Source organism: Ambystoma mexicanum, chromosome 7q (assembly GCF_040938575.1).
Source record: "Ambystoma mexicanum isolate Mex_15411 chromosome 7q, UKY_AmexF1_1, whole genome shotgun sequence".
Lineage (NCBI taxonomy): Eukaryota > Metazoa > Chordata > Amphibia > Caudata > Ambystomatidae > Ambystoma > Ambystoma mexicanum.
In genome coordinates, this window is record NC_090941.1 from 124,186,815 (window position 1) to 124,763,530 (window position 576,716).

General features: G+C 44.5%; 1 long non-coding RNA gene across 1 annotated transcript; it reads left to right on the forward strand.

The window, feature by feature from the left end:
* Window positions 1-126,986: 126,986 nt before the first annotated feature.
* On the forward strand, window positions 126,987-404,318 carry LOC138527839 (uncharacterized). The gene is made up of 3 exons (XR_011284061.1): window positions 126,987-127,347; window positions 402,741-402,936; window positions 404,159-404,318. It is a non-coding gene; the product is annotated as an uncharacterized lncRNA (long non-coding RNA).
* Window positions 404,319-576,716: the final 172,398 nt, after the last annotated feature.

The following is a 576,716-nucleotide window of genomic DNA, read 5'->3' on the forward strand; positions in this document are numbered from 1 at the left end:
ATGTCTGCTCCGGGGTATGTCAGCCGGCCACACGCACCCATTCTCAGTGCAGTTTACTTCAGGGTGCAAAGTACATCAAGCGATAAGTGAATCGGAACAGCGACCTACAGGATAAGCATTATCATGTCAGTCTACAGAACCCGTTCAGTGAACGGGTAGTTCAGCTAGTGATTCTGTAAAGGCAAACTAACCTTAGTCTCCCTGAACCATAGAAACATTTCACATTATATACATTTTGCGACAGTTAAAACACTCCCACATATTTTATTACAAATCATCCCCATATATGATTGCTGAAACCTATACAAAAGAAACCCAATCTTGTCTGATTCCCACTTTCTCAGTGGTCTAATTTATCTAACTACTATCTGAAGGCAAGCCCCTAAATGCTCACACCAGAGAGAATACAACCTACTAGGTAAGAAAGGCCCAAGTCAATCTTGTAAGGATAACAAGTTTTTAATCTCACACGGATGAGAGCAACAGCAAAGAACTCTGCGGTTTAAGAACATTCTGTCGAAAGCTAGTAAAAGCAGAATCTTATACAGCAAAACATTGTCATGCATGATGCAATACATAGGGTAAAATCATGCATGGCTGGTTGGTGTGTGCAAATACAGGATCTGCCTGCCCTATAAGGGATCCCAGGCAATTGGTTACAACCCAATCCATCCGTCTTCCATCACATGGGTGCTGCAGTGATCATCTTCTTCTCAAGTCGAAGGTCATAAAACAAATTAATGATACTCCTATGATGTAACTATTTTATCACTCATACTGTGGACTTGGCAGGCCTTAACACGGGAACAAAGGAGTATCTGGGGTGCTCTATCTTTAAACACACATTTAATTGACTCCACTCCGTGCCATCCAGCCCCAAGGTCTCGACCCTCGTTGTTAACTATGATTTATCCCTCCTAGCAGCTCGCAATACAAATCAAACGATTGTTGGTTCAACAATGTGCCCTGTCCGTCCTCTTTGACCATCGCAGGACTTTTTACTTTGGAGTTGGTGGTCAAAGGGCACCTTGTCCCTTGGAAGTCAGAGGTCTTAGTTTTTAGCCAGTTATATGAGCTATAACTCGTGGTCACTTGCGGATGGGCTAGGTCATGCTTTGGCCAGTGTGAGATAACATGCACACCAAGGCCGGTCTTTGCTTGCGGCATTGTAGGGCAAATTCCTCTCAAACATCTTTGCAACACTGTTAGAACAATGAATAGGTGTTGTGGTGGTTGGAGGTGCGGGCTGTCCTCATGGGAGCTCTGACATGATTGGGGATTTCTCTTGTCTCGCGATTTTGGGCCTAGTGCATGCATTTCTGCACTTACCACACAAGCCTTCCCTTCTACCTATGGTTACTAATATCTGCGCAAAATAGCAATGCTGCTCGTGCCAATTATGCTGTACTCTATGGATAGACTATATTTGGTTATATTGGATTAGGGTCCTATTAAACTGGGAGGTGTCCCTCTCACTGTCCACCCTCCCCCCCTGGGACATCATAGTGCTTCAAATGCAACTCGCCTCACTCTAAAACACCTAGGGAGGTAGGGCGGGGCTGCCCCCTTCCCAACACATCAACAACTTGTTCTTGAAGGAGACCTCTTTTGTGGTAGGTCATGACATCATCACATAGTTACACAATCATATACAAACATAATTCATTCGAAGTTCCAGCTGGCCTGAAACCTCCAACCCCAGACGTGATTGCACATGGTTTGCAAGGACAATTATGGGGAGGGGAAGAATAAACAGGTTCCCTTTAAACTGGCGATAACAATCTCACCTACCGTGACTTGCTGGCATCCTTTGAACACTAAAATCTAAGCGACTACCAATTCAACAAGCATGGCCTCCGGACACAATCTGAGAAAATAATAAAAACCCATGAAGTATCGGTCAACTCTGCCCCCAGACGTCACTTCACCCCACGTATATTACTCAGCCATGAACAGGTGGCTGGATTCCCCTGAACAATAAGTAACAAGCTCCCATGCACTTAAAAAATGTCATCTCCTTTACGCAATACTGCCAAGTCATAAAAACCCCAGGCCTGCCAATGCTGATCATCTGATAATGTTGCGGCTACTCATTGCCTTTCCCTCGGCCTCCAAACCCTGCAAACCCAGTTTTTCCAGTCATGCAGAGTTCACCTTGCAAAGCCCTTGCTCCAGGGCCTGGCCAATGTATGAAAAAGCACACAGCATGCAGATTTGTACATTTCTACCCCAAACAAATGTCCCCTGAGACACATGTAAGCATGTTTTAAAACTGTGTCTTTTTCACAATGGTTTCCAACATGCACATTATGAAGCTCCCTGTTGCCCAACTTTTAGATGCTCCGTACCACACCATACCCAGATTGTATTTATATTCCATTGGCGATTTTGATATGTATCTTGCTACGTGTGTGCAAATCCAAATGTATCAACTTAAACACAAAGTAACACTGAAGTATCCCATTCTCATTAACTACTCTATTTACATGTAAAATTGAAACATTGCACCATCTTCAATGCTCCTCCAGTTACCAATTTGGCATGCGCAACGTGAACCCCTCTTTTGTTTGGGACCTTTCCTGATCTCCCCAACATCCACCCCTTTAGTTAATACTTTATCTAATAACCCAAATTCCTGTTCTTTAAAACTATCTCCTCATGGAAAATCTCTACAATCATCTCTCAAATCAGTCTCAATATGGTCATACTCCTCCGCTGAACAAACACAACTGATCCCACACCCTACCCGCTGCTCCACACAATCATCCCGACTTGGTGGAGGACACAAAACATCTTCAGTCTGAGTACCCATGTGATATGAAATGCTAGTGGTTCTAGCTTTGGACAGGGTCACAGTGTCACAGTCATCATGGCAGCTGCTTTTGGTACTTGGGAAGAACAACATCGTATGAGCATTTGGCAAGAGCAAAAGATAACAAGAAAAAATACCAAAAACGGCATCAAAATCTTGACAGCTAAGCTCTTCCAAGATGGCACCCAAGATGGCACCCATGAAAAGATGAGTCAAACTGAAGAGCCAATTGTGATTCCTGCCTTGTTCTCCATGACCACCCTAAGTTTGTGCAAGGCAGCGATAGTCTGAGTCAGAATTCCATTCTCCAAATGACAGACCCCTCCATCCATTGCTGTTAGGAGGTCGAGGATGCACCTATTCTACAAGGCAATGAGCCTCAGAGCCTGCAGTTCTTCCTTGATGGCACTGAAAGCTGATTTGGAGGAATGCACGAATAACAGGTGTTCATACCGGGTCATCTGGAGCCACGATGCGTTCGCAGCAGCTTGGAGACCAGCTGCCAAGAGGTAAGAGAAGAATATCCCCATCCGACTAAACAAACAATATTGCTCAGGAATGTCCATCAGAGCTTTTAAAGATGCTGCCAAGAAGTAGTTCAACTGCTTGGTCCATCGCAATAGTCCCTAATTTTCACGATCAGGCTAAGTCATTGAGGTGTCCATGTATGATGATATAGGGGATGCAAGAGGCACAGAGTACAAAGGGGGCACAGATGTGATTTTGAGCACTTGGCGGGCAGGGATTAAGTGTTCCTCAGGAACAACAAGGACAGGCACATGTAACAAGGTGAAATTGTCAAGACTAGAGGTAATTGTCTGGAGGCATCCTGTCCACAGCTGTACCTCCAGACAAATCAGCAATTGAAGCATGCAGCTGTAGTTCCCATGTGTGCCAACTGGCACTGTGCCATCACCCTTAAAAGATAGAGAAAAATGGGAAAGGGTCTGCATCTTAACATGTTGTTCTGGCTCCTTGAGCCATGTCAGATACTTTAAATATTTCTGCCACATATTTCCACATTCTCAGTGTACACATGCCAGCCCTTCTTCTGAGAATTCCCTCATCCCTCCAGATCTTCAACTCTTAACCCCTTGCTTTTCAACAGTTGTTGAAAATAATGGCCCCTTTTAAACTCAATGGGACTCTTTGTGTACACCGAACATTCTTCTGCTCTTTACGATCTGTAGTTGAACATTCCTCATCAACAGGTAAAATGGATGCTCTGACTGATTGCCCTTGAAACTGCCCTGAGAGCCAAACCTAGGTGCACTAGACACAGTGCCTCTGCTAACTCTACTTCATCCAGGATAAACCCTATGGACACCACAAGCATGGGGGTTGGGAGAGCAGATGTAGCAAAATTCTACAGATCTCTCTCTCCCTACTCTCCTCATATGGCTATACGATACATTATCTGCTGCAAAACCATGTGCATTTACTATCGGTTATAAATGTACATTGTCCTCATTGCCCAGTAAATCAGCGTCAACATTCCTTTGTGACCTCAATAATATGTCATCAAATTGTATAATACTAGAAAATTTTAAACACTTCACATCATTGCTGTTTGCCATCTTTGAACATGATAACAAGAGAAACATAAAAAACATATAAATAATTATTCTAAAATACATTGTAAATACAAGTTTCTTCTTATTCTTGAAAAATAAAACAATTTTGGTTTTCATTCGGTCCCCCATTGTTTACTTTAATGAACTGTGAATCCTTAGGACATACTTAACTTTGAGCCTGCTCCTGTGCTGGTGGAGGGGCACCGGTATCCCTTGTCGCTGAGGTGGTCCCAGATTTTGCTGCCCTAGTGCTTCACAGCAGTGAGAGTTGCAAATAATTAATGTGGTGTGGCCCATGAAACCATCGCTCATTCCAGCAATGCACAAAGGAGTCGATGAAAATCAGGTCCCTGAGGAGTTGTGGTTGCTTGTGCAGATTGTCACATTCTTTGCTGTTTCCTCTTGTAGGCTGTTGGTGAGAAGACACAACCTGTGAAGACATAAATCTGACACATTTGGTTAAGGCCCTAAGGTACTACCTAATCTCCTCACCCAGGACCTCTGCTGACTATTGTGTATCTGATGCTGTGTGCAGGTTGGAGCAGTGTTTGTAATTTACACCCCTCACCAGGGCTAAGGTGGAGCTATTTCCCCCAGATGGAACAAAACCAGTGGCAAACAATGTATTGACTTTTTTCATAAATCACTACTCATTTTGTAAAACCAAACCTTACGGACCCCATTGAGTCGCTCTACGAATCTGTTGGCCTGTGATGGTACACTGAACACGACTCATGCTTGATCCACAAGAGCGAAGGGATTTCTGAGAATAAGGCATTAAAGAAGTGGGTTCTATTGTCAGACTTGAGGACCTTACAAATTCCCTACCGAGGAAATATCCCCTCATCAAAAATGACTAAGCATAATGACTTAGCATCAGGGTATATGCAGGGATCAACCTCAAGCCATCAGTAAAATGGGCAGACAGCAACTATGAGATAACGATAATTGTTATGTTTCACAATCATGGAAACAAAATCAATATGGAGTTTCAAAAATGCCCCAGAGGCCCTTGGCAAAACTCCCGTTACTCACCTCATGGTGTTTCCAGGATTGAATTCCCCCACAAAATATGCAGTTCCCTACAAATGTACTTACCTGTTCCTGGAGGTTTGGTATGAACCATTCCTCTTGGAGCTCTGCTTCAATTTTTCACTGAGAACTGTGCGACTGGTAATGTAGTTGCTCATAAGTCACAAGAAGCAGGTCTACAGACATTACTACCTTCCCTGTACGCTGCTGTCTCCACAGCAAATCAGCGGGTGAGAGGGCACATCCTCTCTTTGCCCATAGCTCCTGTTCCTCTTTAGGTGCTTTTTCCTGCATTTCTCTAATTTGAAGTAAAGGGACTACATTGCACGGAGCAGGCAACTGTACCTGCTGGGACACCGTTTCCATTTCTGGTCATCTAGGAGTGGCACATGTGTGGCTTCTTTTGCTGCCCGGTCTGTGGCATCATTTCCAAGTGCTATTGGATTTGTATGATTAATATGCCCAGTGCATTTAACAACCCCTAGCTCTGTGGCCACTGTTAGTGCTTTGATTAATCTGGGCAGAAGTGCAGCATGCTGGACAGAGGTCCCGTCAGACCTCCAAACCCTCTTCTCTGCCACACCTGAATACACAGTGGAGGTTACATACGCAGATTCAGAATGAATAGTGACTGCCTTCCCCTTACTCATTTCTAGTGCCTCTATGAGTGTCCCTTGTTCCAGTACTTGCGTGGAGTAATGTGAAGGCAACCATTTCTTCAGTCTCACCTGGTATTCTTCAACCACAAGGGTCACAACGGATGCACCTGCGTGCTTCTCACCAGTGTCCTGATTGATTATTGAGGACCCCACAAAAAAAGTACCTCATTTCCCTCCAAGGCATCCTCTGTAACGCTCGTCCTCTCTTCCTCTTCTCCTCATACGTTGCACAATCATGAACAATATCATCAGGTTTCACTGGCTCAGCTACAAATGTCATATGATTTACTTGGTAACACCATACGGGATGTATGGATGCATTCAATAGCTCAATAACTCATACCCTGAGACTCTTTGGGTCATCAAAGTCGACATGGATTTTTCCAAGATTTGCTCACAAGGAAACTATACCTTCATCAGCGGTTCTAGGAGTCTACTGTAGTATGCTAAAGGATTATGGCATAGAAATGTTTGCCGGGCCAGGGCCACTGTAATTACTTGCCTGTTCGAGTGAGAAAAAAGAATAAATGTTTTTTTTAATTCAGGGTCGCCAAGACCGGAGCATTACTGATCGTGGCCGTGAGTTCCTGAAAGCAAATGGGAGTGCTGCAGGTCTTAGTTCACTGTGGAAACGGAACACTTTCATCACCAGCGGCCTCAAATTACTGTGTCACGTGGAACTTTGCCCGATAGACATTGTTATCTTCAAGTGCTCAGGTACATTCAACTTCTGTTAGTGATGATTGGTGTTATTTTTGACCTTCGCTACTGTTTTGTGCCCGCCATAAACGTAATCTGTTCCCTTGAGCGTGTACGAGGATTGTGGCAAGCCCAGTTCTTCTGCGCTTCTGCTGTTTTGAAAAGCGTTCCCTACTTTTTGGAATCTTGCATTTCAGCCAATATGACTCGGAACCCTCATTCTCATGATCTTTTGTGTTAGTTTGATATTTACCCGGATTCTGGATTGTTTTACACCACTGGAGCACTGAAGCAGCTTAATCACCTGACTCTAAATGCTGTGCTTTTGTTTACCTGTGATACCTGTCAGTACATACTACTGTCACCTTCTCTGGAGTGGGATATGGCCTTTAGAGCACAGCTGAATATTCGTGGTCAAAACATTATCTCCTGCTTCCTTGCCAGCGACTGTTGGGGGCTTAGAACTCCATTTAAGCTGTGCATGGCAAACTGACCATTGGCAGTGCCTCTCTTTGTCTTCATTTAAAGTATGCTTGTATAGGTGTTTGTGGGGTCTCTCTCTGCGTGGTACATTGACCCTGAACCTTACAGACCTCACTAACCTATGAAACCAATCTGTTGGTGCAGGATGCATTGAGTTCTTTGACAGCTTGATCTCAAAAGTATTACAACCTTGCTGTGTTATTCCCTTTGAGCTGTGCTTGGTGCGAACATTATTTTTACTGTATTGGTGACTGCAGGGTTTCTTTCTCTTTGGTAACTAGACCCTTTGAATCATACATGTGTCACAGAGCTTGTGAAATGTATTTGCTGGTGTGTGGAGCACTGTGTTTGGTGACAGCTCACTAACCTATGAAACCAATTTGTAGGTGTGGGATGCACTGTGTTCTGTGACTGCTTGTTCTCAACAGTGTCATAACCATGCCAGCGACTGTAGGGAGTTTGGTATTCCCTTTGAGTTTTGCTCAGTGCTAAAATTATTTTTATTGTATAGGTGACTGCATGGTTTCTCTGTGATGGTATCCAGACCCTTTGAAACATACAGATTTGACTGAGCTTGTGAAACTAATTCACTTGGGTGTGGAGCACTGTTTTTGGTTACTGCTCTACTCCAAAAGTGCCATATCCTTGCTGGTGACTCTGTGGGTCTGTTACTCCCTTTGAGCTGAGCTTTGTGCTTTGTGGTGTGCTATAGTGCTTTGCTATATGTATTTCTCTCTTCTTCAGTGTTCCAACATTCTTAATTACTCACTTGATATTCTGTAATTTCAAAGCCCACATTGCAGTTTTCAACAATCATGTCTCTTCCCACGGGGCTATGCAGTCAACCCATAGTGCCTTTAATTTCTGAACCTAAGAGCATCACTGTAGAAATCAGTACATGCAATATTCATACAATTAATGGCTCATTTAGAAGCCATTCTGCGCATGATGCAGTTTTGGTGGCAATAATGAAGCACATTTTGTTGTATAATTGAACCACAATTTAGGGGTATCTGATCCCCTTGTCTCTGTAATTACACCTGTAAAAATCTGCCCTGAAAACCTAAGAAGAATGATTGCAATACGTGCAGCCCAGACTTTCTTCAGCTGGTTGGGCAGCCACTCCTCCTCCTAGGTCCCCAATTGCATGCCAATGTATTCTAGATTACTTCCCAAAATTAACTGGGACTAGCACCGAAATTAAAACTCTAGTACCAATTAGGCAAACTGCAATAATTGATTGAACTCAAATGATTAACTTGAATGTTCTAAGTATCATTGAATATGCAGACTGTATAATTCAGCCGATGGTTTGTGAAACCATGCGAATGTAACCCAGCAAAGTTGTGATGCTTCCCGTATTGGTTCTCTCATAGACTCACTGATTTCATTGCCCAAGAAAAGCATAGAGCTCATTCAATATCTTCTCCTTACTGTTCTACCCAACCCAATGAAGGAGAAATCCACCTTACACTTAGAGAGGCAGATGATTGCATAAAGATGTCTTTGCATGCTCTTTCTGCAATCAACATGGTTCTTAGTTCCTTTGTCAAACTATATGAGAACATGTGGGACTAAGTAAAGGCTCACTCTTCCATGCTTGCATCTATTTATACCAAGGTTGAAGACCTTGAAATATGTGTTGGCCCTTTAGCCTTCCGTAACATCCAGGTTGATAAGCCAGCATACATTGATCCCGAACAAGATCGTATTTTGGTGGATACAATTATTCCAGATACTCCTATTAGAGACATTTAAGCTGCCCCTGATGCTCCAATTGTACCAATGTATGATGTTCCTAAGAATGAACCACCTGTCTTCATAGAAATCTATGACAGTCCACCACCACAACTGGCCATACTCCACACATAACAATGTGCACTTACTGAGTGTCCTCCCGGACGAGGAGGAAAAAAGAAAAAATCTAAGAATCAGAAATTGGTAAAGAGAAGGAATAACTAAAATGGCTACGTAATTTGTCCATACTTCATTCAATGAATGGCCATAAGAATCATTCTGAATAAACAGCTTCTATGTTAACCCGAGTACCTGAAGAATTGATTCTGACACTCAGCCCTGCAGTCTTAACAACATATTTACTTTACAAGGGCCGACTACTATAGTTAATTAAAAATCCACTTCTGAAGTACAAACAAACATGACTTAGACCTATGTGGAGAGAGTCTCTCCCTTAAAGATGCACATTTGAAGGTAATAGTTAGTGATGGTGGACTACTACCCTTTCAACCTTCTATATTCACTTTAACTGATGTGTCTAAAACTCCAGGAACCGATGCATATTTGCAGACTAGGCCTCAAATTGAACGCATTAAGGGATGCCCCGGCTGTTGTTCCTCCCCCATTAAATGGCCAGGTGTCTGAATCTGCTAGGGTGCTTTCTACTTTGCTATTTGCATGCAATCTTACCTTGCATAACTTCTCCCCGGTGAATGTTTGTGTGAGTAACTCTAGATCTGCCACGGCTCCGTCCCTGAGTCTGTTGTCTTTGGCCTCAAATCAGAGTTTGGATGATCAGCATACAAAGGTCATTGCAACAGAACAACTCAGTGTTGGTACTGCCTTGCTAAATTCTGCCCCCACTAGGCCCTTCCTTCAATGCGTGTCTGCCCCTGTCGTCCAGACTAATCAGAATGTAATCTGCTCGAGCAAAAACGTACCTAAACAGCTGACTATAATTCTGAGTTAGGTCCTCGCCCCCTTACTCTCACCCTTACATGTTTGCCCTCTGGAAGCTCGATAAACTCCTCCATAGTTTATGGTAATCACACCAATCTTGATGTTTTCTTTGAAAAACTATACATTCTCTCAGAGAGATATACCATGGCCATCTCTGATGGTGTTAAGTACACAGAGTGAAAAGTATCCTTCTTTCAACCCAATTCCTGTCATAGTGCTGCTCAGAATTCTAACAACAGGATGTCTGGGGAAAGTGAGAGTTCTGCTGTTTCCAATTCAAAGCATCATTGCAGAACGGAGGTGCTTAATCTCGATTCTAACTCTCAAATCTTCAACGATGACGCTCGCAGGGCGCCCACCAATATTAACTGTCATTCTCTGGAGATCAATAATATCATACTAATGTCTAATCTCCTTGGCCCCTCCATTCCTATTTGACTCAATTGTATGCACATCTTACTAATTCTTGCTGAAATAGCCACATTGAATGCCAACCCTTCAGCTGGTATTGAGAGGGTTGTCTTCCCAGACAAAAATGACGTGTCCCGAGCTCACCTTTATCCTTGATCTAGATTGGTGCTCAACCTAGTCCTTGCAGAAAAAGATCTATTGCACAAATTTGGGTTCTAAGTGGCATAGGTGGGACGCAGAAGTCAATGACTCCAACATTTTAACTCTTATAGACAATCCGTTTGTCAATTATCTTAAACGGTGGAAAACCAACAATAATTACCTCAGTTCCTGTGAGGATAGAGCATTTACAGTTCTGGGGCCCCAATAAGCAAAGTCCTGGCGTTACCGATAATGAACATGTTATAGCAAAAAACTGTGTTGCAACTAGAGATTTGAAATTATTATTATGTAATTCCAGGGGGCATAGTCATATATGTACCAATCTTGCTGTCTTAGAGGAATTAAAAAGTGCACATTGTTTAATGATTCAACAGACTTGTCTTACCACTACTACTGCCCTGGATGGATACCATGTTTTCTGCCAGACTGCAAAATGTAGTGGCAAGGGCAGACCATATGGTGGCCTGGCCATTGTTCTAAGATCTGATCTTTTGGTCTTCTCTCATCAAGTTTTCAATCTTCTATACGGCCTCCTTGCGGTAGAGCTTGAATTTCCTTCACAGGCACTTTTCATCGTACTGATCTACATTTATTGGCAGAGAGGTCTTGGTGAGTTGGATGAATTTCTGATGTCTATTGTTAACCTGATTTGTAAGTGGAAGGCAAGACGTGGTACTCGTTGTGTGCTGCTTGCCGGTGGCTTAAATGTCAAATGCTTCACCATTCCAGTTGACACCCTCTTAGTCAATTATAAATCTTCCAACAGTTTTTCTGACCAATTCTCCAAAAACTACCTTGCTTGGAGCTCCACTCTTGCATCTTTAAACCTGCATTCTCTATATGAACATGTTACTAATAGTTGCAATAAGGTTTATAGTTGGTTTTGCGGTCAGAGTCAGACTATGGTTGACTATATCTTTACAGATTCTCACATGCTTGAGCTGTGCTCCGATTTCTCCATTACTCCGACTAGGTGGGGCGGTCACTGCATGTTGAGAGCCGCTCTAAACCTTCCCTTTGCCTTTTTTCACAATGATCCCATGGGACCTTGTGACTTAAGAGTCTGCCCGGGCGGCAATGCAGTACGACAAACCTCCCTGAATGTTGATAGGCTAGTTCATCAGCTCCGTGAAGCAATGGCCTGTTCCACCTTGGTTCCATTAACACTTTAATCTCTGGTGATATGTATTATTTTACCTCTATGCAGAGCCCTATCCGTAAGAATCATCAACATGCCTACAATGAGCAATTGTCTGAGAAGAAAGCTAAGATGAGGTCTGTTCTAAGGTCAGTTAAGTGTCAACCCATTTCTCATGAATTGAAATTAGCCATGTGTAAATCAGTTAAGTCAAAATATAATAGTTATTGTGAACAGCGTGGTGTGTGTTTGCTTCAGCAAGATGCTGAACTGGCCCTACAATCTTTGGTGAGGAAAGATGTTGGCATGTTTTGGTCTCTGATTAATGGTCAAACAGTGTCCCTTTGAACTGCTCAGTTAAACGCTGTTCATGAATCTACATGGGCATCGGTTTTCCTGAATCTCTATGATCTGGGTTCCATAAAATCACCAGATTCTATCATCAATTGCACTAATACATTGGTAATTGAAGCTCCAATCATAATCAGTGTAAATTATGTTTTTGATTTGATTGCTGCCTGTAAATCTTCAAGAGCTGTTGCTCCTAATGGACTGTCCAACATCATTTTAAAAACTGATCCAAGAATCTGGGCCAATGTTCTAACTGTCTTATTTAAAAGCATTCTTTTGTCTAAGATCTTTCCTTCCACATGGCAAAATGCTTTCATAGTCCCCATCTTTAAAAAGGGTCTAAGATCCAACCCCTCGAATTATAGAACAATTTCTCTACTAGACGCTGATAGTAAAATGTTCTCATCTATTTTATTCCAGCATCTCTAGAAATGGGCTGTTGATACATCCAGACTATCAAAATTTCAGACTGGTTTTCGAAAGGCCCATTCAACATCTCTTAATGGCCTTGTCCTCAGGTTCATCCAACATTCCACATGGGCAACACCTGATGCTTGAACCTATATTGCTTCAATTGATCTGTGTTCTGCCTTCGATCGTGTTGGTCATGGCACATCATGGGCCAAGTTAAAAAACTGGGGGATTCCATGCTGCCTAATGGAGCTCATTATAGGCTTTCATGAGAACTCTTCAGTAAAGGTCAGACTGAATAGAGAGAGTGCTATGTGTCAGTGTATTCCAACGCAATCCGGTCTTAGACAGAGTTGTATCCATGCGGCATGTTTATTTAACCTTTATGTTTCCGATGCAAGTGATTTCTTAATACTTGCTGCTCTAATCCCACCTAAAGTAGGTTCCCAGCACAATTCCTGGCTTGCATACGCAGATGATTGTCTTCTCTTTGACAAATCGTGTGTGGGCCTAAAAAGACACATTTGCTGTAGACAATGGCCTAAACATCAATTTTAAGAAAACTAGAATTCTTGCAATCTCTAGAAGCCTGAAAAAGCGCCAACAAATGTGGTTGTGGGAAGACACTGTGATGTCATCGGCTTCCTGCATGATATACTTTGGCTATATGATTTTGGTCCTCTGGGCTTTTCTAATTGTAGGAATGTGTTAAATCATAAGGCAACTATGTTGACATGACAAGACCTGGCGATACATCGAAAATGTTGAACCTTTTCTATTTTGCCAGTTCTGAAATTTTATGTGGGCAAGGTGGTGCCTAAATTAATTTACGGAAAGGAACTGTTTTATGTAGGGGTCCAGACCTGTGTTCCACTCACAGCGATAAGGTATGAACTGGGACTTATTTCTATTCATGCTCGGGTGAAAAGGAATATGTTGTCTCTGTTTAGGGGATTACTTTTGCCCATTTGTGACTCCCTTTACCTGAATCTACAAGAAATCATGAACTTGAATACTGTTGGGAAACACCCAAATTTCGTCACTAAAATTAAAACCAACTGTGAGAGAATCTAACAAAAAATGTATTTGAATATAAACACCCTTATTTCAAATCCACTTAAGGTAAAGAAACAGTTGTATGATTGTGATTGGATCGCAACTCATGAGAAATTAGTGAGTTGTTAATCGATGACCCATCTCTCCCACAAACATAAAAAAAGGGGTGAGATTGCATCATATCTTATCACATTTCCAGATAAACATCATAAGAATTTATGTTTGCCATTATGATTGGAATTTGCTCTAAACTAAAGAAATGCTTTCACAGCAAGGTATGATTTCTGCTGCGGAGCTAGCGTGCTGATTTTGTCATCAGGAAGGTCATACAGAAACGGCAAGACACCTCTTTCATTTTGCAGTGCTCTAATGGATAAAAGGCTGTGCTACCTTGCTAAAATGTTCCCAGTTAACCAGTGGGTTAATAAGATTTTTATTTGGCATTGTTGCATAAGGGTAATAAACACCTCTGAAACCTTGGCTGTCGCTACCTTTTTCAAGTCCATGAACTTGAATGAAAGTATGTTGTCTGTTCCTGTACTATTGGACACGGGCGTCAAGTAGCACGCAATTGACATATGCTTTGTGTGATCCTTCCATAAAGTACAGAATGGAGATCCAAGACATTGGGCCTCATTATGAGGTAGGAGGTAGCCATGGCGCTATTAGCGCCATGGCTACCCCCTTACCGCATTCCGGGTCCGTGTTCCCGGAATAGGGACTTACTGGTCATTCCGACCTTGGAGGACCCGGTAAATCCCCATTCCGGGAACCATTCCCATTCCAACCCCCATAGGGCTCAATGGGAAAGGGGATGGAGCTGATAACGGGCCCGCTACTAGCGGGCCCGTTATTAGCTCTGAAGTCCCTTAACGGGTCCCTTCCATAACGCCTGGCAAAACCAGGCATTGAGGAACGGACCCGCTAAGGGACCTCGGAATAGGGTGGCAAGGGATTACTGGCACCGGTGTCCTTTCATCCTCGGTTTTGTTTTACAGTGATGATTTAAGTGTTATCTTTTACTGTGTTGATATGAATCTTTTTTCTTTTAATCTTGAATTAATTGTGTAAACTCAGAGGTTTTATTTTATTTGCTTTATATGTATTTCCTGGAGTTTATTTTAGGAATGTGTTACAGTTCTTTTTTTGCATTTATGTGAATGACTTTGTAAAGGTTATTTAACCATATAAAAAAAGAAAGCAAATCACCATTTCCTCAGACAATTCTATCAGACCTTTTGCCTTTTGCTCTCCCCTAAACCCCTGCAGTAAGGGCCTTGTGTAACCAGATTAGTCAAAAGTCCATGATCTACAATAGTTATAGAGTCCCAGAAACTGCTGCATTTGTTTCAACCGTGACTGATGGGGTGCATTCTGAAGTGCGGTGGCTCTCTCTGCATTATCTTCCTTCCTGGAGGTGATATCACTTAACCCAAATATACTACCTCTGTCTGACAGTATTGCAATTTTTATTTGTCCACTTTGTACCCATTCTCAGCAAGCAGGGTGAGGAGCATTAATGCATCTCTTCTACACTGCTCCTCTGTAGTGCTACAAACTAGTAAATCGTCCACAGACTGAATTACTATACTGGACACATGAAAATTCCCCAAATCCATTCAAACAACCCTGTTGAAAACACTCAGAGATTAACAGTACCCCTGGGGCTACCTTGTGTGCGCAAGTCTCTGACCAACATACGTAAACGCTGTGAGGTTCTGAGACTCGGGATCTAAGGGGAAAGAGAAACGTGCATTCTGTAAATTAATCACTGTGAAGTGGGTCGACTCAGTAGGGATATTACAGAGAATGGTAGCAGAATTTGGTACCACTGGTAAGTCTGCCACATTAATATTAGTGAGAGGGCGCAAATCGTGGACAATCCTCCAACTGCACCCCTTCACATTCTTCACAGGATCCATGGCTGTGTCACATGGGGACACATAAGGTTGTATTATGCCTTGCCTCAACATTGCCATAATAGTCTCATAAATCCCTTTTTCCACCTCTCTAGACATGGGGTACTGCTTAGCTCATGGTAATATCACAGCAGGTTTCAATTTGACCCACACTGCTCCAAAACTCTTTAACAGTCTCACATAATGAGGATTGCTGGCCCATAAAGGGTCCAGCAATTTCTCCAAATCTTTGTTCCAGTATGGCGATGTGTTTCTAACGATGATCATGGTCTGTGGTACTTCCCTTTTCTCTATCACTATCAGGTAAAGCACCCCAATCCCATGAACCATCTCTCCTGTGTCTTCGGTGCCATCAAACAATTGCTTGCCAGACATGTCCCTCAGTGATAAGGTTTGATCAATCCACAGAACTGTGTGCCACTTTCTGACTTCTTTGTCAGTGCCTGAGAGAACCAACCTCCTCTTCTTGATAACTACTGCTTCTAGGAGATCTCCAACAATGGTTCTTGGTGTTACATCCTGTGGCACAGTATGCTGAAACAAAATTTAAATTGGTACCCGCCTTGTCTGATCTCTGATTCCTGTACCCAACTAAATAAAACCATTACCCCATAAAGAGACAGGGTTGAAATTACAGGTACCCCCTTATTGTTCTGTCACTACAGTATGCATTCAAACGCTCCACTTCTCTTACCGGATACGAACCTGGAGTCAAGCAAACTACCGTCCTCCGTGAAAGCAATCGACATGTGGAGTCGACTGAGGAGATCTCTGCCCAAAATATTTGCCAGGGTATCTGTGCAATACAATAACGGAGTTGATATACTTTGTGTACCTACCTTAATGCATATATCTTCAGTATAAGGAACTAACAGAATCCCTATGTGTCAATTGTTTTGACTGACAAGGGGAACTCACCTTCCCTGATGCAAGATTTTGTCACCCCTGCATTGACCATGAATTAAAATGCTGGGTCACCTACCTGCACACCTATCCGGGGTTCCTCATTCAGTTTGGTGGTACCAGACAACACTTGGTCAAGTGTAATGATTGACCATCCCTTGGGGTAAAGGTTTTTTATCCCATATCTGTACCGGTGCAGGAGCTGGCACGGTTTCTGATATTTTTTAGATATTTGATATTTTATTTATATTGCGCTCATACATAAGTGCTTCAGAGCGTGAAAAATCACATAGGTCTGCGCAGCACCAGTCGCTGAGTTCTCTTCAACCTGTGCCTGCTGCGATTGCATAGAGCCGAGGGCATATTGCATGGTCAAGGATTGTATTTACTGAGCTCCTACAGTAAAATATTGTGGACTGCTCTGGCAATCTCGTGCCATGTGTCCCATCCTTATGCACAACCAACACTGAACCCCATGCAATCCTCCATAGTTTTTTTCCCATCAGCCCCTTAAACTAGGACCTCATTCCTGTGAACCCACCAAATTAACCATTTCCTCATTAAAATCCTCCTCTACCCCTTAGAATCCCTCCCATTTTCCCTGGACCGGGAGCACACCCATCCATGCAACCTTGTGTCTCTGCTATCCCTCTATGTAGTTGATAATCTACTATGATTCCCAACAGGTTTTTGCTAGCTTCTTCTGAACAAGCTTGGCCTATGCCTGTTGTGCCTGATCTGTGCTCTCATTCTCCTTCTCCTGCCTACTTTTTATAAAAATGCACAATATGTGCCTGAATTTCCAGCCAACTCTTGGACTCCAGTCCTACTACTTTGTCTCAATCATGCTGGACTTCCTCAGGCAGTTCCTTTTTTGCATGTGGCAAAAAATCACCACATTTTTATCCCGGGCTTCTCCCATCTCAGCCCTCTGCATCTCTAGAATTAACTGGATGTGTGCAGCAGGGTCATCATCTAACTTCATTGTTTTGGGCAAAAAGAATTTATATAGGGTGCATCGGGATAGATAACCCACAGGGCCACCCATACCAGTGCCCTATAATTATTGAATATTGCTCCATCATGGGTATTTGTATCCAACTGAACTCCTGGATACTGTGCTCATCTCCAATTCTCGTCTGACCTTTCTCCCATTAGAGCCATGAATAAGCTTTTCATGTCTCCTATGACCAACATGGCACAGGCAGTATGCTTCTCTAATGCATAAATCCACTTCTCCTGCCCCTGCAGTGAGCGAAGGAAGCGTCTTCATCAAATGATTCCGGTCCATGTGTGACTCTGGGACATATTATGGCCTTCCCTGACCCTTCTGGATTAATGGAAAATGTGTTACACCTGCTTTTACTGGGGCTTCCCCTAGCTCTCTCCTGCTCCTTACTATGGCCATGTGAGTACCATGGTGCATCCTGAGACCTAATTGATAACTGATTTATCCAACCTAACCTGATCTTGCCCATGCCTCATCTTCCCTTGTTCTGCATTCTTTGCCTGTCTATTCACCTCTCCCCGCTCTTCATTTCTCTGCTGTCATAACAGCAATACCTCTTCTTCCGCTAGCCTCATGGCTTCTCCCACTCTTTTCCACTATGTCTCTACTGCCATTCTCAACCTATCCTCTATCCTAATGGTAGAAGGCACAATCTCCCCTTTTTTAGTCCTTCTCAATCCTTTATCTACTCTTCTGGTTTCCGGTCTCCCTCTCTCTCGCTCCTCCACCCTTGACCTCTCTGCTAGCCTAGCAGTCGGGAAAGTTATTCACCTTCCACTCTCCACTCTTAACCTTTCTGCAGTCCTAACCATTGAAGGAGTTACCCTTCCACTTTTCTCATTATCCCATCTGTTAGGAATAGTAGCTGATGGAGGTGTTACCTGTGTCCATCTCGCAACCACTGGAGTGGCCACGGGAGAAAATGGAGGTTCGAACTCAGGGTCTGTATACCCTTCTGTAGGCGATAAAATACCATATGGGGCCATCGCGGAAGGAATTCCTGCACCCTCCTTTTTTTGGCCCTTCCTCCGAGACTTTAGAATTATGGGCCTTCCTGCCTTTCTCGTACATCCTCCATAGTTCTAAGATGTTTAACGGCTACTCTAACTTTGAAACCTTGTGCCTTGCAACTAAAAAAGTTTGCAGGTTTTCCAATATCCCCTTATCATAAGTCCTCTCAGTAGGCCAAGAATTGAGCATTTTACCCTTAGTTTCCCGCAGCCATTCCTGATGGTCTTTAAAATATTCACCTTATAGCCAGGAAGTACCTGACACAAATGATTCAGTGGAGTTTCCATACTCCAACCCAATCTAACTGAGACAATTTCACAAACAATAACACTGAAGCTGAACCTGTGGTACAAAATTTCCACCCAAGGAACCTGCTTTTTCCCCTTCTCGGTTTCAGAGGTTTCCCACACAATCACTCACCTTGTTTGCTTTCACCACGCTTAGCTATTTCCTTGTTGATTATACTTCTCACTGTTAAAAAAAAAAGACAGTATATTTATCCAAAAACACATGCTAGGCAATATCTCAGAGATATCTCCTTGACTCGAGCATAGGAGCGCAATGTTTTCCACCAGAAGATCGCTGTTCTTGGTCTATTTATTACTAGTACGGTTTTATTGACTACAATACTGTCTTTTCCTGACTACAGGAAGATTTCCTTCACCACATCGACTAACCAAGAAAATCGAAACATAGTCTCTGTCCGCAGTCAATACAAAATAACGAGTGCCATGGGTATACTTCAGAAAGGTATCTATGGGTGCACTTACCATAAGATTCCACCTCACCCCTAGGTGAGGACTCCAGCCAACCATACAAGCAAACTGAAGGATATCAGGACAAACCTCATGCTGGTAGGGATAGCACTTTGCACCTATAAATCAACAAACTATGTAAACATATATACAAAGGACTGTAAGGAACTCATGGTGGCAACAGTAAACACAGAGACAAGTGATCACAGTTCAAGGGTGTTGCTGTAAATGCGGGGGAGGAAAAACCCTAATCTAAACCTATATCTAAGATGAGAGCAAGCTTCGACCATCAATTGAAAAATAAGGCACTCTTTGTGATGTGTCAAAATAAAAAGGCCTATGCTAAAAGAAAAACGATTGCCAATTCCTTCCAACTAATTACAGAAAGAGTGTGGGATAGTGTTTCAATAAAGAAAGAAGTGTTCCAAATAATAAGTCAGGATGTGATTGCAAGGGGTCTCCCTTCCCACCGTTTTCAGCACAGGACAAGGTGGATATCCTGAGTACAGCACACACTGGAGCCTTCCCAGCATGAGTCGACAGTTCCGTATCAGCTATCAGGTTCTTCAATGGCTAAGTCTCTTTTCAATAAAAGTCTCTTGCCTTTGAGGGCCTGATGTAGTCAATAAACAAACACAAAGTTTGGTTCCACTTATACTTTGGGTGACAGCTTCACCCCTGAGTCCCCCTCTTCCGGGTGCATACCCCTCACAAGTCATATTCAACAAATCAATTGAACAGTTCCTTTGTTAATGAACTTTGGGTGATGATTTTCCACCCATGCATATCCTTCTTCTGAGTTTGGACTCCTTTTCAAATGCTAGCCTCCCTCCTTTGGGTTCACAATGGCTTTTCTTGCATTCACAAGTATTTTCAAACAATTCCCTGTGTACATCCCTCAGTCGGGTTCATTCCTGTCAACACACTGCTCGTGTACTAAGTTTCACCATGCTGGATTCATTTCCCTTAGCTTTCACATTCATCTATCGGTCAAAGACTTTTGACAGTACAGAGGATTTTACAAGACCCCTGTATGACCACTTTGACCTCTCTTCGCCCTGTCCCAAGGAGTTCTAGTAGCACCCACGTGATGCCAGACACCTCTGTTGTGGGGTTTCCCCCTCTTTATCAATAGTTCCTTTAAACAAAGTTCAAATTAGTTTCTTGCTATTTTTGGTTCAATACAGCTTGTCTTCTTATCGATTCTCCACTCGACTCACCAGCTGTGATGAACCACTTGACTTTCTTCTTCTTCGTGTCAAGGTTGCTACCATAGAGACCAGTGCCTCTCCCCAGCTTGGTTATCAGCAGAGGAGGGTCCTGTGTACCATTGACATCTGCTGTAACACACGCAGTTCTTTGCTCGCGGTCTTTTGTTTCCATCTGCTGAGGATTCACGGATTTTGATAAGAAAGGCAAGGTCACTTCTCTCATTGTCACCATCTCTGTATTCACCACCTTTTGCCTCCTTTTGAGCTGCTGTGCTGTGCTAGCACTCACGGCATGCGGTCTGCCTTGCTTGTCCTTGTGCTCTCTTGCTACACCTTTTATCCCTGTGGGGAAGGGAAAGGGCTGTAAGTTATGTGTGATTCTGGTCAATTGCCTGAATTTGCCTGACCCTTGTATTGGGACATGTCAGGTAAATGGCTCTGGTGTTAGTCCATTGTCTTTCCAGTTGTGCAAAAGTGTTTGTGTCTGCAAATGGGGGGCAGTGTTTTGGAATATCCTGTGTGGTAGGATGGGGAAAAGGTGTTGAAAGAAGGGGAATACTGCGTCTCACCCGTCGGTGTCCCACTCCACTCCCCAGAGACCCCCCCAATCCAGGTGTTCCTCTGTCACTGGTCCACCCCCAGGAACTGGATCCAATAGCGATGACCATGTCCTGGCCACTTGGATGACAGATCCCCGGGGACTAGTATGGAGACACCTGTGTTTCTCACAGGACTTAGAACAGAAAACAGTTTGCTCACTACTTCAAAACATTCACCCTTTCAATCTCCATAGCCTTGTCTAATCTCCACAAACACATGCCAATTCTACCCTTACCAAACCCCTTAAACCAAAGAAAACCCCTCTTTTACCCTTATTTCCCCCTTGCTTTAACAGCCAAAAGTACACTCACGTGAAAATTAACCTGAAGCACTCTGAAGTGGTGATTTTTCAATTCGCCCTGCACAGCTAGACAACAATACCACACATACAGGTAACAGGCAGGCCAATATGGCGCCTTAGACCTCTCTTTTTTTACCATTACCACATTCTCATTGGTGTCATTTATCTAACCACCCATCGTCAGCACATATTCACAACATGCCCCTTTTCTGGAGTCTTCTATAGTAGGTCATAACATTATCACATAGTTACACATTCATATGCTCACATAATTAATGACACATTCCAACTGGCCAGAACTCTCTAAGCCCAGATGTGATTGCACATGGTTTGCAAGGACACTTCAAACATTATGGGAAGGGGAACAATAAACAGGTTCCCTTTGAAACAGCGATAATTATTTCACACACCCCGACTTGCTGGCTCCCTTGGAACGCTCTAATCTAAATGACTACCAATTCAACATGCACGGCCTCCGGACACAATCTGGAATAATCAAAACCCATGAAGTATTAGTCAACTCTGCCTCCAGGTCTCTCTTGACCCATGGTTATTTAATTTGTATGTATTTATTTATCAGGTATATAACTCAATAATATGAACCTTTTCCCATAATACCATCAATGTTTTCATTCTTAATACATTTATTGAACATTACTAACATTCATACATTCTCAAGTCAATTCACCTTTTACAATATTCAATTTTTTTGTGCTGAAAGAATGAATCAGTTAATCAACTAATAACAATTTCTCACAGTTCTTATAAATTCAAACAAGTTAAATAAGTTACCACTGCTATCGATAGCCGGGTGTAAGATCCACTAAATAAAATGCACCACAATTTCTTTACTGGTAAAATGCTGTACTGGCCTATAAATGTATCCAAATAGGTGGCTCTCAGTTGATCTGTATCTAAGCATTCAGTCAACAAGTGGTGTATAGTTTCATGTGCTGGACTTACAAAATCAACAAGACCAGAAGACTTCTTCCTGGTTCCAACAACATCTCTAGTTGGCAAGAGGTTAAATCACATCCATAGAAATATAGATCTATAAAAAACAATAAAAAAAATCCCCAAATATTTGTGCAGGCTGATATAGGCTTTGATCTACCCTCAAAGTTGTCAAATACCTTGTATTTTGTACACACATTTTGAGTCCTTTGCCAATCACGGTTCCACAATTTCAGTTTAGCTTTCATTGGAGTAGCTAATAACAGATCCAAGCCAATATCTGCGTCTTCTAAGATTGCCATACAATCCAGCCTTCATATTTACAGCATTCGATCTGCGTCGATTTCTAAAAATGTTTCCATCCAGAAAATAGAGATTTGGGAGCTGCTACTAGGATCTTTCTAAATAGTGTCCGTTTTTTCCATTGCACCATACACAATAATGAAAGCAAGCCCAACTTGTTCCAAATGACCGGCATGGGGAAACCTGTTGGGAGAGCCAGCACTTTCTTCCAAAATGACCCCTCTACGTATTGCCAGTCCATTTCCACTTGATAAAATAAAGCATCAGCTCCATAAGTCAAAATTGGAACAGCTTTTTGCTTGTAGTACAATATTGCTGGACATAGTGAGAAGCAACCCCAATTAATTTCAATTGCTGGGCCTTAGGTGGCCAGAGCCTTTGCCTTTGATCAACATTTTAGTATGCTATGCCTTTTCTGCATAAGATTATTGTATGAAAATCCTAAATAGCATTACTCATTCACCAATAGGAGTGGACAATCAGTCAGATGCCAATCAAAGGTAGCTTTTTTCCTCCCTGAATGGGGGAGGATCCTCATCACATTGGATTTAGAGATATTCATTTTTAGTCCATTTTTCCCCAAGTATTACTCTAGGTGAGCAGTTGTCTTTGGAAAACGATCTCAGTTTGGTCTGATAGGACAAGATTGTCTACATAAAGTAGCCTCTGTATAGGATGTATGCCAATTCGTGGAGGAAAAGCACAAGCCTTCTCCGGATGTTTATAGAGATCTGAAATGAATACATTGAAAATCAGGGGGGAAAGTGGACAGCCTTGCTTTAGGCACCGCTGTGAAAAAATACTAGAGGACAATTTACCTTTAATACTCATGCGGCCTCTAATGGACGTCAGGCTTTAAAGTCCTATTAACAGTTCTACCAGATAGGCTGGGCATCCAGATCCAAGTAGCTTTGACCACAGCAATCCCCTGGCAATGCTATCAAAAGTTATTTGAAAGTCTGTAAAAGATATAATGGGGTTTATTAAGGATGGCTCATGCTTTGAAAAAATAAAGAAAAAAACCATTCAACTGGGTCCCAATACCTTTAACAAAACCAGATTGGTTTAAACTGAAATTCCTGCCAACTTAGTCCAATCCATCAACTTGGATGGTAATAGACTTGCACTATTTTACCAGGCGCGTTGAATAATGGAAGTGGGCGGTAATTGCCCGTGGCTGACCAATCTCCTTTCTTGAAGATCAGAATATTTATAGCTGTCTTCCAAGATGAAGGGATTTGCATAGAAGCCAATATTTGTCTAAAAATCAATGTTATAATATCTTCCGACAACTCAGTATGTTCTTTCATCATAGTGCTAGAAACCCCATTTGGGTCTGCGAGCTCTAAAAACACTGTTTTGGGTTATTAAATATAATAAAACCTCTTTGTCAAATGTTAACTACCAATCAGATACTGAAGAGATGTTTTTGCAAAAATCCACATATTTATTGTCTCTGAATATTTGGGAGAAGTACCTCACCCATACATCATTTGGGGCCAGGTTGGACTGAAGGGCCGTCTGCAGAGTATCACATTCCATAATTAACCTCCATATTTCAACATTTTTCTAGTGGACATTGCTGCTAGTAAATTTTCTGCATCTCTGATGCATGTTTGCTCTGTATCCTATCAACCAGTTTTTAAATTCCAGCTTTAGTTTCTGGATTGTTTCAAGATGGGAAAACAATGTTCTTCTCGTGCACCTCTTCATCTTGCACCTGCACCTCAAAACCTGCTTCCTTTCCCTGATCACCTGATCATATACATGTTTATGTTTTAATATAGGTCTAGAGGATGTAGATTGCTGTGTCATAAAGGCCTGCAGGACCTTAGTATAGATTCCCTGGGGCCAATGCACCTCATAACTGCCTATTAAATGCCTCATCTAGAACTACATTGAATTTTTCCAATCAAGACTTATTCCATTTTAAGCGATTTAGGCCCTGGTTGGCTTCCATCATAAAGGGATATTTTGATGGAGCCCGCCTCGTTAAATCCCACTGCCATCTAGTAATACAGCATACTCACCTTAAAGGTCACAAACATAGACTTTAAGAAAGGGATAATGTTTAATGATACAAAAACATAATAATTTATGGTCAACTGAACATTCGTTTTTCAAGTGGCCCAGGCCAGGATATCTCCCTTCACTGCCCAATTCACCATACATAAGTCTGTAGACTCAATTATTGACAGTGGTTGCCGCCCTCTAACTCTCCTTTGCTGTCAAGCTTTAAGTTGAGTCAGTGAAAAAGTATTGTAATCCTGACATACAACATTAAAATGTTCCCCCAAAATAATTGACACAATTTCGTCATTTTGCAGACAAGCATTGGTCAGGGCATTTGAAAAATTGTCTGTGGTGATAGCCGCTTGATTCAAGTATGCATTGATTTGTGCAGAAGTCCCCATGCATATGGAATCATTTATCAGCCATGTTAATTAACACAACTGAAAACATTGGTTAGGATTAAGACATTGCTGTATACTGAACCCACTAGAAATGAGCAGCCCTGAGGATGGACGATCCCTGGAAACTTTATATGCCGGGGAAAGCACAACAGAAAAAACATCTATAATTGGATTTGTTCTTAGCCATGTCTCCTGAAATATCACTACATATGTTACTTTGAGGGCTTTACTTCCCGGCTGAAATATGTGTATACATCCTGTGGTGTTCCATGATTCTTTAACAGCCATTTCTGTTGAAGACGACCTTCATCGTTAGTTTTGGGATTGACTGCTCACGAACAATATGGGGAGCCATGCTAAGTTCATTTGTAACCGTTGTTTCAGTGAGGACTCTGTACGTTCACGACAGTCCGACCTCCAATTGGGTGACAAATCCTCGTAACCTGGAGGGGGAAGTAGGATTCAATGTGTCACGACTTCAGCCTCCAGGCTCAGGATTGGCACGAACCAAGCAACCCCTCCACGGTCTGGGCGCCTGCAAGTTAAAACATGCACAAGCCTCCGAGACCCTGGTGGTGAAAGAGGGTTAGGATCACAATGGTTGGATGGGTTCAGGTAGCAAGGGTAACCGGTGAGAGGATTGGGAGTGGGGAGGTGGGCAGGGAAGGGAACATAGGATAACACAACAAATATACATTAAATCTTAGCATGCACAATTTCCCTCAACACCATACAACAAGGCTTAAAAGCCTCAAAGAGACTTATCTCTGGGGTGAATGCTGGCCTCCTGCCTGCGCACTCTCAGGTCCGGGGTCTGGAGCAGTATTAGTGCTGCAAAGAGAGTAGGAGTTACTACCTGTGTGTTTCCTCACACACACATATGTACAGGTTCATGCAAAATGGTTAGTTACACCCCTTTGAGTGCTCTTATAGGCCCTCCATCTGTCTTAGTGTTAATGCGCATGCAACTGTACTGCGCTGGACCCAACACGTGCGGATCTATGGCCGCACGTGGCTCCACGTATTATTGCTTGCTGGTGGTGGCGGTCGCAGAATATGAGGCCTGGATGTGGCAGTTATGCGTGCTGTCAGTCGCACGTGACGGGTTGCGATTACTCTGGAATCGCATGAAATTAGGTGCAATCCCTTCCTGAATCGTAGCACATGGCTAATTAGTATGTTAAATACATGCACTACTCTTGCGCTGCCGCCCAAATACGTTCTGCGCGTGGTTCAAGAGCTGTCTTCCGATAACACTATGGCGCTATTGCTACGGGCACAATGGACTTATCTTTTCGAGGGCAGGGGGACGTGAAGATTATGGGCTATGCCCCCGTGTATGCCCCTCACTGCGACCGGAGAACTCGTGTGGTTCCTTTCACCACCGTGCAGCTTTGTGCACCTTCCCCTGTGCTGTCTAAGTTCTCAGCAGCGTGCGCTACTTATCTTGAGCAGGTGAGGGGCCTGGATGAAGGATCTCTGGGTCGTAGCCCCTCGTGTGCTTCCCCTTACTCGGAGCTCCGGTGGACACGTCTTCCCTAGTTGAGCACCTGAGCACAAGCCTCGTGCCTTGATTGTTCTTGCGCGCATGCGTGCACGTGCCCCGCCCGACGTGGGCTGGATTAAGTTGTTCTTGCCCCGGGTACACCTGGGAAATGTAGTCTGTAGGCCATTTCTTCTATAGAAAGGTTACAGAAGCCTTTTGTAAGGCAGGATTCTTTTTCTGCCTGCATGTTTCTTTGTTCTACTGGATGTCATTAGTCTATGGCCTCCAAAACACTATGTCCCCAGTCCTGTTCCATGACACAATGCCTATTTTCTCTTTCAGGGTATTTTCCTTTGGTTCCTTCGTCAAAGAGATTAGGAACGCAGATCTAGATACTTCCTTAAAGTCATAGCATATGGCTTGTAGTAAAAACTCTTCTTGTAACAGAAAATTCTTAATCATGACCAAGTTCACGTGCCAAAATATCAAGTCAAGTCGTCCATCTACACAGAACTCCAATTGATCTTTATCACTCGAGCAAATGTTACTTAAAGGTAAAATTCAGCTAAATAATTTCAGAATGTTTGCTCTATTTAGCACAGTCTTCCCCTTCTGAATTGGCAAACTTTCCAATACTAAAATCGTAGTCAGATCCAGCGCAGACTGGGATGCCGCAGTATCTTCCAATTCATGGTTTCTTGTTGGTTAGCTTTGAAATCCCAGCCTTCTTTGCTCAATCATTTGAAATGCCGGTTCTTGGTAATTGTGGTAGTCAGATTCATTCACCAGTTGCATAACTTTCTGCATAGCATTGACATAATTTCTTGCTGGCTTGGGATCCATTGTCAAAAGTGTTTTTTCAGTCGATGGAATATTAATAGGCTCTGGCGTATCAGAGTTTTGACTAAGTTCTAATAATGTCTCTAGGACCTTTTGATCTTTTACATATGAGTTCTCTGTTTGAATTTCACCTGCAGAGGCATTCACAAGTTCAGTAATGTTTTTCTTATTAATTTTAATGTTTTTCATCAGGTTTGAGGTAGTTGGAGTGGTGAGCGCTCTTATAAATGTCCTTGAAACACAATTGTTTTGCTTAGGGAGGGATTCGTGATTTTTAGATTTCTTTGTCTTTTTCCGGCCCCTTAGCCTGGTTCTTTTATGCTGCTTAAAGATTGAGTAATTTTCCTGGAGTTCTTCATCTGTCATTTGTGGGTCAGCTACTCACATATTGTAGTAATCTGGTTTATGTGTTTCCTAGGTGAGGAGAAGTGTAGTAATCTGGCTTACAGAGTAGCTGCCTGTAGCAGTGTATGTGGGGTCATCTGCTAGTGGAATGTTTGGGTGGAAGTGTTCTGGGTGACGGTTGGGCAGAGAGAGAGAAAGCTGTGAGCAGAGAAGATGGGTGTGGGGGTGAGCCCCGTGTTTCCCTTGTCATCTTGTGTCCCCTACCATCCCTGTGTCTTGTGGAGGAGTACAGGACAAGGACAATAAAGACACTGAGAATGTACCTGGAGTACCGGCAGTCACCATTGTTACACTGTCGACGAGGATGGGATGGTAGGTGGACTGCCTGTTCATTGGCACTGCTGGGGGGGTGCAGCACTCCTGGATCACAGCCCCTGTGAGTCCCCCCACACCCAGGCGGGCCTGTACCCAGTTGGCCCTTGGTATTAAGTTGTTGCCCTCCGTGAGGCCTGTGCCAGGAACGCCTCATATTGTTCGAGGGGCAGCCATGGATTTTGTTGTCATTCCGTCTGCAGATGGCTGGGTGTCCTGAAGGTGCGGCGGGCCTGGGAAGTCGATTGATTGCAGGGAGCTGCTTCTGAGCTGCGCCAGGGTGTCAGGCGCTTGAGCTGCGGAGGTGTTTTGGGGCCATTGGTGTTGCTTGGCGTAGTCAGCTATAGTAAAGGCAACTTCTACATGTGCAGCCGTTGTGAGGCACACCTGTGCCCCTGCATTCCCGGCCCTCCCGGAGTGGGGGTATGGAAAAGTGCTCCCTTGACATTTGCGCATGACAAGTTCCCGGTACTCATCCTGACAGAGAACTGACTTTTTTTGCGACGGCGGAAGGAGGAGCGGCAGGAGTTCAATTTCTCCGACCTCCATCACGCGTGAAGTCAGCCGGGTCCTTAGCCGATTACTACAGGCTGGATGGAGGAGGAGCCAGTCCCGGCTCGAGTGGGAGAGAGAAAGCGAGTGCCTGCGCTCCATGTAGCCGCACCTGGTGGGTCGGTGAGACAGCTAGCCCTGCGATGTTGCTGGGTCGCTGCTCCCTGCCGTTGTGTTGACGTCATTGCAGGGGGAGGCGTCCCTGTACGGTCACGTGTTCAACGGACGTTGTTTTCCCTGCGTGGTAAGCCTCCTTGTATCCTGTACGGCACAGGAGTTTTGGGATATGCCGATGTTCAGCGTGACATTGGGACAGTCATGCCAGTAAGTTTCGGAATTAGAGCAACACGTTTGAGGTTAAGAGGCTCGCTGTGAGTTTCCGTTTTTTGTTGCTGTGACGAACAATTCCGTGGCAACCATTGGATCGTTTGGAGTACCTTTCTCATGCCGCCATTCTGTGTTGGCATATGAGGTTGTCGTATGTCTGCGTTAATGGATTTTTGGAACTTACCTGCTGACAGCCTGGCCAGGGCTTTTTCATTTCAGGTCAGTGTTTGGGCCGTATGTGTCGGCACGAGTGAATATATGTTGTGGCCCATGTCAGAGGGATAAGTACATGATGTTCCCTATTTTAAGTCCTGGGGGGAGGAGTTAGGGACATGTTTCTGAAGGCCGTTGTTAGTCCCCTTTGGTGTCCTCTGTTGTGGGCTTTCGTGGGAAATAGAACCTTGTGTACAGGGGTTTAGTGTTTTCCCTTTGCAACTCCCAGGTGTGGGGAGGGGGGCTGCAATGTGATTTATTCTGCGGGGTGTAATGTGATTCATCCTGCAAATGACTAGTGACATTGCTGTGTTCATCTTACGGGTGGAACTTCGTTCCTGGGAAATGTTAACCCCAAGGAGTGTTTCTTGGGGTGTGAACGTACTTACGCAGGAAAATGCATCATTGTGACTTACTTCACCTGAACACTGCCTTCCATGCACTTTTGACATTGTTTGGTCTCCAGGAGTTCAAGCCGGTTGGAAATGTGGGCTGTGCTGGGGGTCATCTTCATCCGATTTATTCACATGTGTAATGCAATGTTTTCACCTTTGAACACGTGTTTTTTTTTCATGATGTCTGCATTCAAATTTCATGCTTGTTTTCCAATGTTATCAGATTGTCATTTTGTGCATGTTTACTTTTGGCAGTGTTTAGGGTGGGAGTGTGTGTAAAGGTGCACGCTTGTGGTTGCTGCACGTGTGGTCACATGTTTTATTACTGCATTTAGTTCTTAGTTACTGGCACTAGGTGTGCTAGGGTAGGTCACTATGTCTGTGTGAGAGAGTGCGTGTTGAGCTAATTGACATTAAGAGTTGTTGTTTTCCATGGTGCACGGTTTTGATACTGGGGTTAGGTCATTGTCGCGTTGTGGTCATGGGTTTGGATTTATCCCCATGTGTTGTGTTAGGGTACTTGGTGTGATGTACTTATTGTATTGTTGTCTATTATGTAGTGCTGGTTCAGGCCAGGGTGAGTCACGGTGTTCCGTGGTGTTTCTCGGGAAATGGATCTGTGGTTTCATAGTGCCTGGTTTGGTCCCAGGGTAGGTCGCTATGTTGTTTTTAGTCCCAGTTGTGCATTATCCTTGAGTGTGTGGTAGGAGTTTATGTAGTGGTTTTGGTGTGGTGTTATGGTCATGAGTGCCTGAGGTGAAATCAGGGTAGGTCACTTTTGGCGTGGGTCGTTCTCAGGGCAGTTGTTTTACTGCAGTGTGTTCATAGCGTTTTATTTAACTTTAGTCTGGTCGCTATCCCTGAGTTGTGTTGAATTATCATGTCATCCGTAGTGCTTGGTCTAAGGGCTGAGGTAGGTCATTATGGGTTGGGGTTTTTAACCTTGCCAGTTACCTCCTGATTCCGAGTTTGGTATATCAGGATATCTCCTGGTGTGTTCAAAAATAGTGTTTTGTAGAAAGAGGAAATGGCTAACGGTTTTGTGGCAGAGGAGCAGTATTGGGTTGTGGTTCTTCCTTATACTGCGGTTAGAGTTGTGCTGCGTGGTCCCTCGGTTGTTGTTGGGCATGTGTTGTTGCTCCCTTTGGGGGCGGGTGGTTTGTGCTCAGAGGGGCAGCTCTGAGACTTCGGGGTGGCAGACCGGAGTGCGAGGTGTTTAGTGCGAAGGAGGGTAAATTGGTTAGGTAGCATTTGTGTTAGAGTTATCTAACAATAGTTGGCTAAGGGTGGCAGCCCTAGGTCCTGAGGGGCAGCTCAGGACAGGCGTAAGTGCTCTATTTATTATTTTGAGGCCTCAAGGTGTTGACCGAGGGATTGGTGAGTTGTGTTTTGCGGTTCCGTGCCGTGGCATTTTCTACTTGGTCCGTGTCTGTCCTGCAAATGGTTTCCTTTTGTGTGGTTCCCATTATTTGAGTTACCAGTGGTTCTGTGCATAGGCGGCCGCTGTGTTGCAGAATTTCTGGTACTGTGTTGTGTTTGGATGTTAAGGTTTCGTGCTGGTCACATTACCTAAATCTTTCTTTGTGTTTTCCTAGGAAGGGAGAGGTGAAGTAATCTGGTTTATGTATTTCCTAGGGGAGGATAAGTGTAGTAATCTGGTTTACAGAGTAGCTGTCTGTAGCAATGTGTGTGAGGTCATCTGCTAGTGGAATGTTTGGGTGGAAGTGTTCTGCTGGGTGACAGGACAAGGGCAATAAAGACACTGAGAACTTACCTGGAGTACCGGCGGTCATCATTGTTACACATATCCTATTGAGCAGTGGGAGATTGAAGATCAATAATTGAGGTCGATATGGCATTTAGTTCCAGTACATGTGTTTCTTCAGACTCATTTATTACAGTCACTTGAGGCACCTTAAGAGTCGCTGGAGGCCAATCTTTACATATATGTTGCCATTCGACTGCCATGATAAAGCTGATTATGAAAGAGAATTTGGAGATCAGATGCAAAGTTAAGGATGCCCGCTCTGGCACCTTTTGTTTAATGGCCTCATATAATTTAACCACTGTAATAAGGACAAAGTTTAGCATGGGAATTGATGTTGATTTTGTAGGCGGATGGACCTGGTCTTTGTGAAATTCGATATGTCTGCCATGATATGGCTGCGATAAGTTGAAAAGGAGCCTTCAGAGTTAGTAGGAGAACTCAGATATAGCTCTGGAGAGCCAGAAAGATAGTCTCTGGTTGTTCATTTATTTCATTGATACTTGTTGAGGCCGGCAAAATGAGATTCATCAGCTGGATAGCACCCTGTGCCTCGCTTGCCACCTCAGAGTTCACTAGGCAATCATTGAAGACTGACTCACCCATTATATAAAATGCTTCATCAAAAGCTTATGAGTTTAGCCTTGATTGAACCAGTTTTGAATTTAATAGAGCTGTTTTTAGATTAATTAATGTTTCTACGGGGCGTCTTAGACCTCCGCTAATCCCCTAACCATGGCTGTGTCCGTCAGCTCGGTTTCTGGGGGTGGGACCAATGTCTTTTCAGGTTCCATTCCTACTGTTTGCTTTTTTTAAAAGCAGTGATTTTTGGAGCAGAGGCTTCCAACATGATGGGTTTCCCCACCAATGAGGCAGTAAAGCAGGATGGCTGGACAGTCTTAGAGGTTTTGCAGCATTGACCTGATTTTTATTTAGCCATAGATGTAGTTCCAACAAACTGGAAGGGGGAGTTTCGGGTGTTCTAGCCCAGATAGGGTATTGTGAATCAGTACCTCCATGGGCGAATCAAATGTTGTTGTAGTGGCTTTAATTGGAGCTTTGCTCCTAAAAGTGTAGGTATACGACATGGGGCAGTGAAGAAGAATAGTTCTTTAAAGAGATTGAGTACCCAGCATAAAGCACTGCAGCTTACCCAGATTCAGCCATAAGACTGCCACAGACTGCCTTCACTTAGCCACCACCTTGCGCCCGCGCTTCGCGCCTAGCCCAGTATTTCAGCAAAAGCACACGTCTTGAGAATTAAAGGTGTATGCACATGCAGGAACACTGGTACCAACAGTCTCTTCCTCAGCAGCTCCTGCCACAGACTGCCTTCACATAGACACCAATTCACACAGGTGCTTCACACACAGCCCTGTATTTCAGCAAAAGCACACCTCTTGAGAATTAAAGGTGTATGCTGTGAGAAACCAGAAAGTGTTTCACCAACTAGTCCCTGGGGATCAGTCATGCAGGTGGCCAGGACATGGCCATCGCTTTGCATCCAGTTTCTGGGGGTGGACCAGTGCGGGAGAATCCCCTGGGTTAGGGGTCTTCGGGGAGTGGGAGCTGGGACAACGGATGGTGAGATGTGGTATACACTTCCCTGTTTTTGATTTTGAATTTTGATTTTGATGAATATTAAGTTGAGAAATGACAGAAGTGAAAGTTAAGAGGTTTTTGAAGAGAACAAAGAATTGGGAATCAAAGTGGTCCTGCGACGGGTGGAGCAAAATCCTCCGCCCAAGTCTTCAATTTTCATAAAGTAAAAAAGTTTGGAAAAGTAGATAAATTTGGTCTGAGCCCATCAGAGGGAGATCATTTGAGGGTGTTATTTTAAAGGGGGTTTCAGCAGGGTGTAGGGGGACCCAGGGTGAACAGTGAATCACCCGAGAAATTGAGTATGTGAACATCTTGAGAACATTATGTCAAAGGGGGTCTGAGCCAGGCAGAGGGGGACCCAAGGTGAGCAGTGAATCACCCGACACATTTTGCATATGTGAATCTTGAGAAGAAAGGAACTTTTAATTTTTGTTTGTCGCATCGGGCCCTCTGAAATAAGATACTTCGAATGGCAAAGAGACTTTGGAACAGAAGACATGGATGCTGAGGTTTTGAATTGCATTCTCGTATTAAAGATGCCAGAGTGTGTGCTATACTCGAGTGTGCCACCTTGTCCCATGCTGAAAACGTGGGGAAGGGGAGCCAGCAGCTCAAATATCCTGACATATTATTTCTTGAACACATTTATTTTGCATAACATTGGGCCTCATTACGAGTAGGGAGGTAGCCATGCTGCTTTTAGCGGGTACCGGGTCCGGGTTTCTTGAATGGGAAAATACTGATCCATTCTGACCTTGGAAGGCCGGGTATTTCCCCATTCAAGGAACCCAGACCCGGTACATCCCCATTCCCATTTAAGCCCCCATAGGGCTCAATGGGAATGGAGAGGATGCTAACAACAGGACAGGTAATGACGGGCCTATTGTTAGCATCCTGGTCTGCTTGCGGGAACCGTGAGCAGACCTCGTAATGAGGCGGTAGGGGGTTAACGGCGCTGGCAGCTCTACCGGCGCTGTTAACCCCCTACAGCCTGGGTCATAAGTAGGCCCATTGTTTCCCACACTATTTGTATTTAGGAGTAAGGATTGGCAATAGGTTTATTAGTATAGGCCCTTTCATTTTAACAAGACACCACTGGGACTGCATTATTATTTTTTGATGGTCACAGCTCACTCCCATCTTTAGATTTAGGATTAGATAGGTGTTTTTCAAGCCCAATTGAAGTTTAATAAACACCCTTGAACACTGATCACTTGTGTCTGTTTTAGTGTTTGATACCATGCCTTCCTTACAATGCGCGCGCAGGAATGCCGGTACCAACAGTCTTTTCTGCAGCAGCTCCTGCCACAGACATCCTTCATATAGTTGCCACTTCACTTTCAGTTTATTACTCAGCCGGAAAGAGATGGCCGGATTCCCCTGAACAATAATCAACAAGCTCCCATGTACTTAAAAAGATTGCTCATCCTTTCCACTAACCTGGCAAGTCATAGAAACCCCATACCTGCCTGTGGCTGACCATCTGATAAAGTCACAGTTGCTCATTGCCTTTTCTACAACCTCCAAATCATGAAAAAAGAGTTTTCCCAGGCACATAGAGTTTATCTTGCAAAGCCCTGACCACAGGACGTTGCCAAACTATGAAAAAGCACACAGCATACAGATGTGTACATTCCCACCATTTACCCCACAGTCCCTGAGACCCATGTATGTATGTTGGTTCATGCATGTTTGAAAGCTACTGCGCCGTCTTCACAGTGGTTTCTTCAAGACAAATCCCCTTTCTCACATGCACATTATGAAGCACCGTGTTGCCCACCTTCTAGGCGCTTCATGGCACTCCATACCCAGATTGTATTTATATTTCATTGGCGATTTTGACATTTAGCTTAGTGAGTGCATGCAAATCTAAATGTATCAACTTAAACACAAAGGGCCTCATTACGACCCTGGCGGTACGGAGTGAACGACGCCGTAAAAGGTGCCGGCGCCGTTCACTTCGTACCGCCGCATTACGAGTTCCCCTCGCGGGACACGTAAGCACGCCTGGGAAAACCAGGCGTGCTTACCGGGTCCTGTGAGGGGAAGAGGGAACAAACAACGGGCCATCTCGTAATGGCCCATTGTTTGCTCCCTCTCCCATTCCCATTCAGCCCTCTGGGGGCTGAAATGGGAATGGGGAAGGACCGTGTTTGGGTCTTTGGAGGGAGGAATTACCGGGCCTTCCGAACTCGGAATGACCCGGTAAGTCCTCATTCCGAGGACCCGGACCCCAACGCGATTTCGGCGGCAGCCATGCCGCCAATAGCGGCATGGTTACCGCCTAACTCGTAATGAGGGCCAAAGTATCCCATTCTCATTAACTACGCTAGATACACGTAAAATTGCAAAATTGCCCCAACTTCGTCGCTCCCCAGTCACCAATATGGTGCGCGCAACATGAAACCCTCTCTCTCATTGGGACCTTTCCTGAGCCACCCATAGAAGTTTTAAAATATTATTGAAAATGAAAATGTTCTTTGATGCCCTTTTTTTGTATAGTTGTGCCTATGGACCAGCCAATGAAACATTGTGCTCTGCCAGGGACTTCTATAGCCGTGGGTATTAGCAAACCAATAGTACATCATCTATATAGGCGGCCCTGTGTAGCCATGGTAATAATTGCCGCTAGAGTCGTGGCTATTGTAATACACATTTCTGTGCAATAATCATATTATTTCATGGATTTTACAGTACACAATTTTACATGACTTTCTGATTCCATATCAACTGTATCTTTTTGTTATTTGAACTTTGAAACCTTGTTAATGTGCCTTTTTGAGTATGTGAAAAATTCTACCTACACCCGCGCCTACAAGTGGCAACAGTACACGCAGCTATCAGCAAGTCAATTAGATGCCGTGCATTTTGGCAGGTTTGTATAGCCATAGTAATAAATGCTCTCTATTAGCCACGGCTAGAAGTGGACATATGTATGTGCAGTAATCATATTACTTTATGGATGTTACACCACACAATTTTACATGTCTTTCTGATTCTATTTCCTCACCTCAGCCCATGTGTAGTTTCACTTTGAAACCATTGCAAACTTTGTTTTTGAATGTATGAAATAAATGTACGCGTGCCATGGCTATAAGGGTCTGTTCATAGCAGGTAGTAGGATGGCTGCGGCTATGAACAAAATGATTTACATTTTTTTAATGTTATTTATATATCTCTTTATATATGCACATGTACCCGCAGCTATAAGGGTCTGTTCATAATAGGGGGTTATAGCCGCGACTATGAAAAATGTTTTTGTTTTTTTAGATGTTATTTCATTATATATCTGTATATATGTGTAGTATATGTTAAAAGGACTGGTTTAGTTTAGTTTAGTTTAATATTTGTAGAGCGCACCAAACCCTTAGGTATCTGGGCACTTGAGCATGGTTAAATGTTACAAGTACATATCCAAAGAGACAGTTAATAAGAGGCTTGTTGACAAGGGTTAGAGACTTGGTCAACGTGCCGACATCAAGAATAAATACAGTAAGGCTACAGCCACTGAGTAGTAATTCATGGTTGCCCTAAAACCCAGGATACAATGGGACAATATGGTTACAAGCTGGATGCCGACCATAGGAAAGGGTGAAACCGTGGTATTGGGAACAGAGCCAGAATTAGGGCCACAACCACTAGCCTGACAAAGGCCAAACAAATAAAAATAAAAAATAGTAGGATCAGCTCTGCCCAAGAAAAGTCAGTGGATATACGTGCTGTATGCGTCAAGAATTAGGATTAATGTTGCTGGGCAAAGAGCCAAGTTTTCACTTTAGATCTAATGGTCCAAAAAGAAGGTTCAGCACTAATGGTTGTAGGGAGGAAGTTCCAGTACTTTGCAGCTAGCACAGGGAAGCTGGAGCCTCGTGTAGGTTTCAATGTAAACTTGGGGATGTTGAGACAGTGTTAGTAAAAGGATCTTGTGGGTCTAGAAGGTTGGTTCCTGGAGAATGTGTCAGCCAGATATTTGGGAGCTCAGTTTGACAGGCATTTGTGTGCAATGACCAGTGTGCACAAAGAGATACGGTCCCACACTGGGAGCCAGTGTGCATCCCGTCTAATTTCAGAGATATGGTTAGAGCGTGGGATATTTAGGGCGGATCTGAGTGCATTGTTCTGAAGAACCTGTAATTTGTTCAGGTTGCGTTCAAAATAGCCAAGGCGTAGGGTATTGCAGTAAACTAACTTCGATAAAATGAATGCCCTGGCGAGCATAAAACAGCTGTTGGTAGATAAGTACGGTTTTCAGGCATTGATCAGTTTATTAGTATAAACTGTAGTTGAGGCTGTAGTGTTGACATGTTTTATAAGTAGACGCCTAAGGTTTTGACCTCCTTGGTGACTTTAATGATGTTTCCATCAATGTTGAATGTCTTGTAGCCTGTATCAAGTTTGTTTAAGCGAATTTGAGATCCAACGATCAGAAGCTCCGTCTTGCTGTCATTAAGAAAAAGGCTGTGGGCGGCCATCCACACCTGGATTTCGAGATAAATTTCATTTAAAAATGTGGAGTCTGTGTCATAGCAACCAGTGAGCGTAATGAGGACTTGGGTGTCATCTGCATAATTCGTGCAGGCGACACCCAAGCTGTCAAGCCGATCAAAGAGGAGCTTAGTAAAAATGTTGTAGAGCATGGGTGAAAAACAAGAGGCCAGTGGGACTCCACAGTAGATAGGTACTGGATCAGCAGAAGCTGTAGGTGCAAAGACTCTTGTAGTTCTGTTGGATAGAAAGGATTTGATCGAGGTAGCAGTGTTCAGAGAGAAGGAAGCAGCTGTGGTCAAGTGTTTGGTAAGGATCTGATGGTCAACAAGATCAAACAATGCTGAGAGGTCCAGCAGTAAGAGGATGGCCAGATTGCCTTTGTCTTTGGCTTCATCCATTTGGGTCTGAAACCGGATTGACTCAGGCCGAGAAGGTTATTGTCCTCTAAATGTTTTTGTATTGGAGATAGGCTGCTCTATCAAGTATTTTTAGAAGGAATAGGACTGTTGTCATCGGTCTGTAATTTGCAGGTATGTTTGGATCTAGATTAGGTTTTTTGATGAGAGGCATAACCCAAGCCTCTTTAAGGTTATTGGGGACAGAGCAGCTTTTGAAAGATGAGTTAATCAGGTCAGTAATTAATGGAGCTAGTTCTTTTGCTCCTTCCTTGATAACTCAGGCTGGGTATCTCCCTGGCATCTTGATGGTTTAGGCCAGAGATGATGTTTCCGACTTCTTTTGTAGTGACTGGGGATAAGTAGAAGGGGGACATGGTGGAGATTGGAGGTCAGGCAACTTGCGTGAGTTGGGGCTTGAAGCAAGGCTGTTTTTTTGTCTCTATTTTAGCTTGTAGTAAGGACATTTTGGATGTTAGCGCACCAGTCCGCATCTTTGATGCAGGCTGCTGTGGGCGGTGCAGGGGACTTCAGTTCTCTTAGTACAATAAAGAGCTCTTTCGAACCAGATTTTGCATTTTGAATTCTGACGTTGTAGTTCTCACTTTTGGTATTGAGAATAGCTGCTTTATTTGTAGAAGCGGCAGTGGTGAATTTTTCTTGTTAGGAGTGAAAGGGGATTTTCTCCAGATGGCTTCGGAGGATCATTTAGTGTTATAAAGAGTTTTCAGGTCAGCCGTAAACCATTTATTTAGGTGGGCTGCGGGTTTAGCCTTTCTTAATTTGAGTGGGGCGATTTTATTTAGGGATTGATCTATGGTATAGTTGTACAGGTCAACCAGGGAGGATGGGTCCTCATCAAAGATTGGTGATGGACTGTTTTAGGGGTAATAAGTTGTCTAATGTTATGTTGCGATTGTGTCTGCACAGGGAGTGTGGGGCGATGGCAGTGCTGGTATTGAGGCAAGCGCTCTGCTGTATAGAAAATGTGATACAATGGTGGTCTGACCAGGCACAGGGTGCATTGTTAAGGATTGTGGTGGTACAATTTAAGTCTGCCAGCCAATCCAGTGTTTGACCCTTGTTGTGAGTAGTTTAATTGATACGGTGTTGGAAGCCAAGTTGTGTGTTATTGTTTTCTATGTTTGTAGCGTTCAGGTAACTTAGGTAATGAAGCCCTAGGTTGAGAACTCCAACTCAGTGTTTTGGGATACACTGAGTGTATTATTTTAGAACATTTGGAGCACTGCTTTGATGCTATCAAGGAACACTGCATTTCCTTCACCAGTTAGGTGTACTCTGTCATGTCTATACAAATGAATCATGTAGAGCGGTATGTTGTTGTTTCATATCCATAATTGTTTTTGGTCTCAGCTGAAAGCTGAAACTACCTTATTATCATTTCTCCATGATTTTTCAATTTTAGTAATAAATCTGGTGGTTCACCTGAATTTTTCTCTCCGAGTCAGATTGGAAAAGATAACGATGGTGTGAGGAAAAAGTTGCATTCATTTTTCAAAGTCCTTTTTTATCCTTAAAGCAAGGGACATATCTTGTACATTACCCAAAGCATTGCCTCCACAGTGCATTAGTATGACGTCTGGCTGCCCCGTACTTCTTAGACTGAACAACTTAGGAACAACTTTGGACAACTGCTTTCCCTGCAATCCAAACCATTTAAATCTGAGATCATTTAAACCCAGGACTATGTTATTCGTTAGTTTTTCACAAAATGTTGCTAACCAAAAGAGCCAACTGTCTCCAATCAGCCTCACAGTTTTACAAAGTGTGTGTTTTGTTGTTTGCAATTGGTTGGTGTTAATTTGCACTGCCAGTCTCCTTCTCCGTCATTCAACCTATGAAGCGTGTGTCAGTTGGTGCATTTGCCTCTCCTTTGATCCGTCCTCCACTTCCTTCATTAGACTCTCCCTCTGAATCTGTTCTTGCTAACCACCATCTCCATATCTCCAAGACACTGGACATCCTTGCCCTTGTCATGAGGATCGTCATGAAGTCTGCCTCCAAATGCAACTCTTGTTACAATTCCGACTTGGTCACTTTGAAATGCAAGTGCAAAGCTGCTGAGCGGCAGTAGCAGGCATCTAGCTCATCCTCTGAAAAACTAGCCTGCTGCCTACTCCAAAGGCAATACCATCTCACCATCTGCTCCAAGCAGAGGGCTCACATCCAAGCCAATATCTCGGGAGCCACCAACAACAAGGCTGAACTCTTTAAAATCTGCAAGGAAGTTGCCGATCCTACCATAGTTTCCTCCTCCCCTCCAAACCCCCAGGCACTCTGCTCTGCTCTGTCTGCCCACTTCTCCTCCAAAACCTCAAACATCCTTTCCTCTCTGTCTTCTGCTCTTCAACCCCACCCCACACCCGTCTCTCATCTCCATCGCCTCCCCTATACTCTCCTCTTTCTCTCCAATTGCATCAGATGAGATCTCCAGAGTCATCCGCTCTATGAAAGTCTCCTATAAACAGGTGTGCCCTTGCTCCTCCAGAACCATCATGGACAACATTGTCTCTCTTGCAACCACTGTTTTGCCTCTGGATCCTTCCCCCAACCCCTCAAGCATTCTCGTGTACACTAACTCCTAAAAAATCCATCTGCCTACCCTTCTTGCCTGGCTAACTATGACCCCATCTTTATACCCCTTTTCTTGCGCAAATATATGGACAAGTCGGTTATCCCCCAACTGACCCTAAACACCAAAATGGCTGGCTGCTTCCATGACCACCAGTCCGGTTTTAGGACTGAGTCATATAAACTGCCCCCCTGACCACCCATGAAGACCTACTCTCAAGCCTGGGCTCCAACTGTCCCTGTGTTCTAATCCTCCTCAATCGCTCTTCTGTCTTTGACACTATCAACCATTCCATCCTCATAAACTGTCTCCATGATACCCTCAGCATCACGGACAGGGCACTGGTATGGATTACCTCCGTCCTTTCTAACAGACTCTCCCAAGTGCAAATGGGTCCTTTTCTCTCCTCCACCACACTCTCTACCTGTGATGTCCCTCAGGGTTCCATCCTATGACCTTGGCTCCTTAAAATCCACCTGGCCCCTCTGTCCTACCTTATCTCCACTTTATCACCTCATTTCCAATGTAATGCGAATGACACACAACTCTTCTTCAAGCTGCCATTCTCTACCTCCTCCTCCTCGTCACTCATTCCTGACTGCTATTCGGGCATGGTGCTCTGCCAATGATCTCTGCCTTAATGCCAATAAGTCAGAGATCCAACTCATTGGGACACCTGCTCCTTGTTTCCCCCATCACTCTGGTCTGACTCCTTGGGTCCTCTCCCGTCAACCACCAGTAAGGCAAAAAACCATGGGATCATCTTTGACTCTTCCCTCTCTTTCTTTTTTGTATCTTTCTATATGTGTTAAAAAATAAAGTGGTACTGTTGTATATCTAAAAAATGTGCGGTTAGAATATTTGGAAGTTGTTCATTAGGAAAGAAAATGTATTATATTTTGAGGTGCATGGTATAGATTCACTTGTACTTGCTCCAGGGAAAATTAAAAATGTTTTACAGACCAGTAGACATGTTTTTTGTCAGAATGGTTTCAAGCTCACCTTTGGTGTTTTTAAAATAGTTTTGTTTGGTAATTTGAAATTGAAAATGTATGTGTTTTGAAAGGAGTCTTTATCCTGCAGTGTATGTTACTGTATGGTTATCTATAAGAAAAAAAATTGATTTATTTGTTCTTTGTTGTTGTTTTCATAAATCCATTGCTTCATTTGTAAAAAAGAAATCTGTGCCGGGGTCAGCATTTTTCTTTCGCAGTGTGCAGTGCAAGCTTTTGTCGTATATAATGCCCTTTAGCAGTGCACACATCCTCACATATAATCTAGATAACGTTGGTCCTAAAACCTGTACTCATAAAGAACATAGGAGGTCTCAGTAGTGCAAGCTCCAATTATGCAAAAGAGACACACATTGGTTTTCCAGGTGGAAATTGTCCCATTAAAAACAGGCACACTCTGGGCCTCGGCAGTGCAATCTCAGCCCACATATGATGGTTGCAATATGAGCTTGGTTGTGTCTACTCTCCTCGTGTAGAATAGAAACAGTGCTTTAAGACATTCCCTCCAATACAAAAGAGGCTTGTGGGGTACACTGCTGTAAGGTAACCTTCCATCAACACGGACTTTGTAAGCACGTGATATTTAAATGCAAACATTCATCATATACAATACATGTGATCCCCAAACTAAGCTTCTGTGAAATAGAATGGTTGCAGCATGGCCTTTAGCAGTGTTAAAAGTGCATGTCCGGTAAGGAGTGAAGAAATGGTTGAATACTTTTTATGTTGGAATCTTGTGAGATTACGGTGGGCTAGCAGAGCAACGTTCTTTATCAAAACCAGAATAGGGACATTGTGACTAGTAGTATTGCAGCTATCTACATTCTTTATACTGTTATTTATTGATTTTCTTTGTATATTCTAAACTTCACAATTATAGCTAAGTGTGATGCGTGGTTAATCGTCTCAATTCTATCAAATTCACCAAGGAATATGACGCCTTTAAAATGAAATTCCTTGACCTTTGTCTGACAACCATGGACAACAAAATCAAATGCACAGTATTCAGAAAACCTACTTCATGCAACACTCTGCTACATTACCAGAGCAGCCACCCTAGAAGTCTCAAGGACAATCTCCCATTTGGGCAGTATCGCAGGCTACACTGCAACTGTACGAACATCCAAGACTTAGAAATACATGCAGGTGAACTGGACTCTAGACTACTGTCCAGAGGATACCCCAGGCATCTAATAAAACATTCTTGTACACGTGCAATATATACCCCATAAGAACAGCTACTATCGGGACCGAATAGAGCTAATAAAGAACCCAGGATACATGCGTCATTATCTTTTTACCTGAAACCTCTCAAGTTAAGAGCATCATCAATAAATATTGGCCAGTTGCAAGACTCACTCTACCTGATAAAGAAAAACCTATGTTTGCCCTTAAACGCTGGACCAATCTCAGAGATAGGCTGATACATTCTAAATTCACAAATGTCATACAGAAGAACGGTTTATGGAATTTACGCATACTTACAGGACACTAGCCATGTGGTACCTGTTCAGCTTGAAAATGTACAGGCCAAACCACTATCTTTAAGATCAGACAAAAAACATGGGAGCTAAGACAACTTACAAACTGTAAGACAAAACAGGTGATTTACTGTATTGAATGCCCATGCCACATTAGATACGTGGGCCAACACAAGAATCTGCGAACACAGATCGCTCATTAGATGCAAGGTTATTACAGCCGCCCTAGTCCAACACTTCCTGATGATTTTAAATGGTGGATATTAGACACTGTGAAGGGCACCAGATATATTGAACAACATCTCTTACAAAAAGAATCCTTGTGGATCCATTGGATGAGAACCCCCATTGAAAGTCTAAATGAGCAGCTTCACCTCTAAACCAGTTAGGGGTACCACCACAGACTGCAGTTCCCTTGTTAGACATATCACACGTTGAAAATCACCCTTGCACTACATACCATGAGCAATGACCAAGGCTAGAACTAAGGAGCCAACAAGTATAGACACCAGAGCCTTTGCCCATTAGACTTGAATAACTCATCGTATGTACCTGTTCCCAGGATAGATACTCCCCCCTCAAAATAAACCACACGTGCCCTGTGTTTACTACCATCCATCACAGAATGGATTACAGAGATACCCCCCCTCCCCGGATTAAACTCCTGCACACATATTTAAATGGCAATGATGCCTTACATGTTCCAAATGCATTTCCATGTAAATTCATTCATATCTATACAAATCTGAACCTGGAATATTGTTGTACATGTTCATACTATGTTTACTCCTGATAAATCATCTGGTGTTCAAGAATGAAAAATGGAACAAACAGAAAAATGGAACAATGAAACGTGTTTTATTTGTGCATAAATTATGAAGCAATCGCACTTCCGTTTAAATAATGGCTGTCGTTGTGCACAATTTTGAAATAATAGGAATGTAAATGCAAACAGGCCATGCCAACATGAACAACACCTCTGTGTCAGCATTTGCTTAATTGAACACACGTTAAATCTTTAATGTTACAGATGCCGACTTTGTTTTGCAAACCTATCACTATTTCAAGGCCAATGGGAAATCGCAGCCAGCAGTTAGGTTCAATTTAAAAGGCTTTGTCATCTGTGCTCAACATCAAAATGCACCGGTCCCTCTCCCCTCTGACGTCAACCCTGTGACCTTTAAATCACTGCCTGGCGTTTGCGCTCAGTCTTGGTCTGCAGCAGCACATCTCACACACGACTAGCTTCTGCTCTTTGAACTTCACTTCTTTCTTGCAGTAAGTGAATGCAGTACCTTTCAAGCAGCTTTTTTCACACCAGGCCCTCTATGACGCATTTGATAAGGCCTTTGGATTTTCCATGTATTTACATTTTTAGATGCAGATGAAACTTGCACTCTGTAACACTCCGTCCAAACCTTGAAATAGCAGCACAGATGATGCAGCAAAGCGTACCTGCAGCATCCCTGACTTCTCTGCATCATGCATTTCCCATACAGGTATGATGTTGCTTTTTCCACTACAGTGACTGTTCCTGCCAAGCAAAACAATATTGATGCACCTTGGTCATAATTTCAGACTGTGGTCCATTCAATCAACTTTACTTTTTGAAAACCTCACTAGAATCCGGATTGAATCCCCGTACTAAGGAATACGAACCACATTTCGGAAACGCGGTCGGGAAAGCTCCCGCCCTTCTGTTGCGCCCCTTGCTGGTGGGTCAGTTGCAGCACCTCGCCTTATTTATGTCTGAACTTGACCTTATTTGATTGGAATTGATTAACCTGGACACCAAATAATTATTTCTGCTAAAAATGTTATGTCTCCACCAGGAACAATTTTATGTTGTATTTAATCTTCTCAATTCTATCTGAATGGGTCGCATGGCTTATCTTCACAATTCTATCTAAGTGTGAGACATGGCTAAACTTCACAATTCTATCTAAGATTGACACATTGCTAAACTTCTTAATTCTCTCTAAGTGAGACGCATGGTTAAACTTCATAATTCACTCTAAGTGTGACACATCGCTAATCTTCACATTTCACTATAAGTGTGAAACATGGCTAATCCTCTCAATTCTATCTGAAGGGGACGCGTAGCTAATCTTCACACTATCTAAGTGTGATGCATGGGTAAACTTCATAATCCTCTCTAAGTGTAACGCATTGTTAAACTTCACAATACTCTTTAAGTGTGACGCATGGCTAATCTTCATATTTGACTCTGAATGTGAATCATGGTTAATATTCAGATTTCACTCTAGCTGTGATGCATGCATAATCTTCACAATTCTCTCTAAGTGTGACACATGGTTGATCTTCACATTTGACTCTAGGTGTGATGCATGGTTAATCTTCTCAATTCTATCTGAATGGGAAGCGTGGCTAATCTTCACGATTTTATCTAAGTGTGAGGCATGGCTAAACTTCACAATTCACTCCAAGTGTTACGCATGGCTAAAGTTCATAATTCTCTCTAAGTTTAACGCATGGTTAATCTTCAGATTTCACTCTAGGGGCCTCATCACAAGTCGGGTGGTATCCCGACTGGGATGCCGCCCAATTTTATTTACATTCGCCAATGGGGAATTCTCAGCGCATTTGCTGTGCGGTAATAATGCTGGTGGTAATTGCGCTGAAAATGGGCATTTGCCAGCATCTTTACTCCCAGCTCTTAGCTGGGGGTAAACACGCCAGTCTTGAGATTGGGCAGAGCAGTAAATGCGGCGGTAACACTGTTACCACTGCATTTAAGGGCTACCACCCAAGTCGTCATGAGACCCTAAATGTGAGACATGGCTAAACTTCACGTCTATCTAAGTGTGACACATGGTTTATCTTTGTGCACCTTCCTGGTACCTTATAACCTGTATCTAGGACTGATGCTGTGATATGTGAACCTTCCTCATTGCTTCTAACTTGCCACCTGTATCCATGCTTGAGCACTTTTTTATTTCTTTGAGTCTGCTACTCTGAGTTCTGTATCTATGCTTGGGTATATGTACATTTTTGATATGTCTACCTATGCATATTACAGGTGGTAAATCTTCATCTTTGCTGTTATTGCCGAAATTTGATACAACTCAACTTCCTGTGAGTTAATAATGGTACCCTTGAAACCGCACGTTTATTCAGATTCTAGCACCAATAAATGGAGTTTGGGGGTTCTAAACTAGATCCCATGCTTATGTTGATGGCTGTTTGTGGAGATGTCAAACTATGGTTGAGGGGGTAGCAAACAGAGATTCCAGGATTCCTTCATTCTTTTTTGGTTTGTGAGCAATCACAAATGTGTTTGTGCATAAAGGATATGTTGTGCATATATACGTTTCTATGTAGGAATTTATTTTTATTTTATTGGATATTTGTAAGACGCCTATACGACAAAGGGTGTTTCAAGGCGCCGCAAGACAAAAAGGCGGGGGGGGATAACAATAATGGTCCTACTAGGCCTTGTGAAATTCATATCATGCAAGTGCAGTGACAAGAAGTGTGAGGAAGAGGGCGGCTGGGAAGCGCCAGTATGCATGAATGCAAAGTGTTACGGTGGGAAGGGAAGTGCAGGGCAAACATTAGGGAGTGAAAGTGAAAGGGGGATTGGAGGAGAGGGCGATAGGGGCTAGGCGAGGCTAAGGAGAGAACCGAAGGGCAAGTGTCAGGGATTGCATGGGGTGCAGGCGATGAGGGTTCATATGCCAATTGCGAGGAACGGGTGGACCTGGTGCCCTGTAGAACTCAGGGAGAACCAGACTGCCAGTCACAAGGCAGACAGGGGTAAAAGCAGGGAAGGGGGGAGAGGGAAGGAAGTAGAGAAAAGGAGGGTCTTGAGGAGCTTCCAGAACTTATGATCCGGCTCAAGCCTTAGAGGGGCAGGAAGACCATTCTAGAGGGAGGCTCCTGCAGAGGAGAGAAATCTACACCCCACTCTGTGTTTAGAGAAGCGTCTAATCTGCAGAGAGTTGGAGCTAGAAGAATGACGGGCTCTAGCAGGGAGGTATTTAGTGAGAGAAAGTTGGATGTAGCGGGCCCAGAAAGCCTTGTGGATGATGAAGAGGGCCTTGAACTTGATCCTAGCAGCTACCGGGAGCCAGTGGAGAGATTTTAGGGTTGGAGAGATGCAGTCCCTGGGCTTGAGGTCTAGGATAAGCCTTACAGTCCTATTCTAGATTAGTTGAAGGGGACAAAGGGAGGATAAAGGAAGATTCAGGAAGAGACAGTTGCAGTGATGCATGCTATGGTGTACCAGAGCTCTTGAGACATTGAGTTTCTGGAGGAAGGTGAGGAAAGGGAGAATGCCTCTGAGGAGGTGCATTTGATAGTGGGCCTTCTTGGCAAGGTCTGCAATGTAGGAGGGAAGGAAAGAGAGGAGTTAAAGATGACTCCATGGTGTTTTTACTCACAATGGGTGAGGGGAGAGTAACCATAAAGGGAGGCCAGTGTAAAGCATAACTTAGTTCTCAGCGGGAGCGTAATGCCTTTTCAGCTGAGGATCTGTTGTCTGGGCACTGATTCGGTGGAAACAACAATTATAACAAAACCACTATTGTAATCCCCATCCACAAACTAAAATTGTGATACAGTGTACCTTGAAATAAGCCACCCTTCACACCTGTGCTTTTGTTTTGTGGAGCTCTACATTGTGTATTCTACAGGGGCGCATTGGGTAGGTGACTTTTGATCTGAGGGGGCTGTGGTGTGGAAAAATTCTTAACTGAACAATGTCCAAAGCTTCTTCTAACGGTATATTGGGCAAGTCTTTTGGTGAAAATAATAATTATATACAGTTCATCAGATACTGAATGGTCCCTACGTTGGAGAGATCTCTCTTGCAAGAATTTCCTTTAGTTTTTGCAGGTTCTTGGTTCCCTAACAAGGGCTGATGCTGTGGTATGGCTGCAGCTATACTCGTTTTGAGAAAACATTAATTTACGTCAGTTTGTCGAAAAAAAAAACAGTAGTAGCTGCCTTCAGAAACAAGTGCGGTAAGAAATAAGCGAAGAAAAGCCTTGCTGAAACTTCAGGTAAGCATATATGTAACTTCTTCTTTCTTTCCTTTTTACAAATGTATTCATTCATTAAATACCTTTTTTTGCAGGTCTTCAGAAAAACAGTTGAAGAAAATACCTTTGGACGATGCAGAGACTGCTGAGGAAAACTTTAGGAAGAATACACTGCGACCGCGGAAGAAAGCTGCTGAGAGAAGAAATGCTGCAGCTGTAATGGAGCTTCTGACAGAAGATGCATGGACTACAAATATAACAGCGGATTGAGGAAAACACTTTAAAAATACTTTGGTTCGGTAAGGCTTTACAATACTACTGCTATTCTGTTGATTCTGCTTTGGAAACTAATATCTTTGACTCTTTTTCTGCTATTGACAGTTTCTGTCAAAGATCCCTGGAAGTGTTACCCGCTTTCAGCGGAGAAGACGTGAAGCAAGAGCTTCGGCAGAGGCAGGGCTTAAGTAGCTCCATCTGCAACAGGTGTAGATGAACTGTGAGTAATCTATGGATTTAGCAGCGGCCATGTTGAGGATAGGGAAGGCAATGTGAGTGTAATGAGCCTATGGGTACAATGCAAGGAGTGAGGTAAATGCCTCTTGCGCCAAGCTTGAAGCCGCTGTTGACCCACTGATGGATGTGTAGTTCCTTGCCTCCCTAGTTTACTGAATGTAATCTGTATTCCTGTGCTGGGATCATGACAGCCAGAGGGTAGGAGGGAAGGAGGGAGTGGGGGTCCCAATGAGAAGGATCAGAAAGAACAAGGTTAACCAGTCAAGTGCCAGGCAAGTGATACTAAGGGTGTCACAAAGCCGTTTTGTCAGGACGGCATGATTGACCATATCGAAGGTAGAGTAAAGATCCAGAAAGATAAGAACGGAAGGAGAGTTGGAATCGAGATTTGAGAGCAAGTCAGCACAGGTATTAAGTTGAGCAGTTTCCGTGACGTGTGGTTCAAGGTCACCAGATCAGAAGAATAATAATGGGAGGGTTAGAGGCACTGCTCAACACCCTCCTCATCACAATAGTTTTTGTTTAGTGGAACTTCAATGAAGTGGTTGAAGAGAGGGAACAACTCTGGAGACACACCACTGCTCAGATGCGCAATCTTTACTTTTATCTTTAACACATTTGTCAACTACATGGAGTTTTAATGTCAAGTTACGTACCTTTTAAAATGTAAAGTGTGTAAATATTACATGGCCTGCGGTAGCGGGCGTATAGTTATGGTTAAGTTGTTCAACTCATAAGAAGAACACTTTTTGGGCTGCTCATAACTCCGCTCCCTCTATTACCAAACTATGCAAAAAGGGTATAGGGCCCACTCTGAATTTGTTTGGTAAGTTTGGTGATACTTTGTCAAGGGGGGCAAAGTTATAGGGGGGTTTCCAAATTCTTTTTTTTCCGTAGACGCAATGGAAAAAAGATTTGCTCATGTCTACAACCCAAACCGCTGGACGGATTTTCAACAAATTTGCGGCAGGAGCGCGGGTTGGTCCCAAAAGCGTGCTTTTGTAAATTTGGTGTAGATCTGCTCAGTAGTTTTTTTAAAAACAGACAAAATGTAGGTGGCAAAATATGTGTAATATCTGGGTATGTTTGCTCATTGAACAGGACCCTGATTCGTTCGGTGGGCCACGTAATGTGTTAAGACATACAACGTGCCCGCTGATTCCCTGGAGGGAAGCGTGATGTGCATCAATTTTTCCAAAATGCCCGCCGTGTTGTTTCTGCTGATATTTGCATATTGCGCGGGGGTGAACCGGGCTGGAAAACATGTTTTGGGGCATTTGGTGTTGGGAAGAGTGGCTGGAAAGGATGGGGGAGTGAAAGATGCCTCATATGATGTATTTCTTTAGGTGGAAGAAGACTTTGTTGTATCCACGGCAGTTCACGGATACCGCAGTAGTTTGTGGGAAGGTCCTCAGGCAAGCACTTTATCTGGTGACTACAGGCAGGCTCCATTAGTTTAGGGGAGTGGAATGTAAAAGATATGAGGATGTTTGTAGAGGCTGTATTATGCTGTGGTGTTTGTGGGCCAGGCACCCAAGAGTCTGCCCACTGGCTGCAAGTACTGAAATAGTATGTGTACAGAAGTGGACAGAGAGTGTGGCAGCTGCCTTATTGGACTTCCCTGAGATTCTTGGGTGTATGAGAGTCTGCGCACTGGTTGCAAGTACTGTAATCATATGTGTACCGAAGTGGACAGGGCCTCACGCAGCTTCCTTATGTGTGTGGGTGTTGGCCACTGAGCAGGTTTTTGGGTGCATGGCTGTATTATGCTGTGGGGGTTGTGGCCAGCCACTAGACTCATGTACCCAAGAGTCTGCCCACTGGCTGTAAGTACTGTAATAGTATGTGTAGACAAGTGCAGAGGGTCTTGGGCGGCTGATTTATGTGTATGGGTTGTGGCCACTGGCCAAAGTCTTGACTGCATAAATGTATTATGCTGTGGTGGTTGTGGCCAGCCACTAGACTCTTGGGTGCATGGCTGGAGGCCATGCACCCAAGAGTCTGCCCACTGGTTGCAAGTACTGCAATAGTATGTTTACAGAAGTGGACAGGGCCCGTGGCATCTGCCTTATTGGACTGCCCCGAGATTCATGGGTGTATGAGAGTGTGCCCACTGGGTGCAAGAATTGTAATAGTATGTGTACAGAAGTGGACAGGCCCTCGGGTGCCTGGATTGTGTGTGTGGGTTGTAGGCACTGGCCAGATTCTTGGGTGTATGGGTGCATTATGCTGCAATGGTTGTGCCCTGTCCCTAGAGTCTTGGGTGCATGGCTGTATTATGCTGTGATGCTTGTGGGCTGCTCCTAGACTTTTCAGTGCATGACAGTCTGCACTTCTAGTTACAAGAAGAGTAATAGTATGTGTACAGAAGTGGATAGGGACTTGGGTGTGTGGATTATCTGTGTGGGTTGTGGCGACTGGCCAGATTCTTGGGTGCATGACCATATTATACTGCAGTGGTTTTGGCCAAACCCTAGACTCTTGGGTGCATGGCCGCATGCACCCAAGAGTCCAGGGGCTGGCCACAAGCACTGCAGCATAATACAGCCATGCACGGAAGAGTGTGCATTCTGGCATAAGCATTGCACAAACATGCATATAGAAATGCAATTTGCCCATTACAAAGAAGCATGACACCAATAAGTGTATACTCACTGTACATATTGTTGAGGCACTGCATACCTTTTTGGAACACAGTGACAGAATACCATTGAAGTGGAAGTTGCACATTTGAATATTGTGGCACTGCAGGCACAACATTTCTTTGTTGCATGTGGAAATGCGAGAGAAATCTTTGTTTCATTGTGTGTGATTAAAAAAAACATACAATGTTAGGGAAGGTACTTAATAAAGTCGTATTGTACACAATTTAAGACATTTTTGCACTTTGTGGTCCCTTACAATTAGTACATTACAAGTACTATGCTTCAAACAAATGTACTGTGCAATGTGCTCAGTTTCTGTGTTTGGTTGCATAATCATTGGATCTGTGGGAAAAACAAAATCTGTGCAGGATAAAAAAAAAATAGTACATGTATTTGATGTTTCGCGGCACACCGTGTTTCATTTAAGTGTGAAGTACTTACTGGAATGTTTAAGGTGCACATCTATGTGGACTTGCTGCTATAAGCATGGTTGCAGTTGGAGGAATTTAAATGGTGTATTTTGCTTTGCGGAAGTGGTGGTGCTATGGTTGCAGTTAGATACCAGTAGGCATATTCTAACTGTTTATCTGTTTCCTCTTTTTAACAATATCCCTTTATGCTGTTTGATTGCTGTTGGTGTTTTCTAAGTACTTGCAGTTAGATACCTGTTGGTCATATTCTAACTGTTGCTAGTTTGACAGTTCTCAAGAGTATGTTTTGTAGCAGTTTGATTGTTGAAGGTTGATTTTAGCAGTTTGACCGCTGGAAGTAATATTGTAGTACTGTTGGTGTATTGCGATACCAGTTGGCGTATTCTGGCTGTTGATACGTAATAAGTCTTGAAGGGCTTCCTCAGAAGAACTTTCATTTTTGCTATTGGATTTTAAATTGTGTAATAATGGGAAGTAATATTGCAGTATTATGGTTGCAGTTAGATACCAGTTAGAATATGCTAACTGGTATCTAATAGTTTAACAGATTTGCACGGTATGTTTTCAAGCACCTTTATTCATGTTGGCGGATTTTCATTGTCCACTATTGCCAAGTGCCATTGCAGTATTATGGGTGCATTTAGATGCAGTTGTGTATTTATTGTAGTGGTATGGGCATAGTTAGACAGCCGTTGGCTTATTCTAACAGTTGGTAGTTTTACAAGTTAGTGAGGACAGTTTGTAGATCCTCATACTCAGTACTTTTCTTTTTAAATACTATGGGTGAAACAATGTTAGTGTCTGTTTTCTACAGTTATTTCTGTGCCTATAATAATTGGGGGGAAAAAAAAGTGTATAGCAGCACAACTGATGTACTCATGGGCCAGTTGGTGTATTTGAAGTAGTTACAGTTTCACAGGGCAGAGGTTCATTTTTCATTTGCATTTACATACTTGTTGGTGGCTATTGGGAGTAGGCTATGCTACTTTTGTAAGTCAGTGAGTACATTTTGGTTTCTGGAATATTAAGTAAGCATTTGCAAGATGTGCTGGTAATCTCTGCTTCAGAGTAATAGTAATAGTAAGCTTGCAGTTGATTTTGGTACCATCTTCTTGTATCATTAAAGATTTTCTATTATGTATTGGTTATGTGAGTTTATCTGTAAGGTGGAACGAATGTCTGAATTGCAAGTCGTACATAATATGCCATGATTTTGCACCAGCTGCTGAAATGGAATGGATTCACAGTTAGGTATAGATACATACACAAACTGCTCATTAGTTACTTCTTCCTGTGCCACATGGCTGCAGATAGTTTATTGTATGTTTCCACATGTTGCTTTCCAGTATTTGCAGTAAGTACATTAGAAATTCTTGTGGATCTTCTTGTGTGTTTATAGTGAATCTCACCATTCCTGCACAGTAGTCCAATGCCTGCCTTATTCCTGAGACACTGTAATTGTTGTCAGGATTGTTTGTTGCATTTCTATGAAGGAGTAGCATTTGCCAACACAACTCGTCTGCGCCGTTCAAGTAAATGTTTTCAACAATTGGTGGCAATTGGATAGAACATTGATTGCTACATTTGCATAGCAATTTACACCAGTTGTGTTGGAAAATGTGAATGGACCAGACAGTTCTGTGTCTGAGCCATTTGATGGAACTCCACTTGCATTTTTTGAAGAGATACTTCTCTTTGTGCAGTTGGATATGCATTTGCTTTTTCACTACATCCTTCAGTGGTTGTGCTAATTGAAAGAGTAGCAGTTGCTTTCAATTTCTTTAGTGGTACTGTTGGGAGATATTGTATAAGTTGTGTTTGCACTGATTTTCTTTTACCAAGTTTTCCTTTTTGAGGAACAGGATACATTTTCAGATGGGGCGTGTAGAGTGCATGTAGTCTGTTGTACTCTACGATTCAAAGAATGTTGGCCTTGATTTTCTTTGTATCAAAAAATAGTCCTTCATGTGTATGCAGGTGTCACAGTGCTATGTAACACATGCCTTCTTTAAAGACTGTACTCCCAATGTCAATCAATGCCTGATCTTGGGTTAGACCTTGCGATTTATGAATAGTGACTTCATATGCAAGAGACAGATAAAACTGTTCTCTGCACACATACATGTCTTTGAAAAGAAGGAATTGGGCTGTTGTGCATCCTATCCTTTTAACTTCTGAAAGTTTGCAAAAGTGGATGTTGACAAATTGAATGTTGTTGTCACGTGGATATGTCTGGAAGCCAACAACTGTACCAAGTGCTCCATTAACTAAACCTTGCTCCACATCAATCTTACACTTTAGCATTACTAGGGCTGGCATTAAGTACATACATTTCACATTTTTCTGTGCTAATTGTTCCATGACATCAGTAGCAGATGTGTTATGCCCGTATGACTCAAGGATGAGTCTACTATTGCAGTCAGCGGACTACGCAGAATGCACAGGGGCCTGAACCATTTCTTTGATACTTCTATTTTTTACACTGTGAAAGGTGGATCTGAAAAGAGCCGTTTTTTTGGTGTGTTTTCTTGTTTTATTTGTTTTTGGTCTTTTTTAACATGACGAACAAGGAAGGGAAGGGAGAGTAGGGAAGGGGCACCAAATACAGAGACGAAGTGGCAGGTGGAGAGAGGAAGATTTTGGGTGGCCTCATGGGGGTAGGGGTACTTTCCTTTATGCTCCTGGACCGTAACCTGGAAAGAACTCCAGAATTGCTCACCCCTGACGAGTAGCACATCGCAGTACATGCACAATACAGTGACCTTTGAAAGGTAAGCATCATCTGTTGTGCATATGGCCTGCGAGTCTGGCTCAGGGATCCGCTGGCCCACAGGAGTGTCCCTTGTGGTGACAGGAGCTGATGCCGAGGATGCTGCAGAGAAACTCAACCTACTACCCTGTTCGAAGGGTGTGACGCTCCGTACTGCAGCCTTGTGGTTCAACCTCACATGTCGTTGCATGGAGGTGGTGCCGTAGCTGTACAGCCCAGGTTTTGGCACTCATTGCAGTGAACCTTGGCCGCACAAGCCTTGGCTACCCCCCAACGGTGTTAAAGTGCTTCCACACCTAAGACTCACATTGGCAGCTGGTAGTGGGGACTTCCACTACCTCATCCTCTTCCTTTTCTTGTTCCCCAACTGCATCACCACACCTGATCCCCTCCCCAGGCCCTCCAGAAGATGGTGGTGGCAGTGGGGGTAATGCCAAGGAGCTAGCAGCAGCACATTGTAGAATACATTTGCTAATCCAGCAAACAGGAAGCAAGGTGCAAGCAGCAATCTGGCACAGTGCTCTGTCCTGGAAATCCAAAAACAGAATGAGGAGTAGCACTGGGGTGTGGTCTTTTACAGGGGTCCTGGGGAGCACTCAGAGAACAGTAGCGCACTCCGCGAACACTTTGAACCTCAAGTTGGGCTTAAAAAGTTGCAAAAAGTATCTAGATCGCCTGGGGCATGGTCTGGGACCTCTGGAAGGTGAAGTTTCACAGTAAAACACCTTGTATTGCTCCAAAACATGTTTGGGGTATCCGGGGGACTGGACAGTGTTTGCGAATAAGCACCGACAGTAAGCATGGGTGTGGTCACATGTTGACAGCTGTCCATAGCACTCCTATTGCATGATATGTGGTGTGCGCATGCGCCTATATGTCTGCAGGACAGGGCCAGGATCCCCGAAATAATTAAAAGTGTGACACATGCTACAGACCTTGCGTACAGGTGTGGTGTTCAAAGGGCACAGTGGACCAAATGCGCAGGCGCCCAGGTGTCTGTAGGACAGAGGCAGGACCCCCAAACTAATTAAAAGTATGTCACAACTTTACAGACCTTGCGGACAGGCGCAGTGTTCAGAGGAGACAGTGGATCGGATGCTCATGCACCCAGGTGTCCGCAGGACAGGAGAGCAACCCCCAAACTAATAAAAATTGCAACACAACTTTACGGACCTTTGCGGACAGGTGAGGTGTTCGGAGGGCACTGGGAATCGGATGCGCATGTGCCCAGGTGTCCGCAGGATAGGGCCTGGACCCCCGAATCATATAAAGGTGTGACATTATTTTATGGACATGTCTGAACAGGTGCGCTCCCCGTATGATACCTCTATTTTGATTGCGAGCAGCCCGACAGGCGAGGTGTCCACAGGAGGTCTCCATTTTGATTAAAGACAGCGCAGACAGTTACACGCTCCACAGACTCCTTACGGGGCATTTAAAAAAGAAACACACACACAGCAAAAGTAAACACATACAATTTATTAAGCCACATTAAAAACATTCCATTAAAAAAAGGAAGGGGTAGCGGAATGACATTTATATTGATATTGATATTTTATTTCTATAGCGCTCGTACACAAGTGTTTCAGAGCGCGAGAAACATACATAGGGGAAGTGGGGTTTCCCACAGGCTGGTTATCAGAGGAGGAAGGGAAGGAGATCTCATCATAGTATCTCTAAGTGCTGGACATTTGTGGGGATGGTTGCCTGGGACAGGGGAAAGGGGTTCAGGTGCAAGTGGGGCAGTGCTACTTTACATTTCCCATTATATGTCTCTCTACAAACACTTTCAAGTCTGCAAAACTGTTGTTTAATTGGTCCATGTTTGCCACCAGACTCACTAGCTCATTTCCCACAGTGGCAGTTTGGGTTTTTACGTGCCCATCCACTTGTGGAGCAGCTAGTGAATCCGGGGCATTCCCTTCATGCGTAGTTTCTACTGTGTAAAAGAAAGAAAATGTTTAAGTTAAATATGAAGCAATGTGCATTAATGTTCCTACTTTTTAAAATGCACACTATACCATTACAGTTACTATCTTCACTCATTTCATCAAGAGTGAAATTCTCCTCAAGCCACTCCAAGGTGCTTGCCATTTCTGTGTAAAAAAAATGCATTTCACTAGCAATGTACACTGAACAAACTGCACAGTTACAGAATGAAATGTAATCTATTTACCACTTTCTAGCATGGTTCTGCTGTTGCTATGTTGAACTTCTCCCGTTGCCAGTTGATTCTCAGTGTATGTGCAAAGCAGCACTGAGGTAATACTGTTGGATGCACAGGTTATGTTCCTGCTTGGTGCATTCCATTATGTTGCACATCCTATGTAATTGCACTTACACTTGCAGTATAGAGTTTGTAGACCTACTTAATTATTCCTTATAATACACTTATGTGTTGCTCTTTACACATGTTCAGTTTCTTTGATGCACACTACAACAATGTAAGACAACCCCTGAGCCTTTGGGCATTGTGGATGCTGCTCGACGTCTGTGAAAAGGACGCACAGTCCATGACTATCATGTTGGGCCAGGAGGGTCAGTATGTTGTATGAATGAAAGAGAAAAGAGGGTCCAATGTAGGAACCCTCCCGTCCCTTGCACACTGTCTATAATCCACCAAAAAGGTGGTAAATAGATATATGATTAAATTAATTAATTGCATGATCTTGCAGAGTTGCATTTCAAACAGTTACTTAGATAAATACTCAATGAATACAGTCTGTATAAACCAAACGAGTATTTTAATCACACGTAGAGTTAATCTAACAATAAGCAAAAACACATTCCTCAAACAGTATGTTGTATGTACATGTATACAAATTAAGGGTATCCTGGTAAAAGCCTGTGAAATTCAGTGAAAAAAACATTGTTAAAGGGACGTTATGGTTAAGTTGCACTAATAAAAACCTATGAAATTCAGTAAACCAGCAACCAAAAAAAAATATACCTTTGGTGACTGAGGTATAGCCTGTGGCCGTGGGCAGTAGCCAGATTGTCTGTGTCATGGCATGAGATCATGATGCGGAATATCTGGCTACTGGACATGACCGCTAGGGACGGAAAATGGTGTTAAAGTGGTTATGTCTACCTGGGACGGCTATGTGGTAAAGATATTCGATAGTTTTGAAAGGGAAGAAAAGTGCTTGTTGTAATATTTTCATAGGGTTTTGCAGGCTGCCATGGCAAGGGAAGGGGGAATGTGTTAGGAGCCCCGCCTTCTCTTTCCTTGTTGGCTGTCTTGGAAAAGGATTTTCCTTCCTACAGCAGGACGCTGCAGGTGTCCCGCTATAGGAAGTAAAATCTCTGTTTTAGAAACCTGGGTTCCCGCTTTGGGAACCAGGGGTGCTAATGGCCTTTATCCCCCATTCCAGGGGCTGCAATGGACGGTAATGGTCCGTAGCCCTCCTTATTTATTTATTCATTTATTTATTTATTTGTTTATAACGCACCAATGCCCGCAGACATCAGGCTGTGTAGTTATAGTATTTGTTGAGGAAGATGAGGTGGGGGAAGACAGCTTACTACTTGCTGAGAAAGGAACAACCTTTCTGAGAGCATTGCGGTCATTGGATTTGGAGTGGCGGCGCATGGAGGTGGTCCCGTAGGAGTACTGTCCAGGTAGTCTGCGACTGAGTGCACTCAGTGCATTTCACTTTGGTAGCTTTAGTCTTTGGTACACTCCCAACAGTAGCAAAGAACTGGCACACCCATGATTCGATCTTGGTGCTAGAAGTAGGCACTTCCTCTACCTCATCTTCTTGGTCCTCTTCATTGTCTTTGAAAGTACTGTGCTTTTTTTGTTGTGAAGGTCCTCCAGCTGGTGGTGGTTGTGGCTCTTGGGGAGGAGGGATGGCAATAACTGATGCCATTTTTAAGATAAATAGCAGTTTTGATAACATTCTTATGTATGTACTGTTTACTAGATTGTTAATGGATAATGAGTATGAACAGGTGTAGGAGGTGTGCAAGGGAAATTTTGCTAGTTGAAAGTTCCTAGATCAGTAGAAAATACATTTCCCAACTGTTCCTTTTCAGGGCTATGCGAAGAGTGAAGACAAGAGGAGAGGCGAGTAGGAACCCCTTTGTTCGAGAGTTATCTGAAGGCTTTTGGAGGTCAATCAATGGGTCTATTGAGGTAGTCAGAGAAACCTTGAGTAAGACGTAGCAGCTCCTCTCTCTCTGAGACCCCAGCCAACCTGCAAGTACCTGGCATAGGTTTCAGAGTTTACACCTGGTGACCCTCACTCCCTTGCAGTGGTCAGCCATATTATAAATTAATTTGTGTGTGACCTTAGGATCAAGAGTTTAAGGAGCCACTGAAGACGCTGTGGATGACAACTACCAGACTTGTGTTCAGTGCATTTGAACATTTCAAACTGTGAATGACTATCATCAGCCATGGACTGTCTGGCCAGGGCAAATACAATTTGAAACTGTTATTCAAGAAACTGACTGTCCAAAAGTGTGTTTCCAACCCAAGGTGATGCCATTCTTTTATGTGGTTGTCAATTACTCGAATTAAAGAAGTTTGAATTGAACATATTTTTCGTTTGATACTTTCGAAATAAAAATTACGTTGTTCCTGGAAAGTGGGTGACTAGAAGAGCTTTTCACACGTGAAGGGACCTAGGAGGACATGCTTGGACTCACGCATGCGCAGATAGGTTTCACTGCACTTGGCAGTTCACCAGTGTGGAGATTAAAGAAAGACACAATCCATGCAGTCTCTTTGTCATTCTTTCTGGCCCCTTTTCCCCTGAAGAATACTGCGCTGTTGCACACTGTGGTGAATGGCCTGACTATTTGGCTATTCAGGATACAATACACTGGCAAAGAATGTGTGATGTTGGCTGCCATAAATCAAAAGGACCAGGTGTTTTACCCACTAGCGCCACCCTTTCAAATAGTAACCTACATGTGAGATGTCTGCAAATGAAACACCAGATGAGGAAAGGGCCAGTGCAGCTGTTTTCTGCTGACCAGCCACCTTCGACATGGGAGATCAGCAGGCTTTGGAACAGCAATGGGAAACAGTGGATTTGCAGGTTCAAGAACTACATGGCATCACACAATGAACGTGCACCAGATATATTTGCCAGAAAGATATTAATACATTTAGTAGGGGTTGAAGTGGAGGACCTCACACCTACCTTCCTGCTGTATGAGGTACAGACGAATTTGGACTCAAGGAAGCACAAAAAAAGTACCTCATTTGAAGCCCTGCATAACATAGACAATGAGAGGCATACCTTAATATGGCATGTCAGATGTCGGGCGAGTCCATGGACACCTTTGCAACTCGATAATGCTAGTGGGTGGCTCGCTGTGGTTTCCACAAATTTACAAACGAGGAGGCCCTTATACTGGGAACCATTGGAGGCTCTTTGTCATCTGCATTCAGGAAGAAATTGCTCTGTGATCCCCTCCTTCTATCTACAGAGGTCAGAAAAGAAGCCAGAGCTGACACGCAATTGTCACAGATTGAAACAAACAAGGGTCTGTGATAGAACAAGTCTATCAAATTACTCAAGATGCAAAAGGCACATACCCAATCAGCAAACCCTCAAGAAAATACGCCTCAATCAGAAGATTTTACAGGTGTGGTTTTCGATTCCCACACGAGGAAGGAGTAAGATGCCCCACATTCAGACACAAATGCACCAACTGTGGGAGAGAGAATTGAATGGCGATAGTATGCAACGCACCACCAAGCTGAACACTTCTCTAGGAAGACCTGGTCACTCTACACATAGATGAGTCCGCAGCACCGGATGCACAGCATCCAGAAAGGATACCCATTCACCTACAACCCAAGATGAAAAAAGAAATTCAGTGTCTGATCAACAAGAACATGATCGACCCAGACTGTGGTCCCACCCCATGTGTCTTGCATGTGGTGGCAGTCTCAACCAAGGATTGTTTGACATGATAGGTCGCAGTGTGGACATTCAACAAGCAAATAAAGAGATTGAATGAGAACAACACCCCGGAATGCACCTGGATGATATGATCAGTTTGTTATTTGGAGCCAAAATATACACCAAGCTTGATCTATAAAAAAGGATACCACCAAATTAAACTAGACAAACAATCGAGATACATAATTACATTTGCCATCAGCCGGGTCCTATTTTGATACAAAAGACTCCATTTTGGCATATCCTCAGCTGCTGAGATCTTTCAGGAGAGTATTCAAAATGCCATCTATCACGTGAAGAACTGTTTCAACTACAGTGACCTAATCCTGGTCTTCTGAGTCAACATTGAACAGCATGATCTAGCACTTCATCAATTATGCACTGCATTAACAGAATCTGGACTAACACTAAACCTCACAAAGTGGACTTTCCACAAGACATCATCTTAAATTCTTTGGGCATATATTCTTGCATAAATGGATACGTCCAGACCAGGAAAGGCAGCTGCCATAAGTGACATCTCCTCCCACAAGATGTGAGTGAAGTGAGGTCCTTCTTGGGAATTGCAGCTGGTATCTGAAGGATTTTGCTACCACCAGTGCTCTGCTTAGGGAGCTAACCAAGAAAGAAAGAGAATTTCAGTGGGATCCCAAATGCAAGGAGACGTTCACATAAATGAAGAGAGATATTGCGTCAGCAGAACATTTGTCCTATTTAAATCCCACCAAATGCACAGAGCCGACAATGGATGCTTGTCTGGTGGGCTTAGGGGTCATTTTAGCTCAACAACGACCAGGGAGAGATACCGCAAGACCAATTGTTGCATATGCCAGAAAGTGCCTGTCAGAGGTAGAAAGAAAGGTATTCTCAGCTGGAAAAGGGAGGTCTGGCTGTAGTATAGACTGCAAGCACTTTCAAATGTTTCTGCTGGGAAAACTGTTTACCATTGTCACAGACCATCTGGCTATAGTCACCATATATGGAAATCCTCAGTGCAAAATCTCACCCAGAATTGAGAGATGGTGGTTGAGGGTGCAAGACTTAAATCTCACAAAAACACATATCCCAGGAAAAGAGTATAACCCAGCAGACTTTGTGTCTCAGCACCTGCTTCCAGATCATTCAGTGCAAGTATCTCTGGCAGAGGGGTACATACACTTTCTCACACAGCAGGGACCCCTGAAGCCACTCACAAAATACATGGTGCGAGAACATAGCCTAAAGGTCAATACACTAAGGAGAGTAAGAGAACTTTTAGCATCCTGATGGTGGAGAGAAGTAGGGTATGACAGGTAAGATAAGTAAGAGTTCAAACAAGAGCTGCAGGTGTTAAAACAGGAAAAGGATGAACGCTCGACAACTGCAGAAGGGCTCATTAAGCGAGGTGGCTCAATCATTATTCACACTCATCTAACACAGCAAGGTATGGATCTGGTGGTTAAAGGTCATCGTGGCATGGTTGCCACTAAGCGGCAAATAAGAGACACCATGTGGTTCCTGGGAAAAGACGCCATGGTTGAAAACACAGTTACAATGTGTCAGTGCATGTCCCAACCAAATAATCCAGAACCACTTAGGTTGTTGGATATCCCAGAAGCACCCTGGTCAGATGTAGCAATGGACTCCTTCAGACCATTTGGGGGTGGAAAATATTGGATGGTTCTAATGGATACATTCTCCCGGTTTGCTCTCACACAGATGTTTTCCTCCATGGCGGCAAGCACTGCCATCCTGGACCTGTTCTAAGCATGGGATATCCCGGAGATGTTAAACTTAGACAATGGGCCACCATTCAGCAGTCTGGAGTTTGCCAGGTTAATGAATCACATAGGCATATTTCACATAAACATCATGCAGTTGTGGCCTCCAGCCATGCAATGGTGGAGAAGTTCATGGGGAGCCTCATGTAAGTACTTCAGCAAAACGAGCTGAGCTCAAAGTCGTTAAATCAAGCAGTATGAAACATGCTCAGGGACTACAGCATCTTGCAGCATGGAACAATCGGGATATGTCCCTCCCAGTTATTTTTCAGAATGAAGGTGAAAACAAGACTTCCCACATGAGGGACTCCCGAGCAAAGGACATCACGGCTCTGAATTCCACAGATGCATTCATTAAACAAGAGATGCAGAAATATGCTGATTCAAGAAGAAATGCAAACCTCTCAACACTGCAAGCAGGAGACAAAGTTCTCATCTGGTGAAGTCAAGAGAAGAAATCGGAATTCAAGTTTGACCACACTCACTTGGTTGTATCTCAGATAAGGGGGTTGATGGTGACAGCCTGTCTCCCAGATGCGTCATCACACGGAATGGCTCTCAATTCAAATGATAATGAGAAGGTGACGAAGGGAGCCAAGAAGAGAATGCAGAGGGGTGCAGTGAGGAAAGGTTAAGGAATAATGACCCTGAACCAGTGGGGCAATTGCCTACAAGACCCAAGCGATGCATCAGGCAGCCAGTAAGATTAATCGAGGACATTTGAGGACAGAACTGTGAGTAATAGACAGTGAACAGGGAAGATGCTGTGTCTTGGATAGGATACAGTTAACAGTGGCTGATAAGAGGCACTCGTCACACGCTAAGGGACCAAACAGGAGGTGCGTGGACTCGCCCATGCACAGATTGGTTTTACCATTTTTGGAAATTCACTGGTGCAGAGATTAAAGAAAAACACAATCCATACTGTAATCATGTCACACTTTCAGGTGCCTTTTCCCCCTGAAGAATACTCTGCTATTACAGTGGCAAATGGCCTGATTCCACTCCTTGCCATCAGGGGGGGCAGTACAGTCGTCATGAATGTGCATAGATAGGTAACCATCATCCACTTCAAGATGTTTTGTTTTAATGGAACTAATGTTGCATCCATGCCTGGATCATACAGACTTTTTCATTGTGATATCAAGTAACAAATAATGTTTAACTTCTGTCCTCTAGCCCACTCACATCACAGAGGTTTTCCCAAGTCCATGGTTGCTCCCAAATAGCGTTTGTTGCAAAACAGACACACATTGTTGTATAGCTACATAATTTGGAACTAAAGGAAATAGCAGAGAACATGAAAGCGTGTGCAGCAAGCCTGCGATATTTCTTTTAATTTCCTTTTCCCATTGCAAAATTATTGGGGAGTTGGCATGCACATTGCAAAGTGGATTTCTCCCTGTTGTTTGCTAATCAGACACGGAATTATGTGATCTTTGTCTTGGTGATACAGAGGATCTGGCACTTTGGTGCTGCTCTCTAAGGCAGTGCAGTTATTGTCAACTCTCTCACCATTAGTTGTGCATTTTTTGATGTGCTGGTGTTGTCATGTGTAGGTTGATAAGCATCAGGGTTAGGAATCCCTCTTTGCAGGGCCTTTATAGTATCCACCAACTACACACACGTATCTCTCTCTATGATCTGCACACACCTTAAAAAGAAAATGTAATTCGAACTTCTAGAGTAAATAAAAAAATATAAGAAGGTTAACTAGCAGATTAAGGTAATTGACACATTTTGGCGTCCTGTGTAGCATTGCCCCAATTCTCTATTTAATACTTAAAGAACCCCTTTTGTTTACAATGTAATACTTTCTTTGGTATGCAATAAAAATGGCTAGTTTTCTATGTGGGGCGTTTAATCGCTTGTTTTTCTCTTTCTATTTCGCCTCGTCTTCAAAATTAAAAGATCCCTTAATTCACTTTACACTATTCTTAGATTGTGAAAACTTTAACTGGTTAACATTCAAGTGGTGCCAAGAAGATCTTGTGTACAGGCATGTTACAAATGCCATATCATATAATAACATGCACAACCATGTTTTCTTCTTCATCACTGTTATGTGCAAAAGGTTAACTTTGATCTAAAATAGGAGAATGGCCTGCCCATTATCTTCCAACTATCTTTTCATTTGCCTTGCTTTTCTGTAAATGGTAACTGGACACTTTTTGTCTCCGGTATGGCAATATTTTTATGTTGATTTGTGGCACTCATGCTTTGAAACTCCCCCTATGTTTTTCAGTGCAAATGCATGTTGCAGATACTGTATGACATTTTTAATGACGTTATGAACGGTGGAGGGTAAGACCATTTTCCTTACAGTCTCAAATTCATTATGTGAGAGATTGGTGACTGATTTTGGACTTACTCATAATTCTATTAGTACAAGTGCGAGATATATGTACCATGTAGATAGTGCTTCTTGTACACATGTCTAGAGTAGATAGTGCTTCTTGTACACATGTCTAGAGTATATTCACAATAACCTGATCATATAATTACACACCACCATTTGAAGCTTAAAAATATGAGATTTGCAACTTTTGTTTTAACCCACAAATCGTCCACATTCTAATTGCGATGTTACTTTTAAATTGGCCTCCACAATGTCTTTCTTTCTATGTGCTGTGGTCTTTTGTACAGATAAGTGGCATACTTGCCATTTTTACTACTCCCATAAAACAGGCAAGTACTCCCAAATAGCCCTCAAGTAAAACATAACAATCCTTGGACAAATAGGATACTTCTCACTGCTTCCTCATACCCAGCTCCAAGAACATGTTCATACAAGTGGTACTCACTCTCCGGATTGAAAAGAAGCTTTAAGGTAAAAACACACATTTTAATTTGCATAATGTACCTGAAAAGAACTGTGGATTACAAAAGAAATAGCTATTATAGAGTCAGAATTATGTATAGTCACTTCAAAAATGCAGTCTTAATGAAAGGAAATTAATTTACTCCGGAGAAATTAGTTTACTCCCAACTGCAAAAAGAAGGGAGGAAACTACACCTCACAATCTTATCTGGTGCCTGGACTGTGGTAAGAGAAGTTAGGGAAATGAATTGTTAATTACAATACTTCAGTTTCAAAACCTCATTTTGGGCTCTAGAGACCTTCTACATATTTTGGCATTAGAACATCAGGCAGTGAGCATATATGTGTTGCCTCTGTATGATTGTTGAACCGGTCATATAAAATCAATGTGAAAGTCTGACCCTGGCAGTGTTAAACCATGTTTTAGCATTAGTGTTCTACGACATGGTAAAATAGGCTAAAATTGTGCTTATTCTGATTATCTAGTACAAAAATGGATCACTAAATACATGTGGGGCCAGTATGCAAACCCGTTAGTATTTCTAATGTTTTCAGTGCACAACATTAAATAGATGTATATTTTCATATTAACCGTGTTCATGATGCATTTTAAGGCTTCTGAATGAAGTAGGTACCTCCCATTGAATATATCAGACTTTAATTTCCTGCTGATCAAGCCATGTAAATCAGAAATTATGTTTTTATTTCTTCCACACTACCCGTAAATCTCTCTTTTCTTCACAATACATTTCTTCAGTTGGATTACCTAGAGGGTCCATGAAATGTTCATAAAGGATCTTCTTTTTGTCCTGCAATCAAATCAGCATCTGGCATTTTCCTGTATCTTTGAGCAATTGAGCTTTCTTTTTCTCTAATCGTCTGCGGTCTGGTGGGAGCTGATACATTCATATCTGCAAAGAGATTAACTACAGCATAAAATGCCCAAATTAGCAGCTCTAATTATGGCAAACTGGTCTGCCTGGCCACTTCCGTCTGTATCACTTTCTTCTATTGCTGGTGTGACTGTTAATAGTTTTCCAATCCAAATTCATTACATTTTCATGAAATATGTTAATCGTAGCATTTATCAAAACACACTCTGATCAATCCGGCCCATCAGTTGCCCAAGAGCTTCCAGCCAAGTATAATATTATTTGCTGCGACCGAGCTGCTTCTCACCCTGGTGGTGGTACTGCATTAATATAAAAATCCTCTTTCATGACTGTTGCCATACCCCTTGATAATAATATTAAAATGGAGGCACTTTTGCGTGGCAATAACTGCTTCTTTAACATACTATGTTCTTATTAATTATCCTTCTCTAGCTTATGATCTGTCTTTCAGCAACCTTTTTGCAGAATTCATAGCTGAATTGCAGCAGAAATATTTCAATCTGATTATTGTAGGGGATTTTAATTTGGCAGTAAATAATGGTAATGACAATCTTGTGTCTTAGTTTATTGCAAATTTGACCGATCTAGATCTGTTTCAACTTGTGGTTGAGCCAACACATCAGTTAGGTAATGCAAGTGACCCGGGTTTTGTTTCTGATTTGCAGACCACAGTTTTCTCTGCGTTACCAGTTACATGGTCAGAACATTCTATTATTTCTTTCTCTATACAGTTGAAGGCCCCACTAGATGTCTGGAAATGGAAATGGCGCTCTGTTTCGATAACTGACACTGCTGCTCAAATCAATCTTTACCGTGAGACTGTGGAAGTCTGCTCCGTGTCTACGTCGGTTACAGCCTTTAGCAGCATGGCTGACCATATGGTGCCATGGAAATTATATAAACAAAAAGGGCACTTTTCTGAGCCCTGGTTTAATGAGGACCTCAATTCCTTTAGACTTAAGTTTCGGCAAGCAGAGCGTAAATGGAGGACTTCTTACTGTCAGCTAAAATGCTACTTCATCGTCAAGTTATTACCATGTACCCTAAGGCAATTGTTTTTATGGCCAAACAAAGATTGTTTACGGATAGGGTGGATCGAGCGATAAACCAGCTAAGGGAATTTATTTGGCGTAGTGCACACTCTGTCAACTCCTTCTACTGGTCCACCAGGGATCAGTCCCTATCAGAGGTTGTGTGTTTCCCTATCTGAGTTTTTTTGTCCAAAAGATTGTGGACATTTGTGACAAATTTGCTTGCTTAAGTCTCAAAACAGGCAGATATGTTTCCACTTTCTCGCCTGATCCTCCAGAGGCATCATGGTAAATGAGTCCTTCTTTTTCTGTTGAAGATACAATGGCTGCCACAAATAAATTTGTGTCAGCACCCCCTTCCGATGCAATTCCCTTGACTCTTCTGAAGGATATGATGCCGACCATAGTCCACTGGGCAGAACAGGCAGTTAACAACTCCTGTTCCACAGGAGTAATTCCTTCTGATTCAAAGCTTGCTCTGGCCATTCCTCTTTTAATAAATCCCTCTCTCGATCCTACTGTCTTATCTAATTTCCTATTTTACTCTTGCCTTTTCCTGTGAAGCTGCTAAAGTCTTTGATCCCTCCTTTACTTAGTTCTTTTCTTGAATCTACACATTTCTTTCACCCATTTCAATCAGGTTTCCACCCTGGCTGAGGCACGGAGTGTGTGCTGGTCCTCTGTGGTTGATGACCTGGCATGTCTAGAGGATCAGGGTGGCATGGGGCACTGATACAGTTAGATCTGTCAGCTGGCCTTGATACAATTCACCACTCCACCCTGCTTGTCCCTATGGCTAGTGCAGGTTTCTCCGTTCAGGTGCTTTTATGGTTTCAATCTTTTCTGTTTGATCATGCTCAATCTCTGTCATTAACCCCTTTTCGCTCCACATTGTCCCTCATTCTTTTTAACGTGTACATTCAGCCTCTTGTTGGGATTATACACTCCCATGGCATCTGTTGCTACTCCTATGAGAATGACACTGACATCATTGACAGGCTGGATTTGGCACAGCCGGATACTGCGTCTCAGCTGCGGGGATGCTTGGAGACTGTGGGATGTTGGATGAGCGACTACTGGGACAAGACAGGGGTACTGGTTGTGGGCCTTTCTTCTTCCTCTTTTTCTTCTGTCTCTGCTTTTTAGACTTTGGATTTCTGGCCAGTAGCTCTTGGCTAGCCCCCTACTCCGGTTGTGGCTGCAAAGGATCTAGATGTTAAACTGCTATCATCTCTTTCAATGAAAGATCAGAGAACTTCTGTATGTCAGAGTGGACATTGTAAACTGACGATGTTTCGCAAGGTATTACCTTTCATTCCCTCTCATTTCCATGTCTCAGTGGTTAACTCTTTAGTAATGAGCAGAGTTGCTTATTACAACACACGTTCCCTTGCTCAGCCAGTCTGTTTGATTCACAGGCTTGAACTTTTGCAGAATACAGCAGCAAGAACTGCAACACATGTCCCGTGGTCTGTGCATATCTCTCCTACTCTGTGCATTCCCCTGGGCTGTACATATCTCTTCTACTCTGTGCATTCCCCTGGGCTGTACATATCTCTTCTGCTCTGCGCCACCTATGCTGACTCTGAGTGGATAAGCATCAGTTCAAGTCTTTGTGGATTGTGCTCCGGGCTTTTTATAAGGCGGGGTCTGAGTATCTATTCTGTAGTACCTTGAAGACCTGTTTTAAGGCATTTTTCTTTGTGAGTGTTTTTACCTCAGGGCCATTGCCAAGATGCTATTTGTTTGGTGAATGTTGCACTTAATCAATTCATTAACATGACTTAACATTAACATCAACTTATATGTTTCAGATTTGTTTTAATTGTGCATTACCTTTCCTGTGATTTCCAACTTGGTCCATACTAAATAAAAACATGTATACCCCAATCAGAGTGAATAACTATGGCTATTTATTTTATATTGGGATTTGCAGTATATTTTGCTGCTTAATGAATTCCCATGAGTCCCACTGTCTAGTTTTCTGGGACTAAGCACATCTCGCATTAATTGAGCTGGATATGTATTAACACATACCGCCTATTTCTGACAAACATACTTTGCATTGGTCTTTGTTTAAATGACAAGCACATACATCTAAATATTCGGTGTGGCCTTTTTTACATTCATTTTCCTTGTGTACTTTGTAGGGTGAATGAAAATAGGCCTCCACAGGTTGTAAATGATGTACACTGTCTGCAACATAATCTCCCTTTCTTCTGTCCTGGAGTTCTGCTAACCTACTTACTTAATGCTGTAACTGTTGCTGGGGATAGTAACAATGAATTTGACCTTGATTGAAAGAAAATGAGTGCAGCTTCACATCCACAAAGGGGGACAATTCCTTTAAAGATTATGAAATATGTGTGCTGTGTCTGTCTGATACAATGCAGCAGTTATCCAGGTCGCTGAGATCATTCATCTAAATAAAACTCACTGCCATTGCTAGGCTGTGCAAACAAGGACTGCCCTAAATTAAACTCTGCTTTCATGTTTCCACTGCTAGACATGGGTGTGGACTGCATTCCCATGTGACAAGTTTCTCCAATATCTATAATAATGACTGTTTTATTTCTGCATACTCCTCAATTAATTTACAGCTGCTTTTTAAACCCATTTCAGAGAAACAAACTATGCTTCCCAGCCAATGAGCCTACCCATAATTTACTGCTCATTGGTTGAGAACTGGGTGTGACCTTTCAGGGACGGGTACTGTGTGGAGCTCTGCCATTTCTGCTTATTAGCTGAAAGGTCCAAGTGTACACATTTCAGGTAGAATAGTTTGTAAAAACAATTTCTAAACACACTGCAACCTTTATGGTGCTTGGTAAACATGACTCAATGATCCAGTTGGGGCGATTTCAGACTACGCCAATGACAGTGCAATTCTTATGTGGATGTCTCCATCTTTGTTAGCTGCCTACCCTGGGTTGAAAACGCTATGTATAAAATAGCACAGCGCAATAAGACCAAGGTGCATTTCTACCAGCTGTAGTTAGTGACGTCTAATAACCACCTGTGCTAACTGATGGTTGATGGATCTCTTCCTTTAAGCAATACAAACATAGTTTCTTCTGGGGAGTAAGTGCATCAGCAGTAACTTAATGACCTAAGAAATTCATTTTCTTTTCTTACCATTCAGCTTCATGTAATGAATGTGTAATTCCTGAATTTCCGTTATGTCAGTACAGGTAGCTAGATGTTCTTTTATTTGTTCACTGTTTCCCTAGACGTCATCCTCATTAGCAAGCCAGTCTTTATTTTTTCCACCAGGAAATGATTTGAGTATGGGTACCCAAAATGCATGTATGTATTCATTAATTCAAATAGTGTGCAACAAAAACAATATTTCTATCAAAACTGAATCAAAGTTTAACGCAAATGCTCTTCTAATACAGGAAATATCCAATAAACGCTTAGTAAAACAAGTGTGATATATATTTTGGAACCTTTCATTTGTTATAGCCCTTGATCAATGTATCAAAAGGGCCATCTTAAATATTAAATATTACCTAAGGCTAGCAGACACTCCTGACTGCATTTTTGGTTTTAAAACATTTGAAATAGGACTATTAAAAGTGTTGTGAACTTAACTAATAATTCCTCTCGATTCAAAGATTGTTATTATCTAAGAATGGCTTTCCAATGAGGCTAGTGGGAGGTGGTAATGATGCACAAACACTTCTGGTACTTTGGGATATAAGAATTTGGTAGTGCTTTGTAAATGCTTTAGGGCACATGTGGATCCACTGGAAAAACCCATAGAATTGTGTAAACGTTTGTCTCAATGCAAGCCTTGCCTCATCTGTTGTACACGTATGTGACATTTTAATTCCTTTTTCAACTATTTAAGAAAAATGAGGGAATGATGCAAGAGGAAAAATGTGTATAGCATCTTGTAACTCAGTATACCAACTTGGCTACAGAGAGCATATCTGCTTGCAACCTTTCACCATTAGTGAGGTATTTCAATGTGACCGGGCGTATTTCTCTTTGTTGGGAAGATGACAGTTTCAATTTGCATCAAACATCTTACTTTATCAGAATTTTATGGCTAAATTATATGTGCCAAATGTACTCCCTCAAGTCTAGTTTAAATGTTTTCAGGGATTTAATCCATATTCTTCAGCAAACCCTGTATGAAAAATTGACAAATACAGTGTTAACTAGCTCAGCAGAAGAGTATTGATTGCTAATCGCCTTTCTAATTTTGATTCATTTGTTAAAATGAAGACTCTGGATCCATTACTATCCATAACCATGCAAAATGTACTAACAAATCTAGAGCCCTACGCGTTTCGGGTATCCCCCTTCATCAGGAGCAGAATTATGTCATAATTCCAATAGATTACACTAATAAATGAATTATTTGAATATATACGTATTACTATGTTTGTCCTTAAACGTTTTTCAATAATCCTGATCTACGTTGTAATGAATCTTGACTCATCACAGTATAGTGGATCTGCAGGGGACACAAGGGTCCTTAGTTGGGACTCTTTTTATCTCTTGTTATTTATGTTCCACCTTGTGCAAGGGTGGTCTTATTCTCCTCTCCACCCCAAGTTTCTCTACTAATTTACTAGATATATACATCATTTAGGTGTGCAATGTCAGTGTTTTTTTACTAACCAATAATGGTCTACACATAAAAGCAAGCACTAAGAACGTTAATAACCAGGGTGAAGTGTATGTGATCAATAATACACAACAGACCTCTTGCAATCAGGTGTTTAGTGGGGGTAAAGCTCCATTAGACAGATTGCAGTTCATTAGACCACATAGATCGAATGTGGGGTTGAATAGGGGGGAGCCTTCGGTCATCATGTATGTTGTACAAAGGTTATTTATTTATTACATTTATATAGCGCACAGGGAGCCCAGGCGCAGGTTAGCCTCTGGTGCCTTCAAGAACCAATAATCCCTGTTAAAGAAAAGCATCCTTTGGATTAGGGTTGTCAAAAAATGTGTCTCAGTTATCAGGGATGATTTTGTTTGATGTGGGCAACAGAGAACACCCCATGCAACAGACAACCCAATACAAGTCTTTCTAGTTAGCAGAGATTTGGTAGAGAGGCCTTTATCCATCGACTATTGGGCATATTCTACACCTGACTCTCGGATAACCTTAAGAGCTTTTCCTACCCCAAATACCAGTGAAGGTGGCCTAAGGATAGGTGGTGAGAGGCAGACATCATCCCTAAGAGTACTGCCCAATTGTGTGTTTACAAACCAGTTGGGAATGAGAGGTGCAACATGCACTCATGCAGTGGAAGGTCTTGAAGGAGCGGGTTGACTAGCACAAAGTACCACGCTCGATTCCTCCATTCTTTTAGCACCACGCATGATGGTTTCCCAGGATATAGCTGGTGTAAGTAAGCATATGGTAGACACTAGCTGGTGTGATTTGATAATGGGCTTTGGATTGATTTGCCTTCAATCTGGGTCCAAGAGAAAGTTGAGATGCAGAGGTGTCAGACTTTTTATTCCAGCCCCGAGAGGCCCCAGGGTAAGACCCAGCAGTAGCTGCTTACATGGGCGGAAGTTACTCTAAATTGGCACACTGAAGTGCATGAAACTGGCTTACTCGATCTCCAACTCCTAGTAGCTTAAACAACCGATAGCCACCACTACATGGCTGTTGAAAAAGAATGGTGTACAGTGGGTGCATGAGGGTAAAGAGGGTGGTGACAGGATGCATGTTTAGCAGAAGAGAAGGTGGGGATATGGTGGGCAAGCTTAGCGAGTGTGAGAGTAAGGTAGTGGAAGTAGGGCAGATGCAGATAGGATGACTGGCTGAAGATAAAAACAGTGGAGGTAGGATGGATGCGTGGGTATATAGAACACTGAAATAGGCTGAATGGATGCAGCTGCATAGTGTGGGGTTAGGGTGGGTGCATAGGGTTACAGAGGCTCTGGGTAGGGTAACTGGGCACAAAAAGAGAAAATACAACTATACAACTAGAAAGGGTATATAGGGGAACAGAGGATTGTGGTAGATTGGATAAGTGGATGGAGGCAAAAACTATGTAGGTATAGTGGATGAAATTATATAAAATAAGAATACAAAAGTTGGATATATGATGAATGAGAATAAAAACGGTGGAGGTAGGGTGGGTGGGTGTACAGAGGGTGGAGGTAGGGTGGGTGCATGGGGGTACAGAGAATGAAAGTAAACTATGTGGGGATACAGAGAGTGCAGGTACCGACAGTGAATGTAAAACAAGTAGATGGCGGAAGAAAGATTGTGTGTAGAATGACTGGATGGCGATAGACAGGGTACAGATAAGTAGGATGGGTGGGGATAGTAAAGGATGGGTTAGGATGGTGAAAGTAGTGCACATGCAGATAGGATGGGTGGGTGGGGGTAAACACAGTAAAGGTAGGCTGGCTGTGGGTAGAACCAATAGAAATAGGGTAAGTGGATAGATTTACACAGTAAAGAAGTAGAGTGAGTGGGTAGGTGTATAGCGGTTGGGGGTAGAATGGCTGGGCAAGAGTAGAGAGAATAGAGATAAAGAGGGTGGAAAGGGCACAGAGGATGGGGGTACAGTGAGTGGGAGTAGAGACAATAGGAATAGAGACAGTAGATGCAGGGTGCATGGGTGGCTGGACCTACAGACAATATGAGTACATTAGGTGGGTAGGGGTACACAATTTAGATTATGGTGTCTGCACATGGGTACAAATAATGCAAATAGAGTGGATGGGTGTGAGTACAGAAGATGGTAGCAGAATGGATTGGTTTAGGTAGAGAGGGTGTGAATTTAGTGAGACTGTATAAACATGGTGGGAGTAGACAGAGTGGAAGAACAATTAGTGTGCACACCGATATTGGACATAAACATAGTACACATAGCACACACATGGGGAGAGGATAGATAGAGGTACTGAGGAAGAAGGTAGGATGGATAGGAGTACAGTGTGTAGGGTTCTGTGGGTACATGTCAGATGGGTGGGTGAAAATAAAGACAGTGGGGGTACAGTGGCTACATGGGAATATAGAGGATGGGGGAACAGTGGATGGGTGACAGAGTGGGATAAAATGGACAAGCGAGGGTAGAAATAGTGATGGTAAGGTAGATGGTAGGAGTCGATACAGTGGGGGTAGGCTGAGTGGGCGTAGACAAGATGGGGAGCGTGATGGAAGAGGTATGGGAACAGGCAGATGGGACCACATAGGATCGGGTAGGTTGGATGGAGAAAACAAGGTTGGGGGTAGGATGGCTGCATGGGAGTACAAAGAATGGAAGATGCATGGGTGCACATATAGAGAATGCAGGTAGAAACAGTGAATGTTAGGTAAATGGATGGAGAGAAGACAACATGGGTGTAGAATGGGTGGGTGGGACTGTAGACAGGGAAAAGGTTGGTTGAGTGGAGATACAAAAGGCAGTGGTAGACTGGTGCAGGTAGGGTGCATGGCAATATGATGGGTGTATGACAGCAAAGGCAATAGGAATAAGTTAAGTGGGTGGGCATAAAGGAAAAAACAAATAGGGTGAGTGGAAGGAGGTAGGCAGGGATAATGTGTATGCATGGGGGGTCCAGAGATTGGAGGAAAGATGCCTGCACACGGATACAAAGAGTTAAACACGTACACATGTAGAAAGGCTAGATTTGTCATGATTCTTTCCACCTCCTACACACATCCAGGTTTTAAAACCCTGCATGTTTTAAACAGCCACGTGTAAAAATGAAGTCACAGTATCAATCCAAAATCATAAACATGTCTAAATGTATAAACATCATTACTAAATGTAGATTGAAGTAAGTGGGAAAAAGAAGTTACCAAAGCCACATTAACAGCATAAAACCAATGAAGTAGTTTAGCCCATGCTTAATTTGTGCCAGTATCCAACCACACCACGTAATGTATAGGCATATGCTTGTTACTGTGAGAAATGTGCATTAATAAAGAAAATCAGAGCTTTCACAGCCACTGCTTGCCTCACTATGTATGTTTTATGTGAATTGAGCATGGACTTAAATGCCCCTGCTATGTCGAAACTATGCAACTAGAACAGGCACTGTCAAGGCCCGAACTGTAAATGTTAGTTGTGGGTTGAAATTGCACTGCTTATGCACATACTGTGGCTATTCTACATCCTACACAAACAACAATCATGTTTCAGGCAAGTCCATAGCACGGAGACAACACTTATCGACCTGCAGACCCATATGTTGATGATGATGGATGAAGGAAAAGCTGATGTACTCATGTTGCTTGACCTGTCTGCTGCTTTTGATTTGCTGGACCATGACATGTTACTGCAAGCTCTCAAACAGAGCCAACCGAATGTCCAAAATTCACTTGGGGGATGCTTTCTCGCCTTTAGCTTGCATTCGTTGTGGAGTACCACTGGGTGCCAGTCTGTCACCTGTGCTCTTTAATCTATACCACAGACCTCGCTGCAGCCCTGTTGGAGGGCACCGGCATGGTCTTTACTAACTATGCTGATGACACTCAGCTGGTCCTAGAGCTGAGTGGCAACTACTCTCAGGATTCTAGTAAAATCAAGCATTTACAACATCATTGAGGCATGGATGACCATGAATTGGATGTGCTTAAACGACAGTAAAACCAAACTCCTTATTTTCGGCTAATGGCAAGCTCGGGCTAAGCTGAGCACAGATTCCACTACCTTTGATATTAAGAATAATGCTATCCCAGTCCTAGGCAAAGTTAAAACTTTAGGCATCCCAATGGAATCCTCAATGAGAGCTGAAGCCCATGTCAATCAAATAAACAAAAATTGTCAATATCATCTATGCCTGCTTAGACACATCAGGCCGCTGATCAGCGAAGAGAACTGCGCCACAGTTGCCTGAGCTACTATACTGTCAACGCTGGACTACGGCAACGCGCTCCTAATAGGGGCAAATTCTGCTTGTCTGACTAATTGTCAGACAATCCAGAACAGTGTTGTGCATATCATTAAAAGCATATTGAGAGGAAAACACATCCAGGCCATTAGAAGGGACCTACACTGGTTTAAAGTAGAAGACCGGATTTCTTTCAAATCTAGCACACTGGTACACTGTTGTCTCTTTGGCACAGCTCCCCTCTATCTGAAAACACTAATCTGTCCATACATCCCTAGCAGAGTCCTGCGTTCAGGAAGCCAGGACCAGACCAATAGAATTACCCACAAATGGTCCAATCGTCTGGGGAGATCCTTCCCTGTTAGGTTGCCTAAAATCTGGAACAAACTCCAAACTGCTCTAAGACTCAAACAAAATAACCTGAAGTTCAGCCATGCTTTAAAGACTGCCCTTTTTAAGTAATCACTAGGATATACTGTTTTGGCCCCTCCTCTTTTCTATGTGTCTCTTGTCACATTTGTTTGTCTCCTGTCTCCACGTTGGCCCCCTGATGCCTTTGGGCTTTGGCGCCTTATACATCTAGAAATAAACAAACAAGGGGAGCAGGCACAACCATACCCACACTGCAACTGTTACATGTCAACTGAGATTGCACTGATGAGGCCCATGCTGTGCCTGTTTTCCTTGGGGCAAATTTGCAATTGGGAAAACATTCTGTGTCTCTTTTACATAAGGGGACCTTGCACTACTAAGGCTATTCCTATGTTCCTTATGAGTGGAAGTTTAACTGCTAGGGCCAATGGTATATACATTGTATGTAAGTGGAGTGTACAGTGCACAGGCCCATGCTGCAACCATTCTATTTGATGGAAGCTTACACTGCTGATACAATCTTTTCTGCATGGTGATTCTTGCACTTCCATGGATCATGCTTACAGAGTCTGTGTTGAGGGAGGGTCACATTACACCACTGCAGGCCACAGGACCCTTTCCCACTTGAGGGAATGTTTTAATGGCAAGGCCAACAGTGACTTGTTCTGTGTGAGGGAACCTTACAATAGTGCAGTCTATAGTGACATATAGTGACATTTTTGTGAGGGAAAACCATGTTGATGTGCACTATTTGTACCAATGTACACTACTGTGTTGAATTCTGTACATGATCTGTTTGGGAAAATATTGTTCTACTGAGGCCTACTGTAACCTATGCTATTACGAAAGCTCATGTTGAACTGTGACATGTTTGCGTGTGTAAAAAACTGAAAAGCGTAGTTGTTCTGCATATAAAAAGCTTATTTGCTGTGGTACATGCTTTGTCTGGTTGTTGTGTGAATTAAAGTTGTACTACTGCTGCCTACAATGTCCCTGTTCTGTGTGTGATAAAGAATCTTGCTCTGCTGCCCCACCAAACTCACAAGATTCTACCCCTTCTTCACCTCTTGCTGGTAGGGCAATGTTAACACTGCATAGGCCCATGCTGCAACAATTCTGTTTGATGGAAGTTTACACTGCTGATTCAATCTATTATATTTGATTAATGCTTGCATTTCCACGGCTCATGCTTACACAGTCTGTGTTCAGGAAGGTTTCTTACACCAGTGCGGCCCACTTGAGGGAATGCCTTAAAGCATTACTTGCTGCCAATGAAAAATGTTGAGCCCTGGTACATATTCGTTTTACAAATTAAGCACTGGCTTTAACAAAACCACAACATAGAACAAAATAATGCAATCTATGTTCTCTCATGGATAACCATACAATAACATACACTGCAGCATAAAAGCTCTTTTTAAAACACACACATTTTCAGATTACCATACACAACTCTTTTAAAACACTTAACTTAAAGTGTTTATAAGACCATTGTAAAAAAAAAAACATATTCCTACTTCTCTGCGAGCATTTATTTATTTTCACTGGAGTGAGTATATGTTTAGATACCATGCACCTCAATGTACAGCCTAGTTCTTCAAACTGAAATCTGTTTTCTTTCCTAATCAACAACTTCTAGCAGTTTCTGCCACATATGTTTATAGATATGTAGCAGTACCAGTGTATGTTTAACCAGTACTGTAAGATAGAAAAAAACTCCCCAAAACCCCATTACCAGCATATTATCAAACAAACCCTTCAGCAAAAAAGTGAGAAACAACGTGTGAATGCAAAATATTTTCTGTCTCAGATAACCAGAGCTTGACATGGACTGCTGCTTTATCACTCACCTTAAAACACACAAGTAGAACAGAAAACACTGCATTTAAGTTATAACCTTTACTAACTCAAAAACATAAATATATGTAATACACCTTATATAAACCAGTGCAAATAAATCATCGCATATACAAAAATGTACTATCACTCACCTTCTGCAAATACAAAAGATGCACAGATCTTCACATCAGCCCCAGACTCAGCATCTACACAGTGTTTGTCCTGCAATCAGAGAGGCAACGGTCTACGAAATGGTGGCTATGGTACTTTTCAAAATTCAGTGGCACAAAACAGGACTGCAGAAAGCAAACTATGAAAATGGCTGACACATTTTGACTGCAACCTATTACAGGCAAGTACACAATTCCAACAGTAACACCAACCAATTACAAAGACCAAAACACATACATCATGCATGCCCCACTCCGACTATTAGTCAAATTTCAAACTAAGAATAATTTTCATAGAAACTAAGAAGGACAGCACATATCATGGTTGGTTGTAACGCTGTGTGGGTGAATGGAGATAGTTGGCCCTTTTGTTTACTGACCTTTTGTAAGAAATGAAATATTAGCATGGAACTGGGTATGACTGGTTTTAGAATTAAATGTCTTGGATTGCATGGAAGTTGGTTGTCCCACATTTTCCTAGGATGTTTAGTCTGAGAAGTGCAGGCCGCCAGATGCCATACTGATTCATTGGGGAGGCAATGATTTGGGTAATGTATGGGGTATGTTCCTTGCTTTCATGATGAAACAGAATCTGCAAAATCGACTGGAACTTTCTCCTCATATCACCATTATCGTTTCCATTCTGACTCAGAAGCAAACTTGGAAGTGGACCACTAGATTTAATTTGAAAATTAAAACACCATGGAGAAATGTTAATAAGATAGTTTCAGCTTTCATCAGAGACCAAAACAATTATGGATATCAAACAACAACATCCAGTTCTACATGTCTAATCTGTATAGAGATGGAGTACACCTAACTGATAAAAGAAATCTGGTTTTTCTTAATAAATCAAAGCAGTACTTCAAATGTGCTAAATTACTACACTAATGTCCCCCAAAAAAGTATTTCAGGGACTACTTATTAAATACAGACATACAATAACATAACAAACATGTTTTTTTAAATCTTTTTTTATAGTCACAGCTATGCAACACCCGGCTAGGAACAAGCCCCTATATCCATGCGTGCACGTACATTTTTCATAAACTCAGAAACACATATTGCAATGGTTGAAATGACACAAGGATAGAGGTGAGGACATGGAATCAGAAAGACAAGTAAAACTGTGCAGTGTACAATTCGAAAAAATAACATGATTACTGCACATAAATGTATGTACTAAAAGCCATGGCAACAAGCAGGTATTTCATACCTTTGGCTACACAAGCCCCCTAAAATACACAATGTCCCATTAGCTTGCTGATAGCCGCGGGTACACATACATTTTCTATACACTTAAAAACACATATTGCAAAGGTTTCAAGGTTAAAATGACAAAAGGGTACCGTTGAGGGCAACAAATAAGAAAGTCATTTGAAATTGTGCACTTTAACATCAATGAAACAATATGATTACGGCACAGACATTTGCATTACGATAGACGCAGCTCTGATGACAGTTACACCCACAGCAAAACAGGCCTGCCAAAATATGCAATATCTCATTGGTTTGCTGATACCCGTGCCTATAGAAGTCCCTGAGAGGGCACAATCTTTCATTGGCTGGTCTTTAGCCACAGCTAGAGAAGAAATAGGTAAAAGAGAACATTTTAATTTCAATAATATTTCATAACTTCTATTGGTGGCTCTTAAAAGAGCATTTTCTGTTGTTATGGCAATATATAACCAAAAAATATTCTTTGCATCAGACAAATACTCTTCTCCTTTATTGCAATTCAAAATGTCTTGCACCATTTCGCTATGTTCTTTCCTTAGATGACTAATTCATTATCTTTTCCCAAAGAGAACAACTCCTGTGCTCCCAGTCAAAAATAGTTCTCCATACTTAGCACACAAACCTCTCATTTCAAATAATCCACCTAAAGTAATATTAAAGAACCAGCCAATGCTTTTGATACACATCACCTATGTCCGCAACATCACTATTAGTCCCGTTCTCCAAATTCCCTATTCCTCCAAAATCTTCTGAACAATTAGATTCATCATCCAACACTCCACATAATGTATTGACACAATTTCCTTCTGAAATTGCCTAAAATTCTCAAATATCCAGCAAAAACAATATCTACAGCCTCTTTAACTCTGCAATCTCCTAAAACACACCTCACTCTCTGGAAACACCACCTTACTATATAGAAAATCACATATGGTTATGAGGCAATAGAACCTCCAGTTTAATTGGTACATATAAGTATCAATCAAAAAATAGCATTGTCTTATAGGTTGAACAGCCAAACAGCAGCTAAGGTGCTTGCCGTCCTATTGGTAACTGCACTGTTTAGAAACAATGAAGACCCAAACATGCAGAGAATTCCACCCTCTTTAATCAAGTAATCTTTTCCCATTGTTCAATCTAATAAGTGTGGTGATAGACACTGTGTTTTCTTTTTGCACCCTACAATTGACAACTACAAGGAGTAGCTAGAAGAAAAGTATCCCACAAAGGAGGAAATACTGAAGGAAGATGTTGAAGAGAAGCAGCCAACTGTAAGTGCAGGATACTCTGACATTTGTGGGTTTATTCTTTATGTTCATATACAATGTAAGAAACAATAATATTTGTTAATAAAAAATATCATTCAGCATATAGGTATACCTTAGCATTGTAAACAGAAATAATATTCAAAGTAAAACCTATCACTGAAATATTTAGGAGACATATTGTTTAGCAAAGTGAATAATAAAGAGCATTGTGCTACTTACAATGTAATTCTGTTTTAAAATAAACAATAACTGAAACTGAAATATGTCCCTGAAGTTATTAGAAGTAATTATGTACTTTACTGTAGCTTTGGTTAAATTCACATGCATGTGTTAATATGTGTTCCATGGAAAAGAAGAACAAAGTCACCACAATTATATGAATGAAAGCACACACACACACTGTTTTTAAATGTATGTGCTACTAGCAAACGTACTTTAAAATCAATAATGTCTTCAATTGTTTACAAATATTTTACATATTTTCAAACAGATGAAGAAGTGATTTAAGTTACTACAAGGATTAACCAACAGCCACCTGAGGAATTCCCTACAAATACAATCATGTTTACTTTGAAAGAAATGAAAGACATTTTAATGAATCTTCAAAATGATATGGAATTAACGAACAAGGACATAAAACACATGAAAGAAAAAATATATAGTAAAAATTAAGACACTAAGGGGTGGTTTAAGATCTATCATGTGTAAATGCAAAAAGAAAAAGAAATCCCACAACCACTTTCCCCCAAATAAATATTCTTACAAAAAACCTGCATACTTTTTTACCATTTAAAATGGTTTACAGATATATTTATTGTTGATGAACAGAAAATCATTAAAGTGTTACAGGAACTTTGCAAAAATATTACAATCAATATATCTCAAAATAGGACTTTTCAGGACTTCCTACCACTAAAATATGTTTTTAACTAGTTTTATTTATTCGATGCAGGAGCATAACAAGTTTACAACAGTCACATTATCTTATAACAACACACATTTTTACATATGGAAATATATATATCTTTTGTTAAACAATGTTTTCATAGCCGCGGCTATGAGACTTAAAATGATATAACATGACATAATATTTCAGTAGCCGTGGCTACTGTCATTACTGTTATTGTACATGTGGCTACCATGAAAGGATAGCCATGCCTAAAATACAAACATAAACAAATGTGCTTTATTTAACACACACTGTATTAAAAGTACAAATTAAGCATTATTGGTCCATTAATACAGTCTTTTTATTTGTCCACTTTTAAATCTGAAACATGGCCCTGAAAAGGGATGTTTTGGGGGAGAGGGAAGTAGAGGGTTGGATCTGTGAAAGGAAGAATATTAGGGTTTGACACATATAACAATGGGTAAAAAAGAGTGCATATTTAGGGGGTATTTTCCATGTTTTTGTATTTTTTTGCATTCATTTTCTCACAAAAAGGGGGAGAAAAAATTATCATTTAAAAAAAGATGCCTACTTGTGCCAGTGACCCTGGTGTTTAGAAAGTATTCTTACCCATCCAGGTAGGGTGGCATCTCCCGCAACAACTCATTTCTGACAAATGCAGCACATAACTTTGTCAATCAATAAGTCAAATACTTTTATTTGGTATTCACCTTAAAGTAAATACAAATTACACTAGTATATAATCAACAATTAAGCAATCTAGCAATGTTGTTTTATAAATTACCTTGAGTTATGAATTAAAAGAACATTAAAAAAACGAATTCAATCAGACTTATCATAAAGAGGGGAAATCACCAACAATCATGTGTAAATATATTTACAAACTCACTAAGAGCATAAATGCAATAACTTTGAAGAAGTAGGAGTGGCTCACAAAGTGTTCAACACGATTTTAACTACTGTTTACTTGTTTCAATGACTTTATTCTGCACAGCCATGCCGTTTGGATAAAGCAAGCTGATGCATAACCACATGGAACTTTTCAGTGCTTTTACAGAGGTCCATAGCCAATATGATGGTGAAGACCTTGGTGGCCCTTAATATTCATCATAAGTAAACACATCTTAAGTGGTGCAGCTTCTCACATATTAACAAATCATGAGGTACATCCTCATTAGTAGAGCCACACAGGGGACACACTTCTGTACCTTCCAGACTCCATGATTTCATAAAGGCAGCCAATGGTAAGGTCCCCAACCTAAAATGTACATATAAAGGCTGTTAGAAGGGTGGGATAATTACATCAAGAAACTTCTCAAAACTTTGGAAATTCTTAAATGATAAATATGTTGGGCCTAACGTTATGCCGATTGCTTTGTCTATCATCGGTCTTGTGAATCTATTGCATACCAATTTCTTGAGCCTACAGAGATCAGACTTCACATTGGTGTTAGATATTCCCAAACTCTAGATTCATTAATTTTAAACAGCAATGCCTTTACATGTCTGGCCCATGGTAGACTTTTCCTGCCTTCAAGGGACAGTAAGTGTTTCAGAGCTTCTTCATATTTTCCAAGTCCCTTGCTGGGCCAAAATCTTAACCAGTTAAAAACAGGTTTGAAAGGGCAAGCCAGTCTTTGCCAGCTACATAAGGTCTGTGTTCCTTCTCGCCTCATTGATTGTTTTATTTTCATTGGTGCAAACTTTTTAGTCCCGTATTATTGCTTTTTGATTTTTACATTTTACTGTACTTCGTAATTTTACTTGTTCCTGGATTAATATTTGGGATTATTACATTTTCATTGTTACCTTATCTTTGCTCCTTCCGTGTTTATAACATTCTGAATTGTCCGCCACCAGTGCTATTTGAATCAGTTACATTCTTGTACCTGCACTCACTTTGGTAAGCAAAAACTTCAATTCCCAGAAGGATTGTAGTTTTGTGCCTCCATTTCCCTAGAAACCCGGTGCAAAAGCATCGGTGCAAAGGGGCAAGCCGGTCTGTGCCGGTCCATGCAGGACCATAAGGACATTGGCCTGCCTCCTTGTCCGTTCCGCAGCTCGTTCGCTTCAGCACAGTAGCCACCATGAGACTGATTAAAGTGCTAGCTGCAATTGAAGCCACAAGAAACCTGTTCACTGCCCGGGATTTCCCCACAACCAGACGGGTGCAGGTGAGTCCTAGCATACACTCTCTGGCTCCCCACAATGCCCCCTTTGGATCCTCCTGAACCCAACCCCGTCCACAGCAAAAATGGCTCTAACTGTAGCGAGTGCACTGCTTCGGACCACGCCTCTTCTTTGTGCATGAAGCAAATTTCCTCTCCGACTCCTATCTCTCAGGGTAGCATGCTATCCCGGGTCACCAGCATTACAAGAGTTGGGGCTACTACACTCAACATCGATGCTCATGGCAATGCACCTTCCCAGGAGGAGCCTAGCATTTGCCCAGTAGCAACTCAAGGTTGTGGATCCTGACATCTTGAAAGCATGTCGCACGGTATTGCCAATCCACAAGCTATCTTGTCTGCTACTGAATACCAGCTCTATGGTGAAGAATGCTGCTGAGATAGCAGCATATATTGAACATATGGACACCAACATTTGCACTTTTTTGTGGAAGCATGGGCACATGGCGCTGCGCGCCCCACCCACAACTTTGCTATTCCTGAGGGATATACCATGCTGAGGTCTGCCTGCCAGAGGGCAGAGGTGGGGGAGTGGCCCTGATTTTTAAATCATCCCTCACAGTTTGGGAAAAAGCAGGGAGCATCATGAATGGCGTTGAATCCCTCCAGGTAAAAATTGGGCTCAACACTGAGTCCACTCTTAACCTTCTGGTGATTTATAGGCCCCCTTAGCTCACAGATGATTTTACCACTGCACTATCTAATCATCTTGTAGCTTGCCTCAAACTTCACTCTAGCTTTATTGTTATGGGCGATTTCAACATTTGGTTAGGCTGGACTGGGTTTCGGCCACCAATGTGATAACCAAAGACCTCTCAGTCTCGCTCTGTCCATGGTCCGACCATGCTTTCATTAACTTCAGACAACTTTTCCCGTCAAAAACAGAAGCCAAGATCTGCCTGTTTTTAAGAGCAGAAAACCCAGGCTTCTCACATTGGCCAGAAGTAGCCCATTGCTGAGCAAGGACATCCATTTTTCGCCATCCTGCTCAATGGTGAATATGTCAAAAACCCTTACTGCGAATCTCAAAGATATTACTAACTCACTGGCTCCTGAGAAAATCAGAAAATCTAAATCGGTGCGAAGAAAAAAACCCTGGTTTTCTCCATCCCTCAAAAGGCTTAAATCCTTTATGCTCAAGCACTACTTAAATGGAAAGAAAATTCCTCCCCTTAGCCTCCTCTTAGCTTATAAAGTTGTAGTTAGAGCATATAAATCCGCCATAGTGGATGCCAAGAAAAATTGGTTCAATGGCATGATTGTCAATGCCAAATCTGAGACCAAGGATCTTTTTAAAATCCTAAAAGAGCAAGAGACCACATCAGCCCTGGAGGATGGTCTAGTAATGAAAGACGCGGCATGGTGTCAGAGCATCAAGATGCTATGGCGAAAAAGCTTCAGGGCATTAAAACCAACATATCTAGCAAGAAAGCTGTCGCTTTAGCTGAGGCCAGAAAGATGGATACTGAGGGCTTCAAATGATGTCCCACTGTTCCTGTATTTAATATTTCTTCCGAAGTGCTCCGGAAGTGTGGCTGTTGGGCTGGGTGGACTGTGTCTTCTGCTCCTGCTTTGTGTGGAATTCGTGTGCCTTTTGCTTTTGGATACAGCGTCGCAAGGTGAAACCGCCACTGCCGTTCATCTGCGCGTAACGCGCTGTCTACGGACCCTGGACTACTTCTAAATCATCTTTGTCACTCACTTCAGCCCCGCCCTCTCTGTTCCGCCTCCCGCCTGCGCCCCACCCACAGCCTCTTCCATTTTAGCACTGGTGCACGTGCATCTCGCGCGCGCATCCGAAGTGCTCCGGAAGTGTGGCTGTTGGGCTGGGTGGACTGTGTCTTCTGCTCCTGCTTCGTGTGGAATTCGTGTGCCTTTTGCTTTTGGATACAGCGTCAGCAAGGTGAAGCCGCCACTGCCGTTCATCTGCGCGTAACGCGCTCTCTACGGACCCTGGACTACTTCTAAATCATCTTTGTCACTCACTTCAGGTGAACTCTTGACTCTTGACTCCTGTGGCTCTTGCTGCATATTCAGTTTCCTTGCTGGGCGGAGAGCTCAACTCACTCTGATTCTTTCTTTTGAGCCCCGCCCTCTCTGTTCCGCCTCCCGCCTGCGCCCCACCCACAGCCTCTTCCATTTTAGCACTGGTGCACGCGCATCTCGCGCGCGCATCCGAAGTGCTCCGGAAGTGTGGCTGTTGGGCTGGGTAGACTGTGTCTTCTGCTCCTGCTTCGTGTGGAATTCGTGTGCCTTTTGCTTTTGGATACAGCGTCGGCAAGGTGAAGCCGCCACTGCCGTTCATCTGCGCGTAACGCGCTGTCTACGGACCCTGGACTACTTCTAAATCATCTTTGTCACTCACTTCAGGTGAACTCTTGACTCTTGACTCCTGCGGCTCTTGCCGCATATTCAGTTTCCTTGCTGGGCGGAGAGCTCAACTCACTCTCTGATTCTTTCTTTTGAGCCCTGCCCTCTCTGTTCCGCCTCCCGCCTGCGCCCCACCCACAGCCTCTTCCATTTAGCACTGGTGCACGCGCATCTCGCGCGCGCATCCGAAGTGCTCCGGAAGTGTGGCTGTTGGGCTGTTCGGCTGGCGGCGGTCGGGGGTTGGCTTACCAAATATTATGTTGTATTGACATTGTTATTGCTTTTGTACCCTTTGAATCCAAATATACTTTTACCTTTACTTTCTTTTTAAGCTGATTATTTCCTTTTTCACATCTACAAGATGAGGAAAAACAAAATGTTGGCCATGAAAAATGATGTTAGAGCTGATTTTTTTGCTGCTGTCAGCACTAGACGGGCGAGCTTAGCCAGAGCTGCTGCCCTCCCTCTACCTGATATCAACGATGATGAGGAAGCACTGTTGCAATGTGCACAAGATTGCTCCATTGTAGGTAAAACTATTGAGGATCCAATAGATTCATCCCAACCTCTCTTTTTGGAACCCGACTCTCCCGATGATACCCTAATTACAAAGAAATAGCCCTGCACAAAGATAAGGTTACTAATGTACAGGACCCATGCATAGCTAGCGATTTTGATTATGATAACTTCAATGAATCCCCATCCTCCTTACTCTTAGGATCTGAGAATTTTGTTGCCTCGGGTACGGGGAATTTTGCTACTGTTGGTATGGGGGAGCTGGTCCAACCTAGTCACTCTGCCAATACGGATTTTATAGCAATGATGGGGATTTTTAATCGCCTGATTCTGTCTGAACTGAGAAAACAAACGGCTACTATAGCCAATTTGGCATCTGAAATAGATAACCTACCCAAGAATCTGGAGGATTCCCTTACTACGGTACTTCCGCCTATTTTTGGGAAGGAGTTGAGGGAGTTTTTTGGTGCCACAATTCCGAATGTTAAGACCATTCCTTTACCTGCAGATTAATTCATTATATTACCTCCCACTCAGGAAGAAGGTAGTGTCGACCTTCCCCTGGGTGAAGGGACCACAGGTAACAAGTCTTCAACTGAAAAAGAATTACCTGACACATTTGAGGATTTTGAAGTAAAAATATCTAAACGGCAGGGGAAAAAACTGGCTAAAATCAAGAAAAAAAACTGCAACGAAGCCCTCAAAAAATCTTCTCGCAAATTTATGAGGGCATCTGAACTCAAACATGCCCTGCTTGAGGATGTGGATGCAATCTCTGTTCCCGAGAAAAAATGTGAAAATTAAAACAAAAACTTAAACACACAACACAATCACGATGTCATACTAGTAGAGAATGCCCATGACTCTCAAGGCTTTTTTCTGAGGGGGATTTGGCTTTGTGTGATGTTTTAAAAAAGAAAAGGGAAGCCATGTATGAGATCTTTAAAACGATTCCTTCTCTTGATAATCTTATTGAGCTTTCGAACCATAATCTGGCCTGGGGTCGGAATGCTCAAGCTGATCCGATTGATAACAATGTTACGCTAGACTTGAAACATGATGATTATGTTCCCAATCCTGGTTTGATGACAAAACCAGGAAAAAAGTGTGTTGCCACTGAAAACACCGGTACGACCACCACTGGTTCCACTGTATCTACAGTTCCTATTCTACCTATTTTGTCTAGTGAACATAATCCTGCCAATACTGTGGGAATTACCCAGAAGCCAACAATGACTCCCAATGCTGTGGGGAAAGGGCCGGTGGGGCCCACCTACAACAAAAAGGAGGATGAAATTCAACATATTATTTTGAAGATACTTAGAGACAATATGTTACTCCAACCAGAGTCTAAACTGCCCGTTTCTATTGCTCCAATCAAGACCATAGAATCTTCATATGTTAGCAATATAGGGAGTGATCCTGGTAGGACTAGGGGCCTTGAAGAGCAATGGTATTCGAACGAACCCTTTGAAGAATATGAACACACTCTATCTTCTGCTGTGCTACCTGACCCTGACTTAAGACAACCAGCCAGGCCTGAACTCCCTGGCTTAATCCTTAAAACGCTTTTTAAGGACAATGGTAATGCCCCATTAAATAGATCTTATATTCTATCCTTGTTTGCCGCCATACCTGAACTCAATCTCATATCATCTGCGGATATCTATTTGGTTGATTTCATACACAAACACAGGTATGATTATGTTCTTTTGACCATCCCCTCACCTTTGGTGAGATTGTTACTCTTGAAGGAGGCTGAACAACTGCAATCTAGAGGTTTTGATATATATGAACATAAGGCCACCTCACCTAAGGACCCTAATTTTCTACCTAGGCAGGTGAAACATGAAACTGACCATTCACGGCCAAATCCTGATAGGGTGATTTCTAAACCCAATTCGGATTTGGACAAGCAAGAATGGAGGTGGTTAGCCCTGTCTCTGCGCGAGTCGATTGACTCGCTTAAGCGCCTGGGTAAACCACTCTAGCGCTGAATGTGTTCTAAACTTTGTGAGTTGGAATACGAGAGGTAGTTTTAACCTCTTGCAGAATGAGGACCTTATGTGTTTCCTTGCTAAGTTTGACTTTATCCTACTTCAAGAAAACTGGTGTAGAACTGAATTATGCTGGGATGGTTTTATGGTGACCGCTAACTGTGCTCATGGTGGGAATAAGGGCCGTCCCAAAGGGGGACTCATTATAGCAGCCAAGATAACTACAGACTTAGTAAAAACTGGTGAATGGCGTTGTTCGCATCACTTTCTCATTGTCTCCTTTTTGTTGGGGGCAACCCATGACTGTTTAGCCATTCTTATGGTTAATGTGTACTGGAACCCAAACAAATTATCTGATCTGCAACTTGTCAATGAACTTACCAAGTTGGGATCCATCATTGAACAGTGGTTGGTTAATAATAAAGGGTGTCAACTGGTTATTGCTGGTGATCTTAATGCGGACTGTTATAGTGAATGCATGTCTGGTGATATCTTTTTAGCCAACACTTGTGATTCAGTCAGAATTGGTGATAATATCAAGCTGAGGGGTAGGATGTGGTCTCACTTTGTGGAATTGTGGGCTGTGGATTTACTGTACAATGACCACTTTACATGGAAAGCTTGGGGTCTCACCTCTATTATTGACTATGGGCCTCATTAGGACCCTGGCGGAGAGGGTTTTACGCCAGCGTAGTGCATGGCGTACCTCTCCGCCATACTACGAGTTCCCGTAGCGCCATGGCGGCCTTTTCCGGCTGGTTTTACCAGGCGGAGAAAACCATGGCGCTACGGGACCTCGTTGTTAATTACGCCACCGTATTTTACGGTGGCGTAATTAACTCCTTCCCCACTCCCATTATACCCTATGGGGCAAAAATGGGAATGGGGAAGGGCAGAATGGGGATTGGGGATTTACCGCCCCGCCAAGGTCGGAATGGGGCGGAAAATCTGCCAACCCCCATGGCGCTATCGGCGGCTTTCCGCCATGCTTCGCGGTGCATTTAGCACCGCGAAGTCCGCCTGGGTCGTAATGAGGCCCTATGTCTTTCTTTCCAGCTACTTGTCAACTGCTATGAGTAAATTCATGGTCAGGGAAACCAGTTGTAGGGACCATTGTTTCTTGATATTTGAAATTACTGTAATTGTCCAAAGTACGAGTGTACTTGAGTACAAACATGAGTTAACTTCCAGTCCGAAAGGCAATAGAATTAAGTGGACCTTTAGGAAAAATGCAAAATTTAGCTTGACTATGGTGACCGATTTTGAGGGCATGACTCTGCACCAACGCGTGGATTGCTATTCTGCAGTTAATTTCAGTGCATACATTCACTACACGATCAATAGCTTAGAGAAACAATCTTTGAAATATCCTAAAGTAAATAACCAACATAAGCATTGCACTGATAGCAAAATTTACGAACGTAGAATTATCTATAGGAAACAATTAAGAAGTCTACGTAAATCCGATCTTACTCTACCTGATGTTGTACATAAGATAAAATCAATCAAACAAAGCTACAAAAATTGGTTGATCCATCATAAAGGCCAACTTTTGCAACAGGATGGTGAGCCATGCTACGAGCACTAAGAGGGACCAATTGTTCCAACTTTTGGTCTCTAATTAATGAATCTGAAAGACCCCAAAAGCTAGCTAACTTGCATTCTATTAGCGAAGACTGTTGGTTGGGTCATTTTGCAAATTTGTACCCTCCGGCCAACTGCGCTGAATCGATAGAGCCAATTCAGAGTCCGAGTTGGACCCTTGAATTTACTATAGAAGACATCGTTAATCTTATAGTTAAATCTAAGAATTCGGCTGCTCCTGGTCCTAATAATCTTACTAACAAATTGCTTAAAGTTGATCCTGATCATTGGGCCCTCATTTTGCATTTGCTGTTTGTAAATGTTCTAAGAAGCAAACACATTCCTGTATCTTGGAGGGTTTCTATTGTAATTCCGGTATTTAAAAAGGGCTCTAGGAAGGATCCGGCTAGTTGCAGACCAATAGCAATAGCTGATCCGGAATCCAAGCTTTTTGCCTCGCTGGTCCTACGGGATCTGGAAAAATGGATCAAAGATAACCATATTCTTGACCCCAAACAGATTGGCTTAAAAAAAAAATTGGTACCGACTGTGGAGGCCTAATACTCAAATCCCTCACGTCTAGATCCATTAAGGCTGTCAAACCATCTATCTTTGTGGCATCCATGGATCTAAGCTCGGCTTTCGATCTTGTAGATAGGTCAATGCTAAGGCTAATACTAAAAGATCTTGATATTCCTAGCAACCTGCTCGCAATTATTATGGCTGTCTATTCTGACACTAGGATCAGAGTAAGATTTAATTCGGATGGTCTACTTTCTAAGGAATTGATTATCCCAAACGGCCTTCGACAAGTCTGTATGTTAGCCCCCACTATTTTTAATCTTTATGTTAGTGGTGCCAATAAAGCATTGGATAACAAGGGTTTGGTCTGTCCCAAATTGAATAATATTTCCCTGGCATGGATAGCATACGCTGATGACTTTCTTCTTATTGACTCTACAAAGATTGGCATATAGCGACTGCTTATGGCCTTTGAGAGGTTCATTTTGGACCTACGGCTCAAGATCAATCCTTCTAAGACCGTTATTGTGCGCTTTGGCAGATCCAATAAAAAGGAAAACGCTTTCATCTGGCTTTGTGGTAATAAAATCATCAAGGCCCAACCGGCCTTTAAATATTTGGGCTTTTATTTCTCCGGAACAGGAACGACTAATCTAATTAAAAGCCAGTTGAAACTAAAAGCTGACATTGCAATTAGGCAACTACGGGCCATTGAATCAAAATTTGGGAAGTTTTCGGCGACCCCGCTTAGAGAGTTCTACATTAAAAAAGTCACACCTCGTCTCACGTACGGCCTGGACCTGTTTTCAGACGACTTACATGCATATTTGACATACATTGAAGGCTACATTTGGAGGTCTGTTCTTTTCTTTCTACCCAAATGTCTGCCACTGGCATTGATCAAATATGAATTTGGTTTAACATCTCTAGCCACTATTGTTACTTGGAAACGTATGCATCTGTGGCATAAATGCGACAGATCAGGGGAGGATACACTATATGCTTGTGCTGCAAGGGATCCTGCAAATCCTTTTTCCAATATATTGCATAATGAGACGATGCAATGTCTAGCCAGAATTGGTATGTCCACAGTCTCACTTTGTAACAAACCCAAGAAAGTTAAAATGAGTCTCGAGAGTTTTGACTGGCAAACAACCAAAAGCAAAATTACTGAAACTAAATTGTATAAACATGCATGTTCCATCTGGAAATGGGTCCCGGCTATGGAATGTTATCTTAAGAAATATCCAAGTAAACAAACACGGAATGACTTTATGCGCTTCAGATTCAATGCCATTCAAACTAACCAAATTAACTGTATTAGAAACTGTATATTGGGGGACTGGAAATGGTGTCGTTTCTGTAACAAGGAAGGAGTGGTTGAAACACTACAACATATTCTGCTGGTGTGTCCTGGACTTTTATCTTATAGGATACTTTATTTCGCACAATTTGTATACTCGACCCACGAGGTAAATAGGGAATTTATATGGCACAGAATGCTACATCAGAATTCACCAGCTCTGATCATTCGGATCACTTCCTTTCTAAGAAATGTATGTGAACTTTGCTAGCCTGGTGCTAAATTCGCTGTCTTTCCTTATTTTCTGACAGAAAGCACTTTGACGTTAGGGAATAATTTCCTCTTGCAACTTCTAACCAATATTGTGGTGTTTCGTTTTTTCTTCCGTGCTGACTTGATTCATAATGAATTCTCTTTTGTTTTTAGGTAAACAAACTATTGTTTTATGTATTTAATGTATTGTTTTGGATTCTCTTAGTTTTTATATTTTGTAAAATGTTGTAATCAACCAATACTGTAATTCGTTAATCTGGTGATTCTGTTCATTTTCCTTTGCTTTTCTCTTAAATTTTGTAAAGGTTTATTATAAACCAAAACAAATAAATAAAAAAAAAAAAAAAATATATATATATATATATATACATATATATATATATATATATATCTTCTATTTCATTGGGGGAACTAGCAGAGGTAGTGGCCCATCTTAAAACCTCCAGCTGCAAGGGAGACCCATACTCAGCTGTCATCATTAAAACATGTCCCCCTACGTTGCTCGCAGTAATCCACACATTTGTGAATACTTCGCTCATGGAAGGTTTGGTGCCCAACGATCTGAAACAATCTTGGGTGACGCCACTATTGAAAAAACCCGGTCTCCCCAAGTGAGATCCCCTAAATTATAGACCCATTACCAACAAAACCTTCCTGTCGAAGATTCTGGACCGGGTTGCATACAAGCAAGTGGTCCTCCATCTTAATAATTACCCATTCTAAATTGCTGACAATCGTGATTCAGAATGGGTCACAGCACCGAAACAGCATTGCTAGAATTAAAATCTAGGCTCCTAGCGCATACTGATAAAAGCCTCTCTTCCATGCTTATGCTTCTTGATCTCTCCGCCGTTTTCGACCTGGTAGACCATCTGTTGATTGTCTCCAGGCTTGAAGAAGTGGCTAATTTCTCCGCAGCAGCATCTCACTGGGTTGCATCATTCCTTAACAATAGGGTCAGCAGAGTCTGCTCTGAGACAGCATAGGCGGTCCCTATTCTCATTGAATTTGGTGCCCCAAAGGGGGCCAGTCTATCCCCGTCTCTATACAACATCTTCATGACCCCCTTCTTTGCAATACTGGAGCAGGAAGGGATATGGTTCACAAATTTCGCTGGCGATACTCTGTATCATTCTGCTGTCAGGCTCTGATGACCAAGACAAAGCCAACCTGAACACAGCCTGTGCAAGTACAGAACACTGGATGGTGTTGAATGGCTTGGCACTTCATAGGTCCAAGACTGAGTTCTTGATTATGGGTTCACCGTGCACCTTATACAAGCTGGGACCGGCCTATGAGAGCTTTAAATTGAGTGATCTGAAAATCTCCACACTCAAGAAAGTTAAATCCCTTGGTGTCACTTTCGATCAGTCCCTCGCCATAAGGGCCCACGTGGGGGGGTCTGGCCTCAGCAGCATCATACTAACTGAAGCTCTTTGCTCACTAGCATCCCTTCATCACGCAGGCCAACGCTGAAATCTTTGGCAGAGCAATTGTAGGTGCAAAACTGGATTATTGCTGCAGTTTCCTGACAGGTATCAGAAAAGCTGAAATTAGCCGACTCCAACTGATACAGAACAGGCAGTGAGAGAGGTAATGGGCCGCTCAAGACATGATCATGTCTCATAAACCAGAAGAGCTCTACACTGGCTGCCTGTGGAGGCGTAAATTTGTTTCCGCCTCCTACTGATCACCTTTAAATGCACACAGGGTATTATGCCATGTTATCTGAGTGATTTGATTACAAACAAGACCGCCAGCAGAGCCCTCAGATCAAATAACCTCAAACTACTAGCTATCCCTAGATGTAGATCTAAGAAGTCCAAGAGGTGGCATTCTCAGTGGCAGCACCATCGGCCTGGAATGGCCTTCCACTTCATCTTAGACTTGAGTCCAATCTTGAGCCATTAAAAAAAAGCTGAAAACATGACTGTTCGTATAACCTTCTTAGGTGCTTAGATCTCACCCTGGGCATCCAGGCACTTGACGCTGCTTGTCTGTTAATTTTTGTTGTGTTTGTTGAGCACCTTCATGCCTCAGGGTCCATTGCTGCGCTATACAAATGTATTAAAGTAAAGAAGGCAAGCAGATCTCCCAGCTCTTCGGCACCCAGTTCTATATGTACTAAAGACGATGGTGCACTCAGGATAAATAGTAGCAGTTGCGTAAGAAATGTATTTTCTACACTTAGTTGTCATTTGACCTTGTCATCACCCCAGATTTCAGCTCCATATGTAGATTCTGGGATAGACTGCCTGTTCTATAACACCAATACGGGGCTCAAGGACCCACGACCGCGCCTTACAAAAATGATTTTGCTGCACCACAGGTTTTTTTCCAAACTGATTTTAGATGTATCTATCTGGACTGACCATCCACCATATACATGGAACCGAGTTCCCAAGTAATCAAAAATGTGTTCTAATTACACCCTGTCAACATCTATAGGCAATACGTTTCTTAAACTGAGGGTTAAAAACCATTACCTTTGTCTTGCCAATATTTAAGTGTAGCTCCAGCTCCTTGAATTTGTCTAAAAAAACATTTAATGAAACCTTCAGACCCTGTGGGGTGGTGGCCAGTATCACAGCATCATCCGCATAACACAGAGCCGGGTTTTTATCCAATCCCATCTTGGGCCAATCCTGACATTTTAACAATAGGCCATCGATAACCTCCTGGATATACACATTAAAAACGAGGGGAGCATGTGTGCCCCCTGCCTGACCCCTATGTCTACCTTAAATGACTCTGTTCCCTCGCCCCCTAAGCTATAGCGTACCACGGCAGTGTTCCCAATATAGAGGGATCAAATTATGTTCAATAGACATGATGAGATATTTCTCCTCATCATGGTCTTCCACCAAATATCCATTGAGGTACCATCAAAAGCCATCCTAAGATCCAGACAAAAGCGTACAATAAATATTTAATTATTACGGTGTGCTTCTGGATCAAAAGGAACAATCTAAAGCTTTGATCGATGGTACTCCCTTTATGGCGGAAACCCGGCCTGCACATCGCTAATGCCACTGCGATTGCTGGTCCACTCTTGGAGGTGGCAGAGAATTCCCTTGCCAAAGACCTTCATTGCACTGTCCGGGACTATAACGACATACATAACTTTGCATTGCATCAGATTGCGGCTTGGCAGAAGTGGAGATGGTTTAGTAGTAGTTTTCGATGATGGGGTAACAGCTGAGTATACACTTTGTGGTGGTGATGTAGCCGGAAAAACATGTTGTAGGGACAGAGGTGGAGATGCTTCTAAGATACCGCTGTAGACTTGAGTCCATGGACCTTTAGTTTATGTTTAAAATGAGCTAGAGGGTATGGCTCATCAATGTTATTCCAGTGAACTCTCAGTAGGTGGGGAATTAGCGGCCAATTCACCAGACATTGAGACTGTGCCGACACTGGACCCTGCTGCACTGGTTTTTGGCACAAAGTGGTGCACACAACGTCCTCTACCTCCTTCCAGCTATGGTGGTGTTGCACCATGAAATATATCCAGCTGTTTGTGTTGTCTTCATTCTGCACTGCTTTTTGCGGGGAGATAAAGCAGTAGACATCCAAACCGCCTCTTTGTCAATCCGATGTCCGGACGACATGTTGAACACAGTGCAAAGTGAAATTATTCAAAAAAAGAAACCACAAAAAAAGACTGATACTTAAAATGAAAAAACTTAAAAAAAAAGAAAATAATAAGTTACAATAATGACTGTAGACAAACCACAAAACAAAAGACAAAGGAAAGTGGTTTAGGGATAAGTGAGGCAAAAATGGATTGGAGGAACAAAGTTTGCAAGTTTGGAATGTTCTTGGAGGATTACACAGATGTGTCAGGAACCAATATCCAAAAAGCAATGAGGAAAAGTAAAGGGGCTTCCTGAAAAATAGAGGGTATCCACAGCTATACCCACAAACCAATCACATGCGCTAATAGTAGCCAACGTTAAGACAAAATTGGTGCTCATGGCATTAACCAATCAGAACGCACGCTGAGTATGCAGGGGTAGACATAACATATATCTGCATCAACATCCTCAACCATGACAGGGTGAGCTGCATAGATGTGGCTACTCTCACAGCATATGATGAAATCTGCACGTGCAGCATTGACAAATCAGAACACGTGCTACGGTGGCATGGGTACACATGACATATATCCGCATCAACATCCTCAACCAATGACAGTGCAAGATGCGTAGATGCAGCTATGCTCACGCTGTATGACGAAATCTGTGTCTGTTCCATTGACCAATCGGAATGCGCTCAGGCTGCGCGGGTTGACATGACATATATCTGCATCAACCTCCTCAACATCTGACAGTGCTACCTGTGTAGAGGTGACTACACTTCAACCAAGGACAGCGCAAGCGGCATAGACATGGCTACGCTCACGCTGTATGACAAAATCTGCATGTGTGGCATTGACCAATCAGAGCATGCACTATGGCTGCGCGGGTGCACAAGACATTTATCTGCGTCAACATCCTCCGCCAATGAGAGCTTGACCTGATTAGCCCCAGATATTAACCAAACCATTAGCACATCATTTAATATTTATCATTGCTTTCAGTCCTTGCTGGTGAACAGGTGTTCTGGGTTAGTGCAAGAACTTTTGGCTACTTATACCTTATTTTTAAATGCTTTTTACTGACTTCCTACCTAATCCTCTTTTCCCTTGTCTTGTTATTTATTCGGTTTGACTATTCTTTCTTTTCGTTTTTTTTAAACATTTAACATTTTTGGTGGAATTGTCCTTGTTGTGTTTTAATTTTTGTTATTTTGTATTTTCCTCTCCTGTCAGTCTTTTAACAGCATGTCTGACAGAAGTGGCAGCAGTGATGATGATGTTGTTTGGGTTTTGAATCCATCCCCTCCACGGAAGAGGCCTTCCGAATGAAGACTTGTTCATACAGTTGGAGATACTTCCATGTCAAGCAACACTGTTCCATAAAGGAGGCTGAAGAAGTGCGATGCACCGCGTGCCAGAAGCTGCTATGACGTGGCCCTTCAGATGTTCCATCGCAGAGCAATGGCACTCTGTGCTTATGAATAATCTAGTATGTGTCCACTGGAATGATGATGATGCATACAGCAAGGCCAATGAACTCCACAAGGTCAAGATGCATGGGCCTTGTTCATTATGTCGATGAGCATCTGCATCTTCTCCATCAGCACCTCCATCTATAATCGCACCACCTCCAACCAACATCGAAGCCACAATTTCTATTAGTGCTACCTCAAATCCACCTTCTGCCATTCTACCGGCACCCAATTTTTCAGTGATAATAATCCTATGCACTATATACCAAGATTGGGTTGCTTGAGAAGTTCTACGCTAGAGGATTGGCAAAAGACTGTCTCTGATCATCTGATTAATTGCTAGCCCTGTTTTTATTTTTAAGTGCCAATTTTTTCCCCTTTTCTTTAGAAAAAACAAAATAAGAAAAAATATGCATGTCCCATTTTTTAATCTCTTTGTTACAGGTTTGATCCAAATGTGTTTTCCTTCCATGTTCCAGCCACCCCTTTCAGTCCCCCAAAACGGCCCTTTTAAGGGCCACCCAAAAAGTCATGAAAATAGATTAAATGAAAACACAGACTTCAAAAATAGATCACAATGTCTTATGTAATATATTTTATGCAGTTTTAGTCACTGACATGTATTTTTCAAAATGATTCTTTATATCTGCGGGTATGGATTATAGCCACAGCTAAAATACACATTATCCCACTGGTCTGATGATAGCCGTGACTAGAAGAGCGCTGCGAAGATAGCTGCTACAGGGTATTTAGCTCTGTGATTGGAGCTTTCGTAGCTGCAGATACGCTATCCAGTCATTGCTGCGATTAACCGTGCCTCCAAAGCTTGTCATCTTGTTGGCTGCTGCGGTAGCCGTGGTTATGAATTTATGTTTAAAATAAATTATTTACATATGCATGTATATGTATGTATTCTGTAGTCCTTGTAAGTTGTATTATTGAAATAAATACATTGTGGGAGAAGATGGGACTAGGATACAGAAGTATGAATAGATTCTGCGTGGGTGGGTAGGGGGGCCAGAGGGTGGGGATAGGCTTGGTAGCGGTATAGAGGGTGTGCATACAGTATATTGATAAGGGAAGAGACGATAGGGGTGCTGTGAGGGTAGAAAATATGTCAGTATGAGGAGTGGGTGGGGGTAGTCAGGATTAGATACGCTGTGTGAGGATAAACAGGGGAGTGTGGTGGGTGGTTGGAGTAGAGAGGGTGGGGTAGACTGAGTGAATGTAGAGATGGTGGGATATAATACGTGAGCAGAGGTAGAGGGACTAGCCATAGCCATATTAATATGTGCACATTGATTATGTCACAATTTGAGCTTTTCTGTCTGTCAAGAAAATATAATTAGTTAGACTCTTTTGCATACAAAGGTGAACCACCCCAGTGGAGAAACAACACAAACCAAAAAAAAGCTCACTCAAAAACCCACTTGTAGTGGATTGTCATCATTAACAGAACATCAACATATCACTATGAAAAGACATTACTTTATTAAATATTATAAACTTGTACACACATATTATGCACTTAACTTATCTATAACATCAAACAATGATTCATCTCATATATATATATATATATATATATATATATATATATATATATATATATATATTGATCAAACGTGATTGACCCGAGAACACAAAATATTTAGATAACCATAAATGCTGCTAAGTACAATATATATGGAATGCACCACTTTCCTATTGTGTATTGCTATTTATTCAAGTATTCAAAAAGTTACAAGAGGCTATCCAAATACTTTGCCTCAATGACCCCTGAATCGTATTGCATTTAGCCAGTGCCACCATCCACGAATACCCTGATAACAGAATTGCACTTTGCCCAAGGATACTATCTAAATACTATGCCTCGAAGATCTATGAACCTTATTGCACTTTACCCTTTAGACAATGTCACTGTCCATTAATAACCTGATCAAAGACTTGCACTTGTATTTATGATGTGATTCATAAATACTTTATAACAAGACAGTCCATGGACCTGCCGACAGTTTGGTGTTGGCTCACAATCCCAATACGATCAAACAATATTAAGGGAACTAGTAACTCATGGAAAGAGTGAGTGGAAGTGGCAGGTGAAAGAGATAATGAGAGAGGAGCGTGATTGGAGGTGGTGGGAGCATACCTGGGAGTACAATTTAGAAGAGGTAACAAATATCAATAAAGAGAAAAGTATCTCAATCCAGTGTCAACTCATCAAATATTTGGCAGTGAGGTGGTAAACTTCAGGACCCCCAGGCAACGTGAAACTTTTGTTGTACTTGACAGCTGTCCTGGACTGGTGACCATCGAATGCTCGGAACAAGTACCCAGTACAGATTGGCCCGTGGGTGACACTGAGGTGTGTAGCTGGTGACTGGTGGTTAGTTGGGATCTGCCCTTGCAGCACAACTGACTGGATCGTGTTCAAACCAATGACAGCAGACTGAGTCACAGCCCTGTGAAAGAGCTGCTGCTGGAGCACAGAGAGCAGCAGATGTACCAAACTTTCCCACATGGTCGCAGCAATTAGTGGTGAGTGTGGATGCCACAGGGAATTGAGTACTTCCCCCTGATGTGATACAAAGGAGAGATTGGGGAACGAAAGCCGCAGGGAACAGACTGTAATTGGAGTCGTAGCTTTGGAGTGGAAGGGTGGGTAAATGACCCTCCCCCTTAAATAAAAATACTGGAAGGAGTGCCCATAAAAGAAACCTATGTTGGATCATGTTCTCTTTTATGGAAGTAAATTAAGGTAAACATCTTATAGTGTGTCCAGCCCTAAAACTGTAAATGAGTAGACTACCCACCTAATTACTTTTACCTCTGTGAGACACAACCTCTTTAGGGAAATCAACCCTGGTAAAGCATGCCAAGCAATGATCTTTCAACTGACTTGGCAGTCACAGTCTTTAGTGGGATGGCTTCAGGATATATTGTGGCATGATCAAAGACCACAAGGGTAAACCTACTGCTAGAGGATGCAGGAGGGTTCATGTTTATGTTTACATGCATCACGATATTATAATCTTCAGAATAATCAGGTTTATCCTAAGCCCAGGATGGTAGACAAAGTAAACAAATTAGCCCTGCCAAATATTCTTGTACCTATATACACACTAGAAATCAATAGCCTCCAAGAGTTTAATATTGAATGCATCCATGTGAACCCAATGTTTTTCTGAGATGCCAACACTGGTTGATGATGTCAGATAAAATTATGTAAATTGTGTCATTGAAAAGTCGATTCTAAAAATGTTCTCGCTTTTCTGGCTAAGCCGCCCACCGATGATAATTTGAATATTTATGTTGGAGACCGTATAAACTAGGAAAGGGAATCAGCACGTCATGTTAGTTGGCATTTGAAGACCACTTAATGCAGATTCCTTCAATAAAGGCACAATATTATTCGCATTAATTCAGCTGATCATTTAAATGTACCTTGTTGTAGAAGGAATAAAGGGACTTATCTATCCTTCCTCCGATTACACCTTAAAGGGTAGACAACTCTGTTCAGGATGGTTATGTTCATGTAAACTATGGTTGACAAAGGTCAAGAAGTTTATCAATCACTGAAAATCTGGGAGCCATGTTGTACACCATACTCACAACGCCAGATATAAATTGCCCTTGGGAAACTCATCAAATAAAAAGATGCTTAGCTTCTGAGAATGTTATTCCCCGCACTACTGTAGATTCAAGGGCTTTCTATTTTAAATGCAGTTACCAAAAGGTTTCCCTTACAGGCCTTGACCCCAATCTAGTTACATAACTTCTAAATAGGGTTCCACGAAATACGTTCAATGCTAAGTGGGGTTAAACTAATTATTGAGGCATATATCTAAATGCACCAGGTTTATCATACTCACTTTTGGTTTGTCTTCTTAAATGTCCATGACGGGTAGGGATGTGAACAGCTCCAAACAACTTCACCAGGCTAGCTCTTCCTATCAGTCTGTCCCTTACTCGCAAATTCCAAATCTATATAATCTATACATTCTACATCTATTTAAAACACTCTGTAAACTCTTCCATCTTCTTGCAGAAAAATAAAATATATTTTATATTAATTTTATAGAAATCTACATGTCAAGTCTACAGGTTGTGCAAACAGAGCACTTGGTTGCATTAGGCATTTTGCCGGGAGAAGAAATGCTCCTTTCTATTATATCCCCGTTAAGTTGCATCATTGAAAGTGTGCCTTGTTCATCGCAATGCATTACCTATTTTTAATTGAACATGTAGTCTGCGGGTGGCGAGCATATTGGTGAGTGTCCCCTTGGCCTATGTCACTTTCATAATTATGTTTTATGATTTGATGTTTATTTATGTATTCATTGTAATTTAGAACTCACCCCATTCACGTTGCACAAAGGTTACTGCTGGAAATGCAGTAGGCTGGCCTCAACCCGCAGGGTTTGTTTACACTGAGTGCTGCCAATACTCTGAGGCACACGTGCATGTGGATATGGAATAAGAAATATACAAGTTGGTTAGTAGGCAGTTTGCTTTATATTATTTTTCATCGAGTTACCTATTAATGACTTCAATGTTTTTGTTATATCCAGTTGATACGTTTTTTTACTAACACACTGTCCTACTAAGGAAAGTACGTTTTTCTACATACACTTAAGCAGTGCATAGTTTACATTTGCATTTTGTGCCTTTTCTGTGTCTTCTGTTGGTATGATATTTGCAAATGTATGCATTATGTTTCACAAAACAAAAGCCATATAAGCAGTAAGAATGCCGGTAAGGAGTGGAATAAAACAGCAGAAGTGCTACAATCACTGTTGTGGAACTTGCTGCACTTAATATTTACTCACCTCCTTAGTACAGGTATGTGAATCAATCATGAAGGAGTGTGTTAAGCATTCTGCTTACCTTGGAGAAATTATACAATTACTTGCAAAGATAAACATTCTACTCTTAATCAGCTCTGTACTAAATCTGAAGCTGTTCTAACACTGAGTGCTGTTGATGTCATCACCATCATCTCTTTTGAACATGTTCCTGTTGTTTCCCGCTCTCCCCGCAGACACAGTCACTTTCCACATCATTTACAGACCACCCAATCCCAACACCTCCTTCATCGGAGACTTCACAGGCTTGGTCACCATCATGTCTCTATGCACACCAATAACACCTTCCTCTGTGACTTCTAATTCACTGGCAAACCAGTAACCAAGTCAATGATGGAAGATATCCACTGCCTACTCAACACACTGAACCTCACACAGAACACGAAAGAGGCAACTAACAGGAAAGGTTATATCCTCAACCTCATTATCAATGTCCACCTTCTGTCACAGCTCTCCAATCCTGCTTGAATGCTGGAACTATCTGGAAATCCCCTATGACATTAATCACAAAACCTCAGTCACCCAAAGTAAACACAGCCAACAAGACTTCAGATCATTCAAGAACTTCCCTGGGGAGGCTTTCATAGAAGACCTTGCCAACTACCACCTCACTTGATCTGATCTTCCTCAGATGAACCATGACCTTGACTCACTTAATCAAGAACTGAACACCACCCTCACAACCCACATCAACCACCATGCCTTAGTGAAACAATGCACTCTCACGCCTAAACCTTCTGCACCCTGGTAGCCCCAAGAACTCTAATTAAACAAAAGAACCATCAGCAAACAGGTAAATATCCGGTAGCACATCCAACCTCACCTTGATCAAGGAGCTCTGTGCTACACTCATACAAGTTATCATGATTGCCTAGGCCAACTACTACCAAAGCACCATAGCCAAGGACAACAACGAAATCAGATGCCTCTTGAAAGCCCTCAAGCATTGCACCAACCGTCTGCTTGACCCACCCGTACCACACTCCATTGAAATATCCACTGCCATCAACTCTTTCTGAAGTTTCTTTTCTGGGATGAAGGGCTTGATTTTCCACAGCAGAGAACATTGATACCAAGCTGTTTCTGTATTCCTTGCTATGTGCTTTTTGAAGCAAAGGTGTCTGTCAATGTCAAACCGAAGGGACTTGGCACAGGTGATTAGATGGGGTGTGAAGCCCTTGCATTTCATGGCAGAGAGCCATCACTGGATATCAGGGTATTCAGTGTTGTTGGTCAGCAGTAGGAATTATTTCTTGTAGGGGTTGGGCTTCAGGTAAGTACATGACATCCAGGTCTGAATGATTGTAAGATGGGCCTTAAGCCTGTGTATGTGATTTATGAAATCATGAGGTGTGTCATCTGCCCATTAATGGATGTGCATGCTGTGTGGGTACAGGAATGTTCTGTGTAGTTCCATTCAAAGTTGTGTATCACAGAACACAGGATTGATCCTTGAGGGATTCCACAGGTGATGGGTGGAGTTGGTGATCTATTTGGACAAATTGGTGTTATTTGGCAAGGTACGATTTGAGTTGTAGACCAATAGTGGGGCATCCTGAAACTGTATTACCACCCTGAAGATATAATTTAATGGGTCATTATTGGATTACTTGTTTAGGAGTGAAGGGGTTGTGAATGCTGAATACCTAGACTCCCATTAACTATCCTGGACAGTTCAATGCTCAGATTCTTTGAATGATTATGCATTTTGTCATTATTGCCCATTATATTACAATTATTTATTTTGAGGTGGTGTATAGATACAGGAGTGATACTTTTCCTTTTAATCTTAGCTGTGCACTTGATTCTTCTAACTATGTTGAGGAGGAAACGAGTGGCAACATGCTCATTTACTCTGATGGTAACCAAATGAAATGGACTGCAGGACACATCTCACATATTTTATCTGTATGGAAGATGCTAGAGGGGTTCCACTGTTGGCAAAACAAAATGGTATTACCAACTATAATATGACTGCATATTACTATGAGGTATTTGTATATGTTGCTAGGTGGCACCCATCAATGAGCAAAATAGATTGATCGCCACAGATCTGGTAAATGCTGAAAGCACAGACTCCTTCGGTATAACTATTGCTCTAAAAACATTCTGGTATGCTATTCGACGTATTGCAAGATGCATGGAAATGAAGGTCACACAGTTCTGACTTCTACAGACAGATTGTAAGCACTAGATTAAAAAACGGGATAGAGATAGAAAATGAACATTGGAGTCACATGTTGGACATTATAAAGCTGATCGATGAATGCAAATTCTAGCACTGTGTTTTAAAAGCACAATATTTTCCAAGGAAGGGAATCTTGGGAGAAATACAAGGAATTGATGACACAATTGTACACATAAGATTCAGGTACTGTTATCTAGGGACTGTTAGGTCTATTGTTGAGGTAATAAGAACATTGAAGAACTCAAGTGTCCCCAGCCTAGACAGCCTTTGTAACACAGTTCTTAAGAAGTGGCCAGAGCTATGGGGCATAATATTTTATAATGTGTTTATATCACTTAACAGCACTAAAGTGAGGACAAACAATATGATCATTCCCTTAAATAAATAATGGCCACACTTTGCCCCAAAATGTTTTAAGCTGCTCTTTATGCTTGATATACCTGCCAAAACATTGGAATATGTGATAGTAATGGAACTTAATCAATGGGCTGAGGATCAATTGGTGCTACCCAGTTGTGGTTTACCTATGGCCACTTCCTCCCATGGCATGGCACTTTCATAAATTTTACATAAGGGGAGACACTAATACAGTAAGTCAGTCTGTACTTCATCCATTGATTACAATCAGCTTTTGATCATGCTATTCAAGCTATGTTATGGGATAAATTATACAGATGGAGTAGTGCCCCAGCATTATTATAAATGATCATGGTGTTGTTTAAGGATACAACTGTTTGAGTGTGAAACAAAACAAGTGCTCTTAGTAACTATATCCCAATGTGTAGTAGCATGACACATAATTGTGCAATAGCTCGTACCCTCTTTAATCTATATGCACAATATGACTACAATATTCGTGGGGATTAATTGCGTCTCACCTAAAATGAGTAATGTACAGATTGTGTGGCTTGGTTATGCTGATGCCATTATATGAATTGATTATACTCCTATTGATTTACAATGAAAGCTGGATAGCATTTTTAAATATGTTGAGGAACATAGCAGAAGAATTAACATTAATTTTCAACGAAGGTGACATTTGTATACACTGTAAATGTAAACGAATTGCCAACAGCATTGAAACAAACGGTTGAGAGCATCATGTATTTGCACACAGTGTTAGATACCACCTTAAATTGGAAGAACCACTTAGAATCAGCTTCCATCAAGGCTATCCTGTTGTTGAAAACATTGATGCACTTTCACAAAGCAGAGAGTAGACATCAACCTGTGCTAAGTATTGAGACAACACGAATACAATTGTTCTGACTACATTACGTCAGATCAAGGGGTTTTCATGGGAATCATGGTTTAACAGAATAGAATGCAAATGTTGGAAGCTGGCATTAGGTTTACCACAGAGCAGTCTATGGGGTAAATCTGACTTGATTACCTTAGCCAAGAAACACGCCCTGACATATTATATAAAAATGATGAGCACCACTAAACCCTCTTAACTTATACATCAACGAAGAGTTCACATCTTCTTAATCTAAGCATTTAAACGTTTGTCCATACCAATTTGCTAAGGACTGTGATGCATTATTGAAGACACTTTATATTCAGATTACGAAGATTGTGGCTGTAGGCTTTATTAAAAAAAACATATTGCATATAAAAACAGTTTAGAGGATTATTGGACACATTTTACCAACCTGATCTAAATTATAAACAACATTTGGAATCACAGGAGCTTGGTGAGGTATCCCTAGGTCCAATACAACTTAATACAGCTGTAAAACTGCAAAGCTGATTTATTGCCCTGCTTTCAATAATGTGCACAGGAAGTGTTTTTGGATGAGCTGCAATATTATTGAATTTGAGAATAAATGGAGGAAAATCATGTGTTGCTGTGATTTAAAAGTGACCTTAATTTGTATGAAATTATGGGAATATAGTGAATAAAATCAATGAAAATGTTGGATTATGAATTACAGTGAATGTGTACAGTGTGTCAGTAGCAGACATGATGTTAACCTTGAAATCATGACACTATATTAGAGGTGTACAGAATATACAGTGGAAAAATACTGATGATGAATTGCATTTAATACGTACCGTATGTTAGCAGTAGAAATTATGCTAAATGGTGTAAATATGCATACATATTTTAAATAAAATGTTTGCATTTGACAGCATAAAGATTTAGGGCCCGATTCATGGAATTAATTATGCAGAAAATAAGGTACTAACGTCTCGCCCGGGAAATGGCCATGCAAGTTCTTCATATGATCCGCCACCCGAAGGCAGGCATGAGTACACTTACGCGTAGGATTGGCAGCATGGAGGTGGGGTTGCATGTAACATTTAGGGGTGCATGTATGCAAATGGGGTTCCGAAATTACTTAGGGGTGTGCGTAAGCAGTGTAGAGGGTTGCAAGAACGGTTTAGAGGGGTTTGTACTCTGATTTTACATGTCACTGTTTTTCATACGCAGGTTGTGGGTTGACGGGAAAAGTTACACGGGACCCTGCGCAGGGTCCCTGAGATGCAGGCCTGCTTGCAGGGGACCCCACAAACAGTTTGAAGGATCCGTTTGTTGTTGCCTGTGGGAGCTTGCAAAGGTGGCTGATATGGCTGTCTATGCTTTGCATGTGGGCGTGTTGTGGGTGTTCCGGCCACAATTTGCAAATACGGTTACTTTGCGCAAACAATTCCATGAATATGCAGGGACGCACATTATTTTATCTGCATGCAAGCTTGCGCAGTGTCCTTCTCGACACATGCCACTTGCAGGATTTCTGCGCACGTTTCCATGAATCGGACCCTTAAGTGGTACATGAAACATTTTTTATTTATAATATTTTACTGCATAAAAGATGTCTTGAAACAATATTATGCCATAATTTTAAAAGAAAATGCAAAACAGACAGCTCATGGCTTGTCAAGAGTTCTGAAAGTTCGCAAACGGTGGTTTCTGTAAAGACATGCATTTAATAAATACATATATTGTTACTATCTTTTCTTGCTGTTTGATTTATGGCGTGCATGATGCCTGCAGAAGTTCATGAACCTGTATTAGTAATGTTTGTGGATGAAATATTGCAGTTTTTGAGTCTATTGTGGGGTGTTATGTATTAATTGTTCAAGCGTTCTTATAATTTCTCGGTCTGTTATCAACCCATGACATATATGTAGTTGTGTTTATCTTGAAATATATTTGGCAGCATTTTATAGAAGAATGCAAGTATCAAACCAAATTATTATATGGTGTTATGTTTTGGTGAAGTCTGTATATGTTCTGAGGCCTGGATGTGAGGATTCCCTAGTCTTTGATAACATATCTGGGTCTTCCAGTGTGTTTTCTTGCTTGATACTGGCTATTGAATCCTGCAGTGTATTGATTGGTCAATGTGACGTGTTAGGGATCAGTGATGAACGGACCACATATGTTTTATTCTATTTCATTGTTTGTAATGCAAACCTAGCTCAAGAGCAGCAGACTGCTTTACAGCAGGAGGGTGCCAGAATTGGGCTTAGCATTATATACAGTAGCACAGTACGGTTGAGAGGGATTTGTATTTATCCAGCAGGTATTGTTGAAAGAGCCACGCTTTAGTGTTCTGCAGAACTGGAGGATGGTGGGAGTATTTTGATCCTCTACCGCGATTCAGTTCCAGATGGAGGGGCATGGCGGGAGAAGGACTGCTTGTGAGGTTTCTCTTTGCAGGCTAGTTCTGACTCCAACCTTTTGATGGTTTTTTCTATGTGAGGTTGAAGAACCTCCGGAGGTGTGACGTTTAGTCGCCAAGTATGTTGGTATTCCATTTGAGACTGCTTGATTGGTGATACATGCAGTTTTAATAGGATCCAGGCTGGCAGGGGGAGCCAGTGAAGCATGTGCAGTGTTGGAGAGATATGGTTGAATATGAATATACAGGCACTTGTAATTCTGTATCAAATTAAATGTTATTAAGCAATGCTGTAGTACAGTGTAATGTGAGTGAATGCTGGGTATGGCAAAGTGTTTTAATTTTGTTATTGGTTTAGCTTTAAGTTTATTTGTATAGTGTAGCTTAAAACCTTCAGATGGGCACACAGGTGCTTGATGTGATTCAAACAGGCCAAACCTCTATTCCAGTGAGAGTGAAAATGAAAAAATGAGACTAACAGAATCCAATATAGAAATATAGAAATGCTATTTATTTAGGAGTAAGAAAGGTTTTATTCTGGATGCTAAGAGATAAGGAATTATCTTCCTTTAGAACATTTTCTGGTGGTGAATTCCAGAGGAGGACTAGTTGAATTGAGCAAGAATAGATTTCCCATTTAGTTGTGCGTGCGCATTTCAGTCACTGTGTATGCATTCTTAGTCGCTGTTGGGATTGTCATATTTAGGCGCACCCTGCTGTGCGCATTTCAGTCACTGTGTATGCATTCTTAGTCGCTGTTGTGATTGTCAAATTTAGGTGTTCCCTGCTATATGCATTTTAGTCACTGTGTATGCATCTTTAGTCGCTATTGGGATTGTCATATTTAGGTGCACCCTGCTGTGTGCATTTTAGTCACTGTTTATGCATCTTTAGTCGCTGTTGGGATTGTCATATTTAGGTGCACCCTGCTGTGTACATTTCAGTCACTGTGTATGCATCTCTTAGTCGCTGTTGGGATTGCCATATTTAGGTGCACCCTGCTGTGCGCATTTCAGTCACTGTGCATGCATTTTTAGTCGCTGTTGGGATTGTCATATTTAGGTGCACCCTGCTGTGTGAATTTCAGTCACTGTGTATGCATTTTTTGTCGCTGTTGGGTTTGTCAAACTTAGGTGCTCCCTGCTATATGCATTTTAGTCACTGTGTATGCATCTTTAGTCGCTATTGGGATTGTCAAATTTAGGTGCACCCTGCTGTGTGCATTTTAGTCACTGTGTATGCATCTTTAGTCGCTGTTGGGATTGTCATATTTAGGTGCACCCTGCTGTGTACATTTCAGTCACTGTGTATGCATCTCTTAGTCGCTGTTGGGATTGCCATATTTAGGTGCACCCTGCTGTGCGCATTTCAGTCACTGTGTATGCATTTTTAGTCGCTGTTGGGATTGTCATATTTAGGTGCACCCTGCTGTGTGCATTTTAGTCACTGTCTATGCATCTCTTAGTCGCTGTTGGGATTGTCATATTTAGGTGCACTCTGCTGTGTGCATTTCAGTCACTGTTTATGCTTTTTTAGTTGCTGTTGGGATTGTCAAATTTAGGTGCTCCCTGCTATATGCATTTCATCACTGTGTATGCATTTTTAGTCACTGTTGGTATTGTCATATTTAGGTGCACCCTGCTGTGCGCTTTACAGTCACTGTGTATGCATTTTTAGTCGCTGTTGGGATTGTCAAATTTAGGTGCTCCCTGCTATATGCATTTTAGTCACTGTGTATGCATCTTTAGTCGCTGTTGGGATTGTCATATTTAGGTGCACCCTGCTGTGTGCATTTTAGTCACTGTGTATGCATCTTTAGTCACTGTTGGGATTGTCATATTTAGGTGTACCCTGCTGTGTACATTTCAGTCACTGTGTATGCATCTCTTAGTCGCTGTTGGGATTGTCATATTTAGGTGCACCCTGATGTGCGCATTTCATTCACTGTGTATGCATTTTTAGTCGCTGTTGGGATTGTCAAATTTAGGTGCTCCCTGCTATATGCATTTTAGTCACTGTGTATGCATTTTTAGTCGCTGTTGGGATTGTCATATTTAGGTGCACCCTGCTGTGTACATTTCAGTCACTGTGTATGCATTCTTAGTCGCTGTTGGGATTGTCATATTTAGGCGCACCCTGCTATGCGCATTTCAGTCACTGTGTATGCATTTTTAGTCGCTGTTGGGATTGTCATATTTAGGTCCACCCTGCTGTGTGCATTTTAGTCACTGTGTATGCATCTCTTAGTCGCTGTTGGGATTGTCATATTTAGGTGCACCCTGCTGTGTGCATTTCAGTCACTGTTTATGCTTTTTTAGTCGCTGTTGGGATTGTCAAATTTAGGTGCTCCCTGCTATATGCATTTCATCACTGTGTATCCATTTTTAGTCACTGTTGGTATTGTCATATTTAGGTGCACCCTGCTGTGCGCTTTACAGTCACTGTGTATGCATTTTTAGTCGCTGTTGGGATTGTCAAATTTAGGTGCTCCCTGCTATATGCATTTTAGTCACTGTGTATGCATCTTTAGTCGCTGTTGGGATTGTCATATTTAGGTGCACCCTGCTGTGTGCATTTTAGTCACTGTGTATGCATCTTTAGTCACTGTTGGGATTGTCATATTTAGGTGTACCCTGCTGTGTACATTTCAGTCACTGTGTATGCATCTTTTAGTCGCTGTTGGGATTGTCATATTTAGGTGCACCCTGATGTGCGCATTTCATTCACTGTGTATGCATTTTTAGTCGCTGTTGGGATTGTCAAATTTAGGTGCTCCCTGCTATATGCATTTTAGTCACTGTGTATGCATTTTTAGTCGCTGTTGGGATTGTCATATTTAGTTGCACCCTGCTGTGTACATTTCTGTCACTGTGTATGCATCTTAGTCGCTGCTGGGACTGTCAAATTTAGCTGCCCTCTGCTACACTGCTCCCAATATGTGCACTACCAAGACCTGTCAGATATACACTCTCTGTGCCTTACTCTGGACTATTCTAAATATCACCACAGCAATGGCCTACTCTGATTCCACTCCCTGTAACCTGCTAGAGAGAAACTCGCGACTTAGAGCGAGGCTGCCTCGTCTCTATGACCTCAAAAACAAAAGAACCAGACCATCAGGTTCTTTATCAACCAAAATTGCTTCCCACCCTAACCCTTTTGCCCTAGTTGCGGAAAAGTGCACTAAAATACAAACTGACCCTCTCCACACCCAGAAGAAACCCAACCTTCCCAATCCTAGACCCACCCAAGATAAAATCATAACCTCCACCTTATCAGGAGCCCTTATCAATGCAAGGTCCCTCATAGCACACAATACGGAAATTGCCGATATACTTGCCATGGACAACTTAGATCTACTCGCGATCACTGAAACCTGCCTCCACGATGCCGCACGTCCCGCTCTCATGATAGCCATACCAGGCAACTATAACATACTAAGAGTTGATCGCCCCAACTCCAGGGGAGGTGGATTGGCCCTCATTACCATAACTCAGTTAGCCGTAAGACTCATCCGACTCCCAGTAATTACATCCTGCGAACTTCTTTCTGCTAAAATACCCATCTCTAACAACAGTACACTAACTGTCCTCCTGGTGTACAGACCACCAGGCCCACTAGGTAACTTTGAGGATGACCTATCCAGCGTCCTCACTAACAACATCAAAGACTCCATCCAGCTCCTACTACTAGGTGACTTTAACCTGGGATTCAATGATGATGAGGACAAACAGGCCCATTCCATCCAATCAATCTTAATCGATCATGGCCTTACCCAAAAAGTTTTAGCCCCTACACACCGTAAAGGACGCACACTAGATTGGATAGCCAACCGCAACTGTACTACCACCATCTCTAATATTTTACCACAAACCTGGACCGACCACCACCTTATCTGCTTCTCATCCACCATAGAGCCTCCTAAATTAGATAACCCGCAAATAGCACCACCTATGCCAACTAGAAGTAAAAAAGAAATTACGGCTGAAAAACTTTTCCCACTCCTACTACCAGCTCTCACTGTCAGCGATATTAACTCTGACCCTAATACGCTAGTCAAGTCATTCAATAATACTATGACCAAAGCCTTGGACATAATTGCCCCCATCAAATTATGTAAAAGTAAACGAGAATCTCATCTCCACTCATGGTTCACTCCTCATCTCAAAGAACTGCGAATCCAAAAACGCAAACTCCAAGCTATCTGGAGGCATACACCCTCAGATGAGAATAAAACTCTACTTGACAACCTTGCTAAAAAAATAAGAAGGAAATAATCTAAACTAAAAAAGAAAAATTCAATGAGAGAATTAGTAAAGCTAACTCTAACTCCAAAGAACTCTTTTCCATCCTTCGTGAAATGGAAAACCCGATTGTTCCCACAGATAATATCCCCAAGGACAAACAATGGTGTACTAGTATCCAGAACGCCTTAGCTAATAAAATCACAACCCTACAATCCAAAATTGCTAAGAAGAAAGTGTCTTTGAGTTCCACTGGAACCCATACTACCCATCAGTTAGATTCACCTACAACAGTTACACAGAATAATTGTGAACCATTCAGATTTACCAACATTTCCATTCTGGAAACTGAAAAGGTGATATCATCCCTGAAACCATCTAACTGCCAAGGCGACAGCTGCCCAGCACAAGTTATTAAGGATGCAGCTAGAGATTTAGCACCCTTCATCCCTAAACTAATCAATGCCTCCTTTAGATCCACCACTGTACCCACCAACCTCAAAAAATCCTGGGTATTGCCTCTCCTTAAAAAACAGACTCTCGACCCTGCCATCCCCACTAATTATAGGCCTATCACCACGGTCCCATTTCTCCTTAAAATCATTGACAGAGTAGCATACCTCCAGATCCAAAACTATCTGGAAAAGAACCAAGTTCTAGGATCACGCCAATCTGGATTCAGACCACTACATGGTACTGAAACAGCCTTAATTGACCTTAAGACACAAATCGACGAGTTGAAGGTCAAAGGTAAAACAGCTATGCTCCTCCTCCTTGACCTATCGGCGGCCTTTGACCTGGTGGACCATGCAGTGTTATGCAACCACCTAGCGTCTGCCGCCCACTTCTCAAGTGAAGCTATAGCCTGGGTACAATCCTTTCTAGCCAACCGTACGATGAGAGTGTTCTCCCCCCTAGCCTCAGCAGACCCAATACAAATCACCTGTGGCATCCCCCAAGGTTCATGTGTCTCTCCCACAATGTACAACATCTTCACTATGCCACTCTTCGACAAAACTTGACAGATTAGGGGTAACTTATACTAATTATGCGGACGATACGCAGATCCTCATACCACTGTATGGCAACTTTGTCGAAGACACAGCTCTAGTAAATAAGATTTACCTCCTCATTCAGGCATGGATGGCATCTCACGGCCTCTGCCTGAATGACGACAAAACTGAGATACTGATCCTGGGTTCCGACTCTAACCTAAAAAAACTCAGCCCTAACTACCTCGCCTTCAACATAGATGGCAATATAATCAAAGTGGAAACTGAGGTAAAAACACTAGGTTTCTACCTCGGCTCCACATTATCTCTCAAAAAACAAGTCAACTCCTTGGCTTCCTCCACAGCCTACACATGCAAATTAATCAGGACCTGCAGACCCTACCTCTCCAAAATCAATTTCATCACATTAGCCAATGCCCTAGTAATGTCCAAATTGGACTACTGTAACGCTCTATATGCGGGTGCCAGTAAAACTGTCATAAACAAAATGCAAATACTGCAGAACAACGCTCTTAGAGCAGCCTTGGACATACCACGCAGAGCACACATATCCACAATCAGGAAAGATCATCATTGGCTAAAAATCAGTGACAGAGTCCTCCTCAAGACGCTATCTCTCACCCATAAAGGACTGAACAACACTGCACCTCCTTACATCTCGGCTAGACTTACCAGAAAATCCTCTAGTCACCACACCAGAGCCTCTAACCACTTCCTACTTCAAATTCCAAGATTCAGACTAACTAAAGCAGGCGGAGCAAGCTTCCCTGTTACAGCTGCCCGTGCCTGGAATGCACTCCCTACTGCACTAAGAGCTAATCTACCCTATTCTAGATTCAGATGCAATGTGAAAAGCTGGCTCCGGACCAATGACAACTAGCAACCTGATCATCAGCTCTAGGCCAGGTTCCCTGTATATATTTACCTGTTACGACCGAATTTGGACTATGGACTCTCACATTGCCCCCTGTGATGTGAGGTTTTCCCAGTTTTTGTACCTCTTGCAGTCATGTATTGTAAATTTGTTAATAACTCATGGAATGTATCTTCTGTATGTAACCTAAGCTTAAGTAATCTTGTTACTGCTGCGCCCGGCTACTCCTGGGTTTGGAGCACATTATCAAATAAAAAACTAAACTAAACTAAACTAAACTCAGTCCATATGTATATGAGAATGTTGGATTTGCATTTGAAGAACAAAAAGGGTGGTGAGAGACATATGTTGTACTTTTTTTTAGGTAAGCAATAAGGACCTTTTAGATGGAGTTTATTATTTACTAAGCAGACAGATTTTAAATGTATTGTGTCAGCAACTAAAAGCCCCTACACTAATAGTAATGTGCTCTATGTATGTACCTTACTAGTAAATTTGGGTGCAATTCTAGCTAACATAATTAGCATTCTTTGTAGACTTAATCATACAGGTTTGAGAACCCAGTTAAGTGAGTTACCATGAAAAAGTTGAGAAGTAACAAATGCATTGGATTTGATGACTGAATTAAAGCAGGTGGAGGAATTTCTTTAGTTGGCATATTTGGCTAAAACATACGCAACCCAAGTTGTTAATTTGGAGACAAGTGAAACTTGGCTTTCAATTGTGATGCCTATTTTTCAGACTCAATTTACCAGACCTGATTGTGCATTAAGTTGGGTTTTATTTGACAGAGTTTGAACTAAAACAAATAATTTGGTTTTCCTTGCTTGAAATGTAAATAGTTTTGTTCCATCCAGCAAATTAAATTAGATGATGACCACACCCCAGTTAGAACCAATACAATTCTGGTGCTTCTGCATATGTGTAAAATTGCATAACGTAGTTGTGAAGCCGCTTTGTGAGAGTTTGACAGTAGCATAATTAAAAGGAGTGGGGTAAGGTTGGCTTCTGCCGGGACACCACACACAATTTCTGAAGAAGATGTTTGTATTTGTATGTATTAATGGAATCAAATCAAGGGAAGCAACTGCTACTGATTGAGATCTATTTTGTCGAAGGATTGTTAGTCATGAAAGGACAAAGCCTGTTGCCAAAGCAGTGAAGTCTGCCAGGTGGATGATGTAGTCGAAGTGTCACAAGCAGCAAAGAAATCTAACAACACTAAAATATGTACATCAACACCGTCTACCACCCTTATATGTCATCAACCCTGGAGGTCACCGCAACTTCTGTGATACAACCAGTACTATCTTTTCTATGAACCATAATTAGTTCTGATTCTGCATGCTTGATTAGTTGTACAGTCAAAGCTGTGTCAATGTTCTTGCCTATTAACTGAATTCTTTAGATGAAACCATCACTGGTGGGATTTTGTGGGTCAGTAGCTTTCTTTTTTAGAAGATGTTGCACTGAGGTATGTTTGAAGACATCAGGAAAGTGAACACATACAAATGTAGTGGAATGGACTAGCCCTGAATTACATACATGCCCTGATACTAACATCGCTTTATTACAAATAGCTGTTGCAAAAGAAGTACAATGTGTACATCATTTAAAATCATTAATCCGGGCCTATGGATTCCAAGTCTTTATGCTCTCATTATGAGCCCAAAGTTAGAAACATCATTTTTTCTAACTATCGAAATACAACTATATCTTCAATGCTTTGGAACGTATATAATGCAAAAAAAATCCAACTTTGCTTCTGGCCGCTGGCCTAAATGTGTTTCACACTGAAGTGCTTCATTAGGGCCTGTAATATATAAGGGATATGAAACGATAACTCAAAATTATATAGTTATATGGGATATTAGAACAACCTAGCGAGTGTTCTGTGGTGGGGATTGGTCAATCTGTGGGCTATACGCACTGGTATAGCCCGCAGATTGATTGCAGCCCATCGTTCGGTCTGCATGTGTATTACGGAACGGAATGTTTCCGTTCCAAAATTCAGGTAACAAGAAACAAAGGAAAGCAAAAGAAACGCTTTCCCAGAGTGAGGCGCAAATACGTGAAATGTTAAAAGCAAAGGAAATCCTTTCCCAGCATTTCCCAGTGTTTCAAATTGGAAAGGGGCTGACATGAGCTGCACTGCAGCGTAATGGGGAACGTAGGCAGAAGTTTATATTTACCAAGGAAATGAAAGGGAATGATGCAGGCAGTGCTGAAGGTTCAGTGTAGCATCAAAATGGCAATGGAGGGAAAGGGCACAGAAAGGTAAGTAAATGAATTGGCTGTTAATTGTATGTACATGTGGCATTTGCACACGTTTGTTTACTTACATATTTGTGTGTAGTAGCTGGTGGCTAACAATTGTGTAGTGGGGGCTGGGGGTGAGCACACCTGCAGTAAACGTAATTAAACAGGAGGCAGGCATACCCACACCTGATTCCACTTTAGTTCCACACTCCTCCCACCCTAGCACCTTCCACCACCCTATAAAAAATGAAACATGTTTCTGCAACATTTATTTACCATTTTGCAATGTTTTGTACTTCAATTAAACATGTCTCATGTATTCACCTTTAATTAAACAGTGAGGGTGTTGTAATAGCTTTATAGACCTGCAGCTCGGGCCGTACTGGGCGTTATGGTCCCTCATTCTCGGTGTTCAGGGCCCATAATGCCCGGTACAGCCCTCGATGCAGGTCTATAAAGCTATATTAATATACTCAAAATTGATACTGAAATATGAAATCCTGAAAATGTTAGTCCCTTGGTTAATAGTCTGAAACTATGGACTGTAGTAAAATGTTACCTTAACGGGTTTATTGGTGAAATTCTCTTTGGGTCAGGTAAGTTCAGATTGTTACAGGTTACATGTTACATGTTTTCTGGAAGACAACACATGTACATTGTTTACTATTGAGCAAATGTATTAATGCTTTTTAGCCATATATAATAATGTAATAATTAAATGCACTGTTTTTTCATTTGTAAGGAAACATTCAGACTAAAGTTTCTTTTAACTTTTTTTGGTTGGAGCTGTGATTGATTTGCTCTTGTTGAAAGGGAAAAGGGCTACTCTGTATATTACTTTCTGCTCCTTTGTTTGAGAATAGCATGCACAATTTGTTAATCCTTTGATGACAGCATTAAGCCTAAAATGGAGCAAAAAATGAAGCTTTACCCTCTTTATTATTTGTCTGCTGTTTTTTTTTAAATAAAGCAAAGTAGGCCTACCTAAAAAGTTTGTAAAGTAGTGCAGTACGTTTGCAGCATGTTTGTGGCTTCCATGATAAAACGTGGTGCCATTTTACCGAAATCGTGAAACACGACTTACCATTGTTATTTTGTATTAAAAGGAAAAATTACTAGTCAGTTACTATTTCGGTTCTCTATGAGTAGCTGGCCTTTTTAATCAAAATTATCAAAAAACGGTATCTGGTTTGGAATTGACAAGAATGCCATTATGACGGAGGTCAACAATTTGTATGAAGGGGAGGGCAGAAAGAAGGTGAGCTTTTAATTGAGAACAGAAAATGTGGAGATGAAAGGAGAGAATGTCTTGTGGAAGAGAATTCCAAAGTTTGGGAATAAGTAGAGGAAATGAACAGAAACTGCAAAGAGTATACTGGAATTCAGAGGTTGATCGAAGATGGAGATATTATGAATGGAGAGGTTGAGAAGGAAAATATGGTGAGACCATAGCAAAGATGTAATGTAGGGCAAGGCTTTGATAACCTTTAAATATGATACAAACAAAGTGAAATAAGGGGTGAGATTCAGAGGGGAGGAAAGAGATGGATAAAGTGATGGCAGATAGAGGACCGAATGGGTAGGCAGAAAAGATGAATATCAGATATAAAAATGAGCTAGGAGGAGTGAGATGGGAGGGGTAGACCAACTAGGAGGGCAGAGCAACAGTCAAGTTGAGAAAAGATTGAAGTAGTGATGAGAGGTTTGGTAGCAAGAAAAGATAGAAAGGGTCTTATATGGTGACTATTGTAAAGGTGAAGGATGACAGATACAAGTGGTATTTGAGATAGGAAGAGAAAAAGATTATACAGTTTCAAACATGACCCTAATATTACACACAGAAGGAGGGGAAGTAAGAGAAGATAGGGGGAAAGAGAGTTCAAGGGGAGGGGGGAAGTTAAGGGTGGTGGAACAACATAATTTCTGTTTTTGAGGAATTAAGATGCAAGAAATGAGAAGCCATCCACGAATGAAGGGCATAAAGACATGCTGAGACAGTGTAGTGATGAGAGTCAGAGAAAGAAGAAAAAGAAATCAAATCTAGGTGACAGCATAAAAGTGTCAGTAGAGATTAAAATATTTGATGAGGCAAGGTAGGTGAATAGTATAGAGGGATAAAAGTAAAGGATCAAGAACTGAGCCTTGAGAAATACCATAAAGGAGAGAATGAGGAAAAGAAATGTGACCGGCCCAAGGAACCAAGTAGGTGCAATGGGAGAGTTAATACTGAAACCATCAAGACACAGAGACAAAAAATCTGAGAGAGGTGAGAGCAGATGCTACAGTAGGGAGATCAACAGTATCAAATGCAGTGGGAAGATCCAAGAGAATTAGATGCAAAAACATTTGTTGTGTCTGGCAGAGGGAAGTGAATTAGAGACATGAAGGAGAGTGATTTGCGTGGAGTGTTCTGGACTGAATGCAGATTGAATCAGAGGGAATAGAGAGTGAATGTTACATAAAGGCGAAACTTGGCCGTGGAAATCTCTTTTCAGGAGTTTAGAAAAATGGGAAGAAGAGAAATTCTTTAAACTGTGAATTATAATTGCATTTTTGAAAAAGGTAGGGAAAGACGAATTAGAGAAGTAACAGTAGAAAAGTGAAGTAAAATAAGGAATTATAGAGGGATTGATCAGAGGGATAAGGGGTGATCTGATAGGGTCAATGTGGCAGGCAGAGGGGTGGGTGTGAGAGAGAACATGGGCAGTATCAGAATCAGTAAGAGTAGAGAAGTTAGAAGATGTTGGGGAAGTGAAAGCCTAGGGGGTTTAGCAGAGGGTAAGATTCGTGAAGAAGTAGGGTGGAGAAAAGAAGAATATAGGGAAGAACCTTTGGATTAGAGAGCAGGTGAGACTCCAAGTCTACAAATGAGGCATTCAAAAGAGGAGTAGGATTCAGTAGGTATGATGGAAGAAGGGACCCACTCAGGGAAAATCAGGACAACTCCACTTCCGGGCTTGTTGGGTCTGGGTTTGGCGAGGATTTTGAATCCCTCAGGAAGGAGCGTCAAGAGCAGTGACTGAGCTGGCATTTAACCATGTCTCGGTAAGAGGTAGGATGTCTAGGTCAAAGTCTTCGAGAAGGAGACAGATGTCAGAGGAATGTTTGACAGCAGAGTGTCATGCACAAACTAATGTGTCTTTATACTTTACACAAAATAGATCACAAATAAGCAGTCAATTATCTGTCCTTATTCAGACAAATAGCTGTCACTCTAAAGTAAAACATTGCATTAGCCTCTTTCTCAAGCATTACAAACATTCTGTTGCCTATGCGATTTTATTTGTACAACCTCGCTTCTACCCTCAGATTCTTATTCCAGATAAACTTTCACTATGCTGTTCTTTCTTCAAATTTGAACCTAAAGGGTATCTTTCATCTTAAATCCTTATTACTCCCACATGCACATGTATCCTTTCCTTCAGCTTTCTTTTCGTGCTTTGTATATAGATTTGTTATAGATGCAAGCTACTACCTAAATGTCATAGCTACTGTAACAATTCTTGAATTTCCTGCACGTGAGTGTGTTGCCTCACACACCTGAAAATACCATTAAATTATTCAATTCAAATGTACAATTGCTATAAATTCTCCAATTTATTATAAGCTCATCTTTCTTGGTCAAAAACAAACCAAAAGACCTGTTGGGCCAAAACGTATTTGCTCTCTAGCACCAAAAGGTTTAACATAAAAACACCATAAAGAGAGGAACCTTCCGACAATGTTTAAACCAGTGAACCTAGGTACATGTCCCTGTGCAGATCCTAAGTATCCCTTTTGTGCAAGTGTGCTACCCCTAGCAAGCAATGATGGGCTGCACGTCAAGGTCAAAGATAGAGAGAGGACTGTCCCTAGCTGCACTCCCTGGTTAGTTTCTTGGTCAAGCCACATTCAATGTGCACAGTTTCTGCTTAGCAGGAAACTGTGTGAAACTTTTCCCTTAGCATTAGTCTTTCTTAAACACAATCAATGGAGTGTTAACCAACATCCTGATCGCTAAACGTGCCAGTGTGTCTTCAACCACTTGTATGTGAATCTACTGTGCACGATATACCAACTTATCAACATCTCTCTATTTGTATTTACATTCTTATTTTTTGTTTCAGGTTTCAAAAACTCACCTCTTTCTCATTTCTTTACTTGTGCCACTTTTTTAAAGAGTTATCACAAATTCAATGCCATCCAAAACATTCCTGTAGTGGAATAGATTAGGGCAAAATGAAATGTTAGCCTGGATTAAGACTATAGAAAGGATTCAAAGTTATTGACAAAAGACTTTTGGAGAGAGGATATGGTAGGAGTCTTGTTAAATAAGTGGCGCAGCATGAAAAGAAAAGAGGAAGAGATACGATATTGAAACCTAGGGAAAAAAACAAGGATGCAAATATTTATAGAGTTTTATAGTATGCCGATGGTTCAAACTCCTAGCTCCTTTTCTCACACTACTCCTTAGTGTTGACTGCTATGTGGCACTTTTTTGCTATACAAACGTGCAGTCCTTTGTTTGCATTTTGTTTTAAATGTAATGTTTTTCTTGTGAGAATCAGAAACCTTACAATGGCCCTCATTAGGACCCTTACCGCCAATTCCGAGTTCCCAGAGCGCCATGGTCATTTTTCCGCCCGCTTTTTGCGGGCGTAAAAATCCATGGCGCTATGGGACCTCGGTGTTAATTACGCCACCGTAGTGTACGGTGGCGTAATTAACACCTTCCCCACTCCCATTGAGCCCTATGGGGCAGAAATGGGAATGGGGAAGGGTAAATGGGTCAATGGGGACTTACCGCCCCGCCGACCTCGGAATGGGGCGGTAAGTCCGCCATCCGCCATGGCGTAAAGGGACTTTGCGCCATGGCGGAAAAGTCCGCCGATGGCGGAATAAATCCGCCAGGGTCGTAATGAGGGCCAATGTAATAATGAACATTTCATACATGATACAAAAAAGGTAGCAGGTGCCCCTCTATAAAAAGAACATGTTATGAACACCTGTTCTGTGGTTTTTCCCCAGACGTGGACCCATTGCTCACTGTGCTCAGAGAGGCACAGTCCCACTTCACTGGTGAGGCCCAAAAAGGCTGAAACACGTGTCTAGGGTTTCTGTTGGTAATCTTGTTCAAAGGTGGTTTGCCTGGCATTTCAGTTTTGGACTGCCCTTGTGGGCTGGAAAAAGACTGAAATGCAAATGGATATTCCTCATTTGTGAAAACTACAGTGAGCAAAAAGCGATGGCTGCGGACTCTCAAGTTGGAAAATACCACAGAACAGGTTGTCATGCCATATTCTTTCTAGAGAGGGGAGCCTAAAACCATTTTGGATTTTTGCAAAGAACTTGGGGGTTGGTCACCCTAAGTTACCTGGGGGAACCCAGATGTGGACCCCCTGCTCACTGTGCTCAGAGAGGCACAGCTCCACCTCACTGATGAGGCCCAACAGGCTGAAATATGTGCCTGGGGTTCCTATTGGTACTATTGTTCATAGGAGGTTTGTCTGGCATGTCGGTTCTGGACTTCCCTTGTGGGTGGGACAAAGACTGATATGCAAAAGGATATTCCTCCTTTGTGAAAAGTAGAGTGAGCAAAAAGCGATGGTTGCGCACTCTCAAAGTGGGAAAAAAATCACAGAAGAGGTTATCATTCCATGTTCTTTCTAGAGAGGAGCACCTGATACCTTTTTGCACCTTTTTTGTATGATACAGAAAATACTTTAGTAAAATTGCCCATAACTGCTGACATATGTCATAATGGATGATAATTCCTTACATTCAAGTGGAATACATGTACATTGATTAAGAATGTAGAAAGACATTTAATTCTATGTAATGACTAATCGAAACACGAGTCCACAGGAAGTCAAGTCACAAGTTCCATTAAAAATACAATAAAGATAGGACATAATCTAATAGTGTGACATTGGAAACTAATGAGAAGGCCCAACGTCAAAGACTGGATTGAGGAAATGTCGGATCAGGCAACTCTTTAAAGAGTGACCATGTGCACAAGGATCAGGAGATATCTTTTGAAATCTGGAGGATCTTCTTAAAGTTGTATCAGTAATGGGGATTACCTGAATATAAGTAGACAATGGTGTATAGATTATTCCTGACTGCATTGTGTCTTGACTCAAGAAACTCCATTGGGAGATGAGAAACAGGAAACACATACATTGCAAATCCTTAAGGTAAGGTAATGATTTAATACATTGTGCCTTGCTGCTACTTGTGTTATACATTTTAGAATCGTTTTTAGATTGTATTAATTATTATTCAGACTGCGTTCTAAATACTATATTTAGGTGCCTCCTGTCTTATATGCTTGTGCGACAGTGTGTGGTCCATGTAAACTTTAGGAAACTGCTTAACTTCCTGTATTGTCCGCATTCAGGCTATGTTACCCTGCATTCCATCCAACGCTACTTCATTCTATTAGCAGGCGCCTTAGCGCCTGTCATGTGCGTCCGGTCTGCACTGGTATGCATTTGGATCATGCCGGAACATGTGGGAGTGTTTTGCTTGCACTGACTAGTGTATATCTTTTGTAGGGAAGGTGAGTGGACTTTCTTTTCATTATGGCTCCATCCTGAACACGCATTTCCCTAGATCATGCCTTTGACATGTCTCAATGGGATGAAATAACAGCTGAAAGAAACAGTTGTAAATGGGTGTAATTAGTGGCACGTTACCTATCTATGGACTTCAAGGTAAATTATTACTCGTATTAAAATTGAACAACAGCTTAATAACACTAGCTATGCCATACAAAATATGTTCTCCTCTTCTCTGGCACCTCTTCCTCTATTCTCTCCAGCTAAGGTTCTTCCTCAAATCATTGTAAAACATCTACAGATCTATCACCCATTCCATGTGATGCCCAGTGTGCAGGAGGAAAGTCATTTATTAGACTGTTTATCACAGACTTTGGAAGCCCCTAAGGTAGTATTCTACCTTCGGAGCAATCTTAGTTCTGTGTTGGCCACATCTGCACCCCTGAGAGTCACACTATTAAAGATGAGATCACTAGTTTGCTACGCAGCAGAACTTGCCGACTACATAATGGACTTGCAGATTGTCTTATTTGCTATTACAGAGACCTAGATGGTTACAATGATTATTGATGCAATGTCTTCACTGAGCATCCTTCCGCTCCATAAGCCACGTAAGAAAACCCCAGAATTCGAGGAACAATTGCTTTCCATCTTAGGTGCCACATGGAAATCTTCCACTCATGTTATTTTACTAGTGGATTTTAACCCTTCGGCAGACAATATCTCAGATTTTAATAGTTTGTTCCTTCTGAATCTTCTGGGGGCCTCTGGCTTTAAACAACATGCAAAGACCGCTACTCATATTGGGGTCAGCATTTTTGGATAATGACCAGGAATATTAACATTTCACCTGTTAATGTAGTTGCTTGTCCATGGTCAAGTCATTCTTGCATCACATCATCTTTTCCTGCCATGCCCCTTGTCTTGAGGCAAAGAAACATTGAATGGTTAGGATTGTTTGGAAAGTTACCTCTGAGGCCTTTGGCTCTGTGGTGCTTCCTCAGCTGACTAACCTATCTCATGATGTGTCATTGTTTTTTAGATCTACTACTAATAGTGCATTTGATACGTGTGCACCTTTATGCTCTATCTCACTAAGAATCCTTCTAAGCAAAACCATCGGTTTACTCCCCAAGTAATCTCATTTAGGAAAAACAAGCGTGCAACTGAATGAAATAAGAGGAAGTATTCTTGTGACTCCATAATGGCAGTCTATTAGTTGGTCATAAAACGATATAAAAATGCTATTTTTAAGGCTAAGCAAGCAAACCTTAATGATAGCCTTTTTACAGGTAAATCCAACTCACTTGACATTTTTTTTTCTTTTCTTTTTTTCATGAACTGGGAGGAAAATCAGGTAAACCCAGCTTTGAAGTTAATGATAGCTGGGTCAGACTATACAGGACGAGTATCAAGAAGCCATTGCCAAATGTGCCATGTGGCCTGAGAAACTGTTCATGCCTTTCATGTGTTTCCACATGTATTTACATCTCAGAAAGCAGTGGAGGTGCTGGTCAAGGGACTAGGCCCTGCCACTCAGTTGCAGCACCCACCACCAATTGTCATGTGTTCCAGGCAGCTACTTAATGACACCAGGACAGCTCCTGGCATACTGCACAGAGAAAGCTGGCTGGCATGTAACCAGTATTCGTAAGGGAACCGGGTTACTGCCATGCTCTGCCCAGGTCGGTACAATAATATCAACAAACGAATGAGCAAGGTCAGGTCGATCTCTGCTGAAGAGTAAACACTGCCGAACCCTGAGTGGGTAACCCCTTGTGTGGTTGGTCACAGAATTCTCATGAAACTGTTCTGCTGCACAAAAGGGTTTTATTTTGAAGTGCAGTGGTGTAGTAATACACTGGTATTTTTCAAAAACATAGGACATTCACATTTGAGGACATACAAAGTGTAGTACCTAATTACTAATGATCAAGTAGTCAATATTTGAGACATCTACTTGTACAGTTTGTTCATTCTCTATAGGTTCCTTGGGAAGAATGCTTAGAGAATTCAGTGGAATCATAGACAGGTAGAGGGCCCATAGAGTGTGGGCACAATCAAGAGTTGAACAACAACATATAATACATGTCAACACAACAGTGTTTCGGTCATTTTGCGTGGAGCTGGGTGAGCCCTAAGGGTGTAGGCCTTCATCAGGACAGGAGTGTCTTTACGAGCGGAGGGTCCTATGTGGTCTGTAGGAGTGAAACAGACAAAATGGCTAACACCACGACAGAGATTGCCAACCTTGTACAACAACCTTGATGCCCGCTTCATCACTGAAATATTGATTACCCCATCCTTTCCCAGCATTTTCGATACCCTTCTGCCTCCAGGCTACTGCATGCAACATGCTGACTGACCAGGAAGGGCAGGAGGTGGATTGTAAATAATCAGCAGGAGCGATTGGCCATGCTCCATCAGCCCCCCTTCTTGAACAAAATTGTTTCAAATCACTTGCCTGCTGGTTATCTTTACCTCACAAGGAAGCCATCACCATCCTGCTCTACTGACTACCTTAAAGGAGTGAATATTTCTTTGCTAAAATCTCCAACTTACAGACCTTGGCCAAATTACTAAACACTTATAATATTTTTTCTCAGGGATTTTAATATCCTCAAGTCTCATGCTGGCAACTACACTTGAAGCACTCATTTTGCACTGACCGGACCCATGGATCTTAATTAAATTCTGCTCTCCCCCTTCCACAATAAAGGCAATGCCCTAGACTTCGTTTTTACATCATTCCCTCTCATCAGCTGGTCAGACCCTATCCACTCGACTAGTGTGACCACTCTGCAATCTTACTCACTATCACCCACTCATTTATGCCCTACAAAAGTCAGAAAAAATGCCCCCTCATTAAGCGCTGCACATTCAAAGCCTCCCCAGTCAATGAACTAGAAGCAAACTTTGTAGACATCCCCACCACAGGGGATACCTCGATCCCCTAGCATTATTCCACTATACATTGGTGGACCCCCTAAAAACCACCAGTACTAATCCAAATAATCTGCCCCATGATATGTCCCCGAGCTAGCTTCCAACAAATTCGCATTTAGAGCCCTAGAGAAATGGTGGGGCTAAAAACATAATCATGGAGGTATCTGTAAGGGGGAATGTTTAGTTTATATGCTAATTCTTCTCAATGTGAGAAATCCCCAATCCTTTTTGCTGGACTCTGGGATTTTTTCATTTATTCTCCTGAATGAGTGGAACTTTTTACCACTCACTCATTCTTTTGCTCTGATTGGGGAGCTCATTTACTGCTTGTGTGTTCTCTTTTTACTTTAATGGAGTTATGCTTTGCTCCATGTATTTCAATACAGGCATCTGTTATTGACTTTTGTGACACACCCTATGTGCAGTGTTACTGAGGAGTCCCTTGGACGTCCCCTTTTATTTTATTTGATTCTCTCATGTGAACTAATGTTCTCAAGAGTGGTGCGGTAAATTTTATTTTACCTACCTTTTCATTTGTGGGACCAGTACACCACCTTATGCAGGGTTCTGGGGGTTACATTGTAACTCCTTTATTTTATGTATCTATTGAACATTTGTACGGTGCCTGTAGACAAGTATTTCCAGCTGCCACAAGACTAAAAAAGGGGTGGTGGGCATAGGGAAAAAAAACAGTAACGGTCGTACTAGGCCTTGTGACATTCTTACCGTGCAAGTGCAGAGACAAAAAGTGCAAGGGAGTGTGGAGGAGGGGGTCAGGGATGGGGAAGGGACAGGGGATGAAGTGCAGGAGTGGGGGCCCAGCGGGCTCAGCAAGTGCTGAGGGGGGCCAACGGTCAAGTGCAGGGAAAGTGCAGGGGAAGTGGGAGAGGGAAAAGTGTGATGGATGGGGTGGACCAATCAGGCTAGTCCCAGAAGGGTGCCCAAAGGCAAGTGATGGTAGTGGTGCTGAGCGGGACTGGTCAAGGAGGGCCTAGCACCTGTGAGACTCATGAGGGACTAGGCACCAGTCGCAGCTGCAGATGGACAGTAGCATTGGAGGAGCGGAAGGAAGGAAGGAAGGAAGGAAGGAAGGAAGGAAGGAAGGAAGGAAGGAAGGAAGGAAGGAAGGAAGGAAGGAAGGAAGGAAGGAAGGAAGGAAGGAAGGAAGGAAGGAAGGAAGGAAGGAAGGAAGGAAGGAAGGAAGGAAGGAAGGAAGGAAGGAAGGAAGGAAGGAAGGAAGGAAGGAAGGAAGGAAGGAAGGAAGGAAGGAAGGAAGGATTTTCTAATTTTGTAATTCATGCAATTTCGACTCGCATGAAAGCCCTGCATTGCAAACCGCCGTGATATGAGCCTGTGAGGCTTCCAGGCAAATAGAGACAATTTCAAGCAACTAACAGGAACGAACATGCCAGGTCATTTATCATATTGAGGGGGTTGTATGCAGATCTTGCATAACGATCTCAATTGCATAATGAAGAGGCAGAAAGGGAACAACTGCTCTCATTAGCCTCTCTTCTGTCTTGTCAACTCTCGTGCCAGGGAAATTCAGCGCAGCCCACCTGCTCGCCGCCACTCTGGCCGCCAGGCTCTGCCCATCCCTCGGAGTCACGGTCCGGCCTTAGCAGAGGAAAGCATGGCGGATGCATTCCAATCTAATTATCGACATTCTGCCGTTCGCCGGAGTGACATTCTTCAGAGGCAATTCTGCAGAGACGCAGTGAACTTGATTACACCCAGATTGTCATCCGACTCGCTTAGACTTCGGGCGGCTGCGACTCCGACCGATGCCTCTCGGGGAAAGCGCTAGACACATACAATTCCCATCCGCGAATGAACAGTAAGTGCCCAGTTCCACTAACAGTATGTTTCGCTGCAGCTCGCGAACTCAACTCGGATGTATTCTTTAATATCTCAATCCATTCGGTTTATTTTCATTTTAAAGTTAAAGCTGTTGCCACTGCGATGGTGTATACGCTTTTTCGAGCCTTGTCTTTATTTTTGGCGGGGGCTGAGTCGTTGAAGGGATTCGTGATTGATTTGATATGATATGGCATTTATGACGCGCCTGTGCACAAGTGTTTCTAAGCGCGTTTCTTTTGGTTGTCGCGATACACTCAACAGGACGCATTATACAAGAAATGAGTGAATGTCATTTGCGAACCACGAACATTATTTTTGAGTAAAGAAACTACAGCGTTCAGAAAAGAAAAAGAAAACAACGACTTACACGTGAACTGACAAGTGACATTATCAGAACAGGCAGCATCACGAATAAAACCACTACTAAACACGACATATTAACAACGTAATGCTGTTCAAACGATGCCACAAACTAGTAATTGTGTACAAGATGCTCTCCCCCACTGTTATCAAGTAATTATTATATTTGGAATCTCATTGAGTTATTCAATAAAGGTGCGTTTTTCCCTGGTTCATCTCGCAGAAATAAATACCTTTTAAAAAATAATAAATAAATAAAAGAAGATGAGTTAGTTAATGAAATTCAATACAATTGATGTTTCTGCACCAAAATGAGAAGATTCCTCCATACGCTCTTAATTTTCAAATTGAGACGTATGGACTTTATTTTTGAAGTTCCACTGGGTTTAGTTTTCACGCAGGAAGTAGTTCTTCGCTTGGGCCATTAACTCGGTCTTCAGGGCCCATAACGCCCGGTACGGCCCTCGCTGCAGGTCTATAAAGCTATAATATGGATTGAACATTGCTGATCACGTGTGCAATCCAAAGAGCTTCAGCGAGGTAATATCATTTCTCATCTAATCAGCCTCATATTTAAGATGTTTGCTCTATGACCCAGGAGATATTGTTGAAAAGAAGTGGAGGACTATAATAGAAACAAAGCAGCATTGTCAAGGGCGCCTTCCCTCTAGTTAATGAAACATGTAGTAACTGGCCTTTGTGTTTCTTAGGGGAGGAGAAGTGTAGTAATCTGGTTTTCAGATTAGCATGTGAGTGTGAGGTCATCTGCAGTGGAATGTTTGTGTGGAATGTTTTGTGTGAAGGGCTTCTGCTGGTGACGGTTGGAGAGGAGAGTGAAGCTGTGAGCTAAGAGTATGGGTGTGGGGGTGAGCCCGGTGTTTCCCGTGTCATCTTGTGTCCCCTACCATCGCTGTGTCTTGTGGAGGAGTTCAGGACATGGACAATAAAGAACCTGAGAACTTACCTGAAGTACTGGCGGTCCATCATTGTTACAAAACACAGAGTAAACTCACAGTGCCATTTTGGCATAGACGGAAACAAGTACTAGCAAAGCCAATACGTTCCACGTTTGCAGCAATTTCTTAACAGATATACAATCTATAGTGAGTGAAAATACTTCAGTTAGGATACAGTTAAGGTGACCGGTTCAGTATAACAAACCCATTGGAATTTAGCGAACACATATTTGTTGATCTGACGTTGAGCTGCCATTTTAATGAAACAAAATCCCTGCATTTCAGCAAGTATTGAAAGCCGTGCCACCTTAACTCTGAGCTGCCCTTCTACAGCACATGAACACACTGATGACATGCATGATAACATCATGAATGACATGACTTATGACGTCACGTGTGTCATCAGCGATGCCATCACTGGAAAAAAGAGCACATTGATATCACTGGAAAGTAAATGTCAGTACTGAAAACTCCTGACCCTTATTAAGTCATTGGAGAAACATTATAAAGTTAGACATTTGGGCCCTGATTTACCCATCACATTTTAACATGACGAAAGTCCCATTAAAGACATGTTTGTAAATGAGGCCCTTAATGTATTCTCGCAAAAGAGTATTATCCTCTTTCAGTATCTCAAGTCTTTCAAAATGCACCTCTAGGGCCTGGAAATAGGAATGGACTGCCTGTAGCAAACTGGAGATTTCCCAGTAGGCCTCTGCACCCTCTTGGCCTCTTTTGTGTTTTATTTCCAAATTGGCTCATCGGGAAAGGGTTGGACTTGCTGAAAATGTGTGATATGGGGGCACTTTGAAAATTATTTCCAGGGACTCTTTTGGTTCCCACTCTGCCACTGCCAGGAAACTATGTTTTCCTATTCATATAGAAATATGACAGGTTTTAGTACACAGCTGCATCACGTTCCTCTGTCCTGAGAACTTATTGAACCCCCAAACATATAAGTATAATCTAAAGATTGACCATAACAAGTTTTCTTGCCGAAGCATGTATCACTTTTCATCACAAGAGCCTCTCTTCCCCTTGAAGGAACAGTTCCTGAGAAACAAAAACATCTAAATTTAGCGAACAACACTTCTCTTTTTTGTCACAGTCCCTTTCCTGACTGCTGAAAAGTCAAACCTACCTTTTGCACATCTTTTATTTCAGCATCATGCTGTGAACACGTATGGTGTGGGCTTTTAAACATGTACCTGTTTCCATGCAGACCAGCATTTGACATATTCTGAAGACAAAAAAGGCTTCTGTTCAAATAGTTTGTGTTCACAACACAGTAGAAATGGTGTTCATGCTAAATGTCCCAATTTAACGACAGTGATTCAAATCGAATATCTGCACTGGAATGTCTTTGATTAGGATATACTCAACTATTACTGTCTAACTCAGGACCGTTAGAATCGGATGAAAAGTTGCCTTAATGTGTAAAATTAAGACAAATAGAGCACGCCAACCCCTTCTTCTTAAGTGTTTTAAAAACGCATTACTAAATTGCATTTAAACATTTTTTTACAGGGAGATTTCAAATATTAGCCTGATTGCAAATAGACAAGTGCAACATTTCTATGGTCAAATTCCCGATTCCCAGTCCTAATACAAAACAATAACCTCATTGTTTACATAGAATTGTGACATAATGGGGCCGATTCATGGAACAATTGTGCGCCGAATTAGGTGGCGCAAGCGTGAAAAATCCAGCGCACGCATGAGAATCCCACGCAAGCGATTCATGGAAGCCTGTACGCGTGTTTTTCCTGGGAGCTGCACCAAATCCGCGCCTATTTTACACGTCACTGCGACATCCCACACGCTGTGCGCGATGCGCACAACAAATGCGCACAACATGTAGCGCACACAACAAAAAGGGGGCGGAACATGCGGAATGGGGAACAACGCGTGAAAACGAGGGTGTAACTGGGGAAGAACTGCTGGGAAATACAAGGAACGCCCACACGCTCGCGAGCAACACATTTTCATGGAATGAAATAGGGGAAACCCGCGCACAGACACGCATGGGCATCAACACGTCCGCCACACAAAGGCAGGCAGAAACGTCCCCGCGCAGTATAAAAGTGAGGCAAACAACAACCATTTATATACAGCTACGATGAATGTCCCAGTGATTGTGATGCCTGATGACGAGGTCTATGGCAGGTATAGGTTTCCACCTGATATCATCCTAGAGCTGGTCAGGGAGTGGGAGGATGAACTCACATCACCCACCCTGTGCTCCCAAGCATTGAGCCCCTTGGAGAAGGTGCTCAATGTACTGCATTTTTTGGCCACTGGGTCATTTCAGCAGACAACTGCCATAGTGGGGGGTGTCTCACAGCCCACGCAGTCACTCTGCCTACACCACGTGTTGGCAATCATCACTGCGCGCCCCTCAGTCCGCATGCACATATGCATGCCCAGAACACCTGCAGAAAGGGAGGCTGTGGTCCTGGACCTCTACAGGGTGGCACAATTCCCCAAAGTGCTCAGTGCCATAGATTACACCCATGTGGCCCTACGTCCACCTAGGGCCACTGAAGACATCTATTGCAATCGCAAGCACTGGCATTCCATCAACGTACAGGTTGTATGTGATGCCCATGGAATGATCACCTCTGTCTATGCAAACTATCCTGGGTCTACCCATGACCGTTTCATATGCAAAATGTCTGCCCTGAGCCGGGACGTGGAAGCTGGGAAGCATGGCGACACATGGCTCATTGGTGAGCACAAATGTCTGGGCACACCCATGCATGTCACACACAGACAAATACACAAATCTAACTAATGACAACCATCATCACCTCCCAAGGGGGCAGGGCCTACCCTCTGAGCACCCACATGATGATGCCAATACGGAAACCCACCACACCACCCCAGGTAAGATACAATGCAGCCCATATTGCAACCAGGGGCATAGTAGAGCACACATTCAGAGTGCTCAAGTCACGTTTCTGCTCCCTTGACCGCTGTGGTGGGCAGCTACTATATGCACCCCCAGTAGTGTGCAGGATCATTGTGGCAGCATGTGTGCTGCACAATATTGGAACACGGTGGTGTGTACCGGTGGACATGGTGGTGCCCCCACATCCCTTCCACAGGCACAGGCGCTGCTCATGGGAGGGGAAAGGGCACGTGGCGAGGCAACCCGGACCTAGCTTGGGGCCACATTTTTCACTGAAACTCCCACCCCTGCGGAGTGCACACAGGCCTGACACATACGAGGTGACAATCGATAATGGCAAAGAGAGAGTCAACTGTCACAACTGTACCACCCTGAAAATCTATCCACGGAAGTGCTACATTGAGTGCATCCCTAGCAACTTAAACATAACCAATCCGGTGTGACCAAAAGGAACACATGCACGGTGCATATCACATCACCCCACTGTAAAACAGGCCATGAAAATCACTAGTATGTCACCCAAACCCTCCCAACCCCCATCACCCTTGTCGGCCACACCATGACATGGCATGCAATAGCAAAAGATCAAACCAAAAGCACAACACGTGACAAATTAGATACAAAGTGCCATGTGATAAATAGAAAGAGGCCTGAGACAATCCCACCTGACATGGAATCAGATGAAATGACTGACCAACAACCTCCCACACATACAAAGTCATACGCAAATGCATGCCACCAGCGGTACCATCAACAAAAGACAGAATGTCTGTTGGCATGCACATTGGCCAATGTAAATCCACAAATCCCAAAACCGTGTGCTGCGTGTATCCCCTGCAAAACACTGCTCAACACACAGCACAGTGAGCAGCCATTGTGTTGGGAATACACCTTGAGCATCATATAAAAAAAGATAAGCAACAAAAATTACCCAGTGATGCATGTACACGATCCCAGAATGGTAAGTGATCATGCACTGCAGGGACACAGCATGGCAGAGAAGGCAATCTGTGTGCACGTGTGGGCATGGATGGGTGGTTGCATGTGTGGTGGTGCATTGTGTAAGTGTCTGTGTCAGTAGGGACATGCACTCAATACATGCATGTGAAATGAAGTGACCTTCAGTGTCATGTTTACATCACATGTGAACATTGCCCATGTGGACACCCCAAGTGTGTCAGACCACGCCAATCGCCTGACACCTGAAAAGTAAACCCAAACCAGGAACAGCCATTGACCAGCAGAACACATCATGTACATAGTACCCCACATTGACAATATCAGAGAGTGCCCAATCACTGTAGCCCAAGCGTACTGTCCAACAACAAAAGCCCCTCCCTCATTTCCTCATCACCTTGACCTTCAGAAGAACTGTCTCTGGGGTCCGTTGGCTTCTTCCTTCTAGTCTACCTGGCTTCAGGATCCCCCTTCCCCTTGGTTTCCTTGTTCTTCATTTCGTGTAAATAGGGTCTAGCCCCCTCAGAGGCCACCTTGACCGGTAAAAATACCAAATCGCAGAGAACTACAAGGAGCCAAACCCCCAAACCAGGGAAAAAGCCTCTAGGCACCAAAAAACCCTGGAAGAGTCTCCAGTAGATGACTTGAAGTTGTAGAATATGGCCAAGTATTGTATTGTATTGTATTGTTTATTTATAGTGCGCACCTAACCCAAAGGGTAGCAAGGCGCAAAAGTAGCAAGAGGATTGTGAAACTTAGTTACATATCAGCAAAAGGTGGGTTCAGCACTGGAGGCACCTGGACATTAACGGACAATCAATCGAGTAGCACACAGGATGTACAGTATTTACAAGTAATCTAGCATGTATCCTCTAATAGGCAAGAAATAGACATTGGTATACACAATTTACAATAGTTATGGTAAAGCACAACCTAGAAAGATATTAAATATCATGTTCCTTAAGCCAGTGTATAGTCTTAGATCTAAATTGTAGGTACGGCAGGTCCTCCCTAAGTGGTGGAGGTAGTGAATTCCAACATTGAGATGCTTTGACGGGGAAGCTATTCCCCCCAGACATCGTGCGTTTGAATCTGGGCACAAGGAGGAGATTAGTGTTGGCCTTTCTAGATGGGCGGGAGGAGATGGGTCTGGTAAATCTGGTTATTAAATATTGAGGATCTGCCTGGTGGAGGCACTTATGCGTCAGGGAGACAGATTTGAGGAAGATTTTGTCTTTGGTTGATAGCCAGTTGACAGATCTTCTAGTATCCGAGATATGTGCTTTTTTCGGGTTGCACAAGGCAGCTCTTAGAGCGTTGTTTTGAAGGATTTGGATTTTATTGGTGATATATTTATTGCAACCTGCATATAAGACATTACAATAATCCAACTTGGATAGTATTAAAGCTCTGGCTAGTGTGATACAATTGGACGATGAGAGGAAGGGTTTAGCTGCTCTAATAAGTTTGCAGGTGTATGATGTGGCAGATGCCATAGCATTAACTTGTTTTGAGAAAGTGAGTGTAGAATCTAGATAGAAGCCAAGGGTTTTGACCTCTTTGGCTACTGTAATCTTGTTGTTATCGATTACAAAGGAGGAGTAATTTGGGCCTAATTTGGTAAGGTTAGAAGAAGTGCCAAGAATGAGAAGTTCTGTTTTGTCATCATTCAGGCATAGACCGTGTGATGCCATGCATGCCTGAATGATGAGGTACACTTTATTTACAAAGGCCAAATCCTTATTGTAGTCCCCCGTCAGCGGGATGTGGATCTGGGTATCATCAGCGTAATTAGTGTAGGTGATACCCAGACCATCTAGATAATCGAAAAGGGGCTTTGTAAAGATGTTGTACAAGGTGGGAGAGACACAAGAGCCTTGGGGTACGCCACAGGTAATAGGTGTGGGGTCAGCGGCTGCTAAAGGGGAGAAGACTCTCATAGTGCGGTTGTTAAGAAAGGATTGGATCCAGTTAGTTGCCTCTTGAGAGAAGTGGGCTGCTGATTGAAGATGATTACAGAGTATCTCATGGTGAACCAAGTCGAAGGCGGCTGAGAGATCAAGGAGTAACAATAATGCAGTCTTTCCCTTGTCTCTCAGCTCGTCTATCTGTGTCTTGAGATCCAGGAGAGCAGTTTCGGTGCCGTGCAGTGGCCTGAAGCCAGACTGTCGAACTCCTAGGAGGTGAAAGTGTTCAAGGTAATATTGAATTTGTTGGTATGCTATTTTGTCAAGGATTTTAAGTAAGAATGGTACTGTAGTAATAGGCCGGTAGTTCGTAGGAGTCGAGGGATCTAGGCTAGGTTTTTTAAGGAGAGGGAGGACCCATGCTTGTTTCAGGTTATTAGGTATAGTGTTTGTGGTGAAGGAGGCATTTATTAATTTAGTAATGAATGGAGCAAGTTCACGCGCCGCATCCTTTATCAATTGTGCGGGACAGAGGTCCCCATGGCAGTTTGAGGGTTTGTGTGAGGATAACCTTTTCAACTTCTTTGGTAGTGACTTTATGGAAGTTGAACTGGGGAATGGGAGTAATGGGGGGTGGCTGAATAGGTAGTCCCGTTGTAGGGCTGGTGATACTCATTTTGATGGTAGGGAGAAGTGAGTCTTTTTTATTGTTTATCTTAGTTTGCAAGGAGGTGATTTTATTAGCTAGGACATTTTGTATGCTTGTGCACCAATTTTTATCCTTAAGGCAAGAGTCAGGCATTTGTACATGAGATTCTACCTCTATCAGAATAGTAAAGAGCTCCTGGTGTTAGATTTGGCAAGCGAGATTCGGGAATTATAGGAAGTTTGTTTGGCCAGGATAATTTCTTTTTTATCCTCGGTGGCTAGTATGCTCAAATTGTTCTTATTGATTTCTGTGGGGTGTGATCTCCAAACTTTTTCGCAGTGTCGTTTCTCCTGTCTGAGGACTTTGAGATGGGGGAGAACCAGGTGTTGATATGTTTGAGGGGTTTTCTCTTTCTTAGCTTTAAGGGTGCAATGTTATCAAGGGAGGAGAGCATAAATTTGTTATACAGATCTACCATGATGGAAGGGTCTGTGTGGTCCGGAATAGCGTTCAAGGTCGGCAGGATCAAGGGGATGAGATTTTCAGAAGTAATATTTCTTTTATTTCTAGTCTGGGCAGCTGGGGCTATGCTAATAGCTTGTGCTGGTAGTGCCTCTAGTGAGAACATAATCAAGTGGTGGTCAGTCCAAGGCTGTGGCAGTATAGATGAGACCAGGATAGGGCAGTTATGCACAGCTAGCCAATCAAGAGTTCTACCTTTGATATGGGTAGGCTCTGTGATCTTCTGGATAAAGCCTAATTCCTCTAGGGTGTTGTTAATTAATGTGGCGTTGACATCTGTAGAATCGTAAAGTCCAAGGTTGAAGTCACCTAGTTAGATGCTTTGGGATGAGTTATTGAGATTATTCGAGATGATGTTAGTGAGGTCTTCCTCAAAGGATCCTAGGGGGCTTGGAGGTCAGTAAATGAGGTGGATAGATATAGATTGTGTGTTGGATAACGTTAATTTGGCGGTTAAGGATTCACAGGATCCTAAGTTGAGGGATGGAGAGCACAAGTAGTACAGCAGCAGACTGGCCACAGATATGACGAAAGTCCAATGCCCTTGTGTAAATTGCTGTCACACAGAACCATCCTTGCAAGCCCATGGAAAGGGGAAGCAGGAGTGGCATATGTGTCTGGACCCAAGCCACAAACACATACACGAGACAAGCTTTAATGGGCCCAGTTGGAATAGACAGTGGATGCTTTCAAAAGCCATAAAGCACCACACCGTCACATGAACGCACAATAGACAAACAATATTATTTAAAAAAAATCAAAATGGCAACATACGACCTGTGGGGGGGCACCCAGGAGAGGGGAGGTACAGGGTGCACCTTAACACCCACTTGCGATGATATTAAGATGAAAAATCTCCATGGGCTCAACGCCTGCACGGCCCTACCTGTGTGGGAGATAAGTCGTGATCCTGGTCACCCTCTGGATGGAAATCAGAAGGTGGACGTGGTACAGTTCCCTGACCACGCCTATGCGCAGGTTGCCCCTCGATGGCAGCAAGCCTGTGGGTCTGGTAAGGCCGGTCCTTTGTGGCAATGGCACGTAGGTCAGCATGCAGCACCTCACGTGATACACATGCTTCCTCTTGCAAGGTACCACGTGTAGCACAGAGTTCTGCCTGCATGGCCTCGCATGACATCTGGAGCACCTCCTGGCATGCACGTAGCTCAGCCGAGATGGTATTCTCAAGCTGCTCCAACCTCTCCTCTGACTGCTGCCTCTGGGACATGTTGAGCACACCCAGAGTAGATCTGAGGGATTAATTGTCCTCCCTCAGGGCCTCCATGTGTGCCTCTGCGTGAGCAGCAACTGCTTGATGCAGAGACACCATTTCAGCCTGGCGTTCCATGTCTGAGGCTACCATGCCCAGCCTGAGTGAGCGGGACATGGACTGCGTTGCCTGCTGCTGGAGCCCCACCTGCCTAGCAGGGGGGAGCACGGATTGGGCTAAACATTCCATGCTCTGATCGATCTTATCAATAACTGCCCCTGTTGTTTTGAATTGACATACATGGATATAACCACTCAGTATGCCCCAATGACGCACGGCCACCGCATTGCCGGAAATTACACCTGCAGGGCCCAAGGAGCCGTGGTCCTCGCTGGAATGGCACCGCCCATCGCTGCAGGACTACATCCCTCCATTGACATGATGCCCCAGGCACATCAGCAACTGGTGTGGAGTGTGACCATGCATCCTGATCCACAACAGGCAGAGGTTCCAACACTGTCTGGCCCCTCAGTGCAGGTGTCGCGGACAGAAGATCGTCCACATCAGGATCACTCACCATTGAAGAATGGACGTGACGCGCATCCACTCAACATTATGCTCAGAGTGATCATCAGAGCTAGACTGATTGCCAGCCCGGGACACGATGGTCTGGAGCACAAGTGGGTTCTTGTGGTCTACTACCCCACAACCCCCACTTGTGCCGGGTTGCTGATGTAATAGCAACCCTGTGTCTGGAATAACATCACCATCCTCTGGATCCATTGCGTCATCATCTGTAATGTGAAAAAAACAAACATGAGTACACATGTCAGAGGCAAATATCCCCCACACACATAAACATCACATTGACAGCCAACACATGAAGCAGACATGTCCACACAACTGAAATTCTGGCATGCATTCAGTGGCATTGATATGCAAACGCACCCCAAAAGCAGAACTGGATGTGTGTAAATAGCGAAGCCAACACATGTACTGAATGTAGTATATCACCTCCATCACACACCAACTCTGGCAGGCACATGTCACAGGCAGAAATGACAGATGGCAACAATGAGATGGCACATACCATAAGCATGCCTGAACAGCCAAATGGCCACAGCTGGCAGTGAATCCAAACACACCATGACACACGTAATATGCATGTACACATGCATCACTAAATCATCATCACCAATATAGCTTCATCCATCTGCAGCTTGCCCCGTACCGGGCATCATGTGCCATGTAGACATAGTGAATGTCCTAAGCAAAGGGACGGCTTGCAACCATGCAAGAGGGACCATAACACCCAGTACAGTCTGAGCTGCCGGTCCATGAAGCCTCCAGAACACACCTCAGGCCCTGATTCAGCACATTGTGCATTGATTGTGCCCAAAAACATTATTGAGAGTGTCAAATCATCATGGCCAGGCCCCCCCTGATTAACTAAGTGGGCCTGGGCATACATGTACTGCACGACAGTGCACCTTCAGGATTGTGCCCGTTGAATATAACGGGAGCAATGCTGAAATCTCAGCAGCATTTACGTTAATTAACAACATATTAGTCATTCCACAAAAAGGCTGCAGAGAACACATGTGTAAATAAACACTTTCACACACACATAAGTGAGTAGCTGCAATGTTGCAAAACACAGCATTGAAGCTGCTTGTGAAAGTGTTCAAATACACCCGTGATCATATACACTTGTATGGTGAATATGAACAGCATCCTATACAGCAAAGCAAGCAGCTACAACACTGCTTGCTTTGATGTATGTGAAAGTGTACACATACACACGTGCAGGCAGCTCCACAGTCATTAGAACCTGATTGGCAAGCTATAATCAATCTGCGGCCTATACCAGTTAGTATAGGCCGCAGGTTGACCAATCAATTTTGCTAAACACCCGCTAGGGTGTTCCAATACTGAGTACATGTGTCACAGGACGCACCTGTGCCTGTGCCTTTCATGACAGTGAAGGGATGACAATCTGAACATACATGCCAGGTCACTTTGACATTGCAGCAGTGAGTAGGCATGTAGAACGCTGTAACATGACTCAGAAGTGGGTGGGTGCAGTGCAGAACATGTGTACATTGCCGACTATCTACATCAACAAGTACATTATGATGTCAATCAATATACATGAAGGCAGTGTAAGGGCAAGTTCAGCCATCATGTGCTATGTGCATGCAATGGGTTGCATGGCTACAGGCAACCCCCTCCCCCTTAGTGAAAATGCAGGGAGGCATTGCATGGCAATGAAAGGTTGACTGGAGAACTGTGTATTGGCAGACAGTGTTGAGTAGTGTCAATTGCATCATCTTAGTCAACTGACACCACAGCAGATGAGAATGGGACAGTAAGCAGGACACATGATGAACCCTCAGTTGTACACCCATTTCTGCAGAAGGCACTACACCAGTTGAACAGAGTCAGGGGGCTTGCAACAGGGGGAAACCTGTGTCCCACACAGACTGTGACACCCTAAACATGTGTGTGATGCAGGACTGAGCCAGTGAGCATGGAATGGATGAGCAAATGCCATGATATGTATGTCATCCTGGGCACGTACTACAATGATCATCCTGCCAAGGACACATAGGGGCATGCATGGAATGCACATGGAGCATGAATAGGCACTCATATCCCTGGGGAGCATCTGACATCTGCACAGTCCGAGTGAGACACCCTGCATCAAGGACAAAGGATGTACCCCACAGTATGTGTCTGGCAGGTTAGCAGGGCGAAGTGTGCATGTACACAGGAGCGTGGAACAGGCCATTGCAGCAGTCCAACATGTTACCCACCAGTGCCATGGTGAAATTGAGGTGCAGGGGGGTGGAGGGGCAAGGAAGCATGCCCATGTGGAGTACCCGCATGCAGGCTGAACACACATGCACATCAGTCATGCAATGACATAGTCAGAGTGCTGAGTGGAAAGACACCCCAGGCTGCATGCAGAAGTGTCAGTGAGCAGGAACATGGACCGGAGGGGCAGCCGGGTGACTAGCATGTGAGTAGGGTGCATGTGTGGTGATGAGGACAGTCCCTGTCTGCTCTACATGTCCAGTATGCACCACAGCAGGCACGCATTAGTGAAGCATTGCATGACTCGCACATGAGAACCATGTGCACATAGCATGTAGTGGCAGTCAAGCACAAAATATCACATAAGCAAACCACACATGGGCTGGACAAACACGCAAAAACACTCACCGGACGGGCCATCAAAATCCACCATCTCTCCAACTCCTACGACCAATTGTGCTGGGATGAACTCCGCAGCAGTCACCCGAGTCATGGCATAATTGGAGGCACGCTTTAGCTTAGCACAGTGTCAGAGGTCATCCCAATGCTTATTACACTCCTGATCTGTGCGCACCTCATGTCTGAATGCACTAACACCCTTGTGCAGGAGAAGCCTTTCTCCTCTTGGGCAGTGGTCCGGACCCTGACTGGCAAATGCTGCTCTGATCAGTAGGGGCAGTGGTGCTGGTAGACTGAACCAAGGAAGTGGCAGGTGGAACTAGGACGGAAGCCCTGACTTGCGTCAGTGGCTGCTGGGTGCTCTTGACTGGACTCAGCACAGCAACAGCCGCTGTGCAAAGGTCTTTGACCGAGACTGTCCTGGCTGGCAGACTCACAGCCGAGGTTGTGTTCGCTTCACCTGCCCATGCAGTTGCCAACACCCAGCTGCTCAGGGCACTAGATGACAACACTGCCCCACGGACATTGCCTCGGTCAGGGCAGCCCTGCTTGCACTTTGCTTGTGCCTCCTGACCACCTGGAAATGTGCCTGGGAATCCCCAGGTGCCAACGCATCATGCGCTGGCCGACCCTGAGCCCGGGTGGTGGTCGCCACAGCTGCACCTGCATCTACCACTACCGTTGGGCCTTTGGCAGTAGATGAAACTGACTGCCGCGTCACATGGGTGCCAGTGTAACATGCAAGAGCTGCATCTCTCGGAGCCGCAGGTGGTGGTGGCATGACTGCACCAACACGTGGCAGAACATCCTGCTGAAGTGGCGCACCCCTGCCTCTTCCCCCTCTGCAGCCACCCTGGGCACCCTGGACTCTACCTACTCCCTGGTCACCCCGGCCACGTCCCTGACCACGCCCACCACATGGAGGACGCCCAACTGAGGCGCCCCTCACCTTACGTGGCGTCCCAAATATGGCACAGATGTAATAGTACTGGTACAGATGTAGTAGTAGTGCCAATGGAAGGTGTACACAGCAATTGTCCTGGGCAATTGGGGTGAAGGGGGTGGGGTACTAGATGTAAACAGCACCCCTGTGCACCTGCAAGGCTGTATGTGACGCCGGTGAGAAAATGATGTGTCATGCAACACTCAGGCACCCCAAAACTGCAGTAGAACTGTGCAGGCAACCCCTGTAACGCATGTGTGTGGAATTAACCTCCTGCAGTACATGGTGGCACCCAGTGACACAAAAAATGCATACGTGTGGGACACACAGGCTACTATAACCTTGAAAATGGGTAAGCGAAACACAGGGGGACCCACAGTGGGAAAAATAACGTGCACAACTCACCGTCTGTCTAGCGTGGGAAAGAAAAACATGTGTAGGCAAGACCCCCTCCAAAAGAAGAGGTACGTCCTCGATCCGCTGTGAAGTGATGGCGCGTGAAATAACAAGAATTAGCAACACACGCGTCGGTCTCCACTAAAACCATGTGCAGAGAACTGCTGGGCAATGCTCACCTATAACCTATGCCGAGGGAAATGCCCATGCGTGCCATCTCACTTACGCGCTTAGGCCCTTTCCTCAAATTACATGCATTCACACGTGGACATGCTGTTTTTGCACGTTCAGATTCACTATGCAACCATACCAAGGGAAACGCCTGCACGCCTCACGTCTCTTATGCGCTTACACACTAAGGCCCTTTCCTCAAATTCCACGCTGGTGTGCGGTTTTTTCATGTGCCAAATCATTCTGCATCAAGCTGGCCACGCGACAACACACGGAAGACCACGCTCCTGCCCAGAAGGCCATTTTTCTGCTCCCCAGAGCCCCGACCCGCCTCCCACAAGCCATCTGCTGCTGCCTGCCTGTCTGCTGGCCACGTGCCCTGCTATTTGGTGCCTGCACATCAGCCATCTGCAGGGGTCCAGTTGCTGCGACCACCCCTACTGGAACAGAAGACTCCCGACTGCAGTTCCATCGCTCCACAGCCCAGCACCAGGACCCAGTTGCCCACCCACACCTGCCTCAGGGGTTCCCATTTCGGGCCAAACTCCATCTGGGACCAGCACAACCGCCCACAGACAGGCAGAGGGCTGCCAGCTTCACTGCAGAAGAAGTTGGCATCCTGGTGGAGCAAGTCCTGGTGCATTATGATGCCTGCTTTGGAAGACCATGCGCCGACAAGGATGGACGGAAGAGGATCTGGATGGACATTGTGGGTGCTATCAACGCGGTGGGGGTGGCAACCCATGACTTGCAACATGTCCATAAGTGCTTGGAGGACTTCAGGTCCAGGACCCTCAGGAAGGCTCTGCACCTCTTGAATGCAGCGGATGCAGCCGGGTCTGCCTTACCATCGTAGCTCAAACCCATACCAAGATAACATTCTGTGTTGGTTAAGATACATAGACGACATTTTCATCATTTGGAAAGGCAGTAAGGATGCAGCCAATCAATTTCTTATCTGGTTGAATGAACAAAATAGATATCTTAAATTCACTATGAATATGAGTAATACTCTAGTTAATTTTTTAGATATATCTATATATCATCATCAAGGCTTTCTGCTTATCAAACCCTACACCAAAGACACAGACAAAAATGCTCTCCTCCATTTCAACAGTCACCATGCCCAACACGTCAAGGCTAACTTACCGTTTGGGCAATTTTTGCGTATTATAAAAAAAACAGCAGTACCAATGAATCCTATGAAGACGGGGCTAACAAATTAATTGAGAAATTAACCAAACGTGGTTATCCCAAACGTCTAGTAAAGGATGCTGCTAAAAGGGCATTTAATAACAACAGAGAGGCCCTTTTAGATCAACAACTTCACAAAAATCGAGACAACAAGGAAACTCCACTAGTATTCGTAAATACCTTCAGTAACTTATCATACAAGATCAAGGGCATTATTAATAAGAACTGGAAGAAAGTGATGCCTAAAGAAAGTGTAAAACCCCTCATAGCGTTCAAAAAAAGCACTACAATACACAACCTAGTGATGAGAAATGATATAGGCAGCACTAAAGCAAGGGAATCCCAACAAACAAGATTGTGGGATCTACCGCCAGTAACAGGACACCATCCGTGTGGTAATTGTACTATGTGTGCACAGACCAGAAAAACAACAACAGTAGATTTAGAAAGGGAATGGAAGATTACTGAACATACCAATTGTAATACAGAAAATGTGATATATGTTATCAGATGCCCATGTCGATTGATCTACATTGGTCAAACAATGAGAAAATGTAAAACGAGAATGATCGAGCAAAAAAGCTGCATCAAAAACAAGGTGGACCAAGCTCCATTAGTTAAACATTTTGTGGAAAATAACCACAAACATAGTGATTTCAATTGGACCATCTTAAAGCATATAAGAGGCAAAACACAAGAAAAAGTAAACAAAAAATTGCTAAGCCTTGAACAGAAACTTATTTTTTTGACCCAGAGCCATATCCGTGGACTTAACGAAAATATTGAATGGCACAATGCCTAGATGAGATGCAGTCTTTGTGATGCTCAATCTACCCGTTACTGACACCGCATACAATAAGTAAGAGAAATAAATTTGTTTATGACAATATAGACAATACAAGAGAAAAGGATGACATTAGCTGTGAGTAATACTTGTGCGTCCATTGGGGATAAATAAGGCATCCTTATTGTTACATGACAAAGCGGCTTCCCTAATAGGGAGACATGTGGTACCTATGTACCTGTAGTTGTCCACCAAATAGAAACATAGTGGCAATGGTGGTTAATGACATCTTTCAAGATACCACATTACTTTAGTTCTGTATTTGTCCACCAAATAGGAATATAGTGACAATGGTGATTGGTTACATCCACATTATTTTAATCATACTTGCCATCTATGACCCGTATTTGATAGAACACCTTACGGGTTCGTCTTATTTACATGGCCTTTTGTGGCTACGGTTTTCCTTACGGCTCCTACGCGAGCGGTAAGGCCATGACGGCACGCGTCGCGACGTGATGACGTCGTCGCGCCTACAACGCGATGACATCATCGCGTACGCTCATATAGCCATATATAAAAGAGAGTGGTCTCCCCACAGTCGCTGTTGGCGAGCAAGGAATCTATGATTCGTAGAGGTGGCCTAACTTAAGGTAAGCTACAGAAATAAGACTCTGTGCCTGAGTGAGACTAGTGAGCGATATAGCCCCAATATTAAAATGGAATACATTTTTTTGTTTTTAGATCCACTCCGGGACAGAATTGTGCTTTGTCAATAAAAGCTCTACAAAAATCGTAGAAGATCAGCTACAGAATACACACTAAATAAACAGCCTAACAGTAAGTGGAGGAATTTCTAGTACGCTTGACAACATCTTTCATGAGCAGAATTTGTGATATAGAGGGGTCTTTTGAACTACACACTTATCGTAGTTTTTTTGGTTTTTCTTGTCTCCCTCTTCCAGCTACCTTCTGGTCTATTCCTGAACCAATTCTTTTCCCGCCTTTAAGGCACAGTGGGAACATTGAAGGAAAATTAATTTTTTACCTCTTTCCAACGCAGGTAAGAAGACCGTTTTGGGGGTGATAAAAGAATTACCTAGATCCAATATATAGTCTCACATTCTAAAACAGTATCCTTTACATCTACCCAATTTTTACAGAATAGAAGACATTGGGAGCGATATTCCCAAACAAAAGGGAAATCTTGTCCTCCTTCAATTACCATTTAGTGGTAATCCTGCCGCCTGTGGAACTTTGTCACCACAGTTTTGGAAGGTATGTAAAAAATAAGCATACTTATCCCCCTAGGTGGATCGGGGGTGCCAATATCTGAGTCTATTTATATGACTTGAATGATAGTAAATACGTGCTAATGAATACAAAGAAAACCCTAATAGGTTGTCTTTAACCCACAGGGTCCGCAAATCATCGAACATACCTGGCAAAGAAAAAAGTGATAGGAAAATAGAATCTATCACCAGCATAGAACACAAGCAACAAACACCCCTGATGAATGTCCTACATCTATATGTGTGTTTAGGGACAGAAACTTGTGCAAGTTGGGTCTAGGCAATAATCATATTATCAAGGTGATAGAAAATAATCACAACTCCAATGTGTAGGTTCACATGGGGGTGATCAAGTACTCAAAAGACTTAACCCACAGCGTGTGTATATTCTTGTGTCTTGTTTTTGTATAAAATCTGTTTTTATATGTTTTTTTCAAGGAGTTGTATGTAATGTGATCATTTTATGAGTATCAGTATCTATGTGTTTAATAAAAAGAGGTTTTAAGGTTTATAAGAGAATTTTGAGATAATTGACATATCCTTTGCCATAGGAACCCGTAGGGTCTTAGACACATTTCAGTATACCTTCTTTTGTGATGTAAATATGGCTGCCAGCTTCACTGCAGAAGAAGTTGGCATCCTGGTGGAGCAAGTCCTGGTGCATTATGATGCCTGCTTTGGAAGACCATGCGCCGACAAGGATGGACGGAAGAGGATCTGGATGGACATCGTGGGTGCTATCAACGCGGTGGGGGTGGCAACCCATGACTTGCAACATGTCCATAAGTGCTTGGAGGACTTCAGGTCCAGGACCCTCAGGAAGGCTCTGCACCTCTTGAATGCAGCGGATGCAGCCGGGTCTGCCTTACCACCCACCAGATGAGGGTTTTGGAATGCATTCGCCCAGCGCCTCACCTCCAGGTCCTCAAGAGGCAGACCCGTCTGGAGTTGAGCGCAAGTGTCCATACGTACTCATTGGACGCAGTGTATGTTGAGGTGTGCCAGGAGTGTGCAACTTTGACATATGTCTGTAATGGCCCATGTATGGATGTGTATGTGCAGGTACATGACCGTGATGCATGTGAGTCCAGTCATGTATGATGCACATCATTGGTGTATGTGTTCCAAAGCATGACACACAACTGCATGTGGAGATGCACACATGTTAGCATTTCTGTGTATGTACTATACAACTGCATGTGGAGATGCACACATGTTAGCATTTCTGTGTATTTACTGTGCCATGGTTGGGGTGTGACACATGGATGCTGGTTCCACCTTCATGTATGTGCACGGCGTACATGTGCGTTTGTGTGTTTGACATGTGTGCGACTGTGATACGCTGTGGATGCATGTGACCCGGACATGTGGGTACCTGATGGGCAGATGTGACTTAGTTGCTGATGATTGCACTGTGACAGGTGTTGGAGATGTACAGATGGATGTCTGTCTAGTGGTGTGTGTTCATGTGATCGGCACTCCCCATGTTGCTTGTGACATAATGCCAACCTTTGGTTGTTCATGCAGTTACGTGTGTATGGATGTTGATGCCTGTTGCACAATACCAGTTTATTTGTGCATGTGTGTGGGTTCAAATGATAGGAGTGTTGGGGAGTTTGATGACATCTGTGAAGTTTGACACTGCCACTCATGTGCAACTGTCATGTGTGTATCAGACCATTGTACAGTGCCCTGAGGCCTCTGTTCTATCTCTGCCTGTCTGCAGCGTCGACTGATGAAGAGGGCAGAGACAGTGCTGTGTAGCACAGCGGCAGGGATCCCGCCAGCCGGAGCACAAGGCCCACCCCTTCTCCCAAGTACTGATATCTTCTGGAAGTGAGGAGTCTGGTGCTGTGTCCATGGCTGCAGCTGCTGAGGGAAGATCCAAGAAGCGGAGGTTGGAGGTGGACTCCTCGGCAGCAGAAGGGGCAGCTGAGCCCCCACAGAGGCCTACGGAGAAAGATAGCACAGAGTCATCAAGGTGTGTAGGGGTTTTGGTTGAGAAGGAGGCCATGGAAGCCCCACGCACGGGGCCTGGAAGGGGGGATTCCACTGGTGCTAGTGGCACAGTCCAGGGGCAGGGACAGGAGGCAGCACAGGCCGCTGCGCAGGTACCTGTGTGTAATCCAGTCCCCGATCCTGTGTCTGCATCATCCGGCACCAGCAGGGACGCCTCCGTCCAGACCGTTTTCAGTGAGGGGATGCGCATACACCAACTGGCCTTCCTCTCCCTGAGCCTGTCCTAGCTGGTGTGGCGTTGCAACAACATGGTATTCGGGATGACATGCAGGGTTCTCGTGAGGACAATGCACGTCATTTTGAATACCTGTTTGGCCGCGTTGCACTTCTAGGACAGGTCGTCGGCACTGGGTTCCTCTGTGTGCTGGATCTTCTTGCACCCCCCTCATCAACTGAACCCCCTATGCGCCAGTTGTCTTCTGTGCCATCTTCATGCCCAAGTGTCACCTTGGCCCCCTGTGGAGCTGCCCCTGAGCCAGCGGCCAGGCTGGTGGAGGACGCATTCCTGCCACAGTCGGGAGTCGGAGGTCCAGCAGGGGTGGCCACCCACCAACTGGACCCCAGCAGATGGAGGACGTGCAGGCATCATCAAGAAAGGCACGTGCACAGCGGCACCAGAGGATTCCATCAGCCTGGAGGTCATCGTGGTGCCAGAGGTAGTGGCATTAGAGGCAGCAGCAGGCTGAGTGTCGGAGTGATCATGGCTCGGGGCCATCAACATCCCGGGGGCAGGCATCGACCGGCGGGCAGGAGGACCCAGGATTGGGAGTGTCTTCCGTGTCGCAGCGGTTGGGCCAGCAAATAGATCTAGAGCGGCGGTGGGCGGAGAGGGCACGGCTCACAATGGTCAGGGCGGAGAACTCCATGCACCGGGCTTTGATGGGTGCTGAGTGCCTCGAGGCAACTCAGAGGGAGTTGGAGGAGGCTATGGCTGCATCCCTGCGAGACCTTGAGGCCAGGGAACAGGCCCGCCTCCGGAACATCGACATGGAGTTCAATGATGCCCTGGCCCGGGACATCAATAAGTGAGCCACCGGACAAGCCCGTCGCCATTGTATATAGTTATTTAGGTTTAGGTTTCATTAGGTTTTTATTATGATTTGGAGTCCACTTTTGTATATAGTTGTATTTTGGATAGGGTTTTTGGTAGGTTTCATTTTGTTTTGGGATAATGGACCCTTCAGACTTTCATTTTCAATATTTCCATACATGTACATACTTTCTTTTTTTGATGTTCACATGGAGTAATGTTTTTTTATGCTTTTCAATTTAGAACTTCTTTCTATGGACTTTGGGGATGGACCACTTTTATTTTTTCATGTTTTGGATTTTTATTTTTCCTTGGATTTCACTTTCTTTTTCATATTGCAATCATTATTTCTTCATTTGCATGTGTGGTTTTCATTTTGTCATTTGGTTTTCTTTTTAATACATTTCATTATTATTCATTATTGGTGTGGTCTACTATGATTTATTTTCTGCATGTGTCCATGAGCATTGGCTAAGTCATGTGTTGCCACTGTGTGGCTCTGTAGGACATTTGTTGATGGGCATGCTGTTTTTTTTCAGACTCTCATGGCATGTGTAATTTACTAGAGAGTGGGTGCAGTGGACCGTTGGGTGTTTGTACTGGGGGTGAAGGGGGGTGGGATTTGGATTGGCATTAGGGCCATGAGTTTGTATAGTTATGACATGGTGTTTGGGGGGACATGTGTCGGGGCCTGCTGGCAGGTTGCCGTCAATGGGGGTGGGGTGGCGGGACATGTATCGGGGCCTGCTGGTAGGTTGGCGTCAATCGGGGTGGGGTGGAGGGACATTTGTCGGGGCCTGCTGGCAGGTTGCCATCAATGGGGGTGGGGTGGAGGGACATGTTTCGGGGCCTGTTGGCAAGTGCCCATCACTGGTGGTGGGACATGAGTCTGGGCCTGCTGCAGGTTGCCGTCAATGGGGGTGGGGTGGAGGGACATGTGTCGGGGCCTGCTGGTAGGTTGGCGTCAATCGGGGTGGGGTGGAGGGACATTTGTCGGGGCCTGCTGGCAGGTGCCCATCACTGGTGGGGGGGACATGAGTTGGGGCCTGCTGGCAGGTTGCCGTCAATGGCGGTGGGTTGGAGGGGCATGTGTCGGGGCCTGCTGGCAGGTTGCCGTCAATGAGTGTGGGGTGGGGGGACATGTGTTGGGGCCTGCTGGCAGGTTGCATTCAATAGATGTGGAGTGGAGGGACATGTGTCGGGGCCTGCTGGCAGGTGCCCATCACTGGTGGGGGGGACATGAGTCGGGCCTGCTGGTACGTGCCCGTCACTGGTGGGGGGGACATGAGTCAGGGCTTGCTGGCAGGTTGCCGTCAATGGGCGTGGTGTGGAGGGACATGTGTCAGGGCCTGCTGGCAGGTTGCCATCAATGGGGGTGGGGTGGAGGGACATGTGTCGGGGCCTTCTGGCAGGTTGCCGTTCATGGGGGAGGGATGGAGGGACATGTGTCGGGCCTGCTGGCAGGTGGCCATCACTGGTGGGGGGACATGAGTAGGGGCCTGCTGGCAGGTGCCCATCACTAGTGGGTGGACTTGTGTTGGGGCTCACAAGTGCATGGTGCCATGTGGGCTGCCTGTGGGGCATGGGGAGGGGTGATGGGCTGGTTGCAGGGCATGGGAGGGGGAGGGCACACCCGGGAGGGCACACACTGCCAAATTACGTGTTGTTCTCACTCACGTACCCCAGAATGCACGTACCCTGCACCCGCCAGTAAAATCGCGTGTTATTTTCACTTGCGTAGCCAGCAATACACGTACCCTGTTCGCGCCAGCGAAATCGCGTGTTATTCTCTCTCGCGTACCCCGGAATATACGTACCCCACTCGCGCCAGCAAAATCACGTGTTATTCTCACTTGCGTACCCCAGAATACATGTATCCCACTCACACCAGCGGAATCGTGTGTAATTCTCACTTGCGTATCTCCAGATTCACGCAGCAGTGTGATGAGAAGCCACATGCACACCCTGCAGCCAGACCACACCAAAGGGGTCCACCCTACACCCCTCCCCATGCCCCGCAGGCAGCCCATCACCCCTGGACATGCCCCGCAGGCAGCCCATGACCCCTGTGCATGCCCTGCATGCAGCCCATCCACCCTCCCCATGCCCCGCAGGCAGCCCATCACCCCTGGACATGCCCCATAGGCAGCCCACACCACAGGGGACACCCCTACAACCCCTGGCCATGCCCCGCAGCCAGCACACACCACAGGGGGGACTTCTCCCACGCTATTTGCCTGGCGTGAGCGGGGTACACATATTCCGAGGGGTGCGTGGGGAGTTTTACACACTATTTGCCTGGCGCGAGCGGGGTACGCATAATCTGAGGGGTGCGTGGGGAGTTTTACATGTGATTGGCCGTGTACGAGCAGGGTACGTGTATTCCGAGGGGTGTGCGGGGAGTTTTCCACGCGATTGGGTTGTCGCGTGAGGGCTGAGTGGCGTTTTTAGCGTGATTTCATTGTGGGGGCTGTATGCTGGTCCACTGGCCTTTGCGCCATTTGGGGATTTGTGCGGATGTTTTTGGTGCACGGGGCGGGGTTGGGGCCGTAACTGGCACTGCTGCAGGGTCACTGCGCTACGCTGTGCTACAGCTGGTCAGGGATGTTTGAATCCATGAATACGCAGTGCATCATAATGGGTTTTGGCGCACGCTCCCTCTGTGCATCAGCTGCATGCGCCACTTCTGAGCTTGAATCCATGAATTACCCCTATGTGTCTTATGTGGTATGAAGGTGTGTGAACCCCTTTCCCCAGGAAACAAACAATCTGACCAATCCTATTGTCACTTAAGTTTCTCTGAAATGTGGGTGCTTGTTACGCTCACCTGGTTCCCACAGGGGTGTCGAGCGGAACTGGACAGCCACATTTTCCACCAACGTGATGCGTAGTGCAGAGATGACTGATTGGACTGGCCCATCTAGCTTCATCTGCTTGACCCGTAGAAGTAGTCTCCTAAAGGCGGAGAAAGGGAATTAGCCTCCCGTGGATTTGAGTAATAGCCCCTCACTGCGTCCCCATTAATCACCTCTGATATTCCCGTTCACAAAGCTCACCTTATAGTTTTGAATGATGAGCTCTCCATCCTGCGAGTAATGCAGGGGCGCGTTGATGGCAAGTTACTTCACTGGCTTGAGGATATTGGAAGAGTTCTAGACAAATCTTGGCTCCAAACCTCGTGGCGAAGGACCGTAAGTATATAGTTCTTAAGAGTTCAAAAATGTCTGAATAATCACTCTTGTCCAATTCCTTTGTTTATCTTGCATCTTAGACCCAAAAGAATATCGTCTTGTGGCAGCTGAAAGCGTTCAGGGAAGAGTCTGTGTTATCCCACACTGTCCGTAAAATGATGCCAAGGTTTAACTCGCTGCTTTCTCTTTTCTTACAGGTGCGCCGTAAGAAGATTTGGCGTGCTGGTGAATAATACCTCCGGAGGGAAAATCAGGGAAGTATATGGTGGCAAGAGATTGTCCTTGTTTGTTCCCTCGGCTCACCTTGTTGTTTTCTTGTCCCCCTTAGGTGCTGGAATGCAGCAACTTAATGATAGAGACTGCGCCGGATCGTAGAGATGCTGCGAGGAACGGTGAGTATTGCACGGCGCTGCTGCTGGCAATGCAACGTGTTTAAAATAAAGTCTGTTTCTGGTTCAAAGGTGCGATGAATCCGGAATCAGGTAAGATACCCAATAATGTTCTTGTTCTAACCTTTCTTCTTCTTTCCCTTCTTTCTAGGCGCTCTGGTCTTGAGGCGGGCATGGCAAGAGGCTGGATGCTGACTGCAGGCACGGTGAGCGTTATGCTGCAGGATGCAGAATAACGCAAAGCGTGTGCTGCTCTTCGGGCGTGGTTTAAATAGCCTCCAAAGTAGTCCCAGGTAAGTATTCCTCCACAACCACACCCGAGTAACAAAATAGTCCCTCTGTAAAGTAGTCCCTTCCAATCCTCACATGGGCTTGGATCTCTTGCAGCATGGTCTGCATCAGGTACGTTTTAACATATGAGCCTGGCGCCTATGGCACCAGGACTGATGCCCAATATGAGCCTGGAGCCATAGACGCCAGGACTGTACCCATATAGCCCCTAACAGGGGTTGCTGGGCTTTCTCTGGGTAACATGATGCCTGCTTCCGGGGTTGATGGACTTGGTCTGGATGTCCGGGGGGTAGGCATCATGACAGTGTCTTGTTTTAATGGTGCAGATCTCCCAACCTTTGGAGAGGAGAAGGACCCCCTGGACTAATACCCATGATCTAGCATTAAAAAGCAGTAGAAAAAACTGCAAGTGATATTCAGGGCCAAAGAAGATTACAGATAGGTTAGCTAACCAGATTCAGGGGAGAAGCTGATTTTGAATATTTACAACAGAAAACAGAGGGATCGAGTGAAAAGCCAGAATTAAATATCAGCTCATCTATATTGAATAGGCTGTAATTCCCCTTGAAGGAATAGGTTGTGACGTTTGGTGCTCGAACATGCCCCCTATCTACATTGACTGAATGTAAACTTTGTAACGTTTACATTTGGGAGGATAGCTCAGGGGCAACACAGGTTTGAACCCCCGTCCGCGCTTAGAAACCTCTGGGTATTAAGCATGTTACAAATAACCAATTACAATTACACTAAAAGTGCAGCTGAGGAAAAATAAGTCAAATTAAACAGTTAATATGCACACATATGCTAAAACTTGCAGCACATGAATAATACATGAAACAATTACTCATCCAGGAAAAGCAGGCACAAGGGCACAACGTCCTACACACTTTCTGAGGAGGGGACTTATTCCTTATGTTGCACAAGACCCAAACAGTGCATAGGAGTCAAACCATAATGTCATAGAAGCACATTAATTAACTATATCTCTTAATATATAGTCAATGTGTGGTTTATGCCAATACGTTAATAGTTATCCGTATCCATATTGATATATCAGGTGAAACAGTCCCACAAATAAATAACAATGGAAACATAAGCAAGACTTTTGTTTCTCAAGTGTATCACATAAAACCGTGTACCAAAACGATGACATTTCTCCTGTACGTCGTAGCGGGCATAGCAAATAGAGTTAAGCAATTGAATAACATAGTATAAAGACATTTTCAATAAGGTTGAATGTAATTGCCCCCATGTGCGGACAGACAGTACCAGCTATTAGGAAGATGTACATATCTGAGCTACATTCTTTTGTTTAGCATGACCTGAATTATGAAGAGAAATTAATTAATAGTAAGGAGTGTGTTCAGATCCTCAATTAATTAGTTTAACAAATAGTGTGACACATTATTGCATAGTTTGAAGCCCATACCGGTGGCTTTACATTCAAGAGCAACAGCCTCTCCACCCAAACCCACATATAAAACCGTAGACATCAGAAAACCCTCAACTGGTTCTGTTATGTTTCACCAACCATAATGCTCCGCTCCCCAGTGGGGGCAAGCAGGAACACATGATGCCTCTCTCAGACTCAGCACAGGTACAACAGGCTGACCTGCTTAATGCTGTTGCAATTACTGCTGCAATCCCTGCAATCACTGCCACGACAGCAAGTATGGGACATCTCTAGACAAGCATAGACGCAGTCGCAAAATGGCTGCCGCTAACGCCGTCAGATCTGCACAACACTTCAAACAAATGAAAATCTCTATTTTAGTAAGCCGGAAAAGCAACAGAAAGACTGCTGTACATGTAGGGATCAGGATCTACTGCATGTTGACGGTGGATTATACCAATGTTCGGACAATGGATGCAAATAGGCAGGTTAGTACCAGAGTTTCCATGAGAAATGCCCATCTTGGCTAGGCCTGAGAGTGGCTTTTTTTCAAACCTGACACTTATCATGACTTTAGAAAAACCATGCATAACACAAATAGCCATAACATTTACACAGTCCACAATCTATGGCTTGTCATGTGTGTATTATATGATTTTACTGCCTCAAAGCTCATATATGAATGTTTAATATGACACCGTTCACGTTTGGTCATGTCATAGGCCCTCATTACGACCCTGGCGGAGTGGGTTTACGCCAGCGGTATTCGCGGCGGACCCGTCCGCCCTACTACGAGTTCCCGTAGCGCCATGGAGCAGTTTCCGCCTGGTTTTTCCGGGCGGAGAAATCCATGGCGCTACGGGACCTTGTTGTTAATTACGCCACCGTATTTTAAGGTGGCGTAATTAACGCCTTCCCCACTCCCATTATACCCTATGGGGCAAAAATGGGAATGGGGAAGGGTAAAATGGGGAATGGGGATTTACCGCCCCGCCAAGGTCGGAATGGGGCGGTAAATCCGCCAACCCCCATGGCGGTATCGGCAGCTTTCCGCCGTGCTCCATGGTGCATATTGCACCACGATTTCCGCCAGGGTCGTAATGAGGGCCATAGTTTCTGTGTGCACATATATCCACCGCTGTGCCTCTATATGAAACACTGTATGCACTCTTGCTCTACCCCAAGGTTCTGCAATCACTGAAATATACACAATGAAAAGTGTAAACATAAACGTAAGGGCACATATTGGAATGCATGTTTAACTCTCTGGGGGTAATTAAAACAAATGTTGGATGGTTGTATAATATTTGCAGAACTACATGTTGTCTTGAACTGCACATTACGGAGGCCTAACGTTTATTTCTTAATGTGTTCACTAAAGACACAGAGGGTTGCTTCATCTCTGAATTGCAAACAACACTCATTTACTAACCAATTCCCATAACATCTGAGCATCAATACTATCTCCACGTAAGTATTATGTTTAATTAGGGACGGGTGAGCCTTAAAGTGCTTGGCTTGAATCACGTGCCTGTCTGGATAACCAAAGAAGTGTGTAAAATTCGACTCAAGCCATTCCAGCATCAATAGAAATGGCTCGTGAGTGGAATTGAGCAAAGCATCTAAATGCATGATTCGACTCGTACACGGCTTGGATCAGCGGGACCCAGTTCAAATCAATGGACCCCCTTTGGTTCGCATTGGATGAAATATTTTATTAACAGCACGCATAGATTGATTTGCACCAGCAAAGTCTTTTTGAACCAAAGGAAACTATTGATGCAACTCTGTCACGTTGGCTCAACCTGGTAAAAAAAACTGAAACCGGAAAAAATGCCTATTATGAACAATGTTCTTAAATTAAGTTTGATATGACAGAAAAAAGCTGACTGAACACTGTCTCTTTCAGATTATTTGTCAGTTTGGTGGTGTGGTACAAAATGGGAGTAATTCCATTACCCTAAACCCTTTGACAGCCATGGAGGACAGCTCTTTTTTCAGCACCAATGAATTCTAACTTTGTTGTTAAAAAAAGAGGAGATACCTGGGATTAAGTGCTGGACGTATATCCTCCCGTTTAAACCAAAAAAAAGAACTCGAAGTACTTTGAAAATGAGAAATCGTTTGTTCGTCCATTCGTTCGGTCAGCTTTATTTCGATATATAATCATATCATCAAAGCAGCAATCAGCATTATAAAAGCAGCACATAATAAACAAATATAAGATTCCATAAATTCATAAAAATAACAGCAATATCATATCCAAAGGACAAAGGAATCACAGCATAAAAATACCAGTTCATACTACGGTAGTTAAAGTGCAGATGATAATATGAAAATATATATTTTTTAAAGTGCAGACATTAACAATTCATACAACAGCAGCATAAACATGGGAAAACATCAAACAATTGATGCGCAAGGGTACATAACCATGTAATTGGCCCTCAGTATGAGGTTGCTGGTAGGCCTGGCAAACTCGGCTTAAAGTTTCTGCCACCCGATAGCCCAGCAATACCGGAATACAGGACTCCACAGGAATGTGATTTATCTGCCAGTAGCCTGAACAACCGGCAGGTCAGGCCTGCCGGTAGTTCACAGTCCCTACCGGCAGACACAGAATGAGATTGAGCTGGTCATAAAAAGGTGCCAGTAACAAAGTTACCAGCACTTTTTTCCAGACCGGCTCACTCCTAATGAGGGCCATTGTCTTAAGCGTACTAAGAAGTGGGACATCACAGTAAAACAAAAGTGATAAATAACACGGCCACTACCACACTCAAAATCTGACAGTAATTCCACCAGACCAAGAGGCTGTAACAATAAACATGTTGGCAGTAATTACCACCAGAAATAACACCGAATTCATAATGAGTCCCAATGAACCAGGCACTGATTTCTGTTTTCTCTCCAATAAAGTAAACTGAAAGTAAACCAGAATGATCAGTTTTTCTTCAAACAAAAGGATTTAACTAAAACTATAAAGTGCAGTTTTTAAATAGATGGAGATTTTGAGAAAGGATAACTTTAGATGAAGACTACAATGCCTAGAGCTTTGTCTATCGGCTTCCTCTGCAACACAATGGTGCCACCCAGGAAATAATGTCTCAATTGAATCATTTCCTTAGACACCAGTATCCCAGAATTAAGGATTGCCTCAGAGTTTTATTCAAGCGCGAGCCAAACCATCAAATACACATTTATGCAAGAAGCTCAAATTCCATTTTGAAAGGGTCAAACCATTTTGTCCTTCAGTTTAAAATGGTTTCAATCATTCAAGAATATTTAAACACCCATTTTCTAAGAAGGCACATATGTGGGTTGAGCCTGTTGACCTGTAATGCGATAAAATGTGCATAACCAGCTATAAAATGGGTGCATTGCCCATGAGCTATCCTCCCTACCCAAGTAGAGACAACATATTCCTTATATGTCATAGTACCTGTTCCTTGCGTATGCTTACAAAATTTCAGTCGACAGGTGTTCATGGAGGTACGATGGGTGTGCTTTGTGATGAAGGACCCTAGTACACAGAGTTCAAAATCATATCATGCATAAGTGTCCTTTGTGCACACTAAGGATGACCATTTAATAGCTAAGCACTTTAAATTCCAAGCATGTGTGAGTTGATCATCATAGTTCACCACACAAACTCATGTTCAGGGTCGCAATGTAACAATGTCAAGGTGCACGTCACAAGAGTATTCAGGCTTATCTTAGGAAGACTTTACAAAGCTTCATTGGGTCCACCAGTGTCCCGTCCAAGGACCGAGCCATGCCGCGACCACAGTCATAAAGTGAGCAGTTGCATAACACATTGATATTGGCTCGTCCCTTACCCAAAAGCTTGGCTAGTCCCACATACATCTTAAAAGGTGCTAGAGGAACACAGCAATCTTGCCCATGGTGCAGAGAATTTAAATAGGTAGAAACATAGTTTTAAAGGTCTCACTTAGCTGCAGCATAGGACACAGTGCCACAGGTTAGATTGCAATAAAAATGATACCTTAAAGGATTGTGTGTGAAGAGCGAATCCACCCAACACTCATTCACTGAATGTAGACCATAGATAATTTTGTATTTATTTGTAGAACACGGATGTCTATTTTTGACCAGACATGACTTACAATAACACGCTTACAGACGGCAGAAGCAATCTCATTAAAGGTGCCTGTACAATAGCATAAAGATGTGAACACATAGTGAGCCACTTTATGAGGGTGTACACAATTAGGACATATAGCAGGTACAAAATAAATCAAACAGAAATAAAATGTATATAGGAATATAGGTAGCATTAACCTAATGGGGCACGTGTATCAAATTAAAGAGGCGTACTAATTAAATATACAAAATTACATTATTAATCGTCACCGGATTCAGTGGTGGGGTCAAGTAGGGAGGATGGGGGAGTGCAGGGGGAGCACCCTCATTAGCAGGCAAGTGACGTTTAAGGTGAGCTTTGAAGAGGTGCACAGTTGAGCTGGCTTTGATTGTGTTTTATTTGGGCAACATCAAGATCAGGGGAATTTCCCTCCCACCCCAAATCAATTTTCATGTATTTTATAACGTTATTTCTATGAACCTGGGACCCCCAATTTAATAATATTGATTCCCAAAAGCCTCCCACCCCTTCTGGGACAAAAAACATGAAGGGTTGCACAGAATGAAATAGAAATCAGTTAATCAACTTAAATATAGACAACTTATGCACATATGAAATTCCAATAACAATGATGACTTCAATGAAGAATGATCTATGCAATGGTCACATTACTTTTCTATGCTGTCTTAACATTAATGTGGACTTTTGTAACACACACACATCAGCACGTATACATTTTATTTACCCTGAGTGCACATGACCCATGGATAAAAAAATGCCTGACGGTCAAGGATAAGGCTTTTCTTTAAAAAAACAAAAAAAATTAAACCACAACACCCCTGCCTTTCTAAATCTCTCTACATCCCCTTTATTGAAAATAGATGCCTCCCCCCTTTACTCAATGGCCATATCAGAATTTGAAACATTATTCTGGAAAGCTCAAATAAAACAAAGTAATTAATATTCCTGCATTTGAATTTCCTACAAAAGGAAAGTGTATGTTTGCTAATCTCCCATCAGTGGTGTTTCTATTGCATTAATGTATAAAAGGGTACATTTCTGATTTTCAGTGGACAGATCAATGGTGAGAAAATGGAAAGACAGAAATGTCAAATTCTAAATGACTTTTTTAGAACCCGCTCCCATCACCCCCTTACTTACCTTTTGGCAGCACTCTCACTTTTCTTTGTTTTGTGTGAACAAGATGTTGTTTTGGATGTGGAGGACACCCACGCCACCCCAGATTCCATTATAGTGAACAAAGGTGTGGGGGACACCCCTGCTTTCTTCTTTGCTATAATGAAAACCGAATGGTTGAAATGTTCAGCATTTTCGGCTGTTCGTAATTTTGGTAGAGCCATAATCCGATAATTTCAACCATTTGTTTCTTTCAACAATATTTTTGGGTAATCCCGTGAAAATGGGACCATTTCCCCTTATTCTTGATTCAATCAGCAACAGAAATCAACTTGGTAATGTGACTTCAATTACATTAGCCTTCTAGGTATGCAAACAGTGAGATATCTTTTTGGCTCCTAAAATACTTCTTCTGTATGAACGCAACTGGGATATCCCAGTATAAATGACATAGGACTTCATCTATCAAATATATAAATCCAGAAGCACAGACACTTATGAACTATTCCCTACTTCTGACAAAGGATGTACAGTTAATTTTTATATCCTCACCCCTCAGTACTTACAAATGACAGTGGCCGGGGTTTATTATATTCCCCTTTTCCTGTATATCTTCACTCCGAATTATATTTCCCCTTGAATTATACTTACATAGGAATCCTTTTTGGCCTTCTCGCAGACAAGTGAGCACACGCTCAAGTACTGGTTCAATTCTCCCCTTCTAGGAACAGGTGGGCATCAAGATGGGGTCAGCAAGATGGGGTATGATTCCCTCCACAGCTTGGCCTCACTCTTTCTGTTTTGGGGCCTGGCTGCTGTCTTTTCCATTGAAGAAGGTCTGGAACTCTAAATCCAGGTAGGTCTCTCTTGCAGTGCTCTGCTTGTAATCCAAAAATGAATCCAATGGAAATCAATCTATTCCATCCTCCTTTCTGTTGTGATCAACTCTACTTTACCTCCTTCTTCCCAACCTTCACCCAGTCAGTGAGTTTACAATACTATGACTGATCCTGGATACATTTGTTTAGGATATAGTACATCATTATATTTGAGTCTTATGGACCTTAGCTCAGCATTTGATATTGTCAACCCGGGGAAGCTTTGGGAAGTCTTGCAGAGTATAGGCCTTCCGAATCCCTTACTTGCAATTTGGGTGTCGCTACATGAAAACTTGACTACAAAGGTGCACATATCTCAAACTGGTGAGTTGTCTCCAGCCTTCCAACGAACACTGGTGTTAGACAGGGTTGCATCTTGTCACCCAGTTGTTAAATCTCTATAGTAATGTTCTATTCAGGGAGGTACATGCCATAACCCCGGATACCCCAAGGTGTGCTGGCAGACATATTTTTGCTTTGGGATATGCAGACGATATTCCACTGCTTGACTGCACACCTAAAGCATTGCATATACTGCTAAATCAAAGGTGATGGGTGTGGGTTGCCACAGGGGTAAACTACCAATAATTTTGGTAGCTGCTAGGAGTCTAGAATGGATGAGAGAATTCTCTTATTTGGGGATTATTATTAATAATAATTTAGACTGTGGCCCTCCCATGTCTAGTTGTGCATGAAATGTGCACAAGTGAATGGTGTGGTGTTGCGAGTCAGTAAACATCTGGGTGGTTGATCCTTTGAGCCCATTCACCCCATGTATAATGCTAAAGCCATGCCAACTACTAGATACAGGGCTGAAGTTTGGGGCTACTCTTCTGTTGCCCCAATCCAATTAAATGAGAATCACTTCCTGCGCTGCTTGTTAGGAGTGTTGGGCGTTGCCCCTCCATGCTTGTTGTACTTGGAAGCAAACTGCGGCTACATCTCAGATACTTCAAACTTTAAACCATTGACCTTATGTTTGAGACTGTGGTGTAGTAGGGAATGTGACCATCATCTTGCACATTGGTTTATTAAGTGCTTGATTAACTCAGAGGTAAGCAGTAACAGTCTCTGGCTGGAATTTATAAAGCAGGCCTTGTTTTCAATGGGACTTTGTAACTCACTCATTATGCCCTTTTTGGAAAGGGCAGTTCTTATGCCCAAACTTAATGTTGAATTTTTGCAGGGCAAAGATCTGTCCACAATCGAGTCTGGATAACCACAAACTGGTTATCTAACCCACATAAGTGGGGCATCTTATTCAGTCTCAGAGATAAACATTTACCAGTAGCCTCTCTAGTGGCTAGTTGGCCTCCTAGTAAGATGCAGACATAGACCCTTTGTGCTGCTGTGACGGTACTAAAGTAGAAGATTTAACCCATTTTTTTATTTTTTGTCCCATTTTGAATACACTTAGAAGGAAGTTCCTTCTCTCTACATTTAGGTTACATAACATTAGAACATTAATCAAGGCCACAAATTTGGTATTTTCCCTCCCTCATAAGAATGTGGCTCATTCTATTTATGGTTTTATTGAAAATTCTTTACTTTTCAGAAAATCCAATGCTTTTAATGTTTTATTTTAGTAGATGTTCAGTATTTTGTGTCTACCTATGTTAAATGAGTACTTTTTACTTTTGTGAAACGATATTCTTGAAACAATGTTTTTTGGTGATGATGAGGAGTATGTGAGTGTCCAAAATCTATGAGTTTAAACTTTTATAGAGCATAAACCAATCGCCTTAAATGTGTGTATGATTTCTATAATCTAATTGGTCCAATTATGTTATTGGGCAGGGATCTGTCCATAATCGAGTCTGGATAACCACAAACTGGTTATCTAACCCACATAAGTGGGGCATCTTATTCAGTCTCAGAGATAAACATTTACCAGTAGCCTCTCTAGTGGCTAGTTGGTCTCCTAGTAAGATGCAGACCATAGACCCTTTGTGCTGCTGTGACAGTACTAAAGTAGAAGATTTAACCCATTTTTTATTGTTTGTCCTATTTTGAATAAACTTAGAAGGAAGTTCCTTCTCTCTACATTTAGGTTACATAACATTAGAACATTAATCAAGGCCAAGAATTTGGTATTTTCCCTCCCTCATAAGAATGTGGCTCATTCTATTTATGGTTTTATTGAAAATTCTTTACTTTTCAGAAAATCCAATGCTTTTAATGTTTTATTTTAGTAGATGTTCAGTATTTTGCGTCTACCTATGTTAAATGAGTACTTTTTACTTTTGTGAAACGATATTCTTGAAACAATGTGTTTTGGTGATGATGATGAGTATGTGAGTGTCCAAATCTATGAGTTTAAACTTTTATAGAGCATAAACCAATCGCCTTAAATGTGTGTATGATTTCTATAATCTAATTGGTCCAATTATGTTATTGGGCAGGGTTCCAAAAGTGACATCACACTAAACAAATGTGTACTAAGTGGGTATATTATTGAGGAGGGCAGCCTGATGGGAGAAACTTTCAAACCCAATTTCCCTCCCATTTGATGTGATGTCGTCTTAGAGATGTTTAATTAAACAATTGTAATTTTCTAAAACAGCACATTCCACACATGTGATCATGTTACCAACCAATTCACCATATTACTATCACTCAGACAAATCAAATGGTGCTATTCTCATCTAGACATGACATGTGGAGGGTGTGTTATAGATTATTGTCTTTTTCTAACTAATACTTTTACTTGATAATTCCATTTCCAACTCAGAATAATGGCTTGCCCGGGAAGGATGCTAGGATATATGAATCACTGGAGTGTGCAATATTTTCATGAATATATCCATATTCACCTAATTTACATAATGACATAATTACATTTGTTATAAAATAAGTCTCTACAACTTTTCATTCCAATGGTATAAGGAATAGTGATTCCCAATGGAAAATTCAAATGGCATTATTTTCTTATTTTCAAATGATTATATGGCACTCCATCTTTCTCTGCCTGGTAACATAACATCGACAGGCCGATTCATGGAATAATTAGCGCGGCGCAAGTGGCCAAAAATGTGCGATTCGCAGTGGAATAGCGAAAATCGCAGTGGAATAGCGAAAATCGCACGAAAAGCAGCGCACATCGATTCATGGAAGGCCGTGCGCGAGAAAACCATCGGACGTGCGATAAGAAAGTGCGCGGCGCACGTTGGCGCACAGGCCATCTAACGGCATGCGCCAGGTCACAGCGAAAATCGCACAGTCCACAGCGAAAATCGCACATAGCGCGGCGCACGCAACAAAAGTAGGCGGAACACGGGGCGTAACACTCGGAATGGGGAACAACTTGCCAAAATGTGGGCGTCACGGGGGAAGCACAGGGTAAAAGTGCGCAGAACGCCCACACGCTCGCCTACAACACGTATTCATGGAATAGAATAGGTCAAAAAAGCGCACGCTCAAACCAGCGCACAGGCACAAACACGACCGCCACAAGAAAGCAGGCGGTAGCGTCTCAGCGGCTGTAAGAAATGTGCGCCAAAAGGTGCGCCAACAAATAGCACCCATATACTGCCATGATGAATGTCCTATACTGTGGCCCTCCAGGACAAATGACGTGCAAAGGGGTACCCACAAACACGGACACGCTGAAAAAAAATACGTGTGCGCGGGAAGTCTCACACGCGATTTGGCCGTGTACGTGGATTTCAGGGGTGCGCGGGAAGGTCCACACGCGATTACAGCAGGGTACGTGCATTTCAGGGGTGCGCGGGAATTTCCACACGCGAATAGCCTGGCCGCGTGTATTTCAGGGGTGCGCGGGAAGTCCCACACGCGATTACAGCAGGGTACAAGTATTTCAGGGGTGCGCGGAAAGTTCCACACGCGAATAGCCTGGCCGCGTGTATTTCAGGGGTGCGCGGGAAGTCCCACACGCGATTACAGCAGGGTACGTGTATTTCAGGGGTGCGCGGGAAGTTCCACACACGAATAGCCTGGCCGCGTGTATTTCAGGGGTGCGCGGGAAGTTCCACACGCTAATAGCCTGGACGCGTGTATTTCAGGGGTGCGCGGGAATTTCCACACGCGAATAGGCTGGGCGCGTGTATTACAGGGGTGCGCGGGAAGTCCCACAAGCGATTACAGCAGGGTACGTGTATTTCAGGGGTGCGCGGGAATTTCCACACGCGAATAGCCTGGGCGCGTGTATTTCAGGGGTGCGCGGGAATTATCACACGCGATTTGGCTTGGTACGTGTATTTCAGGGGTGCGCGGGAATTTCCACACGCGAATAGGCTGGGCGCGTGTATTACAGGGGTGCGCGGGAAGTCCCACACGCGATTACAGCAGAGTACGTGTATTTCAGGGGTGCGCGGGAATTTCCACACACGAATAGGCTGGGCGCGTGTATTTCAGGGGTGCGCGGGAAGTCCCACACGCGATTACAGCAGGGTACGTGTATTTCAGGGGTGCGCGGGAAGTTCCACACGCGAATAGCCTGGCCGCGTGTATTTCAGGGGTGCGCGGGAAGTTCCACACGCGAATAGCCTGGGCGCGTGTATTTCAGGGGTGCGCAGGAATTTCCACACGCGAATAGGCTGGGCGCGTGTATTACAGGGGTGCGCGGGAAGTCCCACACGCGATTACAGCAGGGTACGTGTATTTCAGGAGTGCGCGGGAATTTCCACACGCGAATAGCCTGTGCGCGTGTATTTCAGGGGTGCGCGGGAATTATCACACGCGATTTGGCTTGGTACGTGTATTACAGGGGTGCGTGCGAAGTTACACACGCGATTAGGCTGGTTGGGTCCTGTCACCCTCGACGGCCCCTGCAGGCAGCCCACAAAACAGGGGACTACCCTGCACACCTGCTCATGTCTCCCACCACCCCCACCCCCCCAGTCACCAGGGGTACCCTCCACCAGGCCCCCACTCATGTCTCCCACCACCCCCACCCCCCCAGTCACCAGGGGCACCCTCCACCAGGCCCCCAACCATGTCTCCCACCACCCCCACCCCCCACCATCCAGGGGCACCCTCCACCAGGCCCCCAACCATGTCTCCCACCACCCCCACCCCCCACCATGCAGGGGCGCCCTCCACCAGGCCCCCACTCATGTCTCCCACCACCCCCACCCCCCACCATCCAGGGGCACCCTCCACCAGGCCCCCACTCATGTCACCCACCACCCCCACCCCCCGCCATCAGGGGCACCCTCCACCAGGCCCCCACTCATGTCACCCACCACCCCCACCCCCCCAGTCACCAGGGGCACCCTCCACCAGGCCCCCACTCATGTCACCCACCACCCCCACCCCCCCAGTCACCAGGGGCAGCCTCAACCAGGCCCCCACTCATGTCACCCACCACCCCCACCCCCCCAGTCACCAGGGGCACCCTCCACCAGGCCCCCACTCATGTCTCCCACCACCCCCACCCCCCAGCAGTGCAGGGGCAGCCTCCACCAGGCCCCCACCCATGCCTCCCACCACCCCCACCCCCCCGCCACCAGGGGCACCCTCCACCAGGCCCCCACTCATGTCACCCACCACCCCCACCCCCCCACCACCAGGGGCACCCTCCACCAGGCCCCCACTCATGTCACCCACCACCCCCACCCCCCCAGTCACCAGGGGCAGCCTCCACCAGGCCCCCACTCATGTCCCCTATCACCCCCACCCCCCCGCCACCAGGGGCACCCTCCACCAGGCCCCCACTCATGTCACCCACCACCCCCACCCCCCCAGTCACCAGGGGCACCCTCCACCAGGCCCCCAACCATGTCTCCCACCACCCCCACCCCCCACCATCCAGGGGCACCCTCCACCAGGCCCCCAACCATGTCTCCCACCACCCCCACCCCCCACCATCCAGGGGCACCCTCCACCAGGCCTCCACTCATGTCTCCCACCACCCCCACCCCCCACCATCCAGGGGCACCCTCCACCAGGCCCCCACTCATGTCACCCACCACCCCCCCCCGCCATCAGGGGCACCCTCCACCAGGCCCCCACTCATGTCACCCACCACCCCCACCCCCCTGCAGTGCAGGGGCAGCCTCCACCAGGCCCCCACCCATGCCTCCCACCACCCCCACCCCCCCGCCACCAGGGGCACCCTCCACGAGGCCCCCACTCATGTCACCCACCTCCCCCACCCCCCCAGTCACCAGGGGCAGCCTCCACCAGGCCCCCACTCATGTCACCCACCACCCCACCCCCCAGCAGTGCAGGGGCAGCCTCCACCAGGCCCCCACTCATGTCTCCCACCACCCCCACCCCCCAGCACTGTGGTGAACCTGCCAGCAGGCCCCCACACATGTCCCCCTGGCCCCAGGTCCTGACGATACACAATCATGGCAGTAATGGCCAGCATACCCAGCACAAACACCCAGGCAAGGATTGCATCCACCCACATAGTGAATGCAATCACATGACACAACCCCAATGCCAAGTATGCAAAAGAACACATGTCCGTCACACACACATACACAATGGGTGCAAGTGAATGTCAAAACCCATATCATGACATGTAACAAACCAATGAGAAAATAACACAAGTGTAAGAAAATATAAAAAATGTATTAAATACCAAAAATAAGTGAACTTTTCAAACATACAACGATGTGGCTAAGTAAATAAATGGTCCATGTCCGAGAACAAAAGTGATAAACAAAAAAACAAAGGAATAAAAAATTAAAAAGAATTTGTCCAAAGCAATATCATGTCATAGGAAATTAATGAAAAACCATTACGTCATGGTGAAAACAATAAGAAATTAAAAAAATGTATCTCCCAAAAAAACAAACTATATACAGGAATGTTCCAGGGTCCATGAGCCCAACACCAAAAATGAAACCTACCACTAACTAATGAAAAATATATGTACAAAAAAGTGGCCATTGTCCGAGCGGTCCAAAATAATAAAAATAAATAAAGGAAACCTAGCACTAACTAACTAAATAACTATATACAAAGGCAGCGGGCAAGTCCTGCGGCTCACTTGGTGATGTTGCTGGCCAGGGCATCATCGAACACCATGTCGATGTCCTGGAGGCGGGACTCTGTCCTGGCCCCGAGGTCTCGCAGGGACAACCCCATGTCCACCTCAAACTCCCTGCGAGCTTCCTCGAGGCACTCAGCCCGCCTCAATGCCCGACGCATGGAGAACTCCGCCCTGACCATGGCGAGCCGCTCCTCTTCCGCCCGCTGCCGCTCCGCACCTATCCGCTGGCCAAACTCCTCCCACACGGAACACACCACCATCCCAGGGTTGCACTGCCCTCCGGCCGATGCCTGCCCCTCTGATCTTGATGGCCCCGAGCCATGATGCCTCCCACGTCGAGCCCGCTGCTGCCTCCGATGCCACTGCCTCTGCCAGCACGACGGCATCCAGGCTGATGGAAACCACCGACGCCGTCGTGCACGTGCCCTGCCTGATGATGCCGTCACATCTTCCATCTGCTGGGGTCCACTTGCTGTGTTGTCCACCCCTGCTGGACCTCCGACTCCCAACTGTGGCAGGGATGGGATCCCCACCGAGCTGGCTGCATTGGTCGGGGCAGGTCCACAGGGGGCCCTGGTGGCATCTGGGCCGGAAGACGGCAAGGAGAACGACCGGTGGATAGCCTGCACAGAGGAGGAGAGGGCCGTCAGATTGGCCAACACATGCAGGAAACCCCCAAACATGGCCGATCCCAATTGGGCCACGTCGGCACGGTGCACTTCGTGATGACGTGCGTGCTCCTCCCGGGAAGCACGCACGTCATCACGAATCACAGCCGTGCGCATCGCGACCCCAATCAGGACCTTCTCCACGCGGCCAGGGGTTACCACGTCCGCAGGTGGAGGGGAGTCAGGTGACATGGACAACCCCTCTACCTGCGGACGGGCCTGGGACGGGGCATCCCTGCTGGTGCATGGTGGTGCACTCACAGGGTCAGGGACAGTGACATGCACAGGCCCCTCCACGGTGACCTGTGCTGCCTCCTGCCCCTGGCCCTGGACTGCACCACTTGCACCAGCAGGGATGCTCCCACCAGGCCCCATGTGTGCACCAGTGTCGGCCTCCTCCTCCTCTGTGCAAACCACCAACCTGGATGGCTCCTCACCGTCTCCCGCCGTAGCAGGCCCCTGTGGGGGCTCACCCACCCCTTCCGCTGCAGCCGTGGGGGCATCCCCGCCGCCTTGCTCCACAGCGCCGTCTCCGCCCTCTTCTTCACTAGCCGCTGCGTAGAGGGAGACAAAGGACACAAGCATCAGGCTACTGTACAATGGTCCCCTAGACAGGAAGCAATAGCAGATGAGCACCACTGTCAAAGTACACTTCCATCATGTCCCTCCACAACACATGGGTCAGTCCAGGCAAAACACACACAGTAACAGGCACGGTGCATGCCATGGACATTTCCATGCATGTCCAATGGACTCTAGAAACATTCAATGATATGTAACTCACATGCATCATGGCTCATGCATATCACATGCACACACTTCACCTCAGTCACATCCATCTGGCCCCAAACACACCGAACACAGGCGAAACAAGGGTAAGTTGGGTGCGTCACTGAATCTGTGCATTGTCACACACATGTGTCATGCATCCATGGCATGCACAAGTCACAGACACGCAGGTCAGGCACACAGACATGGCTACCATATATGTACCTGGCATCAGCACCCATCCTTCACCCCCATCCATGTCCAGGTACAGAGACTGGCATGCTCTCATGTCCAAAATCTGCATAGGGCTCCCCATGCCGCATTTCAACACATGCAACAACCATGTGGGTCACACATCACTGGTCACACATGCATTACCATGATGTCCCTGCACACATACAGGCATACATGGCCCATGGCACACATACAGGCAAGTATCATAGAACCAGCACACCGCAACATGCCCTGTCTCACACAGTAATGCTTGGACACATACCGCTCAACTCCAGACGGGCCTCCCTCTCAAGGACCTGGGCGTGGAGCGCTGGGCGTACGCGTTCCAGGACCCTCTTCTGGATGGAACTCATGCGGCCCCGGCCCCCCTCCACGAGGCGCCGGGCCTTCACAAGGGTCCTGGACCTCAAGTCCTCCCAGCGCTTCTTGATCTTCTGGACGTTGCGGGTTGCCACCCCCTCCGCGTTGATGGCAACCACACAGTCGGCCCAGATCCTCTCCCGTCCTTCCTTGCTGGCGCGGGACGATCCAAAGAGGGCATCATACTGCCCCAGGACATGCTCCACCAGGACACCAACTTCGGTGGCAGTGAAGCTGGTGCCCCTCTGCCCCTCTGGCCTGGGGTTGCCACTGGTGCCAGATGTGGAAGTGCCCGACATGGCAACCCCAGAGGCAGGTGTGGGTGGGCAACTGGGTCCTGGGGCTGGGCTGTGGAGCGATGTAATCCCAGTTGGGAGTCTTCAGTTCCAGCAGGGGTGGACACAGCAACTGGACCCCTGCAGATGGCTGATGTGCAGGCACCAAATGGCAGGGCACGTTGGCAGCAGGCAGGCAGGCAGGCAGGCAGCAGCAGATAGCACGTGGGAGGCTGCTCGGGGAACTGGGGGGCAGTAACTCGGCCTTCTGGGCAGGAGCGTGGTGTTCCGTGTGTTTTCGGGTGGCCAGCTTGATACGGAGTGATTTGGCACGTGAAAATCCTGCACGTCAGCGTGAAATCCGAGGAAAGGCCCTTAGCGCGTAAGCGCGTCAGCACGCATACGCGATTCTATTGGACCAGAGTCCCTCAGCGCGTAAGCGCGTCTGACGTGACCCGCACGGGCGTTCCCCACTCAGCACGTGATGACGGAACACACGTGGAAATACTGCACGTCAGAGTGTCATCGCGCGATTGGCCTATGTACGTGTATTTAATGGGTGCGCGGCCACTTACACACGCAAGTACGTCAGCGAACCTGTATCCCGTGGTGCGTGTGAATTTCCACACGCTATTGGACTGGGAACTGGATTCCAGGGGTGCGCGGGTCACACGCTGTATCCCGTGGTGCGTGTGAATTTCCACACGCTATTGGACTGGGAACTGGATTCCAGGGGTGCGCGGGTCACACGCTCGCCTAGAACACGCGCAAAGCATAAAATTGCGGACTTTAACAATAACAAGCTCAGACGCCAGGATGAACATACCGTTCCTAGCAGCAGTGGCAGTGGGCTACCAAAGGAGGAGGAGGAGGATAGTCAGGGCCAGAATATTCACACCCAGAACCAGCCTTTTCGGGATGCCTGATGACCAGGTGTATGGGAGGTACAGGTTTCCACCACACATCATACTGGACCTGGTGAGTGAGTGGGAGGATGACCTCACATCACCCACCCTGTGCTCCCAAGCACTCAGCCCCCTGGAGAAGGTCCTCAATGTACTGCACTTCTTAGCCACTGGATCATTTCAGCGGACAAGTGCCATAGTGGGTGGGGTGTCACAGGCCACCCAGTCACGCTGCCTACACCAGGTCTTGAACATCATGACTGCACGCCCATCAGTCCGCAGGCACATATACCTGCCCAGAACACCTGCAGAAAGGCATGCTGCCACCCTGGATTTTTACGGAGTGGCACGATTCCCCAAAGTGCTAGGTGCCATCGACTGCACCCATGTGGCTCTACGTCCCCCCAGGGCATCAGAGCACATCTATAGGAACCGCAAGCACTGGCATTCCATCAACGTGCAGGTAGTATGTAATGCCAAGGGAATCATCACCTCAGTATATGCCAACTATCCCGGGTCCACCCACGACAGCTTCATTTACCGAATGTCCACCCTATGCCGGGACATAGATGCTGGGCGGCATGGCGATACATGGCTGCTTGGTGAGTATGTATGCCACTGCACATGCATGCATGTTGGATACTGAGCAAGGTCACAACCCCACCAATGATACCAATCACCACCTCCACAGGGGACAGTGCCTACCCTCTCAGCCCCCACATGATGACGCCAATTCGGAACCCCACCACGCCACCCCAGGTAAGACATAACACAGCCCACATTACAACCAGGGGCATAGTGGAGCGCACATTCGGAGTGCTAAAGTCACGCTTTCGCTCCCTTGACCGTTCTGGCGGGCAGCTGTTATACGCTCCCCCAGTAGTGTGCAGGATCATAGTGGCAGCATGTGTCCTGCACAACATTGCAACACGCCGGGGCCTGGCCGTGGACATGGTGGTGGCCCCACATCCCCAACCACATGCACAGCCGCTGCGCATGGGAGGGGAAAGGGCACGGGGGGAGGCAGCCCGTACACAGCTAGTGGCTAATTACTTCACATAGAAATCACACCCCTGTGGAGTGCACACTGCCCTGGCACATTCCATCTGACAATCAATGATGACTCAACCTGACACTGATCCTGAATGTCTGGAGAATGAACCGGGAATACCATGTCAGCCTGAGATTGTTCACCTGGAAGTGTCACAATGTGTGCATCCCTACCCACACAGACACCACCAATGCAGTTTTGTGAAGTTACACATTGAAGCAGCTAAAATGAATACCCACTTGCAAAATGCAACAAGAGGACAGTGCCATGTCAGCCAACCCAACCCCAGCACCGCCACACGACACACCGTGCCATGTCATGCTAATTGCAGGTAAACAAAGTAATCCCCACAACATGACATCAGTCTCACTATGTACAGTGGCACTATTAGAAACCTGCAACACCTGAAATGCTCACAGCAATGCCGGACCAACAACATACTTGAGCACGTAGTACCATTACATTACATCACAAATGTTACATATTAGTAGTCTCACCACCTGGAAATGCCTGCACTCCCACCGCTACCAACTGTGCAGTGTTGTCGCCATGTAGAGTTGTAGGTGCACTGCTGCCAACATGGTCCCCATCTCCAGACTAGAGGTCCTTGTGTGGACATGAGGAAGGGACCTGCAAATTGGGAGGTAGACACAGAAGAAGAGTTACACATCAATGCAACATGCAGTGTACAACACAACAGCAATATGCACTATGAATGTATACACAGTATTGACTACAGACTGGCCACACAGCTCATGGGAGTCCAACGTCACTGTGTAATTCACTGTCACTTGGGCACACCCTTTGCAAGCCCATGGAAACGGGAAGCAGGAGGGGTGTGTGTGACTCAAACCCAAGCATCTGAACCAAATACATTACAAGCCTGCATGTGCCCAGCCACAATGCAGCGTATGCCCACAGGAACCACGGAAGCCAACAGATCGAAGCCAACAGATCGAAGCCAACAGATCGTCCCAAAAAAATTGGGAATAAAAGAAATCAAAATAAAAATAAAAATAAGAAACAATCAAAAATGGCCATTGATGGGCCCGGGGGGGTTGGGGAGGCCACCCAGGAGGTCCGAGGACAGGATGCACACCAGAACCCACCTGCGTGGATCCTGGGAAGATAAAACACCTCCATGGGCTCATGGCCCACACGGCTACCCTATTGTGGGAGTATCACTGCTGTCGCTATTATCACCCTGTGCAGCTGCATCCGGAGGTGGTTGCACTATGGGAGGCAGCCCACGCAAGGCCCTAGTCTGCTCCTCCATGGCTGCAAGCATGCGGGTGTGGTAGGTCTGGTTCTGGAGGATGAGTGTGCGGAGGTCCCCATGCAACAACTCACGGGATGCCCGGACCTCCGCCCTCGTTGCCTGCATCTCAGCTGAGAGCGTACGGGTGAGACGCTCCAGCTGCTGTTCTGTCCTTTGGTGTGTTGAAGCCTCAAGCTCAACAAGAGTCATCCTGAGGTGTAGGAGCTCCTGCCTCAGGGCTTCCCTGTGGCCCTGGGACTCAATGGAGATGGCCTCCTGCAGAGTCGCCAGTGCCGCCCGCCTGTCCCTGTTGGACCCCAACATGTCCTCACTGTGTGACTGGCAGATGGAGTCGGTTGCCTGCTCTAGTCGCTCCATCAGCCTTTCTGGGGGGACAATGGAAGTGGCCACCCTATCCATGGCCTGAGCCATCATCTCGGATGATGCAGCCTGTTGGGTAGCCATACCGTAAATGGATTGCTCCCATGCGGTATTGCCGGGTGGCGTACGGCCACCACGTCGGCGGGCACCACACCTGTCTGGGGCAAGGCGAACTGCGCCTTGCTGTGCCGGCACTGCCTGAGGCTGCAGGACTGCATTCCCCCTCTGATCTGCTGGCCCAGGAACAGGATCAGATGTCGCGGAGTGTGACCCTGCATCCGTAACCACCGAAGGCGTAGCTGCCAACACTGACATCCCCATGGAGGGTACTGACCCTGGTGCAGGTGGGTGAGACAGAACAGAATCCCTCCCTGGACCACTCACCTGCGACGGCACGTAGGTCTCATCCGAATCAACACCTGAGTACAGCTCGGGGGAGGTGCAGCCAGAGACACCCCTTGAGAGCACCACCACACCACGTCCCTCACTGGTGGTTGGTCGGCCCTGGGACACCTCCTGGGTCTGCACCATCTCCACAACCCCAGCAGTATCAGGTGCGTCTTCCCCTGCAAAGACATGTAAACAAAGAAATGGAAACAGGCATTAGCACCATGGCACACATTGAGGGCTGAGAAGCAAGAGAACCAGTACTTGATTGACACATGTCCCACATGACTAAAACCCTCCCATGCATGCACCCTCACTGAGTATGAAGTGCAGGCAAATGGCACACACTGATGACACCAAGATGGAAGATGAACACATTTTCTGCATGCTGCCTGGCAGTGGCATCACACATTGGCCTGTGATTGGCAGGTGAAACACACATGCCATCACACAGATGGCATGTACCATTGCTATTGAGTGAAGATGGAGAGGAGGGCAGCACCTATTCATTCAGTCCAGTTCCCGCATGTAATAGCTTTTCTAATTCTAACAGGTCAGATTTTTCACCTGGAGCTGCCAGTCTGAAATGGTCAAATTGCACAGGGACATGTGTGTACAAATGATATCCAGGTAACAAAGTCACTCCACTTTACCATACCCATGTCAGACATGTGACTAGTGGACAGCGACATGCCTAGTGAAAGTGGTGGAATGCAAACAAACTGACTGAATGAACAGTGAAAAAGAAGCAAATATGTTGTGTCAAGGTGACACTTCAAGGGCAACTGGCGTGCAGTTGTGCTAGATGTCTACTGTTGGCAGAAGGGATACTGCTATGGCCAAATGCAGCTGCGCAGGAAGGATTGCATGAAGCACATGGCTGACCCATACGACTCAGGCGCACACACTCTCACCTGGCACCCGAACAGAAGCCCTCACACACACACCATGCACATGGATGACACACACATGCATGTGCACTCACCGGACAATGCCTCGTAATCAGCCAGATCTCCCACGCCTTGGATCTGTTCCTCCGTGACGTAGGTCCCAGCGACTGACTCATGTGGAGTGAGTTCCATGTCTACTACTGGAGACCCACCTCCAGTCACTAGAGTTGCGGCATGACTTGAGGCCAGCTTACTCTTTGCCCTGCGCTTTAGGTCATTCCAGCGCTTATAGCAATCATTGGCTGTGCGCCTCACGATTCCAAGGGCACTTACGATGTCCGCAACGGTCTGCCAGTGTGCCTGGCGTTGTGCAGGTGTGGTCTTGGATCCTGCAACAATGACCATCTCGTTGTCATGTCCGGACACATACTCGACAAGTGCATTCAGTTCGTCATCCGTGAAGCTGGGCTTCCTGGACGGGCCGGACTGTGTAGCCGTGTCTGGGGCATCAGCCTGTGCCGGACGAGCACTCTTCCTCTTCCGCTTGGAAGGTGGTGGTGATCCTGAGTGTCCTGCGCCGCTCTGGACACTAGGGGCAGGAGCCCTGGTGGACTCTGTATCAGGAGTGTGGGATTGCACACTCAGCATGAGAGTTGGTGCAGGCATTGGCTCTAGTGTGATGGTGTCAGGGGGAATGTCAGCAGCATGGACTAGGACCGACATTGTCCTGGCTGGGTGTGTGAGGGCTGGGGTGGATGGAGCCGCAGCTGCCCCTGCAGCCTCTCCGCCCTGCCTCCTTGGTGCAGCAGATGACCTTGCTGCCCCAGATCCACGTGGCATGATGGCATCAACGTGCACCAGCGCACGTGTCGTAGCCCTGCTGACCTGGAAGTCAGCCATGGAGTCAGCCAGGTCTGGTGCCACAATGGGCTGGTCCAACAAGGGCTGAGCATGGATGGTGTCAGCCACTTCAGCCTCAATGGGAGGGGGGGAGGGGGGGGAGGGGGGGGGTTGATGGGTGCCCTTGACTGGTCCTCCACACATGGGGGGACAGGCTCACCCTGCAAGTTACGACCACGTCCCCTACCGGATCCACCACGGCCACCACTTGTGGCTCTTCCACCTTTGCCACCCTTACGGAATCCTCGCCTCCCAGCCATGGCACTGATATTAATGTGCGTATGGGAGTGGCTGTAGACAATTGTCCTGGGCAATTGGGGGTCAAAGGGGTTGGGTACCAGATGGTAATTGTACCCTAGTGCTCTAGCACGGCTGATTGTAACCCCTGGGGAAAGATGACGGGTCACGCAATGCACAGGAGGCCCAAAAAAGGGAGATGACGTGCACGCAACCCCACCTAGACCACGTGTGCAGAAAGAAAAACCTGCACTACGCTGTGGCACCCAGTAACACAAGAATGAACGTATGCGTGTCACACGCAGCCTAGAATGACCTCTGAAGGGGTAGGCTACACACGGGGCAAGCACAGAAGTTGGATACGTGCGTGACTCACCGTCTGCCAGGTAAAAGAGCGTGAAAAATGAGCGCGTTTGGCTGGCTAAACCCCCGCCAAAAGAAGATGTGTACGCTGTCTGAGAAGACAGGACAACAGTAGAAGGGGACACTGTTTGAGGGAACAGGCCCAGGTAAACCAGTAAAAGAGAAAAAAGAGAAAAAGCTGTCAGAGGTAACAGGGAATACGAACTGGAAACGCCGTGAAGTAAATTGCGTGTGAAACGACAAGAAGTACAGAATTCACCCACTCGCTCTCCACGAAAAGCACGTACAAGGAAATGGTGTTCTACATGTACCTTATATACTGGCCCACACGTACAGCGTCACTTACGCGGCGTGTACGTTCACCAATCACACGCTTTGTCACTCCTGCGTGTAGATCCATTTTCACCAATCACATGCTTTGTCACTTCTGCGTGTAGATCCATTTTCACCAATCACACGCTTTGTCACTTCTGCATGTAGATCCATTTTCACCAATCACACGCTTTGTCACTTCTGCGTGTAGATCCATTTTCACCAATCACACGCTTTGACACTGGGACGTGTCACGCAACAATTTCCTGCACGTGCAGGTGACTATAGGCGCGCATATGCTGTTGACGGGTTTACGCGCTAAGGGCCTTTGCTGACGTGTGGGATTTCACTCCCTATCAGGCTGTCCACGCATTCACACACGAGAGACCACGCTCCTGGCCAGGAGGCCAAATTACTGCCCCCCAGAGCACGCTCCCACCTGCTGCTGCCTGACTGCCTGCTGGCCACGTGCCCCACAGTGCTGGTGGGTGGGGGTGTTGGGAGACATGGGTGGGGGCCTGGTGGAGGGTGCCCCTGCACTGGTGGGGGTGGTGGGAGACATGGGTGGGGGCCTGGTGGAGGCTGCCCTTGGTGGCGGGGGGGGGGTGGGGGTGATGGGAGACATGGGTGGGGGCCTGGTGGAGGCTGCCCCTGCACTGCTGGGGTTTGGGGGTGGTGGGAGGCATGGGTGGGGGCCTGGTGGAGGCTGCCCCTGGTGGCGGGAGGGTGGGGGTGGTGGGAGACATGGGTGGGGGCCTGGTGGAGGCTGCCCCTGCACTGCTGGGGGTTGGGGGTGGTGGGAGGCATGGGTGGGGGCCTGGTGGAGGCTGCCCCTGGTGGCGGGAGGGTGGGGGTGGTGGGAGACATGGGTGGGGGCCTGGTGGAGGCTGCCCCTGCACTGCTGGGGGTTGGGGGTGGTGGGAGGCATGGGTGGGGGCCTGGTGGAGGCTGCCCCTGGTGGCGGGGGGGGTGGGGGTGGTGGGAGACATGGGTGGGGGCCTGGTGGAGGCTGCCCCTGGTGGCGGGAGGGTGGGGGTGGTGGGAGACATGGGTGGGGGCCTGGTGGAGGCTGCCCCTGCACTGCTGGGGGGTGGGGGTGGTGGGAGGCATGGGTGGGGGCCTGGTGGAGGCTGCCCCTGCACTGCTGGGGGTTGGGGGTGGTGGGAGGCATGGTTGGGGGCCTGGTGGAGGCTGCCCCTGGTGGCGGGGGGTGGGGGTGGTGGGAGACATGGGTGGGGGCCTGGTGGAGGCTGCCCCTGGTGGCGGGAGGGTGGGGGTGGTGGGAGACATGAGTGGGGGCCTGGTGGAGGCTGCCCCTGGTGGCGGGGGGGTGGGGGTGGTGGGAGGCATGGGTGGGGGCCTGGTGGAGGCTGCCCCTGGTGGCCGGAGGGTGGGGGTGGTGGGAGACATGAGTGGGGGCCTGGTGGAGGCTGCCCCTGGTGGCGGGGGGGTGGGGGTGGTGGGAGGCATGGGTGGGGGCCTGGTGGAGGCTGCCCCTGGTGGCGGGAGGGTGGGGGTGGTGGGAGACATGAGTGGGGGCCTGGTGGAGGGTGCCCCTGGATGGTGGGGGCTGGGGGTGGTGGGAGACATGAGTGGGGGCCTGGTGGAGGCTGCCCCTGGTGGCGGGGGGGGTGGGGGTGGTGGGAGACATGGGTGGGGGCCTGGTGGAGGGTGCCCCTGGTGGCGGGGGGTGGGGGTGGTGGGAGACATGGGTGGGGGCCTGGTGGAGGCTGCCCCTGCACTGCTGGGGGTTGGGGGTGGTGGGAGGCATGGGTGGGGGCCTGGTGGAGGCTGCCCCTGCACTGCTGGGGGGTGGGGGTGCAGGGGGACATGAGCAGGTGTGCAGGGTAGTCCCCTGTTTTGTAGGCTGCCTGCAGGGGCCGTGGAGGGTGTACAGGGAACACCTGTGAGGACCCACCCAGCCTAATCGCGTGTGACTTCCCACGCACCCCTGTAATACACGTACCCAGCCAAATCGCGTGCGATGATTCCCACGCACCCCTGTAATACACGTACCCAGCCAAATCGCGTGTGATAATTCCTGCGCACCCCTGTAATACACGTACCTGGCCAAATCGCATCCCTGTAATACACGTACCCAGCCGAATCGCGTGTAAAACTTCCCGTGTACCCCTGTAATACACGTACACAGCCAAATCGCATGTGATAATTCCCGCGTACCCCTGTGATACACGTGCCCTGGCTAATCGCGTGTGAAACTTCCCGCCTACCCCTGTAATACACGTACCCTGGGCAATCTCGTGTTCAACTTCCCGCGTACCCCTGTAATACACGTACCCTGGCTAATCGCATGTAAAACTTCCCGCATACCCCTGTAATACACGTACCCTGGCCAATCGCGTGTTAAACTTCCCGCGTACCCCTGTAATACACGTACCCTGGCTAATCGCGTGTTAAACTTCCCGCGTACCCCTGTAATACACGTACCCTGGCTAATCGCATGTTAAACTTCCCGCATACCCCTGTAATACACGTACCCTGGCCAATCGCGTGTTAAACTTCCCGCGTACCCCTGTAATACACGTACCCTGGCTAATCGCGTGTATAACTTCACGCGTACCCCTGATATGCACGTTACCCGCTTTGCGTTCCTTGTTTGGCAGCCCTGTAAACTGGTCCAGGGTTAGCGCAGCCCTTTGCGATGATTTAGCGATTTTGATGGCTTTTCCTTGCGCGAGGGCGTTCTTGGGGGCGTTACTGGCGCTGCTGCAGGGTCGCTGCGATACTCTGCGCCACGGCTGGTTTGGGAGCCTAAAATCCATGAATACGCTGTGCGCGGAAATCGGTTTTAGCGCACGTGCCTGGCGCAGTCAATCGCACGCGGACACTCTGCGCCAGCCGCTTGCGACACTTTTCTGCGAAATTCTATGAATTACCCTGCTAGTGTCCTATACTGATTTTTCAGAGCTGAGGCATTTATGACTCCTGTGAATGCTGTGGTCATGATGAAAGTTCTTTGAAGTTAGGCAACTGGGTCAATTCCGACTTCAGTCCCGGCTTCTTTTGAATGATCCCAGAATCTGGATGCCCCTTTTGTGAGACATCCAGTCTCAAAAGGTGTGAAGTTGCATCTTCAGATGAAGACCTGACTGATTGAAAGATCACACTATTTGAAAGGGGATTGCTACTCACTACTTCCCAGAGCCAATACATTTTATTTTAAGGGGGTTTAACCTAAGCTCAAAGACAGATGGAAGTTGGAAATTGGTACCATTTGTGTTGATCTGCAGGGCCCGGCTCCCTGAGAATTAACTCCAGACAGTCATCAGGTTTTATGTTCGGCTTCAGAGCCAATATTCACACTCTTCTCCTGGGAAGGCAAGGCATCCCCCTTAAAGGTGCTTGTTCTGGGCATTGAATGCCATTTGGCAGTTCAGGCTTAGCTTGGCCGTGTAGAATTGTTTAGCGTGTTTTGGGAGCACAGAGTACAGCACCACTGCACAGGATCAATGTGTAGCATGTTCTTTTTGAAGTGCAGCACCACTGCATGGGTTTGGTGCATTGCTATGATGAAATTGTTTCAAGCTATGTGTTGCCAGTGTAACATGGACATATAAGTGAGGGCAGGTTATTCAGTCAAAAACGATTTTTACATATAAAATGCAAATCATTTTTTTTTCACAGTTAAAAGCACACATGTGTACATTCAAAATGCACACTATTTTTCACCTGAAATGCCTATGTTGCAAGAGACACATTTGAAAATATAATAAACTAGCATCATTAACAACTAACCTGATCATAACCCACTAATAATAATGTGTTCTTCAGTGCAACATGGATGGAAAATGACAGGCTCTGAAAGTCATTATTTAAATGCACATTCAGTCTTTTTTTTCCTTTTGCTCTGCCTTTCTGTCCACAGTAACTGCAGGAAGCAAATACCTCAAATACGCAGGAAATCAGTTTGGTTACAGTTGCAACTGTATAAAACAAGCCATTGTGTGCAGAGGGTGGTTAGGGCATGATAGAATTTTATTGGTTAGGATCCTTTGGTAGGAGGTAACCAGAGTTTTTTTGTTTAATCTCGAGGAAGGAGCTAGGGAGAGACATCTTGACACAGCTCGAGGAAGGACTGGGTTGATAGATGGGGATGCCTGATTCCTAAAGCAGATTCAACTTGGTTGCAGAGACTGGGATTTCCAGTGAACAAGTCCCAGTTTGAGTGACAGCAGATGCTTGTCCTTGCTGGGTGAACCCCTCCAGAAGGCGACCAGCCAAAGAAGTTACATACTGAATAAGCCTGGTAATTATCTCGCTGAGTTGTGGGGGCTGAGTGTGTACGAAAATATTCAGTCAGTGTAGGAAAGGAGATTCCTGTGCTTTACCCACGTGTTTAATGTTGCAAATTGAATTCCTGTCTCCGTCACTCTCTTTTCAGTGTATCACAAATAATGCTGTTACTGTGCTATTTCATTTATTTCTGTAAAGAGTGAGATCGTGTTTAAATGCAACTTTTATAATACACAAAAATATCTGAAAGCAGACGGGTGGTGTGTTTTATATTTACCAATACAGTGCTGATGATGTGGGGAGATGTTTAGACAGTGCAATTGTCATTTTCAAGGTAGCTAAAAGTAAGATTTGGCTGCAGCTGTGTGCATGTCATTCAGTATGAGCAATTATAAATAACTGTGTGTGTTATAGCCTTTTTGCAGAAGGTACATGAGTCAGCAAAAATAGAGACCCGGGACATAGTTCACTACCGTATATAAGTTAGTGAAAAATACCACATGATAGCTCGCTGCCGTAGATAAGACAGCGAGAAATTGCCCATGGTGGCACACTAAAAGTGAAAATGTGGTGTTCAAGAAATGCAAGCCTGAGGTCTCTATAGTGATTACACGAAAAATCTAAACAAAAATAAGGGGTTCTGGATATTGGGGCCACAAATAAAACAAAGGAATTATGCTCACCAAAATACCACCAACCACGCATACCAACCACACATACCAACCACGCATGTCTGTGTACTGAAATAATGCATATCCACTGTATTATTATTATACATAACCCAATCTGAATATAAGGAGTGATTGTTGCTAAATTATTTTTGGCGGTAAGAAAATACCACTAGGCCCCAAATCTACACAAAATACCCAACATATTTATGGTGCGTTGCAGGCCGGGAAAGTGATCACAGAGCACCTACTGGGCGTGGCAAGTGTGTCTCACACTGCCATCTGTACATTAAAGGGAACCCATTTCATAATAGCAGTGTGTTACTAAAAACGAATTTCAGAATGTCAAAAAGGGAAACCACATTCTCAGACCTAGTGCAATATTTAGAGGCAAAGTTGTTTGCACATGGGACGTGGTCGTCGAACAGTACCTTAGAATGGCATGACCGCATTTAGGGTGAGGTGCAGAAAGAAAAACTAGACAATATTTTTGCAGAAGGCAGCATAATTCAGGTCTGCCTTACAAGATTATTGAATGCAGCCGATAAAAGTGCAGAGAAAGACTGTTTAATACGGCTGTGCGGCAAAATATGGTTCATTTTGAATAGGTCCCTGCGAATGCAGGAAAATGATACCCAGCTAATTAACAGGTTAAAGACTGAATATGATGGGGCAAGTAAAAATCAGGAAATGTTAAGAGCAGAATTGGATGTATGCCAAAAAGACATGCAATTAAAATGCAGAGACGTTGATGCTCAGTTATCCAAAAGCAAGAAACAATTTGAGGATAGTGAGCAAGAATTGGTACACTTAAAAGCCTTAGTGAACAGCAGAATATGACATGGGTGGAGTTTGAAAAAGACATTAGGCGTCATTTTTCTCCTTTTCAGTCATTGCAGGAGGCAAAGGAAGTCGCATACACAATCACTGCTGGGCCTAATACATCCCCTCGCCAATTTTTACAAGACTTAAAAAGAGCATTTTCTCGCTTTGATGTATCTTTTGACCCAAATTCCAATGAGTTTAAAACTGCATACTTCTATGGGCTACAGAAAGCCATCATATCCCAATTGGTCCGTGAATTTGACTGTGACAAGTCCCTTGAATAGATTGTACATCAAAGCACAAAACTATATGAGGTACTCTATTGTCAGGGTAGAGAAAGTGATAAAATGAAAGATACTAGACCTAAATCTAAAGAACCCTCAGCCACAGTAATGGAAATCAGGTCAGCCAAAATGTCCCTTGAGTCTGCTCAAAGCCAATGTAAAAATAATGTGACACCTGAACAAAGGGGTAATCAACAAAGATCGCCCTTTCCTGTACCAATGTTCCAATCACATGATCCTAGTAATAGGGAGAGCTACATCAGCCCTAGGTATTTAGTGGACAGACCCCGGGTAGGATATCGGCCTTATATGTCAGGTATGAACAATAACCAGAGACAAAATCAAGATCAAAGAAATGATGGTCCCTACCAGACATTGGGGACACAGAGCAGATTTGATCCCAACACCATGATATATGGTAATCAGGATAGACCCCGATATGTGGATCGATTTACTGATAATGGAAATCAACATAGGGGCCAGTACCCACAATCTGAGAGACAGGACATGAGGCAAAACATGAACTGCAATCCACGTCAGTACAATGATTCCCCACCAGGGGACTATAATCAAAGGATGGGTGCACCCCGCTCCCCTCCACAAATTAATCAAGAGTTCAGAAACCATCCCAACAGACATCAATCACCTGAGAGTTATCAGAATAGATCCAATCAGGGGGAAAACAACCAATATCGACCTGGGCCACAGAAAAAGGATTCTAGAGAGATGGAAAGGTTCCAGTGCCTTGAGGCCCAAGTGAAAATGTTATCTGAGCAAATAGGAAAGCTCTATACAGCACAAAAACAACCATCCAAAGAGGGGGCTGATGGCCCTAGCAATGACCGGGGGGCTTCTGAGAAGTGACTAAGTACTTATGACACCTGCAGTGCCAAAAAGACAGATTGCCCTGATGTAATTTTGCCTAATGACTCTGAGATGCCTAATGATTTAAAAGTGAAAGCACCAATAAATGAACATGTAACAGAAAATGCAAATACTTCTAAAAAAGAGGTACGGTTTAACCTAGAACTAAATCAAACATTGAAGATTTGTGCAAATAAAAAAGAAACACCGGAAATTCCAAAAGAACAAAGAGACAGATTTAAGAAAAATGACTCATGCATGGGGAATACCAGTGAACAGGGAGTAAGTGGGGATGCTATAGCTCCTTCCCTGGGCAAGCAAAACAATGACCAAACACAGACAGAAAAAGGAAATACTCAAAAGGAGGGTACAGGTCAATCACCTGAAGAATTCTTTGAGCCACATATTTTTGAAGAGGCTGAAAGGGCTGGTATCACACTAAATGATCACAAATGGACAGAATTAAACAATGACAAATTGCTGAATGATGTTGTTACACATGTTCAGTTGGAAGGTTGTAATGTGGTCTCTGATGTTACCAAGATGGATGGGCGAACAGTGGCCACACTCCAAAAAACCTCTGATCATGGAGAAATGAATAAAGTCTCTCGCGCAGAAATGGGTAAAAAGGAGGGAAAAATGTCTTTAGATTTACCAATGTGCTTAGCCAAAAGTGAAAAAGGCCTGAGAAAGGTGAGCCCTGAAATCAGTAAGAATTCACACTTCTTATGTGTATTAGAGGAAGTTGAGGACAGATATTATGCACCCATCACTGTAGAAGAAAAATGCCACACATTTGCTATGATTGACACTGGCGCACAGGCCACAATTATGTCCAAGGAGCTGGTAAAGAGTATCAATGAAGGGAGACCCCCACAGAGTCAGATCACAGTGAAGGAAAATCAAGGTCCAGTGCATAACTTTAATGGGGAGGAGGTGCCCATCATAGGTGTAACTGAGGTTGACATAAAAATAGGAAAGCACAGAATGAAACAAGAGGTATTGATCACATCTATTTGTGAAATTCCATTTCTGATGGGGACAGATTGCCTGCAAAGATTGTCTCCTCTCATAGATGGGGTGAATGGAGTGCTGTGGTCCTTAACCAAGAAACCATTGAGACCTAAGAAACTAGAAACACAAAACAGCAACATAAATGAATGTCACACCGTTGCCAAAACAAATGATGCTGTGGAGGTATATCTCCAGAATAGTTGCATACCTAGTGTCACTGTTATATTAATGTGTCAAGACAAAATGCAGAGCGACAATGAAGGACTACCTGTACCAATATACTTGGACCCAAGGAAAAATTGGCAGACTGCCATAGATGAGCACACATTACATTTTTATTTAAAAGAGAAAACAATCAAACAGAATATTGCTCCTAAAACAGATTCAGAAAAACACATTACCACTCTTGCTGAAATACACATGGAAGATGAGCAACCATGGGTTTATGTTGGTATAAATGACTGTTTTAAAACAATAAAAGCCACTTTAGCGCTTGAACAGGAAAGGAGCTTCATTAATGAGAAATTGTTGCAAAAAATAATGGAGAGGGAGGAAATCCCGAAATTTAGGATTAAAAACCAATACGTTTCTGGGTTGGACAGTCCAGACTTTGAAAACCGAATTGCAGGCAGATGCATGCTTAAACTTAGCATTGGGCAGAAAACAATTTACCATAATGTATGGATAGTGAGTGGACCACAAAATGACTTTTACATGGGCAATGACATCATGCACAGAATGTGTATGGTGTTAGATTTCCTTAATCAAAAAATATGGTCACGCCTAGGTGGCCCGGCACCTGAATTTGAAGACAAAAGAAGGGCTTATCATTGTGCACAACTGGTTCCCCTTGCAATCGAATTACAAATGAGGAAAGATTCTATTATTCCTGCATTTACAAAACAGTTTGCAATAACACTGAAATGCAAAAATGGACAGCAGATGAAAGACTCTGATGCATTTGTATGCCTGAATGAATCCATAAAACAGCAAGGCCTGGATTATGAATACATTCCATTGGTAGATATTGGTGAAGGATCTGTAAACATTATGGTAAATAATAAAGGTTGTCAGGATATTCATTTAGAGGAAAACTCCCCATTAGGAATGGCCATACAAAAATCACATTATACGGCAGATTTAAATAACATGGTGATTGGAAATATCCCTGAAAAGTATGTAGTTGCCAAGGGTGAGTTGCCAGAACACCTGGACTCTCAGCCCAAAGGAATATTTAAAATTCATTCTGTGTATCCTTATGATTCAAATGAGACAGTGTGCTGCCATCAAGAGGATTGCATAATATTTAATTTAAATGAAAATGAAACAGAAAATCAGCCCATTGAAGTGGAAGCTGATATGCCAAAATATTTAAAAGTGGCAGCTTTACAAAAAGACACAGCCACACAGTTAGAGGAAAGCGCCGAGATTCCCTTACCAGAAGATTTTCCAGAATTTTCCAAAATGGTTGAAGAGCAGATCTCCTTAGCAGATGCGTGTGACAGCGATGAGGATAGAAACAATCTGAGGGAGATATTTATGGAGTTTAAGGATGTATTTGCAAAAGATGCTTATGATTGTGGTTTAACTGATTTACATGTGGCCACACTACCAGAAGGGGGTAGCAGAAGTCCAGTATTTGTACGCCAGTATAGACTACCGCTGGCATGTTTAGAATCATTAGCATAGATTATAAAGAATTTGGAAGCTAGGGGAATCATCAGGCCCATTCATAGCACATCCAATACACCTATTTTAGGTGTGTTAAAGCCAAATGGTCAATGGCGGCTATGTGCAGACTTGAGGGAGTTGATGATCAGGGCTTAGCTCAGATACATGGTTCAAAAGTGTTTACCACATTAGATCTCACCTCTGGATATTGGTGCTTGCCATTGGCTGAGAGATATAGAACTTATTTTCCTTTACATTTGACAGGACTCAATACGCCTGGCTTAGAGCTCCGTTCGGGTACATCAATAGTGGAAGTGAATTTGGCATATTTTTGAGAAAGGCCATGCCAGATGCAGCGGAAAGAGGAACCATAGTTTATGTGGAATGAATGAATAAGACATGTGCTTGGCCAATTGCAGAAAGCAGGCGCCAAAGTGTCTTTACAAAAGTGTCTTTACAAAAAGCACAATGGTGCAAGAAAAAAATGAACTTTCTAGGCCATGAAGTGACTGAACATGGGCTAAATCCACAAAAGAAAAAAATAGAGGCCATACAAAAACTAAAGGACCCTAAAAATGTGAAAGAGGTAAAAAGTTTATTAGGGATGACAGGCTATAACAGAAAGTTCATTGAAGATTATGCTGAAATTACTCAACCATTCAATAAACTGCTTAAACTGAATACACCCTGGATATGGGAAAAAGAGCAATCTGAGGCAGTAGCTAAATTGAAGGAATGTCTTGTAAAGGCACCATGTTTAGCATATCCCATAAAGGGTAGGGATTTCTTTGTAGAAATAGGGTTCTCTGAACATTGTATGTCAGCAGTGTTATCACAAAAACATGATGTGAATCACAAACTTATTGCATATGCAAGTAAAGCATTTTCCCAAGTTGAAATGAAATTCAATGAATGTGAAAAGGCCCTATTAACCACTGTGTGGGCGCTACAACATTTCCGCTCCATTGTTCAGGGAGAAAAGGTGATTATTGAAACAGATCATCAACCTTTGCAGTTTTTAGAGAGTAAAAGAATTAGGTCAGGTAATCTAGCGCAGTCCAGAATCACTTCATGGACGCTGGCATTACAAGGTTTTCCTGTAGAAGTGAGATATGGACAAAATAAAAAGAGCCCAATTGCTCAAGGGTTAGCTGACTTACATGACTGTGCAGCTGAACAAGTATCAAACGAAATGGAAGTGGAACCTAGTTTTCAGGAATTTTAACAATCACCACACAAAGCTTTTGATGAAAAAAACATGCAAGGATCTGCCAACTGTATATGTGGATGGTTGTGCTTTTCACATTGAAAATGACAGTAATAAACAATTAGTGTCAGGTATAGGGAATGTCTGGTTGAAATGTGAAGGCGTCCCCAGTGTAGGGATGAGGATTGGAGCTAGAAGCAGTCAAGTGGCGGAATTGGCGGCCATTTTTAAAGCAATTGCTACTGCAGTTGATAATAAATTCAGTGAAATTGTCCTGGTGACTGATTCTGACTATGCACGAAATAGCTTTGTGGAGTATTTACCTGGCTGGAAAGCGAGAGGCATGGTTACATACAACAAAAAGCCACTTAAACATGGAAAAATGATACAAGCCATAGACAAATTGGTGTCAGAAAATGATTTGACAATATACTGGAGAAAAATTTGTGGACATTTAAAAACACCAGGAGAGGATAAGGAGGGAAATGATAAGGCAGACCACCTGGCTAAAATTGGGGCTGTGATGGGAGAATTGCTACCTATTGATGATTTACTGGGTGAAATACAAATTGATGCAGTAACACGTTCTAAAGCACCAAAGGAGGTAGATCAACCAGTGGTGCAATGGGGCCATGACACGCCAGACCAAGATTTGATTGAGGCACAAAAGAATGATCGAATTTTGGGAATCTATTATAATCATTTGATAGATCCTGAACAAAACCCTTTAACAGAAAATGATTGTATGGGAAAAGAAGAGTTGAGGGTACTATTAAAGAATAAAAAACAAATTAGATTACAAGATGGAGTCATGATTAGAGAGTCCATAACAGGACAGATACAGTGGGTGGTACCTCTTTCATTCAGAGGGCTAATGCTACAACATGCACATGATGCAATAACTGCAGGCCACAGCGGTTCACAAAAACATTGGAAATACTAAAAGATTATGCTTACTGGCCACATATGTCCCAAGATGGGGACTTATATACTAGAGGGTGTCTAGTATGCGCCCAATTTAAACCTACTTCACCAATGCATAGAGCCCCATTGATGAAAAGAGGCCTGAATCTCCCATGGTCAGATTTGCAAATAGACTATGTAGGCCCTTTAAAAAGGTCGAGCAGAGGACACTGTTACATTTTAAGTGTGATATGTTTGATGTCGAAGTGGATTGAATGTATTCCTGCACCAGATTGTAGTGCGCAAACAGCAGCCACATTGCTGGTGAACCATGTGTTCTCAAGGTTTGGGTTGCCACAAAGAATTGAGTCAGACAGAGGAAGTCATTTCACAAGTACTCTAATGAGTAAGGTATGGCAAATACTGGGTGTGAAAAGGAAACTACATCTCGCATATCGGGCAGCCTCTTCAGGTGGAGTTGAAAGGAGCAATAGGTCTGTTGTGGATATTTTAAAAAAATTCGTGGCAGAAGCAGGTTCCAGCTGGGATTTACGTTTGGTAGGAGGTAACCAGAGTTTTTTTGTTTAATCTCGAGGAAGGAGCTAGGTAGAGACATCTTGACACAGCTCGAGGAAGGACTGGGTTGATAGCTGGGGATGCCTGATTCCTAAAGCAGATTCAACTTGGTTGCAGAGACTGGGATTTCCAGTCAACAAGTCCCAGTTTGAGTGACAGCAGATGCTTGTCCTTGCTGGGTGAACCCCTCCAGAAGGCGACCAGCCAAAGAAGTTACATACTGAATAAGCCTGGTAATTATCTCGCTGAGGTGTGGGGGCTGAGTGTGTACGAAAATATTCAGTCAGTGTAGGAAAGGAGATTCCTGTGCTTTACCCACGTGTTTAATGTTGCAAATTGAATTCTTGTCTCCACCACTCTCTTTTCAGTGTATCACAAATAATGCTGTTACTGTGCTATTTCATTTATTTCTGTAAAGAGTGAGATTGTGTTTAAATGCAACTTTTATAATACACAAAAATATCTGAAAGCAGACGGGTGGTGTGTTTTATATTTACTAATACAGTGCTAATGATGTGGGGAGATGTTTAGACAATGCAATTGTCATTTTCAAGGTAGCTAAAAATATGATTTGGCTGCAGCTGTGTGCATGTCATTCAGTATGAGCAATTATAAATAACTGTGTGTGTTATGGCCTTTTTGGTGAAGATACATGAGTCAGCAAAAATTGAGACCCAGGACATAGTTCACTACCGTATATAAGTTAGTGAAAAATACCACATGATAGCTCGCTGCCGTAGATAAGACAGTGAGAAATTGCCCATGGTGGCACACTAAAAGTGAAAATGTGGTGGTCCTGAAATGCAAGCCTGAGGTCTCTATAGTGATTACACGAAAGATCTGAACCAAAATAAGGGGTTCTGGATATTGGGGCCACAAATAAAACAAAGGAATTATGCTCACCAAAATACCACCAACCACGCATACCAACCACGCATACCAACCACGCATACCAACCACGCATGTCTGTGTACTGAAATAATGCATATCCACTGTATTATTATTATACATAACCCAATATGAATACAAGGAGTGATTGTTGCTAAATTATTTTTGGCGGTAAGAAAATACCGCCAGGCCCCAAATCTACACAAAATACCCAACAGCCCCATTCACAAAATGCAGATTTTAAAGGTGCCTTTTTTCCATGTTACAATTTTCACCTAAAACAGAACAACATTATAATTTTTTTGATGTTATCAAAGTCCTGTCAACACTTTTACATTATTTAATAACTGTAGGCTTCATTATACAAAGCTGGTTCCCATTCAAGTTAAAGAAAAATATACACAATGGGAGGTCCAATTCATTTTTTCATTTTCCTTTTGTGCTTTTCATTAAAGCTTGGACTGTTTTTCCATTTAACAAAAGATTGCTGGATACTTTTTTGTAACTTGAAGGATGTTTTTAGTGGCTTTATCAGTTACATTGGAGATCTACACATATTATAGATGGGCTACACACATTGCACATTCTCTTGCACGTGTCAGTTTTCCGATGGTGTGTATTGGCTGCAACTCACATGTTTGTTTTTAAACTGGCCCTTTTCTTTCTTTGCATATTTTTCATGGGTATAGATTTCCTGCAGGGGAGGGAGAGAGAGTGGAAATTAAGCACAGCAAGGGTATGCAACAGTGAGGTTGAGTGCAGAGGAGGATCAGAGGGAACAAGATGGTAAGTAAACTGAGATACAATCAGACATGTACTGAGGAGCAAGACCCTTGATAGGTTGTAGACTAGGAGAAGTAACTTGAAAAGTGAGCGGTTGTGCATGGAAGAAAACCACCATGTTATCTATTTTTTTTTGTATTGTTTAAAGCACCGACTTAGATCGAGAGCAGCGGTGTACTGTACAGCATGTTGGTAGCCAGCATTTGGAATTAGTCATTGGTCAGGTGTTCTTGAAAAAAACATGTTTTGAAAGATTTTCAAAATTGTAGAATTTTAGGAGAGTTCTGAGCCGACATCGGGATGTAGTTCCAGCAGGTGGGTGCATGACAAGAGAAGTATTGTTTGTGGGTTCTATCTTTGCGGATGAGTTGTGATTCAAGCCAGTTGGTCAATTTACTGCAGAGGAGTGTGTGCCACCAGATATGTAGAGTGTAGCCACCAGGTACACAGGTGCGCTACTCATGATTGCTTTTGTAAATTATTCAGGCAGCCTTGAACAGTATCCTGGTTTGGAGTGGAAGTCAATGTAGTTCGCGTAGGATAGGGGTAAGTTGCTAAAACTTACATTCTCCTGTAATAAGGCATGCTGCAAAATGGTTGACTGCTTTTACGGGAGCCCTGTCAGCTGGGAGTTCTGGCAGGAGAGCATTTCCACATCGATGTGTGAGACCATTCGGGCCTGTACTACAGTCTGGAAGTCCTGCGGTGGGATGAAGGTTTTTTTTTTCGAAGGGTAGACATTCTGAGCCAGGCTATTTGAGCCTGCTTGGCTATGCGCTTCTGGATGGAGAGGCTGCTTTTAATGGTGAAGCCTAAGGATTCTGTTCAGTCTGAGAGTTGTGGATCAAATCCTTCTATGCGCACATCATTGAGCCATTGTTAGACAAGTTGTTTTTTAGCGGTTGGACCCATGAAGATAAAGTCAGACTTGGATGAATTTACTCTCATGTACAACTGAGTATCATCCGCATATTGGTTGATGGCTATATTGGGATCTTTGAGGAGAGTACCCATAGGCTCCATGTAAAGGTTAAAAAGGATGGAGCCTTGGGGTACTCCGCAGGAGACCTGGAGTCGGTTATAACGCAACAAGTTCATTTCAACAGCCTGGTGTCTGCCTGATGTCCAGTGGGGTTTTTACTCTCATGTAAAACAAAGTTTCTTATGCCTACTAGTGGACAACAATGTTTAGACATTTGGGGATTTTCCAAAGGTTCTATTAAAACCTTAAAAAAGAGTTTGCAACTTTGCAGAACTCCACAGGACCCTATCCTGTCAGTATGGAGGGAGGGAAGGATGTACTGGTCAATGGTGCCGAATGCAGCAGAGAGGTCAAGCAGGACAAGGAGTCATGAGTCACCCCTTAACTATGATTTGAAGGGCATCGTCCACCACCTGGATGGTTGCTGTTCTCGATGCTACACTTGAGGTGGAACCCTGAATGATAGTTATTTAGGAGATGGAGTTGTTCGATTCTGGTGAGTAGTTGTGTAGCAACTACTTTATCCAAGATTTTGGCAATAAATGGGAGGTCAGTAATGGGCTGGTAGTTGGCTAGGTCATCTGGATCTAGGGTTGGCTTTTTTCAAAAGAGGTCATATTAGACCAGTTTTGAGGGTCTTTGTGAATTATCCTTCTATGACGGAGGCATTGAGGATGCTGAGGAGCACATTGAGCACTGGGCCAATCAATTGTTATGCTTTTAGGGAGACAATCATTTTTAGGAGATCCAGGGGAAAGAGAAGAGAGAATTCAGTCCAGAGGAGCAGTCTGCATGCCTGGGGCGCAGGGATTGTTAATGCTGTGAGAGGTTAATTCAATGGTCTCTTGGATTATGTCTATTTTTTCAACAACAAACATTGTTGATTCCATTGCATTTTTTCTGAGTTGCTGGTACCTTGGGCTCGGGTTCGGGTTTGGTACAATACTTTATTACAGGGGGGCTCAGCTGGATTTTAGTGGGGGCATGAGTGTGCACCTGTTTCATAGCAGAGTTGTTTAATAATTCCAGGAGGCATGAGGCATTCCCTGTGGTGGGGAAGTCTCCAAAGTTTGCTTCCAGTTAATTGACCGGGATGTTTTTGAATAAGCGGCATTGAGTGAGGGGGTCTTTAGCCTGACCTCTGTGAGCCATAGTCGAGTGGATGACTGGTAATGAGATGGCGGCATGGTCAGACCAGTCAAGTGGGATAGGGTGTGCACAGGGGATGCAGGGGGAAGTCCAACTCTTGGTATGACTCTGATCTGGCTGCCCTTAAACACAAGTATAGGGCACGTTAGCGGAAATGGAAATCGTCGGCGTACTCTCTGACAAACCGGCCTACCGCCTCCTTCAAAGGAAATATGGACTTTGCATCCACTCCAAGAAAAGGGTCTTTATTCAAGCCTGCATCTCCGTGGCATCAAACAACACAGCCAAACTTTTCAAAGTCTGCAAAGAACTGGACAATCCTTCTGCAGCCTCCTCTTCTTTCAGACCCCACCCAGGACCTTTGCTCGGTCCTGGCTGCACACTACACTGCAAAAACCCAACATCCTTTCCTCTCTCTTCCACACCATATCATACACCAACACCTCTGGAGTCTCCCTCAGCCCCTCCCCCACTTCTCATCTCTTCTCTCACACCCATCACACCTGATAAGGTCGCCAGACAAGTCTGGTCTAATAAGGCTTCATCCAAACAGGTGGACCCCTGCCCCTCCACAACCATTAAGGACAACATTAACTCTCCCACACCAGCCTTGGCTGCTCTTGGCAATCTTTCTTTTGCCACTTGAGTTTTCCCAACTTCTCTTAAGCACTCTCTTGTGCACTCCATGCTCAAGAAACCCTCTGCCGATCCCTCCATACCGGCAAACTACCACCCTATATCACTCCCATCCTGACCAAACTGCTGGAGAAGTTGGCTATCTCTCAGCTTGCTTTCCTCACTGAATCTGCTGGTTGCTTCCACAACCATCAGTCTGGCTTTTGAGCATCCAGAGGCACAGAAACTTCTCTTCTGAACACCTGTGAAGACCTGCTCTCAAATCATAATACTCCCCTGTCCTCATTCTTCTCGACTCTCCTCTGCCTTTGACACGGTAAACCATAACATCCTGGTCACACGTCTCCATGACACCCTGGGAATTAGAGGTTAGGCTCTGGCATGGTTAACCTCCTTCCTTTCTGACTGACCATCCCAGGTAGAACTGGGGTACTTTCTCTGTACTATCACTCTTTCAACCTGAGGCATCCCCCAGGGCTCCAACTTATCCCCCTGGTTCTTAAACGTCTACGTGGCTGCCCTGGCACGTGTGATAGCCACTTTCACCTCTAACTTACAGTGTTAGATGGATGACACACAACTCTCTTTCAGGCTACCCTCAGCCGCCTCCTCTTCCTCGCAAATATCTGACTGTCCACAATTCAGTCATGATGTGCTACAAAGGACCTCTGCCTCAATGCCAGTAAAACCAAGACCATTCACATTGGGACTCCTGCTCCCACATTCACTCACACACTCTGGCCGGCCTCCCCTGGCCCTGCACCCACATCCTCCTGCGAAGTAAAAAAACATCTCTCCTTCTGCTCTCACATCTCGGACATCTCTAAAAAATCCAACTACCAGCTGCACCTCCTCAGAGGTACTCTTTCATTTCTCACCTTCTCCCAGTGGCTCACTGTCTCCAGAGCCCTGGTTCTCTCAAGGCTGGACTACTGCAACAGCCTCTTTCTCAACCTCTCTGCTTCTGCTATGTGCCCTCTGCAGCTCATCCAGAGCAGAACCGCAAGACTTATCTGTGGCCTCAAGCCCAGGACCACATCTCTCGGCATTGAAATCGTGCCACTGACTCCCCGTGATTGCAAGGATCAAGTTCAAGACCCTCTTTATTGTCCACAAGGCTTTCTGGGGCTGGGGGCCTACCTACCTGCAACGATGCCTACCTAAATACTGTCCTTCCCGAGCCCTCCGCTCATCTACCTCCAACCTTCTGCGAGTGAGCTGGTTCTCCAAGCAGAGTTTTGGAGGGAGATCCTTATCATCAGCAGGGGCCTCCCTCTGGAACAGCTTCCCTGCCGCTCCCCGCCTTGAGCCAGATCTCCTTAAGTTAACTCCTTAAGACACTCCTCATCCTTCTCTCTCCCTCTACCCTTCTAAACTCCCTCTCCGCCCTATCCATCTCTCCCTCTGTTCATCACAGACTGTTGACCAGCCATCTGTTGTACCTCAGAGTCTCACCGGTCGCAGGCACCCTCTCCAGTCCTCTCGCACTTGCCTCCAGGCCTTCCACTTGCCTCAGCCTTACTGTTACTGTACTTGGTCAATGACCCAAAAGAGTGGCATCTCTCTGCACTTATCCCCAGCTTCTTACTGACTGGGCGCACATGGTCCCCCCACCACTCCTCCTGCACTTCTCCGCCCAACTTCCCCTCTCCTGCACTTGTCGGCGCACTTGCACAATCTGAATGTATCATGCCTTGACAATTGTATGTCTGTTTCCCTTGTCTCCCCCACCCCTGTATAGCTGTGCCTTGAAACACATGTGTATAGGAACATTATAAATGTACAATACATAAATAAATTAATAAATACATTCATGATGTGAAGACTAGGATGTTGCCATTGTTGCATGTGGGGCGAGCACAATTTGCACAAGGTCCATAGAAGCAGCCAGTGCGAAAAGCTTGATTCGAGTGTGATTGTCAACCTGTGACTTGGGATGTTAAAATCACCAAGAAAGACATTATTAGAATGTGCTATGGCAGAGGAGAGTTGGAGAGGTCTGCAATGAAAGAGTCGCTCCTGGGAGGTGGTCTGTAGATGAGTTGGATAATGATGGATTACTGTATGATAGAAGGAACTGGCAGTCAAGTGATTCAAATAAGCTTGTTCTGGGAGAGGGGATGATGGAGCATGGCCAATCGCTCATGTGGATGATTCCCACTCTGCCTCCTGCATTTCCTGGCTGTCGGCCTGTTGGATGCATTAGCCTTGGGGTAGAAGGATGTCAAACACATGTGGGGACAATGGGGTTAACCATATTTCTGCTGAGTGAGCATTGAACAACATAAGAGGGCGTGTGCATGTGGATCCTTCGTGTTGGATGGGGCCAAGGGCAATCCGTAGGTAGAAATGAGTGAGGATCTTGGTACATTGAAGAGAGTGGGGGTATACAAAGTTAAGGACTTTGTATAGATGGAGAAAGGAGCAGAGAGGAAGGGCAGGAGTATGCTTGAGCAGTAGTCCAGTTTGCAGAGCACAAGAGTGGAGATTATAATTTGTGTAGCATGGCTAGTAATAAAAAGATACTTTTTCCAAATGTTGAGGAGGTTACTACGAACAGCAAAGGCAGTGGTAGTGATGAATTGTTGCAGTCGTAGGATGCTATCAAAGAGAACCCCACAATTTTGAGCCTTGGGTAATGGAGCAAGAAGTTCAGGCAGGAAGGGGAAAGGAGAGGGGAGGGAAGGGATGGCATTGGAAATTGGGAGAAAGATGACTTCAATTTTAGAAGAGTTTGGCTTGAGGAAACGGAGCCCTATTCTGTGACAAATTGCAGTTGGAAAGTTTGCAATCTCTTCAGAGATGACTGGCTTGAAGGAGGGAAAGGAGAAACATATTTGAGTGTTGTGAGCAAACAAGTGATAGTGAATAGTGAACGCCAAATGATAAGATACGCCTAGGGCTGAGTTATAGAGGATGTATCGTTGGGTGATGCAGACAGGGAAGGGGTAGGGTTAGAGGTTTGTGAGTTCCAAGAGATTTTAAAGGATCAACCTTCCAGGCAAGAGGTGATCCAGGTAAGAGCAGATTTGGGAAACCCAAGGTTCTTGAAAGTAAGGAAGAAAGAGGAAAAATCAATTGTACCAAAAGCGGCAGAATGGTCCTATAGAAGAGAGGTTGGTTTGGTGAGCATTAGAGAAAAAGTTGGAGACATGCATGAGTGCAGTCTTGGTGAAGGGCTTTGTACATAAGCCAGATCAAAGTGCATCTACAAGGCCATTAATCTTAAGGTACTTAGTGATCTGGTTGATGACCACCCGCTCAAGGACTTTTTGGAGAGAAAATTGACCATAGTTTTCTGGAATGCTTAGGTCATCAGAGGGTTTCTTCAAAAAGATAATATATTGCAGATTTGAGTGAGGCAGGGAAGATACCAAACAAGATAGAGGGAGAGGTTAAAGAGCTCAAAGACATAAGGGACAGTGATTGAGACTTTGGTCCTCATTACCAGTACAGTGGTGTGGTAAGAAATGGTGGTAGCACACCCATATTTAAAGTTCAGCACCAAAATAGAGGATTTACCTCCAGCAGAAAGATGGAGGATAAGCTTCCACTTTACCAGCAAAAAAACACCAAAATCAACTAAATTACCACCAGTGGTGAATCTGCCTATGGACTCTAATAAATGGGGACTAACACTGCCTACCACCACTTTGTGGGATATTTTGACCAACTCAGCTGTGCTATGCTACATCACTCTACTGCATTGGTGCAAGAAAGAGCACAAAATGGCCATGCTGGCTCCTGTGCGTGTCGAGATCTTTAAACTGCGTTTTATAACAACTTGAAAATGGCTGCACCCCCTGCCACACACATTTCAGGTGGGGTGGAACAGAGCACCCACTGCAGGAATGTGTGTCATGCTCAATCCGTCATGATCCCGCCCACTCCTACCTTGCGGCGGCAATGTTGGCAGGAGTGACACCCGCCTTCAGGGGTTACCACGCCGGGCCGCGGGCCGCTGTTGCCTTCAACGGCTCGGCACCATGCGGCGGCTCCAGCGGCTCCAGCATCACGGTGCCCGTGGCGCGGACACAGATGGGGGCAACCATGGGGCTTGTGGTCCCGGTGGACCTTCTGGCATCCCGGCCAATCACGTGACCACATGTGTAGTATTTACGACTACGCTTACGCGCGAGTCACATGATGCGAGCCAGAGCCAGTCAGGGCCAAATCACATGACCAGGAAGTACACCATAAAAGCAACGCCCACGCTTAGTCAAACGCTTCTCAGTTGTTTTCACGGCGCATTGCCAGTTACTGCTCCTGACCTGCTTCCTTGCTTATTTGAACTTTGGATTCTGTTTTTGGACTTTGGACTGCTTTGGATTATACTGTTTGGATTTGGAAAACTTGGCTTGTTTTTCTTCACGGCTTTGAACTATGGACTTGGTATTTTTGACTGCTTTGTTTACCCCTTGGATTTGGCGAACTAGGAACCTTTTTCGGGACTTTATGAACTACAGGATCACTTCTATTACCTGTTCTGAGTCTCCATCGTACTCAAATCTTGCAAACCAAGAAAATAACCCACAGGTGGGCTCTGGTAGAGTTATTCCACCTCTTCCATTCACAGGGAGGGACATCTAGGTGTAAAGCTAATATCGGTCTTCCCATGGGTAGGTGTCCTTAGCCTTTCTAGTGCTACAGCATCTGTACTTGTTGCATTGTCAAGCCTAACGCTATCCTTCTCTTGCAGCCACATAGGATCCGGTGTTCCTGTCCCCACCACCTGTGGTCTCAATAATCGGTCAGCGAGTTATTCTTATCTCTCTGACTGGTGCTTGGGAACGGAGGTATACCTAACTTCGTGGAGCTCAGATCTTGACAATGTGCTCTGCAACATTTAACATGGAGTAAAGTGAAAGAGGCAACATCAGTTTGCTGAAAACCCAAAAATGGCTCTGTAAAATGACACTTCCTAAACCTTAAAAGTGCTGCTTGGTGCTAATTTCATCAATTTCTCATGAACCACTGTGATTAAAAAGGCCCTGCAATGCCCAGGATCATTCAATGGGTCTCAGAGGAACCGGGCCTCATTTGAATGACAGCTCCGGTCCAATGTATCTTTGAAAAATCAACAAAAGACTCACAACAGATGCCTGTTAACTGTATCCATGCTGCAAAACAATTCCAGCAATCAAGACAGGAACTATGGCTGCACAAAGTGTATATTTGCTGAAGATGAAAACCAAATTTAAAGAAATAGTAAAATGTGCTTTTTCCTGACTGAGGGGGGAAAATCGCCTATTTAAACGTACATTGTTGTGTAAAGGCTTGATTACTTAGAAATGTAAAAGGATTTGTTAATGTTCAAAAATACACTTATAAACTGTTTTAATTCTATAGGTTTACAGTTAAGATTTAAAAGGAGAAAATCAAAGCTAAAACCCAGGCTGAGTTGGCAAACTATACAAAATAAAAAACTTGCTATGCCAGTTGCTAGCCCTGAGAAAGGGTAACGCCTCACAAACTGCTGGCACAGGAAAGGCTAATTGCTAGCTTGGAGGCTTTGAATACGCAGGACAATGAGACTTCCCAAGTCGCATCAGACATTAATCTTTGCTCCAGGCTGAGACAACAGCAGGCTAAGATTCTCACCTGTCAAGTGTGAGGGGCAGGAAACTTCAATCAAAAGAGAGGCCCCTCATCCTGCTTCAAAGGAATTGACATTTGCTTGCAGTTGGGGAAAAGAAAAAATAAACTGATAAGTGACAATAGACTTCCTTTTGGTTTTAAAAAGCCTATTTGTAACTGAATTTTAAAGACATTTAAATTTGCAGCAGGAATGAGGAAACAAATGAAAAGTTTGTAGTTTTAAATCTATTTTGAAGCTTTTTCTTTGAAGACGTGGTAGAACTCATTACTGCATAAGGAACCGAAGTTTTAAAGAATAATAGATTGTGGGGAAAGTATTGATATTGCGCACATAACATTTTGTACATACATCCCAGGGGTAAATGCACATCTGTGTACAAAATTGGGAAATTTGAGGCCAAATCTTTCATGGTTAAAATTGCGAATATGTAGCAGAAAGGCAAAACCAGGTCCCTCAGACTTGGGGTTTGGATTGAAGTATGACCCACAATATATGTAATCTGTGTATCTGATTTTCTCAGAGGTCATAACTGTATAACTATGTCTTTGTGGTAAAATTAGATTTTGGTTCCAGTAGCTAGGGGAGGTTTCTAGTCATTGTAAAAAGCCTCCCATAAACATAACATCCTTTTCTGTGATCCAATCAGCAAAGAGCAAGGTGGAAACTATGCTCTTGCCCAATCCTAGCATTATGGGTGTGGGTAGTAAGCCTGCCCCTGCCATATACTTTAGTGATGTCATTTGGCATGATAAATAAAGGAACCTGACAGAACACACACACACACACACACACACACTGATTGCTGACTTTCTTCGTGATTTTGTGCGTGGCGTCCTGTTCCTGATTTCTTCATCCTACTTGATCCTGATTCCAGATTTCATTGCTAAGCCAAGGCCTATGCATTGCTGAACCCCTTTTCAGCTAGGCATCAAATTCTAAAAAAAAAAAAAACGAGGGAAGCATCCTGATCCAGCCTGGCTTGGGCTTGCTACTACTAGATGCATGCCTGCAAACTCACAATCCCACTGATTTCCAGTCTCCATTAACCAGAAATGCGAGTCCAGTGCAGTCCGGTGACCAGAACAGCCTAGATGATCCTATTCCACCAGATTTGCCCAGCTGTCCTTGGTTAGACCCAATCCGTGTGATGACCAGATCCCTTGACGGTCCAAAATCCTAAATTAAAGTGGACTGTAAGTATTAATAGGAATCATAGAAAACCATAGCATACCTTGCCTTGCCTTGTCTCATCCCAATCTCCAAACCATCCTATCCTGACCTTAAGAACTTGTAACATTTCAAAATCTTTATTGCAATCCTGTTCTTGATTTATCTTGCTAAGCGTCATTTCTTGAGTAATTTTTATCTTGTGTAAATCTTAAACTATCCATCCTACTTCGAGTGATCCGACTGGTTCCGCCAGAGAGGACACTGGGGATCTGGTGTTGAAGTCATGAATCAACTCTAGAGCTTACTGTGTCCCTCCTTGGTATTCTGGCCGGAATGCTCTAGCATAGAGTAAATCTATAGTAAATATTTTCTTGTCCAAACTGAGTTTCTTTTCTGTTTTCACTACCCGATTTTTCTAAAAACGCCTCTCATTCAATCTTGCATATCTCCATCAGTTTTATAGCTAGACATTCATTTCAACTCTGGATTATACCTAGGACCTATAGCTACATCCCAACCCAACACAAGAACCACACTCAAAATCAGTGTATAGTTTTACATGTGTGATTTTCATTCTAAATGATATTCAAACTTCCATTCAGATTCAAAATGTTTATTTTTGCTCAAACTATAGTTCATGATTGTTCGTATTTTTCCAATGTTGCTCCCATAGAGATGTGTACTGATTTAAGGATTTTTGCACACATTGATTGTTTCACGCAGCCATTTCCGAATGTCATTTTAAAGTGTAAGATTTTAAATCCGTTTTTCTCTCTTTGTTTGGGGAGGGAAGGTTGAATTCAAATTCTGTTTTCCATTCCTTATTCCTGATCACCTGCTGCTTCCTTATATCGATTTAGAATTGTTTATTTGTGGGTAGAGAAATATTGCAGGGGGAATTCCTAGCTTAAGTGCTATCTTTCCAAACAAGACAAACGTGTTATTTTCTCTGGTGTTTTATATTTTGTGTTGCTAAAGAGTGAATTTAAGTTTATTACATAGCTTCCTATTTGTTATTGTCACCACATTGGTGATTGCTGCTATCTATTAAAAGTATAGGTTTGATATGAATTTTAAATCAATAAATAAATAAATATTACCTTTACCAACCAGCCTGATTCCTGGTCCATCGTGACCTGGGGTATTTGAGAAGGGGTGTGATATGAGTGGTATATCACTCAGAATATTAAACCTGCTTATAAAAACTGCTTAAAACCTGGCTATTTAACCAATAGGAATGAAACTGTCTTGAGAGTCTGTAAATATGCTATAGCCAACTTTGTACTGTTTATCCTTTTGCAATAGATTGTAATTATGCTTTTTGATTGTCTGTCTGTAACCATTCCGTAAGTTGCCACTGCCCAATATTTAAACAAGCTGTCTGTAACCTCACCTTGATGCCTAAGGGTCTGGGCGTGTAACAAATGTAATCAATAAATAAATAAATAAACCTATAGATATAATAAGATAAGCATTTCAGCTGTGTGCTGCATACTAGGCTGAGACCAGGGTGTATCGCCTGATTGAAATACTTAACAACTTGTAATCCGGGTGTAAATCCGCCAGACCACGTGGCCATAATGGTCATTCTGTTTGGGTGTATTCCAGTTCATTTACCACTGGAATACTGCAAAACTTGTAATGTACCCTATGTATTTAACTATTGGGCTCTATAGCAGTGCAGGATGGGCTGGAACTGTGAAGGACGGGTGCTAATTCAATAGTGGAGGTAGGGGAGAAGTAGTCCATTGTATAACAGGTAGGGGAAGAGTTTTTGAAAAGAAGGAAAGTTGGGAAGGAAACGAGAAGAGGGCTGTGAGAGAGTCACAAACTTTAGAGATTTGAGAGAAAAGGTAGTAAGCAAAGTCATTAGCAGAAACGGAGGAGGCGATGGATGTTGGCTTGGGAGAAGTGAGCAAATATTGGGGGGTTAAGTAAAGTTTTCAAGGGGGATTGGAATGTGGGAGATTAGGTTTGTGAAGTAGGAGGGTTTGGCAGAGTCCAGTGCTGAGGCTGGGGATTGCTTGTAGGCTAGGAGTAGGGAAGGGATCTGTAGCTTCCACCAGTGCCGTCTGCCACAGTGCATGTTTGTTTTGAGAGTCTGTATCTGAGAGATGATCCAAGGCTGAGGACAGGGATGACAAGGTGTGAATGTGCAAGCAGGATAGTGTTGGTCAAGTGGACTCAGAAGTACATAGTGAAAGTCAATGGGAGAGGCATGAAGAGGGAAAAGAGACAGGAGAAAGGTCCTCATATCATCAAGGTAAGGGATAAGAAAGTCCTGCCTGAATTTACTCTTAGTCATTGAATAGGGTAGATGAGGAGTAGAATGTGGAGGGACCGAGATTCGGAGGAGGGAGAAAGTCAATGGAGAAGTTAGAGGAGGAGAGTGATTTAGAGAGAAAGAAAAGGTCAATAGAGTTTCCACCAGAGTGGGTTCCCTGTTTGTTGAAAGAGTATGGGGGGTGGTCAGGTAAGAGGGATTTAAGTTCAAGGCAGGTGGCTGTATACGGTGCATGAAGGTTAAAGTCCCTCAGCATGACAATGTTGATGTCGGTAGGAAGGGACTCAAGTGACTCAAGGAGAGGTTTCAGATCAGGAAAGAGTTAAGAGGGCCAGGGCATAAAAAGAGAGCCAGAACAGTGAAAGGAGTAGGAGCGAGCAGTTAAGCAGTGGCTTATTTCAAAGAGGAAGAGTTGATGTTAGAAGGGTCGTGGGGGCAATGTTGAGGGGCACATTGATCAGGATCCACACAATGCTGCCCTTCACAGCTGTTCTGGGGGAGGGGAGAAGGTAGCAAAGTCAGTGTGGAGAGCAGCTAGTGTAGCAGAGTCTAGAGGGGAGATCTAAGTTTCTGTGATAGCAAGTAGTTAAAGTTCAGGGTAGAAAATCAAAGTGGTCAGTGATGTAAGAGCACTTGTTGCAGAGGATTTGTGCATTCCACAGGCCATGCGAAAGAGTGATAGAAGTTAGATGAGAGGAGTAGGTATTGTGAATAGGCAAAAAGGATATATGATGTTGGGAAATTCTGGGAGCACATTTAAGTGGTGTGGTTGCAGGAGGGAAAGAGGAAGATGTGGAGGCCACAGACTGATGCACACATGGTGCAACATTAAAATGCATTCTGGAGGGTAGATGAAATAGGCAAGTGGAGGTAATGAAGAAAGTGTGTAGCCCAAGAGAGTGGGGGGGTACGTGGGTGAGCGGAAAAGGATGGGATGGATGGCTAGCTTAGAAGGAGCAAGTGTAAGTTCTGAATTGGGCTAGAATGGGCCATAAGTAACCAAATGACAGTTTACAGACCCTCAACAGCAATGATCGCTGTTCCTGTGAGGTAACAAAAGCTCTTCAGTGAATTGAGAGTCAATGGGTAGAAGGACCCCTATGTGTAGAAGAAGAAGTCAGATAAAAGGTTAGCTTTGTTAAGTACTGACTTGAGAAGGGGTGCAGCCCTACGCCCTTTCTGGGCCAAACAGGCCCAAACAGGGAGCGGCCCCTTTTCCACTTTTGGCCCTTAGCTGTAGACGCCTGGGCTGGACTGCAAGGGGAGACTGAATAAGCAGTGTGTCACATGCCTCTCTGAGAGTCCATCACCGTGGTCCACAGGGCTTCCATACTTGAATGCAGAGTCCTGGGTGCTGTAGGCCCGGGGAGCTTCATTTTGTAGACAGGACCCTCAGATGGTGCACACGCACCTCTGGTAAAGCAGGATGTGGCCAAAACTATTACACAATGGCACATATGTATTAATAGGGGCAATGTAATATTTTTGTACTCAAAAACACAACAACACAATACAGTAACATGCAAAAAGCCCAGGACTTTGTATATGAAAACACACATTCATGACTGTACCTTTGTGAATTATTTTTTATTTACTACATTATTTTTATTGATGTCCCCTCATCGACATCCTCTTGTGTAATTGTTTTTACTGAGGATGGATAAAATCCACACTGACCTCCTTTGATTTTTATTTTGTAAGCTTGATTCAATAGTAGTTGGTATGCAGCATCCTATTTTATTTAATTTTTCGACTATTACGAGCGATTATTTCCTCCATTTCTCTTAATTCTAATTGATTTAACAAGTTGGGGATTTTTTCTTTTCCTTGGGCAAGGATTTACTCAAGTCTGAGAGTCACTGGCAGTATTGCACATTTTCCAAAAATGTAATATACTAAAGTATGCTACGATTTCTTGAAAACTAACTTTCTCAAAATATCTGTTCGTCACATTTATTTTGCCTGATATTGTTGATCTTATCTGCCTTGCTTGTGTATACTGTTTGCAGATCCAAACAATACATGGGGGTTTTAGGAGTTTGCTAGCATTCTGGTGGTAAATCTGCCAGAACACCAACAAATGGACTTCCCCATACTGCCACTCGGTCCAGTGGTATTTCCACCGGATTACGAGTGGTGGTAGACGGCGTAAATCCCCATTTCAAGGGCCCTCATTACGAGGTTGCTGGTAGGATGCTGGTAGTACCAGCAACATTGGCTTACCATTTCTGCCACCCGATATCCCGTTAATACTAGGATATTATGGGTAGTGGTGGAATGATAAGTTCCCATTCCCATTGAGTCCACATGGGAATGGGAACACTGAAGCACCGGCACAGCTATTAACGGTGCCAGTGCTTCAGTGAGTTTTCTGCAGGTCAGTACTGCCGGTTGTTCACAGCCCCTATCAGCTGACTCAGACTGAGCCGGTCCGGAAAAGGTGCCTGTAACGTTGCTATTTCCGGATGAGCTTGCTCACTCGTAATGAGGCTCATGTAAGGATTTTGCCTGTATTAGGCGCTGGTGTTAGTACCAGAGTCTGTAATACCAGAGATTATTGCCGGTAAGGTGGTAGATGACTGCCCGCTCTTACTTGGAGGTCGATCTGCCACCTTACCGGCAAGCCCGTAGTTGGCCAGTGCAGTAATGTGCCGATATACGTTAATACCGGCATGTTATTACCCGCACGGGCCAACTTGCGATGACCCCCACCGACAGCTAAACCAGTTGCCTCCTTTTAACAATGCTGTGGAACTTCACAGTCAATTGAATAACGTTTAGCATGTGTTTATTAAATTATTGTTCATTCTATAGGCAATCCCCATAAATGTACAAGCTTCTTTCCATTATTATTTATTTTTTTAAAGTACATTTATTTGGACGTACAATTTCTAAAATCAAAGGACAGCAATCAACTAGCTTCCACTCCAGATGGTTCTCTGTGAAAATTCCTGCAATTGAATACCACTGGTAAAAACACTTGCGTCAGCATTACACCTTCTTTTTTACATGGTGATATCCCCTCTATCATCCCTTTCCTTCTCTTCCCCCCCAACATCTACACCGTTACCCATCAAGCCCCTTCAGAGAAAGACTATCGTGTCTGTCATTTTGGTCTCAGCATTCGAACTCCAGCATTTTGACCCAGAACACTCCATATTCAGATTTTTACTATTTGGTTAAAACAATGAGGTGATTGTCACTTCCTCTGAATGTTTGTACTCCAACATTTTATCACATCTTTCTGCTTACCAATGAAAATTCTATGGACAGTTTTCTTCTTCAGTTTAACAGCCACAAACAAACGCATGTCTGGCTAATAATCTTCCTTTATGTATATATTGTTATATGATGGTTCTGTCACACATAAATAATATTCCATTTCTGTTGTTCCTGACTCTAATTTGACAGAAATCAGCATCTGGAAAACATTTCAAATTAGCAAGAATTTTAGGAATGTACATTTCTCTCTTTTTTGCAGCGTCTTGAAGTGTTTCATATTCCTTTTAATCTGTTTTTTTTCTTCATGGTTCTTCAATTAATTATTTTACATTCAAAAGAACTATCATGCTTATTGGGATGACGTGATTCTTCTTGGTGTGCCAAATCTGAATTTTACTGTTGTTTTTTTAGTTGCATTTATTTGCCGAATGGTTTTCTTTTGTAAGAGAAGGTATAGTCAAAGAGAATGGTATTGAAAACACACTTAATACCATAAAGAAATGGCCTCTCGCCACTTACATTGCACAGTAGGAAACCATGCCCAGAGGACAATTGTTTAAGCTACGCATCAGTTGATCTTCTGTACTTATGAGACACAGTGCCCTAATCAATTCCTGTTATGTTCTGTCCAGATCACTTTCAGATATCTACAGCCAGGCTAACTTCTGACAGTTCCATTTCCAGCCACCCCCGATATTGTACCTCTCTAGTCACATTTTGGGTGGCTGGGGTTACCTCACCAAATGTCCCCTGGAAGCCAATCCCCTCACCATCTCCTGCCCTGGTGAGTCTTTCCATTATATCTGGGGTTTCTTCACCTGAACCCTTCTTTTGCTCCCCCTTGTGTGGCGAGGGGCATGGCTGGGCGGGCAGTCTTGCAGGCAGTGTTTCTTAAGATCAATATACAAAGATGGATTTGGTCTGTCAAAATTAAACTTAAATAAAGTAATTATCTTAAACCGTTCCATTGGGCCTTGCACTTTACTCATGTCTCTCAGTCTGCTAGGCTCTCAAAGTCGGTAAGGTGTCCTGCATGAGATGAGAAGGAAGAGTTTTCTTTTCTATGACTTCTCTCCAGAACATACTAGGATTTTAGTTATTTCTTGATTGCTGGTAATGTTGCTTTCATCACTGTGCCCAACTTATGTGCTGGTCTGATGACATCCCCTGTTATGTGGAACCTGAAATATTTTACCAATGTTTGGGAAACCGTGTTTAACAATATTCTCACAGGCTGACAGATTAGAAATAACTGAACTAAATGTTCCTCTCTAGTGGTACAATAGATAACTATGTAATCTAAATTTGCAAACGACATGACAATGTGTTTTCAAGATGAGAGCTCTCAATATTCTATCTAGTTCCCAAACTAGTCAATTTGCACTTCTGTGAAATTCTTCTTGAAACATCTTAAAGCCTCATGCTCTCAGCAGTAAAGTAGTTGCTACTTATATGGTATGTTGGCCTGAACATGAGTCCCTCTACCAACTCCAAAGCACACACCACATGGTTGATTCATCAAGGATGAACACCAGACAAACGTTTGGAAACATTTGTCTGAGGTTTGTCATCTTGGCTTTAGGGGGAAAGTATGGCTGTAGCTCTCATTCAGTCTCAGTCAACTTTCAGAGAGATAGGAGGTCACTTCTAGAGGCACGTTTAGCATATTTATGGATGGTCTCATGAATTGGACTGCATTTAGAGTAGTTGTGAAAAGATGGGTAGTGAAAAGTAATGAGTGACGAATCAGGTCAGAGAGTGAGATTAAGAGTTGGTTTTGCTCAGGGGAGTTGCTAGGTCTTGGAAAGACCCGGGGCTAAGCTGATGTTGGTACTGTTGGGACTGGGGGCTAGCTAGTCTTTTGGCTGTAGCTCCTGAGATTCTATCCGGGGCTACAGTCAAAAGATCAGGGGCTATAGCCCCCTTACCCCCCCCCAGCAACGCCCCTGGTTTTGCTTATGCAGCAATGTGTGACACCTTCAGTGATTTGTATTGGGTGAACAACACTTGTGCTATCAGCACAGATTCTGGGATGCAGGCGCCAGACCAGTCAGATTCCATCCCTTGAAGTGAGTGAACATCTGGAAGGGAGAGTAGCTGGGGATCTGAGTGGGAGCAGGAGATATTTAGGGAGGAGGCAGGTGCCTGCAAAAGGCAGACATTTACACTAGTAAATGTCCACCTTTTGAAGTGAGTGGACGAGATACGTGGCATAAGATGGCATTGAGGAGGTAGGAGCTCGGAATCGCTGAAGGCAGCTTGTCAGAGAGACATGCATATATGTTTTTCTTCCGGGAGGGAGAAGCAGAGATTCAGGGTGGCCGTTTACACACCAATGAGTAGCCTTGGCTTGAGGTGAGGTGATGAGACATGTGCCGCCGGTTGACACCTAGAAGCATCAGCATAAAATGGGAATTGGAGGGCAGCTTGTGGGAGAAGCATGCCAATCTGAGTTTGCTAGGAACGTTCATCAGAGATTCAGGGTGTTGGGTAAAACATCACTCATAGTCTGTCTCTTGAAAGGCTTGTATGAGACATATGCTATCAGGTGAAAACTGGATGGAGGAGCGCAATGACCAGAGCATTCCCGGATTAAGCTTGTGGGAGAGGCATGCTTAACTTTTTCTGGGAGGAAGGCACAGATATTCAAGATTGCATGTGATACACCAGTCATCAATCATTGTTCATCTCTTGAAGCATGTGGATGAGACACATGAAAGCAGTTTATTTCTAGGAGGAGAAATGGGAGGAGGTTGGATTCCCTGCAGTCAGCTTGTGAGAGATGCATTCACACATGATTTTGCTGGGAGGGACAGACACATGCCATTGGTGATAATGTGGAGGAGTGAAGGCAGCTGGAAATCTCTGAGGGCAGATTGTTGGAGAATCTGCTGAGGGAGTGCAGCAGATATTCAGGGTGGCAGGTGTCACACCAGTCAGTGGGCCTCATTACATTGTGCATGGTGGTGTGGGAAAACAGTGGTAGCATGGTTTTAGTTCTATTACCACCACATTACCATCGCATTAACTCACCATTGTACTGTGAGTTTGAGGGTATGGTAGAGGATTTACCTCCAGCAAAAAGCGCAAGGTAAATCCTCCACCTTATCACCCATAATTGGCAGAATTATTGGCAGTGCAGGTGGTAATTCTGATGAAATCACCATGGAGTCCTCTGGACTCAATAAATTGTGACTTACATCACCCTTCAACCAATTACAATCCCACTGTAAATCTGTAAATCTGCGGGAGCATGTGCCAGTAACGTTAATTTAGTTTGGCAGTATTTCAGTGAATTTACTGCCAAAATGCCACCAAACTCGTAATGATGGCAAGTGTCTGGCTCAGTGACACCTAGTAGGAGGCAGAGTGGCAACTCACCTGCTCTTAATAGGAGAGGACGGCAGAGATTTGGGACAGAGTAGCTCTGCTCTGCTTTCCTCCTCCATCTCAGAAGAGTGCTTAGTTATACACCTGCATTCGATTTTTATGCAGGTATAAAATGAACAGATTCCAACTGAATAACCCTCACTTTAGCACCTGCTAATGAGCAGGCAGAATTAATTGGAATGTATTATAAAACACTGGGCCTCACTACGAGTTTGTAGGTAGCCATGGTGCTATTAGCGACATGGCTGCCTCCAAAATCGTGTCCGGGTTCCTTGAATGAGGAATTACCGGGTCATTCCAACCTTGGAGGACCCGGTAATTCCTCATTCAAAAAACCAATCCCCATTACCATTTGAGCCCCTATAGGGCTCAATGGGAATGGGGATGAAGCTAATAACGAGCCCGTTAATAACGGGCCCGTTATCAGCTCCCTGGTCCTCTTGGAGGACCCGCAAAGGACGTCTGGTCTGACCAGGCATTCTGAGCCGGTCCTACAAGGCAACCTCATAATAGGGCGGAATGGGTTTACCGGCACCAGCACCATTACCGGTGCCGGTAAACCAATTCCGCCAACCTCGTAATGAGGCCCACTGTCTGCAAAGCATATTTGCATGATGCATTTTATTTATCTGAAAGTGGAGAGTAAATGTAAATGGTAAACGTGATTTCACCTTGCTTTGCACTTTACTTTCACACTCCTCTTTGATAGAGTTGAACATTTCGTGCAGGGCACATAATACATGTCAGTGCAAGTGCAATTGTTGTTGGTCCCCTGCATGGAATTACGATTTAATATATGATGACCGTGAAAGAGTCGCAAACACCGTCTAATTCTTCCCTACTGGGGCCAGTTGTACCAAATACTATTGCTCTTTTAAATACGAGGGTAATGATGATAGTTGAGCTCCCCATTTTATTTTTATATAATAATTTATCAGAGGAAAAGGGTATGCATTGGATTCCCGAAATTGATGCAAACTTGTCATGGCTGTTCTGGTTCAGGTACAAAGACAGTTGGGGCTGCCCTCTCACTATATGACTTCTCACTTAATCCATGTGTAAGTATTTTGCTGATCTCTATTTTGGTTATATCTTTCCTTTCCTGAGGGAGTATGTAAGGTCTCAGACGAACCAACTTTTAAAGAGTGATTCAGATATGATGGGAAACCCTTGTCACCCTACACAATAGGCTGGGAAAAGAAAATCACTGAAATGAGGAATACATTCTTTCAGCTCCTCTTTGGCCAGTTTGGTAATGTAGAGTAATCTCCAGTACTTGTTCCTTGTTAGATGTGTGTGACATATTGTTGTAAGGTTGAACATGTGCCATTAGAGTTATATTTTTCTATGAGTTTTTATCAATTTGCATGGTAGACATTCTCTTTTTTAATCTGTCAGGCTGTTGCATTCAATTGTTCAGGGTTGAAAACACCTCAATCACAATATAGGGTTCAAGAAAAAGGGCCAAGTGTGTATTTGTGCTGGTGGGAAGGTGCACCATGACCTGATTTAGGCGTTTAGTTTTACATGTGCATGTGTTTCTCCTGCCCATCAAATAGAGGGCTTTGACTAACCGCCTATTGTCATTCTTTTCTTGATTTTCTGGACAACTCAATGGTGATAAATGCATTGCCTCTTGTTCTCCATTTTTTTCTCGGGGCTATTGAGGATATCTCATGTGGATCAAGCTCAGAGTGTGCACACAAACATCTAGGGATCGTTTCCTATGCCATCCTACCATCGGAATGCATGCCTTTGCCTGAGATGTTTCGGTGTAAGGTAATGATTACTCTGGAGATTTTTTCAGAGAACCTTCAAGAGTTGAAGAAGGTTATGAATTGATTAATTGATTTTATAATTCTTATCAGAGACCTACACCTAGTTATTTAGTGTGTAATAAGGTATGGTTATAAGAATGGTTTTGGCCTTTTAGCATTTTACCGTGTCTTTTGTTCACCCCTCTTATGGTCCATTTTTGGAGCAACAGATTTTGTTTATTCTGTTGCTTAGATTGGTGTTTTCCTAGATTGTGAAAGCCTCCAGCACATTTTCAAGATCCTTTTTTTTTTTTTACCATTCTCTTAGGTATCTTGCTCTGGTATTAATTGAGTTTTTTTAGACTTAAGATGTTCAGATATCTCGAGGGAAGTTGCAGTTTTTGGTTCATTGGAATTTGTATTTGTTTATTGATAAGTCGTGGGAATTAGTATCCTTTGTTCGTACCCCCTTTTCTGTCAAACCTGTTCTATAGAGGAGGAGAAGGATGCATTGATTCACATTGCTTGAGAAGTAGCTTGGTGTCATTTAGTGCAAAGCCCATAGTTCCAGTTTTGGGTGTTGGGTTTGGTATTGCACCTGGGGCATTAGAAGTTTCTTCAAAGTGAGACATTTGTTTTATGGTTGTTTTTTTTGTTTTTTTTGGTGCTTGCCACTTTCTGTGGGGTTGAAACATTGTGAACACTAATAACAACCCACTCTAAGATCACAGCCCTATTCTAATCACTTTATTTTATTGTACAATTTCTCTAGTAAAGATCTCTGATTCAAGAAGACCAGATAAGAACAAAAATAGCGTGATAACTGGTTGAGTGCGAAGGATCAAAAAGAGTTTATGCAGGAAAAACAGCAAAGGAGAGGACCAGTTTCATCCCAACAATATACATGGATTATTCTTCCTAAGCCAGTTTTAAAAGGATGTTGGATAATTTGGGAATACCACAGTCAAAAAAAAAAATGATGTGTAGTCCAGTAGCAGTCGCTGTACCCCATATTTCTGATTCAGTGGGAGCACATGCTTCTATTGTAGAACCTTCAACCTTTGTATTAAATTCACGTCAAAGCTTTATGAGCCATGATGATGCGGCCATTCACCTTACTTGTATACATGGTAGTTTATTCTTTGTATTGTTGGTGATATGATATGATAGGTTATTTATAATGCGCTTAATACCCAGAGGCTTCTCAGTGCGGACCTGGGGATCGAACCTGTCTTGCTCCGTGTCGTCTTGCTTCCAAGGAGAGCACGTTTTCCCTGAGCTATCCTCCGGAGATGCTATAAAAAGATTATTCAGTTGTCACTCTTTCTTTCTGCTAATGGAGAGAAGGGACACCAAGTTACTTCTTATTTTCAAAAGTGTATTTAGGTATTTGATGTATAGTTAATTTGAGCAATCATGAATTGAAACAATGAGTAGCCTCTTATCATTGTGTTGTAAACTCATTTTTTGGGTCATTTCTTCCCTAAGATTATTTTTTCTGTTTGTGTGAGATTTATAGCATTGCCCTATTTTTGTTGTTTATATGAGATAGTGCAATCATATATTGTCATATCAAACACTTTCTGTGTATTGATTGTATGAATTGTGGAATCTACAGTATTATGTGTCCCTGTTTGTTAACGATTAACATAAGCTGCTTAGAGGATGAATTTGCCTTATTAGACAATGTTTCGAAACATGAACAGAAGTAAAGTTATTTGGCATGGTTTGCATACATTAAAAACTCACTGCCCAAAACCAATTCAGTAAGATAATTGAAAACTGGAAGTTCGCAGCTCCTTAAGGTGTTCACTAAAGCATGTTTTAATGGATTCAGCATCGAAAATTGGAAAACGGCCACCACCCAAATTCCACAAGGCTATATTTCACGTGCCTCGTATTCCCCATCAGAGAAATTTTAGCTATGAATGGTTGTCCACGGACGTCATTTGGGAGTCACCAGGGGTCACAGTTCTGACCCCCAGTCACTCCCCTGCAACCTCTGCCACTGTCTCTGTGACCCCTGATGAAGGAGTGACGAGGCAGGTTTCCTGTGTGCAAGTGCAGAAACCAGGAAGCACTCTGTGCTTCTGTTTCCTGGTTTCTGTTCTTATGTGTGGGAGACAAGAGGAGATCTAAATCAGGATCCGGGCTATGACTAATAGGTAAGTGGAAGGAAATGTAATTGTATGCGGGTATGTGGTATGTATGTTTGTATGCATGTGTGAATGAGCGAGTATTTGATGTATGGGTGGTTTGGTGCATGGGAATGAGCAAGTGAATGTTTCTGTATGAATGCTGTATGAACGCATACATATGTGTTTGAATGTACGAGTGAATGCTGTGTAAATACTATGTAAATGATGTTTCAATGCATGAATATGTGTTTGAATTAGTGAGTAAATGATGTGCGAATGTTTTTTTTTAATGTGTAAATGTGTGTTTGAATGAGCAAATAAATGCTATGTAAATGTTATTTGAATACATGCATTTGTATTTGATTGAGCAAGCCAATGCTATGTGAATCCTTTTTGAGGTGAAGTCTATGTTAATGCTGCGTGAATGTGTGTTTAAATGAGTGAATACATTTGGTGACCTTCTGTTGGATTTGTGCCAGCCTGGGAGTTTGATTTGGGTGGGGTGGGTGGTGTTTGGAGGAGGGGAGAGGAGGAGGAGAGATTTATATCACAGATGGCCAGTAAAAAATGTCACGCCACAGTAAGAAATGCCTAGACCGATTGCACATATATGCATTCTAGCCTCGTAATGACACTTATCATGCTTGCTTTAAAAGCATGATAAAGCAAGAATGATGAGCGTTATTACATGGCAAGACTGGTAGAGTATCATAGATGAGCAGTAAAAAGCATCATGACTCAAGACGACATTGATAGACTTACTAGACAAAAATGACACTCTAGGCATGTAATAACACTTGTCATGCTTGCTTTAAAAGAATGATGAAACAAGCATGATAAGTGGTATTGCATGGCTAGTATGCGTTTTGATGCACACTGTGTAACCATTTGTTACTGTTGGATGGCATTTTTTACTGGGTGTATATGTGTAGTAAAAAATGCCATGCCACCGTAATAAATGGCTAGACTGATTGCGTGAAACTGCATTTGAGCCACGTAATAACACGTATCATGCTATTTTAAAAAGCATGATAAAGAAAGCATGATGAGTTTTATTATGTAGCAAGGCTGGCATGATATTCTTTACTGGCCATCTATCATAGATGCCCAATAAAAATGCCCAGTAAAAATGTCATGCCACAGTAAGAAATGGCTAGAGTTGGTGCACCAAAGGGAAGTATAGCCAGGTAATAACACTTATTATGCTTGCTTTAAAAGCATGAAACAGCAAGCATGAAAAGTGTTATTGTGTTGCTACACTGGCATTTTGATGCAATCAGTCTTACCATTTCTTATTGTGGCATGACATTTTTTACCGGGCACCTATGATAAAGCAGGAATCATAAGCATTATTAAATGACTAGGCTGGAATTTGGTGCAACTTCACTGCATTTAGTAGGTGGAAGGGAAGGGCAAAGCACTGAGTGACCCATGAACATGTAGTATGCAGAGGACGTCAAAACACAGAGAACCTTGTGTGGATTTACTAGGTGGTGGAGAAGGCTAATGTACTGAGAACCCCACAATTGGCCATGTAGAACTGTACGTTGTTCACATCCATAATTAGTTGTGGTCTGTCATGAATATTTATCAACATTTCTCTGGGACTTCTCAATTTTACCATTAAATCTGGTGGCCCTTCTCCATTTTGCGTCTGAGCGAGATTGGAAAAGATAAAGATGGTGTGGAAAATAGCTCCATTCTTTTTCCAATGTCTTGTTTCATCATTAAAGTAAGGGACACCCCTCGTAAATTCCCCAAATCATTGCCCCAGCAATGAATTAGTGTGACATCTGGGTGCCCTCTACTTCTCAGACTTAACAATTTTGGAAAGACTTGAAATCAACACCTTATCCTCACTGTAAATCATTTAATTGTAAAATCTCTCAAACATAGGTCCATGTTAATATTTAATTTCTCTTAAAAGCCAGCAACCAAAATAGCCAACTGTCTCCAATCAGCCACAACGTTTTCAAACTAGCCATGATATTTACATTATTTCTCTGTTTCCTGGAAAATTATGCCTAGTTTGAATTTCTAGTAGTATGCATGAGCAAGGTATGTATGATGTGTGTGTGTGTTGTAGTTTGAAATTGGTTGATGGTGCTGTTCATATTATTTGTAGCTATATAGCAGCCACTCAGAACACAGCATTGCTATTCGTGGGTAGATACTGTCCCCATTTACAGATGAGGTGCTCCTATTTCCAGTACTAGCACTTGAATGAGCGAGAGACCTTCTCAGGATCTTTTATTTATGATGCAATGCATCTGCCGGAAGTCTTCATCCACTTAATTCTGTTGTACCTATAGTGTCTTTATTCAGTTGAAGACACTCTTGCAGTTTGGAATTGAAAAAAGAAAAAGAAAGATGTGTGGTATGAAGCTATGGAATATAAATCATTTTGTGCAAGTCTCTGGGGATGATGGAGATGATGTGATTTGGAAATTGTATGAGATGGTTTGCACCATACTGGGCTGCAGTCTATTTTGGCTTATATGTGGTCTTATATCTTCATTGTAGTTATGATTGTTGGTTGTGCAGAATCAACGTCCACCCAATAAAGATGCTGCTGTCTACTTTATCCTGGGGCACTAATAGTGTCTTTATTCGATTGAAGACACTCCCGCATTTTGCAACTGAAAAAACAAAAAAAAAACATGTTCGCCATGGAATGGGATATGAAGCTTCTGAACATCAATTTTGATAAATCATTTGGTGTGAGTTTACTCTGATGATGTGGATGATGCATATTGGAAATTGCATGAGATGGTCTGGACCATACTGGGCTGCAGTCTTTTTTGGCTTATATGTGGTCTTATATCTTTATTGTAGCTGTGAGCAGTGGCTGTGCAGAATCGACCTCCACCTATTAAAGGTGCAGTTAGCAACAGGAGAGTATTCAAACACATGTAGCAATGGTGCACTTTATTTGAAGAGCTATTAGAAATGGAAGAGACGTTTAGAAAGAGGCTTTTCATGAAGTGACTACAGATGTGTTGCTCTATGTCCATCAGTACCACTTAGATAAGCGAGAGGCCTTTACCAGATTTTTTCTTTCTTATGCAATGTATCTGCCGGAAGTCTTCATCCACTTCATCCCGGGGTACTAATAATGTCTTTATTTGGTTGAACACTCTGCAGCATTTTGCAACTGAAAAAAGAAAAAAAACAATGTGGGATATGAAGCTTGGGAACATAAACTATGATACATCATTTGGTTTGAATCTTCTGGAATGACTGGATGATGTCTATTGGAAATTGCATAGGATGGTCTGGGCCATACTGGGCTGCAGTCTTTTTTTTGGGCTTATATGTGGTCTTATATCTTTACTGTAGCTATGAGCAGTGGTTGTGCATAATCAACACTCCACTAATTAAATGTGCTGCTAGCAACAGCCATAGTTTTCAAAGTCTTCAAACACTGGATCACTCTATTTGAAGACTTCTTAGAAATGGTAGTGAGTTTCAGAGAGGCGACTTCATTTTCTGTGGCCTTGTCTAGCAGTGTCTATGTACAGTGCAATTGCATGTTCAGATCTATTGACACAGCCGTATCATAACACCTGTGCACACAACACCATCCAATCAGCAGTCGCTGAAGTCTGTAGGTGTGAAGAATCACCTCACCCACAAAAAAATCATTGCTTTCTGTACTTGCTAATGAAAGGGTTTTCCCAGCAACTGCAAACACCTTTGGCACTATACCCCTTTAAATCTTTATTCTTTTTACCCACTTTTCCCCACTTTTAAAAAAAGTTTAAAAAAATAAAGGCAGTTCTGAATCAACCAATACATGAAGTGTTTGGGCAGATCCTTCCTCGGCCTCTCCATGCATTTAGAGGAAAATATTCCTTCCCAGAAGGACATTCCAACATGTCGTCCACGAGAGTACCAGCTGTGATGATGTTATCATTTGGGTTCCGAATCCATCGCCACCAAGGAAGAAGGCAACTGGGATGAAAACCACTGCTGACCGTTGTTGCTTCTTTAAAGTTAAAGATCAATACTTTGAACATTCTACAACAAAACTGTACGCTTTGGGCCTTCCAATGGTCCATCTCAAAGCCTAGGAAAATCTATTATGATTAACCATGTAGTGTGAGTCCAATGGGATAACACTGATAATGACTATCGGAAAGTGCACAAACATTATAATAGAAAAATGCATGGGTTCAATTCCATGCATACACCGACATCAGCAGCACTTGCAGCACTTCCATTCACCAGTGCAAGAATATTACAAACTGCAAATGAAGCCACAACTTCAGCAGTGGTGTCAACTGCACAGACTCATGTTTTACTGATTTTTCCATGATGCAAGTCACCTGCAGATCATGTCTTCAATTGGTAGACAAGGGAGGTGCTACATTGGAGGAATGACAGAAGTTAATTGCTGAATACCTGATTACCTGTCATTCTTATTTTTTGTTTTATGTGGCAGTTTTCCCTGCTTTTCTCTAAAAAAATAAATGAAAAAATATATATTTTGCTTTTTATTTTAATTCCCTTTGATTCATCCTTTTGTGTTTTTCTCCCCTATTCAATCGGCCTCTTTCCGTCCCCCGAACTGGCCCTTTTAAGTGTCACATATTAAGTTACAAAAATAGATAAAATTGAACACAGACTGCAAAAATATATTACAATATCTATTGGAATTTATTTTATGCAATTTTAGTAATTAAAATCTCCCAATTGTTTGTTTGTTTCCCTGGTTACACTGTTAACAGGGGCAGTAGTTTAGCTGTGAATAAAAGCACTCCAGTCGTTTCTCGTGTGAGCTACGTATGTCAAATCCTGCAATTCATTGGCTGATGCTGTAGCTGCAGCTACAAATAATAACATTAAAAAATATGCAACTTTTTGTATGGAATAACATAACCCTTGAAATTCAAGGAAAGAACTTTAGTTGCAGGGACGTTATGGTGAGAACCTAATGCAACAAAACCCTGGAAATTCAGCTAACGCCAACTTAACTTCACACCCCCTGTTGCGCAGACTATGACCACAATGATGACATCACAGATCACATCAGTGATGACATCACTAATTACATGTTGTATGAGAAAAATGATCACATTACAAATCACATCACTGGTGACAACAGTGAGCTGTTCGTAAGCAACCATAACTCGAGCCACCACCGTGCACTACTAAGACTAACAAACAGAACATCAAAGATGACATCACAAATGGGCTTTATTTGCATTTACATTTTTACTTTTTTGTTCGTTCTTTGTTATCCATCTAGGAATGTGTACCATTCTTTGTCATTATTATGGCTATTTGGTTCTTTGGTATTTAAGTCCACAATGAATCGGGCGTCTACTTGATGTAGATTTTTCTCTTTGTCTCCACCTCATGGGTGATCTAGGATGTTGTCCATCATAAAATATCTGAATATGGTCAGATTACCCTCATGTTCATCGTGAAAATGTTTAGCCAGGGGGTAACTTGGATACTTATTTTTTATTGCCCGAATATGTTGTGGTATTTGTAGTCTGGCCATTAATTTTGTGAAGCCAATATGCCATTTATTGCATCCACATTGAATCACATAAATGGTGAAAGTGCTCTCATGTGTTAGATGTTTATTGAGTGGGATTGTTTCCTTTGTTCTTGGCTGTAGGTATTGTTTCATGTTGATACTATAATGGCACAATTTGCATTTTGTGCATTTGAAGAAGCTTTTAATGGGTCCCAGCATCCACTTTTGTGCAGGTTTGTCAGATTTACTTTGAAAGAATGATGATACCACCTATGACTTGATTGATGGAGTTTTTCAGAAGGTTATTTAGACTTTATTACCCACAAGTGATCCTATATCTTGATCCTCATTTTTATTCCTTCTGATTGTGTGTTGTACATGATAATGCATCTTAAATGACTCTGTTCCTCTTTTGTGATCTCTTTGTTCCTGAGAAGATTCTCCCTTGTTTTTGTTTGGGCCTAATCATAGGTCTTTTACAGACTTTCTCTCGAATATCCTCATTCTTAGAATCTGTTTGCTGTTATCTTTGCGCGTTTCATAAATTCTACATCTGTCCAGCCATTTCTATGATTCTAATAATTTCATCATATGGGATGCTCCAGATCTAAGTTTTTGAATGGCAGCTTTCAGCATGAAATAGCAAATTTGTACTAGCTGATTTTTTATGTATTGAGCTTCGGAGCTGGTTATCTTCTACATATACCTTGACATCCAGATATACAATTTTGTGTTTGTCATGGCGCTTTGTGAGCTCTGCGAACTGTAAATCATATTGATTTTGGTTGAACTTATGTACAAAGTCTAATCATTCACCCATAGTTCCATTCCACAAAATAGATTTTATATAAAGTGAATCGATAGGATTATCTTCGGTGTGTGTTCTTCAAAGGCTTCCTCATGTAGCATCTCTGTCTCCCACATTCCCATCATTAAATTTACATTTGTGGGAAAAAGTGGTGCCCATCACTGTCCCACACCTCTGAATATAGAAAAATGTTGTCAAAATTAATGCATTATGTTCCAGGAAGTCAATTAACATCTTAATGAGGATGATGGACTGTTCCCTATAGCTGGATGATTGTATGCTGAGGAAATATTTGACAGTTTGTATTCCAAAGGTGTGTTCTATACCCATATTTAGTTGATATCACATCCAGGGTGGTTAGTGGATATGAATCCCCTCCCAAGGAATGTTTGCAATTTTCCATAGGAATTCAGTTGTGTCCATGTTATAGAATGGGAGTGTTTCCACAAAGGGGAAGAGGTAGTGATCAAGGAAAATTGATGTTTTCTCCATAAAGGATCCTATGGATGCCACAATTGGCCTACATGGTGGTTTGTGTAATCTCTTATGAACTTGTGGGACAAAATAAATTGTTGGCATAATGGGGTGTTTGACTTTTAGATATTCTTTCTCTTCCCATTCAAGGAGACCCTTCTCATGAAAATTCCTCCAGTTTTAAATCATACATTAATTTTTATTGCCCAATTGAGTTTCCTGCCATTGTGTATTGTGAGCTGTTGCTCAATTGTCACCCTGTTTGCTTGATATAATGCTCTTGATTCATAATGACTATGTTACCCCCTTGTCTGAAGTTTTGGTCACTATTTCATATCATTTTCAAATCCAAGAGAGTGTGCTGTTCCCATTGTTCCTTCTTTTGTTTACATGTCTTTTCCTTCAATTCACTTTTTGTCAGTTTCTTTAGATCATCTGTAACCAGATCCTTGAAGATATCTAGATGAGCACTGTTTGTTATCATTGGGTTAAAGTGAGATTGTGGTTTAATGCCACTGTTTCTGGATAAACCTCTATTTATCCCATAGGGGCTCAGGTCCGAGCCATCCCACATATCTTCTATAATTATAATTGGTTATTTATAACCATTATAGACTGTGCTCCCTCTTCATTTTCCATTAATTCTAGAGCTTGTAGATCTTTCAGTGCTGGTATGTCCTGAATTGATAGAGGCATAGGTTTTTCAGTTGTTCCTCACATCTTCTTGCCTTGATTGCTAGTGGCAAAATGCTTCATTAATCTTCATTTTCATCGGAATGTATACAGGTCTATTCGGATTTGGGCATAATCCATGCTTGCCTTGGGACATACGTTTAAACCCTTTCATAACAATTGTGCCCACTCTTTAGTTAGGGGCCTCTTTGATAGGTTAATATTTGCATTGTACTGCTCATTAACTCCTCTCGTTCCTCTTTTGTCCAAAGCGAGTTTGGCTACCCTGAGGTGTTTGCTCCCTTGCCTGCTTTGGTCTGTCTTTTTCCTTGTCTTGTCTTCCTTGTTGCCTGTCTCTTTTGTTCATTGACATAATTGGGTATCTGCCACGCAGTGTTGGTTTCCTTCCTTCCAGATGTATCAGTTCATTTCTTCTAAAAATTGTAGATAGACTGGTGTTTGTGCTTCGTTGTTCTCTGGAGTTTCAGTTGATGAAATGGATGCCTCTTCTAGATTTGTTTATAAGTGTATTCCCAGAGTATGATTTTTAATCCCACTGGCCTTTCAGGCCTTCTCATATTTTCTGGCAAATGTGTGGACCCTGCCCAGCTCGTAGTCTTCTTATATATACAAACAAGTCAATGTTATCTTCTAGTACTGTTCAAATGAATCAAATGCATCTCGAAGTAAACAAAGAAAAAATAGACATCCACGCCACTCAATTTATAATGTGCAAATAAAGCTATTTAGTCAATTATTCAGAGGCATTATAAGTCTCACATTTTGAACATTGATATAGCATACAATAATCATCTAGTGAGATGTATCACCACTTTTAGCACGCAAGCTCAATAAACCCTGGCACATCTTTAAAGAAGGGCTTTAAAACAAGGAACATATATGTACTAAAATATACTTCCTTACATGGGTATTGTAAAAAAAAAAGATAATTACTCCAATTTTATATATGTATAGAAAAGAAAATACGTTTTTTTTTATTCAACATGTGTTTGAAAGCATGCATATAGAAGTATATCACTTTCTGTACAGGTATTGTGAGTGATTAACATGTTAGCATCCAGCTGAGTGCACCAGTCGAGTGCTGCTAGCTTTCCCGTATTTCTTGCCGGATTTCTACGCGCTGAAAATAAAAGTATGCATTTAACCTGTGCCCTGCCACTTCAAAAGCTTGATAAAAGCCATGCCCTCTACCCAGAATTCCTTATAAAAACAATGAGCATGCGCATCGGCACGCATGCATCCAGCTGAGTGCACCAGTTGAGTGATGTTAGCTGTCTCGCTGTTCTTGCCGGATTTCTATGTGCTGAAAATAAACGTACAGTGTTTAACCTGTGGACTGACACTTCTAATGGTATATATACTGTGGAGGTGGAAAGGAACTAAGAAAGACAAAGAGCAAACTTTTACATAAACTAATTTTACCTATTTTCTATCCTTTTCATAGCTTGATAGAAGCCACTCCCCATACCTGGAATTCCTTATAAAAACAGCAGGCAGTTGAGTGCACCAGTCGAGTGCTGTTAGCTGTTTGCTGGGAGTGGGAGCAGGCAGTGTGCAGTATAAGGTACTAAAGGGTTATTTTCTACTTTAACCAATATTCAACATAGCCTGGTATCTGCCCCCTGCCCTCCTATACCCCCCTGCTACTGCTGTGCTGGGCACGCAGGTGTTTATTATATTAGCAACAGTTTGGCGGAGCGTTTAACTAAATCACCAATTATGGGTCCATAACTGGGCTCACAAAACCTAAAAAGAAAGAAACAGGCACCTACATAGCTCTCCTACATCCCTGAATAATGGTGATAGGGAAAAGAGAGGAATTGGGCGAGAGGGGGGACTGCAATTTTTAAAAAAGCAACAATGGACCAACCAAAAATGTCCAGCTTCTTGACAATGCCCCAAAAGAGAGACGTGGTTATAGCAGCAGTAACTGAGGAAAGTCTCATTATACTTAACAACAGATCTATGCTGGACAACTATTCCCGTTTGAATCTATGCCATGATTTTAGGAGACAGTCAATGGGTATTACAGTCGCACCAGGGTCAACCCTAATAGAAAAAAGCAATGAGCTTTGGAGAAGCTATCCTCAGGTAGACTTCACCGTTGAGGATGAGAACTGTGCATGGGATGATCTAAAGGGCCCAAACGACAAATGGCTGAATGGAAGGGAGGTAGTTAAAGAAAGAAATACATTGGACTTAGCTCAGTCACCTGTGAAAAGTTCAGGAAAGGAGGGTCTTATTCGAAGAAATGTGAGGTTTTTGAATGTACCCATAAATAAGATGGTAGGATCACTTTCCAGTAGGGAAAACAATATATACATGGGTGAAATGGAGAGATTGGCCATGTGTAATACCAACAAGGAGTACCTTGAGCAGGGTCCTGGTGAATTATTGGTATGGTCCCAAATGCGGCTAAGTATATTAAGATCATAGAGGTGAATACTTCAGAGGATAGTCCTTATTTAAACCAAACTTGGATTTTGGAATGCCTACATATGGTTCCATAATTACACCACATGACAACAGCAGACATTGAAATGGTGACGTTACCAGAATATGGCAGCTGGGATAACTGGGCTATAGTTAAATGTGTAACGCCGGTTATAGTAGAACTGATCGGCAAGCATCCAAAGATGTTATGGGAAAATGGCTTTAAAATCGTAATTAGCAATAACATTGTGAGTCACTGAGCCATCAATGAAAAGGTAAATAAATTCATCCCAGCAGCTGATAAAGTTGACCAGGTAAAAGAGAAGAGGGATATTTGAAAATTGAAAAACAGAGGCCACCCATGAGCCGGTAATTATAGTTTGGAATACCATGGGGTTCCGGTCCTTTTTGCATAAAGATGGGAAGAGCTTTATAGAACATTTGATATATTTGCCTTCCAGGAGGCATGGGTAAAAGGAACTATTCTGATCCATGGATTTAATATCCTGGTAAAACCTGCATTTGGTAATGGAGTGGGACGCCTGGTGGGGGGACTTTGTATAGGTGCCAAACATCCCGTAACAATCAAAGAGTATGACAAATTTGGCTGCTCACCCTTTGTTCTATGTGTGATCATAAGAAACCTGGGGATTGGTAGGGATCTGCTATTCACACCCAGGGTATGTGACCAAAGTGATAGGAGAGAGAATTGAAGGTTGGATGTTTGAATCCCCGAAGTTGGAAGTCATGGTGGTAGGTGATTTTAATGCCTATTGCGATTAAGCCACTCATGTTATGGAGGAATGGCATGAACTATGTGGGGTTTTTGAAGTTACACCCCTGTGAAATTGGGGAGAAATGGAAATGAGCACAAAAGCCATTTACAAATAATCAATGGTATGACATGTGTTAAAATGCTCTAGAATTGGGGCCTACCCTATTTAAATCCAAATGGCACAGGGGATGGTTATATAACATGGACAAATGGAAAGGTTGGCTATCAAATTGACTATCTGTTTGCTAGCCATGGTGTCCGAGATCAGGTGGATCAATTCACACATATCCCTACCCCCTTAAGCAACCATAAAGTGCTTAAATGCACACTGAAAAATACACATAAAATAATGCCCCACCTATTAGGGGGAAGAATGAATATCCAGAGTTGAGCTGGTGGCAGTAGAATATTATGGACTGGATAAAATTGGGAGAAATTTGACCATATGTTTAATCAACTCTCCACAGATGGGGAGTAAATCGCCTCTTCGGAGTTAGGGGTGGTGAGCAATATCCTTGGAATGGCCCAAATGACTAAAAGTAGAGTGAGTATTACCCAATATTCTGGGATGAAACATGCAAATAAATATGATGACATGATACAAAAGGGAAAGAAAACAGTAAATTAGGAAATAAGTAAAGTAAAGCAGGAGGTGGGAATTGACCCATAAACAAAAATGAAAAAAGTTGCCACAATACGCATGAAATTTAAGAATTGGCTTACTGCCCATAAACATGATATTAAAAATGCAAATTGGAAGAACATTTTTGCATTATGTAAAATGAATGAAACATTCTGGTATCTCTATAGACTATATCTTATAGAGGGTGAAAATAAAGATGTAAATGTGGTACCTGTGGAGGAATGGATAGAATACATGGGCCAGGTATTCTATGGGGAGCATAGGGAAGGCGGGAGAAACATAAAACTATGGGAGTATAATAAAGTAGCATTCCCCTTTTGCTTTACTGATGTCCTGAAAATAATTAAAACAATGAATACGCCAAGAGCCCCGGGGCCTGACGGGTTGGCCAATGCTGTTATCAAATTAAATCTGATAAAATGGACCACCTTACTATAAAATGTGTATTGCTCCATTTGGCACAGTGGGGAAAGTTGGCGTAAAGCAATTTTAGTGGGGGGGGGTAACAAGAGGGACAGCCCTATTTGTGAGCTCAATGTAATGCCCTATTTATGGGCTCAATATAATTGAAACAAGGGGTGTGCCCTGCCACATAATTGCTCAACATTCACATTTCCAACATTCAACATTTTTGCAAATATTTTTACTTTATCATTTTTGTCTTGACCTGGGTATCTCTATGTCTACTGCAACTAACATGTAGTTAGAAGAACACTATATTTGAATGGGTTCACATAGCGTTTATTATTTGGCTTGTGAATCTATTGTTATTTTCGTTTTTCTTTTTTCAACAAGTACTTTTTTAAAGAAATAGTTTTTTATTTTTTATTTGACTTTTTTTCCTTTTGTCATAGTTGCTTAACTATATAATAAACAGTGCATAAGACAGTGCTTCAACATATATATATATATATACAAAAAACAGGTTACCATACATGTTATAAATTCACATATCTAGGTACCGTAATAGTGCAATGCAAATTATTACATACAGAACAGTACAATTAAAGCTCCGTTTGTTCTGGAGAGTGCTCAATGGCAAGCTCCTTTCTCTAGACCTCATCAGAGGTCAAAAAAGAATGTTCTTAATGTGACTACTATAACACTCAAGGGGTAGTGTCCAGTAACGTTTCAGCTGTTGAGTGAATAAGACTTCTTCTGGGCCATAGACAAGGTCTCCCTATAGGAGGAACATATAAATAAATTCAATTAGTGATAGACTCCTCGTAACTACGTAGATGTACACAAGTTTTTTAAAATAGAAAGTATGTGGAAGTTAAAATATTAAATTTTAAACCGTATTAAATTTAAAACCATATCATGAGAGAATGGTTTTCATTCGCACACCAGTGGTTCACTGACCTTAACTGTAATTCTCTGGAGTGTTCCCTGTAGTGAAGGTAGCCGTAGGCTCCTGTAGGTCCTTCAATGGGGCTTTTTAACAAACAGCACTTATAATAATACCAGCATGGTTCTGTGAGGGGGAAAAGAAGAGAGGAACAAATGGGAACTTTATTGAATTTCTCTTTCTATTTGCTCACAGAGTTTACTGCTCTGAAATCCGTAGTGGATGCCTTCAACTGCATTAATAACTGTTTGGTTTGGGGGATATGTCATTACCTGCTCATTGCTTGTACACAGATAGCTTTCAGGCCGTGGAACTGGTATCTGTTTGTTGTGCAGCATCCGGTCCTTTAACTCCATAGAGGATGTAAGGCAGCTGTATTAGAATGTGCTGTACCTCTAGTTGGGTACATGTTGTCAAGCATGATGCCCAGCATACTGGACATTGTGGTCCTGGGGATCCATATTCCGCCTACCTGACATGGCATAGGGGGTGGACGGCGGGTAATTCCATGTACAGCGCCTTGCTGTGTCGCCGGCGTCTGTAATGTCCGTAAACTCCCGGCATGTTGGAAAGTGAATCTTTCCCGAGCTGTTGATTATGTATGAAGCGTATGTGCTGGAGACTTGTGTCTCCAGGGTGTGCGCATGCACATGAAAACCACTCTCTCATGATACGGTTTTAAATTTTATATTTTAACTTCCACTTACTTTCTATGTTAATACACTTGTGTACATGTATGTAGTTAAGCGGAGTCCATCATTAATTGAGTTTATTTATATGTTTCTCCTATGGCCCAGAAGAAGGTTTATCCACTCAGCAGTCTAAACGTCACTGGACACTACACCTTGAGTGTTATAGTAGACCGTATTAAGAACATTCTTTTTTTGATTCATCTCTTGGCATAGACCTATGGTTAGGTCACCCTTCTGCCTTGCGATTTTTTTTTTTTTTACCTCAGATGAGGTCTAGAGAAAGGAGCTTGCCTTTGAGCACTCTCTAGAACAAGCAGAACTTTAATTGCACTGTTCTGTATGTAATTAATTTTAATAATATTGCTGTACCTAGATATGTGAATTCATAACATGTATGGTAACCTGTTTTTTGTGTATATATGTTGATGCACTGTCTTAACCAACAATGACAAAAGGAAAAACAGTCAAATAGAAGATAGAAAAAGATTTCTTTACAAATATACTTGTTGAAAAAAGAAAAAAAGAAAATAACAATAAATTCACTAGCCAAATAATAGACACTATGTGAACCCAATCAAGCAGAGTGTTCTTCTAACTACATGTTAGTTACAATAGACATAGAAATACCCACACAAAAATGATAAATAAAACATATTTGCATGAATTAATGTGAATGTTTAAAAATTATGTGGCAGGACGCACCTCTTGTTTCAATTATAAAGCAATTTTAGTGCCAATATTTAAATAAGCATTAAGAACTAGAGCTAGTAGTTACCAACTACTTGCTATGGCTGCTACAAGTTGTACAATCTTTGTACCCTACTGTTAGAAATTATAAATGGATGGATCAATTAAAAAGGTCTACTGTCTCCACAACACACTGGCTTTAGACAAGGCCATAGTACACTAGATAACATGCTTGCCCTTAAGCACATCATTACTGATGTGGTTAGTAAGAAAGGCATACATTTATATGTATGTTTTATTGAGTATTCCAGAGCATTCAATTGTGTAGACAGAGATAGGTTCTGGGTGAAAATGTCAAAGTGGGGAGTCTGCCCCATAGTTTTACACTTTCTCAGGGCCATGTACTACGGTTATCATCTGACTGGATAAGGGGGAGGTCACTACCCCCCGTTTAAGACTAACATGGGACTGAAACAAGGCTTTGTTAAATGCCCAGTATTGTACAAATCAAACGTGGAGGATATGGGAGAAGGACTGAAAATAGTGAAAAATCATCCTCCGAAGGTTGGGGACTCTATCATTAGTTGGCTAACATAAGCAGATGAAACAGTCCTCTTAGACAAAACACCAATAGGACTACAGAGAAGGATCCATGCCTTGTACACTTGTGCTAAAGATAATAATCTGTGCATAAATGCAAATAAGATAAAGGTCATGGTGTTTGAAGGTCGAGGATCCAAGAGTAAATGGCACAACTTTAAGGGTAAGATTCACACAGTCACACTAGAGGTGGTTGATTGTTATCCATACTTAGGTATACCTATTATGAACCCCCCAGCCCCCCAAAACCTTTTACACCAACACAATTGAGGGAAAACTGATAAAAAGATGGAATGTGGTTAGGAGTTATATGGGTAAAAAAGGCCGCTACTCAGTGGAAGGCTTCCTCGAAATGTATAAGAGCAGTATTGTACCTGTGGCACTATATGCATTAGAACCCCTGGAGATATACACCCTCTAGAAACATTGGAGAAATATATAACCCGCCTTGACAAATTGGAGGGTAAACTTTGGAGATCTGTGCTTAGATTGCCAAGTGTGGTACCTAGTGAAGCCCTACTATGTGAACTAGGACTCACTTCGCTAACGACACTGTGGAAGATACAATGCATTAAACTATATATTAAGATTATTCTATGTGAAAGAAATCAGAATAGCCTGTTGAGCATGATTGCCATGAATGTGTATAGGTGGAACAAACAGAATTGCCTAATGGGAAACCTACAGGAAACTGTCACCCCTTTCCTGTATGATATTGGGTTATACATGCTAAGAGACAACTCTGAAGCTAATCTTGTTTATAAGCGATTAAAAATCAAGGCTGCAGAATGGGCCGTTGCTATGAATTTGGCAATCCTGAGCAAAAAGGAATGCTATACACATTACATTATGCAGGGACTATAAATATCTAAATCTCAAAACTACCTCTTGAAATGTAATATTCAGGACTTTTTCATATCCATAATTTTCCTCTGCTTTAATATTCTTCCGTGCTATGAATATGTGGGGGCCTTGACCTCAGTCCCTTATGAGGAAAGAGTGTGTTGCTTATGCAAACAAAATTTGGAACCAATAAAACACCTCTTAACAGAGTGTAACTCTCTGCAAGAATGTTATTATAAGGGATATATGTCATGATGCCTACCCCCGGGGACCCAGACCAAGTCCAGCAACCCCGGAAGCAGGCATCAAGTTATCCCAAGCAAGCCCAACAACCCCTGCTAGGGGCTATTTGGGTGCAGTCTTGGCACCTATGGCTCATATGGCTCATATGGAGAGTCAGTCCTGGTGCCATAGGCGCCAGGCTCATAGATTAAAACTTACCTGATGCAGACCATGCTGCAAGAGCTCCAAGCCAAAAGAGGCTTGGAAGGGACTACTTTACCTAGGGACTATTTTTTACTAGGGTGGGGCTGGGGAGGAATACTTACCTGGGACTACTTTGGGGGCCATTTAAACCACGCCCGAAGAGCAGCACATGCTTCGCATTATTCTGCATCCAGCAGCGTAATGCTCACCGTGCCTTCAAGTCTGCATCCAGCCTTCTGACACGCCCGCCTCGAGTTTGGAGCTCCTAGAAAAAGGGAGAAAGAAGGAGAAAAGGTTAGAACAAGAGCAATACCTTTGATCCTTACCTGAATTCCCGATCCATCGTGCCTTCGAGCTGGAAGAAAGAAGTTATTTTATGTGCGTCGCCTCGCCTGCTGCAGCGCCGCGCTGAACTCACCGCCCTTCGCAGCATCTTCACATTCCACCGCATCCACCTGCATGTTCCCTCCGCACTCCGGCACCTAAGGAGAAGACAAGAACAGCAAGGTGAGCCAAGGGAATACACAGAGGAATATTAGTTACCCCCCATAGACTTACCTGATTTTACCACTGGGGGTACTATTCCTCTTCACGGGTCGGCGCAGCTTCCACTGCATCTTCGCCGAACCCCAGCCCCAAAGGGGAAACAAAAGGACAGCAAGGTGAAACAAATGGACTAACAAGGGGAACCCTCCTCACAATAGACTTACCTGATTTTACCGCCGGAGGTATTATTCCCTGAGACTTCATACTTTCTTCATACTTTCAGCGCCTGAATAAGGGAGAAAGCAACAGGTTACATATTGACATTATTTTAACTGTTGGATAATACAAATCCTTATCAGAATATTACCGGTTGCCACGAGGAACTCTTCACTAGGGTCAAGCTGCAACCTGCAAGGAATCGGACAAGAGTGCAAGTCAGGCATTTGAACTCTTACAAACTACATACTTACGGTGTCTTGCCGGGAATCTCTGAGTCAATATTGTTCTGGAACTAACCAATTCCTTCGAGCCAGTGAAGCAACTGGTTATCTACGCGCCCCTGCGCTCAATGCAGGATGGAGAGCTCATCTTTTCAAACCATCAGGTGAGACTATAAGAGGGGACATCAAAGGTGATCAGTGGGGAGAACAGCGGGGGTGGGGGGATTTACAACTCGACGGGTGGTTAATTCCCTTTCTCCATTTGCAGAAGAATATTCCTACGGGCCAAGCAAACGTAGTTAGGTGGGCCAGTCCAGTCTGTCATCTCGGCCCTACGTGTCACATTGGCGGAGACCGCAGCTGACCAGTTCAGATCGACGCCGCGGTGGGAGCCGGGTGAGCGTAACAATATAAGGAACTAGTATGTGACCTTAGAATGACCAAACAGACCAATTTTGATCAGCCATATATATGGAAGAAACCTTGATATTTGTGGGAGCTGCTTATTATATAGGTAGAACATCATCCCCCATTTAAGAGAATTTAGCTACAAAGATCACTCCTCCCCCTTGGTCAACTTTTCCTTCGGCTCTTTCAATCATTGCGTTTTCCAAATTACTGTAATTATTATAATTATTATTATTATATGATTGTTATGATTGTAATGCTTTTTAGAAATCCCCTTCCTGGATCATACTCACTTGCCCCCCTGCTCCTCCTCCTCGGATTCCCCCTCTTCTTGCTTTACCCCATCTCTACTTTGGAAATGATAATCCTAACTAAATATTGTATATATATATATATATATATTATTTTAACTAAGTTTAATGGATTGTTGAATGAAATAACAAATGGATGGTTGGTGTGGTTAATGATGCATCATATGGATGAAATGATTAAGGTTGTAATGTAATGATATGTAATGGAATGCTATGTATTTTTGTCTTCTTTTAAAATTAACTAATTTGATACAACGTGTTTAGGGTTTTAACTAACCAATTGCATTATAAACTAAATTAAAAATTAACATGTTTAAATTAAAATAAAACTCATACTGTACAAAGTAAAATGAAACTTGAAATAGTATCCCATTATTTAATACATTGACTTTTGTCTGCACTTCCAACTGTAGATCATACAATACATTTAAACAAAGTGAATATTAGTGTACTATACGTTATATTTTCTGATAAATACAATGTAACTACATATACTGTATATCTTCATTTTTAAACAACAAAACAGTAGTATAATTTGAAATTGTTATTTCTATTCTCAAAAAATGTATAAGCTAACCCATAAATTAGGTTATTTCTGATGTAATCAGTAGCCTCATATTCAATGACATAGTGATGTCATCAGTAATGTAATCAGTGATTCCACCAGTGAAGTCATAGATGATTCATCAGTGATGTCACCCGTGATGTCATCATTGTGGTCATAGGCTGCACAACACAGGTTGTGAAGTTAAAGTGGTTTGAGTGGAATTTCAGGGGTTTTGTTGCATTAAATTTTCACCTTAACGTTCCTGCAACTAAACTTGTTTTCCTGACTACCAAAGGTTATGTTACTAGGGCTTGCTTACCTTAAAGTCCCTTAAACTAAAGTTAATGTCAAGGGTTTTGTTCTGCCATAGTGAATACATTTTCTTTGTTATATAAAACAATTCACAAGCCAAACTATGTTTCTTATCTAACTTCATAATTTTTTTCTCCATTTTGTCAGTTTACTAACCAAATCTGTCAAAGAAAATGGAATATGTGTCATAATGGACATATGAAAACAGTACTAAAATGTATTTTCTTCATAGTAGTACCATATGAATACTGAATGTATTCTTAGAACTAAAGCAATTAAGGTTGTGACTTTTAATCATGTAACCATAGAGGAAAAAATGTCTCATGTGAGAGAGAAAAATCCTCTACTCATTCAATTAAAATCTGTGGTTAATTCAAACTTTACCATTTAAACTGTTTTCTATTTTTACCATACTAATAATCTAAAATAATATTATGAATACTCATGGGTTCATTGTTCAGTTTCTGAAACACATCACTGCTGTATATAGAAATTACTGCTAAAAAAACAATTTCTTATGATTTTCCTCGCTAAAACAATTGTTTACACCCAAATTAGATTCTGTCTGAGGATGAGGGAAATTCACTGGACCCCACACTGTCTGAGGATGGTAATTTTGCAGTTAAACCACACTATATGGCTACATCGGTCATTAACAACTTGGGTACCAAATTACAGGCCCCTAACTACAGTTCCTGTTGCTGTTTCTCTATCAGTGTAGTCCACAGAATGTGCATTTATTGGTATTAGCACCGTAAGGCAAACTCTGAAAATGCTAATACCTCTCTCGAACGCTGCTATAGCTGCGACTGGAGAGAGTCAGGGTTGCCATAGGAATGGAAGCCAGACATGTGATAATAGCTTCACTTCCATTTTTATATCAATGATCAAGGAAACTATGCACCCTAGATTTACCTATACTTAAGGTAAGGAGTGTTAGATTACGATTGGGGAGTGGTGTGGAGGGGCTGCTTTAGGGACTAGAGTCAGTAAGGGAAAGAAAACAACATTGCAGGATAGGGTGGTTGCACTAAGCACTCATCTTACTGTGAAACTGGTCTTGCATCAGCAAATTCTGAATGGCCTTCCAGCAATTTCATTGATTTGTGTACTTACAAAGTTAGTATTGTAAAGTACCTCAGGAACTCCACCGACTGGAGGTTAAACCACACAGTGTTCCTCAAACTGTTGAAGATCAAGGGGCCCTGTAAAAAAAGACATCTTTGTGTCCAGTATGAACTACCAGTTAGATTGGTTGTTCAGCTGGAAAGAAGAACTGGAAACGAAGAATGTAGTTACACGCATACTGATTAGCTCTAAATTGTCATTAAAATACTTGTTTTTAAATCTGTGTGTGTCCTTATTTTGGCCACCTACACACATACAATGTTATTGACAATGTTCTATAATGTATACTATAAAGTTTAACTTTTATATTTTAAAAAATATCTTCTTTTTTAATACTTTATTTTGCAGAAAGTGCTGACTGTGACCACCGTATACATTTATGGACTTTTCTAGAAAGTAGCACACTTGAATTTGAGGCACTTCAGAGAATCCACCAAATGGTGGTAAAGTACACAGATTTGCTGACACAGCTGCACCTCCAGGGACTGTGCGATACTATGATTTTTGTGTATACCCCAACAGGCTATTTGCATGTAGTCTTTACATGGAAGGAAACCCGAAATCAAGAGGCACACACATTTTTATTAAATGTAGAGGTGTTTATATGGGCTGTATGACAAATCTTTAAAATGCACAAATATTTAATAAAAACTATACCCATTGCCTCTTAATTATCATTAGAATACTCCTTGTAAATTCTGTGTACGTCCTTATTTTGGCCACCTACACACATAAGAAGGTAATTGACAATATACTGCAATATCCATAAATTTCATTTCTTTTGGACCCTCATTTCTTTTTCAATACTTTACTTTTATTTTCTTGTTTGCCACTGCTACTTGTTTCATATGTAAATGGTTGTCTGGAACTACACTCCCTTGCACTCAAAATAATGTACATGGAACCACTTATATAACCCAGTACTTAGAGGGAACCATTTTACATGTTAAAATATACATGGGGCCTCATTACACGGATGGCGCTAAGGGATTACCGTCACCGGTAAGGGCACCGGTGCCAGTAATCCCTTAGCGCCATACTACGAGGTCCCTCAGCGGGTCCCGTCCTTAACGTGTGGCCAGACAACACGTTAAGGAAGGGACCCGCTGAGGGACTTCAGGGCAAATAACGGTACCGCCAATAGCGGTACCGTTATTTGCTCCTTCCCCATTCCCGTTGAGCCCTATGGGGGCTCAAATGGGAATGGGGAATGACCTTGGTGAATGGGGAATTACTGCCCCTCAGCCCTTGGAATGGGGCGGTGATTCCCCCATTCACCAAGGCGGACTCGGTAAAATACCGGCGCCAACCATGGCGCTAATAGCGCCATGGTTACCGCTGTCCGTGTAATGAGGCCCATAGTGTTTTACATAATAAAACAGACGTAGAGGATTCCAGAATCCTAAATTTCTGTTATTTATAGAATGTTGACTGTCTACTATAAACATTTGTTTTGCATTGATTTTATGTTGCAATTAGTTTGTAGATTTGAGTTATTACCTACTTGAACTTTTTAAATGTCCATATTGTATGTTTATATTCACAATGATATATACAACATACTCTAAAACATAGTTTTTAGCAACATTAAGTAAGCATCCTTTAAACCCTTTGGCAATCTAGCCTGGTGTGCTAATATAGAATCATTGCCCACAATCCAATCTACTTCGGTACGCACCTATGTTGTGAAATGTCCACAGTGAATAGATGCTCCCTTATGAAAAATTATTGCACATGTTTTAAAGATCTTCTTACAAATGGAAAACTGACTATTTAGAAAGTTTAAAACTGGAGTGTTAATTGACCTACCATCCATACTATATATTTGAAACATTATTAAAAGGTACTTATTATAAACTAGATTTTGCAGTTTTGATTGTAAATTACAATCACATTCACTGCATCTCAAATAATGGTATGCTTTTGTTACTAGATCAGAACAATGCACACTTTTCTGATCTGGAACAGGAAGATAAAAAAAATCTTTCCTTAAATCTCGAGTAATTTGCAGTTTGTGAAATTGTGGACACTCATGGTTCCACTCATAAGACATTCCTACATATTTATCTGCACTAACTGTTTCCTGCACTAACACCTCAAAAATGGTAATTGAACATTCTTGACTATCTGTAGTATTTTCAGAAAAATGGTCTCTTCCACTCTACAGGGACAGCATTTCAGATTAACATTACTGAATGTATTTTGTGTGATCTTTCATCTTCTCATACTTTAAGAATGGAAAGTTCCACACATAGCTTTTTGTCTACTGTTGAAGCTATTTCTTGCATCAGTGGTGTCTATTGAAACAACATGCGTAAAGCTGCATTTGAAAAGAATTCAACTCCTGTTTCATTACTAAATCTACAATGGGAGTATATCATATCTGTTTGACTTTCCAACACTGATAGACTGTCTTCTTTTGCAGACTTAAAGGAATATGTTTGTTTGAATGCACCTTCACGTGTTGCTTATTTTGTCTTGTTATAAGCTTAGCAGGAATAGGTAGAAGATCATGGCAAGGAGCATACAGTTAACAAAATCTGTTATATTCTTCAATACATAAAATGTCAGTTGTCTATTTTGATTTGTTAAAGTTTATTAAAAACAAACCTTCAATATGTTTTAGATGTGATAGTGCCACACATTACAATTCTTCTTTAACGCTGTGTGACCAATGAAAATTAGTGCTGCTTCTTAAGTCAATCCTTGTGATTTATGCACAGTAATTGCATATGCAGAGCACAATGGAAACTATGCTCTTTTTACGAAGGTATCCTTAAAAATCATGAAGCGTACAGAGGTACGAGAAATCAAATGAGGTTCCTGTACACAATCAAATTTTGCCAGAATATGCTCAATGTTTGTACTGTGAGGCAAAGTGTGAAATGCAATCACACTTCCCAATGCTCCATTCACTAGACCCATATCGTCATTCAAGTTCCGCTTTAAAATCACTCATGCATTGATGCACAGTTTTAAAACTGACTCTAGACCTGCTGTTTTTTAAATGCATTTATCTAATTCAATTAATCATGCTTTTGGTCTTTTATTTAATTCGAGAAGCATATGCTGACCATCTGAAACATTGCATGATTTTATCTCTGTAATGTCTTGTTCTCAGAGAGCAGAATCATAGAGTTGAAGTGTTCACACTGTCTGACTGTACACATCAAACAACAAAAGAAATGTTCTTTTCTTGAAGAGTCAACTTGACAGCAGGGCCAGTGCAACCCGTATGAAACATGTTAAAAATCAGTCTCGCTTTTAAGACTCTTTTCATATTCTCCTCAAGGATACCTATGCAGATCTTAGTTTTCATGTCTTCATACTATAGATCTGGAGACTGCCTAATATTAATGGGAAGTTCATTGAATTACAAATAATTACAAAGGTTGACGTTACCAATGCTACCTATATTTTTTTTACACTTCTTAGATTGCAGCACCTTGAAGACTGGTTTACCTTTCACAGTAATAAACTAACACATCTCCAAAACAAGGACATCATTACTTTCAAACAAAACCTCATAGTCAGTCCTCAACACATCTTGCATTTGCAAGTAAATGAAAGTTATAATCACGCTGGACACCATGCTCACGTCATCTACAATCAAGGCATTTCATGTTCTTATGCTCCATTTGCTGCAAGGTTCCAATATTCAACTTAATTATCATGTTCCACTGGTAGCATCAAAAATCAATGTAAAGTTAGACCACCTATGTTGAATGCTGCTAGGCCTGTAGGAGCAGCTTGCCCACTGACATACATCAATAGACGTCTGTACTGGACACAAAAATATTCATGCTTGTCATGTTTTAAGCCGTGTAAAAACCTTTCTTTGATTTTACTATAAACTTCCTTCTGCTCTTCATTTAGTGTACTTACTAATGAACGTGTCATAATGTTGATGTCCAACTTCACTTTGTTTTATTACTCTCACCACTTCTTTCATGGCAAGCTCAAAATTAGTTTAAATAATAGGCTCTCCAAACACATTTTGGTTTCCTTCTGGAGAACCTTGACGGCCCTTAGGAGTCTCTTTTGCCAATCCAGCTGCCAAAAGTTCTTCTTAGCGTAGTTTCTTTTCCAGTAGCTGTAAGTACTGTTCAAACTTTGAATATATAATACTTTCTTTTTTTGAAAAATGATTGTTCAAACGTTTCAAAGTTTCCAAGCAAATGACTCTCTGCACACCATGGGAACAACAAATGCAAACACCAAAATTAAAGGAATTCCCTTTTCTCTGCAGTTTGGCAATAGAATTTCATGTGGTCCATGAGCCTTGGCTTTTCACATCTCACTACACAACCAGTGCATCCATTTAATTTAAACCGTCTTCTGTCATTGTTTGCTTCAATATTTTTATATGAGTTCTTCATACAGACACAGATATTCTAACTGTGCAGACCTATTTGGATAACAGGTATCAATCATTTTCAAAATCTCTGTACTATAATATACTTTTCAGTATAACTGAATAGTTGTTGAATTTTTCTGTTGAATTTCACTCAAAGGCTTCAGTACCCGATTTCTTGTAGTAGCTGGGCCAAGACTTAACCAATCTACATTGATGCTATGTCCATACAGAGGCAATCTAGTTAGCCGATCTACTGCTTTGTAGCTTCCAAACTATCTGCGAGAGAGCATCTTCACACCACAGATTAAAGGTTTCTGACTATGACATTTGTCAGCTGATAGGTCTGCCCACACTTCAGCTGCACACCTCTCTGCTGCAAACGTTTTAAGGAACAGAGGGCAGCCCCATGTCTCTGTCCAATATTTTAAAAACTACTGGATGGATTTACCCCAAACCAGTCAAGGAAATGAAACCAATGGGTCTCATTACAAGGTGGGAGTTAAGTAACTGTCCTTAGCGGCATGGAGCAAATACTGTGTCTGTGTAGTAAATAGCCCGCTAATAGCAGGCCATTACGAGTTCGTGGGCACGAGCTTTGCGCCATGCCGGTAAGGACATTACCGGTATGCCGCTAAATTCCAAAAAATGGCCCTTAGTGGCATCAAGGAATGCACTGACAGCACTACCGCCATCAATGGATCCGGCATTAGCGGTCACCGCTAATAGCGGAGACCGTAAATAAGCAGAACCGGAAGTAGAGTCATTGCACAGGAATGGGAAAGAGCATGGCGGCCATCTTTAAAAACACAATCCTTTGACATCCTCAGCTCCCAGGACCTGCATCAGCACAACAGCAGCCCCACCTTCACCTACCACTCCATCAGAATGCCCAAGGCCCTGAAGAAAATTGCTGAGTGCCAGCGCAAGGTCCGTTTCTCTGTGCAGGAGCTAAATATGCTTGCCGACACACTTGCCGAAAATGCAGAGGTTGTGTTTGTGCAAGATATACAGCGTGCTGCCCAGATGACAAAGAAGGAGATCTGTGAGGAGGTGACACGCAAAGTCAGTGCGGTCGGTACCACCCCTTACACTGTAAAGGACATGCGCAAGTGCTGGGATGACCTGCGCCTACGTGTCAGAAGCATTCTTGCAGCCAATCAGAGCCAGGACATGGGAACAGGTGGCAGAGAAGGCTCACTGATCAAGATGACACATTGGGAGGAGACATTTGCCAGCACAATTGGCATAGACACAATTGCGGGAGTGGGGGAAATGGAGCATGGAGCACTGTCATCGGCTGATGGAGGTGAGTGTCCACACAAACCACTGTAATGCAAAGCATGATGATGTCCCCCAAATGCATCAGTGAAATGAGCCAATGCATGGGGCATCACACACACATGTACACAGCCCTGCCTGTAGGCTGTCTACAGCACCATCACATCCCCATGCATGCAGCACCTCATACATGTGTCACCCAGACGTATGCCTGCATGACCCACCCATATGGCAAGCAACCTGTATGTCACAACGCAAAGTACAAATAGCCTCAAATGTTGAGAACTGCAACAATACCAATATATGCATGATGCATGTAGAACCATCACCGATGCTGTCCCTCTCCTGGTCCCCCACAGGCTCACAATCTGACAGTGAGGACCAGGACTCCGCGGCGCAGGCCACAACACCCATGAAGAAGGCCAGGGGCATGGAAGGAGGTAACAGGCCTACCACATCAAGGAGCTCTGGCAAACCAGGACTGCCACAGAAGCCCAAAGCTGCTCAGGATGCAACATCACCAATGCGTGAAAGGGGCAGTGACACCACGATAGCACCCACACCAGCCGCTACCACCACACAAGAGCCAGTGGCAGAAGGCTCACTGTCTGCTGCAAACAGTTTGGTTGGAGAAGCAGCTGCCACGGCACCCCTGTCGGATGAAGAGGGACACTGCCAAACACCTGTAAAACATGGTACACCCAGCCCGCAGCTGTCACCCCACCTCACCCCACACCCCACATCCAATGCCAGCAGCCATGAGCTGTCTGGTGGTGAGTCATTGCCAGGGAGATGGAGCCCCAGGGAGAGCTCACCTGATGGGGGACCTATGCCACACACTGCGTCAACATCCACCGGTGTCAGGGACAGAGACCAGGGAATCAGCCTCATCTAGCAGCGCCAGGAGGAGCTCACTTTCCTGGTTGGCCAGCACGTGAGCAAAGGTGCCCTGGTGAGGGAGGAGTGCCATGAATACGCTACAGCCATTAAACTCACAATAGAAGCGAGTACCACACGCATCTGTGATGAGTTTGCAGCTGTGAGGCAGGTCCTCAGCCGCATCGCGGATGCCATGGAGAGCCAGCGTCCTGCAGCAGGAGGTACCAGGAGCAACCAGGTACCTCTTCCTCTGCCAGCTCCAGCCAGACCAGCCCCCTGCACAGTTCCTCGTGGACCTTGCAGCGGCCAGACATACAGCCACTCGTTACTGGTAGAGGACATGGGAAGTAGGAGCAGCCTGTTATTGGTAACTCTTGCAGACTATTGCAGAACTGAAGTGCACACCATGGGTGGGGGAGTTGTGGGGGGAGCGAGAGGGGGGAGGGTGTTTGGGGGAGTTGTGAGGGGAGGGGGAGGGAGGAGGGTGTTTGGGGGAGTTGTGGGAGAGGGGGAGGAGGGAGCGGGTGTTTGGGTTCGAGGGTGTATACACTTTCTATACACTTTATGGTTAATACACCCGTTGTGTCAAGAATAATCATATGATTGGACATTGGTTATTGTGTATGTGTGCTTCATTGGTGAACAGTGCACAGTGTCCATGTCCCCCCCACACCCAGTGCCCTGAGTCCCACCTCCATGGCACCCTCCGCATCCATGTGTATTAGAAATATTGGTCTATCAGATTCTGGCGCACAGCACGCCCCTCCTGTGCATCGCCACCTGCCTGATGTGCAAGCCCATCTTCTTCCTCCTCCTCAGCCTCACCAGGTAGTTGCAGTTCAATGTCAGGGGGCAGAGGCACGTTCCGTCTGATGCACATGTTGTGCAGCATGACACATGCCATGATGATCTTGGCCACCTTCTCATGCCCGTACAGGAGTGCCCCATCCGACCTGCTGAGGCAGCGAAACCGTGCCTTCAACAGGCCAAAGATCTGCTCGATCACCACATGGGTACGGGTATGTGCACGATTGTAGTCCACTTCGTGCCTGTTCTGCGGGTTCCGGACAGGGGCAAGGAGCCACCTCTTCAAGGGATAGCCAGCATCACCTGCATGGGTGCAACATTGGTTATGTGTAAGTGATTTCATCAAATGGAACCTATACCTATCACTCACAAGCCTGCAGATATGTGTTGCTCACATCCACATATCCCTGCATGAATGGAGATGTTCAAAGTAACCCCAATGTGTGAAGTCACATGGTCCACAGGTGTGGGTAGCATCGTCTAGTTGATGCAGGGTGTCCTATTCCTTGCTAGTGTTCATGTACTGCGGTTGCCTACGGCAGTTGTTGCCATGATCTATGTGATGTGTAGTTAATCATATGTATTGATCCTGTCACCGTTGGCACCAGACTCTTAATGATCTGCCATTCCATGCTTGATGTCCTCATGCTGGCATGCTGCACTTCTGTGGTGGTGTGCCAATGACATTCTGTATATTGGCTTTGTGTGATTCCTTTGTGCTCACTCATGGACACATGTCCGGTGTGATGCTGTTCAGCGGTCATTTGCATTGGGCATACTGACAGCATGTTGCTGCATTGTGTTTCAGAGGGTACGGTCTGATGATGTGCAGTGTACGTGTTGATGGATATCGTATGTTTGCAGTACTGGCATGTTGTCATTGTTGTGCAGCTTACGTCTTGCATATTGGTTCAGGTGTCAGGTTCAGACTGGGATGCTTTCAGGCACAGTTTATTTCAGTATGGGCATTGTCCAGTCTCTCAACTAATACTACCCAGGTGAAGTATGCATCTCTCCCCCTTTCTCACCCAGGTGAAGTATGCATCCCCCCCTTCTCACCCAGGTGAAGTATGCATCTCTCCCCCCTTCTCACCCAGGTGAAGTATGCATCTCTCCCCCCTTCTCACCCAGGTGAAGTTTGCATCTCTCCCTCCCCTTCTCACCTAGGTGAAGTATGCATCTTTACCCCCCTTCTCACCCAGGTGAAGTATGCATCTCTCCCCCACTTCTCACCCAGGTGAAGTATGCATCTCTCCCCCCACCTTCTCACCCAAGTGAAGTATGCATCTCCCCCCCTTCTCACCCAGGCGAAGTATGCATCTCCCCCCCTTCTCACCCAGGTAAAGTATGCTTCTCCCCCCCTTCTCACTCAGGTGAAGTATGCATCTCTCCCCTATCACACTGCCATGTGCTTGCCATGCAAATCACCAAGTAGCCAGGCACGTTGTCCGGCATGTCGCTTCATGTAGCATGGTATCGTGGAGTTCTGCAGGACCATTGAATCATGGGTTGATCCGGGAAATTGGGCACAACAATGTGTGATGATCTTGGTTGAGTCACATACCATTTGCACGTTGATGGAGTGGTATAGCTTACGGTTGCGGTACACTACCTCCATGGCATGTGGGACCACCAATTGCACATGGGTGCAGTCGAGGGCACTGATGCAATTTGGCATGCCTGCAGTGCATGGAAGCCAATTTTGGTGTTGGAGATCTCCTGGGCAGTCCGTGGTAGGGATATGTGGTGGTAGGGATATGTGGTCGCTTGTGTGCTTTAGGAGGGTATCGAGCACTTGGTTCAGCATGCATGAAAATAATGGTTGTGATATGTTTTGCATCTGCCCCACCGTGTGCTAGTAGGTGCCTGTGGCCAGGAAGTGGAGCACAGACACCACCTTCTGTAGAGGGGGGATGGCGGTACGGATGTCAATGAGGCTGGCGATGTCGATGTGTGTCATGTCCACAATTGTAGTGATGGTGTCCCGGTCCAGACGGTACAGGGTGTGGATCTACTCAGGGGTTAGGTTGAATGGACTGGCTCTGATGCGAGGGTTTGGGGGCTGCCTGCATGGTATGACTGCCTGCACTGGTGGGGCATGCTGGGCCTGTCTCACCCTCCTTCTCCTCCTGCGTCTCCTCTGGGCTGCCTGTAGTTGTTGTTGCTTGTGTAGCAATGCAAGCATGTTATCCAGCCCCAGTATTGCTACTAGTATTGGAATCATTTTGGTGTGGGAAGGGGTGTGGTGTGCTCCTTATGTGCTGGCCCAGACTACATTGCCTCCACCTGTGCTGATTGTGTGCACCTGTGGCAGTTGAGAACACTGCACATGGCAGTTTATGGGTGGTTCACAATGCCGGTATTGCTGGCATGCCGGTATTCACTTTTTGCACCTTCTTGATCCCGGTATTTGCATGTCTGCCTGACTTGTGATGTCCTCCTGTTTACGGCATGCCGGTATTGCCGGCATGAAGGGCCAAGTGCCCGCGCCCATGCCACTATTAGAGGCACCGCTATTACCGGTGCCTCTAATACCGGGTTCTCAGGTCGGAATAGCCCGGAGCGGTATGCGATGCCGGTAATCCTTTACCGGCATCGTTTTTCCCTTACTGCCAACCTCAGAATGACCCCCAATGTTTTTAACCCAAATTGTTTCTTATTTAGTACAAATCCATTCAGTAATTTTCACGCTATGGATGTTCAAAAGCTGCGCTTTTTCTCTATTGCAAAATGTATGGGCATAGGCTAAAAACAGACTTTTTTGTTTTCTTGATAACATTTTCATTATTTAACCAATTGTTCCCAAAATGTTCCTGTTTTGTGGGTAGGGACTTGCCAACCTTATTGTTTGTTAAATGTATCTAAATCCTTTCAGCAAGTCAATAGTTATTAGCCTTGTTCATCCTCTCTGCTGCAAAGCACCAAGGCCGATATAAAGGTTTGAAGGAGCATGGGCACTCTCTTCTCTGTCAAATATAATTTAAAAAACTCCTGGATGGTTTTACTGTAATACAGTCATGGAAATTTAGTCAACTCTTTGTGCCCAACTTGTTTCTTATTACGGCCAAATCTGCCCAGCAGTTTTCTCGCTATGGCTGTTTACAAATTGCACCTTTTGTCTGTGGGAAAATGAATGAGCTGCCACTATGCTGTTTTGTTTTCTTAATAACTTTTTTTTAATTTTACAATGTACTGTTTCCATCATTTGCAGCTCGGGAAGGAGAGGGCCCATAGCAAACGTTGAGTTTGGGAAAATATCCAAATTCATCTAGCAAGTCAAAAGTCATCAGTAATAGAATTTTGCAGAACAATTGCTGCCTTTTCATTTCTGAAAATCCACTAAGACTCTCTGATGCATTGTGAGGCAAGCTATAGTTTTGGGAGAAGGAAACACCCCCTTAGCAACCAAGTATTGTTTTTAAACTACTGGACCGAAAAAACATCAGTTCCCTGCCATAAATCTAGTCAGCTCTGAATACCCAAGTTGTTTCTTATTTGTTAAAATTCCGTCCAGCGGTTTTTGCCCTGCTCTGCGCTGACATGTTGACATTTTCTCCAATGGAAAATTAATAAGTGTAGGCTGAAAACAGTGTTTTTTTGCTTTCTTAATAACTTTTTCATTTTTTAACAAATCCTTCCCAAAATGTACAATCTGGGGGAGTGGGGAGACGGGGGGGTAGCTTGACAAACTATTTATCAAAATACAGCCAAATCTGTCATGCACGTCATAAATTATTAACAATTTAAATTTTTGGAATTCTGGTGTAAATTGATATTCACCTTAACTGTAGCGTTGCGACCACCACACTATTACAGGGTCTTCGGTAGTGGCCCTGTAGTTATGGTTAAGTTCCTCAACTCATAGAAAGAGCCCTTTTAGGTAGCTTATAACTTTGCTCCCCAATGGACGAATCATCACCAATCTTTGCAAATAAAGCATATTCCCCTTCAGAAGGATTTTGCAAAGTTTGATGTGATTTTGTGCAAGGGGCAAAGTGTTAGGGGTCCCAAAATGTGTGGAAATCCTTATTGACGCAATGGAAACACAATTGTGCTTGCGCCTACAGCCCAAACCGCTGGACGAATGTTTACCAAATTTGCACTAGAGGCGGCAGCTTGGTCCCAAAGCATGCTTTTGTAAATTTGGTGCAAATCTGTCCAGTAGTTTTCTTAAAAATTGCCAAAAAAGTAGGTTTAAAAAAATTAGGGATATCTGGTTCGGTCTGCAGAATCATTTTCTGATTTGGAGTCTGCATATGCCTTTGGACCAATCAGCCGGTACTAAACTACACATACCCTCAGCTATCAACCTTGAATATAGCCTCTAATATCTACAAAACTGCTTGAAAACATTTTTCCTGCCCCCCAGGCCCTCAGCAATTGCCCCTCTCATCGGTTCCAGCTCCCCCAGTCCCCTAATGTCCTCCTCACCTCCCCTTCTCTCTCCCATTTCCTCCACAACACACACAGTTTTGTGGCACGGTTTGCTTTGAAATTTTGGCTATTTGAGGCTATAGCCGAGGCTACAGAAAGCTTTATGTTGCAAACTCAGTCCCTAGACTCTCCCCAACTGCCAAATGTCACTTGGTGCCCTCTGGCCACCTATAGCCTGATGGCATTTACATATTTTTTGACCTGCAAATAGATGTTTTCCTGCATTTCATTTTCCCATATCCTCGACTATAGTCGCAAATATCTCTCGCATCAAGAGAAAAACAATATGGCGGTCATTTAATTTCTAAAACCCCCCGGTTTCGGGTAAATCCTCAAGATAGAGCTATCTCTTTTTGAGAAGGGGAACCTCCTTCTCTGTCAAATATTTAAATAACTACTGCACGGAATAACCCCAAACGATGCATGGATCGCAAATCAATGCTTCTTGCCCAAGTTGTCTTGGTCCTGGTCCAACTCCGTCCAGCGGTTTGTGCTGTGTGCTTTGCCAAAAAATGACCTTCGTTGTCTATGGGAATATAAATGGGAAGTAGGCAGCACTTTTGGATAGAGAAAATGCTTTACACTTGATAACTTTTTAAATTTGTAACAAATCTTTACAAAACCTTGCAGTCTGCGGGTGGGGGGTTGGGCGCAAGTTCTTAATCACTTTTGAAATTTCCGCCAAAACCTTTACTCAAATTAAAAATTATTAATGATTGAATTTTGAGTGGTTCCTATGGGAGTCCGATTGCCCTTGAATATAGAGCGGCTATCACCACGCTATAGAAGATATATATTATGAAACCTTGATTGGACATTCCTTTTCATTTTGGACTGTTTTTACTTTCCTGTGGGGTTGCTATTGGATCACCTTCATACCACTTCTGGGAACGTAGCCTTCCCATGGCCCATGTTACCACAAAAAGTCAAGGAGGTCTATCTCTTGGCTGTGCCTGTTTTACCTTTATGACTCAGATCTTATACTCCTGCAGAGGAGAAGTCATTTGGTGGCAGGTCCCGACTCATATTTTATTTCATATAAACAACCAATGCCTGTTTAAAAGAAATGGCTGTTTAGAAAATTGTATGACAATCCCTTGCTTCTCCATACTTATCACGCCCCACACAACCCCTTCCTTGTTTGCAAAAGCTGCAGAAGGGTTCCCTTCAAACAGCAAACATGTCATATACATTTTCAACAGCTGTATATTTTCTGTTGGTCTAACACATGTTATCATCCCCCAACAGTGCAAAGAGATGGGTTTCATTAAATAATTCACACCTTATGAAGAGTGTGGTTATCTGTTGGTGCAATGGTATGCAGAGTGTCTGAATATTTGCTTTTCTGATGGCAATGGGAACAAGTGTGTAAATCTACTTGTGCGATATTGCACTGACCAGAGTAGCATGACACTCGATCCATTTAACCACTGACTTTTTCCCAGAGCGTATGTGAGTTAGTAATTGGCTCTTTGAGATGTGAATTCACATAACCTGCACTACTGCTTTAAAAAAAACAAAAACAAAAAAAACACACACAACGCAGGTAACCAGATCAAATATTCAACATTGCCTTCACTTGACTGAATTTAAATGCTGGTCTTCTTTTTAATTAGCTGTGCTTTCACGTACCAAAATGGACTAATCAGTCAACAAACGACTTCCCAATTTTTGCTAGAAGGATATTGCTGAGAAACATGTTTGTATTGTTAGCGTTTTTAGACTGCTTTTGCTAAGGAGTTGTTTCAGTTTTAAAGTGCCAGCATACACACACAAAGAAAATCACTCAAGCTGTAACTGAAGCAGGTAAGTCGAGGAAAGAAACGCCATGCAGACACACATGTCCCGTGCACACCAGCTGCAAGAATATTCTAGAATGCAGAACTGTGCACAGGGAATATTCACGTTAGCTGCAGTATGCTGAAAACAGTGCTGCGTTTCCCCTTGCTTGCAGTAACGCTGATGCTGCAGGCTCATTTATCATGGGGCATAGAGATTGTATTTTCCTGACTAGAGCGCTCTGGCAGGCAATCCAGTTCACAGTCTATTGGCAGCACCACCCAGGCACTTCTTGCCAAGTGATGCTTCACTAACGGCAATGATCAATATGTCTGGCAGCTCATCTCAGGAGCCAAGAAAAGTGAGAAAATTGCTAATTGGTGATACGGTTTGGAAGACCTCATAAAGTATCTGTTTCTGTGGGGAAATTAGCACGTTGCATGTGATTAATGGTACTGCAAGTTGAAGCCCTTCCGTCTTAAATTCGGTTCCTCGCGGTATTATTCCAATGTGTGGGAGACGCGTCGGGTTTACAATATTTGCTCATGTCATATGGCTTGAGATGCTGGTGCAGTTTTAGGAATTCACAGCTTCGCTGCTGTGTGAAGAGCTGCTGCACATGTGATAGCATTTTATTGTGAACATGTATAACTTATAAAAGTTACCGTGTTTACAGCCAATCCCGTTGAAGAGAACTTTGAGAGCCTTATCTTTTACAGCCGGCCGAACACACGATATTACTGTGCACTAAGGCACAAGTCCTCCTCCACAGATTTTAGCGGTTCTTTAAAAAAGTGTTTTAATTGGCATACAAATTAGGACAATGCTTTTTTATTTATTTATTGAATATATATATATATATATATATATATATATATTGAAAACCCTGCACCAAGGTCCAGGAAAGGTGGAAGAAGGCACTCCAGGAAACAGTCTTGCTTGCAATAGTCACAGCAAAACACTGAGGCAGGAAACCAGGTAATGTCAGCCAAAAATCAATACTTTAATTCATAAAATGTCCAGGACGGGAAAAACAAACACGAATAACGACGCGTTTCGCGGTAACAGACCGCTTGTTCACGTTTAAGGCAACAAACACAATGGAAGGACTATTTATCCAGTCATCAACTCTATGACTTCTGTGTAGAGAGTCGTGCACACTTTCTTTTCTTGTCTCTTGAAGAAGTACGCCATCTTGGAATGGGTTAAAGCGTGTTGTAACTAATAAAGCTCAGTAGCAAAGAGAAACAGAACATGCTTATATGGACATGCTCAGCTAACCCAGGGCAAATGGTTATTGTTGAAAAAAAAGCCTGCTTTATGTAAGGTAAGTTCTGGTAAAAATGAATGAATGAATAATTACATGCAATATCTAAAATACAGTGCGTAGTGAACTAATTCTTTCAAATTTGTTCGATTCAAGTGTACTTAATTTAACCCGTACAAACACCTGAACCGGTATTCACGAGCTATGCAAAATTTTCAAAGTACAACAAATGTTGTTAAAGTGCTATGTGCATTTGATAACCTAAAAAATAATTTTGCAGTTTATAAAGTGCCTAGTGCCTTTAGCAGCACGACAAGATCCTATGTCGAAACGTGATAAAGTGCTTAGTGCATTCTTAAAAACAGATGTATTTTACACTTGAATCATTTGTAAAAGGCATGAGTTAAGAACAGTTTTACCAGATTATTTGGGCAATTGCCTATACTTAATAAAACCTCACTTTCAAAACAGCCCCATTTATGATAATCTGAACATTAATTTTACAGTTTATAAAGTGCCTAGTACATTTAGCAGCGCGACAGAATCCTATGTCCGAATATGGTAAAGTGCTTAGTGCATCCTTAAAAACAGATGTATTTTACACTTGAATCATTTATAAATAGCATGAATTAAGAACAGTTTTACCAGATCATTATTTGGGAAATTGCCTCCACATAATAAAACCTCACTTTCAAAACAGCAACATACGATATAAATGACCCTAAGATCAATAATAAACCAATGGGAATAAGAGATAGATTGAAATTAAAGAAATTAAAAAAATGTGCATATCGCTGTTGTTCCATTGTGTTACATTGATACTTCAACAAAGAATATCCGTTGGTTGCCCTTACAAGAAAAATAAGTGAAAAAATAAAAGCTAAAAGACAAGAGAGGTCTAGAGTTCTAGTGAATCTCGAAATGGCAGAAAAAAAAATAATAAATAGACCCTCAAATCATTACAATTGTGAGAAAACATAACACCCATTTTTCAAACAGACCAAAAGCCAAAAACAATCAAATACATTTACAATGTTGGTTGACGCAATCCTATAAATACAATATATTATAAACAAAGAGGAAGGTCTTAAGTGCAAATAATGTTAGAGGTAACTGGAACCCAACTCAACATGCCACGGTCTGGGATCGTCTTTGGCAGATCAATGTTTTACTTTCATTGCTTTTTAGACCTATTAAGTTCCTAGGAATGTGTATAATTCTTCATCTAGGTTGTGGCCTTGGGGTTTCTTTGTCTCATAGGGCCTCATTACGACCCAGGCGGTAAGTTACCGCCTGGGCCGTGACTTTACCACCATGGTGTAAACTACGTTTACACCATGGTGGTTGGCGGACTTACCGCCCCATTCCGACCTTGGCGGGGCGGTAAGTCCCCAATCCCCATTTACCCTTCCCCATTCCCATTTTTGCCCCATAGGGCATAATGGGAGTGGGGAAGGCGTTAATTACGCCACCGTAAATTACGGTGGCGTAATTAACTCCATGGTCCCTTAGCGCCATGGATTTTAACACCCGCTAAAATCGGGTGTTAAAACCTCCATGGCGCTAGGGGAACTCGGAATTGGCGGTAAGGGGTCGGCGCAGCTAACGCTGGCGTTAACCCCTTACCGCCAGGGTCGTAATGAGGCCCATAGTCCAAGATATATCTGGTTTCCATTTGTCGCAAGAGGAGTTCTCGGTTTCCCCCCCTTGCTGTTTTTTGGATAGCATATATTCCAAAGTATCCAAAACCGTCGAGTTTTCCTCCGTGCTTTTCTTGGAAATGTAGGGCCATTGGGTATGTTGGATCGACATTTTTAATTGCTCTAATGTGTTGCAAAATTCTTAGTTTTAACTTGCCGATCGTACTCCCTACATACCACTTATCGCACGGGCAGGTAAGGACATACACAACGTACTCTGTTTCGCAAGTGATTCTAGATTTTATGATCACATTATTGTTCGGAACAGGATGTTGATATTGTTTGATGTTTTTAGCAAATTTACAAGCCTTACATTTGGTACATCTTTGGAAACCCTCTGGGGCAGTACTTAACCAGCTTAAAGTCACAGGTACTGTTCTAGGGCTCATATAGCTTGATACCAGATTATCTTTCAAAGAGGCTGAGCGCCTATAAGTAATGTTGATGTTAGGCCCTAAGGTACGTCCCACGTGCTCGTCCTGCCTAAGTATATGCCAATGTTTGTGTATTATTTGGCGAATGTTCTTAGAGGCTTTGCTGTATGTCAAAATGAGACGTGTCTTTTGTTCTTCTGTTTCATTTGCAATATGAGCCTTGGGCATTAGCAAAGTCTTGCGATCCATTTGCCGTACTTTATGAAAGGCTCTCTCCAACACTTTTTTTGGGTAACCTCTTTGTTGGAATCTTTGTGCCATGAGTCTACACTCCCTGTCATAAGTTTCCAATTGCGAGCAATTCCGTCTGATGCGGATAAATTCACCATAGGAAATGCTCCATTTTAATGAGGTGGGGTGGTTGCTCTTAGCATGCAATGGTGTGTTGGAGCTAGCTGGTTTTCTATACAATTCAGTCACCAAACTGTCATTGACCACATTGACAAGTATGTCCAAATAGACAACGGTGGTCTTACTGTGGCTCTCGGTGAACTTAAGATTGTATTCATTTATATTAAGTAACTTCACAAACTCCAACCATTCGTTTGCGGGTCCGTCCCATATTACAAATAAATCATCTATGTAACGCAGCCACATGACCACCTTATCTGTTAAGTGACTGTTGGAGGGAACCCACACTACAGATTCTTCCCACCGTCCCATCATTAGATTTGCATATGAGGGAGCAAACGTAGTCCCCATGGCTGTACCTTGCAATTGGGTGTAAAACTTGTTGTCAAATAAAAAGCTGTTATTTGTTAAGCAGAGATTGATCATTTCTAAAATCATCTTACCATGTTCAAGATAATTCAATGATCTGGTGTTTAGGAAATGCTCACAGGACTTTAATCCATCTGTTTGTCTGATCGAAGTGTACAGGGAGACAACATCTAATGTGGCTAGTAGATATGTCCTTTCCCAAGGTATGCCGTCAATTTTATTTAGGAAATCCTTTGTGTCTTGTAAATATGACGGCAAGCTTGTGACAAATTTTATCAATGTCTCATCTACTAGTTTAGACACATTTTCGAGTAGTGCCCCACATAAAGTCACTATGGGTCTCCCCGGAGGTTTGGTTTTGCTTTTGTGGACTTTTGGCAAGAAGTAAATTGTGGGCATCATTGGAAATCTGGGATGCAAATATTTACACATGTCTTCCTCCAAAAGACCTTTTTCCTTCCATTTCATCAGCAACTCAAAAAGTTGATTATTCATTTCTAATGTTGGATCCTTGTCAAGCAATTTATAGCATTTCTGATCCCTCAGTTGTCTATTGGCCTCAGTGATGTAATCAGACCTATTCATAATCACAATGTCGGTACCTTTGTCAGAGGGTTTGATGATGTAATCATCCAATTTTTTTATGCTGGAAAGGATCTCTAGTTCTTGTCGATTAAAATTATTTTTGGAAATGTTGGTTTTAGTTTTCCTTATCTTTTTGAGGTCAGTTATCACCAGATCTTGAAAAGCCTCTATGTTGCCACCAGGATTGAACATGGGATTGAAACGTGATTTAAGTCTCAAGTTGCTCTTACTAGGTCAGTCAGTGCTAATGTTCATAAGTTCCCACTGAGGGTCGCTTATGTCTTCATCATCTTGCCACTCGGTTTCTAGATGAACGAGATCTCGTAAAGCATTCATGTCTTCAATTATCAGGGGAGTGTATCCCGATCGGGGCTCCTCATCTTTAGTTTTGGGTGGGTTGACAGCAAAGATTTTTTTGAGGCGGATCTTACGCATATATTTGTCAAAATCTATTCTTGTTTCAGCGTAGTTATATGACGTTGAAGGGCAAAAGTTTAATCCAAGTCTAAGCACCTGTTGTTCTTCTGACGAGAAAGTATGTGATGTTAAGTTTACAATTGACATATCTGTTGATGTATTTTGTGTCATCATCAATTCTTTGTCCCAGAGCGTGTCTGTCTGTCTGTTTTGTCCACTGCTCCGGTATCTGAAGCGATTGCTCCTCCTCGTTTTCTTGTGCCTCGCGACTTTGTTGACTTTCCCCAACCTTGTCCTCTTGTCTTTTTGTTGGTTCCGCCCCTGCCATCCATCCCTAAGAGTCTCATTTCTTCTAAAAAATTAAATTTTCTTTGGGGCTGTTCATTTTCACTTTCCGTGAAATCTACCTCTGAGGAAGATGGTATGCTTGATGCTGCTTTTTCAGCCTGAGATGTTGTTGTTGGAAAAGTTCTCTGTAAAGTATCAAATCTTTTAGCAAATGTGAGGACTTGGCCCTTTTCATAGTCCTCTTTATCACGGAGAAATTTACGTTGTTTTCGCTGTTTGATCTCTTCCTCAAATATTTTCAGTCCCTTTTCTATATTTACTCAAATGGTTTTGCGTTCTTCACTTGAATTGGACTTATTGAGTTGTTCTTCAATCTCATTTATTTTAGTCAGTGCTTTTAGTCGATCAATCTTTGCATATTTGATCAAAATGTTGAGAAATGTGACAGAACATCTGTTACTTGATTCACCCCATTCCACCAGCATGGCCGGATCCTGCTCCTCAGAAGTTGGTGTTGTGAGTATTCTTAAGCCTCTTGGAATGCGTCCCACATCAATATAATTTTGTAAAGAATATTCTTCCCACCACTTGCTGATCTCCTTTTTCTGGAGTTTTTCCAGCTCCCTGAGAAGCCTCACTTCTTCATTACACTGGATGTCTGGCGGTTTATTGTTCGGCTTGCCTGCAGCAGCACAGGCTTGTGTCTCACAAAATAAAAACACTGCTTGCTCTTTTTGTGCGTTCTCCCTGTCCTTCTGTGTAGACATGCAGTGTTATATGATGGCTGACTTTGGCTTGCTGTCTCACCAGAGAAAAGATTCTCACTTCCTTTGCAAAAATGTTCAGCTAGCCTAAATGCTATGAGAACAATCCTTCAGACGGTAGCCCAATTATTGTGAAGCTTATTTCAATTAAAAACACAGGTAACCAAAAGTAACAGTGTTGGACCTACCACTGTGGTCGATTGCGCCTCCACCCTCCGATGGTAGGATGCCTCCGGCCAACAGATGTGGCAAGTCCGTCACTGCACGCTGGAACTAGTGCTTCACAATGCTTGCTTAAGTCTTGGGCAAACCAAAAATCTGCAGCTCCTTTGTAGGAAAAAAAGCGAATGCTGTGTTTTGCTGCTGGTAAGTGGAGCGGGTGCCTTTTCCAACGCCGTTTTTCCCTCGGCACATTAAAATGTTGAAAACCCTGCACCAAGGTCCAGGAAAGGTGGAAGGTACTCCAGGAAACAGTCTTGCTTGCAATAGTCACAGCAAAACACTGAGGCAGGAAACCAGGTAATGTCAGCCAAAAATCAATACTTTAATTCATAAAATGTCCAGGACGGGAAAAACAAACACGAATAACGATGCGTTTCGCGGTAACAGACCGCTTGTTCACGTTTAAGGCAACAAACACAATGGAAGGACTATTTATACAGTCATCAACTCTATGACTTCTGTGTAGAGAGTCGTGCACACTTTCTTTTCTTGTTTCTTGAAGAAGTACGCCATCTTGGAATGGGTTAAAGCGTGTTGTAACTAATAAAGCTCAGTAGCAAAGAGAAACAGAACATGCTTATATGAACATGCTTAGCTAACCCAGCGCAAATGGTTATTGTTGAAAAAAAGCCTGCTTTATGTAAGGTAAGTTCTGGTAAAAATGAATGAATGAATAATTACATGCAATATCTAAAATACAGTGCGTAGTGCACTCATTGTTTCAAATGTGTTCGATTCAAGTGTACTTAATTTAACCCGTACAAACACCTGAACCGGTATTCACGAGCTATGCAAAAATTTTCAAAGTACAACAAATGTTGTTAAAGTGCTATGTGCATTTGATAACCTAAAAATTAATTTTGCAGTTTATAAAGTGTCTAGTGCATTTAGCAGCACGACAAGATCCTATGTCGAAACGTGATAAAGTGCTTAGTGCATTCTTAAAAACAGATGTATTTTACACTTGAATCATTTATAAATAGCATGAATTAAGAACAGTTTTACCAGATCATTATTTGGGAAATTGCCTCCACATAATAAAACCTCACTTATATATATATATGTGTATTGATGGAACTAGTACTAGTGAACTGTTCACGTGCACATTGGCTAGATGAGCGTGTTAGTTCCACAACCTAGATGCCCTTAAAATGCCAAGCGTGTCATTTAATGCAGTAAGCGGCCACTGGCAGTCTTCTACAGCCTCGGGGTGCTTTTTCTCAGTCTGGGTTCTGTACTAACAGGAGCTTCTTACAGAAGCGAGCACAGGTCATGGTCACTTGGGGTTGGGCATGAAAGCTGCCGCAGGCTGACGGCACCCCTATCAGACACGCAGTTTATTACCCAAGTTTTAAAAATGTGCTGTTAGTCAGGTTTTATTCCGACCAGACAGACTGCAGATAACACTCTCAGGGTATGCCACCTCATAGAAAAAGTAGGATTCACCCAAAACCCCGCCATTTTGGTGTTTTTAGATGCTGAGAAAACATTTAACCGTGTGGAGTGGTCACAGCTGTTCCACACCCTGGAGGGAATGGGACTCGGCCCCAATTCATAGAAATGCTCAGAGCAAATAACAGATCCCGATCACTTCGAGTATCAATTAACAACACCGTTTAAAGGCCGATTCCCTTAACCAGGGGCACGAAACAGAGCTGCCCATTATCGCCCTTACTATGTGCATTCCTGATCATACTCAGGGGGGCAAACCACGTAAAAGATATAACGATGGCCAGGGTGGAGCATGAGACCATGTCCTTCGCAGACGACATGCTAATTTCACTAACAGCCCCGGACACCTCCCTTCCAGCGCTCCTCCAAGAACTAACCCAATTCGGCGCAGTCTCTGGCCTCAAGGTTAACAAGCAAAAGTCAGAAATACTGAACCTAACGGCGGACCCCCAAGTAGTGGACACCCTAGTGATATAGACGCAACTCCACAAAGTCTTGGATTAACTACCATACTTAGGTGTTAAATTAACACCTACAGTGGGTCAGATCTACCGGGCTAATTACCCGAACATACTAGCGAAAGTGAAAAAGGACCTTGAGAAGTGGAACCCCCTGAATATCTCCTGGTGAGGCAGTTTGACGGCAGTAAAAATGTCGATCCTGCCGAAGATCCTGTACTATTTCCAGACGCTGCCGGTGGCGATCCCGAGAAACATTTTCAGGCCCCTTCATATGGAAAAACTCAAACCACTCACGCTCGCAAAGTCTGCCCTAACGGCACGAAGAGACCGGGGGGGGCTGTCAGTACCCCATTTCCGGAAATACTATGAAGCGGCACAACTGAGGATCATCAAGGAATGGGTGGCACAGTCTCCCACCCAAATATGGTCGCTGCAGGATCAGGCGGTAGTGGGGGCCCCCTTATCTAACCTACTATGGGTACCGAAGCAACATAGACACCCAAATGTTAAGGTGAGTAAAGTGCTGGGGGCAGGGTTTCGTGCGTGGGATTCAGCACTAAAAAAAGGCACACTAACAACACTCCCGTCCCCACTCACCACGCTATTTGGCAAACCGGACTTCCAGCCAGGTCTGAACCGGAGTTCGTATCGAAGCTGGACACAGGTGGGTTGTACAAAGCTGAGGGACATGTACACAGAACAAGAACCCATGACATTCCAGGAATGCAAAAGACACGCCGGGATAAAAGACACAGAGGAATATAAGCACATGCAGCTGATGCACTGGGTGTCCTCTCACACCAATAAGGAAGCGGCTACAAGGCAACTAACCCAATTCGAGTCTTACATAACAACAGACTTGGGCTCCAAGAAATTGCTCTCGAATATCTACAAACATTTAAATGACCAGGGGGAAGCATTCAGTGGGCAAACATGAAGAGATGGGAGAAGAAGCTGGGTGAACTGAGAGCAAGACAACAATGGGCCTTGACATGGAACAGAATCCCGAAACTGACCCGCTCCATCCAAATCAGAGAGATGTGGCTTAAAGTGCTAATACAGTGTCACTTTACACCAAAAAGACTTCAGGCAATGTTCCCAACCACGAGTAACAAATGCTGGAGAAGGTGCCGGGACAAAGGGGACTGGAGACACATTTGGTGGAGCTGCCCATACCTTCAGCCATTTTGGCAAGATGTCAAAGAACAAACAAAAAAGATGCTTCACGGGCCGGGAACAATACCGGAATCCGGCTCCGGGTCAGAAGGACTACTCTAAGGTGCAACAGAGGGGGGCAGTGACCCTGATCATAGCAGCCTGACTGACAATAGCCCAGCACTGGAAGCAGAAGTATCCACCCTCACAGACAGACTGGCCTCACAAGATATGGACATTTGTCGCATTGGAATGGATGATGTATAAACTGCAGGTAAGGCGTGAAGCATTCTACAAAGTATAGGGTACCATTTTAGCCTACTTACAAAGTGACTTCATGACCCAATTGTGTCCCCACAAGATACGAATCCTAGACATTTTGTGAAGGATATGGTGTTGGGGCGAAGCAGAACTCAGACTATCACCAGAGGGTGGAGGTGGGGGGGTACAATCATATGTCTATGTTATTGTTGTTTAAGAAAATGCCAATAAAAACAAGTTAAAAAAAAAGGGCTTTTAAGCAAACTCTAAACAGGTTTTTGTCACGACCGGGACCTTGCTCCTGCAAACGCCTGGATTGCTGAGAGCTGCCGTTTAAGATGTACAGTTATATACTCCCCAAAATCTGAGAATATATGTCCCAAACCTCAAGGTTCGGTGGCTAAACCGTCAGGACCAAGTTGGGCCAGAGGGAGGGGGCGGGTGCCTAGAGCAAATAAACCCGACCATTAATGACTCTTAGGACTGAGGGAGGCCTGCCCTCAATCGTACTCAGATGCAGCCTTAAGCAAGTAAACACTCTGACTGGCCTAGATGGCGGACCTTACACATTAGAGCTGGTCCTTGTCAGGAGAGCGAGGCCTGGAGAGTTCCCAATGAGCATGTGTCCGCCTCTGGAAGGATGGGATGGGAGGGCTGAGGAGGGGTCAGTCACAACCTCCATGGGCAGTGGGGGAAGAGTCAGCCGCATGCCAGGCTTGCCTGGGAGAGAGTCAGGCTCTAAAGGTGGGTAGGTTTTACCTGAACCCTACTCCAACAGCACTCCAGACAATGAGGGCTCAACGAAGCAAGAAAGAACATCTGCTGCGTTGGCCGAAAACAACAGAAAGACTGCCGCCAGAGCCCAGCATTCACAAGACAGAACGAGCCACAGTCCAGATAGCGTCCCCTGCTGCGTTTACCGTAAACTCGTAAACATTTTAAGAGTTACCTGATTCTAGAAACCAGAATTACACTTCACTTTAAGTCAATCACTTACCTTAGGTACATAGATAGACATAGCAGCTGAGGAGGTCGACTCGAGTCACCGTCAGAGTCTCACTCTGTCTCTCTCCCTCGATCATCACAAGCACGCGTTGCTGCTTGGCTTCTCCTTTTTTCTAGAAAGACAAAGGCTGCGGCTCAGACTGAGCAGCAGTGTACTGCACAGGGGCACGTGCAGTTTGTTCCCCGTCATGGGCACGTTCCAAATGCGCAGGCGTGGGGTGTGCATGATTGAGCAGCAGAAGTACTTAGTTATAACTTGTACTTTTGCTGTTTTGCATGCACGCTGACAGCTGCAGCCTGCAGACAGTGCTTCACATCCCCACATGACCTCTGTTACAACCGCTACATTGCAGCGTTACTCCTTCTGGCCTTGCAACATACAGTGCAGAGGTTGATTACAGGGTGGACCACCCCCAAGGGGCCGCTCATCATGAGTTTTACCTGCTGTAACCCAATACGGAAAAGGCAGAGCAACAGCCTGTCCGCAAGCCGCTGCGTACTGCATAGCTTTTGGTCAATGAGTAAAAGCTGAATCTACCTCAAACCAGCCACGTGCCACAGTGACAAGCTCACGTTTCATGGACCTGCAGCAACGCTGCATCGTGAAGCACGGGAATGTTTACATCAAGTTACCATGAGTTAGAATGTGAAAAAAAACTTCAAATCGCAAAGCATTATAGTGACATTTAGCGGATTCGAGCCGTGAAGTAGTGATATTTCTGAAAAGTTCCTCCCTGTTGACTATAATATGGAGAGCACCATGAATACCAACTTACCCAAAAATCCCAATCATGTTTGAAATTGTACAGGTATACCTCATATTTATAATTTTTCTTTAAATGCATCTTTTTTTTGAGTTTGCAACAGAAATAAACAGTGACTTTAACATAAAAATCCCCTATAATGTTTGTATTTCGGGATTGATCACAGATTTAGATCTGGTTGACAAATTCTAAAATGTGAAAATATTTCAACACATGTAACAAGTTATCTTTATTCAGAACTTAGACTATAGTGCAGATGCGTGAGCAGACAGTAATGGAGCTGCTAGTGGACATACGCAAGTGGTAAAAACTGGAGCTTCTCCAATGCAAATGTGAAATGGTATGTGAGTCACATTTTGGAAAATGCTAGTGGTTATGCAGAAAACGACGATTTGGCCTCTGTGGCAACACAAAAAAGGTGTTGGCTTGACGGTTTAGAATTTATCTCAACCTCTGGGCTTGCTCTGGGCAACATTCTAGGCCACCATTCTTCACCTGCCAAGCCATTACAACAAGGAAAAACACCATATGCAAATCAGGCTTGTTCCCACCCCAAAAGGCGCTGTCCAGCCCAAACATCTTGGTCACATCCCTTCTGCACGAGACCACACGCAACTCCAGACATGTATCGGCTTCATTGGGCATCACCAGTGAGATCTAGCATGAGTCCCTAGGTCCAGCAGGTACAGGACCCACGTCTGGGCATATCTGTCCCACTCGGGGTGACTAGTATCGTGGGGTTAAGGAAGGAGTTATAAATGAGTCCATGAGGGGTGGAATGGAGTAGCATGAGTGGTGGAATAATACTGCTGATTTTGCTGATTGTTTGGCAGAACGTGGAGGATTTACCTCCAGCAGGATGCTGGAAGCAAATCACCGGCTTCAAGGCCAAACTCGTAGCATGACAAAGTGAGAACAGTGGCAGTAATTCCTTTAGCAACACTTTTTTCCTGCACCTCCATACTCGTAATGAGCCCTGGATTGCATGTTTCCCCAGGCCGCATAACTCAGTTCCATAAATCAGGACACTGCAACATTTTGCTCTATTAGTGTCAGAAACTATCTTTCTGCTCAGAAAGCTGCCACTGATTTAATTTCTAAAATACAATTGCCAGCAAGCACAGGGAATCGGAAGTTTCACACAGCATCACAACAGTATCACGTGATACCCGGCGGTCCGTGCTATGGAAGTAAATGCCAACTTGCACAGAATTCAGTGCTTCTCAGTCAACATATTAGAGAGTTTGTCCATTGCTAGTTTGTTTCTTAGTATTTTTGCCATGGCCTCCAAGTGTGAGCTGTTTTTGGACGGTCCCTTTTCTAGTTGCGTGGCCTTCCCGACTTGGCTTCTACTTCTGGATTGTTTTCACTAGTTGTTTATGCACTCTTCTCTGTTGCCATTTGGTTTCCTTTCAGGACTGATATCTTGGCTTCTGGACCAATGTCCAAACCTTTAGATTGGCCTGGGCATTCCTTCCCTAAATAGTTACTTTTACTTTGCATCATCTTCTTACTGTGCCATCGGCGAGCCACAAGAGGTATATTTTCCTTTTCCACTTTGCCTCCCATTGATTCTGGATTCTCCTTCTGGCCTGTGGGACATTTCTTGGCTCATCATCCATAACATCTAACATCGGTAATGAAGGAGTATGAGGGATAAGGGGCATTTGAGGAAGTCCTGCCTATTACCATTTGCAGCCTTGGAAAAGTGTCTGATACCATTACTCCCCATTATGTCAAGTTACTGTTTGCCTCCCTCCCCGAGGTGTCTACTTCCCTTGAGATTGCCCTGACTGAGATATTGTTGCATTTGTGTAAATTTAAATACTTCCTCAACCTCTACTCTTAGTTCTGAAGGTTGTCCCTCACTTGGGGGCAGAGTCTGCCTCCATTTATTTGAACAAATGTATTAATTCTGTTTGCGACCCCTTCCATTTTTGCAGACACCTTTTCTTCATTCAAACCCCAACCTAATACCTCAAGGCTATGAAAAGGTAGATTTGCTACTGTAACCTGTTTACGATTATGTGCCTTTATAGACTGCTGAATATCATTGTACATTAACTTGAATTTTAATAGTTTTTCTTTCATTTGTTTTTAAGAATCTTGCAGAGTATTGTGTGTTTGTGCCACAATAAATGCTTTGTAGATGTAAAGGAGCATTAGAGTTTCCATATTCTAGAGAGTGTCCTTTTCAATGAGGCAGCCCTGCTTGAGTGATTTTGATGTCATTCAATTTTGACCTAATTACTGGTCCATGTCATACTAACTTGTGTTGTAGTTGTGAAATTAGAGGTTTTCTGTGGTGTTGGGAAAGGCCTGGTCCTTGTTTATGTGTTTTAATTTGTTGCAATGCTAATCAGCTATTGGTATTTTTTCAGGTTTAGAGTAATTAATGAGGGGAAGATTATTAAAACTGGACTTGTTACGAGGGAAAGTGCAAGTGCCCTTTAAGAGGGACCCTGACAGAGGAGGAAGAGGAAGAGCCTTGGGGGAGGAAGAGGCAATTGTACAAATGAAGAAATGGAGAGCAACACATGTCCCATCCCCGCCTCATCATTGGGCCCATTGGCCTAAAGTAACAACTGGCAATGAGTAATAAAAAAGAAAAATACCCACTCGTTCTCACCGTCTGAGGTGCCTGGCAGGCTACAGTGTCCTGTGTTGCTGAGGGCCGTCCACCCGCTCCTTGATCTGGCGTGCCTGCCCCGGCAGCCATCCTTCATCACCACCAGCAGTGTTGATGATCCTTTGAGCTAGGAAGCCTCTCTCCATCCTCCTTGACCGCTAGGAGTGGCGGTGCTACTAGGAGGACGGGAAGCCACTATGCTGCATCAAGGGAAGTGCCCTACCACAGCCGTGAGTAAGCTGTGTCTTGGGGTGCTAGACACACCCATCATCTCCACCGCTTGCAGGGCCAAGGCAAAGCAGCACGTTCCAAGTGGTGTGGCCGCTGCGCAAAGCAGGTTAAAAAAAACAAAGAGAAGATAAGTTAAATTAAAGGGGAACTCTGTGAAGAGGATCACAGCCCCAGTCTTCCTGGCATGGACTGTGGCAAGACCACCACCGTAAGGCTGCATGGAACACGGGGAACTTCCCCCACACACTGGGAACTGAAGCTGTGCAAGGGACCTGAATGGTTGACACACAAAAAAAAGAATACCATAAGCGAATCAAGAAGAGCAGGCTAACACACACAGCCATATGCAATGTGAACAGTGGGCAGCACCACAACACCAACGCTGCTGATGCCCAACCCCTGAAAGAGACACACAGTAGTGTCACAGTCTCTAACTGTGTGGGGGATAAGAAAGCCAGGACCATCCCCCTCACTGCACTTCTGAATAAATCCAAGAGAGCTTCTCTCTCCGCACTTATCCCAGCCTCGAACGAATGGGTGCACTTGGACACGGCCCCGTGACCGTCTTGCACTTGCACGTTTTGAATGCATCTCTGCCTGAAGATCATCTGTCTGTTCTCCCCTGTCTTCTCCCCTTAAAGTGCACTTGATAAAACCACAGCATCACCATCAGGCCTATTTGCTGTATCTCAACTGTTAAATGTATCTTTTTCACTTACTCGTACCGGTATCGTCTCAGAAATTCAAGGGATCTGAGCGACTGTTATTTTATCCCTGCGTTCCCACCCTCCTTGAGCGCTTTGAAACACTTCCTGTGTATATGCGCTTTATAATAAAACAACCCTGCCACCAGCATGTGTTACTTGTGACAATTATAGTTTTGTTACAGGGGTCATATTTTAAATGCCCCCTTGGCACTGCAGACATTTGACTGTTGCTGCAGCGTTGATTGGTCATCTTGTGACCTTTGAGTTAGCTCTATTTCACGAGAAGAGCATGTGCTGTGGATCTGGCTATTCATGCAGCAGGGCGCAAATACACTAAGAGTTTGGCATGGTGCATGTATTAATACAAATTAAAAATGGCACGGCTGTTCACTCTTGCCAGATGGCAATTCCTCAATGGAATGTCTTTCACTTACCTTCTCTGAGCAGTTGCTGGATGACTTGCATGCTATGATACGTGGAGACCACTATTTCTTTCAAAGATATGTTATGTTATGTTATGTTATTTTGCACTTATATAGCGCCTTATATACCATTGGTATGGTCTGAAGGCGCTGGTAGGTTGAACGCCCTTGGGAACCGAAGTTCTGGTCAGTAGAGGGAGTAGAGAGAGTCCAAAGGTGAGTTTGCACATTCGGTATGTGTGCAGCTGGTGCGGAATTCCTGTGGTAGCTGCTTCCTAGCGGTAAGTGTGGTGGCTGAGAGGTCAGGAGTATGTGTTTGATCTGGCCGGAATTATCCAGACCGAGAGTGGCAGCGTTAGGCCTGGCTGGGGGTGCGAGACCAGCAATGATTACTTAGAGTGATGGGGAGTGAGCGGCAGATGTTGATATGAGAACAGTTATAACGAATGGTGTCATAGTATCTCTGTGTTCTAGTTGAGTGGTGGTGTAAGGAGAGAGTAAGTGTGGGGTGTGATATGAGGTATGCTCTTTCAAAGGATCCATGCATTCCAAGGCATAATACGGATGTCATGCAATTCTGCAATTCGACCACTCTCCACACTCGTTCGCTCTCCACACTCATCCGCTCTCCACACTCATCCGCTCTCCACACTCCTTCACTCTCCACACTCCTCCGATCTTCACACTCATCCGGTCTTCACACTCATCTGCTCTTCGCACTCATCCGCACTTCGCACTCGTCCGCTCTCCATACACATTCACTCTCTATACTCATCCGTTCTCCACACTCATCAGCCCTCCACATTCATCGGCCCTCTACACTCATTGGTCCTAAACACTCATCCGCCAACCGCAATAATCCTCTACACTCGTCCACACTTGTCCGCTCTACACACTCATCCGCTATACACACTCATTCGCTATACAGACTCATCCGCTCTACACACTCATCCGTTATATACATTTATCCGCTCTATACACTCATCCAATTTCCAGACTCATCGGCTCTTCGTACTCATCCGCTCTCCACACTCATTCGCTCTCCATACTCATCAGCCCTCCACATTCATGGGCCCTTCACACTCAGCTGCCAACCGCGTTAGTGCTCTACACTCGTCCACGCTCGTCCGCTCTCCACACTCAGCCGCACTCCACGCTCAGCCGCACTCTAAGCTCAGCCGTACTCTACGCTCAGCCGCACTCCATGCTCAGCCGCACTGCACGTTCCTCCACTCTGCACTCTCCTCTGCTCTGTAGGCTCCTCCGTTCTCCACTCTCTTCCGTTCTCCCACGCCCCTCTGCTCTCCATACTCAACCGCTCTCCGCATTTAACCGCTCTCTATACTCATCCGCCCTCCCCACACATCCGCTCTTCGTACTCATCTGCTCTCCACACTCATTCGCTCTCCATACTCATCCGCCCTCCACACTCATCCACTTTCCATACTCATCGGCCCTCCACACTCATCGGTCCTCCACACTCATCGGTCCTCCACACTCATCCGCCAACCGCATTAATCCTCTACATTTGTCCCCACTCATCCGCTCTACACACTCATCCGCTCTACACACTCATCCGCCCTCTACACTCATCGGCCATCCACACTCATCGGCCATCCACACTCATGGGCCCTCAACACTCATCCGTCAACCGCATTAATCCTCTACGCACTTCACACTCATCCCCACTTCACATCCATCCCTTCTTCACACTCATCCCCACTTCACGCTCATCCCCTCTTCACGCTCATCCCCTCTTCACGCTCATCCCCTCTGCACACTCATCCCCTCTTCACACTCATCCGCTCTCCACACTCATCCGCTCTCCACACTCGTTCGCTCTCCACACTCATCCGCTCTCCACACTCATCCGCTCTCCACGCTCATCCGCTCTCCACACTCATTCGCTCTCCACACTCATCCGCTCTCCACACTCATCCGCTCATTGCACTCATCCGCTTTCCAGATTCATCCGTTCTCCGCACTCATCCGCCCTCCGCACTCATTTGCCCTCCACACTCATCTGCACTCCACACTCAACGGCCAACCGCATTAATCCTCTACACTCATCCACATTCATCCACTCTACACACTCTTCCGCTCTATACACACATCTGCTCCATACAGTCATCCATTTTCCAGACTCATCTGCTCTTCATACTCATCTGCTCTCCACACTCATTCGTTTTCTATACTCACCCGCCCTCCACACTCATCCGCCCTCCACACTCATCCGCCCTCCACACTCATCCGCTTTCCACACTCATCGGCCCTCCACACTCATCCGCCAACCGCAGTAATCCTCTACGTTCGTCCCCACTCATCCACTCTCCACACTCATCCGCTCTCCACACTCATCCGCTCTACACACTCATCCGCTCTACACACTCATCCGCTCTACACACTCATCCGTTTTCCAAACACACCTGCTCTTCACAGTCATCCGCTCTCAGCGCTCATCCGCTCTCCGCGCTCATCCGCTCTCATCCGCTCTCCGCGCTCATCCGCGCTCATCCGCGCTCATCCGCTCTCCGCGCTCATTATTACATTGCTCATTTAGTACTGTTTGTCTTTATAGTTTACATTCGAGTTTATTTAGCTGTACATTTCTTGCTTCAGGTCGATTGCTGGGTGGGAGTTATTGTGCAGAAGTTAGTTTGGGACTGATTAGTCTTAGGGGAAGAGCCAGGTTTTCAGTAGTTTGCGGAAGGCCGTTAGGTCTTCAGTTAGGCGGATGTGGGATGGGAGCGAGTTCCATAGGGTTGGGGCCAGGGCTGAGAATGATGATCCGCCTAACCTGACTGAGTTTGTCTTAGGAATTACAAGGAGGCCGGCTGAGCTTGATCTTAGGGTGCGAGTGGGGTGGTAAGGTATTAGCTTGTCTTGAAGATATTGGGGTCCAGTTTTATGTAGTGCACGATGGGAGAGGCATAATGTTTTGAAAGCCACCCTATGGGCTACTGGAAGCCAGTGCAGTGTCTTAAGGGCAGGGGATACATGGTCTCTTGGACCAAGCGCAAGTAGCATTTTGGCTGCCGCGTTTTGTGCTCTTTGGAGTTTATTTAGTTGGTAGGCATGAATTCCGAGGTATAGGGGGTTTTTGCCCATTTGCCCATGGCGGGTGGCAAGGGTAGTGGGTGCGGAAGAAGGTCGGAGTTGCCGCAGACCATGATTTCTGTTTTGGAGGGGTTTAAAAGGAGGTGGCTTTGGGTCATCCAGAGTTCTATGTTAAGGAGGCTGGATGCCAGGTCAGGTCGGGAGTTGGGTTTCGAGTTCAGGAGTTTTAGAATTAGTTGAGTGTCGTCGGCGTAGTTGTAACATAGGATATTGTGTGAACGAATTATTGGTGGGACGGTGATCAGGTAGAGGTTGAACAGGAGGGCGGATAGACATGCTCCTTGGGGGACTCCTGTGTTGACTGGTCGGGCTTGTGAGGTAAAGCTGGAGAGTGTCGTTATTTGGTGCCTGTCTTTGAGGAATGAAGCTATCCATTTAAGGGCGGTCCGCGAATTCCTAGGGAGTGGAGGCGGACTAGGAGGATTGAGTGATTGATCGTGTCAAAGGCGGCCGATAGGTCGAGGAGGATTAGTGCGGCGCATCCCGCGGAGTCTGCTGTCATTTTAAGGTCATCCCAGATCGAGGTTAGGTGGTTTCATTTCCGTGACGTGATCTGAAACCTGATTGGGCGGGGTCTAGAAGGTTGTTGGTTTCAACAAAGGCATTTAGTTGAGAGTAGGCGGTTCGGTCAATGAGTTTGGCAAGGAACCTTGTGTTTGAGATTGGGCGGTAGTTTTTGGGCTCGAGCGGGTCAAGCGAAGGTTTTTTTATTAGAGGTTTGACGTGCACTATTTTGAATGCGTCGGGGAGGATACCGGAGGAGAGGGAGGAATTTATGATAGATCTTGCGTGTTCGCCTGCGCAGGTGGAAGCAAACATTTCTTTAAGGGTTGTGGCTGGGCAAGGGTCTAGTGGTGATCCAGAGGGTTTGCGAGCAGATAGAAGTTTGAGAAATTGTTCTGGTGATATTGGATTAAAGGATTCAAACGTTAGTTGCGTAGAGGTCGCGACTGAAGGGCTGGCCGGTATGGGCAGAGGGTTGCCCGGAGGCTGTAGTAGAGCCAGTTTGGTTTTTAGAGTTTTTGTTCTTTCGATAGCCGTGTTGTAAAAGTGGAGGGAGAGTGAGTCGCAGAGTGATTGTGAGGGGGTCGGGACGGTTGTATTACAAGCCGGATTGGTGAATTCTGAGATGATTTTGCGTAGTTCTTTGCTTGGGTTTTTGCAGTTTAGGATTCGGGAGTTGTAGTGGGCTTTTTTTGTTTTCCCAATTTCGGCTTTGTATTGATATAGGTGTCGGGCCAAGGTGGTCCTGCTCTCGTGGGTTTTCTCTTTCTGCCATTTGCGTTCTAGGTATTTGTAAATTCGTTTAGTGGTCTTCAGCTCAGGGGTGAACCATCTGGGGAAAGGGCCACGGCGGGTTGATGGTTTACACAGGGTGGGTGAGTCGCAGGAGAGATGCGTTGAGCCATGAGTGAAAGGCCTCAGGGGTTAGTTGGTTATTGGGACCGCAGGTGGGTGGTGGAGAATGGAGGAGTGCCTCGGCTAGGTCCGGGGTGATCATTAGTTTTTTCCAGCAGTTGCGTAAATTCGGAGGTTCGGATGCGAGTATGGGAAGGGGGTCGGGTGAGTGGATGGTGAACGAGAGCATGAAGTGATCGGACCAGATGATTGGGGTGGGGGGCTTTAAATGAATCAGGGTGTTGGAGCTAAAGATGACATCTAGAGTGTGTCCTTTGTAGTGGGTCGGGCCATTTATGTGGGGTTGGAGATTAATTGCATCTAAACCGTCAACCGGGGAGTGTGTCATAGGGTTGGTGGGGTTGTCGAGCCATATGTTGAAGTCACCAAGGAGGGTGAGGTTGGGATGGTTTAGTTGGAGGGTGGCGATGGAATCGCAAAGGTTGTTTGCGAATTGTCTATCATAGCCAGGGGGCCTGTAGATTATTAGGAAGCTGTGTGAGAGCGATGGGAGAGGGAAAGTTTAACGAGGAGAGATTTGCAGGATGGGATGGAGGGTTGGTTGTCTATGATTGAGGAGCGGAAGAGAGATTTGAATACGAATGCTACTCCACCTCCTCTGGACGAACGGTTCAGTGGGATGAGGGAGTAGTCAGGGGGAAAGGCTTCACTAGCGATTGGGCCAAAGTGATCGGAGAGCCAGGTTTCAGTGATGAACACTAGGTCAGGTTTGAGAGAGGCCAGGAGGTCCTAGATGCAATGTCTGTTTTTTTGCTACGGAACGGGCGTTAAATAGGATACAGTTCACATCGGCAGGTAAGGTAGGTTTCGGTGCTGGAGCGGGATGGGGCGGTGGTGGAGAGATGGAAGCGCGGGGGTAAGGTGGGTGATGCTAGAAGGGAATAGTGGGCGGGCCGTAAAATTGGCAGGTTTCGTGTGGGGCTGGGTGGTTGGGTGTGATAGGATGACCGGGTTTGGGTTGGGGGATTTGAGGGAGAGGTTTGGGCGGTTGGGACTTTCAGTTGCAGTTGGTGAGAAATCGAGGGAGAGGGGTTTCAGGAAGGGGGAGGCCATGGGGGAAGGCGGAGATTGCGGGAGAGAGGTGGTGGGTCGAGACAGGGGAGGCGAGGAGTGCTGAGAGATTGAGGGGGACCAGGAGCATTTCCTCTTTAGTTTCTTTGCTGCGACTGGTGTGTGTGAGCGGGTAGGAGGGTCAGAGGGGGAGAGGGAAGCGGCTTCGGTTCATGCTAGGGCTAGGCGTGCAGTTTTTAGGGAGGGGAAGGAGTGCAGTCGGCGGGGGAAGGTGGTGGGGGTATGAGGGCAAGGCTGTTGGTGGGTGATTTCGGGGTGGGGTGTGCCAGGTCTGATAGTGAAGGGGAGGAGGTATGGGCAATGCTGGCAGGGTAGTGGTGGGTTCAGGGGATGAGTGGTCTTAGGGTGAGTGGCTCGCCATTGTGCTCCTCTGGCTTGGTGTTTGGAGAGGGGAGTGGAAGCGAGTGTGGACGAGGGTGGGGTGATTTGGGACCGAGTGGGCGGGAGTGAAGGCAGGTCGGAGAGTGGGGGTGGTCCACGGGGCTCGTTTCTGAGAGACTCTGGTGGGGTGGGTGCACTCAAGATTGGTGCGAACTTTTAAGGTTGATTTAGGAGGGTTTCCTGATTGTAGTTCTAGGATCGGGGGTGTCACGCCTCTAGGCACACTTCTAGGTTCAACAGGTCAGAGACTGCAACGATATTAGACTATTTGATCCTCTCTAGATGCAATTTGCCGGTAGAGATGATATTAGTTTAATAGGTATATTTCCGAGTTCACCTGTATACCGAGAAGATATTCGGTCAGTTTCTAGATTCAATTTACTTTGAGAGGGCACTTCTAAAATCAACTTTTCTCAGGGAGGCTATTGGTCAGAACTTCTAAATGTAATTGGTCACAGCTTCTAAATGCAATTGGGTACACTTCTAAATTCAGCTTTTCTCAGAGAGGCTATTGGGCGCAATTTCTAGAATGCAATTGGGTACGGCTCTTAATGCAATTGGATACACTTCTAAGTCCAACTTTCTCAGAGAGGCTATTGGTTACAGCTTCTAAGTGCAATTGGGAACACTTCTAATTCAATTTTCAGAGAGGCTATTGAGCGCAACTTCTAAATGCAATTGGGAACACTTCTAGATTCAACTTTTCTCATGGCTATTGGGGGCAACTTCTAGAATGCAATTGGGTACACTTCTAAATTCAACTTTCTCAGACTGGCTATTGGTCACAACTTCTATAATGCAATTGGGTACACTTCTAAATTCAACTTTCTCAGACTGGCTATTGGTCACAACTTCTAGAATGTAATTGGGTACACTTCTAAATTCAACTTTCTCAGAGAGGCTGTTGATCACAAGTTCTAAGTGCAATTGGGTACACTTCTAGATGCAATTGGGAACATTTCTAATTCAACTTTCAGAGAGGCTATTGGGCGCAACCTCTGAATGCAATTGGGCACTCTTCTAGATTCAATTTTATTCAGTGAGGCTGTTGGGCGCTACTTCTAAAGCAATTGGGTACACTTCTAAATGCAAATGGTCACAGCTTCTAAGTGCAATTGGGTTCACTTCTAAATTCAACTTTCTCAGAGTGGCTATTGGTCACAACTTCTAGAATGCAATTGGGTACACTTCTAAATTCAACTTTCTCAGAGAGACTGTTGGTCACAACTTCTAAGTGCAATTGGGTACCCTTCTAGATTTTTGTATGTGGGTCTGCGTTATCTTGAAGACATATCCTTCCGCCTCTCCTTCCAGTGCTTCAGCTTTCATACTTCCTCTATGCAGGTGTGTCGATAGTTAGTCGGTTGTATTGTAGGCCCTATCACAATCTTAGAGCAGCAACAATCACCTATCAAGTTAGAGGGTGGTCTTAGTGTGGAACCTTGCATTTCTTTTATTTATTTGCTTTTTGTTGATAAAGCGTGGTCCTAGCCCAAGAGCAGCAGAGCGCTGTGCAGAGTGTGGGTAGCTAACATTTGCGCTGGCATATTTTTGAAAGTATTGCAGTACTGTGAGTTGAAGTCTGTGGATCGGTATGTGCAGCCATTTGCAAAATTGGAGAATTGTGGCGGTATTCTGAGCCAACATCAGAATCGAGTTTCAGACGGTGGGTAAGTGACTAGAGAAGGCTTGTTTGAACATCTATTTGCAGACGAGTTGTGATTCAATGCAGTTGGTTGACGTGCATGATTGGTAGGAGCGGTTTGTGATCCGTGATCGCTGTTACAGGATGCCCAAATATATACAAGGGAAGTTCTTGCATTCACAAAGCAGAGCTTATTCTTCTCTTTCTATTTGTGCATAGCAATATTGGTGGTAATGTTATGGACCTTGACAAAAGCAACAGGCCACCTTGCAGCATCTTGGTCAACTTGACGTATGGCTGCCCACAACCCTACTGTACTGGCATTCATTACAAACTGTGAATGCCTAATCGTGTTGGATAACACCATGGCTTTATCTTTTATGAGGCGTTTTTTGTACTTTCAAATGTTGAGTGTTCAGATTCCCCCCATGCACAGTTTTTCCTAGTGAGGGCATGCAACAGTTATGTGAGGGTGGTGAGAGTCGGAAGGAATAGCGGTAGTGGGCTTGTATTGTTACCTAGGTCTCATGTTGGCTAGCAATGGAAAATGCACAACTCATTAAAAACACCACAGAGAAAGCTACAATTCAGATGGGAGGTTTAATTAGATGGATTTATACATTTGGTGCTCGTATTTTAAAGAAAAGTTTAGAAGTATGTAGGGCCAAGATTGGTGTGATACTATTACATGGCAGTGAGATTTGGGGTCACGCAAACTGTACACAACTTGTGGTGTTACAGAACAAAACTTTGAAAAAACGAACCCGACACACTACAAAGTGCAATTCGATTGCTTTTGGAGTTTCCCAATATAGCCACGCTGGCACCTTTGAAGTTGATGCTTTCCTTCTGAAGACTCATGCAGTTGATTTGAATTAATTCCTTAGATTTATTTTGGTAATAAATACCATACAATCAAATGCCAATATACATACAACATAAAACATAATACAATGGGCCTCATTACGAGGTGGGCGGTAAGGGATTACTGGCACCGGTAAGGGCACCGGTGCTGGAAATTCCTTACCGCCCTACTACGAGTTCCCTTTGTGGGTCCTTCCTTAACACCTGGTTTTTGCAGGCGTTAAGGACGGGCCCCGCAAAGGGACACCGGGGTCAATAACGGTACCGATATTTGCGGTACCGTTATTGCCGCCTTCCCCCTTCCCATTGAGCCCTATGGGGGCTCAAATAGGAATGGGGAATGGCCCTGGTGAATGGGGAATTACCGGTCCCTCCAACCTCGGAATGGACCGGTAATTGCTCCATTCACCAGGCCAGAGTTGCAACGAGTTTGGAGGCAGCCATGCCACAAATAGCGGCATGGCTACCTCCAACCTCGTAATGAGGCCCAATATCTTAAAATAGATAAGCACAACAGTTAATTCCTTACAAATTTCGAGGATGGACAATATAGCAAGTTAATTACAATGCACCATTATTTCATAAAATTAGATTTTAATGTAACACATTTTTCTAATGGCAACACGCAGTTCTCAAAAAAGTGAGTAATCTCCAAGAGATCAGGGCAGTGTCAGCGAACAAGATAAAATGCATTGCAGGAATGCATTGCATTGCGTAATTGGGGAATTAAAGTGCATTTGCGAACATGATCATATTTTGGACAAAGAAAGAGCACATGTAACACATCTTCTGGACCATTATTACACAGATCACAAATGACATTGGGCCTCATTCCGAGTACGGCGCTAACCAATGGCGCTATTAACGCCTTGGTTGACGCCGTACCCGGACCGGCAGCGCCTTGGTGGATGGCGGAATTACCGCCCCATTCCAAGGTTGGCGGGGCGGTAATTCCCCATTCACCAAGGCTCTTCCCCATTTCCAAATGAGCCCCCATAGGGCTCAATGGGAATGGGGAAGATGCAAATAACGGTGACCGTTCATTACAGTCACCGTTATTGGCTTGGAGGCCCCTTTGCGCCCTCGACTTTAACACCTGCTCAAAGCAGGCGTTAAGGGCGAGGGCGCAAAGGGAACTCGGAGTATGGCGGTAAGGGATTACCGCCACCGGTCTCATTACCGGTGGCCGCTATCCCTTACCGCCATACTCGGAATGAGGCCCATTATCTTGGTGGCATGAAGCCCATTTGGCAATTACATTCTTCAAAGGAAGTCAATTTAAGTGGGGTCCAGTAATCAGATAGCATTCATTTAAGAAATGTTAACAAACCAAATACTTTTGGAGGGAATTCAAATTCAATAAAATATGCTCTTGATTCGCACGTTTCGTAATTTCAACATGTTTCCTATGTACAATCATAGTCTTGTGGAGACTGTTATTATATATTTGTATCAACCCCTCATTGATGGAAACATGATAAGTAAACAACAGGTCACAATTTAGTACATCTTCTAAAATGTGTGACCATAGAGAAAATGTTTTGGATGTAAATTCATCTTCCAGAAAAGTGAGGCCTAGCTCCTGATGGACTGAAAAGTTTGTAGAAGATGATGGTAGACCCGACAACGGTTTCAAAAACGTATTTTCGTGCATCTGTAGTTCAAATGTCCATACCCCAAAGTATCATACTTTATTTAGCAGTGGCAGTAACGTTTGTGATGAACGTCAATACGTTTTTACACAGCAAAAATCACCACTGATTGCTGAGGTCATACTATTCGCTCATTTTGTACAGTGGTCAGTACCTGAAGCAGGTAAAAGTACTTCCAAGATAATCAAATAAGCCAACTAGATTTAATTTGGGGGCAGAAACAAAAAAGGAAGGAGAGGATTTAGCTCACCTATGTGGAAGATTTGTCTGGCAAATCATAGCCAATTTACTAATAATAATTTTGAGCCCCAGACTGTTCATAACCCCCATGTACACATCTATGAGCTCTTGTGCTCTTTTATAGCCAGGACGAGGCGTCCTGGCTATAAAAACAGTATCATCGGCGCAGGCCAGGATAGGAATTGATCAATTGCGATAATGTGGTATAACAGCGTTACGAGCATCAAGCTTTGGTATGAGCCTTTTAACATAAAAATAGAACAGGATCAACCCATGGCACAGCCCTGATGGATGAATGAGAATCAGTGTTTGAGCAAGGTCATCGGAAAATTATAATCCCTCTGCCATAACAAGTCCCTATTGACCCTACTGAAAAACTCAAATATATATAATACCATGGAAGAAATAGCAAACTCTAAGGCCAAAAAGATGTACAAATGGTACAATGAAGGCCAACTTCTAACAGAGTGGGATCTTCATCTTTGAAGGAATTAATTGCAGCCCTTTCAGCGAGCATAGCAACAAGGGATAGAGGCTCCTGATCCCTGGCACCCAAACATGCCAGCCACCATTGTGTATGTCTAGTAACATTATTACATATGTGTAAGCCAGTGGCACAGGCAGCCTTTGGTGCTGGAGGTTGGTGGATCCTGAGGGGCACTGGCACTGTAAATGATTCAACGTCACTAGCGGGAGGCGACTATCTTTTAGTAGAGGGAAATTAACATCTCCCACAATTTATCGTGAGTGACTGATCATTGCAAGATAGCCTTACATAACTTAGGGTGCTTTAGCTGGGTTACCCCCCGCCCCCGGCAACATTTTCCAAATAATATGTTGAAAGGGTGCATTTTACTACATTATCTTTGAGAAAATGTGGTTAAAAAGCCATACACACATGCTAATTGGTTCTCTACGGTAAACCAGGAAGCAATCCAGTAAATGTAACATTGAAGGGGATATTAGCAAAGGGGGTGGCAAAAGAGTCCTGGATGCTGCTAAGGGGAGGGGCACTGCATGCCCAAACAATAAATCATGATACCCTGCAAACGTGTATTTTGTAGTCACGCAGCATGATCTCTGGTGGTCTTTTTGGCATCCAGTAAGCATATTGTAAATAGATCTCTCCAGCTGGGTTTGAAAACAACTGTATTTATTTAAAATATACTCTCACTCAGTATATAAACAATGTAATCAGATATTCAAAATGGTAATTGCATGCATGGTACAAACATCATTAGCACTTACATGCTGGTGGGTCACTGGTACACCATTTTCCACTTTTACTCTTTCATTTTACGTTCCATTTTGTAAAAAATGTAAAAGCTTCAGGCAAGAACAAGATTTACAATGGATTCAACTTTAATCCGTCTGTTCTTAGCACATGCTAAATGTCGCTAGATTCCGGCATGAATCCATTTGTTTACGCCTGCCTGATAATCACATGCAGGCGTAAAACCAGGTGGTTTTGCAAGCATAGCAGGAATGAGGTGAAAGGAATGTATTTCCTCTCGTGGCCCCCATTCCATTTGCAAAACAATGTTAAAATGTCCTGGAGCAGTAATACAAGTGTAAAACGTGTGTAAGTATTTTACATTTTGGCTTTATAGTTATTTTACTGAAAATACGGTTTTAAAATGAGTTCCAGTGAGTAAGTTGCCCACATTCCGTAATTAAATATTCAATTCAAAAGGAGGGATAACCTAAATCATCTGTCTGTTTTGCATAAATCAAAGAGCACTTTTGAATGACAACATGTTTTATAGTTGACAAACATGTCTGTGATAGTGATTTAAGACAAACTTTTCTGAGCTTGGTGCTCATTGGAGAATTGATGGCAGTGAATATTACAGTGCTTAAAGCTATGGAGAAACGGCTGGCAAAAGTAATGGTCTTTGTGGCCTCGCTGGGTGCATTACAAGCTATAAAGGAATGGAACTGTGATAGAAAAGAGTTAGTGTCGTGTATTAGACAGTAGCTGGAGAAATACACAGTGGGGGGGATGGGGATTGAGTTGGCAATAATCCCCGGTCATTGTGGTATATTGCGAAACTGGTTGGTGGACAGGGCTGTGTATGAGGCTACACCCAGGGAGGTAGTGGATATAGTGAGTGTCTGAGGTTCAGGTGGCTGTGAAAGGCAGAGTTAAGGGAAAATGGCAGAGCAGATGGGATAGGAGCAGGAAAGCGAGGCACTTTTACACGGTACAAAGGAAGGTTCAGTGTAAGAAATGTGGGTGTAATGCAGAGTTGGCACGCAGGGAGGAAACTATCTTGAATCGCCATGCAGGTTTGAAAGGAGGGAAGTTAGAGATAGATAGAGTCACTTCTGAGAAATGTGCGGTGTGCGGAAGCCCAGAAATGGTAAATAACTATATGATTATATGATATGGCATTTATAACGTGCCTGTACACAAGCGTTTCTAGGTGCGACAAGACAAGGAGGGGGAAACAAAGGGAGGACAAAACAACAATCTTACTGGGCCTTGTGACATTTAGATCACGCAAGTGCAGGGAAGGGGAGAAGTGCAGGTAAATTAATAAGTGCAGTCAGCGGGTGGCTCAAAGTGCAGAGAGAGGGGACTGCATGGTTTCAGGAACAGACCCTTAAGTGATGGGGGAGCCCGGAGGCAGTGCAAGGGCAACTGAGCATGCAGGAACCTGGGCCCGAGTTCAGAGGGTATCCAGGTGACCAGTGCGCGGAGCAGTCAGGCATGTCAGCAGGGGAGAGGAAGAGAGAAAGCGGAAGCGAAAAGGAAGGTCTTGAGTTGTTTCTGGAACGGGAGGTGTTTCTGCTCAAGTTTGAGAGAAGCAGGGAGGCTGGTCCAGAGGGAGGCCAGAGCCGAGGAGAGATATCTGTCCCTAACTCTCTGCTTGGAAAAGCACCTGCCCCTCTGAGAGTTGGAGGTGGATCAGCGGAGATCTCAAGAAGGAAGATGTTTTGAAAGAGAAAGTTGGAGGTAGAGTGGTTCCAGGTGCCAGAAAGCCTTGTGGATGATGCAGAGGGTCTTGAACTTGATCCTTGCAGCCACGGGGAGCCAGTGAAGAGATTTCAGTGCTGGAGAGAAACAATCCCTGGGCTTGAGGCCAAGGACAAGTCTTGCAGTTATTTTCTGGATAAGTTGTACTGGAAAATAATGAATGGGCTAACAAGATTCTCCTCTGGAAATTGAAGTGGGAGAATGGAAGACCAGGCTCCCGTCCTTCACCTCTCGCGCTTGACCTAGAGGGTCACGGCCCAGACACCCGCCGCGGGAAGAGTTTGTCCATTTACCAGACGACCAGGTACCCTGGTACAGGAACATACGGATGTGTCCACCTGCCTGCCCAACAGCCCGCACTGGCCATGCCGACCCCTGCGGCTCGGATCAGCTAGACTAAAAACCACACGTCGTTAGAGATGCCATGACGACCTAGACAACGGGAAGCACATCTGTATAAGTATACACACTTAACATTTCCACACCAATCTACACGAAGAACATACTCAGTGCTCTGACGTAGGCGACAGGCATATTCACGGACGTGCATCTTTATTATTTTTACATAGGCTTTCAGAATGCAGAAACGCAAGATGCATCATGAACTCATCTATAACGCTTGCTCACGCTTCCCTTGAAACCCGTTACCACCATGAGAGGTATAATGGAAACACGATACTGGTCATGGAAATGTATGCTACTATAATCTAAAGCACCTACGCACCAAACAGACTACTTAAGCACCAGGCCCGAGTAGGCCTCAAACAAGAGCTCCCGTGGACATTAACAAAGCAAGAGTCAGGTTGCTGATCCTGCAGAAAGAACCCGATGGAGCAACCAGCCAAGGTCGCAATGTTGCAAGCCCACATCCAAGAACAAATCATCAAAGGCACGATGTTGCAACCTCGTACTCCGCGTACCAACGTTAAAGTCATATCTACAAATTAAACCAGACACACAGTGGAAAAGCAATATTAATTGTGCAGAATTCTGCCTCAAACACGGTCCCGCCTCACGTGACCAAGCCGAATCTGACGAGATGCCAAAACCCAGGAGAGAAAAGGCGTCTGGGTCCCTCACTACGAGACACAGGCCGAGACACTTGAAAGGCTCAATGGACACCTGCTACAGTGGGAGCGGTCAGCGGGAGCGGTCAGCCTTCCACCTATGAATAAATCCTCACATTGTCTGAACGTACCCATATTGAAACATTGTTGCAAACACAGGTACACCGAGAGCTGGGAACAACGGTGGTCCCAGGCTGGGGAGCTCACGGATGCACCAATCAGAACATGGGGCTCTTATCTCAGACGTCAGTAACATTAGCCAATCCTCAGGAGCCTTCATGTAACAATTCTTATGTATCCAATTATAGGGACAACCCAGATATACCACCTGACCACACCTTGTCCACTAATATCATTCTCTATATGTGTACTATACTAACCCTACCACTCGAGCAACCAATTAAGAGTGGCGATAGGTTTTTTTGTTAACTTTCTGAAGTGACGCAAGTAGCGCGTCATAATGCAGTAAAAAGGGCCTGCGAGCCCCACGATTATGTGTGTGTCAGGACGGACGCGTACGCTCCTTGACCCATCCCTGCCGTTTTGTATAAATAAACAGCAGAGTCGCCTTGCTCCTTGTGTGCGTCTCATACTCTATCTCATCTGGGATATACGGGAGGAGTTGGGGCCTCCCTGCCCGGAGGTCTGCGGACGGCCCGGCCGACCCCGGCAGAATTTCCCCCCGACAAGTTGGAGGCACTGCTGAGATCTGTTTAAGATCAACTTTTATTTTTAGTTTTTCCAGGCACTCCCGTTGCGAGGAGGCCCGGCGGCGCGGCCCCCTCTGCCGTTGCCCCCTTCTGAGGACTACAGGACCATCGCGGAGCCGCGAGAAGACCGGACAGCGCAATCCGGATATTGGCCCTCGGGAGCCGGTTGAGAAGTATCCCGCCCGCGGTCGGCGAGTGTCCAGACGTGGTCCAGACGAGGGGAGGTGGCGAGCCGCTTGGAGGGTGCACGCAGTCGAGCGGCCCTGCATCGAGAGAACTTGGTGAGCATGACACGCACAACAAGCAATGCGAAATTGTGAGGGAGGGGGAGGAAGTAAATAAGGGAGGGGGGAGGTATTGTAGAGGTGTGCGGCGAAGGTTTAACTGAGTGTTGCTAATGGAATGAATGATAGGAAAACGAGTGCGAGAACAGTCGGCTAACGTTACGCGAAAGAGGGGGGCGGGGCACGAAAACATCACGTGCAGCCGCTCGTAACAGTCAGCTAACGTTACGCGAAAGAGGGGGGCGGGGCACGAAAACATCACGTGCAGCCGCTCGTAAGACCCTGATGGTCTAAATTGCGACTAAGTGTGAGGGTGGGTGTGTGTGGTTTCCTACGACTTGACATTTATTGATCAATGAGTAGATGAGGTTCCCTATTGTTCGAGCAAGAAACTCGATAGGTAGATGACGTTTCCCTGTGGGCGGTAGCTAGTTACATAGTTGCCCAAAACGGAAGATAATTGGCTGGTTAAGCCCTCCTGTTAAGGGGCGTATCACACGCGAGGCGACGCAGCGTGCGCAGTCCGGTTATATTATTGATGAGATTACCTTGTTCCAGGAGAGACAGGAAGACAGCTGTAGGGTTAGCGGGGTAGATTGCAAGTGTATTTTGAACTTAAAAAACATAACAAGAATATACCAGTAGCTCGAAGAAATCGGTGACGTCACCAGTAGGGATTTAATAGGATATCGCGAGCACAAGGAATTTTGGGTTTGAGAGTGGTGGGGAAGAGAAGCATGATAAAGGAGCTGGTATGGAGATAAACTATAAACCAGTGGATCGAAAACAAGGGGAAAGGGGCGTGGCTGCGCACGGAGAACGCCGGCCACGGCAAGTGTAAACGGGGGAGGAGAACGGAGAAATAGGACGACTGTATAAGATCATCGTAAGGGGTACGCAGCCGCAGGGGGCTGCGTGCGCTTCGGCCGCAGGGGGCCGTAGGGGAAGGAATATAATATAACATCATATTTATTATTATTGCATAATTTGTCAAAAGGATTGTCGAAAGTCCCCACATTTGCGGGGCGAGGTAAGCAATACAAGGTTGTATATCGTAAACTGCTAGTAAGGGGAAGGGTAACAAGGGGAGTGAATTTATGTCATACGGGAGAGGGTCGGGAGGGTGGGGGAACACCCTCACTACCCCACTACAGCACATATGCACCACACTGCCACCACATAGGGAGAAGTTAATTAAGTACAGCATAGAGTGGACCCAGGGGACAGATAACAAAATGTTAACACCATGGCCGCCTAATGGTAGTTTCGATCCATATGCCCAACATTCACTACTGAACCATCTGCACAATACATACAAGGGGAAGAAGTTGGCAAACCATGTGGAGGTGTTTAACTTATGGAGGATGTTCCAGGGGTCTCGACCAGGACCAAATGGAATGTTCACTATGGGGGAAACACCGGAAGAAAAGGAGATTAAGAAAGAAGGAACGGGTGGGGAAAAGGAGTGCGAAAGCACAAAGAATACGGGGAACGAAAGACAGGGAGGAGAAAAGATTGATAAATCAGACGACATAAAAAAGGAACCGAGCAATGGGATACCCATAACACCGGGAGTGAAAACAGAGGGAGGAGGGTTGTACCCTTTAAGAGAATTAGGAGAAATAGCAGGACAGTTAAGGGCGGCTGAAGGATACTCAAACCCGGCATACAGCCCTCCACCATATGTGGCTCATGGGAAGATACCAATGGGGGACAGGAGGATTAGAGAAGAGCAGACTGTAGAGATAGGAAACGATGAGTGGATAGCTGCACAGATATTGTTGAAATTACGAGGCTCACTAACTGGAGAAGAAAGGGAGGCGGTAAGGAGAACAAACGAGGATAGTGCCAGTGAGAGTGAAATGAGGGGAGAGGAGCTACTACGGCAGAAGGAAGAGATTTTGGAGGAAAGATTAGCAGAACTAAGGGATGAGCAGAATGAACTGATCAAACAACTTGAGCGGGAGGAAAGAGAGAGAGTGAGGAAAAGGAAAGAAGGTAAGGACGAATTGGAAAAATTAAGGGAACGAAGTGAGGAACAAAAGAGAGAAGCTGAAAGGGTAAAAGGAGCAGCAGATAGGGTATCAAGAGTAGTGCTGAGAGAGAAGAAGAAGGAAGAAGAAGAAAAGGAAAAAGAAATGGAAATATGGAGGAGGAGGATAATATCAGAGGCAACTAAGAAATATGAAGAGGGGAAGGTAATAGAGAGTATAGTAGAAAGAGAAAGGGTGAAATGGGAAAGGAAGAAAGAGGATGAAAGGATATTGGAACAGATGAGCAACGAAGTAATGGAGGAGTTGAAAAGGAAAAGGGAGGAAAATAGTAGGGAAATGGAGGAGAGGAGTGAAGGAGGAAGAGAAGAGAGGGGTTGGGAGAGTGAAAGATGGGGAGATGTATATAAAAGTAGAGAGGTAGCAACAACATCAGCACAAAGGGGAACAGTTGGTAACAACGGAAAGGGAGAAAGAGACCTAATAGACTTAAAAACAGTAACAATAAAAGGAAAAAAGGCAGAGTGGGGGGTGCCATTTATGAATGATTTTTGCAGTGAGGAGGAAGGAGGAGTGGAGAAGGATGGAAGGAAGAGTGAAAGGGAAAGCTTAGATAAACTATACCTTACTAGAACAAACATAGATTCGCCCTGGATGAGTAGAAGATGGGAGGAGCTGGAGAGAAGTAAGGAGGAAGTGAAAAGAATAGGGGAAACACAAACCAATGAAACCACGCCACCCACATCACCATCGCACCCTCCCACGTCACGCCCTACATGTTCAACTACCGCGCGCTCTCTGCACAGAATAAAGCTCGCGCCCTTCATGAATGAACTTACACCTTATGCATGTCGGCTTAGGGACCTCCCTAGTCGCAGGCAAGACAGACAAATAAACATACCCATATTGAACACAGGAAATGATGAAAAAAGGGGAAAGGAAGAAGAGGGAGGTAGGAGCAGAGGTAGTAAGGAAGAATTTGGAGTAGTAAAAGAAATGGGGGAAGAGGAGGGGTGTGAAGACTCAACATTATGGAGCGTAAAGGGTGACACAAGACAGAATTTAATGCCACTGCTGGAGAGAGGAGGGGTTAGACCACAGTATGTACCTTGGAAACATACGGATAAGGAAAATATAAAATGTAGGCTCCCATCACTAAGTGGAGGTGCGGGTAAGTGGATATATGAAATGGAAAAACACACCGCAGGACAGAAACTAGCAGTAGGAGATGTGAAGGGCCTGTTAATATCAATATTAGGGGATAGAGCGGATGACATTTGGAAAAGAGCGGGATTCCATGGGGTAACAATAACGAACACATCGCATGATGGGGCACCATTTGCAAACTGCAGACATGCGCTATGGCAGGCACTGAGAGTGCAGTACCCAGACACATCAGACATAGGAGCCATTACTTCCCGTAAGATGGGTGAAAATGAGGATCCTGTTGATTATATCCAGGATGTTCAAGAGAAGTGGCGCATGGAAACTAGAGAACAATGGGACAAAACACCAGCCATATTTTATCATATACTAGTACAAGGGCTCCCAGAAGGAGTTCAAAAACAACTAAAGAAAGTAGTGGGGATGGAAGCAAAACCATGGCCAGAAATACAACTGACTATAGTACATCACTGCAGAACATGGCAAGGAAAAATGAAACAAAAGGAAGAGGATAGGAAAACAGAAGAGGCCAAATTAGTACAGAAAAAACTTACTAAATACACAATGGAAGGGGCACTAATAACTACGCCCACACCAATGGCCCAAAGCCCAACGCAAGTAGTGGCTGCACAAGATCCCGCACAAATAACGCCTCCACAAGGTGTAATACAGCAAGTGCCGCCTCTGCAATTACACGCACCAAACATGGGAGGAGGGTACCCAATGCAAGGAACTGGGTATTATAGTTATAACCGAGGGAGAGGAGGGTTTATGAGGGGGAGAGGATATGGATATAATACCCAACAACAGGCTGGGGGACTAAGAAATAACTACCCCACAGGGCAACCCGTATACCAGGACAACACAGGGAGCTTCCCATGGCAAAACAGGGAACCACCCGTGTGTTGGAGCTGCGGACTATTAGGACACATGTCACGTACATGTAGGGTCAGGCCAGGAACACCAGCATGGAATGAACAAGCACAACCTAGGACATTACAAGAACAGCAGGGCATACAACAACAGCAGACGTCACAAAAAGGGAGTGACCCACAACAACAAACAACACAACAGCCACAAACCTATTCACTGCCACAACAACAAATAACACAATACCTGCCACCGCCACAACAACAAGTAGCGTTAATACAACCACCACCCCAAAATGAACGAACACAATTGGGTGGGGTGACGGTGTTGGGACACAACCCTTACACAGGGAATGGCCAATCATTGTACCCCCAATAGGCCAGCCCACAGACGGCCTTGGTGTGTCCCATCCTGTCAGTAACACCTAATAGTGCGGAGGAACCACGCATAGAGGTAACGATAGGTGACAAAAAATTATCATTTCTTGTTGACACCGGGGCAACCCGGTCTTGCATAAGGGAAGGTAAATTTAAGATGTCAGGCGAAGCCATGAACACCCAAGGATTTTCTGGGGCTAAAGGGTTGGTTCCATTTACTGATAATGTTCCCTTATCTATTGGAGATTATGATCTGTCAGTTCCACTCTTGTATTATAGTGCCTCACCAGTAAATATACTGGGGAGGGACATAATGAATAGGTTGAACATGACGATCTCCTTTACAGAGGATGGCATAATTTGCTCTACTCCAGGGATTAACATGCTCGCAGCACGACAGATTTTGCAAGCATACTGTGGACAGACAGCGATTAGGGTGGAGCCAGTAGATGGCGAGATATTCCAATATGGCACTGACATGGCATTTGCATGGATGGCAGGGATAGAAGGGAAAATATGGAGGAGACCAGCAGCCTATCTATTCCGACCAGAAACACCAGGTAATGAACTAGAAGGGAATGTGTTTGTAGTGGACATTGAGAGCATTATTGCAACAGCTGATTATGTTGCTGTGCACGCCCAAGATAAAGAAGGGAGAGCATGGAGGGCGGTGATAGCACTAGCAGAAGGATGTAGGCTGACCCAGGTGTCAGATGAAGAGCTGTTCTCAGAAGAAAAGGAAGAAAATGAAATGGTGTTCATGATGAGTGTAGAAATATGGCTAAGAGTGGCTCACAAACAAGTAGCACAGAAAATTGCAATGGCACTTGAGGCACCCGCAGGCACCCCAGTCCCATTTTTTAAGGAGGATATGTCAAAGGTGCCCAAATCATTATGGACTATTAGCCCTTATGACGTGGGATGCATAAAAAGCATAGGGGGTGTAAGGATAAAATTGAAAAAAGGTGCGATACTACCAAGAGTTAAACAGTACCCATTGTCAAAAGAGGCAGATGAGGGCATATTTGAAACCATAACGGCCCTTATAAACAATGGCATATTGGTCCCCTCAGAATCACCATGTAACACAGCTGTGTACCCGGTGCGCAAGGCTAAAGGGGGGTCTTGGCGCTTCATACAGGACCTCAGACCCTTGAACAACATAGTAGAAGCAGAGTATCCAATAACAGCAAACCCGGCCACAATATTGTGTGGCATTCCAGCAGAAGCATCACGATTTACAGTGATTGACCTTAAAAATGCTTTCTTCTCAATACCATTACACCCAGCTTCACTTACCGAAATACAAAGTGGAAACATACCAGATTACCACAGGGGTATTGTGAATCACCCTCAATTTTCAATAGAGTAATACAGATGGATTTGGGTAACGTTGAGGTGGAAAGCACAGTGTTACAGTATGTGGATGACATAATAATTTGCAGTACAAACGAAAGTAAATGTAGAGAGGACTCTTTAAAAATGTTGACGATACTGGCAGAAAAGGGGTACAAGGTAGACATGGAAAAGATACAATACTGTCAGGAACAGGTACTTTACATTGGTCAACTGATATCCCAACATGGAAGAAGGATTGCACCACAAAGAGCACAGGCCATCTCAAGCACTCCCGTGCCACAGACTGTGAGAGAACTGCAGCAATTTCTGGGGCTGTGCAACTACTGTAGAGCATGGGTATTTGATTACAGCTCATACATAGGACCCCTGCTTGAGGGTTTGAAGGAAGCAAATAAAGGGGAGAAAAAGTTGGGATGGACTATGGAAATGAGGGAGGCATTTGACGAATTAAAAGACGCGATATCAACTGCTCCAGTACTTGCATCCCCAGACTATGAGCGGCGCTTCTTTATATTTTCACATTGCGACTCAGCAGTGATGAAAGCAGTATTGGCCCAAAAAACTAGCATGGGCTATAAACCAGTAGCATTTTACAGCGGTCACTTAGACCCTATAATGTTAGGCCACTTCTCTTGTGAACAAGGTCTTGCTGCAGCTGCTTTTGCAGTAGAAAAAGCATCAGCAATAACTATGGGGTGTCCAACTATACTATTTGTGGAACATGCACTATTTGCGATATTGAATAAACCTAAGTCCACGTTAACGACACAGAGGGCATCAGGTTATGAGATTATTTTGTCTAAAGCTGAACTGGCAATTGTTAGATGTAGCACGGTTAACCCTGCAAGGTTCCTAGCAGAAGTAATTGAAGAGGGAGATTACGCCCACGACTGCACCCAAGTAACTGAAATATACTCATGTACTAGGAAAGTTGAAGAAAACGCACTAGAGGGAGGTGAGCTTTTGTTTATTGATGGGTCATCAACTATTGATCAAGGAGATGGGATACGAAGGACTGGGGCAGCAGTAGTAAAAATGATGGAGGCGCCGGTGTGTGTGGCTATGAAGTGTGTACAATTACCACAGCACTACTCTGCTCAAGCGGCGGAACTCGTTGCACTAATATTGGCATTAAAGGAAAGTTTTAATAAAAGAGTAACTATATATTCCGACAGTGCATATGTTACATCCACTGTCCACTCAGGGCTATCAAAATGGAGAAGGAGAGGGTTTAGGAGAGCTGATGGCACTCCAGTACAACATGCCCTCTTGTTGGCTGAACTAATTGAAGTAATAAACGACCCCCAAGAACTAGCCCTAGTAAAATGCACCGCACACACCAATGGAGAAGACTACGTTTCAAAAGGAAATGCAGCAGCAGACGCACATGCGAAATATGCTGCATATTTTGGTGAGATATGGAACCCCATAGACTCACAGAGAGGGAGAGGGAGGGGAATAGCGAGGGAGATGTTAATAAGAGAAGGGTACACCCATCTCCCAGCAACACAGATTATGGAGCTACAAGCGGCTGCACCAATGGCCGAAAAAGAAGTATGGGTGAAAAGAGGATGCACAATGTCACCAACCGACGCACTATGGCGCCAGGGTGGCACTGGGAAAGTTGTAATACCGTTGGCACTGTTAAATACCGCCTTGAGCCAATTACATCACCCTGCCCATACAGGCAAGGAAATAATTGCAGCACGAATTAGGGAAGATTGGTTTTGTCCCGAGCTAACCTCCCATGTGTCAAATTTTATCAGCAATTGCCTCACATGTCAACAGTTTACGGCCGGTCATACTCTAAAAGTGATAAGAGGTACAATACCCCGGCCAGAAGGACCTTTTCGGCACCTTCACATTGACTATGTTGATATGATCAACATCTGTCAAGGCAATAGGTATATGATTGTAGTAGTATGTCCATTTTCTAGGTGGATTGAAGCAGGGCCCTGTTCACACCCTGATGCGTTTAGAGCAGCCAAATTCATAGTAAGGGAGGTCTTCCCCAGGTGGGGAGTGTGCGAGGTGTTAAGATCAGACAACGGCCCCCATTTCGCAAATGAAATGTTCCAGCATATTACATCCCTGCTGAACATTAAACACAAATTTGCGTGTGCATACCACCCACAGGCTAATGGTGTATGTGAACGCCTGAATGGCCTATTGAAGGAGGCAATTGCTAAAATACAACAAACAACAAAGAAAAGTTGGTTGTATTGCCTTCCGTTAGCATTGTTTGAACTTAGAAACAGGCCAGGGTCCGACCACCACCTCACCCCTCACGAAGTGGTTACTGGACGTCAAATGCGCCTTCCCCTAACACCAACGTCAAGGGCATTCACCGATAACGAAAGCTCAGCGAATGTGTTAGGAGATGAAATGTATCAATATGTGTCTTCTTTGATTACTAGTGTCGTGTTTGTGTCTCAACAGCTCGAGCGCACACGGGGCGGGTCTACCAGCAATCAAGAAAAAGACGAAAGTACGGAATTGGGAAAGGAGAACTTGTGCAAACTTGCCAAAGGTGACCACGTACTACTTCGCAATTTCAATAGAAGGTGGCACGAGAAGAGGTTCACTGGCCCCCATCTGGTAGAGGACGTATCAACAAGAGCAGTAAAACTAAAGGATAAGCGTGCCTGGAACCACCTACATGACGTAAAGATCTACAAACTGCAGACCCGCCCCAGCGCCAACGACAGGTCCGTTGGAAGAACAGCAACAACATCGCCGACAGCGGAAGAAAGTTCCACCACAGACAACGACCCAATTGTTCCCTCGGAGACGATAACTGACGAAGAAAGGGGTGATCCCCATACTGCCCACCCCATGGTCACGCGCTCAAAGAGTAAAAATACTTCCGCCATCTGAGCGCAAACCCCCCCCCATTGACTCCTAAGTACAGTTGTAACTAAAACTAAAGGACATTGCTTGCACCAATACACATGTAAACACGTGAATGTTCTCTTTTTTCTCTCGCACATACAGGAACTGCGTAATATTGTATTGTTAAGAAAAGCTAATTAACAAGTTCAGTGTACAGGCGTAGATGGTGCTGCCAGACGATAACTACCCAGAAGAATTGTCACACCAATTTGTATACGAAATAAAGAGGCCAACATACCTAAAAAGGAGAAGGGTACGTGTCTACTACACAGCCTTCCTCCTGGCCATAGAATATTACATGCCCCACCTCCGCCCATACTTGCCGGTCCTAAGAGACCCATCACTTAGAGTAGCGTGGGAGCAGCTCTTCGCCTGGGCACTGAATGACCACTTGATAGGGAGAGCTTAAAGGAAACAAAACTAACATTTAATAACGAGCACTTTTGAGAATTTTTAGGCGGGCAACTGTAACGTCGCAAGAATAAGCTGCCAGGACCGCAGCAAGGTAAGAGCAAAATGCCGGTGAAATTAGCATATGTAATAAAAATAATAGGGATTTTTATGATCACCGGATTCTTGGCTGCCTCTGTCTGGCAGTACAGCTATGCTATTGATTTTATTGCTGCACCCAAACTTAATATACCCCCGTCCCCTGCTGCAACAGGTGTTACGTCAGGTGGTAATCGTAATTTTGCACCCAAGCAAAATAGAGTTAAACGCAGCACGTACTCAGACAATAAAGGTATTGATAATTATGTACAAGATTCAGCACACGTCACAAACAACATATGGTACCAACACATGACCCGCATTGGTAAGCAGACAACCGAGGATAGCTGTTACGTTTGCTCATTAATACCATACGCCATGAGCGCTTCACGAACATTTGTTGCCACAGAAATAGATGAAAAAACAGCACAGTGCATAATATATTTGGCCCTGTTCCAAACGAAAGGAAGATTTCAAGGAACAGTAGTGCACATGACATGGAAAACACGAGACTCATACCCATATGAAAACAACTTCCTCAAGACCTATCTGAGTTATCACAAGACCAGTTTACATGCTGAAGCATTCAGGTACATAACAAGTGGCCCTGCAAAAGGAGAAACAAAGAAGGTAACACTGCAGTATCTACCATGTGATTGGTACGCAACTGAAGTTCCGGGTAAACAAGGATGCTGGGAGAGGCCGCTACTGACGATAACAGGAAAGGTGTTCCTGGGCAACAGCTGGGAGATAGGAGTGATTGGCAGCAACATGGTAACAAAAGAAACTATCTCAACTATCGAGACACACAATCATCGATGTTGGACGACGTGGATCAAGTATGTACCAATGCTCACGTGGGTAGAAGAAGATGAAGACCCGATAACTATACTACCATTGACTGCGCCTAAAGTATGCTACCAGCATAAAGGAGAGGTGGACGTAGGATATAACACCAATTGTGCAAGCGTGATGGAGTTGCCTGAGGGGGGAGCGGGAACAGCAGTAATAATGGACCATTATTGGGCCTGTGGAGAAAAGGCATATCATACACTGCCACCCCTGTGGAATGGTGTGTGCACAATGGTACACGTCAATGTACCATCACTAGTGGTACCTAAGAAGCATGTCGATGTGGCGAAATTTCCTAAAATGGATGAAGGGGATAAGAGAAGAAAGAGATCTGCACCACTTCAGAAGGAGCAAGGAAACAGGACCAACAGCAATGATACTGTCCTAAACAGGAGAAAAAGACAAGGAGAGCCATTGACAGGAAATTACCTGTGGGGAAGGTCGGAAACGGAACTAACATCGATACCGCCAGAACACAGACTATTCAGCAGAGCAGCAATGTTCTTCTCCTCAATAATACATCCGGGACTGCAGGCATACGCAAACGCAAAATGGCTCCAAATAACACGGTGGGAACTAATGATGACCATCAATTCAACAGTAAATGGGTTCAACGCAATTAAAGAGGAGCTGCGAGCTGTAAGGATGGTAGCACTCCAGAACAGATATGTATTGGACCTTCTCACAGCAATGGAAGGAGGAGTTTGTGCAAAAATAGGACAATCTTGCTGCACGTTCATACCTGCCAACGATGCTGACAATGGTACACTGACAGAAGCAGTTTCACAATTGGCCCAGATGCACTCCAAAATGATGGACGAAAGTAACGGTGTAAACAAGGATAACAGCTGGTTTTCACTATTATGGTCATGGATGCCATCTTGGCTGTCAGATGGACTGAAAATAATAGTGGGATGTGCTATTTTGGCTGGAGCTACCCTGATCATAATTAGATTTTGGAAGGCCCGGAAAGCACGCACGACTGACGAGTTGCTGGAAATGGTGGGAATGCACCCCTTAATGCCAGCAGATGACGGCCAGCATACAGGTGTGATAATACAAGAAAGGGAGAAGTTGCGCACCCAAATCATCACCAATCATCTAGACCCACCATCAGTGAAGATTGAGAATCCAAGGAACCCCAGGAGCTACATAGGAAGATGGGTATACTGTACTCCTGGAGGAACATGTGAATACATGTATTGGTCATTTGAAGATCATGTAAACCATTATGGACATCTCGGAGGGATAACTAAGATATGGAGGGTAAGAGGAGATAACGAGAAGGATATGTTTGTGGTCGACAAGTCGACCAGAGGGGGGACTGAAGTGGGAGAATGGAAGACCAGGCTCCCGTCCTTCACCTCTCGCGCTTGGCCTAGAGGGTCACGGCCCAGACACCCGCCGCGGGAAGAGTTTGTCCATTTACCAGACGACCAGGTACCCTGGTACAGGAACATACGGATGTGTCCACCTGCCTGCCCAACAGCCCGCACTGGCCATGCCGACCCCTGCGGCTCGGATCAGCTAGACTAAAAACCACACGTCGTTAGAGATGCCATGACGACCTAGACAACGGGAAGCACATCTGTATAAGTATACACACTTAACATTTCCACACCAATCTACACGAAGAACATACTCAGTGCTCTGACGTAGGCGACAGGCATATTCACGGACGTGCATCTTTATTATTTTTACATAGGCTTTCAGAATGCAGAAACGCAAGATGCATCATGAACTCATCTATAACGCTTGCTCACGCTTCCCTTGAAACCCGTTACCACCATGAGAGGTATAATGGAAACACGATACTGGTCATGGAAATGTATGCTACTATAATCTAAAGCACCTATGCACCAAACAGACTACTTAAGCACCAGGCCCGAGTAGGCCTCAAACAAGAGCTCCCGTGGACATTAACAAAGCAAGAGTCAGGTTGCTGATCCTGCAGAAAGAACCCGATGGAGCAACCAGCCAAGGTCGCAATGTTGCAAGCCCACATCCAAGAACAAATCATCAAAGGCACGATGTTGCAACCTCGTACTCCGCGTACCAACGTTAAAGTCATATCTACAAATTAAACCAGACACACAGTGGAAAAGCAATATTAATTGTGCAGAATTCTGCCTCAAACACGGTCCCGCCTCACGTGACCAAGCCGAATCTGACGAGATGCCAAAACCCAGGAGAGAAAAGGCGTCTGGGTCCCTCACTACGAGACACAGGCCGAGACACTTGAAAGGCTCAATGGACACCTGCTACAGTGGGAGCGGTCAGCGGGAGCGGTTAGCCTTCCACCTATGAATAAATCCTCACATTGTCTGAACGTACCCATATTGAAACATTGTTGCAAACACAGGTACACCGAGAGCTGGGAACAACGGTGGTCCCAGGCTGGGGAGCTCACGGATGCACCAATCAGAACATGGGGCTCTTATCTCAGACGTCAGTAACATTAGCCAATCCTCAGGAGCCTTCATGTAACAATTCTTATGTATCCAATTATAGGGACAACCCAGATATACCACCTGACCACACCTTGTCCACTAATATCATTCTCTATATGTGTACTATACTAACCCTACCACTCGAGCAACCAATTAAGAGTGGCGATAGGTTTTTTTGTTAACTTTCTGAAGTGACGCAAGTAGCGCGTCATAATGCAGTAAAAAGGGCCTGCGAGCCCCACGATTATGTGTGTGTCAGGACGGACGCGTACGCTCCTTGACCCATCCCTGCCGTTTTGTATAAATAAACAGCAGAGTCGCCTTGCTCCTTGTGTGCGTCTCATACTCTATCTCATCTGGGATATACGGGAGGAGTTGGGGCCTCCCTGCCCGGAGGTCTGCGGACGGCCCGGCCGACCCCGGCAGAATTTCCCCCCGACAAAATGATTAATTGATGCCATTTTTGGTATTTGGAGTGGAACTCGTCAATAATGGATGTCATTTTTTTAATACCTTAATCGGGTCCATGGCAGGATTAAGTTCACCATAGAGATTGGAAAACCATCTCTACATTTTCTTGATGTAAATTTGTAACTTAGGGATAACAGCATTAGCATGTCAGTGTTCCATAAGCCTACAGATGTGAACAGTCTACTACCTTTTTCAAGCTTCCATCCTAAAGCTATGGCTCAGAGTGTACCATATAGTCAGATATACCGTGCTAAGAGAATTACCTCCGACCAACAAACATTTGAGGTTGAATGTGAACATATTGTACACAAATGTAAAATTGTGGATACCCGGAGGAGGTACTTTGGTGGGGGCAAAAGATAGAGTGGACACAGTACCTAAATTAACATTGCTAGGCCTGTCACAGCGGAAACATGCGATCCCTCTCTTATTTGTGACCAAATTCTGGAGACAGAATCATCAAATAAGTAAAATTATCCGGAACAATTGGGAAATGCTACAACATGATCCTACAATCCATGAACTTTTTCCTAAACCGCCAATGATGGCATTTAAGAGGGGCCAACACTTTAGAGATAAGCTAGTACATGCTGAGAGAGCAGGCAAGCATAGACAATTACTCTTGAGCACCCAGAAGAAGGGTACTTTCCCCTGACTTGGGTGCAACAACTACAATTATGTCATTAAGGGGAGGTCGATTTCACACCCCCACACTGGCCAAAAGATCAATTTAAAAGATTTTGCAACTTGTCTCTCAGCAGGTGTCATCTATGTGATTAAATGCCCCTCTGGTTTGCTATATGTGGGTCAGACATCTAGACCAGTTAAAAACCGCTGGAATGAACATAAATCTAACATAGGATGTAAACAACAGAAGTCACTGGTGGCTAGGCACTTTGAGCAGTACAATCATACATTAGCTCAGATCAAATGTATTGTGTTGGAGATAGTGCAGCGCCCAGCGAGGGGAGGATATTACAACTCTATACTATTACAGAGGGCGATGTATTGGCTCCATCAATTGGACACAATTCAAGCTCAAGGTCTCAATGAAGAGTTTTGTCTCAATTGCTTTATCTAAGAACAGTTAGTCACCTCTGTGTAACATGGCTTTCTATGTTCAGGAGGGTTTTGACCACCTTTGGATCCGGTTGATAGGATATGACTGAGGTGTGCATAATTTTTAGGATACAGTGGTATTGCTGTGCATAATTTATATGTCATGGTGAACACTAGAGCAGCGTGAGACTCCTTAGTACTCAACTGGAAAGACCGGGAATTTAGTATCTTCTACTGCATCTGCATAATGTTTAGGTGAAATGTTGCATAGGTACATTTTTGTATATAACATATAGGTTAAATGCATATGTAGTTGTGTTTAAGCTGTGCGCCGTGAGGCCTGCAGGCGATTTGGTGCGTTATCAAGAATTAAAATAAATAAAATTAATAAATAATCCTATGTTTACCCATCGGAATCTGGTGAGTTGAAACATCATTTGGGATGAGTTGTACTTGAATACTTGATATGTATTTGAATTCTGAAAGTGAATTTGTAACCTTTTTTGCTATATTTTTGAATCTGGTTTGATGAAACAATATATGGGGGTGATGCACGTAAACATGTCCGATTTCAAACCTGAGCTTTATATCTATTTTCACTGTTTCTATGACTGATTTGTGCCATGCAACTTCCAGGTCTATTGGGATTATGTATCTCTGAACAATTTACTGTGTGTCATGGTGAAATAATCTCCAGGGCTGGGGGCAGCCCCCAGCAAATTGTCTTTGGGGTTTTTTAGTCGGTAAACCCACTACCTGCAGAACACTTTTTTCCTTTAGTAACCCTTTTCAGGCAACATTCAACACAGGTATATACGGTAATTGACCTTCTCTTCTGGTAACACACATCAGCATTTGAGGAAATACACGATTCTGTCACGTGAGTCCTTCATCACGTTACTTCAGCCCTTAGAAATTATGTGGACACGTGGCGAATTCATGATGGCGGCTCTCTGTGAAGATGCACGTGTACAGTCACCAAAGTGCCCTTGTGGACACTTTGAGAGAAAGTTATGGTGTTATCGCATATTTTGAATAGAGCATTTTGGCAGGAGTTACAGTCGACGTGAATGTTTTGGCGAATGTGTCATTATGCATTTTATCGGCAGCTCAAATGATCAAGTGGGCTACCCACTAGGATTGTTGGGTTGGCACACGTTGATCAACGTGACACACAACGGAGTGAGAGAGCGCCGGAGTAAACGGATTGGGCACATTTGGGCACATCCTTCCTCATGATCAGAGGGTGAGCTCATTTTTGTTATTTATGTCTTCTTTTAATATGGAGTCCCTCGAGGAACCTTAATGGCACTTGTTCATGTTAATTCTTTTTCAGAAGCATTTGTTTTTGCATTTTGTATTTATGAAGGCCAGGTTGGCTTCACTTTGGACATTTGGTTGTTCCTCCACGTGGGTGTTGTGTGTGACACCCCCTGGGGTTTCAGCCCCCTCACGTGTATGGTCTCCACGCACGCTATTGATTATTATTATTATTTTTTTTTAAATAGCACTGGTGGTTGTTTCACAATAATGCAATAAGTGGGAGAAATGTTAAGAAAAATGTATTTGAACACACTTTCTTTGTAGTAGCATGCAAATAATATGCATGTGAGGGGTAATTAATGTGCTTCTATAACATAGTTTCTTTGACTTCAATCCACAGTATATATGGCTCTTGAAGAAGGTGGAGTCTCCGAAACGCGTCCAGCCAAACTGGAGTGGTCTATGGCCTCTACAAGAAATCGCTCATTGTAACATGTTTGGAAATCATTGTTTGATTAAATAGTTTTTTTCGAACAATGCATATTATTTCTTGTTGAATATTTGCCATATTTACAAAGTTAGGCTGTGGTTCATCTTAAAAGTGTACAGGGAACTTCAAAATGTGAACTTTCTTTAACTGTTGTTTGTTTTTTGACCTCGTGTCAGGGTCATTTTTCCTCCCCTGCACCTGAATCTATTGTACGTTTATGTATCTTTAAATAAAATATTGAGGTGTGTACCAACAGGTTAATTCATAATTAAGTTTTAAACCCTTCTATTTTTGATGTTTTAAAAATGTATTAGCAGGGATACTTATGAATTTTTAAATACATGAACTGAACAAGGGTATATATGGCCCCAAGCGCACAAGTCTTAACAATTTTTAATTAATTGTGAGAGTTTTTATCAACTTTGTATTGGTTTTAATCTCTTAGATTGTTATGTATTTATGAAGTACCTGTTTTAACTTGTCAAATTTCTGCTTATAAGATTTATCAATAGTGTAATTTCTTGTAATCATGGGACCTTGTTGAATGTTGCATGTGTAAAGGTTGTATTAGCACAAATACAAAATAAATAATAAAAATAGTCTGCAGTACTCTTTTCTCCACTAGTGTGAGCTTGCACTTTATTTCCAAACCCCACCCCAATAAATTGTCTTAATTCCTGTGTAAACCAGGAGGGTTAAGCGTGTCTAGACCCAACAGAGAAACCTTTGGTTCCCTCACAAATGACCTGTGGTAAATCTGCCGAAATGCTGCCAAACGAAATTACTGTTACTGCCACTTGGTCCCAGCGGATTTACCTCAGGATTACAAGTGGTGGTATGCGTGTAAGGCCCTATTTCCTGGAGTTCATGGGACTCCACTGGGATTTCGGCAGAATTACTGCCAGCGGTAGTTCCACTGATTTTGCTGTTTTTTGGCAGTGAGGTAGAGGATTTACCTCCAGTATTTTGATGGAGGAAATCCTCCACATTACCAGCAAAGTTGTAGTACGGCATTGCAATAATGTGATGATAATGCAGTGGTAAATATTATCACTGCATTACCAACGTTATTAACCACACCCCTGTATTTGTAATGAGGCCCAAATTAGACTCCAATTGTTTTACAGTGCCAATGCCTCCCCAGGGGCCACCCACCCAGTGCCCCAGAAACAAAAGCTGCTCCTTCCACTGGGATGTGCTTAATAATGTTATTAAACATGCACAAGGTGGCTCGTATGTTTGAGCGCATGGGGCAGGGAGCCACGCCTTTTGTTTCTAGGCTTGGTGAAAGATGAAATGCGTGATTCAAAACCTTACATCTTTCACCAAATACAGCACGCCCTGGGAAGCATGATCATCATGTGCTGTGGTCAACGCATGAGAGGCACCTGGGAGTCTGTGAAGCAGCATGTACTTCTTTGAGGACTTGGGGTGGCCCTCTAAGCAATGCCCGCAGCTCACCCTCATTTTGTGTTATACAAATAACATATAGAATTTAATCTTAATTGGAGTCTTTTGATGTCCGGGTAATAAGACGGTTGTGATGATGAGATCTGCTTATCTTGCTTTTAATATGCTGCTGCCAATATTTGACTTATGAATGACCTTTTTATTTCTTGGGCGTCGACTGCCGCAGCTGACTTTTACTTTACAAAGTCAATATGCAGCATGCTGCACAAGGGACTGCCATGGCACCAACAAGGTATGGTGGGCATGCTCATGCAGCACTGTCTGCTGTTGCACTGGTGCATGCTGCTTCCATATGCTCTAAGTGTTCCCTCCACCACTGTGGTAGGCCTCTAAGCCAAAGAAAGAGGATCAGTGCCAGATATTAGATTGAGGCAGAAGAGAGATGCGCCATTCGTGGCTTCAGCCCATCTAACATCAACTCAATCTCGAGTTTAAAGAAATGCATCCTAAAGCACTGGCTGAGCCGGTGTCGAACCCACTCTGTAAGTATCAGGGATGGGATGGGGCAAACAAAAATGCTTTGGGGTTCTTCATGAGACAATGTTCTCATCTGCAATGCAATTTGTTTTGTTTTCACTATACATCTTTCTTCCAGGGTCTCCCTACCCCCATAGCTCGTAAATTTCACCTAACAACAGTGAGAGATGATCTCAAAAATCAAGTTTAGGAAATAATATGCAGCAGTTATTAGACCCTAACTGCTCAGCTAGATTGGACAAGTGAAGTGCATGAAGAGAGATGCTGATTCACTATGGAAATGGGTCATGGGAGCGGGTAGGTTGAGAGCTAAGCAAATGTCAGAGAGGACAATATGGGTGGCGGGTGGTGTTCAGTTGATGCGGTGTGGGTTGATACAAGGGGATATAGGCAGAACTAGAATGTGTACCTCATCTTTGGATGAGATTTCTCCAGAGAATAGACAAGGATGGAATGGACAAGAATACAGAAAATGTCAACTCTAAAGGAGCGTATGGATGGTAGGCAAGGTAGTAGCACCCAAATAATTACTCGTATATGTCACAACTTTAGATAGAGGGCAAAAAATGGATAATCAGTTAAATTCGGCAACCTCAATGCAAGGCCTCCAGAAAAAAGCCAAGACGCCCAACGCTATCTTGAACCTATTAATGATGGGTAGTTGGCTTAGGGATCCCTCTGTAATTCACATACATAAATTCAGTTTATGATGGAGTTTATATGGATCTCGATCCCTCTGCCAATTTCCTAAACCTCAAGTTCCTGGGAACAGCTCTGAATCCATCAAATCTCAAAGATAGGGAGTTTTTATTTCTTTGTTAAATCATTTGTTCCTTTCCAGTCGTATTGTATCAATCCAAATCCACTTTTTGAGGTGAATGACATTGTATACCTTCTCTGATCCAATTAGTTCATCCTGCACTGGCTAACCACTTCAGCCCATCCTGCATCCAAGGGAGAAACTTTGTATCACCTTGACAGTGCAATGAACCATCTAGCCTGAGAGATTGCAGGTGCTGTACTTGTTTGCTAATTCCAGAGGTCATACTATTTGATTCTCTTCAACTAGCATAAACATAATGTGTTCATGTCACGCTTCCTGCTTGTTTCCTCCTGACTCCAAGTCCTATATAAAATATTATTAATGGGGTTGAATTGACCTTGCAGGGCTTTGAACATGTGTCTTCTATGCTAAATCCGAATGTCTTTCTGAAGAAGGCAGATTCCACATTGGTTAGGTGGGAATTATGGAGTATAATGATTTGCTTTCGTTTTTAACACCCCTATTGTCTTTTTTGCATTTCTTTTTTTCTGCATTCTTTCATGATCCCTTCAGGCATGTACACAGAGCTATCACACCTCCCAGAGTGCTTTCATTTCCAACTCCTAGGGCTGTGATAATTCTATAGGTTGAGGTTTACACCATCTAATTTTTGACATACAGGTACACTTTTCAACCTTTAGAGTCACACGTCTTTCAACATTCCTTATAGAGAATACAACGCACTGTCACATATCCAGTGTGTAACTGATCAATAGGTATTGTCTGCCTAATTCCCAGCATAAAAATAAACTTTGAGATTTGTTTCATCAAACTCCCAAAAATGTTTTTTGTTCCATCAACCACATACATATTTCTATTACCGTGCAGGATGCACTCGCTGGATCAAATAACCTGAATGTTCACACTTCAGAATGTTAGTTTTGGTGTGCTGATCTATGCATCTAGTACATGCCAGGCATTTCTGTATTGTTCTTGGACTGCCCCCAGCTGTAATATGGTGTTGTCAGTTTCAATATTTCTGCAAGGAAGTACGACTTCTCCTTATGCAGTTCAAAGGAATCAGCTGAAGTGTCTCTCTCAATTGCTGTCCTCAACTGTTTTCCTTTTTCAAAGTCTTTGGAGATGAGAGCTTGTACGTATCTCCAAGGATGCAGGCCCGCTATTGGCTTCTTAAGGATTGTCGCTTCCATGTCTAGACACAGGGTAAGGCGTCTCAAATGTAGGACCCTTCTCTCAACAGAAAATCATTCTCTTTTGGTCCCATACTGAAGTTCTATTTCTGTTTTTCTAAATCGAATCCAATCCACCACTATTCTCCATGCAAAGTTCATATTAGACTCATTTTCTATTTTTTCCATACAATGTTCTTCTTCCATACTGCTACCTTTTACATCATCTATCTATATGTCTCTTTGTTTTCTAACACAATTACTCTTGGTTTAATTAAAATATATGTATCCAACTGTCGTTCTACTTCCCTTACACTTCAAATAGCCTTGTTTTATTCATTGACTCCTTGTAACTATACTTGTTCGGCTGAAAACATGTTGCAGATCCGACTTAGTTCAGCACAGAGAAATTCTTCTGTTCTACAGCACTTGCTTTATGAAATCTCATTTGCTTCGCTGCACGTTTGTAAAATGTATTTCTTATGTGCTTACAATGTAACTTTTCTCATGGCTAACATTTTCTCTATGTGCTGGGTTTTAGTATTATGGCACACCGCTTTCTGCTTTATTTATGAAAATGCATCTTTTGAAGCAATAAATTACCCCAGCATAGTTAGCTATTTACGTGTTACTATCAAACTGGGTTAGTAGCAAAGATATATTTCTTATTATCTTTTTGTATTTAAAATAGAAAGCATTCCTGTTACTAAAAACCTTACATTTGACACTTTATCTTGCCAGTTATATCATTGGATGTGTTAATCCGAGAACCCACCTTGGTTTCCTACAGGTGTCAGAATGTAATCCCTGTTTCAGTTTCATTAATCCATTCTTGCGCTGTATTTGTTTAAATGTCTTAATTGCATTGTAACTGTGGGTCATTAATCACCCCACCATATCTGACATAGATCAATCTTTAAATTGTCCTATGTTACCCATGTGTAAGCTAAGGGTTCTTTGCAGAGGATGGGCAAAAAGACGGTTGAGAACGCTTAACTTGAGTCATTAAGCTTGCGACCACTCGATTAGTTTGTTCTTCACATGTTCTTGAAAGCTGTCTAAATGACCAGAAGCCATCCTTCCTTCAGGAGATCAAGTACTAAGTCTCTGGTGAATCCCCAAAACTCATTTCTTCAGCAAGTAACTAGTCAATTACCCTGGGGCCACACTCCAGAAACTTTCCTTTCTATGGGGAACTGGATTGCCACCACTTTGCTAATCATCAAATCGGATTCTTCCAACATAACAGTAACTTGTGTTTGTATAGAGATTACTGTCCCATTTACACATTTAAAGACAGGCTCTCTGTCATTGTGCTGATCTCCAGAGGCCATTCCTTCTACGGATAACAGGTATTTTATTTGGCAAATCCCCCAAACAAATCCTTCTTACAGTTGAAAGTCTCTTTGACAGTGGGCAAATCCGCACAACGCATACTTCCTACAGAGGAAAGGTTGGTTTTGTCATTGAACACATTCCCAGAATCCACCATTCCGAAGGGTTACAGATTCTTCATACTTTTGAATTGGAGGATCCCTCCAACCTTCTGATTATATGTGATGCCTTTTTCCTGGTGCCTGGCAAATCCCTGGATACCATTCATTCATCAGGCAAAGGTATCTATCCTTCCTAATAGTGAGACAGTGCTCAGAATCTGATAGGTGAAATGCAGTCTTTTGTCCCCAAAACAATGGGCAGAATGTATATTTTCCGAGCTGAGATGTGATATTTTGTGCCATTGACGATGCCAAGAATATATCGACGTCTACAGGTGAACGGTAGTTTGTCCATGAGCAAATCTCCAGACCAAGTTGCCTATAAGTGATAAGTCCCCATTAATTGGCAAAATGTGAGAGATCATACATTATTTGGGTGATGGTCAATGATGCTTGGTAAATCTTCCTAGTTCATGCTTTCCGCAGGTAAAAGCTTATGTAAAAAACTCATACTATGCAAGCCAAAGGCAGCTCTCAATGAATCCTTCTTCTCTAGACGTGACAGTTCCTTTGTTCTTTCATGCAGGCTTCAACCATGTTGTCACTGTAGTATACAGTAAATTTGATTTGCATCTGTGACTTCACCATAACTTTGCAAAGTATGTCTGATAAACTACTCAAGTGCTACAAACATACATGTGGCAACATTGGGCCCCTCCAAAATTTCAATTGTGGTTGTTTCCCTAATTGGGCCTTCACATTTGCCATTGAACTCTTTTTCATCTCCTTTATGGGGTTGAGCCAACGTGCTTCATGGACTGCTGTGGCTAGCAGCATCCATACTTGTCCAGAAATCTCTGTGACATCATCTTAGCCAATAGGGTTACACCCTGAAAGCTAAAATGCAGTCCGTTTCATGCCATTAAAGTACTCATCAGGAGGTTTGTGGTATAATCATGATGTCCAAATATCACCTCTTTTTAGCCATCTATCCGATTACATGTATATATTGCATGCAATATTTAATGCATGGGGTATTGATGAAATGCCAGTATTTCAGAGCACTGCATTCAGTAAGTACTAGGAAGGTATACATTGGAATACGCTGGAATACTGGAATGGGAATTGCAGTACACATTCCCAGAATGTATCTGCTCAAAAAAGACTGCAGTAATGACTGCATGTTAATGTCCATGCAGACACGTGTATAGCATAATATTAAAAGACAATACAATGTAGAGGAATATCAGAAATCCAGATTCTGGTCATCGAAGCTGCAAACCGGCATATGGATATAGCTCAGAACCAGAGAACCGGCTCAGGGGGTTTGATCAAGAGTGTGGATGCACATAAATATGCAGATACTCACCCCATATCAGTTACACAGGCACACAACTATCTCCATCCCTGAGAGCATAGATTTTTAGATTGGGAGCAGCATTAACATCCACACTCCCAAACGCGTTCTTGACGTTGGTGGCTCTCCATTATTTTTTGGGCGCTGCAACTTCCAATACATGGTGATAAAGTCACAGGTCATCTTTCAGCCCACATTCTCAGTCTTCCTGGGCCAGGTTTTGAATGCCCAATTGTCTGACACACATAAGCATCACTCCCTCCTCATTAACAAGACTAATATCAGTGCTGACAAAGCCAGCTTTGATACAACAGTGTGCCATCCCACTCATGTACTGACATTCCTAGGTCCACGCAGGAGGAACGGCACTCGCCCGCAGACTTTGACGTGAGCATCGGCACCGTTATTAACAGTGCCGGTGCTTCCCTCCTCCCCATTCCCATTAAGTCCTCTGGGACTCAAATGGGAATGGGGAGTTACATTTGGCAGTGCCTGGCTTCAGGGACCACCAGGGCTGTAATGCCCCAGTGATTCCCTAAAGCCAGGCGCCGGAAAAAATACATGACTCCAGCGGCAGCTTGCGTTTTTTCCAGCATGGCTACCGCCGGAGTCGTACTGAGGCCCAATGTATGTTAAAAGATTGATTCATAGAATAGTGCACAGAGATCCTGCAAAGCCTGTGTGCCGGGAGCGACTTTGCACGAGCCTCCATGCAGAGGTATTTCTGCATGCTCTGCGTATTCATGGAATTGTTTGTGCAAAGAAATGCCCCCGACACACCCCCATGTAAATCAAAAACAGCCAGAAAAAGCTACCTTTGTGTGATCCCCCTGGCGTGAATGCATGCACCCTTTAAACAGGGAATGGGGTTCCCCGCAAACAGGCCTGCATCTCTGGGACCCTTTGGGGGGTCCCCCGTAACTGTTACCGGCACCCCCACTACATGTGTATGAGTTATCATAATTTGGGTAAAACTCAGAAAATCTGTGTGCGAACCCCCATAAACTGTTCCTTCACCCGGCTACACTGTGTACGCACACCTCTAAGTTAGATGGGAACCCTGACTGTGTACATGCACCCCTTAATCTGACTCTTACTTCTGCACAGTTAATACTATGCACAAGTGTCTCTACGCCGGCCATCGGGTCGCAGATAGTATGAAGGCTTTGTGTGGCCATTTCCACGCAGAGAGGTTGCGCGGTCAGATCCATGAATACGTATAATTAGGCACAATAGTGGGCGTGCGATGGTCTGCCTGCAGGCCATCCCTCGTAACGGCCACATTTTCCCTTTTTCTTCCTAATTTTCAGAGTTTCACCCCCTTCCCTGCTTTCTGCACAATTCACGCCCACGCTCTGCATGGTGTCTCATGCAAGGACCTTGTCGCTCGCAGAGACGTGCCGAGCATGCGCAAAGTCCCTCCAAAGTATGAAATAGTGCCACCCAGTTGATTCCATGAATCGACAAATGGGATTTTGCACGCAGTTTGGCACGCAAAGTCCCTATTTACCACGCAAACAATTCCATGAATCAGGCCCTAAATCTGGCCATGTTGGTGCAGCGATTGCTCATTGCCAATGTTTCTCTGATCCAAAGAATCTGTTAATTTTGTTTCAATTTAGAAACTACACTGTAGTTAAACAACAGAATATATTTTAAATAAACTCATGATATATGATAGTACCAGCAAAATAGTTTCACATTGGTAATGTAAACTTTAAAAAAAAAATCTATTATATATATCCACATTAGGAAATGAAGGCTTTTTGCAATTTCTATTGCACATAATGGTAGAAAACACATTTTAGAATACAATGCAGCGGGGATATATTCCCATCTGCAAACCAGTCGAAACATGTTTTCCACCAAGTCTCTTCCTCACCATTTCAGCATTTAAAACAACACTTTAAATCTATCGAAATTTGACAAGAAACTCATCTAGTTTCCCATAAGTAATCCATGGGGCGGTGATCATAAACTGTTTAATATGCGCAACCTTTACAAGAAAGTTGTATTGCAATTATACATCAAATTTAGAACTGTGCTCCTCTATTACGAACTGTCTTCCTACCATATGGTCTAATGTTTTGAAAGATGAGAATCTGGTTGCAATCCATCACCCACAATTACATTATTATAACCTTTTATGGGAAGGTCTTTGCTGATATCTTTGTTTTTCTTGTGGTCTGCAGTACCCTGTAACCTGCTCTTTAATATTTGTTTTTGATGCTTTTGACCTTGTCAAAACCAACATCTTTAAGCTGTCCATTAAGGCAACGACAGTCAGGAGTAATTTGGTTCTTTGTAATTGTTTTGTTGGCATTTCAGCACATAGGAACACTTCACTAATTAATTATCATCATTTTCCAGCAGCAAACTGAACTGCTAACATAAAGATGCTAAATATACAGATTAAACACGAAATGACCCCAGTAAACTTTGAAAGAAACGGTGATTACTCAATTTGTAATCTAATCACCTGCACTTGGAAGAGACGTTTTTATCTCTGCCACGTTTTAACAAAAAGGTACGTTACAATAATTAACATGCGTCTTTATATGCAACTCTACAGAACATATGGTTCTGCATCATTTAAATGCAGGTCTTCAAAACACATGTAGTTCTAAATGCAGACTCATTTGCCAGGGATGGCGTCAGAGCCTTTCAACTTTTTCATGTGAAATGGGCCCCGAGCTTCAGGGGTCCCCATGTAGCATCCCGAGTATTGGCAGTTTAAATGTACACACAGCTCATTTATATCAGTGTACTAAATGTGTGCTTTGGAGTGCATATTACATACTGCCCTTACCGGCTCCTTCAGGCTGCCACAATCTTCTGCCTCTCTCATTGTACAGCCAGTAACGTATCACCTAGTTGCCTTTGTTCTCCCGTTCCATCTGCATAATCATTCTTTGTCATAAAGGTGCTAAATGGCTTTTCAGTGCACTTTTAGTGTTTCAGCTATATCACTCGCCTGTCCCATCATAATATGTTGCTGTTAACGCCCTGCCGCTTTCTTCTGTTTCCATTATGATGTAATCACCCCACAACACCCAGGGCCTCATTACGAGTTTGGAGGTAGCCATGGTGCTATAAGCGCTATAGGGCTCAATGGGAATGGGGATTGAGCTAATAATGGGCCCATTAGTAACGGGCCCGTTATTAGCTCCCTGGTCCCCTTGCGGGACCCGCAAAGGACGTCTAGTCTGACCAGACGTTCTGAGCGGGTCCCGCAAGGGAACCTCATAATAGGGCGGAATGGGTTTACCGGCACCATAACCGGTGACGGTAAACCCATTCTGCCAACCTCGTAATGAGGCCCCCAGCCTATTTTTCCGAGCTGCAGGCATTGGGCTCCCAAAAATCATGTTGAAGTAGGCCTCCATTAGCCCTGGCACACCTGCAGCTGCCCCTTCCATTTGCTGCACTACGGTGATCATCCTTCAAACACAAACTGCAGCCTTTCTTCATCCATTTTATTTAGTATTCCCTCTCCTCCCAAGCTTGTTATGTTCTAGGTTTCTTCACTTAGCCTTGAGAAAGCAAGGGATATCTGCTCTCATAACAGACCAAACCTCTTGCAGTTTCACATATTCATATAACTTTGTCGTTAGAGGGCCAGCTTTCCATTACTAAATCATGAAGAACTTTACTGTAGACGTGTGCAAGGATGGTTTGCTTCAGCGCTGCAACATCATTTGGATGAAGAACATACGTAGCAGGAATAACATCAGCAAGTCTACATTTTGCAAACCACAGATGGGAATATCAAGCTCAAGATTGACATCATAAATGGACAGCACATTACTGAAAACCTCTGAGAGTATTTTGAGCAGCTTCAGTGCAGCATACAAGGAGGAGGTGCTGTTGTACACCCTGCTCATTGGCTCATACATCTTGAATACAGATGGGTCATCAACAAAAGAAGGTCTGGGGGGATACCTCAGGGGCCACATGTTTGTCTTTGAAACAAAACAACGCATAGCAACACAGGTTCAAAACCTGATCCCACACTTAGAGACTAGTTATCAATATTAAGTGTGTTATAATTAAGCGGAGGATAGGCTGCAAACATGCGTTGTGCACATCTACTGGATACTGCACATTGAAAATGAATGTTCATCTAGTAGAGAATGGGTACAGCAGACAGCATTTCTGGCCAGCAGCACCTTTATTAATTATGTGCACTGTCTACAAGTGCTGTTAGTGCAGTAAGGGCCTAATTGTGTCCAGTCATAGAAAAAGATGTGCAGTGCTGCATGCTGAACAATGAACATTTATGAACATGTAAAGTCACTTCATTGCAGAAGACTAACCTTTTCCCAGAAGCAGCCCACCAGCTGGAGTGATGATAACTTGTCACTAGAGAAACTGACATTTGAGTGGGGTTGTTTTGTGGTGCATCTGGTTGGTAAACAGATGGGTGTAGCAATGACTGAGATGCCCTGATCAGTTGCTAACTTGCACATGCCATTGCCCTTTGTGCCCGTACTGTTTTTGAGCCCTACAAATATCCTGATCCCAAGCACCAATAGTCAAAATCTCCAGTGCTCTCTCGCATAGTGATGCTGTCTATTAAGGTTTGCATGCTTTCACAAAGAGGATTGCCATCCTTTAAAGTTCACCATCTCCCCCACAGAGTGCAACCACACCTTAAGGTTTGTGTTGTGTTATGTCTTGGTGGAAATATTTGCAAGAAGTCTTAGAACCGATTCCCAAGCTGTTCAGAGTTAAATTAGTAGCAGGTCAGGTATGATGAATAAGTAGCTGCATGATCAGTCCCAGTAAATCAGGATCCCCTTCATCTCCCTGGTTGGTTCTGGGTGATCATTCCCCCTTTTAATTTCCTGATGTTGATGGTATATGCGCGTGTGCGCGCACACACACACACACACACACACACACACACACACACACACACACACACACTCACACACACACACACACACCCCACACCCGCCCCCAACTCACCCATAATTGGCTTAGGCTACTGTTGCTCTATATACAAAGAATTAAACTAGTCAATATTGAATTCACTTACAGTTGTATGAAAAGGTTGCATGTGTTTAGAAAAAAAAAATAGCCAACACATATTTTGCTCTTGTGAAAGCAAAAAGAGAATATCGAGGCTGAGTACCCCAAAAGGAAATACACCAAACGCGGGTTCAAAAGGTACACAGATCTTTATTCTACAACTGAACAGTTTTCAAAGAACAAAGCAACAGATAGCTATCACGCCCTCAGTACAACACAGTGAATACCAGCCCTGTTCGGTGTGTGCAGTGAGTGGGACTGTACATCAGAATATTCGCTCTTTTTATACAGTTTTGTAACATGATGTTCAGCCCCTCTGTATGTTAATAATTCCCAATCTAGGGTTCGTGCCGAGTTCACCTCTGACTCGCCCAACTATATGCATATGGATCACCTTCAGTTTACATGTTCAACAAGTCACAATAGCAACAGTATATTCTTGGATCTAACATAAGCCTTAGTAAATATTTTAATACAATGCAGTCCAACAAGGGTTCACGTTTAGTATTTACACAACATTGTACTTAATATATGTTCACGGATTAGTATTGTTGGTACAGGTAATCCTCTATCCACAGGTCAACGAAGGACAAGGGAGGTCATTACAACCCCGGCGTTAAGGGTTAACGACGGCGTTAACCCTTAACGCCGGATTCCCACTTTAACGCCTGCTTTTGGCAGGCGTTAAAGTCCATGGCGCTAACCCGCCATGGTGCTAATTACGCCGCCGTAATTTACGGCGGCGTAATTAGCGCCTTCCTCACTCCCATTATGCCCTATGGGGCAAAAATGGGAATGGGGAAGGGAAAATGGGAAATGGGGATTTACCGCCCCACTCACCTTGGAATGGGGCGGTAAATCCGCCATCCACCATGGTGTAAACATAGTTTACACCATTGTGGTAAAGTTGGTGCACTTAGCACCAAGGTTGTAATGACCTCCAAGGTCTCATTACATGACCCTAACATTTGGCCCGCGGGCAGTTAAGCATTTAACATGCATCACCATCTTAGAACACAGGGTGACTTTGGAGCGAGAATCAAAATGGCGGATGAACCTAAAATGGCGGCAAAGACTGATCTAAGGTCAAGACCTTGCAACGCGGATTTCCTCGGAGAGCAACTTGGCCCAGGCCAATATATATACAATCAAGAGGATATAATATGATTTCCCGTTCGGCACTCTGAACACACTTTCTCAAAGCTTTGGAGGTTTCATGAAGTAACAGGATTCGTGATATGGTGGCCATATGGTCCTGGTGTAACTTGAATTTACTAATTGAAAGAAATTTGGTATTATGTGAATGAGTACGTTCAGGGGTGGACTGCCTATATGGAACACCGGCGATTTCCCGGTAGGCCTCTGCACCCTGGGCCTCTTTTGTGTGGTATTTTCAGATTTTACCATAGGAAAGGGTTGGGCCCGCTCAAAATGTGTAATATGGGGCAACTTTGAAAATTATTTCCAGGACCTCTTTTGGCTCCCACTCCACCCTTGAGTACATTTGGAATTTCGGGAGTTGCACCAAGACCTTTTGAAAAGGGATAATGTTCCAACATGCTAGTCAGAATGCCGCCACTACACTATCGTTCTAATCTTCATAATATATAAAGTACCATCTCATTTTCACCCATGAACCAATCGTAACACCTTATCAGAGCTAAATTGCGAGTGTCTCCCTGGTGGCATACTTGAAGACTTGGCAATTAAGACATGCTGGTATTGTAAGGTTGCATCGTGAACTCAGCGGCATAATGCCTTTGAGAAAGGACAGTAGCTCATCCAATGGTGAGATGCAGTGTTACTCCTTTACCCAATAGCTCAATAGACTGAGGAGGAGGAACCAATCAGTGCTGCTTTTTCTCTAGCATCGATCAGCCCCACTTGCAAGCCATTCTGCTTTACTGAGAAGGACTAGTCACTAATTGATTGACTGATTGGTTAAGGCAATGGCCCTCATTACGACCCTGGCGGAGTGGGTTTACGCCAGCGGTATTCGTGGCGGACCCGTCCGCCCTACTACGAGTTCCCGTAGCGCCATGGAGCCTTTCTCCGCCTGGTTTTACCGGGCGGAGAAATCCATGGCGCTAAGGGACCTCGTTGTTAATTACGCCACCGTACTTTACGGTGGCGTAATTAACGCCTTCCCCACTCCCATTATACCCTATGGGGCAAGAATGGGAATGGGGAAGGGTAAAATGGGGATTGGGGATTTACCGCTCCGCCAAGGTCGGCATGGGGCGGAAAATCCGCCAACCCCCATGGCGCTATCGGCAGCTTTCCGCCGTGCTCCGAGGTGCATTTAGCACCGCGATTTTCGCCAGGGTCGTAATGAGGGCCAATGTCTTGTTGGCAACGTAACTTGGTGTCAGATTATGCTCACATTTATACACAAGAAAAGGGCTCTTGAAATGTATTCTCTGCCTCACAGTAAGCAAAAGGAAGGATGAATTGGCGTAAGACACTGAACTAAAATGTGGCAGAGTACTTATAGAATCCCCAGTGGAATGAATTAAGGCCCCAGTGTCAATAGCCAGGTTTGGTTGAGCGAAGTAACCAAAGTTGTCAGAGTTGTGCAAACTATAATAAAACACATTTTAGACCTCAGAGATTTATTAAAACTTAAATTGGCCATCCCAAAAAAAGTTACATTTTTCATAGATTTAGCAAACACTATCCAAACTCCAGATGACAGGAAGGAGGGAGTCGTTTTTGTGCAGACTGGTAAGAAGGGGTTTGAGTACAAGAAGGATGCATTCATATTTTGAAAGATTTCAATGAAAGTGATAGTTCAGCATTGATCCTTGGATCGTTAAGAGGCCGTTTATGATAGTGGTAAGTTCATGCGAGGAAGGAGGAATTCTTACATATGTTTGGGTGCAATCCACATAGGAATGGTACTGAAGTCATTTAGCAAGTGTCACTTAGAGCAATGCAATTTTGGACATAGTAGTTCCTTCAATAGAAACTATTATGTCCTGTCACATTACTCAAAATGTAACCATCCTTATAGTTGAAAACAGTGACAGTCAACATTACTCAGTGGCCTGCCTCATGGTCATAAGGCATTAGTGTTAGGCAGAAACCTGTGCAGTTCCCTCTGGGACCACTGCAAAAGATTTAAGACTACAGGTGTTTGGCAGTAAACCCACTTGGTAGCAGTCTGTACCACACATATTGACTTGGTAGCTGTGGCTGAGCAGTCAGACTTCCCTCAAGAAAAGTTAGGCCGTATTTGGAGTATACAAGATAGGGCAATTTACACAGTAGAACAAGCAGACACGGAACAGAGCTTGGGTGTAAAGATATATAATTATTTATTTAAAAACACATTTATGGAAAACACACTGGCACTAATATGGCAAACAACTTCAATCACAATTACTATAAGCATATATCAATCCCATAACAATATTTCGACAAGTCTAGGTTCAACGGCACCACTTATTTGCAGACAGAGGCTTTAACCTAGATGGCACTCTAGTGTTCGTTAGAGGGGGAGAGAAAAAGGCAGGGTATGAAACCAACTCAGTACCAACACTTTTACGAAACAAATGCAAGGCGAGGAAGGCAGGGTCGACTGTAAATCACAAAGTTCAGAGGCCAGGCCCACTCGGATAGAGGCAAGGCTGCATGTCCCAAAAGTATCACAGTGGAAATGCACTTCAAGTCTTTGTAGCAAAATGTCACAGAGAGGTTGGACCAGTTTAGAACAAAAAGTTAAGAAGGTCTGGAGGCGACCCAATGGAAAGGTAATGATTTAAGACACCTCATGCTAACCGTCACAAGGGAAGCCAGGTGGACACAGTACCTTGAGAGTGAAGAGACAGCTCAGCGGGGGCAGTTGTTCCTGGTGGTGGATGCAAGTCGGGGCTTTGCCAGAAGATGAGATGATCTCGTCGAGGAAAGTTGAAGATCGTTGCACCACCAGGGAAGAGACCAGCCGCGGAGGGCTCAATCACAAGGCACCACCTTTTGGTCGCGGTAGAGTGGCTATCCGGTTGCCGGGGTGCTCAGCACGGGCAATTCGACCACTGGACGTCCTGGAAGCGAAGAAAAAGCAAGGGACTGGTTGTTCCCACCAGTCAGGGGAAGAAGACTCTCCAGTGGGGAGATCTCCTCTGTCGTTGGGAAGTGGTGAGTCGGTTCAGCAGGGCTCTACCGGAGGTGTCGTCATTGCAGGTCGGCTCAGCTTTACCCTCGTCGGATTCTTAGGTCCTGTGGCGACTTCTGAAGTTCCAGTCCCAAAAGCCCTGCTTTTATGCAGAAAACCCCCATTCATTCAGCCTAGCTGTCAATCAAACATGCTAAGTGGTGAGCGGGGCGGCTCACCACTCGGGCCAATCACACAAGAGTGCGACTTGAGTTGGCAAGGCAACTCAGTCCAGGGTGCCTAAACCCCCTCCCACACCCCCTGTGGTACCCAGACAGAATGGCACCACTCTGGACGGCTTCTGTGCAGAAGCCTGCCAAAAGTGGAACAAAGGGCTCAACCTTTGGTTTCGGAGTTACAGAGGCGAACACATACGCCATTTTAAAAACTGAGTTCTGGCAGAAAATGCCAACCGCTGGATTTATTTAAGATAAATAAACCAGCGGTATGTTAGAGACTAATGTGAAAAAGTATTAGCCTCCAACAATGGGAAGAATCCCATAGGAATATATCCGCGGTCGAATATAAAAAGTAGTATCCACTGCCACCAGCCAAAACTCGACGAGGGGGACGGGACAGTGCCCCCTCGAACAACAGACCCAGGGGTAATCAAATTACCCCTACCAGTACATCCACAATAGGATGGTTTGTACTAGTTCTGTTAGTAAATTTAGGTCTAGCAAAGCCATTGGTGACTTTACATGCCCGGGGAGACAGTAGTCAGTCCCAGGGTATGGAGTCTATGGCCGGGATCCTCTAGGACACCCCAGTGTTACGGCACGGAGGGTGCGGTGTAACACACATAGCAAAACACATGAGGCCCTATGGAGTAAAAGACCCCATAGCCCATAGAACACATTGACATTCAAAGAAATCAACCACATTCATGTTCAAGAGTGGGAGGAAAAAGAGTCTCACTCTTGGCAGGATGAAAAAATCAAACTCCAGAAATCCATCAAAGCTGCTGGGGGACTCACTAAGTTAGGAAATTCAGCCTAAATAGAGAATTCTCGCTAACAATTAGTCCATTCACATTTTTGGAATATTAAAAATCACTTACATTACATTCCACTTAAATGGTGAAAACAAAGTGAAATGACTGCTCAACTCTCTTTAACTCAAACTGCTTTAGGAAATCTTCTACCAGGTAAAGATCTCCAGCTGTCTATCAACTTTGCCTGCTCCACCAATGCTGCTTTGCTCACTGCAATGCGACTACGCCCTCGCAGTACATACTTAAAAATCCCTGACCGTACCTAAGCTGGCTTCCATGTAACATTGATTGGCTCCAAAACCCTAAATCTTATGTGCGTTACTGGAATGTGAATCATTGCCAAACACATCCTTTTGTTCTCAAATCTACCCACAAAAGACCCAAGCACCCAACAATCAACTGTAGTAATACTCTAGTCATGTTGTTTCCATTGCAAAAGATTTTATATTTTTTATCAGAAATAATCTAGTTATCTTTGCACATCGGACCGGTCTTCTTATTAACAATCTCGGTTTAAGAATGCCTACTGTACATTTGAATACCTCTGCCTACATTGGCGTCACATAGAAAACCAATCAGCAATATCCTATTGGTCTACTACTATTCCAAACAAAATGCAGCTTTGACTAATAGCCTGGCCAATCTTTCTTCACAACTTGACCTTATCCCAACCACAGTTATATTAGTTTTGTCTTAATGTGTATGGCGGGAACACCACAAAAATGACTTTCCCTAGAATAATATCAAAATGTACCATCTAGACCTATTTTAACTTCTAGTTTCCCGTTCACAGTATCTTAATCATACTCTTATTCTGAACTGCAAGTATGATGGAAAGGCCTCTGTTAACAAACCTATTTCTGTCGAACTGCATCAACCACAGGTTCTTCATCGACTGTGACCTTGTCCCCTTTTCACTACTAAGCAATATTACCAGCTCCTTTTTTCAACTGAAGCTACCTCACTGTATATTTTCCTCTTTGCCTCCTTCCCTGATAGGTTCATGGTCATGAACATGTTTGGTATTGCAATAGCCGCTATGTCAGTTTTCAATCTGGCAAATCACAACAAATACAAACTGCAAAAAACACAATGGAAAGACTTGTCTTATATCTCAACCAAAACAAACACATGTGCCACCTTTTTCTGCCCTTTATTTGTTGCAGAGCAGTAAATCAATTTGGGTTTAGGCTGCCAGCATGATACACAAAGCAATTTGGGGGATAGGCTCCCTTTTCATTATTGTTAACTAGCGTAAAAACCCATGTACACAAGCTAAATTGTGTACAGAAAGACCTTTTCACAGTGTTACTATATCAAGTGGCATATCTTAATTCATTTATGTTAATAGAGATATATATTTGTTTTTTCTCAAAACAAATACTTAAAAATATATACAGTAAGATAGACATGAGATCTTAATATAAAGTAAATTCAAGTAAAATAAAGATAAAAACGTACATGAAAAAAATGCTGATATAACTATGCATTCCAAAAAATATTACAATGAATAATTACATAATGCATTAGAACATTGTAACTAATTTAACTGACAAAACATACATTTATTTAAAGTATATTTCTGTGAAAACAATGTTTTTTTGTAAAAATGTTACCACTGCTAGGTAATATCTTTCCTTGCTTGGAACCTTGAAGTATTTTAATTTTGACATCAGATGAGATTCGAACTAGAGACATTGCAACATAATGTTGTATGGGTTCCATGTAATAATGTCCCCACAAAAATATCGCCATGCAAATATATTGCCGAAAAATGGCCGTTTTTTGTGGGGACATTATTGCAAGGAACATGCGGGGGACACCCCCGCAACCCCTAAACCCTTTTTTTTTTTTTTTGCTGCCCCTATCCCCATATATATGGTCACCCATATAATATCGCCACAACCTTTTCCCGGTGATATTATGTACGGCGACCATATATATGGGGATTATACTGCCTGATACCGTTGTATGTGACTGAAAACAGCCTCAGGAATGAATATAAAAACAAAATAGGGCAGAGACCCTCTTTTTTTGTTGACGGGGGGCCTGAGTCTAGAGGGAAAATATATATTGAACAAAGGGATGAGAGTACAGGCTACCGCACCCTTAAACGCACAGGTGGTGCTAAGAAAAATCCTACAGTAAGCTAGTAACTATTTGGACTAGCCATAGATGATCACACTGGTAACATAGAAACATACAGATAAAACAAAGTTTAATTGAAAAATAAACAACATGGTAAAAACACAAAAGGGCAAAGGTACACGTTTGTTTTACAATATCAAATTGCATAGTAAGTACCAAATACAGTGTTAATGAATGTACTGTAACAAATCTGCAGCAGATTTCCACTATCGACACAATGGTGCTTCTCGTTCGGATACTAATTTTGCAACCAATAAAGTCTCTGAGTGACAACGATTTTGTGGTGCTCCGAACTTTCCTCAGGACAACAAGGGATTGTTATGATCAAAAGGTGTGTAGAAATGGTCTAAAACATGAAGAAATAAAAACAATTAAAAGTGTGATCGTAACCCTACTAAAAAGGGGGAAAGCAAAAAAGTAGGTTGTCACCTTACCTAATGACAATTCATGGCATCTTGGGAAGGAATGACTTAGTGTCAGCTGTCGCAAGTACAGTTGGATATCTGGGTAACTACAGGGAGTAGTTACTACTGCGCATGACTGAATCGGAGAAAGATACATCTGGCCTTTTATTATCTTGTATGATTGCTCTCATAGAACCTCTCCAGAAACCTGTATTTTGCCAGTGTCAGGCTCTTCTTCGTGGCAAAGACTGGGAAGAAGGCTCATAGGGGAAGGTTTCTTATCTTTTTTCCAAGCTACAGAATTGTCTTCTGGACTCACAATATCATGGACCCTACCACCTTCATCGAGTAAGGGACTGAAGGTCTGGCTATGTGTGCTCTGAGGCCTTTTGTAACATGTATTATAATAAAAGTACGTACAAAAATAATTACATGATGAATGCAGGGAATAGTGGCTGGTGAATGGCTGGTGAATTTTTGAACTGAAGGGGAGTATATGTATGTGTCTAAAATGCAAGATCTACCAAGAGCAGCGAGGGAGCCCAAAGTGAACAATCAGGGTTTAGGGGGCTTCTACCCAAGACAATTTTAAAATAATGGGATAAATGGTGGATTTTACAGTGCCTTCTTTGAAAAATTGTGTAAAAACCACACAGTTTGCAACCAATGTTGTATGGAATCACTTGAAAAAATCCAATAGATGCAAGTCACCAACAAGATTCAGGAACATGTCCTGCATTTCCATTATGTCTTTGCCTACAACATATGCCAGTATATGAACCATGTTAATGCAGGCTCTGCGTGTTAATGCCCATTCATGCTGCACCAATATATGCCAGTATTACCATATAAGGACTCCCAGCCGGTATAAAATGCCATGCTACAGAAATGAAGTATATCCAGAATGGCTATATCAAGATAGGCCACTCTATGAAGTAATCACACTTCTGTTTGATTTTCACCTTAAAGCAAAATAAAAATAAAATCCCTTAAAACACAATCTATAGCTCGACTGGAACCAAAAATCCAAGCCTTTCTAGCCACATAATAAACTCATCATGTTTGCTTTATCCTCTATATCAAGTAAATATCAACACATGCCATACCACAGTAAGAAAGCAAATGCACACTGACACCATAGGCCAAGTCAGCCACATAATAATATGTATCATGTTTGATTTACACTTGAGGCCAAGTAAAACATGTAATGGAATATAAGAAAGTAAATGCAGAATGACATTATACATGTAGGTCAGTCTAGGTACATAATAACACTTATGTTTGCTTTCCCTTGATGCAAAGAAACAACTCCCTTGTGCAAATTTTCAAAGACAAAGTAATATCAAAGGTTAAATAAATTAATTAAAGCACCAGGTAGCATTGACAAACCAAAGCACTAAAGTGGACACAACAAAATGCATTTCAAACAACATGTGATAATGTTTCACGAAAATAAAGATAAAGGAACAACCTTCCACCAGAAGAACCAAACCACAGAAAGAGGATACATCAAGAAAAATATCACAAGTTCCCACCTCCAGAGAATGTGATGAGGGCTGATTCAATGGGAAAATCACATGGTTTAAAATACAGTTATGTGGTAGAGGATGTCAATTGATTCCTGTTCAAATTTAACTATATGTAAAAAACAGTATGAATGAGACACATTTGCAGAAACTGTGTTCACTTAAGAGCACTTAGGTTTTGGCTGCAGAGTCAAATGTTAAAGTCTAGCCCTTTTCAGGATTCCAGGGTTAATGTATACACCTCCAATGTCAAACGAATAATTTAGTGCCTGTCAATTGAAAAAGACACAACAATGTTCATGTAAAGAAGGCTATCAATAACACACTTAATTAAAACATCCATTTAAAAAAAGCGAGCTAGATTCTCACTTCTGCTACAAAAGGATGTACATATGTCGCATTACAATACAATGTAGAATCAAGGATCTTAATTCTTGTTTATCTGGAAGAAATACATTCTATTTTTTGGTGGAAATGAGGACTGACTCCTATGACCAGTGGAGCATGCTGAAAAGGTCTAAATATTCTTTCCATACACGTGAAGTTGCACACGAGTATGTGGGTAGCCAGGTAAAATAGGATAATGTGACTGCGTACTGTCAAAACCTAGAAAGTGTACACAGGCGGATTCGAGATAGAGCCTCATTACAACTCAGGCGGTAAGGGGTTTACGGCGCCGTAAACAGCGCCGACCCTTACCGCCTGAGTACGAGGTCCCTTAGCGCCATGGCGGACTTAACACCTGCTTTTAGCAGGTGTTAAAATCCATGGCGCTAAGGGACCATGGAGTTAATTACGCCACCGTAATTTACGGTGGCGTAATTAACGCCTTCCCCACTCCCATTATGCCCTATGGGGCAAAAATGGGAATGGGGAAGGGTAAATGGGGATTGGGGACTTACCGCCCCGCCAAGGTCGGAATGGGGCGGTAAGTCCGCCAACCACCATGGCGTAAACGTAGTTTACGCCATGGTGGTAAAGTCACGGCCCAGGCGGTAACTTACCGCCTGGGTCGTAATGAGGCCCATTTCTTATATGGAAAAAACAAAGCCAAACTGACCGAGGCCCCTGAATTCGGTGTACTCATTGGCTGCATGTTGACTGTTGATCCTATTGTATATTAATACGGGCTCTGTAAAGAAGACCCACTTTGCAAGCCACCATAATCATGCACATGTAAAGCGGCACTGGGAGCCTTACATAGTGTTCTATGCACAGCTGTATAAAAGTAGCAAAATTGTCCCACTTAAAGAAACGCAGTTACTATAAATGTGTGAAACAACCACAGAAACGTCTAACGCTAAGCTTTGTGTACTCTGCTTTGTAGGAGTGACGTGAATTTGCAGTAGAAGCTGCAGTGCGAGCATAACCACCAGTGCAACACTAGTAAAAGGTGGAAACCCACTTGAGCTGGTTTCCGGATTGATCTGACATACAGCAATAAAGTGCAATTATGTCTGAATAATAAACAATACACCTTTCTTTTAGAGGGTTTTAGGACAGAATATACCATACGATCTGGTTGTTGATTCCATTCTCATTTGTCCTCAGTTTATGGACCCAATGTATTTCAAGTGTAAGTAGTGAATTGTTAGTTGAACAGTATAGTGGTCTGGCTTCACCTTATCAATGATGTGTGGCCATGTGTCAAAAAGTGTTACGTTAGCAATACAGATTTTGGAGTGAAGTTCCACAATGCTGGCAGCAGATGTCCTCGTGTTCATACCAATGTACCATCATTTACATGGGTTGCAGATGATATACATTATGTTTTTAGATTGACATGCGGAGACTTGTTTGAAATGTCACTTAAAATCATGCAAGGTTAGAATAGTAGTCTTAGTATGGGATGAAACACAGAGCAATGTCTATACGGATGGTGAACTATGGTAAATTGTGCTGAGAAGCACTCTTGAATTTGTGCTGCTACTAGTGCCAGTCTGCATATACTTTCTTAATGTGGCATGGCATTTTTTACTTGGTATCAATGGTAAAGCAAGCATGGTAATTGTTATTACATGGCTAGACAGACCTACATTCAGTATAGGCCTGTGCAGCGAGGTAACAGCACTTGTTGGCATTACACTTGATGGCAAGTAAACAAGTCCATGCCACGATAAGGAAGTATATGCAGACTGGCACCACTAATTTAGGGCAATCTAGCCACGTAATAAGGATCACTGTGTTTGCTTCACCCTTCATGCATAGAAAATGTGCAACCAGGGTTAAGAAAACACAAGTGATTACCTTGCTGGACTGGCATACATTCATTGTAGGATAATGAAGCCAGGTAATACTGATGATCATGGCGGCTTTACCCTTTTGCACCAAGGGTAAGACCAACATGATACGTGGTATTACACCACTAGACTGGTCTACATTGAAGGTAGAAATCTGACAACATTTGGCATGTTTGCTTTACCTTTGATGCACAGCTACTATGATGGAGTCGACATTTTCCAACAGTGAATTTTGGGGATTACACTTTTTCAGTTTCGTCTGTTTGTTGGATGGGTGTGAATTCAAAAAGGTATACCAATTTTTAACTGGGTGCAACGTATTCCTGAATCACCAATAGTCCAAAGGGAGTTTCACTCGTGTGACCCTTTGAAAACCATTCTACCCTACCTTTTGAATTCACATGTTAGGCACTGCGCATATTACACAGATGATTACTTGCACTTTTGTGACTACTTTTGCAATCTATATGGTGTTCACACATTTAACAGAACATGATCACGTCCATATCCAAAATTCTTGCTGGACTTTGTTTTTTGCTGTTCTATAGATCAGCCAAATTGCACCTCTGCTGTATGAACATTTTTCTCCAGAAGCAGTCGCATCATAAACTGTTTGTAATCCCTATAAATTGGTGCCTGCACATGGCATTCTGGCCTAACTATGGCACTCACTACCAGGTGCTCTACACTAAATGGCTACTCCAATCTCCCCTTATTGTAAATTCAAAGGAGCAATACCCAATAAATAAATCGGGGGAGTACAGCAGTGGACACTCCTGCTACCCAATTAACACACATAGTGAATCAGGCTGAAACGCACTGATGGTGTCCAATGATCCACAAACATGTATGGGTTTCTTGTGGTCTTGCAGAAATCATGTTGCAGAGCAGTTTAGGAAGGTCTTCACCACTTGTGATTGGAGCAAGCCTGATTTCCATATGAAAAAGTGGTATGGGTGCCCCTCTGCGACAACGAACACAGCTTAAGGAGCTGTTCTATGGGAAGGTTCCCACTTGAGAGTCTGCAGCCACATTTGAGCTCACTGTACCTTTCACATAGGTTCCTAAAAATGCAAAAAAAGGTCTGAGAGCCCCTCTACTGAGAGCAAACACTGCCAAAATAACCTGTTCTATGGGAAGGTGCCGACTGTGGGGTGGTCTAGAATCACTTTTTGTTCATGTACTTTTCACAGAAGAGAAATATCCATTAGCATATCAGTCTTTGTCCCACCCACAAGGGCAGTCCAGCACCAAAATGCTAGGCATTCCTCCTTTGATTAAGAGTATCAACAGCAACACCATACAAGTATTTCGGCCTAGTTGGGCTTCTTCATCAATGAGGTGGAGATGTGGCCAATCCAGGCGTGGACCTCTTGCTCACTGTGCTTAGAGAGGCAAGGCTTCACCTCCTTGTCTGGGTTGCTGCTGGTACTCTTGTACAGAGGAGAACTGCCTAGCATTTCGGTGCTAGACTGCCGTTGTGGGTGGGGCAAAGACTGATATGCTAATGGATATTTCTCTTCTGTGAAAAGTACAGTGAGCTAAAATGTTGTTCTAGACCCTCCTGAGTGAGCACCATCCCATAGAACAGGTCATTTGGCTGTGTTTGTTCTTGGTAGAGGGGCTCCCAGACATATTTGTGTTAATTTCCAAATGGTCTTTTCTCTCCTGTATTGGTGCCCTCATTACAAGTCAGGCATTAAGGGTTTAACAGCGCCGTCGGCGCCGTTAACCCTTAACGCCTGATTCACACTTTAACGCCTGCTTTTTGCAGGCGTTAAAGTCCAAGGCGCTAAGCGACCTTGGTGCTAATTACGGCACCGTAATTTACGGTGCCGTAATTAGCGCCTTCCCCATCCCCATTATGCCCTATGGGGCAAAAATGGGAATGGGGAAGGGCAGATGGTGAATGGGGAATTACCGCCCCACTCACCTTGGAATGGGGCGGTAATTCCGCCATCCACCATGGCGGAATCCGGCATGGACCATGGTGCTAATAGCACCATGGTCCACCGCCTGACTTGTAATGAGGGCCATGGCTCATAGAGTTGTCCATAGCAGTGCCAGACGTTATGGTTTATGAAAAACCTTCCATTGTTCACTTTTGCAACAGTCATCCTAAATTGGACATGATGACAGTGGTGCCAAAACCTGCCAGTGTTTTAATGTGGTTTTCTCCTGAAAGGATAACGCAACCATTTGGATTGGACTGCTTCCTATTGGTTATTTGCATGTTCCCTTTCCACATGTGAAACGATGAAGCAAGATGAGAAACACATTGTTTTAAAGGTTGCCAAGAGCTATATCAAGGATTTTGATATAATGGCCCTCATTACGACCCTGGCGGAGTGGGTTTACGCCAGCGGAAATCATGGCGGACCCTTCCGCCCTACTACGAGTTCCCGTAGCGCCATGGAGCCTTTTTCCGCCTGCTTTTTCCGGGCGGAGAAATCCATGGCGCTACGGGACCTTGTCGTTAATTACGCCACCGTAATTTACGATGGCGTAATTAACGCCTTCCCCACTCCCATTATACCCTATGGGGCAAGAATGGGAATGGGGAAGGGTAAAATGGGGATTGGGGATTTACCGCCCCGCCAAGGTCGGAATGGGGCGGTAAATCTGCCAACCCCCATGGCGGTGTTGGCAGCTTTGCGCCATGGTCCATGGTGCAAATTGCACCATGGATCTCCGCCAGGGTCGTAATGAGGGCCAATGTAATGTAATTGTCATTTGTATAGCACCTTTTCTCATTGGTATGGCCTCAAAGCGCTCTAGGTAAACACCCTTCTGGGGGCCGCCAAAGTAAAAGGTATGGGAAATTCATCAGCAGAGTTAAGAATGTGTGTGTGCATTTCAGCCAATAAAAAGGTAGGTAGGGGTGGCCAAGTCCCTGAAAGCTATCCATGTCAAACTTGCATGTGCAAGGGTGCTGTGAGGTAGTCTGGAGAGTATGTAGTACAGGAGACTCATTATGTGCCCAGCTAGACCGGATATTTGTCTTAGGAGATAGCTGCATTGCTTATGGCAGACGGGTTCTACGATGTGTCGTAAAGTAGTGTATAATTTATCAGTGGCTATACGCAAATGCAACTAGATATAGCACAGTGGCAATACTCATGAATGCAGCTGAATTTAAAACAGGGCTATAATCACAAAGCAGCCAGATTTAGAAGGGGGCAAGTTCACAGACTGGCTCAGTTCTATACAGTGGCCGTAATCAAAATGCAGCTAAATTCAACACAGAGCTATACCCAGAAAGTGGTTAGATTTAAATGGGGGAATTTTAAGTCAGACTAAATTCTACACAGAGGCTATACTCAAAACACAGATAAATATAAGACATTGGCTGTGCTAAAAAATGCAGCTAAATATGGGATATTGGTTATACTCAAAAGGCAGCTAAATGTAACACATGGCTATTTTAAGGGTGCAGATGTACAAGTCTGACACAATGGTGGCATTATGATTGGCATTTGGCAAATACATTTATTCAGTCAAAAATAAAGAGGGGTTTCCCTGCCTCTAATACATAACTGAGGAGTCAGTCAGAACGTACAAGTAAAAAAAAAAAAAGACTCCTCCTCATGTCAAAATATCTACTTCTATACCTCACATGTATAACTAATATGAAAAGGACAATGGGTTTTCTACGTCCAGAAAAATGATTCCTTTCTTCTGGACAATGAGCCACAGTTCCAATTATAAGGGTGATTTTACCTGTGAGAATAACTCCCTTCTCCACATCTCAGTTCCATTCTGAAGAAACCAACAAAGTTCCATCTTAAAGTATCTTAAGGGTTCAGTTCCAATGTAAAAGAAAAAGTTCCAACCTAAACATTATTCTTTCTTGAACACTGTTGTACTTCACTATTGGGTTCCTGGAGCATGCCTCCCTTCTCCAGGCATATGGATCTCAATATCCTCACAGAGCTTGGGCAATGACACCCTTCTCAAGGCTTTCTTTTGACTTTTTGGGAAGACACCAGGACGTATTGTCTCCTTCTCCTGAAGTAATCTTACTTTCCAATTCACAAGGGCTGGGTGGAGTGACTCCCTTCCCCCAAGCCCTTCTCAGACTTTCACAATTCACAGTTCATACATGTTCTTCTTGGAGGAATACGCCCCTTCCCCTGGCTTGCTTTACACTTCCAAAAGTCTTACGTAACCTGATTTCCCAATCTCATGGATGCAGGTCCCAGCCATATGTGTTACTCCTGAATGGGTGCGGTAGTCCCGCTTCACTATCCTGCCAGGTACTGTTACTATGAAAATGACTGGGGTTGATCTTCATACGAGGATGCAGGTCCTAGACCTGTTTGATTCTTTCCATCTGGTGCTGCAGACCTGGTTCACTATCCTGCTCGTACTGCGAATATGAAGATGACTTAGGCCACTTTTCATAGAAGGATGCTGGTCCCAGACCCTTGGGATTTTCTCCCCTTAGGGTTGTCGTTCCTTTTTGCAAGGTGTCTTAGCTTGTACCCTAGGGGCTTCCCTTAGGCCCCAGTCTCATGGCTTCAGTGTCTGCCAGTACCTTCTTCCAACCAAACCACTAGCCCTTGTATGTTTAGGGTCTCTACTGTGTCGGCCCGATCGATCATGGGGTTCGCCGCCCTCTGCTTCAGGCTTCTCTAGGCTTCTCCGCTCACCTGGCATGCTGTGGCATCTCCGACGACACTCGCAGATTCTCACGTGATCCTTCTGCTTGTCTGGCCAGGACATCCACTGGTCTGCTTCTGCGGATGGACGGGCCATGTCAGACCAGTTAAAAGGCTCTCTGCCTAGCCGATAAGCTCTCTTGCAACTGCTTGGGTGCTTTGCTGAGCTGAGTGTTCCCCATGTTCGCAGTTCCTACATGTTCCTGGTTTCCCACTTTAGCTTTGAATGGGCCTTGCCCAATTATCATTCGGGAGCAACTATGCTTCTTCCTTCCAGTACAGATAGTTAGGTCTTCCAGTGAGTCAATGCGTCTCTCCCTCATCTTAGTACTTAAGGGATACATGCTCATTGCAGAGTCCACACTCTTCCTCGTACCAGTGCTTCCTATAATGGTGGCATGACAAAAACATATAGGAATACTAGAAAAAAAAGGGTTGGTGGAGGGGGGTAGGAAGGTGTGTTAGGGGTAGGTGTGCTATGGGGCTACCATGTTCTCCCCAGGTCATCACTTATCCCAAAAGGGGGCTTCCCTTCCCATGAGATCAACCCGCTGAGTGCTACCCCCAAGGGCACTATCAGGTAGTGACATCACCTCCCTGGCCTCATGGAAAGGTTCTCCTGCTAGGATAGAAGTGTCGACATTAAGGGATTCGTCAAACTTTACTAAAAATGCGGTTCAATTCATCACAGCGGCAATACTCAAATGACAGTTAGATTTAAATGGGAGCGAGCTCCAACCGAGGCTAAATTCTACACAGAGGCTAAACTCAAAAAGCAGCCAAAATATAACACATTGGCTATACTCAGAATACATCTAAATTCAGCACAGTGGATATATTCAAAAGGAAGTTATATTTTAAATGGGGCAGGTTCTAAGCAGGACAAATTTCTATGCAGAGAATATTCAAAACATTCTACCCATTACTGTACAGTTTTACATTAGTCACCCAAAGTGGAACTGGTATGTCCAGATGTGGGTCCTGAAATTGATTTACATAGAAGCACAAAATACTCCTCACTGATGATGTCGAATGAGGTGAAATCATTAATTGTCCATAGGAATCCTGCTTGGAGTGCCATATGTTATATGTGAATGAACATCAGTGCAATCCACAGATGTACACCTTCTGAAATGGGGATTTTGACAACACCTTTAGTTATGCTCTCTCCCTCTTATCATTTTATGTTATGGTTATACAACCCATAGTGAGACACATAGGGAGCACCCTCTAGGATTCTGTGTAAATGCTAAACAAACCAGTTCACACCAACCGCAAACGTTGCACAATTATTCCAACAGCAAGACAATCTCTGAAGTTTTATTTTGTGATATTCAACAGATTGCTTTTCCCATCCCAGTCAAGAATACCTCTTCTTCCACAAATGCCTGATCATCTTGGACAGTTAAGACTCAGTTTAATAAGCATGATCCCACTCAGTCCTGTTATAATAGACTTCTGGTGAGGAATTCTCCAGAAAATGAAACAAACCAGCTTATGTCTAGGAACAAACACCTGATGACATGGAACACCTTGATTAATTTTAAAACATCCACAGATTTCATGAAAGAAAGATTGAGACCAAGTTTCATTCTTATTAGTAAACTTCATTGCATTGAAAAATAACTGTACCTTGCTTTTTGTAGACAACAAGTTTTCATAAAGAATTATCATATTGAGCATCCAACCCATGAATCAAGTTAGCCCAGAAGTGTCCTTATTCATTCCTTAAAGTGCTTTCAATCATCGTCTCTGATAGGGGTGATCGAACAGTTAGTCCAAAACATGAACATTTTGAATTTTGAAATGTGTGAGCCGAATAAACCTTTAGAACATCCCCAGAGGTTCATCTGGGTCAGTGCAAGTACACAGAGGTGTAAGAAATTAGGACCCCAACGAGAAGGGCGTGCTACTGCCATGCCCACAAGCCTTCCGGCACCCTGAAACTGGAAAAAGAAAAAAGCCGTTGACTTTTCATGTGGGGGTGGAGGCTGATGAGGATTGCAAGAGGTGGTGGATAAAGGCCATGAATGGCAGTGTAGGTATGTGTGTGTGCATGCGCGTGCATCTGGTTCGTGCTTCCAAAAGGGACTATTGGAGAAACCTGCCAAATTATGCTGCCCACTTTTTGGCCAGTTCACCAACTCTACTCTTTTCAAGGACTAAAACCAATCCCTCCCTAAATCAAACACATTTCATAAACTCTGAGAGCCCTCATAGAAACATGTGAACTTGAAGACAAACAAACATTGACGGCATCTATGTATGTGCAATTTTCTATAGTGTGGATCAAGCTGTGAAGCAAAAGTGTGTTGTTCAACACGGACACAAAGTAATATGGTAAATGAACTGGATAAAAGTAGAAGGCTAGACATTCTCCAATAGAGACTTTTTGAAGTTCAAAATGCCCTACCTTTGTTGAGCAGCCTGGACTTATTCTGAAACTAAAATCTGATATAAGCTCCTATGATATGACAGAACTACTGTACAGCCCTACTGATGAAGAGGACGGCCTACCGTTAGAATGAAGAGGCAGTTTACTACACTCCCTTACTTGTCACAGTAAACTAATGCTACCCAGAGTAGAAGTAGAATAGCACAGATTATAAAGCTATCGAGGCACACTTTTCTAGTGGTAATGCCCTGTAGACAAATGTAAAGGTCCAAGCAAATCAAGAGCCTTTTACAAGGTCCCAGAAGCCGTTATCATCAGAATAGCCTTCCTCCAAATGCAGTGTAGCTATTAACATCCTAACATATTTCCTGGGGTGCTAATAGGTCTGTATTGTTTTGTTAAAAGATGGCCTGCATGGACTGCACTGCCCATTTGTCAATTAGCACTTTGGGTGGGCACAAAACAAATTAGACTGGCCAAAATGTGGTATGAATCTCAAGATGCAAGCCCATGCTGTCAGCTAGCACTGCTCTGCTCACACCTGACTGCCATATGTTCTTGCTATTCTCTCTATTCTCCCCAAATGATCTCCCCTTCCATCACACACCATAAAATCAAATCCCCTCAATTCCTTTTTAGTCTGGTCCCTGTCTTCCCTCTAGCTGTCACTTCACCTTTACTCCATCATTCAGAACTAACCACCAGTGAAATGGAAAAAGGAGTGTATTGGATTGCCATCTGGTGAATCTATAGAGGGCCTGACTTTTTCTGATTTGTATTAAATGATACAAGTAAACAGGTAATCCGTCTCAAAAAGAGTGATCTGCTATTCAGACACCACTTTCATAAAGCTCAATGCCAAAAACATAGGACACACAGATGACCTGCTGCACCAGTCTCTTGATCTGCTGCATCTGCATTTCTATGGCATAGTCAGGGTCAGAGGTCACATGTGCCCAATTAGACAGATACACGGTCAGTGCTGACAGAGGTTGAATTTAACGCCTACACCGCTCATCCAAAAACATGATCATTGTGGGTCTATCCCTCTGGTGGCAGGGTTATATCGAAGAATAAGCCATATCTGGTTGGTATTGTGATTGATAATGCATACAATTATTTAAGCCAGATCAAACTGATACCTTACTCATGTCAACCCTGTGAGCTGAGCCTAGCTAGGAAGGGCATAGTTGATTATGGCCAGACTGCCTGTTTTGGCTTCAGCAAGCAAGACAACAGGCAGGAAAGTTGATTCTTTTGGTCCTTTGGGAGGATGAGTTACACCTCTAGCCATCTCACGAAACTCTCAGCATAAGAGCTGAAGGGAAACAAGCTACAATGAGTCAAAGTCATTAAAAAGGCCAGCCTCACTCCAGTTTACTGCATACCAGAGTGCCTTTGAAGATTCAGGATGCTGAAGGGGGCAGGCTAAGAGTAACCAGAAAGAGCAGACAGATTTAAGGGCGGGTTTTACCATTTTGCCTTTATGTTTGGTTCGCTCAACTTCCTGTACCATCTATTTCCTGCAGGAAAAAGATCTGGATCTGATGCAAAAAGGCAGGGGTTATCTGTCACATTGACAGGGATTGGAAACTTTACAGCAGCCATTCTTTGGACCAATGCCCTGTGGCATTTTACCTCAAAAGGGAAGAGGTCTCCCACTCTGCCCTTGATTCATTTTGAACTTCTAGAAAATAAGACTTCTTTGGACCTCTATTGTCAGTGAAGCCCATTCAAAGGTCTTCCAGTAGAGAGGTGAAGATAGAGTTCCATGTCAGAGGTGAGCTCTGTTGCTATCCCTCCCCAGGGAAGATTGGGGCTGACTGATGTTGCTCCAAGGCCTGCACTCTGCCAGCTCAACCAGTACTAAAACTCTGCACTGGAGGAGAGCAATCCTACAGATTCCAGTTATCACCCTTGACTGGAAGAGAAGTGTAAACAGACTCACTTTGTCCAGTAGCCCTTGTTTTGAACTTCAAGCACCAGAGAAGTCAAAGCAACTAGATTCCAGTGTTCTGCCATTTTGAAAACAGTCCTCGAGCATGATTCAACAGCGTTTGAATCCTTCAGACCATTCAGGTCCTGCAGTGCTTCTTTTGGCACTCCCTCTGAACCATTGAACGGCTGTTTGCTTCATATAACCAGTTTGTCACTGCATCATTCCAGCAGAGTTCATCACTTAATCGGCTCATACTATAAGCTAACCACTGCAGATGTCTTTGAACTGCTGTGTCTTTGAACAGCACTGCAAACCGTCAGGATCTTTATGTCAAATCGATCCGGACCTCGACTCGAACCACTGCCAGCATTGTCTCACCAGTTGACTCGACTCAGTGGTACCCATCATCTGAAACTGGCTCAACCTTACCTGGTGCACTCTTGTAATTGCAAAATTCTGATGCCACATCAAACAGTATGGAGATTCACATAAAAAATGACTCAACACTCAGCACCTGGATAAACACATCTCACTGCCTCTGTACCTGATTCGACCTACAAGCACAGTGCTGAGAATCCCAGTTTGATGCTGTCATCAACCAAGAAGAGTCTAAGATGCTCTTGTGAGGCCCAAACACCCTGGTCCACTTTTGGGAAGATGTGATTGAAACGCGACCCTATTTGCACTTTTCTCTCCCAAATATTTACTTTACAAGTGACGTGGTTGCAATGTACTGCTCTTGAATCTGTCTACAGTACCATATTCATGTTCTGCATTTTGTGAGTACTTTCCACAGGAGTGGGTTTTTGCTGGTATTTTCTATACCCAGTTGTTTATACTGGTGTACATAATGTAAATGTATGTATTTTTATAGAACCTTGATTGGACTTTTGTTTATTTGGGAGTTTTGGACTTTTGCTGTTGGGGTTACTACTGTCATTGTATTCAGACACCTCTTAAGAGTATAACATACCTTTGGACCACATTACCGTCAAGGCCAAAGAGGTTAATCTCTTGCTTGGTCTTGTTTCACCTTTTAGTTTGGGATCACTGTTGGTTTGCAGTTGTGTGAGGGATGAGCAGGTGGTTTAGACTTGACTCATCCTTGTACTCCTGCAGAGCAATAGCTATTTTGTTTCTTCACAATTGACTTCTCCTTTATTCCCAGGGGCCATCTTCTTTTTTAGTTAATTTTCCAAAGTTGTGGATTGGCCAGCGTGGTATTTCACAACTTAAAAATAAGTAGTTAACGTGGCGTGGTTTGGTCCTGTGGTGCTTACAGAAATAATACCTGGTTTCAAGGGCTGCACCTGTTGGTACCAGCTCAGAGAACCTTGATAAAGTTCTGAACAGTGCTCAGGCCTAGTGACCCAGGCCCTGGGAAGTACCCATTCAGTAAAGCCCTTGAACTTGGTATTATTACTTCAAGAAAAAAGGACAAAAATACAACGAAAAATGTAAGTCATAGAAATTGAACTACTTTTAGTTCCTTCGCCATTGGCAAACTTTACCAGTGTGGTAACGTTCCCAGTGAAAAGATCTTTTTATAAAGATCTTTTCACTGGAAGGTCGATTTAGAAAGACCACTCCATGACTTCTAGAGTCCTTCGACTCCATTGTGCACTATCTGCTGACTCGCAGCGTGCCGGGACTACAACTCCCATCAGACTTGTAGTTCTTCGCCGTTCATTTAGACATGTCAGGCGTGTCAGCGCCGGCGCGTCTGGGACGGTTTGTGGCGGTTCGTGGCTGTGAGTACCTGTACCTGCCACTATCCCTGCTTCCACTTGTATTTATTAGATCCAATTTTCTAGTCAAATTATGACTTCCCGGTTTGACCTTGTAGCATCCATCTCTCGGAACAGGAGAACGAGGCTGCACCCGGTAGCACTCGACAATGCAACTATGACACCCCTAATAATACCCAAAATTGCGCCTCCCACTCCTCGAAACTCTATTCCAATTTTAACTAAGCAGGGCTCTTCAATGGGCTCTACCTTACATGCTGTCTCTACTACCTCAACTAAAATAACACCTAAGGTTAAAATAGTAAAGTACTTGCTACTAAACACACGTTCATTGGTAAAGCACTGCCATGAGGTGGCTGATCTCATAGTACAAACCCAAGTGGACATCTGTGCTTTAACAGAAACCTGGGTACATGCAGCAGCTATCCATTCCCTTCAAATGGCTACTCCACCTGGTTATCTGTTCTTCTACTCTAATAGACAGGATAAACGGGTGGAGGAGTGGCACTTATATGCAGATCTACTCTCAAATTGCATGAATCAAGCAAACCCGCACTGGACCAGTGCGAGGGGTTATTTCTTAAACTTGGTCTCGAACCAACATTCTCTTTTAATATTTTACTTCTTTATAGACCTCCCATTAATACACCTCTTTTTGAAGAACAAATATTGGCCTTTATCGGTAACGCATGTAAACCACATTCTCCTATTATTATTATAGGAGACCTTAATTTATGGGCAAATGACTCATCGATGGACCGTCCATCTCCTTTGCTGAGTCCTTATCATCTCTTCACTTTGTTCAGCATATTAAGATCCCCACTCACATTGGTGATAATACACTAGATTGGGTTTTATCTAAGAACGCACCCATTACTAATATTGTAGTGGATAAGTGTATCTGGTCAGATCATCACTCAATACGCTTTGAGATAGATCATCACAATCCCGTTAGTATGGATAAACAATCACATACACCTATTATGACCAGGAATATTCTCAAAATCACGGAAGATGCTTTCCGTGATGCAGTCCTTCCGCTGTTGCCATCACTTGAAGAACCGATGTCGCTCGAAGACTTTGTATCTAACATTAGATCTGCAGTTGATACAGCATTTGATGTTCTTGCTCCTCTCAAACCCTCTGTAAAGAAGGGAAATAATTCTTCATATGTCCCATTCTCAGCTGAGATAACTGAAGCCCGTGCGAAAAAACATCAGCTAGAACGATTATGGCGAAAGCACCCGACTGAGACCAATCTTACCTTATACAGACTTTCCATCAGACATTATAAAGCTCTTATTCTTCTTACTAAAGAATCACATCTGAATTCTCGGATTTTCAAAGCTAAGTCAAGCTCAAAGGAGCTTTTTTCCATCCTTCAGGAATTGAAGGGCGGTTCTACGACTACTGTCCCTCATGCTGATAGTCTCTGGTGTCAAGATATTCATAACAGCTTTACCAACAAAACCCTTACTCATCAAAATTTTATCAATGCCCAAGTCTAACTTATTTTTAAGCACACAACTCTGTTGTCAGATATCACAGAACCTCTTAAGGATCACCCTCTCTTTTCCTTTAGCTCAGTCTCGGTAGAAACTGTTACTGAGACAGTCTCTCGGCTCAAACCTACCTCATGTAAAGGAGATGTATTTCCTGCTACACTGTTTAAAGAATACATCTCTACTCTCGCCCCTTGGGTGACTATCTTTATCAACCGGTCTTTTCATGAGTCATTCGTACCTGAAAATATAAAGGAAGCATGGGTTACACCCCTACTTAAAAAGGAAAATTTAGATCCAGCAGAGGCTGGTAATTATCGGCCGATTACAAATGTTCCCTTTATCCTGAAGATTCTGGATAAAATTTCTTATAATCAATATCAGATGTTTGCTGAAGAACATGACATTCTAGCAACACAACAGTCTGGATTCCGGCCCAATCATGGGACCGAGACGGCACTGCGCGATTTAAAATCCCATATTGCTGCTATTGTTGATGAGGGCAATACAGCCTTACTGCTGCTTCTGGACCTGTCCGCCGCATTTGATCTTGTTCTTGGAGGACAGGTTAATATCAGTTGGCAAATGCACCAAAGAAGCAACAACTTGGTTCAAATCTTTCCTAGGCCCACGTAATATGAGAGTAACCAAAGACAATGCCTTCTCCATTGCCTCCATCCTTCTATTTGGTGTCCCACAGGGGTCATGCTTATCACCCCTTCTCTTTAACATATACTCACGTCTTCTCTGTGTTCTTCTGTCGGCCATGGGCATATATTTTGCCAATTATGCCGACGACACACAGATAGTCATCAAACTTACAAGCGAATATCAAAAAGATCTTGAGTGTATTAATCTCATCTTTAGGGAAATTCAGAACTGGATGGCCCTGAATTCTCTGGCCCTCAATAACGCTAAAACTGAGTTGCTCATTGTGGGCACTCAGCAGCGGCTAAAGTAACTGGATGTGAAATACGAGAACTTTTTGATTGGTCATCACGTTATTCACGTATCAAAAAATGTAAAAACTCTTCGGGTATACTTTCACCCTCAGCTGTCTTTTACTCGGCAGACCAATTTCCTCAAGTCTTCTTGCCACTTTTAGATCCAACTACTATGGCAGATCTGTCCTTATCTGTTCAGAGAAAATCTTGCATTGATAGCGGCTGCAATTGTGAACTGCAAGCTGGACTACTGTAACAGTCTTTTGATTGGTACATCTCAGATAAATATTAGAACATTGCAGGTGATTCAGAACAGCGCAGTGCGAGCTGTGCTTGGACTTGGGCGCAATATGCATGTTTCTGAAGCAAGACGCAGCCTGCATTGGCTGCCCGTTCAACAACGACTGCACCACAAGGGGCTGTCAATCGTGTACAAATGCTTGCATGGCAAGGCCCCATCATACCTCAAGACCAGGTTAACAAAGAAACCCGATGGTCGTTTATTACGATCCAGCAGCAACATTTCATTGTTCCAACATATGTTTATGCTGAAGAGGTTTGGAGGAGCCAGTTTCAATTCCTGGGCACCCACCCTGTGGAACTCCATGCCAAAACATCTGGCCAATATCCGTTCAGTAATTGTCTTCAAGAAACAACTGAAAACCTTGACCTCCTTATGCTTTTGCAATTGACACTACTCTTATCGTGTCTGCTCCTGATTTTGGTAGAGTCCGTCTTGTTCCTACCATCCTTGTTGTCCTTTGTTATACTCTATGTTCTTCGTTGTCTGTTTCTTTCTCTCCTGTGTGCACCCTTAGGGTTAGTGGCGCAATACAAGAGCACAGATAGATAGATAGATGACCGCACAGAACAGTCTTTCTAAATCGAACTGTCACGGCCCTGCCGCACATGAGTGAGCACAGGGGCTAACAGGCTGTGGTGGACCAGGTGTGTGTCTGTGTTGTATGTATGTGTTTTGGATTAAATGGTGGGGGAAAGTGGCTGGGGCTGAAATCTCACGGGAGAGGGGGTTGTTGGAGGTAGAGGCTTGCAGGGGTTGGAGGAACAATTTGCGTTCGGGGGTGAAACCTCCTGCCATTTTTTTCACAAAAAAGCATGTTAAAGGTCTCAAAAGAAAAATACCTTTACAATGCAGATTTTACAATCAAAATTAAATCGGCATTGAAAATCGGTCTTTTTTCTCTTGAGACCTTTAGAATGAGATCTTTTCACATACCATGTGTTATGTGGTGGGTGGTTGGAGTGGAAAGAGTTATACAAGTAAGGTGCATTAGGGGGCGGTGGGAGGCGGAGAGGGGAAGGATGACATGGTCAATCAGGGAATTGGCTCATTTTATAGGTTCATACCAGGAATCAAAACCCTCATTCGGAGCCCTCAGTTTGCCTATGAGTACCCCGACCCAACGAATGAAATTCCAGCATACATCTCATTCAACAAAGTAATAGTTCTCATATGTTCCCACCTTCTTAACAATGCCCTATAATGCATCGGTATGCGTCACTGGTCCCCTTGAATATATTATATAAAACCTAAGATAAAATAAGTCATTATTTTCAATGTCTCTCCTCATGCCCAGCACGGGTTTTACAACAAAAGACTTTGCTTCAGAACTTCCACAATATAAGCACTGGGCATGCATTCAGAGGTGTTTGTACAAGACATGGTCACCTAAGTGGAAAACTGATTTTTATTTATACTCTGTTGTGTATTCAACTGGTCACGTTAGTTTGATGTATGGAGAATGCTACAGACCCCTAATTACCCAGCCAGCTTCCCATCCTCAGGGAAAACTGCCTAACACACTCAAGGTCACTTCTACTCCATCATGTAAGGTAGGCCATCATTACTGCTGTCTGATTTGATACTTATTGTGTTATGTTGTGTTAAACACATTTATTAAAGCATGACATAGACCCAATGGTATCTTGGTTCTATTGGTCCACTATCCACCATTAGGCCCACACAAGTAGGAGGCGACAAAGACACTCTCACTGAATATTAAAAAAAACGTATTGAGTTCATTCGCAAAGGCCCCATAGCTAAATACAATATATGATTCCTACCATTAATATAATTCTGCCTCTTCTGCACCCTATTCCATCCAACTGATCAAGTGGTATACAATATGATACCGATGTACTGACTGCTCTATGATGATTTGCTGGATCATGATATTATCACAGATGGTTGACAAGAGGACTTTATTGCGAAGAAAAATACTCAATGTGCTCCGACGTTGATAACTGCTGCGTGTATTCATAAAGCACCTTAAGCAAATTGAATTGCAATAACATATGTACTTATTTAAAAAAATCGTACTTGTACATAATACTTTTACTGCCTGAGTTATTTGACCTAAAGGTATTGTGCGATAACGGTTGGGTGACAATACAAGATTAACTAATTACAGTTTTAGTTCAGGTGAAAGTTGGCAGAATAATGTGTTTGCTTTGCTTGGTGTCACAATGAATGTAATCTAATTCAATAGCTAATTGGAACCCAAAAGAAATTTGCATTCCAACACACATCATGTATCACTAATTTGCTTCTCTGGGATCATGGAATGCTTCCAGGGTTAGAAAGATGTCCACACTGCAGTAAATAAAACAACACGGCATTATTATGATACTGTTCCAGTCATGAGGGCTGGTAGAATAATAATATTCGAATTATGTTTCTGCTGCAGGTATTTCAGAATATAATTGTTTTTTACGGTTTGTTTGAGCCTGCAGATATTTACTTTCTGTATTAAGTGTGTCCAAACTGTCTACTTCATTTGGATGTATTGTGAAATACTATTAAGTAAACCAGCCAAAGAAAGGTTTGTGTAATGGCGTGCTTGTAATTTGCAAATAGAAACTCTATGCAATAAGTATGAATTACATGAATTCTCCCTTCATATAATGTGATATTTCTAGGGAAAGAATGACAAAACAGTGTTTACATTTCAGTGAGGCCTCTAACATGGTCGAAGTGTGCCGTACCATACCACTTTGCACATCAATACATTACATATAGACCCTATAAACATGTGGCTAAATGGCTTGTTATTCATATTCATTGTTAGCTTTTTATCAACTAGAGTCATAAAAGCAACAAACAAATAAACGGATAAAAGTTAATTCATGGCATACAATCATAAAACACAGAAACAGCAGACAAATCCTTGGAGATGCAGGATGCATACGAAGTTCATGATAAAACAATCATACAACTATTTATAATTTGAGTATAAACACTTAAAACACCATTACAACTGGTCTAAACCGTATAAGCACTGATACAACATTAATTCATGGTACACAGAGATAAAACTAGAATTTGTTGCAAACATTTAAAGGATCTCATTTACTGGTGCATAACGTCTATTGGATAGTCAACGGTAGCAGTCCTCTCTCCTATAATCTTTGTCATAATAATTAGAAACATCTGTGTCAAACTAGAAGGATTCAGACAAGTTATTGACACGTTCAGTGAGTTTTATTTAAATTAAAAGAAAAACGTCTAACTAACCCTATCACTCTAAGGGAAGTTCCGTACCTATCACAACAAAAACGAAGGGTGCACCTCAAGTCCAAACTAAACATCTTCTGTCCAAATCCTAACCACTGACTGGCCTTACCACTTTTAAAAACACCTATGTAAAGGAAAAAGGGAGGCTAGCACAGCAGTCTTGGTGTGGGCTTCTACAAGGCCTAACTTGTAGTAGACTTGTTCACAGTCTCAACGTTCTTTAGTGTTTAGGCATAGTGTTCACAATCTTCACACAGTCTCTTGGTAGGAATTATAATTGTTTTCTGTAATGGGTTTCACTCTCCCCCTTGATAAAACTGCTTCCTCAGATACTTTTCTCAGGTTGAATTTTAAATGTCCAAATTCGTTTAAGGATTACTTGCCAAGACAACTCAGTCTCTCACCTTTGGGTATTGGGATTCCCCCAAAGTCCTGTGGTTCTCTTATGGGTGTCTTTATTCCATAACTGCAATATTAACTAGCCTGATCGGCTCTGCATACAATGTTCAATCTCTTTCACTCTATTTTTTGTGGTGCTGTGTGGCCATTAGCTTCTCTTTCATTCTTCCACTTTTGGCAATTATTCCAACCATGGCATGCATTGTTTGTAACCTTTTCCCTCTATTTTCTGTACCTTCATCCATTTCTGCACTCTGTGAAATCTACTGTTCCAGGACTTTTTGTGTTTTTAAATCAACAGTGACTGTGTTCTGAACAGTCCTGCTTCCAGTGGTGCAGGCGCTTGTTGGGTGGAGCTCAGCAATCCTGGCTCCTCTCCAGTTTCTGGTCTCTGTGTCTGTTGCAGGTCCCTAGGCCCAACACGGTTTGTCAGTGGTTGTGCCACTAGAGAAGACAGCTCTAATTCTATCAAGTCTCTCTTCCCTGACTGGAGCCTCTTGCTCGGTCAAGGCAACTATCATCCATCCTCCAGCTAATGGTTCTCTTTGCACTCATGCCACCGTGGGCTCTTCAGCTTGATATGGGTCTGCCCCTTGAGGACAGCGTTGCTACAGAGGCTCGCCTGTGCATAGAGGTAGTTCTCCTCCCTCTGTGGAAGTCTCTCCTCCATTCACAGTTCACACTTTCTTCATGCACGTCATTGTAACAACACCATTTGTGTATGTCTTCCTTGACCATGGAATTCAGCTGATGTTCAGTATTACCTGAAGCCAATGGAGAAAAAGAGGGATCTTTGTTGAATATAGTCTTTACAGGAGATGCCAAAGTCTCTCCAACATCCATATTAGCAGATAAGTTTGTTTGAACTGGGAGTTGCATCATAGAATGGGAGTCCCTGTCCCCAAGAGGGAAGTCAATCCAGTGGGCCTAGTGAGGTCCACTTTTCCAGACCCACAGGGAGGGTCTTGCTTAGTGGGCTCACCTCCATAACATCAATGGGGTGATTCCCATCTGGGGAAATTGGATGAATTCTCCAGATTAGTCACACAGCATGAATTCTTCTGCCACAATCAAATATTGAATGCCTCTGTTTACTAAACCAGTTTTTACATTTCTGCATTTGATATCAAAATATTGTGGACATGGAAAAAGGAAATGCTGCACGGACTGTATCTACATTGTTATTATTCCATTGTGTCTTGACCGTAGCTATCGGCAAAATATCTAATTGAAAGAGTCTCTGAAACTGACTTTCGATAAGAGGTAAATAGTCTTCCAAAAGGTGACTTTGTTTGACCAAGTAATTATAAGCAACGTATAGGTAAAGGCACTTTGATACATATTAACCCATCAAAAGGTCTGAGAAGGCGTTAATCACTTTTTGTCTACTACTGCCATTGGTGACCTCTTATTTACTCCACAGATCTTCTAAATTATTAAGAACAGACATGTTTTGATGTGCCTAAACCATTTAAAAGAGATTAAATTCGGTTAGGATAAGATCTCTTTTGGGGCTGTCCTGTATTTTGCAAGAGTCACACGACCAGACACGCACCCAAAATATTACAGGTTTTAGTGATAACGATCACTAATACATCTAATACCATGTTCCATGTGTAATGGAATATTGGTGGTGTTTTGGGACCCACAGTGGTCTTTTCAAAATTATGTTCTGTCACACATGGATATGGCACCTTGGTGTAGCCCCATATTTCTGCTCCATAAAGGGCAGCCTTCATTGCCTGTGCTCTGTATATTTCGAGTGCTGGGGTTAACACATTTTTACTAAAAGATTAAAATACATTCTGTATGCCCTTTACACTATCTCCCTAGCAACATGTTTGCCTTAGTAATATGTTCACACCTTTTCCCATCCTGGGAAATCCTATCTCCCAGATAGTGAAAATGGGGGAATTCTTCTATTCTCACACCATTCATGACATCAATTTGTGAACGAGGCCAATATGGTCTACCACATCGCATCACTGTTTTTATATTTGTATTGACTTCGAGACCTTGCTTCTAATCAACATTTGACAAAGTGATCTCGGTTTTAAAAGGCCCGATGGGGTTCAAGACATGATTACACCCTCACTGGCAAAAAACAGAATATCAATCTTATCACCACCAAGACCGGAAGCATCCGATGTTTGTGGGTAATTCAATCAAAATCCTGTCAAAGAACACATAGAAAAGAAGGGGGGCCGAAATACAGACCTGCTTTGCACCTTGTTGACAGGGAAGGTTTAGGTACTTTATCCACCTAATCCCCACCTCACTCTTGCTACTCTCTTTATTCAGGCCCATAATTGCTATTGTAAGGGGACTATTTTTATTGAAGAGGGCACACCATAGTTCAGGTCTTGGTATACTATGAAGGGCAGTCTTTAAGTCTATAAAAAGTAGTTGTATGTTGCCATCTGTGATAGTGACATATTTATTCAAAATCAAAGTGAGTTTGAATGCCTAATTTGTGGTGCTCACCTCTTTTGTGAAAATGGCTTGCAAATGCTTTAGGGCAACGGTTTCAATTATCCCCTTTTCCAAGTTGGTTTGAAGTATTTTGCAAAATATTTGGCTACATCCTATCCGCAACCTGTGAAGGCAGCATTTCACAATCCATGATTAACCATTCTCTTACTTTTGGCATCTTTTCTGAGGCTTTCAAAACCTCTTGTATTAAGCCCTTTCTTAAAAAGCCCACCCTGGACACCCTCCTTTCTTCCAAACACATGCATTATTGCCAAACTCCTAAACCACACAGCATACATGCCTCTACACAGAATCCAACAATTGCTCGACCTGATTCATGAATTCAGACCCTGCTGAGGAACAGAATACTCCCTCATCTCCAATTGGGAGGAATTGAAAAGAACAGCACACTCGCAAGAATGTGCTGCACTTATTCTCCTGGATCTCTCTGCTGCCTTTGATACTATCGACCACGCCATCCTCACGGATCGACTCCACTCTCTAGGCATCAGGGATTCCACTGTAAGATGGATCTCCTCATTCCTCTCAACCACTCTTAAATCATGCTCCTCCCTCCCTTCTCCTGCCCCATGCACAGTCCCAAAAGTTGTCCCAGAGAGAGCCTCTCTGCCTCACCTCCTCTTCAATCTCTACCTTTGCCCCTTCCCTGCACTCATCCACTCTCATAACCTAACCTGCTACAACTACGCAGATTACACTCAGATCTTTTCAAGATTCCCAAGTCGCCGGCCTCCCACCCTCCGTACCTTGCCTCAGGCCTCTGGTCAATCGACCACTGGATGACGGCTAACTACCTCCTCCTCAACCATCGTAAAACTGAAATCCTAATCTGCAGTAAAACATCTCTCTTTCCCCAACCCACCCCCTGGCCACCCTCCTCTGTAATGAACCTGGGATGCACCTCAAACTCAGGCCTATCACTCTGTCATCACATCAACACCTTGTCCAGAAATTGTCATTTCCACCTACGCATCCTCAGGCAAATCTTCTCTTATCTCTCCTACCCTTACGGAGTCTCAGCAATCCTCACTATCATCTTCTCCCTCTCAGACTACGCCAACTCTCTCTATATGGGTGCTCCTGCCTATCAGCTCCGGAAAAACTCCAGTCCAAAAACTCTCCAGCTAGACTCTTACTTTCCCTCTCACACAGATAATACATTGCCAATGCCCTTAGAGTACTACACTAGTTTCCTAGCAGCTGACTGGTAACTTTTAAAGCTATGTGCATCAAACACCACACCCTCCACAACACTGGCCCAGAATTCCTCTAAGACAAGCTTAGACACTACCAACCCATCAGAAACCTTAGAGCTGGCTCTGCACTCTTCCTTGTGATCCCCCTTTCAACCAGTGGTCGAAGTTGGGGGGAGCAGTTGGGAGCGGTGCACCTCTACTTTTTTAAATAAAGTGTTACTGTTCCTATACTTTTATTTTAAAAAGAAACCATTCCAGAATGGTTTCATTTTAAAATAAAAGTGTAGGAAAAAGTTGTAACTTGCACTTTCAGTGCACGGCACTGAACGTTCCCTTAAACAGCAGGTTCAAGTGGTTGGGGGTTTGTATTGTGTGGCGATGGGGTTTGTGGGGAGCGGGGGCAGGCCAATAGGGAACATGGTTCCACTACTTCTTTTTGTACACTTAGACCGCTGCTTTCAACTACACCAGAATTAGAGGATCCTCCTTCTCTGTCCAAACTCCTTCCATCTGGAACTCCCTTCCACTGAACATCCACTGCAATGATGGATACATCTCCTTCATAAAGGCCCTCCAAACATGGTTATTCCCTCCAGAAACCTTCCCTTTCTCACACTTACCTCATGCCACCGGGCCTTGGCACAGTCTGTGCCCCTACAGTACATTCTACAGAGCAAGGTAAAGTACAATTCATGGAGCAGACTGGACAACTCAGATTACTCAGCAACACCAAAGGCAAATGTCCTACTGGGCCTGAAGGCATGTAGTCAAGCAACACTTTGGTGGACGCCTGCCGTAGGCACAGCGTCCCACTGGCACGCATTCACCTCCATAAACCAGACTAATACATGAATCACACTATCTCTGCTATCAGAATGCAGCTATGACCTATGACAAAAGTTCAGTCTAGGTGGGCACATAACAAGGCTCTTGCACACAAACTCTCGTGACCAGCTGCCAGCAGCCATCCACATGCCTGACCATCATGGCTAGCTTACTGGGGCACGGCCAGCCCATCAACTCCCTATAACTGCCTATTGTATTCTTTCTGACAATTTCCCTATTGGACTCCAGTCCCCTGAGGGCGTTCGCCCCCACAACTTTGTTGAGCCCATACTAATGGGATAATGGCACTATATAATTGTCAAACTACTACTACTACAATATAGAATAAAAACATCATGAATAATCAATAAAATATCATACAATATATCGTGAGGTTAACACCATAGTAATAGATAAAAAATTGTACATATAATAAATACAGTAATTTGTGACAGTAACTGAAGCCAAATACAAATATATAATTATGCAATGGTGACGTTAATCAATGTTCCTCTATGTATCCAAGTTCTATAAAGAAATGTAGCCATGGCTAGAAAGATTATTTAATCTGCTGATGATTTGCATAACTCAAGAGCTTCTCTGACACCCCTAATGCCATGGGTTTGCAATAGCAGTTTCAAATATGCAGCTCTCAGATCAATATACAAGGGGCAAAAATAGAAAATGATAAAGTGAATCAATATCACCAATGGAATACAAGCAATAGTTGTTAGCTGTCACACCCTTGCTTAGTACATCCTAAGGGTAGGATACCAGCCTGACTCATGTGTATAATGACCTCTCATAATGCAGGTATATAATGCCTAGGTAGGGTTCATAACCAAACATGTTTTTACTGACCAATAGGCACATAGCTGTAGCAATCTCAGATAGGTATGTTCATTGGACATCTCTCTGTGTGGCGTTTTAATCACATGTTTTGACTTTTCATTAATGGTAGAAGGTGTAATCCAAAAGCCTATTGGGTCACATTTTGTAAGAAGTGACTAGATATGCATACACCAGGACAATGTAGGCCACCCCTCTTGATGCTATACATACAGATGACCTTCCTGGTGTTTAATTAGAATTGTGGATGACCAGATTTTAGTTCAGTAAAGTAGTGGCATGCAATGCCATGCCAGTCCAGCTCTAAAACTGATAGAGTATTTATTTTGCTGTAACCCCGCATTTCAGCACCAAAGAGTGTAGCCTATCTCACCTTGGCAAGACAAACCTGGATAGATGGGCATATAGCAACATTCCCATTACTGCTGGCAAAGTTTATGATGATGTTACTAGCTCTTTCCAGGGTGGATCCTTCTTTTACAATTTGGCTTGCCCAGAGCTCTTGCTTGAGAATCTAACACTGAGAAAATCATAGTCACTTCAGCATGTCTTGTCATTTATAACATTCCTAATAACCAGAAAATATATGTTCTCAAATGATGAGACAGACAATCACAAACACACAGGATAGACATATAAGGGATAGAAACAATGTGCAGTTTACATGAGGACCAATTTTATGCAGTAAAACTAACCATTGAAACATGCCATTAAAGACTTACAATCAAATCCATTCTGCAAAATGTTGCAGACAGTTCATTATAAGCTCACCCGACATTCTTGTATTAATCAATGTTCAAAATACGTTTACACATTGCACTCTTATATTTAGAAAGAACACTCATGACATACGCCAATCCTCTTGATGGGCTTCCTTCTGGTTTCCCACAGCTAGGGGATCACTTTTTTGGATAAGACTAAAGCTCAAAATAGCTATGATGTTGTTTACAAAAAGTAGGCCTGAAGTTGCAGGGGCTATACACAAAACAAGTATTGTTGCACACTTGAAAACAGTATTGCCCAGCACTAGTTCAATATTTTCCCACTCCACTAGACCATATTTTCCCACTCATTCCACAAATAATCTTTCAGTCTAGTACGAATCCATAACATATGTCCTTAAGTACCAACACTTGTCCCATGCATCAAACATATTTCAGAAAATGATAGCCTGAACCAGTACTTTTTGAAGGTGACCAATATAACACAAATAAATCAGTATGGAATATCTCAATGTTAAATCTACTGCTAAAAGTTATGTTGCATGGCTTTCCCTATTGTGTACTATCGATATTACATCCCAAGTTATTATATCATTCAATTTTATTTTCTAAGTCAGGTTATTGTCACATGGGGAGGGACACCCTGGCCCAAATAATCTTAAATGCAGGTCATGATATTTCCTATGGACAGCTCATACATGATTTAAATCATCCTACAAATGTAATAGACAATCTTAATGTAAATGTTATATCCCACTTAAGGTGGCAAACGCTTGTTGGATGACCTGATCCTTTGGATCTTCAGTCTTATCCCTGACTGAATCTTCCACTAATTAAAAAGGCACGTCACTATACCTGCTAAATGTGATATTATCCTGAATGAAATTGGAATAGCTAGATGGGTAGAATGGATGGGTCTTTTTTAGTAAAAGCAGAGGGCTCCTTGATTGTTTCAACCTTTCAGAATACATTTTTGGAGTCCTGACTTTTGATTGCCACCACCAATAAAGAAGTAATTGTAAGATGAGGAATTCATTCATTAAAAAACCGATGACAGCCAGGAAAGCAATGGAATGGTCAACAACCGAGACACCAAGAAAGGCAGAAAACAAAACTCCAACTCTATTCCAGGCACTTGGTGCAACTCATAACTTGACCAATACATTAGACGTTTCAGACATAGAGTGACCTCAGCCACACTGCACAAACTAATTAAAAACTCCTACAGAAAGGAGGGCTATACAACCTGTGAACTGCAAACAGAGATTGCAATCAAGTCAGCAGACAAAGGAGGCACAGTTGTTATAGTGAACACCACTGACTATGTGCCAGAGGCATACCGCCACCTTTCTGTCACAAGATACTACAAAAAGCTTCAGGACGACCCAAAAAAAGCCAATGTTAAAGGGACATGACCAAGATCGGGAAGACATGATCCAATGGCATCAAGGGACACATTCAGACACTGCTACCAGATAAAACAATACAGGGTTCTTTTTGCATGCTCCCCAAGATACACAAAGAACACCACCATGGATCAGGCATGCTGACTGAGAACGTTCCTGGCTGGGTTGAGAACATCTTAAAGCCACTTGTAAGAGAGATACCCAGCAATATCCAGGACACCACTGAACTTCTCAACACACTGGAAGATATAGGATACCTCCCAAGGGGCAAATTACTAGGAAACATTAATGTGGAGTTACTCTACACAAACATTCCCCACATCAATGCCACTAAGGCATGTAAGAATGCTCTGGGTTATCACAACGCGTTTGCTGACAATATAGCCAAGTACATATACTTCACATTTATTCTATACGTTTGCTACTATTATTTGTCTCCAATGATGGGGAGCCTCTTCATCACTTGTATGGTTCCTCTGTATTTAAATGTATTCATGGCACAATTAGAGGCTGATTTCCTTGCCACAGGTGACTGCAGACCTTTGACACATATATGCTACACCAATGATATCCTCCTGCTTTGGACTGCTGAGGAACAGGACCTGATAAGCTTCCACATTGGAGGAAGTAAATTCCACACAAGCATCAACCCCAAACTCTCTTACTCTCCTGCAAAAATAAATTCCATTGACAGTGATTTCATTTCCCATTCTTCTTTCAACCCTTATATAAGTAGCTGGTCTACATAAGAGAGTTCACAGTGGGCATTCTACCTGTTCCTATTGCTCCTAACATTACTGTCAAGCGTGCATAAATAGATGAATTGTATTAATCTGCAGTAATAATTATTTGGGCATATATTGATGCATGATCATGCTCATCAAATGTGTGCTCTTGTGTCTTATTCTGTGCATCCCCTGCTGCATGTTCCATAGGTTCTATGCTATATTATCCCTGGAATAGTATCCTGGACTGAAAATGAAGGAGGGCAAGTGGAGAGTTAAAAAAGTGTTTTACTTTAAAAGTAATTTAATAAGAAAGAATACAGATATTTCAAAAGGAGAAAGTACAAATTACAAACTATATTGTTATATTTGTTTGTTTAAAATCACATTATATGCAAATGTATGCATTATTTTAAAAATATGCTTTTGATTCCTTACCAATGGAATCCTGTATATCTCTCCAAGCTAAACCCATCCCCCATTTATTTCCACTTGCTTGTTTCCACTGTGAAAGTCTACTTTACAAAGGTGTGACTGCCCCCAAGCAAGATTTCAACACGTTGCCCTCGCAATCTTCTCTGAAATTCAAATGGATTCCAGCCAGGAATCCTCTTTGTTTTGTTGTGTTATGTTATGTTAAAGGTTCTTATAACGCATACTGTTGCCAACTGCGTGGTCTCTTGGCGCTCTGGCGGATCTGTAATGCAATGAAGGGCTTGGGGGTGGATTAGTTGGATGGAGTGAGAAAAGAGCAAGAAAGCTGTTATGTGCTGTTGACAGCATCATTTCAGTTACACCGTTCAGTGAGCCTAGGTGTGGTTTTCGGTTGGTGGCCGCCTTGTGGTGTTGGGCGAGTTTATGTGTGATTTGTTTCATTGTTGTGAAGTACGTGCAGTTTGTGGTGGCCCTTATCAGGATGGGTACAATTCAGGTCTCAAACTACCCTTCCCTTTCAGAAGCCTCTCTTCTCTTCTGCCCTGCACTCCGGTCCGGCATTCTCCTAACTCCTTTTCAGTTGTGTGATCATTTCATGTTCCGTTGATATTGTTCAGTCGTTTGCATCCCGTTCAGGGCTGAAGAGCCATGTTTATATAGGTTTTCTGTATTTTAGATGGTCCTTTGTAGTTTTTGTATTTCTCTGGGGAGAGAGTTACAAAGTTCTACGGCTAGCAAGAGAAAGATGATCTACCCATTTTTTTCCTTGTGTATGGTTTAGTTTCTAAGAGGGTGCCGTCACTCCATCTAAGTGCTCTAGTTGGCTGGTAGATGGTGATTTTCCTTTGTACGAATTCCGCTCCTTGTCTGTGAATTGCTCTTTGTGGTATGCACATTGTTTCGAAGATGATTCTTTTTTTGATTTTGAACCAATGAACCAATGTAGCATCCTTAGCACTTGTGTAATGTGGTCCCTTCGTGAGAGTTTGAGGAGAAGTTTGGCAGCTGCGTTCTGTATTCATTGCATTTTCCTCAGTAAGTGTATAGGCTGTTGGTGTAGTCTATCCTGGACATGATGAGGGAGATGAGGAACCGTGTTGAGTGTGGGAAGGAGAGGAATGGTATAATCGTTTTGATCATGTGTAGAAGGTAGAAGCATCTCTTAACTATCACTTGTACTTGTGGTTCTTCGAATAAGCTGTTGTCCATTAGGATTCCAAGGTTTTTGACAATTATGGATGGTGTGGGTAGTGTCCCAGTTCTGTGGACTTTGGGATATACTGGTTGTTTCCTTGGTTGTTTGATGTAATCATGATTTCCATCTTGTCCCGGTTGATTTTTGAGCTATATAATTAAATATTGAAGTACTGTTTTACTTTGTTAATTTTTACTTTAATTACTTTCAGTAAAAGTCATCTTTAACTCTTCATTTCAGTATTCTGAATTTTAACAGGGTTATCTTTACAGTGTAGTGTTTCATATGTGCTCAGGTATATTTGGATATGTTTGTTTCTGGTACCAGCAACATTTTGTTTATGATTTTGAAAAAAGCTCTGTTGACTTCATTATGATGTTGTTAATTGTCAGATATTCATCGAGAGGCCCTGTGTCAAATGCTTCTACGGCCATTCATTTTAAGTCTTTATGTCATTGGCATCTTATTGGGAATACTGGATATTAAAACTTGTTGAGGCGCCTCTGTTTTAAACCGGGCCTTCAGTGAACATATTTGAGTCTACAGGTATTTTTGTTTATCTCCTGAATACATCTTTCATCTGATAAATTGAGTGGAAATATGCCTCTGAATAATATTCCCCAAAATTAAACTGAAACCTGCATGCTGCTTCAGAATAGAGCAAGAGTGGCACTGGTCAAAAGAGTTTGTTTTTCCTAATATCCACCTCTTACTCGCTGCCATGATATAAAGAGTGCACCTGCAAGATACTTAATCATCACATACGCACCCAAGAGACACTTTCAACAATGTAAAAGAGAATTCCACAAACTGTACCCATTTCTAAGACTCTTTAAATACATAAGTACAGAGAATGGGTTATAAAATGGCATGCACAGAACTTCCCCGGTTAAACAGAATGTTGACACATGTAAATGTCCAAACAATTGGCGTGTGATTACTAGCAAAGCAACTTAGCCTGAGTCCCAAAACACTATTTTTCACAGCTCTGAAGCTTTAAAAATCTTGATTTCTCAGAAGGTTGCTATATTTCAGATGGCATGCATAGAGAAAATACATCTGTAATTTTAAAATGTGTTTCTTTCTTTCCAATGGTAAAGTGTAGAGATAAAATATATGTTATTTTAAACTAAAATTATAAGTGGACTGCATTCTGCAATGTATTGCCTATGGTTTATTTGAGATTTATTTCTTGTCCTTATTTTCATTGGGTATCACTACACTGGAAATTATTTGGCAACATCCTGTCCATATAATCAGGTGTATCCTATTTGAAGCAATTATGTTTTTCTCAACCATCTTTATCAGTTTGGTAGTAACTTAATTTTCTTAAATAGAATTGGGGTGAGCTGGAGGAATTGCTACTGTTTTACAGGGTCCTGATGTTCTTATGTGATATAAGGAGAAAGCACGTCTTCCTTTCGAAAAATAAAGTAATTAAACTGAAGTGTTTGTTTGTTTCACTAATGACATAACATAACCAGCAAAAGTAGCTCACCACCTCATAGAATTCTATGGTGTACATTTGTATTTGCAATGTCATTTTTATGAAACATTCAAACAAGAAGCTGACACTTGCTTTGCTCCATTATTAGTGCTTTCTCATGGCTCTTTGACAATAATATTGCATTTTATTCTAATTTATAGTATGATAACTGGGGTTCATTACTTCATCATTCATCCTGCCTGCATGTTGTCTGTCATATTTGCATTTGCAGGTATGGCTACAATGTTGCACCATATAGCTAAATTTCATGGACACAAATTGTGTGATTGTGTTGAGTCATGACTGACAGAAAGAAGTAGCTCCATGTTCACATTTGTGGACTAGCCTCTCCAAACAGGAAATTCTTTTTTAAGAGTGTGATAGTCTGTGAATGTGTGTAACTAGGAGAAGTACCCGTTCTCCAAACGGGTTCTCTAGACAGACATGATAACCCTGATCCTGTAGGTAACACTGATCCTGTAGGTTTGCTGCTCTGATTCGTTTGTCGCTTGATGTGCTGTGCACCCTGAAGTAAACTGCACTGAAAATGGGAGTGTGGCTAGCTGACATACCCCGGAGCAGACGTTGGGGGGATATGATATGATATTTTATTTATATCGCGCTCATACACAGGTGTTTCAGAGAGCTGAGTTGGTGGCGAGAGTTGGCGTGCTGCTGTATACGGAGACCTTCTGTGCTCTCTCCCCATCTGTCACCTCACCCTGGCGTGGTGCAGTTCCTTGTGTTGAATTGTGGTGCAAATATCTTGGAAACCATGCATCTTAGGGCATCGACCTCGAGTTTTGTTCCTCGTGTCAGGACCGCTCCTTCAACAACCACATTGGTTTTTCGCTGATTTTAGGATGCCACCGTCTCATGTGTGAAGTTGCTGAAATTTGGAGAAAGGGGTGGGGGGGTCCAAATGTCATGTAACCAGTGATGTCCTGAGTGTCCTAACAGGCAAATATGCAACATGTGGTGAAGATTGGTGAAACAGTGTGGAATTGTTTAAGGAAAAACCCTTTGCCAAACCACAAACCCACAAACAAATTTTGACTTGTGCTGAAATCCAGGGAACGGGGTGGGATGTCCAAATGGCATGCAGCCAGTGATGTCCAGAGGGCCCTATCAGGTAACTATGCAAAATGTGGTGCAGATTGGTCAAACAGTGTGGAATTGTATAAGGAACAACTAATCGCCAAGCCACATACCCAGAAACCCACACAATTATTTTGACTTTTGCTGAAATCGGGGAAAGGGGTGGGTTGTCCAAATATCATGTAGCCAGTAATGTATGGAGGGTCCTAACTGGCAACTATGCAAAATATGGTGCAGATTGTTGAAACAGTGTGGAATTGGATGAGGAACAACGCTTCGCCACAAATCTCACCACAAACAAACAAACAAACACATTTTGACTTATATATATATATATATATATATATATATATATATATATATATATATATATATATATATATATATATATATAGATATGGAACCTCCAAAATCTGCTGCTATAGGCCACAAGAGTAATTATTATTATAGCAATAAAACCTGATCTGACAAGCCAGATCAGGTGGTCACTGCCGGGTCCCAGGCTGTAGGCCCTATTGCAGCGAGGGCCTTAACGATGGTGCCATTACCACCCAATCCAGAAGGCCAGATCAAGGTTTTTTTTATTTTATTTTTTATTGTTGCAGTTGAAGATCAACCTTTCAATAAATACGATTTCTAATTCATGTAATTACATTGCTTCAGTCAAAATGATAAAATATACTTGACATTCAGTTAATTAGGCAAAAGGGAAAGGTATTAATGCATAACATAATCCAAATGATATAACACCATTCTCTAATTCACATAAATGTTTAGAACAAAGAAATAAAAAGTAGGATACAATCATTTCAAGAGTATAAATTGTTTAATTTCCCCAATTTGCGGATGGTTCCAGAATTCCCACTAATAGATCTTACTTTTCAAGGTCAAGATAGATTATGAAATTTGCTATTGCCACTTGTACCATCGGCAGGTTAGCATGAAAGAGTTTCTTTCAAAGTTTTTGCGCAGTTAGTGATCTGTAATGTTTGAAATGGTTTATAGTGACATTTTCGAACAGCATATTTTCAAAATGGCATTTTGTCGACACAAAATTGCCGAACTTTTTTTTTAATGTTTTTATTTTATTTTTCAAATGGGGGGGTTCCCCCAGCCCCATGTTTTTTTTATTGACCCTTTTTTTAACTAACAAAACAAAAATAAAACATAAAATATTTTAAAAAAACATTCAGAAAAAAAAATTCACCATTTCTTTTGGACTAAATGGCATTTCGAAGATATGTTTTCGAAAATTTTACTTGATACCGTTTGAAATAGGGCTTGAAGAATAGAGCTTGTCTAATTGGCAAGCCTGTAGACTCGGTTAACAGATGCTGTAGGATCTCTTTGTGATCTTGGATGCAGCAAAAACAACAGTAGGTCTCACATTCTGTTATTTGCTTATGCCGAGCTTGGATTTGCTTAGTCTGATAAATTCAAACAATATCGTAGAATAGTGTGTCTAAGTCTCGGATTCAGAAATTTAAGTAAGTTTAGTTCGGCATTGCAGAATTTCTTCTCAATAAATGAGTTATCTTTGAAGACACAATAGGTCTTGTACTGATCTATTGTGTTTATCCAAACTGATCTCCAAAGCTTATATTTAGCTTTGGTCAGATTTGAGATTAGGAGAACAGAATCAACAGAATGCAAAGCTTTCTGTGTACATTTAAGGTTTTCCAAGAGTACATTGCAAATAGAGATGTTAGACCCAACTCGAACCTTAGTGCACACATAGGTTGACTATTTGGAAGGCCTAAAACGCTTTTCCAATACTGACCTTCGATCATTGTCCAGAATTTGTTTGGTTCTGGAAGGTTTAGTTTCAGCCCCATATAAAACAATTGCTGTGGTTTTTTGTAAGTAGAAGGTAATAATAGTGGAACAGGAAAACTTCCCAAATTTCCCTTGTATTATTGGAGCCTGTGATATGGTCATCCGAATTTTAGCTTGCAGATCATTTAAGTACGGTTGATCTTAAGCATTGCTGTTATTGTTAATCCCTAGATATTTGTATTGATCTATTACTTCGAGGCCACTTCCATCCAACCACCATTTATAATTGCGAGCCTTTCTCAACTTTTTCGAGTGACAGTTGTCTTTTCAACATTAATTTCAAGCACATTTGAGGCAGCAGATCTCTCAAGTGCAGTCAATAGTTTTTGGAGACCTATAGGTGTCTTTGATATGAGAACCAGGGCATCTACATACAGAAGCCAGGCAATTCGTAAATCACCAAGTCGGGGAGGATCAGATGGAATTGTCGCAAAAATATTCCACATATCAGTTATGAAAAAGTTGAATATGGTAGAGGCCAAAACGCATCCCTGTTTTAATCCGCGGAAGGTGACTATTGGAATTGAAAGTTTTCCTTCCGTTGTTATTCTGACACAAATGGAAGTGTCTGTTTGCAATTCAGTGATTAGAGTTAACAAAGTCGGCGGACAAGTAGCACAAGATAGTTTGAGGAACATTAAGGCTCTACTTACAGAATCAATTGCCGATTTAAAATCTACATATGCCATGCAGATAGGTTGATGATAAATCGGAATTTGCTGCTGTATTGCTGTTATGGTCAATACATTAGTAGACGTTCCAATCCCAGGGATGAAGCCTGTTTTATGTGGATCGAATAACTTGTTATGGTTAATCCACTGAATAAGATCTCTCAGGATTAATCTTAAAAAGAGTTTACCAGGTCTGTAGCTGGTGGGAAGCTGTTGATTTCCTTTTTTGAAAATGGGCACTATTACTGACTTACGCCAAGAAGCAAATTGTTGAGAGTTTATCACTTCTTGAAAGATTAGAAGTAAGATGTTGGCCTATTTCTCAGGATTGGCCTTAAGAACTTGATTTATAAGGCCATCAGTGTCCAGGGCTCTTGAGAGACTCAGTTTGGACTTGTAATATATTGTATAGTCTAAGTCAAAGTTCATGGAAAATTTGGGTTGTAAAGTGTCACTAGTTTTAGCTACATCCTGATCTTTGTTAGAGTAAAGTTGAGTGAAATGGGGTATCCAGGTCTGCTCAGTATTTCCACTGACTGTTGGGAAGTCAATGAGACCCTATTGAGCAAGTGTCATATTGCTCCTGAATCTTTTGAGGCAAGTGCTTGCAGTATAGCTTCTCCTTCATGTTGGTATATATACGATTTCCTGGATCTTATCCAATTTTAATATTTTAACTTAAACTTTTTAACTTGTGTTTGATGTTCCAATGGCTTTGATATTCTGATATGCCTTATCGCTCTGCGAAGAAGAGATTTTTTCAGTTTGAGTTCATGATCAAATTGATGTTTATGTTTGAACATGAGTTTATAAGATGTTGTTTTTGCCTCTGGGAAATGTTGTAGAGCTGATACTTAAAGTCCATCTGATGGAATTTCCATGGTTTTATTCTCAGTACTAGATCTTATGCAATGATAAAGATCAAGAAGATGGTCCAGAGTCCATTGTAATCGATTACGACCACTGGTTACAGTTAATCAATTACCTGCATGTGTGTCATGCTTCCCGATTTTAGGTACAGTCCACTTCCATGACAGTGTAAGCTGGGTGCTATGCAAGCCATTTTTTATAAACATAGAAATATGTAACATATGTTTATGTTTATCAAAGATCGCTTGAAAAGTACACAAACCATAGTAAGGTACGCACATAAATATATACATGCTTATATTTATATATTAATTTCCATGTCTTACTATGGTTTGTGTACTTCAAGAAGGCTTGAAAAGTACACAAACAGTAAGGTACGCACACACATATATAACAATGATATATTTGTGTGCATACCTTATGGTTTGTGTATGTTTCAACTCCGCCGTCAAAGCTTTATAAAAGATTACTTGAATTGTGTACTTTTCAATCCATCTTTTATAAATACAGAAACATGGCACTGAGTCCCTAGGTTCACAGAGGGTCAAAGACTCCTCAGTGACCTGGGGAGGGGAAACAAAAAGGACAGCATTTCCTATGTTGACCTCTCGCATGTGAGGTCACAAGAGGAAGTTACAGTGACTGACAGAAGTGCCAGCCATCCACAGCTGTGGCTGGCTGGCACTTCTGTCAGCTTGCCTGACTTAATGGTGGCACATCTCCCGATGCGGCTGCAGCAACGGCGGGATAATGTGTCCTGCCAATGTTGAGGTGGTACCGGGGGGCCCCGGCAGGGCCCCTGCTCAGGCCAACTTTTTGGAAACTGCGGGGGCCTGGCCCCAGTTGGCCCCGGTCCACTTAAAGCACTGTGTATAATAAAGACCTTTGCATTGGACAGGTAAAGGAAAATGACAATTTTTGATGAAAAATGTAGAGGTCATCCAAGGGCTACACCTGGAGCAGTGCAAGAGAACAGTATACTGATGATTTGAGTATGAATTAGCATTAGTGAATCTTCCAGAAGACAGTGGGCCCCATCACAAGTTAGCCGGTCTGGATTTAACGGTACTTGTAAAACCGTACCAGCACTGGTTTCCGGACCGGCTAACTATGAGTTCTGTGGCCGTGTGGCGCCCCACTCGCCAGGTCTGAACTGGCAGGCGTAATGCCACCGGCCACAGACGGACGTGGAAACAACAGCACTAATACTGCATGGTGCCGGTTTAACTGCGGTCCCCATTTCCATGGATTCCTCTGTGACTCCACGGGAATGGGGAGTAACAAAATGCTGGCACCGGAATTGTCGGACCACCGGGGCTGCAATGCCCCGGTAATTCCGACAAGTCTGGTGCCGGTAAATCCCCACGAGACCCACGGCAGCCTGCCGGTTTTACTTTTAAAATGGCCAGTATCTTGGTAACGGTCCTTCAGCACATAATCAAATTGGGTGAAATTAAGAATAACATAATTAGGAGAAGCAATCACTACTTCCCATCAAAAATACAGTTAACAACAGAAAAATTGATGCTAACATACAACCTATTTAGTGCTACAGCAATTCTCTCAGAAATTATGGATGCTTTGTATATATGCCATAAAACAAGATGTAGTACACATCACTGGCCAGTAACGCCATGGAGGACAAGTTACAGGCCTAGGAGTACAATAAGAGCCTTAATACAACCTCCCACACCAATTCACTGGCTGTGAAACTCTTCACTGAGGTTCTTATGGCTATAGATATCCCGGGTCTATGCCCAAAGCACTGAAAGTCATCAACATTTAATTTTAAATGAATCTAATTGAGTATATGGCTCATTTGAAATACCACCGCCATGAAATAAGAGCCCCTCTTATTTCCACGGTACTGAATCTGGTGCAGGCTAGATGCAGAAATAGGCTGTGTGGACACCTGACCACCTGGAGCCAATGAGGGACAAGCAACTCAGCTGCGGGGGAAAGAGGAGGAGAGCTTTCCATTCACGGATGTAGGTAAGGAGCTCTGTGGGGTGGAAGATGGGATCAGAGAGAGAAAAAAGTGTCAGGGGGTAGAAGATATTCAGAAAGAGGTGAGGGTGGGTTTGAGCAGCAATCTTATTGCTCATAATGTGGGCTCAGATCAGTGGTTTCAAAACCCATTCTGAATGACCTGAATGGATACCAATCCCACCTAGTATGCTTATTAATGATTTTGCAAAGGATGTGGACCATCACATCCTTGGAAATCCTCTGAGACAGATAAGGATGTGGATATTACATCCTTAGCAATAGTGTTGCTATAATGCTGGATATATCTTACATCTGCACATTTCTGTGGAGGATTTGACTCATTAAATGGATCATTATAATAATGAAAATAATAGAGAATTGATTTGCTGCTGCATTAATAATGGTAGAAAAACAGAAGTTGCGACATTGGCACCAGTGACAGTCAGATAGATTGAACTGCATCCAATAAAGGCTGTCACCTCATTTGCAACCAGGATAAATCTCATACCTTCATTATATTCTATTGAAATTATACAAATCATATTTCAAATTTCAGAATGTTCCTCTTTTTTATAGTTCCTTTATGAAAAATCAGTCTGAGTCCACCAGGAACCCATTTATAACAGCGTGGAGCTGCACACTATGTCCAGTTTTGTTATGTGGGGTGAAAAGACAGCCCCAGAGTGACAGAAATGGAGAGGTCATGCAAGGCCCCTATTGTGAGAGTGAAGCTGGCTGATGTTGAGACCGATTGAAAAATTCAGGCCAGTTCAAAACATTGTTTTCCGATATAAGGCCTAGTGAATGAACAAAAATGGGCTTCTTTCAACTTTAGTAAAATACAAAGACACAGAGTTGAAAGGGAGTGAGCCTTAGAACTGCAATATTGCTAACTGTGTCCAATGGAGTCAAACAAAAAGAAACAGGTGGTGGTGCAGATTTGGATAAATCGTTAAAAGGCACCTTTGACAGATTTAAAACTGCAGCACTGCATGTGGAAAGAAAAGATACATTTGCAATACGGCGCATTTGGAAGATCAAAAGGAGGAATGATGCCTGACATTTAAGAAATAAAGTCATGTGACAGATTGCGTTAACAGGAATAAAGAGACTTAATGTTCTTCCTAAAATCACAGCATGTAAAGAGAAAGGCCTATTTCGTTTTTGTAAAAGTGAACATTGGTTTCCTATGTTAACTGTGGCCTATCTATGTGCATAATATTAATAATGAGTCTACCTCTGTTCAAATATAATGCAAAAGAAAGATGGTATTTATGAACAGCAGGCCTAGGTGTAATCCAAAATGTTAAAGGTTACATTGACTCATAGGGCCTCATTACGAGTTTCGCGGTAAGTATCGGTCATTACCGGCATGGAGCAACTACCGTGTCCGTGCTGGCAATAACTGCTAAAAGCGGCCTATTACGAGTTCGCGGGCACGAGCTTTGCGCCATGCCGGTAATGAACCCACGCCATGCTGTAAAAGGGCGAACAATCTCCCTTTCCGGCATAGCACGAAGAGCAAATAGCTCCACTGGCATCCAAGCCATCGGCATTAGCGGTGACCGTTAATAGCGTACACCGCTAATTGAGGTGACTGCTATTAGCGGTCACCGCTAATAAGCGGAACCGGAAGTAGCGTCATCGCACAGGAACGGGAAAGAGCACGGCGGCCATCTTTAAAAACACAATCCATTGCCATCCACCACAACCAGGAGCCATCTGACCCCCATAACTCTAACACACCTCCACCACTACCTGTTGCATTTTACCATACCGAAAGCTGTGAAAAAAACGGGAGATCACCTGCGCAAGGAGCGCTTCTCCAGAGAGGAGTTGACCATGCTAGCGGAGACACTGCAGGAACATGTAGATGTGGTCTTTTCAAGTGACATGTCCCGACCAGCACTGCAGCGCAAGAAGTAGATTTGGGCAGAGCTTGCGCAAAAAGTAAGTGCTGTTGGCACCACACCCCCCACCCCTAAAGATGTCCGTAAACGCTGGGACGATCTGCGTTTATGCGTGCGGAGCATCCTCTCTGCCAACCGCAACCTGGAGATGGCGACAGGCGGAGGTGCAGACTCCCCCATCAAGTTGCAGCCATGGGAGGAGATATGCGCCAGCACCATAGGGACGGAGGCAATAGAGGGAGTGGGGATCATGGAGCGAGGAGCGACGTCATCAACCGATGCAGGTAGGTGTCCCAAATGAAACAATGCTAATACCAACACGATTATGTCCACCTGACAGGCAGTGCACAGCATCATCTTGTCCACATGCATAATGTACCCCATATGTGTTTCAACCCAGACGCTTCCTTGCATCACCCACCCAAAAGCCAAGCAATCCGTATGACAGTCCCTCAATGTCAATCAACTGCCATCCAATATGAATGCTGCCACACCAATGCATGCCTGATGCCTGTAGACACATCACTAACCCTCTCCTTCTATTGGTCCCCCACAGGCACGCATTCAGACAGTGGTGACGAGGACACTAGGGAGGATGATGGCACACCACAAAAGAAGGCCAGGGGCAAGGAGGGAGAACACTGCCCCTCGACTTCAAGGGGTAGAGCCCAACCTGCACTGCTGCGGAAGGGCAAGAAAACACCAGAGGCCACAGTACCAAGGTGCACTACGGCCCCCACAACAGCACCCACACCAGCCACCAGCACCCATGAGCCAGTGGCAGAAGGCACTGCATCGGCAGCCAGCAGCACAGTGGGGGAGACAGCTGCCACAGCAGCAATGTCAGACGATGAGGCAGATGTTCAGCCGCATGCCGCAACTAGTGCCACAGGCCCCCTGCATTTTCCACAAGCCTCCCCATGCAGCATGCACAGGCTGTCTCCTGGTGATTCATGGCCCAGCAGTTTCAGCCCCACGCCACCTGAGCATGAGGAACTAACCCAGTTTGAAACCCCTCACACATCCACCACTGTTCCAACCATCCAAGAGGGGATCAGGGATATACAGAAGTGCCAGGAGGAGCTGACAGGGCTGTTGACACAGCATGTCATGGAATGTGCCCGGGCAAAGGATGACATTAGGGAATGTGCAGCAATCCTGAAAACAGCAATGGAGAACACCTCGAAGGACATGTGCGCCGAATTGGCAGCAGTGCGGCAGGTCCTCTAAGAAATGGTGGCAGAAATGCAGGCCATGCATCCACCACAGTTGCCAGAACAACCGTGGACATCTTCAAACACAAGCTCAACTAGGACCAGCCCCATGCGTAGGTCTGGCAGGAACCTGCGCAGATCGGACAGGGGTGCACCTGGTGCAGGAAGAAGGGGAGGGCTGTAGGTACAGCCAGGCATACTGGTCCCATGTGGTCTAATGGTGCATGCAAGTGAACACCATGTGTGGGGAAGTCAAGGGGGGAGGGCGTGTGGGAGAGTTGAGGGTGGAGATGGCATGTGGGGGAGATGAGGAGGGAGGGAGGAGAGGGCGTGTGGGGGAGTTGAGGGGGGAAGGGGGAGCGGGCGTGTGCGGGAGTTGAGGGGTGGAGGGAGAGGGCGTGTGGGGGCGTTGAGGGGGGAGGGGGTAGAGGGTGTGTGGGGTGGAGGGCTTGTGCACTTTGTTATATTTCTTTAATACACTTGTTGGGAAATCAAAATTCACATGTGTGGACATTGCTTATTGTGTACGTGTGCTTTATTGGTGAACAGTCTACAGTGTCCATGTCCCTGACACAACCAGTGCCCTGAGTGCCACCTCCATGTCACACTCCCCGTCCATGTGTGCTAGAAACATTGGTTGATCAGAGTCTGACGCATGTCACGTCCCTCCAGTGCATTGCTGCCTCCCTGAACTGCAGCCCCATCTCCACCCTCCTCATCGCAGGTGGTTGCAGTTCAGCGTCAGGGGGCAGAGGCACATTCCGTCTGATGCACATATTGTGTAGCATGACACATGCCATAATGATCTTGGACACCTTCTCATGGCTGTACAGGAGTGCCCCACCAGACCTGCTGAGGCAGCGAAACCGTGCGTTCAAGAGGCCAAATGTCTGCTCAATCACCACACGGGTACGTGTATGCGCACGATTGTCGTGCCTGTTCTGTGGGTTCCGGACTGGGGTAAGGAGCCACCTCTTCAAGGGATAGCCTGCATCCCCTCCATGTAGGCAACAATGTATATGTGTAAGTCATCACATCATATGGAATCTGTTTCAATGACACCATAGCATGCATGTATTTCCTGATTGCAACCACATATCCATGCATGAATGGAGACACATGATGTGACTGCCATGTGTGTATTCCTCTTATGGACAGTTGTGCGTGCCATTGTCTAGTGGGCGCAGGGGGGTCCTATTCCTTGTGAGTGCTCATGCACTGTGTTAGTCCACGCTGGTTGTTCCCATGATCTGGCTGATGTGCAGTCATTTGTATGCTTTCATCCTGTCACCGTTGATGGCAGCCTCGTGATGATCTCACTATGCACAACAAATGCTGACATGCATTTTTGTTTGACCTCTGTGTCAGTGTAGTGGTGTATTAATGTATTTGGCCCTCAGGTGTCTCCTTTGTATGCAGTAATGAGGACTGTCCTTTCTGTTGATGGTATTTGGTGCTGTGTATTGGCCATACTAATTGGTTGTAGCTGCATTGTGTTGCGGGGGATACAGTCTGCTTGAGTACAGTGCACATGTTAATGACTATGGAATGGTTGTAACACTGCATCATTTACATGGTAGGGCAGTTTCCATCTTGCATTATGTGGTCAGGTGTCAGGTCCGGTCTGGTCTGCTTTGGGGTATGAGCATGGTCCATTCTCTCAGGGACTCGCAGCCAGGTGAAGTATGCATCTCCCCGCCATCTCAGCCAGGTGAAGTATGCATATCTCTCCCCCCATCTCAGCCAAGTGAAGAATGCATCTCTCCCCACATCTCAGCCAGGTGAAGTATGCATCTCTCCCCCCATCTCAGCCAGGTGAAGTATGCATCTCTCCCCCCATCTCAGCCAGGTGAAGTATTCCTCTCCCCCCATCTCAGCCAGGTGAAGTATGCACCTCTCCCCCCATCTCAGCCAGGTGAAGTATGCATCTCCCCCCATCTCAGCCAGGTGAAGTATGCATCTCCCCCCCCCATCTCAGCCAGGTGAAGTATGCATCTCTCCCCCCATCTCAGCCAGGTGAAGTATGCATATCTCTCCCCCCATCTCAGCCAGGTGAAGTATGCATCTCCCCCCCCATCTCTGCCAGGTGAAGTATGCCTCTCGCCACCCCATCTCAGCCAGGTGAAGTATGCATCTCTCCCCCATCTCAGCCAGGTGAAGTATGCTCTCTCCCCCCATCTCAGCCAGGTGAAGTATGCACCTCTCCCCCCATCTCAACCAGGTGAAGTATGCATCTCTCCCCCCCATCTCAGCCAGGTAAGTATGCATCTCCCCCCATCTCAGCCAGGTGAAGTATGCATCACTCCCCCCATCTCAGCCAGGTGAAGTATGCATCTCTCCCCCATCTCAGCCAGGTGAAGTATGCATCTCTCCCCCCCAACTCAGCCAGGTGAAGTATGCATTTCTCCCCCCATCTCAGCCAGGTGAAGTATGCATCTCTCCCCCCCATCTCAGCCAGGTGAAGTATGCACCTCTCCCCCCCATCTCAGCCAGGTGAAGTATACATCCCCCCACATCTCATTCAGGTGAAGTATACATCTCTCCTCCATCTCAGCCAGGTGAAGTATGCATCTCTCCCCCATCTCAGCCAGGTGAAGTATGCATCTCCCCCCCCCCCATCTCAGCCAGGTGAGTATGCATCTCTCCCCCCCATCTGAGCCAGGTGAAGTATGCATATCTCTCCCCCATCTCAGCCAGGTGAAGTATGCATCTCCCCCCATCTCAGCCAGGTGAAGAATGCATCTCTCCCCCATCTCAGCCAGGTGAAGTATGCATCTCTCCCCCCATCTCAGCCAGGTGAAGTATGCATCTCTCCCCCATCTCAGCCAGGTGAATTATGCATCTATCCCCCCATCTCAGCCAGGTGAAGTATGCATCTCTCCCCCCAACTCAGCCAGGTGAAGTATGCATTTCTCCCCCATCTCAGCCAGGTGAAGTATGCATCTCTCTCACCCCATCTCAGCCAGGTGAAGTATGCACCTCTCCCCCCCATCTCAGCCAGGTGAAGTATACACCCCCCCATCTCATCCAGGTGAAGTATGCATCTCCACCCCATCTCAGACAGGTGAAGTATGCATCTCTCCCCCATCTCAGCCAGGTGAAGTATGCATCTCTCCGCCCATCTCAGCCAGGTGAGTATGCATCTCTCCCCCCATCTCAGCCAGGTGAAGTATGCATATCTCTCCCCCATCTCAGCCAGGTGAAGTATGCATCTCCCCCCATCTCAGCCAGGTGAAGTATGCTCTCTCCAACCATCTCAGCCAGGTGAGGTATGCACCTCTCCCCCCATCTCAGCCAGGTGAAGTATGCATCTCTCCCCCCATCTCAGCCAGGTGAAGTATGCATCTCCCCCCCATCTCAGCCAGGTGAAGTATGCATCTCTCCCCCCCATCTCAGCCAGGTGAAGTATGCATCTCTCCCCCCCATCTCAGCCAGGTGAATTATGCATCTCTCCCCCCATCTCAGCCAGGTGAAGTATGCACCCCTCCCCCCATGTAAGCCCGGTGAAGTATGCATCTCTCTCCCCCCATCTCAGCCAGGTGAAGTATGCATCTCCCCCCCCCATCTCAGCCAGGTGAACTATGCATCTCTCCCCCCCATCTCAGCCAGGCGAAGTATGCATCTCTCCCCCAATCACCTACCCAAATCGCAATTCCATGAGGCTAACATGCAACTCACTGAGAAGCCAGGATCTCTGCCCTGCATGTCGCTCCATGTAGTGTGGTATTGTGGAGTTGCGCATGACCATTGAATCATGGGTATTGGGCACAACAATGTGTGATGATATTGTTTGAGTCACATACCATTTGCACGTTGATGGAGTGGTATAACTTGCGGTTGCGGTACCCTACCTCCATGGCATGTGGGACCACCAATTCCACATGGGTGCAGTCGATCGATGGCGCCAATGCAACCAGGGATGCCGGCTAGTGAACGAAAACCAACTTTGGTGTTTGCGATCTCCTGGGTTGTCTGTGGTAAGAAGATGTGGTCGCCTGTGTGCTTCAGGAGGGCATCCAGCACTTGGTTCGGCGTACGTGAGAATAATGGTTATGATATGCAATGCATGTGCCCCACTGTGTGCTGGTAGGTGCCTGTGGCCAGGAAGTGGAGCACAGACACTACCTTCAGTAGGGGTGGGATGGTGGTGTGTATTTCAATCAGGCTGACAATGTCGTCATGTATCATGTCCACAATGGTGTTGATGGTGTCCCGGCCCAGACGGTACAGGTGTGGATCTGCTCAGGGGTTAGGTTGTATGGACTGGCTCTGATGCAAGGGATTGGGGATTGCCTGCATGGTACCACTGGCTGCACTGGCGGGGCATGCTGGGCCTGCCTAACCCTCATTCTCCTCCTGTGTCTCCTCTGTGCTGCCTGTTGTTGTTGTTGTTCTTGTTGTTGTTGTAGCAGGAGTTGCACTGCAATCATGTCCTCTAGCCCCAGCATTGCTAGTAGTATGGGAATCATTTTGGTGTGTGACTGGGTGTGGGAAGGGGTGGGGTGTGCTCCTTTTGTGCTGGCCCAGTTTTTATTTACTCCACCTGTTCTGATTGTGTGCACCTGTGGCAGTTGGGAACACTGCACATGGCCGTTTACGTGTGGTCCGCGATGCCAGTATTTGCTCCATGGCGGTAAGGTACTTTTCGGCTTCAGTAGGCCATTATTTGCATGGCCGCCTGACTTGTGATGTCCTCCTGTTTACGCCATGCCGGTATTGCCGACATGAGGGGTCGCGTTCCAGCGCCCATGCCGCTATTAGAGTCATCATTAATTACGGTGCCGCTAATAGCGGAATGATGGGTCATGATCGCACAGAGCGGTAAGCGATGCCGGTAATCCTTTACCGGCATCGTTATTCACTTACCGCCCGGGTCGTAATGAGGCCCATAATGTCAAAGTAAAATGCTATTCTTTCAGAATTATTTATTTAGCTTGTTTTCCTCCATTGAACTTGAAGTTGTGGGCCTCTGAAACCCTGGAAACCTTGACCTCAAGACCTGGCTGAGGATCTTAAGGAGAAGAGCTGGTTTTCAGTTTAAATGCTAAAAAATACAGAGAATTAGATCAAAATGGTGGGAGTTACAGATAACACAGCCAGCAGAAACTTCCAATTAACTGTGCGTTATTGGCCAAAAGAAAAGACCTTTTATGGTTAACTCAACCTCAAGAACAGGCTTCAGAGCCACTAATGGATGCTCAAACATTGTGCATGAAACAGCAGGATGTTTGGGTCAGTTGATGATGGAGAAATGCAATAGGTGGAATAGGAATAGGTGGGGGCTATGTGAAACTGAGGGACCCACGTGATGCCTTTTAATGAAAAGAAAATCGTATGGCCCAGCAAGCCCATCCCAGACTCATATTAAAGTGGATAAAACGTCCCTCGGTACCATGTAAATATGAATCATGTGTGATTTTCACAATTTAAGTTATGAAGACAATAATGATTCTGGCCTTCCGTTAATTCTGAGGGAAAAGAAAGTTGGTGTGATGGTAGGTTATGGAAGTAAGGTTTGAATCAGGAAGGGGCAGATTTGTGACTATTTCAGCTCAGGAGTAAATTGATAAAAATGGTAGTTCCTCCCTGGAAGGGTGTGCTAAGATATGATTAGTATTTTCTGACTCACCATAACATATAGAACTCAAAAATATATATGTGCCTGTAGTTATTCGAAAGATTAAGGTAGTTGCCACGTTGGCAGATTTTAAGAACCCAACAGTGTAAAACTACGTGTCATTTTGAAATTATGTATTTTTCCTCCTCCCTCAGCTTCCATAACCCATACCTCCCAATTTCTGGTCCTATCAGCATCCAGTGGGCATCTTGGTGGGCGGTGAAGAGAGATGGCTATCCAATCCGTGTCATGGTGTCATCAGCCCTATATTTTGGCAATTTCCAATCTAAGAAGGGACTTACTTACTGATCTTTCTTTGACTTTTCGACTCTTTGGACCTTTCTGTGGACTTTTGATTGTTCCCTTGATTCTCCCAATCTATTGCTGGACGTAGTCTGCTTCTGGATGCTTGCAAAGAGCTAGCAGAGAGACAGAGAGATCTACCAAGGCCATAAACATTGCAGGGTAGACCGAGACTGGGAAATCTAGAAGCTAGCTGGGCCTGCCATTCGAGGAGCCAGGGGAAGTCTGGGTGCTGAGGACTATCCTTGAACTAAGTCTTTGACCATATCTGTGCTGTCCCAGAGGAGCCCTGCTGTTTCCCTGGATGCCCCATAACCAAGGCCTTGCATGTAAGTAGATTAATCCAAATGGCAACACAAGTGTGGGGGGAATCTGCCAGCCTTATTCTCCATTTCGCATAGTGGGTAGGTGGGCCGGTACTGGGGAGACCCTTGGGACATTTTATTAAATCCAATCTAAATGAATTCCACTATAGAAAATCACCCTATACATTTAAATTGAATTGTGTTGGGACTTGCCTGCCTTAATCCTCTCCATTAACTTGTGGGGAGGGGGAAACTGTGTAGATCCTTAGCGGATTATATTGAAGTTAAATCAATTTATTCCCATATAGAAAATCACGAGATGAGTGTTGTTAAACTAACAACGTTCATGTCAGTGTGTTAGAGCCAGTACAGACAATAAAGTACTTGGGTGACTCCACCTTTCTGAAACCCTGTACCGAAGGCGGGTGTCCATAATACCAAAATAAGTAACCAAAAAATGCTGCCATTCAATTGAATGTAAAGTGTGCAAAACACATTTTCTAATTTATTTACTTGCAACCCAAAATGATTTTCCCAAGGCGCTGCATTTCATGCAAATAAAAAGGCCAACACGATTTTCCCATTGAGTTCCTTTCCTGACTTTGTTTTTCAACTAAAAAAACAATCCACAACAATTTGTTTCCTTTGTGTCTACTTGTCAAACCCTGTCTTTGAATAAAAAGCCAACATGATTTTGCTACTGTATTCCCACTCCCTATATCTTGCCTTCAAATTAAGGGGTCATATATAACTGATGCCTGAGGGTGCGGGTTGCTGGAAGAGAAGAGCATTGTGATAATCCAAGCAATCACTGAGGGTGGTTACAATTTCATTATTGTTAATGTGCAAGAAATGATCTGTGTGTGTTTGATGTAAAGTCTCTAAATTGTACCTGTGTGTTGTAGTATCTATAAATTCATTAGAAATACAAGTCATTCAATTGGTGCTAGTAATTTGAAATTGTGACAATGTTTAGTGCCACAGTGTTGGTGGCTGATGTTTTGGTTGCTATTCTTCGTTGTCAAATCTTAAATAAATATATATTCTTACTATACACCGTCCTGGTTCTGAGCTCATTGGTGGTACAGAGGGAGCTTGTTGGCGTGGTGCGAGACAGGTTGGAGGCCTCACTAAAGTTTAATCTGTATAAACACTTTGGGTGCATGCCACCTTGCTTGGGGTTGAATGAACCCCCTGAGTTAAGAGTGAGACAATTAAGTTGTGACAATTAATGCCTTACATGTTCCAACCACAGTAGTAGCTCTTTAATTGAGCACATTCTGAGACTCACAAAAGGACGTGTCACTCGTGGCTTTATTTTCTTTCAGCAATCACCCATTCAATTATTTGGCTAATTGGTATGCACTGCCCGATAGTAGGGTTCAAGCGATGCTCATTTTGAACAATTGTTTGCTGTCCATGTCCACACAGAAGAGCATTCTTTCTGTAGTAACCATTCAATGTGTTCCATCAATGCAAGACAATGTTCTATCAGACCTACAAAGTAGAGAGAGAATTGTCAGAGAAAGGTTGTTTGTGTTATGGCTATATATTTGGTTGTGCACAGAGGCAGACATTTAACCCAAGCACACGGGTGGCTCACTGAGCTAATTGGTAATGAGCAGTCATTTGTATTATTATGTATAACTTCTAGGAGTTTCCACTGGCCAGCATGTTATAGAATTTTCCAGAATTCTCTATCCCCATGGCACACACCCACAATGCGGCACTTCACAAAGAGCAGGTTCTTTGTCATGCGATTTTGAATCAACCTATTAGGTCCTGCTACAGAGGGCTTTATCTTTCTGCCAAGGCTTTTGAAAATATGTATTAAAGGGACTCTGATAACACTCAGCTGTACCGTGTTACAGAACAAGTGCACCATGTTAAAAGCTTTGCTAAAGTGGCAGTTATTTGCAGAAGCAAGTCGTACTGTTTAAATGATGAGAGAATTGTCACATTTAGGCCAGCATTTCACTAGGCCAGCAATATTCCACCTACATGTGTGACAGATTATGGCCTTCATTACAAGTCAGTCGTTAAGGGGTTAACGTCGGCGCCGTTAACCCTTAACCCCTGATTCACACTTTAACGCCTGCTTTTTGCAGGCGTTAAAGTCCAAGGCGCTAAGCGACCTTGGTGCTAATTACGGCACCGTAATTTACTGTGCCGTAATTAGCGCCTTCCCCATCCCCATTATGCCCTATGGGGCAAAAATGGGGAAGGGCAAATGGTGAATGGGGAATTACCACCCCACTCACCTTGGAATGGGGCGGTAATTCCGCCATCCACCATGGCGGAATCCAGCATGGACCATGGTGCTAATAGCACCATGGTCCACCGCCTGACTTGTAATAAGGGCCTATGTCTTCGTTAGTCCATTTTTTCTGTATGTTCCTCATTCGACGGATGTAATTACAAAAGAAAGAGTACCTGTTGATGAATACTTCTATGCGAATTCCAGTTACAAAGACAGAACTGCTCATTCGACACGACCCTTGCACAACACGCTTCAACGCTCAGGTGATGTGCTCCCACCCTGATATCAAGTGGATATATTATCACACTTTACAATCTGTGCTCAAAAACCTTTTCATAATTTGTGTAGTTCTGTACCTCTAGTCCCTTACACAGGCCTTGGAAAGTTTACTCTTCTGAACCCTGAAATAACTTTTGTTTCGTGTAACATTTGTTTCATTTAAAGCTTCACTTTATAACAGGAACTAATTCTCCATCACAGACAATTACATTTTTCTGAATCCATCAGCAGAGTTCGAAATTCAATTCGTAGATAAACCACTTGACTTAATTAGGACATCAATCAAATTCAACACAATCTATTAAAAAAACTGTACACCTATTTTCTTAAGAGTAGGGGCCTCATTACACGGATGGCGGTAAGGATTTACCGGTACCGGTAAAATACCGGTACCGGTAAATCCTTACCGCCTTACTACGAGGTCCCTTTGCGGGTTGGGGGATTTAACGCCTGCTTTTTGCAGGCGTTAAAAACCAACCCGCAAAGGGACCCAGGGAGCTAATTACAGTACCGCAATTTGCGGCACCTTAATTAGCGCCTTCCCCATTCCCATTATGCCCTATGGGGCAAAAATGGGAATGGGGAAGGGCAATGGTGGAAGGGGGAATTACCGCCCCGCCAACCTTGGAATGGGGCGGTAATTCCCCTTTCCGCCATGGCGGTGCCGGTATTTTACCGGCATGAATCATGGCACTAATAGCGCCATGGTTCTCCGCCATCCGTGTAATGAGGCCCTAAGACTCCCTACATTTATAACGAATGTTCTATTAATGCTCAGAATTAATGCAGTGTCATTTTAATTCAACTGTGCAGCACCATCCATGTGCACTAATGTTCTTAGATTACAGGGGCCACTAAATCACTCACCAAGACCCAATTGGACCTAAATATTTCTGCATTAGGTATTTGGCTTACACAGGCAGCCTTTTCAAGAAATACACGCTCACCAATCTTAAGCAGTCCAGTGCATTAAATTATTTTGATAGTTTGCATTTAGTATCTGCTAATAGTGTGCCTTTCTAGGACTGAACCAATCCTGTGACTTGTTACTTTGAAAATTCAATTCTATGTTTTGAACAGCAAAATGAATTGCAATAACTGGTTCTGTTTTTACTATTTCTTTGCTCTTCCTCATTCCTTGTCTTTACTTTCCTTCCATATTTTAATATATATATATTTAAAAAAAAACGCATACATGCTAATATATATGCAGAGAAAGACCTGCACCAGCATAAAATAAATAGTTCTATGCATCTGGGGTGTACTTATTTGGGTTGTCTGTCACAAAATCGTGCATGGTAAATGTATTTTTATTCTCTCTGCGCCCCACAATGAAAAAAATAAAATGAACATCTAGCATGTGCAACAACCATTTCTCGTACACATGAATACCCAAGCTGAAGTTGGCCACTGTGGGACTAACCATAGGTAGCATGCTCTAAGGTTTGGCTGGGACCTGCAAAAACATGTTTTATGAAATGGTGCAAATGGTAGGCGAACCTGGTGGGCTAAAGGCACCCGCGAGCACAACTTGTAGTTTGCCAGTCCGAGAACTAAGCTACCTGCAAGCTTACCGGTACCGTAGTTCCCGAACCGGCAAGCTTATAATGTGGCCCACTGTTTTTACCTGTTATTAGAGCCTCACATTCCCCTGTAGACGACCACATGCCAAAATAAATCCAACATATTCCATGGACATTCCCGATTCGCAAAACTACACCCATCATATGCTAGGTACGACTTATGGGCCCAGACGTTGCTAATGTACACCAAGTGTAACCTGACATGCCTAGTTACTGTTATGATGTACCGATCCACAACCATCAATCGATCTAGCTAGAGCCTCATATGCCCATCATTCATATCGAAGATGAAGCCAACCAACATCCACAAAGTCACACATATCATGATACACACATCCTATACTGGGTTAGACTAACATGCCCAGCTTTATGGGAAATGTAATGTCATATCACTAGGGCAACTTGATGCCTTTACAGCCTGCATTATTGACCTTCATGATGGTGGCTTTGCCCCTTCTTCATAGAAAAGTACAACCTGTCTAGGATAGAAGATGATTTGCATCTCACATCAACCCACCCCCATCTTCTTTATCTCTGCTGTGAATTGTAATGTATTTGATCGTATACAACACTGTACAATGCCTTGATAAACCATGGGAATTAAGTTGAAACGTAAACAGTGATAGTTATAAGTAAACATGCCACGAGGATCTAAATGGCTCTGGGTTGCTCTGCTAGAATGGGACTCTTTTTCTTTGCACAAGCCTGATAAGATGTAATGATACTTCCTGGTGGTCTTGGGATACTTGAATACTGCTAACTATATCTGAAATTGTTCACATAGATCAGTACTTTAAATGGACATATGTATCTTATCTGTGTCTGATATATGCCACTGGAGACCTAAGTGACAATATTTCTTTGCAAAAAGCAGCAACAATGTAAATCCGAAAGGCTTTGGAAATGAAATAGAAAGATCATATTTGTGCAGATGAGTGCTTTGTAATCAAGCAAAATGTTTTGCTAAAGGTTGGCCAACTTAAAGTCAACCACCAGCAAAGCCAATAGGTTTGGCGTTTGCAGCTGTTCATTGCATTTTACATTTATATATGAATTTGTGTCAGCCTAGCTCAAAGAACACTAAGTAGAAGAGCCAGTCTTTACACGTCGTATTATTAAATGATCTGTTAGACTGTGCTATTTTATTAATTTCTTCTAGAATTTCACATTGACAGCTGGTGCAAAAAGCATGTAGAATACATAGGCTGCTATGCAGGACCATTAGATGTTTTTTTAATCTGTAGAGTGCATCGTTACTTTCATGGCACAATTACCCAGTACCATAAATGATATCCAACATAATGGTGTAAAAGAGAACAAAAATGTAGACCGTAACACTGCAAAACCTAAATGATATGAGACTATTTTCAGATCTCAATGTACTTTTTGATAACTATACTTTTCAGCAAGATGGTAGTATTTTGCTGAACCAAGTCCCAGCACTCCTTTACCAGTAATGCACACCAAAAGAAGACATCACCATTCATCTAAACATGCTTGGATGAGGGAGTAGGGTGAGGAACTAAGACTAGAATGAGCGCCTGGATCAAGGGGCTAGGGTGAAGCACAAGGATGAGGGATTAGGACTAATAAAAGGGACCCAAGAGAAAGGCAATGACTAGCATGAGGGACTAGATCAAAAGACTAGGATAAGAGACTATGACAAGAGGCTAGAACTAAGAATAGGATAAAATAACAGGACTGGGAATTGGAAGAGGAGAGGATAGATTGAGAGACTATTAGGAGGGACTAGGAAAAAAGACCAGGATAAGAGACAAGCCTGAGGAATTAGAAAGAGAAATTAGGTCAAGGATTAGAGTTAAGTACGAGAGTGAGCAACTTGGGCTACGAATAATATGATAGACTAGGGCTTTGATGAGAGACCAGGACTAGGATATTAGACTATGGGTAAAATAAGAGACTTTGATGAGAGACTAGGATGAGGGGGTAGAAGAAGGAAGTAGGGGGAGAATTAGGACAAGTATGAGGGACAAGGGATGTGAGACAAGGGATTTAGGAGGTGAGCAACTGGTAAGAGAATGAAGGGCTATGATTAGGCGCTAGGGTTGAGGGAGATTATGACAAGGGTGAGCGACTAGGAAGAAGGACTAGGATGAGGGACTGAAATGAGAGATAGGATAAGAAACTAGGATTAAGATGAGAGACTAGGACTAGAATGGGAGACTAGCTTCAGGGTCTAGGTTGGGTGACTAATACAAATGACTAGGATTAGGAAAATGGTCTAGGATGAGAGGCTTGGACAAGTATGATACACTGTGAGCAAACATGGTTACTAGGATGTGAGACTAGGAGTGCAAAACTAGGAAGAGGGATTAGAACAAGGGACTATGACAGGTTTGAGGGCAATGGATTAAGACAAGGCACTATGGGCCTGATCACGAGTTGGGCGATAGCCCATAAATGTGGCAGTAACGGTGTTACCGCTGTATTTAAGGGTCTGCCCAATCTCGAGTATGGGGTGTTTACCCCCAACTCAGAGCGGGGGATAAACATGCCAGGAAAATGGCAATTTTTTGTGCAATTACTGCCAGAGACTAACAGTTAATGCCCAACCCGTGATCCAGTGGTAATACCGCTGGACGGGTGGGTGCTAACTCTAATAAAGTTGGGGGGTATCCCTTCTGGGATACCACCTAACTCTACATGAGGCCCTATGACTGTACCGGTGAATAAAACGATGACAAGGGCAATAATGAGAGACTATGGCTTTGTCAATTTACTAGAATAAGTGACTTGGAAGAGGGGTTACAACTAGAATGAAGCCCTATAATGAGGGACAAAGGAATAGTATGAAGGAAGCATTACTGGCAGTTGGATCAGAGAGTAGAATGAGAGACTATGGCTAGACACCAGGGAGAGGAACAATGATAAAAGAATACAAATAGGATGTGAAACTGTACCATGGACAAGGAAAAGGGGTCTATGAAAGGGGTCTTCAACCTGCATTTATCCAGATTTTTTGGACTATGGCTCCCATGATCCTCACCATTGAGTATGACAGATCTGAATAATGGGATTTGTAGTCCAAACATCAGGAAATTCAAAGGTTATTGACTCCTGGACCGGTGAATAGAACGATGACAAGGGGAAATAATGAGAGACTATGGCTTTGCCAATTTACTAGAATAAGTGACTTGGAAGAGGGGGTACAACTAGAATGAAGCCCTATAATGAGGGACAAAGGAATAGTATGAAGGAAGCATTACTGGCAGTTGGATCAGAGAGTAGAATGAGAGACTATGGCTAGACACCAGGGAGAGGAACAATGATAAAAGAATACAAATAGGATGTGAAACTATACCATGGACAAGGAAAAGGGGTCTATGAAAGGGGTCTGCAACCTGCATTTATCCAGATTTTTTGGACTATGGCTCCCATGATCCCTCACCATTGAGTATGACAGATATGAATAATGGGATTTGTAGTCCAAACATCAGGAGATTCAAAGGTTATTGACTCCTGGAATAGGATAATAAACTAGGACGATGGACTAGGACAAGAAACTAGGACTAGGATAGGAGGCTTTGACTGGCTCAGAGATGAGAGACTATGATGATGGGATAGGCATGGATGATTTTCTAATACAATTGACATGGAATAGGAATAGGGTTAGAGGTGATAGGAAGGATTGAAAGACTAGGGTCTAATACTTAAGCAATAAGCCCTGAGCCTGGAGGGCATTACTGTATCAGGTAATGCCCAGGGGCCTACAGTTGCAGGTCAGAGCAAAAAGAGGGCCTTAATGAAGGTCCCTGGGCATTACCTGACACAATAGTGCCACCCGGTGAGTGTTTAATTGCTATTAGTACCCCAGCCCGGTGTCTAGTCAAATGGTCGACAGACAAATGGTCGACAGACAAATGGTCGACACAATTTGGTCGACAGGGCAAATGATCAATTTTTTTTTTACTTATATATATTTTTTTAGGTTTTCGTTTAGGTACAAAGGTTTTTTTTAGCTAAAAAAAAGGGGTTGGGGGGGAACCCCCCCCAAAAAAGAAAAGAAAATGTGAAAAAAAAGAAAATTCAACCATTTGACCTGTCGACATTTTGGTGTCGACCATTTGTCCTGTCGACCATTTAGATTCGACCAGTTGACCTACAACCCCCTAGCCCATTAGAGCAGGTACTAATAGTATGTTTTTTCACTTGCGAGATGCTCTGGCGTTTCAAAATTGAAAAATAAATATGAAAAAAATGGCTTCCATGGATCAGGAAACAAAGTCCATTCTCCCTTTCTTTGACAGAAAAGGAGACAGGACTACACATAGTACCTTCTCACTTTCCAACGGCAGCCATTCAAATTATTGAAGAAAAGTAAACAAAAATATGGGCTGTCATTGAATGGGAGAAGGGGGTGCAGGCAATCCCTTCTTCCTTTCCATGGTGACGTGTCTACACAATGCCATGATATGGTGATGACCCTGCTTAACTAAGAGGGTAACAATAAAAAACTCAAAAAAGATCCCACAACAGAGTTAAAAAACAAAATCCAAGAAGCCACCAGATACGCTCCAGAACAGGATTGGATCACTGATAAAGAGAAGGCATTTTTGAACTCTTCAGAAGGAAGGACACCTGCTCTCTACGCACTCCCTAAAATACACAAGAACAGTACTGTGCCCCCAGGGAGGCCCATAGTCTCAGGCTGTGGCTCTATTCTGGAACCCATTGGGAAATGTATAGATCATTTCCTCAAACCAATGAGCCAACCGACACCCACCTACCTCAGAGATACTATGGACACGATTTCCAAATTTGAAAACCAGCCATTCAATCAATCAGATGATCTTTTGGTCTCACTCAACATCAAGAGTTTATATCCAGTGTCCCTCAACAGAGTGCAGTGGAATGCATAAGAAGCCACCTCGCCCGGCATATGACACAAAGAAGGGTTCTGTAATGCTCACCTGGTATCCACGGGGACTCCACTCAGCCTGTCTGGACCTCCCACGATCTCAAACCCTTCCCTGGAATCTGTTTGGCTAGAGACTGGGCCTGAAACACAGGATTTCCGGATTTAAACTCTGTTGTCTCTGGGTGCTTAACCCCTTCTTCCCTTGGGGACCAAACCTTCCCCTATGTCCTCTCCTCACCTTGTTTTCTGGTGTTGTGTGCTCTCCGTCCTGATCCTTCGGTGCAGGGGTGCGTCGGTCGATGTGGGCACTATGCAACCTAGTTGCTTCACTTGTGCGGCCCAATTGGGTCGGACAAGGTAGGTTTGATGATTCATATTGAATTGTCCTCTTCTTGTCTCTTGCCCCCTTTATAACTTTTCCTTTCTCCTTAGGTGTTGGCGAAGTCGAAGATGTTGTTGAGCGGCTTAAGGGAGCCAACCACTAAGCGGTGAGTGAAAGGCGATGAGCTGCGCTGTTCACTTTTTTTTGTGCTGATCAATGTCTCTCTCTGTCCCTCAGGTGCTGCAATGTCCCAGCGAGGCTGCAGACTGAGAGAAAAGGTGCGTTGAGTAAGCGCGATATGCGGCACCTTCTTGTCCTTAATGTGCTAACCTGTCTTGTCTTTTCCCTTTGCAGGTCGATGGCATGCTCCGGAACTGAAGTTACCCTGAGCAGCTCAAGTCCAGGTAAGAGTTTGACTCGCTGTTTTTTGGGTGAGCGGGATACGCGTATGCGTATTAATGTCTTTTCCTTTTGTTCGCTTCTTCTAGGATGCGGCGTGCCGAGATGGAGATGACACCACCGTAAATGCTGCCCACAGGACTGGAGGAGCAATGGATGGAAGCAGGATACTCCCCAAGGTAAGTATACTATTAACGCTGTTCTTGTTCTTGCAGGTGCGCAGACGCAGAGCAAAAGGCAAAGGCCTTAAGGAGTCCGAATCGAACATGGTGAGTGTCACGCTGCAGGTGCTGAGTAACACAAAGCGTGTTCCTCTGCCTGGGCGTGGTTTAAATAACCTCCAGTTATCCCTGGGTTGACCCACACCAAAAAAGCTAGACCGCATAGCTCAGTTCGTAGAACTGAGTTATGTGGGGGCATCCATGTTGCACACAGTACATTGCAGAGTCCAATGCCAAGTTGTCCTCAGAGTTATGAATGAGCCTGGTGCCACAGGTGGCAGGTCTGACTCCAAGTGGGTCTCAGATAAGACAGAGAGGTCTTCAAGGTCCATGTGGGTGATCGAGGCCTGGCTCCAGTATGTTGTCTCAGGGGGTTGGGGGCAGGGATCATGACAGGTTCCCATCAACTTCATAGTTGAGTTGCTTGAACTAGCACTTACTAATAACTTCTTTGTATTCAATGACAGCTTCTACTTGCAAACATGTGGCACAGCCATGGGGGCTGTGTTCGCACCTGGTATGGCCATCATTTTCATGGCCGAGTACGAACTGGCACATGTACTCAACACTTCTAATCCATTCCTGGACTCCATTACATCATGTTTCAGATACATTGACAACATTATTTTCATTTGGAAAGGAGACAACAGCACCCTTGACCAGTTCTTTGAATGGCTCTATACATGCACACAGGAAATCCAATTCACGATTAGCAAAAGCAATCTGAAAATCAATTTCCTGGACCTTACCATTTCACCCAAGGACAATAAACTGGAATGTTCCATTTTCAGAAAAAAATAATACAGACAGGAATACGGTGCTACACTACAACAGTCACCATCTGAAAAGCCTACGGGACAACCTCTCCTATGGACAGTTTCTCAGAAGACACCATAACTGTTCTCAGCTTGAAGAATTCCGGAAACAATCAAGTGCCTTGCAGCTCAAACTAACATCCAGGGGGTACCCTAAAAAACTCATTAGAAATACCCATAGAAGAGCCTGGTTCACACCCAAGGAAACACTCTTGGCACCCAAACAACATGCTGACATGGCTGGTAACATCATGGCCTGCATTGCCACATTTGGCCCAACCACTTCCAAACTGAAGGCACTCATCAGGAAGTTTTGGCCATTAGTCCAACTGAGTCTGCCTGCTGAACCCAGACCTAGGATGGCACTTAAAATTCTTAAAGATTTCTTGACCAACACTAAAATCAGCATAAACACCACACACTCCACTCTCTGGAATATGAGGGAGATTCATGGTCATTTTCCATGCGGTTCATCCACTGCCTGCAGGAAGACTCGTACAATCAACTAATTTTCCATTGATGGCAAAGATTGGCAACTGAGGCATTTCTCCAATTGCATATCAGCCAATGTAATTTACGTGATTCAATGTCCCTGTTGCCTACGGTATGTAGGCCAAACCTCAAGACCTATTCATAAATACATAGAAGAACACAGATACAGAATACGATGTAAAAACCATACTGCTCCCATGGTTAACCATTTTCTTGAGTTCCAACATGGCCCCGACTCCTTCTCCTGGTGGGTTGTTGACAAAGTGCAAGATAAGCTTAACACTGCCAATGCATTTAATTTCAAAGAAGCAGGGTGGATGTTCAAGCTCAAATCTACCACTAAAGGCCTCAACGAAGCACAACCAGGTCACTTCACTACATAATGGCCCCTGGTGGCTCCAGGGATCCCATTCCATGCAGCTTTCCACTCAACCAGACAGGGCTTCCGCTCAGCACCAGCACGCACCGAGGGCCAGCCGCCGTTTCCCCTGGCCACACTCCTTATGGTCAACATATGCAACTAGGCTTTCTGAGCTCAGCGCTACCCTTACGCCCATTGATAAGTGCCCACAAGACCATACTGTTTATCTGGTCCCACTTAGTACCACCTCTCACCTGAGAGGGGCTTGCATATAGGTATGAGATGCGCAAGCACTAAGGATCACTGCCCCCCGCACTCACCTATTTGTCCACACTGTTTTCATCCACATGACCCAGTCATTAGTGTGTTATAGATCCACACCTACCTTCCACCATGTACGAGTCGGTTGTCATACTTCACTATGACTGTGCTTTCATGTATGTGTCCGTTCAGAGAAAGTTTGACTACTGCGTTAGTTCGATGTAGGACTCATGTGCAGTTGTGTACCAGTTGTGCCTCTTGCTAGTGATCTTCACCAATGTCAATGATCTGGCTGCCATGATTTACTCTTACTGTTACTGTCCTTCCATATATATGTCTGGTTTGAGACAGATTTGGGTTTTGACTACTGTTTCAGTTCGATGTTGCACTCACGTTTAATTGTGTGCCAATCGTGCTTCCTGCTAGTGATCCTCACCCATGTTGATGTACTTATCTAGGATCCGTATCTTAGACGCATGCCCCCGCTTCCTGCAGGCGTCAATACAACATGCAATATTACGATCGCTTCGCAACGTTCTGTGAAGACACACATGCTGATCCACTATAATGTGCCAATCACACAAGCTGGACGGCCTTCACTTCGGCCTCCCTCTCAATGACAACACGTCTTGGCTTTCACTAAGGCACCCTCCTTACAAGGAATTTCCACTGGCCTGACCCAGCTCAAGTGCGCATGCGAGGGCCTTAGCTACACCACTCCTGGACACATACGCATGCCCTTTATTTAAACTGCTCATTTTCAGCCTCTAGGCAGAGCCAGCACAGGGTTCCATGTAGGACGCCAGCCTCTGCACACTGCGCCCTGAATCGGAAGGTAACACACAGGCCCCTCCTGCAGCCTGTTATATTCTCCACAATATTGCTGGTGCCCTAGATTCTAATCTGCCCCGTTATTGGCCCTCAGGACGCGCACCACTCCACTCCAGCAACAGGACCATCGCATTTCCTAACCCAACGGGCACCTCAAGGTACACTATTTATTGGGGTTTCCCTCGCCATTGAATCCCATTCAATACCCATATCCCCCGTTCCCTACCTGGGACTTAGCATTTATTGCTTTACATATTCCCCACAGGTTGCCTTATTCTGACATCATGGTTGTTCCACCTTCATTGAGACCATCTCCAAGACATCTGCCCCCCCCAGGCCTCCTCCTTACACCAGGAGGCTACCTTACCTCAGCCTGAAGTCCACCCCCGGACTACAACTGCACCACCCGCTGTGCTGCATCCGTTGGTTTCACCAGCAATGGATTGCCCAGCTAGGTGAGTCCCTTTTGATTTCTGGAACGTTATAGGGATTGTTGTTCAGTATTTTTACTTCTCTTCAACCCTTTTTATCATCACCGCACCTTTTTAATACACATTCATTCTCTTTTGACTGTCCCTCACACGGAGAGTCCTGACTTTTATGGCCCCAGAAGAAGGTTCCCACCACCTTGGAGCCGAAACATCCGCAGCACCTGCACCCACTTCTTTGGGTCTCGACCAAGTCTGCACCCACACCGCTAACACAAGACCTAGATATAGACCTATTACAAGGTCATTTTTATGGGAACCTCAACCGAGGTCTCCTCATCAGAGAATTGACTCAGACCATTGCTTCAATCCATTTGGTCCACTTACTACTTGTCACTCAACTTATGTGAACCTATTGATAAGTTGTGTTTTCCATTTGTATGTTCATTTTTCCATGCTCAAAAACTGTTTGTTTCTTCATCACACCATGGGCACAATTGTTTATATGATATGTTGCCTTAAATAAGCCAAACAACAGCTACATAATAAAAGCTGTGTGAATACAACAGAATGTTCTAGTGTATTTCCAGGTTGACTCCCAATGGGACAAATGGTCCATTGCCCATTGATGCGGTTGTTCATACGGGTTTAAATATACCTGCATTTAATGACTGCTGTGATTTGAATTGTAGAGGGTAGGACAACCCCCCTGTTTCAGTGTCGCAGATTGGGAGCAGACACAACAGGGACAGAATTGCACCGGGTGCATCAGTTTCCGATCGGGACCAGAAGGAAGAAGGTAAGTGGATAGGAGGGGGAGGGAGATACTTCTAAGACAAAGTAAGTGGGTGGAGGGAGAAGGAGGACTTACCGTGTTCCCCGGCAGGGGAGGCAGATGCCTCTAGCCCTGATGAGGCTCAGAGCGGTGGATTTACTGCATAGTAATACCCTTGTTGCAAGCCTCCCCATTGGGTGGGAGGATAAAGCGATGACCTGCCGGCTACCAATACAGATTAAATAACAATAGCCTAGGACTAGGATGCAACACTATGATGCATAAACTGGAATGAACAACTAAGATTTACGACTAGGATGAGGGACAAAGACAAGGGACTACGGCAAGAACAATTATGAGAATGAGGGGCTAGGAAGAAATGACAGATAAGGAAAAGGGACTAGGATGTTGAAAGGGGATACAATGAGGGACTAGGACTGTGGTACAATACTAGGATGAGGGATGAAGGACTGGGTTGAAGTGTTAGATGGGGGAACAACTAGAATGCGAGACAAGGTTCTCGCAAGTGTATGAGCAAGTAGGATGAAAGACTGGGTCTATGGCTAGAGACTAGGGCAAGGCACCAGGATGAAAGATTAGGATTAGGGTGGAAAACTAGAATGAAATACTACGACAAGGGACACGGTTAAGTGACAAGGACTTGAATGAGGATCTAGAACAAGGGACTAGGAAAAGAAACTAGGACTAGAACAATCTTCTAGGACTAGGATACGTGACTAGGATGAGAGATAAGGTCTAGGGCATAGATTAGGTTAATGGACCAGGTTTAAGATAAAGGACTGTGTATTAGAATTCAAAATTACAGGGCTCAGCATTTATCTTTTGCTTACTCGTGTCTGCATTACATGTTAGCAGAAGAAAACATAATGAATATCAGCACAGTATATAGTAATTTTATATATTGTGTTGATGAATTTGTATTCAAATGAATACTATATACATTTATATATAGTGGGGAAAAAATTACAGATACCATGGAAACTGAACTAAGCAGTTTGATAAAGTAATTTAAGTGGAAGAAAAATAGTGAAGCCTTGAACATGAATTTAAATTGAAGGAAAAGAAAAAGATAAATAAAGCGCAGGAAGGAGGGTGGGAGAGGAAGTGTGTGTGTCGGTGGGGGCAAGGGGGTAAAGTTAAAAAAACCTAAACTCACAGATTTTTTCAGACATATTAAATGAATCAGACACAGACAGTGAGATGGATCCAACAGCCAAAATTCCTAGTTAAGGCTATATTTCAATAAAATGTGACTAACTCTGACTCGTTGGCATCTTTATCACCTGGTAAAATTGGGTCAGGGCCCTTTGTTAGTTTAACAGTGGGCTTCAGGTTAGCAAGTTGTTTTGCTATTGCAACAGCCACCTAGCTGTAGATAAGATATATGTGAAAGCATTAGCAATCATCAGGTCCATTAGCCGACCACCAGACTTCACAAAACCAGAAGCATATAGAATACAGAAAATAACACGAGCCAGTAGAGTCTCTACATGGTCGCCTTATTGAAATGGTTAAATCAATTGGAGATGGTCACACAAATCGTTTATTTCATTTTCTGAATGAAGTGTAAAGAAGAGTGTACATGATGAATTATACCTACAGCAAATTTCTTTTGGATTGCGCGGGATTATACATTTAATGGCTTCAGAATTAGGAAGGCAAATTGTAAACTTTGCTTAACATCCTTATAACGTTTGATTATTATATTTAAAATTGGAAATTTAAATAAGCTGGTAAAGCAAATGTTCGGGGTACATTGCCTGATGTTCTTCTCATCATCTTGTGAGTGGGATGTGCAGTATAACATTCTTTAATTGCTGAAGGAGGCAGCAAATGGAATAAAGCAGATCAAAGAGGAAGGAAAAAGAGGGGTTTCAGGAGATTCCATTTTAAATATGCACAGAGGAACTCCTTAATGCGTACATAATAATCGGTTTATAATCATAACTTCATTGTGAGTTTCTTTTTTTAATAAGATGTACTGTTTTTGTACAGCATCCTATAGATGGTCAGTAAATACAGTATGCTAAGAGGCCTCGTTTCAACATGTATCTGCTACCGTTGTCTGAACTAGTCACTGCCAGGTTTTAAGCAACGTTTCCGTAAACAGAATATTGCCCAATACTCAAACCTGGGTCTGCACTAACCTACCAAATATCACCTGCTTCTGAGGAATGTGAGAGGGAAAAGTGTGTCCAAGTGTGAGGTGAGTTGAAGGTTTTGAAACAGTGCTTCTGCTGGGATCTGTGGTGTTTATTGTGAGCCACAGTGAATGTCGTGGGGGCAGTGTCAGGGCTAGGGTGCAGTGCTAGAGCAGTGAGCTGTGCTATGAGTGATGGCGCATGCAGTGTACGTAGTGTGGTGTGCAGGGTTAATGGTGTGTCACACCCTGTGCGTGCCTTCTGAGTGTGGTGAGAGTGAAGAAGGAGCACATGATAAGTGCAATGGGAGGAAGTGGATGGCAAGTGTGATTTATATACTGTGCTCAATGACTGCAGTCTGGTGCAGTACGATATGAGGTACGTGTAGGTGGAATGATAATATTAGGGAACTGTGTGTGGGAAGATTACTTTTTCAAAAACATAATAATGTTGCTGGCGTTCCCTTCAAGGTTCTGTGAGATCTGCAAGTGCGATGGTAGACTCTATTAGGCCTTAGACAATCACAGCACCCACGAAATAAACACAATTTGGGAATAATGTCCATACCCATGCTAGCAATCACACGTGTAAGGTGTTTTAGAGTTTGGCACTTAGACTGAAAGGTGATAGCTAGTCACCTTGGATTTAATAACATCATTCTGAATTTAAATGTGGGTGGGTGTTCATTTTAATTCTAAAAAGGACAACATGCCAACTGGTATAGCATTAGCATAACCTTTAGCTCAAATGAAGTCTATAAAGTATACAATCGTTTCACAAAGTTAATTTTGCATTAGGTACAATGAGTCCACATTATTCAAACAATAGCTTCCATTTGAACATGGAGCCCATAGGAGAAAAGATGACCTGCCATATTAAAGCATTGAGAGGAGACGGGAGCTTAGGGGTAGCTGTTTCGTGGGCAGGCTCTGCTTGGCTCGGTGCCATATGGTTTCAATTTTGCAGAGGATCACCACAGTCTCTTAATATATTTTTGTGGCTTCAACATCACTTTTCCTTTTCTCCAACACCTCTCTGCCTTGTGTCTCTTCCATCTACCTGTTGCACATTCATGGTTCTTCTCCCTTAAACCTCATGCAAATCTTCCCACCATGCTTTTTGAGTTGGGGAACGTGTGAGTTAAAGCCATTTGAATCCCTTCTGCAGAGAGCAAGGGTGGCTGAACTGCCCCACAAGTGACATGGGGAATTTCACACCTCATTTTGGGGTTTGAAAACCAGCTCTCCACATGCCTAAACTGACCACAAGCTCTCCCTTTCCAAACCACCCACCAAAAAAGAATAACACTTTTTTCTTATTTCCAAAAGGTAGAATGTGCCAATTCCATGCTGTGGCATTCCTTTATGTCAGTGCTTCATGCCGTAGGGCCCTGTGGGTGAAGGTAGTGGCCTGCCTTCCCTCTCTGGGAAATACATTCCTTCCTCTGGTGATCTTGAACTCCACTTGATAACCAGTAGGGAAACTTCCAAAAAGGTCAGGTTCTCGAATCTTCTGAAGCTATGGCCTTTCACGTTTTGCACAATCTGTTCCACGCACCCTTAATACTAATCCTGTTTCACCGCCTTCCTGTTTTTCTCACTATCCAAATCGATCATTTGTTTTCACAAAGGTGAAGTTGTAACAGCAAAGGGATGCAGTAAAAACAGAATTTCACAAGGGGTACTGATCCTTGTCCCTTATCCTGCACATGAACTATTTGAATCCTCTTAGGAACTGCCTTCATGCTTGTGCTTTGCAAAATGAAAGAAAACATGAGAAAAAACATGTTTCTGCCCAATACTGATGAATGTTCACACCAGCAATCAGATATGATTTGTATGGAAAGGTTAAGTATAGTGAGGGAAAAACAGAGCAAAAATAGAAACGTGGGCTTTGAATCAATATCAGCATACATTTGAAGTGTTTGAAATCTCCTCGAGCATTTGCACTACACTGTAGTTAGTGCACATAGTGCACATTGAATGCCCATAGTTTGAAAACATCTCAAATCGCCCTATCCAGTCAGTATACTTGCACTGTTATGTATACTTTTAAGCACTATTGAAAGAATAAGAAAAAGTCAACTTTCAATTTTCTGAGACCAGAAAATATAGCAAACAACTTATTCCATACAACGGATGACTCTTAATGTTTAAAGGAGCAGCTTTCGTACATGAGATGATATGATATGATATGGTATGTGTAACGTGCCTATACACAAGTGTTACAAGGTGCAACAAGGCCAGGGAGGGGAATTTAGGAAAGGCAGAGACAATGATCTTACTTGGGCAGCTGACATTGAGATTGTGCAAGTGCAGGGGAGGAGGGAAGAGGAAACGTGCGAGTGGGAAGGGGGAGGGGAAGTGCAGTACATAGGATAAACAGTCAATACATGAAGCAATAAATAAGAACAATAAATAAGAAGTGCACCCAGCTGGTGGTAGGTGCAAGTGTAAGTGCCGACACCAGATGTAAAGTGCTGTTAGGGGGCTGTAGAGATACAGATACAGCCCCAGCGTATATGGGTTTCCAGAGGGGCAGTGCAGGTGTGCAACTGGCGTGGAGGGGACCTGTGCACGAGAACAGAGGGTAGCGAGGTGAAAAGTGCAGTTTCAGTTTCAGCCAGGAGTACAGCAGTGGAGAGGAGGAGAGAAAGCAGAAGCAAAGAGGAAGGTCTTGAGGTGTTTCCGGAACCGGAGATGGTTCTCAACAATTTTCAGAGAGGCACGGAGGCTGTTCCAGAGGGAGGCCCCAGCCGAAGAAAGAGATCTACCACCAACTTGTTGCTTGGAGATGCAACTGACCCTGAGGGAGTTGAAGGCGGATGAGCAAAGAGCTCGAGATGGAAGATATTTTGCAAGAGAGAGTTGAAGGTATTGCGACCCCAGGCCCCAGAAGGCCTTGTGAACAATGCAGAGGGTTTTGAACTTAATCCTCACAGCCATTGGGAGCCAGTGCAGAGATTTCAGTTCTGGAGAGATACGATCTCTGGGCATGAGGTCAAGGACAAGTATGGCAGTCCTGTTGTGGATGAGTTGCAGAGGGCGGAGAGTGGAGGCAGGCAGATTTAGAAAGAGGCTGTTGCAGTAGTCCAGCCTAGAGAGAACAAGAGATCTGGAGACATTGAGCCTCTGGGGAAGGAGAGGAAGGGAAGAATATCTCTGAGGAGGTCCAGCTGGTAGTATGATTTCTTAGAGACGTCAGAGATGTAAGGAGAGAAGGTGAGTGTGGAGTCGAAGATGACCCTGAGGATTTTAGCCTCACGGGTGGGAGCAGGAAGAGGGCCAAGAGAGGCCAGCCAGAGAGTGACAAGAAAGGAGGGTGTGGGTGTGCCAATGAGGAGAATCTCAGTCTTACTGGAATTAAGGCAGAGATCATTGGTGGCACGCCACTCCTGGATCGCAGACAGACAGTCAGAAATGAGAGAAGGAGAAGAGGTGGCTGAAGGAAGCCTGAAGCTAAAGGGAACCTGAAGGGAGTTGAATTTCATCTGCTTCGCAATGACCCATAATTCTTAAAGGAGATAAGATGCTCAGGAAGGAAATGGAAAGAAAGGGGGAGGAGTTATGTGTACAATTGGACCAAATGCATTGTGGGACTCAGCTGTATTTTATGGGCTGCAGCACTGAATGGAGAGATAGCTGGAGACACTGGCGTAACGGGGGCCCGCCATGACATGTCCTGGAAGGGGGCCCCACTTGGAGTAAAAAAATGCAAAAACCAAATGTTTTTTTTTTTAAATTACATTTTGTTTTCTTTTTGAATTCACTCTGTATTCATAAAGAAATAATTTGTGTAACAAAGAATTTCTTTGTGAAGGCAGAGTAACTACAAAAAGAAGCTTTCTTTTTGAAGTCTGAATGATCCTCTGACCCCATGACATGGAAGACCCTGGCCTGCAAGCTTCCATGTCATGTGGTGTAACGCTCACCTGATATCCACGGGGACAGCACTCAGCCTAACTGGACCACTTGCGATCTCCAACCCCTCCCTTGGACTCTGTTCGGCCGAGGATCGGGCCTGAAATACAGGAATTCCGGGTTTAATTTTACTGTCTCTTGTTGCTTGGATCCTACCTCCCTTGTGGACCCAACTTTCCCCTTAGTTCTCTCCTCACCTTGCTTTCTTGTATGATGCGCTCTCCGTCCTGGGTGCGTTGTTGATGTGGGCACTCCGCAACCTAGTTGCTTCACTGTTGCAGGTCCTAAGAGTCCAGACCTGCTGCGACTGCAGTCTGTCAAGGTAGGTTTGCTGGTTTTTAGATTATGTCCTTTTCTTTCCAATTGCCCCTGTTAATGTCTCTCTTTCTTCCTCTCGTGCAGGAAGAGCTCATTAGTGATGTCGTCGGGCTTGGGGCTAAGCACGAGATGGTAAGTGAATGCGCAATACGCGGCGCTATCTCCCTTTTCATGTGCTGACCTATCATTCTCTTTTTCTTGCAGGCCGCTGCAATGTACCAGAATGGATGCTATCTGAGAGAGTAGTAAGCATTGAGCAATCTGTTGCATGCAGCGCCTTCTTGTCTTTTTGTGTGCTAATCTGTGTTTTTTTCTCTTTTGCAAGTCGTTGCTATGGCCCAGAATGGGTGTAGGCCAAGAGCGACTCGAACCCAGGTAAGCGTGCAATTGTTTTAGCTATTTTCGGAATTGGAATATAAACGCTTACTAATGCTGTTTCATTCTCTTCTTCTCTGGTTGCAGCATTTTCGAAGATCGAGGGGACGTCGCCGAGCTGCGGTGTTCTCTGGACCAAAGGAACGATGGATGGCGAGCAGGATTCACTCACAGGTAAGTGTTATTCTGATGGTGTTCTTGTTCTTTCAGGTACGCGGCTCCGGGAAGGCAGGCAAAGATCCGAGCAGAACGTGGTGAGCGTCATGCTGCAGAGCGCAGAGTAATGCGAAGCGTGTTTCTCTGCCTGGGCGTGTTTTATATAGCCCCCAGGTATCCCAGGTATCCCTAGCCCTGACCACACCTAGAACACTAGACCACATAGCACGGTTCATTGAACTGAGCTATGCGCGGGCATCCATATTGTACAAAAGTTCATTATCAAGTCCAGTTCTCAAGCCTACCTTACTTTATATTTGAACCTGGCGCCAAAGACGCCAGGACTGACTCCAGCAGAGTCTTGGATAAGATGACAAGGCCTTTAAGGCCATGATGGAGGGTCGTGGTCTAGCCCCATTGCCTTGCCCATTAGGGACAGGGGTAGGGGTCATGACACCATTCCACCCCAAGGCCCCCCTCAGGGGAGTTCTTCTGTCTGGTCCTGGCTTGGTGGGATGATTTTGATGGAACCGCCTTATCAAACATGGTACATGGACATAATTGCAAGGTTCCCATGTTCTGTCCTCGGGCCATACCCTTTCCAGACTACCAGATAATATAGTTTAGATCTGACATACTTTGAGTCCAGATTGTCCTTAACCTCAAATTCCGGTTCTCCATTGATCATTACTGGCTTGGGTGGTGTTGTAACATGAGTTCCAGGTTGGACTCGTTTCAGAAGAGATACTTGGAACACAGGGTGGATTTGCATGTTGGATGGTAAGGCCAGTTTAACAACTACTGGATTTATCAAAGATTCGATGGTAAAAGGACCTAAATATTGTGGCTGAAACGTCTGGGTTCCTATTATGGGCACATGTTTCGATGCCAACCAGACTTCGTCTCCAACCTGGCAATTGGGAGCCTTTCCATGACGCTGGTCAGCGTATTTCGTTTGACGGTCCTTAGCTTGTGTAAATGTTCAACTGCCTTTTTGAAGGTCTGAGAGATAATCATGTGTAAGGTTTTAATTGCTGGCATTGCCAGGGTAATAGGAACATCTAGTTCGGAAGTGTGTGGATGTCTGCCGTATATTGTATAAAAAAGGAGTCTGCCCCGTACTGGTGTGTTAATAATGATTATAGGCATATTCAGCTATCCACAGCAGTCTTTCCAACTTTCTTCCACTTGATGTAGCATACAGCGTAGGTACTGCTCGAGTGTTTGGTTCATTCTTTCTGTTTGGCCATCCGTTTGGGGATGGTGGCTAGTGGATAGTCGGATATCGATTTGGGCCATAGAACAGCATTTCCTCCAGAAGTTGGACACAAATTGGGTACCTCGGTCTGAGATCAGTACCAAAGGAAATCCATGGAGCCGTACGATATGTTCAAGAAATACCTTTGCCAGGCTAGATGCATTTGGGAGACCTTTAAACGGAAGGAAGTGTGCCATTTTTTAAAATAAGTCTACGACCACTAGAATGGTATTGAATCGTTGACTGGGTGGTAAATCGGTGATGAAGTCGAGAGATAATGTAAGCCACGGTATCGGTGGAATTTCCAATGGTCTAAGGAGTTCAGCTGGTTTTTGCTTTGATGATTAATTTTGAGCACACACGCTGCAGGATAAGATGAATTGAATAACGTCCTCATGCCACGTGGGCCACCAGTAGCTTTGTTTTACCTTGGCTAGAGTCTTAGCAATTCCAGGGTGACCCTCAATTAAAGTGTTGTGATACCCAGAGATGACCTGTTCCTGTAGTTATTTATTTGGCAAAAATAAACAGTTCCTCAAATATGGTAGTTGGTCCCTAATTGTATAGTGTTCTCCTTGTGTATTCCATTCTTGTAACAGCTCAGGACTCATCAAGCGTTGGATCTCTTCTTGTAGTTCACTCTGAGTCATTGTTGTCGTAATTCCCAGGAGCTTGTCACTAGGGATGATGGCCAATGGATCGGGGTTCATGTATACCTGCTCATCAATACCCATACGGGAAAGGGCATCAGCCTTTCCGTTTTTGACCCCTGGTCAAAACGTGATCACGTAATCATACTCCGCAAAAGAAAAGGGTCCAGCGTAGTTGTCGTGAAGATTGAGCCTTCCCTGTTTTTAGGTATTGTAGATTTCGATGGTCAGTTATTATGGTGATTGTATGCCTGGCACCTAGGAGATAAGGTCGCCAGGCCTTGATGGCTGACTTGATGGCTAGAAGCTCTTTATCCATGATAGCATAATTGAGTTCAGGTGATGAGAATTTACGTGACCAGAAGGCTACAGGGTGCAATTGACCGGTTTTTGGGTCCCTTTGCGAGAGAACAGCTCCCATTCCCATGCTTGAGGCGTCCGTTTCTACCACATAAGGAAGATCTGGGCGAGGATGTCATAGGATCGGGGTGGAAGTGAACCTCACCTGAAGTTCTTGGAAGGCCTTTTCTGCTTCTTCTGTCCATTGAAATTTCTTATTGCTTTTTCTTAATAGTGATGTGATCGGGTGCACTATTTGAGAAAACCCTGGGATTAATCGGCGGTAGAAGTTTGCAAAATCCAATATGCTCTGGATTCCTTTGAACAAACTTGATGATGGCCAGTTTAGAATGGCATCAACCTTGTGCACGTCCATTCGGATTCCTTTTGGGGTGAGGACGAAACCGAGGAACTCCACTTCGGTGACATGAAATGAGCATTTCTCGAGTTTGGCATTGAGTTGATGTTGGCAGAGTTTTGCAAGAATGGAGCAGACATGCTTGACGTGGTCCTGTTTTGAAGCTGAATATACCAGGATATCGTCAATATAGACTAGGGCACAGACGTCGATTAGTTCTCGCAAGACATTGTTCATGAAGTATTAAAATGCAATGGGAGCGTTGCAAGGCCCAAAGGGCATTACCTGGTATTCGTATAGGCCATATTTGGTACGAAAGGTGGTCTTCCATTCATCACCCTTTTTCACTTGGACGAGATGGTACGCTCCTCTAAGGTCCAATTTAGTGTAGATTTGGGCATCTTTGACTTGATCTAACAGTTCCGGAATAAGCGTTAGGGGGGTAGCGATTCTTTATGGTGATTTGGTTTAATGCACGGTAGTCGATGCAAGTCCTCAAATCTCCTTCCTTCTTCGGCACGAAAAATAGAGGAGATGCTGCTGGTGACTTCGAAGGGCGGAAGAAACCATTTGCCAGGTATTGATCTAAATGGGCCTTCAAATGTTGGTTTTCCGGTTCTGTGAGTGCATAGATTCAACCACAAGTGATTTGTGCACTGGGTACCAGGTCGATCTGGCGATCGTATGGCCTGGGCGACGGTAAAGTATTAGCTTGTTCTTTCTGAAATACATCTTGAAAGTCCTGGTATTCACTTGGTAGTGTACCGGTTACATTCAGAATTACTGTCGCTGTTCCATGAGCAGATGTACTTGTATCTGTTGGCTCTTTTTCTTTGTGGTAACAAGTGCGAGTACAACTTTCAGAAGAGGTCAACTCCTTTGTATGCCGATCTATTTGAGGATTGTGATCTACCAACCACGGCATCCCTAAGATCAACCTAAACTCGGCACCTTGATGAGGTCGAAAGTAATAGATTCCTCGGTGTCCATCCTGGCACAGAAGGGTTAAGACTGCTGTGCATTGGGATACTGGACCGGAAGCTATTTCCGTACCATCAACGGTGGTGACTGTTTCAGTGGTCGACTTAGGGCATAGAGGAAGCCCCATCTTTGCTGCGAGATCCTGGTCCATATAGTTCCCCACTGCTCCACTGTCTATGTATGCTTCTACGGTATGCATCAGAGACGGTTGCTGGTGGTTGTTCAAGATCACTGGCAATGCAAAATGGGAGGTCTGTAGTTCACCTTCTTCGCTCGACAAATGGACACCTACACTTGCCGGGCTTGGTAGTTTTCCGACTCCTCGTTCATGTCTTCTTTGTCAGTGGCTCCTACGGTTCTCCCCGGTGGCCTCACTGGACACCCTTTAAGGAAATGGCCTGATTTTCCGCAGAATAAACATAACTGCTGCTGTCTTCTCTTGTCTCTTTCAGCCTTGATTAGAGGGGCCCTTACCCCTCCTATCTGTATTGGTTCCACCAAACTTTCTGTTGCTCGTGGGGCATTGTCCTTTGATCGTATGTACTTAGGTCGGGTGTCCAGTCTACTCCGATCTGCTCTTCGGTCTTGTAACCTATGACCTAGCTGAACAACAAGATTAATGAAGTCTCCACAGTCTTTTGGTGGGTCGACCACTTGGGCAAGAACCTCTTTTAGTTCCCCCCGTAGACCCCTATGGAATAACGTAGTTCTCTTCTCCTCAGGCCACTCTGCTTCAACCACAAGCCTGTTGAAGGTTGCTATATATATATTAATAAGTCTTGGTTTCCTTGATGAAGGGACACAAGTTTGTTGTCTAGTGCCTGTCCATGGGTACGACGAGCAAAGAGCTTTTCCATCTCCTGCTGAAAGGCCCTGAAGTCATGTAGCAGAGGATCATCCTGACTAACAACGGATACAGACCAGTCCGCAGCACTGCCACTCAAATAAGTTAGCAGGAAAGTAACCCGTGACTGGTCGTTAGGGAAGGCCCCAGGCCTACAAAGGAAATGGAGGCGACATTGGTTCCTAAAAGTTGCATACTTCTTGGGGTCTCCCGTGAATCGTTCAGGTGGGGCCAAAGGAACTGCTCCTGGAAGGGTTATCTGTACCGGATTGGCTGATGGCGTTGGCACTGATGAGACGTTCCAGGCAATGGAGCCTGTCCCGCCTGTGACTGGAGAAGTTGCCTACTCAGGTAGTCAGTGTGTTCCTTAGCAACTATCAATTCCCTCTGCAGGGCGTTGGTCTCTTGCCTGACTGAATGTACCTCAGCACGTAACTGCCCCAGCAGTTGATCTAACTGGTTGGGTTTCTGACGTTTCCATGACACCCAGGTGGATTATGGTATTAAAAGCTTCACGTTCTGTAACGCTCACCTGATATCCATGGGGATGCCACTCAGCCTGACTGGACCACTTGCGATCTCCAACCCCTCTCTTGGACTCTTTTCGGCTGAGGATCAGGCCTGAAATACAGGAATTTTGGGTTTAATTTTACTGTCTCTTGTTGCTTGGATCCTACCTCCCTTGTGGACCCAACTTTCCCCTTAGTTCTCTCCTCACCTTGCTGTCTTGTATGATGCGCCCTCCGTCCTGCCTCTCAGTGCAGGGGTGTGTTGTTGATTTCGGAGCACTGCAACCTAGTAGCTTCACTGGTGTGTACCCTAAGAGTTCAGACCTGCTGCGACTCCAGTCCGTCAAGGTAGGTTTGCTGGTTTTTACAGTTTGTCCTTTTCTTTCCAATTGCCCCTGTTAATGTCTCTCTTTCTTCCTCTAGGTGCAGGAAGAGCTCATTAGTGATGTTGTGCGGCTTGGGGCTAAGTACGAGATGGTAAGTGAAAGCGCGATGCGTGGCGCAATTTCCCTTTTCTTGTGCTGACCTGTCTTTCTATTTTTCTTGAAGGCCGCTGCAATGTCCCAGAATTGATGATTGCTGAGAGAGTAGTAAGCGGTGAGTAATGCGTAGCACGCAGCGCCTACTTCACTTTTCGTGTGCTAATCTGTGTTTCCTCTCTTTTGCAGGTCAGTGCTATGGCCCGGAATGGATGTTGGCCAAGAGGGACTCGAACCCAGGTAAGCGTGCAATTGTTTTATCTATTTTCGGAATTGGAATATAAACGCTTACTGGTGCTGTTTCATTCTCTTCTTCTCAGGTTGCGGCGTTTTCGATGATCGAGGGGATGTCGCCGAGATGCGGTATTCTCTGGACCAAAGGAACGATGGATGGCGAGCAGGATTCACTCGCAGGTAAGTGTTATTCTGATGGTGTTCTTGTTCTTTCAGGTACGTGGCTCCGGAAAGGCAGGCGAAGATCCGGCAGAACGTGGTGAGCATCACGCTGCAGAGCACAGAGTAACGCAAAGCGTGTTTCTCTGCCCGGGTGTGGTTTATATAGCCCCCAGGTATCCCAGGTATCCCTAGCCCTGACCACACCTAAAACACTAGACCGCATAGCACGGTTCATTGAACTGAGCTATGCGGGGCCATGCATATTGTACAAAAGTTCATTATCAAGTCCAGTTCTCAAGCCTTCCTTACTTTATATATGAGCCTGGCACCAAAGGCGCCCGGACTGACTCCAGGAGAGTCTTGGATGAGATGACAAGGCATTTAAGGCCACAAGTTCAGCCAGGGCAGCTCGGCTCTGGGTAGTGCAAGGAGAACAAGGGACTGTATGGTTACAGTTACAGCCCGGAGGCAGTGCAAGGGTGACTGATCAAGAAAGACCCTCGACTCAGTGACACTCTGAGGGTAGCCACGCAACCACTTTGTACAGCAGACTGGTAGGTCAGCAGGGGAGGGAGAGAGAGAAATCAGAGGAGATGAGGAAAGATTTGAGCTGCTTCCAGGATGTCAGGTGGTCTGGCTCAAGTTTAAGAGGAGCAGGGCGGCCATTTCAGAGGGATGCATCTGCTGCTGAGAGGGATCTACCCCCACTCTCTGTCTGGAGAAGTGTTTCAGAGATAGCTGGGCAAAGGGCTCAAGAGGGAATGTATTTTGGAAGACAGCTTTGGATGTAGTGTTGGCCCCAACACCAAAAAGCCTTGTGGACAATGCAAAGGGTCTTGAACTTGACTCTTGCCGGCACCGGGAGCCAGTGGAGAGATTTCAGGGCTGGAGAGATATGGTCCTTTGGCTTGAGGCCAAGGATAAGTCTTGCAGTCCTGTTTTGTATTAGTTGCAGAGGGCAGAGAGTAGGGGAACTCTGATTGAGAAAGAGGCTGTTGCAGTAGTCCAGCTTAGAGGGAACCATGGCTCTGGAGACAGTGAGCTTCTGCGGGAAAGTGAGAAAGGGAAGAGTCCCTTTGAGGAGGTGAAGCTGGTAGTGGTACTTCTTGGTGATGTCTGAGATGTGAGGAGAGAAAGAGAGAGTGGAGTCGAAGATGACAAGGTTTTTTGCCTTAAAGGAAGAAGGCCGAAGGAAGCGCCAGTTGAGAGAGGGCAAGCAGCGGCAGCGGTACCAAGGAGAAGGATCTCCGTCTTACTGGCATTAAAGTAGAGATCGTTCGAGGTGCACCAATCCTGAATCACGGATAGACAGTCAGCAATGAGTGAGAGAGGAGAGGACTCTGAGGGGAGCCTGAAGGAAGGCTGAATGTCATCCGCATCACACTGAAAGTTAGAGAAAATGGTAGAGATCAGGTGGGCCAAAAGGGCCTAGTAGAGGTTGAAAAGCCAGGGTGAGCGGATAGAGCCCTGGGGAATGCCACAGGTAGAAAGAAAGGTGTCAGAGAGAAAGGGACAAAGTTGGACTGGGAGGGGTGGACAAAGAAAAAGGCAGTCAGCAACTCCAGTTCCTGATCCGTGATGTCCAGATTCAAACAGAGTCGATTGATTAGGATGGTGTGGTTGACCATGTCAAAAGCAGAGGAAAGATCAAGGAGGATGAGGACAGAAGGAATGAGGTTAGAGAGCAAATCTTCACCGGTGTTCAGGAAAGCAGTTTCTGTGCCTCTGGCAGATCTGCAGCCATGCTGATGGTCATGGAGACAACCAATAGATTCAGTGTGGAGAGTAAACTGGGAGATGGGCAACTTTTCCAAGAGTTTGCCCAGGAAAGGGGTGATGGAGATTGGGCGATAGTTTGCCGGGCAGGTAGGGTCGGCAGATGGCTTCTTGAGGATTGGGTGCACAAGGGAGTGCTTAAGGTGAGAGGGGAAAGTTCCAGTGGTGAAAGAATGATTACAGAAATTGCCCAAGGCTGGAGCGAGGGTGGCCATATGGTCCTTGATGGTTCTGGAGGAGCAGGGGAGCACCTGTTTGGATGACACTTTGATAGATCAGACTTGTCTATAACCCTTGTCAGTTGTTGTCGGAGAGAAAGAGGAGAAAGGAGGAGGAGAGGGAGAGATGGCCAAAGGGTGGTCGTGAGAGTAAGAGGGAGAGCAAGAGGAGATAGAGGACAGAATGTCCTGAGTTTTAGCAGAGAATTGAGAGACCAGAGCTGTACAGAGGGCCTGGGAGGGAACAGAAGAGGTAGAGACCGCAACAGGATTGGCCAGTTCCTTGCAGATTTTACAGAGTTTAGCCGTGTTCTTGGAGGCCGCAGAGACTCAGGCTTGATTGTGTGCTCTCTTCTTGATGAGTGTTATTGCTTCGACTGGCATTTTGGTGCAACCAGTATAGCTATTCAGTGGGGTCCTGACATTTTGTGTTACGCAACTGGCTGGAGAAAAGGGTTTGCTGTGCCAGGGGGTATGTCTGGAATGTACTCATCTCATGGTGAGCCAAGGCATTTTGAAGCCTCTCCCAAGAAGACACAGATACTCTTTCCCTAGGCCCCAACAAGCATTTGGAAGAGGTTGCATGTCAGAATTCTGAATTTGCCAATCTTGAAAAAAGCTCCCTAAAAACAAGCAAAAACAACCTTGTTTTTTTCTTTTTTTGGGCTTCCTGTTTATGTATTTCTCAAAAGCATTTATTTGACGACAAACTTACGATTGTGCTTCTGTGCAAAGTTCTTAAGGACACAAAGGGCCCGATTAATAGAATGTGGTGCAGAAAAGGCGCAAGCGCCACATGCCGAGAAGGAGCGTGCACCAGCCGTGGTGCAGAGAAATGATTGCGCGGCACGCATATTCATGGATTTCCTGAGGAATCAGTAGCTGTGGCCCAAGGAACAGCAATCTGCACCAGTAACGCCCCCAACACAGCCCCACATGCAGTAAAAAGCAAGTGAAATGCCCAACAAGGCGCAAGGCTACGCACCATCCCAGGGCCAAAATACAGCACTCTAGCGAAATTCCATGAAAACTCTGCGCGATCCCCAGCCACACCCCAGCCAAATCGCGTGAAAACTTTGAGTGATCCCCTTCCGCACCCCAGCGTAATCACACAAAACAAACCTTGCAATCCGCAGCCACACGCCAGCCAAATCACGTGAAAACTGTGGGCGATCCCCAACCGCACCCCAGCGTAATCGCATGGATAAACCTCTCAATCCCCAGCCGCACCCTAGCCAAATCGCGTGAAAACCCTGCACAATCCCCGTCCGCACCCCAGCAAAATCATGTGTACACCCTGCGTGATCCCTGTCCATACCCCAGCCAAATTGCATGAAAACCCTGCGTGACCCCCCGGCTGCACCCCAGCCAGTTCACGTGAAACCCCTGTGGCATCCCCAGCCACACTGCAGACAAATTGCGTCAAACCTTCACATGATCCCCTGCCACACCCCAGCCAAATAATTTGAAAATTCTGTGCGATCCCCGGCTACACCCCGGGCCAAATCGTGTGAAAACTCTGCGTGATCCCCAGCCGCACCACAGCCAGATAGTGTGTCTGCACATCACAATCCCCGGGAGGCAGACCCCTCCTGACTGGACACTCCCAACCCAGGCTATCACCCGTGACCCCAACCTGCAGGCAGTCCCCTCCACATTGGACACCCCAGCACCCTTCACCCATGACCCCACACTGCAGGCAGCCCCCTCCACTTGGAACACCCCAGCCCATCCCCCATCACTGCACCCTGCAGGCAGCCCCCTCCACGTGGAATACCCCCACGCTAGCCCCCATCACCCCACCCTGCAGGCAGCCTCCTCCACATAGGACACCCCAGCTCACATCACCTGTCACCCCACCCTGCAAGCAGCCCCCTCCACATGGGACACCCCAGCCCCCATCACCCCACCCTGGAGGCAGCCTGTTAAGATGGATTTCTGAAGTCTGACCTGGAGGGGCAGAGGATCAGAAGTCCAACCTAGTTTCTTGGAACAGGGTTACATCTGAACAAGCCAGACCAATCAGGGTAGCTATGGCAGGCGGTCAAGCCTAAGTCTCAGGAGGGGTCAGGGTGACTGAAGGACCTCAATGAGCACACAAAGCAAGGACACTTACAAATTACTCCATACAAAATACAGACACATTTATTACAAAGCTGTTGTAACATTGACCATAGCAAAAGAATCATAGTAACACTAAGTAAACTAACACATCTCTATCAATACAATGTATATACAAGACCAATGAGGTACAAAGGGTTAAATGCATGAAATATGTCGACAACCTAGAGGGGAAGGAAATAGGCAGTGCAGATATTCTTTAGGCCCAGTTCGACATCAACAATACACCTAACTAAGAGGCAGTCCAAGCCCTAAGAAGAGAGGAGCCTTGTGCTCAATAGTAAATGCAATGCAAACGCAAGCGGTTGTTCCAATGGGCAGAACAGGGTCTCTTCAGGGGTCTCTAGCAGCTCGGGAAGGTGGAAGAGGCGATGCAGAACAAGTTCCCACTATTCAAGAATGACCTCCACTTGAAGGCAGAGGCAGTTCGAGAGTGTGGGATGGAGTCACTATTTTGCAATAGCAGTGGAAAGGAGAGGGGCCCTCAGGGGCCACTTGTGCATAGAAATGGGCCCTTGCGCTGGGGGCCACCAGTTGGGGTATGGAGTACTCACCGGTCCCAGATGCAAGCGGACCCAAACTTCGCCAGTCAAGTCCACTTCGCTTGCAGGTTCGAAAGCGGCAAAAAGGACGTCTCGGCACCTTTCAGTTCCTGAGATACAGCGATGATTGCCAAACGGGACAGTGGCGATTTCTTCACTCCGGGGGGATGAATCGACCCAGTTTCACTGCAGCAGGCCTCAGGGGCAAGAGGGTCACAAATGCAGCTGACTTGCAAAGGACGTTGCAGCAGCAGGGCAACACGGTAACCGTGTTCACTCCGGTCCTGGCGCACTTGTCCCAATTCATACCTGGGAACGCCAAGTGTACGAAATTTGGTGTGAGGGTGCCGGAGACAGAGAGCTGGCAGTATACCAAGTTTTGAGGGGCTCCTCAAAAAGGCAGTGGTGAAAGAGCAAAGCAACTGGGTAAACTGGTCAGTCCACTGGTTGGTCCAGGGACACTTCTGAGAAACTTTACTTACAGGGTTTTATGAACGTGCCGAGAGTATTTGGTCTCATTATTCCAATGGGTTGAAGCGTCTTCGCAGACCTTCTAGGATGACCAGATGCAGAGGGGTCTCACCGGACGATAGCGGGCTCAGGGTGCCAAACCTTCCAGTGGGTCACCAGTGGTTCCTTGACTCAGCTTCATGTTGCAGGATACTTGAATCCTATCCTTTGTTCAGTGAGAACTCAGGAGGTCGACATGCTAGTGGTGTTTTCAGCCTCCTCTTATCCAAAGTTCCCTTTGCGCCAAAACAGAGAGGACCCAATGGGAGATCTGCTCACAAACACACTCCATACGTGGACCAATCATTGAAGCACACTGGTCCCAGGCATTCATGGCACTCCAGACTCTCTGGCACCCAGGATGTGTATTGGAACCAGACGTTCCAGGCCACATCCCGGAGGCGCACACACAAGGCATGCAGAAGCCCGCAAAAGCATTGGGATTCACAGGAAAGTGCATGACCAAATAAGGACTGACCCAGGTCGACTCGACCTGGGGAAGGTGAAGCGGCAAAATCGCCAAAGGACAGGACAAAGAACCTTGTGGGATGGCCATTTTGGAGCCAGGCTACCTATTTGTGCCAAACGCGGTTAACATGGTTAACATGGCAGGAAAGGGTTAAAAATAATGTAAAACGATACCAGTCCTGTCCATGACACATCTGCACAGTTCATAAAAAGTCCAGCGAAAGTATCTAGAGCCTTTGGAAATGACTATAAACCAAAGTGTGCTGTATGGTAAGATATATTGCACACTTGTTACATGTTGCACAAAAGTTGCAACACGAGGAAAGGACTAAGGGAAACAAAGTCCTCCAGTACTGACTGTCTTAAGGGCATGTCAGTTTCCCATAAAAAGTGAACGAAAGCCCAGAGGTGTGCTGCTGAAGGCTGTGCTTCTCTGGCACAGTCAGTCAATGGTGTCTAAACAGCAGCAAAAAGTTTGGGGGTTGACACATGGAGGGAAAATTACATACAATTAGGAAATCTTTCCTAACACAGCCCCTCCACATGGGACACCACAGCCCCCATCGCCCCACCCTGCAGTTAACCCCCTTCAGACCGGACATCACCTGACTGCTAGACGATGACACAGTGCACATCATCACTCCATTGATGGTGTGTTGTGCACCTTGACTGCTGCATTATGCCACCAACCTGAATATCCACTGCAAAATGTATCCTGCAAACACAAATAAATGCATACACCTGGCCCACATCCTTGAGTGTGGCAGCTGCTCAAACACAATTGCTGTCCGCAACCATTTCCCAACATACACATGTAACAAGTTAATGGTAAATTGAGGCCCTGCTGGCCATGTGACAATGTCATGTCACAAATCTCCATGGAGAAATAGCCAGACAATGACATTATAAAAAGCAGCCTCAATATGTGCCACATGAACAGACACTGCCCAGGCGTGTCACGGCCTGACTCTCAATGAGCTGATATTACCAGAACAGATTTCCCAATAAACACATCACTGTACCTTCTATGTGTGAAGGATATGATATGAAATCAAATACAATGATATGGCATTCATAATGAGCCCATACACAAGTGTTTGAATGCACAATGAGTCAGGGGAGGGGGAACAGAGTGAAGACAGAAACAACGATCTTGCTAGGCCAGGTGACATTGAGATGGGACAAGTGCAAGGGAGTGGGGAAGGTGAGAATTGTGGGGGGAAGGTGAATGGAGCCGTGCAGTAAATAGGAAGGACATCATAAGAAATACAATAACAATGAAAAACATCTAAGTGCATCTAAGTGCAGGCAGCTGGTGGCAAGTGCAAGGCTAAGTGCAGACATCAGGTGTCAAGTGCAGGTAGGGGGCTGTAGGAAATCTGAAAAACAATCCAAATGCGGGGGATGGCAGGGAGGTAGTGCGGGTGTGCAAGTGGCAGGCGAGGGAACCAGGTGATTCAGACAGGAGTTCAGCAGGGTAGAGGAGTGCAGAAAGCACAAGCAAAGAGGAATGACTTGAGTCCGGATTGAGTACATGGCAATCAGACAGTGTGCCACGCACCAAGACTGCTGCATTGGTCTGTCAATGTGTAAATCCATAGTAATGCCAATATTGCATGGCAGTGCAGGAGGCAGACCAAAACCAGAGACAATGATAACTGCACAAACGCATGCTGGTGTAGGGGAAAGCATGACATGTGTGTTACACAGCATCAAGCAAATCATGTGCCAATATCCTGAACATCTAACACTCCCACAGTCAGCCCACCCACATTCCTCACAAACACAGTGAGGGCCAATACACAGTGATGCTGCACATGTGAAAGCAAATGGCATTGTATGGTGTACACCAAAACTCACCCTTCACACTCTTCCACCAGTCAGCCACATGTGTATATTCACCACGCAAATGGATAGCAAACATGACACATGCATGTAAGTAACCACACACATGAACAACGATGGTCCAGGGACACCAAACGGGCTAACAAACTGGCGCACAGCAGAAAATACTGTGAGAAACAATGACTGTGAGTTTAGAAAATTATTAAAGTTAAAAATCTGTACATGAAAAAAGTAAAGAATGCAAAAATGTCCATGTCCATGAAAAATATAGACAATGCCATCAAAAATAAAACAGAAACCACTACTGCATGGTGAAAATCAAAAAGAAAAACGATTTAAAACTATTTACACAATTAACATGGAGTAATGTCCACAGTCCACTCCAAATCATATAATATAAAAAGTAAAACCACACATGAAGAACTATGTACAAAAAACAGAGTAATGTCCCAAAGCTCCAAATAGAAGAACGAAATCAACTTAAATGTAAAAAACTATTAACAAAGACAGTGGGCTAGTCCTTCTCACCATTCTCATTCAATGTGTCGGCCAGGGCATCATCGTACACTGCATCCAATTCCCCTAGGTGGGCCTCCGCCCTTATCTCGAGGTCTTGCAGGGACTCCAGCATGGTCCTCTCCTTCCCTTCCCACTCTCTGCAAGTATGTTCGAGGACCTGAGCCCACCTCTCTGCCCGATGCAGTGCTATCTCCGCACTGGCTTTGGTGAGTCTCACCTCCCGAGCCTGCTGCCTCTCTGCCCTGACTTGCTGCCCGTACCGCACAAACACAGGAGACATCTTTGTGTGAAGGTCCACATTTGCTTCCTGCCTGATGCTGGATACCTGCCCCCTGTCAATGGTATGCCCTGAGTCCCGAAGCCTCCTACTCAGAGCCTGCTGCTGCCTTTTTGCCCAGTGCCTGTTTTGCTTGGCCAGCCTCCAGGCTGATGAAATTACCCGTGGGTGTCTGGCACATGCCCTGATCCTGGGTGCCTGCTCTCCCTCCATTGCCACAGCTCCTGTCATAGCCTGGATTGGCATGGTGACCACCTCAGCTGATCCAACGTTGACTCCCAACTCAGGCAGGGTTGTGATCTCCACCAGACGGGCTGAAGTGGTTGGGACAGGTACACTGGGGGCCCTGGTGATATCTGGCCAGGAAGGTGCCAGGGAGGATGACTGGTGCACAGAGGAGGAAGATGAGGAGGGGGTCACATAAGTTGCCAGCCCATGCACCCAATTTGAGACTAGGAATGTAGCTAGCCAGTTCAGGAGATGTCAGACCTCATTGTGATGATGTGCAAGCCCATGATTGTAAGCCTGCACATCATCCCGAATGATGCCTGTACGCCTCACGATACCAGCTAGCACGGGTTCCACTCTGTCTCGAATGGCCACATCCGCAGGCATTGGGGTGTCAGTTTACATGGAAACATCTGACACCTGTGGATGGGTCTGGCCTGGGGCATGCTGGCAGGTGCCTACTGGTGCAGGCTTTGGCCCAGGGGCAGGATTTGGCACAGACACCTCCACAGCAACCTGCACTGCCTCCTGACCCTGAGTCTGGACTGCACCAGTCACACCCACCTCATCACCCCATCAGGCCCCACGGACTGGGCCGATATGGCCTCCTCCACCTCCCCCGCCAACCTGGATGCCTCCCCATGTCTTCCGCAGTGGATTGCCCCTGTGTAAGCTCACCTGTCCCCCTCACTGCCAAGGAGTACATGTACACCTTCGGCCTCTTGGACCTCGCTCCCCGATGATGAAATGACCAGGGGGCGTGGCTCGGCCTTGCATCTCTGCCCAGTGGAGGCATCCCTGCTGCCTTGCTCCACAGCACCATCTCCGTCCTCTTCTCCCAATGCCGCTGTGGATAAGGAGACAAAGTACACAAACATCAGGCTACTGTACCTATGTGTGTTTGCCACAAAACATATGCACTTGAAGTATACTGCCAAAGGTCACAACCATCATCACCCTCCACAACACAAAGGTACATGCAATGTACGTACATGCAAATACGTGTCTGTCCTTCACAACAGAGAATCACATCCTTGGACATGGCACTCTCACCACCTACAAATTGTGCATGCTACACACACATGCATGATGGGACATACACATGTCATGCAACCACATCACCTGACAGTCCTGAAGCAGTGCACTGAGCTATCATATCAGAGTACCCTCAATGTCAATCAGGCAAGAGGGGTGGTACACCACTTGAAATGTACCAGTTACATTCAACCAGGAGTGATGGCCAGTCACATCTCAGTCACATACACATGTACACCATGGCTGTTCATGATGTTGACGACACCTATGTGTCACACCTCTCACACGGGCACGTCTCAGACACATGTAAGAAACCATGTGCATGTCGTAATATGCTGCAGTACAACACACATAGCAAAAGTAACACTGTTGGAATCACGCATGCTTTATTGAACACATGTGCAGCACTGTCTGGGACATGCACAGAGACATCCGTTCAAGAGGCATACTTGCAGTAAGGCAAAGGTGCATACTCCCACCATACATCAACATACACATACACAGAGGAGGACAGCAACACATGCACACTCTCCTGACGACTACAGATGGTGCTGCAAATCACTGACCTGGGTGTGCAGCGCCAGGTAAAATCTCTCCAGGACCCGCATGTCGGTGGTGCTCAACCGGCCCCGGGGCCCCCCTTGGTTCTCACCAGCCTGGAGGAAGTGCCGGGCCATGTTTTGGGTCCTGGACCTCAGGTCCTCACAGTGCTTGCACACATGCTGGTAGTCACGGGGTGCCACCCCCTTTGCGTTGACAGCACCCACGATCTGGTCCCATATCAGCTTCCATCCTTCCTTGCCGTTTTGCGTTGCAAGGTTGAAGAGGGCCTCATAATGCCCCAGGACATACTCCACCAGGATGTCAACTTCCCTTGCTGTGAAGTTGACAGCCCTCCGCCTCGCTGCCATGGGGTTGCCACTTGTCTCTGCAGATGTTTGCTCAGACATGGCAACCCCCGAGGCATTTGCGGGTGGGCAAGGTGGTCCTGGGGCTGGGCTGTGGAGTGGTGGTGATGGTCTGGCAGATTGGGAGTCTTCTGAATCAGCTGAGGTGGTCACAGGGCTGATGACAGGAGAACTGGCAAGGGCTTGACAGCAGGCACTCAAATTGCAGGGCAGGTGGGCAGAAGGTACATGCAGTGGGCAGGCAGCAGCAGATGGCTCATAGGATGCAACTCAGGGCAGTACGACGCAGGTAAAATGGCTCATAGGCAGCAACACGTGGGTCTTCCGTGTAACTTGCATGGGCAGCCAGAAACAGAGTGACGGTTACTTCACGCATGCAAAATTAGTGCGTACACGTGTAATCAGAGGAAAGGGCCTAATCGCGTAAGATACGTGACAAGTGCTGGCCATTGGGCATTGGCGATCAGATTCGGGATAAATGAGTGCATAGGGGAGCATCACACGGCTTGTGCGAGTTGAAGCGGACGGATGTGTGGACTTCGGAGATTTTTGGGGTGGCACACATTTTGTTCACTACTGTGACAGTGCAAACTGCTTATTTTGGTGGGCGATTTGACTTCACGCACACACGTGTGTATTTTTCATTTTTTGCGGCTAAACGCGAGTTGTGTACGCATTATTCATACTCTGGCTGCCCCTGTGTATCGTGTACCCCTATTGTTAACATCACAGTGGTTTTCGTGGGCTTACCATGCACATTTTTTCTGGTGCTGGGTGCCACAGCGTATCACGTAATACTTTTGTCTTTTCACGTGAGCTACCGAGGGGTCGTGTACACATTTTTCTGATAGTTGGGGTGCTGGTGCATTACGCGTCCAATTTATTTTTTTACCAGGGGTAATATTGTGCGTTGCTGGACCTTACTAGTATGTTTTACATCACATACCCTGCCCCTCTCTGAAATTGCCTAGGACAATCGCTTGTTGTGCCTCCCATTGTACTAATCCTTCTGTACCATGGTTGGGAAGGCCCCAAGAGGTAAATGGGGCAGAGGTGGCCGAGGTGGCCAGGGTCGGGGAGGTGCAGGGAGAGCTGTGCACCACCCCCAGCAGGGTCAGGGAGCTGCAGGTGATGCTGCTGTCCCCACCACCCAGGGTCAGGGAGCTGCAGGGTCATCTGCTCTCCCCTGCTCCCAGGTTGAGGCACCTGCATGGGCAGCTCCTGTCCCCAACAACCAGGGTCAGGGAGCAACTGAAGTATCTGTTGTCCCCCCCCCCAGGGACACAGGCACGCAGGGGCAGCTGATGCCCATGTGTCCAAGGGGAAGGGACAGCAACGCAAAGCACCTGGACCCAGCTTCCAGGTTGAGGCACCTGCAGGGTCATCTGCTCTCCCCTGCTCCCAGGTTGAGGCACCTGCAGGGGCAGATCCTGTACCCAACAACAACCAGGGTCAGGGAGCAAGTGCAGTATCTGTTGTCTCCCCCCCCAGGTACATAGACACGCAGGGGAAGCTGATGCCCCTGTGTCCAAGGTGAAGGGACGGCAATGCAAAGCACCTGGACCCAGCTCCCAGATCCTGTCCCCAACAACCAGGATCAGGGAGCAACTGCAGTATCTGTTGTCTTCCACCCCAGGGCACGGACACACAGGGGCAGCTGATGCCCATGTGTCCAAGGGGAAGGTACGGCAACACAAAAAACCTGACCTCAGCACCCTCAATGACCCAACATCAATGGGTGATGCCATGGCCCAGGCCACTAGTGGTTCAGTCCCTAATGCCCTGAGTGGTCTCAGCCACACAGGGTCTGCACCAACTTCCAAGAGGCAGAATCATGCAGAACAGGGAAAGGCTCAATCCCAAAGCACAACAAAGGAGACCGTCATGGCGAGGAAGCGGAGCTTCAATGATTATGAACTCAAGATCTTCGTGGACTACGTGCGCGACCACCACCATGACATGTGAACGGGGCTCGGGAGCACCCATTCGCCGGCTCAGCATATGGTCCAATGGCTGCTGTTAGGGAGCATTCTCCAAATGAGATAATTTCACTTACCCTTTGAGACTCCCAGCAGCTGGAGTTCTAGGATTTAATGTTTTACCTGGAAAGAGTGTGAGCCTTTTTTCCCACTCTTCCATGTATTTTGTGTGTGTTTTACTTTTGTGTTCTTTGGTTATGGAGTTTTAAAACAACTCCAGTGGCATCATCTTTTACTGCGTGTCACACAGCACCTTCAGGGTAGTGGCAGAGGGGTGTCTTTTCAGACTCCCCAAAGGTTTAACTACCTTCCCTGAGAATGACTGCTGTCTCTCAGGATAAGTAAAGTTAAATTGACTTTACTAGTCTCTTTAAATTTACTGACCCAGTACACCCTATTTTACTATATAGTGCCGGAGGGGTTGCTTAGCTTCGCCTGAGTCAAAACACTCATGTAACAGTAAAATGTTACCTTTTCCTATTTTAAATGGCTGGTGGCAGTGGTTCAGATTAACTACCATGATTTATCGTGACCGCTAACAACGGTAGCTCAAAATCAGGGGTAGCCATGTTTTTCAATATGGCGCCCCAGACCTATCTGTAAAAACATACTCCGGTCATCTTTTTTCGCCATTTCTTTTAGTAAAAGTCCTTCTTGTGTTTGTATCTGCGCTCCAAACCAGGTTTGGTCACTTTGTTCGTGCCCTTTGGCGGGCTTCTGTGCTGAAGCCCTCCTCTGGTGCCAGAGTGTCTGGGGTGGACAGGATGTGAGGGAGGTGGCTGAAACTCCATGTGCTTAATCTCCTAGGAGACCTGAATACACTCTGGTGTGATTGGCCGGCTGACTGTCCGGCAAGGAAAGCCACCCTGATGTGTGAGTGACAGCCAGGCTGAATGAATGGGGGTAAAACTGTTTAAAAGCAGGTCTGTGGGACTAGGAAAGCAGAGTCGACTAATGGAACTAAAGAACCAAGGAGGAGAGGAAGGAAGGGGACTGCTGCAACTCCTGGACGACCAGTGAAGCACTGCTGCAGGTCCGAATTGCCTGAAACTCCGACAGAGGAGCCCTTCAAGGTAAACTTCTTCCCTTGAGTTTGGTGGGAACAACCAACTCACAAGCTACCTGGACACCATCCTATTCTGGTCGAATTTTCTTCAGAGTGCTGTTGAAAACCGGATAGCCAGAGGGAAGGAAACCAGGGGGACTTTAAGCCACTCATACCTTAAACCGACGTCTTGCTACAGCTTTTGGCCTCTTCCCTGGGCAGCGCAGGAACCTCCCGACATCCTCCTTCTTGGCCCCAATGCTGAAGCTCAGGAACAGCCCATCAGGAACAGCGAGATCTGCTCGAACTGCCAGAACAACTGCCTCAGCTACAGCTTTCTTCATTTAAAAAGTACTGTGCAAACGCGGTCCGGAAATCTTTTCGGCCTTCAAGAAGTGTGTGAAACTTTCCTCAACTACGAAGGCTTGTCCTTCCCCAAACATTCATCAAACTTTTTGCGTAGCCAAATCCTTTAAAAATCTGTGGCAAAGACTTAACCGTTACATACCAGAACTGTGCTATACTATACAAAATACTCTGAACCATTGACTTTGGCACAGGCCTATTGAGAAGAATTGCTGGTTGTATTTAACTTGAACCATTTGCCCTGCCTCTGATTGTATGTGGGCTGTCTATTCTTATAACCTTGTCTTTTCCCTCCCTTTCTAAGTATCTAAAGTGCCATTTTGCTCACACTTCATTTTTTAGCTAAACTTGTTTAGGTACTTACTAGTTGTATTTTTGTGGTGTATTAGTGTGTGATATTGAGCTGCTTGTGCTAGTGTAATGATTTATAAAAGATTGAGTAAATAAATGTATATTCTTTTAGAAACCTTAAGTAAGTGTTTACTTGAATCACTGTATTGGTTGGTCCTTTGTGTAACTTGTTCTACTGCTCACATAAACTCTTCAGATAAGTCTGGCTGCTCAGACATCGCTACCACTTTACTGTGTAGTACAGGCTTGTACCAAAGGTGAAATTGTGCTTACACTTGTAGTCCTAATTACCTGTAGTGTTCCCAAAGGGTACTGCAGGTGATTCTGCCTAACAGCTGTGAGTCACGGATCACAACAACTCCTTGGGGAATGAGAGGCACACTCCTCATGAGTTCATGAAGAAATGGAATGACCTCAGCTGGCAAACCAAAGGGAAGCTGTGGGCCAACCTTGCCTCTGCTATGGTGACTGGAGGTGGGTCACCGGAGGAGGAGCTCACTCCACATGAAGAGGCCATGAGCGAGTTGATTCATGTGTATCAGATCGAAGGCGTGGGCGAAATGCCAATAATACGAGGAAACGTCCAGTGAGTGAAGAAGCGTGTTCATCCAGAATATGTGTATGTAGATTGAATTAATTGGTATGATTGTGTGGCACTTCTGAAAGAGAAAGGACCTAAGCTTATTAGCCTTCGGTCTGGGCAGCACACCTAAATTCCCCCAATAGGGTTAGAACATTTGTTTTTAGAATATAAATGACAGTAAAGCCATCTTTGATAAAGTTGCTTCAAAGTGCTTTTATTCTGCAAATTGCAATTCAATTCGATTTCTCATTTAGTTAACGAATGGTTAAACTTCACCAATTCGTTTTGTGCTGATACAATGGCAAAGAAAAATAACCTAGGGATAATGCATTTCGGAATGGTAACATTCCTTCCTCAGAGCCAGGTTAAATGTACACGAGCATACAAAAAAATCTTTCTGTTAGAATATTTTGAAAAACATCAAATATATATGCATTCAGGAGAACAGGGTACCCACAATTGACAAACACGTACATGTAGACAGAGAGAAGAGAGAAGAGAAGAGAACATTGTCAGTGATTTGTAAACATTACATTGCATTAATGCGTTCTTTAAAAGACTATTATCATCCGACATTCAAATTTCACTTCCGTCAAGGTTTACATTAGATCTATTACTAAGTGTCTTCTGGTCAAGTATTCTGGGGGATAAGGCAGGACATTTTCATGTTATCACTGACCTGAAACGGGTGGCTTCAGTACATGCCGTTCAAACGTTCCTTCTCAGAACGCTGCAAAATGAAATAGTATGCTGCATTTAGTCACGATCACTCGTGGTTGCTTCTAATACGTGCCTGTCTGTGTGAAAGCAGAGCGCTTACCTTGTGAGTGTGTAGCTCGCTCGAGCGAAGTAACCTCCGACTGCGGGTAGCAAGAAGGCTCTGCTTGCGTCTGCGTGTATATGTGTAATGTTGTCATGGTGATGTAAATCTCAAAATGGCGGATGGCGGGTGCATGAAGTAGCCATACTAGAGTGGGCAATTAAAAGCAGTGTTAATGCTGGTGTATGGTAACTCGATTGCATAAACACGCTGGATTGCACAAATGATCCTAATAGAACCGCGATGCCCTCTGTTCTGATTGGTGAAGTAAATAAAATATAGTGTTGTGCGTTACATGATGTAGTCAGGGGTCAAATTATGTTTTTGTGTGTGGTTTATAATAATGGGTGGATACTGTGTTCCCAGGTGTTTACATTCTCAAGAGTGACATGTCTAAAACACAGGTAAGTTCAATGTGTTGTAAAAACAGATACAATTATAGAAAACAGTTAAGATCGAACTCATCGTTCATTCCTCGAAGTGACAATGATTCCAGTCTATCAATCCAAAAGGATTCTCTTTGTTGTCTCTTCTTCTTAGTGTCCGTGCCGGTATTTACAATGACTTCTAATACCTGAAATTTGATCTGGGAGATATTGTGCTTCTTTTCATTGAAGTGTTTAGCTACTGCTGAGTTGATGTTCTTATTGCGAATACATGACTTGTGTTCATTCAGGAGGATGCGTACTTTTCGTCCTGTTTCTCCTACATAGTACTGTCCACAGGGACAACGTATGCAGTATATACAGTTCTCCGTGTTACATGTGGCGTGGCATTTTATTGCAATTTTTTCCCCTGTGTGCGGATGCAACACTAAAGCTCCTTTTATGATATTGTTGCAATTACTGCAATTCAGGCATGGGTACGTGCCGAATCTTTTGGTTGGACTTCTTCTTGGTTTATCGTTGCGTGTGTTGACGAATAGGTCCCTTAGATTATTGGATCTTTGATAAGCAAATGTAGGTGGATCGGCGAACAATTCTTTGGTTCTTTCATCTTTAGTCTGTGTGGCACTTCTGCCCTGCAATTGTATGACTGCCATGGGTGAACCATGTCATGGTCTACTCACTCGAGCTTAGTGTACTGCAGAGTGCATACAACAAATGTGCTGCACATCAGTTGAACATGGCTTTGTGACAGTAGTCATCCACAACCGTCAGATACTAATACACATTTACAGCATGCCAACACAATGTGGCATCTGGCTATGTACATCAGTGATATTAGTGACTCAGCTATGCCAGTCAAGTTCTTGTGTCTGAAGCACATGATATTCATCATGCACTGCATGCAGTAGTGGCTCCATCCACACATGTCCATAGGTGACTTCATGCTACATGTAACTTCCATGCACACTGTCAGCGTGCGGGACATTGTGCCATGGGTGTCCAAGCATTTTTCTACACCGTGCAAATCCCTTCCTCAGAAATGGCACTGAGCCCCTTGTAAGAAATCAGTCTGGAGTCATCCATGTTGACCTGCCACACTGGACCCCCTCCTCCCCCATGTGTGCATGGCCCTGCCCCTCTTGTGTGTCACTGTCCCCTCTTCCTATCTCCAAGCATATGTCCCCACTCTCGCCATATCACACACCTGGGACACCACACATGTCTGTTGGGAATGTCTGCAGTGCTTACATGGTCAGGGACATGGGATGTGGTGGCAAGTGTGCAGACGCAAATTATTTCAGGGATTTCTGTACATAGTGTATGAATGCAAATGATGGCATGATTACATGCCATGTAAATGTGTTGCAGGACAGCATAGTGATGACAATGCATGTAGTAGAAGCAATTAACATGATTATTCATGTCTTTATGTGTCCATGTGCAGGTGATGAGCCACCAGATTCAGGGGAGGAGGGAGAGGAGAACCAGGTGGTTGAGCCCCAACAGTGCACCATTGGAGGACATATTGTGGCAGCCCATTAGAATCCTCTGGTACTACAGTCCATCTGGGGCACAACTCAGTATGAGTCCACCTCCAATGATCCAGTGAGCCGGGCGTCCATTCCCCTATGCTGTCAGAGGTGAGTGCTTCAAGTGATGGTGCTGATGTAGCCCGTAACGTCCCATCACAGGGCCAGTCAGTGTTGCCACATCCATCTGTGGTGGTTACGGCTGCAAGGCCAAGCTCCAATGTATTGGCTTCCGGTCCTGGGATAGATGACCATGGGAGGGATGCAGTCCTGCAGCCAAAGATAGCGGCTTCAAATCAAGGGCCACACTCCCTTGGGTCCAGCAGCCGTAGGGCGCGTACACGTGGCGGACGTGTGGTGGCTGGTGTGGTGGCTGGGAATTATGTGTGGGAGCAGTCAATGTTGCATGTTGCACAGCAATAGGCCACTTCCTATGAGGTGTTGGCTCAGGGGATGGATAGGGTGGCCAATTCCATGTTTTCACAAGAAACACAGGAAGCATGCATTGCGGTCCACATGCCGCTCACACAGGCTGCACATAGTGGCCAGCAACAGGGGCTGACGGGCCGACCTGAGGTCACTGCAGGCATCCCTGGTTGCAGAGGGTCTGAACCACAGGGCAGCCATGAGGCAAGAGTTACCGGCCCTCAGAACTTCAATGGAAGTGCGAGAGGCAGCCCGCAGTACACAGTGCCAACAGCAGATGGAACTATTGACTCATACCTTCTCGCAGGAACTCTGTGCATTCCGTGAGGTATTGCATGCGGACCTCTGAGGCTTCATGTTCCAGATACATTCATCTGGGTCCCGCCTGGCTGCTGACATGGAGGACCAGGCCACAGCCTTATGTGTTCAACCTCCCTTACAACCACCACCTTCTCATTCTACACAGGAAGGTGGCGACAGCAGCGACAGCAGCGACAGCAGCGACAGCCCTTCCAATCCATGATAGCCATGTGGTCCAAGTACCCATGGAGGGAAATATTTTTCAACTTCCACACATGTGGGTGTTGACGTGCACCCTGCCCCTCCCCCATCCTGGTTGAACCCCTCCCTGACCACATGTTGCCATGTCATATTTTGTTTTGCCTGGTTGTGGGTTTTGTTATTTTTTGCATTCATTGCACTTGAGGTGTGCCATTAACTCCTCAGGGACTATACATGTGCAGTGGTGTACGTGCAGACATGTCTGGTGAACTAATCTAGCATGTTTGCATGGGGGTGCACAGGGTGGCATGTGCAGGTAATCATAGCTTTGTTTTTCCATGGCACATGTGTGCTGTGTTCATTATACTGCACAATTGTGTTGATATGTTCGCCCATGTTGTTCCAGTAATCCATGATGTGGCGGTGACTGCTAACCCGGGTGAGAAATCCTGCACCATTCAAAGTCCACACTCCTCATGCCCTCCAGAAAATGTTGTTCCTTTATCAAATTAAGAAACACACTTACTGGTGAAGGTCATGTGGGATTTACAGCATTCAGACACCCTTATTTGGTGAGCATTTGCAATGTCTTGCATGTTGTGCATGCTTCATTGTTGGTCATCTTTGATGCATATGTCAGTTCTCTTATTTGTTTCTGCATGCTCACATGGGGTTGTGGTAATTTCATTGGAGCTCATGTCACTGTGTTACCTACCTATGTGGAAACCTGAATGGACACACCAACTGTGCTGTGCAGCATGTTATTGTACATTGGTGAACCGGGCCATGGACTCCTTGATCTATCATTTCCTTGTTATTCATTCTCTGTGCCACTCTCTCTCTCTCCCTCCCCCTTTCTCTCTCTGGTGTGGTACTGTCAGGAGCAGGGTTGGCCTAAGGCCAGGTACTATTGGAGTTGTGGGGCCAGGGACCTTGAAGAAGCCCATTTCTAGAAGGGTACTGTACTTTAAAGGGCTGCTATGCCCTTTCTGCAGACAAAATGCGGCTGCAAACTACAAATCCCAGCGTTTGACTCGCCAGGACTACAATCCCCAGCATGCTTCGCGGGTCCGGGAGCCAATGGGAAGCCGCGCTGGGTGTGGCTCGCGAATGCCCATGCGCAAGCCCCGAGGCACGGGGCTTGTGCTCGAGACGCCGAGGAGAGAGGACGTAAGCCCAGCAGCTCCCCGGAATCTATATGCGAGGGGCCTAGAGCCACAGGAACAACGATCCGGCCCCTCGCTGACACAAGATAAGTGCCGCTCAGCCCAGGCAGAGTCTGGGATCCTTGGGGAAGCGCAGGGGGCATAGCCCGACCCCTCCCAGTGCCCCTGCGCATCACGTAAAAGCTAAGTGGGCGGATTCACGGGAAAGTCATATTTGCTAAAGTGAAGGAAGGAAGTGTGCATGGTTTCACGTGCTTTCGTCTCATGGGAAAACGCCGGAAGGGCGCGAGAGATGAAGGAGCACTAGCTTGGGGAACCCGGTCTGAGGAAAGGCCGCGTTTTGACACCCGGTCTGAGGGAAGACCGTGTTTTGGGGCAAATTGTAAACTTGGGGCTTGATAAGCCACGTGCGGCAGCGCACCCTAAGATTCGTGGAATATTTATATTAAAACGCTGAATGCGTGTTGAGAGAGTTTGTGAGAGAGTGTGAGACCAGCAGAACGTAAGACATACGCTAATGCTTGTCCTTTGTTTTCTTTTAGTTTGAACCTGATTCGAACCTGAATTTCGGACTGCAAGGACGTGGCACAGGACTTGACAGCCTTTGCGGGATAGGACTTCAAAGACTAAAGCAAAAAGCTAAGTGTGCTAGTGCATGTGACTGTGTTCATGAAAATGTAAATGGGCTAATGTCAACAATTGTTTGTTGCTAAATCCAGGTATGCAGCTGTAGTGCTCAAGGAGCACCTTCATGTTTGTTCTAAGGGTAAGGTGACAACACCTTTACATGTAAAGGTGTTACGGCAGTTCCATCAGCCAGTTAGAGGAAAGTGTGCAGACATCGTTTACCCTAAAATCCCCAGTCACATCCATAACCTCTTCCCAACCCTCAATCCGGCTATCCTAAAATCCCTCTACCTATCCACTCATCGAGAGCCCAACCCTCCTTCCCCTCTCTGGTTAAAGAGGTCTGTGTAAGCTTTGTCTTGCAGGCACTGAAACCATTGAGGGGGTGGTTGGTACTGCGTCGCTCCTGCGCCTAGGACCTGAGCATCTCTGACAGAAGCACAAGCCCACGTAATATTCAGGTGCCTGAGTGGTGTAGCCAACCCCCATCACCATTATGGAAGAGATCGCCAAGGTCTTGCAGGACCTACAAAGCGAACTAGCGGCGTCCAGACAGGACTATGCCACGCTGTCAGCGCAGGTACGTAGTTTTGCCGCGCAAACAGCACCTTTGCCGGGTCACGCACCAGTACAGGTGCAAGTCACCCCAGAGCCCATGATTCCTCTGGCTCCACCTGTGCGGTATGCAGGAGACCCGCAGAAATTCTCTACCTTTATCACGCAATGCCGCCTCCATTTCCTTACGAAACCGGCAGCATTCCGGTCCAATCAGTCTAGGACTGCATTCGTCATCTCCTATCTCACAGGAGACGCTGCAGCATGGGCAAACCCCCTAGTCCAAAAGGACAATACTATCCTATATGATTGGGACGAGTTTCTCATTGAATTTGAGAAAATATTCAATCTTAGGGCTGCCACCTTGTGTAAGGATCGGGAATTGCTGACATTGAGGCAGGGAAATAAGGAACTAGTGACGTATGTCACTCAGTTCAACCGATTGGTAGCCGAAGCCGAATGGCCACGCGACAAATGCATGTCCCTATTTTATCAGGGATTGAGGGATGATTTGAAAGATCTTATTGCCCAAGTTGACCCCCAACCCCAAGAATGCTCTGATATGATTGATCTGGCGATGCGGTTGGATCATCGTCAGGCGGAGCGACGGGGGGATAGGAAGAAAGGGGAGTCACATCCAGCGGCAAGGTTTGACCAATTTAAAGGGACACGAGGGTCAATGGACAAGTCCGAAGGAGACGAGCCAATGCAAATTGGATCGGTTCGAGGTCCCCTATCAAAGGAAGAAAAAGAACGAAGGAGAAAAGATGGTGTATGCATGTACTGTGGGAAGTCCGGACACTTTGTTCGTGAATGCCCCACAAAGCCCAAGACTCAGGGAAACCCCTCGGCTCGTCGGTAGTGGGGGTCACCCGGTCGAGCCTAACTGATTGTAGGGCCCCAATAGAAGGTTGTCCCAATTTTGCCCCACACATTTCGGTAAGGGGGTGTCTTGGTTTTCAGGGTATATCGAAAGAGGTCACCATGTTGATTGACTCGGGGGCAACGGGTAACTTTATAGATATCCAGTTTGCGGCCAGGTTGGGTATCCCTATCCAGCAAAAGGCAAAACCTAAGCCCGTACGCGCGGTTGATGGTACACCTCTATGCTCGGGACCCATTACACATAACACTCCTTTAGTGACCCTGAGTTGTGGTATTGGGCATTGGGAATACATTGCCTTTGACTTAATTGCTGCCCCGCAGTTCGGCCTTATCTTAGGGTTACCTTGGTTGAGAAAACATGATCCTCAGGTTTGTTGGACCTCCGGCTTGGTAAAATTTAGCTCTCCTTATTGTCGGGAACATTGTGAACAGCCGGTGGCCGCGGCCTTTCAAGTCGCAGGCATTACCGGTGTTCAACCCGAAGCGCGCTTAGAAGAACTACCCACAGAGTACTCAGACTTTGTAGACGTCTTCAATAAGAAAGCCGCTGAAACTCTGCCCCCCCATCGGCCATTCGATTGCCGGATCGATCTTGAGCCAGGGGCAACGTTACCATGCAGCTGTATATACGCCTTGACCGAGGCTGAAAACAAACACCTTCGGGAGTATATAACAGCCAACTTACAAAATGGCTTTATTAGACACTCTGATTCGCCGGTATCTTCTCCCTTGTTCTTCGTACCGAAGAAGTCCGGGGAACTCAGGACTTGCATAGATTACCGCGGGGTGAATCGGATAACCATCAAAAACCGTTACCCACTTCCACTCATTCCCGTCCTTCTAGATCAGGTTAGGGACGCGGTCGTCTATACTAAGCTGGATCTTCGTGGGGCTTACCATCTTGTGCGGGTGCGCGAAGGTGACAAGTGGAAAACCGCCTTCCGAACAAAATTCGGAATGTATGAATATCAGGTTATGCCATTTGGTCTCTGTAACGCACCTGCTGCCTTCCAGCATTTCTTAGATGAGATTCTTCGGGAATATTTGGACGTATGTGCCGTTGTATACATCGATGACATCCTCATTTATTCCCATAGCCTAGAAGATCACGTCCAGCATGTACGCGCTGTCTTACAAAAGTTAAGAGAGTACCATCTATATGCCAAACTAGAGAAATGTGAATTCCACCGTACTACCGTGGAACTCTTGGGGTACTACCTTACTCCGACAGGCGTGCAAATGGATACAAAAAAGGTGAGGGCCATTCTTGATTGGCCTCCGCCAGCCAATGTCAAAGACGTACAATCCTTTCTGGGATTTGCAAATTTCTACAGACGATTTGTCAAGAATTTCTCTGAGCTGGTAACTCCGATCACGAGACTTCTGCGCAAAGGCTGCCCGTTTATTTGGGACGCCTTGGCTGAGCAGGGATTTCAACGGCTCAAGAAGGCCTTTACCGATGCACCGGTATTGAAACACCCGGACTTGTCCCAACCATTTGTGGTGGAAACTGACGCTTCCAGCTATGCGCTGGGAGCCGTTCTGTCCCAACGCGATCCTCAGACGGGCCTCTTACACCCAGTAGCCTACTATTCGAGGAAACTGCTTCCAGCAGAAGTGAATTACATCATAGCAGATAGGGAACTATTGGCCATAAAGGCAGCCTTTGGCGAATGGCGGCACTACTTGATGGGGGCACGTCACACAGTGACGGTTATTACCGACCATCGCAACCTTCAGTTTATTAGGACTGCCAAGACCTTGAGTCCGCGTCAACTGCGTTGGGCCCAATATTTCGCAGAGTTTGATTTTATTATCACATACAGACCTGGAACGAACAATCGGAAAGCTGACATTTTGTCCCGCTATCCAGACAAGGTCTCTGAGGAAATAGAAACTGTACCTCGGCCAATAGTCTCTCCAGCACAAATAGTGGGTTTAACCGCCGACATTTTTGAGAGCATCCAAAAGGAGCTTTCCATTCATGACCTTCATCAATGGTGTAAACTGGATCCCAAGCACACCATTAAGGATGGGCTCCCGTATCATAGGCATTCTTTGTATTTGCCTACTATACCTCTACGGGAAAAAGCGATGTCGTGGTGCCATGATTCCTCCCTACCGGGTCATCCCGGTAGGGCAAAGACTTTAGAATTGGTAGCAAGACATTTTTGGTGGCCAAGGTGGCGGCTTGATGTTCAGCAATATGTGCAACGGTGTGCAATTTGGGCCCGGAATAAAGCCGACCATCAGAAACCAGCGGGCCTTTTACGTCCCCTGCCAACACCTACTACACCATGGCATACTGTCACTATGGACCTCATAGTTGAGCTCCCACAAGTGCAAGGCTACACCTCCATACTGGTGGTGGTAGACGCCTTTTCGAAAATGGCTCATTTCATCCCCTGTAAAGGGGATCCAACAGCAATGGAAATTGCAGATTTATTCTTGCAAAATGTGGTTCGCCTTCATGGCCTTCCATGCCGTATAATCACAGACAGGGGTCCGCAGTTCACTTCCAGGTTCTGGCGTGAGTTTTGCAATATCATTGGAATGGAAGTTCGATTATCCTCGGGTTATCACCCTGAGACGGACGGCCAAACCGAACGTGTGAACCAAGGACTAGAACAGTTCCTGCGTTGCTTGGCCGCGGGACGAGAGACGACCTGGGTTCAACACACTTGGCTAGCAGAATTGGCATACAACAATGCTGTTCACTCTTCCACGAAACGATCCCCGTTCTTCTGCTTGTATGGAAGACATCCACGGATTTTACCTTTATCCGTCGCAGCAGAAACAGAATTGCCTACATTGGCAGGACAACGGATCGGAATAGAGCAGGTTTGGAAGGAGGTGCAGGATAAACTTGTAAAAGCCCAAAATACTTACAAAAAGTATGCCGATAAACACCGACGTGCCAGCCCAGTGTATCATAAAAACGATCTGGTATGGTTGTCCACCCGAAACTTACGGTTAGAAGGGCCCAGAAAATTATAACCTCGCTATCTAGGCCCATTCAGTATAGAAAAAGTGATCAATCCAGTGGCGGTTTGGCTAGCCCTGCCACCCCAGATGAAAATTCACCCTACATTCCACACGTCACTGTTGAAACCAGCCCCGCCTGGCGTGAGCATCCAAAAAACACCCCCAGTACTCATACAAGGGGAACCCGAGTATGAAGTTCAAGCTATTCTGAATTCAAAAAAATTAAGGGATGGCCAAGTCTATTATTTAATTGACTGGGTGGGGTACGGGCCCGAAGACCGCTCCTGGGAACCCTCACGCCATGTGCATGCCCCACGGTTGCTGCGCACTTTCCACAAAAACCACCCAGATAAACCAGGAGGACCTGCCTTCTGTGGGAGGGGGAGTGCTGTCAGGAGCAGGGTTGGCATAAGGCCAGGTACTATTGGAGTTGTGGGGCCAGGGACCCTGAAGAAGCCCATTTCTAGAAGGGTACTGTACTTTAAAGGGCTGCTATGCCCTTTCTGCAGACAAAATGCGGCTGCAAACTACAAATCCCAGCGTTTGACTCGACAGGACTACAATCCCCAGCATGCTTCGCGGGTCCGGGAGCCAATGGGAAGCCGCGCTGGGTGTGGCTCGCGAATGCCCATGCGCAAGCCCCGAGGCACGGGGCTTGTGCTCGAGACGCCGAGGAGAGAGGACGTAAGCCCAGCAGCTCCCCGGAATCTATACGTGAGGGGCCTAGAGCCACAGGAACAACGATCCGGCCCCTCGCTGATAAAAGATAAGTGCCGCTCAGCCCAGGCAGAGTCTGGGATCCTTGGGGAAGCGCAGGGGGCATAGCCCGACCCCTCCCAGTGCCCCTGCGCATCACGTAAAAGCTAAGTGGGCGGATTCACGGGAAAGTCATATTTGCTAAAGTGAAGGAAGGAAGTGTGCATGGTTTCACGTGCTTTCGTCTCATGGGAAAACGCCGGAAGGGCGCGAGAGATGAAGGAGCACTAGCTTGGGGAACCTGGTCTGAGGAAAGGCCGCGTTTTGACACCCGGTCTGAGGGAAGACCGTGTTTTGGGGCAAATTGTAAACTTGGGGCTTGATAAGCCACGTGCGGCAGCGCACCCTAAGATTCGTGGAATATTTATATTAAAACGCTGAATGCGTGTTGAGAGAGTTTGTGAGAGAGTGTGAGACCAGCAGAACGTAAGACATACGCTAATGCTTGTCCTTTGTTTTCTTTTAGTTTGAACCTGATTCGAACCTGAATTTCGGACTGCAAGGACGTGGCACAGGACTTGACAGCCTTTGCGGGATAGGACTTCAAAGACTAAAGCAAAAAGCTAAGTGTGCTAGTGCATGTGACTGTGTTCATGAAAATGTAAATAGGCTAATGTCAACAATTGTTTGTTGCTAAATCCAGGTATGCAGCTGTAGTGCTCAAGGAGCACCTTCATGTTTGTTCTAAGGGTAAGGTGACAACACCTTTACATGTAAAGGTGTTACGGCAGTTCCATCAGCCAGTTAGAGGAAAGTGTGCAGACATTGTTTACCCTAAAATCCCCAGTCCCATCCATAACCTCTTCCCAACCCTCAATCCGGTTATCCTAAAATCCCTCTACCTATCCACTCATCGAGATCCTAACCCTCCTTCCCCGCTCTGGTTAAAGAGGTCTGTGTAAGCTTTGTCTTGCAGGCACTGAAACCATTGAGGGGGTGGTTGGTACTGCGTCGCTCCTGCGCCTAGGACCTGAGCATCTCTGACAGGTACACTGTACTCCTGTACATATCAATGGACATTCACCTGTATTGCTCCTGCACTATGTTTCATATGCATATTTTCTTTCTGGTGTCAACTGTGATAATGTATGCACATTTATTTTGTGCTGATACTCTGCATTTCGTTCCATGTAGGTGGAGTGTCTCATGATGGTGTGCATTGTATGCAAGGCAGGTGAGTTCCATGGACAGGTCAGTGCATGGCATTTGCTGACACTTTGGTGGTGTTTACTTTGGAACGGGGCACTGTGTGTGTGCCCCCCGAAGCCCCCTGGTTGCCTGTGATGTTGTGTATGCCCCCCTATGGTCACCTGTGAGGTTGTGTATGCCTCCCCCAATCCCTCATGGTCACTTGTGATGTTGTGTATGCCCCCCACCCCCATTGTTGCCTGTGATGTTGTGCATGCCCCCCACCCCCACCTCTGGTCACCTGTGATGTTGTGTATGCCCCCCACACCTGGTTGCCTGTGATGTTGTGTATGCCCCCCCTCTTGTTGTCCTCCCCCTCCCTTCTTCCCTCTCCTCGTAGCAAAGGCCACCTAAATTGACTTACTGCATTTGTATGATGGTGCCACCCTGAAACATGGGGCTAGGCAACATGTATGTTTTGACAAGCACTTATGTAACTGAGTAAGCCTTCTGTGACAGTGCTGCAATGGCCAAGGCCTGTTGTGCGCTTTATATATGCAAATGATATTGATAACATATATGGGATGGTTTATGTGACACACAGGCCATTGGATGTCTAGTTTGGCATGGTGGTAGTGGCATAGTCCCTCATCTCTGTGTTTCTTTTGGAAAGCCAAAAAAATATTAGTTTGTGTTCTAAGGGACGCACGCAATGTAGCACTTCCAATGAAACATTCTCAGGGTGGTTTGGTGGACATAGATGATTGGCCCTTTGTCATCATTGAATGGCACCTGGAATGTGCCAGGCCTGTGTGCACTCCACAGGGGTTGGATTTTAGGGGGAAAAATTGTGCCACAAGCTGGGTACGTGCAGCCACACCACGTGCCCTTTGCCCTACCATGCGCAAGCGATGTGCATGTGGTTGGGGATGAGGGGTCACCACCATGTTCACAGGTACGCCACGCTGTGTTGCAACATTTTGCAGGAAACATGCTGCCACAGTGATTCTGCACACTAGTGGTAGTAAATATATCAACTCACCACCAGAGTGGTCAAGGGAGCGGAAACGTGACTTGAGTACTCCGAATGTGTGTTCTACTATGCCTGAGTTGCAATATGGGCTGTGCTGTATCTTACCTGGGGTGGTGTGGCAGGGTTCCGTATTGGCATCATCATGTAGGTGCTCAGAGGGTAGGCACTGTCCCCTGTAGAGGTTAACATGTTTGTCATTGGTGTGTATTTGTGTGTGTGTGAAATGCATGCATGTGCATGGGCATTAATACTCACCAATGAGCCATGTGTTGCCATGCCTCCCAGCTTTCAGGGCCCGGTGTAGGGGGGAACATTCTGAATATGAAGCTATCATGGGTGGACCCTGGATATTTTGCATATACAGAAGTAATGAGACCCTTGGCATCACATACAACCTGTATGTTGATGGAATGCCAGTGCTTGTGATTGCGTTATATGTGTTCTAGGTAGTCGTAGAGCCACATGGGCGCAATCAATCGCACCAAGCACTTTAGGGAAGTGACTGTGTGGGCTGTGAAATGCCCCCAACTATGGCAGTTGTCTGCTAAAAAGACCCAGTGGCCAAAAAATGCAAAACAATAAGCACCTTTTCCAAGGGGCTCAATGCTTGGGAGCACGGGTTGGGTGATGTAAGGTCATCCTCCCACTCTGCGACCAGGTCTAATATGATATGGGGTGGAAACCTATACCTGCCATATACCTGGTCATCAGGCATCCCAAAAAGGCTGGTCCTAGGTAGAGAAATCCATGCCCTGGCCATCCTCCTCCTCCTGAGTTGTCTCACGATCACTGCCGTGACAAATGGTGCATTCATCATAGCTGTATACGCGTGTTTGTTGTTCGGGCAAGTGCAGATTGGGAGGAGGGGTTCAGAGGAGACCAAGTGCAGGGGTATGCTGGTTGGGGCGGGCATGGTGCCCTGTGAGAATCTTCAGGAACCAGGTAGCCAGTTAAGAGGCAGAGGGGAGGGAGATTAGCAGGGGTGGAGGAGGGGGAAGGAGGAAGAGAAAAGGAAGGTCTTGCGAAGCTTCTGAATTTAAGGAGATCCAGTTCAACTCTGAGAGGGGCAGGGAGGCCATTCCAGTAGGAGGCACCTGCGGAGAAGAAAGATATACCACCACTTTCTGCTTTGACAAGCGTCTGATCTGCAGACAGTTGGAGCCAGAAGACAGAAGGGCTCTCGCAGGGAGGTATTTAGGGAGAGAGAGTTGGAGTCCCAGGCCCCAGAATGTCTTGTGGATGTTGCAGAGGGTTTTGGACTTTATCCTTGTAGCAACTGGGAGTCAGTGGAGATATCTTATTCCTGGATAGATGCAGTCCCTGGGCTTGAGACCAAGGATAAGTCTTGCAGTCCTATTCTGGATTCGTTTAAGAGGGTGAAGGGACAAGTAAGATGGGTTGAGGAAGAGGCTGTTACACTAATCTAGCCTGCAGGGCCAGAGATCTGGAGACATTGAGTTTCTTGGGGAAGGTGAGGAAAGGAAGAATGCCTCTGGGAAGATGAAGCTGCAGGTAAGCCTTCTTGGCAAGGTGTGTGATGTGAAGAGAGAAGGAGAGATAGAAGTCGAAGATGACACCTGGGTTTTTGCCTTGTAGGAGCGTAAGGGAGGGGGCCCATGGAGGATGGCCAGAGTTTAGGGGGAAAGGAGGGAACATTTAGGGGGAAAGGAGGGAACAGGAGTCCCAATAAGAAGGAGCTCAGTCTTACTGGCATTATGGCAGTGATCATTAGCAGTGCACCATGCCTGAACAGCAGATAGACAGTCAGGTATGAGAGAGGAAGAGGAGGAAGCAGAGGAGGGAAGCTTGAAGAAGAGTTGCGTGCCGTCCACATGACACTGGAAGTTAGGAGAGAAGGTAAAGAGATCAGATGTGCTACAGGGCAAAGTAGATGTTGAAAAGTCAAGGTTAGAGAATAGAGCCCTGGGGGACACCACAGGTGGTGAGTGAAATGTAGGAAAGAAAAGTGCCCAGTTGAACCTGGGAAGGTCGGTCAGAGAGGAAGAAGGTCAGGCAGTCCAGAGCCAGGTCAGTGATGTAAAGGGTATCACAGAGCCAAATTATAAGGATGGCATTAATGATCATATCAAAGGCATAGGAGAAGTCAAGAAGGATGAGAATGGAAGGAGAATTGGAGTCGAGATTAGAGAGCAAGTGTTAACCAGTGTTCCGGATTGCAGTTTCCGTGCCTCTGGCAGCTCTGAAGCCAGACTGGTGTTCGTGGAGACAACCAACATATTCAGTGTGGTGTATGAGCTGGGAGATGGCCAGCTTCTCCAAGAGTTTGCCCAGGAAGAGGGTAAAGGATATAGGGTGTTACTTAGCCGGACTGGAAGGGTCGGCAGAAGGCTTTTTGAGGATAGTGTGCACAATGGTGTGCTTGAGGACTGACAGGAAAAATCCAGTAAAAACAAAGAGGTGATGGCTGGAAGGTTTAGACTGAATCTTAACCACTGGCATTGCTCGGGGCAACCCTCCAGACCATCGTTCTTCGCCTGCCAAGCCATTACAGAAGGGGAAAGACCATATGCAAATCAGGCTTGGCCCCACCCCAAAAGGGGAAGTCCAGCCCGAACTGCTAGGTCACATCCCTTCTGCACGAGACCACAAGCATCCCCAAACATGTTTCACCCTTGTTGGGGCTCATCAGTGAGGAGTAGCTTGGGTCTCTAGGCCCAGCAGGCACGGGACCCACGTCTGGGCATACCCGTCCCACTCGGGGTGACAAAGCAAAAACAAAGAGGTGATGGCTGGAAGGTTTAGACTGAATCTTAACCACTGGCATTGCTCGGGGCAACCCTCCAGACCATCGTTCTTCGCCTGCCAAGCCATTACAGAAGGGGAAAGACCATATGCAAATCAGGCTTGGCCCCACCCCAAAAGGGGAAGTCCAGCCCGAACTGCTAGGTCACATCCCTTCTGCACGAGACCACAAGCATCCCCAAACATGTTTCACCCTTGTTGGGGCTCATCAGTGAGGAGTAGCTTGGGTCTCTAGGCCCAGCAGGCACGGGACCCACGTCTGGGCATACCCGTCCCACTCGGGGTGACAAAGCAAAAACAAAGAGGTGATGGCTGGAAGGTTTAGACTGAATCTTAACCACTGGCATTGCTCGGGGCAACCCTCCAGAAATCCAGTGGCAAAGGAGTGATTGCAGAAATCAACCAAGGCTGGAGCAAGGGAGACAATGTTGCCCTTTATAGTTATTGAGGAGCAAGGGGCACTGGTTTGGCTAAGACTTCCATAGAGCGGATTTGTCTAGAAACCTCATCAAGTGACATGGGCAATAAAGAGGAGAGTAGGCTGGAGGGGGGGGCAAGGGAGGCCTGAGAGAGGGTGAGGAAGATGGGTGGGGTATAGAGGAGAGAGAGGACACAATATTCTGAGTGTTAGTAATGAAGTGAGAGGCCAGCAAAGTGAAGAGGGCCAGGGAAGGCAGAGGAGAAATGGAGCCTGTAGTAGGATTGCTGAGTTCCTTGCAGATTTTGAAAAGTTCAGCCTTGTTGTTAGAGGCCCCAGAGATGCGGGGCTTGGATATAGTCTGTCTTCTTTGAGCAGATGCAAAGTCTGTATTGCCTTTGGTACAAGTGGTAGGCTGTTTTTTCAGAGGATGTGCTTGAAACCCGCCACTTCCGCTCAGCTGTTCTGCACTTGCGTTTCAGAGAGTCCAGGTCAGAGTCATACTAGGAGTTGCACTCGGAGGCAGGTTTCATGTGGTTCCTTATGACAAGGGCAAGGATGTCCAGAGTATTGGAGATGGAAAGTCAAAGGTTAGTAAGGGATGTGTCAGTTTGAGAGTCAATGGCAAAAGTAAGAGGGGGAATGAAGGTGGTGGCAAAAGCAGCATCTGACACTCTCTTCATCGCTTCATCGGTCGTTAGACAATGACAATGACAGAGAACGAGTCTGTCAGTGAAGGCAGAGGCTTAGCTGGGGGACCCAGGAGATCTGTGCGGGAGGAAAGTAGAGAATGATCAGACCAGGAGAGAGGAGTAATCAGAGCGTTGGAGCTGGTGATATCTGCAAAGAGGGAAGAATGGAGGGGGAAAGAGTCACAGAGGTTGCGGAAAAGTCTAGATCATCAGGGAAGTTGAGGTGAATATTGGAGCCTTTGAGGAGGAGAAGCTTGGGGTAGAGGCCAGGAAAGAAGAAGTGAGGTTAGCCCATTCAGAGAGGAAGAAGGAGACCTGGCCTGTAGATGGTGGCCAGAGTCAGATAGAGGACAAGAGAGACACCCAGCCTGCAGAAGAGGCATTTGAAAAAGGAGTAGTCTGGAGTGGGTATGATAGTAGCAGGGACACACTATGGGAAGATCAGGGCCACTCCGCTCATGGACTGGTTATGTCTGGACTTAGAGAGGATCTTGTAGCCCTCAGGGAGGAGAGTGTCAACACTTGTGACAGAGCTGGCAGTGAACCACAACTCAGCGAGAACGAGGATGTCAAGGTCTTCAATGAGGTGGCAGATGTCAGAGGAGTGTCTGACGTCAGAGCGAGAGTTGAGGGTAGCTAACTCTAGCAGGTTGCCACTTTTGAAGGTCTTCCGAGTAGGGGTACTGGAGTGTGGTACACCCGTTGGAGGTGGCAGAGTGGCTGGGAGTCACAGTGGGAGGAGTGGCAGGAGAGGGGAGGACGTTTATGAGAGACAGAAGACACCTATCAAGAATGAGGAGATTTAGCTGAGAGCCCTGGACCATGACAATGCCATTAAGGTAGACATTAATGAAGGCCCTAGAGGACAGGGAGGATGCCAAGAGTACTTCTCAGTGGGTTCCACCAGTAATGTGAGAGGAGGAATAGGGGGAGAGCAGTCTAACCATATGGGGAATCCAAAGGTCAGGAGAGGGGACGACAAAGTGTTTGTCAGTGAAAGTCTGCCATGGAAGAAGCATTGACATAGGTGTCAGTGATGGGCAGACTTGGATTGGACACCAGGAGATCTTTCTTGAACCTTTTCCTTCCAAACGTCAAGAGAGATATTGGTTAGGTGATATAATAGCAGTTAGAGAATATAGGGGAGATAGAGAGCACCATTGAGGGGGGAGAGCACACAGAGAAGGATGGGGGTGGGGGTAACAGGGATAAACCGCAGTGCACCCCCGAACAAAGCAACAGTCAAGAAACAAGTGTCAGTGAAAGGGAAACAAAAAGGCCTAGGTTACAACAGACAGCAGGGAGCAAAACAACTAGCAGGGACTTATCAGGATAGAAGGAAATCCTAGATAGAGGGAGGTAGGGAGGGAAATAGCTACTGTTTAAACACAACAGCACTTTAAAAACACACAGATTCGACTTTCCTAGAAATAGGGGGAAAGCTTAGTTTGTAAACACAGCAGCATTGTAAAAACTAATGCTTCACACACCATTAGAGCCATTCCCATAAAGAGCTTATCAGGACTCAGGAAGCTCGAGGAAGGCCGCACTGGGATGTTTGCTCCCAGGGAAGCTGTGGTTGAAATCCCACCGTCAGGTAAACATGCCCATAGTTGGTTTAAGCTTTCCCATAAATACAACTTGGCCATTTGTGGCTGTTCATAGAGTAAGTAGAAGGTCTTTGTACACTGTGTTTTTGGGCATGGTTTCTACGTGTCTTGGATCACCATGATAATATGGAAGGCAGACCACTGCAGAGCAATAGACATGGGCCTCATTACAACCCAGGCGGAAAACCATGGTGCTAATAGCACCATGGTCCATGCCGGTAACTTACCGACTCCGCCATAGAGAAAGGGGGAATTACCACCCCATTACAAGGTTGGCGGGACGGTAATTCCCCCTTCCTCCATGGCCCTTCCCCATTCCCATTTTTGCCCCATAGGCCTTAATGGGAATGGGGAAAGCTCTAAGTACGGTACCGCAAGTTGCGGTACCGTACTTAGCACCAAGGTCCCTTTGCCGGTCGCTACTTTAACAGCTGGTGTACACCAGCCGTTAAGGTCGGGTCCCGCAAAGGGATCTCGTAATCAGGCGCTAATGGGTTAACGGCGCAGCAGCCTTTTACGGCGCCGTTAACCCATTAGCACCAGGGTCGTAATGAGGCCCATGGTGTCCTTGGGCATCCTGCACAGGAACTCAAGACTAGGGTTTTAGGAAAGAAAGTCCTTTTGGTAATCATGACCTAACTGGAAAGCCCCAACTTCAGGGTTGTTTTTGCTTGCTTTACAGGCAGCGTATTTCAAACTTGATATATTTGGGTTTCAGGCATTCATCCTCTCCCATTTGTTTGTTGGGGTCCTAAGGAAGGAAGTTAGTAGAAGGGGCTTGTCGTCCGTGTCTTCATGGGCGCTGCCTCAATGTCGTTGGACCACCATGACACTATGGAAGGCTCAAAGTCTGACAACGGCAGAGCAATAGAGATGCTTTGGCCCTAATTCATGGAATGATTTGAGGGGAAAATAGGGGGCATGCATGAGAAATCGCACGCAAGTGTCAGTTTGTGTATTCATGGAACACAATGCGCAGGGCTTACCAGGGACTTTCAAGGAATCCGTGCCGGTCCATCATGTCACTGCAACACCACAAACACCTTGCGTGAACTCACAGCGAAAGGGCATTGGGTTCTGCGCAGTCACCTAATAGGGGGACAGAACACATGAAATGGGGAACAACAAGCTAAAATATGGGCGTAACGAGAGATGTACCAAAGTAAAATACTTGCAACCGCCATACGTGCGCTAAAAACTCGTATTCATGGAATTGATCAGGGCTCCCCATCGCGTGGAAAAAGACATGCAAATCCGCAAAAACGTACGCCATGCGAAAGCTGCCGTAAGTGTCAACCTGCACCAAAACAAATGCATAAAAAGTGCGCACGAACAATAAAGGCGCGTTAACAGCTACGATGAATGTGCCATTTGTCACAGCAGTGATCGTGGGACAACTCAGGAGGAGGAGGATGGCCAGGGCACAGATCTTTCTACCTAGGACCAGCCTTTTTGGGATGCCTGATGACCAGGTCTATGGCAGGTATAGGTTTCCACCTCATATCATATTAGACCTGGTCGCGGAGTGGGAGGATGACCTTTCATCACCCACCCTGTGCTCCCAAGCATTGAGCCCCTTGGAAAAGGTGCATAATGCTTTGCATTTTTTGGCCATGGGTCATTTCAGCAGACAACTGCCACAGTTGGGGGTATTTCACAGCCCACGCAGTCACACTGCCTACACCAGGTGTTGGCAATCATGACTGCATGCCCCTCAGTCTGCAGGCACATCTTCATGCCCAGAACACCTGCAGAAAGGCAGGCTGTGGCCCAGGATTTTTATGGGGTGGCACACTTCCCTAAAGTGCTTGGTACGATTGATTGCACCCATGTGGCTCTACGTCTACCTAGAGCATATCTATTGCAATCGCAAGCACTGGAATTCCATCAACATACAGGTTGTATGTGATGCCAAGGGTCTCATTACTTCTGTATATGCAAACTATCCAGGGTCCACCCATGATAACTTCATGTCCAGAATGTCCCCCCTACACTGGGCCCTGGAAGCTGGGAGGCATGGCAACACATGGCTCATTGGTGAGTATAAATGCCCATGCACATGCATGCATTTCACCCACACGCAAATACACACCAATGACAAACATGTTAACCTCTACAGGGGACAGTGCCTACCCTCTGAGCACCTACATGATGACGCCAATACGGAACCCTGCCACACCACCCCAGGTAAGATACAACACAGCCCATATTGCAACTCAGGGCATAGTAGAGCACACATTCAGAGTACTCAAGTCATGTTTCCGCTCCCTTGACCACTCTAGTGGTGAGTTGATATATGCACTACCACTAGTGTGCAGAATCATTGTGGCAGCATATGTCCTGTACAATGTTGCAACACAGCGCGGTGTATCGGTGGATATGGTGGTGCTCCCACATCCCCAACCACATGCACGTCACTTGCGCATGGTAGGGCAAAGGGCACATGGCGAGGCTGCACTTACCCAGCTTGTGGAACAATTATTCACCTAAAATCCAATCGCTGTGGAGTGCACACAGGCCTGGCACATTCCAGGTGCCATTCAATGATGACAAAGGGCCAATCATCTATGTCCACCAAGCTACCCTGATAATGTTTTGTTGGAGGTGCTACATTGTGTGCATCCCTTATCACTCAAACTAATATTTTTTGGGCTTTCCAAAATAAACACATAGATTAGGGACTATGCCACTACCACCATGCCAAACTAGACATCCAATGTCATGTGTGTCACATAAACCATCCCATAGGACTCAGTTGGGGATTTTATGCCACTTTTCTTCCCACATGGCCATACTTGTAATGAGGCACTATAGTGTGAAAGCACACATTTCTACCACTTTTTTGTAATTTGAAAATGATTAGGAACACACTTCTTTTTCCCAGAGTCAACACACCAGTTTGGATGGTGGCAAGGATGTGTTACCTGGTACTTATCAGACACATAAATGATTAGTGGTTTTTTCATGGTGCATGTCATTTGGAACTGAATATCTGGAGTGGTGACTGTGAGTAAGAGGCCCTCATAAGTTGCTTTCTCACTCACACCATTGACTATAGTGCAAGATTTGCATTTGAATCATGGCCACGTCACTTGCCAAAGGTTCTCAAGTGTTTTCATGGGGTAAGCCACCCAAAAGGTTCACTTGCTTTTTCATAGGGAACAGCCACCACCATGTGTCTCAGGCTATTTCACATGGTACAACCATCACCTAAGGTTCTCAGGCTCTTTCTCAAGGACCAGACATCCTCAAGTTTCCTCTGGCTCTTTCACAGGACACAAACATTGGCTAAGTCTCCCAGACTCTTTCAGAAAGCACTGCCACCCACTAAGGTTCCCTTGTTCTTTCACAGGGCGCAGTAGCCATGTAGGTGCTCTGGCTCTTTCACAGTTCAAAGCCACCTACTAATGTTTTTTAGCTCTTTTACAGCAAGCAGATACTCACTAAGTTTATTGGGTTCTTTCACAGAGCACAGCCACCAACTAAGGTTCTAAGACTTGTTCACAGGGTGCATTTGCCTAATGATGTTCCTACAGAGCATTTCCTAAATTTTTCCAGAACTTCCTCAGATTGCTGACACTATAGTGGGAGCAGAGTATTTCTGTCAAGCGGCTCCCATAATTTTAACCACCTCATCCTTTCCCCAATAAAACATTCTACAGGAGTAAAGGATGGTGGAGCTCCATTTGGCTGTTTTGGTTGCACACCACCCCGATATGATCCAGTCCCCCGCAGATAATGTTGTGCCCACAATAAAGACAGTGGCCCTCATTATAACCCTTGCGCTCCCGTAATGAAGGGGGCCGGTACGGGACCGGCCCCCTTCATTACGGGAGCACTGATTACAAGGTTCCCTTTGCAGGAAACGTCTTTCCCAGTCCTGTGAGGGGAAGAGGGAGGTAATAACTTAACTGTTATTCCTACGCGGATGATACTCAAATCCTGATCCGTTTGGATCAGGATCATATCAAGGTCTCAGCTTCTCTTCATGACTGTTTGACATCAGTTGGTGTCTGGATGGACCAAAACTGGCTCAAGCTTAATGGCGATAAAACTGAGGTGATGTTGGTGGGTTGTCCTCCCTGCCCATCACTATGGACCCCTGCTTTTTGGCCTACTTCACTGGGCCCTCTGCCTTGTCCAGTGGGCAAAGTAAAGAATTTAGGAGTCATTCTTTCTACCTCCCTGTCCATGACTAATCAGGTCTCTACGGTCTGTCAATCCGCCCATCACCAGATTAGGGTACTTAAGAAGGTCCTCCCTATGATCCCAGAGGCTATGCGTCCTCCTGTGGTAGCTGCATTAGTCCTCTCACGGTTGGACTATTGCAATTCCTTATACCTCGCTCAGCCGACGGGCCTTCTCCAACGCCTCCAACGTATACAGAACCTGGCAGCTAGACTGGCCACAGGTTCCCCCTATGGAGCTCATATCTCGCCAGTGCTTCGCCAACTCCACTGGCTCCCAGTGGCCCAGCGTGTTAAATTCAAGTCACTGTGTATTGTCCATCGAGCTATCCAGGGCCTAGGTGCTGAGTTTCTCCAAACCAAATTTGTTCGGTATATCCCAGAACGCAACCTTCGTTCCCTGAACACCAATCTTTTGGTGGTTCCTAAGTATAACCGGGAAAGACTCGGTGGCAGAGCCTTTTCCATTGCTGCGGCAAGGCTGTGGAACACCCTCCCACTGCCACTCAAGTCTATCTCCAACCATTTGGCTTTCAGGAAAGCCCTCAAAACTACTCTATTCTAACTCTCTGACTATTACTGTTCCTCTTGTTTGATAGCTTCCTCACCAGCGCCATGATGCCCCCGGGCGACCGTGCGCTCTACAAGTTCAGGTAATAATAATAATAATAATAATAACAGGCCACTTGTAATATGCCCATTATTACCTCCATCCCCATTCCTATTGAGCCCTATGGGGCTCAATGGGAATGGGGAATGATTCCTATGTCGGAATGACCCTGTAAGTCCCCATTGCAGGAACCCGGTAATCAAGCCTGATTTGGAGGTAGCCATGGTGCTAATAGCACCATGGCTAACTCCAAACCCTTAATGAGGCCCAGTATGTTTCTTCATGCCTCATTATGTAGACCTGAATCCCTTGCCCCATGATGGGCACTGCCGGTTCTGCAATACTGCCAAATGCTTGTTGGGCCAGTGCCAGGAAAAGGAGCATGCAACTAACTGGTCACAGTTGCTGTGTCACTGACAATGACTGGGTAAGCAGGACAGGTACAGGGTTTGGGTACAGAGTGCTAGATGTTACTGCAATGCTTAAACCTGACCTTGGGATATGTGAGGACCCTATACCTCCTCCTCACGATTGCTGGAGAGAATTGTTGTGGCTCCATGATCACTAACAGCCTGAGTGGAGACAGCATCTCATGCACCTTGTACACCATCCTATGCCAATGATGCACATGATACCTCATGTCTGACATTAGTAGGGTGAGGCCCTTGCCACTTGCTGTCAATGTCCAGCGGACCCTCTTCCCACATACCTCCACTTTGCAAAATAAGCCCAGAATCCTCCCTTTTGTGATCTTCTCTGTTTACACTGTAAAGTATACACACATTTAAGAACCTGTCCACTATGCATAGCAAGAGCAGAAAGAGACTCCTTCTCTGCGACCTCCGATTGTACCTGCTCCACTTCCTCCCGGGGAAGGTCCTCTAACTGCTATGATACATCTGCAGGCTTATCCTCCAAGAGAACCTCCTCCTGATGGACCGGCCAATCATCATGAGGAGCAGCATTGCTTTGCTATGTGGAGACAACTTCTTACTCTATGCTCCCAACCCAAACAAGAACCATCCCTATGGCTGCTTCTATTACAAAATCAATAGTTATGTTATGTTAAAGGTTCTTATACCATGCACTGATGTCTCCTGTGTGGTCTTTTGGTCCTCTTGTTGATCTGTAATGCAAGGAGGGACGGGGTGGTTAGTAGGATTGAGCGGGAGAAAGAGCAAGAGGGCTGTGAGTGCTGTTGGCAGCTTCGGTTTGGATACACTGTTTACTGTACATAGGTATGTTTCTTGGGTGGGAGCCGCCATGTGGTTTTGCGTGATATTATGTGTGTTTTGTTTCATTGTTGACGTGTTTTGAATTATGTGTGGTTTGTGATGCTGTAGATTTATGGTTTTGTTTAGTTCAGAGTTTGAGAGGTCTATGCAGAAGAGTGAGTTTTTTAGTATGGTTTGTTAGTCCAAGAGCATTTCCTACCCCTGCTGTTCTCATTAAATGCGATTCATAGCCCTTCCCCTGTCAAGTAGCAATTACCGTCCCTACAAGTTCCTCCAGGGGTTAGTGTGTTCCCTGTGCCATGTGGTCAATCCAATGGCTGCTTGGGTTCTACATATAGCCCTATTCCTTTATGTGTGAGGTGTTCCACACCCTCTCTGCTACAATTAAGTGGGACACCTCTCCCTCCCCTGTTTCCACCTTTGACCCTCTATCAGGATGGGTACCCAACCATCCTTCCCATTTAGATGCCTCTCTTCTCCTCTGCCTTCCGCTCCTGTCCGGGCTACTCCCCACTATTTTTCAGTTGTGTATTTGTTTCATGGTGCTGCGTGTTGTTCATTCATTTTCATCCCATTTGGAGCTGAAGAGGCAGGCTTTTAGAAGTTTCCTGAATGTTAGATGGGCCTTCATATAGCTCTGGGGAGAGAGTTCCATGGTTATACGTCTAAGCAAGAGAATGTTGATACACCACGTTTTTTCCTTGTGTATGGTTTAGGTTCTAGCCAGATGTCTTTGTTGGATCTGAGTGCTCTAGTTGGCTTATAGATGGTGATTTTCCTTTGTGAGAAATCTGCTCCTTGGCCGTGGATTGCTCTCTGTGTTATGCACATTGTTTTGAAGGTGATTCATTTTTTGACTGGGAGCCAATCTGGTATCCTTAGCACTCATGTAATGTGGTCCCTTGGTGAAAGTTTGAGATGTCTGGCAGCTGTATTCTCTATTTATTTGCAGTTTCCTCAGTTAGTAGTCCAGCATTCCGAGCTATATGTTGTTGGCGTAGTCTATCCTCGACATGATGAGGAAGATGATTGCCATGTTTTGCGCGTGAGGGAGAGGGATTGTAGAACCTATTTGATCGTGTGGAGATGAAAGAAGCACTTCTTAATTACTGCATTTGCTTGTGGTTCCAGAGATAACTTGTTATAAAGTTGAAATAGAAATACTTTGAGTAGTAGTGCAGGCTGAAGGTAGGCTATATCCACAGGAGGGGTGTGAGGTGAAAATTGTAGCAATCTAAACATCAGTAGTACAAAGAATCAAAAATATAATAATGGCCAATCTAGGTTCTATAAAGATATATACTTCAATTAAACAGTAAAAATTAAACCAACTAACCAAAAACACTAACAAAAAACCCATCCCTGTGCAACTCCTGTAACCTGCTTCATAGGAAACGTTTATTGGTAGAGTGACAGACAATGATCTCCATGGCAACGTTTTTATGTGTTTTGGGGGATTTTGCTCCCTATCCTAATGTGATTTTCGCATATGAAGTTATTTTACAGTAGTGGTTGGGCGGAAGAGGGACTCATTTGAGTGTTTTAGGGGGGGTGGTGGGCTGTTGAGGGGGTTAGTTGTTTCAACATGTTCTATTGTTTCTATTATTGTGCTGTTTATTCTGGTTACATTTCTTCTGGTTTGTTTGTCGAATAAACAGATTTAAATCCCTCCCAAAAACAAAACAAAAAAACATCAACAAACAGAGCACAGACCAGGCATACTGGTGTAGTATGGCACTCTGGGTAAATGAGCAGAGTTGTCCAGGCAATAAATCACAAACATGTTAACTATTCAGGAAATATGTTTCATAAAGAACAAGGTGGAAAAGGGCACTTACATTTCACTAGGGTCCCAGAAGGCTCAAGAGGACTAACTGAACCTTCTTCCTGTCTTACGGACATTAACAGCATCGAGCTGGGCTTCTTGTCACTTCAGCTGCCATCCAGAGTTGTATTGATGGTTCAAGTTAAAGCGAACCCACTTGCAGTTGGCATCAAGTCACTTTGCTGGTGCAGGCTCCCAAAGGATGCAGTTGGTGTTTGAGCTGGTGAGGTGATGTCTTCCGCTGGTTCCAGCAGCGGTCGATTCGGCAGTGAGATGATGCCTTCTGCTGGGTCGAGCGAGCATCAACGATTGTGCAGGCAGTGGTTTTCATCCGGTCAAATCAGTGCTCCAATAATTTTTTCTCTCGAAGGTCGAGGCTGTGGTTGGGTTGCTTGCCACGGTCTGCAGCAATTGGTGGAGTTGAAGCCTGGATGTGTTGAAATACAGCAAGCTTTTCAAAGTTTGCTAGAAGTGCCATCAGCTGCACAGTGGGTCTTGTGTTGGCTCAAAGGGCATTGCACATGGTCAAAGCAGTTGAAGGATGGTTTGAAGCAGTGAAACAGGATTCTAGCTGCCATTTGGACTTCTGGTTTGCTGGACGCCCCACTCTAAGGTTTCAAGAATAAGATGAGCATTCCTTGCTGTGCACTCCCAGTAAAGGGAGTCTGGCACCTACAGGGATCACTTCACCTCTAGTGAGATGCCTAATTCCAGTGCAGCTGGCAGAGCGGCAGTTCTTGGTGCACAGATGTACATCCCCGCTATTACCTGCGAATGGCTAGGGAGCAGAGCTTTCCTCTGGCCTGTATGCTTTCTGTCTTCACCTAATAGCAGAGTACTTTAGAATGTACTGCACTCCCAACAAAGGCCCAAAGGTATATTCTGCTTCATCTTAGTGTCCAAAGATTAATCAAACGGGAATAGAATAGAACAAGCCTGCTGTAAGAAATCCAATCTCTGATACTGTAATACTGGCATTTGCCTTCTTACACCAATACAAGAGTATTTTCCCAGCAGGAAAGGGAGGAGATAGGAAGACAATCCTGATGGGAAACCATGATGGTGCGACCCCTCTTCAGGCCCACCTTTCCTCTCTGGATTCTCTAACCCCTGATACCCCCTTTCACATGTCCGCTGACTATATACGTAAATCAGGTGTGGTGCCCCTAGTGTGAGTCTGGCTCTGTTATGTCAGTATTTCCTTTGACACACCATTCCTAGGCGACCAAATGGGGAATGTTTCTGTGCTCTGGGGGAAGGTATGCCCTTCCCGCTGGATACATTAAAAGAGTAGGATCCTGACTATTGTCTCAATTAGCTACAGTGTAAAAAACCAGAATAGCCAAAAATACACACTGCCATGACATAGCATGGTCAGGGCTCACAGATCTGAAATTTGCATGATATCAATTGCTCGTGGCTTTCATAATCATAAGCTCTTATCAGTCACCATGCGACATTCATTCATGGCTTATAATTAGAAATAGGTGTTAAAATGATGTTTTTGCCTGCATTTACTTTGGGTCATAGCAGCTGTCAGTGATGCACAGGTGACTTATGAACTTGCTGTATGCCCCAGCAGAGTTGGTGCTGTCATGTCAGCACACTGCTTACAGCAAACCACCTGTGTTTACTATAATTTTCGGATGGGACATTTTGAAAGGGGGGTCTGATAGACAGACCTCCCTTTCGGAAAAAAGTGAATTACCTGCATCAATATATGTATTAATACAAATAAAACAGCTAGAGTTTGCACACCAACTCAGATGACAATCTATTGTAGTCCTCTCCTATTGTTCCCTAAAATGTTATTTCCAGCAATAAAGGACTTGATGTTCTGCCAAAGAAAGAGTTTCTACCACGCTGTTGTGGGTTTCTTTGCTTTTTGTGTTTTGGAGGAGTAATGGTTGTCACTATGGAATCCCAGGTACATGGAACATTGGTATCAGTAGCAGTGTTACTTCGTCTACGTTCATGGAGAACAGTCATGTGTTGTTGGGAGTGTGTTCTGTGATATTGCAGATGAGGAGGAATGAGGTTTTAGTTGGGTTGAATTTGAGGTATACACTAGACAATCAGGTTTGTATTACGATGAGACAGGCTGGCGGATTTCATCAACGGAGAAGACGTTGAGCTAGAATTGTGTATCATCGGCATATTGTTGGAGGTGGGTGACAAGACGTAATCCCAAGGGTGCCATGTAGAGTTTGAATATCAAGGGTGATAGGATGGGTCCTTGAGGGATTTCACAATTGACAGGTGGGGGTGATCTGGTGCTATTCATCTGGATTTACCAATGGCTGTCTTCTAGTTATGAGGTAAACCACTGTAAGACAGTCTGATTGATTCCCATGTAGTTGAATAATATGTCAATGAGGGCTTGATTAATCATTGTTTCAAAGGGGATGGAAACATTGAGCAGTTCAAGGTGGTAGTGTGGCCATCCTCGAGGAAGCAGAGACCATGACTTTACACTTGCATGGATCCGTTCCTTTTCTGCAAGTGAATCTGAGGCTAGATTAGAAGGTCTTAGGAAGTTGTTGGTGTCAATGTCTGGTTGAATCTGAGTGGTTAGCGCTCTTTTGAAGATCTTGCCAAGAATGGGAAGTTTTTTTTTTTGTTTGTTTTTATTTATTTCATTTAGTTTATACAAAACTTTTTGAAAAGAGATATCCCATGCCCCTCCCACAGTGTGTCGGAGAAGTGCCATGAGGGTCCCAAGCCGCGAAGAGGAGCTAGTCTGTGGAGCTACTAGAAACCAGCTAGCAGCCACTTCTAGACTCTCAATTCTCGTTCATGCGGCAGTGTCTCAGTGTGCTGCTGTTTTATTTTCCCCTGTTTCGCTTTGCAGCTACTCCGACACACCATCATGGGCCTCACTAGTTTACATCTTTCGTATCCAACTTCAGTAGTGTTTCTAGATTTTGTAAAAAATTTGATAACCCAAAGATTTCTTTTTCCCTGGGGTTGTGGAGTTTGCGCCACAGGTCCTCTCCACTTAAAGTGTCATACTGTAGTACCAGGCGGCCTAAATGGACAGATCTAAGATCTTTCAGGCTTTCACAGTACAATGTAAGATGTTTGAGAGTCTCATTTTGTTTCTCGCAAAAGCGGCATTTGAGCATAGCTGTTACTTTTCGTGCTCTTGTCGCTTGGCTTACTCTTGTATTGAATAGGTTTAAGCGAAATTTCATATAGATCATTCTATGTCGAGCATTAGATGTCTTTATCAGGTATTGCAACATCTGGTTGCGGTCTTTAGCTTCAATGAGTGCGTCGTCAAAGAGCTTGTGGCGATTTCGAGCATCCACTGTTTGACACCAGTCTTGTTCCCATAGTTTTTTCTTTACGAGTGTTGGATTATTTTGCAGTGTAAGTTGGTCCGTGCCGAGTTGCTTTAGCTGATTATTGCAACCAGTTGCCCATCTACACAGCACGGTTTCAGGGTTGCCTTTAAGTGCTTCCTGTAAGATCTTAAACTGGGGAGTACAGTCTTCTGTGATTATTTTCCGGTAGATGGATAGCATGTTCCATAGCACTCGTGCCTGCAAGGAGATGAGATTTAGTTCATATCTGACGCACGCACTCGAGATTCCTTTCTGTATGTGCAGAACTCGTCTCCAGTATTGGTTTTCCAACTGTGGCCACAAGGTGGCAGAGGCGCCTAGGGCGCTTTCCGCGCCGTATATGAGCGTGGGAGTGACTTTTTGGTTGTAATGAGCTAGCACTGGTAGCAAGCAGAATTTTCCGAATTTTATATTTATGATGACCCCTTGGCATGCTAGTTGTCTGCATTTTTGTATGATGTTCTCCGTCCAGGGGGCATCATTTATGTTGCTGTTGAACCAGACTCCTAGATACTTGGCCTTTTTCACACATCTCAGGTTGTCATTACACAGCCTCCAATTCGGAGCACTTTTTAAGTTCCGTTTTTTGTTTCTTGTGAGGTCTTGGAGGATGATTATTTCTGACTTTGCAGAGTTGATTTTCAATTTGATTTCTTTTACGTAGCCCTCAAGTGCAACGAGCTTTCTGGATAGGCCAATTGGGGTTTGATCCAATATTACAATGTCGTCTGCGTATAACATCCAGTTTACAGTCATCCCATTGATTTTTGGGGGGAATGATGTGACAGCTTCAAGGTATTCTCCAATATCGGACAGAAATAGTCCGAATAATGTGGCTGCCAACGGGCAGCCTTGTTTCACACCTTGATTTGTTTTTATAGGTTTACTCAGTGTTCCACCAGAGTCCAACCTTACTTTGAGTTCTGTGTTAGAATGCAGATCTTTTATGGGTTGGAGCAGTTTCTCCGGGCAGTGCCATTTTTTCATCTTAGTCCATAGCAGCTCTCGATCGATGGTGTCGAAGGCGCTGGACAGATCAATAAATGCAACGTAGATCTTCCGGTTTTGACAAATGGCTTCCATCTTCAGGAAGTTTAAGATAGTCAGGTTCAGCCCGCAGCCGACTCCTTTTACAAATCCTGTTTGGCGGGGATCGTATCTTTTAGAGTCGTTAATCCATTTGAGTAGTTGGATTTGAAGTTGCGCCGCAAAGATTTTCCCAATTACGTCGAGCAGGGCTATCGGCCTGTAGTTCTTGGGGTCTGTTCGATCACCCTTTTTAAAGATCGGTACCACAATGGCACTCCTCTAGGACGAGGGAATCATTCGCGACTGTATTATTGATCTGAATAAGGAGTAACAAAATTCTGCCCATAAATCAGGGAATTGTTTCAAATGTTGGTTTGTTAGGCCATCTGGGCCTGGTGCTCCTGAGGTGCTCAATCGGGCGATATTCTTGTGTATATCTTCTTTCTTTATTACAATTGACCATTCTTGCTCTTGACGTGCGGCTGTTATGGTCTTTGTTGAATTGTTGTTAAAGGCCTCTGCATAGTGGCTTACCCATATGTCTTCTGGGATCATGGATTTTATGATGGCACCCTGAGGGGTTGAGATGTTATTCAGGTAGCTCCAGAAGTCGCTGGTGTTCCTATTTGCAAGTGCTTTCATCATGTGTTCGGCGTCTCTTTGCACCATTATATGTTTGTGACCGATAAGCCAGTTCTTGTAAGTCTGTTTCAACTGTTTAGCCTTATAGTGATTACTGGGGACTCCATTGTTTTTTAGCAGTCTTAAGGATTTTTGCAGGTTTTTTTTCTTTAGGTTCAGCTCTGCGTCCCAAACATGTGCCTGTTTGAAATTTGCTTTTGCCTTACCAGATCTTTTTTCTCTATAGGTCTCCAATAGAGTTGTGTATTCAGTTTGTTCTTTCACTGGTTTTTCTCCCAGTGCTTTGCACAATGAGCTCACATTGTTCGCATTGAGTCTCAGCCGATTACGACCTGGTCCAATTTCGAGAGGAAGTTTTGGCAAGACGTTTTCACGGCCACGGTTATGTGGCTTCAGATATAGTTTTAGAATACAATGGTCGCTGGACTCCATTTCGATGATGGTTAGGTGAGATATTTCACACCTCAACAAATCATCGGCAAACATATAGTCGATTGTCGATCTTGAGTGGTTTCTTCGCCAAGTGGGTTGAGCGGGCATATCTCCTGTTGTTTGCCCGTTCAGCATGTGGAGATTCCACGCCTTCATTTCCGACAGCCAGCGCTTGGCGGCTAGTAGGGCATTTGTTTCATTCTTGTCGTGGGCAATGTGATTTTTGTTAATCATACAGTTTATGTTAAGATCTCCACATATAATAATATGTGTTTCTTTGTCGTTTCTTTTGCTGTTACAGATGAGTTCTGAGATGGTTTCCAGGAATCGGTCAAGATCTATGGCTAGGTGTTGCCAATATATATTTATCAACATGAGTGAGTTTACTTTCTTCATTGGGCTCGCAGGCAGTTGAATTTTGCATACCTGTATGTACGCGGACACGTTGGTTGCAGATAGTATGCGAACTTTGCTTTCAATTTTTGCAAAGATTGCCATTCCGGACATGGGGCGTCCTTTGATTCCTTTTATCGCTGGGTTGAAGGCGATCTCAAAACCATCTGCGATCGGAGGTTGCATTAGCCATGTCTCCTGAAGACACAGTAGATCTATGTCTTTCAGGTCGTTTGGAAGTTCTTCAAACACGTGCGTATGCCCGCGTGTATTCCATGACGCTATGCATAGATTGCCATTCGCATTTAACTTTTGGCGTTAGCTGTTTTTTGATTTGTTTATGGTTTTGGCAACCCAGGACCAGTCGAGATCTTCATATCGTGAATTGGGGTTCCTCCCGCTTATAGAGTTCCGGTGCTTCATCATTGTTATGAATGGTTCATCCAGTGTCTTTGAGGTGGCATCGTCAGGTAGTTTCCTTAAGGTGACAGATTTACTCTCAGTACTACGTTCTTCCGCTCGTGGAGCGGGATTACTGCTTGATGTAGTTTTACCTGCTAATAGCAGTTGTGTGTCCGGCAGAGGTTCCAGCTCCTTGGGGGTCCGAATCTCGTTTATGTCGTTTATGTCGAACCCCATTGAATTCATTATGGCACCGGTGTTCAGAAGTAAGTCCCGAATAATTTTGGATGCTATGTGTAGAATCACACAGTCGTTGGTTTTTTCGTCTGCAAATTCCACAATTTGAATATCGTCAGAGGTAACAGTACGCAATTGCGGGATGTGATGTAATAGTCTCATCACGTTTTTCCTGTTCAACAGGAGACCGTCTTGTTCTCTCTCTATTCTTTCCAGTCGCAGCATGTGTCTTCCCATTTTCTTTTTGCTTTGCAGTTGGTTACCATGAGCTTTCCCACCAGCATCGTTGAATCTTTCAGTGAATCGAGTGTCTACAGTCACAGATAAACCCATGTCGTCAACGCTCTTTTTTTGTGGAGATCGATCTTTCCACAATCGTTGGATAGGGAGATTGTTATTTTTCTGGGTTTCGGTTCCGGATTTACTCCTACTTAGTAGACAGAATTTAGATATGTCGGCATCTATTGAGGCCAGTTTGGCCTCCAAAGCTGTAAGGTTTTGCTCATATTTTAGGAAGTCCATGTTATGAGAGGTGCTGAGCGTGAAAAGCGGTTCACATTTCTTTAGCGCTATAGTTGAGGCTCTTCTTGCTTCTAGCGTGATGCACTCTAAGTCTCTGTTTTCTGGGCGAGTTGTGTTAGTTCCGTCATGATTCAGCGTATCCATCATGACGCTTCTGGGTTGGTTTATTGATTTCTTCACGGCTATACAGCAGGATTTTAAAGCTGATTTGCTTGTGAGGTAATGGGGCAGGTGGTGATTTGTGGCTGACAATGCCTCTTTACTCGGTATTGTGCTGAGGTCGATGTTTATGGCCACACCTGATGGTGCAAAGTCTTTGTTCCGTTCCGCCTCTGGCGCAACGTTTACATCAGCTGGGTCATCCTCGCAGTCCTCGTAAGTTGAGAGGTCAAGGAGATCCTCTGAGAGGCTCTGTGTTTCAGTGGGTGGGGATCCAATTAGGTCCTTTGTGGTTCCCAAGCCTTCAGTTTGTTGGAATTTGGTTACTTTCTGGCTGTTCAGTTTATCCGGTATAGAGGGGGTCTTCATGTTGCCAGCAATGGACTTTGCCGGAGCGTCCACTTTTGGCTTGGCAGATGTTGCTGTGCAGAAGCCTTTTATGTTCCTTAGAAAGGAGCGCGCACCTGATCTTGTGTGGGTTTTTCTTATCTTCATATTTTTCTGTTTTTTGCCCGTTGATTGCTCCCTCACTTTGGTAGTTACGCTGGAGTCTAGTGATTTGGAGAAGATGGAAAACGTTTCTTTTGGGATGGCAGCCGCGTTGTTCGTTGGATCACTTCTGGAGCCGCTCTCGTCTTTCTCTTTTGATGGATTCACTGAATTTTGATTTGTACTGGGAGCCTCTTGAGAGGCAGGTGTAACAGAACTAGCACCAGAACATGTAGAGAGCTCAGGTGTCGGGCGGTTAGCAGGCCCGTGATGCTCGTCATGCAGTTGAGATGTGTTCGTTTCCAGGTCACCTTCTGGATTTCGGGAAGCATAGTCTGAGGGGACAAACCTCTCGTTCAGCTGCGCTTCGTCACTTGTACTTTTCGCTTTATCTTTCAGAGAGATAACGACGTTTAGTCGTTTTAGTTTTTGTTTGCACTTCATGGGAAGTTGTGTAATAGGATATTAGTCATTGAGGCTATGGGGCTCCATTGTTGTTTTATTCAGTGGGGGAAGTGGGGATATGTGTTCATTGTTGTAGGCTGTGGGAATTGTTCCTTGAATGAGGGATGCATTGCCCATTGCCAGGAATGGATTGTGGAGTGTTATGTAGGCAGTGTCTTGAAGAAGGAGGCTGGAAGAAAGCCATCAGATTAGAAGATATCATAGAGGGCTGCTGGGTGTTAGTCAGGTCATCATTGAATTAGGTTTTGAGCATTGGCCTTGTTGTGGATTTGTAGGGGGGATGAGTGGGGCAGCATGTGTAAAATGTGTGGTATGGATGGTTTATCAGATCTGGTTTATCTTGTCATTGAAAACATTGTTAGTGGCTATGGATTTCTAGAGGGAATGAAAGGCTGGAGTGCTAGGGAAAGGGTTTATGCACTTCTGACTACCTTGAAGAGAACTTTGCTTTCATTGTTGACTTCAGCTATGTACTTGTGGTAGGTTTTCTCCTGGCAGTCCAGAATTCCTTAACTCAGGTTAGATCAGATATGGTTTTGGAGTTGTGCCACATGTTTTGTTGTTTTGAGATGATTCTTTTTCTGATATTAAGTTCCTGTGTGTACCATGAATCTAATGGTTTGTGTCTTTTTGTTGTTCTTCCTGGATGAAATGTTGATGTTGGTCTTCAGGGTATTGTTTAGAGCTTCTAGAATGCCATTGTAGTCCATATGCGGATGTAGAGGAGTTCAGGTTTGTGGCTTCATCAATGAGTGATTTTATAGGGAAGATTTGAAGAAGAGCAATGTCTGCTTGATAGGTTTAGGTTATGTTTGGTTGGGGCAAAGCGGTCGATGTTGATGGGAGTGGCAAAGTGATCATAACAGTCAATGGATAGGAATGTGTTGAGATTAAAGGGTGAGAATGGCAGTGATGATGAGGTCTGGGATGCTGCCTTTGTTGTGGCTTTGATCAGTTTTGTGGTGGGTGTGGTTCAGTGTGCATACTTGGCCAGGTATTGCTTCCATCATAGTCTTGTTGTCAATGATATATTAATACAATACTGCCGCAATATAAGGGGCACAAACAAAGGCAGAAGGGGAAAATTAATTGATATCTGTTTTCTTTCTTTATAAGGGGAAACAGACACAACACACTAGCAGACACTGAACAAACACTTATACAATAAGGCATTGCAAATGTATACAAAATACACAGTAAACCGCAAGAAAATGCACAAAAGACCAATTCCAAAAAAGAAGAAACGTATCTCAATTTTCCAGTATCCCTCCAAACATCCTCCAAGTGTGAGCTTGACCTGTACAACACCTTCCCTCAGAGCCTACCAAATTCACAAAGGAGCAAAATGTAAGTTGGGCCTTATACCGAGGGACCCACCTCTTTAGGAGAGTTGTGGGCTGTGATTGGCTGAACAAACTAAAACAAAACTTGACAAATAAACCTGTGAGGTCTCTGATTGGCCGACAAATGCAACAAATAAACCTGTGAAACTACATGATATATGTTGCTCCTGATTGGTCAACAAACCATTTCTGGAGACTTGGAAGCTTGCAGTAAGTTTGTTTGGGATATCTTTTCACTCAATTTCACTTTACAGATGGATCTTCGATAAAAGATTAGTCCATTAATGCAGGTATGCAGGATAACTCCTTATCCCTCTGAACCAATAACTAGAAAAAGGGTCCACAGTCTCTTTATGTTTAGAATCATTTATTAAAGTCAGAACCAGCAAGGCTGAAGCTGGCCACTTCCTGCTAGGAGCCACTCCCCCTGGCTCTTCAGTGACTACATGTAGTAATTGTCCTTCCTCCCAGAAACCTTCCTCCTGCTGTGCTACTGCTGTGCAGATGATATACAAGTCTTGATATGATTGGGAATCGATAAAAAAACTTCAACAAAATCATGGCCTGCATCACAAAAATCAAGGAATGTATGGTGCCGAGCATATTCTGTCTTAATGGAAATAAAACAGAGATTATATTACTCAGTTACCTTCCCCTTTATATGGCCTTCCTCACTGGGCACCAAACCTTGCCCAACAAAACAGGCCAGAAATCAATCTTAGTTTATTTTCCATTCAAGCCCATTGACTTTTATACTCAACCTCATGAGCAATATACTGGGCCTCATTACACGGTAGGCGGTAAACCATGGTGCTATTAGCGCCATGGTTCATGCCGGTAATTTACCGGTACCGCCTTGGTGGAAAGGGGAATTACCGCCCTATTCCAAGGTTGGCGGGGTGGTAATTCCCCCTTCCACCATTGCCCTTCCCCATTCCCATTTTTGCCCCATAGGGCTCTATGGGAATGGGGAAGGCGCTAATTACGGTACCGCAAATTGCGGTACCGTTATTAGCTCCACTGGTCCCTTTGCGGGTTGGTTTTTAACGCCTGCAAAAAGCAGGCATTAAATTCCCCAACCCGCAAAGGGACCTCGTAGTAAGGCGGTAAGGGTTTACCGGTACCGGTAAAATACCGGTACCGGTAAACCCTTACCGCCTACCGTGTAATGAGGCCCACTGTCTTTCCCGGAGTACCCCGAACAGTGTACCTAACTAGATCACCAAACCCCCCCACCCCCCATCTCAACCAGTGGAACAACATGCTCACTGGATGTCCTAGATAATGGACCAATCAACTGCAGCTCAACTAGGACTTTTCAACCAGAATAATTGTGGGCATCAAAAATAAGAAAATAGACATCATGAATTGAAATTCTTGAATTGGCAATCAATAGAGTACAAACATCCCGTCGAAGGAATTTTGAATCATCCCCTGAGCAATTTGGACCATTGGATATAAATATCTATCTAACTTAATCAATTGATACAACCCTTCAATGAAACTGAGATCTGAAAACAAACAACAGATCGGCAATAGTTAATTTTGGAGGCTTGTATTGGCAGAACCAGACTAGCCAACAAAAGTCAGAAATTATGCAACGACCTCCCGTATGGCATGAGAACACTGAAAGGCGACTTGAAGTTGAGGATATAGTTGATGCCTGTACTCTTTACCCTATCCTTTCAGAAAACGCATTGACTTGTCCTAGTACTCAATTCAGACAGAGGCCACTTGTCCTGTGCTGTACACTCAAACTCAGTCACCACGCTTAGCAGGATTACATAACTTTGACTTTGATCCACCATTCCAAATCATTCTTTATGATACTATGGGCTTGAGGCATAACATGTTTTTCAATAAGATTTTCCCACTGAAAAATACTAAATCAGGCTTATTGGTTTTTGTGTTGTTAGTTGCAAATGATATGCTTTGCATTTCCATATATTCCCTGGTATGCTTTAAAATGACTCTAGGATTATGTCTGACAGTACCTTCACTTTTCCTCCTTCACTCCCCCACACCTAATTTCCTGAAGGTGTGAAGTGCACCCTCCCATTGTAGCATGATACAAAAGATCAATGGTATCTGGTGAGCATTTTAATTTGAGAAGCATAAATATATGCACCTAACATGCCAAACATGTATGAGTGACTGATTGGAGCAACAGATCCATACCATCTAAGAAAGGTTTGGGTGGTTCTCCACCCAAGACATATTTTTAAATGATGGGTTACAATTGTGCATTTTACAGCGTACAATTGGGTAGAAAACCACATATTGTACAAAGATTTAAGGTAGCACATGAAAATCTCCAATAGATGCAAGTCACCAACAGTGCATAGGACCATTTTCCAACACATTTTTATGATGCCTTTGCCCACAAAATTTACAAATATATAAAACATGTTAATTCTAGCTCTGCCCATTCATGTCCACGCAGGCTGCACAAATATTTGCCAGTATTACCATATAAGGGCTCCCAGTCAGTAAAAAATGCCATTCTACAGAAGGAAAGTACTAGGGTGGCTATACCAACATGAGCCAGTGTGCCACATAATCACAAATGTTTGCTTTTAACCTTGACGCAATGTACAAAATTCCATGAGATGCAAAGAATATATGGCCAGACTGGAGCCACCAATTGAATACAGTATAGCCACATACAACTCTCAGCATGTTTGCTTTAATGCCAAATAAAAAGTAACAAATGCCATGCCACAGTAAGAAAGTAAATGTACACTGACACTAGAAATGTGGCCCAGGCTAGCCAAACTATAACAATACGTTTCATGTTTGTTTACCCGTTATGCCAAGTACAAAAAGCCATGCACCAGTAAGAAAGTATATGGAGACTGGCATCACTAGTGTAGGTTAGTTTAGCCACACAATAACAGGTATCAGATTTGCATTACCCTTGATGCCAAGTAAAAAAATTCCATGCCGCAGTATGAACATGTATTGAAAATGGAACCACTAATGTAGGCCAGTCTAGCCATGTAATAACACTTATTATGTTTTCGTTACCCTTGATGCCAAGTAATAAATGCCATCCCACAGAAATAAATGATATGGAGACCGGCACTTCTAATATAGGCCAGTATAGTCACATAATAGCACTGATCAATTTGGATGTGGGGATTGGCACACAGCCATTCACATAAAACATTTTCACCAACACATTCACACAACATTAAAAAAAAAACTCCTTGCATGCACACATGCATTAAAATAAAACACACCAACAGGCTCAAATATGCACATGCATACATACAAAAGCACATTACATAAACAATTCTTACCAAACCTTCTTTCAGCCTCCATCTCTGCCCGTGCGGCCACAGAGGGTTGGATGGCCCCAACCCTCCTCTTCGCAACATACACTTGATGACCAACAGGAGAGGTCTCCTCTCCTGCCAGTCAGCATGTCTATGCTGTTAGCCTCCTCTTCGCAACATACACTTGATGACCAACAGGAGAGGTCTCCTCCCCTGCCAGTCAGCATGTCTATGCTGTTAGCCTCCTCTTCGCAACATACACTTGATGACCAACAGGAGAGGTCTCCTCTCCTGCCAGTCAGCATGTCTATGCTGTTAGCGTAATAACGAAAGGCAGCTGTGCAAGTCTTCCACTACCTGCCGCCTTTCATTACTACAAGCTATATGTGTTGCGGAGATGAAAGGGCTCCACAAAGACAACTACAAATAAAATGCATAGCAGGGATATGCCCCTGGTCAAGGGCAGGCAGCAAAGTCCCCCATGCAAATAAAGTACACAGGTGTACTCTACTGCCTGCCACTCAGGCGAGGGGCTGGCGAACCCCACCAATAGTGGTAGAACATCACTGCGAACTATGAATATTAAAATTAAGATAACATAAATATAAACCTTATTGTATTTTAAGTAATAGTGTGTTTGTGTGCCTTTTGCTGATAATACACATTTAACACATGTAACATCATTGTCTGGTCTTGTACATAAAATAATGTAATAAAACAAAACCACAGGCTGAAGGTTGCTATAGACCAGTTTCCCATGTATTTTCACTAACATCTGTTTTGCTCACTTCATTAAGATTTTAAGGAAACTAATTCCATAGTAAGAAATATAAAGTTTTAACATTTCATTGGTCTAGTCATATGAAAATGTTCTAAAACATATTTTTCCATTAATTCTGCATTGGGAACATGCAGTACTGTGGCACGGTTGATAAATGGCACTCATACAATCGACACTAAATTGAATAACCATGTGGACGTAATTCATTTTTGATAAAATATACTTCATTTGCACAGTTTAATGCAGTAATTATGCATAATGTCAAATGATAGCTGGAGAATTAATGGGCACAGTTATTTTTGCAGCATTTAACAACTTTATTTTTTTATTTGATGAAATCATAAACAGAGTTTAAAATGTGCAAATGAAATGATGCTTTCATTTTAGTTTCCAGGACGAAAAAAGATACACACACACTTACTGCGTCCTGCCCTCTCCAGTGCATATTTAAAAAAAAATAATATACCGGGATCGCATATAGATAGACAAAATAGATTTATGAAGAGGTTAGGAAGATCCACATAACATTTTATTAAAACTTGAAAACCCTTAGTGTTCTGCAGAGGGGTGTTGTAGTCATGTTTAAAAAGGTTTTATGGACCTGCGGGAGCCCTATTAAAAAATGGTATGTAAATTATCAGTCATAGAAATAGTAGAGATTCTAGGCACATCTTTAAAATATTAAGAATAAATGGCAACACACCTCACCACCTGCTATATAATGTGTGGCCACCAGGAGCAGCATGGGGGGGATTCCCTGGACCCTGGGAAGTCAACAGTCGCTACTTTTTGATAAAAACATTTGACAGGAAAACTCTTTTTTAAAACCTGCTTGGATATGAACAAAGATGGTGGTTAGGGGGAATTGTTGTGTCCCTCGCATTCATGTAATGACATTATGAAAGATGTTTTATGTGTTTGAGAGTTTAAGAGTTATTTGTGTCAATTTTGAAAATGAATTTATCAATATGTTTTTGTCCTTGTTGTGTCACAATAATTTCATAAAGTTGGGCAGAGATGTCAAAATGCGGCAGTGACATTATAACTGCTCCGCACATTCCTGAGTTTGGGCGGAAAGTTGGGAGTTCACCTCCAGCTTTTTGCTGGAGGTTTATCTGCAATCTTTCCGCCAATTTTCAGTGCATTTACCTCGGCACAATTTGCATCCCGGTAAATTCACCGAAAATGCCCCATAGAGTCCTATGACTCTGAGTAAAATGGGCATTAACAGCATTGCCGCAATTCGGGATTCACCACAAATAGCACCGGATCAGTTGCAGTAACGCTATTTGCATTGGGCAGAATCTGGGCGGATTTAGCGCTGGGATACCGCCTGTCTTGTGATGGTGATGACCCCCAAAGGAATTAATTTTAAAATACAAAATAAATACGTTTTTAATATATCACTTTTTATATTGCCCACCTGATAGTACAGCCGGGCTGGAAAGGCAGTCTACATGATGTTTATACTTTCCTGGTTAGCACATATAGGTACACATTGCAACAACATATCCTCTGATTCTCAAAGCATGTAAATATACTGTGTACATCTTGCAAAGTACATTTCTACATTCACATTATTGTGTATTATTCACTGATATTTCACAATGTACACCCACTTACTATGACTAAAAAATGGTGTATCAGAATGATGTCGTGTTACAAAGGGCTTGGGGATTTCATGAGACATCTTAGAACAACCCACAGTGTTCAGTGTATGAATCTGCAACACACAGTTCTGCAATTGTGGGGTCTCTGTGCTACTCAATACTTTTGAACCATCGTAAACGTTCCCAATTACTTCCAAGGAATGCAGGAATCTGGGTTGTGTGATTTGAACACATATACTCATTCCAGACATCTATCAACTCCTATTGTATATGGCATTAGTATAAGAAGTATGGCTACTCAAACTTCCCAGAATGTGCCCTGTGGGAAGGTCAAGCAGTTGTAATCAAATTCTCACATTCTATGGTTTGTCCATGGAATTTCCTACGCCTCAAGGTTGAACTAAAATATGGATGTGGGGTTTGTAGCCTCTGGTCCAATTGGGTCATGTTCAACCAGCTAATGAGATGGCTGGGAAAAATGCTTTCAGTGCCTATAATAACTCTTGCTCATCTGATTACTTTGTGGGTTTGTGTTTACAGGGCAGACAGACAATTTGATAGGTGTTGGAGGAGTTTGGGTGAGTTTAGAAGGGGTTTGTTTGTAATTTGTGTTTTTTTGTTCTTAATTGATCCCTAGTTTCTCCTTTATCTGTTTGTGTGTCTTTGTTAGGATCCCGGTCATAACTTCCCTTTTTTACCCTTACTCCCCATAAAAAAATAAAACGCACGCAGAAAATCTTTGTTGTGGCTTTCCCAGCTGTATTGTTCCCTTTCTGTCACTCCAGAAATTTACAAAAACACAAATGTTACTAACAGCCTTCTTTTCCTGTGTTTGTTTGTGTGTGCCCAATACATCTTCCTATGCTACTCCATCTTCCATTTCCTTACAGTTTGTGTTCAGCAACAACCATTCCCCTTTGTGTGAATCTTGTGTGAATCCACTTGTTTGCCTTTGTTATATGTGTGCATTACATAATAAAACCATCGGTGACACACACCATCACGTTGTTCTTCGCTGAAGGAATGCAAGGACTGGACTAAACCAATGGGCCAGAGGAAGTTGCCATTAACAATCAGGAGGTGGGGATGGAGCATGAGAAAAGGGAGGTAGCAGCTGAAGAGGCAGTGGCTGGGGTGGGGTGACAGTGGCTCAGGTGTAGGGTACCAGAAATCAGAGGAGTATTGTATTAGCTGCAGAGTCACTGGATGAGCTTAAAGAGCATGCATTTAGATCTTACCATTGGAAAGAAGGTGGTGGTATCTCAGCAGCAGAAGGGAGTAGAAGCCACACCGTCTCAGGTGGGGATTAGGGCGAAGGAAAGCAGGATGATGTAGTTCTGCTGAAGTGGACTGAAGAGCACCAGGGGGAGTTGCAAGAGATAGTTTCTTAGCACGTGGCTCAAAAGGAGGAGACAGAAGCCAGGAAGTGGACAGTGAGGCCACTGGGCCCTTTGCTGCCCATTGCGAGGGGACCATGCAGGATTGGTTAACCCTTAAGTCAGCGAGGGTGGGGAACTATCCCCACCCATGGCATCCCCACCATTCTGGTCATCAGTGTGGTAGTACTTCAGCTTGCCAGAGACTGAAACTGTCTTGGGCGAGGTGGGCACTGTAATCTGCATCCTCAGCAATGGACCGTGCATCGGGTTGATGCAAGGGAGAGTGCCTTTTGTACTGCTCAATGAGCAATAACTGAGCTCCATGGAATAAGGATGTGTACAAGAAGTACATATTATGTGCCACAGACATTCCCCCCTGGATCCTAATTAATATCCAATGGTTAGAATAAATTAATGTTGAATCAAAATTACCTTTTGCCACCAACTCGTCAGAATCCACCAAGAATAGATAATATGTCCTCCACAAAGAGGCTCATTAAACAGTATGCACTGCTTGTGGAAACTGCACGTGGCGGCGTTTGCACTACAGGGGCGCACATTGGCAATAGTGACATGGCTGCAATGCCACTTCTCTTGCAGTGAGTTTGTACAAGCTAATGTTGGGCCGTGTATTCAACAGTTGGAGTTTACTAATTGGCATTGTGCAATGGTGGGAATCTCAATAGCCCATGAACGTTACTACAGCATCATCATTGAGCAGTGATGGCAATGACACATGAGTGTCAAATGAAACTGAAACCCCTTCCCAGCCACACAAGAAGTGACACTGATGCACCTCTGGCTGTCAGCCAGCAAAAATGCCTTCCTCAACCCAAGTGTCTGGCCCAGCACAGCCTGTCCCCGAAGACCATGAATAAGCAGGGAAGCAGCTTTACCATCACTAGCAGTGTGGTCATCTCTTGGTGTAGATTTGGTTGTGGTGCTACTCTGGCTGCGGGTGATAGATGGCATGATAAGGCGGAACATCTGTAAAAACAGGCATTGCTCTGCTAGTAGGTAAAGCCAAATAATCTAAGGCAGACCCATCAGTTTGAGTACAATGTCACTTCTAACCATGCTGAATAAGGAAGACCCCAAAAAGTGACTACTACTGCTAGGTAGCGATAAATAGATTAAGGTGTAGCAAACAAGAATGTAGAATCGTTGAGTTTTGGGTTGGATTTGACCATGGAAGTGGTCTCCTCATAAATAGAAGCATGTGACTAAGAATGATTTGGCATGATCTCCTACCACTACAAAGCAATGTAAACCTAAGAATGCTTTTGCATGCTCTCTCATTTTACTAGAACATGTAAGTGTAAATGTTTTGGCATGCTGTCTTCCAATCTGCAAAAATTACATGCTCTCTTTACACCTACATAAGTAACAATGCCTAGGAAAGTTGTGGCCTGCTGTCTCCTCCACATATAAACTGAATGTGGTACTAACAATGATATGATATGAAACGGCATTTATAACGCACCTATACACAAGTGTTTGAAGGCGTGAAGAGGCAAGAGAAGGGGGAACAGAGGGAAGACAGAGACAATGGTCTTACTAGGCCAGGTGACATTGAGATCACTCAAGTGCAGGGGAGGGGGCAATGTAGTATATAGGATAACAGAAAAATAAAAAAGCCAATAAATACAAGTGTGGCCAGCTGGTGGCAAGTGCAAGGATAGGTGCAGACATCAGGTGTCAAGAGCTGGTAGAGGGGCTGTAGGGATACAGAAACAGTTCCCGAGTGCAACGGTTCCCAGGGGGGCAGAGCAGGTGCACAACTGGCAGGGAGGGGACCTGGGCCCGAGATCAGAGGGTAGACAGATAACCAGTGCAGTTTCAGTTTCAGCCAGGAGACCAGCAGGGGAGAGGAGGAGAGAAAGCAGAAGCAAAGAGGAAGGTCTTGAGGTGCTTCCGGAAACTGAGATGGTTCTCCTCAAGTTTCAGAGAGGCAGGGAGGCTGTTCCAGAGGGAGGCCCCAGCCGAAGAAAGAGATCTACCACCAACTTGTTGCTTGGAGAAGCGAGTGACCCTGAGGGAGTTGGAGGCGGATGAGCGAAGAGCTCGTAAAGGAATATATTTAGGAAGAGAGAGTTGCAGGTATTGAGGCCCCAGGCCTCAGAAGGCCTTGTGGACAATGAAGAGGGGTTTGACCTTAATCCTTGCCACCACTGGGAGCCAGTGCAGAGATTTTAGTCCTGGAGAGATACGATCCCTGGACTTGAGGCCAAGCACAAGTCTTTCAGTCCTTTTTTGGATGATTTGCAGATGGCGGAGAGTAGAGGCAGGCCGATTTAGAAAGAGGCTGTTGCAGTAGTCCAGCCTAGAGAGAATCAGATCTCTGGAGACAGTGAGCTTCTGGGGGAAGGAGAGGAAAGGAAGAATACCTCTGATGAGGTGCAGCTGGTAGTGTGACTTTTAGAGACGTCAGAGATGTGAGGAGAGAAGGAAAGCGTGGAGGCGAAGATGACCCTGAGGTTTTTAGCCTCACAAGTGGTAGCAAGAGGGCCAAGAGAGGCCGGATAGAGAGTGAACGGAAAAGGAGGGAGCAGGTGTGCCGATGAGGAGAATCTCAGTCTTACTGGCATTAAGGCAGAGATCATTGGTGGCACGCCACTCCTGGATAGAAGAAAGGCAGTCATAGATGAGAGAAGGAGAAGAGGTGTTGGAAGGGAGCCTGAAAATGAGTTGAGTGTTATCCGCATTCCACTGAAAGTTGGGGCAGAGAGCGCCAATGCAGTGGGCAAGAAGTGCAAGGTCTGAGTTGAACATCCAGGGAGAGAGGTTGGACCCCCGGGGAACACCACCGGTAGAGATAGAGATAGAGGAGAGGAAAGGACCCAAGTTGGACCTGGGAGGGTCAATCGGAGAGGAAAAATGTCACCCAAGCCAGGGCCTGATCAGTGATACCCAGGTTATCACGGATATGGTTGAACAGGATGGCATGGTTGACCATGTCAAAGGCAGACGAGAGATCAAGTAAGATGAGGACAGAGGGGGGGTTTTGGAATCAAGGTTGGAGAGCAGGTCTTCATGGATGTTCACAAGTGCAGTTTCCGTGCTTCTGGCAGCTCTGAAGCCAGACTGATGGTCATGGAGACAGCCAACAGATTCAGTGTGAAGATTAAGCTGGGAGAGGGCCAGCTTTTCCAGGAGTTTGCCCAGGAAAGGAGTTTTGGAGATTGGGTGATAGTTAACCCAGCCAGAAGGGTCGGCAGATGGTTTCTTTAGTAGAGGGTGCACATGGGAGTGGTTCAGGGGGGAAGGGATGTCTCCAGCGGCGAAGGAGTGGTTGCAGAAGTCAACCAGAGCAGGAGCCAGGGAGTCAATGTGGTCCTTGATGGTTTTGTAGGAACAGGGGTAAACCTGTTCCGATGAGACTATCATAGATCAGACTTGTCTAGAGACCTCACCTGGGGAGAAAAGGGGAAAGGCAGAGAAGGAGGGAGTAAAGGTGGCCGAAGAAGGGCCAGGGGAAGAGAAGGGAGTAGAGGGAGGAGGGCTAGAAGAGAGAGAGGACAGGATGTCCTGAGTTTTAGAGATGAAATGAGATGCCAGCGCCATGCAGAGGGGCTCGGAGGGCACAGGAGATGTAGAGACTGCAGCAGGTTTGGTCATCTCCTTGCAGATTTTAAAGAATTCAACCAAGTTGTTAGATACCGCAGAGATGCAGGCTTGGATGTGGGCTCTCTTCTTGGTGCAGACCGAGACCCGGTATTGCCTTTTGTGCAGGGGCCAGGCCAGTTTGTCAGAGGATGTACCAGAAGCATGCCATTTCCTCTAAGCCACCCCGCCCTTGCGTTTAAGGGTGACGAGGTCTGAGTCATACCAAGAGTTGCACTTGGATTTGGGTTTCAAACCGATCCTCATGACAGGGGCAAGACCATCGAGAGTATCAGATATAGCAGAGTGGAGGATAGAAAGGACTGTGTCAGGGTGTGAGTTAGGTGGGGGGTTGGGGGGTGAGAAAGTGGCGGCAAAAGACTCAACTGACACATGGTTCATGGGTTGGACAACCGAGAAGGCAGGTGGCAGTGCTGGAGTTGGCTTAGCGTAAGGGGTGGAGAGGGTGAGCTGGGAGGAAAGGAGGAAGTGATCACTCAGTGGTGAAAGGGATGGAAAGAAGAAGGTCTGTAGAGATCAGAACATCCAGGGTGTGCCCTGAAGAGTTAGTTGGGCAGAGGGGAGACTAGAGAATGAGAGAGTTGCAGAGGTTGCGAAAGAATCCAGAGGAAGGACCATAAGCATCCAGGTGGATGTTGAAATCTCCAAGAAGGAGGAGTTGAGTGGTGAAGGCCAGGAGGGAAGAGGAGAGTTCCACCCACTCACAGAGGAAGGTGGAGATCTGGCCAGGTGGCCGATAGATGGTAGCCACAGTAAGGGAATTTCCAGGAGAGAGAGAGAGCCTGCAGATGAGGCATTAAACAGATGAGTAGGCCTCTGTAGGAATGACACAGGCAGGAATCTATTCAGGGAAGATCAGGGCTACACCCCTTCTGGAACGGTTGGATCTGGGCACATAGAGGATCTTGTAGCCATCAGGGAGGAGAGTGTCAAAGCTTGTGACAGAGCTGGCCATGAACCATGTCGCGGTGAGATCGAGGACATCGAGGTCAAGTTCCTCCAGGAGGCGGCAGATGTCAGAGGAGTGTTTGACAGCTGAGCGAGAGTGGCAATATGGAGAAGGTTGCTGTCCTTGAAAGACTTCCGGGGAGGGGCACAATCAGAGCTAAACCCTGCGGAGGTGTAGTAGAAGCCCGAGCCGGGGCAGAAGAGGAAGGAGGAGAGGGAAAGGTAGCCAAGGAGGGGACAGTAGGGGGAGGTGAGGAAGCTGTGGAGGGCAGAGAGGAGCAGGATAAGAAAGGACATTGATGAGGTGCAGAAAGCGTCTATCAAAGAGGAGAAGGTTGGCTTGAGGGCCTTGGACCAAGACAGTATCATTCAAATAAACATTAGTGATGACCTTAGAGGAGTGGAACCATTAAAGGCAGAAGAAGAAAAAGGAGAGAGCACAGAGACCATATGTAGAGTCCATAGGTCTGACGAGGGAAATGACAAAGAGGATGACAGTGAGGGTTTGCCTGGAGTAGGCACTGGTATAGGTATGAACAACAGGAGGGCAAAGAGGAGACAGCAGGATAAGAAAGGAAATTGATGAGGTGCAGAAAGCGTCTATCAAAGAGGAGAAGGTTGGCTTGAGGGCCTTGGACCAAGACGGTATGATTCAAGTAAACATTAATGATGACCTTAGAAGAGTGGAACCATTAATGGCAGAAGAAGAAAAAGGAGAGAGCACAGAGACCATATGTAGAGTCCATAGGTCTGACGAGGGAAACGACAAAGAGGATGACGGTGAGGGTTTGCCTGGAGTAGGCACTGGTATAGGTATGAGCGACAGGGAGGCCTGAGTTGGGGACCAGGATGTCCTTTTTAAACCTCTTCCTACCAGATTTAGTGAGGAGAGCAGGATTGTCGATAGAGAAGAAGTTAGAAAAGATAGGGGAGACATAGAGCACCATAGAGTTGATAGGGAGAGGAGAGAAGAGGAAGGGAGTGGGAAGGTGGTAAGGGAGGGGGCGGGGAGAACATCAGGGAAGGACACAGCGAGGAGAGACAAGACAAGAGGACAATTGGACAAGAAGACAGGAGCTTAGATAATGGTAGAAAGTTTTGCTAGATGATTGCCTTACTAGGAGGCAGAACCACAGGATGGCACTACTATCGCAATGCAATGTATATACCAGGCAAAACACACCTAAGTCTCAGAGTCCTGTAGTGGGGAAAAAGGCCTAGGTTTCACAATGCAATTTTAAATACTTTCACAATGCAATGTAGTATATTATTTAATGTGTTTTAGTTTGCAAGTAAACTTTTCACATTCAATAAGTGCAAATAACTCAATTCATACATTCATACATTTTGACAAAACCAATAGGATCATAAGTATGCAATGTACATATACAATGTAAATATAGATATAACAAATGCATCTAATCAATATAAAATATCATTTTAAAATAGAAAAACTTAAATTTACAATATTTAAACAGTTCTCCAATTGACCAGCTTAAAACTCCGATATTACATCTACGTAATAGCGTATCATGATCTTTGTACAGTATGTATATATGGAAAGTAGATATAACAGTCAAATACTATATAGTTATTTCCAGGAGTTTTTCTACCTTTTTCCAGACATTATACATTGAGATATAGACCTTCATGTTCCTTGTATTAATGCACTGAGCCCAGAAAGCCATATTTTTTATCGTTTCAAAGTTATAAACATATTTGCCATACAATCTAATGTATATCTCAGTTAAATTGGGGCTATCTGACAATAGATGTTTGGCAGTTTCGGTGACATCCTTGTTCTTACATATCCTACACCATCGATCCACCCATGGTATGTTAGCAATTGACCCAGTTGGACGGTGAAAGGCTCAAGTACTGCTGTGGTATCTTAAACCTATATAACAAGTGGGACCCCGACTGGTACTTTTTAGATTATTCAGGTGGGCGTAGTTTTCCAGCCAGTTCCACAATTCTATACGTCTAATAAGAGTATGTTTCATTTTAACAATATCATTCCCCTTCCTTTGTATCCAGCATATCTCATCCAAAAACACTTCCATGTTTTTTTTTAATTGACACATCGTTGACTCCTTAAGTGTTTCTTGATACAAGGCCATTAGCAGTCTGTTGGTAGGATGATTACTCATTGTGATATACATATCTGCCCATTTTTTCAACACAATGGATTTGAATGACATGAGGCTTAACTCCAACCTAATTATTGCCATTGGGATGCAATCTGGAAGACCCAATATTTTCCTCCAGTATTTGCCCTGTATGGTCTGGAGCCACCTTAGATCTATTGAGAGTAGTGATTCCAGTTCATAAACTATCATTGGGGTCAATACCTGGGTATAAACTGGTGTGCTGCCCAAACAGTGTATCCCCCATATTTAAGGGTAAAACAATACACCATGGCTGTAATCTGTGCAGCTCTGATGATACATGCTTGTTTACATGAGGAATAGCTTCCTTTATCATTGTTCAATTCCCAGGTATTTTTACAATGGTGTTCATGGGATCTATTTCTTTTATCATCAACTTAGGCTGGGCAGTATTCCTGTTGGTATAGACCATCAGCTGTGTTTTATCACGATTGATAATTAGGCCATTAATGTCGGCGAATGACCAAAGGGGTTTCGTAGATCTGCGAAGGCCACTAAATGTATGATCAAGGATCACTAAATCATCTGCATAGGCCGGTCTTGGTATAAAATCGAACGCTGCTTTGAAATCCACAAAGAGAATGTATAGTGGTGGATTGCCTTTGGATCTGGCTCTAGTGCGTAGTATGTCCATGACGAACAAATTATGCGCAGTAGAGTACCTGCACCTAAAGCCTGATTGAAAGTGGCAGAGAAGGCCCGACTTATCCACCCATGCCTGAAGCTCATCAAGCAATATTGATGCAAACAGCTTACCAATGCAGTCAAGCATGGACAGCAGTCTGTAGTTACTAGGGTCTATTTTATCGCCTTTCTTGAAGATTGGTATTAAGAAGGCGATCTTCCATGATGGTGTTACGAAGCTTTCAGCTAGGTCCTTATCAAAGTGTATTTTTAGTAGTCCTGCCCAGAATTCCGGTTGGCTATTGAGCGTTACATTTGCCAATCCGTTAGGACTGGGCACCCTGGAGGATTTAAGTCTCTGGATCTTAGCTAATAGTGTATCTGAGGTCACTCTGAATGGAGGTTTAGATGGTATCATAAGTGTTTCCACACGAGTATCTTTATTACCTGGGTAATTACGATTTTCTAAGAAATGTTCCCAGTGTTGTGCTCCTATGGGATTGATCATATTGGTTTTAGCCTTACTCCTTGCCTCCCCCAGAAGGGCCCAGATGTTTCTAGTGTTTTTAGTGCACAGTATCTGGACTGTTTTTTGCCAGCTGCTGATCTCATCTAAGTATCTTTTCCCTTTAATTTGGGATCTATATTTATTTTTAATTACTTGGCAGGTAATGTAGAGATCCTTTAAAGTAAGGCATGATTTCATTGCCATTCGAATTTCGGATCTCTGCTCTCTCTAGGCATCTGTGATGTACCGGTCATAGGGTTTGGCATTGCAGTGATCATTACCTATCATCCTCGCTGCTACGGTAGCATGTGTGCTCGTGAATTGCAAGATCGAGTACTTGATGTCTGCAACCAACATAGTTCTAAATACATCATAATTAGGGATGTTCTCCAGTGACACTGCAGTTGCTGACTTAACTATGTTAGCTTCTGATCATCGTGCATGGGATGCAGCATAATTTAATATAATATCCCCCATTGGTTTGGGGTCAGTGGCAATCTCATCGGCTTCAATTGTAAGGGTCAAGGAACTGTGATCACTCCACAGATTCCATTTGATCTTCATATCCTTAACGCGGGAGGCAACAGCAGAACTTATAATAACATAGTCCAGGGTACTCTGAGAGTAATGCCCTGGATAATCACTTGTGGTCCTCCCGTTGACTCTGTTAACCATTTCAGGACATTCTGTGTGTCTGTCATCTAAATCTCTTTTCCCTGTACAGCTGTGGAATGGACGGCACCTATTTACTTTCAGTGCCCTCACTCTTGGGGCAACTTGGATCGCCTTTCTCAGGATCTCCATCCAACTCAATGTCTACTACCATCAAAATCCATCTTTAACTATGTAACAGCTGTGCAGTCACCAAAAATTTAAAATGGATAGCAGAGACATTAGAGTTAGGGCATTTCAAAGGTTCCACATACTCAAAATCGTCCGATTTAAGTACCCTAAGTTGCGGCACCAAGTGCAGCCTTGTGAGCAATGTATTTCTTGTTAACTATCTGGGTACCTTTTCTTTGTATAAGTTTTTGATTATACAAATGGGATTTCCTGATTTATCAGCTGGATTTGTTTTCTTTTACAGTGTCAGGGAGTCTAAGTTGCTCTCCAATACAAGCACTTCGGTGTCCTTATTAGATGTAGGCACACTTATGCCCGGAACATCTCCCGCATGGGACAATGCGGTCAAAACACTTTCTTCTCCTAATGGTACATCTTTGCCCGTAATAAGCCAGCTCGTGAGACAACCCTCACCCTTGGCTGTGCTTTTCCTTGCTCTTGCTGCTTTTTTCTTTGCTTTTTTACTCCTTTTGGCTCCATTAGCTTTATCAGGGAGTGGGGAGGCCACGGCACATGGGTGCTTATTCATTGCCTCCTTCCTTGCCAAACTATGTTGCTTCCTTGAATAAAACACAGAAGAATCGTCCCCAGCATTCAGATCATTCTCTGCACTTGCTGCAGGTTCTTCTAGTAGACGGATTGCGGTTGATAAGTCACCCTCTGACTTTTCTTTGGTGCACTTCTTGCCCTCGCCTGCTGTAGTTGTATTTCTTGTATTATCCAACATCTGGCCACACATCTTAAGTAGGATCTTCATTGCAAATTGCATTGCGGCCATTGTTGATTGCAATTCTATTAGTCCCGTGTTACATGGATTTACATCTTCGCTACTCACAGTTGTGTTTGTTGTAACCGCTCCAGTCATACTAATGGCTAAGTTGGGTGATGCCGAAAGTCGAGCTGTCTGCACGGACATGAGGGTATGTATTTCTGCATTAATTTCTTGAATATCCTGTATAGGTTCTGTCACTTTTAAGGGGGCAGGCATCATTGCATTTTGCATTTTTTGGCAAAGATCTATCAGAGAATTATTGTCTATGTCCCCAAACGCTGTTTCTTCATATGGATTTGTGACATTTTGTCCTGGCAGCTCGTTTTCCTCTGTTTTCTCTGTTTCCTCCAACACTGTAGAGTTAGTAGTAGGCTAAGCATTAGTTGGAAAAAAGGAGGTTATTGCTCCTTTTTGTGTTTGCTCTTTAGTTTTAGTTTTTTGTTTCCGTAGATTATATTTACACTGGGTATTCTTTTTGCTTGTCAGCATCTTGAAGCGTGAGGATACCACAACTAGTGGAAAGCAACCGGGATCAAAGGTTAATGCCGCAGTCTCCTGGCCGCAGTTTAAAGTGTCAGATTCAATTCTGCTCTATTCTGACACACTTGAATGCCACTAGTTGAATCACAGGTGGAAAGAACCCTCTACGGCAAGTACAGCCGGTGTCAGGGGATTTCCTTGCAGCTACCTGGTCACAAATACAGTCTAGAATGGCGTTTCACAGGATGCCATTACAAAACTGTTTAGGCGTTTACGCCGCTAATAGAAAGACTGGTAAAAGGGTGACAACAGGCTTTATCTTGCTGTATAATTGAGTCACAGGTAAAAGCTGCAATCGCACGACAACACAGCAATTACTGTTGAATTGTTATTGAATATAGACCGCACACAATATTTCCCTCACCGTCACCCTCAGGCCAAGGGAACACTGCATCGGGCCCCCTCTACATACTGAACTTCGATGAGTTTTGGTGAGCTCAGAATACTACAAGCTCCCTGCTCACCGCAACGATGTTCGCATCACTGCATATCTCGGGGCATTCACGGGGTATCAGAGTAGACAATATTCGAAAACCAGCTCCCGGCGCTCAGCGCCCGGCACCCTGCACCTTTCACAGCTCACTCGCTCGCAGTAGCAACAGGTCCAGACGTTCGGGTCCTCATTCAAATTAGAGGAAAGAACCTAGACAAATCAGCGAGTCAAGCCACACTGCAGAGTGTCTCAGAGTCACGAGAACACGCAGCCGCTTCTGACAAGGACAATGGTTGACAATGCAATGTAAATACCAGGGAAAAAACATCTAAGTCTGAGAGTCCTCTATAGTAGGGAAAAAGGCCTAGGTTTCACAATACTATTTTTAATAATTTCGCAATGCAATGTAAATACCATAGAAAACACACCTAAGTCTGAGAGTCCTGTATAGTGGGGAAAAGGCCTAGATTTCACAATTCAATTTTAAATACTTTCACAATGCAATGTAGATACCAGGGAAATAACACCTAAGTCTGGGAGTTCTGCATAGTAGGGAAAACAACCTATGTTTCACAATGCATGTTTAAATACTTTCACAATGCAATGTAAATACCAGAGAAAACACACCTAAGTCTGAGAGTCTTGTATAGTGGGGAAAAAGGCCTAAGTTTCAAAATGCAATTTTAAATACTTTCACAATGCAATTTTAAACACTTTCACTATGCAATGTAAATACCAGTGAAAAACACACCTAAGTCTGAGAATCTGCTATGTGGCCAGGTTATTAGGGTAGAGTGAAGGCTCTTTTCCTAACCCTGGCCACTCCTACCTTTCTTAGATGCTGCTGGTTGACAGCTGGCAACTGGCTTCCCCTGCTGACACCTACAGACACAACCTGGAGCTGCCTCTGTAAGAGCCACCCTTTGCCAAGGGGCCTTTAGCCACAGGGGCTGCACAGGCAGAGGGTTGCCCTGGGAAGGTCAGTTAAGACCAATAACTATCCACCAATCTGGGGTGGGGGTGGGCTGGGAGGCGGGAGGAGGTGGGGAACAATCACGGAAGGGACAGGGGGGAACGAGAGGGCAATCAATGGGCGGGGACGCAAGATACTTTAATATGCAATCTGCAGGTGGAGCGGAGCGTGGAAATCAAGGGCACAATGCACCTACCTCACACAGCAGCGCAGATAGAATGACGGCAGCTGTGGGGACACGGGCACTAGGCCCAGTAACTATCAACCAATCAGGGGCAGGGGCGGGCTGGGAGGCACGAGGAGGTGGGGAACAAACAAGGAAGGGACAGGGGGGACTGTGTTCTCTGTTCACCTCTACAAAAAGGACATTCACCTAAGAGTGCATTGGCATGCTCTCTCCTACACCTATAAACTGAACAGTGACTAAAATACATTGACATGCTCTCTTCCCACCTACAATCTATAGCGCCGGCGTTACTGCCCAACTCGTGATGAGGCCCATAATGTATGGCAAACCCGTATATAATCATCACCAAGATTCACAATTGTACCCCCAAAGGAAATATTGAATCTCGAGTGTGGTGCAATCAAAATACACCTCTCAACAATCCTGTAATTGCCCGACATGTACATGTTTCTGTCCACAAGGCATCTCTCTGCCAGACATTCCTCACAGGCCACAATTCTCTATGGATGTCTAGTAAATTCATATACCATTAAAAACTTCACCATGTGTCCAGGAAGAATACTTTTCCAAGATTCGGCAGGGAACTACCTTTGCGGATAGAGAAACATTCTTAATCTAAAAAAAACCTATTCAATGATCATCACCCCCCTGCCATTTAATAAAATAAATGGACTCAATGTACCTGGAAAGATTGCCCATGAACACCAACAACCATGGGTGTTGAATTCCAACCATTACTGGTCTGTGTGGTACTATTTGATTGATCACCAAAAGGCTACGCTGTAGAAAAGTGTTGGTAGGAGAGCCCCTAACAACCTTTATTAGGTTGTGATGTTATACTCCACTCGTAATAAATATAAGTTTATACCAAATCACACAGGTGTTTACCTATAGTTATATGCATCAAGAACACTGCCATATACATCGATGACAAAAATGTTTCAAACTGGCATTCACCCAGTCTTCTACCCTCCTGTTGTTTTAATCACCTACAGATGGCTACATAAAGGGGTACCCCATAAAATATGTATTCAAGCGCACTGGGACTCCAATAATAGATGATAGTGAGGTGACATGTCCCTAATGTCCCTAATATCTCTGACCTGTTTCACCTGCATCACATAGTGTCAATTCTCCTTATGCTTTGTCATACTCTCTCCTGCACCTACAAAATGAATGTGTGACTAAGAATGCTTTGGTATGCTCTCTTTCCAAATACTAACATGATGTGTACTTAAGAATGTGTTTGCCGTGCCATCTACTCTTACCACCCAATTTTTCACAGAGGATTTATTTACCCCCAATTTTACTGTATTTCTTCAGAAAAATGTATGGTGGCACCCTCGACAGTACCCTATTAACCTCCAACCCACCATTTTCCTCTTTTAAACCAATATGCCCTTACTCAAACCAACACTCTGTCTTTTTTAATATTCAGTGTTTTGTACTTCTGAATATTCTGAACTGAAAAATATCAGCAGTAAATATGCTGCTAAACAATCACTGCATACAATTTGATTGTGCTCTCCTCCACCTATAAAAATAAAAGAGTGGCTAAGAATGCTTTGGTATGCCCTCATCCCAACTACAAAAATACAGGTTGCCTCCGAATGCTTTGGCATGCTCTTTTCCCCACCGACAAAATGAACGTGCCTAACAATATTTTGGTGGTATGCTCCCCCCTTCACCGACAAAAAAGTGCTCCAAATCCCCAAACCTCTGAATCCACAATCCTACCCTAATTCCTTACTTTAGCCCCATTATTGATTTCAAACTACTGTAACCTGGCTTATATAACCTTCATGCAATACACTGTAACTAGACAAACGCCCTTCCTTAGCTAGAACTTCATGGATTTGTACCTGCCTCTTCAAACACCATCTGCTGACTGTCCCGGGTTCTACACATGCTTCTTTACTTCATGCAGCTACGAGGGGATGCGGCAGGTCTAGCTGCCTAGCAAATAAACTAAAGAAAATCCTGAACATTCTACTCTCTAGCACTCGCTCCAACTCGAGGGGTTCAATTGTATTCTCAAATGCTAAATAAGAGCTGCCCAATGTGCACATTGTTGAGGATGTTTTGAGTTGTAGGATCAAGTTATGGTGTAAATGTGGTCTCTTGTCGCATCATGTAATTTTGTGGAAAATTAAATGATTATCATGTGAGAGCCTCCCAGCCAGTGAGGAGGCTTGGGACGTTGAGATTGCAGGCAGTAATCCTGCTGCACTGAGCTTGCTCAGGGCTGGAGGCCGCCTACTTCCCCCGCTGGGCAAAGAGGTAAGTGCTCTGCTCCCTCAACCCAGCAACCACCCTCTAATATTCCCCCTCCCCCACCACACTTACCTGCTTTTCAGAAGCAGATGCACTGGGAATACTTCTGCTCCCACAGCGTCCGCTCCCGATCTGCGACACGCTGCAATGGAAGAAGAGACTACGTGCAGTCCCTTCTCTCCTTTCCATGGCAGCCATTTGTGTCACTTTTTTCATATTTTTTTAATGGCTGCCATGGAAGGATAGAAGGGACTATGTGTAGTCCCTTCTCCCGTTGCCATGGTGGACATTTTGTTTGTTTACTTTTTTATGATTTACAATGGCCACCATGGAACTTTTTTTTCAGTTGCGAAATATCAAAGAGTTTTGCAACTGAAAATAAAATGCTTTTAGTACCCTGGCCAAGCTACTAATAGCGATGAGCCCGGAGCAGGGTGGGGGGTCGCATTTCATGAAGCGGCACTGCCTTCCCTGCTTGGGGCTTATTGTTTAAGAGCAGGTCTGTTTACATTTTGGGTAGTTATTTGTGAGTAGTTGCATTTCCTGAAATAGATCTTCATGATTAAAATACTGGTTGCAGGTCTTTACTTAATACAATTGTGTTTTGATGGGCAAATCACATCATACACATGTAGCACAAGATGTAACTATATGTATTGTAAATATTTCCAAACATAATGATACAGCAAGGAATTGAGAGGTTTCACACATACATGTTCGCTTTCCACCACATCACTTCTTGGTTTGGCAATCCCTGATCAACAAGATACCACACATAACATTGTTCTGTGAACGCCATGACAGTTTCAAGATGCTTCATCTAAACTAAAATGTTCTCTACAGTATCATGTGCAAAAGTCACAATTTTTAGCACTGCAGGCAAGACGAAATGTAGGATGTAGAATGTACCCCCTACATCCACCTACATCATGCAGGTGTGTGTGTGTGTGTGTGTGATTGTATTGTTGCAGGATGTTCCCCATGCATACATCTGCATAAAATGTAAACTGTTTATAGTGTATTTGCCTGCTTCACATTGTTCCACTTAAGTGTAAGGACCTATACATAGTTTCATGAAGGGCAGCTGTGGATCTCAACAGCGACAAACAAATAGCATTCAATCCTCAAACGTTGCAACTACTTTTATTCAGAACGATGACGGTCACTCGATTCCTTTGGGAGCGAGCAAGCCCCTACGTCGTCTCATAAAGAAGCATCAAATCAGAAAAAATGCCCTGAGTTCTATGTGAGTACAAAAAATGAGGCATGCAACATTGGCGGGGTTGGAGTTGTGTCTGTTGGAAGACCCATTTCTGGATCTCTTCCCTGAGCACTCGTACATTACATAGATTACAAGTAATATCACTTAGGTCGGACACAGAACTGTTATTACACACATTAACACTTAAATGTCAACTGAGTGTTACTGCAAACGAATCGTTGCGATGCTAAGCAGTGCTTTCGTCCCAGGAACCAAAGTGGGGAAGATGTCTCAAAGACACTTTGAAATGTAATATTACCTTGATTTTAAAGGGGAGGGGCGGGAACAGTAAAGGTATGTATAGGAAAGCATGCATTACTTCCTAATTCTCAGATGACTCTCTATGTGAGGGGCAGTCCTAATATACAGGTTTATTGGGGAATTGTTCCTTTGTGTTGCTCCAGAATGTCAGTCTTTTCTACTCCCTGAACACTTTAATGTTGATGTCCATGTTTCTATTTTGGAGATAAACGTTTGCTTCGTAATTAAAGAAAGTTAAAAAGGTAATTTTGGGCATAAACATGTTCCTAACTAGCATTTTTTATTTAGTGCCCAATTCCTGCTGTATTGAAATCCTATAGTAACAGGTGTAGCAAGTACCCCATTTAAAATGTTGCCTACTATATAATCTACTTGGGGGGTTGGAGGGGGGGACGTTTAAATTGGTCCTAAAGGAGTTTAACCCGTGATCATCAGGGTACATGTATATACCACAGACAAACACATTACCCTCTAAGTTTTTTTTACTGGGATTTGAATACATTTGATACAGGCTACACATGGATCGCTGCAGCAGACAAATGAACCCCTTATGCAATCATATTTCGTAGCGCTTTAAATAACACGTATGGTACTTCATGTGTCGCCCTCAGAAGGATGAAAGGCTGAGTCAGCCCTACCATCTTATTTGAACCTGCTTGTGCCCATTGGCATCATATCGGAGGCCACTACTTTATTCAGTGAGCTAACCGCCTGGGCATTGCACACACACCTTTGTGCAGTCGGTATAGAACGTATGACCTACTGGCTGCACACATCTCTGCTATAGGTATGTTCACCTGCTAAGGTATTTTAACGCCCATTTCATGCAGCAAACATATCCCTGTGTTATGTATGAACACTTGGATATTAAGACTAATTAGCTACAATGCTCATAGTGCCTTAAAACGAATTCCCTTGGGACAAGTAATAGTAGGAGTTATTATGCATGCCGCACACATCCAGAATTTTGCACTGCATGCAACCCTCACTACATGTACAAACCCTTTGTTACATAAACCCTGTACATCCAAATGGTCTCTGCTGCAAAATTGGTTAGATAGGTGCTGTTGGTGGTCTCTACTTCCTATTCTCGCACTTCCGCTCAGCCCTGGCACTTATTTCTGAGGTCCGGCACTTATTGTCTCAGACACAGTTTGATTATGATGTGGTGTTTTGGCAACTGTATTATTTTAACTACCAGTCACATAATAAACACCTATAGAAACACAGAAAAATGTAAATGATTAATGTGTTTAAAGACACAATTAAACATGTCTCGTGTCAAGAAACAACGAGCAACTTATTGTATGTGTATGTTGATTAGCATTTGTGATTCACACTTCTGCCATAGTGAGTTCATCCGTCGACCACAATAATCCGGTGGGAGTAGCAGCTTTAACCCCATATATGTTGACATCATGGGAAGCAGCTGTGGGTGGTAGCAAGAGTGGGTGGGTAGCTGCCCATCCTGACATGTCATGTGCGTGTTAGAAAATAGTTGAGCCCCAGAACTTATTTCTTTACAAATTACACACTGCGCAGAAATTAAAGGTGGAACAAATCAAGCTGAGATTCAGAAAAACCTCATTCATGAAGGTCCTCTATGGTGTTTTTCTGGGCCCTTTTTTTTAGATTGTTTTGGTTCAACATCTACATGTAAATAATCAATAATGAACAGCTGAGATTTCATTTGCATGTGTTTTTATGTGGATGAAATGGAAATCCATCTTCATCTAGACAAATAGTGGGAAAGTGGAACAACATAACAAGATTGCTGATTCATATATGCCACTGCATGAGGTAGAGTTTCCCCAGGCCCACTGCCTCCAAGCAGAGGTTATCTTAGTTGACACTAAAATCAATAACACAATCTCTTGAGAGATGCACACGGCATTGGGCAATTTAATTTCACATGCTCAGATGACAAAACACCTTGGAGATATTTTTAATGGAGATCTGTATGTCCCCATTCCCCGACATTGGCACAGTGGTGTGGAGAATCAACTTTTTGATGCTGTGTAATGGTCTGACTCTCCCACCAACAAATCCCTGTATGGAATTGACTAAATCCATAATGATTGCAACACTGAACTATTGCAAAGTGGTGTATTCTTGCCTCCATAAAATCTGATATACATAATCAAGAGAGCTTCATCCGGAGAAAAAAAAGATCACATAAGACCAGCATTGAATCCTTTGCACTAACTCCTGGTTGCTTCAAATAGAGTGTTTTATATTTATTATACCGTGGACAAGGTGTTTTGAAAAAAGTCCCACAATATTTGAAGAACATGTCCCCCATCGGCTTTCAAGCAGAAATCTCTGTTCTGCCAAATCTCTGACACTGTGCCAACAAAAATGAATAAGGCTCAGGCATGTCAAACAAGCTTGAGTCAAGGGCCCACAATTATGGAGCACTTTAAATCTGGCTTTGTTAGATCAACTGAAATATCTTCAGAACAATGCTGAAGTTCAAATATGTGAAAGGAAAATTGGTCCAATCAGTTACTTAATAATGTATTGAATGAGTATATATACTCACCCATTTTAGTCTACTCACCCTTTGACCCACCATATTGTGAACTCCTAATTCCTTAGTAGCTGTTTCAGCCAATCACCCCCCTATCCAGACCAAACCGTTTTTCCCTTAACCTATAGCACTACCATTATTACTCTGTTGTTATTTCTTTTTCCTTAATGCCATTATCTCACATCATTCATTTTGATTTTACATGTTTTGTAATTAAGTACCCACCAATATAGGCCCAGGTTGACAATTGAAATCGAAAATGGCTTACATTGATAAATAATATTTCCTGGTTGGTTTTCTGTGACATCTGAACCTTCCCACTGTAAAGAGTGTCCTCTTCAACTAACAGTTTGTTGAATCTTTTCTGCCCATTGTCTTCCTGGAGCCAACCAAACCATTGTTCCAGTGCTAGAATACCAATATTCTGAAATGAAGCTAGGAATATTGCTCTACACTTTTATGTCTTTTGTAGAGACAATAATGACTGACAATCCAGGACCAGGCCTACGTACTGACTGATCTCATCTTGCCTACGACAACCTTCTTGATTCTGTGACATTGTGAACTTTTTCTGGAGAGCAATATTTGTCTCCTGACACTTCCCCATTGAAGTGCTGTCCATTTGACCTCTCTCTTCAGGATTGATGTGCCCATCACGTATTCTCTGTCAGAGGCATACCCTGCCGAGAAACATACTTACCTATTGTTTGTGATAATGGTAGCTCTTTGCAATGCCTGAGAGCATTTTATCTCGCCCTGTCTGCTGCCCAAATCACAATCGATCAACATTTTTTGTTTACTGTCTTGTATCAAAAGATCTTGTGGTGCATTGCAATTAGAAGCCACATTTAGATATCACATATCTTCTGTGACTGAGTGCCTGCACCACATGCCATTTGTATTTAGAACTGTTTGTGTCATAAGGAGACCCTTACAACCTTGTGAATGGCCTATGTGCTGTATCTGTAATGGTGAACAATGCTTTGGAGTATCAAGAGAGGTGTTGCAAAATCATCTTTCAGTCCAATAAAAGCCCTGAGAACGTGCAAGTGAACATCGGGATTCCCCACTGATTAAATTGATTTGAAGCCCTTAAACTTGGAACTATGAGCACTGCCTCTTGGTGGTAGACCTATCCCAGTTACTGTGGAAATATCCACAACTGCGCCTGGACTGCAGTAATGCACAGCTTTACCTGAGACATATTCGAGACTTGTACCTGCCTAGTGTACCCAGGAGAAACTACTCACAGCCACTATTTGTTTTCTCAGATTCCAAGAGTAAGGTACTTTTCTGTTTGTATTTCATCCCAGGTTTTGCTAATATTTCAAGGCTAAGATTTACACATGTGTTAATTTTGTTTATCCATGCTTTCTTGAAAGTACATTGTCTGATTTTCTTCTCTGAATATATGCACATATATGTTAATAGCAACTGCTAAGACCCTATACGTTTATTATAAATGCATTTACTCTATGTTCAGAGCTGTAATCTAAGAGAGATCAAAACTGCTACCAAATTGTGAACTGGGTGCTCATGTAAAAATCTGGTTTGGCATTAGATTTGGAGTTGTTTAGCCTGGACCTAGGGGAATTCAAGGGGACCACCTTTGAATGACACACAGAACAACTCAAGGTCTCACAGTGAATAGGTTAGAACAAAAAAAGCTGTGGCACAATATATATTGCTGGCAACAACTGCATTAATAAAAAAAACACAGTTATGTACCCAAGAGATACAGCATTGTGGATGCATGATTGTTAGGGAGATTTATCATGTTTATGCTTCATCCCCTCTCCTAGTTAGACCACCAGGACTTTTTGCTGCACCTATGGATATGTTTCTTTCCATTCTGAATGAGTGGAACATTTTCCGACCCATACATTCATATGTGCTCTGTCTTTTGGAGATCTATTCGGTGTATTCTACCCATACTATGGAGCCTGTCTGCTCCAAAGGTCTTAAAGACATCTGTGGTTTTGCTACTGCAGCACACAGCTCCTTATGGGCAGTGTTGCTGGGTACTCTTAGGGTCCTCCTTTAAGACTCCTTTTTTCTATATCCTCAAGTAACTACTGTTCTTAAGGATAGAGAGATACTTAGTATCTCTCCAAAAACTCTATAGTCTGAGAGTTTGGCAGACACCGAGTGCCAAAGGGATACCTTGTATCCCCCTTCTCTCTACTCCTGTGACTTTTTAGTCACATAGACAATCTCCTAGTTATGACTGGTGGAAGTGGATTTGTTCTACCAACTATTGTGTGGTTTTTACACTGCAGGCTATGACCATAGCCTCAGTAGTGCACAATAGGGGCACCCAAGTACCAACTTGGGGCCTCCCTTCTTTGTTTGCCTTACTAGCATGGTTTTTCTTCGTTTGCCCTTCTTCTACCATTCTCAGAGGGGGAGATCAATCTTTATGTGTGTTTTACCTGTGTTTGGAACCCTTAGGTATCCCTGCCTAGGCTCCAGAGTGTCTGGGCAGGCAGGAAGTGTGGGAGGAGTGTTCTGCCCCCCTCTCCTTTGTCTGCAAGAGTGCCTGTAAAGGATCACCTCACACTGGGGATCTGGCTGTCAAACACGCCTTTCTGTATATTGCTGAGAGTGATTGCACAGGAGCGTGAGCTGAAACTGTATAAAGGTGAGGCTTTTTGACTGAAAAGCAAGTTGACCACTGAAAGCTGAAGTAACCAAAGAAGAAGACAACCAAAGATGTATGCAGAGCATTTGCAACACCGTAAAGCGACAACTGCTGTCCTGACACCGTTTTCTGTGCAACAAAGGAGCTCTGAAGAAGTTAACTCCTTCCCTTTGGCAGGTGGGAACAACCAGTCTCAAGACAAACTTTTAATTGAGCCATCTCCAGCGGTCCTAGTAGTTTCCAGAGCTGTGGAATCCTAATACCAGGAGCCCTGCTGCCCATTTCGGGTGTATCGTCGTGGAAAGGCCAAATCCATCCAAATCATTCCTGAACCTGTAAAGACAATCCAGATATTTGAGTAAACTTGCCCAGATCCCCTGACCAGAGTGTGGAACTGCAGGAAGTGAGGAAGATTGACCGGGTGATCCATGCCCTTTGTTGGTGCTGCAGAAAATGTGCCAAAACTGCAGAGTGAACCAGGAAGTTGTTGAAAGTCGTGCACAGGTCCTCCCTCAAGGCTGCTGCTGAGAGATCCTGTCCATTGTCCTGCCTTCAGTCATCAGACCAAAGAATCCAGAAGTCAGGTCCAGAGCTGCAACATCGCGGAACATCCAACATGAACATTCTCTTCTAACCTAAGGTACCTTGGGGAAAAAGGTATTGTTTACCTGATTCCAAGAAGTCACTCCACAGCATTGGAATGCACCTATAGGTGTCCAGGGTCACCCCCTCTTACCTCTGACTCAAGCCGTTGCTTGTGTCCTTTCATCAAGTCCTTAACAGGTCTCCCTTGTTAGTTCTTAACTTGCTGCTTCTATAACACAAGAGACTGGAAGAAATCTACAAGAAACTCTTTGTATTCTGTCGTTTGCCAATAATTTGGGCCCTTTCTGAACTGTCTTTAGCTAAGGTTGTGTTTTTGGACTAAAAAGACTTGCTGTGTGAAGAAGCCTTCTCTAGAACCTCGAACCAGGCTAATGTTACACTAAATAACCATTTTCTTCCCTTTAAGGGACTTTAGCGAGTACATTTATTACCATATGAACTGTTAAAAACCGCAGGTGCGCTTAAAACCGATAATAGGATAGCATGTCTTTTCGCTTTCTAACGTTGCTACAAATGTAACCACAAACAAACACAAAAGTAAAAATGCCTTTGAACTGTATTCTCAATTATTCCAAAGTGTTCCATTGTAAACGTCAAAAGTATTTAAAGTGATTCTGGTGTATACGTAATAAATATATAATTTTATATAAATAATAAGTGTAAGAGTTTGTTTGATGTGCATGTCTAGGTAAAGTTCAGTGCACTTACCTACAGCTCACATCTTCCTCTTAAGATAAGCCTGACTGCTCTGCCACTCTACCAAGTCCTGAGTGAGTACAGACTTATACTAAGAATTGGTGATCTACAAACCTCTGGCATAACTTTAGTCTTAATACCAGTAGGACTTTAGGAAAAAACCCCTAACAATGATTGTGCAAGAAAGTAATGAAACATGGCCAAACATCCAACTCTCTTCACCAACAATCCACCAAACATATTAATATAGTCACACCCATTCAGATGTTAATTCAAGTCATTAAATATAATGAAGGTAGTACCTCAAATATGGCCTATTCTGCAAGTAGCCTCCATCACACTCTAGTAGCCACAGCTGTTTAAAAATAAAAACATCTTATTTATAAAGGCCATACAGTTAAACCAATATAACTGTCAACGTTGATATGTGGAGAAACACATTGATTGAAGATACTATTCCGAATTACCTAGCTGCACCTGGCTTATCCACCAGCATTAGCAAGGCCAGTGACACCAGAAATGTGAAACACCACATGTGGGTTCTAAATGATAGTTACTCAATTGGCTCTAAAACCCCAATTATCTGAGTCCATTTACATCATTTTTCACCAGATTTGGTGAGCTAATGTTTTGCTGGAAGAAACAGAGGGATAAACGTTCAAAGTGCAACATCTCATACATGTAAACCTAGTGCTTCATGTGGTCTTTGCACTACCAACAGCTGTAGCAAGTATGGGTGCCAACCTCAATAGGGAGAGCATTTGCAATTGCATAACCGTGGACTTGCGGAACGTGGCTAGTATGGAATATTCAAATCCTACAGGAACAACCAGCTGGTAAGACTGTCTCTGGTATATTTTACAACAGCACACAACAAGCCCATGAAGAAAATGGATGTTGGAAAGTAATAAACCCCACCCAGCAACACTACTGTAAAACTATTGACATCAACCACTACTGGAATTCAGTGACAATTCAGCTGGCCAAGTTCAGCCTCCAGTCCATGTCATGTGGTTGCAACAATCCAAGGGAGTCGAGAGACAGCGCGTAGACCAACTTATAGCCTTGAAATGCCCTTCCCCTCATGTCAATCGACTGAATGCACTAGATGTACTGGACATATGTTGAAAGGGATTTCTACAGTCAGTGATGGCTATGTGCTGAGCTATGGGTTCTGGCTGTATACAACCAGAACCCACAGCAACCTCTGGGTAGTGCCACTTCAATCACATGACTATAAACCATCCTTTATTTGTTCCACTCCTTCACCCTATTTAAATCATAAATACCTCTCATAAACCAAAATCCCTTTTTTTTTTAGAAAAGTGTCCTGTCATCCAGACAGGGACAACAGGGTTTCAGGCAAGAGTCACCTGGTCAACCCCTTAAAGCGGTGCTCAAAGAGAATCATAGTTAAATTGATAAACGTGAATTTCTGGAGTTTGTTCAGTATCGCACCAAAGGTTCCAGAATTCATTGGGGGTCATTCCGAGTAGGGAGGTAAGGGTTAACGGTCACCGGTAACGAGACCGGTGCCGTTAAACCCTTACCGCCCTATTCCGAGTTCCCTTTGCGGGTTGGTACTTAACGCCTGCTTTTTGCAGGCGTTAAAAAACCAACCCGCAAAGGGACCTAGGAGCTAATTACGGCACCGTAATTTACGGTGCTGTAATTAGTGCCTTCCCCATTCCCATTGAGACCTATGGGGCAAAAATGGGAATGGGGAAGGGCCCATGGTGAATGGGGAATTACCGCCCCCGCCAACCTTGGAATGGGGCGGCAATTCCGCCATTCACCATGGCGGAGTCGGAAAAATAACGGCGTCAACCAAGGCGCTGCTAGCGCCTTGGTTAACGCCAGGGTCGGAATGAGGCCCATTGATTGCACGAGTAATATGAAGGATGTTAGCTCTTCTTTTGATACTGATTCCTTCTCTCTTCTCCAAAACTGAACAAAAGCCAGGTTGGTGGCTTAGCTGGGTCAGACATTCACTTCAGGATTCTGTGTTCCACCTTGTGGCTTCGGGTACAAATGCAATTGGGTCCACTTGGCCATTTATCCTTCAGAGTTTGAGGGGACGTAAAAGAGTTCAGTGGAAAAAATCTGTTATTTGCGTCAAGACACCTCTGGGTGGACGCATGCTTCAGGTACCTAAGAAATGAAAAAAAAAGATAAATTAATCTTCCAGTGGTAGGACATTGTAATAGAATCCATCATCCTATTTATTCCTTTATTCAACAGCATATGTTTCCATTTCCTCCAGTGAGACAAAGTCTTCTCTAAGGGTGGGCAGAAGGGAAGGAGTTGACATTTGAGAAGGGGCAAAAAACAAGGATATGAGGCCTCAGACTACCTAGGACCTGACAGAGCATTTTCAATAGAACAAGGAGATCAGAGAATGTCTGCATTCCCCAATTCGTGTTAAACTGTATCCCCTCAGGGGAAAAATGGAACAGTAATTCCAGGGGACTTACAGATAGAGGGCATACTACCTGGTCTGACAACAGATACTTAATGGTGGATGTAGTGCTAATAGAAGTATATCTCCTATTTCCCAGGAGATGCTGAATGGCTTTCAGAACCTTTGTAATCATATTTCTGATAGGTAAGATTGTGCGCCCTACCAGTGATCCACACAAAGCCCAGTGGAGAATCTTTCCTCCCATGACGTCGACAAGTTTCAGGCATCAGATGTTTTAGCGGTTACAGCAGGTTTTGGTGAATGCCGCATTAACATTCCCACAGGCTTGAAGTGGACTCTTTGAAGTTGTCTGCCTTGAAGATGCCATTGGACAGGACTCTGGGCCTCATTACATGTTTGGTTGTATTTCAGTGGTAAATCTGCCAAAATATCACCTAACTGATTTACCATTACCACCACTTGGTCTGGCAGAATTACCGCTGGATTACAAGTGGTGGTAGGTGGTGATAGTCCCCAAGTATTGGAGTACTTATGACTCCATAGGGATTTCAGTGGATTTTCTGCCGGCGGTAATTTTGCTGATTTGGCTGGATTTTAGCAGTAAGGTGGAGGAATTACCTTCAGCATTTGCTGCCCCTTCTTTACCAGAAGCCGAGTCTAGCAGGAAAAAGAGTGGTGAGTGTATGCCCTTAGCAGGTAGTGTGTCATGTAATGGCTGGGATGTAGAGTAATTCTTTACACCAAATAATCAATCCAACTCAGGAAGATGGCAGTTTGTTTACTGTTTTATTATCAATTGTCAAAAACAGGGAGTTACAACGGACGTCAATGGACGTTATCTCTCTCGAAGCATTTTGTAAAAAATTACACTTTTTTAGCAAACAAGTGTCCTAAGTGACATCATACTACATGGCAAATAAGTGGAAACCTACGGGGATTATGGTTGGCTCAATGGGAACATCTAAGTATACTTTCTATAAGGGAATGGGTTGGGATTGGATCTCTACTGTCAGGGGGACAACTCATGCCCATCCCTAGTGCAAGTCATCTTCATCCATTATTAGATACACAGTACACCATTGGCTATCAAACTATAAGACCCTTGATTACATGGCCCTCTACAATTGGTTGGCAGCACGTAAGCTCATTCCCCAGGTGTCAGGAGGTGGACTGGACCGTACCTCCCCATCCATTTAGCCCAACATCTCTCATCACTCATGCCTTCTGCCATGAAGATTGTCTTTGAACTTGGCCTTGCAATGTATTCTCGTCTCTGGGAATATAGGGAGTGTGGGCACACTCTTATGTCATAGTTCTGAAATGCATGCCCAACTTTTATTTCCATCCTTGTCTCAGGTGACAGGAGACCACAATTCGGCCCTTTGTGCAGCATTAAATGATCTTGAATTAATAAACTTTGCACTCATGGTGTTCTTTCTTAGTACCTTAAGGATATATAACAAGTTTGTGGCTGCTCCAGCCTTGACACCAGGCCAGGCAGCTCTTCCAGGCCTCTCCACGATCCCAGCTCATTTTCTGCTGCGACACAGCCTTCAGGCCTTCTCTCCATGGGTTTGAACTTTACTAAAATTTTGACAATGATGTCCAGCTTCTATATTATGGCGGCTCTGCCTGTAAACTATTCACTAAGTATAGCCAGCTTCTAAGACCAATGAGCCTACTTGTGTTGCTGCATCTGTACAGTTATCGAACAATTTGCATTGTCTGCACTGCTCTTCACATGTGCAATCTTCTTTTTGCATATGAACGTTTACTGGATTATTTTCTTCATCATCAGTTTCTATAAGGCCCATACATTCTCTTCTTCAGCCAGTCTTCGCAGCATGTCACTCTCATTTCTTGTGACGTCACCAACTTCTCTTTCCCTCATTTTCATATTCCCCCTGGGATATCCTCCAAGAGATTGTCATCTCTTCGGGGATACATTTGATAGGGTTTTCCTAATGGATTCCTTTTCTCAAAAATTCCAAGTGGAATAGTCACAACTGCTAGTGTCAAACATGGCATGATTTCTGGCTTCCTACGTACAGGTAGTAGGGGGTGGGACTTCCTGTAGAGGCATTCAGCTGTTCCTCTACAGTGACTTCACTTGAATGCAAGATATATGGTATTGACTTGTGTGGATAACTAATTCTTTCTGGGGATAATGTACAGTCCATTTGTGGCTTTCAGATGCTTGTCAACTTCATGGATGGTCACTGAGTGAGTTCAATTATGTAAAACTAGTGTGAACGCCTTTGTACACATGCCAAAGTGAATGTTTTTATTAACACAGTAGGACCACTGTTTATCTGAAGGCAATAGCTCCCTCTAGCCGTGACAACAGGTGATGACTGCATCAGACAAACGTACAGGCCAAACATGATTCTGGCCTTTTTTTTATATTGTTATATTTGCAAGGCAAATACTTAAAGAGGTGGGAACTCTATGTTCAGAAACTGATAATGATTGATGGGTAATGCAGCTTATTACCTTAATGTCTTCGAAAATAATTCATAGACCCCTTCAATCTCCAAGGTTTGGTATGGCCCAAAAGTAAGTACTAGAATGAGGAAGAGAGACATGCAAGTAATGACATTATTACTTACTAATAATCTCTCTTATTCATTGTTCTACTTCTTCTTCGTCACATTACTTACACCCTAGAAAAGTTGGAAAATGTATCATGTGTAAGAACTATGATGTGGAAGAGTATGATTGTGAATAATGATTCGTATGATGTTATTGTGTGTTTCTTTCATGGCCAAAATAAAGAATAAAGTAAGAATCTCACCAGTGGTCAGAGCATTTCTGAGGCACCAGGATGCACAGCTGTGGAACTGTGCACGACAAGTCACATTGCTGGTGTTCGCCCTAAAGAAAGCCACAGTAAGTTACCAAAACATCCATAAATGCTTTTTGAACTAAATAACACTCTTGGCTAATGAAGACATGTTTGTATGTTAAGTACATTTCTAAAAACTAGTGATATATGGGTTCACTTCACAGACCCATTTCCCTGTTCTCTCCGTGGACAGAAGTGTCATTGGCTTGCGGAACGGCATGCTGTCAGCGAACTTTGGATGCAGCCGGTGGTTGGCTGGAGGGAAGCGTGCTGTGTGTCAACATATTTTGGCTAATGTCACCATGGTGTATCAGAGGACAGTGCGCCAGTGGAAGGGTCCGGAAAATATACCGCATGCCATGTGTTGGTGGCAAGAAGGGATGGAAAGGGTGGGGGAGTGAGAAGTGGTTCATGTGACATATGTAAATAGGTGGATGAAGACGGAGGAGTGCTTGCAGTATTTGTGCATATTGTGCCACTTCGGGGGGGTTCATAGACAGGCAACTACCGTGGGATGTATTTACCCACTCTGCTATACTATGTGGCCTCACTCTGCTATCTATGGTGCGGCAAACAGCAAAATGGCGGCAAAACCATTGTGCGCGCCAAAACCTCCAAAACGGCATTTCAGCACACAAAAAGATGGCTGCACAACCTCCCACCCATGGTGCATGTGTGGTGGAACAGAGCAGAAAAAGTGCCAGTGGGCTCCATGACAATTAAACCTACAGTGCAGAGGGAGCAGCAGCGCTTTGCAAGTGAAACTCCAAAATTTGCCTGTAAATGACATTTACTTTGCTGCTGAAACTTAAAAAGGCCTGTACATAACACTTTCCAACACTCAAAATCTTACTTGGCTCTAAAATGCATTTAATCTAATGAAGCACTGTGAATTTACAGGGTCCTGAAATGTTAAGAGCAAAACATTTTCTCAGCAAAACTGGATTGCCTGTGAATGACATATCCTGTCAAAAATATGTGTGCAGCCACACTGGGCTACCTGTGAGTGACAGCCCCTGTCAAGTGGGCTCTTCTGATTAAACTGTAAAGTTGTCTATAACGAAAGATCTGCCGGATTAGCAAATATAAAAGAATTGTTGCTGAAAGGAACACGGATCACAGTTGTTTTGATCCCACAGGTTTAAATCTAAGAATGTAATGTTTCTATGTCATCTGATGCAACAAGTTTGTTTTAGGCTGGCTGGGCCTGCAAGAGGTTGAAAAACAGGTTTCCACCCAAGGGGAGGGCATTCCTCTCAGCAGATGCTCACTGACACATGATATTTGTGCGGTAGGCCATACTTACGTCTGCAGCCACGGACTGAACAACGGCAGATTCTCCATGCCAGGAAATGGTCGTGTGAAAAGGTCGTAAACTAGGCTTGCAGAAGGAAATCCCAAAGGTGGGGGCTGCTCCTTGAAGGAAATCTCAAAGGTGAGGGCTGCTCCTTACCTCCAGAGACAGACAAAAGGCGGACCATTTGCTGCCAAGAATATGTAATGAACATTTTTTAGAGACTTTTAACTCGCTATCAGAAGTGGTGAAAAATATGAAACGGGCAGATTTGTTAATTTCATTTTTGGCCCTAACTTTCAAAACATGGTGGAACTGTGTAGCATATTCTGGACAGGAATGGCAGTTTATGTGGTTTTATGGGAATTGCATTCATGCTATAATTGTTAAAATGTGCTCACACATTCTTATGGTAAACACGTATATTTGTGGAAAGTTGGAGAACGTTTGGAAAATGTTTTCATGACGAAATGGACAAAATGCTGCAAAAAAGCGAAACACGGTCTCACAGCTGTGAGATTTTGATGAACAGTTACTCCATAAAATATGTAATCCTTGTATGTGATTTTCGTAGAGGTTACAAATGTATACATATGTATTTAAGAAAACATTTTATTTTGATATTAGTGGCTAGGGGAGGTTTCTAAGGATTGTAAACACCAAACCATAAATGTGACATCATCTGGTTTTGATCCAATGACTCGGATGCAGGGCAGAGATGAGGCTCTGATCCAATCCCAGTTCACAGGGGCAGGTTTCTTTAAGCCGGCCCATACACCTATTTTTGTGATGTCATTTGATAGGATAAATAGAGACATCTGACAAAACATAGACACATTCTCTCTTCTGATTCCAGCGAAGCACTTTGTTCCAGCATTCAACATCCAGCCTTCAACATCCTTCCAAATCCAGATGCCAATGACCAGGCCAAGCAGTAGCTGAACCATTTTCAGCTAGGCCTCATCCGTAACGAATCCTTACAACGCAGTGAAGCGCTTTGGTGTAGGGAAGCGTCCTGAAACTATCTGGCTTGCTACCATAAATGCTTGCCTGATGAACTCGCCATCCCGCTGATCTGAAATATCCAGAAACAAGAAGGGCAGATCATGTGCAGTTCTGGCGACTGGCCTAGCTGATCCTAGCTGATGTGCTGTCTTCCTGATAGAACCGATTCATTGACCAGAGTCTTGACAGGGCAACAATCTTTAATCCCAGTGGATTGTGAGTATTAACAGGATGCTAGAGAGCTATTCTATACCTTGCTTTATCTTGTTCCACCCCAAATCTCTGAACTATCCTTACTTTCATAATCAGTAACAGTGTCAAAATCTTAGTGCTATCTTATTCTGTCTATTTGCTAAAGCGTCGTTTTCATAGTCATCTTTATTTGTGTAACTGTCAGCTAAAAATCCCACTTCGAGTGTTTGGACTGGTTCCGCCAGGGAAGGCGCTGGGGATCTGTTACTGAAGTCATGAATCAGTCTCAGAGCTTACTTCGTCCCAACCTGGTTGTCTAGCCTGCATGCTCTTTTCTTGAGTAAAAGCATCATCCATATTTTCTTGTTTTAAACTGGAGTTCTTGTCCAAATTCGTGTATGTTAGCACCTCTCACTAAAACCTCTATAACTCCCTCAGTTTTAAAGATAAAAACGAAATTCCCACTGATACCTAACATCATTAACTACATTCACAACCCCAAAAAATACTGTGTAGTTGATCCATTTTTATCAAAAATCGCATAGTAAAAGTTTGCCGTGAATTAACATTTTGCAAAAGTTTTACACGTGTGAATTGTCTATAAAATATTTCCCACTTTGCCTTGGAGATTTCAAATGTTTTCGGTTGATTAAATCATTACTTGTGATTGCTTGCATCTGTTCAAAGTGGCTCCCGTAGAATGTTATAATATTTTAAGCATTTTTGACCACATTTAGTGTTTTTGCTCAGCCAGTTTCAAAGCCATTCTGACAGTTGAAAAGTCAAATCTGTTTTTCTTTTGTGTTTAAGGGGTAAGGTGGGAGTGATATTCTGTTTGGTCTGTATTATTCCTGAGTTCCTGATCTCTCCTCACATCTATTTAAATTGCCTATTGGTGGGTTGAGGGGTGTTGAAGGGGGAACCTCTAACCGTAGCGCTATCTGTGCCAAACCAACCCAAAAGTATCCTTTTCTGTGCTGCATTATTTTGTGCTCATCACCTGATTCCCAGTGCATTAAATATAGTATTCAGAGTTCAGTCACCCCATTGGTGATCGTTGTTACTTATTAAAATATATGTGATTTAAATTCTAAATAAATAAATAAATGTTTACCGTTCCAAACTAGCCTGATTCCTGGTTCAGTGTGACGGGGGGGGGGGGTTATTTTGAGAATGGTGTGATATGAGTGCTATATCATTCAGAATGTTGAACTTATATACAAAAAATAAATAAGAGTTTCATTTGCGCACTACATGCTGGGCGAGACTTGGGTGTGTGCCTGATTGAAATCCCTTTACACTACTTTGTGTGGTGATTGGAGGCAGCTGTCGTAATGGTCCGATAGCTTGTGCCATGACCTGTTTGCGGCAACCTCTCTCTGTGGTGAGTGGTGGCAGGTGACTCTGAGAAGGGGAGTGAATTGCACATGACATAGGTTGGTTGGGAACACGGGTGGCTGCGCTCTGTGGATGGATTGTGGGAGTTGGGCACATGGTGGCATGCATGGGTGCATGAAGTAGCGGTGGGTCTGTTGAAGGATTAGACTATTGGGTGCAAGGCCGAAGGCCGTAGGCTGTAGGGCATGCACTCAAGAGCCTAGGGCTTCAGCACACCCACGGCAGCAAAGCATGTCTGACTCTGCATCCGGTGTAGGGTGGTGCTTGCATAGTGTGGTGTGTGCAGATTGGTTGGTATAGGGCCAATGTTGTGAACAGTATATGGGTAGGTTACCAGTGACACAGTACTTTGTGAATGGAAGTGGGTGCGCCCAGAGTATGTGAACGAAAGTGCACAGGGGTGCATGAGACATTGTTTTTTTTCTACATTATGGTAACTCTTGCAATTTATTGCTGAAAGCTCCATGGTGGTGCGCAGGTTGAGTAGGAGTTCTGGTGGCAGTGGTGTGTATGTGGATCATCCTAGTTGGTGACATGCATTGCGGTATTATGTTGCAGTGGGTGTGTTCAAGGCCTAGTGCCATGTTCATGAAGTCAGGGGCACAGGCATGCAGGGGTCGCATGCACAGGAGACATGGGTGGACACTGTCCTGGCGCCTTTGGCACCAGGCTAATGAACAAAAGTTAACAAGAAATCCATTTAACACCAAAAAGCTTTTATTATGGACATAGCACTTCAGATGCATTAACCTTGAACATTCCACCCATTAAGCAGGTTGGATTAACCTTAAACATTCCATCCATTAAGCAACCCCAAGTGTATTCTTGGGTGTGGCTGCTAATGGATTGCTTTTGCACGTGCTCACTTCCTAGGAGTGGCAGGGTGTGGCTGGTAAACCGGCCCTAATGGGCGTGCCCACGATCTGAGCTATATAAGCTGCCCCGATACTCAAGACAGAGGCTTCGCGTTATTCTGCACTTGCAAGCAGCGTAACACTCACCGTCGCCACCGGTCAGACTTACCTTTGAAGATCCTGCTTCCTGGACATCCTGCTTCCTGTCAGCATACATATCAACTGCAGGAAGCTGTTCTTACCTGTACATATCTTCAGTGATTCAAGTATTCATCTTTACAATTTCTGGAATGCCAAAATCTTCATCTTGGCACCAGAGCACGACATGCTCCATGGTCCACAGCAGCAACTGCAAGGAAAAACAGAAGACAAGGTTAAACATCGAAAAAACTGTCAGTTTAAGATTGTGCTTCGCCATACTTTGCGCTTTCCTTAAACCATCACTTACCTGCTGTTGAACATTGCGGTAGCATCCATTTTCCATCCGGCCGCATCTCGTGTCTCACAGCTGCATTGAGGCTGCATTTCCATCTAAGGGAAGAAAACGGAAGAGAGACATTATTGTGGACATAAATAGGAACAACATATAAAGACATTAAACAGAACGAACAGCACCACAAGAGCTCAAGAAAGACTTACCAATCATAAGGAGAAGCATAGTCACAGCTGGACTGGACTAATCCTTATCAGGGATCAGTGAAGGACACGCCCTTGCCAGAAGTAGCAGGACGGAGAGCTTATCTTCCATAATTCACAGGTGAGCTTTATGGGCCAGTGTATGCTCACAGAAACAGTACTTTGGCGTGAAGGGTTCAAAAGGTGCAACAATCACAGATTGGCACACTCACACACTCTTATCTCCACACAGGAGCAATATCAGAAGGTACCACCACTCACAGCTTTTCTACTGAAGGAGAGGCCTGAAGGGGGTGATTCAAGTTCAGGGAGGGCTGCAACCGTGCCCCAACTCCTTCACAGAGACCAGGTAAGCGTAACACTTAGACTATTGGGTGCATGGCCGAAGGCTGTAGGCCGTAGGCCATACACTCAAGAGCCTAGGGCTTGAGCACACCCACTGCAGTAATGCATTTTTGTCTTTGCATCAGTTAGAGGGTGGTGACTTGTACAGAATGGTTGTTGAGCACATTTTAGACGCAATAGGGCTGCAGAAGTGAGCTGCCATGCATGTATGTTTGGTTTTGCAGGTGAGTTCACTGTTAGCACATGGTAAAGTGTTTCATGTGTGGTTGGAGATGGTGCAGTGAAAAGTCACGCAGTGGGGGCACTGGGTGCAGTGTTTGCATACTGTCTGTATGGAAGAGGGTATGGTTGAAGTACAGCTTATATGTGCTTGGATAGTGTGCTGTGTGTAGATTGCTTGGAGTAGGGGCAATGTTGTGAACGTTTTGTGGTTAGGTTGGAAGTGACTCAATACTTTCCGAGTGGAAGTGGTAAGAACATAGTATGTGAATGAAAGGGAGCAGGGGTGCCGGAGACAGTGTAATGTTTGTAGATTATGGTAACTGTTGCATTTTATGCTGTATAACTACTTTGCGGTGCAGAGGTTTGGTAGGTGTTGGTGCGTATGTGCATAGGGGTAGGTGGTGACATGCTGACAATCATCATTGCATTACGGTGCAGGGAATGTATGCAAGGAGCACACCCACTGCAGCAATGCAGATTTGATAGTGCTTCAGGCACAGGGTGGTGATCTTTGGAGAATGGGTGTGGAGAACATTGTAGACGTGCTACAGCAGCACAAGTGAGTTGAGAAGTGTGTCTTGTGTGTTTCATGGTTGTGGTGATAGTTGCAACATGCTACAGTATTTGGTGTATGGCAGGAGATCATGCAGTGAGAAGTTGTGCAGTGTGGTCACAGGGTGCAGTGTTAATATAATGTGAATATGGAAGAAGCTATGGTTGAAGTGCAGCTTTTAGGCACAAGGACCTTTGGAGAATGGGTGTGGAGCACATTGTAGATGTGCTACAGCAGCACAAGTGTGTTGAAAAGCATGTATTGTGCATTCCATAGTTGTGATGATAGTTGCAACATGCTAAAATATTTGGTGTATGGCAGGAGATTGTGCAGTGAGAAGTTGTGCAGCGCGGTCACAGGTTGCAGTGTTTATATAATGTGAGTATGGATGAGGGTATGGTTGAAGTACAGCTTATATGTGCTTGGTTATTCTGCTGTGTGCAGATTTATTGAAGTAGGTCCAATGTTGTGAAGATGTTGTGCTTAGGCTGCCAGTGACACATACTTTGTGAATGGCAGTGGCATGTTACGTTTGTGCATAATGTTAGCTGCCCACATGGTTGCATGCATGGATCCATAGTGCTGTGGTGGGTGTGGGCAAGGGCTGCACTGTTGTGTTCATGGCTAAAGGTATGGTGGGTGCATCTCAGGATCTTTGTGGATGCTGCAATCGTGCATTCTTTAGCAGAGGTTTCTGGTGGAGGGGCTTTAGAATCAAATGGAACGTGCACAGAGAATGTTTAACAGTAAATATGGAGTGATGTACAGAAATTATAGTGTGCAATGTAGAGGTTTTGTATGTGATTGTTGCATGCGTGTTTGAAAATTTGACAGCACCTAATGAGGGAGCGCTGCAAAAATGCCAGTGCAAAGGGAAGAAGTATTGTGTCTGCTTTACTGGGCCGTGTCCCTCACTGTAGATGGGAAAGAGCACATGCCACATCCTGCCATTATGAGCATGGTTACCATGGAAATGGAATTGTGGGAAATAGGCAATTAGGTGTTTAGGGTGTGGTTGACCGGAAGGGGTGGTACCATTTCTTCCCAATACTGTGTCGTGAGGTAGGCTGAGATGGAGAGGCAGACAGTGCTTATTGTCGGTGATACCTTTTGTGCCATCTGCACAGGTGTTGTGTGCAAAGAGGCGTTGCTGGTAATTTTGGGTTGGAAGAAGTGGATGCTTTCTGGGGCTGTCAGGATGACTGCAGTTTTGATGGGATGGTTTGCCTTTGCAGATAAGTGGCCTCCGTCACGAACTTAGACTTTGTCATGGTGCACTATGGAAGTCTACATTTGGGTTACATGTTGTGTGGACGTTTAAAACATCACCTGAAGAGGTTGCTGAACGCAGTGATGTGGATTTTTCCTACTGCCAAGGTCGGTTTCTCATGCATAGCACCAAGAGCAGTATGGGCCCATGCCAGTGTAATTTGTCCCCAGCCAGAGGTCAGAAGGTGTGTTATAAACAAAACTATTTGTGAATTTATGCAGACTGCTGGCATGTTCGCCACCCACTATGAGATCATGAGGTCGCAAAATATGCAGTGTTTCCGTAGAAATGGCATTTATTTGAGTGCCATTGGCAATGCTGTTTTCTTTTACACTGTGCAAGAAGCATTGACCGTAATGTGGTAAAAATGTGAGGAGAGGAAAACAGACACGTATATAAAGAGAAAAAACGAAAAAAGTTGCTCGCACACACTTAAAACAAAAAAAACTTTATACATCTACGATGAAAGACCCAATACCCTACCCAGCTTGCTATTGCTGCCAAGGTGCGTTTCTCATATGTACCACCAAGATTATGATGCACTTATTCCAATGATTGCTGTCGCCAGCTAGAGGGCGGAAGGGGTCTCATCAACAGAACCATGTATAACATGTTGTCTGTTCATGGGATGTTCTTCTTCAACATTGACCCCATCAGTTGTGGAAATGCAGAGTTGGTCCAAGCAAATGGCATTTTGTTGTCATGCATTGGTAATGAAGTTTTCTTTGCTCGTCTACAGGATGCACTCAAGAGTGTACTGTAATAATGTGAGCACAAAAAAATACAAAATCAAATAAAAAATGAAACAAATGTGTTTCTCTAGAAGCATCTACAAAAATAAAAACCTCTTTTGTTAGCTGCCCCTTACAACAAACTCCCCCACCCTGGTCGCAATGTATTCCCCCATGCCCGCACACAGCATGAAAGCCACATTTTGGGAACTTTCAGGATGGCGGTAATGGAAATGGTCCTGTGGAGGCAAAGGGATTGCGCAATAACGTTTCTGGGCATGGTGTGTATGCAGAGGACTGTTGTACAAAACTGATGCTGTTTCATGGGGAGCTCTTCAATGTTATTGGTGGATGCGTGTGCAACTTTTTAATAGTACGCAATGACGGCGTGCTGGAAAGAAGACAGTAGAAAGGGAAGAAGTAATGTTTCTGTTTTATTGGGGCACGGCCCTCACCGTCCTTGGGGAGAACCATTGTGCACATACTCGTGGTTTCAGCTTGCTAAACATGACATTGGGACAGTGGGGACTATCACACCTGCTGGTCACAGAAATGGCTGTTCTTAATTTTCTACATTACTGTGCACAGTGAGCCAGACTGACATGGTTGCATTTACTTGCAAACGCAATGTAGAACAGCCCATTTGGCCCAACATCACAAACCTTTGTGGCCTGCTACTGTGGTCTGAAAAGCTGCAAACAGATTGCTGAACTGCTCTGTGATGTGGTCTTTTGTAGGGCTGCTCTGGAGAACTTGCACCCGGAAAACATGCCTAAATTGTTCAAAAACGTAATACATGTACAAAGGTGCATTGTGTTGTGTTTGTAAGCGTGTACTTTCCGAAAAACACTCCCTACATTCCTCAACACTGTACTGCGGTTGTCCATGGGTCTGGATCGTGTCACCGAAATAAGGGCCCATGCACAGCGTGGGTACGGTCGCATGCTGACGTCGCCACTGCTCTCCTTTCAAAGTGCTGTCCGCGGGACATGTTTTGGTCAGAATACGTTGTGCGCGTGTGCCTACCGTTGCCACTTCTATACTGAATAATATGGCACCATATGTGTGCCAGGAATTTGGGGAGACGCTGGCTGTTTATAGGGTATAGCAGGTGGGATGTTTATCTGTATAGGTACCTGTAGGCCATGAGTGGGCGCCATGACCTAATTAATGTTTGTTTGCATATGCTGTACAGTGGCAGTGTTACCAGTACTCTGAGGAACAGATACACCTGCGTGTACCTGCACAATATTATGTTACGTTACTTTACATTTATATAGCACCTTATGTACCATTGGTATGATCTCAAGGCGCTGGTAAATTGAGGAACCTCAGGAACCGAAGTTCAAGTCAGTAGAGAGAGAAGAGAGAGTCATAAGGTGCATGTGAGCACTGGATATGTGTGCAGCTGGTGTGGCATTCGTGTGATATCTGCTTTTTAGTGGTAGGTGTGGTGGTTGAGAGAGCAAGAGTATGTGTTTGTTCTGGCAGGTTGTTATCCAGACCGATTCTGGCTGTGTTAGGCCTGAGGAGAACTCCTGGCTGGGGTGTGTGTAACCAGCTGTGTTTAGTTAGGATGATGGGGAGTATGAGGCAAGTGATGGTATGAGAACAGCTATACCGAATGGTGTCATAGTATTGCTGTGTTCTAGTTGAGTGGTGGTTTAAAGAAGAGAGTAAGCGTGGAGATGTGATTTGGTGGTTTACCTTAGGTGCTGGAGATCGAGCACTCCAATAGTTCCATGCACTCCAACCATTCCATGCACTCCGACTGTTCCATGCATTCTGACCGTTTCAAGCACTTCAAACCGTTCCATGCACTCCAAATTGTTCCATGCACTCTAAACCATTCCATGCACTCCAATCCGTTCCATGCACTCCAATCAGTTCCATGCACTCCAAACCATTCCATGTACTCCTAACCGTTCTATACACTCCGTTTTATACACTCCAATCATTTTATGCATTCCAACCATTCTATGCACTGCAACCATTCTATGCACTTCGATCGTTTTATGCACTTCGATCGGTTTATGCACTTCGATCGTTCACGCACTCTAATCATTTTTTTCTACAGTGTCAATTCCGTGCCCTCTTATCTGTTCCGTGCATTCCATCCATTGCATGTACTCGCTCAGTTCAATGCACACTATCAGTTCAATCAGTTCTATGTGTTCCTTCTGAACAATGCACTTCGTCCGATCTATGCATGTTATCCCTTCATCATTCGGTCTTTTCATTTCATTTAATTTGTTCTACCCACGTCATCCGTTCTCCATGCATCATCCATCCACCCACATACTTGACCCGTTCCATACACCCTGTTTCACCCGTTCCATCCACATACGTCATCCGTTCATCCACATACATTATCCATTCATCTGCATACATTATCCGTTCATCTACCTACTTCATCCGTTCCATCCACTTCACCCGTTTCATCAACTTCACCTGTTTCATCTGCACACTTCATCCGTTCCACCGACTTCACATGTTCCATACACTTCCCCTGTTCCACCCACATCACCAGTTGCACCCCCTTCACTGGTTCCACTCACTTCACCGGTTCCAACCACATCACCTGTTCCATTCACATACTTCATCTTTTCATCCACCTGCTTCATCCGTTCTACCCACTTCCCTCATTTTGTCAACACACTTCTTTTGTTTCACCCACTTCACCCCTTCCACCCACTTTACCCATTCCACCCACTCCATCTGTTCCACCCACTTCACCCGTTCCACCCATTTCATTCGTTCCACCGACATACTTCACCCGTTCCAACCCCATACTTCGTCTGTTCCATCCACATACTTCACCTGTTCCATCCACATACTTCACCAGTTCCATCCGCATGCTTCACCCGTTCCATCCACATACTCCACTTGTTCCATCCACATACTTCACTTGCTCCATCCACATACTTCACCCGTTTCATCCACATATTTCACCCGTTCCATCCATATACTCATCCGTTCGATCCACATACTTCACCCTTTCCTTCCACATACTTCACCCATTCCTTATACATACTTCGCCCATTCCTTCCACATACTTCACCCATTCCATTCTCCCATTTTCTTTGTTCTTCCACATATTTCACCCCTTCCTTCCACATACTTCATCTATTCCATCCATCTACATACTTCATCCGTTCCATCCACATACTTCACCCGTTCCATCCATATACTTCACCTGTTGTATACACCCACTTCATCCATTCCATCACACACTTTCTCCATTCCACCTACCTCCTTCTCTCATTCCTTCTACATACTTCACCTGTTCCATTCACCCACTTCCCCTGATTTCGTCCACCGATTTCGCCCGATCCATCCACATGCTTCCTCCTTTCCATCCACATACTTCATCCGTTCCACCCACTTCGCCCGTTCCACCCAGTTCATCCGTTTCACCCGAATCATCTGTTCTACCCAATTCATCTGTTCCACCTGTTCATCCGTTCCACTCACGTACTTCACCCGTTCCAACCCCATACTTTGTCCGTTCTAACCACCTATTTCACTTGATCCATCCACTTCATCCGTTCCATCCACATACTTCACCCGTTCCGTTCAAGATATTTGACCCGTTCCGTCCACATACATCACCAATTCCTTCCACATACTTTACCCTTTCCTTTCACCCACTTCACCCGTTCCGTCCACATACTTCACCTTTTCCGTCCACATACATCACCCGTTCCTTCCAGATACATCGTCCGTTTCTACAACCCACGTCACCCATTTCTTCCACCTACTTCACCCGTTCCTTCCACCCACTTCACCCATTCCTTCCACCCACTTGACCCGCTTGCTCTACACTCTACACCCGCTCAACAATCTACATCAGTTCCATCCACATAATTGACAAGTTCTTTCCACAAGTCACCCGTTCCTTCCACATACATCACCCGTTCCGTTCAAGATATTTGACCCGTTCCGTCCACATACTTCACCCGTTCCGTCCACATACATCACCAATTCCTTCCACATACTTTACCCTTTCCTTTCACCCACTTCACCCGTTCCTTCCATCCATTTCACCAGTTCTGTCCACTTACATCATCCGTTCCTTCCAGCTACATCCTCTGTTCCTTCCACCCACTTCACCCATTCCTTCCACCCACTTCACCCGTTCCTTCCTCCCACTTCACCTGATTCGATTCATCCATATACATCACCCGTTCGCTCCATACTCTTCACCCGCTCCACACTCTACATCCGTCCCATCCACATATTTGATCCGTTCCTTCCACATACTTCACCCGTTCCTTCCACATACATCACCCGTTCCATCTACATACTTCACTTGTTCCGTCCACATTCTTGACTCTTTCCATCCACATACTTCACCCGTTGCTTCCTGGTACATCACCCGTTCCTTCCACCCACTTCACCCATTCCTTCCACCCACTTCACCAGTTACTTCCTCCCACTTCACCCGATTCATCCACATACATCACCCGTTCGTTCAATACTCTACACCCGCTCCACACTCTACATCCGTTCCGTCCACATACTTTATCCTTTCCTTCCATATACTTCACCTGTTCCATCCACGTACATCATCTGTTCCTTCCAGGTACATCACCCGTTCCTTCCACCCACTTCACCCATGCCTTCCACCCACTTCACCCGTTCCTTCCTCCCACTTCACCTGATTCATCCACATACATCACCCGTTCGGTCAACACTCTACACCCGCTCCACACTCTACACCCGCTCCACACCCGCTCCACACTCGACACCCGCTCCACACTCAATGTCATGTCTGGGCATACAATTATCACCAAAATGAGTGTGCATAGCCCTTTAAGGCTGCTGCAGCCAGGTGCCTGGAAGTTGGCATGGCAACGCTGGCATCCTGCATACTATTCCTGAGTCTACCGCTGGCGCTAAACAACGCGTAGCTTTGTCATGTGACTTTGTATTCTTAATCTCCTCCCACACTGTTGCCGGTGCTTCTGATTGTAAATTTGTGGCGCTGTGAAAGACTTTGTACTCTGTTACACCTCGTATCCTGTATCCTTGTTCTTGGAACCCTTTCCCACCCCGTCCCCTTTGCATTTTTGATCTGTCTTGTTTCTTCGACCCGGACTGTTAACTGGATTTGCTCTGGACCGCCTTCTGCTAATTCTGATCACCGACTCGTTTTTTTACCTTGAATTGCTAACGGGCCTGGTTTTGCCTATGCCCTTTGTACCTTGCTGCTGCTCTTGACCTCGGCTGATTCCTGACACCGTTTGCCTACTGCTTTGCTTCCTTCTGACTCTCTCTGTTGCCAACCCGGATTGTTTATGGATTTCTAATTGGAACTGCTAACCTTTTGGATTTTGGATTTTGGACTTTGAACCCTGTCTTGCTCAGTAGACGGACTAGAGACTGCCATAGTGTACTAAGGCATCCTCGTGCCGTCGGGATAGGGAGCTGGTCTTTCTTATTTCACATTTGGGATCTGTCTTCCTGCTTCATCACGCCTGGATCTCCCATTTGGCAGGAAGGAGGACATTAGTATGGTAAACACTCTAGTGGGATTCATTGTGGTGATCTGTGTGCTATTGGGGGCCAGTACTGATAGTCTTGAGTTTTCTCTTGGTAGAGAAGATCGCATGAACTAGCATATAATACCCTACACCGTCTGACTGCTTTTGATATTTGGCATAAAGTCAGTGGGTGTCATCTAAGAGTGTGGTTTTGCCATGCATTTTACGCATTGTGTTAACGACTCACTTCGCTTGCAGGTCCAGTGCCTTTTCTACACAACTGCATCTCATCCTGAATTACCTATATCTGCTCCTGCGGCACCTGTTTCATCTTCTGCAACATCTGCAGTACCTGGGTCTCATACGGTATCCTTTCTTTCCACTGATTGACTGTTTGTCGATTTATAGAACCAGATGGGTACATCAGGAGGAAGAATTAGTCTACTACACTATGTGGGCAACCTGCATCTGACACTCAACACCCGCTCCACACTCAACACCCACTCCACTTTCGACAAACGCTCCACACTCTACATATGCTGCATACTCTAAACCCGCTCCACACTCTAAACCCGCTCACACTCTACACCCGCTCCACATTCTAGACCCGCTCCACACTCTACACCCACTCCGCACCCACTCCACACCCTACATATGCTGCATACTCTAAACCCGCTCCACACTCTAAACCCGCTCACACTCTACACCCGCTCACACTCTACACCCGCTCCACATTCTACACCCGCTCCTCACTCTACACCCACTCCGCACCCACTCCACACCCTACATATGCTCAACACCCTACATCTGCTCAACACCACAACACCCTACATCCGCTCAACACCCTAAATCTGCTCAACACCCTACATCTGCTCAACACCACCACACCCTACATCTGCTCAACACCCTAAATCTGCTCAACAACCTACATCTGCTCAACACCACCACACTCTACATCCGCTCAACACCCTAAATCTGCTCAACACCCTACATCCGCTCCATGCTATCATCCACTCCACACCCTACATCCGCACCATACCCTATATCTGCACCGCACCCTACATCCCCTCCACGCTCTCATCTGCTCCACGATCTCATCCGCTCATGCTCTCATTCATTCTGTGCTCTCATCCGCTCTATGTTCACATTCGTTCTACATTCTCATCTGCTCTATGCACTCATCTGCTCTATGCACTCATCCGCTCTACGCACTCATCCGCACTACGCACTCATCCGCACTACGCATTTCATCCTCTCCACCGACTTCATGCACTCCCCCGACTTCATCTGCTCCACTTAGTTCATCTATTCATCCTGCATTTTTTCCGCTCAACCAAGACACTCGTCGCACACACTCCATCTGCTCCGTGTTCTCCATCTGTCCCATTACACTACATCCGTCTCATGCACTCGAATTGTCTATTCTATTCGTTTCATTTATACCATGCACTCTTGCATTCCATGCCATCTATCTGTTTCATGCACTCTGGTTGTTCCATGCACTCTGTGCACTCATCCGTATCCTGTTTTCATCTTTTCCATCCTCTCCACTTTATTTGTCTCGTCCATTTTGTTCCTCTCGTCCATTGCATTCATTTCATCCATTTCATTAATTTCAACCACTTTACTGCTTTCATACAATTTTCTTTTTATCCATTTCACTGCATTGATCCACTCTTACTCATTATATTCTGTTTGTCCTCTTTAGCTTATATTAGCGGCTATTAGTTTTCGATTTCTTGCTTGGATCTTGATGTTGGATTGTTATTTAGTTATTGTTATTTATGATCTAGTAGTTTGGGCTAGTTGAATTGTTGTTATCCACTTTATTCCTCTCGTTCACTTTGATCCTCTTGTCAATTACATTTATTTCATCAATTTCATTAATTTCAACCACTTTACTGCTCTCATATATAATTCATCTAGAAAGTCCCCCTAATAGCATATCTGTGTTATAATTGCATTTAGAAAGTCCTCCTTAAAACATATCTGTGGTATAATTACATTTAGAAAATCCTCCTAACAGCATATCTGTGGTCTAGTTTACATATAGAAAGTCCTCCTAATAGCATATCTGTGGTATAATTGCTTTCAGAAAGTCCTCCTAACAGCATATCTGTGGTATAGTTGCATTTAGAAAGTCCTCCTAACAGCATATCTGTGGTATAATTGCTTTCAGAAAGTCCTCCTAATAGCATAACTGTGGTATAATTGCATGTAGAAAGTCCTCCTAATAGCATATCTGTGGTATAATTGCATTTAGGAAGTCCTCCTAATAGCACATCTGTGGTGTATTTGCATTTAAAAAGTCCTCCTAACAGCATATCTGTGGTCTAGTTTGCATTTAGTAAATCCTCCTAATAGCATATCTTTGGTATAATTGCATTTAGAAAGTCCTCCCAATAGCATATCTGTGTTATAATTGCATTTAGAAAGTTCTCCTAATAGCATATCTGTGGTCTAGTTTGCATTTAGAAAGTCCTCCTAACGGCATATCTGTGGTCTAGTTTGCATTTAGAAAGTGTGCCGAATCGCATGTCTGTAGTATAAATGCATTTAGAAAGTGTGACGAATAGCATATCTGTGGTGTAATTGCATTTAGAAAGTCTGCCGAAAAGCATATCTGTTGGTAAAATATCATTTAGAAGGAGATAAAATTGCATTTAGAAAGTCTCCCAATAGCATATCTGTGGCATAATTGCATCTAGTAAATTGCATTAGAAAGTCTGCCCAATAGCATACCTTTAGCTTAATTCCACTTAGAAAGTTGCATTTAAAAAATCTCCCCAATAGCATAACTGTGGAATAATTGCAATTGGAAGGTCCATCTAATAACATTAATGGTGTTGTTACATTTTGAAAGTGTGCCGAAAGGCATATCACTTGGTGAAATATCATTTAGAAAGAGTCCCTAATAGCATTCTCTATGGTGTAATTGTAGTTGAAAGTGTGACGAATAACATATCTGTGGTGAGAGAGCATTTAGAAACTGTTCCTAAATAGCACATCTGTAGTATAACTGCATTTGAAACGTGCCTAATAACATATCTATAGTCTAATCAGTTCAGCTGGAAAAGTGTGCCCAATAGAATATCTTTAGTCCAATGACCAAATGTCCCCTCCTACATGTCATCGTGTGGAGCATGCTGGCGTCGTACGGATGCCGCCATTGTCATTGTGAATAAGCCGGGCAACTGCTGTGTCCGTAGGACACCTACCTTTTCCCTAATTCCGGTCAAGGAGGACTGTGTGCCGCTGAGAGAGAAAGGCATTTCAACAAAAAAAACTTATGACATATACACACAATAACCTTTCACTTATTAACGTTTACTTGTACACATTCATACACACCATTAGCAAAGGGAAGGGGTAGCATAAGTGGATACTTTTTGATGGGAATGGAGGATTTCCTCAAGTTCGTTGTTAGGGGAGGAAGACATTGAGGTATCACCTTAACGTCTCCCATCACACGGATTTTGAGGGGATGGCACCCTTTGACATGGGGAAGGGGTACACATGCAGGTCTGCTAGAGCTGTTTCATTTTGTCAGTAATGCACCCTTGTATGCATCCTTTCAGCCGGCACAATTGTTCACCAATTTTTCCACTTTGGCTTCCAGCCTGTCCTTTTTGCTATGCACACAGTTTCTTTCCTTTGCTATGGCTGTATGCTGTTGTGGAAGGGTTGCTGCTTGTGCTGCCTTGCTTTTCTTCCCAATATGTTCTCTCACAGAAAAAAAAATGTGTTTGTTGTACATATAGCAATATATATTACATAATGTATGCTTGACAGTACTGTGCGTACCAATGGGGTTAGTAGTGTCATGAGGGGGGAAATTTTCTTCCAGGCAGTCTAAGGTGCTTGCCATTGCTCCGTACTAAATGAGACATTATGCTTCTCTACTATTGTTTACTGCAGCACCTATGCAGTTAGTAGACACACTTCAGTGTGCTTACTACATTGTAGTGACGTTCTGGTCTTGGTACTTTCCAGTCTGTACTCTCTGATAACACATTGTTAAAGGGACCTTATGGTTAAGTTATGCTACTAAATAACTGTCGCTTTTACTAAAAACACTATGCTAAAGCAACATTTTGGTTGCAGTGCCCTACTAAAAACCTATGTTGCTGGCACAGAGAATTCCTCCTTAAAATGTAAATTGCAGGTCCTTGACACCGGAGCAGAAAAAAAAAAAAAATATATATATATATATATATATATATATATATATATATATATATATATATATATATATATATATATATATATATATATATGGACGCGGTAGCGTCCATGTAGTTATGGTTAAGTTGGTGTTTCCATAGGAAGAGCAGCATTTTTTGGGTGGCTTATAACTTCGCTCCCTCTGGACGAATCCTCACCAAACTTTGCAAAAACAGTATATGGACCACCCTGAATTTTGCAAAGTTTGGAGAGGTTTGGTCCAGGGGGGGCAAAGTTTTAGGGGGGGTCCCAAAGCTTTTGTTTTTTCGCATAGACATAATGGGAAAAAACTTTGCGCACGCCTACAGCCCAAACCGCTGGACGGATTTACACCAAATTTGCGGCAGGAGCGGGTGCTTGGTCCCGAAAGCGTGCTTTTGCAAATTTGGTGTAAATCCGTCCAGTAGTTTTTTTTTAAATGACCAAAATGTAAGGCAAAACAATTTGTAATATCTCCGTTCGCTCCGTGGACGGACTTCGCGGTTTGCTCCGCGGACATTGCCTTGATTGGCGGAGCGGCTTGCGTGATGTCCGCGGACATTTGACGTGTTCGCTGATTGGACGGCGTGGTGCGTGAAGCGCGTCAGATTTTCTGTGGCGCCCGCCATCTTGCATTCACCGATGACCGCGGACAGCGCAGTGAAACTTGGATTAAAAATTGTATTTAGTGGAGTGTGTTGGTGTGTAAGAGTGTTTGGGGAGGGTGGGGGAGTATGAGATAGGTTCAATGTTCTGTTTTTTTATGTGCTAGACACTTTTGTTGTGTTCGATTTGTCTGCGGACAACACGGCTGTTCTGAAGTGTTCTATATAAACTAAATGGTGGGGCGTTCTGAGGACGGAGTATGTGTCCGTTTAGTTCGCAAGCAAGCTAAAATTGAGCTAAGAACACTCGGGGTGTCCTTAAATGTTCGCACATAAACAAAATGGGGGTGTCCTGAGGACGCTGTCCGTATTGTACTCTGGCAAGTTGAATGTGTTCTAAGAACACTCGCGGTGTTCTGAAATGCTCTGATTACTTACCGGTAATCTTCATTACTCCTAGTCATACTCTTCCTCGTCACAGTACTGACGACCCTCCTCACCCTCCCTGCGGGGAAGGTCCCATGCTCCGGCTTGGTAATATGAAACTGAGTGATGTGGATGTGGGGGAGGAGTTATAGGAATTTAAAGAAATAGAAGAAGGTCCTGTGTCGGAGGCAGGGGCCTCATGAAGTAAGTACTGGGATGAGGAAGAGGGGACGTGGAGGTAATGTTTGCAATTAAACAAAATGGGGGTGTTCTGAGAACGCTGTTCGTATTATTCGTTGTCAGGTTGAAAGTGTTCTAAGAACCCTCCTTATGTCCGTTGACATTACAATTTCCTATGGGCCTTACCCGACTTTTTGTCCACTAAACAAACGATAAATCAGGCTGCTGTGCGCCGACATTGTGTGATAATCCTATCACTTGCACCATCGACCTGGCTGACCTGCTTTTGTGACACTAAATCATATCTACCGCCCCTAAGCCTGACATTATCAAAGCATTCATATTCCCCGTCTCTCTCCGTGACGTTACAGGGTGCGTAGCCAAACGCGCCCAGTCATCTCCAGTCCTACGCGACTTTACACAGAACCTGGAAAACAACACAGATCATCTCATAACACAGCACACCTCAATTCGGAATATGAAACTGTGATTTAAAAGCAAACAGCAAGATTGTACATTTTGTAAAGTACTTTTATTTGATATCAAATGTTTAGAGAATATTCAGCGATTTGCATTTGTCTTTGCTGTCGATCCGCAAAAGTTCATCTTGAGTCACGCGATGTTCCTTTGCGGTACACAGGGTGTTGGTTTATGATAAAAGAAGCACTATGGTCGCACTGATAATCGGAAGGCTGTTCCAACAACGAGGCATTAGACCACCATAATGGTTGGTATGTTGCTTCTAGCCGCTAGTACCGCGTAAAGCCCAGTCTTCTCCAATCCTACGCGACTTTACACAGAACCCAGAAAACAACACAGATCATCTCACAACACAGTGCGCCACAATTCGGAATATGAAACTGTGATTTAAAAGCAAACAGCAAGATTGTACATTTCGTAAAGTACTTTTATTTGACATCAAATGTTTAGAGAATATTCAGCAATTTGCATTTGTCTTTGCTGTCGGTCCGCAAAAGTTCATCTTGAGTCACGCGCTGTTCCTTTGCGGTACACAGGGTGTTGGTTTATGATAAAAGAAGCACAATGGTCGCACGATAATCGGAAGGCTGTTCCAACAACGAGGCATTAGACCACCATAATGGTTGGTATGTTGCTTCTAGCCGCTAGTACCGCGTAAGGGCATATTGGTCCTTGGCGATTGTCCAATAAAATGGTGAGGACCATGAAGTTGTTTAGAAGTAGCTGCACCTGGCAGTTAAAAAATCCGTCGGCCGGGGTCTGAAAATCGTGGCATTGACAGTAGGGAAGGATGTACCTGTTTTAAAAACATAAATTAGTCTCACGAGCCGATCTTCATTAAAAATATTCATTTTATTTATTAGGGCGTGAAACTATTTGCTGGCGAGGATAGTGCAACGGAGTATGTTAACCTATTCCCACTAACCCACCCTCTCTCCTCTGCCTTTTTCAGAGCCGTCTGAGCACCAGGGGACCACTTCGGCGGTGATAGTGCGCGGTACAAAACAATATGCCACATTGAACGATCAAGTACAACTTAACCGGGCTTTCACGCCACGCTATTGTTATTATATTCCGGTATAAAATAATCTAAAGGGTTACTTACATTATATTGGCATTTTCCATTGTCTACGCGTAATGCAGTCCCTAAATACGACTCCGTCTGTGCCATCGATCTTTCTCGTAGTGATATAATATATAAAAGCGGTTTAGTTTCAGAAATGTCATCCTTATCGTCTCTTACGTTTTTGCACCCCTCCTTCAAAAGAAGTCCTGGGTGTTAGGCTTAGCAGTGCACGGTGGTGGCACGAGTTATGGTTGCTTAGCTTACCATAACTGGCGAATTTCAGGGGTTTTTCGGTTTTACTTGGAACCATAACGTCCCTTTAACAAAGGTTTTTCACTGAATTTCATAGGTTTTTAGTTGCGCAACTTAACCATAACGTCCCACTAACAAAGTTTTTTTACTGAATATATATATATATATATATATATATATATTCACTTACAAAAAACGTTGTTAAAGGGATGCTATGTTTAAGTTGCACTAGAAAAAACATGCTAAGGAACCAAAACTCAGGCCAACAGTGTGCACTGCAAGGACTAACACCCATGACATCAAAGATGCCATCACAAATCTCATTGACGACATCACTGTTGACATCACATGAGCATTTAGTTTTCATGGAAAGCCTCCACAAGGGATTGTTATTGTAATGGTGACAGAAAACTATCAAAGATCATTGGAAGAACTATCATGAGATAAGTAGTTCATTGCGCAATGCATTGCTATACACACCATGGTTTTACAGACTTCCTTGCAGTATGTGTACCAACTCATGTGGAAACGTAGCCATTTTCTGCACCATGCCCCATAGAAGTGTAATCTTGAAAATCTTCACATGTTACATAGTGAAATCATAAATGCTTTCGTTTTAGAGTTTCAGGTACTTTGAAACATGTAAGAGGTAGCTACCGTTGCCTTAATAACTACACAATTGCACTACTGCACAGAAAAAATAAAGACACCACAACCCATACAAATATGAGCATATACAGGGAAATTACAGTAAGCAAAAAACGAGCATAATTACCAGAAACTGTTCATAACATAACTGATTATCTTCATGCACAGAAATGATTGCTGTGTTTTACGCTTTCTTCTTCCCCTATATGTATATGTGTGATGTGATGTGAGTGAACCCTGAGGAAAGTAGTGCAAGAACATATGAGTAGGATGCCGTACACAAAGATAGAACCTTTTGAATTGTTACTTCCTGACTGTTAGTGAAGAACAGCACCTGGCCTACTTATGTAGAATGTAGAAATCACTCAGCCCCCATGGTTACACACTTTTTAGAATTACACCACTCTCCAGACGATCTTAAGTGGTGGGTGGTTGATGTGGTAAAAAACAGCGTGAACGTACAGAAAACACAGCTGTACAAGGAGGCAAGATGGATTTATCGGCTTGAAACCATGGACAAGAACAAGGGGCTAAATGAGGAGACACCAACTCTGTACATTTAGGGTCAGACCCTGACAACTGTTTAGCAGTACCTTTGTAAGCAGCACTAGTTGCAGTTCCACTTTGTGCCACAATGCATCTCCAGCACTAGAGAGTGCTCTGGGACTATCCTTGCCCCTTCTCGAATGCTGGTCACACCTTCGACTCTTTCCGTGGGATCGTGGCGAGGTGGGCAGTGGGAGTTGTAGGGCCCGTTCCTCTAACAGGAACTAGGAACGGTGGCTCTGTTGCAGGGGAGAGGAGACTCTCAGAGAAGGCGGACCCAGGCAGGGCGGAGCAGTGACTGGGTGGAGGGTGCTGGGTTCGAGGAGGAGGAGCGGTCACTGGAGACGGATGCAAGGAGTGAGAGTGCTCAGAGGAGGTGGTAAGAATGGGTAAGGGGAAAGGGAAGGTTGGAAAGAAAGGGGGGGTGGAGGAGGAGGAGGCAAAGAGGGGGAAAACATCATCTGTGAAATTTACACCTGTGGAGGGCGGGAAGGGGGGAAATGAGGGACGGCATCGCAGCAGATCCCCTCAGAGGGATGATGAAGGGGGGCTGGTCCGGGACATCTCAGGGTCGGGGACTCCAGAAAAGTGCACTTTGGAGGGGCTGGAAGCCTCAGTGAGCGATATGTCTGAGGAGCAGATGCAGTCTGATAGTGTGTGGAAGGTAGTGTTGAAACCTGAAAATCGTGACAAGACGTTTCTGGGGGTGAATCCGACGGAGATTGCTAGATGGTTGAAGGCAGCAGTGGGAGATGTTTCCCGGGTACAAGTGGTGGCTGGGGGTCGGTTGTTGGTGGAGGGGTTGGATGCTGATAGCAAAGCAAAGATTCTGGAGGTGCATTGTCTGGGTAGACATGCAGTAAGAGTGTTTGATCAAAGTGGAGTGTCTTGTAAGGGGGTGCTGTATGGAGTGCCAGTGGTTATGAGTATGTCTGAGGTGGAGGAACAACTGGTGGGAGTGGGGGTGGTGGAGGCGTGGAGGTTGGGGAGGTGGGATGCACATGGGGATGTGGTGTCTACAACTGTGGCAGTGAGATTTGAGAGAACGGAGTGTCCGGAGGTGGAGGAGATGGCTTATCAGAGGTATCGTGTGAAAGCATATGTGGCAATGCCATTAAGGTGTTATAAGTGTCAACGATTTGGACATGTGGCGAGAGCATGCAGGAATGAGAGACAATGTGGGAGGTGTGGTGGAGATCATGATATAAAGGAATGCAAGGTGGGGACTCGGGAGAAATGTGTGAATTGTGGGGGGGAGCATTCTTCCGCGTTTAGGGGGTGTGAGAGTTACAGGGTGGCGAGAGAAGTGGTACAGGTGAGGGCGGCGGAAGGTCTGTTTTATGCGCAGGCTGTTGCAAAGGTGAAACCAGTACGGGTAGTGAGTGAGGTGAGTGAGAAAAAGTTGGTGGTGGATGAGGTTGTGGGAAGAAAGAAAGTGGTGGGTGAAGTGAAAGGTGTAGAAATGGTGGTTGTCCCGAAAACTGAGTTTTTGTGCTTTATAGTGAATGTGCTGGATCTGGTTCAGGGGAATACGTCTATCAGTTCATCAGATCTTATGAAAGGAGTGGTGGAAGCTGGGAGGAGGTTTTTGAATGTTGTAGATGTATCAGAAGAAGATGTGTTTAAGAAGGTTGCTAAAGTGCGGAAGCTGAGTGGGGTGCCGGCATGAGGATTTTGCAGTGGAACGCGAGGAGTTTGTTGAGGAATGGACAGGAGTTGAAAGCGGTGTTGTGTGAGGAATTGAATGTTGACATGGTTTGTATTCAGGAGACATGGTTTAGGGTTGATTTGAGATTTGTGATACCAGGTTTTGAGTTGTTTCGTAAGGATAGGTTGGAGGGGAGACGGGGGGTGTGGCTTTAGCAGTTCGAAAGGGGTTGATTGCAAGGGAGATTGTCGTGGATGGAGCAGTAGAGGCGATTGGGGCAGGGATTCGGGTAGGAGGATTGGAAGTATTGGTGCAGAATTATTATAATCCGTGTGAGGTGGTGGAAGTGGGTGTGTTGACTGGAGTGATAAGAGGACATGTGGGACCGTGTGTTTTGTGTGGCGATTTTAACAGTGCCAACACGTTGTGGGGTAGTGATAGGACAGATACGAATGGAGAACTGTTGGAAGACATGGAGGATGAATTGAGTCTGGTATTGCTGAATGATGGGTCGGGTACGAGGTTGGATGTGAGGACTGGGAAGCTGTCGTGCTTGGATTTGACCTGGGTGACTGCTGCAATTGCGGGTGAATGTGATTGGGAGGTGCGTGAGGATGGAGACATGGGGAGCGATCATTCTGCTATTTTGGTGACTGTGAGGGGTGAGGTAGGGATCAGGTCACGTATGACTGGGAGTCAGTTGAATTTTAGGAAGGCTGATTGGGAGGTGTACAAGGGAGTGTGTCGGGATTTGATTGTTCCAAGGGGAAGATAGCGGGGGGTGGATGAATGGAATGAGCATCTGGTGCAGGGAATGAGAGCAGCGTCTGTGGCAGCAATTCCGGAGGTTGAGAAGGGGAAGGGTGGGGAGATTGAGGTTCCTTGGTGGTCGGTGGAATGTTCAAGAGCAGTGGCGGCACGAAAGAAGGCTAGAGCAAGAGCGGTGAGAACGGGAATGTTGGTGGATCTGGTGGCATATAAGAAGGCTAAGGTGGTGGCGCAGAGGGTGATTAGGGAAAGAAAGCAAGGATATTGGAGGGGCTATTGTGGGTCCCTGGGGAGTGATTCTGGTGTGAGTGAGGTTTGGAAACAGTTCAAGCGGATGTCGGGATTAATGAGGTCGCAGGGTGGTATGTCTGTGTTGTTGAAAGGAGAAGAGGTGATTAGTGAGGATGGGGATAATGCGAATTTGTTGGGGGAGTATTTTGCGGGGGTTCACAGTTCGAGGAACTTCCCAGAAGAGGTGAGGATACGAATGGGTGCGGTAGAGGAGGAGATGCGAGAGGTGGTGGCGAATGTTGGGCCTTGGGAGGAGCAATTTGAGGTTTCATTTTCGATGCTGGAGTTGAATGGAGCGATTCGGAAGGGGAAGTGGTCTAGCCCTGGGTTGGATGGAGTTATGTATGTATTTTTGGAGAAGTTGCCTGTGGAATGTAGGTTAGAGGTATTAGCGCTGTTCAATGAGATCTGGAAGAATGGAGTTTTGCCGAAGTTGTGGAAAAGAGCGATTGTAGTGGCGATTTTGAAGGGTGGCAAGGTTCCTACTGAGTGTAAGTCATATAGACCGATTGCGTTGACTGTTGTGCTGTGTAAGGTCATGGAACGGATGGTGGTTGAGCGATTGGGGTTTTATTTGGAGTCGAATGGATGTTTGAGTGACTTTCAGAGTGGGTTCAGGAGGAATTGGTCGGTGGCTGATCCATTAGTGAGATTAGTGACTGGGGTGGAGGAGGCATTATGTGATGGAGAGTTGGTGGGAGCGTTCTTTTTGGATTTGGAGAAGGCGTATGATATGGCGTGGAAGGGAGGGTTGTTAGTGAGACTGTTGGAGATGGGTGTGAAGGGAAGAATGTTTCGGTGGATCAAGGCATTTTTGGCAGATAGGACCTTTCAGGTGAGAGTGAGGGGGGTGCTGTCTGAAGTTTGGAAGATGGAGAATGGGACGCCGCAGGGGAGTGTGATTAGTGCAATGCTGTTTAATGCGATGGTGGATGGGTTGATTCGGGCTTTGGCGGGAATTGGGTGTCAGGTAGATTTCTTCGCGGATGATGGTGTGGTTTGGGTAAGAGGGCGGTGTTTGTTGTTGGTACAGAGACGGTTGCAAGCTGCGATAGTATGCATGGAGGAGTGGTGTGGGAAATGAGGTTTCTCAGTGTCTCTGGATAAGAGTGTGAGTATGGTGTTCTCAAGGAAAAGAGTGCAGCAGGAGTTGAATTTGGTTTTGAAAGGTGTGAGGGTGAAGAGCGTGGAAGAGTTTCGGTACTTGGGGGTGATTCTGGTTAGAAAGTTGAATTGGAATGTGCAAGTGGATGGTGTGGTGGAAAAGTGTAAACGCAGGCTGAATTTGTTGCGGGCGGTGACTGGGAAAGAATGGGGTGCGCAACAGAAGTGTTTACAAATGTTGTATAAGGGGTTGATTTTGAGTGTGATGGATTTTGGGTGTCAGGTGTCAGTGGGTTATACGTCGAGTCAGAAGTTGCGGTTAGATAGGGTACAGGCGAGGGCATTGAGAGTGTGTTCGGGTGTGATGAGGTCCTCTCCAGTGAATGCGGTTCAGGTGCTTGTGGGAGAGATGCCATTGGGGTTGAGGAGGGATGCGATAAATATGAGATGGTGGGTGAAGTGCAGTGCGAAGAGTGTGGCTCATCCGGTGCGTGAATGTTTGAAGTATAATTGGAGGTTCGACTATTACAGGGATCGGTGGAGGAGGAAGGGGGGCACTTTTGGGTTTCACATGTGGGAGAAGGGAGTGCAGTGGGGTGTGGGTGATTTGATGATTGTGACAGATACGGATTTGGAGAGAAGGCCGAGGTGGATGATGAGATCTCCAAAGGTGTGTTTGGAGTTGGCGAATGTGGTATCGAAGAAGAGAGGTATGCGGGGTGAGATCAAAGCTTTGGGTCAGGAGTATGTGGCAGGAAAGGAAGGATACAAGGTGTTTACGGATGGTTCAAAGGATCCTGTGTCTGGGAGAGTGGGAATGGCGTATTATCTAGAGAGCATTTGGGAGTATAAAATAGGATGACTGACGAATGATGTGTCTATTTGTACGGCTGAGTTGGTGGCGATTGCATTGGTGATTGATAGGGTGTGTAAGTTTGGGTATGAGAAAGTGGTGGTGTTCTCAGATTCATTGAGTGGGTTACAGGCGATTGTGGCAGGGGATGGTGATAGGAAGGATGTGATTTTGGACATTAGGATGAAGATTGATCGGTGTGTGCGCGGGGGTATGGATTTGGAGTTGGCGTGGGTTCCCAGTCACAGTGGCATTTTGGGAAATGAGTTGGTGGATCTGGCGGCGGGTGAGGGTATGAGGAGGGGAGCGATTGATGTGAGGTTGCCTTTGAGTGTGGATGAGGTGAAGGCTGTGATGGTGAGACGGGTCCTGGATGAGTGGCAGGAGAGGTGGGTGAGTGGGGTGAAGGGCAGGTGGATGTTCGGTGTTCGTGGGAAAGTGTCGGTGAAGGTGGATGCAGGGAGTTCAGAATGGAGGAGGGGGGAGGAGGTGAAGCTGAATCGGTTGAGGATCGGTCATGTGGGGCTGAATGACTGTCTATTTCGAATAGGGATGCGTGAATCACGGGACTGTGCGGTGTGTGGGGTGCCTGAAACGGTGGGACATTTTTTGATTAGGTGTGAGAAACATGTTGCAGAGAGAGAATTGACGAGGGTTCGGTTGACTGCGTTGGGTGTGGCTGAGCTGAGTGGGAGGACTTTACTGGGAGGTGATGGGGAGGGAGGCAGGAGGAGGAGTAGTGTGATGTTGGATTTTGTGAGGCAGACGGGGAGGTGGGAGGAGTTGTGAGCTTAAATGGAGTCAAATAATAATTAGTGGGTACGGTGCACATCATCCTATAGGATGGGGAAGCGCCTGCGTGGGTCCGCCCACGCCTCCGATAATTAAGAAGAAGAAGAAAAAGAATGCTGGTCACAGTTTGCATGACTACCGCAAGGTTCTCACGGTTGTAACACTCACGGATCTGCAGGACAGAAGTTACTCCGCTGTTGGTGCCTTCCCGGTAAGGCAGCATGAGCTTACCCAAACTGCTAATGCTTACACGCCATTTTTTGACAATATGCTGAGGCCGCGGTACACACTGTGTGCTACTCCTATGTCATGAGATACACTTTTATTTAGATAGGAGCATTCTTGCACCCGCATTGAGACGCCATCATCTAAGCTGCAAAATAGACATGCTGCGCCCCGACTTGGCTAACTGTTGACATAGATTTCCATCAGCAGCTGCAGCGACACTTCATGATACTTTTCTTCACCACATGTGAAAGGTAGGCTTTTAGTTTATCTGGCGCTATTTCTCTAATTGTACATATGCACAAGTATTTCCACTGTTGTGCTATTTTCGCTAGCTCTACATTCGTATTCCTAACACTCTGTTTAGTTTACACAGAGGTGAACTTGTGAAATAGGAATACAGAGCGGTACTTGCATAATTGCTAGTGCATGTTTCCGAAACTGCAGACATCGGTACAAGACGACTCATGTGTTTATTTGACCTAATCTGTAAGTGTTTAAAACTCCATGTGGTTTTGATAGAGATGCATGATATATGCTTTGGTTTCCGCTCTCGGGGGTAACCGCACAGGCCCTAGACCCCACCTTCTCTTTATCTTTTTAGATACAGGGCTGAGGGCTTGTTTCTAGCTACACCGCACCACGCTTTAGCTCCCCATGTACTCTCCCAGGTGGTAGTGATTGATTCACGAACAATGGCTGACACTTTCGTTTTACACTTTCGTTTTGCTCTGTGCACATCCTAAATTTTTTAATGTCTTTTTGTCTGTCCATCGTTTTATTTCTTGGTGATTCTCCATCTTCAGCCCAATCACCTGCGATGTCTATGTTTGGCTGCAGTGATTGTTTTACCTTAGAGGTAGGGCTGACACCTTGATCTAACATCCTTACACATGCCCTACCAGTAACTATGGCCTTCTTCTTTTTCTAAAATAAAATGTGCTACATAAATGTGTCTGTGCATCACATAAGTCTTTTTTTCTTTTTACCTCAGGGGTCATATCCATTTCTGGTCCTGAGGAAGGTGGGAAATATTTTAAATCCGCCGAAATTCGTACCTTCTGATCCAGTCTTGTACGTTTGCAGCACTGATCAGGATTTTTCCCGGTGCTACACGTAGACCCCTATTCTAGGTATTCATGGACCCTAAACCTGAACCTATTGCAAAATAACTGGCCCAATGCTTGAAAAGATATAGAGAGATGTGTTATTGATAAACACATACTTAGAAGCTCCTAAGGGATTTAACAGGGAGCGACTGTTAGGACACCCCACTAGTTGCGAAATACATACACCTTTTGGGACTTGTCCTTATCACTACACTGCAGCGACAACCTAAAACTAACGCAAATAGGGATTGAGCGGTGTAGTTTTAGCCTACCAGGACATACCCACCTTATGTATGTGGCTACTTATGTTAGTGAACAAAAAAGGGGCCGCCACACATGTGATGTCATCAATAAGATTTTTGATGGCATCTTTAATGTCATGGCTGTTAGTCCTTGCAGTGCACATTGGTGGCGCAAGTTATGGTTACTTAGCTTACCATAACTGACGAATTTCGTTTTTTTTCATTTTTACCTGTAACCATAACATCCCTGTAACGATTTTCCATTGAATTTCATAGGTTTTTGCTAGTGAAACTTAACCATAACGTCCCTTTAACAACGTTTTTTGTTAGTGAATATATATATATATATATATATATATATATATATATATATATATTTTATATATATATATATTTTTTGTTAAAGGGACGTTATGGTTAAGTTGCGCTACTAAAAACCTATGAAATTCAGTGAAAAAACGTTGTCAAAGGGACGTTATGGTTCCAAGTAAAACCGTAAAAACCCTTGAAATTCGCCAGTTATGGTAAGCTAAGCAACCATAACTCGCGCCACCACCGTGCACTGCTAAGACTAACACCCAGGACATCAAAGATGACAGGGATAGAGACACACGGGGCATGAGCGGGGGGTGGGTGGCAGGGATAGAAACACACGGGGCATGAGCGGGGGGTGGGTGGGAGGTATAGAGACACACGGGGCATGAGCGGGGGGTGGGTGGGAGGGATAGAGACACACGGGGCATGAGCGGGGGGTGGGTGGGAGGGGAGAGACAAACGGGGCATGAGCGGAGGGTGGGTGGGAGGGGAGAGACACATGGGGCATGAGCAGGGGGTGGGTGGGAGGGGAGAGACACACGGGGCATGAGCAGGGGGTTGGTGGGGGGTCAGAGACACACGGGGCATGAGCAGGGGGTGGGTGGGAGGGGTGAGACACACGGGGCATGAGCAGGGGGTGGGTGGGAGGGGAGAGACACACGGGGTATGAGCGGGGGGTGGGTGGGAGGGCTAGAGACACAAGGGGCATGAGCGGAGGGTGGGAAGGAGGGCTAGAGACACACGGGGCATGAGCGGGGGGTGGGTGGGAGGGCTAGAGACACACGGGGCATGAGCAGGGGGTGGGTGGGAGGGCTAGAGAGACACGGGGCATGAGTGGGGGGTGGGTGGGAGGGCTAGAGACACACAGGGCATGAGCGGGGGTGGGGGGAGGGAGAGAGACACACAAGGCATGAGTGGGAGGTGAGCGGGAGGGAGAGAGACACACGGGGCATGAGCGGGGGTTGGTGGGAGGGAGAGACACACACGGGGCATGAGCGGGGGTGGGGGGAGGGAGAGACACACGGGGCATGAGCGGGGGTCGGGGGGAGGGAGAGAGACACACGGGGCATGAGCAGGGGTAGGGGGGGAGAGACACACGGGGCATGAGCGGGGGTGGGGGGGAAGGAGAGAGACACACGGGGCATGAGCGGGGGGTGGGCGGGAGGGATAGAGACACACGGGGCATGAGCGGGGTGGGTGGGAGGGAGAGAGACACATGGGGCATGAGCGGGGGGTGGGTGGGAGGGATAGAGACACACGGGGCTTGAGCGGGGGGTCGGTGGTTCGGGATAGAGACACACGGGGCATGAGCGGGGGGTGGGTGGGAGGGCTAGGGGCATGAGCGGGGGTGGGTGGGAGTGCTAGGGGCATGAGCGGGAGGTGGGCGGGAGGGCTAGAGACACACGGGGCATGAGTAGGGGGTGAGGGGAGAGAAACATGGGGCATGAGCGGGGGTGGGTGGGAGGGATAGAGACACACGGGGCATGAGCAGGGGGTGGGTGGGAGGGATAGAGACACACGGGGCGTGAGCGGGGGGGTGGGTGTGAGGGATAGAGACACACGGGGAATGAGCGGGGGGTGGGTGGGAGGGCCAGGGGCATGAGCGGGGGGTGGGTGGGAGGACTAGAGACCCACGGGGCATGAGTAGGGGGTGAGGGGAGAGACACACGGGGCATGAGCAGGGGGTGGAGGGAGGGAGAGACACACACGGGGCATGAGCGGTGGGTGGGCGGCAGGGATAGAGACACACGGGGCATGAGCAGGGGGTGGGTGGGGTGAGAGACACACGGGGCATGAGCGGGGGGTGGGTGGGAGGGATAGAGACACATGGGACATGAGCGGGGGGTGGGTGGGCGGGATAGAGACACATGGGGCATGAGCGGGTGGTGGGTGGGAGGGATAGAGACAAACGGGGCATGAGCGGGGGGTGGGTGGGAGGGCTAGAGACACACGGGGCATGAGCGGGGGGAGGAGAGAGACACACGGGGCATGAGCGGGGGGTGGGGGAGAGGGGAGAGAAACACGGGGCATGAGCAGGGGGTGGGAGGGAGGGATAGAGACACATGGGACATGAGCGGGGGGTGGGTGGGTGGGATAGAGACACACGGGGCATGAGCGGGGGGTGGGTGGGAGTGATAGAGACACATGGGGCATGAGCGGGTGGTGGGTGGGAGGGATAGAGACAAACGGGGCATGAGCGGGGGGTGGGTGGGAGGGCTAGAGACACACGGGGCATGAGCGGGGGGAGGAGAGAGACACACGGGGCATGAGCGGGGGGTGGGGGAGAGGGGAGAGAAACACGGGGCATGAGCAGGGGGTGGGAGGGAGCACTAGATAGAGACACACGGGGCATGAGCGGGGGTGGGGGGAGAGACACACGAGGCGTGAGCAGGGGTTGGGGGGAGGGCTAGAGACACACGGGGCATGAGCGGGGGGTGGGTGGGAGGGCTGGCTAGAGACACACGGGGCATGAGCGGGGCGTGGGGAGAGAGACACACGGGGCATGAGCGGGGGGTGGGTGGGAGGGCTGGAGACACACGGATCATGAGCGGGGGGTGGGTGGGAGGGCGAGACACACACGGGGCATGAGCGGGGGTGGGTGGGAGGGGCTAGAGACACACGGGGTATGAGCGGGGGGTGGGTGGGATGGCTAGAGACACATGGGGCATGAGCGGGGGGTGGGAAGGAGGGCTAGAGACACACGGGGCATGAGCGGGGGGTGGGTGGGAGGGCTAGAGACACACGGGGCATGAGCTGGGCTAGAGAGACAAGGGGCATGAGCGGGGGGTGGTTGGGAGGGCTAGAGACACACGGGGCATGAGCGGGGGTGGGGGGAGGGAGAGAGACACACGAGGCATGAGCGGGAGGTGAGCGGGAGGGAGAGAGACACACGGGGCATGAGCGGGGGTGGGGGGAGGGCGAGACTCACACGGGGCATGAGCGGGGGTGGGGGGGAGGGGGAGAGACACACGGGGCATGAGCGGGGGTGGGGGGGAGGGAGAGAGACAGACGGGGCATGAGCGGGGGTCGGGGGGAGGGAGAGAGACAGACGGGGCATGAGCGGGGGTGGGCAGGAGGGATAGAGACACACGGGGCATGAGCGGGGGTGGGTGGGAGGGAGAGAGACACACGGGGCATGAGCGGGGGGTCGGTGGGAGGGATAGAGACACATGGGGCATGAGCAGGGGGTGGGTGGGAGGGATAGAGACACACGTGGCATGAGTAGGGGGTGAGGGGAAAGACACATGGGGCATGAGCAGGGGGTGGGGGGGAGGGGAGAGACACATGGGGCATGAGCAGGGGGTAGGGGGGGAAAGACACAGGGCATTAGCGGAGGTTTGGGTGGGAAGGCTAGGGGCATGAGCGGGGGGTGGGTGGGAGGGCTAGAGACAAACGGGGCATGAGTAGGGGGTGAGGGGAAAGACACATGGGGCATGAGCAGGGGGTGGGGGGGAGGGAGAGACACGGGGCATGAGCGGAGGGTTGGGTGGGAGGGATAGAGACACACGGGGCATGAGCGGGGGGTGGGTGGGAGGGATAGAGACACACGGGGCATGAGCGGGGGGTGGGTGGGAGGGATAGAGACACACGGGGCATGAGCGGGGGGGTGGGTGGGAGGGATAGAGACACACGGGGCATGAGCGGGGGGTGGGTGGGAGGGCCAGGGGCATGAGCCGCAGGTGGGTGGGAGGGCTAGAGACACACGGGTTATGAGTAGGGGGTGAGGGGAGAGACACATGGGGCATGAGCAGGGGGTGGGGGGAGGGAGAGACACCCACGGGGCAGGAGCGGGGGGTGGGCCGGAGGGATAGAGACACACGGGGCATGAGCGGGGGGTGGGTGGGGGGAGAGACACATGGGGCATGAGCGGGGGGTGAGTGGGAGGGATAGAGACACACGGGGCATGAGCGGGGGTGGGTGGGATAGAGACACACGGGCATGAGTGGGGGGTGGGTGGGAGTGATAGAGACACACGGGGCATGAGCGGGGGGTGGGTGGGAGGGATAGAGATAAACGGGGCATGAGCGGGGGGTGGGTGGGAGGGCTAGGGGCATGAGCGGGGGGCGGTTGGGAGTGCTAGAGACACACGGGGCATGAGTAGGGGTTGAGGGGAGAGACACATGGGGCATGAGCAGGGGTGGGGGGAGGGAGAGACACACACAGGGTGTGAGCGGGGGTTGGGGGGAGGGAGAGACACACACGGGGCATGAGCGGGTGTGGGGGGAGGGAGAGACGCACACGGGGCATGAGCGGGGGTGGGGGGGTGGGAGAAACACACACGGGGCATGAGCGGGGGTGGGGGGAGGGACGAGAGACACACGGGGCATGAGCAGGGGTTGGGGGGAGGGAGAGAGACACACGGGGCATGAGCGGGGGTGGGGGGAGGGAGAGAGACATACAGGGCATGAGCGGGGGTGGGGGGGGATCGAGAGACACACGGGGCATGAGCGGGGGTGGGCGGGAGGGATAGAGACACACGGGGCCTGAGTGGGGGTGGGTGGGAGTGAGAGAGACACACGGGGCATGAGCGGGGGGTGGGTGGAAGGGATAGAGACACACGGGGCATGAGCGGGAGGTGGGTGGGAGGGATAGAGACACACGGGGCATGAGTAGGGGGTGTGGGGAGAGACACACGGGACATGAGCAGGGGGTGGGGGGGAGCGAGAGACACGGGGCGTGAGCGGGGGTGGGTGGGAGGGATAGAGACACATGGGGCATGAGCGGGGGGTGGGTGGAAGGGATAGAGACACACGGGGCTTGAGCGGGGGGTGGGTGGTAGGTATAGAGACACACGCGGCATGAGCGGGGGGGTGGGTGGGAGGGATAGAGACACGTGGGGAATGAGCGGAGGGTGGGTGGGAGGGATAGAGACACACGGGAATGAGCGGGGGGTGGGTGGGAGGGCCAGGGGCATGAGCCGCAGGTGGGTAGGAGGGCTAGAGACACACGGGTTATGAGTAGGGGGTGAGGGGAGAGACACATGGGGGCATGAGCAGGGGGTGGGGGGAGGGAGAGACACTCACGGGGCAGGAGCGGGGGGTGGGCCGGAGGGATAGAGACACACGGGGCATGAGCGGGGGGTGGGTGGGGGGAGAGACACATGGGGCATGAGCGGGGGGTGAGTGGGAGGGATAGAGACACACGGGGCATGAGCGGGGGTGGGTGGGTGGGATAGAGACACACGGGCATGAGTGGGGGGTGGGTGGGAGTGATAGAGACACACGGGGCATGAGCGGGGGGTGGGTGGGATAGAGATAAACGGGGCATGAGCGGGGGGTGGGTGGGAGGGCTAGGGGCATGAGCGGGGGGCGGGTGGGAGGGCTAGAGACACACGGGGCATGAGTAGGGGTTGAGGGGAGAGACACATGGGGCATGAGCAGGGGTGGGGGGAGGGAGAGACACACACAGGGTGTGAGCGGGGGTTGGGGGGAGGGAGAGACACACACGGGGCATGAGCGGGTGTGGGGGGAGGGAGAGACACACACGGGGCATGAGCGGGGGTGGGGGGGGTGGGGGGGTGGTAGAAACACACACGGGCATAAGCGGGGGTGGGGAGAGGGGGAGAGACACACGGGGCATGAGCAGGGGTCGGGGGGAGGGAGAGAGACACACGAGGCATGAGCGGGGGTGGGGGAGGGAGAGAGACATACGGGGCATGAGCGGGGGTGGGGGGGAGATCGAGAGACACACGGGGCATGAGCGGGGGTGGGCGGGAGGGATAGAGACACACGGGGCCTGAGTGGGGGTGGGTGGGAGTGAGAGAGACACACAGGGCATGAGCGGGGGTTGGGTGGGGGGGATAGAGACACACGGGGCATGAGCGGGGGTGGGAGGGAGGGATAGAGACACACGGGGCGTGAGCGGGGGTGGGGGGAGGGATAGAGACACACGGGGCATGAGCGGGGGGTGGGTGGGAACGATAGAGACACACGAGGCATGAGCGGGGGATGGGTGGGAGGGATAGAGACACGCGGGGCATGAGCGGGGGGTGGGTGGGAGGTCTAGGGGCATGAGCGGGGGTGGGTGGGCGTACTAGAGACACATGGGGCATGAGTAGGGGGTGAGGGGAGAGACACACGGGGCATGAGCGGGGGGTGGGTCGGAGCTATAGAGACACACGGGGCATGAATAGGGGGTGAGGGAAGAGACACACGGGGAATGAGCGGGGGGTGGGTGGGAGGGCTAGAGACACACGGGGCATGAGCGGGGGGTGGGAAGGCTAGAGACACACGGGGCATGAGCCGGGGGTGGGAGGGCTAGAGACACACGGGGCATGAGCGGGGGGTGGGTGCGAGGGAAAGAGACACACGGGGCGTGAGCGGGGGTGGGGGGGAGGGAGAGAGACACACGGGGCATGAGCGGGTGTGGGGGGAGGGAGAGACACACACGGGGCATGAGCGGGGGTGGGGGGGTGGGGGGGTGGTAGAAACACACACGGGCATAAGCGGGGGTGGGGGGAGGGGGAGAGACACACGGGGCATGAGCAGGGGTCGGGGGGAGGGAGAGAGACACACGAGGCATGATCGGGGGTGGGGGGAGGGAGAGAGACATACGGGGCATGAGCGGGGGTGGGGGGGAGATCGAGAGACACACGGGGCATGAGCGGGGGTGGGCGGGAGGGATAGAGACACACGGGGCCTGAGTGGGGGTGGGTGGGAGTGAGAGAGACACACAGGGCATGAGCGGGGGGTGGGTGGAAGGGATAGAGACACACGGGGCATGAGCGGGGGGTGGGTGGGAGGGATAGAGACACACGGGGCATGAGTAGGGGGTGTGGGGAGAGACACACGGGACATGAGCAGGGGGTGGGGGGGAGGGAGAGACACGGGGCATGAGCGGGGGGTGGGTGGGAGGGATAGAGACACATGGGGCATGAGCGGGGGGTCGGTGGGAGGTATAGAGACACACGGGGCATGAGCGGGGGGTGGGTGGTAGGTATAGAGACACACGCGGCATGAGCGGGGGGGTGGGTGGGAGGGATAGAGACACATGGGGAATGAGCGGGGGTGGGTGGGAGGGCCAGGGGCATGACCGGGGGGTGGGTGGGAGTTCTAGAGACACACGGGGCATGAGTAGGGGGTGAGGGGAGAGACACACGGGGCATGAGCAGGGGGTGGGGGGAGGGAGAGACACACACGGGGCATGAGCGGGGGTGGGCGGGAGGGATAGAGACACACGGGGCATGAGCGGGGGGTGAGTGGGGATAGAGACACACGGGGCATGAGCGGGGGGTGTGTGCAAGGGATAGAGACACACGGGGCATGAGCGGTGGGTGGGTGGGAGTGATAGAGACACACGGGGCATGAGCGAGGGGTGGGTGGGAGGGATAGAGACAAACGGGGCATGAGCGGGGGGTGGGTGGGAGGGCTAGGGGCATGAGCGGGGGTGGGTGGGAGGGCTAGAGACACACGGGGCATGAGTAGGGGGTGAGGGGAGAGACACATGGGGCATGAGCGGGGGTGGGGGGGAGGGAGAGACACACACGGGGCATGAGCGGGGGTGGGGGGGAGGGAGAGACACACATGGGGCATGAGCGGGGGTGGGGGGAGGGAGAGACACACACGGGGCATGAGCGGGAGGGATAGAGACACACAGGGCATGAGCGGGGGGTGGGCGGGAGGGATAGAGACACACGGGGCATGAGCGAGTGGTGGGCGGGAGGGATAGAGACACACGGGGCATGAGCGGGGTGTGGGCAGGAGGGATAGAGACACACGGGGCATGAGCGGGGGTTGGGCGGGGGGATAGAGACACACGGGGCATGAGCGGGGGTGGGAGGGAGGGATAGAGACACACGGGGCGTGAGCGGGGGTGGGGGGAGGGATAGAGACACACGGGGCATGAGCGGGGGGTGGGTGGGAACGATAGAGACACACGAGGCATGAGCGGGGGATGGGTGGGAGGGATAGAGACACGCGGGGCATGAGCGGGGGGTGGGTGGGAGGTCTAGGGGCATGAGCGGGGGTGGGTGGGCGTACTAGAGACACATGGGGCATGAGTAGGGGGTGAGCGGAGAGACACATGGGGCATGAGCGGGGGGTGGGTGGGAGGGATAGAGACACACGGGGCATGAGCTGGGGGTGGGTGGGAGGGCTAGCGGCATGAGCGGGGGGTGGGTGGGAGGGCTAGAGACACACGGGGCATGAATAGGGGGTGAGGGAAGAGACACACGGGGAATGAGCGGGGGGTGGGTGGGAGGGCTAGAGACACACGGGGCATGAGCGGGGGGTGGGAAGGCTAGAGACACACGGGGCATGAGCCGGGGGTGGGAGGGCTAGAGACACACGGGGCATGAGCGGGGGGTGGGTGCGAGGGAAAGAGACACACGGGGCATGAGCGGGGGTGGGGGGGAGGGAGAGAGACACACGGGGCATGAGTAGGGGGTGAGGGGAGCGACACATGGGGCAAACAAAAACACGGACATGCCGCACGGACATGAGTTTGTGCGGCAGATCCCGCTCCTCGGCCCTCCGCTGGCCACCGACACGGGGCATGAGCGGGGGTGGGGGGGGAGGGAGAGAGACACACGGGGCATGAGCGGGGGTGAGAGAGACACACGGGGCATGAGCGGGGGGTGGGCGGGAGGGATAGAGACACACGGGGCATGAGCGGGGGGTGGGGTGGAAAAACAAAAAACAAAAACACGGACATGCCGCACGGACATGAGTTTGTGCGGCAGATCCCGCTCCTCGGCCCTCCGCTGGCCACCGTGTGCGATGGTGTGAGCGGGGGGCTGGAGGAACAGGGGACACACAGAGCATGACTGGGGGTGGGGGGGACAGGAAGGACACACAGGGCATGAGCGGGGTGGGGGGACAGAAAGTACACACGGGGCATGAGCCGGGGGTGGGGCAGACACGGGCATGAGCGGGGGTGGGAGGAACAAGAGACAGACACGCTCCTGCTGACCTGACAAAGCCTCTCATGCGGCAAAGAAAGATGGCGGGCGTCTCTGAAGCCAGACGCACTGCACGCTTTCACCGCATCCAATGAGAGAGCACGTCAGATGTCCGCGGACATCACGCAAGCTGCTGGCCCAATCACCGTCCTGTCCGCGTAGCGAACAGGGAAGTGTGTCCGCGAAGTGAACACAGATATCACTATTTTTTTTTTACCTACTTTTTGGTCATTTTAAAAAAAAATCTACTGGACGGATTTTCACCAAATTTGCAAAAGCACGCTTTCGGGACCAAGCTGCTGCTCCTGGTCCAAATTTGGTGAAAATCCGTCCAGCGGTTTGGGCTGTAGACGCAAGCAAACATTTTTTCCCATTGAGTCTATGGGAAAAAAAAAAGTTTTGGGACCCCCCTTTAACTTTGCCCCCCCTGGACGAATCCTCACCAAACTTTGCAAAAGAATTCAGAGTGACCCAAATACTTTTTTTACAAAGTTTGATGAGAATTCGTTCAGGGAGAGCAAAGTTATATGCCGCCCAAAAAGTGCTCTTCCTATGAAAACAGCAAATTAACCATAACTACATGGCAACTACCGTGGCCATGTAATATTATTACGTAAAACTATTGATGTAGCTATTATTTTTCTGCTCCGGTGGCAAGGACCTGCAATTTACAGCTGAAGGAGGAAATCTCTGTGCCAGCAATATAATATATGGGAGCGGTTAAATGAATGGTCTAGGGAACGGTAAGGTTTAAGGGGATCCCCTGGAAAAGGGACTTTAAGTCAGTGTGGACCATGGGTGCAATTGTTGGTATCAGTGGGCAACAGAATTGTGACTGGAGGTGCCGGAATGACACATGGGCCCTCATTATAGGTAAAAAGTTACAGGCACCTTTTCCGGACTATCTCACTTTGAGTCTGCCGATAGGAGCACTGTACTACCGGTAGGCCTGACCTGCCAGGAGTTCAGGGCCCTACTGGCAGGCTTGTCACTGAAGCATCAACACCGTTACTAACAGTGCTAGTGCTTCAGGGTTCCCATTCTCATGGCGTCCTCTGCTGCATTTGATATCACAGTAGCGCTGGGATGTCAGGCGGTGGTAACGGTAATACAAGGTTGCCGTAATCTGCTTGCTACCAGCGGGCTTTACCAGCAACCTAGTAAGGTGGTCCATGGTATTAGCTTCCATATTCATAAAAACACTGGTAACTTCTTGAAGGCTAGGTGCAGCGGTGGCCAATTGTGATGTTCACAAGTCAAGTTAATTAGTAATGCTTAGGTTAGCTTTATTATATCCCACAGCAGGGAAAACAGTTGAAGTGTAAATGCCTTGTGTTACTGTGACAAACTGACTTCTGTCCTGAAGGATTACAAGGATGGTAGAGGTTAAAACACCCACTCAACCCTCACACTTGTGCCAAAAGCCTACACAATCATCAATGTAAAACAGCACAGTTAACAGATATACTTCCTTTGCATTTTGTGTTAACGTGGGCTGAGGGAAAGATATACTCTAGCAACCCAAACAGCAAAGTATATCAGTAAAAAATAAATTAATGTCCAATGAAGGTTCTATAAAAATATATACCTTAATCAAAAACACAATGTACAATAATAACTAACTAGAAAACACGGCAAAAACCCACTCCTGTAGAAGGAACACATAGGGCCTCATCACGAGTTTGGAGGCAGCCATGCCCTTAATAGGGGCATGGCTGCCTCCAAACTCGGGTCCAGGTCTGTGGTCCCTGAATGGGGAAATACCGGGCCATTCCGACTTTAGAGCATGCTAACAATGGGCCCGTTAATGTACCAGACGTCTTTTGTGGGTCCCGCAAGGGGACCTCGTAATAGGGCGCTACAGGGTTAATGGCTCCGCCCACCTCCTAATGAGGCCCATAATATGCAAAGATAGAATAGATGGAACACTCTGGGAAGAGACAGGGGGAGAACAGGCAAAAAAAGACTACAATGTTCAAAGGGTATGTTCTTGAGCTTGCAAAAGGGATTACAATGGCCTATCCAGTCTCTCCCAGTCAGTCCCAAAGATTGACTGAGGGGCAGGGGGGTTGATATTAGTAAATAATACCTTTGCATAGTTCTTGGTGGTTTGAAAGCTTTGAACCAGGCTTCTCAGCGTCGATCGCGGGTTCTCTTCAGTTCAAAGATATGGCAGTCATGGTTGTCCAGGGGCAAGCTGGCATCAAGTCAGGAATGTAGTTGCATTCTCAAAATGTCTACTTAAGCGATGCAGTTCTGGCGGTCACCAGGTTCTGTTTGTCGCTCGAGGATTGACAGCCTGGACCTGGAACCAGATTGTGAAGGTGAGTTGATTATATGAGGGGATAAAAGGTCACGGTTCTGAGACACCAAGGTCAGATCAATCGACTTGCAGGAGCGATGATGAAGAGGCTGGTGCTTCGTATGGGGAGTCTAGTAATGCAAGACAGTGGTACATCATCGGTTTGAATTGAGGAAATGCCACATTTCAGCTGGCGTGGTGAGGCGGGGAACAGTGTCGAACAGGCAAACGGCGGTTTGAAGAATAGTGAATGCTTGAGGCAGCTTTTAGGATCCTGAAAGTTTGCTTGGTGTCAAAAATGATCGAATTACTGCTCACATGTTGTTGACGTTGAAAAAGGGAATCTCAGCTGTTCTGGCTTCGAGATTCTATGAATCCCACTCCAGGATCCTAAGGGCCAAGGCAAGTCCTTTTCTTGGGCTCCCAAACATGGGAAAGCTAGCACACACCTTCAGGGGTCCGGCAACAGTGAGGACCTAGTGAACAGGGTGGCTGGCAGTGATGCAGTCTTGGTCCTGCAGCAGAGCTCACTCACTGCAATGATTAGGGGACAATGCTTGCCTCTATCTTGGGCACCTGCTTCACCACACAACTAGAGGGCTCTAGAAAGGACTGCTCTCACAGCAGGGTCTGACAAAATCTTCTTTCAGGATTGGAGTGCAAAGGATGATAAAAATAAAAGTGGTGGTAGACCCCTTATTTGATGGCATAAGACCACAGATGATTGGACTATAGATAGCCGGCTTTAGGGGTCCAATCACTGCTTTAAATGAGTGCTACAGGAAATGAAGGGGACAGGAAAGAGAAAGAGAAGCAGAGAGAAACAAGTTGGCAGAATTGTCTCCAAACAAACCTCTGACTGGTTACACTAACCTAGCCCTTTCCCTTCTGAATCGAATATAAAACCATTTGAAATTCAGTAACCCAGTGTGAGATCTAGCCCTTTGTGAAAGGGTGTGCCCTTTGATTCCTGTTCCCAGGACAGCCTCCTGTAAGTGGCTGTCCTGGGAAAAAGGTGTTACCTACCCTTACAAAGGAACATATAGGCAATCCCCAAGGATACAGTCCTGCAAGTGGGCTACAGGGGCCTTGTCTGGAATAAATACACATGACCTGTCAAAGCTGATATAAATATAAAGCACATATAATATTTCTTTTACAAGGGGCAATAACCCTATCCTCTAGCCTGGACAGTCTTTACAAAACTACAATAGAATCAAAGTGAAATTAATCATTATGTATCTCCAGCACTCTAAACGAGAGTAAACTCCTTACGTTTTTAAATATACAGGTATTTAATATTGAATGTTAAGTTCTTCAAGTCAATAATCAACTCATAGTTTATCATAATTCAAACAATTTCCAGAAATTCAAATAATTCACATATTCATATTGTGGTTACAATGAACATCACAACTTACTCAAACAAATTTTTTAACCAATATATAAGTATCACCAAAAGATATCTTTGAAAAATATGTTAAATTCAATTGCACTGTAATAGATATCACGTTATTAGGCATTGATGTTTATAATAAACTTCTCAATGTTTCGTATTCAAATATCCTTTTTCATGGGTCCATCCCACCTAGATTTGCAATTGATTTCTAATTTCTATCTTGCAGGATAGTTCATTTTCAATTTCTGAAAAGATATATACAGAAATCTACTTGAGTTCCACATAATTTAATTTATCAACCTGTAATGTCAAATAAAAGACTTGACTAACCTTATTGTTATCAAAGATCTCATAAGCAGTCACTAATGAATGTAGAGAATTGTTAATCCCTCCTGTATAGGTTCACAAGTGTGTGGGGTAATTCACTTTGAATTTTTCATTCTAAAAATGAAAATATGGAATAATTTATGAATGTATCCTAAATTGACAACACCGGAGTGCTATAGTGTGATCATGACATCAGTTCCACCTTACCATAATTCCAGTTCAGCTCAACAAATTAAACCCACTTCCAATGTCCTACCATTGCTTCATGTTCTAAACTCCCACATGTTGTCAATATTGTAAAGTAATTGGAATGTTATAGTAATCTAATGTTGCTCTCAAAAGCAACTTCTACAGTCTAAATGTAACTCACTTATAAGTACGCTCCTAGCAGAACGGGCTCAAATCTTACTCTGTTGTTATGCAAAAAGCTGGCTATCCCCACTACTCACTGTTTTTTTCAATAATACAAGCCCGCAAAATTGTGGGTAAAATAGGAAGTGACATCAACATTTCCAAAAACTGGTATGTTAATAGAGGTATTTTAAAGGAACTAAAGGGAGCACTGTATTAGGAGCATGATGTTGCCTGAATATATATATGTGGAGTAAAGGACTATTTTCGTAGGCTAATCCCATTATATGTTGTATAAAGTTTGGTTTTTCAATGCTCCTAGCAACCAATCAAGGTGATGTTTGTTTTGGACAGTGGATTTTAAATACCACATATATTTAGTATTTTGCCATACTTCTTACCCATTACTAGACAACATTTTTTCGCTCCAGAACCTACAAACTTCTAATTTGTTGCTTTGTCTGATGTATTCTACTGAATCTGCTTTTGTAATACTGTTTGCATTGAAGTCTACCAATGGACCGCAAGATCTACAAGGCAATGAATTGTTTCTTGATTTACTGCTCAAAGGGATTGAATCCTCTCTAGGCAACAGTAATGTCCTTTTCTATGTATATAATGTGTACCACATGACTCTGAGACTACTGTTTAGGTGAAATGTGGACCTACATGTCTATGCATACTGTCTTCAATCTTTTCTGTTTGCATATCCAAAAATGTTATTTTAGTTGCTCTAATGTCAATCTACTTGACTTTTACCTTTCCTCAGATCACATGTAAATATACACATGAACCTTTTTGAGACTTATGGGACTGCAAATAGATTTGTGATTTTTTCCAAACTAGCCCCATAGTCTCTCTATTTGAGAAGCACTATTCAAAACACTTGAATGTTGGGTTCCTGGTGATTGCTATTAACACCAATTTTAGTTATATCAGAATAGTACAACATACTACACTTTAGATATGTTCCAATTCTAAATCGGTGGCTACCACACCCCCAGTTACATACTAGTATAAAGTACGGTTGACATGTGTCATCAATAGAACCATATCAAAGTATCCAATGATGCAGATATCATGATAAATCTCAATCCCTTGTCCTCTAACTAAATGTAATATATTGTATTATGAGTTATAGATAGTTTGCTCCAAAAAATCAAATACAAGTGCAAGTGTTTTAAAATATAGAGTCGTGTGCACACCGGCCATGGCCAAAGGCCATGACTAGTGGTTTGGTAGTGTTCAGCCGTGCCCACTCTCCATGGTCAAAGCCATGGTTAGTGGTCTGGTAGTGTTCTAAAAATCTATGGAATAACAAAACCCTTGAAATGCAAGGGAAATATTTAGTTGTAGTTATGTTAAGATGAGCAATAGATTGTAACAAAACCGTTGAAATTCAAGGAAGAAAATGTAGGTGCAGGGACGTAAAGGTGAGAACGTCACGCAACAAAACCCTGGAAATTCAGCTGAAGGCACCTAAACTTTGTGCCCCTTGTTGCGTAGCCAATGACCACATTTATGACATCACAGATGACTTCACTGATGATATCATTGATAACTTCTCTGATAACATCACTGATAACATGACTAGTGACATCACTAATGCCATCATCTATGACATACACACATACAAGTCAATGTATTACAAAATTGGATACTATTGAAAGATTACTTTTACTTTGTACAGTATGTGTTTTATTTCAATTGTAGCATTGTAACATGTTAATTACTTACAAGAGACACAGAACAAAATATACATCTAGTTAGATGTTTTCAAGTAACTGTTGAATTTCTAGGAGATTTTTAGAAGGCTACCATACCACTAAACATATACAAAGTTTTTTCCACTGAATTCTATAGGTTTTTACCAGTGCACCCTAATTTCCTAGAAGTTCTTTAAATCTATTTTTAATGGTTACACCTAAAAATCACACTCACCTCCAATGTAGCAGCTCTACCGTGCGTGGACAGTATAAATGGCTGCAGAACAGCCTGACACCAGGTAGCATCAAGATAACCCAAAAGCACAGGGAGCAAAACAAAATGTTGAACCCTTCTAATAAAAAAAACATATACACAAACCAACATTACTAATATTTAGTACACCCAGATATACATCTATGTACAATTGCAAGTTTTTAAATTTAAAATGTATTTTTGAGTTAGCACATAATATTATGGAGTATACCATAACTGTACACCTCATATTATCAGAATACTGAAACTCCTCACACACACTGAGACACAGCAACCATACAGTGCAAAATAATCTGTCACAAAATAGTAGGTACACTTTATTCATGTTGGTATTATAACTATTCATTATATAAATATCACTCAGAAGCAAATATAACCGTTCTATATTTTTACAGAAATGGCAAATGGCTAGAGGAGAACTTTCCCGAAAGATTAAATCAGTATTGACCAAATATATAAAGGTAAAAAAATATATATTTGAAAGCAAGTAAATAATGTAACTTATACAGAACCTATTTAAATATTAATTTCTCATGTGTTATGCTAAATAATGTAGAAGAGAAAAGCACACCCAAAACTAATCATGAAGAAGCTGACTACTAAAAAAGAATCCCAATTACCAAATCTACAAAATCAAATCACAAACATTTCTTTACAAATAGGATAACTCTGAAATGATTTTAACATATGTTAAAAAACATCTAATTAGAAAAGCTGATTTTCACTGCCCTACTTATACCTGTCACCATTCCCTTAGCAATTACCTGAATCAATTCATGAAAATATAAATGACAGACATTTTGATGAAACTTCGCTCCCTGTTTCTCCTAATCATTACTTTTCACAACCTCCAAATACTGCTATTTATGTTTTCCACACTGATTCCCAACCCCTTTCTTAAATGTTCTTATTGTTCATACTATATTTTTTACAAAATTAATAGTTACATGGTTTTAAAAAAACCTTTAACAATACAATTCAATGTAATCATTTCATATACAAAATGATATGCAATAAAATCAAAACACAATTGAATACAAATTTCACATAAAAATTGTCATCGTACAAATCATTCTATCTCTAAGGATTTTAAAAAACCTGTGACTGCTAATACTACTGAGGTAGTTCTACCTGCCAAATATTTCATAAAATAATCACTCTGCAATGTAGATAAAATTGTTAAATCCCGTCTAAAATGTATATCACGTTTACTCCTTAAAACAAAACAGACTTCTATCAAATGTTGTATTGTTTCTAATGTTGCTCCACAGATTCTACATTCCTCTTGATCATGAGCTAGCATCTTATACCATATTAAGATTCATTTTATTTGAATTTGAATCATGCAAAATCTAAGAAATAATCACCTAACTGTCTTTTGCTGACACACAGTTAAATAAGGGGCAATTACTCCAACACATTTGAAATCGGATCTCAGGTGGGTAAGCGATTTATAGGAATGTACAGAATCTATCTTCTTTGCTTAATCCCTCCGATATAACAGTGTTTTTACTGTTCCTGGATTCCCCCAGAGATCAGTTGCTGTGAGTCCCAGGTCTGTAACTAGCATATGACATGATTCCGAAAATTCTTGTATAAATGCTTCCTTACCACTCAACATTAACCTATTAAGTTTCTCATAAAGGGATGGAGAGCAGGAGGGCAAAGATGTTAAAATACAATGATAGGTACTTCCAATGGGGTCAGAATTTAAGAGAAAGTAGAACAAGTTTGTATTGAATTGTCGATATTGGAGTCCCCTGAGACAATTGAAGTGTCCTCCTCCACAACTGGCCTTCTATGCATGAAAGCAGGTTGAGCACCCAGAATGGGAGTATCTCAAATCTATACAACCTTTTAGCTACAATTTTCCCCTCATAGAACTTTAGTGAGGGTAAAATTATGTATCTCCAATACTCAGTGTCCACATAAACTAATTGATTGCTCAACGCCATTCCCATTGAGGATAACCATTTCTAACAAATGTAACATTTTCCTTCACTGTGATGGGGAAACCCAAATACACAAAACCCATCAATTTTTCAAGGGTCTCATGTTCTACTTTCCATGTAAACGATGTAGGTCTACATTTTAAGTAAAAATGCAATATTTTGTATTTGCTAGGATTGATTTTCAACCCGTGCTCAGTTGCGAATTTGGAGAATGCTGACAGTGAATATTTTAATCCGATCTAAGTATGATCAAAAATTAAAAATCATCAGCATGCGCCAGCCAGAGTAACTTCAAATGTTGAATCTTTGGCATGGCGAGGGCAGCTGGATTAAGATAGTCACCAATATCGCTGAGATACAAATTAATTAAAATTGGTGCAAATACAGAGCCCTGCCAAACACCTCTAAAATTTAGTATACGTCTTGATAGGTTGCCCTCATGATCCAGGATGAACAGTATTTTAGTCTTGCAGTACAAACCAATTATTTATCATAGCAAACCCTGTGGGATTCCCCATTTCAATAACTTATTCCACAAAACACCACGGCCCACTGCATTGAACTATTCTGACAAGTCAAAAGGCACACCACATAGAGTGATTCACATTTATGGAATAAACCTGTTTGGCAGCTCGCTTCAATAAAAATTAATTGTGTGAAGTAGCATGCTGTTTCCTGAACCCTGTCTGCCATAACGGAACTCTATTGCATGACCTTTGCCATATTTCCAAATGATCCAAAACGAATGTAGCAAATAACTTGCTATCTGCATCAATTATTGCTGTTGGCTGAAAAATTAGTGGATCAGCACGTGAATCCTTTTTGAAAATTGGCACTATATATGCACCTGACCAGGATTCAGGAAACATGCCGCTAGAAATTAGATTGTTGAAAAAAAAAAATAATATTGAGGGCCAGGTTTCTGGATCCCCTTAAATAGGATATTGGACAGATTATTGGGTACAAATGCTCTCGAGGAGCTAATTATATTCATAGCTACTAAAGTGTTTTCCTTACTTACAGTCATTATCCAAGAATCATTGGTTTTGGTCATGTATGAAGTTTCTTCAAGTTCCTTATGAGACTGTAGAAAAATCAGATACCCATTGCTGTTTCGCAACTGAGGAGATTCTATGTTCGTGCTGTGAGCGTGCAAGGTGCTCATTAAATGCCAAAATGAACAAGCATCTTCATTTCTAAGGATCAAGATCATTTTTTCTGAATCTCCCTGATACCATGAATTTAATTTAATCTTAGTCCAGTTCTTATATGCTTGTTTAGCGCTCTTTATCTGCTATATTTTAAGGTTACAGGAAAGTGTTGTATCTTTCTTTATACTTTTAATCTTTAGGTGGTGTGCCTTCTTTTGACTAACCACTATGAGATCATACACATAGCAGTGCTTCTTGTATGAGTAGCAAGTTCAAACCTGTTTATCCAAAGTGGCAGACAGTGATTCCTCCAAGAATCTGCCATAATTGTCCACGATAGAGATTCAATATTGCCAATCTAATTAAGTAATTGATAGACAAGCCGAAGCAGTTTCATTGACCCTACCGATAGAGGTCTCATTCCAAGTTACTTGTGTTCTAGCAGGATTAAATCTAACATTAGGGCATTTCTGGATGTGTGAGTCTATTTGAAAAGGAGCAGGGAAAATGAAGAAAGTAGACAAATAACTGTGATCGCTAAAGTCATTAGGTATGACTAACAAATGGCTACATCTCTCAAATAAACCAAAACTTACAAAAATATAATCAATAATAGAATTCGACGAGCCATTTCACCAAGTCCACTTCACAGGAACAGCCACTCCTATAGACCCATTTAGCATAGAGAAACAAAGGCCCTGAAACATCCTCATCCAAATTTGGCCATGCCATTTGTTCCCCATACTAAAGTGGGAAGAACCATTTCATCTTGTGCCTGGACACAAGCACTGTTGAGTTCCCCCATGATCAATAATTCACCGCCAGGTTGTTTCAATTGCCATTCGTTAATGAGTTCATACATTGTTTCAAGACAAGGTTTTTACATGCTGATCCCCTGTTTTCAATATACATTAAGAACTAGAAGATCCAGAAGAGTGTCATGATTGAGCTGCAGATGAGTCCCTAGCGCACCAAATATTATGACCATGTAAGTAATGATACTTAAATATGGAGAGGAGCATATCAATGTTAGTAGTCCCCAGGATGGGCAGCCTACATGGCCCCTTTTGGCTGATTGAAAGGATATCAACTAACCTTCAAATGCTCGGGACACCATTATCCAGGTTTCTTAAAAACAGTGATTCCTCAACAGCTCACCAACTAATGGATTAGTCTTCAATGAGTTGTGACCCCGTGCGTTCCATGAGAAAAGCGTTAAAGTGAAATTATCCAAATCAGTGTTAGGGATACCGAACTGGAGGTCGAGGCCTTTCTACAAAATGCTCACTGACAGCCAAGACCAATCAGGATCTTGCCACAATGGAGTGGGAACACCTTTGAGTATTTGAGGTCAAGTGAGGGTGACCATAGTCTTATGGAGTGATACTATGGTCTTCCCTGGAGATGTATTACCTTCAGCCTCCTCGACCCTCAACCCATTGTTAACTCTATTTCTGTTGTAATGAGAGAGATCAAAGCCCAAAATCCTAATTGACTGTACCTCACTGATCAATAAGTCCAGTAATATTTTTGACTGTATATACAGTATGGCACAGTCAGATCTATAGTGATCAATAAAGTCCACACAGGCAACATCAGTACTAGTAATCGCACTTAGTAATGGAATCAAGCGTAAACGTCTCAGTTCATTGGTGAGATTAAGATTGATGTTGCGAATTTCCAGAATTATACTTTCCAATAACAATTGGAAATCTTGAACAACTGCCTTCTTTTGGGTTTCAAATCTGGTAGCCACCTCAGTTCGCCCACCCCATAAGCGATCACGTGACTCCAGATCTTGATTTCAAAGGGACCGATGTTCCCTCTCTCATGCACATCTTAATATATAATATGCTGTTGGTTCTAAAATGTTACGTGTATCTAAACCATAACTCAACAAGGAATTAGTGCCACTAGTGTGCATGCTTTCACTAGGAACATCCTCTGTAATTACAGCCCCATAGAAGTAATGTTGACCTGTAGAAGGGTCATTCATAGATGGTATTTGGGTGCCAGTCTGTGAACCCACATGATTACCCCAAAGAAGTAGCCATTATGTTAGCCGATTCTCCAATGGTGCACCATTTGATTTACGATCTGGGTCACAGTTCCTGCTCCCCTTAGATCATTTCCACATGCTCTTACTGAGGAATCTTGACACCACATTTCCTCAGACTTAGACATTAAGTAAACTAGACTCCCCACCCAAGGCAAGGGGCCCTGTTTCTGAGTATACACCTTTGGAGTTTGAATCCCTTGAATTAAAGTTAATCCCTGCAAGGGGGAGTCAGGATACCCCGCCCTTCCATGCAGGGTCGAATTAGGTCTCTGTACTTTTGGTGGAGCAAGCAGCCCTACCGATTGTTTAGAGTACACCATCAGTGGTAACTCTTATTGACCCAGTGCTCTTGTAGTATTCGTAGCAAAAAGAAAATAAAGGTCTAGTAGTCTGTTTAGTTATTTTTTCCCCTGAGTGGCTTTATAGGTCTGGGAGTTCCAACAGTTAAATTAGACGAATTCCCACTAAAATGGTCAGACTTGAGCTGTCATTCGTAGTGTCAACAAATGCCAATGGCATTGTGTCAAACTCTCCCTCCACAACAACAGAGTCACTCTCAATTGGGGAATAAACCACATGCACAGATTAAGCATGAGGAAGATTTCATTAGGAGTTTCACATGATTGTAATTCTGGTTGACACTTTTGCAAGTCCAAAATCAGTTTCAAAACATAGGCATTACATTTAACATTATGATGGTTACCCAAGGTTTTATCCTTGGAGCTTTCCAAGTGCATAACAGAATGGGTCAAAACATTATGTGAACTCTACTGTTGAACCCTCCCCAGTTCTCCGGCCTGGGATTCGCCGAAAGAGTCAAATGCAGAAGAATACCCTGCCACTAAGGTGTCTAAAGGAGCAGATCTCCCATTAAAAACTAAGGGTCTTTGCTCCTCTCTCTGCTGCAGGGGTACCAATTTAGGAAAACCATTTCCTACATCATCAGACAAGAGACCACCTAAAGGTCCACCATCGCCCAAGGATAAGACCTTAACTCCCGTAGATGGTACCCTTTCCTGTCCATATGTCAATAGGAAGGTTTTGACAACATTATGAATTTTAACATTATCAAATGTAGACAGTAAAGACTCCAACAGTACTGAATGTGACTTAGATTCTGCTTTCAAGCCTTCATATAGTGTTACAAGCACACAAAGGACATGATTGATCTATAGCAGTACTTCACATACTGGAGAGTCAACCTTCTACTTCAAGTGCTGGAAAGCAGCAGGAAGTCTTTGTGAGGGTAAGAAGGGTGGAGATGGATTGAAACTATAAAGCATAAAATCTGAATTGCAATTGGCATACTAGGTAGTCGCAGGAGCTGTGTTCTTCATGTCTGAAGAGTTCACATTTGAGTGCCTTTTGTTTGTTGATCAAGTAGAACTATTTTGAACCAGCATTATTGACCTCAGCCCTTTTATTACGAGCTAGCAGTACTTTGAGATGGATGGTGATGCAGAAGATACTCAAACATCAATAATCAGACTAACTTAGGAAGTTGGCAAATCAAAGCTGTTTTACTTGCAATTGTCTTAAACAGGGAGTTACAACGAACATCAACAATTCGTTCGATCTTCTCGCTCAGCAAAACTTATAAAAAAAGCATCTTATATAGTAAAAACTGCTGACATCATCCTATGTGACGCACTACAAAAACCTATTGCAGAAAGTGATTGGGTCTAAGAGAACATCTAGGTGTAAGTTCCATACTTGTCTAAGACAGTGATAGGGTCTCTAACGTCAGGTGGGACAACTAAGCCCTTCCTTCAAACAGGTCACTATGAATGTCATCAAATACATGATGTCCCATTGGTGACACAAACTATAGGGCTCTTTACTACGTTGCCCTCTATAATTGGTTGGTACCCTTACATTTGTCAGCACTTTTCCACATACGCCAGCAGCACGCAGGCTGGCATACAGGTGATGGTGGGCTGGTCTTGACCATAGCTTCCCACCAATTAGCATGTCATCTATCATCACCTATTGCAGTCTACACGTCAATAAAGGCTTTGAACTTGGCCTTGGTAATGTTCCTTGCTCTCGAGAATACGAGGGAGTAAAGCATGCTCTGTCTCCTTGAGTAGGTGTAGCTCATCACTATTGTCCATTTTCAGCCATACACGTGACTGAAGACAGGGGTTTTGAGCTCTGGTGTATTTAAAATACTATTATTTACTGAACCCCTAATGTCATCAATGTTCTCATGCACCTCCTATGAGCAGGGGTTTGTTATTTCACACATTTGTAGCTACTGTCTGATCATTCCGGCCCAGAGCAGCCTTGGCTTCTTTGGGCTGGACCAGCCTTGCCCTTCGTTTGTTTGTATTTGATTGCTTTTCGGCTACAACACACATATATGTTGGTGCATGCCTCAATCTATTCACTACATAACTAGCCTTAAGAATACTTTGCCTGCTTGCATTTCTTTGCATCTGTACATGTGTAAAATGACTTGATATCTTCATCATTTTTGTAACATAAACACCTTCATCTCGATCCCAAAAATGTTACTTATCTTTGATACTTTCTTGATGCCTATAGAATATCTATGTTCTCTTGTCTCTGCATCTCTTCTGGGTGCATCAGTCTTGCTTCATGGGATGTCACCAATCTGTTCTTTTGCTCACTTTTCACACTTCCTCTGGTATTTCATTCAAATGGCTGTCATATTGTGGTGTATGCAGATATGGCTTTCTTAAAGGGAACCTTGCTTCCAGGATTCTCCTTGGTATTGGTATCTTCACTGACACTGAATGTATTTCACATTCTGGTTCCCAGCATATCGGCAACATGGGCGCAATGCTTGAGGTGGGGGTACTTGGCTCCCTATCTACACTCCCCCCTCTGGGCGATTCATTGACCACTCTCCCATCATACTTCACATCTAGACATCCTTTTTTTACTAAATGCTTTTTTGGGACCCATATCCTTGTTACTCCTTTCAGGCATCCAGCTGATTTCACATGCTCATCTTCATTCCAGGTCATAAGCATGTACTTTCCATTTGGACTGCAGTAGATCCATTTCCCCACATACTTCTTATGGTTCTTTGGGTAAAGGAATTCTGTTCCCTTGGGTACATGAATGCTGGCTTTCACATAATCTCTGATTCCTTCATCTGTTAGCTTCTTGGTTTTCCATCCTGATTCAACATCAATCATGATCTTCACCCCTATAGTTTTCTTTGCAGTCTTCGTGCATTGTGAGATAGCCAATCTGATTACACAGAATCTAAGCAACAGCATCACTCTCAGGGCTCCAAGGAACTTGAACATATCTGCCATCCATAGTGGAACCCACGAAAAGAGTCATCCAAACCAACTGTCATCTGCAATATCTTCCACTTCATCTACCATCTGGATATGTAGCTTCGTCAGCATCTATATGGCCTCTGTCAAGGTGCCATTCTCGTCATCTTGAGAATGTATAAACATGCAACATGATTCTCCAATTTTGGCATAAACACCTCTATCCATGGCTGTAATCATACCCAGAACGTATCTATTCTGAAGAGGCATTAGTCGTATGGCTCTCAGTTCTTTCTTGATAGCATTGAATCCCTTTATGGTAGTGTTGATTCTCTGCAACAGCTCCCATCTGGTTATGTGTAACCACTTAGTATTTGCATATGTCTGGATCCGAGGCCTGAAGATTACTGTGAATATCGCTGAGGTCTGACTGAATAGTTTATGTTCATACAGGATAGAGTCAAAAACTTCTATTGACTTAGCTGAGAATGAGTTCTCTCTATTTACTCGATGTATCAGCTCCACAAATATCTTCTTCCTCAGATGAGCATCTGCTTTTGGAAAGTCATCAATGTTCAGGACACTTTTAGGAATCAGCAACGCTGGAACATGAAAGTTCACTATAGAACATCGTCCTCCCCAATCTTTGTGCAGCTTCATTTAAGCTCTGGATCTGCAAGCTCAGTAATGATCCATGATCACTGCTGCCCAATTTTCATTCCTGGTACATCAAAGACTCAACCACAATTCTGGTTCCCTCCAACTTTTCTTGTGCCGTTATTTATGAAACACTTTTGCATTTTCCAGAGGCACTATCTGCAAAGGCCCTACTTTGTCTTCGACCCATGTCGTCAGTTTAGCAAGTCTCGGCCATAAAGGTGCACTATCTCAATGATAGGTTGGTAGAAACCAATGAATATCAATGCTCTGTAGATGACCACACCTTCTTCCCATCCATCTGGTGAAAGTACTGATCCCCAAATCTGCATCTGGCCTCTGTTCTTCCATCTTTGAATTTCTTCTGCAGATTTTCCTGGACTCTCAAGTTTCCTGTTGACTTCCCATCTGATTCCAGCTCTGTTTACTCCAGGCTGTTCTTATCTGATCACGTGATTTTCAGTATGTGCTCTTAGCCTTGTCTTTGTGTCTTGGACATAATTCTCTTCCTCTGGATCCGTCCATTCAGTTTCCAAATTTTAGATAGGCTGTTTGGCCCATGAACTGACCTCTTGTACGGCAGAGTGCAATGTGTGATAAATAATGTGCTGTCTGGACATCGATTTCAATAGCTATGAAAATCTTAGACTTCCCCATACTATAAGGCAGGAGTGCACATAGATAGCATTCCTCTGTCGAGGTCATCTTCCCACTTCTTTCATGTGCTGATATCACATGTTGTTTCCGAAATGTGCTATACTATCTAGGTAATCATTCAGCTCATGATCATCCTCCCTAGTACTTCTCTTAGGTCTCCCTCTTGTCTCATGAGCTTTCCTATTCATGTTATGAAGTATTTCAGCATAATTCCTTCTTACTGGGGGAATCATAGGAATATTTGTCAGTGAACTGGGTGTCTTTACCCATGCTACTGGTGCAGGAACAATTACATAAGGTCTTGGGTGTCTTGTAGTTGCCACGTCTATACCCTCATTCTGCATTGGCAGATACGCAGGGACCCTTGCTTTATTTGGGTCCACATAATAGGCAGTACGTACTGTAAGTGAGATAAGAATCACAATAAACAAGATACAGGTATAAATGAAATACCAATAGGACCACTTGATGCAGCAATAGCTCCTTGCTCATTGTGGTGGCCTCTCATTGTTAGCCATGTTATTATTACTGTCTATGCTGCCCATTCTCAATCTTTTTTAAAGAAGGAAAAATCAAACTTTATTCGGGCAACATCATAAAATACTTTGGCAGCATCTGGACTTGCTCCACAAGCTCTTCAATCAGCTGGCCGATTGCAGGGTGATTAACAGGATTCCTGATGTACACAAAGGCGTTGAGGATGTGTTTCCAGTAAGAAAAAAAATACCAAGGACAGTAAGTTTAAATGTCTTCCCTCGAAAGCCTCATTCAGAATTGTTCTTTATATTCTCTCAGAAAATAGACATACTTGCTCTATGATATCACGTAGCAATTGATGGATTGCCACTAGGTTCCTTGGATCTCTCAGGAAAGTTCAATCATCAGTTTGTCTTCCAACAAGATGAGGACGTTCTTCAATCAAGAAGTAAAAGACTATTCCAACCAGCCTATTAGCGTTGTCCTCAGATAGGGGCATATGTGTTTTCCAAACTGTACTCAGGAAGCTGGAGAACTTGCTCTATTATGGCTGCAAGCAATCTCCTCACGACTGGACCATTTTAGGATCCTGCAGGAACAGATGAACACTAACAGTTCTCCCCATAAGTGCAGGTTATGCATGAAAAATGAAGAGGAAAACAGTAAGAATGATCCGGTGAACGTGGCCATCGGGCACTACCTTGGGTGCCTCCAATAAGAAACTCAGTGAGAAAGGAATCAGGGAACGGGTCCCATTCCAGTCATTGAAAAGGAATTCCTGATCTGGCATCTTTTCCTTCTCGATCAAGACTTAAATGTGTCTCAGTCCAATGTTAACAAACTCCTGTGGCTCAAGATCAAATAGCGTTTTTCTTTCACTCCTTATTTAGTAGCTATAAAGAGTGTCTCGATAGAACCACATCCAATGTACACTTTATCTGTCTATTGTACAGTCTCTGTGTCCTAGTCAGCCTAGTCTAGGCTGTAGTCATTATTTTTGTCTGGTTGCTGTATAGTCTTCATCTGTGTTCTGAGCCCGACACCCCCTCCGCTTCAGTTGTTCTGAAATGACAGCAATACATGTATTCATACATGTTAAGTATGCATTTAGCTCATTTACTAATAATTCTGCTGCCGTCTGGGCATCACTTCTAGGTCTAGATGGCGGATTGACGGGTGTTCTTATTCATCTCCGTGTCACTATTTCATGCAGCTTAATATGGTGATCAGAGCCTGGCTGATTCTTTAATGCATATAATGCAATGGGCAGGCAATGTAACCATCCTTTTTTCAATGTAAGCTTCAGTTTAGCTATACGTTCCTTAAGCCGGACGTTGAGTCCCATTCGCATGCAGGTAATAATCCCAAGAGAACTTGTGCTTTATACTAAGCAACAAGCTTATTTTCTCAAAGACTTTGTTTACAAAATGGGGGCCATTATCTGATCTTAACACTTCACATATTCCTCATCTAGGAAACACTTCTCGTACTAAAAATGTCACTCTGCAGATGGAATCTGGATGTGTACACGGGCCAGCTTCAATCCAACTTGAAAAGGGACATACCACCACTATCATATATCTGTATCCATTACAGATCTGCAGCATATCGACATAGTCGATGTGTAAACGCTGAAAGGGACCATTAGGTTGCAGGATAACTCCTCTGACTGTATGCAGTGTGTGCCCAGCAGTAAACTTTTGACATACGATGCATTTTACTAAATAAAATGCAACGTGTTCTAGCAGGTTCGATACAAACCAATCCTCTGCAATAGCTGCTGCAAGGCTTTCTCTAGTGACATGCGCAGAGTAGTGCAGCTGTTCCAACGCCACCCTTAATAAGGCTACAGGCATCACTGGTTTGAAAGGGCTTTCCTGTCGCCACAATGCTTCAGAAGGGGTTAAAGCACACCCCCTCCGTGTCCACAGATCGTTCTCATCCTGTGGTGCTTCCCCTTGAATTTCCATCAATTGAGTTTTAGAAAAATGGTTAAACTGTCATTCACACTCATTATCACCACCATTCTTTTATTCACATCAGGCGTATCAAAGTTCATCATTTCTTTTTTTTAAAAACATGTTTTTATTGCATTTTCTTAAACATCAACCGTGGGACTCTCAACATTGTCCTTCTTCCCTCCCTCTCCTCTCCCCACACTCCCCCACTGGAATGCCGTTGTTCTTGAATCCTTGGAGGAGTACCCTTGTAGTTATTGTTAACTCAAGTAAACAAGTCTAGTATGCGTATTCTGTGTGAGCACCACTGCTGCATATAATCGCTCTGCAGATATTCTATCGCCGTCCCCCAGTATGTCTTGAAGGTTTGGCGGGCCCCCTGAATATTGTATGTGGTGTGCTCCATCGCCAGTTGAGACCACACTCTCTGAAGCCATTCTAGATTGGATGGTGGCGTCTTCTGCTTCCAATTCTGGGCTATTGTTAGCCAGGCTGCTGTTAGGAGCCCCACAAAGTTTCTTTTTGGTATTGTTGTCCACGTCTTGTCCCGCAGGTTGCACATGCCGCACATCCATACCTCTTCTCCCAAGTCCTTTGCGCCCTTGAACATCGTCTGCATTTGGGATTTCACCTCCGCCCAGAAAGATTGCAATATCGGACAGTCCCATCAGAAGTGTCTCCAATGAACCTCCACGTCACAGCCTCTCCAGCACTTATTTTGGGTGGTTTTGTACATTCTATGTAACCTTTCCGGCAAATAATGCCATTAGACCATGATCTTTGTCCAGGCTTCTCTTGTCTGGATTGCCCTCGTCCATTTGGGGATGATTTGCCAAACGTATATCCACTGTTCTCTCCTGATTTATTTCCCTAATGTCTTTTCCCATCTCTTAATATATTGCCACTTTGTCTCTTCTATTTGGGCGTTTAGGAATGTATACATGGTCGAGACGAACTTCCTTGTCCCGGCCTGTGTTGTGATTAATGTTTTGAATGGGGTTAAGGTTCTCGTTGACGCCTGTGTAATTTGCGGGGTAGATAGCCAGTGATGAAGTTGTTCGTATTGATATCTGTCAGTTTCCTAGAGGCCTAGGAGTTCTTGGCACTCTGCGAACGATCTGATCCGATGGTCTTCAAACATGTCCCCTACCTTTGTGCAGCCGGCTTCTTTCCTTTTCTGGAATGCCCCGCTCTCTGTACCTGGTCGGAACTCCGGGTTCCCAAATAGCAGCAAAAAATGGGCCGGATCTTTTGTCAATATTTCTATCCGGGTTGCTCTGTCCCAGAACTCCAGTGCTGCCTTCATAATCTCGCTTACCTGAAGATTTGTGTTTCTATGCTTGATGCTTATCCACAATAGGTGCCAGAGTTGTGTCGATACCACTGCTCTGTCCTGTGCCTCCCATATCTTTTCGGATGCATCAGGAATCCATTCCTTCAGGACCCACAGCTGGGCAGCCTTGTAATATTTCTGGAAATGTGGGAGTGCCATGCCTCCCGTTGACCTTTGCTGTGTGATTGATGAGTTAGAGAGCCTCAGCGTTTTATTCTGCCTGATGACTTTGGACACTGCTTTGGTGAGAGCTTTAAAGTAGGAGGCTGGGATTCGGATGGGGAGCGCCTGGATGAAGTATAGGAGCCTGGGTAGGACTGTCATTTTGATCACGGTCATTCTACCACACCACAATGTCGAGAGTGGGTTCCACCTTTCTAAGTCTCTTCTAATCTGTTCCATGAGCTTCAGGTAGTTTCCTGCATAGAGGTCTTTAATCATGCTGGTCAGAGTGACACCAAGATATCTCACCCATTCTTCTGAAATTCTCAGTTGAAGTTCCACTGCCCGTCTCTGGATCTCAGCTCTGTCCCCGGTCAGGATCAAGACCTCTGATTTTTGCCTGCTGATCTTTAGCCCTGAGATGGCTCCGTAGGCTTCTATTTCTTGTATGATATATGGCAGTGACCTCCCCGGCTACGCCAAGGCCATCATCATGTCATCCATGTATAACGCGGTTTTATGGGCTATTCCCCCCATGTCTATGCCCTTTACATCGGGGGCCTCTCTGATTCTCGCCAACAGTGGCTCCAGGAAGATTGCCTATAGGAGCAGGGAGAGAGGACATCCCTGCTTTGTTCCACTTCCAATCTTGACCATGTGTGTGAGTTTGCTGTTCACTGCTATCCGGGCCGATGGTGAGTTGTAGTTGGCACGTATCATTTTGATATTGTTTTCACCCATGCCCATTTTCTCCAAAATGCGGAACATCAAAGAACACTCTACTAGGTCAAAAGCTTTTTCCGCATCTATCGCCAGTAATACCGCTGGGATGTGTGTAATTCTATCTTTCTCGATCAGATGAGTCATTTGCCAAATGTTGTTGTGGGTTGTTCTGTTAGGAATGAATCCAGATTGATCTTGATGTATTAATTTGGGCAGCAGCGTAGCATGTCTTTTGGCTAGTATCTTGGTGTATAGTTTGGTCTCTAGATTTATTAAGGCAATGGGGCAGTATGAGTTCGGGGATGCTGGGTCCTTCCCTTTCTTGTGAAAGACCAGGACTTTTGCTTCATTCATGGAGAGTGTGATATTGGCCATGTCCTTGAAGGAATTGAAGAGGTCTGCTAGAACTGGGGCATGGTTCCCTGTGTAGGATATATAAAATGTGGCCGTGAAGCCGTCCGGACCTGGAACTTTGTTTTTTGGTAATTCTCGGATTGCTCTAGTTACCTCTTCTACTGAGATTGGTCGATCGAGCTGTCATTTCTCCTCTGGAGTTGCTGATGGGAGATTGATGCTTGTCAGATATGATGTCTATTCCTCTTTGTTTGGTTTGTGCGACGTATATAAACTTTGGTAGTAGTCTCTAAAAACTTCCGTATTTCCATCAATAAGGTTCTCGTCTGACCATGTTTGTCCCTCAGCATCTTTTTCGTCTGGTCTTGCTGTTTCCCTTTTATCTTTCTTGCCAGGAGTTTATCAGCTTTATTTGCTTTCATTGTTTGCCAATGTTCTAGATGTAGCAGATGATTCTCTGCTCTTTTGGTCCAGAGGGACTCCAGTTGCCCCTGAACGTGTCGTAATCTCGCTTCAGTTTTAACGTGTGATTACGAGACATTTCCTCTCAGATTTTCGCCAGCTTGGCTTTTAGCTCATCTTCCCATTTTCGGATTTGCTTGTCTCTCTGTGCTTTGAGTGCTATGAAGTATCCGCGCATTACTGCATTGGCGGCTTCCAATAAGGTGGCTTTTGTTACTTCTAGCATATCATTTCACTCTAAGTATTCCCTTATGCACTCTCTGATTGCCTTTCGCATGACGGGATCCTGAATGATTTTCCCTGGTGAAGTCCATCGCCATAACCCTGATTGTTTGCGGAGTGTGGGAAATGAAATCCACAGGGGTGTGTGATCTGATAATGACATGGACTCAACCTCTGCATCTTGGATCTTCCCAAGCAGGCCCACCGATACCCATATGCAGTCAATTCTGGAGCTTGTGCCATGAACATGTGAATAGTGTGTGTATCCCAGGGTGGAACCCCAAATTCTCTGCCATGCATCTTCCAGAGACAGCTTCTCCATGGATTTCTACAGGGCCTGTGTTGGTGTCCCCTGACGCGAGTGATTGGGATTTGAGCAGTCTTTCCTGGGATCCCATGCTAGATTGAAGTCTCCGGTTAGTATCACCTCCCCCTCTGCAGAGATTTCCAATTTGTTCAAGGTGTTCCTCAGGAATCCGTCCTGCCCTGCGTTTGGGGCATATAAAGTCGCCACCGTCAGTGGGAGGCTCTCAATCTGTATTCTCACAAATAGGAACCTTCCTTGTTTGTCTGGTAGTGCCTCTCGAATTTGCACGCTGAGAGAATTGGCAAATGCTATTAGGACACCCCCTTTCTTCTCCCCGTTATTTGCTTGGAGGACTTGGTTATAGCCTTTCATGCGATGTTTCCCTTTGTATTGTTTCTTTATATGCATTTCCTGGAGCATAATTATATCATACTTCCCCTTGTGGAGATAGTGCTCCAACTTTTTCTGTTAACTGGGGAGTTCAGACCTCTGACATTATATGTTAAGATTTTCAACCCATTTTGCGATGTTTCGATCGTGTCCTCCATAGATTTCTCGAGTCTGTTTGCGGTGATGGCGTAGATCTCCAGTGGTTTCTCCCTCCCCCTTTGTAACGATCCCACAACTTCCTCCCCTGTTCCCTCCCTCCCGCCCCTGAAACTTCCCTGAGGAGGACGCTGGGCCCTATGATCGCTCAGGCGTAGAGCCTTTGCACCATGCCCTCACTGAACTCAGGTGTAACTAGATCATGGGGAATCCTAAACCCCATTTACAGGTCTCTAGGGATCCCAAGACAGTCCCCTGGCCCTGCCGCACCTGTGTTGCAGTCTTCGGTCTAAATCTGTGTGGTCCAGTTCTTTCCCCCCCAGAGGGCTGGGATGGTGTTGACTGGTCTCTGAGTTCTGTGTCGGGCACCTGGATCTTTTGTTTACGATCTGCCAACCCCGTGGGGCTCTCCGCCTGCGGGTTTTCTCTCTGCCCACAGCTTGCTCCCTCTTGTAGATTCATTATCCGCAGGCCTTCCTCGCATGTGGAGACTCGCTGCTGTTTTCCCTCCCACGTAAATAGGAGGCCAAATGGGAAGGTCCATTTATATTGAATATGTCTTTCTATCAATTCCTTTGTGACGGGTGCCATAGCTTGACGTTTCCGAAGTGTTGTCTGAGCCAGGACTTGAAAGAGGAGTATTTCTTTTCCATTCATCTTGATATGGTCTATTGTCCTGGCTTTCTGAATAATTTGTTCCTTCTGAGTCTATTGCACCATTGCTACCAGGACTTCTCTAGGGCGGGCCCCCGGTTCTCCCGATCTACGTGGGCCTACCCTGTGAATTCTGTCTATCTGGATCTCATCTCCTGCTCTGTCGGAAGACTTGTTGTACTGCTGATCATAAGTCCTTGTCTTCCACTGACTCTGCCATATTTTTTATTCTTATATTAGACCTGTGGGACCGATTTTCTAAGTCCTCACATTGGATCTCTAGGTCTTGGGAGAGTCTGGCCAAGCGTTCCTGAGCTTTAGCATATTGTTGTGGTTCCTTGTCGAGGTTCTGGACCGCTTTCTCTAATGTGTCCGTTCTTTCTTCTAAGTTTCCTAGGCCCACCTTCAATTCTTGAATTGCCTGTTTCATCTCCCCCTTCATGGTTTCGAATTGTGTATGCATAGAGACATAAATTGTTCCTGAAATTCTTTGAAGCAAGTTTTCATATTTTCTTTGGCCATTTCAGCCCCCTCTGTCCGTCCTTGGGTGGTCTCTTCCCTATCCTTTTGTGTGTTGGCCTTCGGGCTCGATTCCATGTCTACCCCTCAGAGATGCACCAAGTTCTGATCATGCTTCGCTTTGGTGTTAGATGCCTGTGTCCCTGACTGAGTCTGGCGGTTCCTGGATTTTGACATATGTGCTCACAAGTTTTGGTCGTAGTCTGCTACCTTTCCTTTTTAATTTTATTTTCCCCTCTCGTATCTCTAACTGACGGTTCAGAATTCGCCCCTGGTATTACCGTTCCCACTATTCTGCACCCCCGTCTGGTCTTCCATTGCTAATGTGGGGTTTCCAGGGGGCTTGGTCACACTTGCTCTTGATCTCTTTCTGGTTGATGTATATTAGCCATTCCTCAATCAGCAGTATAGTGTCTGCTCTTCCCCTGTAGATACCACTCCCCGGGGATGCCGTTATGTTCCTTCTGAGCGCGCCTGGGGGGTCAGCCTTCTCCTACTGTGAATCTCTTTCCCTGAGCGCTCTGTTGTTTTGCTTTGTTCCCCGGATCAAAGTCCCTGCTTCTCACCACCAGCTCTCCGTGCCACCCATGTCCTCGCCCCAGCCGCAGCATTCCTGACTTTCTCTGAGGGAGCACCGTCACTTTGTATCTTCTCCTCTCCTCTCTGAGGTATACATGCGCCTGCGTCAGGCCTTCCTGGTACCAGACGCATGACTCCCAGCCTCTCTATCTGAGCGGTGGCTCCTACTCTGATCCCTTCAGTCGGTGATCTCGTTGGTGCAGCCCTCTGCCTGGACTATCTCGGTATTCTTTTGTGTGGCGCGTTCTCCACTTCGCTCCCTCTGCCAGCGCCACTACTCTTCCGTTTTCGATGTATGATATTTTACAAGCTTCTCCCACCAGCGGTCCGGGCGGATTTGCATATCATGCGGCTGCGCTGCTCTCCACTGGTGAGACACTTCCTTTACAGCCTGTGATTTCGCGGTGGGTCGCTGTTAGGCAGAATCCTGTGCAGTTCCCTTAGGGACCACTACACAAGATTAGGACTACAGGTGAGAGCAATAAATCCTCTTTGATATCAGTCTGTACCACAAAGATTTAGTTGGTAGCTGTGGCTGAGCAGTCAGACTTATCTCAAGAGGGAGATGAGCAGTATTCAGGGTTTACAGAATAGGCCTACTGTACTATGGCACAAGGAAACACTGACCAAAGCTGTGTATTAATAAGTATATATAGATGTATTTTATAGACTTCTAGATAAACACATCTATCACAGTTTTTAAAGCAAGTTAAATAAGTCGGAGGAAAAATAAATACAATCCCTAGTTAAATTGTAGACCAAGTGAACCAGAGTGAAAACTGAGCAAAACGGCAGAGTGAAAAATACACACAAGGGATACTCTATCAATTTCTCACAAGGGAGGGAAAGCACAAGTTATATAGAAATCGTTTGTTACACACCCTAGCAACACTTCCCATAAGTTTGTGAACCAGATTAAGCAAGACAGTGCATCAGTATAGACTATACTTAAATGAAAACTGAGCAAAATGGCATTTCACAAGGTTTAAAAAGGGGAAGGAAAGGGTAGTTATAAGAAGTAGGTGCATCGACACAGTTCTAGTTGAGAATCAATCTAAAGAAGGCAGTTCTAACAAATGTAGCCAGAGTCAGTAGGCCTGTGCCAGACTCAGTGGTACAGGGCAAGGGCCCAGGAGCGAAATGTTCTTGTAGCTGCAGTCAAGTCTTTGGTTAACGATTTTGAACAGGTGGATGCAGAAGTTGAAACACAATGTTAAGAGAGAGCGGCGGCCAACCCAACAGGTAGGTAAAGGATTTAAAACACCCTTAGTGCTACCGCAAAGAAAGGGCGGCCTGGCGAAACAATGTACCTTTAAAATGAAGAAGTGGCTCCTGCAGTGGTGGTTATTCCTGTCAGTTCCTGTAGTTCGGGTGATCCAGCAGAGGAAGAGAGGCTCTCGTCATGGAGGAAGGTTCGAGTTACTGCACTACAAAGGGATGAAACCAGCCGCGGTGCTGCCCGACGAATAAAAGGTACGCTCCTTTAAATCGTAGTCTGGGTGGACTGGTGCCTGGCTATCTGGCCTCCGAATACAAGGTACGGGAGATTCCACCAAGGCAGATCCGGGAAGGTGATTGGCAAACTGGTTGGCCCCACCAGCTCAAGGGAAGAAGGCTCTTGCAGGTGAAGATCTTCTCTCGCCGTGTGGAGAAAAGTGGTGAGACGCTGCAGCAGGGCTTCACCGGTGGTTCAGTCGTTGCAGATGTCTTTGGCTTCTCTCCTCTTCGGCTTCTTAGTTCCAGTGGCGACGTCTGCTCTTCCAGTGCTCCGGACCCTGCTTTTATGCAAAAAGATCCCCCTTCATACAGCCTAGCTGTCACTCACACAGTGGAGTGGCCATCTTGGCGGGAGACCCTCCAGCCTATCTGGATTGAGTGCGACATGGGTTGCTGAGGCAACCCTGTCCAGGGGTCCTACTCCCCCTCCCACACAATGGACCCACCCCAGACTCAGTGGCGCCGAAAGGAGGGCTTCTCGGCAGACTCCTGCCAAACGGACGAACAAAGGATCCCCGACCTGGGTTAGGAGTTTAGAGAAAGACACGAGAAAGAAGTTATATTAAAGTTCTGGCAAATAAAACCTACTGGAGTAAAGTTAATATTAAAATACACCGGCGGTATGTTAGAGGCTGTCAGAAAAAGTGGTATCCTCGAACAATGGGAAAATCCCATAGGAAAATATTTGCGGTTGAACCACTGCCACCAGTCAGAAACTTTTGAAAAGTTGACTGTACGTTACCCTCTTGGAAATGAACATAAGGGAAAAACTATTAACCCTTTCCAGTACCTCCATAGTAAGATGGGTTGTATTGGTTTTGTTCACAGAGATTGACTAGTAAAGTCAATGGGGACTTTACGTGTCCTGGGAGACAGTAGTCATTCCCAGGGTATGGAGTCTATGTTTGGGGGTTGCTACGACACCCCTGTCTCACTGCACGGACGGTGCTGTGTAACACATGTGAATAAAGATGGTTCCTATGGAGCTGAGAGGGTTTATAGTCATAATGTCGAAAAAAAAATGTCGACAGACAAAAATGTCGAAAAAAAAATGTCGAAAATAATAATGTCGACATCCTATACTTATAATGTCGACATTTTTTTTTTGACATTATGACTATAAACCCTTAAAACTATCAACACCTCACCCAACACCCCCCTGCCACCCCCCCCACACCCCCCAACCACCCTTTCACCCCTCATACTCAACACATACCAATTATTTATTTATTTATTTATTTATTCAATAATTAAATAAATAAAAATTGTATTTACTATGGGGGGGTCCCCCCCAACCCCCCCTCACCCAACACCCCCCTGCCACCCCCCCACACCCCCCCAACCACCCTTTCACCCCTCATACTCAACACATACCAATTATTTATTTATTTATTTATTTATTCAATAATTAAATAAATAAAAATTGTATTTACTATGGGGGGGTCCCCCCCCAACCCCCCCTCACCCAACACCCCCCTGCCACCCCCCCACACCCCCCCAACCACCCCTCATACTCAACACATCATATATATATTTATTTATTTATTTATTTATTTATTTATTTATGCATACACTAAATCAATGTCGAAAAAATATCGAATAATGTCGACATTTTTGTTTGTCGACATTATTGTTTTTCGACATTAATTTGTCGACATTTTGACTGTCGACATTATTGATGTCGACATTATGACTGCACACCAGCTGAGAGAAATCCCATAGACATTAAACACAAAAATAACCTAGAACACACATAGCAAAAATGCCTAAGAGTGGGAAAAAGAGTCTCACTCTTAGGAGAAAAAACAAACCCTTCAAATCCAGCAAAGCTGCTGGGGGACTCTATAGATAAGGGAAATTAGCCATAAGATGAGAATTCTCCCTAACACTCGCCCCCCCCCAGGCTAAGCGACAGGGTGATCTAATCCACTCCTGGATGAGTCACTTACCTCTAGTCGGTTAAAAACATCCTAGAGAGACCATCAGCATTTTGGTGGTGACATCCTGACCTGTGCTCAATGGTAAAATCAAACCCTTGCAGGCAGATCGACCATCTTAGCAGTTTTGTGTTTTCCCCTTTCATTTGCATCAACCATCTCAAGGGTTGGTGGTCCGTTTGAATGATGAAAGTAGATCCATACAAGTATGGTCTAAACTTCTTTGAAGCAAAACATTCTCTCTTAATAGTTGCCCACCTTGTTTCAGGTTCCTTCAGTTTCCTACTGATGAAGCAAATGGGGTGCTCCCTACCTTTCTCATCCAGTTGACTGAGTACTGCACCTATACCTATATTGGAAGCATCTTTTTGTACAATGAAGGGTTGGTGGAAGTCAGGAGCTCTGTGAAAAAAGGCTTTCTTCAGGCTTTCAAAGGCCTGATTACACTCCTCATTCCATTTGACCTTTTTTGGGAACATAGGAAAAGAGATTACATTCAGTGGAGAAGCTATGGATCCATAGTTCTCAATGAAATTCCTGTAATACCCAGTGAGGCCTAGGAAGGGTCTCACCTGGGTTTGAGTAGAAGGGGTTGTCCAATTTTGCACAGCTTCAATCTTGCTGAGCAAAGTCCTTATTTTACCACCTCCTACCTCATGCCCAAGGTAGACCACTTTACTCTAACCAATTTGGCATTTACTTGCCTTTATGGTCAGATGGGCCTGTTCCAGAGCCTGCAAAACATATCCTAGGTGGTCAACATGTTCTTTCCAAGTAGAGCTGAACAGTGCAATGTCATCCAAGTATGCCATGCAGAAGTCCTCCATCCCATTCAGAACCTGATTAATCATACTTTGGAATGTAGCAGGTGCATTCTTTAATCCAAAAGGCATAACCTTAAACTGGTATAAGCCAACTGGTGTGGAGAATGCAGTTTTCTCCTTGGCATGGTCAGTCAGGGCTGTTTGCCAATAGCCTGACGTGAGATCAAATGTGCTGAGGAATTTAGCTGAGCCAAGCCTATCCACCAGCTCATCTGTCCTTGGCAAAGGATGGGCATCAGTCTTAGTGACAGCATTTAGAGCTCTATAGTCCACTCAGAATCTCAACTCCTTGGATCCTGCCTTTGGTACTAACACAACTGGGCTAGACCATGGACTAGTAGAGGGCTCTATTACCCCGAGATCAAGCATCTTGTTGACCTCTCCTTTGATGTGGGTTCTTACATTTTCTGACATCCTGTAGCCTCTGCTCTTGACAGGTAAACAGTCACCAGTATTGATATCATGCTGTCCCCAAGGGGTCAAGTCTGGTGCTAGAGAAAACAGAGGAGCAAATTGATTTAACAAAACTTTGCACTCCTCCTGTTGCTCAGGTGTCAGATTAGAAGAGAGATTAACTTCTTCTATTTTCTCATCTAAAGGTTTGTCTCTGAGAAGGTCAGGTAGAGGTTCATTCTCCTCCTCCTCTTGAGCTGAAGCTAGAAGCAAAGCTCCCAGCTCTGGTCTCGAGACATAAGCTTTTAGACGGTTGAGGTGAAAGACTCTAGGAGCCTCCTTAGGATTGCCTAAATCCACCAGATAGTTCACCTCTCCAAGTTTTCTCACAACCTTGAAGGGTCCCATCCATTTCTCCTTCAAGTCCCTCTGCCTTGTTGGGATCATAACAAGAACTATCTGGTCTTGAGTGAACTCAACCATGTTGGCCTTCTGGTCATGCCAATGCTTGACCAGAGCCTGACCTGCTTTCAAGTTATCACTTGCCTCAGCCATCATGTGTGACATTCACCTCCGGAGTCCTATCACATAGTCAGTGACTCTGACTGGCGTCAGGAAAGGAGCACTCTCCAACTGCTCCTTGATTTGGGCCAATGGAACTCTGATCGGATGACCATAGAGAAGTTCAAAGGGACTGTAACCCACTCCCTCCTAAGGGACTTCTCTATATGCAAAGAGAAGGCATGGCCGTAGAAGATCCCACTTTTTCTTAAGAGGGTCCTCTAAAGCTCCTAGCCAGCTCTTCATGGTTCTATTAAACTTTCTATCAATCCATTTGTCTGAGGGTGGTATGCTGTTGAGAAATTGTAGGTAACTCCACAGTTTTTCCCCATGGCCTACATGTAGTCGGACATAAAATTAGACCCCCTGTCGGATATTACCTCCTTAGGAAACCCAACCCTGGTAAAAATACCAAGGAGGGCCTTAGCGACAACCTGAGCTGTAACAGTCCTCATAGGAATTGCTTCAGGGTATCTAGTAGCATGGTCTACTACACCAAGGATAAACCTGTTGCCTGAAGAAGTTGGAGGATCAAGGGTACCAACAATGTTGATTCCTACCCTCTCAAATGGTACTCCCACCACAGGAAGAGGCACTAAAGGTGCCAGGTTCTTGGAGCCACTTTTACAAGAGGTTTGGCAAGTGTGGCAACTCTTTCAATACTTATCTAACTCAGCCCCCATTTTAGGCCAATAAAAGTAGAGAGAGCGAGCCTTTCCTTGGTCTTCTTGAAACTCAAGTGACCAGCCAAAGGGATCTCATGGGCTAGTTGCAAGAATTGTAGTCGGTTTGCTTGAGGCACTACACGTCTTTTGTAGTGCCCAGGGATTGACTCTGTTGGTTCACTATAGAAGAGGTCATCTTCCCATTGTAACCTATACTTCCCAGGCTCTTGCCCTTCAAGCCGAGAAGCTGCCTGGTGGCGAAGACCTTCCAGAGTTGGACATTCTCTTTGTCCCTTACTGAAGTCTGCTCTATTGGGGCCACCTTCTGCCAGTAAAGACTGCAACTCAGGATGGTCCACAGGATCAAGGTCTCCAATGAGTTCCTGGCCTCTTACTGGATCTGAGTCCTCAGGCTCTAGTTCACCCGCACAGGGTTGTCCTCACTCTCAGCCTCAGCTGGAGGAGGAATCACAGGTGTGATTTTTGACAACGTAGGAGATTTCCTGGTTGGCAGCACTGGAGTGCCTTCTGCTGGTTTCTTCTTTGAAGTCTTGGGTTTCCCCTTTGCTTCTGGTTGCTTTGATATAGCAGTTTGTAACTCCAGTGGAGAAGGAGTGATTTCTTTTTCTATCATCTCCTCAGGAGAGCCCCTCAAGGTCCTCTCCCTTGCAGGTCTGGTAAGATCCTGTAATCTCGTACTAGGAGGTCTGGGAGTACTTGACACTGCTCCCAGGTCTTTTAGATCATTGCCCAACAGCACCGTTCCTGGTACTTCAGATTGTACACTCACAGGCATCCTGACAGTCATTTCATTGCACTGGATGAGACCAGGTAATTGGAGAAGCATCTGCACAGGCCCTCCAGCTAACTTGGTGAGGCGTTTGGGTGCCTTAGCAACATCCTCCACCTTGAAAAAATATTCGTCCACCACAGTTATGCTGGCCACAGTGTCTCTAATGGCAGGGGTCTCCTGACCATTGACTAGGACACTGTCTTTATAATACTCTTTAGAATTATACAAATTCTGTTGTTCCCACAATCCTAGAGAGACTAAATATTCACTAGCTGAGACTCCAATGGGGTCTTCAGCTAGTAGTTGAAAGTTTCCACTGGCCATATTGTAACGCTCACCTGATTCTCGCAGAGGCGCCGGTCTTGACTGGGCGACTACCGTATCTTCAAAGGTGATGTGTAGCACCCGGTTGGCTCTTTGGGCTGGACCTCTGTGCACTGTATGCCTGACGTGTAGAGTAAGATGTCTGCAGATAGAAAATATGGGGTTAATGAACTGGGGTTATTGGGGTGTCCCTATCTCTTTCCTCTTCTCCTCTCCTGTAGACCCCCAAAGGTTAACGCTCTCACCTTAGGTAAGTGAATGCCGAGCTCTCCATCTGCCTCGGGGCAGGGTGCTGTAACCAGTTTCTTCACTGGATAGGTAGCGCAGGCCTCTTGACTTCAGAGGACTGCTGTCCGTCGTTTACTGCACGAACGGTAAGTTTCGAGTCATTCAAATGTCTTTAAAGTCTTTAGTAATGATGTCTCTTGTTTTGCAGGGTTCCGGCGATGGCGGATGACGGGCTGAAGTGAGTTGAAGATGGAGCCCGTGTGATGAATAGAAGCGCCTGGAAGCACGTAAGTAAGCGCTTGTTGCCTGCTTCACTATGCGCTCTAACTGTCTTTTTATTTTGCAGGTACGAGTTCGGAGCGGCTGCAGGGTGCCGGAATACCCACTGGATTAGATGTGGAAAGGAGTAATGGCACGTGAGTATTAAAGTTCCCCAATGTCTTTAAACGCACCTTGTTTTGTCTTTCAGATGCGGGATGCAGCGCCGAAGGCCTCCGGAGCATGCGAAGAGTTGGTAAACTTTTGTCTTTCAGATGCCGGAATGCAGTGTGAAGACCTCCGGAGCGTGCGAAGAGTTGGTAAACTTTTGCCTTTCAGATGCCGGAATGCTAACCTGTTCTTTCTTGTCTTTATAGGTGTTGCTGAAGACTGGATTCAGGATGGTAAGCCTTTGCCTTTCAGATGCCGGAATGCTAACCTGTTCTTTCTTGTCTTTATAGGTGTTGCTGAAGACTGGATTCAGGATGGTAAGCCTTTGCCTTTCAGATGCCGGAATGCTAACCTGTTCTTTCTTGTCTTTATAGGTGTTGCTGAAGACTGGATTCAGGATGGTAAGCCTTTTTCATTAGGCCCAGGACCGGATGCAGAAGACACGATGAGCGTTCTGCTGCAGAGGTTGCAGAATAACGCAAAGCAAGATTCATCCACCGGGTGTGGTTTAAATAGCCTCCTGTAGTGCTTAGTTGTCTCCTTCCACAGCCACGCCTAAGTTAGAAAAGAGTTCCTGGTAAGAAAAGAGTTCCTGCCTTCCAGAAGAGTTCCAGTGTTCTGAATCTAGGGAGTGGCTCCAGCCCCACACAACAGGAAAAGTAGTTCCAAACAGAAGAGGATCAGAGGCTCAACTGGCAGGCAAGTAAGCAGCATGGTCTGCTGAAGGTAAGTCCACCCAAGCATTATGAGCCCGGCGCTTCCAGCGCTGGGACTGGGCATATTTATGAGCCTGGTGCCACTGGCGCCAGGACTGGGTCCAAAAGGTCCCAATTGGGACTGGTTGGCACTCGGAACCTGGGTTATGGATCTGCTTCCAAGGGAGTTGGGAAAACCCAGACCTTTTGGAAGCAGAGATCATGACAGTACCCCCCCTCAAGGCCCCTCCCAAACCGGACTTCTCCGGGGGTTTTGGCTTGTCAGGAAATGTTCGGTGAAATCTTTTGATTAGGCGAGGAGCGTGGACATATTCAGCAGGTTCCCAGGATCTCTCTTGGGGGCCGTAGCCTTTCCAGTCAATTAGGTAGAATAGTTTAGATTTGGAGATCTTGGAGTCCAGAATGCTTTTGACTTCAAACTCGAGTTCTCCATCCACTAGGATAGGTTTTGGAGATTTGGTTAGTCGGGTTTGAGGTTGCACGGGTTTTAATAGAGAGACGTGGAAGACCGGATGTATCTTCATGTGCGGGGGCAAGTCCAACTTGACTGCTACTGGGTTTACTATGGTAGTGATGGAATAGGGACCAAGGTATCTTGGGTTGAATGTGCGTGGCCCTTTTAGAGATAGATATTTGGTGGATAACCAGACTTGATCCCCTACTTGATAGTGAGGGGCTTCCTTCCGATGTTGATCTGCTCCTTTCTTGTATTGTTCTTTAGCCCTTTGAAGGTGAGAAACAGCTTCCTTAAAGGCTTGGGTGATTGTAGAATGCAGGTAGTCTACTGCTGGTGTTTCAAGATCTTGGAGGGGATCCAACTCCGAGGTTCGAGGGTGACTGCTGTACAAAAGAAAAAACGGGGTTTTCCCAGTTCCCGAATGGACAGAGTTATTGTAGGCATACTCGGCTATCCAAAGGATATCTTTCCAAGTTTTTTCAGTTTGTTGCAGCATGCAGCGTAAATACTGTTCCAGAGTTTGATTGGTCCTCTCGGTTTGTCCGTCGGTCTGAGGGTGGTGACTGGTCGATAGTCTCACATCAATTTGAGCCGACCGACAGCAACTTCGCCAAAAATGAGAAATAAATTGACTACCTCGATCCGAAATTAGAACCGAAGGAAAACCATGCAGTCGGACGATGTTTTCGAGAAATTCTCGGGCCAGAGTTGCTGCTGTTGGCAAGCCTTTGAGCGGAATGAAATGCGCCATCTTGGAGAATAAGTCCACGATTACTAGAATCGTATTGTATCCGGAGCATGGAGGTAGATCGGTGATGAAGTCCATAGAAAGCGTATGCCAAGGGCGAGGTGGGATGTCAATAGGGCGTAAGAGGCCTGCTGGTCTTTCCTTTTGACTCTTGTTTTGGGCGCATACTCCACAGGACATTATAAAGTCTCTGATATCTTTTTTCCAAGACGGCCACCAGAAGTAGCGCTTGATCTTTTCTGAGGTCTTGGCTATACCGGGATGACCTTCCATTAAAGAGTCGTGATAACAAGAGATTACTTTTTTCTGTAAATCTGTGCTGGGTAGGTATAATCGTTCTTGGAAATACAATAAGTTGTCCTTTACTGCAAAGTCCTTTCCCTGCAGATGCCAATTCTGTATGTCTGCTGGAATTACAAGTTGCCTGGCTTTATCCTTAACTTCCTCTATGGATTCTGTGGCGATTACACCCAGAATTCTTTGTTCGGGAATGATTGGTACAGGCTTAGGGTTGACCAAGTGTTCTTCCACTCCCATCCGAGAAAGGGCATCGGCTTTACCGTTCTTTGTACCAGGTCGATAGGTAATTATGAAGTCAAACTCGGCAAAGAATAATGCACAATGGAGTTGTCTAGAGGATTGGGCTTTTGCGGTCTTCAAATATTGCAGGTTTCGGTGATCCGTAATCACAGTAACGGTGTGTCGGGCCCCCAGCAGATAATGCCGCCAAGCCTTAAAGGCAGACTTGATAGCCAGAAGTTCCTTGTCAGTAATCGTGTAATTGATTTCAGGAGGCGAGAATTTGCGGGACCAAAATGCCACGGGATGCAACTGATTGGTTACCGGGTCCTTTTGTGATAGAACTGCCCCCATGGCAAGGCTTGAAGCATCAGTTTCCACGATGTAGGGGAGTTCGGGGCGAGGGTGTTTTAAGATTGGTGCAGAGATAAATTTAGTCTTCAAATCCTGGAAAGCTTGTTCCGCCTCGGTAGACCATTCAAAACGTTTGTTTATCTTTAACAAGGCAGTGATGGGCTGGACTATTCGAGAGAATTCGGGGATAAACCTGCGGTAAAAGTTAGCGAAGCCTAACATGCTTTGCACACCTTTTACGGAGGATGGTGATGGCCATTTGAGAACTGCATCGACCTTCTTTGAATCCATACGCACTCCGCCAGGTGATAATATGAATCCCAAGAATTCAACTTCAGTCACGTTGAAAACACATTTTTCCAACTTAGCGAAAAGTTTGTGTTGACGCAATCTTTCGAGGACCATTTTCACGTGTTTCCGATGTTCAGATTCCGATGAAGAATAAACGAGGATGTCGTCAATGTAAACAACAACACATACATCTATGAGCTCTCTGAGGACATCGTTCATAAAATATTGAAAGGCGGCCGGGGCATTGCAAAGTCCGAAGGGCATGACCTGATTTTCAAATAGCCCATACTTGGTGCGGAAGGCCGTCTTCCATTCATCGCCCTCTTTTACTCGTACCAAGTGGTAAGCTCCTCTAAGATCCAGCTTTGTATATATGCATGCTTTTCTGACTTGGTCCAGGAGTTCAGGGATCAAAGGTAACGGATATCTATTCTTAACGGTGATCTGGTTCAGGGAGCGGTAATCGATACAAGTTCTAAGGTCTCCTTCCTTTTTTGGAACGAAGAACAAAGCTGAAGAAGCAGGGGACTTGGAAGGACGAATAAACCCATTTGCCAGGTATTGATCCAGGTATTGTCGAAGGTGAAGGTTCTCAGGCTCGGTGAGGGCATACATTCTACTACAAGGAGGAGTAGATCCAGGTATCAGGTCTATCTGGCAGTCATAAGACCTATGAGGAGGTAGAGAGTTAGCCTGATCCTTCCGGAAAACATCTTGGTATTCTAGGTATTCGGGAGGTAACTGGGGAGTCTCTGAAGAAATTGCGGCCAGTGCAACACCAGGTGGAGGGTGACAAGTAGAGACACATTCTGGAAACTGGACCGTTCTTGCTCGCCAATCGATCAGAGGATTGTGTTTCTCTAACCAAGGTATTCCTAGAATAATCTGAAACTGAGGGGCCTTGATCACATCGAACACGATCTTCTCATGGTGTCCATCTTGACTTACTAGCGTCACCTCTTGAGTGGTATGCGTTACTGGCCCGGAGGCTATCTCCGTACCATCCACCGTAGTAATGACGTCCTTTACAGCCTTGGGACAAAGAGTTAGATTCATCCTCAAAACCATTTAATGATCCACATAATTGCCGATGGCACCACTGTCGACGTAAGCTTCAATTGCATGTAATCGATCCGGATTATCAGGGCTAATGAGGACCATAGGTATCACGAAATGCGAGGTCACGGAACTGGTTTTCACGCTCGGCAAGAGGACCTCTATTCTTGTCGGGCGAGGTCGTTTCCCTGCTCAGAGTTTGTAACTTTGGTAACTGCAGCTCCTACTGCCTTCTTGGCAGGTTTCACCGGACAGTCTCGAAGAAAGTGCCCTGAGTTTCCGCAATATAGGCATAATTGCAACTGTTTCCTCCTTTCCCGCTCCCTTTGTGTTAGAGGACCTTTCAGACCCCCTATTTGCATGGGTTCCCCGGAGTCTACTCCTTTGGAAGGAGTTGGCGGTTTGGAAAATACTCGAGCATCAAACTTGGAACGATCGGCCTTCCTGTTCTGCAGCCTGTGATCTATTTGAACGACCAAGTCTATATAATCCGAACAGTCTTGTGGGGGATTCACTACTTGGGCTAAAACGTCTTTGAGCTCTCCACGTAGACCTCTATAAAACAGCGTAATCCTTTTGTCCTCAGGCCATTGAGTTTCCACTATTAGTCTATTGAAAGATGCAATATAAGCCAAAAGGTCTTGATTACCCTGTCGCAACGAAAGAAGCTCATTGTCCAAGGCCTGCCCCTGTGAATGTCTTGCGAACAGTTTTTCCATACTAAGCTGAAAGGCTTGAAAATCATGGAGAACCGGATCATCTTGATTAACTAGAGGGATCGACCAGTCTGCCGCATTGCCACTAAGGTACGAAAGTACAAAAGCTACTTTTGCTTGATCAGTTGGAAAGGCTGCTGGCCGGCATAAGAAGTGCAACCGGCACTGATTGATAAATACTGCAAACCTCTTTGGGTCACCAGAAAATCGTTCGGGCGGAGCCAGAGGTACATTCCCAGGTAGGTTGATCTGCACTGGATTCATAGAGGATGTTGAAGGAAGATTTGCCCCTGATGCGGGTAACGGGGTCTGTCCGGCTTGTGACTGTAGCACTTGTCTAGCAAGATTGTCTGTTCTCTCCTTGGAAATAATTAGTTCCCTTCTTAGAGCATTCGTTTCCTGACGAGCTTCATGCACTTCTGCCCTTAGTTCCCCAAGTAACCGGGCTAGGGGGTCAGTATCGGAGGTTTCCATAGCGCCTGGGCGAGAGTTTTGCGGTAGGCTTTGCGTTCTGTAACGCTGACCTGATTCTCGCAGAGGCGCCGGTCTTGACTGGGCGACTACCGTATCTTCAAAGGTGATGTGTAGCACCCGGTTGGCTCTTTGGGCTGGACCTCTGTGCACTGTATGCCTGACGTGTAGAGTAAGATGTCTGCAGATAGAAAATATGGGGTTAATGAACTGGGGTTATTGGGGTGTCCCTATCTCTTTCCTCTTCTCCTCTCCTGTAGACCCCCAAAGGTTAACGCTCTCACCTTAGGTAAGTGAATGCCAAGCTCTCCATCTGCCTCGGGGCAGGGTGCTGTAACCAGTTTCTTCACTGGATAGGTAGCGCAGGCCTCTTGACTTCAGAGGACTGCTGTCCGTCGTTTACTGCACGAACGGTAAGTTTCGAGTCATTCAAATGTCTTTAAAGTCTTTAGTAATGATGTCTCTTGTTTTGCAGGGTTCCGGCGATGGCGGATGACGGGCTGAAGTGAGTTGAAGATGGAGCCCGTGTGATGAATAGAAGCGCCTGGAAGCACGTAAGTAAGCGCTTGTTGCCTGCTTCACTATGCGCTCTAACTGTCCTTTTATTTTGCAGGTACGAGTTCGGAGCGGCTGCAGGGTGCCGGAATACCCACTGGATTAGATGCGGAAAGGAGTAATGGCACGTGAGTATTAAAGTTCCCCAATGTCTTTAAACGCACCTTGTTTTGTCTTTCAGATGCGGGATGCAGCGCCGAAGGCCTCCGGAGCGTGCGAAGAGTTGGTAAACTTTTGTCTTTCAGATGCCGGAATGCAGTGTGAAGACCTCCGGAGCGCACGAAGAGTAGGTAAGCCTTTGCCTTTCAGATGCCGGAATGCTAACCTGTTCTTTCTTGTCTTTATAGGTGTTGCTGAAGACTGGATTCAGGATGGTAAGCCTTTGCCTTTCAGATGCCGGAATGCTAACCTGTTCTTTCTTGTCTTTATAGGTGTTGCTGAAGACTGGATTCAGGATGGTAAGCCTTTGCCTTTCAGATGCCGGAATGCTAACCTGTTCTTTCTTGTCTTTATAGGTGTTGCTGAAGACTGGATTCAGGATGGTAAGCCTTTGCCTTTCAGATGCCGGAATGCTAACCTGTTCTTTCTTGTCTTTATAGGTGTTGCTGAAGACTGGATTCAGGATGGTAAGCCTTTTTCATTAGGCCCAGGACCGGATGCAGAAGACACGATGAGCGTTCTGCTGCAGAGGTTGCAGAATAACGCAAAGCAAGATTCATCCACCGGGTGTGGTTTAAATAGCCTCCTGTAGTGCTTAGTTGTCTCCTTCCACAGCCACGCCTAAGTTAGAAAAGAGTTCCTGGTAAGAAAAGAGTTCCTGCCTTCCAGAAGAGTTCCAGTGTTCTGAATCTAGGGAGTGGCTCCAGCCCCACCCAACAGGAAAAGTAGTTCCAAACAGAAGAGGATCAGAGGCTCAACTGGCAGGCAAGTAAGCAGCATGGTCTGCTGAAGGTAAGTCCACCCAAGCATTATGAGCCCGGCGCTTCCAGCGCTGGGACTGGGCATATTTATGAGCCTGGTGCCACTGGCGCCAGGACTGGGTCCAAAAGGTCCCAATTGGGACTGGTTGGCACTCGGAACCTGGGTTATGGATCTGCTTCCAAGGGAGTTGGGAAAACCCTGACCTTTTGGAAGCAGAGATCATGACACATATGTACTTCCTCCTCTGGAGCGAAGGCTAAGGAGACAGTGTGGACCCCTGAAGGTTTACCCTTATATCTGGTATCCCCTTTCACATGGTCAGTAGAGCCACAAACATAGCATTTTCCAAATGTCTTTAAGAATGGTGGCTTGTTCTGAAATCCTTCTGGTCTGGGACCAGAAGGTGCACTAGCCTGATTAGGTTTCCCTTGTGGCTTACCCTTAGAATTTTGTTTGGGACCCTCTTTGGAATTGGAATTATTTGAATTCTCTTTGGTGTCTTTCTTAGGCTGCTTTCCCTCATCCTTTTTCTGAGTTACCCATGAATCCTTGTGAGTAGCCCTGTTGGCAACCCACAAGTCATCAGCCTTAGCTAGTTTCTTAGAATCCAGTTCTTTCGAATCAGCCAAGTGCTGTCTGAGCTCAGGAGAGCAGGCACCATAGACAGACTCCATCATTTCTCATTCCTTCATAAGTGTTAACTCTATAACCCTTAATCCATCCCTCTAAATTCTTCAAGCCCTCATTCACCCACGTAGCCCCAGGGGTACTATCATGCTTTTTGAGGGTCCTAAACCTCTTACAGTACTGGGAAGGAGTCTTTCCAAATATAGCTATCAAAGCTAGCTTTACACATTCATAATCCATCCTATTCACCTCCCCCAACTCCATTAACACATCAGATGCAACAGGGGGGAGCCTAGAGAATAACCAGGGGATCAACTGATTCCCTGTGATATCCTGGAGCCCACGATTGTATTCAAACATAGCAAGCCAATCTAATACATCCAACTTAGGTTCATACATACCCACAATCTTTTAGGCATCCGGGGTCTTTTTGGACTGGAAGATCTAGAGGATTCCGGGAGAGAAGCATTTTCCTAAGACAATTTCTTCATCTCAAGCTCATGGTTGAGCTCCATTTCTTTGAGCCTTAGTTCTTGATGTCTCTGTTCAGTTTGGGCACTAATTCTTTTGAATTCTAGTTCAAGTCTCATTTTTTCTAGTGAGATAAATTCAGGACTTAATGTGGGACTAGGTAAGGGTCCAGTAGCCACAGGTTGAGGCCTTTGAGCAGGTAGAGGACCAGAGGGGGTGACATTGTTATCCTCCTCTTCCTAATCTGTTTCAACAATAACATCCTCAACATTATTTTCCTCACGGTTTGCTACATTTGCTGGGGTAGTGAGCACTACAGCACAGTCTATCAATCATTTCTAGTTTATTGCCTTTGACAGGAAGACCTTTCTGTCCATACAGATCCCTTAAATGATCAGCAGTATTAGTAAGGAGGGTGTTCTGTCTTGATGGTCATGAAGATTATGAGAACCCCCGTCCCCAAGTACCACACGAGGAGATGGTAATATAACTACCCGTGCGATCCTTGAGGCCACAGGTGTTGAGTGCCAAGGAACAGGAACCAGGAGTGCCGGAAACTCCCCTGACCGCTGTAAGGGAAGCAAGGGTTAAGTATAAGGTAATGGCAATGCAGTTGATTCTTAGAACACAGCAGGTGAACTGCAATAAGGCTTACCTAGGTGGTAGAGGAGTGGATGTTAACCATACCCCGAGAAATGACAAATGTGCAGGAGCTTGAGGATATCCAGCAGCAGCAACAGGCGTAAAAGGTCCTGTGTAGCACCCCAGATGGAACACAATATGCACCTGTAAAGGCAGTGAGGGTCAATGTTCAGGTTTCAGAGTGGGGTAATCCGTGAACAGTCCAAAGAACAATCCGAGATCAGAAACCAGAGAGTATAACACATCCAGGGGAAATCCAGAACAAAACCAGTTATCAATGCCAGGGGTCGGTAGTTCAGAAGATAAATACGAGGCAGTCCGTGATCCGATGAAGAAGAACAGGGTGCGTAAACTTTCCGTAGTAAATAGCCGAGAAAAGAAGGTCCAGGAAACGCCAAACAGTACTCGATACAAAGCAGCTGTGAAGCACTGTGTCAGTGTATACTCGCTGTTTTTAAATGCACTGATGAGTCCGGTGATAGACGTCACGTGGCACATTTCTGCTGATGCTTCCGCCTCACTTGTTCCGTGGAAACAGCAGGCGATCGTCTCTTCCTGATCACGTGACTTGGAACCAGGCTCAGCCGGCGGCCGCGGCACACCGTTGAGCAGCGCCATGGCAACTGCCAATGAAGAAACGGTCGTAACGACCTTGGGAGGCCGTCCCGGCCCTCTTTCCTCCGGGTGTGCCCAGTTTGATCACCATACTGCTGCTGCCGGGTAAGCGGGGGCGAATGGGCAGTAAGGGAGGTGCTGATATTGGAACAATGGGGACTTGTAACAGCGTGCATGACAGAGCCCCACCCAAAGGCCCACAACCCTGTGGGCTGGGCGGGTGATCCCAATGGAAACGGGCAACCAAACGAGGGGCATGGACATCACGAGCAGGAACCCATGATCGGTCCTCAGGACCGTAACCCAACCAGTCCACGAGGTATTGCAACTGCCCCCTAAGGCAGAGTGACCCCTGAATGGCCCTAATCTCGAATACATCAGGGGATACATCAGACACAGGGGCCGGAGGAGAGACAATGCGGGTAGGATCAGGGCAAGGCTTGAGCAAAGAGGTGTGAAACACCGGGTGAATGCGCCAGGTAGAAGGCACCGAAAGGCGATGGGCCACAGGATTCAGGACCTTAGATACCCGGTAAGGACCAACGAACCGAGGGAGGAGTTTGCGGCAGCCAGGTATATGCAAGTGTTGAGTAGATATACCCAAACACGGTCCCCTACGTGGTACCCAGGAGCCTCCACCCGCTTCTTATCGGCAGCTGCCTTCATGGATGACTGGGACTCCCGCAGGTGGGCGATGGTGTGGGCATGGATCGTGACAAGATTGCGGGCACACGCAGTGGCAGCAGGAGTACTAGATGACTTCAAATCAGGGAATGGAATGGTCCGTGGATGTTGGCCACAAAGGGAGTAGAATGGGGAAAAGCCTGTGGAGGAATGCAGGGCATTGTTGTAAGCGAACTCGGCGAGATGGAGTAAACTGAGCTATGACTTCTGATACTGGAGGGATAAACAACGTAAATATTGCTCCAAGCCCTTTTTTACCCTCGCTGTCTGCCCATCGGTCTCCGGATGGTAAGCGGAGGAGAACCGGGCCTCAATACCGAGCAGTTTAGTAAGTGCCTGCCAGAAACGGGAGGTGAACTGCGATCCCCTGTCAGACACTAGGATTGTTGGTAGCCCAAACAGACAAAAGACTGACTTGAAAAACAGTTTGGCCAAAGGGGGGCGGAAGGGATAACTGCACAAGGGATAAAGTGAGCCATCTTTGTATATGAGTCCACCACTACCCAAACTGTATCATAACCTTGTGTTCGGGGCAAATTGGTTATTAAATCCATTGTGACAGTGTGCCAGGGTTTTGGGTGCACCGGTAATGGTTGGAGCAATCCTAACGGGCGACCCCTTTGTGATTTGCACTGAGCACACACCGAACACATGTTCACATAGTTCTCTACGTCGTGTCTCATCGACGGCCACCAGCACCAACGTTTTAGCGGATCTAGAGTGCGTTGTTGACCCGGATGCCCGTTGATGGCGGCGTTGTGAGACCACTCTAGTGCTAAATTTTCGGTGTCGCTCGTGGGCATGACTAGTTTCCCTTGTACAAAAGGCAGTCCATCATGGTAGATGGGATCCCACTCGGATAGCGAGTTTGAGTGTTGAGTGACCCAATGGCGTATATCGGACAACATGGGCTGTGAGGGTGTACAAATACAAACTACATGACCTTGATCGAGTATTGTATCTGGAAAGGATGGGAAGGACACCCCCCCAGGGGAACGGGATAGTGTGTCCACCTTCCCATGGACCACACCCGGTCTGTGTTTGATCAAAAAATCATAGGCCGCAAAAAACAGATGCCAACATACTTGTCGGCTATTGACGCATTTAAGGGAATCAAGATCCTGCAGATTCCTGTGGTCAGTGTATACAACTGTTTGGTGCTTAGCCCCCAGGAGGTGATGCCTCCAGACTTGAAACGCGTCCTTGATGGCAAGGTGTTCTTTTTCAGTGACCGTGTAGTGTGACTATGTGGATGTGAATTTACGTGAGTGATATGCCACCGGGTGTAGGTGACTAGTTGTGGGCATGGTTGGGAAAGAACAGCCCCCAATGCGAAACATGAAGCGTCTGCTTTCACTAAGAAAGGGAGTTCCGGGTCTGGGTGTTGGAGGACCTGAGCCATGGTGAAAGAAGTTTTAAGCGACTCAAAGGCCACCTGTTGTTCAGCAGAACACTGGAAAGGGACGTGAGGGCGGGTCAAGGCCGTTAAAGGAGCTACAATGGAAGAGAACCCTGGAATAAAACGCTGATAAAAGTTGGCAAATCCGAGAAAAGACTGTAGGGTTTTGAGATTCACCGGGACTGGCCAGTCCGTAATAGCGTGGACCTTGGACTGGTTCATGTTTAGTCCACCTGGGGAGATGTGGAATCCCAAGAATTCTACTTCCTTTGTATGCAAGTGACACTTTTCCGGTTTGGCAAAAAGGGCGTTCTTACTTAAACGGGATAACACTTCTCTGATGTGGGTAACATGTTCTTCCAGTGAAGGAGAAAACACTAGGTTATCATCCAGGTAGATCACGACATAGGTGTTCAAGATATCGCTGAACACATCGTTCATAAAACGTTGGAATGTGGCTGGCGCATTACACAACCCGAAGGACATCACTGTATATTCATACAAACCCTGTCGGATGCAGAATGCTGTCTTCCACTCATCCCCTTCACGGATGCGGATCAAGTTATACGCCCCCCGGAGGTCCAATTTGGTGTACAATGAAGCATGAGTCAGCCTGTCTAGGAGTGTGGAAACAAGGGGGATGGGGTAGCGGTTCTTGACTGTAATGGCATTCAGACGTCTGTAATCCACACAAAGGCGGAGGTCTCCCTCCTTTTTCAGAACAAAAAATATTGGGCTTGCTGCAGGTGAAGTTGAGGGTCGTATGTGGCCCATGCGTAGGGCTTGTTGTATGTATTCCTTTAGACACTGCTCTTCGGATGGTGATAAGGAATAGATCCGGCCTTTTGGTATTGGGGCGTCAGGTACCAGGTCTATGGGACAATCATATGGCCTGTGTGGAGGCAGACTCTCCGCCGATCCCTTGTCAAACACGGCTCAGAAGTCATGATGAACCGTAGGGATGCCAGCTAGGACCGCACCTACCATATACCATATGTGGGACAGCAATTGACTCATTATCCTCAGTTATTGCCAGAAGAGCAATTGCCCCAATTGCTCGTGCTGGGGTAGGCACTCCATCGGGTTCCACAAGAAAATAATTTTGGCATGTATCGGATTCAAAAAGAACCTGACAGGTGCCCCAATTGATCAAAGGGTTATGGTGTCGCAACCAGGGTATACCCAAAATGACCCCAAACTGAGGTGTCGAGATGAGGTCGAAGGAAAGCGTTTCCCTATGGATACCCTGTATGACTACCTCAAGGGGAGCGGTTTGTTGCTTGATTGGGCCGGAAGTGAGGGAGGTCCCATTGATGGCTTGCACCGGCTCAGGGTATTTCTTGGTGATCAGAGGTAAGTTAAGTGTGTTGGCCAGTGTGATATCAATAAAGCAACAAGTGTCCCCTGAGTCGTTCACAATCTGTACGGAATGTGTGGAATCAGGGGTTGGTCTTAACAGAGCTTGGACTGTGATAGGTTGTATGGGTCCAAATGCAGGGGTAGATTTGGAGGGGGTTGGATTAGCGCTCACCCTTGCCCCCAATCTCAAGTGCGAGCTCTCGGAAAAACCTGATTCTTATTTCTTGGGCGACGAGGGCACTCTTTTACATAATGTCCATTGAGGCCGCAGTAAAAACAGGCATTATCTGTTCTTCGGCGTTCTCTTTCCGTATGTGTTATGGGACTACGTATCCCACCAACTTGCATGGGTTCACTGGATGCAGCAGGTGGAGGGAGAGAGTGATTACCAGAATGGCCAATTTCTGCCCTCCGCTCAGTTCTTCTGGCGTCGACTTGCAAAGCCAGGTCAATCAAGTCAGTGTATACAGCCGGGAGGGATGGTAGCACCGAGAGGGCATCTTTCATGGAGCTATATAACCCCCTATAGAACACCACAGCCTTTTTGTTCTCAGGCCAGGAGGTTATTGCTGAAAACTGTTTAAAGCGTGTTATGTATTAAATGAGGGTTTGTTTGCGCCGAGTGAGATCAAGCAGTTCCAAATCCCGGGATTGGGCCTTGTATCTAGTGTCAAACAACTTGGACATCTCGCCTACCAATAAGTCAAAGTCGTAGAGGGCTGGATGATCGTCTTCTAACAATGGATTTGCCCAGGTTGCTGCAACACCAGACAAGTGGGATAACAAGAAAGCAGCCTTGGTAGTAGAGTCAGGGAATGCTTGGGGTCGGCAGAGGAAGTGGAGTTTACACTGGTTCAGAAAAGTGCAATATTTCCTGGGTTCCCCATGGTATCTTTCAGGGGCTGCTACAGGAAAAGGGGTAGGGATCACAACAGGGTCAGGGGCTGGAGGAATATTGGAGGGCCCTGGAGTTTGGGGTGTTGTATCCCCAAATTTGGAATCTGCTGGCAAGGGGTGGCGTGTGCTCTGCAAAGAGTCGAGGCGATGATGGATGGCCGTTGTAGTTGCAGCCATGTCTGCCCTAAGGACAGTGACGGCTTGCAATAGAGTGGCCATGGGGTCCCCGGCTGAGGCCTCCATAATCCGGACGACCAGTCAGGCTTCACAGTCTGTTCTGTCTTAATGGTCGTGAAGATTATGAGAACCTCTGTCCCCAAGTACCAAACAAGGAGATAGTAATATAACTACCTGTGCGATCCTTGAGGCCACAGGTGTTGAGTGCCAAGGAACAGGAACCAGGAATGCCGGAAACTCCCCTGACCGCTGTAAGGCAAGCAAGGGTTAAGTATAAGGTAATGGCAATGCAGTTGATACTTAGAACACAGGAGGTGAACCGCAATAAGGCTTACCTAGGTGGGAGAGGAGTGGATGCTAACCATCCCCCGAGTAATGACAAATGGGCAAGAGCTTGAGAATATCTGGCAGCAGCAACAGGCCTAAAAGGTCCTGTGTAGCATTCCAGATGGAACACAATATGCACCTGTAAAGGCAGTGAGGGTCTATGTTCAGGTTTCAGAGTGGGGTAATCGGTGAGCAGTCCAAAGAACAATCCGAGATCAGACACCAGAGAGTATAACACATCCAGGGGAAATCCAGAATAAAACCAGTTAGCAATGCCAGGGGTCGGTAGTCCAGAAGATAAATACGAGGCAGTCCGTGATCCGAGGAAGAACAACAGGGGTCTGTAAAATTTCCATAGTCAATAGTCGAGAAAGGCAGGTCCATGAAACCTCAAACAGTACTCTATACGAACCAGCTGTGAAGCACTGTGTCAGCGTATACTCGCTGTTTTTAAATGCACTGATGAGTCAGGTGATAGACATCACGTGGCACATTTCTCCTGATGCTTCTGCGTCACGTGTTCTGTGGAAACAGCAGGTGATCATCTCTTCCCGATCACGTGACGCGGAACCAGGCTGAGCCAGTGGCCCCGGCACACCGTTGAGCAGCGCCATGGCAACTGCCAAGGAAGAAACGGTCGTAATGACCTCGGGCGGCCGTCCCGGCCCACCTTCCTACGGGTGTGCCTGGTTTGATCACCATACTGCTGCTGCCGGGTAAGTGGGGGCGAATGGGCAGTAAGGGAGGTGCTGATATTGGAACAATGCGGACTTGTAACAGCGTGCATGGCAGAGAGTCTCCTGGCTGTAACTTTCCATATTTTTGACTTTTGTTTAAAATAAACATTTTGTGATAGTTAGCCTTGTGGTTATTTGAACCAAGGTACTAGCATGTAAATCCAATACTTTTATCCTCACCGCTGTACACCAGTGTTAGGCAGAATCCTGTGCAGTTCCCTTAGGGAGTACTACACAAGATTAGGACTACAGGTGAGAGCAATAAATCCCCTTTGGTATCAGTCGGTACCACAAAGATTTAGTTGGGAGCTGTGGCTGAGCAGTCAGACTTATCTCAAGAGGGAGATGAGCAGTATTCAGGGTTTACACAATAGACCTACAGTACTATGGCACAAGGAAACACTGACCAAAGCTTTGTATTACAAAAGTATATATATATTTATTTTATACACTTCTAGATAAACACATAGATCACAGTTCTTAAAGTAAGTTAAATAAGTCGGAGGAAAAATATACACACTCCCTAGTTAAATTGTAGACCAAGTGAACCAGAGTGAAAACTGAGCAAAACGGCACAGTGAAAACTACACACAAGGGATACTCTATCAATTTCTCACAAGGGAGGGAAAGCACAAGTTATATAAAAATAGCTTCTTACACACCCTAGCAAAACTTCCCATAAGTTTGTGAACCAGATTAAGCAAGACAGTGCATCAGTATAGACACTACTTAAATGAAAACTGAGCAAAATGGCATTTCACAAGCTTTAAAAAGGAGAAGGAAAGGGTAGTTATAAGACGTAGATGCATCGACACAGTTGTAGGTGAGAATCAATCTGAAGAAGGCAGTTCTAACAAACGTAGCCAGAGTCAGTAGGCCTGTGCCAGAGTCAGTGGTACAGGGCAAGGGCCCAGGAGCGAAATGTTGTTGTAGCTGCAGTCAAGTCTTTGGTTAACGATTTTGAACAAGTGGATGCAGAAGTTGAAAGACAATGTTAAGAGAGAGGGGCGGCCAACCCAACAGGTAGGTAAAGTATTTTAAAACACCCTTAGGGCTACCGCGAAGAAAGGGCGGCCTGGCGGAACAATGTACCTTTAAAATGAAGAAGTGGCTCCTGCGGTGGCGGTTGTTCCTGGTAGTTCCTGCAGTTCAGGTGATCCAGCAGAGGAAGAGAGGCTCTCGTCGTGGAGGAAGGTTTGAGTTACTGCATTACCCAGGGATGAAACCAGACGTTGCGCTGCCCGATGAATAAAAGGTACGCTCCTTTAAATCGTGGTCTGGGTGGACTGGTGCCTGGCTATCTGGCCTCCGAGTACAAGGTACGGGAGATTCGACCAAGGCAGGTCCGGGAAGGCGATTGGCAAACTGGTTGGCCCCACCAGCTCAAGGGAAGAAGGCTCTTGCAGGTGAAGATCTTCTCTCGTCGTGTGAAGAAAAGTGGTGAGACGCTGCAGCAGGGCTTCACCGGTGGTTCAGTCATTGCAGATGTCTTTGGCTTCTCTCCTCTTCGGCTTCTTAGTTCCAGTGGCGACGTCTTGCTCTTCCAGTCCTCAGGACCCTGCTTTTATGCAAAATGATCCCCATTCATACAGCCTAGCTGTCACTCACACAGTGGAGTGGTCATCTTGGCGGGAGACCCTCCAGCCTATCAGGATAAAGTGCGACATGGGTTGCTGAGGCAACCCTATCCAGGGGTTCTACTCCCCCTCCTACACAATGGACCCGCCCCAGACTCAGTGGTGCCGAACGGAGGGCTTCTCGGCAGAAGCCTGCCAAATGAACAAAGAAAGGATCTCCGACCTGGGTTAGGAGTTTAGAGAAAGACACGAGAAAGAAGCTATTTTAAAGTTCTGGCAAATAAAACCTACCGGAGTAAAGTTAATATTAAATTACACCGGAGGTATGTTAGAGGCTGTCAGAAAAAGTGGTAGCCTCGAACAATGGGAAAATCCCATAGGAAAATATTCACGGTTAAATATTTTCGGTAGTAACCACTGCCACCAGTCAGAAACTTTTGAAAGAGGGACTGTATTGTACCCTCTTGGAAATGAACATAAGGGAAAAACTATTAACCCTTTCCAGTACCTCCATAGTAAGATGGGTTGTACTGGTTTTGTTCACAGAGATTGACTAGTAAAGTCCATGGGGACTTTTCATGTCCTGGGAGACAGTAGTCAGTACCCGGGGTATGGAGTCTATGTTTGGGGGTCGCTATGACACCCCTGTGTCACTGCACGGAGGGTGCTGTGTAACACATGTGAATAAATGTGAATAAAGATGGTTCCTATGGAGCTGAGAGGAACCCCAAAGACATTAAACACAGAAATAGCCTAGAACACACAAAGCAAAAATGCCTAAGAGTGGGATAAAGAGTCTCACTCTTAGCAGGAGAAAAAACAAACCCTCCAAATCCAGCAAAGCTGCTGGGGGACTCTATAGGTAAGGAAAATTAGCCATAAGATGAGAATTCTCCCTAACAGTCGCCAATATATTCTTCAGCCCTCCGCTTCTTTTCATCAGGGTTGATGCGGACTAAGGGACCGAAGATCAGCTACTGTGGTTCTTTATTATTGCGGCCCGAGCAGGGCGACGGAGCACCACTCACACATGTCTACCCGACTCGGCCGCCATCTTGGAATCAAAGTTCATAATTTCTAATGAACATGCAACTCGTTTTACTTCTTCATCTGTGGCTTGATTTCAGAGTGAAGTAATGTCTGCTCTCTTAGTGTGAGCTGCACACTTGACAATTGTGATTAGTCTGCTAGCTGTAGTGCTCTAATAAGTCTGTCCAATAAGGTGGCATGTTGCACTGGAGTGCCATCCGCTTGGAGGTAGACCCTCCTTTTCAAACATGCTAGCCCTGCATGTACTGTCGACATCACATAGACGGACTCACTTTACACCGTTACTTCCTGCTCTGTGTTTTTCTCGAGTGCGACATCAGCGCCACTAATTCTCCAGCCTGTGCTGAAAAGTGAGACAGTAGTCATGCACTTATCAATCCTTCAAACTCCCCATTGGCCCTGTGGTTTACCACAGCGCACCTGTATATGTATATCTCTGCCCACCATGTTGATCGATTTTTGAAGAACCATCAATAAAGAGGATTTCCCCAGCTGCTAATGTATTTTCCTTCACCCTCGGGATCTCATCATAGAATTCCTCATAATTTGAGCAATTATGTGCAAGCTCATCCTCTGTCAGTGGTTCCGGTACAAACATGGCAGGATTCATTATTCTACATCTAACTATTTTGATTGCTCAATTTGATATGGCCACCTCATAGGCAGAAGTCCTTTGAGATGTCAAAGTACCCTTAGGTTTTTCCAAAATAGCAAACAAAGCATGTTCAACAAATAACGTCATGGAACACCCCATCACTATGCTGGAAGCTTTCTCAATGGTGAACACGGAGGCTGTCAAAAATTGTTCACAAGGGAAGTGACCCCTCATTACTGGGTCATAATCCTACTGTAGTATGCTAGAGGCTTGTACCCCAACGTGGTTCTCTGTGTGAATACTGCAGTCATGACTGTGCCATTCGTGTGCAAGAATAAGAAGACTTTGTCAGCATAATTGGGAATCCCTAAGACTGGAGCTGTGCAAATTCCTTTTTTCAACTCATCAAACCCTTCCTCCATTTCCTCAGTCCAGACAATTTATTCCTGAGTTGCCTGCGTCTTTTTCAGAGCCTGTAACAAGGGTCTTACATATGAAATATAATCGAATACCCATGATCTAACATAATTGCATAGCCCCAAAAATCTTTGCATGTGCTTTATCATGTGTGGCTTTACCGTTTTCAAAAAGGTCTCACCCCTTTCAGGTGTAACTTTCTTTCCTTCATGCAAAATTAACTACCCTATATATAACACCTCTTGGGAATACTGCAATTTCTCCTTGTTCACTTTATATCCTTTCTCTGATAGAATAATCATTAGCTGAACTGAATCACGTCTGCACTCTTTCTCTGAGGTACTGCAGACTAAAATGTCATCCACGTATTGCAACACAACACTCTGCAAATCAATATTGCTCAAGTCCATATGCAGGACTCTATTGAAAATCGAAGGGGACTCGCAGTACCCCTTGGGTAATCTTGCGCTTTTTAACTTAGTCTGTCTGAACGTAAATGACGTTAGATCTTGAGAATTCTTATGCAATGGGATTGAGAAAAATGCATTTTTCAATTCAATCACAGTGAAATATCACACCTCAACAAGGATACTACATAAGAGTGTTGCTGGATTAGGAACTAGAGGGAACTCAGCCTCTACAATCTGATTAATTGGGTGCATGTCCTGGATTAAACGCTATGACCCCCTTAGATTTTTTGATAGTGTACACTGCGGTGTTGCATGGTGACTCTGACGTCACTAAGATGCCTTGATCCATCATGGCGGATATTGTCTTAAAAATACTCTTGTCTGCCTCTCGAGACATGGGATACTGTTGTTCTTGAGGCAACTTTTTTCCTGGTTTAAGTTCAATCTTAACTTCTTCAACCCATTTCAATAGGCCTACATCATAAGGGCCTGGGGTCCATAATGAAACTAGCACTTTTGCCATGTCTTCATCAAAAAATGCAGGATGTTGCCATACTATTATCATCTTCTGAGGAACTTTGCATCTTATTGCCCTCACCCAATAAGTGATACTCATTTCAAATATTACTTGGTCATCTGACAGGTGGTCCCTAAACATATCCTCGTCAGTGATGACAGTCAATCTGTAACCCTCTCCACAGTCAATCACTGTGCTCCATCATCTGCCGTCACTATCAACTCCATCAAGCATAGATATTTCTCCTTGCACTATAGCTGCTTGCAACTCTAAGTGAAATACTGGTCCCCCCTCTTCATCCATAGGTATCATTGGCCTGAATTAAAACTCATCAGGAATTCTCACAGTCTTACCCACTAAACCAGGGAGCCATGTTAACAAAATGCGTACCCCATAGTGAAAGACCTCTGGTTCTAATGGTACACCTCGTATGGCCATTTGCCCTGTAATTGTCATGATAAATTCACTCACATTTAAATAATGCATTCTTGGCATTGAACACAAGCTGCCTTCCTTAGTAAACAAAATCGTCATGTTTAACTTGGTCATTAAATCTCAACCTATTATTTTTACTGGTGTCTGCCTTGAATACAGTAATGCTACAGACATATCACATTTTCCTATAGAGACTGTCAACCGCTCAGTGAAAAGAACTCTACTTGTAGCTCCTGTTAAACCTTTAGCATTCAAGGCATTTCCAGATAATGTAAATTTCCCCTCTCGTATACATAAGCGTGTTTCACCCGTGTCTACCAAAAAAGAAAAAGATTTGACTCCTATAGTGATGTCAACCCTTGGTTCCTCTTGAGGATTGGAAGTCACAGATATCACTGAACACATCAAGTCACCCATGAGCTGTCCTATTGCAGGTATATGCTCATTCCTGTGCCCTTGAAAGGATTCCCTCCCTTGATGATGACACCCCCTATTCTAGGAGTCATTAACTGTCCAGTGTTTGGGCCCTGCTGTATTTGCTTTGTTGCATGCTGTGACAGCACTTTTGGTGGGTTTGATGTTGCTTCCTGTGGTTGCAAAGCTTGTTGAATTCTCTCGGCTTGTGCTTGTTGCACTGTCTGATTTTGGGCAAACCCCATCCCTACTGTCTTAATGCATGCGGGTAAGCGGTCCCCCCTGTTGAGAACTGCCCATTTTGCACAAACCATTGGCTCCCACACATATGCGCTATGTGCCCTGTCGTTACACATGTCCAACATACAGGAGGAAGCCTCTTAATTTGCCCTCCCTGCATGCATTGGCTATCATTCTGCATATCCTGAAACCCACCTTGATTATTCTGGACATTTCCCTGATCATTCTGAAAGCCCTGTTCATTATTCTGGAAGACTCTTGCTCGGAAACCACCCCGTGCTGTGGTACAAACACATAATTACCTTGGTCAAACTGCCTTTGGTTATTCCGCTGTGGCATGATTGCCGCTTGCTGCAAACCTGGCCTTCTCTGCTAGTCAGCATCGCCCCGTCTATGGGGTATTTTGACAATTTCTTCTGTACTAACTTTGCTTCTTCAACTTTCCTAACATCATCTTTCCTTTGATTTTTCTCCTGCAACAATCAGCAATAATGCACAATGGTCAGCTGTATTTCTGACGAAGGTTTAGCCTCCAAACCCACCAATTTCTTGAGCTGCTTCTGCACTTGATCTGGCAGTTCTTTACATAATATATGGTAGAATACAGGTATAGATTTCCCCCACGGTTCCCACGTTTCCAAACTCCATTCCTCCTGAAAATTCTGAATGTAAAGAAGAGGAACTTCCCCTTCCTGCATCTTTCATGCCATTATAGCTCCCATATGTGACGTATCTGGATATTGCACTCAAAGCGCTTTCCAGACTGCCACTCTACAGTTATTAATCGGCACTCCATCATGAGCCGTGTTCTGTGCTGTAACACTCACGCCTCTGGCTCTTGACCAAATGCCATCGGCTCTCTCCCCAATGATAGCGGCTAGAAGACCTTTAATGCCTCCCATAGCTACCGTGTTTCCTCCTGTCATTTTCTCTAACTCATGTATCCATTTCCTGACACTGGAATTTAAACTAGGAAGTTAACACCTTAAATGATTCTTATCCATCTGTGGCCATGGTATATACTGTGGTCTGGCCCCTCATTTCTCTATCAAAGGCAACTGTGAGATCCCAAACTCACATTCATCTCCTATCATCTGTCTGTCCATAGCAGGGACAAAGGTTCTGCATTGCATTCTTCCCGGTAGTGACCTTAACCTGCTCACATAAGGTGGCAGGTTGCCCCTCTCACTATGGGATTGCCCTCTGTATAGATCTAGCCATGCCAGAGGTTCTGACGCCCGAGATTTAGGTAGGTCTTGGTCTAGACCATCTTACTTCTCTGTCCATCGGAGCACATCTTTAAGGACCATGTGCGTTATCTCCCTCCTCCCCACGGAAGGTTTCTCTGTCCTTGTCCTCAACTCTTATGACTTCCTTCCTTCTCGTATCTATTCAGACTTAGCCTGTCCAAAGAGAAAGCTCTAGGCTCAAGATTTTACAAACTTCCATCCTTGCCATGCAACTGCAATCAGTTCTTCCCCTTTCCTTTTGGTTCTTTCTTGGCGTGCAGATTGGCTCTAGACGTACCAGGTATTGGCTCATGTGTCAGGAAGAATTCTTCTATGTCTTCCCATGCTACTACTGGATTAGGCTCCATTAATTCGTTCTCTATGGAATCAATGTCGTGTACCCTTTACCTTCTCTTGCGTTCTATCTCTTCGTCTCTTCCTGTCTTTTCACCTCTCTTCTCTCATTTGCCCTACATCTTCTTCTTCTCTGCATCTTTGCATTCTTTTATCTCTTAATTTCTGCTCTTCCTCTTTCTCCCTCTTCCTTTCTAGATTTTCTTGTTCTTCAATTGCCTTATGTCTATTATCATGCTTTCTTTGCTTTTTTAGCTGCTCATCATGATACAGCTGTTCCCGTCTTTGCCCATCCTTTCTTTTAGCCTTGTCCTCTTTCAATCATTCCTCTCGTTCACTGTCTTTCTTATTTTCTCCGCCTTGATCTTCTCTTTACTTCACTTACTCAATGCACTGGTTAAGCATCCAGTCTTGGCAGTACGTGGCTCTTCTCTTTCCTCCTGATACATTTTCCAGAGTACTAAGCTCATTAGCCTCTTTTTAAACTTTTTTCCTGTGTATGCTGTGTGCAAGTATGTCGTCATGTGTTGCAAAACTGATTTTGATAGTGATCCCCTTGTGGACACAACATGAACATCTAATCTGCCGTGCCCTTAACCCATTCTGCACTGTACTGCTTAAGCTTGGGTGCGTGTTTTTGCAACTGCTTGCATAGATGTATTAGTGGAGTAATATCCTCCATTTTGACTCGTCACACTTGACTGTCAATACTCACCGTTGTTTTTACACTTTATAAATACGTTTCAGAAAAATAACACAATATAAGCGTCCAACAACCGTCGCAGCTCCAAGCCTTTTATATCATGTTGTATTTCAATCTATTTATTCACTAAACATCATCAGTTCAACTAAATAAATAAACTTGATTTTCAAATCTCTGTTCTCTTTTTCATGTTTCTTCAATTTTAACTATTTCTTCACCACATATATTTTATTCAACATACAATACAAAAAGACAATACTGACAAACTCGGCCTGCCCATATATATCTCAGTCAGTACTCTTCGTGACTACTTCTCGTGTCAATGCTCCTCGATCTTTGACCCCAATAAAATTCTCCAATGGAATGTGAGTCGTTCCCTTTAAGCAATTTTTAATCATACGTAGTCTGTGTCATCCACTTTTGGGACTCTGGATAGGACCCCTTTTAACGTCCCTATGATGCAGGATTCTGGGCTTAAACTAACTGTGACGCTCCTCATCTCACAGTCCTTAATTACTTGACGATCCTCGTCTCAAGTCAATTACTTAATAACTTGACGCTCATCGTCTCAAGCTATTCACTTTTTAACTTGACGTTCATCTGCTCAAGTTGGTTACCCCAACCACCCCTCCATTACTTATTTCCCCTTATCACTCTCTCCACTCAACGCCCATTGATGTTTTGCCACCTCACTCAGTCTACTCATCATTCGCATTTTCAACTTCCGACTCTCGGGATAGTCGCCTCCTCAATCAGCCACTTCAGCCTTACGTCAGCTTAGCTTCCTCTAGAAATCAGGAGGGGATTCCGTTTGAAACCAAGGGGCCCGTCCCGCCTGCACTTGCAAGATTCTTTAAACTAATTTCCGCTATCTACAGGGAGCTTCACATCCTTCCAGCTAAGCGGCAGAGGATGTCCGATATTACCGGGAGCCCAAAGTTTACTTGGTCAACAGATCTTTAACCATCATCTCTCTGCTACCATGTGAACCGGGGTTATCGACCCAGCCCTTTAAGAAGAGGTAGCAATACTTTGAGATGGATGCTGATGCAGAAAATACTCAAACATCAATATTCAGACAAACTCGGGAAGTTGGCAAATAAAAGCTGTTTTATTTTCAATTGTCTAAAACAGGGAGTAAAACGAACATTGACAATTCGTTTGAAATTCGCGCTCAACAAATCTTATGAAAAAGCATCTTATATAGTAAAAACTTGTCATTGCTGATGTCATGCACCGTGGCAAACTACGAAAACCTATTGGAGAAAGTGATTGGGTCTAAGGAAACATCTACGTATAAGTTCCATACTTGTCTAAGAGACTGATAGGGCCTCTAACATCAGGTGGGGCAACTGAGCACTCCCCTCAAACAGGTCACTATGAACGTCATCAAATGCACAACATCTCATTGGTTACACAAACTATTGGGCTCTTTACTACGTGGCCCTCTATAATTGCTTGACACCCTTTAAACCGTCAATACTTTCCAACATATGCCAGCAGCATGCAGGCTGGCATCCAGCTGCTGGTGGGCTGGTCTTGACCATAGCTTCCCACCAAGTTGCATGTCATCTATCATCACCTCTTGCAGTCTGCATGTCAATAAAGGCTTTGAACTTGGCTTTGGAAATGTTCCTTGCTCTGGAGAATACGAGGGAGTATAGCATGCTCTGTCTCCTTGTGTAGTTGTAGCTCATCACGATTGTCCATTTTCAGCCATCCACATTACTGAAGAGCATGGTTTTGAGCTCTGGTGTATTTAAAAAACTATTATTTACTGAACCCCTGATGTCTTCAATGTTCTCGTGCCCCTCCTATGAGCAGGGGTTTGTTTTTTGTCACTTCTTATAACTACTGTCTGTTCATTTCGGCCCAGAGCAGCCTTGGCTTCTTGGGGCTGGTCCAGCCCCGCCCTGCTTTGATTCACCTATGTAATTCGATTGCTTTTGAGCTGCAACACACTGGAAAAGCCTTCCTTTTTCTGGTCCAGCTATGCTAAAATCGTCCAAAGTTCACAAACTCCTTGATAGCTTCATCATTTTTGTAACATAAACATCTTCTCAATCCCAAAATGTTACTTATCTTTGATACTTTCTTGATGCCTATAGAATATCTATGTTCTCTTGTCTCTGCATCTCTTCTGAGTGCATCAGTCTTGCTTCGTGTGATGTCACCAATCTGCTCTTTAGCTCACTTTTCACACTTCTTCTGGTATTTCATTCAAATGGCTGTTATATTGTCGCGTATGCAGGTATGGTTTCTTAATGGGAACCTTGCTTCCAGGATTCTCCTTGGGATTGGTATCTTCACTGGCACTGCACGTATTTCACTTTCTGGTTTCCAGCATATAGGCAACATGGGCGTGATGCTTGAGGTGGGAGTACTTGGCTCCCTCTCTACAATTTAAATCAAGTGGAGTAACAGTACCAGCCATAGGTTGTAAAAATGTTTTTTTCTGTTACTGGATGAAATGCAGTGATTTTGCTGACTTGTGAAGCCGAGTTATGATCAAAGGTCTGTTGAGCTGATGGCCATTGCATGGTGTTAGAGTCCTGCACAACCTGGGCAGTCAGCAAGGTGGGTTGTAAATTTAACATAGCAGACCCATCACTTTCCACCAGGAGTGCCGCAGGTGACTCGGGTAGGGGAAGTGCTAATGCGGACAACATTTCCTGGTCTGTGATATGAGTCAAGTTCCCAGTAACTGATGGAAGCAATAAAGCCGCACTCCTAGGCTGTATGGCTCTGGGCCACTAAGAAGTACACAAGCTTGTTCAAGTACTGTAAGAAAAGTTTCACAATGAAGGTACTTGTGCTAGAGTAAGCAGGCTATGTGGGGCTATGTATTAGTGTTTGTATGTTTCACCGCTATTATCCACACTCCCCAACAGACTCCTGTGCAGATGGCCAATCTTTAAATATCCCAGACTTACTGGTAGCATTCGCACTGATCCGTGACAGATAGTTGCAGCGAGGGGGAGCGGTGACACCAGTTGTCAGATCTGACTGCTCCAACTGCTACTACCAACTCAGTCCAACTCTGCTCCGCTGTGAATCTGAATGTTTATCTGGGAGCTCCTCCTTCATGGAAAAACAATAAAATAGTCCCAAGTGCTCCGACTGGTACTACCATCTCAGTTCAACTCCTGTAACTATGTAACTATCTAACTATATAACTATGTAGCTATGTAAATTATGTATATAATTGTAAACAAAACATTTTTAAAGTCAATTAATAGTCTACAGACTCCATATATGTTCATGTCAGCATACATTCATCACTGTGATGTCACCCGCATGCCCGACATGTCCATTCTCTCATGGTGCACTTTCAATTAGTCCACGAACAACTGCATCCGTTCTTGGATGTCATTGCGCATGCGCCCACAGGGTTTCTGCACCGTGGTCCATATACCTCACTTCATCATCGCGGACGTCTCCAGACCTCATATGACTGTTCCCATGACATGCCTGTGATCGCTGTCTGTGCTTCAAAGACCATGCTCCCCCTCCTAGCAACATTCTTAATACTTCTATAAACTGTTCATAACTTTTTACCCTGCTTTTTTGTCTCTGACGTTCACAGACATTTTGAGCACATCGTGGATGCTTGCAAATGTCACCACATGCCCCTGCCCCTGCAGCATGACGGTATGTCCCTGATAGCTGTCCATGCTCCACGAACAATTTGAAATGACATTTACAGACAAATCTAGGAAATGTGAAGTTGAAAGTTTACCCTTTCACACCACCTACTGCCATTCGTAGTTGATTTCTCAACTTTTAACAAATCATATTTTTTCTGAGTCCGCAGATAGGAGAAAGATCTGTGGACTGTTCCTCTGAAGAGACCCACGCATTACTTAGTCCTTCTCATTCTGGCTGAGATCCTTAGAGGACCTTCTTTTGAAGAGCTGCTCTAAACTATTGAAAAATGACATCTGTCATGGCCAGGCACATCCCTCCTCTCCAGGGGCCACCACCACCACATCCTGGATGACCTGGATGGGGAACAGGAGCACTGGAGCCAAGGAGGAGGAAGAGGAAGACAAGAATAAGGTAGAAGATGTTCCTACCACGAGCAGTCACAAGAAATCATGGGTCTGTTGCTTTTTTACCACTATAGGAGCGGTGCGAAAGGCATGGGCTGCCTGTGTGTAGAACTGAACCCATAGACATAGGGCCCTTTAAGACAAGGTAGCAATAGTAAGAGATAGATGGGGGTGCAGAATTTACACAACCATCAATAATCAAACCGACTCAGGAAGTTGGCAAAATCTGGTCTGTTTTATTTGGAATGATCTAAAACAAGGAGTTACAACAGACATCGAAGGACGTTCGCTCGATTTCTCTCCGCGCATATTATCTCTTATAGTCAAAACTCCTCATTAGTGATGTCACACTACGTGGCAAAATACAAAACCTACTTGGGGATGTCATAGGTTTACAGGGAACATCTAGGTATACGTTCCATACTGACAAGGAAGTGATTGGGTCTCTACTGTCAGGTGGGCAACTAAACCCATCCCAAGTGCAAGTCATCTTTCATGGCACATTAATACTTGACACTCTTTTGGTTACACAAACTATAGGGCTCTTTGATACATGGCCCTCTACCATTGGTTTGGCACCCTTGTATTCTTTGTGAATATTCCACACGCTAGCAGCACGCTGACTACCATACTAGGTGCAGGGAGGGTCGGCGTGATCATGCCTCCCCTCCCAATTAGCCCAACATCATCAATACTCTTGCAGTCTGCCAGTCAATTGAAGCTTTGTACTTGGCCTTGCAGAAGCTCTCTGTGCCTGAGAATAAAAGGGAGCATGTTCTTGGTTTCGGTGTAGCTCGACCCAATGTATATTTTGATCTGACCATATGACTTGAAGACCGCATTTCCGAGCTTCTTGCTGCATTTAATTCTTTTGATGCCTTCAGTGTTTTCCCATTCCACCTCAAACAGAAGTTTGTTTCTTTCTCGTGTTAATGTTACTACTGGATGGATAACCAGGCTCACGATGGCCTCGACTTTTCTGTTCTTGGCCAGCTATGCCTTTCTTGAATTTCTCCTCCACCATCAGTAATTTTCCAACTGCGCTACACTGAAAACATTTCCAATCACCGGGTTTCAGGCCCTGCTAAAGTGCATAATGGAATATCCAGCTTCTATACATTCCTATGTATATACATTGGCGCATCTCCGCAAACAATTCACTATGTAGCCAGCCTTGTCTACTTGCATTACTGCGTCTGTACAAGTGCAAACTGATTTGCATTTTCTTCAGTGTTTCCGTAGCATGAGCATCTTCATCTCAAGGCCGAAATGTTGCTCACCTTTGACACCTCCTCTTCAGATCTTATAGAACGTCTATGTTCTTTTATCTCGTGCATCTTTTTTAGGTGTGTCAGCTCTACTCCGCATGACATCACCAATCTTCTCTTTTACTCATTTTTATGCTTCTTCTGGGACTTTGTCCAAAAGGCCATTACTTATTCATGAATGCATACAGGGTTTTCTCAATGGATACCTTGTTTCCAGGATTTTCTGCGGTATAGGCATCCTCACTGGTACTGCACGTGTCTCAATTTCTGACTCCCAACACATAGGCAACAAGGGGGCAGAGCTTTTGGTGGGGGTACTTGATTTCACCTCCACAGAGCCATACTCAGTCGAAGACAACATGGGTAGTACACCTTTGGTACTACTTCTATGCACCACCACACCTGCACATTCCACCCGGGTAGTCGGAGAAATGCTGTACCTTTCTCAGGTAGTAGGCTCACCTCCTCTATCCCATCTTTCTCGACTGCTCCTGCCACCACAAAATCTACAGGTGTGGGGCATAGGATTCCTCCTATTGCCTTGCAGGCCATACAAGAGGTTGTTGATCCTTACCTTTCAAGGAAAACAGTACTATGCTTGTACTGTGACACAATTCCCTGCAGGGGAAGCAGCTTCACTGTGCCTTCAAGGCTGCTGACAAGGAGCATGAGAAGCACTGCCCCCACTTTAGATTTAAGATCAGGCACAATATATTCCTCTGTCCATCTGTGCCTACTTAACAGTTGTTGGTGTAGTTTCTCTCCATTCCCTCTCCCACCTTGCCTACTTACCATTCCCTAACCTTAAGCTAAAAAAGAAACAACTAAAAAATAGAACAAAAAAGCATAATCGTATATAGACTCCATCTACTTTTCATTTTTATGCAAATTAGTTAGACTCAATAAGACTCTCCAACATTTTCTTTTGCATTATGTTCTACGCTTATAAAAATAATAGGAGTTTCACCCATACTAAAGGCTTTTAACCTTCCATACACATTACACCACCCCAAGGCCTTTTCTGGCCCTATTTAGTCTGTGTATGTTATAATGGCCCACAAACGAAACTATATTTAAATAGGAGCTATTTTAACTTCACTTTACAACTGTTTTCCTTGAAATAGTGGTGGCTCTGAAAAGAGCCTTTTTTCTTGCACAACCCTTTTTATGTTTTTGTTTTTTAATGTGTACTACTATCACATGTTTTTTCTACATAGTCTTTTTTATTTTCATTTCCTTAACAAAAACTGTTTCAAAGCATTCTTAGCATTGGAAAGAAAAATCTAATTTCCAACATCGGTTAAATGTACTCTATCTGTTAGAAAAATATTCACTCCATAAAGACATATATTCTCATTGAAAAAAAAAATGCCAGTCCTACATCTTGTAAAAAGCAAATACAGCTTTATTAGCATTCCGTGTGGCTTTTTCAATTTGTGGACAAACAAGTTTGATCCTTTCCACATTTGCCTTTGAGTAATCCATGAAAAAATAATTATAAAAGTAATAATTCCTTCCAGTTCAATGCACAAACTCCATACCATAACACCTCAACTCATTCAAATCCAAGCTTTTAAGAGATGCCAAGATCCTCTGCATATTCCTTCAACTAATGAATCCACAAATCTCCTAATATCCATACAGTCTGCTTCTTTATAGCCATTCTTCTAGCACTTCACACAAACAACATTTCCACTCCTCCTCCACAACCACGAAACCTGATTGGCTAATCCCCGACATCTGCAGACTTTGCAACCGTTCACGGTCATTAGAATATGTGGATGGCACGTGCTGGTCTGTGGACTATTGCGGACGTCTGTGGATGTCATCACACAGGGCAGCTCTTCAACCGTTTTACCTTTTAGCTATTTAACACTCCCTCAATGGTTACATGTGAACAGTCACACATCCATCCACCAATCAATCCAAAAATTCTACATGTAACCCTGTTATTTACTTCACCAGGGTTGGTGCAGTGAATAATAGGGGTGGTTTGGTTCAGCTGGGATCATGGTTGAGCCTTGTTCCGTGGCAATTGAATAATGATTTGCATCTGCAACATGCACTACAGATAACAACAGACATAAGTATTTGTTGCAAAAATGTGTTTCTTAAAGGAGGTTTATTTTATAGTTCTATATATATTACATGGCCACAGTAGTGGCCATGTAGTTATGTTTAAGTTGGTGTTTCCATAGGAAGAGCACTTTCTGGGTGGCTTATAACTCTGCTCCCCCTGGATGAATCCTCACCAAACTTTGCAAAAAAAGTATATGGCCCACTCTGAATTTTTTTGCAAAGTTTGGTGAGAATTCGTCCGAGGGGGGGGGGGGGGGCCAAAGGCTGAATGGGAAAAATGTTTGCTCGCGCCTACAGCCCAAACCGCTGGATGGATTTTCACTACATTTGGACCAGGAGCAGCGGCTTGGTCCTGAAAGCGTGCTTTTGCAAATTTGGTGAAAATCTGTACAGTAGTTTTTTTTTTTAAAATGACCAAAAAGTAGGTAAAAAAAATTGTGATATCTGTGTTCGGTCTGCGGACACACTTCCCTGTTCGCTCCGCGGACAGTGTCCTGATTGGCTGAGCGGCTTACGTCATGTCCGCGGACATGTGGCGTGTTTGCTGATTGGACGGTGTGAAGCGTGAAGCGCGTCAGATTTTCGGTAGCGCCCACCATCTTGGATTCGTGGCCGTCCGCGGACAGCGTGGTGAAAGTTTGTTCAAAATGTGTATTTAGTAGAGTGTGTTGGTGTGTAGGAGTATTTGGGGAGGATTGGAGGGTATGAGATAGGTTAAATGTTGTGCTTTTCTATGTGGTAGATGTTCTTTTTGTGTTCGATTTGTCTGCGGACATCACAGGTGTTCTGAAATGTTCTAAATAAACTGAATGGGGGGTGTTCTGAGGACTCAATATGTGTCCGTTTTGTTCGCATGCAAGCTGAAACTGTTCAAAGAACACTCGCGGTGTCCTGAAATGTTCGCAAATAAACAAAATGGGGGTGTTCTGAGGACGCTGTCCGTATTGTTCTGTGGCAGGCTGAATGTGTTCTCAGAACACTTGCAGTGTCCTGAAATGTTTACAAATAAACAAAATAGGGGTTTTCTGAGGACGCTTCCCGTATTGTTTGTTGTCAAGTTGAAAGTGTTCTAAGAACTCTCGCGTTGTCCTGAAATGTTCGTAGGGGGTGTCCTGAAGACGCTGTCCGTATTGTTCTTTGTCAAGTTGATTGTGTTCTAAGAACACTTGTGGTGTCCTAAAATGTTCGTAGGGGGTGTCCTGGATACGCTGTCCGTATTGTTCGTTGTCAAGTTGATTGTGTTCTCAGAACACTCGCAGTGTCCTGAAATGTTTGCAAATAAACAAAATGGGGGTGTTCTGAGGACGCTGCCCGTATTGTTCGTTGTCAAGTTGAAAGTGTTCTAAGAACTCTCGCGTTGTCCTGAAATGTTCGTAGGGGGTGTCCTGAAGACGCTGTCCGTATTGTTCTTTGTCAAGTTGATTGTGTTCTAAGAACACTCGTGGAGTCCTAAAATGTCCGCAGGGGGTGTCCTGGATAAGCTGTCCGTATTGTTCGTTGTCAAGTTGATTGTGTTCTCAGAACACTCGCTGTGTCCTGAAATGTTCACAAACAAACAAAATGGGGGTGTTCTGAGGACGCTGTCCGTATTGTTTGTTGTCAAGTTGAAAGTGTTTTAAGAACAGACACTGTGTCCGTATTGTTCTTTTTCAAGTTGAATGTGTTCTAAGAACACTTGCGGTGTCCTAAAATGTTCGTAAATATTCAAAATGGGGGTGTTCTGAGGACGCTGTCCGTATTGTTCTTTGGCAAGTTGAATGTGTTCTAAGAACACTCGTGGTGTCCTGAAATGTTCGCAAATAAACAAAATGGGGGTGTTTTGAGGGCGCTGTCTGTATTGTTCGATGGTAAGTTGAATGTGTTCTAAGTACACTCGTGGTGTCCTGAAATGTTCATAGGGGGTGTCCTGAAGACGCTGTCCGTATTGTTCGTTGACAAGTTGAAAATGTTCTAAGAACTCTCGCGATGTCCTGCAATGTTTGCAAATAAACAAAATGGGGGCGTGTTCTAAGAACTCACTGTTCTGTCTTGACTGTCGTGTAGCCGAAGAGTCCTCTGTCCACAAGTGCCGCACAGAGAGAATCAAAGTCACTCTCTGTACAGCCCTTGAGGCCACAGGTGGGAGATGTTCTTCCGGAACTGCGGTCCTCGTGGAACCCTGAACCACTGTAAAGGAAACACCGGTTAAGTGTCAAGCCAAAACAGAATCAACAACCAATCAACAAGTAAGTGGAACGGTCTTACCAAGAGGCGCCTGTGGAGTAGCGGTTGTACCTATGGGGAAGGTTCCGAGACCCAGCAAGGCTGTTCTCTCGGTATGTAGCGATCCCAGCAGCGTTGCAAGTGCCAGGCCCACCTGATGCCAGAATCCGCACAAGAAGGGCGGAACGTAGTAGGAGTGCGTGAAGCAGTCCGTGGTCGTAACAATGATCCAAAAGCAAGTATCAAAGCCAAGGGTTCTCCGTTTGCCAGTCCGTGAAACAAATCCGAGGTCAAAATCCTAAAGGTGAGACAAACGGTAAGTAGCGCCGTACAGGAATCCGAAGAAACAGCTGTGAAGCACCGAAGCACCGCAACACAGCCGTTTAAATACTGGCGCTGCTATTTCCTCCAGGTCACATGACCCGCAAGCGCATCACGTGAGTGTAGTCCAGAAACACGTGAGCGGAAGGCAGCGGTCATGTGACACGGAAGAAGCCGGTCTAGCAGCTGCCACGGAAGACGCCAAAGGGGTAGACATCTCCGCTGGCAAACAGCATGCCGACCCAAGCTTTGTGGCAATCGGCGCCGTGACAACTGGGGAGAAGAGAGAACCTGTGAGTCTCGGAACCGGGCAAGAGGGCGAGGGGTGTTCGGGCACGGGGATGGGGAATGGGACCCCCAGAGGGACGAGTGGAGTGCGTGACACTCACGTGTTGTCCTGAAATGTTCATAGGGGGTGTCCTGAAGACGCTGTCCGTATTGTTCAATGGCAAGTTGAATGTGTTCTAAGAACACTCGTGGTGTCCTGAAATGTTCGCAAATAAACAAAATGGGGGTGTTCTGAGGACACTGTCCGTATTGTTCTGTGGCAGCTGAATGTGTTCTAAGAACACTTGCGGTGTCCTGAAATTTTCGCAAATAAACAAAATGGGAGTGTTCTGAGGACGCTGTCCGTATTGTTCTTTGTCAAGTTGATTGGGTTCTAAGAACACTCGTGGTGTCCTAAAATGTTCGTAGGGGATGTCCTGAAGACGCTGTCTGTATTGTTCGTTGTCAAGTTGAAAATGTTCTAAGAACTCTTGCGGTGTCCTGAAATGTTCGTAGTGGGTGTCCTGAAGACGCTGTTCGTATTGTTCACTGGCAAGTTGAATGTGTTCTCAGAACACTCGCGGTGTCCTGAAATGTTCGCAAACAAACGAAATGGGGGTGTTCTGAGGACGCTGTCCGTATTGTTCATTGTCAAGTTGAAAGTGTTCTAAGAACACACGCGGTGTCCGTATTGTTCTTTGTCAAGTTGAATGCGTTCTCAGAACACTCGCGGTGTCCTAAAATGTTCGTAAATAAACAAAATGGGGTGTTCTGAGGACACTGTCCGTATTGTCCTTTGTCAAGTTGAATGTGTTCTAAGAACACTCGTGGTGTCCTGAAATGTTCGTAGGGGTTTCCTGAAGACGCTGTCCGTATTGTTCGATGGCAAGTTGAATGTGTTCTAAGAATACTTGCGGTGTCCTGAAATGTTTGCAAATAAACCAAATGGGGGTGTTCTGAGGACGGTGTCCGTATTGTTCGTTGTCAAGTTGAAAGAACACTGGTAATGTCCGCGGACATTAAAAGTTTCCATAGGCCATAGTTGAAATGTTTGACTCTATGGGTGTGATATGCTGCGGTGGTTGTGGCCAGGGCATAGAGTGTTGGGTGCATGACCACAAATTTAGAAGGAACAAAGTTATAAGATATTATGGGTGTGATATGCTGCGATGGTTGTGGCCATGGCATAGAGTGTATAATATACTTACTGTTTGGTTTATTAACTGGAGTACGTTTATTTCTTGTTAATTTCTGTGATAAAAGAAAATAGCATGTTAGTTAGTATTAGTATTTTGTAATGACTTATTACATTGTATAATCAACCATTTTTTTTTCTTTTGGACCCTCATATTTAGTAGATCACAAACCAGAGTACTGTGCAATTTGCTCAGTTTCTGTGTTCGTTGCTAAAATCATTGGGTCTGTGGGGGAAAAAAAATCCATGTTGGATTAAAAAAAAAAACCTTTTTCTGTTATGCTACAGTTTATTTGTTTGTTTTCAGTGTTCACTTGTTGCTTCTGGCTAATGCTTCATACATTGGGTTGTTGCATTTTTTTGGAGCACTAACATATTATTTATTTGTTTGGATATTATGAAATTTTGGAGCAGTTAGATACCAGTAGGCGTATTCTAACTGTCTATTTTTTTATATATTTTAGTGGTATTGATTTATCTGTTTCGATATTGTTAAATTTTGGGACAGTTAGATACCAATTGACGTATTCTAACTGTCTATTTTTTGCTCTAATTTAGTGGTATTCATTTATCTGATTAGTTGTTGTACAATCTTTGGGCAGTTAGATAGCTTTTGGAATATTCTAACAGTTTATATTTTTTTACTACAAGATTACTTAAGGTTTAAGTACAGTTTAGTTATCAAATTTTGGTTTTAAGAACATTAAATAAGCGTTTGTAAGATTTGCTGGTAATCTCTGCTTTAGAGTAATGGTACTATCATTACATTCAAACCATCCACATTTATTTTTTATATATGCAGTGTAGTGCCCTGAATTGGTTGTGGCTCCTGCGTGGTAGATTATACCTATTGTTGTGAATGTTTTCTTACTAAGTGATATTTGACCATGTGTGAATCCAGTCAGCTTGCAGTTGTTTTTGGTACCATCTGCATTGTAACGTAGAAGCATTAGTATTACGTATTTACTATGTGTTTGTATTACTAAAGTGGAGCGATTATCTGAATTGCAGGTAGAACATAATCTACCATGGTTTGCATTTTGTACAGGTTGCTGAAATGGAATGGATTCACAATTAGGTATTGATATATATATATGAAGCGTTCATTGGGGATTTCTTCTTGTGTCACATTGTTGCAGAGAGTACATGTATGTTTCCACATGTATGAAATCTGCAAGATTTCATTCATAGGTATGTTTTTGTTTTCCAGTACTTGTAGTAAGTACATTAGAAATTCTTGTGGATCTTCCTGTGAGTTCATAGTGAATTTCACCATTCCAGCACAGTAGTCCAATTGTTGTTGTCAGGATTGTTTGCTATATTTCTGTGAACTACTAACATTTGCATACACAATGGGTCTGTACTGTGTAAGTAAATGTGGTCAACAATTGGTGGTAATTGAAATAGAATAGTCATTGCTACATATGTGTAGCAACTTCCACCAACTATATTTGAGAGTTTAAATGCACCAGGTAGTTCTGTATCTGACTGCTTTTTTGTAGTTTGTCTTCCTTCTTTGAAGAAGTACCTGGTTTACTTTCCCTAATTGATTCTTTTTTGCTTGTGGTACTTTATGAAGTATTACTTTCTTTTACTCTCTTTGAAGGATTTGCAGTGACATCATGTTGCATTTATGTTTGATTTATTTTTCTTTTGTAACGTTTTACTTTTTGTGGAACAGAATATGTGTTTAGATGGGGGGTGTATAGTGAGCGAAGTCTATTGTATTCTAAAATGCAAGGAATATCAGCGTTTATTTTACTTGCATCAAAGTTGATTAGAAATAGACCGTCAAGTGTACGTAAGCGTGATAGTGCTACATAGCTCATGCCTTCTTTAAAGACTGTGTTACCAATATCTATCATTGCTTTGTCTAGGGTAAGACCTTGTGATTTATGAATCGTGACTGCGTATGCAAGAGTTAGAGAAAATTGTTCTCTGTGTACATACATGTCTTTGAAGAGAAGGAATCGAGCTGTTGAGCGTCCTATCCTTTTTACTTCTGAAAGTTTGTCAAAGAGTATATTGAGAAACTGAATTTTGTTGTCATGTGGGTATGTTTGAAAGCCAACAACTGTACCCAGTGC